The 573729-nt window shown below is 37.9% G+C and overlaps 52 protein-coding genes, 9 long non-coding RNA genes and 9 other non-coding genes across 105 annotated transcripts; 37 read left to right on the forward strand and 33 right to left on the reverse strand.

Annotated features, from left to right (window-relative positions):
• Window positions 1–32665: 32665 nt before the first annotated feature.
• On the reverse strand, window positions 32666–33756 carry LOC149091097 (uncharacterized). Its single transcript, XM_089261614.1, has 2 exons — window positions 33406–33756; window positions 32666–33347 (listed from the first exon to the last, which is right to left on the reverse strand). Exons 1-2 carry the CDS (start codon window positions 33630–33632, stop codon window positions 33203–33205), a joined length of 372 nt encoding a protein of 123 aa, XP_089117740.1. The 5' UTR covers window positions 33633–33756; the 3' UTR covers window positions 32666–33202.
• A 12-nt stretch (window positions 33757–33768) lies between these two features.
• LOC115564769 (uncharacterized) lies at window positions 33769–35183 on the forward strand. Its single transcript, XM_089261613.1, has 2 exons — window positions 33769–34163; window positions 34224–35183. The coding sequence occupies exons 1-2, from the start codon at window positions 33918–33920 to the stop codon at window positions 35124–35126; spliced, it is 1149 nt and encodes a 382-aa protein (XP_089117739.1). The 5' UTR covers window positions 33769–33917; the 3' UTR covers window positions 35127–35183.
• An 889-nt stretch (window positions 35184–36072) lies between these two features.
• On the reverse strand, window positions 36073–37145 carry LOC149091098 (uncharacterized). Its single transcript, XM_089261131.1, has 3 exons — window positions 36899–37145; window positions 36499–36838; window positions 36073–36424 (listed from the first exon to the last, which is right to left on the reverse strand). Exons 1-3 carry the CDS (start codon window positions 36984–36986, stop codon window positions 36142–36144), a joined length of 711 nt encoding a protein of 236 aa, XP_089117257.1. The 5' UTR covers window positions 36987–37145; the 3' UTR covers window positions 36073–36141.
• Window positions 37146–37845: 700 nt separating this feature from the next.
• Window positions 37846–43632, forward strand: LOC149091099 (uncharacterized). The gene is made up of 2 exons (XR_016196952.1): window positions 37846–43093; window positions 43168–43632. It is a non-coding gene; the product is annotated as an uncharacterized LOC149091099 (long non-coding RNA).
• Window positions 43633–61194: 17562 nt separating this feature from the next.
• On the forward strand, window positions 61195–62812 carry LOC115564373 (ficolin-2). Its single transcript, XM_030388608.2, has 2 exons — window positions 61195–61930; window positions 61994–62812. Exons 1-2 carry the CDS (start codon window positions 61344–61346, stop codon window positions 62124–62126), a joined length of 720 nt encoding a protein of 239 aa, XP_030244468.2. The 5' UTR covers window positions 61195–61343; the 3' UTR covers window positions 62127–62812.
• A 5050-nt stretch (window positions 62813–67862) lies between these two features.
• On the forward strand, window positions 67863–72699 carry IntS8 (integrator complex subunit 8). Its single transcript, XM_089262193.1, has 7 exons — window positions 67863–68096; window positions 68164–68556; window positions 68614–68722; window positions 68780–69732; window positions 69798–70671; window positions 70735–71197; window positions 71266–72699. Exons 1-7 carry the CDS (start codon window positions 67982–67984, stop codon window positions 71383–71385), a joined length of 3027 nt encoding a protein of 1008 aa, XP_089118319.1. The 5' UTR covers window positions 67863–67981; the 3' UTR covers window positions 71386–72699.
• Window positions 71485–72971, reverse strand: Fen1 (Flap structure-specific endonuclease 1). Its single transcript, XM_030388607.2, has 2 exons — window positions 72755–72971; window positions 71485–72698 (listed from the first exon to the last, which is right to left on the reverse strand). Exons 1-2 carry the CDS (start codon window positions 72834–72836, stop codon window positions 71614–71616), a joined length of 1167 nt encoding a protein of 388 aa, XP_030244467.2. The 5' UTR covers window positions 72837–72971; the 3' UTR covers window positions 71485–71613.
• Window positions 72972–73104: 133 nt separating this feature from the next.
• Window positions 73105–77179, forward strand: Dek (protein). Of its 2 annotated transcripts, none has more exons than XM_030388599.2 (11): window positions 73105–73264; window positions 73726–73954; window positions 74717–75177; window positions 75246–75660; window positions 75727–75827; window positions 75890–76072; window positions 76135–76323; window positions 76394–76478; window positions 76537–76655; window positions 76721–76873; window positions 76937–77179. In XM_030388599.2, the coding sequence occupies exons 1-11, from the start codon at window positions 73223–73225 to the stop codon at window positions 76949–76951; spliced, it is 1992 nt and encodes a 663-aa protein (XP_030244459.1). In that variant the 5' UTR covers window positions 73105–73222; the 3' UTR covers window positions 76952–77179. The 2 variants fall into 2 exon arrangements, with proteins under 2 accessions (XP_030244459.1, XP_030244460.1); XM_030388600.2 differs by lacking the exon at window positions 73105–73264 and adding an exon at window positions 73468–73639.
• Window positions 77180–77854: 675 nt separating this feature from the next.
• Window positions 77855–85616, reverse strand: Psi (P-element somatic inhibitor). Of its 4 annotated transcripts, XM_030388597.2 has the most exons (8): window positions 85165–85616; window positions 83971–85074; window positions 83520–83690; window positions 82952–83451; window positions 82659–82884; window positions 82442–82586; window positions 82161–82393; window positions 77855–81913 (listed from the first exon to the last, which is right to left on the reverse strand). In XM_030388597.2, the coding sequence occupies exons 1-7, from the start codon at window positions 85240–85242 to the stop codon at window positions 82194–82196; spliced, it is 2424 nt and encodes an 807-aa protein (XP_030244457.1). In that variant the 5' UTR covers window positions 85243–85616; the 3' UTR covers window positions 77855–81913; window positions 82161–82193. The 4 variants fall into 4 exon arrangements, with proteins under 4 accessions (XP_030244457.1, XP_030244455.1, XP_089118320.1 ...); XM_030388595.2 differs by having other exon boundaries at window positions 82161–82586; window positions 85165–85615; XM_089262194.1 differs by having other exon boundaries at window positions 80146–81373; window positions 82161–82586.
• A 190-nt stretch (window positions 85617–85806) lies between these two features.
• LOC149091100 (transmembrane protein 14 homolog) lies at window positions 85807–86575 on the forward strand. 2 transcript variants are annotated; one of them, XM_089262132.1, is made up of 3 exons: window positions 85807–86066; window positions 86132–86234; window positions 86300–86575. In XM_089262132.1, exons 2-3 carry the CDS (start codon window positions 86159–86161, stop codon window positions 86557–86559), a joined length of 336 nt encoding a protein of 111 aa, XP_089118258.1. In that variant the 5' UTR covers window positions 85807–86066; window positions 86132–86158; the 3' UTR covers window positions 86560–86575. The 2 variants fall into 2 exon arrangements, with proteins under 2 accessions (XP_089118258.1, XP_089118257.1); XM_089262131.1 differs by having other exon boundaries at window positions 85929–86066; window positions 86135–86234.
• A 943-nt stretch (window positions 86576–87518) lies between these two features.
• On the reverse strand, window positions 87519–158517 carry sona (sol narae metalloprotease). 4 transcript variants are annotated; one of them, XR_016196913.1, is made up of 15 exons: window positions 157279–158517; window positions 145015–145126; window positions 136172–136627; window positions 124142–124237; window positions 107301–107430; window positions 106306–106583; window positions 105566–105670; window positions 97063–97205; window positions 95249–95304; window positions 93766–93892; window positions 92466–92630; window positions 92182–92413; window positions 92035–92114; window positions 89833–91777; window positions 87519–88532 (listed from the first exon to the last, which is right to left on the reverse strand). XR_016196913.1 is itself a non-coding variant. In XM_089260867.1 (15 exons), the coding sequence occupies exons 2-15, from the start codon at window positions 145081–145083 to the stop codon at window positions 88504–88506; spliced, it is 3318 nt and encodes a 1105-aa protein (XP_089116993.1). In that variant the 5' UTR covers window positions 145084–145126; window positions 157279–158514; the 3' UTR covers window positions 87519–88503. The 4 variants fall into 4 exon arrangements, 3 of the variants coding, with proteins under 3 accessions (XP_089116993.1, XP_089116995.1, XP_089116994.1); XM_089260867.1 differs by having other exon boundaries at window positions 90426–91777; window positions 157279–158514; XM_089260869.1 differs by lacking the exon at window positions 95249–95304 and adding an exon at window positions 96813–96865 and having other exon boundaries at window positions 90816–91777; window positions 157279–158508.
• A 5932-nt stretch (window positions 158518–164449) lies between these two features.
• Window positions 164450–169300, reverse strand: LOC115564266 (uncharacterized). The gene is made up of 3 exons (XM_089261329.1): window positions 168955–169300; window positions 164794–164958; window positions 164450–164667 (listed from the first exon to the last, which is right to left on the reverse strand). The coding sequence occupies exons 1-3, from the start codon at window positions 169066–169068 to the stop codon at window positions 164518–164520; spliced, it is 429 nt and encodes a 142-aa protein (XP_089117455.1). The 5' UTR covers window positions 169069–169300; the 3' UTR covers window positions 164450–164517.
• Window positions 165902–166992, forward strand: LOC115564260 (uncharacterized). Its single transcript, XM_030388409.2, has one exon. It carries the CDS (start codon window positions 166024–166026, stop codon window positions 166861–166863), a length of 840 nt encoding a protein of 279 aa, XP_030244269.2. The 5' UTR covers window positions 165902–166023; the 3' UTR covers window positions 166864–166992.
• Window positions 169301–169471: 171 nt separating the features above from the next.
• On the reverse strand, window positions 169472–172111 carry Ssrp (structure specific recognition protein). Its single transcript, XM_030388402.2, has 3 exons — window positions 171908–172111; window positions 170238–171821; window positions 169472–170168 (listed from the first exon to the last, which is right to left on the reverse strand). Exons 1-3 carry the CDS (start codon window positions 171959–171961, stop codon window positions 169611–169613), a joined length of 2196 nt encoding a protein of 731 aa, XP_030244262.1. The 5' UTR covers window positions 171962–172111; the 3' UTR covers window positions 169472–169610.
• Window positions 172112–172375: 264 nt separating this feature from the next.
• Window positions 172376–174774, forward strand: LOC115564268 (gastrulation defective protein 1 homolog). The gene has a single exon (XM_030388418.2). The coding sequence runs from the start codon at window positions 172493–172495 to the stop codon at window positions 174437–174439; it is 1947 nt and encodes a 648-aa protein (XP_030244278.2). The 5' UTR covers window positions 172376–172492; the 3' UTR covers window positions 174440–174774.
• A 1486-nt stretch (window positions 174775–176260) lies between these two features.
• On the reverse strand, window positions 176261–182469 carry jef (major facilitator superfamily domain-containing protein 6 jef). Of its 2 annotated transcripts, none has more exons than XM_030388401.2 (5): window positions 182299–182469; window positions 179376–179823; window positions 178661–179315; window positions 177387–178586; window positions 176261–177316 (listed from the first exon to the last, which is right to left on the reverse strand). In XM_030388401.2, the coding sequence occupies exons 2-5, from the start codon at window positions 179627–179629 to the stop codon at window positions 177134–177136; spliced, it is 2292 nt and encodes a 763-aa protein (XP_030244261.2). In that variant the 5' UTR covers window positions 179630–179823; window positions 182299–182469; the 3' UTR covers window positions 176261–177133. The 2 variants fall into 2 exon arrangements, with proteins under 2 accessions (XP_030244261.2, XP_089117606.1); XM_089261480.1 differs by having other exon boundaries at window positions 179376–179826.
• Window positions 182470–184162: 1693 nt separating this feature from the next.
• LOC115564261 (attacin-B) lies at window positions 184163–185092 on the forward strand. The gene is made up of 2 exons (XM_030388410.2): window positions 184163–184532; window positions 184604–185092. Exons 1-2 carry the CDS (start codon window positions 184213–184215, stop codon window positions 185001–185003), a joined length of 720 nt encoding a protein of 239 aa, XP_030244270.2. The 5' UTR covers window positions 184163–184212; the 3' UTR covers window positions 185004–185092.
• Window positions 185093–185355: 263 nt separating this feature from the next.
• Window positions 185356–188135, reverse strand: Rpn6 (regulatory particle non-ATPase 6). Of its 2 annotated transcripts, none has more exons than XM_089261736.1 (5): window positions 187995–188135; window positions 186829–187150; window positions 186257–186763; window positions 185973–186185; window positions 185356–185903 (listed from the first exon to the last, which is right to left on the reverse strand). In XM_089261736.1, the coding sequence occupies exons 1-5, from the start codon at window positions 188042–188044 to the stop codon at window positions 185673–185675; spliced, it is 1323 nt and encodes a 440-aa protein (XP_089117862.1). In that variant the 5' UTR covers window positions 188045–188135; the 3' UTR covers window positions 185356–185672. The 2 variants fall into 2 exon arrangements, with proteins under 2 accessions (XP_089117862.1, XP_030244268.1); XM_030388408.2 differs by lacking the exon at window positions 187995–188135 and adding an exon at window positions 187325–187464.
• ave (sterile alpha motif domain-containing protein aveugle) lies at window positions 187679–188456 on the forward strand. The gene is made up of 2 exons (XM_030388413.2): window positions 187679–187970; window positions 188171–188456. The coding sequence occupies exons 1-2, from the start codon at window positions 187818–187820 to the stop codon at window positions 188336–188338; spliced, it is 321 nt and encodes a 106-aa protein (XP_030244273.1). The 5' UTR covers window positions 187679–187817; the 3' UTR covers window positions 188339–188456.
• A 514-nt stretch (window positions 188457–188970) lies between these two features.
• On the reverse strand, window positions 188971–191561 carry LOC115564267 (uncharacterized). Its single transcript, XM_089261735.1, has 2 exons — window positions 189708–191561; window positions 188971–189631 (listed from the first exon to the last, which is right to left on the reverse strand). Exons 1-2 carry the CDS (start codon window positions 191545–191547, stop codon window positions 189090–189092), a joined length of 2382 nt encoding a protein of 793 aa, XP_089117861.1. The 5' UTR covers window positions 191548–191561; the 3' UTR covers window positions 188971–189089.
• Window positions 191562–191650: 89 nt separating this feature from the next.
• On the reverse strand, window positions 191651–192768 carry LOC149091101 (uncharacterized). Its single transcript, XR_016197042.1, has 2 exons — window positions 192657–192768; window positions 191651–191721 (listed from the first exon to the last, which is right to left on the reverse strand). It is a non-coding gene; the product is annotated as an uncharacterized LOC149091101 (long non-coding RNA).
• Window positions 192769–192779: 11 nt separating this feature from the next.
• ND-B15 (NADH dehydrogenase (ubiquinone) B15 subunit) lies at window positions 192780–193429 on the forward strand. The gene is made up of 2 exons (XM_030388412.2): window positions 192780–193048; window positions 193127–193429. The coding sequence occupies exons 1-2, from the start codon at window positions 192920–192922 to the stop codon at window positions 193337–193339; spliced, it is 342 nt and encodes a 113-aa protein (XP_030244272.1). The 5' UTR covers window positions 192780–192919; the 3' UTR covers window positions 193340–193429.
• On the reverse strand, window positions 193423–194193 carry Trs31 (trafficking protein particle complex subunit 31). Its single transcript, XM_030388411.2, has 3 exons — window positions 193991–194193; window positions 193624–193933; window positions 193423–193564 (listed from the first exon to the last, which is right to left on the reverse strand). The coding sequence occupies exons 1-3, from the start codon at window positions 194164–194166 to the stop codon at window positions 193466–193468; spliced, it is 585 nt and encodes a 194-aa protein (XP_030244271.1). The 5' UTR covers window positions 194167–194193; the 3' UTR covers window positions 193423–193465.
• On the reverse strand, window positions 194152–196038 carry LOC115564269 (kelch-like protein 6). Its single transcript, XM_030388419.2, has 3 exons — window positions 195761–196038; window positions 194905–195637; window positions 194152–194841 (listed from the first exon to the last, which is right to left on the reverse strand). Exons 1-3 carry the CDS (start codon window positions 195850–195852, stop codon window positions 194371–194373), a joined length of 1296 nt encoding a protein of 431 aa, XP_030244279.2. The 5' UTR covers window positions 195853–196038; the 3' UTR covers window positions 194152–194370.
• A 70-nt stretch (window positions 196039–196108) lies between these two features.
• Window positions 196109–196179, reverse strand: TRNAG-GCC (transfer RNA glycine (anticodon GCC)). Its single transcript has one exon. It is a non-coding gene; the product is annotated as a tRNA-Gly (tRNA).
• A 97-nt stretch (window positions 196180–196276) lies between these two features.
• On the forward strand, window positions 196277–198455 carry LOC149091103 (uncharacterized). The gene is made up of 2 exons (XR_016196912.1): window positions 196277–198139; window positions 198176–198455. It is a non-coding gene; the product is annotated as an uncharacterized LOC149091103 (long non-coding RNA).
• Spred (Sprouty-related protein with EVH-1 domain) lies at window positions 197791–207176 on the reverse strand. Of its 2 annotated transcripts, none has more exons than XM_089260862.1 (7): window positions 207060–207176; window positions 205239–205667; window positions 201172–201349; window positions 200916–201084; window positions 199738–199751; window positions 199599–199674; window positions 197791–199533 (listed from the first exon to the last, which is right to left on the reverse strand). In XM_089260862.1, exons 2-7 carry the CDS (start codon window positions 205256–205258, stop codon window positions 198752–198754), a joined length of 1239 nt encoding a protein of 412 aa, XP_089116988.1. In that variant the 5' UTR covers window positions 205259–205667; window positions 207060–207176; the 3' UTR covers window positions 197791–198751. The 2 variants fall into 2 exon arrangements, with proteins under 2 accessions (XP_089116988.1, XP_089116987.1); XM_089260861.1 differs by having other exon boundaries at window positions 199738–199817.
• Window positions 207177–207626: 450 nt separating this feature from the next.
• eIF3b (eukaryotic translation initiation factor 3 subunit b) lies at window positions 207627–210495 on the forward strand. The gene is made up of 4 exons (XM_030388403.2): window positions 207627–207840; window positions 207975–208290; window positions 208347–209899; window positions 209961–210495. The coding sequence occupies exons 1-4, from the start codon at window positions 207726–207728 to the stop codon at window positions 210047–210049; spliced, it is 2073 nt and encodes a 690-aa protein (XP_030244263.1). The 5' UTR covers window positions 207627–207725; the 3' UTR covers window positions 210050–210495.
• Window positions 210496–210601: 106 nt separating this feature from the next.
• On the forward strand, window positions 210602–218190 carry Cc2d2a (Coiled-coil and C2 domain containing 2A). Of its 2 annotated transcripts, XR_016197018.1 has the most exons (8): window positions 210602–212317; window positions 213146–214106; window positions 215397–215680; window positions 215750–216457; window positions 216517–216755; window positions 216818–216941; window positions 217029–217377; window positions 217963–218190. XR_016197018.1 is itself a non-coding variant. In XM_089261734.1 (7 exons), the coding sequence occupies exons 1-7, from the start codon at window positions 210782–210784 to the stop codon at window positions 217218–217220; spliced, it is 4044 nt and encodes a 1347-aa protein (XP_089117860.1). In that variant the 5' UTR covers window positions 210602–210781; the 3' UTR covers window positions 217221–217381. The 2 variants fall into 2 exon arrangements, 1 of the variants encoding a protein (XP_089117860.1); XM_089261734.1 differs by lacking the exon at window positions 217963–218190 and having other exon boundaries at window positions 217029–217381.
• LOC115564265 (serine palmitoyltransferase small subunit B) lies at window positions 217455–218190 on the forward strand. The gene is made up of 2 exons (XM_030388414.2): window positions 217455–217712; window positions 217963–218190. Exons 1-2 carry the CDS (start codon window positions 217592–217594, stop codon window positions 218148–218150), a joined length of 309 nt encoding a protein of 102 aa, XP_030244274.2. The 5' UTR covers window positions 217455–217591; the 3' UTR covers window positions 218151–218190.
• A 254-nt stretch (window positions 218191–218444) lies between these two features.
• cyp33 (peptidylprolyl isomerase cyclophilin-33) lies at window positions 218445–219673 on the forward strand. The gene is made up of 4 exons (XM_030388417.2): window positions 218445–218738; window positions 218798–219190; window positions 219259–219431; window positions 219493–219673. Exons 1-4 carry the CDS (start codon window positions 218538–218540, stop codon window positions 219635–219637), a joined length of 912 nt encoding a protein of 303 aa, XP_030244277.1. The 5' UTR covers window positions 218445–218537; the 3' UTR covers window positions 219638–219673.
• LOC115565654 (uncharacterized) lies at window positions 219669–222578 on the reverse strand. Of its 20 annotated transcripts, XR_016197039.1 has the most exons (11): window positions 222372–222570; window positions 222107–222160; window positions 221863–221916; window positions 221630–221682; window positions 221403–221453; window positions 221167–221219; window positions 220922–220975; window positions 220680–220735; window positions 220444–220497; window positions 220192–220252; window positions 219819–220000 (listed from the first exon to the last, which is right to left on the reverse strand). It is a non-coding gene; the product is annotated as an uncharacterized LOC115565654 (long non-coding RNA). The 20 variants fall into 20 exon arrangements; XR_016197041.1 differs by adding an exon at window positions 219669–219753 and having other exon boundaries at window positions 219952–220000; window positions 220922–221453; window positions 222372–222572; XR_016197035.1 differs by having other exon boundaries at window positions 219819–220252.
• Window positions 220806–220883, reverse strand: LOC149091104 (small nucleolar RNA Me28S-Cm3227). The gene has a single exon (XR_016197204.1). It is a non-coding gene; the product is annotated as a small nucleolar RNA Me28S-Cm3227 (small nucleolar RNA).
• LOC149091105 (small nucleolar RNA Me28S-Cm3227) lies at window positions 221749–221829 on the reverse strand. The gene has a single exon (XR_016197202.1). It is a non-coding gene; the product is annotated as a small nucleolar RNA Me28S-Cm3227 (small nucleolar RNA).
• On the reverse strand, window positions 221988–222070 carry LOC149091106 (small nucleolar RNA Me28S-Cm3227). The gene has a single exon (XR_016197203.1). It is a non-coding gene; the product is annotated as a small nucleolar RNA Me28S-Cm3227 (small nucleolar RNA).
• LOC149091107 (small nucleolar RNA snoMe18S-C1367) lies at window positions 222231–222342 on the reverse strand. Its single transcript, XR_016197206.1, has one exon. It is a non-coding gene; the product is annotated as a small nucleolar RNA snoMe18S-C1367 (small nucleolar RNA).
• Window positions 222579–222864: 286 nt separating the features above from the next.
• Window positions 222865–235491, reverse strand: Sema1b (Semaphorin 1b). 2 transcript variants are annotated; one of them, XM_030389266.2, is made up of 7 exons: window positions 235357–235491; window positions 228816–229567; window positions 227991–228084; window positions 226025–226716; window positions 224935–225954; window positions 224680–224872; window positions 222865–224596 (listed from the first exon to the last, which is right to left on the reverse strand). In XM_030389266.2, the coding sequence occupies exons 2-7, from the start codon at window positions 228964–228966 to the stop codon at window positions 224398–224400; spliced, it is 2349 nt and encodes a 782-aa protein (XP_030245126.1). In that variant the 5' UTR covers window positions 228967–229567; window positions 235357–235491; the 3' UTR covers window positions 222865–224397. The 2 variants fall into 2 exon arrangements, with proteins under 2 accessions (XP_030245126.1, XP_030245125.1); XM_030389265.2 differs by lacking the exon at window positions 235357–235491 and adding an exon at window positions 230102–230270.
• Window positions 235492–235567: 76 nt separating this feature from the next.
• HPS4 (Hermansky-Pudlak syndrome 4 protein) lies at window positions 235568–241787 on the forward strand. 2 transcript variants are annotated; one of them, XM_089262259.1, is made up of 7 exons: window positions 235568–235732; window positions 238129–238363; window positions 238435–238677; window positions 238736–238830; window positions 238894–240439; window positions 240500–240735; window positions 240795–241787. In XM_089262259.1, the coding sequence occupies exons 1-7, from the start codon at window positions 235722–235724 to the stop codon at window positions 240961–240963; spliced, it is 2535 nt and encodes an 844-aa protein (XP_089118385.1). In that variant the 5' UTR covers window positions 235568–235721; the 3' UTR covers window positions 240964–241787. The 2 variants fall into 2 exon arrangements, with proteins under 2 accessions (XP_089118385.1, XP_089118384.1); XM_089262258.1 differs by lacking the exon at window positions 235568–235732 and adding an exon at window positions 237710–238055.
• Window positions 236470–237134, forward strand: LOC115564679 (uncharacterized). Its single transcript, XM_089262262.1, has 3 exons — window positions 236470–236603; window positions 236666–236781; window positions 236838–237134. Exons 1-3 carry the CDS (start codon window positions 236574–236576, stop codon window positions 237082–237084), a joined length of 393 nt encoding a protein of 130 aa, XP_089118388.1. The 5' UTR covers window positions 236470–236573; the 3' UTR covers window positions 237085–237134.
• Window positions 241788–242172: 385 nt separating the features above from the next.
• LOC115564677 (uncharacterized) lies at window positions 242173–244153 on the forward strand. Its single transcript, XM_089262261.1, has one exon. The coding sequence runs from the start codon at window positions 242307–242309 to the stop codon at window positions 243516–243518; it is 1212 nt and encodes a 403-aa protein (XP_089118387.1). The 5' UTR covers window positions 242173–242306; the 3' UTR covers window positions 243519–244153.
• On the reverse strand, window positions 243558–246722 carry LOC108658107 (transmembrane protein 145). The gene is made up of 5 exons (XM_089262260.1): window positions 245780–246722; window positions 244939–245515; window positions 244808–244878; window positions 244453–244742; window positions 243558–244393 (listed from the first exon to the last, which is right to left on the reverse strand). The coding sequence occupies exons 1-5, from the start codon at window positions 246454–246456 to the stop codon at window positions 244143–244145; spliced, it is 1866 nt and encodes a 621-aa protein (XP_089118386.1). The 5' UTR covers window positions 246457–246722; the 3' UTR covers window positions 243558–244142.
• Window positions 246723–248246: 1524 nt separating this feature from the next.
• Window positions 248247–259680, reverse strand: ppk9 (pickpocket 9). The gene is made up of 9 exons (XM_089262278.1): window positions 259176–259680; window positions 251740–251937; window positions 251383–251667; window positions 250766–251002; window positions 250544–250698; window positions 249804–249869; window positions 249540–249631; window positions 248817–248922; window positions 248247–248726 (listed from the first exon to the last, which is right to left on the reverse strand). Exons 1-9 carry the CDS (start codon window positions 259664–259666, stop codon window positions 248617–248619), a joined length of 1740 nt encoding a protein of 579 aa, XP_089118404.1. The 5' UTR covers window positions 259667–259680; the 3' UTR covers window positions 248247–248616.
• Window positions 259681–261891: 2211 nt separating this feature from the next.
• On the forward strand, window positions 261892–263134 carry LOC115565316 (protein FAM76B). 2 transcript variants are annotated; one of them, XM_089262442.1, is made up of 3 exons: window positions 261892–261942; window positions 262054–262201; window positions 262251–263134. In XM_089262442.1, the coding sequence occupies exon 3, from the start codon at window positions 262265–262267 to the stop codon at window positions 262643–262645; it is 381 nt and encodes a 126-aa protein (XP_089118568.1). In that variant the 5' UTR covers window positions 261892–261942; window positions 262054–262201; window positions 262251–262264; the 3' UTR covers window positions 262646–263134. The 2 variants fall into 2 exon arrangements, with proteins under 2 accessions (XP_089118568.1, XP_089118569.1); XM_089262443.1 differs by having other exon boundaries at window positions 261933–262201.
• A 7281-nt stretch (window positions 263135–270415) lies between these two features.
• Window positions 270416–271177, forward strand: LOC149091108 (uncharacterized). The gene is made up of 2 exons (XR_016197047.1): window positions 270416–270885; window positions 270948–271177. It is a non-coding gene; the product is annotated as an uncharacterized LOC149091108 (long non-coding RNA).
• A 4488-nt stretch (window positions 271178–275665) lies between these two features.
• Window positions 275666–276158, forward strand: LOC149091109 (uncharacterized). Its single transcript, XR_016197068.1, has 2 exons — window positions 275666–275966; window positions 276024–276158. It is a non-coding gene; the product is annotated as an uncharacterized LOC149091109 (long non-coding RNA).
• Window positions 276159–277329: 1171 nt separating this feature from the next.
• LOC115565429 (uncharacterized) lies at window positions 277330–278289 on the reverse strand. Its single transcript, XM_030390589.2, has 2 exons — window positions 278117–278289; window positions 277330–278054 (listed from the first exon to the last, which is right to left on the reverse strand). Exons 1-2 carry the CDS (start codon window positions 278174–278176, stop codon window positions 277518–277520), a joined length of 597 nt encoding a protein of 198 aa, XP_030246449.1. The 5' UTR covers window positions 278177–278289; the 3' UTR covers window positions 277330–277517.
• An 8503-nt stretch (window positions 278290–286792) lies between these two features.
• TRNAR-CCU (transfer RNA arginine (anticodon CCU)) lies at window positions 286793–286865 on the reverse strand. Its single transcript has one exon. It is a non-coding gene; the product is annotated as a tRNA-Arg (tRNA).
• A 7203-nt stretch (window positions 286866–294068) lies between these two features.
• On the reverse strand, window positions 294069–415863 carry Fili (Fish-lips). Its single transcript, XM_089260970.1, has 5 exons — window positions 415037–415863; window positions 329114–329154; window positions 316376–317420; window positions 310226–310386; window positions 294069–297350 (listed from the first exon to the last, which is right to left on the reverse strand). Exons 3-5 carry the CDS (start codon window positions 317288–317290, stop codon window positions 296117–296119), a joined length of 2310 nt encoding a protein of 769 aa, XP_089117096.1. The 5' UTR covers window positions 317291–317420; window positions 329114–329154; window positions 415037–415863; the 3' UTR covers window positions 294069–296116.
• On the forward strand, window positions 303433–304725 carry LOC115565210 (cathepsin L). The gene has a single exon (XM_030390244.2). It carries the CDS (start codon window positions 303468–303470, stop codon window positions 304461–304463), a length of 996 nt encoding a protein of 331 aa, XP_030246104.1. The 5' UTR covers window positions 303433–303467; the 3' UTR covers window positions 304464–304725.
• LOC149091110 (uncharacterized) lies at window positions 353387–355260 on the reverse strand. The gene is made up of 2 exons (XR_016197138.1): window positions 354137–355260; window positions 353387–353956 (listed from the first exon to the last, which is right to left on the reverse strand). It is a non-coding gene; the product is annotated as an uncharacterized LOC149091110 (long non-coding RNA).
• Window positions 384824–386541, forward strand: LOC115565208 (cytochrome P450 6a2). Its single transcript, XM_030390238.2, has 2 exons — window positions 384824–385951; window positions 386015–386541. Exons 1-2 carry the CDS (start codon window positions 384868–384870, stop codon window positions 386428–386430), a joined length of 1500 nt encoding a protein of 499 aa, XP_030246098.1. The 5' UTR covers window positions 384824–384867; the 3' UTR covers window positions 386431–386541.
• TRNAW-CCA (transfer RNA tryptophan (anticodon CCA)) lies at window positions 392295–392366 on the forward strand. The gene has a single exon. It is a non-coding gene; the product is annotated as a tRNA-Trp (tRNA).
• PpN58A (Protein phosphatase N at 58A) lies at window positions 395701–397323 on the forward strand. Its single transcript, XM_030389957.2, has one exon. It carries the CDS (start codon window positions 395947–395949, stop codon window positions 397108–397110), a length of 1164 nt encoding a protein of 387 aa, XP_030245817.1. The 5' UTR covers window positions 395701–395946; the 3' UTR covers window positions 397111–397323.
• LOC149091112 (uncharacterized) lies at window positions 402968–403482 on the forward strand. The gene is made up of 3 exons (XR_016196928.1): window positions 402968–403027; window positions 403093–403180; window positions 403240–403482. It is a non-coding gene; the product is annotated as an uncharacterized LOC149091112 (long non-coding RNA).
• Window positions 415864–427886: 12023 nt separating the features above from the next.
• On the forward strand, window positions 427887–430006 carry comr (cookie monster). The gene has a single exon (XM_089262113.1). The coding sequence runs from the start codon at window positions 428176–428178 to the stop codon at window positions 429961–429963; it is 1788 nt and encodes a 595-aa protein (XP_089118239.1). The 5' UTR covers window positions 427887–428175; the 3' UTR covers window positions 429964–430006.
• Window positions 430007–435409: 5403 nt separating this feature from the next.
• On the reverse strand, window positions 435410–436707 carry LOC115565496 (chymotrypsinogen A). The gene is made up of 2 exons (XM_089262172.1): window positions 436087–436707; window positions 435410–435796 (listed from the first exon to the last, which is right to left on the reverse strand). The coding sequence occupies exons 1-2, from the start codon at window positions 436705–436707 to the stop codon at window positions 435419–435421; spliced, it is 999 nt and encodes a 332-aa protein (XP_089118298.1). The 3' UTR covers window positions 435410–435418.
• Window positions 436708–457965: 21258 nt separating this feature from the next.
• Window positions 457966–458037, forward strand: TRNAG-UCC (transfer RNA glycine (anticodon UCC)). The gene has a single exon. It is a non-coding gene; the product is annotated as a tRNA-Gly (tRNA).
• Window positions 458038–465495: 7458 nt separating this feature from the next.
• TRNAG-UCC (transfer RNA glycine (anticodon UCC)) lies at window positions 465496–465567 on the forward strand. The gene has a single exon. It is a non-coding gene; the product is annotated as a tRNA-Gly (tRNA).
• Window positions 465568–473441: 7874 nt separating this feature from the next.
• LOC108658594 (uncharacterized) lies at window positions 473442–474285 on the forward strand. Its single transcript, XM_030387648.2, has 3 exons — window positions 473442–473693; window positions 473751–473905; window positions 473963–474285. Exons 1-3 carry the CDS (start codon window positions 473465–473467, stop codon window positions 474269–474271), a joined length of 693 nt encoding a protein of 230 aa, XP_030243508.1. The 5' UTR covers window positions 473442–473464; the 3' UTR covers window positions 474272–474285.
• Window positions 474286–475534: 1249 nt separating this feature from the next.
• On the forward strand, window positions 475535–476366 carry LOC115563923 (uncharacterized). The gene is made up of 3 exons (XM_030387646.2): window positions 475535–475741; window positions 475823–475980; window positions 476041–476366. Exons 1-3 carry the CDS (start codon window positions 475561–475563, stop codon window positions 476305–476307), a joined length of 606 nt encoding a protein of 201 aa, XP_030243506.1. The 5' UTR covers window positions 475535–475560; the 3' UTR covers window positions 476308–476366.
• An 879-nt stretch (window positions 476367–477245) lies between these two features.
• Window positions 477246–478974, forward strand: LOC115563924 (uncharacterized). The gene is given in 3 exon segments (XM_030387647.2): window positions 477246–477481; window positions 477484–477653; window positions 477715–478974. Coding segments are annotated over 3 exon segments (861 nt in total). The 5' UTR covers window positions 477246–477291; the 3' UTR covers window positions 478216–478974.
• Window positions 478975–479405: 431 nt separating this feature from the next.
• Window positions 479406–491875, forward strand: LOC108652823 (uncharacterized). The gene is made up of 7 exons (XM_030387655.2): window positions 479406–479563; window positions 481723–482732; window positions 483675–484818; window positions 484882–486141; window positions 486194–489991; window positions 490051–490166; window positions 490221–491875. The coding sequence occupies exons 1-7, from the start codon at window positions 479497–479499 to the stop codon at window positions 491775–491777; spliced, it is 8952 nt and encodes a 2983-aa protein (XP_030243515.1). The 5' UTR covers window positions 479406–479496; the 3' UTR covers window positions 491778–491875.
• Window positions 491876–496449: 4574 nt separating this feature from the next.
• Window positions 496450–497967, reverse strand: LOC115563927 (Protein phosphatase N at 58A). Of its 2 annotated transcripts, none has more exons than XM_030387652.2 (2): window positions 496753–497967; window positions 496450–496656 (listed from the first exon to the last, which is right to left on the reverse strand). In XM_030387652.2, exons 1-2 carry the CDS (start codon window positions 497710–497712, stop codon window positions 496636–496638), a joined length of 981 nt encoding a protein of 326 aa, XP_030243512.1. In that variant the 5' UTR covers window positions 497713–497967; the 3' UTR covers window positions 496450–496635. The 2 variants fall into 2 exon arrangements, with proteins under 2 accessions (XP_030243512.1, XP_089117560.1); XM_089261434.1 differs by having other exon boundaries at window positions 496450–496643; window positions 496700–497967.
• LOC108658293 (serine/threonine-protein phosphatase alpha-3 isoform) lies at window positions 497922–498962 on the reverse strand. Its single transcript, XM_018110951.3, has one exon. It carries the CDS (start codon window positions 498945–498947, stop codon window positions 497922–497924), a length of 1026 nt encoding a protein of 341 aa, XP_017966440.2. The 5' UTR covers window positions 498948–498962.
• Window positions 498963–512307: 13345 nt separating this feature from the next.
• Window positions 512308–514118, forward strand: tpr (tracheal-prostasin). The gene is made up of 2 exons (XM_030387649.2): window positions 512308–513323; window positions 513376–514118. Exons 1-2 carry the CDS (start codon window positions 512466–512468, stop codon window positions 513691–513693), a joined length of 1176 nt encoding a protein of 391 aa, XP_030243509.1. The 5' UTR covers window positions 512308–512465; the 3' UTR covers window positions 513694–514118.
• A 15-nt stretch (window positions 514119–514133) lies between these two features.
• LOC115563929 (trypsin-1) lies at window positions 514134–515454 on the forward strand. Its single transcript, XM_030387654.2, has one exon. It carries the CDS (start codon window positions 514262–514264, stop codon window positions 515393–515395), a length of 1134 nt encoding a protein of 377 aa, XP_030243514.2. The 5' UTR covers window positions 514134–514261; the 3' UTR covers window positions 515396–515454.
• Window positions 515455–517917: 2463 nt separating this feature from the next.
• LOC108658870 (uncharacterized) lies at window positions 517918–518558 on the reverse strand. The gene is made up of 2 exons (XM_030387650.2): window positions 518316–518558; window positions 517918–518260 (listed from the first exon to the last, which is right to left on the reverse strand). Exons 1-2 carry the CDS (start codon window positions 518439–518441, stop codon window positions 518135–518137), a joined length of 252 nt encoding a protein of 83 aa, XP_030243510.1. The 5' UTR covers window positions 518442–518558; the 3' UTR covers window positions 517918–518134.
• A 7108-nt stretch (window positions 518559–525666) lies between these two features.
• Loxl2 (Lysyl oxidase-like 2) lies at window positions 525667–527649 on the forward strand. Its single transcript, XM_030387653.2, has 4 exons — window positions 525667–526006; window positions 526059–527007; window positions 527067–527224; window positions 527282–527649. The coding sequence occupies exons 1-4, from the start codon at window positions 525826–525828 to the stop codon at window positions 527497–527499; spliced, it is 1506 nt and encodes a 501-aa protein (XP_030243513.1). The 5' UTR covers window positions 525667–525825; the 3' UTR covers window positions 527500–527649.
• A 38833-nt stretch (window positions 527650–566482) lies between these two features.
• LOC149091115 (uncharacterized) lies at window positions 566483–566919 on the reverse strand. The gene is made up of 2 exons (XR_016197161.1): window positions 566838–566919; window positions 566483–566739 (listed from the first exon to the last, which is right to left on the reverse strand). It is a non-coding gene; the product is annotated as an uncharacterized LOC149091115 (long non-coding RNA).
• A 1218-nt stretch (window positions 566920–568137) lies between these two features.
• Window positions 568138–568786, reverse strand: Grx1t (Glutaredoxin 1, testis-specific). Its single transcript, XM_030390799.2, has one exon. The coding sequence runs from the start codon at window positions 568624–568626 to the stop codon at window positions 568276–568278; it is 351 nt and encodes a 116-aa protein (XP_030246659.1). The 5' UTR covers window positions 568627–568786; the 3' UTR covers window positions 568138–568275.
• Window positions 568787–573729: the final 4943 nt, after the last annotated feature.

The raw sequence follows: 573729 nt of genomic DNA on the forward strand, positions 1-573729 counted from the left end.
ATATAACTTGAATTTCCAGAATATATATAGAGCACAGATACGGAAATGCAAAGATAACCTCTCTGATTTTGATGTTTCTCAGGAAATCACTTGTTAATCTTACTTGTTAGTAAAAATTAAAATTTATTACATCTAAGCGAACTTCACATAAATTATCTACATTTGTCAAGAGTCAGTTACGAATAAAAACAAAAATAAAATAAAATAAATACTTAATAATCCGAAGTCTTATCACTAAGCCGCGGCAGCTAGGTTCAACTAAAATAAATATACTATACACTGTATGATAATATATTACACTACATATATATATTTCGTTTTCAAATATTTATTAACTGTTTAAATTTTTTTTTTTTGAATATTTAATAATAAATCAAACGCAAAAAAATTATACCATAATAATATTATTATGATTTTATATATGTATAATAATATTTTAATTTATATATATTTATTTATTTTTGATTTTTAATTATTTGATAATAATCTCATTTATTTAAAATATTATTTGCCAAATAATTAAATAATAAAACAAATTATACAATAATAATATTAATTTGACCTAATATATAATGATATTATATTTCCTTTTTAATAATTAATTATACTATAATAATATTAATTTGACTTAGTTTATAATATATTTATTTATTTATATATTTGTTTCTTTTTCTTTTTAATAATTTGATAACAATTTTATTTATTTGAAATTTTATTTTATCATATTGAAATAAATAAAATAGAAAACAAATAAAAAATATTATATATTATATCATTTTTTGTATATTTATTTAGTAATCATTGTATATAATTGAAATACATTTTATGGCAATTAAATATATTTATGACAATTTGTCACTTTTTTAGCGTCGCAATCGACAGACAAACTACGAGTTTGCTTTGTTTTTATTGTTTGAAATAAGTGTCAATAATTTGGGGGGCAATTAATTCAGAGTGAAGCCCGAGCCAGAGGCGGAGAGTTATTCGCTAGCTGCCATAAAAGTTATGTTTTTAATGACTTTGGTAAATAAATTAACGCACATTTAAGTGAAAACAAAGGCAATCACATAAAACCAAAAGCCCAAACGCCGAGCGACTCTGCCAGCTTATGGATGCTCGAACAACTCGAACAACAGACCTGAGCTACGGCTGCGGCTCCGGCTCTGGCTCTGGCTCTAGCTGCGAGTGGCAACTGTTGAAAAACTCCATTTGTTTTGGCTCATTCGGGTCTAGGGTAGTTAAAGTTTATCTACACTCATTTGGCGTGTTTGTTTTGTCTACCCATAAACCTACTTTACGGCCAAATAAGTTAATAAACTGTTTGCTGTTACCTGTTTGCTGTTAGCTGTTAGCTGTTTGCTGTTTGCTGTTGCTTTGCAGCCTTTTGTAGCCATTTTTAGTTGCTTTATCGATTTTCTATTTCACTTAATGTTTTCTGTCAAATTCCTACGAACTTACCAAAGCAAACAACAAAATGCTTCAAATTTTTGCTCAAATATAACTTGGGCAACATTTTGAAGAAAATGTTAAAACTGAACATTAAATATATATTTCTGTTATCTTAAGTTGGAGTTTTTCTTAATTGAACTTTGATATTTAGAACTGAATTGGCCTTGGCTAAGTGTCTTCTTTCAAATCTTAGCCATGAAGGTTAAGCTCATATTATACTGAAGCTATTATTATATATTTCACATTATGGGGCCCGTTGGCTCTTTATTGTATTTACAAATTGGAATATGCAAATGAAGAAATTAAGCATTGGGTTTGAGTTTTATCAAGCGCCGACCTTTTGCCCGCATACAGCTAAGCAAAACTGCCTCCAATGAGTCTTATAGCTTTACATTCAATTCACTTAGGAATTTGGTTATATGTGTACATATATGTATATGTATATGTATATGTAATCATATCGAAATCACAATTTAAATCAACAAAGGCAAAAACCCAGAATTTTATTAAACACTCACTTGCTTATGATTCATGATGATTAAAAATAATAATAATAAAATAATAAAATTAATTATAACATATAATAAATTTAAAAAATAAAATAAAATAAAAATAAAAATATATATTTATTATATTTATTTATTTAAAATTATTTATGTATTTAAAATTAAAATATGTTTTGTTTATTAAAATATTTATTAACAATTTTGTAAAAAAAAAAGTTGATAGCAGTAATGCATTCTAATGAATATATATATATATATATATATATATATATATATATATATATATATATATATATATATATATATATATATATATATATATATATATATATATATATAAATATTAGATAATAGACATCATTTTTCGAATGGCAAAAATTCATTTACAAATATTCCATATATTCTGTATATATATATAATATATTTTAAAAATATTTAAAAATCAAATACCTAGATATTCAACAATTTAACCCTAATTTCTATTATTAATTTAAGACTACAATAAATAAAGATTCATATTATTTGACTGCTAAAATCAAAGCATTAGCAGTAAGTCACTTTGATATACGACGCCTAGATACGACTTAACAGTTCTAAAGAGTATCGAAAGTGTGGAAATTATTTGAGGACACAAATCATGGCCTCCAAACAGTTGTTGTTGCTGCTGTTGTTTGTCTGACTCGCTGGGTTTTTGTCTATTTTCGAAACAGCAAACAAATTATGAGAATGAAAACAAGCGACTCACACCCACAGTCGCTGTATTAGTATATGTGTGTGTGCGTGTGTGTGTCGTCGGTTTGTACTATCTATAGAATTGCTTAAGTATTTTGTGATTTTTCTTAATCATCATAAATTTGAGTTAGTTTTACCAAGACATTTGGCAGTTGGCCACCAACGCGACAAGAACTTTCCCAACGTCGGAAACATCAATAAATTAGAAATGTTAAACTCAGCGTTATTTAGGTGGGCGGCTGCCAAGGGGCAGGCCGTGGGGCCGTGTTGGGATCCGGCTAGGAGGCGGGGCGGCAGGGCTCGCCTCATCCCACAAAAAAAAAAAAAAAAACTTTTTGTCTGCGTGTTGCGGCAACAGAATTCGGAATTTCTGTGCGTCTTCTCTGCTCGCCAGTTGCCATAATTCTAAACATTTAATGGCCGCCAACTGATGTCGCATCGGGCGACATTGCCCAAGCCCTAAATTATGTGAGCTGGGTGGCCAAGGCAAGTCGTGGGCGTGCCACACCACCTCAACTTAGGGTGGATGCTGCGCGCATGTCGCAAAATCTGAGCACTTTTAACCTTTGCAAGGGATGTTGCTTAGCCCAGGGATGTTGGATGTGGCGTATGTAAATGGCAGTTGACTTGATGGCGGCCATTTTGTAGATTCCACCAACCAGCAATTGCCTTGTGCATAAATCTCTCTTGCACTGATTTGTGCGCTCTAAAGTCTCAAATGTATTTATTGCTCTTAAGCTCATTTCTTATTATGTTTTTCATTTGCTAGCAGCTGTCCTTGGCAGATAGATGATGATGGCTAAATGGAGCAGACATTTAAGTGGAGTTCTAGTTTAGTCTTTGGGCTAATACTCTGCTCTTATCTGATATCTATAGTTAGCTCTGCTGCTTAGGTTTTCGTGCTAACTGACTAATTGATGATGAGACATCTGACTGAAGTATTGCTGTTGACAGTTTAATATATTATGTGTAGTATTATTATTATTTTTATATATTTTTATTGTTACGAATATTATTATTTTTTATTTTTATTATTATGATTATGATTATGTTTTATTTTTATTATGACGATTATTATTTTATTTATTATTTTTTTTATTACGATTATTATTATATTATTAATATTTATTTTTATTATTGCGATTATTTATTATTTTTATAATTACAATTATTATTATTATTTATTACATTTTTATTTTTGTTTTTACTTTTACGATTATTATAATTATTTATTATTTTTATTTTTATTATTACGATTATTTATTATTTTTTATTTTTATAATTACAATTATTATTATTATTATTTTTACATTTTCATTTTTGTTTTTATTTTTACGATTTCATATTATTTTTTTTATATTCATTATTACTATTATTATTATTATTGATTATTTTAATAATTTTACTATTGATTTTAATTATGTTTACTACTAATTATATACTTACTATAGATATAACGTCTGAAATATATTTGTTTATTATAATAATATTCCTCCCCAAGTTTAAGCCCCAACATTCTTTATGGCTGAGTCTTGAAATAGAATATGTAATACGCCAAAGTTCACCTGAAAGCCCTGCAACTAGGCCGCTGGCATAAATCAATCAGACTTGAACCTGCGTGACGTCTGGAACAAGGGAACTTGCAAAGGGCATATTAATTGTTCGATATGCAAAACATGTTAATTGTTTTATTTATTTAATTATCATGCAAAACAATTCAGCAATTATGTTCGGGCTGTGGAACAAAACTTTATGCTGAGCTCAGCTGATTAAGCTTCATTAAAATACAAAAACTAAGAATGAGTATATTGCTTTTCAGAAAAATAACTCGTAATAGAGATTGCTAGTACTCTAATGTTTATTATGTTTTTTATGTTTATTATCAATTATGCAATCATAACTAAAACATTTGGGGATCATCGCAAATTGTATTTTTAAACTTAAACACAATCAATTTTATCAGCATTCTTTTCTTTCCCAAGAGTTTTAATAATTGAAGGTATGAAATAAATTTATTTTAATTGAAATGACATAATCAATGCAGCAAATAAATTCTGCCAAGCTTCTCAGCTACTGAATGTAATTATTTTAAATATTTTATATAATAATTTGCAATTTGGCTGCAAATTATTAAATAAAATATTTATTCAGAAAAAAAAAATAAAAACTGTAAATTATAATCATTTTCTAATTATATTAAATTAAATTCATATATATTTATTTATCTAATATATTTTATAATAATATATACTTGATTATATTATTAATATATTTTTTAAACTTATTTTTCTAAATACATATATTTAATTAAAAGTCTGTCTGTTTCTTAATTTTTTTTTCTAAATATATTTATTTTTCTAATATATTTTATAATATAATATACACTATATTATATTATTAATATATTTTTTAAACTTATTTTTCTAAATACATATATTCAATTAAAAGTCTGTCTGTTTCTTAATTTTTTTTTTTTTTTTTTCTAAATATATTTTAGTTAAATTCATATTTAGTCCGTTGCTAAATGTATTGCAATAAATGTACACATTTATATAAATTTGTTGTCGAGCTAAGAGAAACACTGCTAATCATATGAATACATTCCATGCGCATGTTAAATAATACATATGTGTGTCATCGCAGGCCACGCACACAATTAACAACTGTGGAGAGCAACAGTTTCACCCTTAAGCGCTGGTCAACGCACACACACTCACACACGCACGCGCCAACAATTAACGTAATTAAATGATGCGTATGTAGTTGAGCATAGCAGACACTTGACTACATGCCTAGTCCACGCCCAGCAGCGAGTTCGAGTGTGTGCGTGTGTGTGTGTGTGTGTGTGTGTGTGTGGCACATCCTTTTGCTTAATTAATTTAGAGCATGACACACACATAGACGCACATTGATAGAGTCACTTGCATTTGCTGTTTATGTGCTGTGCCATCTCATTTAATGTTTTAATTGCGCATGGGGCCAAGTTATGCCAAGTCGCCTAGGGCAACGGCAACGGCAACCAATCGGCGAGGGTAACGCGCAACTGCTGTCTGATTATGTCACAGGACATGCTGAAGCCAAACAGGAATCCAACCAAAAAAGCGCGGGCCAGAGTTAGAGGCAAATGCAAATAAGTGTGTCATTAAGCGGCCATAACTGTCATCGACTAAACAAAAGCTGAGGCCTTGGCTGGGCACACGTTGCGTATACGCAATGTGCTCGCTCGTTGCTCTCACATGCTCCGGCCGCATTAAAGTCCACACTTTAGCGAATTTCCCACTGGAGTAGCAAATGTTTCGCTTCTGTTTGCTCAACTCTCATTTTTATGCTCATTTCGCATGACCCAAAATTATGCTAATCCCGTTCACATTTCATTACCGTTATTTACCATTTGGCTAGCAGCGCCCTTGGTCATTAAGGGCGGCAATGTCTGAAATTTGTTGCAGCATTCTAGATGTGCGCCACGCACTAATTAAACTAATTAAGGCAATTTGGCATGGCTTAAAGGCTGCCTAGCTCCAGCTGCCCTGATAGCTGAATATTAATTTATATCGATAGAGCTGCTGGCCATTCATCAGTCATGCAAATGCCGAACGGCAGGGTCAACAACTTGGGCAAGGTTGAGCGCGATCCTGTTGGCCAAAAAGTGCCGCAAATTATGCAAAGCAAGTGAAATAAATTCAAATGCGTTTTGCCAGCTTCGACTGGGCCAACACGTAAATGTATGCCAGCTAAAATTAATTACAGGCAATAACGTCATTCCTGTCCGGCTGTGCTTTTTGCCAAAGTCGAATACAGACAACCAGCAAGAAAGAGAGAGAGAGAGAGAGACATTTATGGGCTCGCCATTGCCAAAAAAAAAATGAGGGAAAAAACAATCGTGGCTGAATTTGAGGAAACGGCCGGGCGACAGAATCAAGCTGAATTACGAGCTACGCCAAATAGAAATGAATGCGACATACTTTCGGGCGTCGCGGCCAGAAGCCAGCAAAACAATTGCGTGTATTTGGGCGATTAACATGATATGCGGAAATTTCTGTACTGCAACAAAATACAAAACACACACAGACAGAGAGAGAGAGAGAGAGAGACAGAGCGCTAATGCAAATGCTGAAATGGCGCATGCGTTGTGCTCAGCCAGCAGTTCAGGTGCTACTCTACATATGTGTGTGTGTGTGTAGTTCTTCTTTTCTTTTTTTGCAAATAAAAATTATATTGCACATGCCGGTAATGTACGTGCCTCTGTGTGTATGTGTGTAGCTATCGGATAGACTTCGTGCCTGGACATGCGACTGCCTGCTATTCAGTTGCCTTCGCTCTGAGGCTCTGACAGGAACTGAGTGCTTAGTTGCCAAGTGGGTGTGAAAACTTGAAAAGCAATTTCCACAAATTTTTGCAGAGCCAACAAGCACCAATACTAGCATACTTTTCAGAGTTCACCCACACATCTAATTAGAATCAATTGCCTGTGCTGTCTAGATCGTAGCCAATTAGCATCGCAAATTTGATAATCCAGCACACGCTCTGCCGTCAGACGCTTTGGCAAATTGCTAAATATTGTGAAACGCCGAAGGCTGCGCAGAGCTTAAGAGACAATGAATATGAAAATATCAGACGACAGCAATTTGTGTGCTCTAAACAAATATCAAAACTAATCTACGGCAATAAATTCTCATGCAAAAGAATTTAAAGGAAAGAAAAAAATTAAATAAAATAAAAATAAATTGAAAATCAAAAGTGAAAACAAATGGAAAAACTCTTTCAAATGAAATGGAAAATCTTGTGAAAAGTCGCCGAAATATGCCGCAATATTGTGCAGCCGTTTGTTTCCTGGTTTCCAGATAATTTTCATAGCGTGTTTGAGGTGAGTAAAGCTGTTATAAATAAACCGAGCACTTTGTAAGGCAGCGACGTTTTCCGTTTTCCGTGTTCTGGCTTTGAGATTTTATATTTTTAATGGGCCAACGTGGGCGTTGTCAACTTATTGCATTCATCTATGTGTGTGTGTGTCTCATTTTTTCTATTTGAATGTTAAAGTTGCTTAAATTTAATTTCCTAAGTGTTTAAAGATTTATTGTCAAGTCTATGAAATTTCATTTTTTATTGAAGCTGAAGAGCAATTAAAATTGTTAATAAAAGACAACGAAAAAAAAGAAAAAAAAACTAACATAACAAGTTGCGGTGGGTTTTATGCGCCACTCAGGTGAGGGCAAATGAAATTTCAAATTTGTCTAATCCCAGACAGCAGCAGCAGAAGCAGCAGCAGCAGAAGCATCATCATCAAAGCATTGTGCAATTTTATGAACCATATAAAATTAATTGGCCCAGGCAGAGGCAGCACACACACACACACACACACACACACATAGTGTGCTTTATGAATTTTAATGGCAATTTCCTAACAGAAATAATCGCGACTTCAGTTGACCATTTTGACCAGTTGAGTGTATAGCAGTTGGCAGCAGATTCGCTGAGTTGGCTTTAACTAGGAGCGACAGTATAATCTCATTAGCTCTATCTAAGCCGCATCTTTGGGCCTAATCAAGCAACAGCTGTTTTGTAATTCCAACGCCAACCGGTTCGGCCAGCGGTCGAGTCGAGTCGAGTCAGGTGTCTTTTGTCAAAGGAATGCATGAACAAAATATTTTTACATAAAAACCAAATCAACTGCTAAAATATAATAAAAAGCCAAAAAAAAAAAAAGCTAAAAACAACAACAACAAGAAATACACTAATGTCAATAAATTAAGTCAATAAATGTGACCACGAGAGCGGACCACAATAAAGACAACTAGCAAATGGAAGGGAGCGCGGGGCGATCGGCTAGGAGGGGGGCGTTTTGGGGCGTTCGGCGGATCAGTGGATCGGGCGGAACCGCTGAACGCTACAAATGAGAACTGGTTTTTCTAACAGCACGCAGACAATGAAAATTAAACCTCAATTTAGATTCAACGCTCCGAATTCGAATTCAGATTCAGATTCATCTGACCTCTCTCTCTCTCTCTCTCTCTCTCTGTCTGTCTATCTCTTTGCCCCTCTTTGGACAAATTTACATTCCGGTCTGGACGGACCGAGGCGACGCCACCTTCTGCTCCGCCTCGCTTTGATTTCACCTGCATTAGTATCGGCATCGATAAGCGCGGTTCACTTAATTTATTCTAATTGCTTGAACCAGCTGCAGCCATTGGCCATTGGCCATTGGCCTGGATTGGCCAGAGTCAAGACCAGATTCAAATCCATTTGACCAGAGTCCACTCCAAGTGTGTTGCATTGTTGTCTAGCTAACATTAAATAAATATCACTAAATTAAACCAACTGTGAATGCTTTCAACATTCCCAAACAACAAACAACTTTTACAGTTCCTTTTTATGATGGCCTCTCCCTTAGAAATCAATTTCCAAATCATTTTACTCTCACTTGGCTAATTGAAAAAGTTGCATTTAGATAAGTGCAAGACTTGAAATTTCATCAAATCAAATTGTTTTTATTAAATTAAATTGAATTTTAATATATATTTAATATATATATATATATATATATATATATATATTTTTTTTTTTTTTTTTTTTCAAAAGAAATATATCTAAAATATTTGATTTAACTTTATAAATTCGTGTTGATTAGCTTTTAATTATATAAATATATATATGTTAAATATAGAAATGAAATATATATGTTAAATTGTTCAAAAAATAATAATAAAAGCAGGCAAAATATTTTTACTATAAATCATCTATTAAAAATAAATAACAAATTTAAAAACATTAATTTAATTAATGAAAATTCAAAAAAAAAAAAAAATATTAAATCAATTGTCATGAATTTATTTTGGTATCCATGTTAATATTTTGTTTAATTTTCACAATTTATTTTCATTAATTTTAATTATAAATATTATAGTAATATATATTAATAATCAATATTTTAATAAATTTAATAATGAAAAATATATTTAAAAAACGTATTTTTTTTAATTATAAATTTTACAGTAATATATATTAATATTCAATATTTTAATAAATTTAATAATGCAAAATTTATTTAAAAAAGATTTAATAAACGCTTTTTTCCATAAATTGATAAACAAATTCTATACTTCATCCTGTTTTGAAAAAAAGAAATCACCAAGAAATATTTTACTTTCATATATTTTTCAATTTTAATTTTATTTATAAATATAATTATTTTTATTTATATATAATTACTCTTTTTTATTTATCACAGTATTTAAAATTGTACAGACCAGGGTATCTATTTATTTAATATAACTCAAATTTGTTTTCGTAGCATAATTTACATTCTTGACGCCCAATTACATAGGCTCCAAATGCAAATTGATACTACGAAATTCCATTGCGTTCGCTTTTAAGGTGATCGAGCCAAGCCATTCCTGCACACACATAAATATATATGCATAGATATATGTATATACATAAACTTAAACGGAACACTGTTTGGTCAGCCAGATATGTGTGACTGTATCTAGGCTAAATACATAAAATGAATTCAAATGAGGAGTGAGAGAGAGAGAGAGAGGGGAACTGAAGGAGGGGAAGTGAACGGGCTGCATGTTGTCCAATCAAGTGTCGTATTCATTGACCACGCAGAGTTATCAACATTTGGAATTGATGTAAAGTCAAATTTATGGCCAGAGACTTGAAAATATTTCATATATTTATTGGCCGGGCGCTCGGAATGCGCGAGCCGAGCGCAGGCGCAGGCGCACGTGCTATGGCATTTCTGGTATACGAAATTAATTGTTATGACGAAAAGGAGTTTTACGTGGCCGAGTCTATTGTAAGAGTCTGACTCTGACTGTGACTGTGACTCTGTAGCTTTGGCTTTGGCTTTGGCTTTGGCTTTGCAAGTAAATTATTATTATGACTTTCACGCCCCAGGCAATATGTTTACAGCGTCACAGCGACAGACAGAGACAGTGGAATGATTAATAACCAGCAGGCAATAAGTATATATTCTTGTGTCTCATAGATACGCTGGGCTTAACTGGCAGACAGGCAGACAGTGAGACAGAAAGACAGAGAGACAGACGTGCACAGTGGGAAACTGTTAGCCATCTGCCAGATATTATGGTTATTGTTATTATTGAATGCCATTCAGATGAGTTAGCCTAAAGCAGAAGCCAATGAACCGCAGACACTGCCATCGATTGCCTGACGGCAGCAGATACAGATACAGATACTTTTGTCTGTATCTACAACTGTCAATTGTTGTTGCGATTGTTTTCTTTTTTTTTCTGTTATTATTGTTGCCTATGCTTATTATGACAACACTCAATTGCTCATGTGACGCCTGAAAGTCGAGCAGCTGCCGGCGACGCCGACGTCGCCAGTATCTGAGCGGCTAGCATATACATATGTATGTGTATCTAAGTATCTATTATGAGCTTTGTGTATCTATGCCACACTCAGTTGGCTCGGCCATTGTGAAAGTGAAAACCCTCAAGTGTAGACATTTGCCTGGCCACAGCCAAAGTTAATATGAGTTACACATAATTGAGTTAGCCAAGAGTGCCATGTGATACTTATGAGCATATGTGTATGTATGTCTAGATTGCAGCTACATCAAACACTTTATTTGGAAAGTTTGACCGCTATAAATCATCTGAAATCTAAGAGTTGTACGCTTATGACTCGCTGCTCGGCCAATTGACATATCATCATGACAATTGTTGATAATGGGCCAAAATCAATTTGACAATTAGCCCAAAAACATTTCTATTTCGCAGACTTTCTTTCAGAGCAGAGCAGAGACACAGACAGAGTGAGAGAGAGAGAGACCGTTACAAATTCAAAATATGTGAAACGAATTCAGTTAATGCTCTAAGCCAAACAATAAACAGCAGCAAAATATGTCAACGCTGGCATACAAATTGATGATTCTGAAACCTTTCTCCAAGCACCGATATATGTATGTATGCATATGTGTATGAACTGGACTGAACTAATGTGCATTTTATGGTGCACATTTGGTTCAGTTTTATGGCACTGCAATTGCATTGAATTGAATTTTAATTGTGCACAAAAATAGCCCAGCCAAGTCGATGTAATAAAATAAAATAAAGCAAACACTCGACACGCATATAAAACACTTTGGACTGGTCACAAGCCACGAGGCACAAGGCACAAGGCAGAAGGCAACACATAGTAGAATTGATTACAAATTCCAATCATTTACCATAAAGACAATGCACCAAGCACTCTGTATAATAGATAAATGTAGTTCCAGGCCCAGTACCAATGGCTCGCTCTCTCTCTCTCTCTCACTCTCTGTTTGTCTGGTTTGTCTTTCATTTCTTTATGTTAAACCCGTAGATTTGTATTCAGAAACTGACCAAGTGGGTCTGAATACGCAATTTAAATCAGAAGGTGAGCCGCATCGAAATTATTTGTCACTTCTTCGTCAACAGCCCTTTGTACCGCACAACCAACTAGACTAAAGCATACCCTGTAAATGCCAATGACAATGACAATGGCGAAGCTCAACTTTTTATGAGCTTTTACTTTTAATGCAAAGTACTTAATTTTAATTAAAATTTGATCTGCCACAACTTGACTACAAAAGCCAATACTCCCCTTTAGTCGAGCCTATACAAACGTCAGTGAATGTTTAATGAATTCGTTTTTCTCTGCTCAGTTTGAAATGAATTCTAAATACTGTGCCCTGGCATATCCACACACACACACTAAATAATTTATATGCGATGGAATAGTTCAACGAAATGTTAAATATATTAAAACCAAAAAACAAATGTATATATATATAACATTGTATATATACATATATATCAACTATGTTAGAGTTAAGACTTTAGCCAGAAATGGTTGCATTGCTTGGCCGTTGACTCGATTCGAAAATACTGTGGCTGGGCGTGAAAAAAGCATTTTTGTGCAATTGCCAACAAGAGAAACCGAAATCAGTGAAATTACGCTGAAAACGAATCACATTTCAAAATTGACACTTCAAACGCAACGCTGCCAAGATTTTCTTCAAACAGCACCAATAGAACAGAATCTAAAGGAAACCCAAGCGAACCGTACCGAACTGAAGCGAAGCCGTCAGCATTTCATTTTGGCCTTTTGCTTGGCTCTCTGGCTCTCTGGCTGGCGTCGAGCAAGACCCAAACAATTAACAGCAGATAAGCGGAAAAGTCATTTGACGTCCCATTGTTGTCGAACTACTTAAATATTTTAGTTTTGAGAAAAATCAAAGCAGCGACACACACACACACATGTGCATACTCAGGGGGGGAGACAGTGAGAGGCAGTCAGCTAGTTCAATGACCAACGATCCGGGCTGCTTTCAGCTTTCATCAATGGTCGCGCTAGATTGGTCGACGGCGCAGATATCAGCTCGAAGAACACGAATACATACAGATACAGATACAGATTCAGATTGAGATTGAAATACATATGTGTGTGTGCTTGTGTATATAAAACGCACTCACATGCTCATCAGCTGCATAGCTTGACGTTTTTCTATGGCTTGCCTGAACAGAGAAGCCGGCAATCGACAGTCGGCAGCCGCAGCAGCAGCAGCAGCAGCAGCAGAGAAAAAATGTCACACGCAGCCGCCACATTTAGTTCAATTACATTACAAAAGGCATACATACAGATACAGCAACAGCTACAGATACATCTACAGAGGCAGCTACAGCTACAGATGCTTAGAGATACATTTTTTAAAAAGAGCCAAAGCCGTTTTGGGCGGGAGCACTGAGGGCGCGTCGCATATTTTTACCGTTGACATTCTATTGAAAGGTATTTGGCGTCGACAGCGCCTCGTATCTGTATCTGTATCTGTATCTGTATCTGTATCTGTATCTGTATCTGTATCTGTATCTGTATCTGTATCTGTATCTGTATCTGTATCTGTATCTGTATCTGTATCTGTATCTGTATCTGTATCTGTATCTGTATCTGTATCTGTATCTGTATCTGTATCTGTATCTGTATCTGTATCTGTATCTGTATCTGTATCTGTATCTGTATCTGTATCTGTATCTGTATCTGTATCTGTATCTGTATCTGTATCTGTATCTGTATCTGTATCTGTATCTGTATCTGTATCTGTATCTGTATCTGTATCTGTATCTGTATCTGTATCTGTATCTGTATCTGTATCTGTATCTGTATCTGTATCTGTATCTGTATCTGTATCTGTATCTGTATCTGTATCTGTATCTGTATCTGTATCTGTATCTGTATCTGTATCTGTATCTGTATCTGTATCTGTATCTGTATCTGTATCTGTATCTGTATCTGTATCTGTATCTGTATCTGTATCTGTATCTGTATCTGTATCTGTATCTGTATCTGTATCTGTATCTGTATCTGTATCTGTATCTGTATCTGTATCTGTATCTGTATCTGTATCTGTATCTGTATCTGTATCTGTATCTGTATCTGTATCTGTATCTGTATCTGTATCTGTATCTGTATCTGTATCTGTATCTGTATCTGTATCTGTATCTCCGAACGAGACAATCGCAAATACCATTTGGCTTGAGTCATTCTTGCTGTCGATGCCCATTTGAAGGTGCAACTATTCGCTCTCTTCTATCGCTATGGTCACAATCGCCTTGTTTAGCCGCGTTAGCTGACTAATTTGGCCCAACTTTGTAATGATGGTCGGACTGCCGTCAGCTCTCGTTAGGCCTTGAATTGTTTTTTATTATTCCTATGAACTTTAGTTCTTCTTATTGACAAATGCCTCTTAAGATTTAGATAATACTTTAAGGTGTCTACATTTTGTAAAAATATTTATATATTTACTCATTATATATATAAATATACATTAAAAATATACTTTAAATATTAAACTATTTAACAGCAATTACATATGAATAATTCTATTTAAATTGTGTAATTGCGTAAAAGCTGTACAATTTAGATAAAGTAAGAAATGTAATGAGAATCGTTGCGTATGAAAACTAGTTTTGCCTAAGATTGAAATTGATTGATTGATATTAATTAAATTTAAATAATATGCCTGTCAAAGAGTTTGACATCAGAATCCAATATTGTATATCACTATTCTATAATTATACTGATAAATGTTTTATATATGATATCTATCATCTATATCTACTTCTAATCTGCATTGTCATTGTAAGCTTAGCTGAACTAGGAAGATACTTTCAAGTACAAAAATCTCTGACTATCATTGCAAAATATAGAAAATTATATATGTATACAATTATCATAATAAAATTATAATATGTTCAATGAACAACATTAATTAAAAGCTAGCCAAGTTTATTAAATATATTTCCTTAAGACTGAGCCACTGTGTCACAGTCTGAATATAAGGTGGGGTAATTTGCAAAGGGGCAGGGATTACTGCATATGCAGCAGCTAGTGTGTGTGTGTGTGTGTGTGTGTGTGTGTGTGTGTGTGTATGTATGTGTATTTAACATAAACAACATTTCATTTGAATTTGCCAGCAAGGCAATGTTTCTTTTCGCAGCGGAAGTTGTGGCAAAAGTTCAAAAAGTGCATATAAAAAACACGAGAGAAAATGAAGAAGAAGAAGGGAGAATGTGATTACAAATGCAATTGCGAATACACAAATTGTTCGTAATGCTGACTGCTGGCTTTAATGAATAGCCACATGAATTGGCACAATCGAAGTGCTTCATTAGTTTGGCCGGGCTAAAGTCAATCAGCTGTTGGAGCAAAGTCCTGGCCGACACCTTCCGGTTTGCTAGCCCGGCCCAAACACCTGCAACCCAGTCGAGCGAGTCTCCATCTCTCGCTCTCGGTGTGTGCAACAAGTTGCAGTTGCTGTTGTCTTTCATACCCTCTCGGCAAGCGCAGCGCAGCTTGACTATGCAAAGTTGATTGAGGCTGCCCTGGAGAATAGCTAAAGATACTTTAGATCCAGTTGATGCAGTACAATAGTAAAAGTGCATTCGCTAGTCGTGCTGGCAAGATGTTTACCTGGCTTTCGTGTTTAATATGCAGATTGTGTCGCTGACTTTAATACTTTGCAACATCGTCGATCATTTCATTCGCTCCGCCTGTCTCTCAGTCTTGCCGTCTGCCTGGCTGTCTATCTGAATTGCTGCCCGGCTGCCCGGCTGGTGGCATGCAACGTTGGCGCGTTGCACAAAAGCATGTTGTACAAGCGTTGTCGTCTTGTAAACCTGCAACACAAGCAACATGCAACACAAGCAACGACTCGGCAAGGTGGCGCAGAGAACAGCAACACCGTTTCCTTCCACAATTTCCTTGGCAACATTTTTTAATTAAAAAACAAAAAAAAACGTGAGGCATATAAATTGCATAAAATGAAAATAAAACTGTGAAATAATATTAATACACTCTAGAATTTAGACTGTATGGAAGTTGAACTACCCTGTGCCAGTTTCAATGGCAAGATATTTATGAAGAGTTTGATAAAGTAATTAATATAAAATGAAATCCTACATAATCTGGAATTCAAAAGTAAACAGAGAGAGAAAAGTCTCATGAGAATTGTCTTTCAACTATCTGCTTGACACATATTGCCCATCAGAGTGTATATACCCTCTTGAAGTACATTTATATCTAAATATATTCAATTTGAGTCTGGGCGCTGTGTGGGTTAAGCCCGATTACTATCTATCGATAATTAATCGCACATGCAATGACAGGGCTTACAGATAAACCTATTTGAATCTTGCAAAGAGCTGCAATTAGCAATTTATAATAATTTTAATTATTGTCTTTTGAAAGATTTTATTTTTTATTTATGATAAGTATATTTTTAAAAATAAGGAAAAAGCTTATAGAAGTGTAACTCTATTTCTATTTCTGACTATCGATTGAATAAATTGCCTTTAGCTTAAAGCGAAATCAATTACTGATTAACTAGCTAGGCCATTCATTGCTCATCTCGTAGAACTTGGTTGAGACTCGTTTAGGTAAATGCCAGATGTGTATGCATATATGTATGTATGTGTGAGTGTGTGTGTGCGCCTGTGTGTGTCGAGTTTGAATTACGTTTTACAAGAATTTACAGATTGGCAACATTAATTTTTATGCATTTTATGTGGCAGCAGTTTTTTTCCCCGAGACTCTTGTACAGCTGCTTCTTTGCTATACATTTGTATACCCTGTGAAGCCATTTGAAGTGGACTATACAAGAGTTGCTGCAGCTGTATATTATATATCTTTATTTATTTACACATTTAAATGCGCTAAGTAAACTATTTAAGAGAGCTTATTAGAAGACTTTGAATACAGGGTATATTTTGTGTCTTACTCTCCTATCAAACACAGTCTTTTCCGCTATACTCTAACAAAACATGGGCATAGCTATTTTTGCAAATATAATTTAGTAGACTGATTGTAATTGCTATATAATATATGTACAAATATATTGAGAACCTTTTTGGTACTTCCATTCTATTTATTATTAATTGAAAATTTTACTTAACAAAATTAAGTATTAAAATAATTTTTAGATTAATATATTATATTTATTTTGTATATTTTATTAAAAAATAATTTAAATTGATACAATGTATATTTTTTCATGAATTATATTAATTAGGCATTTATTCTTTTAATATTCAATAAAAGTAAATTGAATTTTAATAATATAGTCAATAGTATTATAATTTAATATTTGTTATTAATTATTTAAAAAGCATATATCTTATTATATGTATGTATATTCCCCCACAAGAACACCCTGCAGTGCGCGAATATTTCAGAAATTTATCCGTTTCCAGCTGCATCTGGCTGTGGCATGCGAAAATTATGTTTTTGGGTGTAGCCTGAAATCAAGTGCAGTTATGTGTACATAGTATATCAAAACATGTTTGTGCATGTAAACAGCTACATATGTACATACATGTGTATATTTACATGTGTGTGTGTGTGTTTGTATGTATTTGTTGTGTGTGTATGTTCTGAGTGCTGTGGCTTCCTCTTATCGTTAAGTGCGGGTTCAAATGTTGATAACCCATGACAACTGAAGCCGTCAGCAGACATTTACATACATAATTTCAACGAGCCCAAAAATAAAACCCAAATGGGAAAATCGTTTAAAAATGCAAATGCCGCACCACATCGACCAAATAGTATTCAAATCAGTTCATGGTTTGTCGTCGTTTCCTGGCGCTGCATTTGTAAACGCTGCGGAATTAATGAACCGCAACGACAGCGACAACAAGAACAACAACAACAACAGCAACAACAATGCCGATTTGTATCTCATGGATACTGCAGCAATAACAATAACAACAACAACAATACAAACTATTACTATACATACAATACAAAGCATATTTAGTGCGGACTTTAGCACGCGTAAAATATTTTCACATGGCACTTAATTTATTTAGCAGGGCTTGGCCCCGGCCCAACCTGAGCCAACCCAGCCAGCCGGCTTGGCTTCCAGGTGTGCGCTGCTGTCCACGTGGCCACAGCTCGAACTGTTCAACTTGTGCTCTGTTGCACAGTGTTTGTGCTGCCCGCCTAGCGTACCATAAATATCGGCTTTTGTGCACTCGCCACGTTCGTTAGCTTGGTTCTTTTCAATTTTTCCACTTTTCCGATTTGCCTTCAATTTGTTTGCCAATATTTGACAGGCGGCTGGCAAAGGTGTTACCCAATAGCCTCGCCAGGCAATAGCCAGCATTTCTGTATGGCACATGGCACACATACATACATATATGTGATTCTAGCCAGCTTGTTGTCAGCCTCAACAGATCTTGGACTTGTTACACGAACTTGGCTGAGAAAATGTTTAAAATATTCATACTCAAGTGACTGTTTTGTTATTTATCAGGATAGATTCACTGTATCGCTCAGGTGTCTTGTGTCTAGTAGAGTATTTGTAGCTTGTAAATGATCTGTTTCATAAGAGTTTCCAGTTGAATTCCGCTTCAGATAATCTGTCAATAGTTTTGGCTATAATATTTTTATTGCATAAAATATTTAAAAACTATGTTATATTCTAAAAATCTTTTTAGATTGAATAAACGCTCAAAACTATCCCAGCCACTTATAAAATCTAAATAGAAAATCTACGTTCAATTCAAATTTATATTATTGTATACTTTCTACTTCTCTCTATCATCCCAAATAGATCTTTATGTATTTTCTCTAATGTCTTGCTTCATTAAGAGCTATTTTATACAATTTAAAATCATTTTACATTTATGTTATTCTCTACAAAATGCTCTCTGCATATCTAATTAAAAAATGGGCTAGGTCTTTGTTTCCCTGTTGAGCTGCGAGCGCAGTTTACCAGAGAGTAAACAAATGATATTGGAGTCGATTCAATATAAATCAACAAATGATTCAGAATGAAATGCAATCTCAATTGAATGCAAGCAAATATGTAAGCTGTTTATGTATATAAACTGTGGTCGTACTATATTTATTTATAGTATTTATAGTCTTACAACATTTACTAATACCTGACCACAAATAGGAAATAAATTGACTGCATATCTCAATTTGGCAAGTGTACTCCAAGTAGGAAATATTCTGTTACTATTTTATTAATAATTGTATAATTACATTTGCAATGCAGAGTACACCCTTTGGAATGATTTTTAAATTTTAGAGTAGGAGTAGAAGTAGGAGCTCTGCTGAGCTGAGATGAATAGGAATTACTTACGCTATCCGCTGTAATTTCATATAATATTGTCCGCACTCCTGTACTTCTCTCTCTGTCTCCCTCTCTCTTTCACACTCTCTATATATCCATCTATCTGTCTACCTACCTATCTATCGATCTATCTATCTATCTGTCTATATATATATATATGTCTAATTCTCTTTCTTTCATTCTCTCCTTCTCTTTCTGTCTCTCTCTATCTCTATATATTGTTTCATTATATTTTTTCTTTTGAGTAAATCTGCTTTGACTCAACCTATGTAAGCATTATAGACTTTATTTTATTTTACCTTAAGCTAATCACAGCTCTCAATCTTAAGCGCTCTGCTTTAACGCTAAAGTCATAATTATCTTCCAATTACATTAAGTTAACATAAATGAAGTTTTTCGCATACTCTCTAAAAATAGAAAATTCTTAGCAATATCTGCTTTGTCACCCTTTGAGCAGCAATCTGTAATTATTTGTTTTACACCAGAAGAAACTAAATATTATATACATTTACTATTGCTCGTAATCCCATATGCCAAAGTTGATATATCAGAAAAACATTCTAGTTTATTTAGTTTTTATAAACATAAACAAACAGTTAAAAGAAACACGCATTGTTGATGCTCTATGACCAGCTGAAAGTGTTTATATTAATCGAATGCAGTTCACCACGTGTGCGACGTCAATCACCTGAGTTGAGTATAGATATACATACATACATATATTATTGCCCATATAATACGTCACTTTAAAGCCATTGCAGTCCTATTTACACAACGGATAGCCAACTATTGTCGCTGGCCGTAATCAATTTCCGAGCTGTCAGTTTGACACTTGAACGTATATTCTCCACTGCTGCAGCCTAAATATATGGTATATTATATATTACATACTCAGAGACTCTGTCAAATGCCGTAGACAATGTGTCTGTGGCCTATTTAAAAGAAAACACTCGCACACACACATCTATCTATCTCTCTCTCTCTCACTCACTCTGTGTACTCATTGTATTATGTATTTATCATAAATACCATTTTATCGCCTTCAGTTTGGCCTGCTCCTCCCGTTGAGGCAAATATTTGTTCATTTGTTTGTTTGTTTGTTTGTTTGTCGCCTGTTCGAGTATTTGTATGCACTTTGTAGGTGGCTCGACACTCTGCACTCTCCACTAGCCACTCGTCTCTCATTTGTGCTGTCAGCGTCTTTATCATATTCGGTGGCAACTTCTGTCCTCCTCCTCCTCCTCCTCCTCCTCCTCCTCCTCATCTGACCAACGATGGCAACGGCAACTAGAACAAAAGACGCATTATTTAAGTTGTCAAACTGAAGGTATTAAGCCGCCTCGCATTTGCCCCAATCCATCCGAAACTGACAGCTCAAATGCTCGACAGGAAATGAAAGAGAAGAGCGGCCAAGGCAAAACTGAAGCGACTTTCTTCTGATATTCTGTTGAACATGCTCTCTAAACTTTACATTTGACATATCGATTTCTTTATACATAAATTCTGTTGAATATACTTCCAGGGCAATTTTTCTGTTCCCTATTTCTCTGTAATTAGATCTAAGTACTCAACCTATAGTTTATTTGAGGGTGTATCATTTTATTATTAAGAATCTCTATATCCACATGGTGTAGACGTATATTTTTCTCTACTTATGGTATGAGTTTTAAGTTTCTTAACTTTGTTTGTTTACCATTCAATAAGTGGAGCTTATAAAGGCATATTATGCACTCGACGATAGGATTACTTAATTTACAAGAAGATTAGTATATGACTATTGTTTGCACTCGATAATTGGGGTTGGTCTCTTAAGCTGTACTTCAATAAAATTCACTCGAGCTTCAGGTGGGTATTAACATGAGCATCGATTACTTGTGATAGGCACTGAGCAGTTCTTATGGTAAAATACCATAGTATTATATATAGTATTAAGTAAGATTTATATACTAAATTCTTCATATAACTTGAGTAGCATGAGCTGCTTCCATTACCGGCTCAAGAACATAGCATAGAGATAACATGGGCATCGATCTATATTCAGCGAAGGTTTCTCAAGCTAAACTTGATCAATCTTTAACTGAGATTATCTCTTAACTTGCCACGCCCCCAGACTGTTGTAGATCACCATAAGTCACTCTTTCTCTCTTTCTCACTCTCTCTCTCCCTCTCACTCTCTCTCTCTCTCTCCATATCTATTTCTCTCTTTATCTATATCTCTCACCACGCTAAGTCTTTCATTTCCTTTGTCTCTACTAAGCTTAAGTTGGATTAGTTCACTTCTTCTGTCTTCTCTTCGCAATCGCCCAACTCAACCAACATACATACTTCTTTCGAATTCCATAAACTCGACTTAGATATTTACTTACATTATTTTGTTGTCTTTGTTGTTTCATAAATAAATCGCTGATAAATGCGTTTTGTCGTTTGTGGATTGCAAGTTCAAGTTCTGGTTCGCCACCAGATATCATTGGCACTTATGTACACATACACATACATGTACATATAGCAGTATGAGAAGCATGAATGTGAACAACAACAGCAGTAAAATAAAGAGAATCGTTGGCCCTGTGCGCTCATATTGTATATCCGTTTGAGTCGCGACCGATCCGCGCCATATCCAATAGCCGTGCCTCGCAGCTTTTGTTATTTATTATCGCCAGGGCAGAAAAGCTGTTGAAAGAGCGACTTTACTCTGGCGCTCGACTTGGATGTGGATGTGGATGTGGATGTGGACTCGCGAGCTGCTAATCTGGCGATGACTCAATTGGTGCACAATGGACAACTTTCAAGTGAAGGAATTAAACTCAACAAAATATCAGATCAAGTTGCCTTCGGGCACACAACACTCACTCATTCATTCAGTAATTCTAGGCAGAGCCAGCTGATCCCAGCACTTTTTCTCTTTTTGCTTCTTACAACCCAAAAGCATATATGTATATCAGCATATCTTTCTCTCTCTATATATATATATATGCATATATATTTATATATGTCTGACAAATGGATCATATAACCGACTGCCGTCGCTTGATGGTCATTGTGGTGTGCCCGATACTTTTATTTGATTATATTTTTTTGCTTGTCTGCGAATGTGGTGGGAAAATTTGGATTGCGAACGTAGGAATGTTGATTTATTTTATGCAAGCATAAGAAACATTTATATGTATGTATATGTATATGGTTGCGGAAGTTGCAGCTCAGTTAGCGCGAAATCTAAGTTGAATAATTTTACACAATTTTTCAAATAAATATTTGAGTGAAAGAGACGGCGAGAGAGGGCGAGGAAGTGAGCAAACGAGTAAATCCTGTTTAAAACTGATTTGTTAATACTAGAAAAATATTTGTGTTGGTTATTCTAAAGAAAAGTTCTATAGAGGGAGAGAGAGAGAAAGAGAATGAGAAATAAAGAATGTCACAGAGAGAGACAGCATAATCCTACTATTGTTATTCTCCATATTTGAGAGAGAGAGAGAGAGAGAGAGAGACGTAGGAATACAGAGAGAGACAGCATTATCTTATTTAAAACAGATTCTTTGGCTATACTATTGTTAGGCTCTACATTTAAGACGAAATGAGAGAGAGATAGGGAGGAAGAGAGAGATAGGAATACAAAGAAAGTCAGCATAATCCCCTTTAAAATAGATTCTTTGGCTTTAGAGATCTCTTTACTAATGTTAGGAAAACAGAGAGAGACAGCATCATCCTGTTTACAACAGATTCATTGGTGTTGGAGAAATCGCTACTTTTGTTATTCTCTAAATTTAAGAGAGTGAGAGAGAGGAAGAGAGAGATAGGAATACAGAAAGAGAGAGATAGCATAATCCTGTTTACAACAGATTCATTGGTGTTGGAGATATTGTTATTCTCTAAATTTAAGAGAGCGAGAGAGAGGAAGAGAGAGATAGGAATACAGAAAGAGAGAGATAGCATAATCCTGTTTACAACAGATTCATTGGTGTTGAAGAAATCTCAACGCTTATCTTAATGGCATCTTCTACACGAGCGTAACACACACTCATACGCTCAGACATTCAGACATTCAGTCCCGCAGTCAGTCAGTTAGACAAGTTGTAAGTACGAGTACGCTGAAATAATAATTAACTAAATAAAATTATGATGGATGAATATGCGACGGACAGCGTTAATTGCACACTCATGCAAAACAAGTTGCGAGGTTTGCCAACAAAAACCATTTAACAAATTGAATTTGCATTTGCAAACACTACACCGCACTGCACTGCACTGCACAGCACTGCAAGAGAGCGGACAGTGCATATTTGCATTAGGGCGGCTCAAGAGTAATATTCAAATGTATATTTAATTTATATTCCAGTTTGACTGGAATTTAGATAGGTATACCAATTTGAATAATTGACTTTATATAGGAACTTCTTATTTAACTACATATGTATATAGCTGTGCTTGAGCCACCCTAATCTAGGTGGACCGGCTGCTGCATTGGCACGCACATATGAAAATGTGCGAATGTCGTGGCAATTGAAATGCTTTTCAGCTAACTAAAAGCAAATCGAACCGCACTGAAATGTATTTATAATGAGTTAATAAGTGCACACCTGTTTGCCTCTGCCGATGGCGGTGCTCGTGCCCGTACCCGTTCTCTCTCTCTCTCTCTCTTTGGCGAGTAATTAAGAGATTTTTACCTGGCCTCAGGAGCCAAGCGAGCGTGTCACATAAATTGCAGAGGCCGGCGCGGCTTTGTTTTGCAATTTTAATTGCTAATCACAGCGATTTGTAATAGTGCGCGCCAAGCAATTCATTTGCCACAACAATTACTAGGCGTTCGATTTGTAATCAGCTTGCGAGATCTCTGAGCGAAATGGGCGCCAAGAAGCTGCTGGCTTGATCAAGTTGAGATCTCGTTGCGAACTCGTCGAGAACTCGGGCCTTATGAATTATGCAGAGCAGGCAGTCTCTATGAGCGTAACAGCTGATTGATAGCATTTAAGGAGCGACTCGAGCAATGCGATTTGATTCAATTAATAAAGAAATGGCAATGCTTTGAGCCAAACCAGTTTGTTTGCTTTCAGCCGCATCGAAATTCCACTCAAATTTAATAATTGAAAAATGAATTAAATAAATATAAAATCAAACAATATTCTGTATTATCTGAAAAGAAAGTCAAGCCAATATATCTGCAGGCAATTCGGCTCCGTCTTATAGGCAAACCATAGCAGGTTCTTTTTAAATTTATGGCTTCTACACAAAGTTGCAATTTTCAACGTCTGTTGCAATTCAGCAACAACAACAACAACAACTAGAAGAAAATCAAGTCAAATAAAATGAAAACAAGAGAAGATAAAAATTCTGCAACAAACGTTTCAGAGACATTTCAAATTTGTTTGCTGTCGAAAATATTACAATTTTCATTTGTAAAATACTCGCACGCGCTCAGCCACGTAAGTATAGACAACAACAACAAAATTAACATAAAATAAAATAAAATAAAATACAACAAAATAATAAAAAAAAAAGTGCCAAACACACAAAATTAAATAAAAATGACGAAAATAAATTCGCAGCAAGCAACAGACACAGCTACAGATGCAAATACTTTTTAGGCACTTTTACTAAGCAAGAAAAAATTAGACGAACAAACTATGAACAAGCAGGAGCATTGCAGTCGGGCGTTGACGACTGCGAAATACTCATGCAAAGCCGAAACACTTAATGAGAAAGGGGCATATTTTTAAAGGGAATGCACTAAATATTGATTAAGGCTAACATCTTTGCATGATGTAAATAATGTAAATATATGTAATATTGGTGAAAAAAAAAATATGAAATAGGAAACAAATCTATCTGAAGGCCTTGTTGCTTGGGCTGATTATTTTTATAATAAATAATAAATAAAAAATAAATAAATAACATCTTTAATTATTGTTCCCAATTTCCGAGCTCCGAGTACTTTCTGAACACGATCATCTTTATATATGTATACATATTTTTATTTTATTTATTTATTTTTATTTTTTTATTTTATATATATACATATTTTTATTTTATTTTATTTATTTTTATTTATATATTTTTTTAATTTTATTTTTTTATTTATTTTTTTTTTTCTTTTATTTTATTTTATTTATTTTTTTTTTTTTTTTAAATCAATAGACGCTGTCAATAGTAATTTAGTTGTAGAATTTTGAGTATTTAGCTCTAAAACTGTAAGAAGCTCAGTTATACCCGATTGGCCACGCCTTTAATAAGTGATTATATTCGCCTTTTTTTTGTTAACTTGTGTAGCGGAGAATGGATTTTGCGACTTATCACACCCCCATCTATATATGTTGTAGATGTTTCAAATGTCAAGTCTTCAATAATTCGAAAATGATTTAAATTCATACAAACAGACGGACAGCAAGCGAACATTGCCTAAAACCAATATACTCCTTATACTTTCATGCATATGTATAAAAAAGCAAAGCAACGACATTAGCGCCTGGCTGGCGCAGTTTTTCAGCCACATACCGTGTATTTTTGGCTACAAAAACAGAGAGTAAAAAAAATACTAAAGAAAATCCAAATAGTTTTTTTTTTTTGTCGAATATGAATTTGTGGTTCCTATCTTTTTTTTCGTTTTCATTTTCGTTTTCGTTTGACATGAATAAAGTAAAGTGCAAAGCATATAATTTTGAACTTGGCAGCCGACAGAGGCACGAGAGGACAAGCTGCAATGAAGTGCTGTTACAGATAGATAGCTTAGATGGATGCCTGTTAGAAGTCAGCCGCCAGACGCCCAGAAGCGACTCGCTGCAATTTCTATCTGTATCTACATACATATACATATATAGTTATGTATCTGTGTGCATCTGTTTATGCATTTAGTATGTCTAGTGAAGTCGCCGTCGCATTTTGGCCAGACAAAAATTTGTTGGCTTTTGTTGTTCTTGGGGGCTGACCAGCAACAGCAACAGCAACAGCAACAACAACAGCAATAGCAACCCATCAACCATCAACCATTACCCAGCCGGGCCGCGTCGTCGTCGTCGTCATCCATATGGCAAACTATTTTTAAATATGTTTTAATTATTTGCTGCCATATTCCTTAAAGCATTGACTAGTCGCTGCCGTCGTCGTCGCCGTCGCCGTCTGATGCTTCTCTGCTGCTGCTCTGCCTCAAGTAGATTTGGGCCGTCTCTGGCAACATGTGCAACTACTTTGGAGGTTTTTTTTTTTTTTTTTCTTTTTCAATTTGCTTCTCTTTTTCCTTTTATTTTTTGCAAATTACATTAAGTGTGAAGTTTCTGCCATACAAAATATTATTGTCGCGTCGAGCATAAGTGACGCAGCTTGCAAATTATTTTCTATCTTTCGCTCAGCCACAAGCAGCAGCAGCAGCAGAGCGCATTAAGCATATGATTTGTAATTTATGTTTATGTGGTATATATTGAGTATATAAATACATATAAATAAAATTATTAACATATATATTTATTGCATTTAAAGATATTCCAATCGTTGCCTAAATAAATAGTTTATAGCTCTGTGAATCCATAAGAGATTTATCAAATTAAAGGAAATAAATAAATGAGTATTACTATGTTTTCATAATTTCTATGATATTTATGTATATAACATAAATGCAAATGTTATTTAAAAACTGTTTAGTTTTTAATTTACTTGCATTAGAAAATCAATATTTTTTATGAAGTAAATGCAAACTATTTTATTATTTAATAATTCTTACGAACAACTCTGTAAACTGATGAAAGATATTAAAAATTTTAAAATAAATAAAATAAATAAATAAGTAAATAATTACTTTGATCATTTCTATGACATTATATATTTATCATAATCACAAATGTAGCCGAGTTTTTTAGTTTTTAATTTACTTGCATAAGAAATTTAATAAATAAAGACTCTTTTACTATTTGTAATGGAATTTTATTTAAAGTTCGCAAAAGATTCATAAGGTTACTACATATACATATGTATATATAAAGATAATAAATAATTTATTTATAATATATTACTAACTTATTAATATTTATTAATAAAAAATGTATATATAAAATTTAATATTTATTAATACTAATATTAATATTATATTTAATATTTATTAATCATTTATTAATATTCTTTAATATTAATAGTATATTTAATATTTATTAATAATTATAATAGATAATTTATATATAATATATTACTAATTTATTAGCATTTAAAATATTTATATTATAAATATTTTTATGAATTTGTATACCTTATATAAATTGAAATATAATTCTATAGTAAATATTTGTGTTTAAAATATTCCAAAATTATTTTGACTTAGTCGTTTTCTTTTTTAACTTCACATTTGGCAGCAGCTTTTGCTTTGCCCTGAAATCCAAACTTAGCTAATACAAATAATGATTAGAAACCTAATAAAAAATCCAATTTCAATCAACAGACAACAAAAATCCTTCATCACGTTTGGAGAGTCTCTTGTTCTTGTTCTTTTGCATTGAATGATGTGAAATTCATTTAGGCGCATGTCATTTTTGTTGTTGTACATTTTGGTATACTTGCATCATTAAGTGTCGTCTATATAGCAACAGCCGCGCCCAGTCCCAGGCCCATGTCCAGGCTATGAAGAACTGTAGAGCAAGGCAAACAACGGTCAGCGACAATGCCGAGTAGCTGCCGCTGCTGCTGCTGCTGCTGCTGCAGCTCTGTTGTGGCAGTGTCTGTGGCCTTTGTACAATTCAATTTCTATTTACTTAACTGGCAGCAGCCAGTCTTAAGTTGCCCCTCACACACAGAGAGAGAAAGAGAGAGAGAGAGAGAGAGGGAGAGACACTCTTGCTGCTGTCCGGGTTGAGACAAGTTGGCTAAACAAACCGCCGATATGCTTATGCTCGCTTTACAGGCTTCTTCCCGGCAAGCGACAGACGACGGCCGACGGACGACAGAAGGCAGACGATGCCAATGAAGCGAGAAAAATTACTGTTTGTTGTACTTCGGGTTATATAAGTAGTTGTGGATTTGTTAAGTGAGTTTGTCAACATGAGGCGCGCGCATCGCAACGCCAGATTCAAATAGGAAAAAAAAGAAGCAGAAGAAGAAGAAGAAAAACAGACAAAGTTGGAATTGAAGTTGCAGCTGGGAGTTGGGTGTTGGAGCTGCAGTTCAAGTTGAAGCAGAAGAAGATGGAGATATAGAGATACAAACAAGTATCATGGCATACCGTTAGAGAGACATTACCTGGAAGCCGCGCGTCCGCGCTCAAGACCAAAAAGCCAAGCCCAAGCCGAGACACCGAGCATTTTTCAGCAGAACTCCAAGTCCAACTCCAACTCGAATTGGCATGGGGGCTGTGCCTGTACCATTACCTGTACCTGTAATTGAATGCCAAGTGGAGCCAAGCCAAACCCCTGCATGGTCACTAAGTATAGCTGCGCTTCTTAGCCTGGTCAGCTTGCATTTAGCGCACATTTATGGGTTGTTGTCTCCGCTAAAAATGGAACCGGACTCCAGACCAGAATGGTAGAGAGAGGGGCAGAGAGAGGCAGAGCCGGGGCAATGGCAATCGCAACGGCAATGTCAGCAATTACTCATTTATGGCCATTGCCAGTTCATATTTCGCATTTGGCTTCTACGTTTGGGTTTGCATCGAGTTGGCAGGAGCTCACTCCATACTCCACACTCCACAACCGCCCCGCCCCGCCAGCCGTTTAGGATGCTGCACCCCGGCATGGAGGCTTGCTCATCATTGATTTATGCCTATGCCTTGGTCGTTGTCCATCGCATTCATGCATAAATCGGTGCCTCCACGGATGCTGCTCTGACGTGCCTGGGTGTCTTCGTCATGTTTTCTATTTATAAAGATTACTTGTAATTAAAATGAGTTCAACAGATCTCGCCACCAGTATCAAAACATTCAGCAAGTTGTCTTACTTGTTCGTCCATAAGTATATATGTATAAATATGTTCTTACCTATCAATAAACTTATATATGTAGAAGCATATTCTTTCTTTCTCTCTCTCTCTCTCTCTACCTGTTTGATTGCCGTTACCAAGAGTTCAATTGCATTGATAGCCCCAACGGCGTCAAATACTTGGCTACATTTTGTCGCTGTATTTGTTGTTGTTGTTGTTGTTGACGTTACCCTGGAATCACTGAAGCTGCAGCTACATAACTGGATTTCCGGTTGCCAACTGGCTAAGAGCAACCTGTTGCAGCTCCAGGCTTCTTGGATGCTATATAAACCCAGAAACAGAATTTTATAATATTGCTGAAGTATGTCAAGTGATGTTTAAATAAATCAAATTTTAGCTGACATTTAATGGACATTTTTAGAAACTTAGTTTCCCTTTTGAATGTCTAAAATTTAATACTCAGTTACGCATTTTTAATATTTATATTTTAATTCAAATATATATTTTTAAGTTTATGTCTATTCCCTAAGCAATAAACATGCGACAGAAAACACATAATTTTCAAATAATATTTATGAATATGATAAAGAGAATAAATACAAGTTTATAAGGAAAATATATGGACGTAGAATATATGTATATATATATATATATATATACTAATTTATTAAGCATTTTAATTATGAGAAAATAAAACAGATTTTTTTTACAAAATATTTTAATATATGTATATATATTTTAATTATGAGAAAATAAAACAGATTTTTTTTACAAAATATTTTAATATATGTATATATTTTTTTTATAGAATGAACTTGGATACTATCATGGTTAGAGACCACAGCAGCTAGAATACAATTCAAACTACAGGTTAGTAATATTTTTAATATATTATAATAAAAATCTATTCTAATATTTAGTATATTATGATTATAAATATAATAATAATAATTAAATAATAATTATAAATAGTTGGTGATGTACAAAATAATATAATAATTGTAAAAAGTAATTAAAAAATGAATATTAATTAATAAAATAAATGTAAATAATAATTTAAAAATTAATATTAGTAAAAATAAATGTAATGCAGTACATTAAAGTAATTAAAAATAATATTATAAATTATATTTTGTCAAAAAAGTTATAAAATAAAAATTAAAAAAAAAAAATACTTTTTAAAAAATGATAAAAAGTGATAATATATTTTATACAAATTTTAAAATAAAAATAAATTATATTAAATGATGTATATTAAAAAAATATATAAAATGTATACATATATACATATTAATTATTATTTAAAACTTAAATAAAATCACTTAAGTCAAAAATCTATATATTTATATAGAACTCTAAATTGTTCAACATTATGAAATATATTTCCATTTTGCAGCTGAGCTCAAATCAAATTTAATTTGAAATATTTTAATTGTACATTTTTATGACTCTTCCAAGTGAGGCAATATCAGCTATAAAATTACTCAAGAATATTCCAAATCATTTTTCATTTGTTTTCCTTCTTGATTATGGACATAATCACATTCTTAAGAATGTGCTCTGTGTGCAGCCGTTGGTTGTCATTGGACAACGTTGCTCCACATCGAGCCGGGCTCTCGGCTGTGAGCTGACTCTGACCTGCTGATAACGAGCAACGACTGATACTTAAAATGCGTTAAACGCTTGTCTAGAGCTGTCTAAGTATTCCATTTGATATACATACGTAATGCTCAGTTTTGAACTCTGACACATGCATAAGCTGTCACTGTTGCCTTATCAATGTGTGTGTGTGTTCACATTCACACATACATGCATAGGTGATAAGCAAACTTAATTTTGTATTTGTTTATTCATCGATGAACGCAATCGCATTTGGTGAGTTCTATTTTAATAGGGCATTAAAAATAAATATTTGTGAGTGTCTCCACACGCACACACACACACATGCATGCATAACTGTGCATGTGTGTGTATGTTTGACAGATTATCAGTTTTCAGTTTTTTTAGCGTCAGCTTCAATTGGGTTTTTTAGTTCGCTTCGGTGGTCCCAGCAGCACCCATTGCCATACGAAACCACAGTGCGCAACCACAGCGGCAACCACGCGGGGTTATCAAGCTGATTATTTAATGCAGCGCCACAGCAACAACAACTAGAACAGTTTTTTGTTTAAGATTTTCATTTTAATATGCCATCTGACACAGTTTGACATGGAATGGCTAAGTTACGACTACGAGCTTGTAATTGCCCCGTGTGCCTTATCAATGCGCCGCTTAACCTTTGACCTCGACTTTTGCTGTTCAGACTTTGTTCATGCTGTCAGCGCATGTCTCGCCTCAGCTTTTCAGATCGCCCGAATAATCGAATCGCATTCTGAACTATTAACCCAAGCACCGAAACCCAACTAAAGATTAAATATAGCTTATAGACAGACGCAAGTCCATTAGAGACTTTGTACATACATTAATACATACTATGTGTATATGTATGTATGTAGCAGCTATACATTATAATAATTAATGTTAATTTGAAATTGGAATATTATATAAACTAATAAAGCTGAATAGGTTTAAGTAGCTCTGCACACTTTGGCCCTAGATACGAAACGAGCTACTCGATTTCGATTGGCCCAAATGACTGAGGTAGTGCAGCTTAATTATATTATAATGATATAGTAATTAAGTTTATATTTTCAAATGAGCTTAAAATCTATATTGCCAACAAATTCAGACCATTATTTTCATGTGTTTAAAGAATATTTAAGAACTGCTGTAAAACAAATTTTAGACATATAAAAAAGTAAAATAAAAATAAAAATAAAAAATAGAAAATATTATAAAAACATATAAGAAAAATATGATATACAATATATTTTACAACAAATTTTAGACATTAAAAATAAATATAATATTAAAAATATATATAAATAAATATAGAATATAGAAACATATAAGAAAAATATGATATACAATATATTTTAATGTATTGAAATTTGCATGGAAAAATAACAAAAATATTTGCTGAATTCGTCGAATAAATTTAGTTATTTTATGTATTTATTTTTTATATTTTTGTTATAATTTTGTACACTAATTTTTCAGTTTAATAAGTTTTATTGCAAAACAAAAATATAATATTGTGGCATATTAGCTAACATAAATATTTTTGGCAGTTTTCTACTAATATATAAATGCAAAATTAAGATTAAACATATTTTATTTATTTTTATTTTTTTTTTTGCGTGTACTTTCAGTATTTAGATAACAAGTTTAAACTTAGAGCTATTTACTATAAACTTATTGGATTTTTCTGTTCTGCCTCTAAATATATACTTATAAATATATATATATATATATATTTTTTTTTTTTTTCCCCATTTCTACTTTGTGTCAGTTTGTCGCGCAGCCATAGATTTTTTCTTTTTTTTTTAGTTTTATCATTTTTTTTTTTATTTGGTTTGCTGCTCGCCTTTAGCATTTGCATTTAGCATAGCTCACATTTTTATAGCAATTCATGTCTATTTGGACGCTTTTGTTTTTGCCCGTTTGCATTTTATTTATTTTTATTTTTATTTCGTCTATGCGAGTCTTTTACTTTGTTTTCCTCTCAAGCGGCGGCAGCGGCGTCGACGTTGCGTCGTCGCCAAGTGAAACTGAAAATTGCAACTAAATGCCGTGCTCATCACTTGTAGACACTTTAGAATGCGCTGTGTGTATCTATGAGATACAAAGATACGCGCGCACTCAGACAGAGAGACAGACAGGCAGACAGACAGACGGAGACCAGACAGCAAATGAGACGCAAATGGAATGTTGAGGTGCTGCACACACACACACACACACACATACAGACAGACATGGGCGTATAGTGCGAAAAAGTCAACATTACAATCTATTCTACACTTGATTAGAAACTGCCTAAAGATACGCCAGATTCTGATTGGCAATATATCGAGTCAACATTGTTGAAGCGCGACAGCTTTAAGATCAGCCCAATTGAGTTATATCCTCACAGGAAGAAGGTCTGTGGTGTAGTTGGCTTGAACTCGGGACATGGGATGCCCGTCACACACTCCCAGCAGCAGTCGGGAAATTGACCTTTTGTATTGACCAGATCGAACTCGCAATTGGCAAAGTTCACCGGTGATTGACAGCTGCAAAGAGAGGGGGAGGAAGAGAGGGAGTAGCTATAAGACTTCATGCCAGACTCACAATTGATAGAGACCATTGCCCTCGTCATCCTGGCAGACGAATATACCGCACGTCTTGTCATCGTTTATCTCCTCGCCCGCATTGAGGTGACCCATCGGAGTTTCGCAGCCCTTCTCCAGCTTCCTGGCGGCCTTCCCGTCCTTCTGCGCCGGCACCATGTGCACCAAGGCATTGCCACACATTATCAATCCGAGCCAAACGAACCAAATGCCGCCCATGTATTGCATGACGAGAAACCGTTAGCTGCACCGCCTCCAACTGTGGTCAATGCCAACAACAAGGCGGCTTTTATAGCCCATTCCATTAGGAGCGGATGACATGCGAGCCGTTTTTTGTGTACAAATTCATAAACAAAATTCGGTTACGATCGATTGCTCAGTTTATTTTTCGATAAATAATCATAATTCATAGAAACCTGGAGCGAAAAAACAACAACAACAGAGACGAAGTTGTCAATCGAAGTCAGAGACAAATGTATTCCAGCTACAGCTGCACATCCCTCGACTGGAACTATGAATGAAGTTTGCTGGTTGGGGATCGGTTTCATTGATGGTGCGGGAACAGTTGGACACAGCGATTTCATTGAGATCAAAATCAAAGCACGCCAGGCAACTGGCTGGCATCTGAGCAAAGTACCTCGTCCAGTTGGACTTGCAATAGCTGTCTCCATGCGAGTGCAAAGCGCATGCCTTTGGCTACTGCTCGCAATGTCTGTGCTGTGGCCCAGGATGAACAGCCTTGGCTATCGAGTCGTTAAGGTAGGTGCTTCCTTGCGAGTGGCCTCCAGTCTAGCCAATTCGTCCACACTGCATCCACAGCGGCAGCAGCGCAAGCGCATGGCCTGGCCGCCCAATCTCTACTCGGACTTTGCGGCTATCGCTGATGCAATGGAGGTGGAGGGGTCCTCGCTATATCCGCCAGTCGACGGCTCTGATGGTGGTGGAGGCGGCGGAGCGGGAGGGGGCGCCGGCGGCGGCGGCGGCGGCGGAGCTGGTGGCGGATCAGGAGGTGGAGCCGGCAGTGGATCTGGAAGTTCTGGTGGCACGGGCGTGGGTGGCAAATGCAACGAGGACATCACCAAGGGCTGCGATGTCAAGAAGATCTTCCTGCCCGGCGATCCCAAGCAGAAGAGCTCGAGCATAGCCGTGAAGGCGGCGCAGGACGCAAAGGCGGCCAACGAGGCGCAGCATGCCGCCGGCCAAATGGCCGCCCAGCACATCAAGCAGGAGCTGGCCGAGAAGGCCTTCCAATCGGCCAAGGCCGCCGAGGCGGCGCTCACCGGCAAGCAGATGGTTGTGCAGCAGCTGGAGCTGGAAATGCAAGAGGCCCATGCCGTGGTGGAGGAGGAGTCCGCTTCGCTGCAGAACACGGAGACGAACATGAATGCCGCCATCGAGGCAGCTCGTGCGGCCACTAATCAATTCGAGGCCCTCACCGCCCTCCACAAGACGGTCAAAGACAATCTGGCCAACATACAAACAGTTGCGCTCGGCTCCCAGCAGGAAATGACCACCAAGGTGCAGCTGCTCGAGGCGGCCAAAAACCGCCTGGCCACGCTCCAAAAGCAGCTGGACAGCGCACGCGATGACTACGAGAAGACCAAGCAGGCGGCCTATCGGGCGGCCTGCGCTGCCGTCGAGGCCAAGCAGAAGGCCGCCAACAGCTATCGAAAGCGGCGCAATCAACGGACTTTCAGCTACCAGCCACTCGATACACATTAGCCAACTCTGATATTTATATATATATATTTATATATATATATAATATATATTTATATTTGTATATACTGCATTTGATTGGAGGAAATTATATATGGTTTCAAGTTCGAATTGCCAGTTGGTCTTTCTATCTGGGTTAAGTCAGCTTTTTGGCCTATTTTTAGAGCTAGGAGGTCATATTATTCAGAACTTTAGACCTAACTAACTTAGGAAAGATTATACTTTATACCTTCTCTGTTAACCCCTTTTAGACCTAGAGCACTCAGCATATGGAAATATAGTACTTTACACCATCTGTATAATCCCTTTTGCACCTAGAGCTCCTGAGCGCTAAAAATAATATTAAAATATAATACGTTAGACCTTCTTTAAGGATATATCGAGCAATATTCTCTGTAGTTTAAGATCTATAATACCCATGTACATATACACATGCATGTGTTGCTACCCCAATATTTGGAATATTTTAATATTGCCTAGCGCGTGGCCATTTTGGATTATATTACAAGCGACTGACTTGAAAACCTTGAAATAAAAGTCTGCAAAATAGACAATTGCTGCGTATTAAGTACTCTGCAGTCTAAGATCGAAACTTGTTGCTATATAACTATTTATTATATAAAAAATCAATCATAATATACTACATCAATCGGTGAATAGATGTATTATAAAGATCAATAATAATTGTAAAGTAACATAAGTCAATCATATTACCGATGGATCACAAATAAAATAGAAATGTTATAAATAATAGCAACAAAATTATAACATTGATCCAATATAATTAATTAGTTATATAATTAGGTATAACATAAATAAAAGCCTTAAGCTTTAAGCTCAAGATCAATAATTTGATTAATTAATTGTTTTTGTTTATCTAAATATATATTCTACGACTAATATACAACATATTTTTGATTTATCTATACTTTTCTCTATACGTTTCTAATTCATTATTACTTAAATTGTTTTACTAAAACGTGAAAACAAATTAATTGTCTCCGTTTTCCTTCCAATTTTAATATTTTTTGAAATCAATTGCTTTCCGATTTTTTTTCCCTTTTTTCGGCATGGTCCTTGTCTCAGCATCACCATCACCACCACCGTCAGGAGTAGCACCATCACCATCGCCACCACCACCATCGCCACCATCACCAGTATCACCACCACCACCTGTACCGGTACGGTCTGTTTCCTCGCAATTAGTATAAGCAACGCACGTCCAGCAGCACTCCGGAAACGGTGTTTTTGTGGACACTCCATCGGTACTGCACATCTCAAACGGTGCCGGCTTCTGGCAGCTGTTTTGTGTAAAATTTGGATTTGAGGATTAGATTTGAATGGGATTTGAAGAGCTTATTTGAGAGAAACTTACTAAAGTACTAAAGCATCACCCTCGGTATTTTGGCACACATTCACTCCGCACGTATTTTCATCATTGACAAATTCACCCACTTTTATTTCTCCTCCTCCTCCTCCTCCTCCTTCTCCTCCTCCTCCTCCTCCTCCTCCTGATGAATCCGTTCCTCCTCCTGATGAATCCGTTCCTCCAGGCTCTGCTGGTGGTCCTTGGTCTGGCGCTTTTCCTGTGTCGTCTCTTGCCCTTCGCTCTGACGGTTTTGTCGGGTCTGTCGGGTTTGGTGCGTTTGTCGGGTCTGGCGAGCCAGGCTTTTCTGGTTTGCCTGCTGCTGAAGACTTGGGCTTGCATCCATTGGCTAAGACCCGTTAGATTTTATTGACGACTTGCTTGAATTGGTAGCCCTATACTCTCTTACCTCCCTTGTCCATTTTGGTGTAATAGACCAATGCATTGGCGCACAATGCCAAGCTCAACAGGGTCAACACGTTCAGGCTCAGCTTCATGATGTACTCTCACTTGCCCAACTCAAACTGAATTAGTAGCACCCATAGGAATGCCTTTTATATGCAATTTCGACGCCAACACCGTCCACTTGTGTAACGAAATGTTTTTGCACCTGTTAAGGAAATTCTTACAAAATATTACTGTAACATACCTCCATATAGTTATTCTGCAGAAAATAGCTAATTCTGATATGTAATTAATATACAATTTGATTTCAGCTCATAAACAAAGGAAATCAATTTTTGGCAAAGACACATAAGAAGAAACATTTCTATAATCGGACATGAGCAACTAAAAGATATCTGTAATAGACTTTGATAAACAACAAAAACAAAGACTAGATCTGTATCTAATACAGGTTAAACAGACTGGACGGTTGGCATTTCCGAATATACGTTACATTTTGTGGTATCTGCCACACCTCTCCCTTCTGCCTGTTACCAACATTTTGAAAACACATTCTTCTTTTATATTGTATGGGCTCAGAGCATAATAAAGTATATAAATCATATTAATCATGAATGAAAAGTTATTGAATAGCAGTCATAATTCACCGTATCATAGTGAAAGCCCATAAGGACGTGCATCATCTTATGAATATGTATGTGTGTGTGTTTAGGGTATCACTAGTTGGGCACTCCCATATATAAATCATATAATTGTTTTACTCAATAATCCAAATAATCCTAGCTAAGCTTATGGTAATTCTATCTTGCTTAACAATTTATTGCATTCTTATATTATGAGTTTGAATTATTTATATTTATATTTAAATTTAAGTTATTAATTAATTTGATAAACATTTTTGATTTGATTTTATTTTATTGATTTTTTGTAAGGCCTCTAGTTTATCAATTCAAATGGAAAAATTGAAATGAAGAACAATTTGTTGCTCGTAAGGATCAGGAATTATATTTTGTGAACATTGTCGATCTCCTCGCGCATCCCTCCTTCGAAATGCTCCGTTTTTAATTAGTTGCCCCAGGGTGGATTCTCATGAGCAATGAACAAGAGGACGAGATGGAGAGAAAAGGAGAGATAGAGAGAGTGAGTGAGTGAACAGCATTGAATGAGATGAGACGCACAGACGCAGAAGCAGGTCCGGCTGGAATGGGCAAAGGGCTTTCGTTGAGAAGGGGCCACGAAATGAGCCAAGCGAAAAAAAAAAATTGAAATTAAAAAACTACAGGAGACTTTTACGCATAGTAGGTACGCAGTGTGTGAAGTGTGTGTATGTGCTATAAGACGAAAACGAAAAAAAAAATCAAAAGAACATTGAGAACCGGACCTGACAATGATCTCCTGCTCATGAAACTAAAAGGCAGCGGCAGCGGCAGCAACGGCAACGGCAGCGGTTAAAGCAACAACATGCTGCTGCTCAAACCCAACAAATTGTGAGTTTCGGTTGACGATGACAGTGTGAGAGCCTACCACTCTTCCCCTTAAAGACACATACACTCACACACACACACATAGATATCGTATCAGGCATGTATTTGCGCTTATGCTTAAAGCAAAAAAAAATATGCCGAATGAGATATTTGGCAAACCTAATACAAATGCATGCTCACACATATGCCCAAAAATGTGTGTATGTATGCGTATGCATACATTACGTATTGCTTGGACAAACATGTGTCTGGTGGCTTGTGTGTATGTAGCACAAATCATTTCTCAAGCTGTCCAAAACTATATCAATTAGGGTCTTTAAATATTGTCCAGTTAGGTGAGGAAGACAATTTGCGACCGCTGCTCGCTGCTCGCTGTCTGCGCATTTCCCACCAAACAACGCTCCAAATCAAACCTGAATTAGTTAGCGGCGTGTGTGAGTATGGATAGATGGATAGATAGATTGGTTGGTTGGGCAGGGTAGGGTACTGCTCTCATTAATTGAGTGAACATGTCGAAAATTGGTTGGATGAGAAGATTTACTAGTTAGTGCCTGATAACAGCACCTCGCTCAGCACCGAAGGCCGGCTCAGAAAAATGCTTACAATTGGACTTACAATGCCAATGCAGCGTGTATTTGTTGTTTCCAACCATACGCAGAGCCAGCCACGCAGTGCTGTTCCGCATGCATGTACAAACTCTAACATTGCCCGAGTCGACGCACAGCCAGACGAACGATCGAACCTAAAGCAGAAACCATGCGGTCGCAACATGTGTGCTGTGAGCAGGATGACTACAGCACGCCACAGGCCGGCCGCAGTGTGTGCGACAAAACGAGATGGCTGTAGTTTAGGGCAACAACATCAACAAAAAACAAATGTCAAACTAATAGGAATGCGACAACAAATAAAACGCACAGCGTGTATAGTGAGAGGCGGACAGAGGGAGAAGGAATAAGTGTTCTCTCTTGCTCACGACCGCAGAGCCAAGAGAACACGATTCAGCGAATAATTGAATAACAGCGACTGCTCACGCTTGTCTCTGCAACATGTTAATGTTAAGCTTAACATAGGCGACAAGTCTGTTGTTGTATTTGGAACTTAACTTTTATACTTTATATCAAACTTGTTTCGTTTTTACCGTTACAGTTGATCGTGTGCCGCGTGCCCTGTTGGACGTCTGCTCGCTCGTCTCTCGAGGCGTTAAAAAATAAAATAGAAATATATGTACACTGGTATATGTATATAAAATAAAATAAACTTCAATTATATGTTGCCACCCGGGTGGGTAAAAACGACAATCAAGAGAAATAGTTTCAAATGAATTATAATGAAATAAAACAGGCAACTCTGCAGGAAAAGGCAATTCAAATATAAAGATATTTACATAAAACTCATACGAAATTCATCAACTGACATCAAGTGCGTCAATTGAATTAATCGAATAGTGTTTGCATACGAAATCAAATCCCCAAACAAATACAGTTAAATGCATCCAACTTTAAATTGAATCGCATTTTCAGTCTCTGCATGCGAGAATGTGTGTGTGCGTGTGTATGTGTGTTCAGGATTTTCACACCTTTGCACGGTGGCCAAGCGTGTTTCACACATTTCTTGAAATTAAAAATAAATAAATCGAAAATCAATGAAAATTATATAAATATATAATTCGGACTTTGACCCTTGACACGTGCTCAATTGCAACTTTAGCGCCATTTGGCTGTCACAGTTAAGTGTCACCAAAAAAAACTAAATAATTAAAGCATTTAAGCACATTTATAAAATGCTAAATAATATGAATTCTACGCAAATTGATGGAAATAATCGTCGAATCATGGTCATGATAATTAAACGAATTTCATTTGGCGAGCCCCGTGATAAGGCAGGTAATCCCTAGGTCTAGACAATAATACATTTCATTTCGACTTCAATTTTTTAAACTCAAATAGTTAAGTTTCCAAAGAAAAGAAAAAAGCCCGCCAAAATCTAGACAGATTTCTTGGAATATACATATGTATTTCATTTTAAGAAGTTCAGTATATATTTCTAATGATATATAATCAAGATAAAGTATTTTTCAAGGAATGTATAAGTATACACTAATAATGCATACATACCTAAAAGAAAATTGTATAATTTATTAATTTATAAATTGAACATTTCGGCATAATCAAATCCAACGCCAGGGAGCCAGTTAACATTTGCGTTGTCAAACACGCCAAGCACAGGTTCGATGTTGCGCCTGGTTTGACGTTACTTGTTGGCTGCTCAGAACAGTGCCATTGTGAGCTAACATTATAATTCACTGCTATTTTAGTTTCCCACACTCATATATAAAAAGTAATAGAAATAGTATTTATTCTGCTGCTCTATTTTCTTTTAAATTATAACATCAAGTCTCAGCTGAATAACAGCTAAGGCAATAACATTGTTGTTGTCAAGCAAATGAGTTTGTTCAGCTGGTTCGATGTTGTGTCGCAAACGGTTGGATGTCGAACACTTGTGTATGGTAGCATTAACATTCAGCTGTGCCAACCTCGCTGTTAGCTCATTTTAAAAAGATTTTGAATTTCCGCCCGACTGTTTCTCAGTTTTTTATCGCGTTTCTCAATTCTTATTTGGTGCTTGATCAAGACGGTTAGCACCACTGCCAGCCGCTGCGCGCCTAATGCGCACACGTGTGTGCGTCTATCTAAAATATGTGCGCGAGTGTGTGTTTCCGGTGTCAAAAAAAAAATAAAAAAATAAACCAAAGTGTAAATATTCAATTAACGATTATCCATTACACAAATACTCGATTGACGCTTACTCTACATATACATTTATGCATAAATATGTATATATTTATAACAATTAAAATGCGAGCGCGTATGTGTGTGTGCGTGAGTGTGCTTGGCGTAACCAACAAATCGCGTTACTGTCGACTGGCGCCAACGTCGTCGATTTAATTATAAATACATCAACAATAACAGTGCCAATGTTCATGCACACACATAGACATGCCTCTGTGTGTGTGTGTGGGTATGAGAGTGTGTGTGTAGTACACCAACTGTGCACCATTTCAAATTGTTATACACGCTGGTAGGCGTTGCTTTTTTTAGCCTCATCATATGCTCGCCATCCTCTCGCCCCGTGGCCATCGATCTCGCGGTCTCCGGTCCAAAGTAGAATTTCGCCGTTGGCATCGGAAACACACCCGTAAAATAAAAGAAATAAAAAGAAACAAAAAACAGAAAACTGATTGGTGTTTGGGTATATTTGCATTCATATGCCAATATGTCACCACATAAACAAAATCGTGCTAAAATTAAAATATTTACCTGCGATTGCCTATTTGCTAGGACATCTGTTCACATCTTACCGGGCAGCATTAGATTCCTGTTTTAAATAACTCTAATACTGTCAGGTAAAGATGTCGTCCGTGTCCTTATCCATCAAAATGCAATAAAAAAATATGGAAAAACAATAGATATATAAAAAGAAAAAAATATATTAAGGTCCAGGCATGAAACTTGCCCGTTTACAAAAGAAATATAAAAAATTTGGTCAATATTTCAAATAGAGGCGTGGCAATTTTGGATGACATCAGTTAAAAGAAAGATCTTCGATGACACCAGGCCTCTATATAAGTATGTGTGTGTGTGTTCAGGTAAACAAGAACTAAAATTAAATTTTTTTATGATACGTGTTTCTCTAAAAGAATTTGAATTTTATTTTATTTTTTATTAGCCAATCTCTAAGCCTAATTATTGATCTCTCTCTATTCTGTCTCTTCTCTATATATGTACATGTCATACTCAAAATATCTTTGCTAAGAACGTTGCCTTCCCTTCAGTAGCTTATAAAGAATTTAACTGTTTTTGTGTAGACATCTAATCAACTAACTGTTTGTCTTGCCTAACCGACTGACTGAGAGATGAGCTAACAACTAGCTGTACTCATCTATGGCCTGGTCAGCTAGATTCTAGATAAGATTGGGGCAGACTGCTCTTGTCAAACATTTGACAACAAGGTAAAATAGCTAAACAACTAAGCCAATTGTCAAGAGAGTCAACGACAACCAACTGTTGAGTCTATGCCATATGTACATACATATATATGTATGTCTGTATATATGGTATTTGGTCTACACAACTCAGATAATAGACACTAAAAATACTGAAGTATGGGCTGTAAACGGTTTACAACGCACTCAACCTTCAACCGCACAGTGCTTCCCATTTGTCAGCAAAGTCAAGTGGATATGGAGCGCTTTGTTTAGACTGGGGTGTTCTGGGGGGTTTGTTGCGAAAATCTAATCAAGGAAACCAAAAATATATACGTAAAGTGAGGCATTGCAATGGATGTTAGTTGCGGTCGCCCCGTCGAGACGTTACCAGGCGTTACCAAGAGAACGTCGATACATAACCGGAACGAATATAACACCTATTAATGAACCTAGCAGCGGTACTAATGAAGAAGGCACACTCTGGGTTTTTCTCTCGCTCTCTCCCTCTGTTCTCCAATAGAGCTTTGCCAGTCAGGCGGCCAACCACTCGAAATTATATCTTCAAATTCCAAATCATCGTGACGTCTCAATCAAAAGCAAAGTTTTAAGCAATTAAGCTCTGATATTGATATAGCTGTATTTTACAGTTAGTTTTCAATACAGTTGAATGTAGGTTAAGACAGCGTAGCACATTTTATACTACCCATAAAATTGTACAAGTCTTATACAGGTAGGTTCTCATAGCTCTAAAACTAATTTTTTATTAATTTCATAATTTATATGAATTTGCAAATTTGAAAATAGTTATCAAAGTCGGAATCATATAACACTTGCGCAGCCACCCAAACGCCCCATCAAGGCAGCTAGCTAGCCATTTCATAACCCTATCAAGAACCCGAACTCGGACAAATAGAAACCCATACAGCGATAGGCAAACACTTCAATACATATACATATATTATATATATATGACTGTGGAGCATGGAGTCAAGTGGTGTCCCGTAGAGGGTTAGTGATTGTATCGATTGGTTTGCTGTTAATCAAAAATGTGACCAGAGACCACTCGATATCCATGCGTCAAAGATAATGCCGATGTCTGCCTGGCAACCACGACCGCCATAATCCAGTTCCAACTGAGCAATAATCGGACTATTCAATATCAAAATTAGTTTTTATATCAACAAATAAGATCCAAACTACTCCAACTACTCAGACTCTAATTAACCTAGTAAATATATTATATTATGGCAATAAAGACGATTCGTTTCATTCATTCATCTTTGAAGAAAATTATGGTTCAGACGTGGCTTTTGGGCCCAACCTCTGATCACATCTTATCTGCGGGCCTTTCAACTTATTGTACATTCCAGCTGAAATTTGTTTGGTCACCGCTTGGCCACTACGTAGGGTATCTAATCATGGGGCCCAAGTCTATCTAATCATGGACTCTAAGTGAACTGCTAAAGAGCCGCATGGTAAGTATCTAATCGCATACATTAGCTATTGATAAAGTTATATTAGACTCGGACTCGGACTCGAACTCGGATGCGATTGTGGTTGGCGCCTATAATTTCGAGTACTTCTCGAGCGATTCGGTTGAAAAGCACAAACCCAAATTTAAGATCAACAATGATTTTTGGTAAAATTTTTAAAGTAAAAAAGCTAATTGTGTTTTGATATCACTTGGAGATTGTTTTATAAAGATAATTATTTTACAATTTATTAAAAATAAATAAAAAATGGAGAAAAATGTGCTTGGAAATTAGAGTATGTATTTATAACATTTCAGGGAACTGAATTAATATTAATTGAAGAAGAATAAAGCCAAAATATAATTGAAATAGTTCTCGAGATAGAAGCATTTAAATATGTGTAAAGGAGAGTCAAAATATTTATTAATATTAACTAAGTTGTTGAGAAATATTGACTAGATGTTAAATATATTAAAGTTTGTTTTAAATGTTTCAATCAAGGTACAAAATACCAAAGTTTATTGCCTCGATCACGACAATTGGAAATGATTGGAGTCAAGGGCCTTTAAGCAGCTGATTTAGTTATTTTTGTTGTTGTGTTTTCCAACATTTTTTGTAATTAAAAATGCAGCGTCTTCGAGGTCTAATGAACCCGCCTCAAAGTCTACGTGGCCCTGCGTCAGACTTTGGCCACAAATATCGCAGAGAGCTCAAGGGACCAGAGGCCGGAGAGCTGTCAAGCCTGTTCTCTTTGAGCGAGCGCTAGGAGTTTCTTTTTCTGTACGCATAAATTAGTTAAACACTAATTTCCAATTCCGATTTCAGTCATGCAAATGTTAATTGACCACTTAAGTTAAAACCTCATAATGATCGTTAATAATACCGAGCACGAAGATCGCGCCGAGCTAGCGAGCGAGCGTCCCAGCGACAACTGTAACCAAAAGAACAGGTTCAAATTTAACTCTTAACTAACTAAGCAGAGGCGCAGCCCCTTCACCAGCAGCATCCACTAATCTGCTTCGACTCTGGCCAAAGTCGTAAAAGATATGTAGTCTTATAACAAAACTTACTTAGCACACATTATACACACATCTACATACATAGTATATAGATACATTGGCGAAACCTGAGAGCCCTGTAGCCGGAGGCTCTTAACTGTGCATTAATGATCTTCGCCATGCCAGCTCATTTCTCGCTGTTTCTCTTTTATTAATACGCTCTATCCATAAAATGGGCTAAGAAACTGTGCTGTCAACAGCGGGCCGAAGCAGGCGGATTACCACATATCTTTATAAACACACATACATACTATATCTACAATCGAGAATCGAGAATGTATCTGTATTATGATGTCTTATGGAACTTGTAATACAAATTTGAAAATACCAAATTTTATTATTGAAATCGGTTTAATTTTATCTCTATTTATTTTTAGTTTTATACCATTTTTATAAAATACCTTAAAATTGTTTGGGCATCAGAAATAGATGCCATTAAATAGATGAATAGAATTTCTGTAGATAGAAATGAAATTTGTGTATGGTGCATATATCATAGCAGAGCTAGATCAGGAAGTGGGCTTTACAATATTTGTTTATGGTCTAAAAAATATTGATAAGAAAACTGATTTAATAATGAATAAATTTATCAGTAGAGAAGTTCGACTACATGACGTGACGAAGCGAGCCCCAAAATTATTTATATGTGGTACATATGTATGTATGCATATGGAATATATAATATATATGTTAATCTACTTTTTTTTATGTTAGTCCATTACAAAGGTCAGCTGGAAGCCACTTGCCAGATATTACAGTTTTAGCTATAAAAGTAGAAAATTAACAGCTGCTAGCCGATTCGCCATGCCCCAAAAGGGCGTAAGTATATATAGTACACATATATATAGTATATAGTAATTTGTGTATATGTATGTATACATATTTAATAATATGAAAATATTTATTATATAATGAAACTTTATGAATCAAAATAAATAGAGTTATCTAAGATATTCATTTAATTAATGCGAAACTCGATTCAAAATTAATAATAGAACATCTACATCTAAATATCCATATATGAATGCATAACATGTATATATATATATATAACAAATACATGCCTCTCTGAGCAGACATCTAGTCATCTTCTAGCTCTGGTAAGCAATGCCAATGAAGTTATTTCCGGCTTGTTGGACCGCGGCTCTGAAATGGGTCAGACTAGAATAAACAGCTAAGTGCAGAAGCAGTCAGAATATTAACGTTCATTTATCAATGTGGCAAGTGGATGAGGCATGACTCGTGCCACCTAACGAATGTCTGCGGCTGCCCGATTTAACAACTGTGCAGCCCGCATTGCGAATACTCTTTCCACAGATCACAGTTTTCTTTCTCTCTCTCTCCCACACATTGTATGCACATTTCATAGGCTAGCTGAACTGCCCTCTGTTAGGGTATAGAAAAAACTATCATATCGCTGGCAACTCTCTGCGAGCTAGCGCAACTAAGAGTCTTTGTCTTGGCTATGGATAATTGAACGTTCAATTGCGTCCAATTGCCCCTGGTAACTGGTAACTGGCGCTGTCCGTTAGCTCGAATTGGGCAGCTGCGCGCGCGAGTTAGGAGTTAAGAGAGGAGCCCGAGCGACAAGAACAAGCTTGCTGCTGCCTCTATTCAACAGGCAGACCCTGCTCTCGGCCACGCCCACTGTTTAGCGTTGGCGGTGCATCAAATTAGCATTATTATGTTGCCTACTGGAGCCCTCAGCCAGTGGAATGCGATTTTGCAACCAGACAAGGCAGACAATAAATCTACTGCACTCAGCTAACTCAGGTGAAATTACTTGTATAATAATACTAATAATAATTAAATAATAAAATAAACAATAAATAAAAATTCAAGATAAATAAAAAAAAATAGGAAAAATTATTATTCAATATTAAATACAAAAATAAAGAAAACAAATTAAAAATTTAAATAAAGAAATTCACATAAAAAAAAAATTTTAAAAAGTAAATACAAAAATAAAGAAAAAAATTAAATATTATATTAGGAAATACACCTAAGAAATAAAATACCAAACGAAAGAAAATTAAATACAAACAAAGAAAAAAATTCAAAATTAAATAAGGAAATACATAAATAAATAAAAATAAAATACCAAAAAAAAACCTATTTTAAATAAGTTGTTAACTAAGTTAAATAAGTTATCTAAACAAGCCGATTATTTTGGACAACCAAACATGGATGTTTCATGCTGCACTAACACAAAATATTTAATTTGCCCTCATATAACGCTACTAAAATAACTGTTTGCATCTGAAACATTTTTCAACGTATTTTGAAGTATTTCCACAAAAGTTTTTGGCTTGTGGCTACGATTGCAACACCTGTTTTGGGCCACGCAAGTGTGGCTAATACGACAGACTATGCTTGTTATTAAAAGCGTTAATATATTTGTTTTGCCGCTCTACGCGAATTTAGCTAAGGCGAACTAATGCAATCAAGAGCGTAAACAATGTTAACCAAATTAGGAGCATGCTAAAAGCAAAGAACATGCAAATACAGCTGGCTTAGCAAGGGAGTGAGCGACTAGAAAATGCCCGGAAGTAAGGAAAATGAGAGAATGAAATGTGAAAAAAGGATTGGGAATTGGTAAAGTAAAGAGAGGCGAGAAAGTTGATAACTGGAAACTAAGGAATATGAGAAGTAGAGAGAAAGCCGACTAGGAGATTCAGGGAAACTAAGGAATATGCGCTTAAAATAGATGAATCGATAAAGGGAAAATTTATATTTTCTATTTATATATACTTAATATACAGTATAGTTAAAGTTCTTTTAGCCTTGAGATGAACTGAAATAACTAGAGTTGATATAAATTCAAAGAGATTTCTCAAGAGCTAAATATGTGAGAGATCGATATGCTGTAAAGATATATTTGAAAAGAATCATTCTCTAGTCTCTAGATTTAAAGATCTTTAGATTTATATCATGTTGGCTCGTGCTTTTGATGAAAATGAGCTGGTCAAAGGCTTCTTCTGTTTGTTAACAATTCAATTATTCCTCCAGTTCCCATTTCCAATACCCACACACAAAAAATGAACCAAAAGCATCTGCCAACTTGTGAAATTGATCAGAAAATGTGATTTGATCAATATTCCGTCAAGCTTCCCACGAGTTCTAAATTAGTCGCCGATAAAAAATGTGCCATGATTCATACTTAACGCCACAAGCATTAACTATATTTAGTAGTATACGTCTATATACATAAATACATTTTTGTTTTATACCAATGCCCTGGCAGCTGACCAAAGCTGGCTGCTACGGCCAACAGGTGGGCATCCGATCGAGCTGCTCAGTGAGCAATTAGCTGGCATGAGATCTGCTCGCTATTATTATGAATATGTATGAATTGCTTTTATAAACGAACTGCCAACCCCAACAGCTACATTTATACCTGTGTACATGCCCACTATACTACATACGATTAACTATCGACAAAGAAGAGGAAGAAACAAGCAAACACACACACACACACACAAATACATGCAGCAGACACAGGTATAAATTTAACACGTAAAAAATTAGATAAATTTGCATAGAAATTGCAATGAACCTTAGCTCAAAAGTGGCAGATCAAGCAGAGGACAAAGACGAAGCTGAAGCTGAAGAAACAAGGTAATAATAACAACAACAACAACAGCAGCTACAGCGAACAACTAGCAGGTGGTAACAGGTTAACAGCTAACACTGACTAACAACGGAGAGAGAATTCGGTGTGATTGGCATCCATTTGCTTAAGGAAACTATATAAAACATGTTAATAATAAGACTGAAATTAATTTTCATTGAATATATTATAGCTTAATAATTTATTTTAATAAAATGTTAAGTAAACTTTCTAAAATTTATAAATATTTTATTTTAATATACATAATTGTAATAAAACTGTATAATATTTGTTCTGATATAATTTTATAATTTATTTTAATAAAATTTTAAATAATATGTATATAATTTATTATATTAAAATTTGATATTTTTTTAAAGTATAATTATAAACAAACTGTATAAATTTTGTAATGTTATAATTTTAAAATTTATTTAAATAAAATGTTAAATAAACAATATATAATTTATTATATTAAAATTCGATAATATATTATAATTTAATTATAAATAAGCTGTCAGTCTTTCATTATAATATTGTAATTTATTTGAATATCATTTTAAATAAACAGTGTATTTTATTAAATTTTAAAAATTCTATTTTAACTTCTAATAATTAATAAAAAATAAATTAAATTAATTTTGATCAACTTCAATTGACTTATTAATGTAATAAATTTGATTATGTAATCAACTGTTAACACAATTCACTGTATTAATAAATAGAAAGCCTGCTTAAATTGTGTTGTTAAAGACAACTTAATTATAATTAATTTATGCATAAAATATTATCTTGATCCAACTAAGCTTACAGCTGCCTGATCGATTAAGTTATTGAATTAGCTAATGAAGATTTCTTTACAAATTTCCTTTTATGTATAGCCGACATTTTGCTAACCCTTTGCCAAAAACGCTGCTTTACTATTGATATTTTAAAAGATTAAAGCATAAATTATATACGACACTATTATTTGGCTGAAAAACAGCTCAAATATTTTTTAGATGGAATAACCAGCTAGTTAGTTTCTCTTTGAAGTTGATTCTCGTCTCTTATTATAATAATAAATGTTAACTTATGACTACAGACAGTTTCTTAGATAGAGCAATAATGTTGTTAAATATTGAGAGGAATTGAATAAATATTTAGTAAAACTCATGCTTTGTTGATTTAATAAATATTTATAGAAGAAAGTAGAAAAAATATATATTATAAATTTTAAAACATTTAGTTAATTCATTTTCTATCAATTTTATATATTTTTTATTTTGAAAAAAGAAGAAATATATTATTATAAATTTAAAAATATTGAAAATTAAATGAATTAAAAATATATGACCTTTAAATAAAAATTATATTTAATTTATTGTCGCCAACTCAAGCTGCATTTTTGCTGACTAGTGTTGCGTGTTGCATGAAAACTTGCTGTGGTTGTTGTAATTATTAGCAAGTCTCTGTAACCCGTAGCTGACAAACGACATAAAATACTTACAAGTGCATATGAAGCAGGTCCAAATGCGGCAAACGGGTATACGCGACTAAAGGATGAAGGTTAAGAAAGGAAATAGAAAATATATGAGAAGAAATTCAAATTGGCTAAAAAGAGAGTGAGCGAGAGAGAGAAAGAGTGAGAGAGCGAGTGTTTAACTAACTTTGCCAAAGCCAAGCCACTTCTCTGCACTAATTGAGCGAGCATTCAAAATGGGACAGCAAATATGTAGATAGAGTTTTTATTTTAACCACTTTAGCCAGCTACTGTTGGCTATTTTATGCATTTGCCAGTTAAGATACGAATTTTGAGTTTCTTCTTTATGAAACTCTATATATCTATATATACATATATACATATATTATATATGAGTATATTCATGTATGGTTTTTTTTTCTTCTTTCTTTCTGTTTTGTGTTTGCTTTATTTATAGCACAGAAATTTTTGTAGCAAGTTTGCCGCCCGTTGCCGTCTTAAAAAGCGCAATCGAGCAACAGAGTTATTAATGCTTGGAATTTTCATAATCGAAACAAGTTTTCAACCGGCAGCCAACCAGGCAAGGAAGCACGCGCGTTTACTAATGCAGACCCCCAGGTTCCAGACTTCACATCTCTCGGCTCTTGGCTCTCGACTCTCTGTTCGTTGATCGTAGTAGATGTTGCTGCTGTTGCTGTTGTTGTTGTTGCTGTTGTTGTTTTAATAACTAACGCCTCTTGGTTGCAAAAGTCAAGCTGGCAAAGTCAGTGAAGACGGGGCGCAGAGAGGTAGAGTTATGGCAGGCAAAAGCAAACGCCTTGCGCGAACAGGTGAAGCGTTTAACCGTACGTCGGCGGACTCAGAGTCAAACGATCGACCATACCCATGGCACCCATGGGCCGAGCACGAGCACAAGACGAGCGAGGAGACGCGAGGGCCGCGGGGCAGGTACGAGGCCAATTGACTTGGTTGCAACCCGTTGGACTTTGTCTGGTTAGTGGCTCGGGCATTGGTAGCGGTTGCTGCCTTCTTTACTTTTTGCAGTCAGTGATATATATTTATTGCAAGCGTGCGCTTATTCGAGAGAAGAAGAAGCACTTGATTCGAAATAATATTTGAATACAATTTCTATTATATTGCATGTATGCAGAGAGAACTGATTGATGTGTTATCTGATTGGCCGACTGACTGACTGATTGAGTAGCTGATTGAATAGTTGATGGACTGGCTAACCGACTCTACTTGATTGACTGATTGATTGACTTAGTCACTGAGCTGAGGAACTGACTGACTTACTTACTGGCTAACTGATTGATCTGACTGATGGACTTACTAGCTGATGGACAGCTTCTTAACTAGTTAACTTGGCTTGGACTTACTGTTTAAGTGATCGATTGACACCAACTTAATTAATTAATTAATTGATTGATTGACTATCAGGTTTATTGACTGACTTAATGAATATTAGAAGCTAGATGGTTTGCTTGCTGATTGATTGATAGTTAATTAGCTGAGTGCCTGACTGATTCTGATTGAGCCTATGGCTGATTGATTGAACTGTTTAACTATTTTCTTGATTGATTGAATGTTTAAGGCAATGATTGATCGACTGACTCACTGATTGATTAGCTGATTGACTAATTGTCAGACTTACGAAATGAAGCACTTGCTGACTGACTGATTGATCTACTCTGACACACTGATTGACTGAACGACAATCTTTCAAAGACTGACTCGAGTCTAGCATACTGATCCAGCGTATTGATTGAATGGATATTGTCTGATTGCATTCCTGATTGATTATTTCTTCAGAAATGCAAATTCCTAATAATTGATACAGTAATTATTAGCCAGAAGAGTGTTATGAGAATTTATATTTGTCATAGGGGAATAAATATAAAGCAAAGTGACATCGTGAATTTGCTGTAAAAACAATCAGGTATTAATCAATAAAGTAATGTTTATTTTAAATATACATACATTATTCAGAGCTGCAAAGAGAAAATTAGAATAGATGTAATCGTGCCTTTCATACGTATGCAAAATATGAGTATATTCAGGTTTTACAGTCATATGACAAGAGAAGCAACAAACGCATTCGCAACGCCGTCGGCTTTCACTCACGTTGGATGCCACGACGGCTCAGAACGTCAAAGGGCAGCGGCAGCGGCAGAGAGATAGAGACAGAGACAGAGACAGTGACAGAGAGAGAGAGAGAGTCAAGCTGCAGGTAGCCCCAGTGCACAGAGAGCGGCCAAATTAACCTGCTCGACATCAACAGCAAAAGCAAAAGCAAAAGCTGTAATTTGCTTAAAAGCAGCTAACAAATAAAGGGTTTCAATGGCTCTGGCCAAAGACAGAACGGCAGAGAGACAGACAGAGAGACATACAGATAATGAATCGAGAATGAGGGCTATGACTTTAACTGGACTGCAGCGAAGAACTGGAATTGAGACTGGCAAGAGCCGCGGGCAGCGGATCAGTGACAAGTGTATATATGCCATGCCGACAGCTGCCGCATTTTTGACTGCATCACAGAATCATCTTCATTTTCAGCAGCTATGCATCCTGGCTACCCTCGTAGACTTTGTTTTTTTTTTGCTTTTTAATTAAGTACTTGTTGATTTTAGACTTGATGCATGGCGACGTTTTAGGTCTGGGCTAGAGAGTCAGCGCAAAGCTTAGCTCATTACACTGCACTACAAGACAACAGCAGCAGCTATAGTATGTGTATATAGATGTATGAGTTCATAGTCTAGTCAAAGGTCAAACAGTTAAAAACGCATCATTTCGAGTGTCTAAAAGCTTGAACTCAAGGCAAATTACAGTTGCAAGTTAACTCAGCTCTCACTCTCTCTATATATATTTGTCTAAGTTTTCTAGATTATGTGACCGAGCTGCACAAGTATTTCATAATATTCTAGGCAAATCTACAGTACCTAGCATGAAAAGGCAAGACATTGTGCAATTACAGATAAGATTGGGTTCAGCTATAGCACGGTAATAAATTGATGTATTTCATGGCTGTCATTAAATGATAATGGTCATGGCTCTAGATTGGCTTGTCATTTATTTATTGCCCTTTTCATAGAATGTCCAAGAAATGGTAGCTATAGGGAGACATTGGATTTGTTTTATAGATAGACTTTGTGTATAATAGAGATAGGTTCTACATATTCTAGACTAATGTCTGTCATGAATGAGATTATCCTGCAGCTAATATGAATATAATAAAATAAAACCAAGTCACGTCATATATAAAATATAGATATTATTCGGCTGCATTCTGTATTTAGAATATAGAAATATATTAAATCTATTTTAAATTAAAAATTTAATTTACAAATTTTCGTTTCTATTTTATCTTAAAATAATTTGAAAAAAATAGACCTGAAAATAATTTCCTTTATCAAAATCAACAATTGATAAAAAATAAAAAATAATAAATAAATATTAAATATGTCTTGTTTAAGAGTTTATTAATAAATTTATTAAATAATTAAATTTATTAAGAAAATAATAATAATATTATTTATAATAATATTATATTCAAATATGTCTTGTTTAAGAATTTATTAATTGTTTCAAAGTAAATCTCAAAATTCATAATTGAATTAATAAATTATAATTCATTTGTAAACATTTATCAGAATTTATTCCTGGTACTTGCAATAAATTTGTAATACTTAGATTTATCAGAAATTAAATTCGATTTTAAGAACACAGCCCTCAGTTGTCGATTTTATCGTTTAATGGTTCCACTGAACTAATTATTCACTCTCTCTCTCTCTTTCTCTCTCTCTACCTCTTCTCTTTTGTTTCTTTCGATTGGCAAAGAAATCTCGTCTCAATGTATACTATGGGGTCACAAGTGTGATTAGGCGCCCGAGCGTAGCGCTGATTTCAAAACCAAATCAATTGAGGGCCTTTGTGAGTGGGGGTGAGCAGTCGAGCAGAGTTGACCAAACATTAGGCAAAAATCCATTAAACTGAAACACGCACACTATGGAGCCTGAGGCAAGTGCTGGTGATAAATGCCCGAAGGCCTTCAAGCGCAACGTCGATAAGCTCGAGCCGCTGCAGTCGAACCCTAGCAAGTAGAACCGAACATTTTGGGGTCTTATCAACGACGACGACCGAGAAAAGGAATTTTATTCATGAAATTTATTTTACAGCACGCAGGCCTTGGAACCGTCGAACAGGTTTATGTGTATATAGAAAGAACTTTCGTTTCGTTTATGTGGGCAGCGAGCGTGCTTCAAGCTCGCACGAGAGCGCTCTCATGGGGAGTACTTGACTAGGGGATATCATATAGCAATACCAAATTCATACCAAAAAGTAATTAAATTCCTTCTGGATGGTAGTGCTATAATACATTTGCCTTACTCTAACTATGCTCTTCAACTGGTTCATTATAATCGATCTTTGTCATAATATGAGATATATATATATTTAATATATCTTGTGGTCAAGTCCGAGCACCCTCTTTTCTTTTATTAAAGTATTTCTGGATTGTTGGAAATGGGGTCTTACAATGCACACGCTCCTAAATAATGATCGTGACCACTTAAGAGGAGGTTACGATAATCATAAGGTGTGAAAAATTTATGAATGCTCGCCGCAAATTTCAAGCATGCAAGCCAAGGTAAGAGGGAGCAAATGGAACAATAGCTCTTAAATTAAAGAAGAACTAATCCATCAGTTAAGACTAATATATATAAGGAAGTAGAGTTGGCGCTGTCTCTCTCTCTCTCTCTCTCTCTCTCTCTCTCTCTCTCTGTTTTGTGTGCTCACTTAAGACATCAAATTGTTGAAGTGCCATAAATGTCAGTTTTGCAGTTGCAAATGCGAAACGCTACTAAATCAATGCAAGCAATTGAGCGAGCGAATGGGCTAGGCTTTTCGACCACAACAGATTTATGGCCTGTTAAGATCGGTTAAGAGCTGCAACAAAAGATATAACACGCCCGATATCTCGTACCCTTGCCGAGCAACAGCAAAACTCGAGCAACAGCAACAAAAAAGCTAAAGCAACCACAACAACAACAACAACAAATACCAAAGAACATAAACAAGCAACGAACGCGCCACATGACCAAAAAAGGATTCAGCATCAGCTCCAAGTTCATAAATAAAAGATGGCAAGCCGAGCGAGCGCCTAAAAGGCAAAACAATGGATCGCCGCCGAAAGCGAAGCCCATTTGTTGCCTGAACTCAAATATGCAGACGTGACTTATTTAGGACAAATTGTTTGATTTACGTTTTATTAAAGGAGCAACAAAAACAAAAGCATAAAAGCTTTAAGACATGTAGCAGAACAAGTAGAATGCAATGTGCGCTGCCCAATTAATCAGGAAATGTAGCAATCGATACTTGATATTACTCTGAGTGAATATAGAGATCGGAGTTAGGTAGAGTTGGCTTAGGAGATGTACAGGCAGCAATCGTTAGGTGATATTACTCTGAGTGAGTCTAGAGAACGGAGCTAGCTAGAGGGAGCTTAAAGGAGATCTAAACATGTATAGACAGCAGTCAATAGACGTGAGTAAAGAAATCAGAGTCAGGCAGAGGGAACTGGAGAGAGATCAGAGGATGCTGTGACAGCAATCGATAGATGTTATTACTATGAGTGTGTATAGAGATTAGAAGCAGAGGGAGCTTGAAAGATTTACAAACAGCAATCGATAGTTGTAATTACTCAGAGTAAATCTTTTGGAGTTATGCAGAGGGAGCTTGAAGATCGAAATATGTAGAGACAGCAATCGATAGACGTGAGTATTGAGATCGGAGTCAGGCAGAGGGAACATGAAAGAGATCAGACTCTAAGTGTGTATAGAGATTAGAGGCAGAGAGAGCTTGGGAAATGTACGTGCAGCAATCGATAGACGATATAGCTCTGAGTAGAGATCAGAATTAAGGAGAGGAGGTGTCTAGGAAATCAAAGGATGGACAGTTTTTCTTTGTATTTGTTTTGCTATATTTTAAAAGCTTCCATAAAAACAAATATAGCCGACGTTTAAAAATAAAAACACTTCCGAATATAATAAAACTACATTCAGCATATTCATAAATATTTTTTCCGATTTGCTCACAAATAGATTTTAACAACTGATTGACTTGATTGAGTATTGATGCTGATATGTACTCTGTACGCTCGGCCATGAGTTTTGACGTCTGCTTTATTTTAACAAAATAATGCTAGTCATAATACTGGAAGCCCTTCTTAGCATACATGAACAAGGAAACAGCTGTTCAAACTTAGATTTAGCCTTGACTAAGTATATGCTTCCGGCCCATATTCTTACCTTAGTCTGAGACCCTGAGCTAGACAAGAGGTCGAACAGCCTTTGATGTGTGATAACTGTTTGGCACTCAAGATACTTTTACACTGAAGGCAAACAGCGTCAGAGTTTGTCTACTTTGGTCTGGTGAAGCATAAGCGCTTAGCTGGTCATTCGACACCTTCTAGCCGGACTGCAGCTAGCCCGGCTAAATAGCATGCATATCACTGCCGGCCTGGCCAATGAAGCGTTACTGTTTGACTAAATCCACCAAAGCATAAGTTGAAATATGCATAAACATATATACATGCATATGTATGTATGTGTGTAAGGATGTTGGGCTCGCCTGGCTGACTGGCTGGATTTTCTAGGAGCGGGGATTTCCTGACAGCGATCGCTGCCAAGAGACAACGACAATCGATAGGCATCGATGAGGGTGCCAAGTGGAATTCATGAGCCATTCAAATTTATGTTGTGTGTGTGTTTTTTTTTCTCCCCTGTTTCTTTGTTTCTACTTTAATCGTTTAGTTTTTTCGTTCTTGAATACATAATTTCTGTGACCGCTGACTGTGTGACACACTTAGCCGTGACGCTCGTCTTGGATGCTGGGATTGGTTTCGGCTCAGGGTTCGGTCGTCGCTTAAAATGCTCGCTGGGCATAATTAAAATTTATGACCAATGCGCTTTCAGTCAATTCATTAGCCGCCTTCTAGTCGCGGCTTAATTAAAAAGTTTCATAAATTTTCAACTCAAATCATATACGCACCTGTTGCGCTATCGATAAAATCTAGATAGAAATGAGTGTGTATGTGTGTGAGTGAATGGCATAAAATGCTGGAATTAAGCATTATATTATCTGATTATGTTTTTGGTAGAGCTTTGCTTGATACAAGTATAAAATATATGCTAAGTTGATGCTAAAGCAGTTTCAATTAAAAATCTTTTTATTGATAGTTTTTGGCAGTAAAGTTTTGTCAACCGAGAGATGAATCAGAGCCGACTTCTGCAGCATAGAGCCAGTCAAAATAGCCATAGATAAATGAAAATAATGATCCAATTTAGTCTGAAGTATTCCAAGCTTGCCTAGAGTGCTTTCCCAGTACTCAACTAGAAGAAGAAATGGAAAGAGCTGCTCAAGCTGATCTGAATTTATTTATCTATGATCGATATCATATAAATACAAAAGTTATCGATTATTTTAATGCAAATTGAAACCTGGCATACTGTAACGGAATTTAACTCTAAAGTTTTCAGGTTTAACCCTTTATAGCTTTGGGTCTTTGGCTATAAATCATGAGCATATCCTGCTCAGCCTAAGCAGTCATATCAAACGAAGCTTTCAAAGGCCGCACGATGCATTGAGTTTTAATGAGAGGCAAAGCAACATTAATGACTATACATAGTATACATGTATGTATATATAGGTAAGCACAGTCGAAGTCCCTACTCAGGGACACAGTATAGCTCGCTCCATACGTGATTAGCATGCCAAGAGCGAAGAGCGAGGCAAGTCTGACTGCGAACAGTTGACAGTTGTCAAATCCACTTACGCTCTTCATGCTAAACACTTTGTGACGAGCCTGCTGAAGGATTTATTTAAGTGCAGACAGAGCGACAGGCAGACCACGAGACTAATAAGTGCGGCCAGGCATACATATAAATGAAACACACATATGTATGTATGTGGGTACACTTGTTCCCAAAAGAGATAACTGCAACCAGAACTGACAGCTGCTGTTGTTTGGGTACCTGTTGTTCGCCTGTTTATGGGAGAATGTTAATGAAATGTTTATAGTTCAATATAGGAAACGTTTTCAACTAGCTTTGAGAGCCAAAGAACAAAGCATATAACCAAACAACCTAAAAAAAAAAAAAACCAGCTGCACAAACCAACTAAATTCAATTCACTTGTCAGCCGAAAAATAAAAGAAAATGAAGTTCAGTTAAGACGAAGCTAAAATACACTTTAAACCCACATCCAAAAAAATCAAATAAATAAATAAATTATTTAAAGTTGTAAGAAATTTTATGCAAATATAAATTTGTTAATCTTTTTTGAGTTTTCCAGGCCGAGTTAAAAGTTCTACAGGGCATTCAGTCATAAAAGGCATTGGCATTGACTGCAGGCAATACAGCCAACAGCCAGATGCCAACTGTTTCAATAAGGCTAAAGTAAATTGAAGGTTTTTATTTCTCTGCTAAATGTTCAGCTGTTTTCTGGACCCGGGCTTCAACTCTTCTGAACTGCCAGCTGTACTTTTAGCCACATATTGACACAACACAACCGTCGGCGGCGAGAAACTAGTTTTCTTTACAATTTTTTTCTCGAATTATTCTTGAATTGCGCGTGGCATTCAAAATAAAAACGAAATAAAGTCACTTAAGTATAAAATAATGTTTAATTAATTTAATGGGAATTTATTATTGTTTTGTCAAAGCAAAAGAAATCCTAAAAAATTTAAGCAATAGAAAGATGATTTCGATTAGGATATGCTACAATTGAGCAGAGCTCAAACTAAATTTCTTATTTAGGACTGACTCCTGTGAAGATCTAACAATTTATTTTAATTTTGTACGCCTTATAAGTTGATTAATAATAAGCGAATAAACATCGAAGTGAATCGATTTGTATAATAGATAGATAAATGGATCGAATGATACAAAATTACCGATTTTCAATTTACTTTCCATAGAGTATAGAGATAATTATAGTATATGCACTTGAAGATACCCTAATTTGAGAAACAGAAACTAGCTATGTGCATTAAAAAAAATGAGGGAGTATAAATAGTAGTAGTAGTCATTGTAGTAACATAAGGAGTAGTAGGAAGAGTATTAGTAGTAGGAATAATAGGAGTAGTGGTAGGAATAGTAATAGCAGTAGGAATAGTAGTAGTAGTAGGAATAGTAGTAATAGTAGGAATAGTAGTAGTAGTAGTAGGAATAGTAGTAGCAGTAAGAATAGTAGTAGTAGTAGGAATAGTAGTAGTAGTAAGAATAGTAGCAGTAGTAGCAATAGTAATAGTAACAGTAGTAAGAATAGTAGCAGTAGTAGCAATAGTAGTAGTAGTAGGAGTAGTGGTAATAATAGTAACAGTAGTAAGAATAGTAGCAGTAGTAGCAATAGTAGTAGTAGTAGGAGTAGTAGTAATAATAGTAACAGTAGTAAGAATAGTAGCAGTAGTAACAATAATAGTAGTAGTAGGAGTAGTAGTAATAATAGTAACAGTAGTAAGAATAGTAGCAGTAGTAACAATAATAGTAGTAGTAGGAGTAGTAGTAATAGTAGTGGTAGTAGTAGTAGGAGCTTTAATAATGGTAGTAGTAGTAGGAGCTTTAATAATGGTAGTAGTAGTAGGAGTAGTTGTAATAGTAGTGACAGTAAGAGTTGTAATAGGAGTATTAGTAGTAGTAGAAAAAGGAATAGAAGTAATAGTAGTAGGAGCTGTACTGTTTCTGCCGAAAAAAAAACTATTAATACTCTATGACTAGCATTGTCCAACAATCAGTATACCTGCTGGCTGACAAATTGCAGCAGGGTATAGAAAATACATCTGTGAAATAATTTCACACTATGAGTGGAAATCCGTCAGCCTTGTTGGCATTTGACTTTGACAATTGATGGCCCGCACATTTGTCTTTCACTTGTTGCGCTTTTTGTTAGCCAAGTTCCCCTTTATGGCCAACTTCCCGTTTCGTGAGTATTCGTGTTGCTTTTGCTGTTTGCCGTATGCCGTATGCCGTATGCTGCTTGCTGCTTGCTGTTTGTTGTTTGCTGTTTACTGTTCACTGTTTGCCTTTGCATTTGATTTTGGCTTTGGTTTTTGCTTTTACTCTGCACTTGGCCACATTGTCTGGCTGCGACGGCCTTTTGAAGTGGGCCCGTTTTGACAAATGTGTGTCATTGCTGGCTGGGACCATCAAAGAGGCGATCGATCGTTGATTCGTTTGATTTTGATTTCTGTTGTGGCAAGATTTATATACACCTATATATATATGTATATGTATATGTATATACATTGACAGTTGATGGAACAAACGTAAACGGTAAATCGTGGTTGAAGTGAACGGCATGTGGGACTCGATGAGATGCACGATCTGCTCAATACAAAACGTACAAAAGGTGAATCGGCAAACAATTAAATGCTCGCCTGTTCAGAGAGAACCCAGAAACCCAACTAGTTTAAATGACTCTGCAAAGCCGTTAGAGATCTATTCGACTGCCTTTGTAACCAAGAAGCTATTTAGAGTAAACGGATTGCCGTCGATTCTTAACAACTTGAAAACGATCAGCGCTAAATTATTTCATCGAATGCTTTATATAGCTTGAATAGTTAAATGACTAACTGTTGAAAGTTTTCATTCTATGGTATATATATGTAATGGGTATGGAATACTTTATTTATAAAAGTTTCTTTTATGCAGATTTTCAAGCAACTCATGGGCTGACTCATATAAGCAATAGATCTGCTCGGTCTAACTCAATTTTCTATTCAGATTATGCTTTAGATTATAATTAAATGGAAGATATATAACAAAATGAATCGCTTTATGATGTTTTAATAATAATCCCGATAACTATAAGTCTAATAATAGTTTGATCATCTTATATAAATCTATGATATCTTGTGCCAAGATATTAAAGATCACTAAAATAGATCTAGGAATAGAGTAAAATACCAAACTATATTCTATATTTACTTAACTTCTAAAAACTCTTTTAACAACAACTAGAACACCTAAAAGTACACTCCATAAAAGAGTGTTTAATAATCTGAGTAATTCCAGGTCTGTCATGCACACATTGATATCTTTTGGTCAATTTCGACAATCTTATCAACTGTTTTCAATTGTGTTTTGGCAGTAAGCGAGTAAAGAACCGTGTGGGATTTTTTTCATGGGATAACTAATCTATATCAATTCGACCTGTTACTCCCGCAAGAAGAGCGTTAAATTTCCAGGAAGTGAGCTACAATCTAATCAGTGTCAAAAGAAAATGATTCATTGCTCATTGTGTTGGGTCCATAACTATAAAGTGGACAGTGCGAATAATTGACTATTTAGTCAAAGTGGTTCGATTGAACGAGAATTATTGACATGGGAGTACTGCAGATTGTGTTGTCGCTGCTGCTCGTGAGCGTGGCCACCGCTGAGGTAGCGACAGTGTATAAGAAGTATCCTGCCAACTGCAAGGATGCCAAGGCCAAGAAGAATGGCATCTACAAGATACAGCTAAATGGCGGCCAGCCCTTCGAGGTCTACTGCGATGCGACGCTCAATGGCACCGGCTGGCTGGTCATTCAGCGCCGTGTCGATGCGAGACTCAACTTCTTCCGCAATTGGTCCTCGTATCAGCAGGGCTTTGGCGAGCTGGACGGCAGCTTCTTCATTGGCCTGGACAAGCTGAATGCTCTAACTGTGCACCAGCGCAACGAACTCTATGTTCACCTGGAGGACTTTCAAGGCCAGACCCGCTTCGCCAAGTACAATGCCTTTGCCATTGGCAACGAGGCGAATCTCTATGGCCTAAATACTCTGGGCAGCTATTCCGGCACGGCTGGCGATGCGCTCAGGTATCAGCAGTACTCGAAGTTCAGCACCTTCGATCGCGACAATGACAACAGCACCAGCAACTGCGCTGCTCAGTTCTCAGGTGCCTGGTGGTATAACAGCTGTATGTACAGGTAATACATGATATATCTATATAAATCATCATGTATATATGTATATATCTCTAATTTCTCCAGCAATCTGAATGGCGAGTACTTGGGCGGCGAGTACGGAAACGATCTGGCTGGGCGTGGCGTCTGCTGGGTCCAGTGGCTGGGCGTTAACTATTCGTACAAGCGAGTGCAGATGATGATACGTCCACTGAAATAGATAATACGCAGATAATGCCCAACAACTTTGACTGCCATAGATCTTGTGATCCAGGGGAAAATGTGTTTAGGTTTTGATGTAGGATCATTTGGTGCGCTGACAGCTGCTCCAGTCACGATCTGTAAATTCCGCATAACTTTGTCAAAATGTTCGCTCCCGACAGTTTGTCGGAGCCGACCGAAAATAGAAACTCTTAATTGCGAGTATTACGTTGAAAATGATACCAATAAACACAGAGCCCGAACGACAAAAACTAAAGAAAAAATATCTCTTTTGGACACAAAATTAGAACAAAATGCGACGTCTTCACGCACTAAATGTCTTATGCTTGTACTATATGAATCTGTATTTGTATCTGTGTATCTGTGTATGTGTGTCTGCTTAACAATATTCACTGTGGCGACAGCTAAGAAATTCTATAAAAAAAAAAAAAAGAAGAAATAGCCACGAATGTCTAGAACAATATTTGAGCGAACATTTTGAAACAACATTTCCAAAAAACTCACACGGCCACAGACCATGGCAGCGACAAAGACATTTTCATTACTCATGCGTCCCTTAGGCGAAAGGGTATTTCGAATCTTGAACAAATTGCCGCAGAGCCAAGAGTTGATCGGCTACTGAAAAATGTTGAATATGGCTTTAGAGAGATGTTACACATAAATGGGGAATGTGCAATGGATGTACACCTAAAGTGTTGTAGGGTATTTAGTATAGCATTACAATTTTTACTTAGAATAGTGTAATCCACTAAAAATGTACTTAGATATACTGAAAAATATAGTGAAATAACTACTCAAATATAAAAGAATATACTATAAAGGTGTTGGAAATATACTGAAATACATGCTGAATATCCACTTTGAAATATACTAAAAGTAATTAATTATATTCCATATTCTATATTCCATTCCAATATTTTCCAATATTACCAATATTTTTGTTCTATATTCTATATTCTATATTCTATATTCTATATTCTATATTCTATATTCTATATTCTATATTCTATATTCTATATTCTATATTCTATATTCTATATTCTATATTCTATATTCTATATTCTATATTCTATATTCTATATTCTATATTCCATATTCCATATTCCATATTCTATATTCCATATTTCATATTTCATATTTCATATTTCATATTCCATATTCCATATTCCATATACCATATTCCATATTCCATATTCCATATTCCATATTCCATATTCCATATTCCATATTCCATATTCCATATTCCATATTCCATATTTCATATTACTTATCATATTCATCATCATCGAGAAAGAGCATTCAAAGTGCGTCAACAACTCCGTTTTCTCTGCAGCTCTCAGCTTTTGTCGTTTTAATTTCACCAGGAAGTGTGGAAATATTTGAGCAACGCGCCTCATTTCAAAACCCATCAACGGCGACACGGAGGCAGCAAGAACCTCGGCACAATTTTCATCATTTCAGTCAAAGAAATTAAGATTTTTGATGCCTCCCCAAGCGGAGTAGCGAAGAGTGTCTGACTGCCAGAGTGTGTGTGTAGGTGTGCGTAGGTGTCTCACTCTCACTCTGCATATGTGTGTGTGTGTATGTGGCGCTGTCAACTGCTGTTGAAAGATTTTCATGTCGCTGTTTCCATGCCGCCTGCCAGCAGGCGACAGACACGAAATTCTTGAAAAACATTTTTAAAACATTGCCATTTTTTTTTTTTCAAATATTTTTAATTTTTTTTTTATTTTTCTCTCTCTATATATATATATATTTTTTTTTTTTTTGCTTGTTGCCTTCGCACGTAAAAGATTTAGCAATAGCAATGAATTTAGTTAATTTATGGCATTATTAATGACATTTTGAAATATTAACAGAAAATAAGAAAAGAGCGCGACATTTTCTTTAACTACATTTTCTTTTTTTAAATACAAATATAAATCTATTTCTCTTTTTATTTTTTTTTCGCCTTTCTTTTAAAGTCATGTGAGCGCCGTATTAAAAAAAAGAATGGATATATATATGTATAATGTTTGATATCCGTTCTTTTTTCTTGTATTTGTGTGTGTGTGATTGGAATTAGCATATGAATATTTTAAACAATGGGAATTTCACTGGGTCACTCAGTTAGCCATCGATAAACATATTTTACTCGCCGTATAGCTAGGCCAAAGCAATAAATATGCAGAATAGTTTGACATTTCTGAATGGCACGAGCTAATCAACCTGCATAAAATGCAAATAGCTAAACAAAACAAATACCAAAAAAAAAATAATAAAAAAAATGTTAAAAATGAAATGTAAAAAACAAAAACAAATTTACGATTCAATCAATAGAATCGATCAGGGTCTTTTGGAAATGCTATAAAAATGTTAAAGCTCCTCTTGAATTTCTTTAGTAGCTTGGTATATTTTCATACAATTGTATAGGGTATTAAAATGCTGTCATAAAATGTGATACGCATCAAGTTAATGCCATCAAAAATAGACTCGATCTATATTCTAACAATTGAGTTAATTTTGCCAAAGTTTATTTTAGTTTCGGATTAACCAAGTATAGATATATATCGGGTTGTATTAATAGTATTGTATTACTATAACAAAAGACTTAGAAATTGTCTATAAATTTGATTGGTTGTGGAGATAAAAGTTTGGTTTTTCTACATGCGTTTTGACAGTTAAGTTTTTATGTTTTTCTCTCTTCTTGCGATCTTATCTTTACCAAATTAAAAATATATTTTATAGCTCTGCTAAACGTTAAATTTTGACAGTATGGTGTTAGTTATCTACAATATGATTTGATTCGAAATTGCCATTAAAACTATATATGGATAAATATGTAAATTGTGTATGAGGCTTTATATTAAAGTGTATAAAATAATAAAGATTAGGGGAAAAGAGTTTGAGGCAGCATGATCAATATCAAGAAGCATAAAAATTCCAGAGAAAAATTTAAAATTGAGCTAAGGCCGTGAGGTATATTTTTCTATCTGCCTGTTTCCAGAGAAAGCTAGAAATATAGTCCGAAAGTCAGAGTATTCCGTAGTCACTCCTATCCGCATTGCCTAATATTTTGGTGTATCTTTAACTGCTTTAGTTAATGCCACTAAACGAGCGACACAAAAGAAATTTACATTCACACACAAGAACAAAGTTTGGCATATTTTGCATAAATTTATTTGGCTTTGGGTCGCGCCGTTCGGTTCCGATGGCCCATGGCAACCCAGCATATTCATTCATTCATTATATGCTATAGCATTCATATGGACTGTCGTTTAGAGATTTGACAAAAAACTTTCAGTTCTAATCAAAAATTCCATAAGTGCTGCCGGAACAGATAACCTGCGCCTGTTATTGAGACGTTTAATTAATGCTATGCGAGATGAGATTTCGAATTTGTTCAATTCATTTAAATAAAGCAACAACACAAATTTAATACTGTTATATATTTATTCAACTATATAATCAAAAGCAAATCGACTGCGTGTGCACATTCTTGGCAAACAACTTTGATCCCATTAAATATATAGATTTAGATTCTCAAAATATGCTGATTAAATATATTTAGGGATGGAAAATACCATTCATCTTTATAAAGCTAGAATATAGGCGTAAAAAAACCTTGCTTTATATTTATGTAATTTAAATATTTTAAATATACGTCTTTAATGTAATCAATTTACTGAAGTTACATAATTTCAAAATATATTTTGTTATATTTGTATAATTTATGACCGAAGTGATATTTAAAAGCATCTGACATTTTTATTGGCCCCAAAAACGTATCCATGAATTTCAATGTCAAAAACAACTAAATAATTTCATTTAATTATACACACACACACACACACAAAATCTCTAGATTAAAATTCGCTCTACAATGAAACTAAAAAATAATTCACCGCGAGCTTGTCATTCATATTTTTGGATTGACTGGTCTGCAAAACATAAATCATATTTTTAACAACATTAAATTTAAATAATATTTCATTTATATATGTATACACTAAACATTTTAGAACGAAATTTATTAATAAATTAAAATTAAATTGAAACTTTTTTTAAAATCATAAACATTTAAAAGTTAGGTAAACAACATAAAAGTAATTAGTAATAAAAGCAAATTTACAAACAAACCTATTTGATTAATATTTTTTTTATTTAATTATATAAACTTTTTTTAGGCTTGGCTCGTGTTTTTACTATCTCTTTCTTTCTCTCTCTTTCTCTCTCTCTCTCTCTCTCTCTCTCTCTCTCTCTCTCTCTCTCTCTCCCCATCTGTCTTTCTCCTCCCCCTCCCATCTATCCATCTCTCTCTCTTATTCGATCTTAAGCGCATGAACAATGTCATCAAAAAGCAGCAGCACCAACAACAATAGCAACCTCCATAATCTTAGTCAATTAAAATCATTCGTATGCATATATAATTTGCATAAAATCACCTGAACATTAAATATTTATTTGCAGCTTATTCTATGAAATGCTCATAAAGTTCAAGATAAGCGCCAAGCCGGAGTTTTTTCTTTTTTAATGTGAAACGAGACCGAACTTGAAATAAGATAAAACAACACTGAGAGAAAATTGGACAAAATCAAAATAAATATTAACGAGAATTCTACAATCAAAATATATGTGAAAAAAAATTTTAACTAAATATAATTTAAACTTTTTATTAATTATGTATTTTAATTATTTAATTTACTATATATTAAATGTTTTACATGCAAGACAAATCAACAATTAAAATAGTTAGTCTATCGTTTCATTTTTTATTTGTATAATACTTCCATATTTAAATTTTATACCCATAATAAAACCTTATTTATCCCTTTTTATGGCTGCAGGGTATATCTACATTCATACATAAAAGATCCATGACTCTAACTTATGGGCGTCTCCAATAAAACTCAACTGATTTGCATAAATCAACCAAAAAATATTCAAACTCTTTTACATTTTTAATGAAGCAAAAAAAAATGGTGGAAGAACATTTTCGTGTACTCCTCTTTTATCGTCTATGACTTTTGTCGATTCATGTTTGTCATAAACATAAATTTTATGACGTTAAGTTAAAAATTGTGTCGCCGATTAAATGTTAATTAAAATGCCGGTAAATTGATTTTAGAGTGCTCGGTAATTTATTAATGGAATTCAAATAAACGCATGTTTATCATAATATATGAAATACATTAACATAAGTTTTAGAAAGTAAATGATGCACTGTACGGAAAAGAGAATTGCATTTAAATATTTGAATTTCAATTTTTAAACTAAGCCCGCTAGGCAATTGTTGATAATCAATGCTGAGCTAACAGTGCTGTAAAGCGCTAAATACTGTTGGCGATGTTAAAAAACTGTCGATATTTATATATCGATATGTAGTCAAAACAAAACATATTGGACAGTCACAGGTTGACATTCAAATGTAACTATATTATTATTATTACTTTTATTATCTTGGATTTGCAAATGTGCAAAATATATATAATGGATATTCAGCTGAATTTTCAATGATTTTATATAAAAATCTTATTATTTAAATAACAGTTCTCGTTGATTTCTATGCCATGATGATGGTGATGCTAGTAACGTAAATTTCAGAACTGCTATATATAAGCCATTAAAATTGGTTTGCTAATCTAGGTTTGAATTTATATAAATTACCCCACCAATTAAGTTGTAAAATTAAATAAAAGTGCTAACTAATTTATATTAATATTTAATTCTGTCAGTGGCTCGAAACAGGAATGTTTATACGTTTACAGTCGACTTGCTGCTGTTAACTAACATTGGAACAAAATGTTAATTTTTCTGATGCCGAAAACATATGTTTGACGAAGAAGAATCAGGGACTTAATTTATCAACACACGATGGAGGACCCTTTGAAGCCCAAGCCAGTGCCGCTGGCAGCGGAGACAGTATTGTGGTTCGAGTTTCTCCTAGATCCCAATAAAATCACAGAGCATTTGCAATGCAAAAATCCCGGTACGTGGATACTGTGAAATTTGATCCAAACTTTGCAGATCTAACATTGGCCACTAAATTCTTGCAGAACCCAGCGCCGTGGAGCTCATCATGCAGTTCATCAGCATGACGCCGGACACAGCAATAGCGTCCACTGTGGTGACGCCGGGAAGCGACTTGCAAAATATAAGTGGCGCGAGCGTCGGCGCCAATGCCACCACCCCAGCGGCCTCCGCGGCACTCAATGTACCGCTCCTAACACAGCAGCAGCAACAACAGCAGCAGTTGCAGTTGACACGGAAACAGTTGGCCCTCAAGATCCTGGAGCTAAAGGTGGCCACCTGGCTGAGATGGGATTTGGATGCACTGGAGAAGGGTTTGCCCGTGATAATGCAGCTGGGTCTACTGCGTGATCTGTGCACCATTAGCTATGGCCGCATCGTCAGCATTCCTTTTCACAGTGATTTCGATCTAAAGATTTGTATGCTCCCTCGAGATTCTGAATATAAGGCTTGTTTCATAGCATTCTTTATTGCAGCGCCCACGGGCAATGAGCGTGCGGCGCGCTTTGCCCTCACCATCTACCACAGGATGGTACTGCGGCTGCAGCTCATCAAAGACAGCGCACTGAAGAGTCCACGGTCCATGTAAGTCCTAAATATTCATATTTTGAGTACCTTTATATTGAGGGAGTTTCTCTTGAGTAGGTTTCAGACCGTTGATCAGCTGCAGCAGTTTTTGGACACACCCACCCAGCCTTCCATCGAATATCTCGAGCAGTTGTGCTCGCCGGCGGCAGCCAGCAAGCCTTTCTATGTGTTTCACTACGACAGCTTTGTGGCGCTGCAGTGCGACACGCTGAGCACGGCTCAGAACTATGACCTGATGCACCTGATTACGCCCCAAGAGCTGCGCGCTCAGCTGCAGTTTGAGCTGGCCCATTACTACCTCCACACCAAGCAGTACGTGCTGGCCCGAGAGGCGGCGGCTGCTTGCAACGCGAGTCTGCAGGCAATTCCCGCCGGTGCGACGCGTTACTTTTGCCACGTTCGCGCCGAGGAGCTGGAGGGGCTGCTGCAGGCCTGCGGAATCAGTGCGCAGCAGCAAACGCTATTGGAGCGCTTTCACCAATCCCTGCTGAACAGCTATGCGGACATTATCCCCATACTGCGGCAAGACAATCGCGCACGCGAAATTCCGCTGGTGAGCCGGCGTAACGTCGAGCTGGACATTGAGGGAGCCATCTCAACGGGGCTGCTCAAGGAGATGCCTCAGCAGCTGCTGCTGCATGTGGCCGCCCTGAATGTGGTGCGCACCGTCTTCGAGTGGGGCAACATATTTGGCAGCGTCGAGTACTTTGAGAAGTATCACGATCTGGACTACATGCCGCCCATCATGGAGGCAATGCAGGACGCGCTGACATACTGCAGCCATGCGGAGCAGTCGGCTCTCAAACATTTTCTCATCGACTGTGTGCTGCACCAGCAGCAGAAACAGCAGATGGAGCAGAGTCGACAGCTGCTGCACACGCTGCGCGGCATGGCTATCTTCTCCAGTGAGGAGCTGGTCGACTTGGAAGAGCAGCTGGTGCAGGCATCGCTGCCAGTGCTGAGCAATTCATTGGCCACACTCAACGATTGGATTTGCCACTCCAAGAGTGAGTCACAGCTATAACTGTAAAGTCGATCTCTTTTTAATCCCAACTCATTTTATTGCTCTCAGTGAACCGCGTCGACGTGGCCGCTCTGGAGCGCCAGCTGATTAGCTGCACCAATGCGAATAGCGTGCGCATACTGCTGGTGAAACTGTGCGGCACGGCACCTGGCAAGCCGCTGTGGGCCATCAATCCCAGCTGGGATGTGCCGCAGCCGCTGAAGGCGTTGATCATGGCGATGCCCGTTAGCTTTCTGCAAGACTTCAGCTATGTGCTGCTGGGCAAAGCGCGTGAGCTGGCAACACGTGGCAGCTACATTGACGCCGTATCCATGCTGAGTGTGCTCAAGTCTGAGACGCAGCGCCAGGAGCTGGGCAGCAGCACACAGCTGATGTGCAAGCTGATAACGTGGGAGATCCTGCACATACAGATTACACAGTGCCTGGACGAATGGCATCAGAAGCCACTCGACTTGCAAGCGCTCGGCACGCGCTGCAAGCAGTGTCTGGGCGCATTGCAGGCGGGCGACTCCATGATGCCAAGACTGGAGATCCTGGAGAGCTGCGCCATCATGCTACTTAATCTAACCGACTTTCCGCCACTTCTTTACCTCGACAAACGGGCACAGCAGCTGGAGTTGCCGCTGGCCTTTGCGGCCACCTTCATTGAAATGGAAAAGATGAAGGGCCCCAAGAAAGTGTGCCGCGATGCCTGGGAACTGATGCTCAGCATGTTCCTCAATGTGCCCAAGCGGGCGGCAGCCGCCGGCGCCGGCATCGGCGCCAGCAGCGCGCTCCAAGCCTTCCTGCAGCGTGTGCGGCATCAGAGTGTCTTCGGACTGGCCATATCCATGCTCGGCAAAATGCACAACATACTGAAGGACGATCCCAATCACGATCTGAACTGCGAATACATGCAGCTCTGGCCCACCAGCATTAACAAGTTAGTCCACATAAATTCCACATAAGTATATATAAGTAACTCACCTCTGATGCATCTTTCCAGCCCGAATGGTTACAGCCTGCGCAGTGTTTCTGAGACGCTGCAGTGGCTGCTCTCGGAGGCGCTCAGCTATTATCCGCAGACGGTCTCGTGGCTGAAGATGAAGGGTGATCTGGAGCTGGCCATTGGCAACAATGAGTCCGCGATGCGGTGCTATGTCAACGCCCTGGTCACCGGCACCGACTACTGCACCATGCCGCTGCAGCGGAATGTGGCCGATGACTATGTCATTAGGAAGATGATTAGGTGTGCGGCCAATCTGGGCTGCCACATGCAGGCCACCGTGCTCTGTCAGTTTCTCGATGAGATCGACTATGGTATCGTCTTCAAGAATCTCACCGAGAAGTGCTCCAATTTCACAGATGCCATGGATGCCTACTACAGCTGCATATGGGACACGACGCTGCTCGAGTTTATTGTCAATCTCCATGCCAAGCGAGGCGAGCACAGTCGCAAGCTGGAGGCGGTAAGCTTGAATGCCACAAATAATTCAAGTAATTCTTTGCTAATCCGGATTTTGATTTCACTTTGCAGATCTCAATGATGGGCACCTTGGAGCTGAATGCCAACAACAATGAGGAGATCAAACGAGAGAGCGCCATGGTTCGCAAATCACGCTTCTTGCGCGCCCTGGCCAAGCAGTATTTGCTGTAGTTGTGGGCGAGGATGCCGCCTGATCCTCGCTAGAAACTACACCCACAGCACACCCACATCCACATCCACGACCAAGCCCACTTCGAAGACCAATTAGAGTTTAAGCTTCAAGAGTTTTTGTAATTGTACGACGGTTAGTTTCTAGGCTTAAAGTGTTAGCAATATGATTTTGTGGTTAAATTAAAGAAATTTGTATTTTTTTCGTTGGGAAATGTTTGTTATCTTAGATTACTTTGGTCTCCTGCCCCGAGCAGCACCGCTGCCGCCACTTGTCTTCGCCTTCTTATTGTTCGCACTCTTCTTGATCTCCTCGGCCTTGCGCTTGGCCGCAGCTGTGGCGTTGGGCGAACTGGGCAGTGCTTTGAAGAAGCTATCGAGTCGCACCTGCGTCTGTGACTGCTTGGACTTGAGCAGCTTTCTGGCACCATTGCGCACGCGCTCTTCGTTGAACTGGCGGTCCCCGCAGAGGAATTGCACCAGGCCATCCTCGTCGGGAGCCGTCCATTTCAGATCAATGGTGCTCGCGTCTGTTACTTCTGGCTCTACAAACAGCTCGCGCGCTCTTTTATAGTTCCAATTCTCTGGCACTATATATTTGTTAGTGTCAATGTTCTCCAATATGGTCTCAATGTCTCGATAGGTTTTGATGAGCTCTATGGCGCGCTTGGGTCCGATGCCCTTGATGCTGTCGCAGTAATCACAGCCCATGAGGATGCACAGATCGATAAACTCCTTGCTCGTTAGTTCCAGGCCCTGCAGCACCTTGTCGTAGCTGAACTCTTTGACGGGCATCTTACGCGCTTCGCTGTACGTCAGGTAGCGGAGTAGCTTGCACGATCCGAAGGTTAGTGCGTCCATATCTTCCGTTGCCGTAGCATACACCTTGCCTGCCTTGACCAGAGCAGCACACTGGGCCTCAGCCTCGCATGGCGCATCCACGTATGGAACACCCATGAGCTTAAGCAGCTCTTTGGCTTCGTTCGAGTGCTCCTTGGTGACACGCACTAAGCGACGATTGAATTTCTCTATCTCCGCCTCGTCGCCAGCGTCGGTGGCCACTTTGAGTGCCTTTTCAGCCTCCTCGCGTCGCTCGGCGCGCTTGGCAAGCTCACCAGCCTTCAAATCTGGCGGCTTTCCATCGAAGACGTAAACCGGCTTAATGCCATTGTCGAGCAGACGAATGGTTCGATAGAACATGCCCATCAGATGTGAGGTTGGATCGCCGTTAACAGTAGCCAGCTGGGCGCCCTCGGAGCGAACCGCAATTAGAAATTGATACAAACACATGCTAGCATCAATGGCAACTTTGCGACCTGCAAAATATTATTTAATTAACTTTCAATACCAGAAGCCGGCGAGCCAAGCTTACCAAAAAAGTTTTTTATTTCACTTTCACGTATTGCAAGTGGCGCCAAATCTGCTATAAGCTTTGAAAGACCTAAAATTCCCATTACAACCGTTTATTGTCCGTTGATCGGCTTTCTTAATTTGTTTATAAATATGATTTCGCCAGATGAGTGCACTACGCGCGCTTTTCGTTGCAAATGTTGTGCACGCGTCTCCTTGTGAGTGTCAATTAACTGCAACTGTATATTATTTGTATATCGATAGATTAATGTTAGTGGGACAAAGTTCAATATGTTTTATTTTAAGCAAACCGAGTAAAGTAGATTTGAAAATGTACTACAACCACTTTATACTCACTCGGTTATAAGCCTTAAAACAGAGTACGCTCTAGTAAGAGGTTAAATTTATATTGCCGCCAATTATCGATTCCGCGAGTGCAACAACATTGATATATTTACTCATCCCTAACGCCACACACATAAGCAAAAGCATGTCGGCTGACGAAAAAAAAGATAAAACCATTGAAAATATGGTACGTAAAATACTGCAAATAGTATTAAAATCAAGTTAAAGTTGTTTATTATCAACGCGCATTAAAAAATCAATCAGTGCAAATATGTTTACAACGAAACTAAAGCGCAACAAATATTGCTCTCGACAAATCGGTCTTCTCCCCTTCGACCATTCGTTTATGTGTATAAACATGGCGTCGTTGCGTTTGTATGTTGCTTGTGTCTAGGTTTTGGTGCGTGTGAGCAGGACAACATGTGCATGCCGAATGCCCCCATAGACACGCATACACAAACGCAAAGCTCGAAAGAAAACTTGTGCACAAAACATTTGAAAAAAAAAAAAAGAAATTAACTGAAACGCATAAACCAGTGGCAGAGCAACGCACAATCTGATGGTAGTGGTAGTGCCTAAGTGTAAGCGGCGCCAAAAATTTGCAAGTGTAATAAAATTGTGTTTTGCTTTTGTTTTTATTTACGTTAGGATGCCAACACGCCAGAACCGGAGACGGCGACCAAAGAAAATGCCGCTGATAAGGTAATCGAGTCAAAGACGGTAGAAAATGCAGAGGAGCCTACTCCACCCGAAACTGAGGCAGCTAAAAATGCAGAGAAAGAGATCGATGCAGCAGCGTCACCCGCTACTGATGACGTCGCTGATAAAAAAGCTGTTGGAGACGCAGTGGCTGCGACCGCGCCAACAGTAGATGCAGGTAAATAAAAGAAACACACGTATGCACACATGCATATGTATTTGCTCTGAGAATGTGTGTATGTATGTATGTTTGCGCGAAGAAAGAGCGAGAAAAACAAAAATCATAAAATGAATTTGCGCGCGTTCGTAAAAAGCATCGCATATCGGCTCAACACATTTATGTATGTACGTCGCTTGGCGCGTTTGCTGCTACGTTGGCCGTGGCGCTGCTGTCTAAAATGCCGCGAACGAGCGTATGTAATGCGAGAATTTTTCGTATGCTGGTGGGGTGTGGGTTCGAACTCGAACAATTCTAATAAGAAAGATGTGTGCGAAAATAAGTCAATTTCGTTCTAACTTTGGACGTGCTTATTTCGAAAAAAAAAAAAAAAATAATAATAATAATAATAATAATAGTAATTAAAGTGAAGCAAAAAATATCCTTGGCTATTTGTTCATACTGAACCCTGAACAATATGGTTTTTGTATAGTAGAAGCTAAGGTAAATTAAATATTCATATTTCATAGTTCTCTGCGCTCCCAAAACAAACTTAGCATTGAACTTCCCAAGCGTGAATACAAGCAAAAATATTTTAATTATTTTTTAAAAATATATATTCAAAAGGATTTTATAAATTTAATTACAAAAAAGGGGGAAAATAATTCTATAACTCAGTTTGATTGAGTTTGTATAATTTATAATAGATCCATAATTATAGCTAAGAATTTGTTACTTTAAGTAACATAACATTTATATTAAACAATTATTATTTATGGTCAGACGATAAAGACACAAAGGCGGAATCGCCAGCGTCGCCTGCAGCAAAGAAAGTAAATAATGGCGCTAAGAAGACTGCCAAGACTGACGACGACGAGGGGGAGGATGAGGAGGGAAGCGAGGATGAGAAGGACGACGATGTCAGTGATGAGGAAAAGAAACCAACAGCCACATCGGAGAAGAAGAAAAATGATGCGACAGACGGTGCTAAGGCCAAGGCAGGCTCAGCCGGAGCGGACAAGTCGGCGGTCGCCAAAAAACCTGAAGCCAAGGCCAAGAACGGCAAGGTGGAGAATTCGGACAAACAAGATGAGGACGATGACGAGGAGGGCGAGGGCGATGGCCTCGATGAGAATAACGAGGTGGCCGAGGATGACGAGAATGTTGTGGCTCTGGCCGAGATTGATCGCATCAATGAGAATATTAACAAGACACGAGTGGATGGCCTCCAGGTGCTACATTCGGTAAGTTGACATTGAAAGCAAACGTTCAAGCCAGCATTCAACAACTAATTTACTATTTGAATATGCAGCTCTGCTTTGGCGCACAAGGAAAGAATAATGTGGTGAAAAAGAATCTGCGTTCTTTCGCTGGATTTGAATTTGCCAAGGATTCGTCGGAATACAAAAAGAAATATGAATCCATCAAGAAGGTGGATAACAAATCTTTGCGTAGTATCTGCGAAATTCTGACATTAGATCGCAAGGGAAGCAAGGACGAGATCGCTTCGCGAGTGCTCAAATTTCTAATGGAGCCAGATGAGTCACTTTGCATTGAACAGGGTGAGGAGGAAGAGGAGGAGGTGGACGATGAAGACATCGACGAAGATGATGATGCTGCCAGCGAAGACGATAAGAAGCGCAAGAGTAGTAAAACGAGCGCCGGCGCCGGCAGAGGCTCAGCTCGCAATTCCACTGGACGTCCAAAACGTTCAACGGCGGGCAAAAGTAAATATTGATCAAGTACTCAATGTTGTTCGAGTCGTTTATTTACATGCTTCACTGTACTTGCAGAAATGTCCGCATATGTAGACTTATCAAGCTCTGAGGAGAGCGAGCACAAAGTGACAGTGGCTAAGCGGAGACGAAATGATGATTCTGAATCTGGCTCAGATGTAAGTCGCCTCAATAAGTTGTTGATTAGTCCAAGCCAACATGTTTCATTTCTTTTTAATAGTACAATCCTTCGGGAAATTCAGACTCGGACGCGGGGCGTGGCGGCGGCGGTGGTGGTGCATCTGGAGCCGGTCGCAAGCTCGGAGTTCGTGGCAGCCGAGGGCGCCCAGCACGCAAGAGTCGTCGAAGAAATTCAGATTCCGAGGACGAAGAAGAATCTGAGCTATCAGATGCAGATAGTGATGTATGCGAATGCCTTTACTTAGGTCGAATATCTTTAGACTAACATTTGACCTTCTCCATTAGGTGCCTAAGCGCAAGCGAGGAACTTCTGGCAAGCGTGGACGATCCGCTGCGGCCGCTCCAGCTGGCAGACGAGGACGTGGACGAGGCGCTTCGGCGCGAAAGCGTAAGGACTCGGAAAGTGACGAGGAAGAAGTATCAGAAGATGAAGAAGAGGAGGAATTGTCAGACTTTGGCAGCGACCAAAGCGAGGTTTGTTCGGAGAAAACTAAAACGAACTGTAATAAAATGGTATATAAATAATTTATTTCTCATCTTGCAGGAGGAACGTCCCAAAAAGAGTAAGAAGCCTACAACGCCTGCGAAAAATAGCAAAGCCAACAACAAGTCAAAGCCAGCTGGAAAATGTAAAGCATAATTGAATTTTAACTGATTTTCTTACTGAAAGAACATTTTTATAAATAGCCGCTGGCCGACCGAAGAAATCAAAGAAGGAAACGTCCGAGGAGGAAGATGTCGATGACAAAGATGAATCCGATGAAGATGAGCCATTAACCAAAAAGGGCAAAGTGGCATTCCCAACGGTAAACTAAACTAACAAGCTTCATTTTAAGACAACTATTTTAACAAATTATATTCTTCATTATAGGACGAACAAATACGCGGCTATGTCAAAGAAATATTAGATAAGGCCAATCTCGAAGAGATTACCATGAAAACAGTGTGCAAACAAGTCTATGCGAAGTATCCAGATTTCGATTTAACAGATAAAAAGGATTTCATAAAAGCCACAGTCAAAGCGGTAAGCGATGCAGTTGCTGGTCATTATTATGAGTTTTTGCTTAAACCTACTATTCCATTTCAGTTAATTGCGACATAAAACTACACAAAAGAGAAAAAGCCTTGGAATGGGCCAGCAAGCAGTTAAACTTGTATCAAATAACATTAACAACAAAAACAACAACAGCAACATCAACACCAACACAACAAGCGACCGCAAAAGCATCCAGATTTTGCCACTTTTTGAGAGCTGCTGCGACAACAAAGAAATATATCTAGTTTTCCTATAAGCGTATAATTTGTAATCTTTAAAACTAACTAAACAAAACTCAACCTTAAATGGATTATGTCCTTTTCCCATATATGCATGTGAATAATGTATATATGTAAACGTAATTTTTAAACACTTTAATATTCATTTTCTTTATGAATACCTGCGCTCTCAAACGGCTCTACAAAAAGTGTGTAATTTAAGCAAACTGAAAAATAGCAAAAGAACATTGTAAAAAAAGAAACTTACAAACAAAAGCAGAACACAATTTATACATTTAAATGTAGTGCTGATTGATTTGACGTTCAAAATTATGTATTTTAAATTAAGCAAAGAGGATAAATAAAAAACAAAAAGAATATTCAAAATTCACACACTGGCAGCAGTACAAAAAAAAAAAAAAAAAAAATGAAGCATGGAAAAAAACGATGTCAAAATTCCAAATTGATAATATTGATACGATTTTGGTCTATGTTATAAAATGATAAAAAGTATTTGGACTTTGGGGTAAAACCAAAAATAAAGCGAGTGTACTGGGATTATACCTATATATAGGAAGTTGTTCCAGAATAAAAAACGGGCACTAAATTGAGGAATTTTAATGTAATTGTAAAATACGAATGGTTGCAGGTTTTTATATATATCTTTTGCTTTTGATTTCATCTCGGCTCGAGGGAGCTTCGAATTGTCGAGTTATTGAACAAACTGTCAACTGATTGTTATAACTATAAAACGCCTATTTATAATTTAGTTTCCACTTGAATTTGGCTTTGATGATAGATTAGAGACAGAACTAAAGCAGGTTTCTCTTGTAGAGCGGATCAGACACACCACACACATCCAAAACAAGAAATAAATAGATATATACACAGATATGTATGTTTAACGAAATACTAAGAATAGTCTTGCGAAATAGTTGTATGTACATTTGAAACAAAATAAATAACGAACAACAATTACAAGTTTCAAAACACAATGTTTTGAAAGCACTTCTCCACACAAGCATCTCAATGTACGTTTCTTGTAGTAAAAAAAGAAAGATATAATAAAAAAAAAAAAATAAAAATAAAAAAAGTATATATATATACAGATTTGAAGTATATAGAGTAAGATGGATGAGTTTATCCGAGGATCGTACAGTTGAAAATAAACATTTATTGAATGTTCGTTCGCTCTCCTTAAAAATAATAAAAAAGAATTTAAACTTATCCCTAAATCACACGCATCGCACTTGGATGCCTAGATATAAACTGATATTTTGTTTGATCTTTAAATGTTTCTCGAAGGAAATAAAAATGGATGAAGTATGTATATCAATAATATATATCGCGCGAAAATAAAATGGAAAATGCGTTGTTTTCTTTTGAATGGTTAAACAAAAAAAATCTGGGTAAGTCTAGAATATTCGGCTAATAGTTGGATCCATCTATAATTCGTATGTCTACATTTAGTTATGTTTGTTTTATGTATTATTCTAACCATTAAACAAAAAACCGTTTCTATTTTTGTTTCAGATATAGTAATTTATTGAGAAATCGATAAATTGATAAATGCAATATTTAAATTAATAATCATTTCGATATACTTATGTATGTAGTTTATATGATTATGAAGGATTATAGGTAATTATATAGATATAGATATATATATATCAATTTGACTGGTAAGTGGATCACGCGGATATAAGGCTGTAAGCATACAGATAGTAAAAACGATCAATTTGTGATTTTGAGGATATCAAAAACAAGATATTTTAGTTAAAAATGAATGTTGGGTTAAAAGTATTAAAATGCATTGAATAGAATATAAACGGATTTTGCTTTGGTTTTTATGATTTTTCTCAATAGGCCTGGAAATAGATCAAAGCAGATAATTTAAATCAAATATAAAGAAATATATTCATATATCAATTTCAAAAATATCATTTGATTGCGAAATAAACGGTTTTACATTGCCCCAAGAACTTTAACGCAAATAGATTTCAAAATGGCTTCTATAAAAAAAATATATATATAAAGTGAGAGATATACTTACCATATCGGGGCAATATCTATTCTCAAATAGTCATCGGCTGGAATTGAAAGAATTTAAAAACAACTTCCCGAACCAAGGAAAATAAAAAAGAAAACGCAGCTCAAGCAAAGTCAAAGCGAAAATATCTGAGAAAGTATCCAAAAAATTTTGCCTTTCGTAGTGCTATTCACATTATTCGACTGTCAATATATTAGTATAAAAAAATTTTATATAAATATATGTATATGTATATACATATAATAGCGTATGATAATACTCGTAATTTAAAGATATATATGTATATGGATAATATAAACCGCTTAGATCGCAAACAAATGATATCTGATGAAAGAACATACTAATATATATATATAGTTATAAATCGTGGAGATTTCAAGTTTTCTTTTGTAATTAATATAATATAGAGCGATATATTTAAAATTGCAATATAGTTCTGGTTTCGCTTTAACTCTCATTTGGGAAGTTGAACATCGTGGGAAAAACGCTGTGGTTGGCTATTGAAATATATAGAGAAATATATATGTCACATATGTATGGATGGTTATATATATATGTAGTATGTACAAAAAAAACATATACATCTGTATGTATATATATCGGCAAAATATTACGAGTACAAGTGCATAATAAGATATGTCAATGTAAGATTCAAAATTATGTATAGACAAATTGGCATTATAAGAGATATTGATAGACCTGCTACATACCCAACAATCAGAACGACAGCAACACTGAACAAAAGCAAAAGCCCGGCCCTAGATACCATCCACCTCTCAGCGCCTCTGAAAATACGCTCAAAAACGATTTTCATATATGGCATAAGGAAAACAATAAGTAAAATTAAGACAGGAAAAAAAAAAAATCAATTACTGAAAGTATAATAAATAGAAACGCATAAATTGCATGCAACGCACATGGTGCGTCGCATAGCGGCAGTTATATCAGGTTTTTATATAATTATAAATATAAATATAAAATGTATATATATATATTATAGTCATATTGTGTTTATTCAAATGTATCGAAGGCTGCTGCGAAAATGATTAGTAAATCTTGCAACACGCCCACTTTCTTGTACAAATTATGTTATTCTCAATTGGAAAGTGGGTGCACATCATCATCATCATCATGATCATCATTATCATCATTTAATAGTTCATTCATTTTGAGGAGACATAAAACTTAGGCTATTTATTGCATATACATAAATATATATATTTATAATATGGTTTTATAATTGCAGACCTATGTTATATGCATTAAAATGTTCATGGTTTCAATAATTGTAAGATTTGTAAGACATACACAAATAACAACAAAAGATCTTACCAAGTTTCTTGCACGCTTTGCTCATTAAGTATTATATATAAATATTTGTTTATTATTATAATTATTTTATATTGGTTTATATATGGGATAACTGCTATGAACTGGTTTGAAGATGTTCTCTGAAATGACATACATATATGTTTGCATCTGCATTATATATTTATTATATATTATTATGTAATATATATTTATTATTGAAATCAATATTAGCTATTTATATTCTGTATACCTTTTAAGATCTTACCAAAAAGACAAACAAATGAAATGAATAGAAAATGAAAATTAGAAGATATATCCAATTATTTCTGATCCTTTCGGAAAAGCCTTTATAGAGAGCATGAATTCTGCGTTGGGATTTCGGCCCAAAATAATAATTTTCGATTGAACTGAAATCAAAATTAGATCTTAGGGCTATACAAATGTAATATAAAAGTATATATGCAACTGAAAAACAAAAAGGTATATTATAAAGAAACAATATATCAGATCGACAAACCAGTTTCATCCAAAACACGAAAAAACATATTTCTAAGACATCATTATTTTTTGTTCTATGTTCAAGTAATCTATATATATATATATATATGTATAAGACCATTTGTAATTTGACAGGTTAAAATTCTTACCAGATCAGTGGAGACGTTGATCGTAGTATTGTTTCATTTAATATATAAAGTTATTGTTATTATGGATATATTAAGACTAAGGTATGTTAAAATGTATGAGAGAAACGTCTTGTGGTATCAAAAGGTATTATTTTAATTTCACATATATATTGTTTTGTTGTTGTCTTTCAATCAATACACTCCAACGTGGAAATTGTTCTACGTGTGCATTTGTTTTTGTTATTTGCTAGCTGGCAGCTGTCGGGACCTGTTCTCGAGTTGCCTAAATTGACGACGAAAGAAATCGTATGCATATGAAATTATCTGCATATATGTATGTATATATATATAGATAGACAGCGATATACATGTATATATATAAATAGCAATTTGTATATTGTCCCAGAATGTGTGTCTCTGTACCTGGACAGCAATAGCATTTCATTTTAGTTTACTCTTTTTTGTTGCATTTTTTTCTGTGTTTTTTTTTTTTTGTCATTAATATTTCAGGCAAAGTCACTTAAAAACTAGAGTAAAATTAAAAGTGAAAAAAAACCAATGTAATTGGCATATAATTAATATATATATAATAAATTTACAATTATGCAAAGCGCGACGCTTCAAGCTGTGTGCAAATTGATTGACTGACTGTTTGATTTGATTGATTGATTGATGGTTGGTTGTCTTGACTGTTGGCGATCGTTGTCACAATTCTCATCTCGTTCAGCCCTTTGCGCTTCAATTACTGTATTCATTTTTATATATTTTTGCTAATTTATTGGGGATAAAAGACATAGGATAGTAGAACAATTCAAATGATTCACTGCAAAGAGTTTTACGCATGGTAAACAAAATTATGTTAGGTTTTCATACATAGTTTTGCACGGTAATTAAATATATAGGTGTATCATATTATATATATATAAAAAAAAAAAATTACAAAGTATTTATCAAAATGTATAAACAAGATAAGCAATATAGAAGGTAGGCAAATTAGAAAGCAAAAATAATCACGAAAGCTCAATTCAATTCGATATTCGAGTTCGATTCAATTCGAGGGATTTACTTACCATTTCAAGGCACCCGCACTCCAATCAGACCCCTTAATGCTTATCGTTTTTGTGTGATTTCTGCTGCTGCTGCTGGCCGGGACCGCCAGCGGGTCCGCTTGGGTAGCCGCCGTAGGCACCACCGGGATAGCCACCCGGATATCCAGCTGGCGGACCACCGCTCTGGCCACCTGCACCGCCAGCTCCGGCGCCCTGGGGCTGTGGCGCTCCTTGAGGATGACTCGCAGCAGCCGCTGCAGCATAATACTGTGAATATTGTGCATATTGGCTAGGAGTCATACCTTGGGCATAGCCACCGGCCGCTGCAGCGGCGGCGGCTGCTGCGGCGGCCGCAGCTGCTGCATTTGGTTGCGGTTGATTGGGATTGGGGCCACCTGGATTCGGATTTGCCACACTACTGCTACCGCCAGCGCCGGCTCCGTTTTGCTACAATCACCAACAATATGTAAATTAATTTAAGCTCCATTTTATCTCACAGCCTCCCAATTATGGTTCTACCTTGTTCTTGAGCGTCTTTTCAATAGCTTCTGCCTCCTCAATTTTTCCTACACTGCGATAATACTCAGCCCACTGTGCACTGTAGTCGGCACCAGTGCCGCCAGCCTGTTGTTGCTGCTGCGTTTGTTGCTGTTGCTGCGGAGTCTGTTGACCCGCAGGATTGGCCGCTAGCTTTGCTTTCATCTGTTGCTCAATCATTTCTGCCTCGCGATGACAGCCCATTTGTCTGGAATTTCGCAAAGAGGCACATTAGTAAAAATATGTTTTAAGTATTTAAGGTTTTTGTAAATTACTTGTAGTACTCGATCCATTGGGCTGAGTAATCCTGACCACCTGCACCAGCAGCCGCGCCTGCTTGGCCCTGACCGGCTGCCATAGCCATCTGTTGCTGCTGTTGAGCACCAGCTGGATCCCAGCCGCCCTGTTGTCCATAGGCTCCCCAGGGCTGTTGTTGTTGCTGGTAGGCGGCAGCAGCGGCGGCATTCGGATCGCCACCCTGCATTTGATTGCCACCGTAGCCGCCTGACTGTTGGTTATGATGCGCATTGTTGGCACCGCCACCACCACCAGACCCACCGCCTCCACCACTAATCGGTTTTCGCGAGAGCACCGTTAACTCCATATTGATTTTTTCCGATATCATTTGACGTGCAGACTCCACCTGGTCGGTGGTACCCTTCGACTTGAATAGCTTCTCATTGGGCGGATTGCTGGCATTACGGTCCATCTCGGTGTGGGCACCCGACTGCTGATTGATGAGCTTGATTGTCTCACCACCGCGTCCAATAACAATCTAATGGGTGGATAGAGAGATTAGAGATTAGTGTTCAGTGGACAATTCCAATTCCAATATCTACTTACGCCACATTTGGAAGCAGGCACCAGAAACGTAATCTCTTCGCGGCCACCCTGGGCATGATTCACGCCATATCCGTAGCCGTAGTTCGAGTTGTTTGAATCGCCGCCCCCCTGGTTGCCTCCGCCATTACCGCCGCCTCCGCCATTACCATTGCGGTTCATGCCGTTGCGTTGCTGCGGATCAAATATGTATCTGTTATATCCAGAATATACTATACAAACGCGATAAACTAAATACGCCATGTGATCGGTAAGTGTTAAACTGTAAATTCTGACTTATTTGATTTGATTTCTATGAATTAATTTGTAATTCCTGTTACACAATAACTATATATATAGATATAGGTTCGCATATCAAGTTTCGAAAGTTTCGGAATAGCCAACTAGATGGAGCGGTTGTCGGTTTGTCATGCTACCCATTACAGCTTAAGTGGAGCTCATGTCCGTTTCTTACCATCACATTCTCGATTAGACCATCAATGGTGCGCTTGGCATCCTCCACCTGCTGGCGCGTGCCCTGGATAACGCACCGTCGATCGCCCATCTCATCGTTTTTGCCCTGGATGAATTGCAGTTTGCAACCGCATTCGGTTTGGATTTTCCGTATCATATCGCCGCCCTTGCCTATGACCACGCCCACAGCAATTTTGGGCACAAAAACTTCAACGCTTTCGCCGCCGTTGCCATTATTGAAATTATTGAAGCCTTGCTCAGATCCATTGCCACCAGAGCCGCCGCCGCCACCACCGCGTCCGCCCTGCTGCTGCATGGCCAGCGCATCCTTTTGAGCAATGAGATCCAATACCATTTGCTTGGCATGCTCGACCTTCTGGGGCACACCGGAGATGCGCAATGGCTTGATGACTTCCTGATTTGGACCATCCTGGATGATGATCATGCGGGCGCCAGTCTTCTCTTGAAGTTGTTTAATTGTGTCGCCGCCTTTGCCAATGACGAGGCCCACCTTAGCGCCAGGGATCATGATCTCCTGGTACGGCGGATAGCCTCCGGGACCCGGTGGCGGCATATTGATGGTCAACAACACCTCACATGTGCCGTTGCCTCCGTTCCGATTGACCATCTGCTGCAGCATTTCGCGACCTTTTGTACAGCTCTCTCGAGTACCGCGTAGTGTTATCACGCGCTCTTGATCTTGCATTAGTTCCAGCTTGGCACCTGATTCGGCTTCCAGATGACTGAGCGTATCGCTGCCGCTGCGTCCCACAAACGCGTTTACAATGCACTCGGGTATGCGAACTTGCTCCTCACACGTGGAAGCCGGCCATGCAGTCAAACGAGCCGCCACGGCGGCTGCTTGCGCAATAGCTTGAGTCATATTGCCGCCGCCACTGCCGCCGCCGCTTCCACTGCTCATATTCGAGTTATTTTGACCGTAGTCAGGACTGCCAAAGGAGCGTTTACAATCGGGTCCACTATCGGGATCATCGTTATGCCGCTTAAAACTGTTGCCACCTCCGCCACCTCCGGAGGCGGGACCACTGGAATCCCCTCCCCCTCCGCCTTGTGATTGCTGATTTGGCTGTATTTTTGCGGCAATCTGTAATTGATACATACAGTTAGTTTTGACAAAAAAAAAAGTCGTATTCCTCTGGGATTGCCTGCAATGTTTCTCAATGCTTCTTCTTACCTGCTTGGCACGTTGTATGGCAGCTGCCAATGCCTGCGATTGACTTAAACTCGCCTGCTGCGTCTGAAAGTCACTCATATTTGCAAATATCTCCGGTCAGAGTGGGTCTCAGTTGATAATGATTGCCTATTTGTATTTATTTTATATATTTTTAGTAAGCGTACACGCCCCGCACTTTTTGCACAAAAACACCGACGCAACTTGACGACGTGCAACTGGAAAATTCAATAACCAAATGCACTTAAGCCGGAATGGCGTGTTCTTACGCAGACTATTTGTTAAAAGTGTATTTTACTATGAATTTATCATATAAAGCACATTAGTGGAGCATTTACCAATATTTTATGGAATTAATTATAGCCACAACTATAGCTTTCTTGGATTTTTTTCGGTGAAAATTATGCGCCCCAAAATGCGTACATAGGGATGCTTAGCTCTTAACACTTTTTTGTACATTTACCAACACTTTTGGCGTCGTGTTGCAAAAATATCGATAGGATTACCAATGCATCGGTGTTTTAAAGGAAAAATAAATCAAAAGTCTAGATTTAATACTAAATTAAATTTAATATTTGGATTTATTACTAAAATATTAAAATCAACTGATTTATTGCTTAAATAATAATTATTTATTAAATCTGACTTTATTAAAAGAATTCATTTCAGCTGCTCTATTAAATAGCTTTCTATCGGATGCACCAAATACAATCGGTAAATTCTAGTCCATGCAATATTTATTATTGTGAATGGAAATGAACTAGTTGAGCTGTGTGTTCAGTTTAGTGAACTACTATGAATGAACTAATATTTATTCCCATTATATTCCCATTGTTTTTCTGTGTTAACAAAAAACAAAACAGCTGAGCTAAGTTCGCACAAGAATTACCTGAACATTTGTAAAAGTAAGAGGGTTGAAATTAATTTAATAAAATTGTAATTATATGTATACAAACTTGTTTTCCATTAGCAGAGTTGAATTTAACAAACAAGTAAAATGCCTGTGGACTGGTTTGGTTATGTATACGCTGCAACTGTTGCCGCTGGTGGTATTATGGGCTATGCAAAGGCTGGTTAGTAATTGTTTGTGCTTCAGCCTGTGTTTCATTTTGTTAATTTGAAAGTAATTTACTTTCAGCTTCCATTCCGTCGCTGGGAGCAGGCGTTGCATTTGGAGCGCTGCTTGGCTATGGCGCTCACCTAAACTCTCAAGATCCACCACGGCCGCTGCTCCAGCTGGGAACATCGCTCTTTTTGGCTGGATTGATGGGTGCTCGCTGGAATCGATCTGGAAAGATGATGCCAGCTGGAATGGTTTGCTTGCTTTCCATGGCAGCGTTGGTCAAAAATTTGGTCACATATAATCGTTACTTGCCATTGCCTACAAAGGGCGCCTAAACAAGAACAACAACAACAAAAGCAACAAAAACAAAAAGTCTGGATTGCTGTTAAACTTGCCGAGAGTTTTTCTAAAAGAATTATATTTTCCTGGGAGTGGAGCTTAAAGTTGGAATGGTTTGTGGACTTATCAGAATTTAATTGGATAAATCAATATTACTACGAGATACCCTGTAAACGGAACATTCATGTGCATCAAATATATTTGTATGCCTTATAATATATAATAAATTTTATTTGCTTTGTACTTAAACTAAAACACTTTTACTATGAATATTTAGTGAAGTATGGCGAAACATTATTATAAGTTATGTTTTTGTAAGAAGGTAAGCATTTACGATAAGATAGCGTGCTAATACTTCATAATACATCAGCTTTTGCGTAGAACAGACGAAAGGTGGTATGCCTGATTCCATATCGTAAGCATACATACACAATATATATTTACATATATATTAGAGGTCTACAGAACATATGTATGTATATACGTCAAATACAAAAAATTCGAAATGAGCTCAGTTGCACATGATATATTGAGCGAGTTTCAATGCAAGTGAGCACTCGGTTTTATACCATTTCGTTAAATGAGTGAGAATTGATAAAGCACTCACTCGTTCGAGCGGGGTCTATCTTGTCACTCACACAGTCCAGTTCTTGGTGGATATAAAACATGCCATTAATACGCAGTTCCATCTCTAGCAAATTTAGCTCATTTTAAATTATCGATAACATTGTCATTGCTATCAAATCGTTGGCATTTAAACTCGACACTCAGCGCCACCTCTAGCAGATGAAGTGCGTTCACTAAGTCGGACATTTAATACAGATTCTTTTGACATATAAAATTTGTGTATAAGGTTTCATTTAACTTCGTTAAATCCATAATTTAAATGTCTCTTATACAATGTGGATTTTTTAATTCACTTTCCCCCGCACACTATAAAGAAAACTCCAAAAGATTCGTTTAAACTATATATGTATGTATTTATTTTAATATATTTATATCTTAAATTACATTTTTGTTTGTGTGCATGTGGTAGTATGTGTGTGTGTGTGTGATGTAGTATTCTTGTGTGGGTGTGTGATAAATGTACAGTTTCACTTGATATGATTTCCAGTTGTTTTTATAGCTAAAACTTAATTGATGATTATTATTAAACTATTTACTGCTTAAAAGGTAATGCAATTTTTCAAAATGTTCCATCGCATTAAACAATGCAAAACTTCGTTACTTCTTTAAATACAACAATATTTTGGAATTACAATTGTTTTCTAGTAGGCAAAGTGCGGCTAGGTAAATAAAGAATTTGTTCTTGGTGTTTTTTTGTTCTTGTTTTGTTTTGTTTTTGTTTTGTTTTTTGTTTTTTTACACATTTTTAAGCAATTTTCTAAAATAAGAAAAAGATAAATATATTTTGTTAGTTAAGTATACAAATTATCTTTTATCACAATGGAAAATTGGAAATCTTTAGGAATAATTTATCAAATTGTTTCACTTTTTGTTTGTTTGCTTTTGAAACTTTTTTAATACCAATATGAATGCATTTACTATATATGAGCTTTTTACAGAAACATATATATATAGATATATATTTTAGTACAAAATACTACATTGATTTTGCTTTATATATGTATAGAAAAGAACTTTCACTTGATTGGGTGCGATTTTTTTTTGTTTAACAAGAATAATAATTTTCTTTATGTATTAAATTAGTCTCTGCTAAAACTAAAAACAAATCAATAGTAATTATAATTAAAAAATTATGAATAAAAAAATAAAAATAAAAAATAATAATATAAAAATTCTATCTAAAAACACAATTTGCTGCAACTGCAAATATACATAAGTATTTTGTTTGTTTCTCTGTTTGCTGTTAAAACTTTCTCAATGGCAATAACCAGGCCAAATCCAAACGTTTCATCCGCTTTCCGGTTGGCAGTGCTCTAAAACGGAAACAGCTTCCAGTTAACCACTAAACGGGCGGGCAACAAAATGAAATAGAGAAACAATAGTGAATATATTAATGAAATACAATTTCAATAAAAAGTGCAATAAATGTTAGGCGTGCAGAATGTGAGCAATGTTTGCAGATTTTTGTCTGAAAAGTTTTTTTTTTTTTTAATTTAAAATTTTATGTGTTTTGCCGACGCCGCCAGACGCCATTTTGTTTTTGCAGTTTTTGTGGTGATTTGCAGTGTGTACTGTACCATATGCCACCATTTTGAGTTTTTAATCAGCATTTACTGTTTACTGTTCCACATTCCATGCGTTTCCAATTGCATTGATTTGCATTGATATTTGTTGCTATTTTAGTATGCAAAATGCGATTTGATTGTTTATTGTTTAGTCGAATTTTACGCCATGCCATTTTGAGTATATTCCATAATGTGGAGCAAATAGCTAACTTAGGTACTACAATTGTCTATGCTGATGCATGTTTGGTATCTGCGTGTGTGTGTGTGTGTGTGGGTGGTTGGGTGTGGGTGGGTGGATCATTTATCTATGTGTGTATGTGTGTTACCAATCTGTTGATTTATTGGTTGCTTTATATATATAATGTAGTATGTGTTGCATGTAGTTTGTGGAGAGAAAGAGAGAGAAAGAGAGAGAGAGAGGAGTGAGAGTGAGAGAGCAGGAGCCGCAGCGATTTATTTTAAACTTTTTAATGAATTTATATCAGCAATGAATTGTTTTTGTTTTCTTTGAGTTGAGTTGAGTTGATGAGAGGTAACTGGCATAGCTGTTAGGCCTGATGACAATTCCAATCAGCTTTATGAAATTAATGCAGACTATTATCATATATGTATGTACTATGGGCACTCCCTATGCATATAGGGCATCGATACTATAAGAAATAAATGTTGAACTTTTTGCTTATAAATTGTATTTCAAATCGATTAATTGTTCATGCTAAGAGCTACGTTTCAAGCATTTACTACTACTTGCTTGGGCTACTACAATATAGCCCAAATACTACTATTTGGTTTGTAAATGTGAATAAATGGTTTCATGCTTAATATAATTGTTCGATATTATAACTAAAATGGCCAATTACGAATGCGAATTGGTAAGCCTCAATTACCGATTATATCTAGAATATAATATAAATATATATGTATGTATATTGTTTGTAGCAGGCAGCAAATACCACTAATAAATTTTTAGAATAAATTCCCCGATATTTATTTGATATATTTTATTTGATTGCGAAGCTTTTAGTCTACGGATTAACTAAATTTTTGTAGAATTTTGATTGCTTTTTGTGTTCTTACCGCACGAAGTAGCAAAGTAACAAATCGAATCGGAACGTTGAGAGGACAATTTAGGCTTGTGTGTGCGTGTAACTGTAAATCTGTTCTATTAGGTGTGTGTGTGTGTGTGTAACTGTGTATTTGTGTTTACTTTGAGAGTTACAGTTACAAACTGGGTAGCGCTGATCGAGTTGAAATGTTGTGTTTACGTATATCTTGAGTAGTAGCAGAAATAGTAGTAGAAATAGCAGCAGTGTTGCCAACGCTTTTTCTAGTTGTTTGTTTTTGTGTCTTTCACATGACTCGTGTGCGTCGTATCAGCTTTTGTGTTTTAATTTTAGGTTTTCTGAGCGTTGTTGTTGTTGTTGTTTTTGTGTTGCCATTTGCTGACTGTTGTTCGAGTTGTTGTATGGCTAGAGTTGTTGTTGTTGTTGTTGTTGTACTTGGCTGATTGTCCAACACCGTTGGCAAATTGTTGGTATTATCGCCAATATAATTTGTTACATATGAAGGCGATGTCAACTGTTGTTGTTGTTGTTGTTGCTGACTATTGTTATGACTAACTTTATTACTACTATTTTTGTTGGTTATATTACTACTGCGATTTAGCGTACGTTTTAAGAATTGACTGCCATCAAAATTTTGCTGTTGCTGTTGTTGGTGTTGCTTTTGTTGTTGCTGTTGTTGCTGTTGCTGTTGTTGTTGCTGTTGCTGTTGTGTGCTGCTGGCTTTTGTTGCTGTTGAACTGACGGAGGTGGACACCGATGTTGTGGTGGCTGTAACCGCACCGTCCAGTGTTGGTAAATGCAATGCTTGAAATTTTTTAAAATATGCATCGAATATCGATGAAGTTGCTTTTGCTTTAGTTGCTGTAGCTGTTGTTGTTGTTGTTGGCGTCGCCTTGGCTGCTCGTATTGCGGCTGTTGTTGTGCTTGTTGTTGGTGTTGCCAATTGTTGCTGTTGCAGTGTTGTCAAGTGTCTGGGTTGCTGTATGTGAAACTTACGTTTTTGCCGCTCAATCGCTTCATTGATCTCAATGCCGGCATTGGCCTCGTTTTCCTCATCAACTAGATGCTGTTGCTGTTGTTGCTGCTGTTGTTGTTGCTGTCGTTTGTTTCCTTCCTCGCTGTTGTTGTTGCTGTTGTTGTTGCTGTTGCTACTGTGTTCTTTAGCGCCATTGTTGCTGCTCTCGCCGCTGTTGTTGCTGTTGGTGGTGGCACTATAATTTGTAATTTGTTTTTGTACCAAGGGTATTGAGAAATGTTCATTGGACGTAACTACAGTTTGTTCTTGTTGTTGTTTATGTGGCGTATTCTGTTGTTGTTGCTGTGGTTGTGGCTGTTGTTGTTGTGTTTGTATCAAATGAAAATAGTATTCAATTTGTTTACGTAGTTCATGTGTATAAATTTGAAACAGATTTGGTGTTTGTGTTGTTGGTTTTGGTGTTGTTGTAGTTGTTGTTCTTGTTGTGTAGCGTGCGCCATTGCTGTTGCTGTTGCTGTTGCTGCTGCTGCTCCTGCTGATGCTGCTGCTGGTGTGTGTTTTAACCATAACGCCACCATTTTGCAGCCACTCCGACTCAGTGTTGTGCGGTGCCAAATTATCAGTGCGGTCAGTGTTGAAAAGTCGCCGCAAATACTCAAATGATTTGGAGCGTGGTGACGCCGTCGTCGGTGTCGTCGATTTTGTGGTTCGTACTGTTGTTGTTGTTGTTGTTGTCGGCGTATCAGCGGCAGCAGCAGCAGCATCAGCCGTAGCAGCAACAGCCGCAGCAGAGCTCTGCTGTATATTATTATCCTGCTGCTCCTCACTACTAGTGTTGTCCGTCTCCGTCTCCTGCTCCTGCTCCTGCTCTTGCTTCTCTTCGGCTTCATCTTCGGCTTCCTGGGACTCGTTCTCCTCACTACTATTCTCAATGTCTTCACCCGCTTGGCTGTTCGCATCGCTTTTTTTCTGGCTGATTTTACTACGTGTGTTTCGTGTTTTTTTTTTGTGATTATTTTGTTTTGTTTTTGATTTTGATATAGATTGTGTTGTCGGTGTAGTTGTTGTTGGTGTTGATATTTGTAAAGGTGTAAAAGGTTTGCATATTAAAAATATGTTTCTGGTTTGTGTGTGCGTGTTTTCTTTGTACTCAAACAAAAAAATACATAGTTTATAAAATCTAAACATATACAACCAGCTACGAAATAGTTTCTGTATGAATTTGTGGATTGCACTTACTTGTATACTAGACGGTAATTGTTTCCATAGTCGGGAATTATGTTAGAGGGCAGTGGGGAGCAGCGGCCATCCAGACAGTGCTAAGGAGAGCAGAGAGAGTGGCAAGAGTTAGAACTATCTCAGCTTGAGCAGATACTTCACACTTACGTAGCCATTACCACACGCTGAGCCCTCGGCTGCTGGCCTGTAGGCAACACAGTAGCCCGTCTGGGCGTCGAAGCAGAAGAGCTGCGCACAGACACGCTCATCCTTGAAGCACGCATAGGTGCCGCGATCTCGCCGGCATTGCGCATCCAGCGAGAGCAGGGTGCCGGGCAGGGATCTACCCAAGGCGCTGTCCTCGTGCGGCGCATTGTGCAGGCAGGTGGCAGTGTCCCCACTGTGGAATATAGTAATGTGACTGTGCTTGCAGTACTCTGGCAGCTACTTACTTGAGGAAGTGATGGAAGCTCTGCACGGTGCAGGCAGACCAACGGAAGCCGCGCTCCGTGTGACGCAGATCGGACATTATGTAGCCATCCTCCCAGCGGCAACGCTGTGCGCCCGGTCCTCCCAGATAGCTGGGCGGTGGTGAGCCATCGTGCACGGCGCCCAATCTGTATGGAGTGGTAATAGTAGTGGAATTAGTTGTATTTGTAGTAGTTTTATTTAAATAGCAATCATATTAGTAGAGTAGTAGTGGAATTTCAATAGCAATATAATAAGAGTAGTATAGTAGTAGTTGAATTTAAGTAGTAATAGTAGTAATAGAAAATTTAAAAAGTGGTAGCTGCAATAGTATTGGTAAAAGTAGTAGTAGTAGGAATGTTTGTAAAAGTAGTATAAGTGAATTTGTGTAGTAATAGTAGAATTAGGATATAATAATTGTGGATTTTTAAAGTAATAGTAGTAGTATGAGTAGCAGATTTTAGTAGTAGGATTAGTAGTAAAAGTAGTAAAGATTGTGGTTTTTTGTAGTAATAGTATGAGTAGTAGATTTTAGTAGTAAGAATAGTAGTAAAAGTAGTAAAAGTTGTGGATTTTTGTAGTAATAGTATGATTAGTTGATTTTAGTAGTAGGAATAGTAGTAAAAGTAGTCTTTTGTAGTAGAAATAGTAATAGAAAGTTTTATTTCTATAACTAAGAGTATACTTTAGTAGTAGGAATAGTAGTAGAAAGAGATAGTAGTAGAATTTTTGATGTAGTAGTATATTTGTATAGTCGCAGTAGATGTACGTAGTAATAAATCATTTGTGGAATAGTAGTATTTCATTCGTACTAATACTATTTACGGAAGTAGTAGCATTTGAAATTGGTAAAGTATGTAAATAAAATTTGCAGTAAAATAGGCATTTTAGTAGTAGTAATAGTAGTAGCAGTCGTCGTGATATATGAGTCAAACAACTCAATTCGATCCGATAGCGGGAAAATGAGAAAAATGTTAATTAATTAATTGGCAGGCGAATGATGTCAAACGGAAATGCAAACACGTTTTCCACTCCACTTGCGGTCAAGCGCCGGAAATTTGGCGCAGTTGATTTGCTTCTTTTTTACATACACATACATACATACATATATGCATATGCGATATATAGTTATTGGTGTCTTATGGGATTAGGAGTGGAAGTGAAGTGTATGCAAAAAAAAGAAAAAAAACCGCAAACAGTTCCGTTTGGCCGTCTGGCAATAAAATGTGAGCCCAGCCTGTAAGGGAGCGGGAAGGGGGGAGGGAGAGGGCATGGTTTACTTACAAATGTCCCACTTCGTGGGCGGCCACAATGATGCCGCTGAAGCCGCCGGTGTCCTCGATGATGGCGACGCTGTTCACCTTCTCCAGCCGCTTGTTAACCACGCAAGCGCCGCCAACGTACGCAAAGCCTGTGCGCCACATTCGCATGGCAAGGAGACAGACAGAGAGAGAGAGAGAGAGAGAGAGAGAGAGAAAAACACAAAGAAAAAAGAGCAGAAAAAATTGACAATTAGGCACTTAGCTCTTGGTCTGGCCAACAGGAAGTTGACAATTTTCAGCAAGCAGCAGCAGCGGCTGCAGTTGTCGCTGCTGCTCGTTGTCGCAGTTATTAAATACAAGAAAATAAAAGCCGCCTTAAAATTTTGCAATTTGCAATTTTGGTTTTACTTTCGAAATTTCGATGTGGCCTAAACGGCATTTATCTCGTCTTTTTTTTTCTTTTTATATAATAACTGCCTTTGCAAGATGTATATATATATATATGTACATATAACTGTGTGTCTGAAGCGTGTGTGCTATATTGTTTTTGTTCAAGTATTAGTCTTGATGGATATGTCGCAACCAGACACCATTTCAGAGAGTTTAGTTAAAGTCACTAAAACTTAGTCACAATTCCAGCCAAACCCAAAAATAAAGTATTAGTGCCTTGAAAGCCATGATTGATTAGTCTTAAAAAATAAATTATTATAATACATAAATGTTAAAAGTAATATACATATATTTTTAAATATTATCTTAAAGATCTAGAGATCTGCAGCATACATAAACATATATTCAGCTAGAGATCTTCAGCATTTTGTTTGATATATACAAAAAATTCACAGCTTCGATTATTTTTGCCTGAAAAGTAAAACTTAACATATATGGTTTATCATTCGGAAATTGATATATATCACAAAAGATGCATGTGCTGGGGCATTAGAATGCAGTCACATGCGTATGCACAGTGGTTAAAAAACAATTGTTCAGACTGAAAGAAGAGAAGAAAACAATTCAATTCAAGCAAAAGTTCTGCGAAAAAAAAACATAAATACGAACAGACATGTATACAAAATATATAAAGAGAGTGAGAGAGAGAGAGAGAGAGAGACTGTACAGTTTGAGACGCATTGCTCGCAGCTGAACTCCTATTTGGGAGTTGTATTTGGTTCTTGTGGCTGTACAAAAGACGTGCGAAACACAAAACATATAAATTATACAAAGTTGAGAGAGAGAGAGAGAGACGATACAGGTAATAAAAACAAATATATAGACAAAGAGAGAGAGAGAGAGAGAGAGAGAGGGAGAGAGAGACGTGCATGAAATTCAATTAAATTGACTTGATTTTTGAGATGATGGAGCGACGCTTTAGCTTCGACTGCGGCGTTTGCTGCCTTTAATGTTAATGCTATTTTTATTTTATTTTGATTTAATTTTGTTGCTATTTTCGCATTTATCTGTACATTGTCAGCGAACAAAATGGTTGTTGTTTGTATAATTTTTACCTGCGGTACCGCGATTACATTCACCAAATGCGGAGGTACGACGGCACATATCAAGTCTGCGGGCGAAAATGTTTCAAAATGCGTAGATTTGAGTATCGATTCGTTTCTTTTAATTAAAATGTCGGAGCCTCAATATATGTATATACTCGTATATACAAATTCAAGTCAGATTGTTGTAGTTTTCCGTTGGGGCGTGTCCATTTGTTGGACGTATGTGAGAGGTAGAGCAATTACTACAGTTAGAGCAGCACAGCATAAGGTTTGAGAGCCAATTGGACATTTGATTTGATTGGGTTGGGTCAAGGGTTGGGGCGAACCTTTCTTGAGAGTGTACGAAAAACATTCAAGGAACAAATATGTAAATTCGGCTGAAAACTTAAAAAATTGGAAGACTTAAAAATTCGTAAAAGCCTTTCTTGAACTTAGCACTAGAATAGAAACCTTTACTTCATTGTCATACGGCACTGTTATACTTCACTATTATACTTAACTATTATACCTTAACAGTTGCTGTTCTTACAGCACAATTATTATATTACCTAGAATCTGCAAGGTAAGCAGAAAAGATACTGCAAACTGTTATACTGCATTGTTATAGTAAAGTTAGAGTAAAATTTAAAAATAACCTGAAAATACGTCATATATTAATAGCTACCATTATAATGCACAGTTCTATGCCACTGTTATACTGCAGTGTTATACTGAAATTTGTATAACAGTCATGTATAACAGCTAAGTAGAGTGACAGTAACTAATACTTATGCTGCTGGATGCATAATAATGGCATTAGCAAACCTCAACCAAACTGTTATACTGGACTGTTCTACTTAAACAGTCGCAAATTACAAGAAGTAACTTTTCAAAGCTACACCTTAATATTAGAACATTATCTAGAAATTTTATGCTACTGTTATACGCTACTGTTATACTTTTCGGTTATGCTTACGAAGTTACAACCCTTCCGCAAGTAGGCCTTAAAATTACATAAATATCTCAACCAATATTATTATGTGTGTGTTTTTATAACTAAATAACTTTCAATGTCAAAATACAAATAGAAAACAAATAAAATTAACTTATGCAGATATGTATGTATAAATGTAGCTAGCCAAATGCAGCAAGCATTAAGGCAGACTTGTGGACTTGTAACCGGTTATGGTTAATGGCCAACCCGCTCCTCAAATTAGATGAAATAACGCCTCGTATTTAACTTAAATTCGGTTTCTTTTTTACCTCAATGTCTGTGTGTGTATGAAGTTTATATGTAAATGTGTTTTGTGTATGTGTGTGTGTGTTTTTTTTTTTTTCGCTGAGTCCCACACGCATTTTTAGGCAACTTGGTTAAGTGTTTTTTCTAGTGCAAATTACGAGAATGTAGCAACAAACTAGAAACTATTGTAACTAACAGCTTTGAGATGTTAAATAACCACATGACATTTTGTACGACTGCACGTCTGATTGTGTGTGTGTGTGTGTGCGTGTGCGCGTGTGTGTGTGTGCGTGTGTGGTCTTTGGTATTAAGTTTTTTTTTTTTTGGTATTTATCTTGGTATAGATTCTTTTACCCGCTGTGCCTTTGGTGCAACGGCCGCCTTTACGTCTGCGACACATATCATACCTGCGCATAAGTAGACATTATATATATATATATGAAAAGAGTGGGAGAGAGAGAATTTCAATAGGCTAGAGTGTGAATCTGAGAGAGAAAGGGGACTGGAGTTGGGGGTCTGCTAACAAAACATTGCTGCTGCTGAATCTGCAAGAACACAAGAAATACTCCACTTGGCGGGCTGCCGGCCAGAGCCCTCTACTCACTTGGTGATGGCCACGGCGATGTCGTAGACGGGCAGACGTCGCTCCCGGAACAGGTATTTGCCCATGTCGGTCAGGGCGGCAGCCGAGTCAATGGCATCGCGGCCCACACGATTACGTTCCAAATAGGGCGTGGCATCGCGACCCTGCAAAAAGGTAATGTGGAAATTTGAATGAGGAATATTACATTGAAAAAAAAAAAAGAATAATAATAATAATAATAAATAATTATTTACTAAAGATTACAAATCAAAAAATTATTTTATCATTAAATAAATTTAACAATAAAATAATTTGAGGTATTTATAATTTTTTATTTTAAGCATAAAGTCAATTTATAAAATATGAAAAATAAATTCAAATCTTGGCATAGTTAGAAGCCAATATAATAATTATATAATAAAATTATAATAATATAATTAAATTATGGAACTTCATCGTTATAATTTGCAAAAACTATTAATTTATTTTTTAATAAATATTCCAAATTATTATGAAAAATTATTAACGATCAATTAAATCAAAATGTCTTATAAAATATTAATATACCATTAAATACTTTAACTCAGCAGCTCTGCTAATATTGTAAAAGCTAAAGACAAGAATTTTAATTTAAATTTATTTTATTCTAATTTTATATTAATTTTATTTTTTAATTTTATCTTTTCTGCAGCTGTCCAAAACAGAAACCAGAATTTCTTAATCACTTTATGTATTTCTTCTGACTTTTAACTAATTATTGGATAAGTGATATCGATACAGGCGTTGCCTACTAACTGTAATGCATTCCTATTTATTTTCCACTCCGTGACACTCGTTAAATCAACTTCTTTCAATAAATAAATAATGTCACTTGATTTTATAGCATCAATAAATAAGACAGATTTATGACCCCAACTTCAATTTATGCCTAATTAAATATTATTCACACTTTGCGTTTTATTACCATCTAAAGTTGTTTTGATACTTGGAAATCAATTTGGACTTGAGCAAGAGGCAAATTGCAAAGAATTTAGTTAGAGAATTTACAGAAAATATTGCAGCAAAATCAAATTATATACAGAATTACAAAATACAATTTTATATATATTATTTGACTCAAGTAATATATGTTAATATAATAATTATTATAATTATTGACTCAAGTAATATATTTAATATTGTATTTTGTAGAATGGTGTAAAGGTTAATAAAGAATTCCTTGTCGTCTCTCTTGTGGACATATAAGAAAAATATGAATATTCTTTATGTTATATTAGGGGAAGTTTATCAGCAATGAAAAGTTTTAGCCGCTGCAATTTTACTAAAGACGAAAATAATACTCAGAAGTCTGGGATATTTATATTCGCTTCATAGACTTGGAGCTAAGACCCTCTTCAATCGTAAGTCAGTTTCTAAGCTTGTTCTTTAAGTTGTTAGTAAATTATATTACTTTACCACTTCCTCTACAATGCTAAGGCTTTAAAATTAGAAAATAACCAAACTTAAAGAAGGAGAAAATCCAACTGCACTGCTGTCTATCTATCGCGTTTAATAAAATAACTATTACTATCACCCGTGAAGTACTCGCATTGGATTTGTTATGCAATGGACGCAGCATTTGACAAGACACGGCAAACAAATGGGAAATATACAAAATTTATGGCCCACTCAGCGCTAAAAGTGTTCAAACACTTTGGCGTAGGCAGGAACCAGCTGCAGTTGCCACCAGGGAAGCCTGTGAAGTAAATGTGTGTGTGTGTGAGTGTGTGGGGGACACATTTATGGCGGAATTTGTCAGGCAAACGGAAACAAGTGAACATGAAAAACGTGCGATGCGACTGAGACGATAAAAAAGAGCCGAAGAGCCAAAGAGACGACGATGCCAGAGCTATTGTGGATGCTGGAAATGGAAATGGAATTGGAAATGGAAATGGTGTCTCTGTGGCAAAGTCAAAGTCGTGTGCAGCAGAAGCTCAGCTTCAAACTAGTTGCAATTGTGCGTTATATAATGCATCTCTGCTGCCTGCATCGCTAACGTGACTGAGGGGCGTTACTGGATTACTGTATCTGTAGCTCTTTCGCTTTCTGTGTCTGAGGTGACAGCTACATAAATTATTGTAACACAATTGTCAATCATGTCGAGCCCTGGGCTAATCAATATGTTAATATCCGGCCATAATCTGCGCTATGGAACCCGTTCGACAGGCCCCAAAGTGCAGGTGATAAAAGTAAGTTAGCTGTCACTGCGCTCATTGCCTCAACTTACAAATGTATCCGCAAGATACTCAGATACATTCTGACTGCGCTTGATCGTCGAGTGTCGCGCCAATGCATTTGATATATTGCTTCACTCACTGAGAAGTCGCGACTATATACAAGTATATATGTATATATTCTTAAAGATTGTTTATAATACGCGCATTATCGACATTTATGAACTGCAGTCAAAATAAATCTATTGGCCATATATTTATATATATTCATATGCATAAGAATTTCTTAGCCAAGAAATTTCATTGGATTGGCAAATCTTTTCCTCGATACGGCAATTGTTTTAAGCCCACTCAAATGCCATCGAGTGCTATATATATATACATATATCTGTAGCTCTTTGTCTTGATCTACTTTATCTACAACTAAATAATTGACAATTCGACAGATTGATCAATTGTTAGTGCGGGCACGTCTCCCATATCAAGCTACGAAAATATTTGGTAAATTTTTGTTGTTTCTTTTTATACTTTTTTTCATCTGCGCAAAACTAACAAGAATTTTAAATGTTCCGACGGGCGACCTTGGGCCATTGAGTATTGGTAAAAGGCAACGCTCGACGCACGTTGCTGGGAATATATTGTGGAATTACGAAATTATACCGAATTATATGCCAAATTATAGCCAAGCTCAGATTCGTTTGACTAGTGCAGCCGACGTATCGACGAGTTTATTACAGCCGCTGCGACGCCTTTTACGTTCGGTATTCCACAACTGAAGTGGATGCGCATCTTTGAAGGCCTCCGCCGCAGCGAATTGCGATGAGCACTTGAGCTAGATAACACACACATGGCAGAGCAGCTAATCAAAGGCAAATAAATATCAACTCAATGGCAGCCGAAAGAGATCTGCGTGCTGGTACGTAATACTCTGATGCACGGCTTATGGCCGAGGCGTCCATAAATGGGAAATATATGCGTTTTCATATTGCAATTAGTTAATGCTGCTTTGAGTATATAAAAGTATATAAAGTGGCTTGACTAGTCTAAAAATCTTGTCGACTCAACTAATAACTCTTTAGCTATATTTTTTTTTTCAAGTCTCTTATTTATTTATATTTTTTTCATATCGTTTGGCAGTTTATTAATCAATTATTAATTCATTTTCTTTTTTTTTTGTGTTTTCCTCTATGATTTGTTGATTGATCTACATTAAAGATGTATTCTGATATTTACGATATTTATCGTTAAAATATTTATGTATATTTATTTATAAATATTTTATAGATTTATATATATTCTGATTTTCTTAAAGAATGAACCATGAAGATTATTATTGAGATTTTTTAAATAAAAAAACTTGAGCTTTGTTTAATAATAATTAATAATTATTAAATAATTAATTAAAAGAAAATAATCAGAAACAACTTGACTTAGATATAATTAAAATATAAATTAAAATAAAAAGATTAATTTAAAAGAGAAATTTTATGTTTTTGAATCAAAAATATTCTAATCCATAGATTAATATAATTATTATTATTATATTATTAAATTATTGTTACTATTTTAATAAATTTATAATTTATAATTTTTTTTTTTAATAATTAAAAAGAGATTTTTTATTAATACTTTCTCTCTATCTCATCTACTCAAGCTAAATAAATTATATAAAAAGTTGTAGGCATTATACCTAAGCTTTTATTATAAATGCATATTACACACTGCCAAATAATTGTATGTAATTTAAAAATAAAAATTAAAAAAGAAAAATTATAATATATAGAAAATATTAATATATACAAAGAATTGACCTGGGATCTGGCAGCTGAGACGCAAAGTCTGGATTGCGCAACTGAGGCTCGCTCTGCAGTCAGCCAAATGTCACAGCTTTGCATGCATATATGTACATAGGCATATTATATTTATGTATATATTTATATATATTTTTGGAATAAATTTTGCAAGCTGTGCGCATATTTTATTCGATTAGACAAGACTGATTTGTCAGCTAATCTAATTTGTGTGGCTGCAGCCATTAGAAATATTACACATACGACCCGTGTGTCGAGTTGGCTTTGGGGTGGCTCGCACTAATAGCTTGCCAGAAACGTGAGCGAGTGCGAGTGCGAATGCGATCGAATAGTACCTAAAATGTAGCCAGGCTGGCAACTGGGAGAGACCGGTTTGCCTTTCCCAAAAATGAATATATGGTCTTATTTTGTTTTATTTAGTTTTGTTGATTTCTGCGCTTGACTGTCTCAAAAATGTTGCAACTGCCTTTGTGCGTAATTAAATGTAAAGTCTTGCCGCCTGGCGACTTAATATATTAATTTAATTTACAGGGCGCATAAATCTCTAGCCAAAAGCAAAAACTGTCAAACGGCATGCTTAGCCGTTAGTTGCTTGAATTTCCATCATTTCGAAACCACAGCCACAGCCACCCACCCAACCAACTCCAGAGTCAGTTCCAGCTGCAGTCGCAATGACAAACGCTTTGGCTGCGCCCACACAGTCATTGCATTTGACTTTTATTTTTGTTTTTATTTCTGGGGGAATGGGAATTGGAATTGGGCGACAGCCGGTGGCTACTTTCGGACACCACCCACGGCGCTGTCGGCTTTGGGTTACATTTGATATGGAATTTCGTTATTTCTTGGATATATACATATATATATGTGTATTGTGCCTTTGGGTCAAGCCGGCCAGCCATACTTTTCCTTCCCTCAACAGCAATTTATGTGTGGCACTTGCATTTTCAGCATTTTCAGCTACTGGCGATAAGCTTTCCAGAGAGACAGAGGCCCAACACCTGAATTTGAAACTTCGTTAGCGCGGAATTCGTTGTTATGACATATGCTATGAGTCGGGATCTCGATCTGGATTTGGATCTGGTCTGGGTGTGGCCAAGTGCATTACTTAGCATTTCCGTAGATAAGCCTGAGTGGAGATTGTTGATTGACAGCCTCAAAATGTTTGCAATTGAATGCAAATTCTACAAGTGCCTCTCTTGACTCTCAAACACTTTCTTTCGGCCTGTTCGCATTTTGATTTATAGACCCAGGCGACTCAAGGCCTCTGTTGCATAGCCATTTAAGCTCTTGACCTCAATGCTCGCAGGAGTTGCGCTAGTCTGGCATAGGCTAGCCATATTTTATCATTCGAGCACATTCATTCACATAAATTAATCAGTCGCTGACAAATAACCAGCAGAATTACTTAGAGGCAAGTGCAAAGTGTTTGTGTTGTTTAAATTCGCGCAATTAATCGGCAACAAAACGCACTAAATATCTGCAAGGCTGAATCTATACCCCTCCCCAGGTCCCTGACTGACAACAATAAGCTTGGCGCTTGGCTGACAATCTAGTTTATTTATTTTTTATTTTATTTATTTATTTATTTTTTTTCTTCTCAGTTTGCCAACTTAATAATGCATCAAAAACTTCAATTTATGGCTAAACTGAAATTCTAATCGAGCGTAGGCCAGTTTAGTATACAGCGCTCAAATTACAATTTGCTGCTATATTAAATGCACACACTCTCACACACTCACATACATAATAGTTTTTCTTGCTTGACACGCACATAATAAATTGCGTATACGCAATGTTGCCGCATTGAAAAATGTTTGTGGCGCAAGCGCAACGTTCGACACGTTGTACAGCTGTCGCACTGGCGGCCGTACGATATGATGTCGACGCCGGCCTGCCCCGCCCCTGCCCCTGCCCCTGGGCAGGTGTAACGCAATTCTAACGGAAAGTTGCCCGCAATTAATTAAAATGTTAATTAAATGTCACAGATAAAAGTTCAATCGGTCGACCATGCGCAACAGTAGCCCAACACAGACAAACACAAACACACACACACATACACAATGTTAGCTGCCCACGCCAATTCATTTAATTATCTCATTCAGCTGCTGTATCTGTGTTTGTGTCTGTGTCTGTGGCGGTGTTGCGGTGTCAGTGTCCAGATAAATCTGAAGCTGCGACTTGTTATGATTGCCCACAGCTCAAAATCAGGAAAATCATGCAAAAACAAATGTGATTAATTGAGCTGCTCTGACGCTCTAATTACAGCGCGCATTAGTAGGCAGAAGTATTCACATTTGTGTGGGAGGGAGTGGGAGGGAGCAAAAGGAAGAGTGCGGGCTTGAGAAAGGGCGAATGACAGAAATAGTGAGAGAGTGGGAGAAAGGGAGGGTGGCAGACGAAGTGAGCTTAAAAGGGTGAGAGAGAGAAGGAGAGGGAGAGAAAGTGAGAGGGAGAGTGAGAAGGAAAGATAAAGATAGAGATTAAAAGTGAGAGTGAGTGAGCGAGATAAAGAGAGAATAAAAGTAAGAGAGAGTGAGAGGGAGAGTGAGACAGAGTCTTTTTCTTATGGAAGAGACTTATATAGATTTTATCATTATAATTTAAGGGTTTATTTATTTATTAACCGATTATTAATTGGCCACCGAATCGTTATAAAGTTAGGCTTCTTTTTGCGTTTATTTATATTTAATTTTTTTATTTTTTTAAATTATAATAATATAGTTATAGCTGCAAATATATCATATATGTATGTATGAATGTATGTATGTTTATTTGCAGATCAATTTGTTGAATATCTTTTCTAAATGAATTGTAATATATATAACATATAAATATATTTCACATTTTTTTTTTAATAAAATAAAATAATAGTGCAAAATAAGACAGAACTTTAGCTATAACAAAAAATATGCAGACAAGCATATATTTTATTTAATTAAAAAAAATACCAAACGTCTAGTGTTTTTTTACTCTTTAAGTTAGCTTTAATTTCATATCACTAACTTCTATATAAATAATATAGAGCATATAATATCCATATTATATATACAAAATTACATTCTATACTCAATTTGTCATACATATACATATATGATTATTCACCGCTCCCTTTCCCCACCTCTGCCCGCCTTTTCCATTCAGCTGCACTGCGTGACTTTGTTTCAGTTCCATTAAGCCATTGCATATTTGCAAACAGACTTCAGCGGCTTATCGGATATATGCAATATCAAATGATATACATTCTGAGTAATTACTTTGGCCCGACTTCGATTTCCATTTTCCAATTTGAGCTGCTGCCGCTGCCGCTGCCGCTGCTGCTGCTGCTGCTGCTGCATATTTTGGTGTCATAAATTCGCATTCGGATTTGTTGTTTATGGGCAGCAAAATAAATTTCAACATTAATTAGCGCAAAAGCAAAACGTTTAGCGGCGGATGCAGTTGCGACAAGTTGTGTGGATGTGTGTATATATATATTTATATATGTATATATATATAGATATAGATATAGAAGAGGAAGTCGCTGCTTGGGCAGAAATCTGAAGCTCAACTGAGCGGCCCATTAAATTATGTAACTGCAGCAACCGCAAAGCCTTGTCTGCTGCTGCTGCTGCTGCTGCATTATTTATGCTGTCTAAAACAGTTTTTCGTCGTACTTAGGGTAAGCCAAGCGCCGCCATGTGGGCTGCTCAATGCAGGTGCGAGCCATGCCAAAACTGCGCCAATTTTCCACTTTCCACACACACACGCACACACACACATGAGTGGGTCGTCTGGCCGCAGACTCTTCTCTGTGGCAAATGGCTTCCTGAACTGTGACTTGTGTGTGAGAGAGTCGAAACGAGCTTGTCGAGAGTGTTTTATGGACGCGTTATGCAAGCGCGCTCGAAGACGCTGCATGGACTGCCTAAGCCACCGAAGGATGTTATTGCGAATTATGACAATCAGGCCTTAATGGCAGCAAATCAAGCAGAAAGCCAGCCAGCCAGCCAGCTAGCCATATATGCTGCCAATCGACATTTCTATTTGCGGCAAGTTCGTTGCCTGAGTCTTTTGTTCGCGTGCTGCGGCATTTGCTAATTCCTTAGGCATTTAGCAATGTATTTTTGTTTTGCGCTCGCTTTGTGGTTGTTGCTATATTTCGCTTTTAAAAAAACTTGTTAAAATTTGTAGCTTTGCTTTGTTTATGGCCCAAGCAAATCGCCAAATTGATTGTTCACATTTTTTTTCCAAACGAATCCGAAGCGCATGCGTTGCATGTTGTTGGTTTTTCTCTACATATATAGCGCCCCCTCTCTCTCTCCACCTCCCCCTTCTCTCTATACTGCTGCCAATTGGCCACCGAATCGTGATAAAGTTTGGCTGCTTTTTGCCTGCGGCCAGCAGTTGCTTCCATTTGCAATGCCCCCCACTTGGCTGGGGGTCAGAGTTCACTTGGCCAGCGGATTACTCAATTAGTTTTTCCTAATGATATTTAGCAATTGTGCAACGGAGTCTACTTACGCGTGAGATAATGATGCCAGCGATGCTGATGCGTATTCTGGGCCCCTTCAGCAGGCGGTAGCGCAAATCGACGCCGTTCCAGAACGAAATGAAGTACCTCTTGACCTGCAAGAGACAAAGGGATAAACTAAAATAAAGTCGCATAGCCGATATATAGAACTTGTAGTTGTTCTTCTGCTCTGCCCACATACGTCAGAGACAAAGCGCACGGTTCCATCTTTAATCTAAGCCGCTTATGATCGCACCCAAGCCGAGCAGCCCCATTAATCTCCGCGCGTGAGTGATGTGCATACAAAGCAGCTGCGGCGGCGAAACTAAGAACTGTGCAGCTCAGCCTTAGTCTGCGGGCGCAGAGCCCCCAGCTGAAATGATAGCATCAACCGCCTATGCTCACTTTGTATTAAGTCAGTCGCTTGTTGCTCACATTTATATTTAGAATCCAAATGGCATTTAATTCGCTTTTGAGGTGCTTTGCGTGCTCTGTCAATTACCCCAGCTAGCTCCGATTTATGTTCTATTTCGTGCTGCCCGGCTGCCCAATTAATATGTGCAGCCTGTCTTCTATAGACACGTCGCCTGCTATCTGACAATCGCCCAAAATGAGAAGCAGAAACAACTTTTACAAATCTCCAGACGGGGCTTGGATTTGGGACTGTGCAGACTGAGTTTTTTGGCAAACCCCAGCCACGCATTGACAGCTTCATTTGTGTGCCACGCCCTGTAGGGGCAGCCTTACGCACCTGCAGGTTGTCACCGCCATGCAGCCGATATCCATCATAGTCGACAATCACCAAGACCTCGGGATAGATGACGTACGGGGCTTGGCGTCTGGGGCGCACGCGTGACTCTGAGGCATGGGGTTCGGCCGGCTCCGCCTCGGTATCCAGCTGGCCCTCGTCCTCGTCGTTGAGGTCCTCAAAGTCGGGACTGCTGCCGCTGCTGCGTCGACTGCGATGCTGACGCCGCTGCAGACGCTCAAGTTTTTCGCTGGCCAGCAGATCGTCGGGTTCCATGAAAGCTAAAGAGAAGAGCAGAGAAGAAGAGATGGAGACAAGTGGAGCTTAGTTAAGGTTGACTAATGAATCGCAATGCAGTGCAATGGCTTAATTATTTTTTATTATTATTGAGCAAGTCAGGTAGCAGTACATTTAACTGTATTTAAAGTTAATTTTTTGCCCATTATGAGGCAGCGCCCTGGCAGACGCCGCGAAATTGTTTTGTGCAATTGCTGTAAATGCTGAAATACCATCCATAAAGTAGCCGTGTTTATAGGGCGGCTGAATTAACGCGTTGGTATTTTGGCGCCACCGACCGGCACAGCGCATCATCAAAAGGTAAATGCATCCGTCCAAGGGCAGCGTCGATTACTTCACCGGCTGCGGCGACATCGAGAGTTCGTGAACCCGCCGCAAGAGCCGTCAAAAACAGCGAACAGGAAATGCTAATCGTGTGCACGTCGATCTCGCGCTCTTCGAGTCGAGCTCGCAGACGGACAGATAGATTTATGCTAGAGCTTAGAGCTCGTTTCTAGTTCAATGTGCCCAGATGTGCAGATGCAGCTGCCGATAAGAGCCGCAGCGGCACAAACGCAGAGTGATACGGGCATCAATGTCAGGCCAAGGCGAGGGCAGAGCCAAAGAAGTTACGCTGTGATAATTCATAATAGATGACTGCAGCAGCAGCTCGGACTTGTGGCTCATATATCAAGACTGGGGTGATATTTTGGGCTACTTACCAAAGTCACTCAATTGATCATCGGCTGCAGAGGCCGCACGCTTGAAGACAATGTGATGGGCCTGCTCCTTGTTGGGGCTGAGCTCGTGTGGCAGAGGTTTAATGACCAGATCGTGACCAATGCTGCCCTCCTGCAAAAGAGTTTCGAATGCAAAGAAATCCATGTTAATACCCGGGTCAGAGGCGAGCAAATTGAATGACGTAATTTATGGTAGCTCATGAGTAATGGGAAAAGGCTAGAAAAACAAAAATGAGCCAAGCTTGTGGAACGAAAAACTGTTTCGATTTTTAGTACTATTTAGGTTTTACTACTTGAGGTGGAACTAAAAACTTATTGTTGCTCAGCTGTTACTAATTTGTAAGCCCATAATATTATCTCTCTTAATGGGGGATAATAGCTCTCAAGAGGTTTTAAATAGCTACTCAATTATAGTTTAGTGAATCATTTCTAGTTTTTATAAGGCTTTTTTTTAATTGAAGTCAAAATATAAATAGTTTCCAATTTAAATCAAAATATTTATGTTTTCAGTTTATATTTTTTAGTTGCATAAATAAAACATATGTTTGTTAATTAAATTAAATGTTTAATTATCCATTTACAATTTTTTTTTCAATATTAATTATTAAAAAAAAATATGTATTTTAAAATTAATTTTTTATTTAATATTTTTATAAATGAAGTTTTAAAATTCATTCCATTTTAAATAAATATTTAAATACTTAAAAATTCATTTGCTTAAGTATTTTTTATTTTTCATTTAAAATGTAATTAAAATTGAATTATAAAATATTTTTTTTATTTATTTAAATTGGTTGTATTTGTAATTATTATTATTTATTATTTTTTTATAAGATATTTTTGTATTTTATTATTTTTATTTTTATTTTATCTTTCATTTAAAATGTAATTAAAATTGAATTATAAAATATTTTTTTATGTAAATAAATAAGCTAAAAATTTGATAATTTTAATTGAATTGGTTTTGCTTATAATTATTATTATTTATTTATTTTTTTTTTAATAAGATATTTTTGTATTTTCTTATTTTATATATTTATATTATTCTTGTATATTTTTTCCTTTGCACAATAATGTAAAACTTTTGTTTGGCATTGCAAATATTCATCCGCAACCTCTGACAGGTGCACACCAGCTAGCTGCGCCTTGTTATTAGTTCATTTTCAAGAAATCTAAATGCACTTGTGGCCAATACGGCTATAGGCCAGGCATGAATGAGCTGGCTTAGAGCGAACATAAAAATTAGTAGCGATTTGCATAGCTGCACAATTTATGCAAAACATTTGATCTAGATAAGAATGTTTCTTGGGCGGTTTCGCTGTGTGTTGGGTGCCACAGTTTTTATCGCCTCTGTAATTGCAATAATTAACAGCAAGAGAATATTTATAAAAAAAAAAATGTGCAAGAAAATTGAAAATCAAATAGTCTTTGCGACTAACCTTGGCAAAGGTTAACTAATTAAAAGCAATCCACTTAGAATTGGCTTTATTTTTATTTTTATTTCTATTTCTTTTTCAGTTGCTTTTGCCCATTCATCGGGCTAAGCGTCACCCACTCGAGTGCGCCCCGCGGTTCTATGGGCCAATTAGATCTTGGCCACGCTCAGACAATTGATTGCGATTCTATATGCTGTAATTAAAATATTAAATATAAATTACAGCAGTTACTGGCAGTCGCGTTATTAATGTGCCCAAAACACGAACTTGGCAAAACGGAAATGTGACTGGAATCTGAAGTGGAGCGCTGACTCGACGGCCGCGGCTCAGCTGACTCAGTGGGAATGATTAAACTTGATTTATATATGCACAAATATGTCTGTGGCCATAAGACGCAATTTGATGCATTAACTAAAAGCTTCAAGCAAATTATATTTCGTGTGTGTGTGTGCCAAGAACCAGCCTGTGCGGTCTCTCTCTCTCCCTCTCTCTCTCTCTCCATATTATTGCGTTCGCTTGCAAATGTCAAAGGAAACGCCAGAGTTCAATGTCCGCGGCAGACGGACGGACAGCTCTGTCTCTGCTGTGCCATAAAACAAATTGCCATTGATGACAAGGCAAAGAGTGCCACTTCGACTTTGACTATGGCTCGTTGTTGAAGTCGACTTCAATGCCGAGCGCGCATCGTGGCAGCAACAAAAAGTTTGCAAAGTGCGTTGCGCCAATTGCAGCCAATCGCAAATGCAGTCCAGCTGCAGTTGAGTTATGAGAGATGCTTGAGCTGGCGACATTTAAATGCATTTTATTTATTTTTTTGGCGCACGGTGCGTATGATAAATGTGCCAGAGCAGCCATCGCAATTGGCATTCAACTTGAAAGCGAGTTTCGAGTGCGCACAGGTGAATAAAGGGCCGAGCAGCTATAAATTAAATGCAAATTTCAATTTACTATAGAGAAAGAAAGAAATAAATATATATATATTAAATATATATGTATATTTGTCATAATCTATGCGCGTGTGCATAATTTTGTTGGCGTGTGCAGTGGACAGGCGTATCGCCATCAGCAATAGGCGCAGCGTTTGCTCGTATTTTTGTTTATTTTATTTTATTTTAATTTTTTGTTAGAGACATGCTACATATGCATGTGTTCCGCCTTTTCTGGCAGCAGCAACAACAACAACAACAGCAACAACTTTGGCAATTGCAACAACATTTGTCCGACTGCTTAAACAGGCTGAGGTGAATTTTTTGTAGTTTTGCTTTTTGTTTTTGGGCGTGTGCCGAGTTCATTTTTATTTATTTATTTTAATGCTTGAATGCCTATTGAGACTGCAGAGAAAGAGGGTATATTAATTGCTTCTAAGTATTGGAGAGACAGAGAGAGAGAGAGAGAGAGCGCGAGAGAGAGCGAGAGAGAGAGAGCGAGAGAGAGAGAGCGAGCGAGAGAGCAGGCTGCTGCAATGCTTAAGCGTAGGAATTTATATATATTTTAATGATGATATTTTTGTAGACTGTAGTAAACCATTTCTTTTCTCGCAATTAATGGGTGCATAATATTTAATTTAATTAAATATATATTATTATCAATTTATTAAATATATGTATTTTGATATTTTAGTATTTAAATCTTCCAAATTTGTTTTCTGAAGTTCTTTTAAAAACGCAGTTGGATTAGATAAACGTATTGAGAGAAGAAATTACAATAATAATAAAATAAAATAAAATTAAATTACAAATTATATGTTTTCGGATATCAATAAATTAAAAAACCATATTTGTATTTTTGTTATATAAATTATTAACAAAATATTAATATAAATGAAAATACGTAAAACATATATATTTTTTGTTTTTCTTTTGTTTTTGTTTATATTTTTATAAATTTTGTATTTTATTTGTTTATTAATTTAATTTATTATTATTTATTTTTTTCTGAATATTTATTATAGGTTCCACCAAATCAGCACTATATGAAAATATATTGCAATAAACTTAAAACAGTCTAAGGTAATATATATATTTTTTTTTTAATTTTCTCTTGAAGCAACATGCATTCCATTATGAGAATATGAGACAAATTATTAAATAAATAGCAGAGGCCTCAGCATTGCTAGCACAGTAACAAGCTGAGAGTCGAATGTTGCATGACAAAGCTTAGTATGTGGGGTATTAGTCATATGTACATGTTCTGGCATGAGCTCTCTAAAAGAGTTAATCTGCGCGGTCTGCGCTGAGCACTTGAGTTGAATTAAAAAGAGGCAATGATCAAGAAGTGTCAATTGGTATGAAGGGAGCACATGCTTCAAGTACAACAATTTCATACAAATACCAACAGAGTTACTCAATAAATCACACGAGAAGAGCAGCCACAGCAGCATTCTTTACAGGGTATCCGCTTAGTCACTCACACATGCTTAACGCGCTCTTGTGGTGTTTCTCTGGCAAATTTATGTTGCTCTTTGCAATTTATTTGGGATTGTTGAGCGGAGTTCTTTGGGCAGCCCGACGACGACGACGACGACGACGCCTATTATGTAATTTTGCAAATGCAGCAAGCTGTTATTTAAGAAAATAACTAAAGTATGTCTAGCTGCGGCAATTAATAAATTACTAGACTATTTATTTATGCCTCTGCTGCTGCTGCTGCGTGTGTTGAAATTGAACTGAGACGAAGGCGTCGCATGGCCCAAGCCTTTTTTTTCTCAATTAATTGAATGTGCGTTAGCAGCACGTGCCACTTAGTTAATTATGTTTTGATATAAATGTGAAAATGCGAAAATGTGTGCTTGCAAACAGGGAAAACAGCAAATTGCTTTCAAATCGTACAGCATTCGGTTTGGCTTTTGGCTGCTCCACTGCACTGCAAATAAAGTTGTCCGACGGTCCCACTGTCCGTCTGTCCGACTCTATACGGCTGTCTAGTTTATGTAATCACCCACAACATGATTGTTATATCTAGTTGCCCGTTGCCGCGACAGGCGCCGTTATTTATTACAGTCTCAACGCAATCCCAGACATGTTTGGACCGCTCTCAGCCTTTCACACACTCACACACACACAGACTCGGACTCTGTCAGTCAGGCGAACTGCCTGTCAGTCCGTCCGTCTGTCCATGTGACAAGCTAACAACAAAGTGGCACCTGCACAAGTGAGCTGCCAAGTTCCAGCTAAGCTCCAGCCACGCCCACCACTGATAGCCATCGATTGGGAATGCTGTGAAGGATTTGGGATGCGATGATAATAATATTTGGCATTTCGCATTGTCTGCCCATTCGCTTGCCTAATTGCTTTTTAATTTCACATAACGAGCACACACATTAGCAAAATAATTTAATAATTTTTCATTATTAATATATATTTTTTTTTAGGTTCAATTGTTTACATTCAACATCAGCTCATCTCATGCATTGCAGCATCTGAACCGAGTTCACTGAACTGAGCCAGAGACTCGGAAATTAACTTACAATCACAATTAACACCTTCGGATGTTGGTTTTTATTTCAGCCTTACGTTTTCTGCTCTTGGGCTTCCCTCTGCAAAAATTTATTGAACATTTTGACAGCCAGCGGAGGGCAACAAAAGAAATCGTTTGAAAACAAAAATCACTTTGCGGTTTGTAATTTTTGGAAATTAGCATAATTTGTGCAAATTCATGACACGAGCATTAGACGAACGCCAATGGAGGCAACTCTTTTGATTGCTAGCTTGGCTAGCTGAGTGTTGGCTAACGCCGAATAATGAATAATTTTTTATTTTATTTTTATATTTTTGTTTGAGAAATTTATTGAAAGAACAGCATTGTGTTGTCCAAGAACAGTTTATATATTAAATATATTATATATTAAATATATGTTTATATAGATATCTATACTCTGCATATACATACATATACTATATATAATTATAAAAATATTGAATATATATAATTATATATATATGTAAGGAATATATTTTATATAATTTTTATATATTTTATAATTAAATTTGTTAATTATAAAATATATAATGATTTATATATGTTTTTTATTAAATTATTTTTTAAATATGTCATATTAATTGTTTTAATTATGTTTTTTATTAAATTTGTATTATAAAATAATTTTTCAAATGTTATTTTTAGAATACTATTTTTAAGTTTAAATATTTTAAAAATTAAATATTTATTTATTTATTTATATATATAATAATATATATAAAATATTTGATATACAATTTAGATTATTATTTTTAAATTTCTTTTTTTTTTTTAATTAAATCAAATATGTTCTTATTTATATAATATTATATGTAATCAAAAGTTAAATGAAAAGAAATAAATAAATAATTAAAATAGAATTTAAAAATGTAATACGATTTATATCAAAATCATAACAAATATGTAAATAAACATATTTATATAAATTTATAAATTTTTGTATTTAAATGTTTTTTTTATAATTTTTATACAATAAATATATACAATAGAACATAAATGTACAATTATCAATATATACAAATGCCTATAATATATATATATATATGTATTTCATTTGTTTCATTTCTCATTTTCCATTTCATTTCATATTCCGCTCTTATTCCCCTTTCACTTTTGGTTCCCTTTCCCTTTATTTAAATGATTTCAATGCGTTGATCAATCAAGAGAACTTCAGCTAGTTTTCAAGTTATGGATGCTGCCTTCATTCAGATCTATTCAGAGAGCACAACAGAAGCCCAAGCCTTTCAACTGGCCTACACGACTCAGTTCACACACACAACTCCGCTAGAAGTTTTGCTCAAATTTCAACAATAATGTTTACATACTTGACAGGTGTAAGACAATTTATGATTAAATGGCAAGCCTCAATTAAGTTTTCAATAGCTAAATGTTATAGACAGCTCAAGCAGCGACTGAAATATAGTTATTGAAAATCGTAACACTCTGGTTGAGTCGGACTTTACATATACATGTACACATTTTTTTCGGTTTGCTTGGAAATTCAATAGCTCTTCACATGTTTAATATTTAATTGGATATTAAAGTTTTTTTTTTAATAATTTCGGCTTGAATGAATATGGATTCGATTTTAGTAGCCGCCTCCTGGTCGCCTTTTTATAGCGAGACATAAAAGTAGCTCGTGAGTTGTAATTCTTGTTTCAGTTTTTCTTTTTTTGTTATCATCTTGGTCAAGGTTAAATCTAATCGGCGCTTAAGATCACTGCTCAATATGACCGCATGTAGCCATAAACTAAAGCAGCAGCCGCAGCAGCAGCAGCAACAATAAAACATCGAAATAATGAGAGTAAGAACAAGAAAATACAAACAAACAGAAACTAAGGCGCAACACAACAGCCTCTGCAGCCTCAACAGTGTTAACAGTTTGTTTACATAAAGCAGCTCGTTAAAAAAAAAAAAAAACACCGAGAGAAAAAGAAAAATCATAGCTTAGGAATATTGAGCCCACCTTCGGGCAGCGCTAATGCAACAGCCATATGTGTGTGTGTGTGTGTGTGTGTGCAGCGATCAATGAATATTTATAGAAACACACACACGGCAGGCAACGCCCATGGTCAACTTATGGCCAGTGGCTTAAGAACAAGAACATGGCCCACACAGCCTCTCAATGCGCTGAGCCGCGAGGCAATCAAATCAACTGCAATCAAAATTAATTTGCTCATTCGCTTGTTTGGCAAAATGTAACAGCTAGATGCTTAACGCACTCTGCAGTAGTCTTTTATTTGTTTTTGGCATCATTTGTTAAGTAGTGTGTGTGTGTGTGTGTATGCGTTGGCTGCTGCTGCCAACAAGTTCAATGCGAACGGGCCAAGTCAAAGTGCGCTTTATAGTTTGCCGCTCCAATAACTTCGCATGACAGAGCAGAGGCTGAGGCTGGGGCCGGGGCTGTGGCTGTGGCTTTGGCGGGGGGGTCGCAGCCAGACGTTTAATGAAGTTGCATGTCAATGTCAGCCGCAGTCAAAATCAAGACAACTCAACTCAACTGGCTGCAGTTATCCTTGCACTTACTGCACCAAAGTGAAGGTCTATCAAGGCTGTTGCTGCTGCCAAGCGATTCTTGGTCTAATAGAAAAATAAAAGCTCGAGTTGCCTAGGCTCAAAGTGCACTTTAATTCACTTAAATCTTTCACTTTCCTCACCTCGACGGGCGCCTAATCGCCTTTTGGCATCGGCTTTGCACATATCACGTAACACAAACAGAGTATTATTAAAATGCAATATGCCAGAAGGCGGGGCTCTGGCTCTGCCGCCTGCATTGTGGCGGGCAATTAAAAATCATTTTTCATGAGGAAATAGCTGACCGAAATTGCCCCAAAATTGATTAAATAATAAAATGTGCACCTATATTTTGTTGTTGTTTTCTTTTTTTTTTGTGGAGTGTGGCTTATAATTGAAAAGACTGTGAAGTGGAGCGCAGCTAATCCTTTATACTCCATCGTGCAACATGCGTAAAGATCGCCAGCAGCTGATCTTCGCAGCAGCAGCAGCAATACTTTTTCGCCACAGGTCTTAATATGCGCTTGTCGTTATGTCGGATCAGTTTTGCTTCAGTTTTGTTACAGCAAGTGGTTCGCCAACTGGGCGAACCGGGCAGCTGACCAAACTCGAATCTCAATAGAAACACTTGAGCAACTAAATTTGCATTTGCCAAAAAAACACGCCTCATTTGATATGATACCGATGGGATGGTGAAATTGCAAATTTATGTATTAGTTTCGACAACAAATTAATAGCTTCATGTAGGAAATATGACGTGTGGTTCGAATTACTCAACTCATTAGATGCAAATGTTTTACATGCACCCAAAAATTAACACTGAACAACAAAATTCAAGTCGAGCGAAAGACAGTTGACATTTTTATAGAGGAAATATTTACAGCCACTACATTTACAACATTTACTAAATTTTCGCTGATATTTGAGTTGCAATTGAAATGTCAAATAAAAATAGCAATCTACACATTTTCACAGCAGAAAAATAAAGTATTTTTAATTTATGTGTTGAATGTTTTTTTTTCAAGTTATATTATTTTCAAAGTTGCTAAATTGTGAACTAAATAAAAAATAATTAATTTGCCAAAATTTTTTTTTTCAATATAAATACAAAAAATAATTTATATAAATTTTATTTTATGATGAATATTAAAAAATATATTTATATATAAAATAATAATATAATTATAAAAAAATTTCCATAATATCCTTTCCAATACGAATTCAATAATTTGTGGGCAATTATTGAATTTAAAAGATTTTATGATATTAGAATTAAGCAATTTTCAATTAAAATAAAGTTTATTTAAATTTGAAGAGCAAAGACCATAAAATCAGAATCGTTGTAAGTGTCGTTGCATAAATGTCGATGTGTTTTACAGCAGACGCTTGTCTCGGCGAATGTCAAATCAAAAGACTTAGACAACGAACTCGCTGTCGACGAGTCGACGGCCCAAAAGAGCAAATAACATAAATTTTACTGTTTTTAACACGTTGATGCCGCATCTGATGCAAATCAAAGCAGTGGCCAGTGGTTTGTCTATAAGTGTGCGCGATATTTAAATATTGCTTAGACTTAGAAACGGTTGGGCCAAGAGACACGTTCAACTCTGTGTAAATATCAAGGCTGCAGCGTCGAGCATCAAGTAAACAATTTGTTAAGAAGGTGACGATGAAGAAGCTCAACAGCTCAAAGTGTAAACTTGTTTTTGGTGCCGAAAGACTTGAGGCTTCTTAATGATGCTGATGCGACGTCTGATGTTGGTTATTCTGCTGCCGCCGCTGCTGCTGCTGCTGCTGCTGCTTGCGCGCGTATCTAATAGAGTTGCCCAAAACGCCACAAAACCCGTGTCCAAAATGGCAAGATGCTGCGACTACCTAATAATTGGGCTCGTTGCTGTTTGTCTTTCAGCTATTCACTTGTTGTTATTTGATCAAATGGCATAAATACTCGAGCCACATACATTTTGATCTTTAGGCGCTGCACTCCAGCAAATGCCAAAGTGAATGCAAAGGGCAGCACGATGAATGCAAAGGCGTGGACGTTGAATGCCACCACGAAAAGAAATAAATAAAGGAAGAGCCCAAAACTCATTTCAGACGCTGCATTGTGTAATAAACGAAATCTTAGTGCCTTATGGCATGGTTTGGCCTTATTTTAGTGATGCAAATAAAATCCTGATTGGGTGATTGAGTCACTCTCTGATTGCTGATCGACTCACGCTTTGGAAAGTGAATTTCCCCTTTTAGGCAAAGTCTTAACGGCTGTGGGTGATATTTTAAATGACTTTTTGGCATGGTTTTAATATGAAATTAGCGTAATAAATATATGGAATATGGTTTAAAATGACTTTGTAAAATATGTATGTCGTTTGAGCATATAGCAAACAATTTTTCTTCTATTGTGTAAAAGAATATAAATTCGAAATGGTAAAATTAATAAAAATATTAAGTAAATATTAAATAAGTAAATTAATTAAATTAAAATACATAATATTGTTCAATAATTTATAAAAATATCAATTGAATAAATAAAATAAAAGTAAGTAATATTAATAAATGATTAAAATAAATAAATTCAAGTTAAATAAGTTATATTGATAAATGATTAATAATAATATTAATTAAATAATATGTAATTTGATATTTTGATTTGTTTTATTTAATATAAATAAATTAAATTAAAATAAATACTACTGATATAACTAAAATAAATAAATAAAAAATAAAGTAATATTGATAAATGATTAATAATAATATAAATGAAATAAAATTTATTCTTTGAATAAAATAAATTCATTAAATTAAAATAAATAATATAGATATATAAATAGATAGTTAATAACATTATTGCTAAAATAAAAAAATTAATTTAAAAACAAGTAAGAAGACTCTAGTCGAGACTGCTCGACTAGGAGATACCCTGAACCCTCCAAGCTGATATTCTTATCATTCTGCACTTCTTTTATGCACGCACACATACATTTACATGCATCCACCCTCACGCGCCCGCGCTCTGCTAACTGCGCAGTAAGCAGCGACTGCGCTTGGGCTGCGCTGCAGTGTGGACAACAGTATGAGAATTTACTTGGTGAATAACTTCGTTTGTAAACATACGATCTTAATGAAATTTTCAGGGCGTAATTATATGGTCAAAATGTGTGTACATTCCAAAGCACAAGTCTCTAGTACTTGAAATACGTTTTTTACAAATTGGGGGCGAAGGGGGCGTGGTATCCAAAGTCTGTTGATTACAAAATGTTTGTATTCTACATATATATATACACAGTAAATCTGAAGTCTCTACATCTAATAGTACTCCGATGAGGCTCAAAAAACAAAATCAATTTTTCGATTATTCTCGATAAAAAAGTTATCGGATGAGTTATCGAAAAAATAAAGCAAACTCGTACTGCGTATGGTATACACGAGTATGCACACAAAATTTCAGCTCTCTAGCTTTTATATCTTCTGAGATCTCGGCGTTCATACGGACGGACGGACGGACGGACGGACGGACGGACGGACGGACGGACGGACGGACGGACGGACGGACGGACGGACAGACGGACAGGGCTATATCGACTCAGCTCATCGTGCTGATCAAGAATATATATACTTTGTGGGGTCTGCGATGATTCCTTCTGCCTGTTACATACTTTTACACAAAAACATTATACCCTGATTTCCCATTTTCAATGGGTTCAGGGTATAAAAAGTAATATTAATAAATGATTAAAACTAATGTTAATTAAATAAAATGTAATTATTAAATAATATAAATTAATTAAAGTAAAACTAGTAATATTTATAAATGATTAATAATAATATTTATTAAATAAAATAAATCAATCAAATAAAAAAAGTAATATTGATAAATAAATAGCTGTGCTAAAAAGGCAGCAGGCTTCTGTATATCTAATTAAAGAATTCTTTTTTCCACTTCTACTTACTCATTTACTCATTTAAAAAATAACTATAAGTTCATTTATTGCACTCAGATTGAATTCTGAAATTGCTAATTGCTAAACTTCACTGTATATGACTAGCCTGAGTTCTCTACTAACATCATTAGAACATTCACTTAATATCAAATGCAATAATTCGCTAATATGACTTCATTGACTTCTCAACTATAAAGTTCGTAACATCTATAAAAAATACATGTTGAATTTTATGTGAGATGTTTCTTGATCAACACATTATTTTATAGCAACAATTTTAGATCGACAACTTGAACATCAAAGTAAATAATAAAACGTCCTCACGAAATTGAATTGAATCTAGTTTTTGGCTGTGTAAAGCACTTTGGGGTAACCAAGATCATTCGAGTGCAGCGTCTGATATGTTTATGTGGCTGTTAATTAGTAGACAAACGTTGTATGGCTGTCTGGCTCGGAGAACCAGGCTGCATCTGCTGTGCGACCTTTTGTATGATTTGTTTAAACAAAATAAATGTTGGCCTGACATTTGGCGCAATTAGCATTAATCAAGCCTCACTATTTGCAGTTGGCCCCAAAAATGCTTTATTTATCAGCAAATGGCACAGGCCATTTGTAAAGTGCCCGCTCTGTCGGTCTGTCGGTCTGTCGGTTTGTCGGTCTGGCAGAAAAATTATGATGGCTGGAGCTCTGATGTTGATTGACGTCTTATTGTTTGGCCTTGAACTCGTTTCATCTGTTGATTAATTTCAACGCACTTTGCCACAGTGCGATGCACTTTGTAATTTAATATTTAACAATTAACAGGCGCCAACGCAGCGCCAAAGTAATTGTCATCAATTTGTTGTATATTTGCGCAACTAATTGCCGAACATTTGTACAACAAACGCCCAAAACGATGTTGGCCTGCAGGGCGCCGAGTGCGTCTAATTAGCCATGAATATTGTGATGATTGAGTCGGTGTGTGTTTGTGTGTGTGTGTGTGTGTGTGCGCAGTCGAGCGAATATTTCAATGTCAAATTGCTCAACACAATTGTAACTAGCTGACAATTAATGAGCTAACCAATTGTCCTATATTCAGCATACGTTAGCCCTACGTTCTCAGCCGTAAATGCAAATTTAATTTCCAGTTTATTTATTGCTATTTCAACACGCAGACAATCTCTCAAAAAACAAGCAACATTTATTTGCTTGCCTGGAGCTGCGTTTGGCAAGGTGCCTTGGCCAAATTGGGGCGATACCGATACTCAGTTTCCCTTTCAACTGCCCCACCCAGCGGGTAACCTAACGGTCCGCTCGCAGCTTGAAGTGTTTCAGTTTTGTTTTTTTGCGTTTTCATTTTCGCACAGCATCCAGGCAAGGGAGGGCTTTTTGTAACTTGAGTTGTTGTTGCTGTTTCTTTTATGTAATTAAGTCAACACAGCAACAACAACAACAACAACAACATCGGCAAATAGTGCGTGCCAAGAGCTGTGCCAATTTATATGCTGCGCCATAATTAAATAAGCCTACAACAGTGCAACAACAGCAACAATGAGCGCAACAACAAGAGCAGCAGCAGGCTGAGCCATATTTTGGTGCCAGCTTGAGCAATGTGCTTGTTAGCAAGTTTGTGCCTTAAGTCTTTTGTTTGCACTGTGGTTACAATAGCGAATTAATTGATAAAAAAAATTTGCTGATTAAAGCAATAGATAATAAGATTAGACAAAATACAAGATTACAGAATTAGATATATGCAAAAATTAATTAAAATCTTATTCTGTATTATATAAGCAATATAAGTATACATAATATATAATATAAAAAAAGCTTTAAGTAAAATGTAAAAATCTTTTATATGCAGCAATACTCATTAAAAAAAATAAATAAAAATTGTAGATATATGAAAATATCTTATCTTTAGATTGTTAAAGAACATTTAAAAAAAAAAAAAAATTGTAGAATAAATTGGAGTGGAAATCCGCATTTGAAGCAAGTTTGTGCCTTAAGTCTTTCATTAAAAAAAGTAAAATACATGCAAAGTACCAAGCCAAGCGGAAGATGATTTATCTTTGGCAAAAAAAACTTGCACAAAAAATATGGAAAATATAAATTTAGACATACATGCTTGGTAACAAGTTTGTGTCTTAAGTCTTTCGTTAGAGTCGAAATTAAAATTATCAAGTAACATATTAGTTTTTTTTTGATTCAAGCAAAACTTATCAAAATTGACAAATACATAAATATACCACTTAAATCAAATATACCGCTGGCAAATATACCACTTTAATCAACACATTTATATCTTCTTAGTTTTCTGTATTTCCACTGTATGACATACCGTGTCGAGAATGCGGCTGTTGGGCAATCGCTAAGCGACTACAAACTATTTGATTAGGTTGCATGCGGTCAATAATTACGCTGCGGCTCTGTCTTAAGGCGTACGCACATCTTACGGCACCGACTGTTCGGCGGGACTAATTAAATGTCCATAAATTTGCTAAAAGACTTGGCGAAACGATGAATTGCACAACTTTGGCTGTCTTGGAGATCTTCTGTCGATTTTTAATTACAAGTCGGCTTTTTGCTATTTTTCTTAGCCGTTTAAGGTCAAAGCTAAGCCGGAAGCCTGTCCGAGCGGGCAGCCAGGCAGCCGGGCAGCCGAGCAGCCGGTTAACCGGTCAAATGGCTGCAGACGAACAGCTGCAGCGAGCTTACGAAATTTAGCTTTTTTTTTTTTGGCCATTTCGCACTTCAAAATGTCAGCGGGCATAAATATTTTGTTATTTATGAATTGTAAAATTTTTCAATTTTTCTATTTTTGTTGCTGTGCAGCACTCGCACTTGGCCATAACAAGTCGGTCAAGACGGCCAAGTCGGCCAAGCCGGGCCCAGACATTGCAGTTTGACCTTTTATTGGCTAGCTGCTTTGGGTAACCTCTTTGTCTATGGCTCTCTGTGTAATTATTATTAAAAATACATTTCTGACTTTTGTTTAACAAATTACAAATAAAAAATGAACACACGTCAGTTGATTGCCAAAAAAAAAAAAAATTATAAATAAATATATTGTATATATTGTATTTATTTTTTTATTTTTAAAGATGAAGCCTTGTTTATTGGCCATTTGTGAGGCTGATTGGTTGATTGGTTTCGATTGACCCGATTGCCGTGCATATTTGTTGTCTCCGCTCGTTATTGATTATTAATTTTTGGCATTGTGACATTTGCTTTGATCTTCATGCATATCTAAGCAGGCAAACTCAATCAACTGGTTGCTTGGCTCATTCGTTGCGCCCCGAGTTTTGTCATTTGTCGGCGAATTTCCCAAGCTAATTAAGAACTTACTTCCTAGGCGAAAAGACCAACATTTCGATCTCGTTTCAGACAAATATTTGCACTTAGCGTGCGAATCATTGTGCGGCATTTGTGAGCGCTTAATTTCCGCCACAGGTTAAATGTTAATTGCCAATTGTGTTATAATTAAAAGCTGAAGCAATTTATCAACAACTTATTATCTGCAAAATACTACTAAAGTTGTTAATAAGCGAATGAGAGAGTCGCCGACAGCCGACAGCCAACAGCCGACAGACGGATTGACCTTCATCGGCCAGTGTGGTGTTAATGTGAGGAAGCGAAGAGAACATTTGCCACTCCATGTTGCATTAATCATAGATATATATGTGTATATATATATGTGTGTGTGGATGTATGTAAGTAGCTGTACGTTTTAATGAATGTCTGATGTGCGAAAAAGTCAAAAGGCAATATCATGCAAAGCCCCATTTCCTGAAGAGTAGGTGGCATGGTAAACCAGTTAAAAATTTATATAAAGTGTAAGCAACCATTCGCAAAAATATTTTGAAGTTTGTTAAATTTCACAAATGAAAATAATACTTTAATATTTAATTTAAATTTTATATTAAATTGTTAAGTTCTAAAGTTTTTTTTTTTTCATTCTAATCATAAAAGCTAATGTTAATTTTTGAAATTGTTTTTATAATAATAATATATGAATTAAAATATTTAACAATATTTTATAATGATTAATTGTTATTAATTAATTAATTAAATTTATTTTAATTTGTATTATTTTTAATATTATTTTAATCAATTTTAGCATGTTATAATTTTATTTTTAAATTGATCAAAAAGAATATTCAAAATAAACTAATTAAAAAGTACAAAAAATATTTGAAAAATAATAAATAAATATATTGTTATATATAATAATAAATATTTTCTGTATATAATTTCTTAATTATTTTTCGGTTACTTAAACAATTTTACATTGTTGATTTTTCTTTATCAAAATAATATTTAAAAAAAAAAACAAAAAAACAAAAAAAAAAATATATATATATATAATATATTAAAAATTTAGAGTTTAAATATTTTTAATTTAATTTAATTATATATTATCTTTTTATTATTTAAATAATCTTCTCTTTTGCTTATTTTCGATAGATAAGAAAGCTTTTAATAGTAGTCTCACTGCGAGAAGGGACTATATATAGCACATATAACAACTATTTCTATAAGAAAGTTTCATAGCAAAGATTTTACTTTTGATTTAGCTAAGATTCACACAGCTTCTCAGCTACTGTTGCTAATGAGAAGTCAGTGGGCGCGGCATTTAGCATCTGAGTGTGGGCGATCTTAGCTACCAACTGACAAGAATGAGTAATGAGGCAACTGTTATACGGCAAGTGTTGAGTTTAGTAACTGTTAAACGCTACAACATTCAAATGCTTGCAAGAATTTCGTTCTATCTATAGCATGGCATATGTGTATGTGAGGCAGATATATCTATCGATCTATCTGTCAGTCAGTCTTTCCAACTGTCAGCTGCGATACGAGCGATACGAGTCTTGCCACAATTCCTATTTCTAAAATCTATTTGCGAAATATATCTCTAGTATTTACAGACAATTATGAGACACATTTGCAGCATATCGCCCATGCGCCATCTGAGTTTTCACTTTAGCAAATTGGTCAAGGTGCTTGATTTGCTTGTGACGACAATTCGTGAGCGTTTCTTTTTGTTATGGTTGTTACTATTGCTGCTGCTGCTGTTGTTGTTGTTGTTGTTGTTGCAGCTGGCCACTTGACAATGTCTAATGCCGATCGACATGCAATTCACATTACGGCTGTCAAGCGTGGCGCGTTACTGCGAACTATATATGTATATACGTATATATATAAATTAATGCTTAATCAGCAGAAATTGTCTAAATCCGCAAATTATCGGCAAGTGGCAGGCGTTTAATTGTAACTGCCCCAAGTGCGGCGCACAGCAGCCAAAAGCCAAGCTTGGCCACAACAATAGCCGCAGTCTGTCATAACAGCTAACAAAAGCCACCACCACCAAAGGGGCGGGCTAATTGAAATTCTTGTGGTTTGTGCTGACCTTCTGAGAGAGATATACATATATATGTATATGTATGTATGTGTGTGTGTGTGTGTGTGTTACACTTACCATTATCAAATCGCCAGTTTCCATATGGCGGCGCATTAAGATCGCTGCCATGTTCTGCTCATCTTGAAAGACCTCACCAATCTCGTGTTTGTGATGCTGCAAGAGAAGAGAAGAGCAGTTAGATTATTATACGTTGCCCAGCAGCATTCAATTAACAAACAAATCAATTTTTGTTGCTGCTCGCATTCCAAGCATACCAAAAAAATAAATCCACTAAATGTAAAGCAATTTTTTATAAAAAAGAAAAAAAAAGAAAAATCATTTGTGCTGGTCTGTTATTCTGTTTAGCTGCTGGTCGCCAGTCAAAGCCAAAGCCAAAGCCGTGTGGTCAGGCAGCTGTATATTAATTAAGTGCGCCAGCAGCTAAAGAAGGAGACGGCGACAATGGATAGAGACCCAGACTAAGAGATTAACAGAAGCAGAGAGAGAGAGAGGGAGAGGGAGAGGGAGGTGGAGAGCAAAGTTGGCTGCGTGGGATATGCGGCAGCGGGGCTTTTTGATTTATGCAGTTGGTCAGCAAATGTGACGCCTCAACATGCACGTCACTCATGCGCCGTGTGTGCCGTGCTGTTTGCCTGCGCTCAGGCTGACCATGAAAAAGCGGCGCTGTGGCTGTGGCTTTGGCTAAAGCTTAAGCATTTGACATTTGGCCAACTGGCAACGGCGGCTGCTGATCTGGTTTCAGCTGAGCTGAGTTCTTAAGCAAATCCTTTGACATCGACAACGACAACGACATTCGCAGTGTATTTGACTTAAGACTCAAGGCAACTGCTGCCAAATTTCGAGGAATGCATTTGATTTGCATTAGCATAGCATTTAAAGTATTTCTAATTTGCCTATGCGACACGCTGAAATCAAATGTGTGCGACTAATTAAATTAATTGCCGGCTGCGCCTGCCCATTAATTCTGTAATAAATATCGAAATAAATGTAATCCGACACTTGACATCAGCATTTGGCATTGACTGCGTATCGTACCCACAAAACTTGTCCGCGGCGCTCTATCAAATTACAAGCATAAATCATTTTCATAACTGGCCTCAGCACAAATATACACGTATATAAATGTATCAATATATATATACATATAAAATGCCATAAAACTAAGCCAAGTGCCAAAATCAAAGTCACTGCAGAGTGACCAAATAGCCACTGGCCACAGATTTGCCCACATGCGATGAAAGCGGCGGAGCAACCGCATAGGCCATAAATCAGCCGGAGGTTAAGCGAGCAATCGGACAGGAACGGAAGATGTGGTTTACAAATTGATATATATATTCATATATACATATGTATTTAATTGAATTTAATAACACTTGCACGCAACGGCCAATCAAATGTTATGGCTTGGCATATATTAAAGAATTGCCAAAAAATAAATATGAAACGCTTTTTGGAGCGTGAGAAAAACAAATGGAAAAACTAGACTTTATAAAATATATACAATTTATATGAAATTAAATATTTAAAAAAAAATTTATATATAATATGTGTATATTTATATTAAATGATTTTAATTTGAAATATTAAGTATATAAAAATACATTTAGGAATAAGAGCTAAGAAAAGCTCTGAGAGTATAATATAAATATAATACATTTATTTGAATATTATTAAATAGCAGAGAGATTGCAAATAATTTTAAATTATGATAAAATATTTATTTGAATATTATAAAATTGCAAATAAATGTAATATAATATATTTTGGACTATTCTAATAACCCAAATTATATATAAATATATCTATTTTTTTAAATTTGCATTAATCTTATAAATGTAAAAATATATATATATATACATATATATTGCAATTAAATTTTTATTAAAAAATTTTTTTTATCTTATTTAAATATCATAAAATTTCAAATTATTTATAAATTTGAAATATTTATTTATTAACTTATAAAAATGCTATTGAATATTATAAAATAAATATATTGAATATTATAAAATAATAATATATAAAATTGCAAATTAAATATAAATGCAAATAAATATAGTATATGATATGACATGATATGTGCCCACAAAAAAAAAAATAAAAATAAAAATAAAAAAATAAAAATTATATAAAATGGTATAAAAATTGCAAAAATTGCAAATTAATAATATTAACTAATATGAATATTAAAAAATTGCAAAATGAATTTAATATAAAATATATAATATAAAATGTTTTTAATTATTATAAAATTGCAAACTATGTATAAATGGCCAATAAATACAATATATTTTGGAATATTATAAAATATATTTTAAATACATATATTGAGTTAAAAGTTTAAAAAAAAATATCCAGTTCTAATACAAAAATTAAATTTCACTTTTCTGTTTTCTCTCTTTTTCTTTTGCTTTCAAGTTTTAACTAAATTTTAAAAAGAAAATAAATTCATGTACGAGGAAGATTTCACAATTGAACGAATACGAATTTCTTTGCAAATATTTGCAAAATATTTGCAGGCGATTAATCAAATCACTGAGCCTGTCTGGCCATTTGAGAAGTGGGCGTGCCAACGGGCTGTCCGCTGACTGTTGACCGCGAAACGTGTTGACACGCAAAGGCAAAGGCAACGCAAACGCACCAACAGCAGCAGCAGCAGCAGTAAATAAAAAGCAATTTTCATGTGCAACAAGCATTTATGGCTTAATTTGTTGTTGTTAACCCGGGCTGTCTTGGCTAACGACCTTGTGGAAATAAGTTCAAAGCAACAAGAGCGACCCCCACACCAAATGGCTCACGTACAACATAGCACACATCAGCACTTCACTATATACATATATATGTATGTATAGGTATATATCTGTATTTCTCGATTTCTGTATTTCTAATTCAGCTGCCAACTGCCAAGAATCAAGGCACTTGTTGTCAACGTTGAAGCCAGCGCTGGCCAAGTGTTTTGGCCATATTTATGAACTGTTAGTGTCCGCCGGCCACTTAGCGCAGCCAAGAAACAAGCACCAAAATAATTTTTTTATTAAATTGTTTTTTTTTTTTTTTCTGTTGTGCTCTTGAGGCAACTTTGCATGCCACTTCCTTCGTTAGCTGACAATTGTCGTCGTGTTTTGGCCCGCATTTCTGTTCTGCTGCAGTTTTTAATTAGCCCACTTGATGCCGCATGCATTGTAAACTGTCGCGCATTTTTTTTTTTTCATTTTTCATTTTTTTTTTCGAATTTATTAACGACATCGTAAATTTTTAATTACAAATGGCTACAAGACATTATGCAGATTGTGCGGCCCACAGATTCACATCGCGCTAGAGCGTGTGCGTGTTGGGCGGTTATGTAAATCACACTACTCACATGGTCCACTCTGGACTGGCTCAATTATTTGAGCCCAATTCAGCGGCTAAAATACTTTCGAGTGCGCGACTGGGCCCAAGGGCTTTTTGGCCAAATTGGCGCCATACAATTTGTTGACTGCCTTTCTATATAAGTAGATTTTTGTTTCTCTTTCATTTACTTTTTTTTTTTTTTTGCATATTATTTTTATAAATTGCTCCTCATTAACGGTTTTATGGGGCAGTGAGCGGAATACGCTCAGAGCAATTAGATGAAAGATTGTAGGCCAAAAGATTTAAAGAGCCGCTTTCTAACTGATGCTGGCAGTGTGGGCGTTGTTTTTCTTTACCGGGAACTATTTCAGTTTATATGCAGGCAGAGTAAGTACCCTACAAATGGAGAAGTTACAGAATGTACTCTCTTCACATTTTAATTATATTTTAAAAGAAACTTTTGCTATGCTCCATTCTTCACTTTTTCCTAACTTCAGACTAGAATTTCGCTGAGATAGCTTTACTTTGCCTTGTGGTTAGTGTTTCAAATGGGAAATATGTTTGCCCATTAGCCATTTGTAATATATATATTCAATAACTTTCTAATCTCGTAGAAACTAATTTATTTCAATTTCGTCTTCTTAAGTCGAAATTTCCAAGGCGCTTCAAGCTTTTGAAGTTTTTATTAGTTGAAAACTCTTAATTAGGCTAATATGTCTAAGCTAGGGATTCCACTTGGCTGTATGGAATCTAGTATATAATTATGCCTGTTTTATTTTAAGCGATATTGAAATAAAAGAAACAACAGCAAACTACTTTGAAAAAGTTTTGAAAACCATAACAAATTTATTTCCAGAAACTAAAATACCCTACAATAGCTCATAACCCAAAAGGGTATCGATTCCTTTTGCTGTCTTATACTGTCAAGTCGCATATATTCACCTATCAAGCCTATTCCATTACCTAATCTGGCTAATCTCAAGCCATCAATCTGCTCCGATTACCCTGCCCAAAAATTTCATTAGCCCCAATTGCCAAGTCTCATGAATCAAGTACGATATCTTCACTTAAAAAGAGAGCAAAAATTGCCGCAAGGAAAGTAAAAGCAACGCTCACTCGCAACTACTTCCGGGCAGCTAGCTTCATTTTGCAAATGCAAATTGGTTAGAGAGAGATGGAGAAAGACAGGCAGAAGGGCACACAACCAAACAAAAGACTTAGGCAACAAACTTGTCGAAATCAAAATTAGCTGCTGAAATAGTTTTGTGTCTTTATTTTTTGGTTTTCTGGGCGGAAAACGTGAAAAGCTACTTGAGTTTGAAAGCTGTGCGTAGTCGAGCAGCTAATTTGCTATTGTTGCAAACGAAAGCCCCAGCGTCCCACACCACGCCAAGAGTTTACCTCTTTCTTGTTTCTTTTGGCTACGCACATAAATCCACAAGTCATTTAACCACGCTAACTGACAATTAACGCATTAGCAGCGACAACGACAGTGACTGCGCTGCGCTGCTCTGGCCGTGTGGGCGTAGCGTCGTTTCTTTTTGATGGCTACGCATACGACGCGTTGGCTGCGCGCATAATGATTTCCATTTATCGCTGTATCTGAGAGCTGGATTGTGAGCTCTGTGTGCTTATTACGCACCATTATCCACACACACACACACAGACACACACACAAGCGTATATTGACTTACATTATTATGCACAAGTCGATACGCTTCCAGTCACAATAAGCCGCACAGTTGACTTGATTTCAGTGCTGGCTTTTTGTGTTTGTTTTGATTTGTTGGTCTTCTGGCCGTCACAATGCCAAGGCAACTGAGTCTCATTGTCTGCCCATTATTTGGCTAATTACACATTTCAATCGATCAGCGATGATCAATGTTATGATTACGTCTGATTTATTCGATTGTTCGGCTCGAGCTAAGCCGGCTCAGCGTAAACTGTCGTAGCCAAATGTGGCCCGCTTCAGAGAGCTCCATTCAAATGAAGGTAAGCTATATATATATTATTTCTAATGAATGAGTGAGATTTGTGGTCGTGTTTTGAAGGTATTCCATATTCGTTCTTTTCTTTGGTTTCGTAGCTCCTTGAAAATGTTAGATAAGACTTGGAGCTGTTTTTGTGGCCTCTGCAATTTAAAATTAGCTTCAACTACTTTGTATCATAATCAGAGCGATTTTTGCAGCCAGATTACGGAAAATTTAAAAACTTCCGCGCTTGCATTTGACTTGCATGAAGTTTTTGCTTCTCCCTTGTGGCCGCTAGATAAGCGAATTTTCCAAAAAACAGTAACAAAAAAAAAAGAGTTTTACGTTCGTTACGTCCCCAGCTCAAAGTCGTATTCGTACTTTTGTGGTGCAAAAAAGAAACTAAAAGGGAATGAACAACCTCGACGGCGGCGAGAGATCAACATTGTTGCTTTGCCGATTGTTGTTGTTGCTGTTGTTGCTGGTCGGCTACAAAGCAACAAGCCGCACAGCGCTAACAATAACTGCAACATGAGCATGGCAGCAGCAACAACAACAACAGCAACAAAGACTGTCGTGCCACAAACACGGTTGCATTATGCAACCGATTGCAGCGACCAAAGCAGACCAAAGAGAAAGAGAGAGAGAGAGAGAGAGCTGCTTTCTATCGAGTGGGAGAGACAGTGAGCTAATTTGAAATTCATTCAGCTGCCAAAAGCGTTGGCTCATTAATCAAGCGCTCTTTCGGCGCCAGTCAGTTATGCTTCAAAAAAAAAAGTGAAGAAAATAAGGAGAAAAAGAAAAATATGTCTAAATGGAAATGGGCAGCAAGTTGAAGTCGTTTTGCAATGACAAGCGGCAAGTACTCCAGATAGTTGCACACACACACACATACAAGCTACACATATTTGTATATGCATTTCAGAGTGGCTCTGCTTGTGAAATATGCATCAATTGCTTTAATAGCGTTTTAATTATAAGCTCAACACTCGTGGCATCCATATAAAAATGTAAAAATAATGCATTTTGAAAACTCAATTATCTGGCGCCTGTTGTTGTTGTTGTTGCTGTTGCTGTTGGGCACGGCTCTTGAGAATGAATGAAGCGCCTCGAAACACACACACACACACACACACGAGTCGAGAAGTAGTGCACATTTATTACCCAATTCTTTTGTGTTTTAACTTCAGCTTGGCCTGGCCTGGCTCGGATTGGCTTGGCTCGACTCGAAACTCGTCTCGCATTGCCATTTGCCAAGCCCAGGAATGGGGCTTGGGTTCTTTGCTTTTGCTGTGGCCCATATAAGGCAGTGGCCAAATACTGACTGGACTGATTTACATATATGTATATGTATATGTATTTAGTTTCAAGTTTTGTTTTTGTTCAAGAAGAGTTGGCCTACAGTTTTAGAGTCATTCATGTAGCTTTGCCTTTTACTCCGCGAGCAATTGTGATCCATATTTCCACAAATTTCAGAGATGTACCATCCAGCGAGTGCCATATCATTCAGCTTTTGTCATGCAGTTACCTTAATTCTAATTTCATTTATTATAGTTTCGTTTCACTAGAGGAATGTGAAGTGCATTTCGTAGGCATTTGAATGTGCATTAGCGAGCAAATATGATCAAATATATATCAAATATGATCAGCATTCGTACCTTCCATCGAGTCTTAGCGAGCAATTATGATCAAATATTCAAGTTTTATCAAGTCTCATAGCATTCAGCTTTTGTCATGCAGTCTCATTTAGGTCTTTCCATGTCATTCGCTAGAAGACCTTAACTAAGAGCATTTACAATTCAGTTCTGTTAATAATAGACTATATTAATATAGATTATGATGTCCATTCCCTGATCAATGATAATCAATACTTCTCAAGCTAATCATTGGCATTGATGTACTTTCCATCGAGTGCCGTAGCATTCAGCTTTTGTCAGGCATCTGCCTTAACTCAAGTTGCCTCCTTTAATTTTGTTTCGTTTCACTAGGAACACCTTTCGTAAGCAATTATGATCTATATAGCTCAGCATTCAGGTACCTTCCATCGTCTTAGAGAGCAATTATGATCAAGTGTATTTCAGTTTCGTTTTACTAGAGTAATATGAGCTACATTTTATTTGAATATGCCAAATATTATCAATAGCTCAGCATTCAGGTACCTTCCATCGAGTCTTGGCGAGCAATTATGATAAAATATTCAAGTTCCAGCGCGTTTCATAGCATTCAGCTTTTGTCATGCTGTCTCATTTATCTCTTTCCATGTCATTCGCTAGAAGACCTTAACTAAGAGTATTTACAATTCAGTTCTATTAATAATAGATTATATTAATATAGATTATGATGTCTATTTCCTGATCAATGATAATCAATACTTCTCAAGCTAATCATGGGCATTGATGTACTTTCCATCGAGTGCCGTAGCATTCAGCTTTTGTCAGGCACCTGCCTTAACTCAAGTTGCATTGCATTTATTTTAGTTTCGTTTCACTAGAGGAATAGGATCTACCTTTCGCAAGCAATTATAATCTATTTCTCAGCATTCAGGTACCTTCCATCGTCTTAGAGAGCAATTATGATCAAGTGTATTTCAGTTTCATTAATGTACCTTCCATCGAGTCTCATAGCATTCAGCTTTTGTCATGCATTCTCAGTTTGCTTTTTCTATGTCAATCGCTAAAAAACCAAACTAAGAGCATTTCCAGTTCAGTTCTGTTAATCATATGATTATGCTGTCTATATCGTGAGCAATAATGATGAATATTTGCACAAAGTATTCAGAGTTTGGCATTGATGTACCTTCAATCGAGTGTCGTAGCATTCAGCTTTTTGTCATGTAGCTGCCTTAACTCAAGTTTCAAGTTTCGTTTTTGTCACATCACTTGAAGAATTGTGCACGGTTTTACAGTCATTCATAAGACTATATGTTATAAATATAATATAGTGTATATATGTATAGTGTTATTTATGCATAATTTCAACACTAATAGCCAATATAGTATTACCTAAGTTTTCTCATTCAATATAATTAATATCCTCCATTTTCAGTCTCTTTTTCCCTTAATTATTTTCATTATCAGGCAGAGGGCACACGGCTTCCACCTAGCCAGCTTCCAATGGCCGCCTTGTTGTTGGCATGCATATTTTCCTGTTGGCTATAAAATTTGTTATGCTCCGTTAAGGCGGTTGCCACTGCCTGCAGAAAACCTGCACCTTTATTTATATGCCGCAGTATTTTATTTTATTTTATTTTTGTTTTTTTTCTCTTTTTGCAGCGCCTGACCTTTGGCGGGGCCTATCGATTGAATGCGGAGGTGGGTGTGCCGTGCGACGCCTTGTGTTTGCCTTTATTTTCGTGGCAGCTGAAATGCCATTATTATTTCTATTTCTTGTTTTTTTTTTGCTTCATTGGGGCGTTGCCAATACCTAACGAACGTTGCCTGCCTACCTTCATTGTTTGTCCAGAAAGCGAACGAACAATTTCACTGCACGAATCTTATTTTCATCAGCAGGCAAAAAAAAAAAAAAAAAAGGTGAACTAGACACCAACAAAATAAAAGCAAGGCAATTAAAACGCCAACTCAAAGTTTGAAAGTTGAAAAAAAAAACACCAAATTTACAACAATTTTGCGGCTGGCAAATAAATTTCCCTGTCAAGTTTGTGGCTTAAGTCTTTTGTTTTCCCAGCATTAACTTGAAACAAAAACGGGGTCGGTCATCTAGAAGATTTGTTCCGCATGCGGTTTGAGTTCTTAAAAACAAGTTAATTTTAAACTAAAAAAAAAACCACGAAAATTGCCGAAAAAAAAAAAAAAAAAAAACAATTCATGCCACAAATTAGAATAAATGTTGCTTGATGGAAGGTCTCTGCGACCAAACTGAGATCACATAGAGCAAATATCAAATTGTCTCTGTGGAGGCCAAAAGCGAAAAATAATTGCCAAAACAGTTTTTCTTTTTTTATTTATTTTTTTGACAACGCTTGTCGAGTGGGAGACTTGCAGTCATTTTTCGGTTACGGCATAAATTTTAATTAAAATAAAAATCAGCTGAAATCCTCGAATAAAAATAATGACAGTCACACACAGAGACAGAAACTCGTGAATTTTTCCGCATTGCGCTGGGGCTTAAGAGCGGAATTATCACACATAAATCAGAGTCGAACAGTCGAGCGCGGGCCGCCAAGAAGTCGCAAGCGGTCAAATCTTTTCTTTTTCTTTTCGCCTGTCGCCCGACATGACATTTCACTTTCATTTCCGAAGTCTCTCGGTGTGTGTGCCTTGCATACAAATCATTTTCAATTTGCCTTCATTTTCTGTTCCTACAGCGATTCGCATTTGGTATCAAATGGCCGAAAGTAAAATGTATCGAACTTGGCAGCTTGAAATCATAAAACAAATAAAAATAAAATTAAAATAACCTAGTAAGTGCTTAAAATAATAAAAAAAATTCACTTGCACATGAGCTAACGCCCCCTGCCATTGGGCATATAATTATCTCCGTGTGTGTGTGTGTGTGCATTTGTGCAGCACTGTAAATAACAGTTAATATGCAGAAGCAAGGCAAAAGAAAGCGTGCACTCATAATTGAACTAAGTCACGTTCTTGTGCATGGCAGAGTCACAGATACGAAAAGTGATTTGTGATACGAGTGAATATACATATATAGACATATATGTATGTACATATATTTACTTCTTTGAGTTTAATTGAATATTAAATGATTTTTAGCTTAAATGAATTTCGAATAGAAGCAAAAGTCTAATCGAATCGAAAGCTTATTAAATTCATTAATTATACAATCCGAATTGAAATTTCTATTAATAATAATTACGTTGCATCTGCACTTTATATAATACATATAAATATGTATATCTCTGGCTAAGACCATCAATTGTCGCTTTAGTGTCAACAGCTGTCATTGTCGCTTATCTGCCAGCAACTGCTTTATATAAGCCGATTTCCGCACGTCCTTGACTTTACTAAGTTTTGGATTTGTTTTTTTTTTTTTTCCATTTTAGCCAGGCAATTGCATAACGAGAAATGTAATTCAACTGAAGCTTTGCACAGTAGGCCAAACGCTAACAGCTTGGCTCTCTAATCTATTTATCACATGGCCAATTAATTTTGATTAGATTCGCAGCTAATACAGAGAAACAGAAACAAAAAAAAAAAAAAAAACAACTAACGTCAAACGTTAAACGAAGCGCAGCTAAAGCGAATGCTGATAAGAAAATAAAATAAAGCGGAAGACAAAGCTCGACAAAAACAAATAAATAACGAGTTGTCAGGCTCTGGTTAAAGCTGCTAGACGAGCGAATACCCTGTTGGTAATCATTAAGAGAACCCCAAGCTTTCATCTGCATTCAGCTATAGAGAGTGAATAGCTCTCTCTATGTTACATTTAGTTTAGTGAAATAAATGGAAACAGTGTTTGTAGGTGTTACGAAAGTCCACGCAAAGAACTTCGTACCCAAAGATCAAGATCAAGATCAAGGGCAGGCAAACAAGATCGTGCAAACAACATGAAGAGATCAAAACTTGACCCCTTTATTTTGCTTTCTTGAGCTTGCTCTCTTGATCTTGATCCCTTGCTCTTGAGCTCTTAATCTATGTGCTCTAAGTTTTTGCGGTTCAAGAGATCAGGCGTGTAAGAGCAGCAAGAGAAGCGTAAATGAAAATAGAAAAAAAAATATTTTATTTAAGATAACATATAATAAAACTTTCTTTGCCCATAAGGCATTGTGTTCAAATTGTGAAAAAAAAAAAAATTCCAGGAAAAAGAGGAAAAAAGTAAATAAAAATATGAGAGTATTTTTACGGAAGTATTTTTTAAGTAAATAAAAACACAAACAAATTTTCATGCAACTGAATGTAAACTCTCTTAGAAAATTTTAGGAATTATTTTTAAGAAATTTAAATAAATTTAATAATAGCTATTATACATTATTAAATCATTTGAATGTTTTATATAGTAATAAGAGAGGCATTAAAATTGGGATGTATACGAGCAGCATTGGGAATTGGATTATTTACAGCTTAATGTAACTCTTAGTGGGCCCGTTCTACTTGTGTCAACTCTCACTGAGCTCACGCTCCTTGGGTTCGTAACACCCGAGCTCGCTCTCTATAGAGCGCTCAATAGACTCGTCTACGGTGCGCCTATTTAAGCTGAGCAAAAGCAGAATCAACACATTGATAATTTGATAATGAAAAGGGAACAGCTTTACGTTGTGCTCGTAATTCTACGAACAAATTAAATTGTCTATTTTTTAACTCATGAAAGCACAATCAAAATGTACAAGCAGAATAATGTTTCTTTTATAATTAAATTCATGATCTTGATTTAATCAACCATATATAAGATATACCTGGACTACATATTTATATATTAAATATACTCATATATAAATCATTTATATTATATCCATGAATAACTGCCCATCCCATCAGACAACTACAGTCTACAGGGTATTAAAGCAAATGCATACCAAAATCCAAGCACGAATCGAATAACAAAAGCAAACAAATGTTACGAATCATGATGTAACAATGAAAGTGCAAGAAACGCTCAAGAAAAACCAATCAAAAGAGAAAAAAAAGGTAGCCACAGAAACGTGATCAATAGCAAAAGCGCCAATGATCATGTCAAAAGCAATAACAAGAATAACAACAATAAATACTATGAAATTACTCGGGGAGTGGCCCATTAGAATTTTGAATTTGTTCCATTAAATATGAGCTCATCCTATATATGTATAGATCTATTTAAAGTATTCTGAACTCACCTTCTCATCGAGAATCTCCTGCAGATCGAGGCCGTGTGTGGCGTTCGCCTCGCTGCCCACCGACCACATGCGCAGCTCGTGCGGTGCCCCCTTGAAGAGGCCCTGCGTGGCGCGCAGCGTGAGATTGACGTGATTGCCGAAGGCGCTGAAGGAGACATTGTGCGCCTTGATGGAGCTGATGTCGTCGCCAAGCAGTTGATTCTTGCCGCTGCCAGAGGCCGCCTGTTGCTGCTTCAGCTCACTGTAGTAGGCATTCTTGCTCAGATCCTTCTTCACATGATGCGGCTTCGGTGCATTGCTTCCATTGATGCGTTCGTCGAGGCTGCGACGCTTGCGCTGCAGACCGCCGTGCGAGGAGTGGTGCAGCAGCTGGACGAGCTCATAGTGCGGCACGGCTGCGTGTGTGTCCACATGGAAAACTGAATGCAGTTGCTCTGGCGACATTTGTTTGTGCAGCTAAAAGAGAGAGAAGAGACAGAGGGAGAGAGTGAGAGGGATGTTAATAAACTGATTGAAGTGATACAACAGCCAGCGGGCTGCTACAAATTGTAGCAATTGTTTAAGTATTCATTGAGAAATTATCAATAATTCAATGCAATAAAGGCCTGCCATGGGCACAAGTGTTTATGCGGCTCCAGTTGAATACGCTGTTTTTTTGTTTGTTTGCACGGGCACTCAAGTGGTCGAAAGATTAACGACTGAGCTGGGCTCAACGGAGCTCGACTGAACTCAGTCGAGCCGAGTCGAGCTGCGCGAGTGTCTTCAGCAAGTGGGTCAGGGTCAGAGCGTCGCATGCCGCCAGGCAGCGGGCAGCTGGGAGGGATGAGGCGCCGGAGGAAAATCCAAGAAGCAAACAAACAAACGGCTAAAATCGTTTGCGTGTACTGTTATCGCCAGTGCGTGTAGACAAAAAAAAAAAAAAAAAAAAAAAATAGAAACAACAACAAAACGAACAACTCGTATTGAGAGCACAATAATTGCATATTTTAATTATTAACAAATTCTTTTTTTATTGTTTATAAATGTGTTTTTAATTTGCACGCAATTATGGCTGCTCACAATGCTAACCAGATCAGATTGATTTGCAGATTATTTATGGATATACAAGACATTTTCTTGGAGGTTTCCTTGAAAGAGTTGACCAGAAGAAATTTGATTTACTGACTGTATTTTATTTATAACTATTTTCAGTTTTTATTATATTTTTTGTTTCTTATTGTTTGTTTATATTCATGGTAAATTATATTGGGTAAAAATAAAATCGTAAAAAAAAATAAATATTAAAAGTTTACAAAGATATATAATATGTTAATATATAACATATAAATAGAAATCTTTTTCTCTGTAAATGCTCTTATGGAAGGCATGCAAAACTTTCTTTTTATGCTCAATGATCTATTTATATAACTTAAATATATTCATATTTCTATTTTTCTAGGATATCTAGTAGTCGCCTATGGTCTTCGCTAACTTAAATATATTCATATTCTATTTATATAACTTAAATATATTCATATTTCTATTTTTCTAGGATATCTACTAGTCGCCTATGGTCTTCGCTAACTTATCATTTCCACCAAATAGACATCATTTCCTAATACACAAATTCTCGTATAGCTCATTCCACTAATGCTTTTTCCAAGCATCGCTATTCTTCCAAGCTCTAGGTCGTATGTTCCCTATTAAAACACACTGGATATGTTTATTATCCATTATACTATATGCAAATTTCATCTAAGGTTTCTCCTACTTATATAAATTCTTCCAGGGTATCTTCAAATTTTGTTTTTCCCATTCCCTAACCTCATTTCACTTCAGTCTCTCACTTCCGCCAATTCGCCTTACTTGTCTTACATGCAAATTCTCATATAGCCTATAGCTCCAGCGTATACCATATCCATTGCTACTCTTCCAGAGTACCTCCTAGTCCAATATTCCCCACAAGAATACATTCCTTAGTCTTATTTCAGCATTTAACTTGTCTTATATGTTAATTCTCGTCTCTTAGAGGAAATGGCCTCTAGGGTATCTGCCAGTCACTCAACGCCAGCTGAACCAATTTCAATTGCCCAACACGCTTTTAGCGTGAAATCCAAAAAACAAAATAAAAGCGAAACTATTAAGCCACTTATTTGTGCCAAATAGCCTTTGCTTATGAATGTGTTTTCGATTTTCGATATTCCTTTTTAACTGGGTTATATAGCCACCGTGCTCACATCTATAGCCGCATTTCCGTTTCCAATTGTTTTTGTTTTTTTTTTTTTTCCTATCTTAGCTGTTTTTAGCTCAAATATTTACCGCATGTTTGGATGCCAAGCGGCGGCAACAAATCGCCAATTCGCAAAATTTGTTACAGGGTCAGAGCAGACTAGAATTTCCTTTAACAACCAACCGAACGACTGACACAGGCCGGCAGGCAAAAAAAACAAAAGACTTAGGCAGCGAACTTGCTGCACGCTGCAAGCGAGCCAAACAAACAAAAACCCCGAAAAAAAAGTTTGGTCGGCAATTTAGGCAAATTTCTGGCACCGAAATGACTCAAAAATTGTACAGCAAATGATGACAACAACAACAACAGCAGCAGCAGCAACAGCAGCAGCAACAACAGCAGCAAGCGCAAACAGTTAAGAAGAAGAAGACAAGGTAAACAACATAGATTCAGCTAGCATAGACAACAATTTTTTTCAGTTTACTGTTTTCTGCTTTTTTTTCATTGTTTGTCTGGTAGAAAATGTTGTCGTCTCTTGTATAACAGTTAGCATGATAATTCTATTTTAATTGAATTGCGAACGGCCGGCGAAATGAGCGCCTCGACGCAGCGACAGGTGAACAAACGCAAAGAGCAACGGCGAACGAGAGGCAGACACAATGCCACAAGAGTTTTTACTTTCATTTGAAACGTGTTTTGGTCATACGCGATTAGAGTGCGAGTGTGACAGAGCGAGAGAGAGAGAGGGAGAGGGCGAGAGGGCGAGAGACTGTGATGCTGCAGCAGCTCCTGGGGGTCGACTCTTGAGTAATATTTGCTATCCACTGAAAGTGAAAATGAACTCGAGTTTAAGCCGATGCGAAATTATTATTGTGAATGTATAGAGGAACGATGAGGCTGATGCTGCTACAGCTGCTGCTGTTGCTGTTGCTGCTGCTGTTGCTGTTGCTGCTGCTGCTGCTGCTGTTGCTGCTGCTGTTGCTGCTGTTGCTGTTGCTGTTGCTATTCCTACGTCAGTTGTTACTGTTGCTGTTGCTACTGTTGCTGTTGTTACTTCCCCTGCTGCTGCAGTTGATTTTACTGCTCCTGCCGCTGCTGCTCTTCCTACTCCTGTGGTTGATGTTGTTGGTACTCCTGCTGCTGCTGATGCTGCTCCTACTGCTACTCCTGTTGCTGCTACTTCTTCACCTGTGGTTGCTGCTGTTGCTACTCCTTTTGCTGCTTTTGTTGCTGCTGTTGTTGCTGTTGTTGTTGCTGCTGTTGCTGCTGTTGTTGCTGCTGTTATTGTTGCTGCTGCTGATGCTGCTCCTCCTCCTCCTGTGGTTGCTGTCGCTACTCCTCCTGTGGTTGCTGTTTCTGCTACTCCTGTTGCTGTTGATATTGTTGCTGCTACTGATGCTGCTGCTCCTCCTCCTCCTATGGTTGCTGTTGTCGCTACTCTTATGGTTGCTGCTGCTGCTGCTGCTGCTGCTGTTGTTACACCTATTGCTGCTGTTCCTTATTACTACTACTCCAGCTGCTCATATTGCTGCTGTGGCAGCTCCAACTGCTGCTGCAATGGCTACTCCTGCTGCTTTGTTTGTTTCTTAGGGCTGCCGCTTCCTGACTACACATTCATACATTGCGAGCGTTGCACCTGCAGCAATTTACAATTTGCAATATGCAAATGCCAAATGGGGCCACACCCCAAAACGCCAAGCGCCAATCAACACTTGACCAGTTTGTGGTCAGCTTGTGAGGCGGGTAGTGTACAGGGGGAGGGGAGGGGCAGCCCTTGCTGCCAATTAATTGCAATTAATGGGAGGTAACAGCGAATTATGCAAAAGCCATTTGATGAACAAGATCAGCGCCAGCGATTAAGCTTAGCCAAACCAGGGCTGGCAACGCAATGCAAATGAAGCACTGAGCAACGAGAAGGCGAGCTGCGCTGTTGGAATCAATTTAATAATATTTTGAATGGGGAATAAATGCTGATACTAAGTGGAATTGAGTTGAGAGAACTTTGATATTTATTAGAATTGTAGAATTACAACAATATTGATAGAATATTAGAGTTTAATTTTAATATTCAATTATAATTATTATGAAATTTTGTACTTCAATACAAATTTTTAGCACTTTATTTAGTTATTAAATTAAATACAAATATTAATAGAATAGAATAATAGAATTGAATTCTGTTCAAGATTTTCATTTTAATTCAATTAAATTTTATGCAATTTTTAAATAGATAAAAAATCTTGGCGCAGCAGCTGGCAGATCCAAAAAGTGCTTTAAAATCTCTGATTAATTTACTAAAATATTTTCCGCATTGACTTCCACTCTGTAAATCACACTGTCACGCACGTGAAATGTCAAATATTTTTCCCATTTTAAGCAGCTATCAAATGTAAAAGTCCATTTGAATTAAAGCTGTAGAAAGAGTAAATTAATTTCTTCACACTCTCTCCCTCTCCCCCTCTCTCTATGCACTAATACTTATTTAAAAATCAAAAACTATGTTTACATCCGGCTTATAGCGATGCTTTATTTAACTCCAACCAACTCGCTTTGGTTAACGCTCCGATTCGGTAAGAAGAAGTAAATTTGCAAATCCATTGACAGCCTTGTTTCAATCACTCGATTACTTCGAGTAGTTGTCATTTGAATGTCACACGGCTTCAGAAAGAGCTGTGAACCAGTGAGCTGAATCCCAGCTAATCATTCATCGATGGCTCAGAGTAACAACAACAACAACAACGACGACAACGGCGACAGCCACGGCTGCTGGCGATTTGTCCAAGCGGCGCGCGCTTTAATTTTCGACGGGGTGCAATGACGGATATTGTGAAATTTGTGTTTGTAATTTGTATAGTTGTTGCTGTTGTCGTTGTTTGTTGCTCGTTGTCCGGTTGTTGTTGCTGCTGTTTTGTGCGCGCAATTATTGAAATTGTGTGATTACTCATACGCCCGATATAACCGGCAGCAGCAGCAGCAGCAGCAGCTCAAAGTAAAAGGTGTAGCCGCCATATTAGCGCAAAAAGTGTGCTTCAAATTGGCCACGGGGAGGCCAATACTCTGTTTATGGCATAAACACACACGCACACACACACACACTACTTATCTCTGTGCGTTGTGCAATTTCCATGCACCGGTCAAAGTCAACATCGAAATCGATGGCTCTCTCAATACGAATGCTCGCCGGAGTGTCACTCGACCTTATGCCAAAGCAAATCACATAAAGAAATTATACACTTCAGCCAAGCGCAACTTGACTTGCAGATCAAGCAGCTGCTAATAGTAATAGTAATAATCATAATCATAATCATCATTATCTTAATCATAATCATAATCTTAATATGTATGGCTACATTTTATATACGGGGGGAGATCTTTTCGCTGGGTTTGCTCGACCTTGCCGCGCCTGAGAAACGCCGGAAATTAATAAATGCTTCTGCTGGCGCCAACTTTATTTATTTTATTTTCAATGTGCTCCACTGTTTTCGGTTTTCTGTTTTGTGTTTTCTGTGCAGGCGCCAAAATTAACAAAGTGTGAAAAGTTCAGAGTGCCATAACATCGGCAAACTTTGGAGACGTCTGTGACGGCGTCTAATGCGAAAGTTACATCTCTCTCTGTCTCGCTCTCGCCCGCAGACGTTCAATGTCAGCCGCAGCTGGACAGCTTCGGCTTTATTTGGTTTTCTTCTAGAAAGTTTTTTGTATTCTATGATCTCTGATCTTAAATGCTCTCCATGCAAAACTCATTTTAGCTTTAACTCTTATGCATTTCTAGCATTTAGCTATCCCACTTATCTTTAAAAAATTACTCAGAGACATGCTCAGCTATATATACATATATACACTCACACACACAGCGCTCACTTGGGCATTGGCGGGAACGTGACCCAATCTGAAGAGATAAAAGTCAAGCGTGACAAGCAGCAGCAGCCAGAGCCAAAGAGTCTGACAAGCAACAACAACAACAACTGGCAACAACAACAACAAATCGTGCCACACAAATTGCCAACGCCAAAGTTCTTGATTTCACAATTAAAAGGCTCAAAACTGCGGCTAGGAAGAGGAAGACAATCTCATATTTTTATTTATTTTTTCCTTAAATTCTTGACAGCACATGAAATATATATAGACCAGCAACAACAGCAACAACAACAGCAACAGAAATGACAACAACCTCAACCAATTGCAATTGCGGCTGACTCATAACGGTTCGATTCTAGCCAAGTTTTCGTGCTGCTTGTCTCAGCTTTTGGCCAGTTGCTTTTCATAATTTTGCTTTATGCTTCGTTGCGATTTGAAGGGCCTCGTCATAGTTTTTGTCTAGAGTTTTATGATGCTGCTGCTGCTGCTGGCACGCAAAAAGTCAACTTTAATTGCAGTCTTAGTTGCAATCGGATACTTCGGCACAGTCTTGACTCTCAGTCTATGTTGCAAGCAGCTTCTCTGAATAATATATTCAAGCACGTGTTGAAATCTAGCCAGCTACATCTATACAGCATTGCTCTCGCACTGGTAGTGTCAAGGAAATGACAGCAAATTCAAGAAAATATCGCTTGAAATGGAACTGCTGGCTTCGATTGAGAGATCTATACTTGAGCTTGACAGAAGTCAGTTAAGCGAAGAATTGCTAGTAGACAGTGAAATATAGACATCTAATGTACAACAACTAAGCTAAGATTGACTCTAGGCAGAAGTTTTTCTGCTAGCAGATCACAGATTTGAGTTGAATATATTAGAGGAATAGAGGAAGTAAAGAATGTGTTCTCATTTACTCTCTTTAAAATTTCAATAGGATATATACAAATATTGCCATCCAGGCTTTATGTATTCATGGTATAGAGAGCCCTTCTATTCTTGACTCTCTCTCTCTCTCTCTCTCTGTTTCTCTCTCTCTCTCTCTTTCTCTCTCCCTCTCTTTCTCTCTCTCTCTCTCTTTCTCTCTATAAAGAGGCTCTTGTCTTCAAGTCGACGTTGAGAGAGCTGTTGTTCATTTACAACCGAACTCAGCACACAAAACTATGGAGTATAGCTAAATGAGAAATACACGTAGCCCCCATTTTTATACTTAAAGAAAAAAGAGAAGAAGAATATTCCCAACTAAAGAAAAATTAAAATAGAAGAAGAATATTCCCAACTAAAGGCAATTAAAATAGAAGAAGAATATTCCTAACTAATGGCAAATTATAATAGAAGAAGAATATTCCTAACTAATGGCAAATTATAATATCAAGCAAAGCTACAGCTAGCAAATTTCCCCATAGCTCCATAAGATATATCATAAATATAAAGATGTAAATGGCATTCTTTGCTATAAATACTCTACATGGAACTGTTCTGATATCATATATCATTTCATTTCATATCGTATATCAGTAAAAATATAAATATTCAGCTTACACCGTAAAGAGGCTAAAGACTTGTCAATTCTTTGCTATAAAGACTATATATGGAACTATACTGATATCATATTTCGTATTATATATCAACTAAAAATATTCAGCTTGGACAATAATGAGACTAAAGACTTATCAATCACTTTGCTCACCAAATACCTTAGCTATTTTCTTTATCTGGAAAATAGGTTAACACAACATACATCTACAACAACATGAAGAAAATTTGTTACATTATGAAACCGATTTAATTGTGCTCAGTGACTAAACAAATATTGAAAATAAAATACAAGCAAACAAGGCGTTCGTCTACAGTTCGAAACGAAAATCCGCTTAACAAGCTTCAGCTTTCAGCTCCAAGTAAAACTCTCACTGTTTTCAGTTAAAGAACACGGCAACAGTGAAGGGAAAGGGGCGTGTCTCTGGCACAGCATGAAAATTCAAAAGAAAACAACAACCAAAACAGCAACAACATCAAACGTAATCAAAAGTCAAACGCTGAAATACGAAATTCAGTCGAAATGATTACAAGAACATTTTACATTTGACCTTGGCCATAATTTGTTGGCGAAGCTTTTTTTTTAAGTAAATACATATATAAATATATTGTATATATATATACCTGCATACATATATGTTTTTCTACGAGACAAAAGCTGAGCGTGCGTTTGTTTTTTCAATGAGAGCTGCACACAGACACAGCATATGCACATATGTATGTAAGTGTATGTGTGCGTGCTTAATAACAATGCCATTTGTATCTTGCGGGCGTTGTTGAGGGCGTAGCAGACAGACAGAGAGAGAGAGAGAGCGAGAGAGAGAGGGAGAGACTGAGAGCGACTCATTTCGATTAATGTTCGTATAACTGAATTCCCCGCGTCTTTTGCTCGCTTTAAATAGTTTTGTAATTTAATTAATATACAAAAAATGTTTTTTTTTTTAAATGCTAATTACGCACAATACGACTGCGAGCCATAAAATGACAATGAATTTCATTTCTGGCGGTCGTTTGTTGTTGTTACTACTGTTGTTGCTACTATTATTGTTGTTGTTGTCCTCTGTAAGCATTCAAATGTCAAATAAAAAACAGTTAACTGTCATTGTCTTATGGAGTGCCCCTCGAAAACAATTGCATTGAATTGATTGATGAGTTGTTCTGCGGCTAAACGTGTTGAGCCTATATCTATATAGCTCAAGGCACTATCGCATATCAGGGCTAAGACTACCCACAGTTGGATACTTACATCTGGCAGTGCCTCGCATATTGTGCTGGCCAATACAAGCGCTATGATCGAGCCAAATATTGAGAACATTTTATGTGGTATGTATTGTGGGGATTGCTTTAAAGAACTTGGGCTGCAAAGGGAATGAAAAAGAGAGAAAAACAAAACATATTTAGTAAAATCAATTTAAATAATTGAAGGAAAAAATATGTTTAAAATATAAAATTAAAATATTTAGGATATATATGTGTATAATTAAAAAATTATAATAATTTATGTATATAAAATAAATTTTAAAAAAAATATAAAAAATTTAAAAATAATTACATACAAAATTCGTCAAATATATATGAAACAATAAATTATATTAAATTTATATATGTATAATAAATATAATAATAAAAATTTATATAATGAATTTTAAAAGAAGACTACGTAAAAAATTAGTAAAATATTTTAATAAATAAATATAAATAAATAAATATAAAAAAATAAATAAAATAAATATTTGAAACATAAATATATAAATAAAAATAAAAATAAAATATATATGAATTATCTTATAAATAGATAAAATAAATATATTAAATATTAAAAATATTTTATATATATTTTATATATATTTTATATATAGTTTATATATATTAAATAATATATAGAAGCCTTATTCTTACACCAGTCTAAATTCTTTCTCTATATCTAGCTCTATCGATTGCCAAATTTAAATTGCATCAACTGAAACCTCTCCTTAGTTCCCATTGCACGCTGTCCATTTACTTGAGCTGCCTCTTTTTTTACGCTTAAATGGTTATTATTATGCTATACTCGACTTGCATCCTCTGCTTGATGCGAAACTGTTGCAACTTTACAATTAATAATTTTGTATTTATTGTAAGCAAAAACAAAAAAAAAAATAACAAAAACTTTTCTGGCCCGTTGGCTGTAATTAATTGTTGCGTAAGGCCAAGAAGCAATACAAAAGTAAGAAACAAGCGTGTTGTTGTTGCTGTTGTTGTTGTTGTTGGCGTACATCCGTCCGGGCATAAATGCCATCGAATGCGGCTAATTGTCAATAATGATGCAGCGATGCGTGGCAAAGAGGCGGCAACAGCATCCACATCGACATGGCCAGACCTTTGACAAACCAACACTAAACAAACAAAACTGCCCAATAACAACAACAACAATGACAGCTGCTGTTGCTGTCGTTGTTGCTGTTATTGTTGCATTTTGCAACATCCACTTTTACAACAAATTGCATGACATTTGTTTTTCTGCCTGCAGCAGGCGCCGAGGGGCGAGCAGCTCCACTCTTGAGATATCAATTTTTTCGGGGCAATTTGTATGCAAATTTTGCAAGAGCTGCAAAATGCAACAGAATAAAAAAAAATAAAAAACAAAATAAATAAAAAGCGATCAAGGAGTAAAGAAAGTTTGTGGATCTTAATGACAACTGAAAAATTGAGGATTTTACTCGACAAATATATTTATTAATATTAGTATAACAAATTATAAAATTATATTAGCTTCTCCTTATTGGATTTAAGTTATCTTCACATTATATAAAACTATATGAAAAATAAATACATATATTTGATGTATTTAGTTTTTATATATTTTATTTATTTTAGTATATTTCAACATTTTATTTGACAACTATATTATTATATTATTGTACTCCTATTTAATTTTCATTAAATATTTCTTATATATTATTAATAATAAAAAAAAAAAACAATATATATATAATAATAACATATACTAATTATTATTATTTTTTATTTTAATAATTGAATCTATTTAATTTTTTATGATTTTATTTAAAACTTTTTTTTTATGTATTTTGTTTTATTTATTTTTTATTATTTATCTTGATTTTTTATTTTGTATTTTTTTGTTTTTTGCTCTCTTTTTGTTTTATTTTTTAAAAATATGTTTTATTATTTATAGAACAGACAGTCCCAAATATAGCTAAAAATATAGAAACAGTATGGCCAAATTATCTAAATGGAAAACTGAAATCGTTTATTTTTATGCAGACGAAGAACACATTCTTTACATATATAGCGCGTGAAATTCAAGACATTGCCATAGTTTTTCCTTACGACGAGCAAACAAACACATGCTCATACCAGCATCTGTAGCTGAACCCATTCACCAAAAAAAACCTAAGAAAAAACCTTAACAGTTCCATTTACACACATCGCCCATACGTATACATAGATCAGAAAGTGAAATGTAGCAAACCATTTAATTGTGAATTATGGGCACTTATTTAGAAATTGTTGCCGGCAATAGTTGTTGCCATTTTCACGTTTGCATGGGCGTGCAGCAGTGAAAGAAACGAAAGACATGCTCGCTTCGAGGGCGTGCATTTTGCGTCGAAATGTGTTGAGATTTAAATGGGTTTTCCACTCGACAACGGACGTTTAGAAGGGGCATGTCTGGGAGCAGCCCACGAGCAGAGACCAGCCTGCCAATTAGTCCACTTATCGAATGAAGACATTAGTGGGTCACCCGAGGGTTAATGGCCAACGTGCAGACGTAATTAGTGCATATTAAGCGATACAATATCAAAAGACTTAGGCAACGAACTTGACTTCACATTTTATATAACAGTTTGGCTGAAATTATGGGCATATATATTTTAATACAACTAACTAATGTTTTGAAGTTTTAAATTTATAAATTTTAATGAGAATAAATGGATATACAATTTTTTATATTTTTTTTTTATAATTGTATTATTAATGATGCACTTAAATCTCTGCTTTATATGGAAGAACTTTTGAGTAAACTCCTTTTGCTAATCCTTTCTATTTCTATTAACTAATAATATCCATCATTTTTATGACTATATACTTTATACTAAAACAAATTATTAAAACATAAAAACTAATGTCTAACAAATGATTTATTTCACTTTCAAGTCATAAAAGAAGAATGATTCCCCGCTTTTTACATACTTTTGTGATTAACAGCAGAGCTGAATCTAAGTCTTTGTCAAGTTCACTTGGCTATTAGCCCACGGGGCAAATGGCCCTCGGGTCCCCGGCTAAGTTCAAAGCCACCAGCTCAGCTCTAAACGGGTAAACAACTCGCGGCTGCCAAATATCGTGAATAACCTTGGGCAAGACTTTCACCTGACAGCGACAGAAAACAAGAAAGAAGAAAAAAACGAAACAATAGAAAAATAAAAATGAAACATCATCAAAACGAAATTAATTCATCAAGGTGTCAAATTATGACGAATTCGTGTTCGAATGTCAACGAAAAACAATTAATTAGAAATCAACTGTGGAAATAAATGCCCTGGACTCAGCAAGACAATAAGAGATAAAGAGAGAGAGAAGATAATAAAAGAAAAGAAAAGTAATTAAAACGTTTGTTACAACAATATTAGAAACTATGGCTAATCGCATTGAAATTGATTCCAGCTCTATAAGACATCGCAAATTTATGATTAAGGCATATGCGGACTGATTAGTGATACCCTGTATTAAGTAATTGAGGAGGGTATATTTAAAATATGTGTAATATACCGTATATTTGTGAATAAGGCATGATCAATGATACCCTGTATTAAGAAACTGAAGAGGTTATATTTAACGTATATACCGTATATTTGTGATTAATGAATAATTAATAAATGAATAGTGTATTGAGTAATAAAGGATGATATACTTTATATATATGTATGTAATATACGGACTGATCAATAATAAAGGGTTGATCAAAAATACCCTGTCTCGTTAATAAAATATAAAAATGTTTACAAAAAAAAAATAAATATAATAAATAAATAAAAAAAAATACCCTGTATTTAAATATACATTTAAAATAACATTTTTATATAAATTTATTAATAAATAGAATCGTGTTTAATTCGTTTTGATTTGCATTTTTATAGTCTATAAATCAAATAATAAAAATACCCTATTTGAATTTAATATATGAAAAATTATTGTCTAGTGCATAACAGTTGATTTTTTATTAGCTCAAAGTCGTGTTAATATACCACTCTATAAATAGCCCTATATACGCCCTATATATGCTATATATGCTATAAATATAATACACATATGCAAGTTATTGAATACTTGCAATGAAACTTCCACTTAAACCACCTCATCATTATCTTTATCCAGGGTATATAACGACCACACATATATCTATTGAACGCTCCCAAATGTGACAAGCTTACAGTTTTGGTACGTTATCGCACACTTGTGCTTTGCATAAATTTATAGCCGCTACAGTTATGCGACAAACAAATCGGAAAGTCATATTCAGACATATAAAAACAAACGGAATCAAAGCGCATATATTAACCAAATATATACATATATAGATGTATATTTATATATATATATATATATATGTATTATGCATATTATCTTGGGCTGGCTATTTTTGTCAAACTCGATATTTGACGTTTGCATAATTAAGGTCGATTAGGGTCAGTTTTTTGTATGATGCTCAAGCAGCAGCTCAAGGTTATGGTTATGGCAATGCATTTGCGCAGAGAACTTGCCCAATAACAAATCAGATCTCAGATCTATATGCCATATAAAACCTATATACATACTATGTATGTATGTATTTGTATGTATGCATGTATCATTTGCTATGTGCATGCGTTTTTATTGGCTCTGTGGCATCGCGTGCATGGCCAACAGTATGGATTATGTAATCGACATCAAACGGCAACAGTTTTTCACAGTTCGCACTGTTTGCCGTGGCAATTAAGCTTTGTGGCCAATTTAAGAGCCGTCACCAAAACAGAAGCGCTAAGAAAGCCGAACAGTTAAAACGCTTTTGGGCCACAATTCAAGCATTGTTACTGTCTCTGTCTATATATATATGTGTGGAATTATGCCAAAAGGCATTGAAAGAAACATTTTTTTTTTTTTAAGAAAGCCGCAACTAGCTTGCATGCAATTGTTGAGGGGGGTCGCCAAAGACGCGAGCGAAAGAAAGAAAAAAATATAAAGCAAGTTGCATTGTCAGCTTCCGCATAATTATGCCGACACAGACACTTGCCATACATATTTAACAGAGTGAGCGTCTGTCTAGTCTGTCTCGCTCTCTTTCTCTCTCTCTCACACTCTCCTTTTGCCAATGCATTTTGTCTGTTTATGGGAATTTTTTTTTGTTGGTTTTTTTCGCTTACATTTTAAACAGTCGCTCTTAACTGCCTATGATCATAAAACCCTCATAGTAGAGTGTATTATAATTTTATCGTTAAATATGTAACGCATTGGCAGGTCAGCGCAGGCCAAATGCTGGCTTTTAAATTATATAAAGCTAAGCTCACAATTGTTAAACAAGTATTTTGTTTTCTTTGAAATTTTGCTTTAGCTAATTTTACTATTATATGTTTTATGAATATATTATATATAAGTATTTAGCTGTCTTTAGCATATATATAGTTGACTTGTGCAATAGTATGAAAAGTGTGTGCGTTTTTTAGGCTATTAGGCTAGACTTCTTCTTCTTCTTCTTCCCAGCTAATCTCTTTAGGTAACTTAATATGAGTTCACTTCACAATTTAATTGAGTTTAATTGGCATTAGAGAGGCAATTATATATATATATTAATTAAATATGTTGATATGCATATGTATATCTATATAAATAAAATATATAACAATTAAAAATGAAATTTATAATACATGCATTTCAGATTTAATGTTTATGCATCAAAGAGGCAAATATAATTTTTTTTTTAAATATGTTGGATGTCTGTTTCTTATATGCATAAAACATATATACAATATACATATGTATATGAACATTTAGAACAAAAAAATAAATAAAATAAAAGAAATAAAATAAGTAGTAAGGGAAATTTAGTTTGATTTTTATATAAACTTCAAATGTTTTCAGAAATGTAAAAAATATAATTGATAAAATATATATAATATAATATATAAATATATATGATAAATATAAATAAATATATATAATATAATATAATATATATTATATATATTTTATCAATTATATTTTTTACATTTCTGAAAACATTTAAAGTTTATATAAAAATCAAACTAAATTTCCCTTACTACTTTTGTTAAATTTTTACTAGTTTCTATATATTTTTATTTGCTACATATTTTATTACTACATTTATTAATTAATAATAATTAATATATTTATTAAATACTAATAATTTGTTTATTTATTAATTACTAATAATTAATACATTTATTGTTTACTAATAATTACTATATACAATTTTACTGGGCTTCTCAATACAATTTATCTTCAATAGTTTCTGTAATATTAAACCAGCTCTACAAGAAGTTTCTTTCAGAAAGCTGTAGCAATAACCAATTTTAAATTCCTACGAGTACTATATATGAAATATGTATAATACAATTTAATACAGTATCCTGCTAAAAAAATTCTATCCGCTTGAAAAAATTTATTCTCGACAATTCTGTATTTTATTTTTAGGTAAATCGAAAAAAACTCAGCCGAATTATCGTTCGAATTATCGGTTCTCAACTGTATTAGATATTTGATATTTATATATATGACATATTTAATCGAGCTCTTCATCAGTTTGCAGACTCAGCAACTTCTCCATCACCAAAAAATCTCTCGTCTCTTAAGAGTTAATCTTGAATAAAGCTAATCTAAGCAACTCTATTGTAAGCAAGTGTATTGAAAATTCGAGCTAGCCTCCCGTCTCATTGATCTCATTGTTTACTCTTTCTTGGCAGTGGCTTTCTTTGGCAATTTGCTGACACAACAGCCCCAGCAGCGCATCAAACTGAGGGCGTCAGCGTTTTAACATAATTGACATTGACAGCCGAGCAACGATGTTCGGCCAAAATAAAACTGACGTTGCTCAGCCAGCTAGCCAGCCAGCCAGCTGCCATCTGGCGAGTGAAGACGTCTGTTCGCTGATATCATTGCCGGCTTTATCTACACACACACACACACACAGACAGCTGTGCATTGTGCCTAGTTATGCAGTTTGCTTGATAATGAACTTATTTCAGTGATAAATGCCAAGCTGTGCAAAATGATTAGGGCAGGTCTCAGGGCCTGAAGTGGCCAACGGCCAATAGCCAACGGCTAACGGGCAATGGCGGACAGCCGACAACAGGGCGCATGAGTAATGAATTTCTGTTGTTTTTTAGGGCTGTGCTATGGGTTAGGTAATGACGATTATGAGTGCAGCTCTTTTATTTTTGTTTTTGTTTTTGTTTTGGTTTTGGTTTTTAGCTCAACACACATCGTATGACGGGCGCTTTATGGTATTTATTATATAATGTGCATCGCAATTGAATACTGTAATCATTGGCTCATTGAAACAGCAATGATGATAGCGCTGATGCCGATGATGATCATGAGCATGCTCATGATGATGGATAAAAGTAATACCCAAAGCGAAACACCTAAATCTCTTATGTAATAATTCTTCCTTTCAAATAAATTTAAATGATATGTTTGTGAAATATTTATACACATATACATATACATACATATATGAGACCTTTTAAATCGTTAACAACACACTTTTCGCATGGTTAGCCTGTTAAAGAGCCGCACATTAAATGCAACTCTCCTGAGCCTAACGCGCACCCCAAACCGCATGCCCAAACATGAATAACCAAACTCCCACACAAATCACAATATAATCTACTGTGTAGCATAACAAAGTGACATAACAAAGTTCAACTGTTGGCGTTTTGCAAAAAAAAACAAAAAAAAAAAAAATTCAGAAAAAGTCAGCAAAACAAACCGAAAAGAAATAGAAAAAAAAATCAGCGCAGCAACCCAAAAGCCAACAAAAGATAATAAATTTGATTTCAAAGTTGAAATGTTGCAAGTTGCAGCAGCGCCACGGCGACAACGCTGACGGAAAGGATTACGTAAAACGTCTGCGACCTGAACTCTTTGCATTTGCTCAACATTTCGTATCAGCTGCAATTTGTCAGAGTGTGTGTGCGTGTGTGTGTGTGTGTAAAAGGGCGAGCGAATCTTTTTTCTATTGTTTATAGACGAAACAATAGAGTTGGGAACTTGTACCTTGAATGTGTGTTGAAAAGCCGCCGACAGCAAATGAAACCCAAAAACAGCTGTGCTAATGCCTTCGCCTAGCAGGTTACCAAAAAATATGGGAAACAACAACAACAAAAACAAGGAGAAGAGGCAGCTGCTGAGATGCGTTAAAAATTTTGTTTTTAAATTTCTCTAATTGACGAAATCAACAAATAATTTGTGATGATTAGCTTAAGCTAAAAATATAATGTATAATGTGTGACAAGTAAAAGGAAGTGAATAAGTGGGCGCATTTGTGGCCGTTATACAAATAATAAAAATCAAAATTATATGAAACACATATGAGTATATATGCGAAATTTGGAAACTCCAGCTTTAAAGATGCTGAAGATATCATTTTATTATCTAATTGTTAGACTTGCGTTCGATACACTCTAAGCTAAATCAGCTCAGCTTATCGCCCTAATCTATAATATATATATACTTTATCGGTTCTGCCACGCCTCCTTCTGCCTGTAATATGCATTCCAGGAAACTATTATAACTTGATATGCCATTTCCATTAAGTTGAGGGTATGCAAATATTGATATAATATATACAATGTTTTAGAGCTTAACAAAAATTATATTTAGAATATTTAATAATGTGTATACATTAAAAATATAATATAATACCTCTACTAACATAGATAATAAATAATAAAGCCTCAATCCAATGCTCTAAAGCTATATACATACTAAGCGTATACGTAATATCCATATATGTATATACATATATAAAAATATATTAAAGATATAAATAGGATTTATTTACTTAATCAATATATATACTAAATAAATATTACTATTTATATTGAAGACATACATCAGATATACATATATCACAAGCTACAAACATATTGTGTATACGACGTGAGCGCCAGCAAGTTAATTAAATAAAAAAACCTCAAAAATAATAATTAAAACAAAACAAAAAAAGAAGAAATGCCAAAATTCCGACGAACCGAAATCAGTCAAAACGAAAATGCCAAAAATACAAAAATTATTTATGTATTTATAACTGGCTTAGGCCATAGAACGAGCAACAACAACAACAACAACGAGCTGCAAACAAAATTATTTCGGAATTGAAATGTTTTATTGCAGCTGCAAATGTTGTTGTTGTTGTTTTCCAGCTGCTGTTACAACATGCAACATGCAACACACATACATACGCACACACACACACACAAACAACAGCAACAACAACTTGTAGTTTGCGTGCAGCGCTGCGGTCGCCGTTGCCAGTTGGAAAAACTGTAAACCGCAAAATGAAAGTGAAATTGAAATTGAAATTGAAGAAGACGTCGACAAAGCAACAACTTGGCTAGTACAACGTGTACGCGTATAAAGCAAAGCCATCCATGTATTATGTATTTGTCTACGCTTGTTCGTTCGTAATGAGCTAACTTATTACATCTTTGACATTTGCATTTATAATTTATTAATTTTTGTTGTTTTGTTTTTTAGTTTTGCTTGATGGCAATTAAATTAATATGAAATTTGCATATTTATTATATTAAACAGGAAGTTTTTATTTTTGAATGGGCGTTTTAAATATTTTTATGCAGATTGACTGCGAGTAATCAATTAAGTAGGTAAAAGGTCTCTTAGAGACCTTAAAGCCTTGGTTTTGTATACAAATTATATACCTAAGATAAATTGATAAACAGATGCATACATGTCTAAAAAATTTATTTTTATTCAAAAATATAAATAATACAAATAATATAAATCAATAAATTTTAAAAAATTATAATGAATTTTGTCTATAAATATTTTAACGTTTTAATAAATACAAAAAACATACTTCAAAATTATTATTAAAAAAGTTACAATAATATATGTTTTTAATAAAGAATTTTAATTGAAAAATAATATTTCATATATGAAAAATGATAATAAAAGTTGTTGACACCACAAAAATTATAACTTTTTATTAATTATATTTCAATATTTGATATAAAAAATCATGATAAAAAAAATTATAACTTTTTTTAATATTTAAAATATTTGATACTTAAGCCATAATTTTACAATGCCTAAAAAATTATAATAAATTTATTTAAATATTTAAAATAATTATATAAAATAAATAGTTATATAAACTATATTAATTTTTCTTAATTCATCAAAAATATCAAATATATATCCCAAATAAATATTTGCAACATTTTTGCGCACAACTTTTGCTACAATAAATTACTTTTCCAAATACCTTTGCCAAAAAAGATAAAAATAAAATGATGCACACATTATCAGCGGTGAATTACGCTGGAAAACTATTTATGAAATGATAAAGAAGAAGCAGAAAAAAAATGCAATTAAATAAAATACAAACACAAACAAACTCACGCACAGGCAGACACAACAAAAGTTGAACGGATAGGCGACTGCCGGACACAGAGACAAACAAACAGGTTACTCGGGTTTCTTCTTCGGTGTCAATGAAACAACAACAACAATAACAACAACAATAACAGCAACAGCAACGCCAACAACAATAAATAAAAGATGAATTAAACAAAACAAAAATAAAAAATATAATAAAAGTGAACACTGTCTCGCTGATGAACGAGCTGCAAACACAGCTACGCCACAAGGCCTAAAACAGAATTTGAATTCGGCGAGCTGCAAACAAAGCGAAATCCAACTCGCATTTGCCTCACAATCAACAAATGAATGGTCTAAGGGCTGGCTAGCCATAGAATTCGAGTGCATAGAAAGTTGCAAATCTACTGTTACGAATTGTCTCGATTGGAAGCTAGCCGATCGATATGCATACTACAAGCCAAAAAAAGCTAACTCACTAAGCAGCAGCAGCAGCAACAGCAGCAGCAGCTGAAAGCTTTCAGTGCTCACTCCCTATCTCTCTCTCTCGCTCTCTCTCTGTCTGGCTGCCTGTCTTTCTCTCTGCTTTGTTGCAATACAAGCTGCAATAATTGCAACAATGGCAGGCGAAGAGAGCTGAGTAAAACGTATCGAGCAATAATAACTGTAGCAATATTACAAAATCAACAACAACAACAACGACTACTACTACTACTGCTACAACAACAGCAACAATGAGATAATAACGCATACAACAACTACAACAAGCAGTGGAAAAGTCGCTTTAAAATGCATTCACAACTAGCAAACGAAATCAAAATCAAAACAACTAAGAACATTGCAATCGGGCGTTACCGACTACAGAATAGGCATTCAGGGCTCAAAGAGATTGATTTTCCGATTTGCCACGCCCTTAGCTAATATACAAATATGTAAATAAATATTTATAATATAAATTTCTAAAGTTCAGCTCTGTAGCACTACTGAGATACCGGGAAATGCATTTGCCACGCCTCTAGCAGGCGGATCCGGAAAAGCCTAACACTTTATAATTCAAGGTACAAAATTTCAAATTTATCTAGCTTCAATAATATAAGACATTGCACAAAATAAATATACCTATTAGACTTTCTCGAATAGGTATAAAAAATAATAACTAAAATAAAATCAATTCAATTACGTACTGCATGGCAAGCCCACTTTTTGAATAGAGTCAAATTTTGAGCTAATATTATTTTTGAAATATTATGCATGTATGACTATTACCTCTGTTTACTGCGGCAATTAACAGGTTGATAAAATCTTATAATTTGATGGTATAAAACGTGTTAAAGGCTTTAATTAAACAAACTTGTCCGCAAATTAGTAAAAGCCAACGAAATGCGTTCGTTAGCCAACATCTTCAATAGATTGATCAACTTTTTTATTATTATTGAATTTTAGGCTCAGCCCGAAGATGGGGCAGACATGCTGTCTCTAAGAACCGCCAGGCACCAGTCAGAATTTTGGTTAACAACAAGAAATCATGTGACAGACAATTTTAGGAATTGAAAGCAAGCATATTTCTATTTGTTTAATAGAGAGATTTACTTCTTAGTATTGACTTTAACTCGATTGACAAAATATGATTTTTGCCTATTTATTTTTAATAACTCAAACTATAAATAAATAATTCATAAAGTTAAAAAAACGAAAATATTATTTAATTTCTACATAAAAATAAATAATATTTCGAAAATATTAGCTAAATACGTATGCATATTAACAAAACTTAATGAAATAAAAACATATGTATATATATAAAAAAAAAAACAATATAAATATAAAATACTCCTACAAAAATTAAAAATAAATTTTAAATAATCCTAACTTAGTTCATTTTGAGTTTAGAGCTTACCCAAGTCCAAATGATGTCCAATTTCTGGACCGTTGAAATTCTTTTTCCGGGAATGAATGATCAAATTTTATACAGCACTCTCATACACGTTTGCGATGGACTTGATGCGATTCTGGGTGTGTTGAATGTGTGTGTGTTTGTGTGTATGTTACCGTTGCGAATATACCGTTACACGTTAACGACTGCGCCTGCGCCGTGTGCTTAGCTTCTAGCTCTGGCTCTGGCTCTAGCTCGAACTCGACGATAACGATAACGATAACGAGACGCGCGCCGATAACTGTTAGCTGATAGCTGCTAACTGATAACTGATAACTGTTGAACAGCCGCAGATCATCAGATGGCAGAAGACACTAAGAATATATAACACACACACAGAGAAGAACCAGAAGAACACAGAACCCACACAACACGAACGGAAAGAAAGACGAACAGCGATTAAACTGCAAGCAGGCAGTGCGCTAAGATTAAATACGGCGTGAAATTTGCTTGGCAGACGACTTTTGCTGTTGTTGTTGTGGTTGTTGTTGTTAACGAAATTTATTTTTCACTCATTCCATTTCATTGTGATCGTAATTGTGATTCTGATGATTGTATTGCTTTTATTATTTCTTAACCTTCTCTCTGGGGGCTCAGAACACGAAAAAACATAAACAATAAAAAACGCGCGGCGCAGCAGCAGCAGCAGCGGCAGCAGCAACGGAAAAAAATGGCAGACTGTCCGACTGTTGGGTGCGAGAGAGATGGAAATTAAAATGGAGATTACTCGAAAGGCAGATTCACTTTTTTTCTCTTTTTCTTTTGATTTTTTGCCTTTTGCTTTTGTTTTGCGATTACGAAAAACGGAGAGTTGAGAGATTGCGAATTGAGCTTAATTCAAGTTGAGCTGTAGCTGCTGCCTTTTATTTTTATTTTATTTTTTTTTGCTGGTGTTGGGGGGGTTGTTGCTGCTGTTGTTGTTGTTGTTGTTGTGTTTACACTTTGAGCGCTGCGCTCGGCCACTGCACTGGATAGAACTTAGAGGCTGGGGCTTACATAAGCGGAGCGCTCTTCGATTGGTTTTTGCTTTGTTGTATTGAAATTTTGAAAAATTTTGATAGTTGGCTTTATTTTAGTTTGTATCGCGTCTGCGTACCGTATTTTGTGGCCGTCTACGGAAACTGGTCGGCGCACACTAAAGTTAACGTTCGCTTGGGCAGCGCGGCGCAGTCCAAAAAATATAGCGCACGATGATCGGGCCAGCGACGGCAACAACAATAAAAGCTGACGACGCGACGGCGCAAGCGAGACAGACAGACAACAACAGCTACGGCTACAACTACAACTACAGCAGGCAACAGCTTCAGAAACAGCTACAAAGCCAAGAGCTGAGCTTTGGCCCGTTGTCTTGTGCCCAAAGCTAGTCGCTGGCTTCAAGCCAAAGCCACACAGCTAAAGTTGCCTTGAAAGCTTCCAATGAAAGCGAAAACGAAAACGATAGCAACAACAAAAGCAAAAGCAACACCAACAACAACAGCAGCGAAATAACACTTGCATTTTTCATAGTCAGCAAGCATGAGTAAGCTTTTGAGTGGAAGTTGTGAGTGGAATTTGTGAGTGTAAGCATGAGTTAGTTATGACTCTCTCTCTCTCTCTCTCTCTCTCTCTCTCTCATTTGCTCTCTCACACTCCCTCTCTCTGTGCGTTGAATGACTTTTCGAGTGCATTTCTGTTGTTGAAATGCGTTTGATTAATGTTGTAAAGATTTGTTTTAATTTATCTTCTGCCTACAATCTTCGCATCAATACATTACTCACATGCAAATCTCCAGGCACAAAACAGACATTGTTTAATTGTTGAGTTAATGAAAAAATCAAATTAAAATTAATTCGAAATGTGTCATTAAGGCATCGACAGCATTGCACATTCTTATCAGGAAGCTGCTGAATGATAGGCCAACATGTGTTTCAGGCCAAAAGAGAACTTGGCTAGCCAACGACAATGCAGAATATTTGTTTCATCAAACTATTCGTAGCACTTCCACATATGGCCAAGTTCAATGTCTATAGCCAATATGCAAATGCGTACCCCAATTAAGAGGTAAATTGTTCCAGATTTCAAAACGATCAAACGATTGGTGGGTGCGTACAGTGAACTCTCGGGTACGTAAGACCGGCAGTTGTTTGACGTCTGGTCAACTGCTCGATTGGGTGAAACGGCAATGAACGAAGCTGCTCAAAAAAGGGTATTCAATATTGTAATCCATATGGATGACTCAACGTCAGTCAGAGTAAGAGACAGAGAGAGAGAGAGCGAGTGTGAGAGTGAGAGGAAGAGCGTGCATGTGAATGAGAGTCCGTATGACCCCATTTGCCATTTCAGCTCGAAATTCGAATGCAATCAAATGTTATATAAACGAATTAGATTGATATCATCAACGTATCGGTGTCATTACACGTGTTGCCTGGCAGCACAGCGACATTTAGCTCCAGCTGCGATAGAAAATCTATTAATGAGCTGCGAATATTTTTTCTTCTCTCTCTCTCCATGTGCCTTGTCTGTTGTAGCTCCAGCTGTGGCTGCTGCTGCTGCTGCTGCTGTGGCTGTGGCTGCCCCGACTGCAACAGGTTTCATTTGCCACCGTTTGTCTCCCCCAGTTAATGCCATTATTTTTATGTGAATTTCGTGTTAATTGCTTTGCATTTGTTTACATTGTCTTGAATCTGTTGTGTTTATCGACGCTTTGCGCTGCTTTCTCACAGCCGAAATGCCAGCGCATTGGCATTACATTTAATTATTGACTTAATTCCTGTCTACCCCCCGCTGAACGACAATTTCATAAATTCGGCAATCATTTGAAACGTTTTGTTCTTTATTTGACGGCGAGTTAAGTGACATATAGAAAACTAATTCCAATGCAATTTCAATTTAGTTTATCAAATTAAGTTTATCCAGCTTTAGTTTAGAAAATTATTTTATATTCAAGTTGAACTTAGTTCCATTTCCTTAGTGGATTCCTTCTGCTCAAGCCAAATCGAATTTGAATTTATTTTCCAGCCATTAATAAGCCAAAAATTCTGTCTCACATTAATTCACGTCTGTGGAAAAGGTCAATGTCATTGGCCTGCTGCTGCGTTGCATGCCCCAAGCCCCGACAAGAAGTTCAATTCGTCATATTCAATTTATCATTTTCTAGGCAACGTGCAATCGTTAATGGTAAATAGACGTTTTATGAGGCGTTAAAGTGTCGTAAAGCATTATATGAGGGCAACATGAATATATATGCACATAAATCTTTTCCAATTTCTGTGAAAGAAAACATGAAGAAACAAAGAAAATCCATAAACATTTGCATAATTTTCAGTTTTTCGATTTAAAAAGTTGGGAATCGAAGCAACAAACAACAACAACAACAATGAAATTAACTAAATCCGCCAACCACATTTACGAAATTGTCAACGGCTACAAACTTGGCTCATTTGAATGATGTAATAAAAAAAAAATATATGCATATGAAACACTGCAACTAATCAGGTTTCAACAAAAACCCAAAAACTTTAAACAAAATTGTAACAAATGGAAATATGAATATAAAATTAACCTAAATTATGGCCCAACTGAAGAAATGTGAATAAATTTCATAAAAAAAAAAAATAAAATAAATAATACAGTTGGAAATAAACGAAAAATCGAATTCAAATTATATTATATTATAAGCATTATTGCCATTATTATGTCGTACGAACTGGCTACCAGTTGTCCCAATCCCAGCGGACGGGCCGCAGCACACACCAGAAACCGTTGCGGTTGCGAGCCACCGTACGGAATCTGACCCATAAATTGGGTCTCTCACTCGCTCTCTCGCTCACTCGCTCTCTCGCTCACTCACTCACTCACTCGCTCATTCGGTGTTCATTGCAAGCGCGCAGCCCGTTGGCCACGTTTAGTGTTTCAAGCCAATAATCTATAAATATTCATAAGTCCGCGAGACAAGTCGAGACGAGGCGGCTGCGGCTGCGGCGCTCCTGCCTGGCGAAAGGAAAACACGCTCTAGATTATTGACTAGCACAGCTCGGGCCCATTAGATGCAACACTCTCAAGTGCTCAACGGAGCTTCATTAAAATACAAAAATAATTGTGAAATTGTACAGAGAAAAAGAAAAGACTGCAGTCTTTAGTTGAAGAGTTGTGGAACTTATCTGGCTGAGATCAGTGAGAAATGAGAGTTGGAAATGGCTGGAGTACTAAGCTGCCTTGGGAATGCTCTTAAGGTAAAGTATGTATTAAAAGTAATGTGAATAAATTTTGCCTTCAATTACATTTGGTATAATACAATATATATATTTTTTAATAAAAAAAAAATATATAATTGAAAATATATAATAATAATAAATATATAAATAATAATAAATAGATGTAAATTAATATATTTTCAATAAAAAATAAATATAACAATAAAAAAATATTTTAAATAAACAAACTTTGTACATAAAAGAATTTCTGGCTGAAGAAAATCTACAGAAAAAGATTTAAAATCATTAAAATATCAAATTACAATACAATTTTGTAAGACATTCAGTTAATTATCATCTCATTCGTTTCAACGATTAATTAATTATTATGGAAATTGATATACGGAAGCTACTTCCTGCACAGCAACAAATCAGAAAATTTAAATACAGACTGCAGCGCACAAATCTGAATCATAGCCAAATGAAGGCAACGGAGGGTGGCAGCGGAGGCGACAGAGGGGGCGGGGACGTTGCTGCTGTCACTCAAGTGAAAATCAATTTATTAAAAAAGCACAAAATACACACAATTTGTGTTAAACTAAGCAAACGATTTGTCATTGCCGAACGGCTGATTAATTGTTCGATAGCAAAACAAAAGACTGAAGCAACGAACTTGCAGCATGCGCACTCTGCGGCTTGCAACTCAGATGAATGGAGATGAACGGAGATCGGCGGTTGCTGTCCAGAAAATGCCAACAATTTGAATGCAATTAGCACACAATTATTCAGTATTAATATTAATTTAATAAAATAAAACAAAATAATCATTTGACAGGCGCGCGAGCTGAAAATATATTTATAAATAATGGAAAAATATATTATATTATATTATTATTATATTATGTATAGCATAATTGATATATATTATGCATGTATAGTATTTAGAGGTCTTTTCTATCAAAAGCTATAATCTTTCTATATTCTTTGGCTTATATTTGAGTTGTGCTAAAAAAAAACTCAATACAATTTTTGGCTAAAAGCCGAAATTATTGACCATAATTATATATTTATTAGAGCAGAAAAATTTCAAATTAAATTGAATTCCTGGTAAGCCAAAAGTTGTGTGTTTGCATATATATATCCGAAGTAGCTAATACTCTACTACAAAATATTGCGACTTTTTATTTATTTATTTTTTTTTTTTAATTGATTATAAATTTGGCCGGACTGTAAAAAAAATTACCCCCATCCGGCCGGTGATATTTATAAAAATATTCTGTACTCTTTGTAGGCTGTTTAATTATAGTTTAATTGCCTCTCGATTTGTCAACATCTTTTCAAATAAAATAAAGTAATAAATTTCTATTATTTTATTTAAATTATTTTATTTCACTTTTTTAATATTTATACATAAATACATATATTTTTCCTTTCTCTAATTTCTCAAAATAGATCTATGTAAGCTTAACCAGTTACAGAGTATTTTGTAATATTTCTTAAATATTCCTTACTGTAGTAGAACCTATCCAAATTCAAATTCGAAAAATTTCCTAAGCAACTGCAGCCCGTAGGACAAATGCTGTGTCGCTCTGAAGTCGGTCATTCTTATGCTTACATATGTTTACCAAGTGTGTGTGTAGAGCCGACGTTGATGTGGCTTGACGTGCGTCGGCTACTAAACCCAGCTCAGTGTAAAGTCAATAACTTTTGTGCGTGAAGTTCCTTAGCCTTTGGCTTTGACTGTTGTGGCTTTGGTTGTTTTGATGCCTTACTTCATTTGAATTTGGGTTAATCAGCGATAAAGCGCTCATCGACGTCCCAAAAAACAAAATGAAAAATACAAATAAAAAAAAACTGTGCGAAAATTACTTATGAGCAAGCGTAAAATGAAATATATATAAATATAGTATGTAGTATGTAGTATAGTATATATATTCATTGTAAGCAAAACTTATTATAAATGGGCTTTTTGTCTTTGGCTGCTAATTGCCACTCATTAATTTGCATGCGATATTAATTGCCAACACTTGTGCATTGTTGAGCCATGAGTGCTGTTGTTGTTGTTGTTGTTGTTGCTGATTTGTCGATGAGCATTATTACTTCCTAGGCAATCGGCCTGTCACTGGAGACTCAATAACATGAGATAACATAACATTTTCAGCGGTATCCCACAAATCAGTTTTGGAGTTCAAGTTTTTGCAATTGACCCATAAATTCATTATGCATGCATAAAAAAAAATACAATATATATATATACAAATATGGTAATTGAATATATAATGTGAATATATAATATATTTATATATATCTTGCCTTTTGTAATTATGTTTGGCGCGTCAGCCTTTGAGGTTTGCGATTTCCGTCAACATCTTTCAGTTATTAGACACAATTACAATCAATTTTCGTTTCAGTTTCAATGGGGCGCACGCAGCTCTTATTGGCCGGCTGGGCATCGGCTGAAAAGGTCTTTGATTTCAATACACTTGATGGGTTTTTAATGCCTGCCCAAATGTCATGACCGAGCATTTGCAGGGTCGCGCCCAGCTAACTGTAAAGGCTAATAAGCCATGTGAATACGAAAGGTTTTGGCTGACCTTTGAGGTTCAGTTCATTTGAAATTTGAAAATGTCCATATTAATGTCAAGTTCGAAAAGTTTCCAGAATTTATGGCCATATGAAAAGGCACCTGGTTTCGTGACCCACATGCACGTGCCGAGCGCCTTAATAAAAACATCAATAAAATCAACCATAATAATAACATTAACATTAATATAGCACTGCAACACAAATTACAAATATATACACATATATTCTTATATATATCTGTAATATATATTGATTTGAATTCACGTTATTTCGTTGTCTTTCGAGTTCACAACTGAAACACATGTAATTCTCCATTTAGTTTATGGCCCTGTCAATGCATCCAATTATAATTATTCGATTTATTGAAAGCGTTTACGTACACACATTTATTTATATCATATTCATATTATAATTTAATTATTATTGAAATGCGCTCGCTTATTTATTATTCGGTCAGCGTGAAGAACACTTTCAGCGAGACGCGATCCCGATGATCCAGGCTGAATGTGGCATAGATCGCATAGTCGCCCCCAGGCAGAGGTAGAAAATCGAGCGCCTTGACCGGAAATCGAAAATGCTCCACACTGAGCTCAGACTGTAAAAAAAAAAATAAAATTTAATGTATATATAAGTATATGATTTAGCTATTCTTTTATAGAAGTTTCCCATATAAATATCAAGTATACGCATGGTGAGCCTTTGCTACACTCGCACAACTCACGGGCAAGGGACACTTGTTCACATTTGTATGATTGGCGAAGCTATTGAAGACAATGTTCACAAACGGATGATTCCGTTTCTCCAGATACTCGCACATACTGCAGTGCTTGACGTCATAGAGAAAGGGCTTATAGCCGCTGGCACGCTTCAGCAGCTGAATGCGCATCTGGAAAAAGTTGCAGGCAAAGCAAAAAATAAAAAAATAAGGAAGACTGATAATAATAATTATAGAACTGTATAAATGATAAACAAATATAATAAATTTTAATTTTAAATATTTGATTAATTTAATAATCAAATAAACGCCATGAAAAAATCTTTGAAATATTGTGATTTAAATTTATTGATTTATATTGCTTAATATATTTTTTTATTTTATCATATTTTTAAATTTATATTTATATATTTTTTATATATTAAAACTATTTATTTAGTTTTTATGAATTACTATTTATTTAATTATTTTGTAATGTTTTATTTTTAGTTATTAATTTAAATTATTTATTTATTATTAATATATATATATTTTAAATTGATTACTCATTATTATTTTTTTAGTCATTTACTTGTAAATTCATTATTTATTATTTCATTTATTTATAAGTTATTATATAAATATTTTTTCATTAACTATTTACTTATTATTAATTTTTATTTTTAATTTAGATTTTATTGAAACCATTAATTTATAAAAAATAAATATATTCTATATTTATTATTTATTTTTATTTTATTTATTATTTATTTAATATATCTAATTGAACCAAGAAAAAAGTTTCCGTTAAACTTACCATAAATCATTACAACAAAAATAAAAATAAAATAAATAAAAATAGGTATCCTAACAAGCTAATATCTAGTTTTTATTTATAACAAAAAAAAAATTTGTTTTATATTAATTACTTATTTTAATTTTATTTATTATCTATTTAATATATGTATCTAATCAAACTAAAATTAAATTTGCATTAACACGAAATAGTAATTAAAGATTTAAGTAAAATAAAATAAATATAAATAATTATAAAATAAATATATTAAATTAAAGGCCCTAAGTAGGCGCACAATTCAAGCAGTAAGAGAGAAAACAAAAACGAAAATTCTGAAATGGAGAAGGCGTTTCGCCTTACACTTCAAGTCAAGGGAGAGAGTGTAGAGGTCCGCAAGTAAATTCTAATCATATATTTTGTTATCTGTAATTTATAATTTTTTGAAACGATTCTTTTTAAATATGTGTTTCTTTGGCATCGTAACGCGTTTCTTGATCATTGTCTTTGGTATACTGCTGCCGGCTCGCTACACCCACAATGCGCTTGGCAAGGACGAATTGAACGGCTGGGCCAAATATTGGATTGTCTACGCATGCCTGGTGACCATCGAGCTATTTGGCGATACGTTCCTCCACTGGGTACCACTGTATATGGAGTCGAAGCTCTTGATTGTACTCTGGCTGGTTGTGACGGCGCCACAGGCCAGCGTCTGGGTCTTCGATTCGATTCTGAACCCATTGCTGCAGCGCTATATGCCGCGCATCGATAACTTCGTGCAGTACGGCAAGCGCAATTTGATGGCCGATTTCATGAGCTACGCCACGCAGATATGCGTCAAGTGTCTGGATGCAATATTGCCCGTGATCTCAAGACTGTGGAAGAAGCAACTGAAGGCGGTTGTCCCACGTATTCCGCAGGTGCTGGACTCGGCCACCGAGGCGAATAATCCTCCGTTTCAAGACCGGGATGCGACCAACCATAGAAATGTCTTGTATGACTCCAGTTTGAACGAAGACGAGATGGATGACACACTGCCGCTCTCATACTCAAACTCCATGGTCCCGAATCAAAGGAAACTATCGAAACTTTCGCTGCAGACAGAGCTGAATACGAAATTGAGCGATAAGCCAAATCGAGGTCACCGACGGCAGCAATACGTCCCGGAATTGCCCAACGACGACTCGAACCAATATGAAGATCCGCTCCTAGGCATGGAGGACCTGCTGAAAAGCGAACGCCATGCCATTGAAATGCAAAATCGTACAATGACCGTGCGCAAGGACAATCGTCATCGCATCTAGTTCAGAGTTTATCAGAACAGGCAAACAGCATTACGTATTTCTATAAATTCTTTGTTAGACGATCATTCACTATTCGACGTAAGATCTGGCACGGGGTGTTCGGTCCATAAATATTTGTTTTGAATCTTATCTCCTTGTTTTAAATTTAAGAGTGAAAAAAATGAGGAAAGTCCTTCCGACTAAGGTGGTTTAATAAAAAAAACTTGATTTTCAAAAAATACCTAGAAAATTATTGAGTATTATGTAAATTCTACTATGCCAAATTTGCTCTGTCAACCAATCAAACGTAACATATATTAATTACAATAATTATGTTAATTGTTATGCATTCAATTTGATCTGATCTCTATATATAAATTACTTTATTTTTAATGGTTGTGATATTTATATATTAATTGTGAATAATTAAAACAGGTAAGAAACCTCTACTCGAGACTGCTCAACCACGAGATCCCCCGAATCCTTCAAAGTACTGATATTGATTGATTTAGGCAGACTGCAGAATTCCAAATATAGAACAGCAGAAATTGCTGTCGATACCATTTAATAAATATAAAAATGAATCTCACTCTCTTTCACTCTCTCCCTCTCATTCTCATTCTCACTCTCATTCTCATTCTCATTCTCATTCTCATTCTCACTCTCACTCTCACTCTCACTCTCACTCTCACTCTCACTCTCACTCTCACTCTCACTCTCACTCTCACTCTCACTCTCACTCTCACTCTCACTCTCACTCTCACTCTCACTCTCACTCTCACTCTCACTCTCACTCTCACTCTCATTCTCATTCTCATTCTCATTCTCACTCTCTCTCTCTCTCTCACTCTCTCTCTCTCTCTCTCTCTCTCTCTCTCTCTCTCTCTCTCTCTCACTAACTCTCTCTCTCTCTCCAACTCTCTCACTGCTTACAGCAGCAGTGGGTGTTCCCATTGGCCACTTGAAGGTCGACTGCAACGGCTCTAACTGACGTAAGGCTGACGTAAGGCTTAGGCTGTGAGTGAAAGGTGCCCTATATATAGAGGGCAGCAGCTGCAGCATTTCCTCAGTCGCCCAGGCCTGGTGGGGATCAGTAGTGCAGTGAAGTAAAGTGAAGTAGAGGGAAGTGGAGTGAAGTGAAGCGAAATAAAGCGAAGTAAAGCGAATCTGAAGACTTAGAGGAAATACTTTGAGGAAATTCTTAGAGGAAATACTTTTAGGAAACACTTAAAAGAAATTCTTCGAGTAGACACTTGGAAGAAATTCTTAGCAGAAATTCTTAAACAAAACACTGAGAAGAAATGCTTAGAGGAAACAGTTAGAGAAAATTCTTAGAGGAAATACTAGAAGAATTCCAAAGGAGAAACATAGAAGAAATTCTTAAATAGAACAAAATGCTTAGAGGAAATACATTCGAGAACTTGGAAATAATCTAAAGCGCGGCGAGCTGTGTATATATGTATATATATAGATATATATGTACTATTTAATTTAATTTAATTTAATAGTTTCAATACCATTTTAGTTTTTATTTTATTTTTTTATTATTATTATATTTTATTGTTTATTTTATTTTTAATTTTTTTTTTTAATTTATTTTTTTTTTTTATTTTTTTTTTTTTAATATACACCAAAGTTTAGCTGTGTTTAAATATACAGATTTTCAGCAGTTTGTATATAATATGTGTAATCGATTTAAAATTATAATGCGGCTTTGCTTGACTGATTTGATGGAGAATATCCCACTGATAGTAGCGTAAATTTACCTAAAACATCGCGATGATCCACATAGTAATTATAATAATTTTTGTATTATAATTATAATAATAATATTGGTGTGTTTTATATTTTATGCGAGGAAATAAACATGGGCTAGATCGAGATCTCATGCTGTTCAAGCATTTATATATAATCTTATAATCTTAAAATTCCAGTTCATAATGATATTATTTGCCTGAAGTGAACTTTGTACGTTGTCCCCAAACTTATATCATATATCAGTTGATCTTACAGCTTTAACTTAGTATGAATGGTTTAACTCAAGCCCATTCCGTGAGGACAATTACTTACAGATACTATAAAGGTTTAACTGAATTTTCAATCTAGACTTACCGCAACTGGCCTTTTGGGAAACTGCAAGATCTTTACCCGCAAACTCATCTCGACAACGTCTCGCTTAACCGCATAAAGGCGACAAGTTGTGAACACGCTGATGTTGGGATCCATGCTAGAGCACTTGACATTTGTGAACTTGGCCAATCCATCGATCTGAGAAGGATGCCAATTAATGAATAATACTTAGGATGGTTTCTTTCTCTCCCCCTCTCTCTCTCTCGCTCTCGCTCGCACTTGCCTCCACTGCAGTCCAGAGCAATATCAGCTGAAACGCGATCCAAACCTGCGCCATTTGCGAAATATTTTCTGTACTATTTTATAAAATACCCTGACATATCGAATATATCCGTCCGCTCTGCTTGAATGCAAAACAACAACGAACCCAATCGTAACAATTATATAGATATTTTTGTTTTTTGTCTTTTTTTTGTTTTAGGTAAATGACCAACGTAATTGGCCATCCGCTGGTAAAAAAATTGCGGCTATCAGATGGAACATTTTTGGATACATTAAATATCGGTAAATAGCTTTTAATGAAAAGACAAATTCTAGACCAAGCGAGCTATTTCGCTAGCCTGTTTATAACAGTTAACTTAGAGCTAAGTGTATGTAGGTATATATATATGTGTGTGTGTGTGTGGAAATGTTCGTAACTAATCACTGGCCTCATCCTCATCATCATCATCATCATTCGATTCATTGGTCTCTTCATCGGTGGCTTCCGCTTCGCTTTCGCTCTCTTTGGCCTTCTTCTTCGTTGTGGCCTCACTTGATTTGCTCTTCTTTTTGGCCGGTTCGCTGCCAGCCTTTTTGCCATCATCTGAACTGGTGGAATCATCGTCCGATATGTACTCCTTGCTCTTGAAGCCACTGCCAGAGGTATTCGACTTTTTCGATGGTGTGACCTCAGAGCTGCGTTTCTTTGGTGCTTTGCTGCTGGATGTTTCTTCGTCGTCGCTAGCACCATCACCACCTGGCTTGTAGTTGCGCATCTCATCCTGATAGCGTTGCTTGTCCTTGCTGGCGAGCTCTTCCCACTTGGATCTGTCCTTCAGCTCCTTCCACATCTCACCGCCCTTCTTGGCGATTTCTGTCACCTTTATGCCCGGATTGTCGCGCTTGATCTGCTCACGCGTTTCGCTTAGCCACAGCATAAACGCTGTCGTGGGACGCTTCGGTTTGTTGCTGTCCTTCTTCTTGCTGGTCTTCTTCTATTTGGGGGGGGGATTAGAAGAATTAGAATCATTGCTTGTAATAATATTGCATTTGAATCGACTTACTGTTCGCTCCTTTTCTTTGTGCTTCTTCTCCTTTTTCTCTTTCTTTTCACGTTTCTTCTCTTTGTGCTTCTTTTTGGAGGCTCCTTCGCTGTCGCCGCCGCCACCGCCGCTGGCATCGCTGTCTTCCTCCGAGTCGCTCTGCACATTGCTGTCGTACTCCTCGGCCACATCCGATTCGTTTTCGTTGGGCTTGAAGTCCTCGTCCGTGGACTCCTCATCGGAATCGTCGCCATCATCGTCATCCTCCTCCTTCTCGCGTGCCTCGGCCTTGAGTCGTGCCAGATATGCATCCGGTTCGTTTTCATTGTCCGAATCGCCAAAGTCAACATCCTTGTAGCCGCTCTTGTCCTTGCCCATGTTGCTCACATGCAGCTTCTTCTGTGTGATGAAGTCAAACAGCTTGGCATACTCCTCCTTCTCGATGGAGGAGAAGATGTGCACAGTGCCATTCTTGAGAGTGACCTCAAAGTCAAAGGAGCGCGTCGAGCCGCCGCTACGGGCGAAATTCACTGAGCTAATCTCCTCGAAACGTATGTGCAGCGGCGGCTTGTGTATGTAGATGAAGCCGCGCTCCAACGGATACAGATAGCCGGCAGCTGCCTTGAACGAACAGCCGATGGCAGCGGTGCCGGAATGTCCAATGAAATTGCCTGGGCCTGTTATCTTGCGCCCGATCAGAACCTTCATCACCTTGCCCATGACCTCGTAGACCGGCCCGGACAGTTCCTTCTCCAGCTTGCCCTCATACTTGTCGCGCAACTCCGCCTCGCTGAAGGGCAGCTCAATGGTGGTCTCCTCGTCGGGAGCGAACAGCAGCACAAGATAATGGTAGCGCGTCTGGCCCTGTTTGATTGGCGGATCCAGCGAGAGGACAAAGAACATTTGGCGACTATCCTTGTGCGGCAACATGAACAGGCGCAGCACCGAGTCCATGGGTATTTTGTAGTCGAATGTCTTGCCGTGCAGCTGGAAGAAGGTCGAGAAGATTTTGATGTCGTACCGACCACGCGGTGTCAGAATATGTATTTCGCGGAATATGGCAATGGATTCGCCAGAGGCCGATATCACCGACGCCTTGTTCATGACATTTTGATGGAACTTTTCGACTGGATCCTCGTCCGCTGACTCTACAGCCGGTATGTGGAAACGCATTTCGAGCAGACCAACAGGGGCATCGTCGTTCTGATGAAATTCCAGTGTGACCTCATTCTTGCCGGTGACGCATTGCGACACATACGACAAGGGCACCTCAAAAATGGTTTTCGTATCCTTATCGAAGCTCAGCACGGAGCCCATGAAGCGAGCTGTGCCCCAGTTCCAGCCCTTGACACACATCTCCTTCTCCACCATTTCCTGCGAATAGGCTTCCTTGATGTACTTGCCCAGTTTCTCATGCTCGCTATCCCGAAAACCAGTGAAACGATGCAACGCACCGCTCTTTGTAAAGATACGCAGGCCCCAGGTGCCCACGAATTTTTGCGAATTGATCAGATCTATATCATCCGCGGCAATCTGCTCCACTTTGCCTGTTTTGTTGTTCTTGAAGATAATGTTTTGTTCGGTGAGCTTCAGGCGTCCAGAAGACTACATAAATAAATAATAACATTAGTGAAGTGTGAGAAAAACAAATGCCAGACAAACTTTGCCGACAATTCGCAAAACAAACATACCAAAACGCCGCGCACTTCGGCATTTATGTCGTTGTACTCCAATGTTTCAACCATTTTCCAATGTGTCCTGCACTAAATACTATGTTAAGCAAACAATAAATCAAGACAATTCGCGAAACTTCACAGAATACGCAATAAATTGCGCACGAGCGAAATGCCAAAAGCCGACTGCGCGCCCAATTTTAGGTTAGATGCTAGAGGTGGCCTTTCTCTCTTCATTCGTAGCCAGTAACGAGTATTTTAAGGTACAAGCAACAGCTGAGAATAAACACAACATTTAGGTATCTAGAAAGATCAGTGAATATTATATCGCAACGGAATTAAATGCACTAAAAATGTGTCCACATTTGAATTCATTATCAATTTTATTTAGATTATTAATATCACAATTGCAAATTTCTAATAATACCGTCAGTAGTTTTTAGTTTGCTACAAAAGATATTCAGTATTTTTTAGATAATCAATAAATCGATACATCGATAGCTTAGTGCTAACCAGCCAAAACAAAAACCTAAGCACAGCAGGAAGAACAACAATAAACGTTTTTTTCTTTAAAGCCACAGAACTAAATTAAATAAAGTCGCTATGCAGCGCGGCAAGATCTCGTTTGGCAAAATACAGCTGAACGTAAATAAGACGCCTGTTGAAACCACTAAGGAATTGCAGGATGCTGGCGGCTTCAAAAAGATGGACAAGCAACAAATGATACGGCAAATTGAAGATGTGGCTGAGGATCTAGAGAGCCAACATCTAAAAGATTTGATGGGCATCAGCAGCTTTGGCCACAAGGCAGCGAAAGTCTTCGACATCAATGAACAGATCGCCAAAGCGCGCACTGCTGCGCCTCGCGTGAAGGAACAAGAACCGAATGAGGATGACGAGGATGTGATTGGTCCGCTGCCACCAACAGCAGACACGGAGGGCCAACCACAGCAGGACAAGCCAGAGGCCAACTCGAAAAAAGATGCTAATGATAAGAAAAAACAGGCAGACGATGAGGATGATAACGACGATGACGATGGCGATTCCGATGAAGACGATGATGACAGCCTAATACGTCGCATACCCTACACACATGAGGTCCAAATGCAGCATGGATCGCGAGCCGTCTTGGCACTTGCTGGAGATCCGTCCGGCGCTCGACTTGTGTCGGGCTCCATTGACTATGATATGTGTTTCTGGGACTTTGTTGGCATGGATTCCTCCATGCGAAGCTTCCGTCAACTGCAGCCCTGTGAGAATCATCCCATACGAGGCCTTCAATACTCCGTCACCGGCGACATGATCCTCGTTATATCGGGCAATGCACAGGCCAAAATCCTCGACCGAGACGGCTTCGAGAAACTGGAATGCTGCAAGGGAGATCAATATATAAGCGACATGACTCGTACAAAGGGCCACGTGGCTCAGCTAACCTCTGGCTGCTGGCATCCATTCAACAGGGAACAGTTTCTGACCGCAGCTCTGGACGGCACTCTGCGCATCTGGCAGGGATTACGCGCCAAGGAGCAGATGCAGGTGATTAAGACCCGAGCTCAGGGCGGTCTAAGAACCAATGCATCCGCCTGTAATTTCAATCGGGATGCAACTCTCATCGCCGCTGGCTGCGTGGATGGCTCCATACAGACCTGGGACACGCGAAAGATGTTCGTAAATACGACGCACTGCGTCCGAACAGCACATCAGAAGGGCTCCGAGATTACGTCCATTGTGTTCTCATACATGGGCCAGCAGCTGGCGACGCGCAGCAATGACGAGACGATGAAGCTCTGGGACCTGAGGAACTTCAAGCAGCCGATGCACACTTGGTCGAATCTTTTCTCCCGCTACGACACGACCGACTGCTGCTTCAGTCCGGATGATCGCTTGCTGGTCACGGGCGAGTCGCTGCCCAAGGAGCAAAAGGAGGCGAATCTTTACTTCTATAGCACCCAGAGCTTTGAGGAGGTGCAACGCATACCCGTGACCAGTTCGCATGTCATCAAAACGCTGTGGCATCCCAAGCTGAATCAGCTCTTCGTCAGCTGCGGCAATGGCATCATCAAGTGCCTCTACGACGAACAGCGCAGCATACGCGGCGCCAAGCTGTGCGTGGTGAAGACGCATCGGAAGAGGCAACAAATGGAAATGGTGGGCGTGTCGCAGATTATAACACCGCATGCCCTGCCGCTGTTCCGCCAAGAGAAGACGCGCTCCTCGCGCAAAAAGATGGAAAAGGCGCGCATGGATCCGGTCAAATCGAAGCGGCCCGACTTACCCATTACCAGCGGCCAAGGCGGCCGCGTCGCCAGCTCGGGCGGCACACTCTCCTCCTATGTCATACGCAATCTGGGCCTGAGCAAGCGCGTCGACGACGACCAGGATCCTCGCGAGGCCATCCTCAAGTATGCCAAGGATGCGGCCGAGAATCCCTATTGGATTGCGCCCGCCTACAAGCAAACCCAGCCCCAGGCCATATTCTCCGAGAAGCTGCCGGCCGCAGAGGCAGCGCCAGCGGCCAAAAAGCCCAAAACGGATGCCGACCAAACCTAGCCGATGCTGGAGATTGTCTAATCAATTGATATACTTGATAAATAATATAATTAATAAACGAACGTATTAAGCCCCATCCACCATGTGCGTCCACTCGATTTTTGTAACTTTTATTTAAACATACATATTACATGAGTTCTTGGATTTGTTTATGTAATACATGTGGCATGTGTTATGTTTATTTGTTAATGTTTAATGGTATGCGCCTTGTGTATAATACTTGTACATGTGTGTCTATTTATAGTTAGTATAATTTAGATATATATTTTGGAGCCGTTGGTTAAATTTGTAGCTCAGCAAACATAACTTAAGTGCACATTGTACATCATTATTAATATATTCTTTTTGGTTTTCCATTTAAGTTACCCAAAAATGTTTCATAAATGTGCTGTACATAAGAGCTAGAGTTTAATAATAATATGAATTAGAAAATTCAATTTGAAACATATCCATTGAATATTTTATAGTAACAATATCTAAGACAGTTTGAATCATTAACGTTAATTAATATATATATATTTATGTATATATATATATATATATATATATATATATATATATATATATATATATATATATATATGTATATATATATTTACTATATAGGTTAATTCATATCAAGTTCAAAATCAAAATTTCATCTTAGGTACATTTCTGCAATTACATATATATATATTTATTTATATATATATATATATATATTTAACTAGACATTGAATTTGTTTTTAGTTTCTGGGTTTTGTTGTTCTTTCTATAGAGAAGTATGTATTTCAAAATAGCCATTTATAATCGTATACATATGTATACATATGTATAGTATATAGTACATAAAATTAACATATTTAACATTTGATTGTAATGAGGCGGATTTTCATAATATCATTCGTTACAGCATTTGTTTCTCAATTTCTCAAAGTTCATTTAATTTTAAGTTTAGTTTTTCCAAAATCCTCAAATTTTCTTTAGTTTATTTAGCTCGTGTTTTGTATTTAAAACAACTACCTTTGTATTTATATATATAAATATTCTTATTCATATGGAATTCTGTTTCAAACAAATTAATTAATTAAATGTAATTTAAGTTTATATTAATATTTTTTTTTTAGTAAATAAAATAATTTTACAATTGTAAATGTATTACATCACATTACAATAATAAATTTATTTTATTCATAATCAAAACTTTGAATTATTTGTATAAAAAATTATAGCTATGGAAAAAGTATAAATTTCAATGATTTATATAAAGTTAAAATATATATGGTATTTATTTTTTATTTTAAACTATAAATAATTTTAATTTATATACTAATATATTATACCTAACAAAAATTTATAATTTTATTTTTTAATAAAAAAAGAAATAATATAGACTTATATTTTTAATAATTTAAATTGATAAAATCATTTTTAAAATTTGCATTTATAAAATTGAATTATTTAAGTTTATTAAAATTAAAAATCTATTTTAAGGACTTTCTAATTTTTTTTAACATTAAATGTGAAATTGTAAAAACTATATATAATTTTTTAATTATAAAAAAAAATCCTAAATTATATTAAAGCATTTCAAAAATTACCTCTTAAATAAACTGTTAATTTATACATAATTTTTTCAATTACTCAAGTTTTTATTTTTAAGGATTTTCCTTAGATAAAAACTATTTATTTTCATTCAACTGATATTTCATATGTAAAATTAAATTTCAATTTTTTATGCATTTATATATTTATTTATTTATTTTTTTCTTTTACATATATTATATTTTTATTGTTTTTATATATTATAGGTACTTTATGTGTTATCGCTTTTCTTTTCAATGTGTGTGTGTGTATGTGTGTGTGATATTGGTTCCTCTAGGACTATGGTGTGTTTCTATGTTCCTTTAAATATTTTCTTCCATATGATATGATTGCGATGCAAATAAACTATAAAATGCTTATTAAATTTAATAGATTAGGCCAATAATATTTTGTGTTTTCAATTTATTTTTTTTATGCTAACTGCAACTATGTGAAAATTCGTTCGAATTGCATTTAATAAAATAAAAAAAACATTCTTTATATATGTGTATATTTATATAATATATAATCAATATGTTGATTTCATAAAGTGCTCGCTAAATATATCTCTTGAAGTTGATATTATTTTTCTAATAAAAAATAAATAAAAATAAAATAAAATCAAATTATTTGTATAAATAAGTTAATAAAGAATTTTCGCAATATATTTTAATGCTATATTTATTTTGTTTTGAATAAATTTAATAATAAGCAAAAAAGTATTGCTTCATGTATATATTCTATGAATCTCCAATATAAAATATATTCATTCATTCATTTGCTAAATATTTTCTTGGTAGTTGTTAATATGTATATGGCATATATTTATATGTATGTATGTTTGTTTTCTGTTTGTTATTTATGTATGTATGTTTCAAGCACCAAAACCCATAATAAAGCAATGCATTTAGCAATTTATATATTGCAGGCCAATGTCCAAGATATGTTTTCGGTTATACATATATATATATATATACATCATATATATATATATATTGTTCAATCTGTGCTGCTGTGTCCATGACTATGTGAGCATGTAACTGTGATGGTTCTCTTTATGGTATGCGAGGATTGTTTGTTATGTGGGAAGTCAGGAGCTCAGTTAGGTTAACTCTGGCCTTTTTTTTTTGTTTACTGTGCAAACGGATTGTGCGGATTGGCGCCGGGTATGTCCAGATTGCCGCCAGTTGTCTGATAGGTGCCATAGGGTCCGCCATTCGGATTCATTTCATTCAGACGCGTATTGGACAGAGCGCGAGGTATTGGATTGCTGGGCACGCCATGTGGCGCCAAATGGGAAGTCTCCTCGGCCACCTGAGTGAAAGAAAAGAAAGATTATTAAGAGAACATATATGTAGATACCCATGTATATATAGATATTCACCTGATGCGGATCCTCGGTAACGGGTATTTCCGATATGAAGCCCTGCTCCTTGCGATAGAAATTGATGAAGATGAACAGGCCGAGCACAAAGAGACAGGCAATGCCATACCAACGGAAGGTAGCAGTAGTACCGTAATAGGTGACAAACATGCCGCCAATGATGGCGCCGCAGCCGCGACCCAAGCCATGATGGATGCCCTGGAGCACGCCCTGGGACGAGGCGCGCAGATGCTTGGGCGTATTGTGAGCAATGTACGAGCACGAGGCGGCCCAGACGGCGGCATGGGTGATGCCCTGCATCAGCTCGAAGGGCAACACCATCCACGGATTGGTCAGATAGGAGATATAGAGAAAACGCAGCACATTGCCAATTAGGCCCAGGCAGAGCACCTTCACGTGCCCAATCTGGGTGATCAAGCGAAAGCTAAAGAAATACGCAAAAATCTCGGACACATGATTGATGACGGACGCCACACCGAACAGAGTGGGCGTGCCGCCATAGTCCTGCAGATGCCAGAACAGAAATGTGAAGATCAGGCCAATGCCGAAGCCCATGAACCAGGCGACAAACAGAAATGAGGCCGTCTTCAGATCCTTGAAATGTGTCAGCACAGTCACCCACTCGGGCAACTCCTTGGCCGTCTGAGCGAACACCTTGGACTCGGCGCCGATATGCGGCTGCGGCTGATGGGCGGCGCCAGCGAAGCTGCTCAAGCCACCGGAGCAGGCACCCGAAGCGGCGCTGCCACTACCCACTGCCAGTGATGGTAAATTGAGCTGGGCGGCCAGCTGATTCATGGACTCCTCCTCGGCCTTCTTGTTGGGATCCACAAATTGAGCGGCCGCCTGCTGCTGGCTCTCGTCCACCGGCTCGTACTTGAAGGTGATCTTCGAGGCGGAGATAATGGCGCACGTCATCAGCACCGAGAAGATGGAGAAGCATATGTTATAGTTCTTCTCCTTGTTGCCGGCGCCGCACGGATGATTCGAGAACGAGGTGGAATGATCCAGGGCAATGCCGACCAGAAACATCGAGATGCCCCAGCCCAAGGAGCCGAACATGCGCTGATGTCCATACTTGTCCGCATCCTCGCCGAGCAGCGTGATGACCGCCGAGTCGGCCAGTGTGATGGCCGGCGCACTGAAGAACTCGCCAATCAGAATGACCAGCAGCAGCAGGAAGAACGCCTTCTGGATGTCCTGCAATGGGCAAGGGGCAAAAGGTAAAGGGAGGGGGTCAATCCCAACGAACCCTCAGCTGTGTTCAGACTTACCGGCGTGCGGTAGACCATGGAGCTGAAGATGGGCGTCACATAGTCCCGATGATGCTTGTCATCGTAGTTGCTCACAAAGTTGATGTGGACGGGCGAGATGCCCGCATCGATGCGCGGCAGGAGCAGCGATCTCTTGTGCCGGCTGTGCTCCATCTCGTCGCCATGGGCATCGTCGTAGGCCAGATCCTGCTCCTGCTCCAGCTCCAGCTGACTGCTCGGATCGTACATGGCCGAGGTGTCGCGCTTGGTGCGCGTATACGTCAGCACAAAGTCGGTGGCATTGCGCCGCTCGATGCAGTTGACCGCCTCCGGGCGGATGAAGCTCAGCGGAATGGTGAAGAGCACCCAGCAGGCGAGCGAGGCGAGCAACAGCTTTTTGCCCTGACGACAGCGATCCGCATAGGAGCCCCAGAAGGGCGCCGACAGAAACTCGACGAAGGGCCGCATGCCGACCAGGATGCCGCATTGGCCCGGATTCATGCCCATCTGCTTGAAGTAGACGCCCATCAGCGGAAAGAGCGAGCCGAAGGCCGCATAGAAGAAGAAATAGAAACTCTTCACGGGTATCAGCTCTTGCTCCGTGCCGCCAAAGAACATCTCTATGATGCCCGAAGCGCCGCGTACTTTGTGCGTTGAGTCCTTGGCCTCCGGATATCTGCAAGGACTCAAGTGTCAACCATTTGAGGTGGAAGAAGATGCTACTTTAGCTACTCACAAACTGGGATCCACTTCACCCGTGGCCTCCACATCGACGCGCGGCCTGACGCCCTGTGGCCCATAGCCAGGGACCTGCTGCGGCTGCCCGTAGCCCATGCCCGCTCCTCCGCCCTGATCGTAGCCCACGGCCGACTGCTCCTCGTAGCCATAGCCCATGCTCGGCTGCTGTGGCTGGCCGTAGCCGGCGCTCGAGGCGGGCGCACCAAACGGATTGGCCGCACCACCACCACCAGCTGCATTATACGGATTCATCTATGTATATATATGCGTGTATCTGTGTGTGTGTATAGGTATATGTTTGTCTGCTGTCTAGTCGGACTCTGCTTCCGTTACGCCCTGACGACACTTCCTGCCCTGCAGCGAGGAGCTTTTGTTTCAATTATCCTTTTGTGCGTTTCTCTGCCCTCACAACTACAGCATCATGCCTCCGATTATCCTTTCAGCAGCTGCTTGGGATAGACAATGCAGGAATTTGCGTGGAATTAGTTAGATTGTTTACGGTAATGGTGTGACTAAAGTAGGGATTTACTCAGAATTACGATTATTAAAAGAGGTTTTAGTCTAGATAGTAATCTACTCTCAGTATACATACATAAAATATACATATACATATATGAAATACATATATTTATGTCTATATATTTAATTTATTTTATTTAATATTTAATATAATATTTTTTTAATTTTATTTAATTATTTTTTAGATTTAAAATTTTTTTTTGCTTGAATTTTATTTAATTTATTTAATGTAACGATAACTTGTTCTTATTTAGTATATTCAATATGCATATTATTATATATGTATTTTTTTAATAGAATATAATATCTTCATTAATATTTATATTATATCTATTACATACATACATACATACATATATAGTTCAATCTAATATCAAAATTGAATATAAATATTATAGTTTATTTGTTACACAGACTTTCATTTATTTGCATAAATAATATAATATAAACTACATTTGAATGTATGTATATACTAATTACTAATAGTCAATAGTTTTGGATTCTGAAGCTTGGAACCAGAAGAGACCTATTTCATAATATCAAAATATACATATATAATAATAGAGTTTAAAATTAAATAAAATAGGGTTACAGGAATTCATGTAAATAGATGAGATTGAACAAATCTACATTGAAACACTCTAATTTTCTAAACAAACTTTATACGACTCAAAAAACATAGATATATGGTTATAATTCATTCTTATATTTGTTTATTACTAAACACAAACGAACAAAGTTTTACACACAAAATGTTAGAAATTTGCTCCTGCATAGCTTTTTCTTTTTCCTCCGATTATCAGTCCACGTTACTATTAATTGTCACTCTGGGGGCAAACTTTGTCTAAGTTAAAACCACTTGAGAATTGCATGAATGAGGGAGCAAAAGCGAGTGAAGCCAAACTTGAACTGTGTTCAACCAATGGCAAGCAACTGTAATCTCAACAATGAGTCAAAACAGTGAACTTAAACTTTAAATAATATTCAAAATGGTCATACATCAATAAATATTTCTTTGTTTATATACATACATATAGATGTTATGTTTTTATATGCACCAATAAATTTTTGAATTTTCTTATACATACATACTCTATATGGATGTATTGTTTTAGTTTTAAATTTTAATTTCAATGTACACATACCTATCCATTCCTATCACCTGTTGCATTAATATACTTTATAGTACTCTAATATATTTATATATACATGAGTATATAATATATATGTACACATACAATATATTATATACTTAGATTAAAATCAATCACAACTTATTAAAAAAATCGAGGCAATACAACAAATGCAAAGCTTCCAGCCAGGCTAAAAGAGTTGCTCTTTCAATTTGCAGCTCTGCCTTTGTTAGATTTCCTGATTATACAGATTATGCCTTTGGGCATGCATTTTTCATTTTTCTACATTTCTACTTTTCCATTTTCCCATTTGTCCATTTCAACTGTCGCACTTAACATTGAAAATGCACATTTCATAATAAATGACAAAGCGAATGACACAATAAAAAACTGCTTGAGCGCACACAGGGCGAGGGTAGCTTGCCCAATGATTTCTGCGTGTGAGAGTGAGAGAGAGAGGGCGAGGCGGGCAACGGAACCACACAGGGCACTGAGCATTGGCTTGAGTGAGTATTGCATTAGCTTTGAGCTTTAAGCGTCGCCTCGCGTCGCGCGTTCAACTGAGCGAATGAGTGAATTTTGTTTTTGTCACTTTTTAGCCTGGCAACTTTTTTTTTATTTTTTTTTATTTTTGCTCTTTTATCACACATACGCAGAGTTGGCACGTTCTAAATGTAGGTAAGTGGGTTTGTCTGCGAAAGGTGCTGTAGCGCATATGTGTGAGAGTATGTGAGTACATGTATGTATATGTATGTATATATGTGTATATTTGTGTGCGTGTGTATACATAGCCAGACACATATTCTGTGCATGTATATGGAGCAGACTTGTTGTTGTTTTATGCTACATAAAAGGACTTTTTCTGGATGATATTTCAAATTGTTATTAATTGTTTTACAAAATACGCAATTTATATTTCTTATTATTTTATTTATATAAATATAAATTTTCTATATGTTATATATGTATATCTATTTTTTTAGGCTGCCCAGGATATTCATTTTGTTTTAGAGCTTCAATTACACAACTATTCTAAAGGCAAAGCACAGTTTATAATTCACTTGGCAGTGACACTTCTTGTCTCAGCTATGTATACACTGACGTATGTCTGCTGCCTCTATATACAACGTGAAGGCCAACATTAAAGATAGCACAAGAAAATCTTGGTGTAGCACAATTTATGGATAGACATAAATATATTTGAAGATTTTCATTGAAAACTGATTTAAGATTGAATTAAATTTATATATTTTTAACTATTTTACACACCAATATTATTAACACATTTATTTCAAAAATTTTCACGGCTATAGCTGACGCAATGTGTTACGTGCGTAATCGATAAGCAAAGTTTTTCTACAGACAAATCGCGTCTTGCCTCTATACGCGCATTTGACAATTTGTTCAGCGCACACACAGTTTTCCAAGAGCCAAATAAACCAACAACAGCAACAGAAACGCTCAAGAACGAAGAAAAGCGGAAAACGGAAAAGCTCGCTCAAGCGCGATTCGTGTGCTAAACCTAATGAGATTCGACAACGCTGACATACGAGGCGTCGCGTCGCAGCACCGGCTAAGAGCGAGTCGCAAGCAGTCCAAAGAGAGTTTCCTTCCAAAAGAGCTCACAGATTGGGTCCCAGAGCAGGTAGGACTTTAGAGTTATATTAGAGAAAGATTGGTAAATAATTTGATTATTAATATTATTCTTTAGAGAAATTGAAGAATATAATATACATATATTTTTTTATAAATATATGTTATAATAATATAATTTAATCAAGATATTTTAATACATATTTATATTTATTATATTAGTACTTTTTTTTATTATACGTGTTTTACTAATTCAAAATTAAATAAACATAATAAATATATTATACAAAACAGAAAAAACTTATCTCATTTTGTATAGCTTAAATATAGATGCTATTTGAGCTAAGCAATTGATAAGCATTTGTCTGTGTCATCAATCAACATTTAAAGGCAACAATATACATACATACATACATATATACTGCGAATAAACCACATGAAAGTCTTTAAGCACAGCCACTATATCACTCATATGGTTCTTTTTTTATTCATTAATAAATTTCTGGAAAAACCAGAAATTCCCCTCGAATGTTTGTTTGGAAGCAAAGACAATTAAGCTGATCTTGCCTACGACGTCATTACGATGTATGCTGATAAAGACCTTTACATTAAAAGACATATATATATATATTTATATATATATATATATATATATATATATATATATATATATATATATATATATATATATATTTTTATTTTTTTTTATTTTTTGTATAATTTAAAGTCGTTTTTAAACATCATTTTAATTAAATATATTTGGTTTAAGCTTTCTTAAATTATGCCTAGCTTTCGCTCATTATTTCCTTTTCTCTTTGCATGTGTTCTCTGCTCCTGCGCATCAATTGAATTAACTTTTTGCCAAAAATAGATTCCACTCCACTCAAATTGAGTGTAAAATTTCTCTTTGCGCTCGCTCAAACTTCTCTTCCCCATCATTCTCTTGTTTTAGATGCTCGAAATTAACTGTTTCATCTGTGTTTCACGGCAGGCAGCCACTCAAATACACACACTTACAAACACACGTCAATAGGCTTAAGCACTCATACACCGACAGCAGAGAAGGAGGGAGATATACACACTCACACAAGGATACATGTTCACACATCAGTTTCGTTCAGATCTTTCGTTGAAGCCTTCGTTAAAATTGAAATTGCTTTGAGTGATTTATATACTAAATTAAATTTAATTTAATTACAATCGCAGTATATTATTTTTGAAAACGTATTTAATATACATACACATACATACAATATGTGCATATGTGTGTATTCCATTCAACTGTACTCTTGTTGCCTTAGAACTTACCGCATTGGACAGCAACAAGTGGAGGCAGGCAGGCAAAAACATTTTTATGCGCGGGGATTTTCGCAAAGACGCTGCAGCTGATAAGACAATGAGAGAAGAAGACAACGAACGAAACTGAGAACGATGTCAGCGAGGGTGAATCACAATCAGAGTCCCAATCACCTAAACCAACAGCCTAGGCTCACACATTGTACTTCCCCATGTGGATGTAGATGGAGTATATAAGCGCCAGCTGTGTTAGCATTCAATCATCAGTCAACAGCAAGAACTCAACGAAGCAACATGCACAGCAGCCGTAGCCGTAGCAGCAGTATTCTCATCCTGGCCATTGTGGCCATTGGTGTCTGTGTGGAGGCGATGCCACAGCGCTTCCAAACCCTTCCGTATTATCCACGACCCACACCACCGCCTCGTCCCATTCGAGTGCGTCGCCAGGTGTTGGGCGGCTCGGTGTCCTCCAATCCGGCTGGTGGCTCCGATGCACGTCTGAATCTGAGCAAAGGCATCGGCACACCCGATCACAATGTGATTGGACAAGTCTTCGCAGCGGGCAATACACAAAAGGGACCTGTCACCACCGGAGGATCCTTGGCCTACAATAAGTAAGTGAATCCCTGAAGACATGCTTCCCCAATCGTTTAGCTAATGTTGGATTTTTCGCCCCCTTCCACAGTCATGGCCATGGCTTCGATCTGACCAAAACCCACACGCCCGGCGTACAGGACAGCTTCACGCAGTCGGCACACGCCAATCTATTCAACAACGGCAAACACAACCTGGACGCCAAAGCCTTTGCCTCGCAGAATAAGCTAGCCAACGGCTTTCAGTTCCAGCGCAATGGCGTTGGCCTCGACTACTCCCACATCAATGGCCACGGCGCCAGCTTGACGCACAGCAATATTCCCGGCCTTGGCAAGCAATTGGGTCTGGATGCACGCGCCAATCTCTGGTCTTCGCAGGATCGCAACACTCGTCTCGACTTGACCGGCAATGCCAACAAGTGGACCAGCGGCCCCTTCAGGGGCCAAACCAACTTTGGCGGCGGCTTGGGTCTAACTCACATGTTCGGTTAAATATTTATATATTTCGATATTTGAATATGCAAATTATTTATTTTCATTACGTAAGAACAAATATAATAAAAAATATGTAAATATCAAAATCAGCCTGTTTACGAATTTCCAGAGATAATTAGTAAAGATTGAATGTGCGTTTTTTTAGAAAACTAAACGAAAAGCTATTAAAAGCGTATTCATTATCAGATCATAAGTTGGGGGACTTCATTTCCCAAAAGCAGAATAATTGTTGAGATTCGTTTTGTTTTTCTATCCGTTTTATTATTATTATTAGTTGAATAATTTCGCTTAATATGTTGCGCACACTCTTTTCCTTCAGTTTTGGGATAATTAATTACGCTTAGAGATATTTTATTCTGGTTTACACAATAATTTTACGGCTATTACCACCAATACATGTTTTTATTATTTCTTTTTATTTTCAGCTGTTGTTAATTGTATCGAAACATCCAAAGATGTGGCTATAACAAAGTTAATGATTTTTCAAAGGGATCCCCTGTGGAAAATTTGTTTTTTCTTTTTTTTCGTTTGCAGAATGCATGGGAATAACCAAAAAATTGTCTTCTAACTTCGCCAGATATTGATTAATTGTTGATGCGCGGATGTAGGGAGAGAGGAGGAGCGGAGAGTAGGGGGTTTGTATGTGTATATTCCACGTTAGAGTACTTATGACAGCTTCTTGGCCTTTTGATACAGTGTATCGACCACCTTGCCCATGCTCTGTATGGTCTCCAGAACACGCTCATATGTCTTATCCACCGGCGTCTCCTCGAAGACGATGAGTACGCCCTCGCCCTGATCCAAAATGCCGCTAAATTTTTTGTCCAATATCATTTGTGATAGCTTCTTTTCCACCTGTGGCATGGGCAGATTAATGCTCTCAGCCACATGAGACACCTGCAAAATGTACGCCAGAAGATGTATTCGTTTCATTTGAAGACATATATATTTATAAATTTCTCTAACCTGTACGCGCGAATATGGCTCGATAATGCGACATAGATTCTGCTCCAGCATAGTGTCATATAGCGTGCCCAAATGCGCCTGTACGATGACATCCTCAGCTAGCTCCTTTTTGTAGTCCTTCAATGCCTGTTGGAAGTCGGCCAGCGAACGCTTATGTGAGGCCTCCGCCACGGCTTTCATGGCGTCAACGTCGCGGCCTGAATAGGTAATGGCCTAAATACCATTCACAATTAGTAAATGTCATCAATAAAATATATTATATATTGTTTACTGTAATTACTTACCAGCTTGCCGCTAACTATTTGATTGACATCGTCCGACTGTCCAAGCATTATCTTACACAACAACATGTACTTGAGAGAAGTCAGTGCCTTGACGTTGTCCACGCTGTCAAAGCCCTCAAATGCTTCATAGAAATACGAAAATGCCGTCTTAAAATCACGCTCGTCGGCTGCATGCAGAATGCCCGACTGAAGATCGAGAGCGCCCTGCACTTTCGGGGGACAGTAGATTGCATTTGCCGTAGTGCGCGCTGAGGTTAGAGCGGCACGGGCCTTGGGCAAGTTACTAAGTGCATGATAGGTTTTGCTCTCCAGCAGCTGCACCTCGACCAGCAGATTTTTGTCATCCAATTTCTTGAGCTCACGCAGAAGCTGCGAGCCCAAAGCCAAGGCTTCCGTATACAGAGCTGTGTCAAAGTAGAGGGCAATTAGGCGAGCTTCCAGAGATTGGCGCAAGAAGGTGCGCTTCTCCTGCTTTGCCCACTCTATACAGTCTTTGCACAATTGAACCTGTCAGAAATGAAAAGATAAATTGTATCAGACGCTATTGGGACACATCCAAATGGTAAACGTACCTCAATGCCAGTGCCAGCATCCATATCAAGGAACATGTCGACCAGCGAACGCACCAGCTTCGCGGCCTTGGCCTTGCTGATCAGGCTCAAAAATGGACGAGTCACTTTGATCAAGTCGGCCAGCTCTTTGGCCTTGCCCTCCTGTTTGTAGAGCTCGCCGAGCTGCATGATGCCCTGCTCCTTGATGCGTATGAGCTCCTCATCGTTCTCGGCCACCTCTTGTTCACGCACAATTTTATTCAGCAGGGTAATGCCCTCCTCACGATTCACACTAGACAGCGCCTGGGCACGTTCGAAAAGTGTAGCTCCGGCCATTTTGCTACTGTTGCGGCGACGATTGCGAATTGGAAAAGTTGAGTTTATTCAAGCGCACGCGGTTGCAAATCAAATAAATAAGTGTGTATTAACTAGTGCACTATTCAGACGCAAGTTTATTTTTGTATTAACAGCTATGGTTGAACGTATTTATTGCGTATTTGTGTGTTTTTTCTCACACCTTTTGTAGTATGCTGATTTCAGTTGTCGTTGTTATTAAGCGCCAGTCACGATTCGAGATGTGCAACTGGCGATAGCCACGTGACAATGCCTATCGAATAATGTTTTCTGCAACGCTACATATAGAATATGTAAAGTTGGTATTTAATTGCTCCACACCACATATAATTTAAGTCCAACGGAAAATATATATTTATAAAAGTAGCTGTAGTTAAAACAAACAAGTATAATGACTTCAAAGAATAATATATTTGGCGGTTGACAATAAGTACAGGAAACTAGGTTTTAACGGAATAATATTTATGTGGCGGCTGATAATAAATACAGCAAACTAGTTCTTGTTCGTAATTATCGATAGATATCTTATCGCAAAGAGATCGAAAATGGAAAAGTGTAGAAGTCGAATTGTTGTCTAGGACAAGTTGGACGCAGTACGACAAATTGGTAGACCTTTCTAGAACAAGTCTCGTAGAGACTGCACCAACACCGCAATAATGGGGGAAGAAACCGGCAATGTGACACAAAACAAAGTACGAGCCAAAACAACGAGACCAAAGGCCGTTCACCAGTGGACTGTCGGCGACGTACAGAAATGGTACGACCGACACTGCGGGGAATATACTAAATACGTAGGACTGTTTGCGGAGGTAGGTGTAAAAAAACAAACTTACCCGTGCGGTGGCTTTATCTTTTTGTTATAGTCTCGAAGCACTTGTGTCATCGTTCTCAGCTTCTAGTTCAACAAGAACAATTAGCAATTTATCAATAGCCAACGTCTATTTATTTGAATTTAAATCTTTGAAACATTTAGCCTACTAATTGACTGGTTTGAACTCTCTCCTCTTAGCATGACATTACCGGTCGAGCTCTGCTCCGCATCACAGACTCAACCCTCCAGCGAATGGGCATCACGGACAATCGAGATCGCGAGGCCATTTGGCGTGAGATTGTGAAGCAGCGGCTCAAGACGGATATTATGGAAATCCGTGATATGGAACGTCTCAATATGCACTAAATGTGGTCATATGAGCTGGCCACAATTACTCAGGAATGTGAAATTATGATATTAACCAAGAAAATCATAGCAAGTGATCATTCGTAGTATTATAACGTAGTAAGCTAAATGTAAGAAACTATCATAATACATTATACAAGAAAGTCATCTTAGCTGCTCAAATGTTAATTCCCTGTACGTTTTATAACTCGAGAACGGCTGGACGGACATTCATCATTTTGATGCCATTGGATTGACTATGTTAAGGCGAATTGCCGAATATTGAAAGTATGAATATTGGTTGTATGTATCGACATGAATGTAGAAATCAAAACGGAAAGCTTAGCTAATCCCTTATCTGTCCCATTCATTCGAAGGTGAAGAAGTTCTCATTCCGACTATTTCACCCCATAAACCGTTAGAGTTCAAACTTCAGTTTCCTATATACAAATAAAACATGAATTAAACAAAAATTGATCAGAGTGAATTTTAATATAAGAAACTAATGATCTTAAAGGAACAAATCATTGAATTAAAATATTTGGAGGCGAGTGAATGTTAGTATAAAGAACTATCGTAAATATATCTAATTGCCAGTGCTTAGTTTTATATTGAGTCTAATCTCTAAATAAATAAATAAAATCATCTTAATTAAATATGTATACATTATATTTAGATAGCAATAAACATTTTAGTGTAAAGTTTATTTGAGTATTCTCTTGGTAACTGCGATAAAATCAAAAAAAAAAGAGAGTAAAGGAATTGTCGACAATTAACAGTCCTTCTCCAGCTTGGGAGTGACGAGCTGTACCTCATTAATATCCGTGCAAATATCTACGGTCTTTGATGCATTGCTGGCAGCTGCTCCCGCTGCGCTGCCCGATGCCGCAGACGCAGTCACCGGTGCTCCAATGACCTTCGGCAGCGAGCTGGCCAGCGCGCTATTCGGATTGAGTATGTGGGGCATGGAGACGGTGCCGTTGGCCATCGGCAGGGCGGTGGTAAAGAGCAGCTTGGGCGGCTGTAAGCGCTGCGCCGCCGATACCGCCGCCGCCGCCGCTGCTGCCGTGCCCGAGACTATGAACTGCGGCGACTGATGCGTCGCTGCGGGCGGCGGCACTCCTGCAGCAGCAGCCGCAGCCGCTGCAGCTGTTGCCACCGTCGGCTGCAGCAGCGTGGGCAGCATTGTGAGCAAACGTTCACCCATTGACTTCTCCCAGTCCAGGCGCTCACGCTCCAGCGACAGGCGATTGTGCTGGATCTCGTTGGCCTCGTTTTGGGCGTTAAGCAGCTGGCGCAGCATGATCCTCATGGCTGGTTAGATAGAGATAGAGAGCAAATGATTAAATTAAATAATGATTGTCTCTAGGGGGATCATCAACCGACTCACTTGTCATGTGCCGCTTGGACTGTTGCTCCTCGCGCAGCATTTCCTGGGCGCGACGTTTCTCCTCCTTTTTCTCGAATTGCTGATTTTGTTGTTGCTGTTGCAGCTGCTGATGCTGCTGCTGCTGCTGTGATTGCTGCAGCTGTTGCACCTGCTGCACCTGCTGCGGCTGTGTCTGCTGGAGCTGCTGCTGCGTCAGGTAATCCGTTTGCTGCTGCTGCAGCTTCTGCTGCTGCGTTTGCTGCGGCAGCGCTGCCGTGGTAATCCCGGCCGCCGTCGGCTTGCCCACAGCTGCCACAGCCTTGGCCGCCGCCGCCTGCTCTGCATTGACCAGCACAAACTTGACGCCGCCGGGGCCCGTCACCAGACCGGAGCTGGGCGTCGCCTGCACCGGCGTGGGCGCCGAGCCGCTGATCATCAGACGTGCGCCTTGATTAATGGCGCTCTGCAGCAGCTGCAGCTGTGTCCCGGCAGCTGCGCTCACCGCCTTGCCCGCTGCTGTCGCATTGGACGCCTGCTTGGGCTGCATGAGGAAATTCGTGGGCACCAGCGAGATCTTGCCCGGAGTGAGTTTGCCGCTGGACGCACTGCTGCTGGCCGTTGTGCTGGTCAGCTGAGAGACGCTGGTGCTGATGCTGTTGGCCGGTATGATGACATTGGCGCCGCTGTACGGCAGCAGATTCGTGTTCTTCGGCAGCTGCAGCATGTCTGTAAGCGTGGGCATCACAGGACGCGTGGGCGCCACTACATTGCCGGTGCTGGCAATTTTGGGTGATGCGGGAACAGGCTCCTCGACGGCATCCACATCGATGGGCTCCTCCTTCGGCAGCGGCAACAGCATGCAGTCATCATCCTCCTCGGGATCTGTGGCACCTGCGGCAGGTGCGGCAGGAATCGCTGTTGCGGTCGCTGCTGGGCTCAGCTCGGGCGCTGGACTCGCCTCCGGTTGGCTGACTGGCTCAGTCTTAATGCGAGTCTCGAGTGTAGCTGCCTCGGCATCCTCCACATCCTTCTCAGAGGTCAGCTTGCGCCGCTTGGGCGAGACGTCACCGCCGTCCACCTCCACTTGGACATCGCCTTCGTTATCATCTGGCTTGGACTTACTGCCGTTGGTGCCATTGGGCACCAGCGAGGAGAGCAGAATATCGTCTTCCTCGTTGTCACTCTCCGACAGCTCCTCACCGTTCTCCTGGCGGCGTTTCCGACGCTCCGCGTGCTCCTCCAGTGCCTGCTCCAGTTGGTATTTAAGAGACGGCGCCGGCACCTCGTTGGGACGCACACTGAATATGGGACGCGTCATGATGGCATCCATCTCAGCGAAATGCTTCCAACTGGGCTCCGTGTCGCCGGACATGCCGTACTCCTTGTCCTTCTTTAGGCGATTGTAGAAACACTTGAGATTCTTGATGCGCGTCGTGATCTCCTCCGGCGACCGATGATAGCCATATTCCTGCATCTTGGCCGCCAGCTGGCAGATGACCGCATGCTTCTTGTGCGTTGTTATCAGTGTGCGCTGCAGCTTCGGATCGCCCCACAGCTGGATGAGCAGCTTCGTCTCGTCCGTATCGAAATTGGGATTACGCCCGACGAAATTGTGCTTCTTGCTGAGATTCTGATTGGCATTCGAATTGCTGCCGCTGGCTCCACTGCTGGCATTGCTGGCATTCCCATTGCTATTGCTACTGCTGTTGTTGTTATTGTTGTTGTTGGCGACGCTGCTGCCGCCGACGGCGCCGCGCTGACTGCTGATGGCCGCAAAGGAGCCAGAGGCTGGGGATGCCGTTGCGGCTGCTGCCTCCGCCGAGCGTCGCTTCTTTATCCGTGCACTCGACTTAACGCTCATGGCAAGAACTGCGAACACGACTTGCAATTACATACATACATATTTCTTGGCTGAAAACGAAATCAATTGAAATCACTTACCTCTAATATTACTTATGTAGATGTTGTATGCAAAAATCAATAAACGAGCACGTTGCGTTTGCAATTAAACCATTTGAGGTGCTTTCCTACGGTCCTGCAACGACAACAACAACAACAAAAGAGAACTTTACGCTACGTCCGACAGTCGGCAAGTGAAAGGCAAAGCAATGAAAGCAACGCTACAGCGCAACTCCCGGGCAACAACAACCCCTAAAGCAGGTAAGCGTGCCGCGGTGACAAACAGCTCGGCTGCCTACCAAACCCACTGACCCAACCCCCAAAGCGAACACAGCTAAGCCAAGTGCACCACCACCAACAGCAGCAGAGCTTCAGAGGAAAACCAACCAAGCCAGCGGCAGCAGCAGCAGCAACAACAACAATATAAACGCCCAACTACGTAGAACATGCGCGTTAGCTCAATCCACTATTCTCTCTCTCACTCTCTCTGGCTCAGGCACGCTTTGGTTGTCGCCTTCTCTGTCACACCCACGCAGTTGGTCATGTGTGGGACGGCGAGGACGAAGTTTGTCTTGCGCAGTGGCAATTCTTATAGCGACTTAGGGTATTGATTTATAACCAGAGATGCTTCAAATTACACCGAAAGACTATTGCACAAATAACTAAGTTATTTAAGCAGAAAATATAAAAAAGAAACTACCGTTATCTCTTTGGAAAACTGAATACTCAGTGCAGCTAGCATAAGTTTGCAAATTAGTTGAAATGTCTGGGTAACAGGACATTGACACGAGATCTGCGCATAACACTTTGCAGGACATGCGCAGTTATGTCCTCATTTGTTGAGTAGGTCAGAGAGTGAGAGAGAGGGGCAGGGAGAAAGGGAGAGAGAGTGTGTGTGCGTGCGAGAGCAGTAGAGCCTGAGCGTGCGTATAACGGTGCTGTTGGGGTGCAGCAACGAAGCAGTAGACTTTATGTTCAATATTTATAACACTAGTCCAAAAGCGAGTGAAAATAAAATTACTTAAGCTACACTCTCTATTCGATAAACATAAAATTAGTAATTTAACTCACCAGAAATACTGACTTTTACAGTTAAAAACACAACTGTTACTCATGCGACCGCCCCGCACTCAGATTAAACAATTTGAATATACAATTAACGGCACTGCCAGCTTTAATTTATTAAAGCGCTTTTAAACAGAGTTGCCATCTGCCACACTTAACGGTGACGTTTCGACGCGAATGCCAAATTATCTGCTTCTTAGTGTTTGCAAACAGCTGTTAGGCATTTGGTTTTGTTGCCCAGCACAAGTTGAGTTTTGCAACAGAATAAAATGGTTGTAACCAAGGAACAGGAGGAATTTATTCGCCGCAAGCATGAGCAAACACTTAAGCTCCGTAACGAATACTTGAAGCAGAGCTCCAATCCTTTCCGTCATGCCACCGGAGAGGGCGGCACTGTGGTAAGTGCCAAATAATGGTTATGTCATCACATGTCAGCATTTTGGAATGCTCAATAATAAATATTTACTTAATTGCAGTTCGATTCTGGCCTAGCCCGCTTCCAGGCTATGCGCGTCTCACATATTGAGCATTTTCGTCCCACCGGACATGCGTTCCGCACGGGCCTCTTCGCCGTCGTGCTGCCCATTGCCATTTACGCCTGGATGCTGAAGAGCGAGCGCGATTGCCGTGAACAGAAATATCGCACCGGTCAGGTGGCCTACAAGGATCGCAGGTTCAAGTTCGTTTAAGGCTCTACTCAACTCTCAGGCAATATATGTTGCGGAATCAAATTAATGAAAAATTGTAAAAATATACATTTATCGGTTGGGTATTTGTAATTAGAAGTTATTTTTATTAATAATTTAAGCATGTTTCTATTTTTCCTCCATTTGCTTGTCACGCGCTATGACAAAGTCCTCAAACTTGACCATGTATGTCGTGCCTTTATGCCAGTGTGCCGTTACTTTGCAGGGCTGAAAGATTTGTAAACATGTTTAATATGTATCCAAATTGAGCTTAAATGGCAACTTACAAATCCGCAATGTGTTAGCACCGCTTCGACAATGCCGGCCGTAAAGTTGGCGCAATTCAGTGAGCTTTTGTCTTTGGGCACACTGATGAACGTGTTTACCAGTGGTTCCTTTTCAATGATGTAGTAGGTTCGCTCATCGTCATTAGCATGCTCCAACTTCTCGGCCTCCTTGCCGAACAAGTTCTTCCACACCGTTGTCTTCACAAAGAGCAGCATTTGCGTTAGCTTCGTCTCACGTTTGGAGCTGCGTTCGCGCACAAAGTACAAATCAATGATGCGTGTGCCCACATCTTGACCCAATTCGTGTAATCTAAAAGATGTTGGATTATTTTCAATTCCCAGAATCACAAAGCAAACATCAAATTACCTTGTTTGCAATTCGGGAACTGTGAAAACTCGACTCTGGGAGTATTGAACAATTTCGCTGAAGAGCAAAGCCACAATGCTGTGTGAGACTTCGGACTTGCCCTTCGATAGTGGTCGATCCAGTATATTGCTGCGCGGACGCATTGTCGATATTTTAAGCGCTTCAAGCTTTTCCATTTTATTTAATAGAACAACGTAAACAACACCTCGAAATAACAAACGTCAACGAAACATCTGTTGGCTAGGCTGCCAGACTAATGTTTTTTTTTTTCAATACCATAAAGTAACGTTGCCGGACTATTTTCTTTTTTGAACATAAAAACGTATAAGTGGGAATGCCAAATTTGATTTTCTAATGGCTTGTGGCATTTGAATCTACCGTTATTGCATGCAGCTACACTTTCTCGGATTCTTTACATCCAACATCTCCACCTTGGTCCAATAATCAATTGACTGCTGCTGCAACGCGGCTAAATAAGATTCGAACTGTATAAAACTGATGTCGCGCGTATGCGGACAGCAAATGTGATGATAATAAGGACACGCATCATCCACGATCCAACGGCGCGACTGTTGTAAATTCTTTGAGATGCAATCGTAATCTAAAATAAATCCCTCCTGTTTTTCTTCGTACATTTTGGAAGTAATCTGCGAAATGGACTGATTGATGAGCGCATCGACGGTGGGTAAACTGAGCAGCTCTTTGAGAAGACTGTGCGTCTCCACCCGCCGCACGCACAGCAAATACCAAAGAGGCATGGAACTGAAGCGAATACAATCAATCAGACTCTGCACATTCGCTTTTCTCCTCCCCCAGTCGTGTCCCAGCCAGCGTACGGCAATGAAAAGTATCTGCAGAGTTAATAAAATGTTACAATACAAATGCAAAAATGATAAATAGGAAAATTAGCCGACCTCAATTTCACTATTTACGCAGATCTCATCTGAGGAGAGAAGGTAGACAAGATGCTTTAGCGGCAAATCTAAGAAATCGCTGGTTGCCACAAAAGTGAGGAGAAACTTTTGAATGCGCGTCAACATCAGATTACGCACAACATCTAAGGCCACATTGTTCTTTGATTCGACGTACATGACACACGCGGAGGCCTCATTAAAGCAGTTCTTATCGTCGAAATACTTCCAGCAATGCAACAGCAACTCCTTCACTCTCAAATAAGTGGCTGCCACAAATACGGTGACAATGTCTTTGCGCTCCAGGATCGGCTCATCGCTGAGCATCCATTTGTAGACGAGCATAAATGCCTTTTGTGACACCTTCGTCTCTGGGAGCGTCACAACGAACGGAATGGGATTGAGTTCCATGAAGTACTTGGAGTAGGCCTGCAGCACAAGCAAATGGCAATTGAAATACATTTTATTGATTTCAATTTTGACGGTTGTCTTCAAATGATTCTCCACCATATAGCGCAATACGGTTTTCAAGCACACTTTTGATGGCTGCTCGATGGTCAGCCAGTCGCGCACATCTTCGAAATTGTGCCCAAACTCAAATAAGGAACGACTTTTTCCTATATCTGCCGCTTGACGTTTGAAAACACGTTCGATCTCCAAGTCTTCAGCCTTTGAAACCAACCTTGTTACCGAGCCTAATTCGTCTTCGGATGAGCTTCCCGGACTGTACCTGGGGCTTATTATATTCATATTTTATTCATTTTTATTTTATTTATTAATGAACGTGCAAGAAAAGAAAAGCGTCTGTTGCATATTTTTGTTCCTATTGCGTCGTTGTATGGTTAGTGATGACACTTACTTGACAAAGTGCACGCTGCACGTGAGCTCGCCACTGGCTGGCTTTGTGTTTGCCTGGCCTAATTCCTTATGTTTTTTCATTAATTCATCCATTGCGCCAAATAAGTTTATCGCGCTTTGTAAAATAGGACTTAGACAGCGAAAGGAATAAGACTATATAAAAAATCCTCAAAACAGATTATTGTTAAATTTATTTTCATATTTGTGTGTTGTAGCACTAAACTTCAGTGCGTCTACTAGTCTGAAGTTTAAAATACATAAACATTTGAATTCAATTGCTTAAAATTTTACTAATAAAAATAATTGAAACGAAGAACAAGTTATATATAGAAGAAAACAAAAAGAAAGCTGCATCGGCCGGGAATCGAACCCGGGCCGCCCGCGTGGCAGGCGAGCATTCTACCACTGAACCACCGATGCTTGTGCCAGCGGAGTAAACAAGCTACTATTTAAGAAAAAGTCTTGGATTTACGCAGTTATCTCACTTCCACATTCATGCTAGCCTAGAAAATATAAATGTCGTTACCAGACTGTCGCAAAAAGGAAATTGTTAACTTTTGTTTATTAAATTGTTTTATTTGTTTTTTGTATTTTTCTTTTTCACATTTCAAATACATTTATATGAATAAATATATCATTTATTTTGTTTACTTTTTAATGCCATCTTTTATATGCGGCTACTTATTCATAATTTTATGTGGTTTTCATTTTATGTACTGTAAATAACCAAAATATTGATTGAAAAATTTAGTTTCTTCTTTTTGTTTATTTTGGTGTTCAACAAATTGCTGCAATTAACTATTAATCTCTAGAATATTTACTTTTTGTTGTGATAATTTGTTAATAAATAATGTAGCGAAATGTTTACTATTGTTGCTGACTTCTAGTTTTGTCCGTATTTTTTGTGTCTTCGTTCTTTTTCTATTCTTTGTTGCGCATTGAAAGTTAATTTGTTTTTGTTTTTTGTTTATTTATGCACAGTTAAAATTTGAAATACATTTAATATATATACTTTATATTTGTTTTTTGTATGTTTTGTATCTTGGCATGCTTGTGGATCATTTTACATGTTAAAAATTATTGTAGCTTTAACTAAATAATAAAAGTAATTTAAAATTAAACATGTATATTTAACATTTTGTACTTTTTGTTGAGTGTTTGTTCTTTGTTCAAAGTTTTTTTTTTCAATTTTTGTTTTTTCTTTGTGGTAGGTTTACTTGATCTAAACAACTTTTGTTCATTTTGTTTTTTTTTTTCACTTTTTTTAGTACATTATACAGCATTTGCATTTTTACTAACAATTGCCCGCTTAAAGGTTTTTGTTTTGTTTTTAATATACTTTGTTGATTTTTTTTAATGTGTGTTTGCACAACCTTTGCTTATTTTTGAATAAATATGCATTTATAGTAAGAAATAAATTAATGCTTTTTATTATTATTAATTTCATTTTTAATACACAAAAATTACTTAGGTTCTTTGCACATAAGTAATTCATTTTTCTTTTCTTTTTTTATGCATTCTTCAATACGTTTTATACACATTTATATATATATATATAACTGCATATATGAGTTTTTGTTTTTAAGTATTTTGTCGAAATGAGTTCTTTACTCATTTGTATGGGTTAAATTACAAATTGTTTTTATTTAAAGGTTTATTTAAGCGATTCAGCCGCGCAATTGCAGCAATTTTGTGTTTTCATAACAACATATTTCTTTTTTGTTTTTGGTTTTTTTTTTATTTCATTAACTTAACATTTGAAACAAGGATTGTGTGATTTTTTTGCAAAAGAAATATTTTGAATCTTCATGAGCCCTAAGAAGAGTCAAAAACATTCTTTTTCTAATGGAAATAAATACGAATAAGAGTTTTTATTTTTTTTTTTTGCAAAACAAATTTGTTTGAAATAATTGAATTCTTGTTGAACAATTGAAAACACAAATTGCTGCAAATTGACGTTGTTCGCTTTGAAGGATTTAAAAACAATTTGTAGTTTTTCATTAAGTGTTGTTTTTTGTTTTAGTTTTACGCTTTTCTTTTTCTTTTTGTTTTTATTGTATGTTGTTTTTATATATATTTTTTTAGTTTCTCTTTCCCGCAACATTTGCATTCAATTTTGCCTTTTCATTTTCATTTTGCATTATTTTGCATTACGGCGAAATTTCTTAGAGAGGGGAAAACGCTCTGTTAAAACTATAAACGAATTGGAATTCCGCACAAATTTGCTTATATTGGCATCTAGATATATCCGTCACGCCTGACATTGGCTTTAATACTGTTCTCCAATTTCAAATTGTAAACAAAATGTAAGTAGCAAAAAACTTAAACAACTAAAAATAACTACAATTGTTATATGATACGAATATGAATACGTATATATGTATATATATAAATATACAAGCAAAAATACATATAGATATATATAAAACAAATAGCCCGGTTTTTACAAAAGTATAATTAAGAGTTCTAAACATAAGTTACAATTATTTCAATGCTGAATCTGATAAGTGTGGATGTTCAATGGACTTATAGACGGTAAGTGCAAGTGGTTTACCTGCTCTACTATATACAATAATCTATGGCAAATCATATGGTGTCATTTGAACGATGATAACTCAAAACAAAAGTTGGCAAATGAAAACAATGATAGAATAGCACAGAACGGAACATAACAGCAACTGAACTCTCGTTGTCATTTCGTCAGTTTTCAAAATAAAAGCCTACCATAATCATTTTGAGCTGCCTTATTGCTAAGCGGCTGCATCAGATACAGCGGCTGCGGCGGCTGCTGTTGGGGCGCGCCCAGACTATGGGAGAGTTCCCAGTTATAAAAGTGCCTTTGAGGCTGCGGTTGCTGCAACTGCGACTGCCGCTGCTTGAGTCGCAATAGCTGGCTCTTATATGTATTCTCGTCAGAGTGAGGTTGCTGTTGGTTTCTGGGCCTGGTGCTGGGGTCGTCATCGTACTGTCCTTGCAATCTAGCCTCCAAATGTCAGACATGTGGTTTATGGCGAGCTCCGCAGAGGCCGCACTGTATGCCCATCCAATGGCATGCGCGCAACGGCGGATAGCACCATAGGCAGGGAACGAATAGGGACAACAGCGCCAGGCCCAACCAGCGCTTGGTGCACCCCGCTTCGCTAACGCTACAATCACAAGGATGCTGTGCGGTCTCACCCTCTGCATCGCTCATACAGTGATAGATCATACAGCGTGCACAGCCCATGCCCGAGATGCACTCGTACCCGCTGCGAAACGGATCTGGTGCATATTCGCATGCGCCACGCCTATTGAAATCCTCGCTGTACAGCTCGTGACAGTAGCGGCAACGCAGGCGCGTCTCCTTCTTGAGTATATCCGATACATTGGGTTTGTGCAGCGGCTTATTGGCTCCTCCCGCGGCCGATGTCTGTGCAGCGGCCATTGCCTGTGCCGCCTCCAAAGCATTGCGCTTCTTCAATGCACTGATTGACTCGCGTCGTGCATTCAGCACCTGGGCGCCAACTGGCTGATCCACAACCGGATAGTTGTAGTCATGGTGGACAGCCGTCAGCGTTACATACGAGTAATTCTCGCTGGGCGCTATCTGACCTGCAGGTGGAGGCGGCGGCGGCGGCCCATCTGTGGAGCCGCCAATGTTCCCAATATTGCCGCTGCCAGAGCCCGGAGCCGTTGATGTTTTATCCGTCGATATGTAGTGTATGGTAGCCGCTGGTAGTTTCTCGGAATCGGAATTGTTGCTGTAGCTATCCTTATGGCGCTCGCTGACGCTTTCTGTGGGACAATAGAGATAGATTAGTTTCATATAAGCAAATGAAAGAACTTTTTAATTTAATTACTGTGACTTTTTTCGCTGCCTTCGGGGCTTGAATGTATCTTTTGTAAACTTTCGCTTTCCACAGGTAAGTCCAGGGTCTGTAAATTGTGTAATTTTAGCAAAGACTTCCCATTTGGTTCTCTGAACATTTTCCAACTCACCATGAATACATCATCTTCACCAACCGAATCATATTTGGTCAATGGTGGGCATATTATAGTGGGATTAGATTTCGCCAGTCCTATATATATATATATATATATGTGAAGAAATTGATTAGTTATATCAAATGAACGTTAGCCCAGCAAACACTAATTTCAGTACAAGATATAAAGCAAATCAAATATGAAGCATTAAGAGAGCATTGTCAATTTTTAGCTGAAGAAAAGCATATTAAAGTACACAGAGTTGAGAGAGTGTGTTTAAGCAATTGTAGTTTACAGAAATTTCATTTACTAAATGTTTTTCATTGGTGTAAACTAGTTAAAAGAAAAAAAAAAAAAATAGAAATGAAATAAAATACTACGGATTTGCTATAAAACTGGTTTGCGCTGCAATTTTTGAGAAACTTTGAGGAGAAATACATACTTTAAGTTTGATATATAAACTATTATAAATCAGTTTTCATAATATACGAAAAGTGTTCAAAATATATCGTAAATTTTTTGCTAAAAGTCTATTTTGTTCTTGCTTTGCATATTTAAGGAAATTCTAAAAATTCTAAACAGAAATATATGTAGTATATCTAAAATAAGTGATTTTTAGGCTTTGCCGGAAGTTTATGAAAATTTTACATCAAGTATTTATCAAAATAGTTTTTTTTTTTTTTTTTTTTTTGTGTTACTTATAAAAATGCAGCGCACACACTTGTTTAAAAAAGAAACCTCCTTGAACACTTACCAATTTTGTTTTAAAATTATATATTTTTTGTTAATTTTGTTTAATAATTGTTTTAATTTTGAAACAAATTTCACAATTCCAATAAAATGTTGTATTTTTTTTTTTGTAATTTTGTAGCAAGTTTTTTTTTTTTTTTTTTTTTTTAAAGAAGAGCATAAAACATTTATTTTGTATTAGTTAATGAAGGCGAAAAATTCTAAATGCAACGTCTAAAGGAGAGGTGTAATTTAGCCAAGGTTTGTGTGAGTGTGCGCATGTGTGTGTATGTGTATGTGTGATAAAGAGATATAAATTATAAACGTTATATATGCATAGGTAAAAGAAGCGAGAGATATATTGATTGTGTTTTTTATTTTTTTTTTCGTTTTGATCAATTAAGCAACATGCAGCTAAATGGGATTGGGAAAGGATCCATAGATAGTGGGTAGAGTGATCATACCATCAATTAGTTCATTATAGGCGCGCAGCACGCCCTTATCAAAGGCACGCGCATCGGCTGCTGTTTGAAATGTTAGTCCGTTGCGCTGTTTGCCGGCGCGCCAATGATGAAATGTGGGCATTACTTTGTAATACTTCAGATCACGATTGATGACACAGCTTAAAATAACCTGTAGAAAAATATAAACCAAACAAGTAGAAAAACAATCGTTCATTCAGAAATAACCTTATAGATAGAGATATATGTTTCTACTCACACTTTGATCGGAGATTCTTTGCCCATAGATGATGTAGTCATGACCCGATGCTAATGGGGATAATCTGGCACGTTTACGTATCGAAACGTTTGCCAGACCACCCCCAGCCAGCGGTAGCCAGCCCTCGGTGCTCTCGTCCCTGGTCATTACCTGTGCGCGTACTGTAACTAAAAAGTCGCTGCAAGATGTTATAGAAAAGAACAATATTAATATATATTACAATTTATAATATTTCTTACATAGGTAATTGTAAAACATAATACTTAAAAAATCAACTTCAACTTTTATGATAATAATATAACTAGTTCGATAATAATCGATAGAACACCTGCTGAACGAGCGCCTTAAGCTTAGTTTGTGATAAGCAACTGTGGACATTATTTCTGCTGCTGCTGCTGATGCTTGTGTTACTGTTGCTACAATTGCTGTCAACTGACTGCATTAGCCTGTGGCATTAACTCTCCGCTATGTATATTATGCCGGCTGATAACCTAAAAGTGTCGCTAATTTGGCTAATTCAATTTTCGGCCAACGAAGCCATAGCAGCACAGCCCTGTGGACTCCATATGCAACACCTGTGTCACACTTGCTCATGACAAAGCCAGTATACGCTAAAAGCTGCTCAAGAGAGACGGACTCATAAAACACCCTAAATTCGGCAACGAGCTGTAGTTAATTTATAAATTGAAATTGTTAAACAGTTTATATGTCACGTAGTTGATAGCGATAAAGGGTCCATCTGTCGATTAAATAGTATTAATCTACATATTTAAAATAATCTATAATACATAAAAAAAACAAGTAAGAAAGCTCTAGTCGAGACTGCTCGACTACGAGATCCCCTGAACCCCACAAGGAACTGATATTTCAATGATAATTAGCACACACACACGCACACACGCATACAAACAAACACACGTACACACATACACACGCACACACACATACGCGCACATATACAGGCGATTGCGCTTGGGTTGCGCTGCAGTGTTGGCAATATAATGAAAACTTATTTGTTGAATAATTTAATTTCTAGACGTACGATCGTAATGAAACTTTCAGAACGAAATCATGATGTTTAAATGTATGTGTATACCGAAGCTCAAGTCTCTAGTATTTGATATACGACTTTTACAAAGATGAGGGTGAGGGGGTGGATTTAGGGGTGGGGGGTAAATTTTAACAAAAACCGAAATTGTATCAAATTCATCTTAGTATACATTTTAAATTTGGAGACTCTAGCTTGAAAGATGTAGGAGATATAATTTTTAAACTGATCTTCGACAAGGTTTTTTATCGATAAAAAAGTATCGGAATGAGTTATCATTTTTTAGTGATAAACTCGATATGCGCGTGATAATTACGGACATTTTAAAAAAAAGTTGAAGTCTCTAGCTCTTATATCTTCTGAAATCGACGCGTTCATACATACGGACGGACGGACGGACGGACGGACGGACGGACGGACGGACAGACAGACGGACAGGGCTAAATCAACTCAGCTCTTCGCCCTGATCAAGAATATATATACTTTGTGGGGTCTGCCACGCCTCCTTCTGCCTGTTACATACTTTTAACAAAACCATTATACCCTGATTTCCCATTTTCAATGGGTTCAGGGTATAAAAACAAATTAATTCACATACTCATACGCTCGCATCGATTTTGTTCTTGATCCTTTATATATGCATAAAATTAGCTATTCTACTTGCCAGTATAACCTGTTAGCATATGCATTCATTAAGGCTATTTCTACAGGCACACACACACATATATGTATATGTGTATAAGCTTTTATTCATTGATGTACAATATCCGCATAAGTTTGCATGTGTGTCTGTGTGAGTGTGTATATTAAGGGTAGCAAAAATATATGAATCAAGAACCAGTGAAACTTCCATTTCGAGCTTCATTCTTAAAAAAAAAAAATAAAACAAAACGGAGCCACACACACAGAAAACAGGTTCGACACACAAGCGAACAAAGCAGCTCACGACCTGCGCAGAAGTATGAAATGGAGTTTTAATCGCAAAGTTACTCAATGAAAAAGCTTTTAGGGAGGAGTTGTAACCAGTCGCCGCTGACTCCATTCGCTTGCTTGCCTGCCTGCCTGTCTGTATTTGTATTTGGCTGTATACATACATTTGTCCTAGATTTGGCAAGCATTTTACAGAATGAAAATGCACAGAGGGTCTACCAAAGTAGACGAAAAACGACGTCATAGCTATGTCAAGGACTAGCTAGTGGCAGCCACAGCAGCTTGCAATGCGACAAAGCGCATTTGTATATATCTATCCCCATTTATGTACATATGTGTATACATATGTATGTATGTGCATGCTCGCACTCAAGGTAGGACGCACACGTCAGCATGTCTGCCCAAGGATATTAATGTGGCTGCTTTACATGAATGAAATGCGGTTTGCCTGCAATTTCTACTATCAGGGCTGCGACAGATGCATTAATGCAATTGGAATTTCGAAAAAAGCTTTCTGTAGCCCTGGTGGCAACTTTAAAAAAACGCAGGCTTAGCGTTGCCACTATGATAGATACATAAGTATGTGTGGCAAAACATATAAACATACATATAACACACATATATACACAGTCAAATGATGAAAGTGCTAAACACATACACATATGTACATACATTCACACAACTCCACTGCAGACGGACAACAAAGCCTGCCTCAAGCAAAAATTAAAAGTCCCAAATCAGAAGCGAAATCCTCAATTGACAAACTCCAAACAGAGCGCATGCGTATGACAGAGAAAATGAGAGTGAGAGTGAGAGAGACAAAGAGAAGCGGACACCCAGCGTCTGTATGTGTGCAAAGTAATAGGAGCTAGTCACTGCTGTCAAGTGTTCCAAACATTTGTCTATGATCTGCATACGTACGTGTGTATACATATGTATGTATGTATGTGTATTATATGTTAGTCCACAAATATACTTGTTAAATAAAATTATGTTATATGCGCTAGCTTCTAACATACATAATGCACATACATACATATATTAATTTTTGTACACAGTACTGTAAAATGTAAAATTACTGTTGTCAATACAACTTTTATCGTATTTGTTGATGTAGAGGATAAAAAATACCGAAACGAGTTGCAGAAAGACCTACACAAATTTACGTGCATGCATGAATTTATAAATATACAAGTATATTTGTAGTTTAATGAATGGAAATTCAATGCAAAATGCAAATCAAAGCCGTTTGTAAATACAATACATTCATTCCAAGCAGAAAATGTCGAACCAAAGGCATGAATGAAACTACAAGAACCTTGATTCTGTTATTGTGTGTATTTTATTATTATTGTTTCTGTTTTTGTTGCGCAGACGTTGGTGATACTCAAATTGCAAATGGCAAACAACCTGGCTAAAGTGATTTGGCTCTAGCAATAGATTTAGACATTTGTCTCCGCCTTTGCCTCTGCCACTGCCTGTTGTAAATTGTTCAATATGCGGCACATAGAGAAGCAAGCAAACGCGCAGGGCATCAGCGAGTGACATCATTTTCAATGGGGGCGCTACACTTTAAACAGCAAGAAAAACAATTAGAAAACAAAAAAAAAAACATAGTTGCTAGCATTCCATTTCATTCATTAAAACTGGCGACAGACAGACTATGTGGAGACGTTGACACGGCGGTTCACCATACACAATACATATGGAGCCATGTGTGTATGTTGTATGTATGTATGTTTGGCTGTATGCACATACATAAATATTGCATGTTTAAATATATGTACATATATATATGCGTGTGTGTTTGTTTGATATACGGATGTCTTGGATTGACCAGACAAATGAGTCACATTTCATTCATGCCTAACTTGCCTTGAATAATGCCGTATTTCATTCAGAAATTTTTGTTTGTATTTTCGTTCAATTAAATTGTATTTTTGCGCTTGGTAAATTGGCAACAATTGTTTAAATTAAATTGGGAGCGGGAGCAATCAAGGCACGTATGTTACGCTTACCATTGATCTGGCAACGCCGTCAACTTAAATGTTTATTTAAATAATATTTTTACGACAGAGTTTCGACTTACCTTTCATGTCCTTCTGTCATGATTTGTTATCAGAAAGATTCTAATATAGCAGCGAATAGTGTCGGTGTTGTTCTTGTTGGTGGCAAAATACACCATGATTAAAGCATAAAGACATTCAGAGCCTGCTGCTGCACAAACTTCCGAAAAACAAGTGCCAACAACAACAAAAAGTGTAACTGTAATTATTACAGTTACGCTGACTTTAGACGAGAAGTTAACTGGAGTACTTCAATTGTTGTTGATGGTCGTTTCAGCTGACTTGTTGTAGTAGTAGTTGATGTTGTTGTTGGTGATGCGCTTCGTTGCTTTGTTGTTTTTCTTTACGTTTCGTTTGCTTTTTTTTTTTTCTTTTTTTGGCACAATATGAAAGACGACTCGAACTGCTTTGCAACTGTTTGAAAACTCGTTGAGTGTTAGACACAATTTAAACTACGAAGAGAGAGCAGGCCCCGTTATGTGTAACTAAATGCGAAAATTATGTTATAATTTTTGATAAATGCGATTTCTTTTTTGCAATAGCAGCAAAGCAGCAGACGGCGACGAACGGGCGACTTTTAGTTTTTCAATACACTCGCAAAATCACACACATTCGCACACACTATGTGGGCGTGTAGACAAACACTGTGGAAAAACTTCATGGAGCAAATATATGTCCGAATTTTTCCAAGCAACAAAGATGTAACAGGCATCATCTCAAAAAGAGCAAGAGAGCGCGCACGCAAGGCTGAGCCTGTATCGAAATCGAGAGCGCACCAGCCCCAGCTAAAACAACAACAAAACTCCTGTATACAAAATTATTGCGCCTATTGGCTAGTTGTTACTTTCCAGTAAACATGACAAGTGGCGTGGACAACATTCCTTTCGATTTTAGACCCTAGATTTTATAGTTAGCGAAAGCATGAAAACTTATGACAAAAAATCACTTTCTGTTGAAAACGAAAATTTCATTCATATATTTTATCAAGGCTACAGGCGCGTTGGTAGCTCTCTCTCTCTCTCTCTCTTTCTGGCACTGCGTTTTGGAGCACTCGCTCTCTTAGACTCTCACTTGCTGCTTGCTATGAGAGTGTCGCTTGCGCATATACAAAAAAAGGTAACACACACACTCAGCCACGCAGAAAGTGAGGTAGAACATTTTTTGGGCGATTTCTCCATGTATACACATAGTATATATAAATACATACATAGATGTATATATATATATAACATATATTCTTTTTATCGCCTATCCTGCAGCTTTTCACACACATACATATGTATAATATTCACATTCAAGTATATCACTTGGAATAACACAACAAATACATATTTTGTAGCATTTTGGTATTGGTAACAGTTTGTTATGGCATTTCGGTTGCTTTTGTTTCATTCTATTTCATTACTTCGTTTCCTTTTCCTTTCGTTTTTGCACTACGAATTTAGGTTAGTATATGTTGAATTTTTGACTTAGCGCACAGACATAACGACCGTGAAGGAGGTGGCAGGTGCGGGCGCGGATGCGTGCGGAGCAAAGATGGGGAGACATGGTGTATCGGAATTTTTCTCTATTGGATAACAGCTTTTCGCATTTTATGCCATTTATCACGTTTTTGCAAGTGCACACACATTTCACCAATTACTTTGTGGCAATTTATTTGATTCTTTGTACTTTTTTTACAACCTGTCTCTTTGAAGACAAAAGCAATTTTGATCTCAGGTGGCAACTGCGTATGGTATTGAAATTTTGTGTTTGCGTTTAGGTTTGTTATTTGTTATGACTTATTATTATTGTAATGAGTTTAATTAAATTATATGTTTGATTTTTGTCTTCATTTTTATTACTTTTGTGCAGATTATACACCTACTACTTCTTCGTTTGGAAAAAAAGAATGAATTTCCAAACAGATATGTTACTTAACATAACTTGGACAATAACATTACATTTTCCAAGCTGTTAATAACAGCAAAGAATATGTATTTAAAAACCTATCGACGTAATTTGTGAAACCAAAAAGTTCAGATGCTCAAAGACAATGCTATATATTATAGTTTTTGGCAAATAAATAATTGTTTATGACAAGGAATAACAACATTTAAGCTTTTAAATTGCATCGATGTTGGGTATATCGATATTTATAATTCTAATGATCCCATTGCATCTGCGTTATATTATTGAAATAGTTAATTTATTCAGTAATTAAAAAGCGCGGGTTTTAGTCTTGTTTGGCGCTCACAATATAATTTATAATTTACTTGTAGGATTTCAGTGTTTTCTCAATTGTTTGAAAGATGATTTTTGGTTTCGATTAAGTAACTGTTATTGTTTTCGATGTTATTTTGTAACAATGTACACAAATTTATCGATACAATGTTATACTTGTTACAAGTAGCAGGTAAGTAACTATCGCTCATATCTATCATTAACATTTCCTTTTTTATGTGCGTGTGTGTGTTTGATGACTGCGGGAAATCGGCTGCCGTATATAATTTGCAAATAAAACGCTGAAAATGGCTAAAAAGAAAAGTGAAGAGCATTCGGGTGCGGACGCAAACGACAGCGACTACAATGAGGAACCCAATTTCGATGATCCGCCCGGTTTCGTAGACAACATTAGCGATGAAGGTAAGTTTGATTGTTGCCAGCGCAGCACACGCGCTACAAGCCATCGCCGACAATTGCAAAAAGAAATGACAAACATAACCTCAAAGAGTGCAATATTTTCTATGAGAAATGCAATAATGTTCATTAAATGGCAGATTTATTGGGAGATATGCTGGCCCAACGCCCATCCGAAGCCGACGGCGTTGAAAGTGTCGTTGTAGTGGATAATATGCCGAAAGTGGAGCCAAGCCGCCTCGAAAAACTCAAATCGGTTATCAACAAGCTGTTCTCGCAGTGCGGTGAAATCGTTAACGTTGTCTATCCGGTGGATGAGGAGGGCAAGACCAAAGGCTATGCATTCATGGAATTCAAGACCGCCAGTCAGGCCGAGGATGCAGTCAAGAAACTAAACAACCATCGCCTGGACAAGAATTACACTTTTGCCGTAAATTTGTTTACAGACTTCCAGAAGTAAGTTGTCGAATAGGTAATTAAAAACAAAAGGTATAACAAAATTTACTTTATAGGTATGAGAATATACCGGAGAAGTGGGAGCCGCCAACTGTACAACCCTTTAAGGTACAGAGTGATCTGTATAATTTTATAAACGATCCCGATGCCTACGATCAGTACTGCGTAGCGGCTGAGACAGCACCAAATTGCGTGCAGGTTGGCTTCTGGCAGAACACTCTCCCCGAACCCAATGAGCTGGAGACACGTGAACGTTTTACGGACACGTTTGTGAAGTGGTCGCCTCTGGGTACCTATGTGGTGACCTTCCACAAACCCGGAGTCGCCATTTGGGGTGGCAGCAGCTTCCAGAAAATTCAAAAGTTTCCCCATCCTGGCACCCAATTCGTCGAATTCTCGCCATGTGAGAATTATTTGGTTACCTATGGCCCAACACCAACGGGTCAAAAGATCATCATTTGGGATATACGCACTGGGGCTGAGAAGCGTTCATTTGTGGGCGATGGCATGTCTGTGTTGTCAATGTTCCGCTGGTCGCACGATGACAAATTTGTGGCACGCATGGGCGAGAATTCGATTCACATCTACGAGACGCCATCATTTTATTTGCTTGACTTGAAGTCCATCAAGATAGCGGGTATACGCGGCTTCTCGTGGTCGCCCACGGACAATGTCATCGCTTACTGGGTGGAGGAGCAGAATCAAATACCCGCACGTGTCACCCTGATGGAGATCCCCAAGAAGCGGGAGATTCGCAACAAGAATCTTTTCCATGTGGCCGACTGTAAGCTTCATTGGCAAAAGTCTGGCGATTATCTGTGTGTTAAGGTCGATCGCTACTCCAAGCTAAAGAAGGATAAAAAGGAGCTGGACGTCAAGTTTCTGGGCATGTTCTACAATTTTGAAATATTCCACATGCGCGAAAAGGAAATACCCGTGGATTCGGTGGAGATACGTGAGCTGATACTTGCTTTTGCATGGGAGCCAATTGGTAACAAGTTTTCCATTATACACGGCGAGCCCAACTCCTCCAATGTTAGCTTCTACGAGGTGAATAAGGGTGTCAAGCCCAGCCTGGTGAAGCGGCTGGAGAAGAAGTCCTGCACTCATCTGTTCTGGTCGCCACGTGGTCAATTCATCGTCATGGCTAATCTTACCATGGGCACTTTTGAGTTCGTTGATACCACGAATGACTACATTATCAGCGCATCGCCGGATCACTTCCGTGCATCGGAGGTGGAATGGGATCCAACTGGTCGTTATGTCGTCACTGGCGTCTCATCGTGGAAGGTGAAAGAGGATACCGGCTTTAATATGTATACCTTCCAGGGTCGCATCATCAGGCGCACCATTTTGAAGAACTTTGTGCAGTTCCTTTGGCGCCCGCGACCACCGACGCTACTTAGCGAAGAGAAGCAGAAGGAGATCAAGAAAAATTTGAAGAAATATTATCCCATATTCGAACAGAAGGATCGTCTGCGCCTGACCCGTGCCTCCAAGGAGTTGCTCGAGAAGCGCGCCCAGCTGCGCGAGACCTTCATGGAGTACCGCAACAAACGCATCGCAGAGTGGAAGGATCAAAAGAGCCGTCGCATCATGCTCCGAGGGCGTAAGTTGAAACTTAGACCACAATCAATTATATTTGTATTTTAATTGTTTCTATTTTACAGATGTGGATACGGATAATTTGGAAACGGATGAAGTTGATGAGGAAGTTGTTGAATTTTTAGTCAAGGAAGAAGTAACCCTGCTAGAGTAAACGACCCCCAAGTCAATCGCGCCAACATCCCTCTCCGTTTTCACAACTTTTTAAAGCTGGTGTCTTAAGGCTTGAGCAACGCAACGTGACGACGTCCCAAAAGGTCTCCATTTGTCGGGACGCCATTCTTTCAAACCACGTTGCGCTTCTTTAATATTACATAATAAGCGTAAACATATTTTAACTAGCTTGCGTTACATACATATGCACACATATATTCAAATATCCATTAAAATTCGATCCTTAAGCACAAAAGTAACGTCACACATAAATCTATATAAACTAAAGTCAAGCTCACGAACAACTGTAACTTGATATACAAAACACGAAAAACAAAAACGAGGAAATTAAGAAAACATGACCGAAGCCACATTATTAACCATTAGAAGTAAATTTGCAATGTATTTGTATGTGAACAGCAAAAAGAAAAGGAAAACGAAAAGGCATTTGACGTTTTTAATGAGGGAGTGCTGTGGGACAAAGGGCCAATCTATAAGATATGGCTTGTGCTATTTCCCTCGTTTATCTGTTTGCTTAAGTATCTTATTGGCGCTTAATTTTTGCCGTTTATTTTAAATATACTTTCAAGTTGGTATTTTTTCTAAATAATCGATATGTTGTCCTATTTGAAATATCGATAGCCAAAACAACTAGGCTACCTAGGCAACGAAGCCACCCTGTGAAAAATCCAAACAAACGGTTATTTTCATTTATTGTCAAACCTAAGTTAAAATGGAGCCAGAAGCAAATTCAATAAAAACTAAGCGCAGCAAGAAAAAGATGAAAACACAAACAACACGTGCATATCGCAAGTCTGAAAGGGAAGTTCAACAGTTGCTGCGGCAAAGTGAAAAGGTCGCCGCACAACAAACAGCAGATGAGGATTTGGAAGCGCGCAGTTTGCAGTTTTTTCACAATGCCGAAGCAGTTGATTCTGTGGACGCCTCAGCTGGCGGAAAGGAACTTCCAAAGGATGACACACCTGCACAATGCACTGCGGCCAGCTTCTTACAAATTGAACTCGCTGAGCCACCCGTTGTGTCCGCAAAGCTGCAGCGACAGCGCCATCATTATGACTCCACTTTGTTCTATTCGCCCAGTGAGCGGCTGCATTTGCCACTGCAGCTAAGTGAATGTGAACCCCAGCTGAAGCCCCAGCAGATACGCATGCTGAATCGGTTTCAGGAGGAGGCCAGATATAGTAAAACGTCCGCCAAACTAAATGCCAGATTTATCGCGCAGCTGTCAGACTGTGAATCGGGTCGTTTCACCATCGATACCACGCTCTACCACAGCAATTGCTCGAGGCAGTTTAAAGGCGTCTTCCTGGCACCTGTGCCGTTGGCGACCTTCCACGGACTGCCCATGAGTCGTTGCCTGAAGTTGTGCCTGAAACAGTTGCGCTTCAGCGAGCATCCACAGCTGCTGGAGGAGCATCGGCTGGCGCAGCAACTGGAGGATCTCTACGATCTCTACACATACAATGTGAACAGTCAGATTTGCAATAAGCTGCGCGAAGAGTTGCAAATCGCTCGCAATGTGGCTGCCCGCCTAATCGATGCCAGCAGGCAGCAGCAGCAGCAGGAGCAGGAGCCATCGCTGCTGGCGGTGCACGTTCAGCGGCAATTGCTATTGACGCAGCAGCTGCGAAAACGCTACTATGCCGAGTCCAGGGCGCAGCGTCTGCTGCTGCAGCGTCTGCTCGCCGAATGGGCTAAATTGAAGGAGCTGCGCAAGCGACAACAGTTTCGGTGCACACGCTTCAGCCTGAGCCTGCGGCTGGTGCCGCCTGCTGATTTGAACGTCTCCTGCTCGGCGTGGAAACAGCGTTTCGAGACAGACCTGGCCGAGGTGTATCGTGAGCATCTGGAGCTGTACTATCAGCAGCGGCGCATTTGGAACGACAGCGAGCATTCGACAGCGGCGCATACGAAGCCGCCGCGTAAGCCGCGGTTTACGGAAATCATGGAGTCTCTGAAGGCAGACTATGAGCGAGCCTTTCAGGATCCAGAGGAGCCGGAAGTCTTTGTGCAGCGTCTGCCAGCTGATGCAACAATGCCCAATGAGCCCAAGGCGACGGCAGCAGCAGCAGCAGCAGCAAGCAATCAGTTGAGCTTGGATCGCAACTACTACCTGAAGATCTACCTGGACAGCCAATTTGTGGCACAGTCGCGCACATATCGCCTGGAACAGGATCTGCATGTGGACATGAATGAGACGATTGGCGTGCTGCTAAATCGCACCAATCCCAAAGAGCTCAATATTTGGGTAAGTTTATTTAGTATATCTATTATCTATATGTGATTCATTCATTCTCTTGTCAATAGAAATGTAGAAAATGCAGTTATTCGCCACGCCCCTAATAAGCGTAGATATATCCGCCAACTCTTGGATATTTTGAGAAAATCTATTTACACAACTATATACATAAATACATACAATATTTTTGCAACTTTCAAGTGGGACAGACGTACGGGCAGCAGGACGGACATTGCACGCAACCAATATACCCATTTCACTTTTGTGAATGAGTATAAAAATTACAATTGCATTGTAAATAGTTATGTGGCTACTGCCTGACTGTAAATGTTTCTATTACTCTTTGATTAATGGCAGTCGTAATCGCTATCAATTGTTATATGTATATGTATGTATGTGGGTATGCATGTGTCTGTATTTGTATGCCCTGACTGTCATTGCAAATGGGAATTCTGGATATCATGTATTCAACTAATATGATTTCTGGTATATCGGAAAATGCATTTTCCAATTTGCCACGCCTCTAAAGTTTTAACACTTTATAAATCGTAGAAATACACGAGTATGTGTGCCAAAGTTTCTAGTTTCAATAGGGCCGAAATAAACTGCGTTCATACGGACAGACGGACGGACAGCAAGACGGGAGACGGATATTGCACACTTCCGTGAATGAGTATAAAAAGAACCGAGATTACGGTTGACTGAGCATATATAGTATATATCATGCCATAGCATAACATCCATAACATATACATACATACATACATATGCACCTATCAAACGACTAAGCGTTTCTCTCTCTTTCTCTCTCCCCCCTTTCTCTATGCATAAATATAGCTGTATGAGAAATCGACAATAACGGCGCACAGTCGCCGATTGGCGCTGATAAACGCTCCGGTGCAGGCAACACAAAGGGGCAGATCGGAGGAGAAATTAAGCTTCGAGGTGACATCATCGAAGACTTCATCCTCGGCAATGCGCCCGAAATTAGCCGGGGACCTCTATGTGCACATTGATTACTATTGTCCTGATGGCGGCAGCAGCAGCAATGAGCTGGACGATGTGCAGCCGCTGCCGCCGGCACTGAGGCAAACGTTGCTGGCGAACAGTTTGTCCGCGTCGGCGGAAGGAGGCAGCGATGCAGCGATACGGCATGCGCCGCTCATCTTTGCCGAGCAACAGATGCTGTTGTGCAGCATCGAGGAACTGTTCCAGAACAAGAGATTTCAGCTGCTCTATTCGCGACATCAGCAGCGCAATTTTCACACCAAACAGCTGAGTTTCGTGCCAGCGCTGGCGCATGAAATTGTTGAGCTGGAGGAGCACGGACCCAATGCGAATGTTGGCCAATTGCTAGATCCGGGCACCATTTGGCATCCAATCGATCTGCACAAGCATCGGGGCCGCAAGTTTCTCCAACTGCTATACGAGACCATAATGAACCAGTGCGCACAACGGGCCAAGCTGCTTCAAGCACCATTGCCGCTGCTCCAGCTGTGGAGCGATGGCTCCCCCACAGAGCATTCAATGGGCTGGTCAACAATTTGGCGTGCACTCTGCTCCATTTTTGTTCGCCAATCGGGCAACAGTCCCAGCCGTGAGCCGCCCGTGTGGCAGCCCCAGCCGACGTGTGCCTCGAGTCAACAGCTGCAACAGTTCATTGTCTCGTTGCATGTAGTGCGTGCCACGGGCGTGCCAGTGCGCAGTCGCCACATTCTCAACGTGGAGCAACAGGGACGACGACGGAACAGCGCCGGCACAAACAGCGATCTAAGCGCCAGTCTATTCGTTACCCAGAGTAAGTGAATCTGCTCGATGGAACGGCCTAGCCCAGAAATGAGACACTTGCCTACATATACATGCAAATATATACATATCTTTTATATACATATGTACGTTGTTGAAAGTTTAGTACTCGAATTGTGCATAAGCTCTCGAGCTTCCTTTCGATCCTCCTGGACCACATTTATCTACTCTTGCAGGTGCAGTTCCATTTACGCTATGTCCTTTTTCGACGAAGCAATCGTCCACATCAACCTGTCCATCTGGCCAGGCACTCCAGCCATGTTTTTCAAGTATTATCCTTGCGCAGTCGAGCGAGGGCTGAATGTCGTCCAAAATCAGTTGAGAACATTCCACCTTGCAGGCGTTTTTAGTTCCCCTTTCAGACTTGCACCAAAATTGTTCGCCAATTTGAAAGATCCCGTAGTGCTGAAAGCCCTCGATATCTTTTGGGCTAACCACGTTAGCACGATAGCTGCTCACCTCTCGTGCGATAAAAACCCATCTGGGTATTTCTTGGCGTGGAACGTTCAGTCTATCCAATTCCAGTGCAAAAGTACAGCGATCGAAATTCCTCAGTCCTTCAGCCGTGCTCACCAGGACGAGCTGCAGCGAAGTCAGCAGAGCGAACCACTTAAGCTTGCCATCCATCATTGGCATTGTGTGGCCAAGTATTAAAATTGACCGAAATTTATACCTTCCTAGCCGAAAAATATTTTGATTATTGTGGATGCCTCCTCTCGCTATATAAATCTTTCTCTCGCTCACTCACTCTCTCTTTCTATGTATATTAAATATATGGTGCAGTAGCTTTCATAGAAAGTGTATGTGAGAGAGAGAGAGAGAGAGAGAGAGAGAGAGAGAGAGGACTGTCCACTGGTTATTCTGTTCCTATCTTGTTTATTAGGCAAGTTTCAATCGCTCGTTCAACCGCATCTAATGCCATAACTGAGAGGACCATACGTAGGCGATTAATTTTAGCAAATATCACGATACTCGTTGAAAGAACGTGACACGAATTACTCAATGCACTCAAGAGAAAGCAAAGAGAGACGAACCGAAGTCTAATTGTGAGAGCGAGAGTGCATATAATTTATCGGTTGTGTTAGCGAACAGAGCGTAGAAAATAAAACGGTTAACAGTTATTTGTCGCAAATTTCAGAACCTATTGGCAAACAATTGATGATTATATTGCAATATACATATGTATGTATTTAGTATCTTATCAGCAAGCCTGTCGCTTATGACCGACTGACCGACTTTCAAATACCCTGTAAATTGAAATCGATATTTCCATATGTTGCAGCGCTGATGTACTCGAATGTACGTCCATTTATAACACTAAGCTATGGCCAGAGACTGTGTCGCAGTCGCACCGCAGAGGGCTCGAATCCCACATGGAATGAGCATCTGCAGCTGCAGCTGACGGGTCAGCTCAGCGACTTACGTGAGGATCTGAAGATTAGCCTATTTGACGAACTGATCGAGCAGCAGTACACGGACGAGGCATCCGATCTCTACCAGCGCGTGCAATGCAACTGGCTGGGGGAATATCGAGTGCCCATTAGCAGCCTCTTGGCCAGTCGCAAGGTGAGTGGAGAGACTTGGCTACGTTTACTACTTGACTGGCTGAATCACTAATATAATATACTCTTGCAGTTCGAGGGATGCATTGAGCTGTGCATGCCCAAGGTGCTGGTCGGCTATAAGCGGCCGCTGATTGATTCGGTGACCAATATATCGGTGGAGCAATATCCGGAGTTCAAGGAGAGTGTGCATCTCTGGTTCTATCTGAGCGTGGAGCCGGCCAACCAGGTGAAGCCGCTGCAAATTGGCGGCCTGGCCTGTGCGGAGCTGCCACAACTGCAGCAATATTTGCGCGAGCGCCGCCTGGAGGTGCAACCGCTACTGCCACATCCGCAACGATATGTGGAGCCGTTGATATGCACTTCGCATGGCAAACGCGTGTGCCTCACACGTCTGCTGGAGCCGGTGCCGCTGCCCAGTGAATCGCAGCTGGAGCGTGTTTGTCGTTTTGTCTCCCTGCTCACTCCGGTGCGCAGTTCGCTGGATGGGTGCCAGAACTTTGAAGGCGTTTGGCTGAACAACCAAACGCTGCTGGACAGCACCTGGTGCTCCGTGAAGGATCTGGGCGTGCTGTTGTGCAATTATATGCTGGCATTGGGCCTCGAGTGCTGGCTGCTGCTCGGATTGGCCTGTCCCTATGGCGAGTCCACGTTCGTCATCTACCGACAGCCGGACAGCGGCGAACTGGTGCTAGTGGCGCCCACAACTGGCAAACGCTACCAGCTGCAGGATGTTTTTTGTCCGCTGACACGAGTCTACTCGCTGGTGACGCCGCAGAATGTGAGCTGAGCTGTGCATGCCATCATACATTAGTAAAACTAAATTCATTTTTCACTTAGATCTATATCAATATACAGGCGGAAGAGCGCGTCAGCATGACGAATTTCGATGTGCAGAACAGCGAATGCTGGCTGCCGGTGTTCACCAAGCGGCAGGAGGCGCCACGCGGTGGCATCCAGAAGCGCAACTATGCGTACAAGCGCAGCTATCACCTGAGTCAGCTGCAGAAGCATATCGAGCGCAAGATTATGAAAAAGATAAGCGCCTGGCGCACCACACGCAAAACACTGTGGAACCGGTGGGTATCAAGATATGCCTGTATCCAGTAGCCAGCCGATAATCGATTGTGATCTTCTCCAGTGCCTTTCAGCCACACCTGCTGAGAATTTTGAGTGAAATGGAGAGTTTGAGTACGCTCTCAGGCAATCGCTACGATGAGCCGGCCTTCAGTGAGGAGCTGGAGCGCGAGTTTCCCAACTATAGGGTGTGTATGAGCGTGTGTGTGTGTGCGTGGTGTTTCCCTGAAAATCAGTTAATAATATCTTTGCATTTTATCTTTATTGTTATTCAGCTTTATGGCTTTACCATAAACTTTGCCTACACCAACCTGTCGGCGATATCGGAGCGCATTCGCACCAGCTGCATACACTACAACAACAATGCGGCCGTCGAGTTCTGTGTGGCGGTGCACATTAATGCCTATGCCAACGATGTGCTATCCGTTTGGGTGTTTCTGCTGTCAATAGTGCCACTGGTCGCCTAATTGATTGACTCGCCGTGCATCAATGCGGTGTAAATAGCGTCAATGCTCGGTTGTTGATAACGAAATTCGGTGAGCCGGCTGTCTTCGTAGATAATGCCCACAAACGCTAATCAATAATAACAAATTCTTTATCACTCACTGCACGAAAAGCGGGAAAGTAAGTATTTAACTCGATTTACAAACATTTTACGATAACGTTCCTTGTGGCGTGTTTGTGGTTTGTGGTTTCTGGTTTGTGGCTTTTGGTTTGTGGTTTCTTTCGTTTCCCGATTTGGCCGTGTTCCGTTCAGTTCAGTTTTAGTTCACTGCGCACCTTCCGTGCGTTTAGATCGTGTACCGAACTTTGTACCATCGTCGGCTATGGTATCGCCATGCCTTTGAAAATGGCTGAAAAATTTGCGAAATTCCAGCGGTACGTGCTCTGGCTCTACAGACTCTATGAGCTGAACACACAGATAGCCATCTGCGAGCCATGGGAGAAGGTGTTCTGCCGTAAGTAGCTATACCATGAGTGCAGCAGCTATTAATCAGCGATTACCAATCATTAACTTGATGGCTATCATCCAGTCCACCAACTCTCTCTTTCCCTGTCGCTCTCACGGCAACAAATTGTATCTTATCTATTTCGGTCAGTATTTGCCCGTCATAGAGACTATGACTAACTGTTGCGCGAAATGGTGCCATATAGAAAATGTATAGCTTACTATTTACAATAATGTAATCTGTATTATTATAATTGCAGACATACTCATTGGCAGCTGCATATCCCTTATTCTGTATGCCTCGTATGCGTATGTGCCCGGCTATTGCCTAAGGCTGGTTGGGTTTCTAATTCCGCCGACTGCCACGAATATAAATGACACTTTTAATAATATCAAATGTGTGACAGCAGATGGAATATGCAGTAATAGTGAATCTTACCTTACGTAACATTATTTAGTAATTATTATTAATACAAAAATAATATATATATATAATGAAAAAAATCTGTATTAAAAACATGTTTTTACTATTATTTATATAAAAAATTGTCGAATTAAAAAGAAAGAAAATTAATGAAACCTATTTTATTATTGTTTTGTTAACTACTGTAAAATTATCATTGCATGTACACAAATTTCAAAAATCGATAACACTAATAAATCGCGCGCTAACATTATGCCAATGCTGCCACCCGGCGAATAGCTTCTATTAGCTGGCAGCTCTGCATGAAGTGTTGCTGCCAACTCGCTAGGAAAAAATACAGTAAACCCTTTGCAGCAGCTGGGCGCATTTTATTTACAAAAGTAATTGAAAACATAAACGTTTATGTGAGTAATGTCGAATGACAAACGGACTGTTTATGTTGGTGGATTAGCCGATGAGGTCACGGAAAGGCTGCTGAACAATGCATTTATACCATTTGGCGATATTGCGGACATTCAAATGCCGGTCGACTATGAATCGCAAAAACATCGTGGATTTGCCTTCATTGAGTACGAGAATTATGAAGATGCTGCCTCCGCCATTGACAACATGGTGAGCCCAAGCATTTAGTTTATCAGAGCAATCAGTCAAAGAAGGAGAGATTCTTTTAGAATGATTCAGAGCTGTGTGGTCGTACGATACGCGTCAATCTAGCCAAGCCGGTGCGCGTCAAGGAGGACAGCTTTAAGCCTGTATGGGCGGATGACGACTGGCTGCAAAAGCACGCGGGAGCCACATTACAGGCAGAGGGCGGCGAAACAGAGGAGCCAAAGGAAACGATAGCAACGCCCTCAACAGGGCCAGCAGTGATTGAGAAATCGGAAAAACGAAATCCACAGGTGTTCTTTGATATACGTATTGGAGGCAACGATGCTGGACGCATTGTCATGCTACTGCGCGCCGACGTGGTGCCCAAGACGGCGGAGAACTTTCGGCAGCTCTGCACACACGAGCAGGGCTATGGCTACAAAGGCTGCACATTTCATCGCATCATTCCCGAATTCGTAAGTTGCAGCTGCATCTATGAAAGGCATATGAAAGGCTAATCGACGTCTATATATTTAAATTCCAGATGTGTCAGGGCGGAGATTTCACCAACAATAATGGCACCGGTGGCAAATCCATTTATGGCAAGAAATTCGCCGACGAGAATTTCAATTTGAAACACAACAGCTTCGGCACGTTATCTATGGCCAATTCAGGACCCAACACAAATGGATCACAGTTCTTCATATGCACCACAAAGTAAAGATTTTCAAAAGGCATAACTACTCAGATGATAATACTCCATTTATATATTTCGCAGGACCGACTGGCTGGATAACAAGCACGTGGTCTTTGGTCATGTCATCAGCGGCGCAGATGTGGTACGCAAAATGGAAAAATGTGGAAACAAATCTGGCACCCCCTCCCAAAAGATTATTATCTACGCCTGTGGCGAACTCAAATGAATGTGGCTTAAGAATAAACATAATTTAAAATTGTAATATTGAATTTTTCAATTGTTTTTATTCAGTTGTACTCAAAGTATTTATAAGGAGTCAGTGGTCAGCCGGGTAATTGTAATCTGAAAGGAAAAACAGAAAATTAATTTATATTGCAGATCAAAGAATGCTTGCAAAGTATCTAACAATTATTTATATATCAGTTGGGGAAAGAAGATAAAACAGCATGGTGTTAATTACTCAGGCCTTAACTCCCAAAAGGGAATTTTCATCATATTAAAGACATACGACTAATAATGTACTATGGTATTCCTTCTTACCTCTTCAAAGCTGTCCTGGATATCGAAAAAGGCAAATAGATATAGCCAGCTGCAAATATAGTTTGTAAATTATTAACAATTTGTTGGATTAAGCATGGAAAGCTATTTTTTTAAATTTGATCAGACAGGGAGACTTGACCGCATGGTTTTTAATGGGTTCTACTCAGAAGAGGGAATCCTGAATAAGGATAGTTCATCAGGCAATATATAGTCTATGCTACAAATATCTAGTAAACTTACCTTTCTGATAAGTCAAACTTCACTCCAAAAGCTGCATATCGAAGGCAAAGCGCAGTTAGAGCTGTAAATAAAGAAAATTCATTTAGTTTCGCCTAAAATATATACATTAAATAATATAATTTAGGATTGTGTTCAGACAGGGAGACTTGACCGCATGGTTTTTAATGGGTTCTACTCAGAAGAGGGAATCCTGAATAAGGATAGTTCATCAGATAAAAAAAATGATTGAATTTCAATATCAATTAAACATACCTTGAGGCTTTGAGTAAGTGCACTAAAATTAACATCGAGTCAGCGCATCCACAACTGCAAATTGGAAAGTTGAAATTATAGTTTGAATTTAGTTAACTTATTCTTAACTTATAAATTGTTATATATCAGCTTCAAAAGTTTGTAACATGTTTGTTTCTAATGAACTATACTAAGAAGTATACATCATGAAGAGTTTTCCAAGTTTTTGTTCAATATATGGCAAAATATAGACATACCTTGGCGCAGACTATGTAAGAAGAGGCCCTTCTAGAGAGTTCCATTCCCGGATGTACTGCAAGTAAAGAATGGCATAGATTAGATACAAGTCAGGGTTAGATTTTATTGTAAATTTTAATTGAATGTTTTTATCAGTATCCTTTTGGTTTAATTTGATTGGTTACACAGCATGGTTGTCAGATTAAAATTATCATCAAGATGAAGCCTTATAACAAAAAACCAAGTCAATTTGAGTATTTACCTCTATATTAAGCTCTATGTTTTTTTCCACACATATAAGCGGCCACTGAAAATCCTGATAAGTAAAAGAAAGAGCTCATTTAGTTATTACGAAATTAATAAACGTCTTAGTAAATGTTTTATATGCATTTGTCAGTTATATTTCTCCGCATTTTCTACTCAGTAGAACGAAAGTTATTATAGATAAAGTGTTCATCATTTAAGAAAATGATTAACAGAGTCTGTAAAAAACAAACTGAAACATACCTTAGCTTAACGTGCCACAGGAATATTAATTTACTGTATGCATCTTTGCAGAACTGAAATTGAAAAATACCAGGAATTAGTTATATTATTTCGAGTTTACACCATCTTTGAATTGCGTTTTTAATTCAGTTGCAAATAATGCAGCCATGGGTTTATAATCACAAAAATCATACGGTAATTACTTTCATCATTTCTAAAACACAATTTAAATATTTCTAAATTTTTGGTTTACTTACTTTTTAGTGGTTGTCAATGATGCCATTCAGCATTCAACTGCTTTTGAAGTCCTAAAAAAGAGACGTCTTAATTAGTAACATAGTTCGTCACGATTAGCATTTGCTTTACAATAATTTATCAGTTGCAAATAATGCAGCCATGGGGTTTTTAATCACAGAAATCGTACGGTAATTACATTTCATCATTTGAATATAATTTAATTATATGTTCGCCTAATATAACTTACCATGCATCAATTAAGTTTCTTGTTTCAAGAGTTTAGTTTGTGGTCCAAGAAATCTGAAAAGAGGGGAGAAAGGGTTAGACTTTGGCTACCATTATACCAATCAATTCTATTTAAATTGTAATTTTTCAGAATCCTTTTGGTTTAATTTTAAGTTATAAATCAACAGCACTTTGTTCAGATTGAACTTATCATCAGGGAGCACACTAATTTAAGACAATTTGACATTTATTTACCTATGGGATTTCCATTGCAGTAACTGGCTTGCGACCACGTGCGTACAGCATTGTCTGTAACAATGATATAAAACTTATGTGAGGAAGTTTTCAAAGTCAAGTCATATTTACAAACTTATTTTTATTATTATCAGTATCCTTTTGGTTTAATTTTTAGTTAAGAGACAACACAGCATTTTGTTCAGATTGAACTTATCATCATTAGACATTTGGATAAATTCAACAATTTCATTTTAAGACTTACCTTTTATTCACATACCGGCTTCTGAGCACGTGTGCGTGCAACAAAATGTGGCAGCTGCAATAAATTGAAATCAGATACATTAGTATGTAAAGCGCTTAAAATGTACAGAAATAATTGCTATAAAACAATCAGTTGGCCGTTCTTATTCTTTCTACAAGGTAAGAACGCTAGAAACCCTTTTGCAAAGGCACTAGCATTCGACTCTTCAGAAAAAGAACATTCATCAATACATAAAAATTATGCTCGAAGTAAATACGCCGCTTACCATATTTCCATTTAAATTTCAAGCAAAGCAAATTAATGCTTATGTTATTGTATAGATCACATATTCATAAATATTTTAGATGAACAAAAATTGTAGAAAAACTTCCGATGCAGCAAATAATTACTGATTACGAAGAACAGACAACTCAATCCCTAAAAAAGCGAACAGGAAATGAGCGACACTCAACAGCAGTGTGACCAAGTTCATTAAGCATTAAAACAAATAAAAAATACCAGAGGCATTTATTAACATTTCACTGAAAGAACTAGTGGAAGTTACGATTGTTTCATTTAACAGGGTGTGGAAATGTTATTATAACAGTCCGCTAAGCACTGTTAAAAGACCCACTCAATCGTGAGTGCGCTCACATATCTGTTTACGAATTCTCTTTGTGTGTTTCCTATTCAGTCAGGTATATACCAAACACAAGAGAAATTCAGATCAAACGTAATAAGAAATAACTAAGTAACAATAGAAAGAAAAAACATTGTAATTCGTATTAAAAATGACGACTTTATTAAATTTAGCATAGCTCATTGAATGCCTTTACAACAATATATCAAGTACAATACACATATTTTATAAAATTTATATCGACTTTTGTACAATCGAGAATATTTGCATGCAGAGAGACTCCGTTTCACATATATTATTGTTTTTCAACCTAAAAGGCATATAATTTTTGTTTTCCATTAAAAATTTCAATAAAATCTATCACAATATGAGAATTTCAGGATGTGGTATTGCTCGATTGTGATAAGATTATAAAAAGTTGTTTTCTGAGTCATCGAGCACAACCATTTCCTGATGCTTAATATATTGTTAAATATATCGTATATAGACATTTTTTTGTTTGCTGATTTATAAAATTATTATTATTTTTTTTTTTTTTAAGCTTAAGATTGTTCTTAGATTTTAGATACAATTACATATAAAAATATATTATGATTATTATGTTATAAAAAATTCGAATTTGTTACGGACGGACAACATCTTAAATGATAAACATAAACATATAAAATGCTGATTCTGCTTTAAAATACATGCAAGCAAGTATAAATTTATTTTAATGCTTAGTCTAAAAATTTTACTTTACATTTAAGGCCCTAAATATAGGCATATAAATTGATTGTTATATGTGTATATTTTTGTTTGTTTTTGTTTTAAGGCGTGTTCTATAATTATTTGTGCGTTATTTCATTCAATTTATTTTAAGGGCTGCTGTGTCAAGGGATCTCAGTTCGTACGAAACAGCCTCATTTATGTTTGACCGCAGAACCAAACGTTAAATAATCGTTTTGGGTTGCTTAAATCTAGATTGTATTATATAATATTACAAAAATACATTCTCTTATATTCAATTCCTTATTGAGCTTTATGTTAGATACAATTTATATTGCATTGCTTAGCCACAAAAACAGAAAGTTTATTATTAAATAGCATATTGTTGCATGCACATGGAGAAACTATAAAGAAAATAGAAAAACTTTCAGTCTAACAAAATACTTGTACAGAAAAATAATCGTCTGAATTTCGAGAAAAATATTTGATTCATGGGTGGGTTCAATATTCTTGGGCATGACCAAAAACTTTTGTTCAATAAAACATAATAGCCAATTTTTTGTGTAGCCCGATTCAGCTTCCTACATGTGATATGCAATTCGTTTAAGCTCTAAGTTTTGCACTTACAAATTATACTATCAAATAAACATAAACAGACGTGTCGTCGCGCATTCAGACAATGTTAAATTAATGTTATTGCCATTACTATCTGTGTGCTGTAGCACACGACGCTACGCTTAAGCGATAAATTAAACTAAACCTTGACAAAAAAAAGAAGGTAACTAAATATAAGCACAGCAGTTTCGGATGCGCCAAGACGCGTTTCAAACGCGCCAATTAAAAACTGCTGATACGTCCAATCGGGGGGCGGGGCAATACTACAACTAACATCAACATAAACAACGAAAATTCGACTAATTTTGTGGTAAACTGGCCATCAAAAAAACTGATGATGTTTCCCTACTCATATATAAGTGCGCTTCACTTTTGTCAGAGTGGACGTCTTGCAAGGCAGCTCCTTTTCCAAATGTTCTGTGGAGTTTTTGCATTCGTGACTGCGATCTTTTTCAAGATCGAGATTCGGTGTTTTCTGTGTCGTGGTATATGGATTCGAATTGATTAGCAAATTAATGTCCTTGCCGCTATTCTGATGCTTGAATTGACTGCGATGCAAGCAAAGAGAGAGACAGAAAGAAATGTATATGTTTAGTATTTGCATATAGTTTGCAGCAAAGTTAGTTCTTACATCGGCTTGCCAAAGTGATTGTGGTGGCTGGCATCCAAGCGGGTTTGATTGCACCACTGCTTTATTTTGATGCCCATTATACTACCCAAAAAGAATGCCATAAACGACACGACAGCAATGATAATAATTGTGTTGTCTGCCAAGGTAGAAGCCTTGTGCACCTCATTGACAACAGCGATTGATTTCTGGGGATCTGCAAAGAGGAGAGAACGGTGAAGTGAGAAATTGGAGGCCATATTTGACTCTTTCACTTACCATGCAGATTGGTCATAACTTGCTCCGGATCCACGGATGCCTGCGGTATTTTGTTCTCATCAATGTAGTCATTAAGCGTAAAGTCACCACCGTTGCCCGTTGGCTGTTGCTCCAGGCTGGGTTGCACCTCTGCAGGCGTACCACTCACACTGGCATAGTGCAGTTTTTGCACCTCCTCCATTTGGGAGGGGGCCATGGTGACAATGACGGGATCTGCGGCTGTTTTCGGACACAAGAACGCAGCGGCCTTTTTGGTTGTATTCAGACTCTGCAGATAGGTTTTGGTGCCGAACTTGTGTTGACTGGCGGCCAGATTCTTGCACTCGTGAGTCTGCAGATCCCAGGCACAGTTCGGGTCCTGCAGGCTGAGGCAGCCCAGACAGTCCACAATCAATGAGCAGTGATGCAGGGGCACCGTTACCAGCCGTCCATCGCTGACCACGACGAGCGTGTTCTTCTTGGAAGAGATAACCAACTCGCGGACAGGTGTGCCCAGCGGCAGCACTTGCATTTCAGAGATGACCACCGTACGCAAGCGATCGACGCTGCTGTTCTGATGCGATGTCACGATGTTGATAAACTTGGTCACCTTGCCGTCATCGGTGCCACTGTAGATGACATCGTAATGGTTGCCATTCAATGCACGCACATGCGGGTCCACCGCAATGGACGTCAGCCGGTGGTGCAAATCGACCTTGGTGAGCAGCGGGCGGCCATGCACAGCAGGCACAGCGCTCTCCATTAGCGGATGATTCTTAATGAAGTTCACTGCAATGCTTGTCAGAGTGCGAGAGTCCTCCACACACTGGCCGGGCCGTGGCTTAGGCACCTGCGTTTGCTCCACCGGCAGCCAGTGCGATTGGGAGTCCTTCTGCGATTTAAAGGCCCCATCAAAGGCAGCCAATATGTCATCCACGCGATAGGCACAGACCGCCGAGCCGGATATGGCGTTCACCGGTGTGGTAAACACTGCGTAAACCAACGCATTGGGGCCGCTCTCCACAACCGGACTTATAGCCTCTGTTTGGGTAAATATAATGATGTCATATCAATCTGTGCAGAGTGGGCGTATTAGCATTTCAGCACTTACGTATCTCATCAAAGTAGAATGGAAACTCGCCCGGCACCGAGCAGTTGAGTCGTGTTTTCAGGAATGATGTCCAGCTCTTGGCATGATTGTAGGGTCCACCGCGATCGTTCTTGCAGACGCGACCCACCCGGGAATAGACCGCCTTGCCAAAGTTCATATACTCCATGGACAGTTCACGGAAGAAGAACAGCACAAAGCCGTTGCGTTCGATGGCGCCCACAAAGTCTGGCTGATTGAGCTGCTTGAGATCGTATTGCTCGGTGCGCAGATTTTCGCGATAGATCAATGGATCTCCGCCAGAGAAATCGGCAACCGTGGCGCTATACAGCTGCCCATCGGCAAACACATAGGTGCTGTTGTGGGCGGGACTGTACGGACAGAGACCCTGAGCCTCCACATCTCGCGTTATCTCGTACGGCATGCTGTTGCCGCTGCCCGCTGCCGCACTCGCCTCAGATCCCTCTGCCGCCTGATCCACGGTGGTGTAGTGACGACAGCGCGGCTTGTACGAATTGGTGCCGCAGAGCAGAATTTGTCCATTGGGCAGTCGGGCGAACACACGCAAATAGTTGTGACAATCCCATTCGTGTTTGCCCTTCAGCACGCACAGCTCACGATCGGCGCCCGAGCTGGGCCACTCCAGTCGGCTGATCTCCTTCAGTCCCCGCAGCGTGATATTGTAGATGACGTCCCTGCGAAGAGACGATAATCAAATTATTTACGTAATTGCCACGCCTGCCAGTCGTGTCACGTCTGTGCATATGTGTGCAGCCTGCTAATTTAGCTAATTGCTAACCAAGCCAAAATAAATGAGCCGCACACACACACACACACACACTTACACACACACATACAGTCAGCCGTCATCAGTTTGTCAGGGTTATTTTTGCGCAAATAATTGGAACTTGGAAACATTGAATCAAGTACTTAAGCATGCAATTGCGTTTTAATTGTCATCATTCCATCTATGCGGAGATGCTCGGGCTAGATATCTAAAGACAACCAGCTGGAACCTGCCTCAGTGCTTCGCTAGCCACAGACTCATTTCCTCAAATATGTCTTGGCCTTGGCGTTAAGATTTATGCAAACATTGTATCTTAAATGTATATTTTTTGTTAATAGCAAAAAGCTTTTATCTAATGTTGGCTAATTGAATTACAAATATAACAGCAGTGGCAAAAAAATAAAAAAAAAATTAATAAAAAATTTAGTTGTAGTACTTAAACTGAAACAATTTCTTACTAATTCAAATGTCTATATTTAGTTAGTAAGCCACTAAATTTATTTGTACTGCTATTTTTACGACCGCAGCGTTTTATGGATATGCTTTAAGCTGCTACTAAACTCAAACTCTTTAATTACCCACATAATAATTAATCAAATTCATGTTTATTTATATAAATCTTGCTCTTTTTTTAACATTTTGCTGCCTGAATCTGGTTAATTGCACTTTAGCATGTTTCATTTCAAGTGAATGCTGAATAGAATTATACGTAAATAAACATTTTGGCCGGCTGATATATACATACGTGATTCCAGGAAAGCAAATGAGAAATGCAAGATTTGCACTTGACTAGCAAAACACACACACACTGGCATATACATACACACACACATACATGAATAAATATATTGGGTATATCGATATACAGATAAATTAACACATTTTTCAACAATAGTTGCTCGGAAAAGAGCGAGAAGAAAACACATTCGTAATGCCAATGGCGCGTTAATTATTCCGCGAATCGAGCATTGTTTCTAGTTGCCTTTTTTTTTTTCTTTTTATTTATAAATATTTAATTTAGCTCGTGCCAATAAAAATGAGTGCTTTCGCATGCAGCTCAGGTAGATGCTAATTCGTATATGGCAAGGCGAGAGTGAGGGAGGGAGGGAGGTAGGCAGGCCTTCAGGCCAAGTCCATATACAGCCATATCAATTAAAATAGGGCATCATCCGCTGTACTTACTTGGCACCCACGAGAATGCTCTCATCATTGTGATCCAAAATCTTATAATAGTCCGTTGTGTTGCCAAAGAAGCTGGCCGTCACTTTGTCTGGCTCTGCAAATCAAAATGAAAGTCAATTAATATATGAATTATTTTTATTGCCAGTGCCATGAGGGAGGGAAAGCTGCAAGCTTTTAGGGCCTAAAGAGCCATATATAATTATAATTAGAAGACGGGAAAAATATGGTTTCAGCAGCTGTGCTAAGAGCTAAAATCTGAGCCAACTTGAGGAGAATAAACTAAAAATTTAATTGACTTTAATTTTAATTTAAGTTATAAGACTTTTTAAGATTGATTTGTAGAACTCTATGTTCTGATTGACGAAAGAAAAGCTCTACTATTTATTATCAATTTAATTTAATTTATTATACTATTTTAAGAATTTCCCAAATCACAAATTTTTTTCCCTACCATTGGAAACGAAGATTGTGAGAAACGTAAGCAAGTGAGCTGCAAAGTTGAGCTGCCATTTGATTTCATTAGAATAAATGGCCGTAATTAGATGGCCCATTTTGCATGTTGCTTCAGAGGAAACGCTAATTTGTTGCAAGCATTGCGAAAAATTGGGCGCGATAAGCCAGCTCAGCCGAATGCTGATAAACGAGCGGCAGAGCCAAAGACATACAGAAACAAAGAAAGAGAATAAAACAGCAAAACAAACAACAAGTGGCACAAATAAACAGCAATAATACAAAAGTGGAAGTGCATACATATATGTATGTGTGGATGTGTGGAAGAGGCAGAGTTACAATGTAATTGTAATTGTTGACGAACTTGGAACTTACTTGCTTGTAAATCGGGCCGCACATCGGGCATCCAAGCACCGACAGCCGCAATGCAGAGCCAAAGCCAGATGCATGCACCCAACTTGACATCTGTTGCGGTGCTGCCACAGCCCCTGTGTGGATGATATCTGCTCCGGTCAGTAATTAGCATTGTTGCTGCCACAGTTGTTGACGTTGCACGCTGAAGGTCTCTTGACGTGTTCTTTAGCTCGGCGCTGCGCCCTGACAGCACTTGCTGGAATTAAAGTCTTTTCAATTGACGTAGCGCACTTGAAATTCTGTTGAGCCTGGCTTTTTCTTTACAGCTCGTTCTTTTTTTCTATCTCTTTTTTTGTGTAGTGCTGAATTCTGATGATTCAGCAGCGTTTGCCACTCTCGCTTGGGTGGTGCAGCTGCTACACTCACAGACTAAGTGACTCGCTAGCTGGCTGGCTGGCTGGCTGATGGCTGATGGCTGCTGGTGCCAATGGGGCTGGCCGGGCCTGGCCTGACTGGTTTTAATCACTGCAGTTTGTCATTCTGATTGCTGCCATATTCTCGTGCCAGTTGCCTCTGTAGTTGCTGCAGTTGTTGCTCATTTACTAGCATAGCTCTTGCACTCGGTTCTCTGTAGCTCTGTATTATAAATTTCACTGCGTCGTTCTTCTTCGTCTCTTGTTGTTGATTTCTTTATTTATATATTTATTTTTTGTTTGCTTGTTTGTTTTCTCAATGCTATTAGTTGATGTGCTCAAAAGAAGAAAACGCAAAACCTGCAATCAGATGAAAAAGATTGTTGGTTAATTCCAAGTAGTTTTTTTTTTTTTTTTTTGCTTTAGCGGTATGCCTGGAATTTCACTAGACCTGATTGCTGGCTGTGCTCAATTTGTATGCAATATTGGGCTAATAGGCCTCCATTAGTTTCCTGCTAACTACGCTTTTATGTGATACTTCAGGTAGGTCAGTTATTTCACCTACTAAGGTTTTTGCATTGTTCATAATAAAATGTGTATTTTCATCCAATAACCACTAGTAAAGCTTAAAATATAATTATAATATATTTGACACAGCTTATCTTATAGTAATATTATTTATGCCTAACCAACTGCTCGACTTCAATATATAATTGTTTTTGACTTTTGTAGATTATAATATCAGTAGTTTCCACAACTGATATAATTATCTTATTATAGTTTCGATTTTTACTCTCTATCGCCTATTATTCATATTTATAATTTTTTTTTTTTACTACTTTTTATTATTATATAATTATTTATAGTTTTCACTTCAGTGTTGAATATTATTACCAAATGGAAACATTAATTTCACTTGTGTAACATTCAAACTTGTTTCGGCGCATTTGTTAATGCGATTGTTTGCAAATTCTTCACACACTTTTCACACTTTCTACGAAAACGCTTTAAAATCGTCCAAGCCGAACCGCGCGTTAGGCCAACTCGTCGAGCACTGAAACTGAGCGAACACAACAAAAAATTGCCAACTGAGCGAACACAGCAAACAGAATAACGCAAAAAACAACAACAACGACAGAGGCAGCGGCTGCAGTAGCTATGGCAAAGCAACAACAATACAGCTTACGCCTACACACTCGCGAGCATAGTTTGAGAGCCGCTTTAAGCTATAGCCGAGCACAGTTTTAGCAGCACTGCACTTAGCGCTCTCAATATACGTCTCCCGCTCTCTGTCTCGCTCACACTCATACCGATTATTTGCTTCGGTGCACCACCCTTAACGTGTCACGCACCGTTTCATGGCGTCCTGTGGCTCAGCGGCATTTTGTATGAATCATAGTTTTGTGAGTTTTTCCTGGTTTTGTTGGAAATCACGTGCAGTATTTTCCGTTGATTTTCCTTGTCAGCATTTGGTGTCTAATCAGTTAGATAGACAGAGGCTCTCAATATATCAGAACGTGTTGTCCTGCAAATGCTGTTCATCACACGTTCACACACACGCACACACACACACAGACACACACGAACACTCACACGTAATTTCCATGTGTGGGCCTCAGGTTTTTTCCTTTCTTTTTATGACGATGGCAGGGGAAAAGGTGGGAAAAGTCTGCTACAGTTTCTCACGCCTCGCCGTCCGTCACACTTGGACAAGTTTTGGCTCTGCGAGGGGCGATGCTGATGGTAGATGATCTTCAATAAATTGCTTTATTGGCCAATTGAAGGTCACACTTGTTGGCTTGTCTTCTTGTTGTTTTGGTCAATGAATTTGTGTTGTGTCTGCTGCTGGTATCGTTTTACCAGCCCGAAGGTTTGCAGGTCGAGTGACCCGTCTGACTCTTGGCCCATTCGATGTCTCGGTTTTGTAATATGTGCGGCTAATGTTGAAAATATAGGGGTCCACAATTAACCTTAAGAATTGTAGAAACTGTATGCGAGGTACGTTTAACAGATCTGCTATATATTTGTTTCTCAATGGAATGATTTCGGTTTGAATGTCTTAATAAGACCTTACAAAGATCGGTAATCTGAAAATTTCATTAAGTTTTAGTGGAAAACATTCATATCAGAGTTGCTTTGAACAATAGTTGCCCTATCTATCTATCTTGTATGTCTAATAACAACAATAGACACATTAACGGACCCATGCAAAGTTTTATAAAGATAGACGTCAGGTCTATAAAATATACCTACCTATAAACATATGTATATATAATATATATGCCTAAAAAAGTTATATATGTGTATATTTATTTATCTTTTTTTCAGCTATTTGTCTCTACTCTTGCACATTTCTACACTGTATTACAATACCGTCTTCTTTATTATGAGTATTATATGAAGATATAATAGAAATGATTGAAGCTTCAAGGCTTTTTTCTTTTAATCGGAAAACAAAACAGACCGTCGATAAATCAGTTATATGAGAAAGGTTAAATTTTATAGCTTGCCTGACATATTTGTTTAAAAAATAATAACAACAACAACAACAACTACTACTACTACTACTACTACTATATCGCACAGCTGAAATGGGAACAGCTGAATAAATTACTGAGGGCATTTAGTCTAGGAGCTATCAGCAGCCAACTTTCTTTAGTTATATATGGAAAACAGCTCAGTCAAATGTATTATTTTCTTGAGCTGCCCTCCGCATGCATACATAAAACATTTATATATGAATAAGTATTAAATGTTTTATGTGGTTTTTGTTTTTTTGTTTTTCGTTGTTTTTTTGTTAAGCTCTAAAATTTCATAAGCCACATTTAGTTCAATGCCAGGAAGTGCGTTCCGCTTTCGACAGACCAGTTACAAAATGCTGATTCTACGACTATTTATGTGCTACTAATTAATTAGCTCAAATGTCAGTTAGAATCTATCTATCGGTCACTCGGTTGTGGTGTGTGTGTGTGTGTGTGTGTGTGTGTGTCTCAGTCTGCGTACAGCTGCCGCTCGCTTGACTCGTTTCACACTTTCCCGGTTTTTCTTTGCTGATAAGCAAGCTGGGTGTTTGGCCTGTGTTCGTCTTCATCTTTTTCTACGTCTATTTGTTGATGCACACAGATAAGCAGCTTGATCAAGATAACGGTGAAATGTATGTCACGTCTGACGCTCTATGCGGCTCCGGCTGCTGCTGCTGCATTTTCTTCGGGCAACGCTGTGGGAAGCGTGAGCGTGTTAATAGATAAATCGGTCGAGCGCTCTTCCAGTACGTGCTCCACAATTAAAATTGATTTCTGCCTATGAATATTAGATATAGCCAAATGTAGCACCACGAGGCACTCATATATAACATATATATGTACATATATGTATACATATACCCATATATTAGCTGGAAACCTGATCATAGAGCTGCTACTACCACCATGCAACCTGTTTGGCAAGTGGGCGTCCAGCTAGTCAATACAATAAGGCAAAAGCTAACAGGTGCTGCCACCTGCCTTATAGAGAGATTCAGCAGAGCCCGTAGACTGACTGACTGGGCGATGTCTGTTTCTGTTTCTGGTTTCAGTTCTGGTTCTGCTTCTGAAGCTGTTTTGCAATCTTTAAGATTTTGCATATTTCATGCGATGTTTTGTAATCTACAGTAAACGATCTAAATGGGTATCATCAGAGTCTAGCCAAAGCCGTGACTGTTGGCAGATATACCCTGTAAACCTACTAATTGTTATGGTAGTACTTTGATACTTTAAAATTCTTTATACATTTTTCTTTGTCTTAGTTTCTTGGTATAAGTTACAATACTCTATATTATGATCATACAATCTGACGATCAAATAGACGTATTAATAGAGCCGCAATAAAGTTCATTCGGTAAACAAATAATATGGGTATACCATAATATAGCTTGATACTGTAGAGAACTTCGTTTTGATTATTTATCGACTTCAGTTTCACAACAACCAAAGTCGAACGTGTTGTAAAGCTCATATTTATTGTTATCACATATTATATATACATATGTATATATGTTTATAGTCTGTTGATTGTCTGAATTTATATCAATGACTGATTAATTCAATACAGCTAAAGACCGCTTTGTTGAAGTTGTTTTTGCTTTACATTAATTATATTTAATGGCTTTTCTATTCGCTTGAAAGAAGTATATTCAGTATTGTCTATCTACATTGAACTCAGAGAGGCTTGAAATTTGATGTATAAACAGTTATAGTTTAATAGGCTTTTTTTTACTATATAATAAAATACTTAAATATTATCATAAAATATTCTAAACGTATAGATATGATGAAGTTCTAGTATAATAAAATGCCTCTCTCGGTATACCATATCTAAAATGTAGACCATTTATGATCTCATTTAATGATAAGACCAAAACAGAAGTCGTAAAAAGGTGGGAAACTAAATATGCCCTAATAAATAACGTCTGGCTTGACTTGGCTCGACGGCTCTTGTTGTTTAGTGTAGGAGTATAATGCAGTCGGTTTCACATGAGTGCAACATTCTTTTACTTGCTTTAGTTCTGGCTTCTCCTTATCATTAGTTCAGTTCAATGCACTTTCGAGTCTTCACTTTGCTTTTCACATCACTTATCCACGGAACAATCGTGGGGACAGACGGCTTTACTTCCGATTTGAGCCCAACTCCTACATGATTCAGATACACACACACGCACACACACATACACTCATTGATATGTATATTGTGTATCGTAGTTAAACCAGTTTAATTAAGAAGCGCTACTCAGTTGGGTTTCAGCGGAAGCGTAGATGATTCAGAAGCGCCTGCCATTCAAAGTGTAACTAACAAACAAATGAGCGCTTAATAATTTGAACAACAAAATAGAGCTCTTAATACGTATAAGGCGCGACAAGTTTTTCATTCACAAAATAAGTATATTTATATATATATACTCATAATAGTAGTATAGCTAATAGCGCGTAAAACGAGCGTGGGAGTTTCTATTGATGAAGTTTCTTGTTTTCTGTTTTCAGTTGTCAGTTTTCAAGCGCGTTTATAAATCAAACAAACAATATCACATATTTACACAGTTGCATTCACGCACACACACTCACACAGATGCATTTAAGTATCTCTCAAAATGCGTGAGAAAGAGAGGAACGGGGGAAGTTGGATTTTTTTGAGGTTAAGTGGGACACTGAGCGTTCCACTTTGGGCTGCTGCCGTTTTTGACACTTTGACTCGAAGTCGAATTTGTTGTTGGTTTTTCTTTCTCTTGGCTTGGGCGTTGCTGTTCTTGCCACAGTTCTTTGCATTTCAATTTGAGCAGGACAGTTTACCGTTAGCTTTCGATATGCACTTTAGCTTCCACTTCCACTCCATCCACTCGATCCAACTTATTGTAGAACGACGCGAATTGATTATGCTGCTAATTTATTAGATTTTCTACTCAAAGCAAAGACAGCTAACTCGTTTCGCTGCTGCTGCTGCCTTTTACAGTTCTTAGCCAGACACTAACACTTGGGCCACCGCCTCGACCACTGTTCAGAGTGAGGGGCAACAAGTCCACAAATTCACCTGTAGCTGTGTAGCGAGTCGTTTAGTTTGTTGTTTTTTATTTTATCTCTCTCTGTCTCTTTTCATCTTATTCTTTTGCTTCTGTTCGAATTGGCTGCTTGGCCACCACTTTAGCACTTGGCTAGCTGCTGCTTCGCCATCGTCTACTACTTGCTGTGCTGTTTACAGCACGCATACACACTCACACACTCACACTCACGCGCGCTTTTACAATTTATGTATTTTCTTGTATTACTCGTTTTTAAGCTTATGCTGCTTCATGTTTGGTTTGTTTAGATGTGTGTATACATGTGTGTGCTGCTGCTGCTGGTTGTTGTTGTATGTGCATAAATTAAAAGAGAGAAAAACACACGTCTGTACACAATAAAAACCTGTTTGTTGCTTGACTCTAGGTGTGGGCAAACGCAACGCGGCGCGGCGCGGGGGTTGGTACGCTTGAGTTGGCTTGTAGTTTTTTTTGTATAGTAAACGCAACAGTAATCACATTAGCTTTGATTTTAAATATAAATTTTACACATAAAATTCACAATATATTAATTTTTTATGATATGAATGCATTTGATGCAAGCCTTAGCCATCACTAAACTCACCAAAATTCATAAAAAATGATCAAATTAAGCGAAAAACACGAACTACAAAAATTATACTCTTTACACTACGGCGGCCATTTTGCTGTGAGTTGTTTGGTATACACCTAGTGATGATAGCGACGGCTCGACAGCATATCGACATCGATAGCGAGTCTGAACAGAGTTAGCATGCCTATAGCTGCAATCGAATATATGGTCTCACTAAATGTTAACGATATATCATCGATATTGTTAGCCCAGCCACCCCCGCAGAGAAACATACGAAACGATAATGAGAAGTGTAAAGTTATTTACCTTAAAATGAATCCATTCAATTTATAAAGTGTAGGGCACTTGAACATAAACACGAATATTTCATAACCAAAATGACGTCAAAGTAAGTGCATTCATTAATAAAAAGATATAATACAAAAACTGCGGTGAATTTTTAGTGCGTGGGTATGTGTGTATGCAAGTGCCTTTGACTTTGTGTACGTGTATTTGTTGTGTTGCTGATGTGTATGTGAGGGTATTCCACTGTGTTTGTTTTGAGCTGCAGTCTCTACACAAATACAAAGATACGGCATTATGCCAAGAAGAAACCAATAATAAGCTGCTGATAAGCATACCAAAGGGTAGGCTTGTAAAGTGGGTGTGCATGTGTGTGCATTATAAGAACGAACGGTATTCAGCAAAAGTATAAGAACAGATACTATAAAATTATGTATGTATATATATTATATACAAGTCAGATTATCATCTCTAAAGGCATGGTAGACTGACTATATTTATTGCTAAATATAGTTATGAATATTTTGCTCGAGACCCCTTATTTGACACTGAATTCACTATATAAATTAAATTGGCGTAACACGTAATCGAAGATAATTAATTATGTACTTGAAATGGCTAAGTAAATACGGCAGCATTTCCAGGGTCGTAACGTCACGTGTCAATATTTCAAAAATTGCTTGTAAGCCATTCAATTGTAGTTTCTAACGAGCACCTCTTGAGTTCGGGTTCAATTTGACAAGATGAGTTATTCATCAAAAGCTTGGCGAGCTATTCTGATGAATAATACCTCGGTGGGAGGATACGAAGCCATATCATTAGGTTTTGATTTGTTTTTTACTTATTTTGCTAACTCATAGCTAAGAGCGATTCGAAACTCGTTTTCGCAGCTTTCAGTCTTTAAAATATGAGAAGCTGCGGTCGAGAAAGTCAGTTGCCATTGTGGCATGTGCAAAAGGGGCACAATGTTTAAAACGGTGAGTTAGCGGCCAATCTTTACTCTTTCCGGGATTAATATTCCAATTTGCATCGTACATAGTTCTTTGTGGCATTGGTAGTCCATGCAGCGCTTGCGGCACCAACCACAATTGTGCCGAGCATCAAAAGCGATAATGGCTTTCAGCTGGAGCCTCATAATGATCAATATACGTTGAGGTATGGCTCAATTTAAATATAATCGATATTTCTAATCGATGGAATCGATTGTTTAGCATACGACATCCGGATGGCAAAAGTTGGCGCGAAGAGACGGTGCAACTGACTCCAGCAGGTGTGCCGGAAGTTAAAGGCATAATCAATCAGGCTTTTGATGATCGAGGCGCCACCTTGTTGGTTACCTACGAGGCGGGGGCTAATGGATATGTGGCCAAGTATAGATATACTAGCAATAGCCAACCCGAAAGACCGATATATGGAATACTTTTAAGTTCAACTCTTCTAAAGGTAGCAGCCGGTTGAAAGTTTTGTATAGCGCTTTACTTAATAAATGAATATGAATATGTAGTCTGCTCATTTATAGAAATGAATAAGCCTAAGTAATATTTCTTGAGCCGGAATAAATTCGTACAATGAATATCGCAAAGGATAAAAATCATTATAATGTATATTATATATGCATATGCTACTATTTTATGCCTTAGTGTATATATTTCTTAGAGCCACGACTTATCTCTGATCTTGTTTTAGGTACTTGTGCACGTATAGAACATTATATTTTGTCAGATGCCTAAAAGTATGCTAGAATAACTGGCAAATAACCACTCAAATTTACCTACGCTGAATTTCAAATACCCTCACACATGCTGAAGCTTACCGCAATAAATTTCAATCTCTTTCTCTCTGTCTCCTATCACGCTAGCTGATAAGCACATATCGATATTAGTTTGGCGATTGAATTTGAATTGTGTTGGTTGTGCTATCGATTACACTTGCCCCTCAAAACAGTTTAGTGGCATTCAAATAATTAACGCTTGATTTGGCATGCAAACTGATATTCATATACATTAGTTAGATCGTAAATTAACGGCGTAGTAGACAGCAATTTCACCTCACGTCACCTTAGCCACTACCTCCCCACCTGCTCGGTTCGTTGTGCGAAGCGTGAGCAAAATATCAAACAATGCTGCGCGGCTGTTTGGCACCTCATATCATATTTATCAGCCAGTCGGCTGGCAATTCAGTTGACTTTCTGTGGCACTCGTGTATTGACCGACTTATCATCTACGTGGTGCGGGAGCCGATAAGCCGCCACGATGCAGCTTTTGGCATGAATTATCCAGCAATTGCTTGAGTTTCTCTTCCCCTCTCTCTTTGTACTCTGGCAAAATGTTTAAAGAGTGGCGGAAACCGAATTACAAACGCTGGCAGCATCATCAGCAGCAGCAGAAAAAACAAACGCTACGGCAGCTGCAGCGCCGAATGCTTGACAGGTGCCACTGGCAGTGACTCTCCAACTGTAAGAGTGGTTTTCATACTTGATCAATTCTTCTACTATCCCCACAGAGAGACGATGATTGTGTTTGTGTATGACACAGAGTGTCTGAAGGACGAGGCAGATGATCCAATTGCCGCGGTGCTCTACTTCCATCCCAGCTGGGTATCGGACACACAGAAAGTAGCCCTATGTGGCCAGCTAATGGGCACCTCGTATTTCCTCAAAGATTGCTTCTTCAAGCCTCGGATTCTGGCCTTGCAGAATGGCAAATTCGTGCTCAAGGAGTTTGGCCGCTTCACTTTGGTATGTCCGGCACAAATGTCCAGAAATTACATTTCTCATTCATTTATTTGCTCTCTTCCTGCGTTCTCCAGGCCGTGGGCACTGATCGCAATATTGGGGACGAATTGCTGCAGCATCGGGCGAATCTGTTGAGCTCACTTCTAAAGTTCTTCCATCGGGACTTGCAGTCGCTGCACGATCAGTATGCACAGCCCGCCCAGCAGCACAACCGGAATCTCAACGAGAAGCTGTATCACATATTTGAGACATATCTACCCATGCTTCAACGCAACGGCAACACCTTCCAGAATGTGCCAAAGTTGCGTATGCCCAAGGTGAGTGGCCGAATGTGTTTACCAAACTTCATAAATCATTTCAAAAACCCGCCCACAGACCGCCAGCCATATCTACCTGGAGGCCATACAGACTCTGCAAAGCTGTCAGCAAACAAAGGGAATTCTTGGCGGTGCCATTCTCTACCACAACAAGTGAGTGTCTCGGTAAACAACTTTTCAGCCTTGCTAATCTCTCTCTCTCCCCGTCAATCCCAGAGTGGTTGCCTCTCAGCTCGGAGATGTGGTGACGAAACAATTGGTGCTTACCGATCCGCGTCATGTGCGCACAACGGCCGAGCAGCTGAACATGCAACAGTTTCACATACCGAACGGCGTGCAAATGCTGGTCGTCTATGTGGAGCAGGAGCAGTATCGCAAGTTGGTCACGGAGGCACAGCGTGCGCAGAATCTTCAGACGACAACCACGCAGCTGGGCCAAGGGTCACTTCCATTCCAATATGCGAAGCGTAAACTGAAGCGCGATAAGTCGCTTATCTTCACCCATATACCTGAGGAGGAGCAGGCGACGTCGACGTCGGAAACGGCGGAGCTGCCGACGGCTAGGCCGAAGTCGATGCGGCCAACCCACTTGCCATTGCGCTTGAAGAGCTTGCACAGCAAGGAGCTACCCGAGTCTGGCATAGCTTCCATCAATTTCGATGAAACGGACTCCTATCCCGAGTTCATTGGCCGGACTAGCGTCTGCAATACGCCAATGACAGAGAACAAGGTGCTGCCGGTTGCTAGTGTTATGTCTATCTGCGCCAATCCCGAGGACGAGGATGCTGATGCACATAACTCGAATGGCAAGGTGGCAACAGGAACCGCCTCGTCGTCGCGTCGTAACTCGCTCAAGCAAGATGTGGAGAAGTTCTTTCAGAACTTCATCAGCAATCCGCACAAACAGCTGACGCGTCGCAAATCCTCAGCCGATTTGCAGGATGCTTTGCGTGCCATTTCCAAGAAATTGGGTCACATCACACAAGGCTTCAAGACCGATGAGAATCGCAATGGCAACGGTCACGCCGATGGCAGCTCCGATGCATCTCCCGACTACATTGAGAACGATGAGCGCAGCAGCTCACGTACGATTAGTGATCCCACCTATCCGGTTTTCAATGCCAACGGTCAGCAGATATCACGTAGCCTGTTCCAACAGTTTCTTGAGCAGTATCGCAAGCTGTGGGGCGTGGCCAGCGAACAGGCCGCACAGGATGCCGAGCTGGCGGCGCTCATTGCCGAATTTCAGGAGTTCAACATGGAAATACAAAAGCTGGATGAGCACATGAGACAGCAGGCCGCCGAGGCATCGGCCTCGGAGGCCACTGAAGCAGCCGATCGTAATCTCAATATAACAGCAAAGACGCCGTCAGATAAACGGGCCATGTGTCTGCCTCTGAAGTCAGCGGGTGAGTGCGGCAATGTGGAGACAATTGTTGCCCAGCGTCGTAATGGAGGCGCTGGCGTCCCCCTGACACCGCTCATGGCTAAGCTCTCTGTGCTGGCGCTCAACGAGACCACGCCCATTGAGATACAGACGCCGCTGACGAGCAGTAAAGGATTTCCGCGTCGCAGCTCGCTCAAGTGCGAAGATGCCGTCGATGCTCTCGCCGCATTCTCCAATGCGCAGCCAGCTGCAGCAACGTCTTCGACGGATGGTCTGCAGCGCACGGAGCTCTATGTGTGCGGGCAGCAGAACATGACATTGTTGCTGCTAATGGAAGAGGGCTCCTGCTTTCAGCAGAACATAGTACAGAAAATGGTGAGCTGTCCAGCTGATATTTAAGCTGATCCTTATCTAATAATTCATTTCGCTTTGCAGTTTGACATTTGCGTAGCGAAATTTCCGCACATGGAATCTCAATTGAATCAAACGCTCAACGTTAATGTGGAGGGCGATAAGCGCGATTGTGGCAACTATAGCTTCATGTGCATCGATGCCAAGTGGGATGCACTGCAGCGCAATGGGCCCTGGAATCCGCTGGAGCTAAATACGCTGGAGAGCATGCACTGCGATCTGAAGCAACGGAGCGAACAACTCACCGATTTAATACTTCGGTAAGCTAGTGGAAACATTAAATAAAATATAAATATTGAATTTGGATTTATCTTTATAGCTCCCATGACTCGGTTTTTTATGGCTACAAGTGCGGGCGCACCGAGTTCTTCTACAAGGAGCCCACACATCAAATCAATGGGATACCACCGCCCTCGGATCCCATTGGCAACATTCAAATGCGCGCCAAATCGCGTCTGGAACGTGATCATTCCTACATGCTCTTGTAGATTACGGATTAACCATATGCATAAACAAAACAAACAACAAAATACAAATTACAAAATACTCGCATGCTTAGCCAAAAAAGATGAAAAACAAAAAACAAAAAACACATAAATGTCCAGATCTAATGTGGATGCTGCTATGCAACCATAAAGCCAATTTAATGCCATCCGTTCTAACTGTAACTTACTTTGCCATCTCAGTCTGTGTTTGCATTGCGTAAGGACAAAGCATATTTTAATTAACATTTATATGTGAATGCAAACGCGGCTTTTAGCTGAAATTTGAATAGTTTTTAAATTATTGTTTTTTTACATTTCAAAAAGTACAAAAGCTTATTTGTTTCTTCTTTTTATACATACATATATATTTATCACATTGCCAGCAAATGTTAATTAATTATAATTCGATTCTGTTGCAAAATGTTTGTTATTTCGTTTTCAATATTATATTTTAGTTGTAGAAACATACATATATAGATATTTGTATACGTTATTTTGCAAACGAATCTTAGTGCCAATTTAAATTCAAAAGCCGTCAATGTGTATAGAAATTGCTAAGTAATACTTATATATATATATTATATTGTATGTGTGTATATTTAACGGAGTTGCAGCAATTAGGAAACCTGTGCAATATACAAATATTATGCGATTTTATGTTAACTTTAGTCCAAATCACATTACGAATACAAGTAAAGAGCACAATTTGTGCAATATACATACATACATATAAATATCAATGATATCAGATCACGATCTTTATTATGGGACGTGCATGAGTTTTAAAGATGAAAATAAATTAAATTAAATTTAAAATTCCCCCCAAATACTGGATTATCATTTTCTGTGCATATACAGTCGAGTCTCGATAATTCGCACCGCACTAAATCGAAAATCACGATAAATCGAACAAAAATTGTATCCTAGGAAGGAATTCATTCTCTCAGAGTCAGTGTCAATTCTCCTGTGTCACTTGCCAGTAAAAATCAAGAGAAATTCTCATATTTGCTTATTATCAAATATCAAGAAAAAAATTAATTTTTTTTTAGAAAATAACTATTATCAAATATCTGAGATAAATTAATTTTTTTTTTCGAAAATAAAATGGTGAGTGTGAACATTTTGGGAAATTTCATGTGCTACTGTTGAAAGATCTTTTGCATTTGATTAACCTTCTACAGCCGCAACAAAGGGAACAACTAACGCTTCGCATCAAGCTGCCCTCTTCAATCCAACCGAATTTTGTGCCTCCGGCGGGTAAGGCAGGGGTGTACACTAATAAGATACACCATTTTAGACTGTATCTTCTGGAAGAGTTGCCGCATCATGACTTCTCATTGCCTTTCATGGAGCCGGTCGACACAAAGCTCCTCAAGGTGCCCAGCTATTATGCAGTCATCGAGAATCCCATGGATATGGGGACCATCATTAAGCGAGTTACGCATAATTACTACCATAACGTCAATGAGCTGGTTTACGACGTCCGACTTGTGATTAGCAATTGCTTCAAATTCAATATGCCTGGCTCCCTTGTCTATCGCAACGGGCAAGAGTTGGAAGAGCTATTCATGGAGGTGTACGACAGGATGCCGCAGGGTGCCGAGGTGCCTTTAAGTAAGGAGGTGGCGGAAAAGTCTCTGATGAAGCATCAATGTCGATGTCGATTGAGGAAGGTGCGGGAGGAAACCGACGAGCTGGAACAGGATGCACAAGAGCTCTTTGCCGAAAAATGGTTGCCGATGGTTGAAGCCTTGAACAATGAGAATCTCAAGACCCTGGAAGACTTTGATGCACGGCTGCACAACATCCTCAAGTATTGCAAGGAACATAACAAGCGTATTCAGGGCACATACGATTACGAATCCAGTCAAATTCGTGAAGAAAAGGGTTACAAAGGTGCTCATAATGCATATGATGAGCTTTATGACAGTCTGCGCGAGTGCCGGATGCCGCCGTTTGATTGGGAGGATGGTTTGATCGATACCCTCAATGATACGATCAAAAGCCTCCAGAAGAATCTGACTAATTCTCGTCGTCGTGTGAAGCAGAAGGAGAAGCTTGGCTACTGTGAGCGTCTCTTGCCGATTTTGATCAACGCCCAGATAATCTCTGAAGGTCTCTGCTCGCAAACTTATATGCCAGACTCTTCCGAAGAAGACGAACCTACATCCGATCCGAATACCATTGACCCCATAGAACGTGAGCTCATTCGGAAGCAGTTTAGTGAGCTCGATACCGAGGCCAAGTACGATATAATGCACATCATTGAGCAGTCCGAACTTTCTGATGAGCGCGCCTACTTTTTGCCGAAGTTTAGCCAGAAGACAATGTTACTGGTAAAGAAAGCTATAAAGGGCTATCAGATGCATCTGAATACGGAAGTGCTGGCACTGTATGACTCAGAAAGCCAAGCCAATGCATGTGAGGGCTTCACTTTGCCGCCAGTACCTAAACCTTTGTGTAATGTATCCGAGGACTATGAAAACATGTCCGATATGTCAAATAATTCTGACACCTTGGGGAACACGTATCGTTACTCCGATAGTAGTAGCGAGTAGTAGTAGTAAATAAAAGAATCTTACCTAATAAATAATCTATTATTGGTTCACTATGTTTATCGAAAAATGATTGATTTATTTCGCTTTCATTTCAAAGTTTTCTGTGTAGTGATTTTTTCCATTGACTTATTGTTTATTTTACTATTTGTTCTTATCAAAATATTCATATTTTTCTGCTTGTTTCGGATGATAATGTCGTTCATGCATATAGGGCCTATGATAATATTAATAATTAAAATTGTTATCTTATGGTACCACAATGAAATAATTCTCAAGCGTTTTCTTTGTCCAACTATGCGTATCTCTAAGGTCTTGCTTAATTTGCGAACGAAACTAATTATTTAATTGTAAGCATATTAGATAAATCACACAACAATCTTTGCTGCACTTTGCACTCTCACTAACTTCGTTGTAGGCTGCTAAAAACTATATGGATTACATCTAGTTATATATGTAAGTAAATAGTATATAATAATATATATGTAGGTGTGTGTGTGTGTGTAGTATGATTAACATTCTGGCGTTTGTTTGTTTGTTTTTTTTTCTTCAATTTAGCACATTTGACTACTAAGCTTAGTAATTAACCCGTTGCTGCCGTTGATTTAGGTTCTAATATCTGACCAACTATGCCACAATATGACTATTCTTGTTCAGATCAGTAAGTAACTCGGCATTCAAATCCTCCCCCTCCAGCAAATCGCCATTGAGTGAATGCGGAATGCTCGTGGACAGCACCATGCCACGCCCACCGCCGACACTGCCGCCACCTGCGCTGCTTGTGCCTATGGATATGTCATCCGGAGGCGAATTGCGACGGCGTTCGCGCTCGCGCACTATATGCGGCGCCTCGTTAAACTCGTCTAGCTCATCCATGCCTGACAAGGGGAAAACCATATGAGTCGATTATAGGGATCGATCTAATCTATGCACTTACCCGCATATTTGGTGCCCGCGAGCAATAGATATTGCCCGGCACGATTGGGCCACAGCAGTCCGGTCATTACACAGTAGGCCATGCAGTCGGCCGAGTTGGTGATGCCCTGCAGCAGCTTGTACCGCCACATGGGGCTCACCTGCAACGCCACAATGGCCACAATGGGCAGGTAGATGAACCACACCAAGCTGGAGGCGCCCAAATGCAATAGAAAGTCCAGCTTCTTGCTGGAGTGCTCATACTTCATTGTATTACGCAACTCATAGAGAAACCACATCATGAACGAAGTTCTGTTGAGTACTATAGATTATAAACAACCGATTTTAAATAGAAATCGTTTTGATTAGCAACCCACCGCAGTATCAAAACAATCCAGCCTGGCCAGCTCTGGTACTCATCGCTATCGGATATGATGTCCACTTCCGTCTGAAACAGAATCCATTTTAATAATAAGAAACATATTCGAATGCATTTCTCGGAGTTTACCCGATCCCATATGTAGAGAAATATGTGGAACGCACAATATGGCACCCAGATCGACATCAATATGATCCAGCCGGTGCGGCTGATTTGCTGCCGCGTCACCGCCCAGCCCTTGGCCAGCAGCAATAGAATCAACATGAATGTGGTGCGGCTGAGTATGTCCAGAACATCGCCAGCCGCCTGCATATTGGGTTCTCCGACCCCATTGGCCGCATATCGAATCAGATGTGCCGTAATCAAAGCCAAGCTCACAAATTCACTGACCAGGCTGAGCGTGAACAGCTTGGTCACCGGATGCTTCTGGCGACGCACAGCATAGATTTGCATGGGCAGCAGCACAATGTAGACCAACATAAAGATGAGATACATTTCCAGCAGATTCTGCTGATCGTACGGATACTGATAGGTCAGCGGATGTGCGGCCGAGTTATTCGGATGCACATTCACCAAGTTGATGTCGTACTGCAGAGTAGTGAGCAGGCTGCTGCTCTGATTGCTCAGACGGGCGAAGTTCTCGTGGGCATGCCACTCACACGTGCTGCGATTGCGATAACATGCCACCAATGCCACATACCAAAAGCTGCAAAAGAGAGAGAGAGAGAGAGAGAGAGAGGACATTGAGACAAGCAATGGGAAATTCGATATACTTTCAAGTGCTGATTAAAATGAATCAGCAATCTCACTCTTTGTGTTTTATAGATAAATAAATAACAAACTGAAACAGAGAAAACAATCTCATTGCTATTAAAAAAGTAGCTGCGGACATATCTAGAATGATTGTTTGATAAGCTGTCGTCGCTTATCAGCCAATTGATAATGGCTAATATCTAGGCTTTCTACCCACCGTGGCTCCGCCTCCAAGTCTATAACGTAGGTAAACTGATGTCCGCTAATGACATTCGACGGTGCATCTTCGTCGATGCACAGCTTATTGTGCGGGCAGGGCACGCGACGTAGGAAGTCCCGTTTACCCTGGGGATTGCAATCCGGATCGTAGACAACGTGCTGCAGGCGTGCGAACATGCGCGAGCAGGCACTTTCCCTATTGCGAAAACTGCGATTGCTGTAGAAGTCGACAAACATGGACTTGTCCAGCACAACGAGCGTGACGGGCGCACTGTATTTGTCCGGAGAGGTCACATTGCCGAATATATAGCCATAGGACTCACGACTGCGCGGAGTGGGCAGATCGGCCTTCTGAAAGCCAAATTTGATGAGGAACTGAAAAAAGTCGGCCGTGTGGAACTCGCCGCTGATGTGTGTCGTCGACGCCGGCGGTGTGTGCAGCGCAAGCATCACCAATAGCACCAGCCATTGTATGTTATGGGAGGCGGGGGGTGGTACTGCTGCTGCTGCTGCTGCTTGTGGTGTAGCTGATAATGATGCTGCGTACATTGCAGACCTTATCACTGTTTTTGTTTTTATGCTGCCAGCGTTGCGAGCGAGTGTTGCTTTTTCATCAGCTGCTGTCGTGGCACCTGAAGTGCAATTACACTGCCAAGGTGGCGCACTTTTGTGCATTCTGTGCGAATTTGTTAGCTAGTTTTGTTTGTGGAAACTTCCACTTTGCTCAGTTTTGCTCTGTTTGTCTTCTTCTTTGTCAATTGTTTCGCGAAAGTGGACAGCACGCCAACATGTTAAGTTGTGGCCACCCAGAAAAACATAACATTGGCGAAAATGTTAACGGCAACGCGGACGCTTTCAAGACATTGGCTTTTAATTTGATATATCGAATTATGTATATTATAAAATAAAGTTTTTTAAACTACAATTGAACTGTGTAGATTTGTTAAGTTTCGTATAAATGTACGTAATTGATTAGTTGAGGCACACAATTTAAATTAATAGATCCATAACAGAACAGAAAAGAAGTTTGAAGTAACGATAATGTTAATGTTAATAACAGTTTGATAAGACGGCGAAAATATAGTGTTGCTGTGCTTAGAATTTAGAAACAGTTGATTTTTAGTTTTCGTTAAGTGACATCTATGCTTCGAATTACTGCAGTTGTAGCGAGTTGAGCCAATTTATTTTGTGCGAGGGTAGATGTGGAATGAGCCATAGATGGCGTTTTGTGCACACAAGAAATATAATCGCACAATTTAACGTCTTTAAGGTTGAAGCTCCTTTTTAGTTTTATAAATTCCAAATTGCTGTCGTAATATGCGATTATCAAACAATAAGGGTCATCAGTAGAGTGATGTATTGCACCCTCTTGAATGGCCGCATTAGCCACAGGCAAACACCTCTCCTCCTCCAGTTCCATCACCTCCATTTCCTCGCTGGCAATTCAACAATAAATTTCAATAATTCTAAAATTTATGCGGAAAGAGAATGATGCTACCCTTTGGCGTTTATGCAATGCCAACTTCAAAGTCTGCAGTGTCCGGAATTGCCGCTTCCTCTCCCTCATCTCTCGCCCCCTCTCAATGCTCTTCTTTGCAGCGGCCAATAAGCGGGCATCCCCCTTTTCCATAAATATATGAATGTGTATATGTATGTACATATATGTATATGTATAATGCATGCGTCGGTGGCGACAATCCCCACATGGATTGCGGTTGCCATTGATGCTGCGGAAGTTCTGTCAAGGTGCAAAAGAGCTTTGCACGTTGACAATTCCTTTGAGCTTTGATTGCTGTAAAGGGAGCGTGAAGGGTTTGATTTTGTTCTGAATAAAAAAAAACATAAAAAAATATTAAAATCTGTTAAAATACAGAATATTCTATTGTGATTCCATGCTGTACGGCTTAAGGGTGGCTCCGGCTGGCTACGTGTTTCTCTTGTTGTCCAAATAGTACTGGAGTTCTTTGCGCATCTTAAATTCATTATTGATGACGAGGCGAAAAGAATTGTGAATTGCGAACGAAAAGTTAACTCTCCCATCGCATTGTTGACAGCTACAATTCGGGTTCATTCATATGTGCGAAATGTGTAACAACAAAAGTCGTGAGAAATGTGTAACGAGGGCCGTTTCCAGAGTTGGCCTCGTTAGCAAAAACTATTTATTGCAAATGTTTCATGGGACCCGAGAAACAAAATAAACAATTCAATGAGCAGACTACAAAAATATTAAATACGAAATGTGACTGGGCTGTTGTTATACCCTGTACTTGTTGTGAATGATGAAAGGGGGTGGATTGGTTTGGCTGATGAGAGATAATCATCATAATGATAATCTGATATAGTATATGGAATATTTGATAGATAATGAGCTAATAAAGATGATAATTATGATGATGAACTAATACGATTTATTTGAAATATATCTATGCTGTTTCAAGGTACTTTCTAGTCGAGCAATACCGACTGTAGCTCTGCTAGTCCTTATTGTTGTCGTAGGGATTTCCAATATAAATCGACAAGGTTAGCAGAAAAGAGAAAAATACGCCTAATTTGTTGACGAAGTCCACTAACTTCAGACCCAATGGCAGACAATGACAGAGACGCAGACAGACAGACAGAAAGAGAGTGAGTGAGAGAGAGAGAGAGTTCATTGAAATGCCAAACGACGAGCGGCGCGATGCCCATAGACAGATTGAATGGGGTCAGCATTAGAGCTAGCTAAGGGGGCTCAGTCGCAGATATTTGTCGACCTTTGCGAAAATCTATTTTTATTACTGATTGCCAAATGTAGTTGTATTTATAAATAATAATATTCGTATTCATTTGTACTCCAGCCTAATTGCAAAACATGCGTCGCACCAAACGGGCTGTAAAAAAGTAAATGATTTCCGTAAAGCTCAAGGCGCTGCAGCCCAAGAAGAAGCCAACCAAACCGCCAATATAGACTGTTGTGAAAAAAGAAACATAAAAGAAAAAAAAAAACGAGTTAGTCTTTAATTCAAATAGGTAGTTGGGGAAATATTTGTAAGACTTACCCAAAACATCAGCAAAGGAGAAGAGAACATCGCGACGTAGCTGCATTTTCGGGTAATCAATAATGCCCCATTGTAGATTAGCGCCCAGAAACCAGACGCGGGACCTCTAAAAGGCAGAGAGAGGGGGGGAAGAGTCGGATAAATAGAGTAGCATTTGAAATGGTAACATCAGCATAACAAGTCAAGTAAACTGAAATTATTATTAAATGTAAAAACTTTCGCTGCACACTGTGCAAAAAAAAAAGAAAAGTTAAACAAAAAACTTTTCAGCGCTTTTTGCCGAAGCGGCCTGAAACAGAAATAATTGCATATTTCAAGGCGTTCGCTGGCAAAACAACTTTTGTGCTTATTATTTTTTACGGTCTCGGTCAACAATTTCAATGCTTGTTCACGGCAAAATGGCCAAAACCTTAGCCAGAGCTAAGAGCAGCAGACGTTGCCGGCAAACGAGCATCGCGCTCCTGCTTTAATGACCGCTAGATGGCGCCTATGCTGCAAACACTGTTAAATTTCATTTTGAAATACTAATGAAAAATACTAAAAAAAATACATTGGAATGAGGCTCAAAGAGAGCTGTTGCAGAAGTGGGATATTAAGAGGATATCATTTAAAATAATTAAATATATATTAAAAATATATATATATATATATGTATATAAGTAAGACCTAATAGTGCCAAGGGGCTTTATTATTGAGTTTTTTTTTTCATGTTTTACTACTTACATAAGACTGCACGAAGAAATTGGAATCATCACAGTTGGCCAAGCAATTGCAATTGATTTTGTATTTATCCGACTTTAGTGAGATTATCTCGCCTATAAAATAGAATGGAAAATGGTTAGAACTATAAGTGTTCTAAGCGAATGCACAACATATATAAGGCCGGTCACGTAAATGCTTAAATATTTCTTGATGAAATTTCTGCCATCGATTCGAAATGAAGCCAAATATTTGCATGTGCGATGAGGATTATCAAAAAATGCTCACGTTTAATTTTGACCAAGCAGCCGATGCCCTCCAAACCGCATATTGGCAAACGGCGGCCATTGCGCACTGAAAGAGACAGAATGAGTGTGTGAGAGAGAGAGAGCGAGACGGCAGTCTGTCGTGAAACTTCAAGTGGAACTATTTAAACATTTTATGAGAAAAATGCAGAGCGACAACAACGATAACGACGTCAACGTTGACACATAAAAGTTAAACTTAATGGGACCAATTAAGTGCAACTATGTGAACGAGAACGTGAACAGGAAGAGGAACAGGAACGGGAACAGGAACGGGAACAGGAACGGGAACGGGAAGAGGAATGATGATAAATATGAGCGTGATGACAAACTCAAAATTATAATTACACCAAAAAATTAACAATTGAATAAAATGTTGCGTGTTTGGTAGGAAAGGCGCGACTAGAAAATACCCTAAGCTAGTTTTAGTTTTTGTTTGCATAAATGAAGCAAGTTAATTAAAGTTTGTTTAAGCATATATTAAATTTTAAATGTATTTGAATTAATTTTGTTTATGTATAAATAAAATAAAATTGTATAACTATTTATTTACATTTCTAAAGAAAAATAAAAGTAATAAAAAATAAAATAAAAATATTTTCTATAGTTTCTGGCTACAAATCTCGAATGAAAATATTGACAAGCCTATATATTAAATTGTATCCATTTAATGCACAAAACCAATATGCCCATTTCGACAAGAGGAATGAGTAATCTACTTACAAATATTGCGGTAAAAGTGCGGCACACAGCCGCAAACGCGCAGAGCGAAGAACATGCGGCACTCGGAGAGGCACAGGCCAAAACTGTAAATGGGCACCGTTTGCATCTCGTCGGCCTCATACTGAAAGCGGCATTTGCGCTGCTTCGTGTTAAAGCTGCTCGAGGAGACGAATATGAGAATATATAGATATGTAAATGCAGTTTGGGGTCGTGCATGCTCACGCTCTGGCATCCTCGTTCGTGTAGATCTCCAGCGCAATTAGCTCCACCGTTGTATAGTCGCTCTCGGGAAAGGTGTAGCGCTGCTTCGATATGCTCGGCACATCGCCAGCGCCGTGAAAGTAAACATCGTAGGCAGTCGATAGATTGATGATCTGTGCATAGATCTCGCCATCGAGGGGATGCACTGTGACACGATCGCCATGATCCAAAAGGCTCCAATCGCCAGAGCGCCAATATCTTTCAGAATATAATAGATATTACATACAATAATATAATATAATATAATATAATATAATATAATATAATATAATATAATATAAAATAATATAATATAATATCATATAATATAATATTATATTATATAATATAATATAATATAATATTTTTGGGCATGTAAACTGAGACCTTTTAGATAAAAGACAGATAAAGGAGGACAGCTAAAGGAACACATTGTTCTGAAATCAACATTTCTAAATGATCTTTAAATGCTGAAATGTCGCATTGACTAATTGAAGATCCCTAAGGAAAAGCCCCAACAAAGTCACACTTCGAAAATTAAAGGATTATCTATTTAAACTGCAGGAACAGGACCTAAACCATTTTGTTTCCTCACTCACTTGTAGGTATTGTAGCGTGCCACAAGTGAGTTGACGGAGTGGCAAATGCCAAACTCCGTTTGCGTCTCATAGATGAACATTTTGACAGCGGCGCCGCTGCTGATTTCCGGCTCGAAGGGCCATTTCAGCTCATAGAGCAAGCTCAAGTAGTCGCTGCTGTCGATGCCGTACGACTTGTTCAATGGCAGAGTCTCCAAGTTGTCGTATGTGAGACTCGCAAGTTTGATAATAAAATCCCGGAAGAACTCCTTATCATCCTCGTCCACGAACTTCTCGCTGTGCGCCCTATGCGCGATGAGACAGAAGTGCATATTAAATAAATATATATATGTATATTCGATATATATTCAGGCTTACTCTATGTAGTCCTCCAGCTTGATGTCATCGATGCGCTTGTGCGGACACACGGTGAGCGATGGAAAACTGGTGTTCCACACCAGCTTATTGCGATCCATTGAGATGACCATGGGCGAGGTCTGGAAACGTTGCCAAGTGCGTTGGCTCAGCGAGATGATGCTGAACAATGCCACGCAGATGAAGGCGAACCAGAGCATGCTAAAAGAAATCAACGAACAAAAAATACGAAAATGATATATGTATGTCGTATAGAGTCCCCTGGAAATGATTGAAAATGGGGTATGTGAGTTGTGTGAACTCTATTGTAGAAGTTAAGGTAGACAAATGTTGATGGTACGTGAAGTTTTAAGAGAATCTAGGAGAGCTGCTCTATTATACAATGATCTATAAATTATTTATTATATATTATCTATGTATGCATAAGATCTGTCTAATATACAAGTTATATGTTCATATTTCTTTCATAGATAAATAAATATATAAATAATCTATACAGATCACAAATATTTCAAGTTTTAATCTCATATCATATAATTTTACATGAAAGTTTCATAGCAATCAGCTTTAGATGTTCTCTCTGTGAATATTTCATAGAGGTAAGTACTTTCAAGTAGTGCTACCTCTAGTCTTATCTGCATTTGTATATATTTATCCTAAGTAAAATCCCCTGTAAACCTCTCCAGTTTGAGCTTGCATCCAGGGTAGCTCCTAGACCTGCATTTGAGTTCCAATCTTTCGTTTTTTTTTATTTTTTGTGTACATACTGTGAATGCACATAAAAATCTATTGCGTGTAAATTTTTGTAAGCATCAGTCGAAATATGCGACAGAGAAGAATTATGGCCAAGTTAGGGAAGAGTCAATGAACGAGAGGCGACGCTGGCGACGCAGTGGCAACCCTTTAGCAGGCGCCCGCCCCATTTTGATGTTATGTTTGGCTGCAAGTGCGACCGACGGCAGCCAAAATGGACGCAGCACCAAGACACACGCACACACAGATCAAGAGAGAGACAGAGAGACAGAGAGAGAGAGAGAGAGAGAGATAGAGAGAGAGAGTGTGGACATAACAAGTCTGACAAAAGCCGGCAAATCCTTGAAACATCTCCCTTTCGCTTTGCCAGTGCCGCACCGCACAATGATGACATTTTGACGCCAGCAATGGCTCATAAAGCCTTCAGCACTGTCAACACACACTAACACACACACACACACACACATGTATATACATGCATAAGTGTGTGGGCACTTCATTGCTGTAACAGCTACTTGGCTTTTAATTTTCAAACAGTTCGCCATGAAAATGCTACGAATTTTCCGCTACTGCACCGAATCATTTCTAATTTGAAATTGTCTGGGAAATTCGCCACTTGAATGGCGTGGTTGGAAAGGTTTTCCTAGCTGGCTGGAAAGGGGTATATGGAGTATGTACTATATTTGAAATTGGGAATTAAATAGTATTTAAGTAATAATATCCCATTTAGATAGAGAAATTTTAAATAAGTAATATTAATATTTGTTTTTAATTTTAAAAATAAATAAATAAATAAACAAAAATAAATTTAAAAATTATGGAACAATAAAGGATTTTTAAAAATTACTTTATTTTTTTGTTATGATTAACAAATAAATTGATTGATTTAATGAATATAGAATTCGGAATTCTTCAGGTTCATAGAATAAAAATAAACCAAAAATAAATAAATAAAATAAATCCAAAAAATTAATAAATTAACTATTACAGACAAAACTAATTATATGACATATTTTTCAATAATTAATTTACTTTATTGAAAAAATATAAATAAATAAAAAGAAATAATTAAATAGATGAATTAAAAAATATTTTAAAAAATTAAGGTTATTTGACTCATTTTTAAATAATTAACTATAATTTATTAAACAAAAAATTAATACATTAAAATTAAACAAAGAAAATAAAAAAAATATAATAATAAATATATATTGTATATATATATTAAAAATAAATAAATAATAAATAAATAAAAAGCAATTAATATTAAATTAATTTTGTAGTACATGCTATGTCCATGAGACTTAATTAGTTTCCATATAAATATAAATATATTAATATTTAATATATATTATATATATAATATATATTATTAATATAATAATATTATTAATATATATATAATATATTATTAATATATATTATTATATATTAATAATTTTTTGCATCCATACAAGTTTTTAATATAGGTTAATTAAAATATTATTTTATTTTACTATGTATTTTTTTGGTATTTAAATGAAGCAGCACAACTTCGTATAGGATATCTGCTAGCCACGCATACTCCAAATAAATATACCTAACTCTGCGCCTTGTTCCTTTTTTTTATGACAAGAGCTGGAATTGTTGGTGCTTTTATGGTTTCAGAGAATGTCTGCGTGCTAAAATTGTTTGGACATCATATAACGTCAGTCTCGCCTCATCTGTCTGGCTGACAGCCCGGCTGTCTCTCTGTCAGCCAGAGATTTGCTTTGTTTCATCAACTCGCGCCACTCATATGAATAAAATTTGTGCGTGAATGCGGCAAGGGAGGGGAACTCTTAAAGTGTGGGAGAGAGTGTACAAAAAAAGGGAATAATAGAAATGTATACGTAATATATGGATGCAGATGTATAGAGATATATTAAGAGAAAGGCCTTAAGTTATATAAAACTAGCTAGATTTTAATTCTAAAAAAAAAAAAATAGTCAAAGAAATATTTATTATTATTATTATAGAGGAGCAATCCCACATCAAGAAATTAGGGTTATCAGCTCTTAAGTTATTAGACTTTAGCTGAAAGCTAAGACACATTCGTCTTTTAGAACTCCTCTCTGCCCTTATATATTTAAGTCTATTCCTCTCATATCCCCGCCGTAGGTTCAATAGCTCTCAGACATAAGTAAACTATTTTTGTTTGCATTTAAGCCATTGTTGAACTGAAATGCCACAAAAAAAAAAAAAATAGAAAAAAAGTAGAAAAAAAAAACGGAATGCATTTACCAATACTTTTGCCACATTTGGCAACCTCTCCACAAACGGCATCCGCATTGCACATGCATTTGCGTATTTTGCATTCGCAGTTCGTTCTCTGATTCCGGCTGCGGATTATGCAGTCGCATGACTCCCCCCAGGGCTCCCCCCCTCTCCCAGTTTCCCATTGCTTCGCTCGAAATTGAGGTTATCACATGTCAGCAGCAGCAGCACAGACTCAAGCGATTTATGCATATTTCACCTGAAATATTTCCACTGCAAGACTTAAGCCCCCCTTTCACAGTTATTTAAATCAAAAATATTATGCGTTACACATTTCTTTGAATGCTTCGCCACGCAGCGCTAAATAGGTGAAGGATTTCTATTTTTTTTTTCTTTTTTTAGTTTTCCTGTTTGCTGTTAAGTTGAGCTTATAATATATATTTTTTTATATTTGTATGCAATAATAATAATAATTTTAATGATTTTACTAATGCAATAAAAATATAATAAAAACTAAATACTAAAATACTAAAGTTGATTTTTCTTAATTTTAAAATATTTTAAAATTAAAATATTTTATTATTAGTTGAGCTTATAATATTTTTTTGTTTTTTATTTGTATGCAATAATAATAATAATTTTAATGATTTTACTAATGCAATAAAAATATAATAAAAACTAAATACTTTATTAAAATCAACTAAAGTTGCTTTTTCTTCATTTTAAAATATTTTAAAATTAAAATATTTTATTATTAGTTGAGCTTATAATATTTATTTTGTTTTATTTGTATGCAATAATAATAATAATTTTAATGATTTTACTAATGCAATAAAAATATAATAAAAACTAAATAATTTATTAAAATCAACTAAAGTTGCTTTTTCTTCACTTTAAAATATTTAATTACCCTTGGAGTAGAGTATATATGACAGTCAGTTATACCCTGCCTGCCTTAATCTATCCTAATTTCTGGGCTTTTCTTTTGCCGTCCAATGCGAATAAATCAATCTGAAGTGCAGAAATAAAAATGGGCATGAATAAATAAATTTGTGGGCAGCACAAATCATTTAGTCGCGTGGCGTTAGGGGGAGCGGGGTGGGGCTGCTGGTTGGGGATATATGGTATTAATTAGAGCCGAGCTGAGCTGAGTTGAGTTTTGCGTGCTGCACACCAGCTCTTAGCTTGCAGGGGGTGGGGGGAAAGGCACCACCTGTCACTCTCTCCCGGGCAGGAAACTAACACTGAAATTGTAACGGAGCTTTTGCCAGAGGGGCCAGGGTAGATTTGGTTAAAGTCTGGGCTATGTTATCCACTAATTAACCCTCAGCTGCTGGCTGACTGTGGTCCATTTTCGTTATGCCAACATTTGCCACATGCCCAGCTCCCAGCTGCCACACCCACCTGCCCTCGCCTCGAGTGCCGTATGGAATGGAGTGTGTTACCAATTTAAGCCTTGCCAGGCAAGCCACGTGTAATCCTGTTTGTCATGTCATGTCAGTTTTCAGGATTTATTGCATTGCCGCTTCGCTCGCACCAAATACAACAAATACAAATTCCAGCAGCACAAAAAAAAAAAATATTACTTCCCCGCCTCACGCCCACCAGCCCGAAAGATGTGTATGTCTAATTTTATGCAGTCGAATGTGTGTGTGTGTGCGTGTGTGTGTTGGCCCGTCAGAGAGTTCTTCTAGGAACACGCACTGCTGCCGTTGGGTTAGCCGGGCATATGGCAGCGAGATCGGAATTATAATCGGCTGCACGTGCAACGTGCCACAATTTAAGCCCTTCACTTGAAGGCCTGAAGCCTAGCAATCGAAAGCGCCCGCAACGAAATGTTAAACTCGGCTGAAAGTTTCTGCTCTGAGATTTTAGTTTTCTGGCCTTTAGTTTAATTTCATTAGGAAATTTATTGGACGAAAGTGCTTGGCAGTGTAAGAAAGCAAACAGCGAAATAGAGATGGAGGGAGAGTGAGAGGGAGGGAGGGAGAGGAAGGGAGGTAGCTCAATTGTGGGCCTAATTAAAAAAGTTTGTTAGCTTTTACTTTTTTTTTTTTTAAAGGGCAAAGAGATTGAGGAAAATGTAGAAAAATCAGCAAGTACAAATGTTTAGGTAGTAACTTATTCAGTTCCCATTGCCGCATAGCAATGCGTTTTCTGACCGAGTTCTGCCAAGGTATAGCCAGGACTCGGAGTGAATGCTGGGATAGGGAATGTTTGTCTACTGGAAGTAGCATTGATGAAGCGTCTGAAACTAGAGAGTGACTGTCTTTCTATACAACTTGGACTTTATATTATATTCTATGTTATTTGATTTCTACTTTATTTCATTGAGTACATTGAGCATTGAGGCACCATCAGAAGCTAGAGGCTGACGACCTTTAAATACAGTTTTCACTGCTTGATTATTTTCTATGTTAGCACATTTCCTTTACTTTTAGCATTTACAATTTAATTGTTTACAATTTAATTTTTTTGTCTAACTTTATTTATAGTTTTGGTTTGTTTATTTATTTATTATTTTTTATACCCTGAACCCATTGAAAATGGGAAATCAGGGTATAATGGTTTTGTTAAAATGTATGTAACAGGCAGAAGGAGGCGTGGCAGACCCCACAAAGTATATATATTCTTGATCAGGGCGACGAGCTGAGTCGATTTAGCCCTGTCCGTCTGTCTGTCCGTCCGTCTGTCCGTATGTTTGAACGCGTCGATTTCAGAAGATATAAGAGCTAGAGACTTCAACTTTTTTTTAAAATGTCCGTATATATCACGCGGATATCGAGTTTATCACTAAAAAACGATAACTCATTCCGATACTTTTTTATCGATAAAAAACCTTATCGAAGATCAGTTAAAAAATTATATCTCCTACATCTTTCAAGCTACAGTCTCCAAATTTAAAATGTATATTAAGACGCATGTCATACAATTTCGGTTTTTGTTAAAATTTACCCCCCACCCCTAAATCCACCCCCTCACCCTCATCTTTGTAAAAGTCGTATATCAAATACTAGAGACTTGTGATTCGGTATACACATACATTTTAACATTATGATTACGTTCTGAAAGTTTCATTACGATCGTACGTCTAGAAATTAAATTATTCAACAAATAAGTTCTCCTAATATTGCCAACACTGCAGCGCAACCCAAGCGAAATCGCCTGTATATGTGAGTGTGTGTGTGTGCGTGTATTTGTTTGCATGAGTGCGTGTGTGGGTGCTAATTATTATTGAAATATCAGTTGCTTGTAGGGTTCAGGGGATCTCGTAGTCGAGCAGTCTCGACTAGAGCTTTCTTACTTGTTTATAAATAAAATTCTTTATTAATAATTATTATTATTTTTTATTTACTATTGTTTTTTTTCTATTACTCTTTTATTTCTTTATATTTATATTTTTGTTTGTTTATTTATTTATTATTTTTTATAAATAAAATTCTTTATTATTATTGTTTATTGATTAAATTATTTCATTTAATTAATTCTTTGTTATTAATTATTATTATTATTTTGTATTTCATTTGATAATTTATTTCTATTATTCTATTACTAGAGGCTGGCGGCCTTTAAATATAGTTTTCACTGCTTTTTTATTTTTCATGTTAGTACCTTTCTTTTTCTTTTAGAATGTACAGTTTAATTATTTCAATTTAATTTTTTTTTATATATTTTAATTTCTATTTTGTTGTTGTTTATTTCTATATTATTATTTATAAATAAAATTCTTTATTATTATTATTAGTTAATTTAATTACTTAATTTAATTAATTCTTTATTATTTGTTATTATTTATTTCTTTTGATTGTCTTTTTTTCTATTACTCTTTTATTTCTTAAAGTATAATTTGGATTTCCTATATTTTTATCCATTTTATTTTCTCTTGTTTGAATGAATATAAATATTTTCTAATATTTAATATCCCTATATTTCTTTTGATTATTTATTTCTATTATTCTTTTATTGTTTTTTTAAGTATAATTTGGACTTCTTATATTTTTATTTATCTTATTTTCTTTTCTTTAAATGAATATAGATTTCATATTTAATATTTTAATATTTAGTATCCCTATAATGGCACTACCGACCAATATCGATAGTAGGATACTTTCCATACTTCCTAAACTCTGACTATAGAAGATATTATGAGTTGAGCAAAGCTCAATGTAGTTGTTACGTGCAGCCATAATAACTATTATATAACTATTATAACTAACTTAATTATAACCTAAGCCCAGATGAATTTCACTACTCTAAATGGAAGATTCAAACATGAATTGAATTTAATGAAATTGAAGCGCCCTTTCAGTTCCATTGCCTCCACTACAAAGCCAGCAGAGCCTCTCGTCTATAGCTTCACTGCGTCACACGCAGCAGGAGACCCCGATGAGGCACTGAATCACAGCTAGAGCAAGACAATCGAAACACAGCTGGACTCTACATAAACTCACCGTTCCAGGAAATTCAAACCGAACTTGGCCAAATAGATGAAGCCATGTATCGAGGATCCCTGCAGAAATTCTATGATGAAGGCCTGCAGCTTGGCTAGATAGGGCAGTGGAGCCACCTGCTGCTCCTGCTGCTCCTCTTTGAGCGTCGCCTCCGCCTCCGCTTTGATGGCCGGCGGCTGCCAGAGCGGCGGTCGGCGAAAGCTGCGTATGCTGTACGGCTTGCGGCGATTGAGCGATGCATCATGCCCCTCACTAGCCTGCGCTGCTGGCTTTTCCAGCTGGCGTTCTTTGGCTGCCCGCCGTTGGTCGGCTCGCTGCGCTGTGCCCGGAAAGAGCAGCAGACCCGGACCCACACGAGAGCCTGATCTCAGTGGCGTGCTCTTCAGCTGCTGCTGCACCAGCGAGGCGGTGGATGCTGTGCGCGAGTCTTCGCTGTCTGTCCAACTTGTCGTTGTGCTCGGACTCAAGCTTTGCTTCTCTTCCTGCGGCATACTAATGTGGGCGTGGTCTGGGCTGCTCTGGTATGCTCTGATAAGTGAGGGAAAATCTGTAAGAGAAGAGGGGAAAATTGTTAGTATAAATACTTTTAGCTAAAGGAGTTAAGCAGATTATAGATTATTAATTTAGCTTATAAAGTTTTGCATTATATTTAAGTGTAATCGGCTCAACGATTCTTCGTGTATTCTTATACAGCTGCAAAAAATAAAATAGCACCACTTGTTTTTTTTTTTTTTTTTTAGCTTTTTAAGATATTTTTTAAATATATAAAAACGTTACATTACCTCAAAGATGGTAATTTTTAGTTTTTGCAATAACTAATTGTTATTTATTATTATATTTATATACATATATATTATTATATATATAGAGGAGAACTTCTTAGACTTTGCATTTGCAAGTGGTGCTATTTTATTTTTCGCAGCTATATGACTTTATAAACATAATCAATAATTCATAATCTGCTTAACTTCCTTCATCATCATATGTATATAAGATAAAGATATAAGAGCTGTTTCTTAAAGTTTTTTGTTCTCTTTTAAATTAAAATTTAAATATATATATGTATAAATATACTCGTATTGTATGTTAGATATATAATAAGCACAAGAGCAGAGTTTTTCCAGATTTTTTGTTTGTTTGTATTACTATTTTGTAAATATTTAATTAACATATATTTTGTATATATATGATAGGAGTAGATTTTACAGAGCTTCTTTATTTATATTTAATTAATTTAAATATTGAATGATGGAAGAAGATATATGATAGGCGTATAAGAGCTTCACTTTCCATTTTTTCGTGTTTACTATTTTATGAAAATTTAATTAGGTCGATATATATATAGCAGGCATAAATGAGATTTTTTTTTCCATTTTTTTTTCTTTAGTAACAAATTTTCAAATATTAAATAAGTATATAGTCAAGTTGTTTGTACAAAGCTTCATATTTGTTTGTGAAGATATTGTGTGAATTTATATAGTAGATATATGATAGGCATATAGTTGCTAGGTTTTAAATTTTTTTTTTATTAATATATTTGTTAATATTGACTAAATATATACATACATATATATTTTCTAGAGTTTTTCTTCATAAACTTTTATTTAAACACTGAAATAAATATGTAAATATTTAATAAACATAAATAGTAGATAGGCATATAAGAACTGCAACTCTTTTTTTTTTTTGTATTTCAATTTTTTAATTATTATTTTAATTTATTTTTTTTTAATATATATAAATCTAGTTTTACATATTCCCCAAGACTTGCACAAATTTAAGTCATAATAAAAGTACTTAATATATTTTTAAAGTCAATAAAAACAGATTTTGTTGTACTTGAGCTGGGCACATAAAACTACAGATTAAGCTGACATATTAACACATATTATAGAATATACATATATTTATAATTATATTTATATTAAAAATAAAAAAAAAACAAGTCGGCTATTTACTGGTCTATATTATTATGCATAGATTGCTGTTGCCCGTTCGATTCGCTTAAATTATTTACAATTCACAATTTGCAATTTGCTCTGCTTTATTCGCATAAAGCGTTTATTATACGATTCAGTAGGCTGTCTCTCTCTCTCTCTCTCTCCCTCTCTCTCTCTCTGTCTCTCTCTCTCTTTCTCGATATGTATATACCCTTCGTTAAGCATAAAAACGTCGTTTTAAATATGTTTTCCTGACGCAACAACAATAAATTATTATTGCAATTTTTTTAATGCGATGTAAATTATGTCGCTGCAGCTGTGTGCGTACTCACAGTGTGCGTGTGTGTGTGTGGGTGTAATTTGTATAAAGCCATTGAAATGGCAATCAATATGAAGCACTGGACACTGAAGCACATATACATATATAGGTAAATACATATGTATGTATATGTATGCATGTGTATAGATGGATAGATTGTATATAAACCTCAACAGACAACTGCCATCAGAAATGAGGCATTAAAGTTGGGCATAATTTGGTTAAGATTACATTTACGCAGCTGCCCTATGAATGGAGACCCAACGAGCTGAGCCGACCCGAGAGAGATTGAATGAGCTTATATATACCTATATATGTATGTATGTGTGTATGTATGTATTATAATAATGCGTTAATTGTGTACAATATGGCACAGCATAAACTCTCTTTATTTCAAATTATAAAGTAGGCGATCAAATTTTTGACACACACGAAATCAGTCGAAAATTATTATTAAATCAGTTTTATTTCGGGCAACTGAAGAGAATTTGAAGTAAAGTAGAATCTGGTAAATTTTCAAAAAATAAAGCAGCGCAGAATATTTTTATCAAACAGAAATCAGATCGAGAATTGCAATTAACAATTTTTCATTTTCATTTTAATTTCATATAATTAAAAGAAAAGATATAGGTCAACTTTAAAGTCTTCAAGCAACCTATACCAAATAATTTTAACAAACATAAAATCCATCGAGAAGACAATTACAATTAAAAGTTTCCTCTCTTTTTTGTTGAATTTTTCCAATAATTTTTCATTTTAATTCAAAGGTAAGTTTTCACGATCTCCGCGCAGTTCCATTCAAAACTCCCATTGCAGCTCCACTTGAGAGGATGAGCATGGTCGACCATCGCTTGTATTTGTGCAGCAAGTGCTGCCGGCGCTGCCTGTGGAGCGAGCTGTCCGCCCAGGAGCATCGCTGCGCACGCTGCCGGCTGCCGTTGCAGGCGTGCGCGATCTGTGATCGCCGCTTCGAGCCGCGCGATCGCTCGGAGCTCTACTGCAAGCGCTGTGACTTCCATTTGGTCAAGCAGGTCTCGAATACGCCGCCGCCAGTGCTGGACCTGGATCTGGATACGGAATCGGAGCCGGAAACGGAAGATGAAGCGGTAACGGAACCGGAACCGGAACTAATTGAACCGCCACGCGATCGCTCGATGGCACAGCGCTGGAGGGACATCAAGTCGGCAGCGGGCATCAAAGATGATCCATGATTGCTCGAGTGATGTCCAGGCTAGGGTATTATTTCCTGTACCCCATTGTTCCGTGAAATGCTCCACAGAAATATACATATGTATATAGCACTGGTATGATCACACTGCAATCCCTGCTCCATTTGGGCAACTTACATGCGGTTGAGTGTGGGTGCATTAAGACCGCCAGCTCATTATAATCAGTTTGTAGCATCCAGATTGGGGTCACATTATTGGGACTGTGATGGGCTTCGATGGGTCGCCGCTTGTAACATCAAAAGGCTCTGCGCCCAGTACACAGTCCTTAAAATGGATTAAAATTTCATTTAAATTTGCATTTAAATGAGCGCAGCGCACTCAAAGTAAATGCCCTCACTTAAGCACAGGACAAAGGGCTGACCAGACCCAGACCCAGACATCCAGACACTGAGACATGCAGACAGAACTCGAGAGTGCGATAGGTCCAGCTTGCCACATGGGCAACATTAAAAGCTCTTTGTTTTTTCTTTTGTTTTTTTCAGTGTATTCTTTTCTCTTTTCTTTTTGTTTTTTTTTTTTTTTACGCAACATTTCTACTGGCAGCTGCAGTTTCAGTTGATTACCTTTGGCAGCTGATAGGATAGGCGAGGCGTGGGCTTAAGCGAGCGATCTGCTACAGCTCCAGCTCCTGCTGCTCCTGCTGCTGCTGCATTTTAATGGGTATTACTTAAATATGTATATTTTACAATTAAATAAACGATTTTTATGCTCTTATGGCGCCCAGTTCCAATTTCAGCTGCTGTCCGGCCACCACTGGAATCCTCTCAGGTGGACCAGCCCAGTTCAGTTCAGTCCACTCCCAGACATGGACTCGTGTGCATTTTCCGCTTTGCGTGTTAATTAAATTGCAAAACTGCCTTAAGGACATTTTAATTGGCCTTCACTTTGTGGCACACTCCATTTATGCTGTGCACCAGTTGCAGTTAGTCCCATTCCCAACTTTCAGCTGCAATAGCTTCCTGTCTGTTAACCAATTCACTATATTTTTGTTATCGATATATTTGCTATGTGTCTAAATGCATTGAATATGGTTTTTCTTTCATATATATAAAGTTATTTTAATTTATATTATATCATACACATAATTATTAGTCATTGCTAATTGTTTGGCAATGTACATTAGTTATCGATAATTTTGTAGTGCTTGCAAATCGAAGAGAAGCTGTTTTTTCTTAGCTTTTACTGCATCATAAGTGGATTAGTTTAATTAAAATATCTATTTCAATTGAGAGAAATCTACCAGAAATAAATAAATTTGTTATCGATAAATTTGAAATTGGTATTAATGGTAAACTGAGTTTAGAAGCAATTTTAGTTAATTAGAAATACAAATTTGAGGCTTCAATATAAACAAAATATTACGATATATGTATAATATAGATTATATATATAATATATGTATGTCGCGCACCGATTTTTAATATTCGGATATACGTAAAATTTTTTTATGGCTGTCGGCAGCATAATCTATTTTGAAAATTTATAACGCTATTCATTAGTAAATTCCGAATATAGTTAACAAATAATAGCTTACTTACTGCAATTTATCGACTTAATTGATATCGATAAGCGCGCAAATCGAAAGAAAACTTATTGTATTATTCACTGCATCTGTGCATGTGACACATTGGACATACCATAGCTAGCTCATAGTCTATCCTGCTGCACATAGCCTTTCGATATCTTCTCCAATCTCCATAAATATTTGTTATCGATATATTGATTACTCCCGCAATTCAATCAAGTTTCCTGTGCCTTCAATGTGTATTATGAATGTATTTGGAAACGATTTCAGTTGGCTTCTCGTTCACATTGTCCTTGTCGTTGTCCGTCCGTCCCTCGTTTTGTCTGTTGGCGAAATAACAAATTTTCCAATTTGTTTCTTGATTTATTTTCACGCCAATTTCTTGGCGTTCGCCTCCGACGACGCTGCTGACATTTGTTTATTTATTTGCTTTCATGTTTTGTCTGCCGTCGTTTTCTCTGCATTTGCTGCTGCTGCTGCTGTTGCTGCTCCTCCTCCTGCTGCTCCTGCTCTTCCTGCTGCTGCTGGTTGCGTGAAATCACGAATGAATGAATGACTGCCCTGGCAGCCACCATGAATATTCATGGGCCATGCCACTATGAACAACAGCGGCTACAACAATAACTACAATAACTACAACAACAGCATCATCAGCCTCGGCAGCATTAGCAATAACAACAACAACAACAAGAACAAGATGCAACTAACTCAGCTTGCATTTCCGCTCTATGCGCCAACAATTCGCAGCGCCATTTCGCTGTCCATAGCAGCAGAAGCAGCAGCAGCAGGAGCAGCAGCAGCAGGAGCAGCAGCAGCAGGAGCAGAAACAGCAGCAGCAACAGCAGCAGCAGCTGTAGCTCAGCATCGTGGTTTGACTGCCCTTTGTGAGCGGGTATATTAAATGTGTTATTGTCTATGTACTGAAAAATTATTGATATATGAGAACAGCATAGCTTTCCCTAGGCTTCTTTTTGGTTATAGCTAGAGAGTCACTACCTCAAGGAGTGCCGAAATTTATTAGCAAATTATTTCGTATTAAAAGTAATTAATTGTTTATATATATTTTTTTAATCCAACTTTTATATATTCATATTTTTTTTATTATGTATTTTTATTATGTACTAATTATTGATTTGTTTTATAATTTATATATATTTTTTTTAGTATACTTTGTATTTTTATGTATATACATATATATACATATATCTAAACATCCTTTTAATATATTTTTTTTATTCCTTTTTTTTAATATTGATTTATTATTATTTATTTATGTTTTTTTTTTTTTAAATTATTTTTTAATATTGATTTATTATTATTTATTTATGTTTTAGTATATTTAGTTTTAATAAATTTTAATAATTTTGTAAAAATAATTTTAATATTTCATATTATTTTAAATTTTATATGATTATGTATTTAAACAAATTTTTGTTGTTTATTTATTTATTTATAGTTTTCATTTATTGCTTAATATTAAGTTTTATTCTTACTTAAATAGAAAAGAAAAAACATTTCATAGTTATTCTATAATTATATTAGTAAATCTTGTTTTCATTCTAATTTTTTTCCTCTTTAGTTCAATATTTATTTATTATTATATTATTATTATTAATTTTATATATTATTTAGATTTATGTTTTGATCGTTATATATTATTATTATTATTATCCCTTTTCTTTTGCAAGCACATTCACACTTCGACTTTTTGTGATTGGCCATCTTTACTTTCTTCTTCTTCTTTTTGTTCTGTTGAGTATTCGCTGTGCGCAGCTGTTTCTTGGCGAGATGCTGCAAATGGCCTGACTGCTTGTTGCTGTTATTGTGGCCATTGTTTCAGTCAACATTTTGTGGTTAAGTGAGGACCCCCACCTCCCCTCCCCTTCACCCTATCTGTGTGTGTGTGTGTGTGTGCAACAGTTTCTTGCAGGCCGCACAAAAGTAGGCAATGCTTTGCGCCTCGCATCGAACAGGAAATTTAATTAAAAGCGCTTTGTCCACGATATCAAATATAGGATATATATGTATATATATACTTATATATATATATGTATATATGTATAAGTAGTAGAGACCACAACTTACAGCGACTGAAGCTGGTTGCCTGCCGTTCGTTCACTGCCAAGTTTTTACACTGCCGTCCACTGCGCTCGGCTGAGCTAACGAACTGTGACTACAATCAGCGCACTGCCTGCACTTGACTTTAGTACATTTTGGCTAGCCAACGGCCAATGGCCAATGGGCAATGGCCCAATGTTGTGATTTTTAGCCCACATTTTGGGTCGCCTCATGAGAAACATGTCAGCTGCTGCTGCTCCTGCTGCCGGCCTCCGACTTCTGTTGATTGCTCCGGAACAATCGCAAAGGCATATTGTCTGACACACACACACAGACACACTCACACACATAGACACACACACACACACAGACCACTACGAACTGCGATGCTTGCAACGATTCAGAATCTATTGATTTTCAGCGCTAATTACTATTGAATAAGAGTGTGTGTGTGTGTGTCTGTGTCTGTCTGTCTGTCTGTCTGTGTGGCATTGTACTGGCGTAACAGCTGAGAGACCACTTGTTTCCTAATTGTAGCTTTCCGATAAGATTACTGCACGATTTTTTGTTTGGCCAGGACTAATCGTTTTGACCAAAGGTTTATGGCCTTAAATATGAGTTAAGGTGGTTGAATTGTGGCTGTGATGTGAACAATGTAATTTTTTTTACCTTATTCATACCTGAACGGTAGGCTAGATATAATAACTATTTATATTTTTTATTATAACAGACAATTGATAATCAAAATTATAAGTTTTTGTGTAGAAGTTACATATATGTGTATATATTTAAATTAATATGTCTTTTAATTAGATTGCAATAATTTATTGTTCAATTTCTCTACTTTTAATTTCACATAACGATTCAGAGATTCTCATTCTGGGCATCAATTAACTCATAACTAATCTTGGCCTGAAATAGGTCAACATAGCAAAGCTAAATAATATTTCATTTGCTACATTCAGAAATGCAAAGAAAGAAATGTCTAAATGGGTTTGGCCGACTGCTAGATGCCCTGTATAGCTACGTTAGCTTATCTATATAATATGTATAATAAGCCGATATATCCTTCATAAGTTTAGCTTCCAATGACAAAGCTGCAGCTGATCCATATTCACAAGCCTCTAATACCTAGGAGAATTTCTCCCAGCTATATCCAATTATTAAACCAAAAAAACCTCTATAGATGCTCATAAAGAGCATCGGGCAGTAGCAGGGGAAAAAAACCGCTTTTGCCTTTTGGCAAATCGAGCAAACTTTGTAGACCATTAGAGAGTCGTCCTTGTTACTTTAACTTCTGCTACGGCTAGAGCCCCTCAGCTCCTTCTCCTGCTCCTCCTCCTCCTCCTCCTTCTCTTCTGTGTGTTCCGCTGGCAATGCTATGTAATCTTTGATTTTGCATGAGCAGATTTTATAGGGCAGGTCCAGACGCGCGCTCTCTCTCTCTCTCTCTCGGTCTCTTGGCGCTGCGGCCAGTGTTAGGGCGCTGCAGCTGTATAAATTTTACATTTGTTTCCTTTCAATTTAACAATGTGTACTTTTCGTATTGTTTTGCTTTATAGAGCAGCTCGCGAATCGGGCAGCCAGGAAACGGAGACGGAGACGGGTACGGGTACGGGGCGTGGCTCTTGAGGGTTGCCAGCCATTTTTCACGCGAGCCAAGCTCTGGGTGAATGCTCACTTCATCGCCTGATTTCGCAATATTTATGATTAGCAATTTATTATTCATCATTTTCGAGTGCGCAAACAAAGCGCCAACTCAAGCAGTAGTCGGGAAAAATCGAATGATGTTCCGCAATAAGTCTTCAACCACGGGCCAAAACTCTGAGTGGGTCGGTGGCGGTTGGGCTGGGTGATTGGGTGGTTTTCGTGTACCGCCATTAACTTGCACTTAATTTGATTAACTGAAAGCCGATGTTTACATGCGCTGCATGCCAGCAAATCTATCAAAAATGTGTAGAATACTGGAGCAAGCGAATTGCGGCCGGGCGAGCTGAATTGATGGCTGCAGTGTCTGCCTTGAGCATCAGGAGCAGGCTTAGTGTGTGACTTGTGTAAATAATCCGCCATCTTTCTATATTATATTTATATGTATAGCTGTGCATTAATGGGCGTGTTACACAATGGGGGAAATAAAATATATACGTTTTGAAAAGCAGCCACTTGAAATTGAAGTATTTGTTTCGGTTGCTTCACTAACCTGTAATCATTGCTGACAGCATATGCTAATATATATATATGGTTGCATATATAAACGAAAGTTACATCCGATCAGCGCGGCAGTCAAGCATGCTCTCTTGCTCACTCTTATTTTACTTTCAGCTAAACTTAAGCCTCGCAGATTGAACTGATTGCATTGCAGCTCAGGATGAGAGTAAGCAGTACAGACATAGACACACATTAAATGTAACTTCCACACACTTACACATCTAAACTGTTAGCGTAGCCTGCAGAAGTGTGTAAATTTTCTCTCAGAGTATAACAACTTTGCTCTCTCGCTTTTTTTAAATCCTCGTTGCTTGAATATTACCACACACACACTAATACGCACTTTGCATATCGACGACAAAAAGCTTCGCCAAACCTGTGCTCACACTAATACATTTACATAGGCTTTATGTAAGCTCTCTCTACTCTCTCCTTCTCTGTTAGGCTGCTTCAATACTAAGAGCTTGCATATTGACGACGAATCGCGCACGTTTACTTACACTAATACACATTTACACACTTCGCTCTGTGCTCTCAGCTAATACACGCTCGCGCTCTCACTGCTTGAATATCGCCGAATATATCGTTTGGCTAGCCCATACTTGCACTAATACATTTACATATTTTGCTCAGACTATGCAACTTATATTGCTCTCTCTCTTTTTTGCAATCTTAGTTGCGAATTAAGAGGAGAGAGAATGAATGGATGAATTTATATTATTAAAAAAAAACTAAATGTATATGTGAGAGTTAGTTAAATTTATTTTCTTAATCAAGATCAAATTAATGCAATTTGGAATGTACTTTTATAGAGTAATAAAAATAATTTCTATACTAATTTCGTTGCTCATATTCTCCACATACATTTACCATTGTTTCAATTATTTTCCCTCGCATGTGAGCAATAACGCAATTCATTACGTATCGAACCCATTACGGGTTTTTGCATTAGTGAATAGCTATAAATTACTGCTGCCATTATTGGAGAACATAAATACATATAATATATACGTATGTATATATATATTACCGGGCGACACTTTGCATTCGATTTAAAATTATTTGCAATTATATTAAAATGTTAATGGCCGCAAGGCGAAACGCTTCAATGTCTCTGCGGGCTATTTACACATTCCAATAAATTTCTGGCCCAAAACGAATTTTCGAACATTTGGCGAGAGTTTTACATATTTGTTTCTTCCTCCACTTCCACCACCTCTCGCCTCTTTTACATTCTTTTTTTTTTCGCTTACGAGCGCATTATTGGGCTTGGGTATGGCGCTCAGTTGGCACTTGAAAATAGAGCAATATCCACTTGCATATGTCGCGCGGACAGTTTAAGAATGAGTCGACGCCATAAATATTATTGATGGGCGGGGCAACGCCCACCAGACGATGATTGCGGAAAGCGGATGTAAAACCTTGGCAATGACAGTTTCGGGTGCCGTCTGTTATGCAAATGTCGTCGTATGCCAGCGTCTGCTGTACTCGCGCTGCCTGCTCTGACTGTGTTGTGTGTGTGTGTGTGTGTGTGTGTGAGTGAGTGAATTCATTGTGCATGTGTGAGTAAGTGTGTGTTTCTTTGCGTGTGTGTGTGTGTGTGTGTGTGTATCGACGCCTGTTTATATGCAAATCTTTTTTTTCGGTCGCGCCTGGTTTGGCTTTCGCTTTGCTTTCTTTCGCTGCAGCGCCGCCTGTTTTATTTCTTGCATTAAATTAACATCAATAAAATGTGTCGTTTGTATTTTTCCCTTCTGTCTGTCTGTCCACCCTGCCTACACGGACTCTGCTCCCTTTTGCTGCACTTCTCTAGGCCATAATTCGTAGCTAATGCCAACATGTGCTGCCATTTGTCCATGGAGGTTGAATGACATTAGCTATTCTATAGAGAGGCAGTTATCTATGTTTATCACAAAATACATGTATATAAAATTCACACTCTTTCCTCAAACAAAGTAAGCTATACTATATAATACACAAAAGAAAAGTATACAAAAAAAAATTAAAAATAAATAAAAAACAATTGCAAAAAAATAAATAAAAACCAAAAAACATAAAAAAAAAGAACCATCATGAGTTATAATCAGTTTCAATTGATGCCAACACACTCAGTGCGTTTGCATGAGATCGATCTAACGTTGCGGCCCAAAACCGAGTATATCAACCTACCCGTATTGGGTCTCTATATTGTTGGCGGCATGCTGCTCGCCTTCAGCCTCTGCTCAGTGGTTTGTATCCTCATTATGGTATGCTGCGGTGGCTTGATTTTTGGCCCAAGCAATGATGCAATGTTATAGCATTGTAATGCCACCCGAGAACTGCAATTATCGTTTTGTGCTCTAGTTTTGATATTGAAAAATGTAGAAAAGATTCATTTTTTAATAACAAAATCAGAGTGCAAAATGTAATGCGGAATATGGTTGGGAATAAGGTGAGTTATGGTACTATATACAAAAGAGTCTCTTTAATCTATACTATCCGATTCCTAAACAGGCAGAAGATACATGGGAACATGATAGAGTGAAACTGATGGAAGCTATACTGGAAGAGCGTGAAAGGCAGAAGAGAAGAGAGATAGATAAAACAAATGAGAAACAGAAATAGAAAGAGTGAGAGCATAGTTAGTCAAGTTGTATGCACATTGTATGAATGTGTATGTGTGTGAAATAATGTCAAAACATGTTTAGAAAAGATAATAAAAGTATCAAAATTTGTTGTAGAAATCGCCAAAGTGTGTTTACTCTAAAGAGTAACTGAGTTGGTAAAGATTTGAGTAGTTGATAGTTGGTGTAGAACTAAGAGGAGATCTTGTAAAATAGATTGAATCAGTCTTAATGAGCTCATTGTATTGTTTATTGCAGTAGAGTAGTTACAGTTTATCTAAAGTTTTAATCTGCTGAGAATGAATTCATGACCCATGAGCGAAAGTTCAAATGCCTCTATAATCCTTTAACACTTACAAATAATAAATCAACTTGCCTAATATACTAACTAATGCAAGCAACATTTCAACTAAAGGCAAGTTGAAGTTTTACTACAAATTAATAAATAAATACATGCATTGCCTAATGCTCGTAAATACAACAAAGATTAAACGAAAACTCATGCAATGCGAAAGCTGGGCGGCTTTCCTTTCGATGGGGGGCGTGGCGGTGCTGCTGAGCTAACAAATCAACATGGTCATGAAATATTAATATTAATGCACAAATATTGAAAGAAAGTCTGCATGCGAGACCGTGAGCAGGAGCAGCAGGAGCAGGAGGAGCTGGGGCAAGTTCCTAAAGGCGATTCGCAAATGCTTCTATACCTAAGTGAAATGCTAAAAGATTGATGACTCGGCGTCTTTGTGTATGGGTGTGTGTGTGTGTATTGGCCGGACACTCGTGTGTGCGTGCTTATAAGAATTTATGGCAATGTGTGTGTACGTGTGTGCGAGGGCAGCGCTGCGTATACGCAATATTTTTATTTATGTATTATGAATCAATGCGAGTAGCGTGCTAAGGCTTTGTGCACTGGCCATGGCTATGAATTTTAGGGCAGTCAGCTTGTCAGTTTGGCATAAAAAAGTATATTTATATAAAGTATGTATGTGTGTGAGTGTGTGTCTGTGAGTGTGTATTGCCCACTAAAACAAAAGGATAACAATAACTTTCGAGCAGGAGGCGGCGGTTGGCAGCGCAATTTTTACGAAAGGTCTATGTGGGGGCGGATTATGCGTTTGCTGGGCGTTGGATTTTGGCTTATAAATAAGCTCACTTACAGCACTGCGCATAGAGCGCGCCCATAAAAATTGCATGAAAATGAAAGACATCTACACACACACACACGCACAACAATCATAGACAGAGGCCGAACCCTGTGCATTCCAGCTATAACTGGGCCAAAAAAAAAGAGAAAAAAACCTACATAAGTGCGTATGTTTTTTTCCATCTTCCTCTTCCTCTTTTTTACGTAAAAAATTATACTATTACAATCAAGTTTACGAGGGCTATTCGGTCGCATTGCTTGAGTGCCAATGAATATGATGATGGCCGGGCAATGATCAGCCGTTTAGATGATGATGATGATTGTGTTGGCTTTCTCTTCTCTTCCGGATATAAAATCAACGCAAATGGTAGACATGGTGGGTGTCTGTGTGTGAGTGCGAGTGTGTGTGTGTGTGTGTAGACAACGAAATATTATCGTCAGAAGTTGGCATAGGTTAAAATGTTTGAAAGCGTTCAAGCTGGGAATACAGCTCTGTACACGATTTACTATAGACTGAGTGGGTGGATGTACATAGATTAGTATCTGAACTTAGGAAGAACTTGTCAGTATATATCTTATAATTAAGAGCTTGTTATATTAAATTTATATATAGGAAAGAGTAAGGAAATGTGATTAAAATATATATATTTTATATAGATAAATTTGCTAAGCTTATAAATTGATTTTTAAACATAAACAACTTTTATAATGATAAACAAAATAAGAACAAATTAGAAATAAATATAAATATAATACGAAATATAATAACGAGATATCAACTTTAATTATGCATATATAAAATTGACTTATACTTCCTAACTATTTATGTATGTGTTCTACCTCTACTACAAGCCCCATTGAATATAGACAACTTCCACTCTTCTCTTCTCTTATCTTCGATTAACACTTAAGCCCTCAATTCTCTCGCTAGCCCCCAGAAGGCTTGCCTTTACAGCTTAGTGACGTCACAGAGCTAAGCGCTCTGCCTTTTGGCATCTTGACATTGATGATTCCCCAGATTTGCTGCAGCTGCAGTTGAGCCGAAATGATTTTGCTGTTGCATGGGGCTATTACATTCCTTGCAGCTGTAAACTTTTGCTTACCCTGCCAATTGCACTCTGTGTTCTCCTTTTATGCTCGCGCCCAACTACAACATTTCGTGCTTTCTTTATGCATTCGCTCACAGCCAAACGCACTCTCAACACCCAACAACATGAGCAGCAAAGGAACATTTTGCTAGCTGCACTCAAATGGCTCTTTTTTTGTACTATACTCCCCTCGACATAAGTCCAGATGGAAAGTGCGGAGGCAGAGAGAGAGAGAGAGGGGCAGGCAGGTAAAAACTGCTCCAGCTAAAAGGGTTGCCAACAACTGCAACAACAGCAACAACGAAGGCAGCAGCAACAACAACAGCAACAACATTCAAAACGAAACTTTGAAAATCGACAAGCGGGGCTTTTGACTGCCGCTCAGCTTTTTGCCTCTTGACGTCGCTCTCCCACGGCCTCTGCTTCTCCCTCTTTCTCTTTCTGGCACCCACTACATAGTGTAGTTTTTTTTTTCGCGAGCTTCGGCCACTTTTTTGCGCCACAAAACTTTACACTTTGACATGCAGCCACGTGTACGACTATGTTTGTGAGTGTGAGTGGGAGCGTGAGAGCGGCTCTGTGAGTGTGAGTGTGTGTTTGTGAGTTGAATGCGAATTCGTTTGAGCGCTTTGCCTGACATTCGCTTTGAATGCAGGCAATGGGCAGCGCTTTGCCATTGCCTAACAAACTAATGCCAAATGCCTCAAATAGTTCGTGATTAACAGGATGTCACAAAGCTTTTTCATTTTGTTGCTTTTCAGAAGTGGAAGCTTTTATGGTATTGCGAAATATGTTATGCAGAAAGGGATTATATTTGATTTAAATATGCAGGTATATATTATTAATATTAATTTATTAATATTATTATATTAACTTGCTGAATTCGAATTTTCAGATATTTTGGAAAGTAAAATAGGTAATATTTATTGAATTAATTCCAACATCTAAGCCAATAACAACTAATTTTTATGCTTAGTTCTTATATCTTATATAAGTACGTATTAAATTTTTTATATATAAAATTAAATTAATTTTGTAATTTTTTTAATTGAATAAAAAACTAATAAATTACTGCCTTGCATTATATAAAAAAATAATTCAATTAGCTTTATCTTGAATGAAATTGATTTAAAATCAAATTTATAAAAAAACACGCTTGACATATATTTAATATAAATATTTCTGAAGCTAATAGAATGGCCTGAAGCAGCAGTTAAATTTAAACTACAAAGCTTAATAATACCCTTTATTCTAATCAAGCTCCGTTATCCATTATTTAATTTATGACATACTCATCAATTTGCCTACAGGCTTGTACACTTATTAACAACTCAAATATATTGTTTAACGCATTTCGATTCAATTGTTTTCGATATGCATTGTAAATGTAGGCTTTATCCATTAAGCAGTTGGTCGGGGCTGCCATTAGGGCACAAATACAGTCATAATCATCAGCAAATGCTCTACCTTTCTCTCTCTCTCCACAAAGCAAACACACACACGCTCGCATATGCAAAGCTTCACATAATGCACACACACACGTGCGAACACTTGAAAATCTTTCAGCTCGCATGAATATTTTAAAAACTCGCTCAGAACTTATTCAAATTATGATAATGATGGGAACGGCGAGTGCTTGGCAAATTGTGCATGTGTGTGTGTGTATGTTTGCGTTTGTGTGCTTGTGTTTTGGAGAGGGTTGAGGCTCGCTCTTGCCACGCTTCTTCACTCTTCACACTCTCTTTGCCTGAATGTCAGTGTGCGTGTGTTTGTGTGTGTGAGTGAAGCGCTAACGAGCGCAGGTACTTGGGCGACCCAGGCACAAGTCCCAGCTCGCAATTCCCATCTAGTTCCCGTAATGCATTTCATTAATTTGTATACAATTCCCTTCTTTTCTTTCTTATTTTTGCGAATCATCAGAGAGATGTATGTGTGTGTATAGGTGTGTGTGTGTGTGTTTGGCAGTTTATGAGCACTTTTTGTGAGTGGATCGCCATCGGCATCATTAGAAGTCACTTCACGACAAAACTCTGCCCTCGAGAAGGAGTTGAGAGTGCTCCACTTGACTTTGAGCTCCTTAATTTCTGTATTCAGCATTCTGTTCTGGTTTTTGGTAAGCTATTGAGTAAATATAGAAAAATGTGTGATTTACATGTTTTAGTCTTTATTTGAAATTGTTATTTTATATCAAAAAATTTATTTTATTGATAGATTTGTATATTGAGAATTTCCTTTATACACTGTTAAATTAGTTGCAAGAGATTCTGATTTATAGAATATTAATAAGCAATATCTCTTAGCCAAAAATTATATAAAAAGGCTTTTAATAATTTTCATAATATATATTATATATTATTTTTCAATATTTTTACCATAAGCATGCTCTGCACATAGTTTCTTCAGTATTTCAGTAAAATTTTTAGATATATGTGTGTTGAAAAATTCCATAAAAATCGGGATGGATGCTTACAAGGAGAGCAGAACTGAGTATTACCGGCCAACTGTGCTCCCAGATCAGATAGCAGATGATTCGATTGAGAGTGGAACAGCGATTCTGATCGTCCTGGCGGTCGTTTGCCTTTTCATTGGCTTCTGCTGTCTGATCTTCATGATTGGCATCTTCTGTGGCCAGAACTGTTGCAACACCAACGACGCGTACAGGTAACAGTTAGAGCAGGTGAGTGAAGATCTCAACTGACTAGGAGTTCAATAATTATTGCTATACATTCAGCAGCAGGGAGCGTCAATTGGGAGCATGAAATTCCAACAGATGTAGTAGGTTTTGCTCAGAAATGTATGCCAACAGTTATAGCTAAAAGTATGTGTCAATTTTAAATCCTATAAATTATAAATATTGCCTTAAACGGAAGTGTTGTTGGCTTCATAATAATCGCTATACCATTGTTAGCTGAAAGTCTTGGCGGAGCTATCTGAGCCGTCTCATGGCTCCATTGTGACAAATGCGAAACAGTTGGCTGAAACAGTTCTCGGACAGATGCGACTGCAAGAGTCTTAAATGCACTCAGCACTTTGTCAGCTCGCAGACAGCTGAGATGCAGCATCCATTTCGCCTTGGCCAGTGGCTGCAGTCTATATGGTCTAGAGTCATATACTTGAGTATGACATGAGCTTTACATCTCTTTCGGGCTTAGCAGGAGGCAGTGGTGGGGGGGTGTTTGCTGTCTGTCTGCAGAAGCATAAAAAGTATCACTTTACTTCTGCCAGCCTGAGCTGATGTTTTCTTCTCGCCTTCTTCTTGTTGTTTTGTCTAAATTTCGTTGCTTCCATATTCAGTTTTATAATTTTTGCTCACAAGTTTTTGTGGTGCATGAAAAAGTTTTCATTGCCACAGGAAAAACTTCAAACTTCTTTTTTGTTTTTTTACGTTTTTTATGCTCTGGCAGAGTTTTGGCAGAGTGCATGTGCACTTAGAGTGTGTGGATATAGATTTATATATATGTAAGTATTTATTTTTATATATGCATACATAATTCTGTCCTTCAAGCTCTTCTTCTACTCATCTATTTTAGCTTTCCTTAAAAGGACTTTTGCTAAATTCATTTTGTCTATTTCTAAGTCTATTTGTTCAATTTGATTTGATCCATCAACCTGTCTTATAGCTTACCCGATCGATATAATTGGGTTTTCTTATCAAAGCTACGTAGCTTACATTTATTTATATTTTTCATTAAGATAATGTAAAGTATTGCAGATCTATAAATAATTTTTATTCATTGAAAAATATAAATATTAGTCAATATAGTATAATATAATATATAATCATATATCTAAGATGTAAAATTGGATGTTCCCTATGAGAATTAATAGAGAGAGATTCGAAATTTCCATTCTTATTTAAAAATAAAAAGATACCATAATAATAATTATTTTTTTTTTAATAATGATATATTTAAATACATTTCCAATCATAACAGAATATCCACAAAAAAATATATTAAAAATTAAAAATATAAATAATAATATATTGGTATATACTCCCCATTAAAACTCTCTTTATCAAACCAATATACCAAAACTAGTTTTTTACAGGGTATACAAAAGTAATTTATTGCGCATTAAGTAGATTACTGTTATTGTTTTTCGCATTTCATGATGAGCACATTAAAGATGACGCAGAGCTAATGTGTGCCCGATATCTTATGCCTAGAAATAAATTATAATATCTCTTATTCGGAAAGGTGCTTAAGTGGTATCAACCTGGCTTAGGCTACCTGCCCAGCCAGCCAACGAATTCTCGAAATTTCTCCAGTTTCCGCTGTCCGCCCCGTGCGGAGACCTGCTGCCATCGCTGCTCCACAATCAGACGCTCCTCCTCGTCGAGGGTGTTCATATATCGCTTGAGCTTCTTGCCAAAGGATTTGAGCAACTGCGTCGAGCGCATTTGGATCGTGCGCTTCCAGCGATCGAAGCCCGTGCGCTGCAGACAGAGGGAAATCAATTGCACCTCAATGCTCGATGTCTTCTCGGCGGCATCGGCGTCCAGGTAGATGTCCACGATTTCGTAGAACAATTGCAGCGCTGCCGCTGTGTAGTTTCGCTCGTGCCGGAGGAACACCTCGAAGCTGTTCAGGTAGCTGAGTATGATGGGATTCTGTGAGTCCAGCACGAGCAGATCGTCGACCACGCTGTCCACCAGCTCTGTGGCATGCTCCATCGCACGCTTCGTGATGGCAGCCAAACTGTGCTCCGCTTGGGCTGTCAAGCGGCTGCGCCCGAGATCTCCATAGCTGGCCACCAGAGGGAGCTGTGGAGCAACAGATTCGTCAATGGCACAAACTTTTGATCTACGCACAGTTGACAGCTTACGGGCGATAGCAGGAGAAGCAGCCAGCCGTACTGGATGAGTGGATGACTCCGGGTGTTCATGGTGTTCACGGTGACACCTTGACAGTTGTTTGCCAACTGAACGTCTCAGAAACGGGCCACGACCACATGGCCAGGCAGATAGCCTTATCATGGGCCAGATAGATAGTCTTATCCATGCTAACGAATTGCCTACAGCTTGACATGACGCTGACACACGCCACGCCCATGTCGACTGATAATGTCCCATTGATAATGGGAAAATGTGAATTCAAATGCCTGTAATTCATTCGATTTGAATAATCAAGAAATAGATAAAACAAAGAATGCGCAAAATGAGTGAAAATTAACATTTGAAGTTGTTGTTGATTGACTTGATTAGTGATTAAGTATAGATGTATGATAAAGGTTTCTGATCTTGAGCTGGGAACTACAATTGTTGTAGAAAAAGAAGAGAATTTTAATTTGTAGTTGGCAAGTTGTCTGAAGAATAAAAATATGAATGGATAGATTGTTTCAATAAATATTATAAATAAAAAATCATATAAATTATAAAGGAACTTCCGTATTTCTACAGAAATATTGCTACTCATCTATTATATCAACATATATTAACTGTTTCTCACATAACTTTCTATAAAGCTAATATATTCTACATAGGCACACACCCTAAAAAGGTAAAGATTATTTTTAAAAATATTATACATCAGTTCAGAGCATCAACAATAAACATTATTATGAATGTCTTAAACTCAGTGTAAATAAAAACAAGTAAGAAGACTCTAGTCGAGACTGCTCGACTAGGAGATACCCTGAACCCTCCAAGCTGATATTCTTATCATTCTGCACTTCTTTTATGCACGCACACACACTTACACATGCACCCACCCTCACGCGCCCGCGCTCTGCTTGGGCTGCGCTGCAGTGTGGGCAATAGTATGAGAATTTACTTGGTGAATAACTTCTTTTGTCAACATACGATATTAATGAAATTTTCTGGGCGTAATTATATGGTCAAAATGTGTGTACATTCCGAAGCACAAGTCTCTACTACTTGAAATGCGTTTTTTACAAATTGGGGGCGAAGGGGGCGTGGCATCCAAAATCTGTTGATTACAAAATGTTTGTATTCATTATCTGTATATACACAGTAAATCTGAAGTCTCTACGTCTAATAGTACCCCGATGAGGCTCAAAAAACAAAATCAATTTTTCGATTATTCTCGATAAAAAAGTTATCGGATGAGTTATCGAAAAAATAAAGCAAACTCGTACTGCGTATGGTATACACGAGTATGCACACAAAATTTCAGCTCTCTAGCTCTTATATCTTCTGAGATCTCGGCGTTCATACGGACGGACGGACGGACGGACGGACGGACGGACGGACGGACGGACGGACGGACAGACGGACAGGGCTATATCAACTCAGCTCGTCGTGCTGATCAAGAATATATATACTTTATGGGGTCTGCGATGATTCCTTCTGCCTGTTACATACTTTTACACAAAAACATTATACCCTGATTTCCCATTTTCAATGGGTTCAGGGTATAATAATACCAAAGAATATTTCTTATCTGATTGGCAAAGACTAAAACTCTTTATATAGTTTGGATAAATATCATAACACAAAATACGCAGCTGACCGTAGCTTAAATTTGGGGCATGGAAAATTGATGTGGCGCAACTAATTCAAATGGCGCTGAAAGGAAAGCTGAGGATGCTCTTTAACAAAAAACAAAATCCAAGGGGATGACAAAAACTACGCAGTCGGGTGAGCGGAAACGGTTGCGGATAAAATTAATAATGGCCAAATAAAAGTTCTCTGCCTCACTCGAGTGCTAATGGAGCTGGCGGTGTGGGCGAGGCGGGGCGGGCGGGGTTATTGCGCCGGCGGGCAAACGGCGTGTGTGACAAACGTCGCAATCGTATGTGGGTCAGTGGCATATGATGAAAATTGGTGGCATCATCAACTTCGCAAATGGCGAATAAAAAGCGGTATTACTGGCCTTTTTGCACTGTCTGGATTTTTTCAATGGCTGCAATTGAGAGTTTTGAGAGGCGGCAAATCCCAGCGCTCGCCTCGCATTACCCGCGTTCGGCTGCACTTAAAACTTTGATAAGCCAAGCTGACTGCCATTGTTCGTTCGGGCAGACAGAAAAAATAAAATCTGCAATCATCCGGCTATAAATGAAAAAGCTGCTCTGCTACTTATTTCGATGGAGCTTCATTGATAACTTTGCTCCACATAGAATACTTATATACATATACATTTCTTGTTTGCCTAATTAGCTTTTGCTGTAAATTTCATACAAAAAACTTTAAAGCCGCGCACCGAAAACCACCTTGGAGCACGGCAGTCGAGCATTAACTAAATCGGCGAACTAGGCTTGCGCGCCTGCTAAGCTGACTCCCTCTCTCTTCTCTTCAAAGCAGCTGAGGACGAGAGTAAGCAGCGCAGCCATAGACATACAATAAGTGTGACTTGCATGCTCACACTTTTACATCTCACGCACTCACACATCTGAATCGACTTTTTCGTTCGGCTATATTGTCAGTATACACACATACTCGCATGCAACTAATATTGTGCTCATTAATACTTATGCATTACAATTGTCTCTCAAAGTTCGTGCTCACACTAATACATGTACACACCTCGCTCAAATCAAGCTCCTCATACTCTCGCCTTCTCTGTTCTGCTCCTTAAATACTAAGCTTGCATATCGGCGACCAAATAGCTCTCGCCTACTCGCACTAGTACACATTTAGACACCTCGCTCTGTGATCGCAGCTTATGTTATGCTCGCGTTGTTTAATGCTTACTGCTTGAATATTGCCGAATAAACTGTGCGGCTAGTCTCTTCTTCCATTAATACATTTACATATTTCGCTGAGTATGCAATTTATATTACTCTCTCCCTCTTTCAATTGTAGTTTCTTGAATATCGGTGATGAACTCATTCGCATCTACTCACACCAATACAAAGCTAGACACCGCTCAGAGTACTTATATTTTAATGTATTGGAGTCCTTTAACGAAAATGTACAGAAGATAATACTAGTCGTTTTACAGCTAATAATCGGCATGTAATCAAGTATCTACTGCTAAACAATTACGTCCACAGAGACACACATATATAATGCATGTACATATAACTCTCAGAACTCTCACAACAGATTTATGCCAGAAATATATGGCTAAGCAATAAGCAACTCAGGCCCTGTCAATCGCAGCTGAAGGGAAACATGAAGAGGGCTGCGGAGAAGAAGAAGACGAAGGAGAAACACAAGTGTTGTAAATTCTATCCTGCCCCTTCTTCAGCGCGTATTCAATACCACCCTTGGAGCCACTCGGCGCTCGCATGCAAATTTCAATAACTTATATTCGTAACCCTTCCGCCAACTGACACTGAATATCAAATATGAGGCAAGGCGCAGACGAAGTACGAAAATTATTTGCATACTTTCTGGGGATGCTTGGCGCAAAAAAAAGTGAAAAACAAGAAAAACTTCAACGAAACAAAGGCTACAGAATATAAGCAACAAGAAGAGTTAATACTAAAAGCTGACGAAGGCAAAATACTCTTACACACATAGCCTTTTGTGTATCTGTATCTGTATCTGTATCTGTATCTGTATCTGTATCTGTATCTGTATCTGTATCTGTATCTGTATCTGTATCTGTATCTGTATCTGTATCTGTATCTGTATCTGTATCTGTATCTGTATCTGTATCTGTATCTGTATCTGTATCTGTATCTGTATCTGTATCTGTATCTGTATCTGTATCTGTATCTGTATCTGTATCTGTATCTGTATCTGTATCTGTATCTGTATCTGTATCTGTATCTGTATCTGTATCTGTATCTGTATCTGTATCTGTATCTGTATCTGTATCTGTATCTGTATCTGTATCTGTATCTGTATCTGTATCTGTATCTGTATCTGTATCTGTATCTGTATCTGTATCTGTATCTGTATCTGTATCTGTATCTGTATCTGTATCTGTATCTGTATCTGTATCTGTATCTGTATCTGTATCTGTATCTGTATCTGTATCTGTATCTGTATCTGTATCTGTATCTGTATCTGTATCTGTATCTGTATCTGTATCTGTATCTGTATCTGTATCTGTATCTGTATCTGTATCTGTATCTGTATCTGTATCTGTATCTGTATCTGTATCTGTATCTGTATCTGTATCTGTATCTGTATCTGTATCTGTATCTGTATCTGTATCTGTATCTGTATCTGTATCTGTATCTGTATCTGTATCTGTATCTGTATCTGTATCTGTATCTGTATCTGTATCTGTATCTGTATCTGTATCTGTATCTGTATCTGTATCTGTATCTGTATCTGTATCTGTATCTGTATCTGTATCTGTATCTGTATCTGTATCTGTATCTGTATCTGTATCTGTATCTGTATCTGTATCTGTATCTGTATCTGTATCTGTATCTGTATCTGTATCTGTATCTGTATCTGTATCTGTATCTGTATCTGTATCTGTATCTGTATCTGTATCTGTATCTGTATCTGTATCTGTATCTGTATCTGTATCTGTATCTGTATCTGTATCTGTATCTGTATCTGTATCTGTATCTGTATCTGTATCTGTATCTGTATCTGTATCTGTATCTGTATCTGTATCTGTATCTGTATCTGTATCTGTATCTGTATCTGTATCTGTATCTGTATCTGTATCTGTATCTGTATCTGTATCTGTATCTGTATCTGTATCTGTATCTGTATCTGTATCTGTATCTGTATCTGTATCTGTATCTGTATCTGTATCTGTATCTGTATCTGTATCTGTATCTGTATCTGTATCTGTATCTGTATCTGTATCTGTATCTGTATCTGTATCTGTATCTGTATCTGTATCTGTATCTGTATCTGTATCTGTATCTGTATCTGTATCTGTATCTGTATCTGTTAGTCTGTATCTGTATTCTGTATCTGTATCTGTATCTTTATCTGTATCTGTATCTGTATCTGTATCTTGTATCTGTATCTGTATCTGTATCTGTATCTGTATCTGTATCTGTATCTGTATCTGTATCTGTAATCTGTATCTGTATCTGTATCTGTATCGGTTGTATCTGTATCTGTATCTGTATCTGTATCTGTATCTGTATCTGTATCTGTATCTTTAGTCTGTATCTGTATCTGTATCTGTATCGTGTATCTGTATCTGTATCTGTATCTGTATCTGTATCTGTATCTGTATCTGTATCTGTATCTGTATCTGTATCTGTAGCTTATCTGTTCTGGATCTGTATCTGTATCGTATCTGTATCTGTATCTGTATCTGTATCTGTATCTGTATCTGTATCTGTATCTGTATCTGTATCTGTATCTGTATCTGTATCTGTATCTGTATCTGTATCTGTATCTTGTATCTGTAGCTGTATCTGTATCTGTATCTGTATCTGTATCTGTACTGTATCCTGTATCTGTATCGGTATCTGTATCTGTATCTGTATCTGTATCTGTATCTGTATCTGTATCTGTATCTGTATCTGTATCTGTATCTGTATCTGTATCTGTATCTGTATCTGTATCTGTATCTGTATCTGTATCTGTATCTGTATCTGTATCTGTATCTGTATCTGTATCTGTATCTGTATCTGTATCTGTATCTGTATCTGTATCTGTATCTGTATCTGTATCTGTATCTGTATCTGTATCTGTATCTGTATCTGTATCTGTATCTGTATCTGTATCTGTATCTGTATCTGTATCTGTATCTGTATCTGTATCTGTATCTGTATCTGTATCTGTATCTGTATCTGTATCTGTATCTGTATCTGTATCTGTATCTGTATCTGTATCTGTATCTGTATCTGTATCTGTATCTGTATCTGTATCTGTATCTGTATCTGTATCTGTATCTGTATCTGTATCTGTATCTGTATCTGTATCTGTATCTGTATCTGTATCTGTATCTGTATCTGTATCTGTATCTGTATCTGTATCTGTATCTGTATCTGTATCTGTATCTGTATCTGTATCTGTATCTGTATCTGTATCTGTATCTGTATCTGTATCTGTATCTGTATCTGTATCTGTATCTGTATCTGTATCTGTATCTGTATCTGTATCTGTATCTGTATCTGTATCTGTATCTGTATCTGTATCTGTATCTGTATCTGTATCTGTATCTGTATCTGTATCTGTATCTGTATCTGTATCTGTATCTGTATCTGTATCTGTATCTGTATCTGTATCTGTATCTGTATCTGTATCTGTATCTGTATCTGTATCTGTATCTGTATCTGTATCTGTATCTGTATCTGTATCTGTATCTGTATCTGTATCTGTATCTGTATCTGTATCTGTATCTGTATCTGTATCTGTATCTGTATCTGTATCTGTATCTGTATCTGTATCTGTATCTGTATCTGTATCTGTATCTGTATCTGTATCTGTATCTGTATCTGTATCTGTATCTGTATCTGTATCTGTATCTGTATCTGTATCTGTATCTGTATCTGTATCTGTATCTGTATCTGTATCTGTATCTGTATCTGTATCTGTATCTGTATCTGTATCTGTATCTGTATCTGTATCTGTATCTGTATCTGTATCTGTATCTGTATCTGTATCTGTATCTGTATCTGTATCTGTATCTGTATCTGTATCTGTATCTGTATCTGTATCTGTATCTGTATCTGTATCTGTATCTGTATCTGTATCTGTATCTGTATCTGTATCTGTATCTGTATCTGTATCTGTATCTGTATCTGTATCTGTATCTGTATCTGTATCTGTATCTGTATCTGTATCTGTATCTGTATCTGTATCTGTATCTGTATCTGTATCTGTATCTGTATCTGTATCTGTATCTGTATCTGTATCTGTATCTGTATCTGTATCTGTATCTGTATCTGTATCTGTATCTGTATCTGTATCTGTATCTGTATCTGTATCTGTATCTGTATCTGTATCTGTATCTGTATCTGTATCTGTATCTGTATCTGTATCTGTATCTGTATCTGTATCTGTATTTGTCATCATATGCAACTTCCAAATCAATAGACTCTACAATAGAGTGTCTTAAGCAGTGGGAGCCACATGTGGCGCACTTTCGGTTTAGTATGAAAAAAGCTAAAAACAAGCCGTTACATGCTTCCGGGTGGGTGCAAACAGAACAGCCAGCCACTCCCACTTGCTCCAACCCACTCCATCCCCGCGTGGTAGTAACCACAGCACGCAAACGAACAGAAACGAAACGAGTTTATTTATTGCATTTGCAAATTTTACACAACATTTTGCAGTCGATGGTTTCGCTTCTGTGAAAGGTGTAACTCGAGTTTATCGCTGAAAAATATTTCCCCCCACCTTTGGCAGAAATTGATTCGGTTTATGTATGTGGAAAGCAAACTTTGCGAGGCATTTGTAACACGAAGCGGCAAGTTCAATGAAGCCAAAGGTGTTTGCTTGTTACGCCGCTCCCACCGCACCCCGGCCCCAAATTCCAATTTACGTGCTCGCATTGGTGTTAGTGATTGCCACTGGGTTCAAGGGCCGTGGGACGGGGTCTGCGCGGAGCTGTGGGCTGAGATGCAACCGTTTGCCAGGCAGGCAAATTGATGTGCAAATATTTCCATAAATTTATTTTCTATATCGCCAAGTTTTGGGTGTCATGTTTGGAAACATACAAAAAATTTGCACAACTTATTTGAGCATCCCGACAAAGTCCTCTCTCACTCTCTGGCTCTCGCTCACGCACACACAAACATCATCTCTCTCTATTTTTCTCCATTTCTCTCTCTGATGCTGTCATGAGTTTGAAATTTGATTTTTGCGACAGGCAAAACTTTTTTGGGGGCTCATGCAGAGTATTTCAAAAATTTGTACATTTCCCTATAAATTTACAATGCCATAAAAAATGTGATCAATCTTATATTATTTATAAGGGCGCAAATCAAACAACATACATGTGTAGAAATCTGGAATATATAAGACACAGTTTTAGATTATACTCGAGGTGATCGTTTGATTATGTTAAATTTTTAAAATGCCAAATTTCGGCTTGGCAATATATATTTTATTTATGGGTATTAAAAAAACGAAATGGTTTAGGTTATTTGATTACAAAATTTAACCATAAACCGGTATCGAGCCCTGAACGCGTTTACACTGGGTAGTGTTATGACTGTTACGAACTTAGAATCACTAACATGAAATACAGCTATAGCAATCAAAGCTGGAATGCTCGCGCTGTCGTCGCTCGTAACATGTTGGAAGCTCGCACACAAAGTTCTGGGTTCGATTCTCGTTCATGTCTCTTTTATAAATAGAATAGATAAGGTGTGTAGTGTACGGCGTGTAAATTTGTATACTCTCTAAATATACTACTAAATATAATACGCGTATGTGTAAACAAAAACAAGCAACAGTGTTGAAACCAAGATTTTTGTTATTTATTTTTTCATTTTCTTATTTTAAATTTTTTATTGCGTTGTTTTGTTATACTTAAATAAGCGTTTAAAGGCAACTGTAACTAATATGCATGAAAGCCATTTAACATATAAATTATTTATATACCAATTTATAATTTACTTACTTTTATTTGTCAAACTTTAAAAATTATAAAAAAAGTTTAAGTTTTAAAAATATAAAATAATAAATTAAAAAAAAATAAAAAAATTCCAGCATATTTTTACCTCAGATGGGACTCGAACCCACAATCCTCGGCTTAGGAGGCCGATGCCTTATCCATTAGGCCACTGAGGCAGTGAACAGTTTCGCAGCTAAAAGCGAATATAAATACAGGGCGTAAAAGCGAAAACTTGCCAGTCGATGCAGACGTTAATATATATACATATATAGATGGAACGAAATTCTGTTTTAGCCCAACAATAGAACGGATAGCACAGCTGTTTATGGATGACAAACAAATTATTTACCTGTGCTTATTTCAATAATTGTTGTGCCTCGGATGCGGGCCAACAGCTGGGCACACAATTGGACGCAGCGTTGAGTGAGACGTTGAAAGGCCGTTGGGCAATATTTACTTAACAGCAACAAGAATGCGGCACAGTCTGTATAGATGTACATACATACATATATCATATGATAAATCAACGTCACTTAGCGTTCATTGGTAATTCACTTTGAGAACTCCCAGAAACCAAAATGTCAACGCCAACAGTGTGCGGCCGCTTCAGTCAGCCATGAAGACAGAGAGACAGAGACAGAGAGATATGGGAGGAGACAGAGGAAGAGAATGGTAGGGAACTGCTTCACACACGAAGACATATCATTTATATCAATTTAAATAACGACCTTTCAATGCTGCCGAGAGCAAAGCAGGAAAAATCCCTTAATCAAATGCTTAAAAAGCTCAACAAAACACCTTTTGTGTGAGGGAAAGTGGAAAATGTCCTTTGACTGACCAAAGGCGGGCAGCAAGGACCCTCACACCCACACCCATACACACACTCGCACACACACACACCCTCGTATTGGCTTAGATGGATGGTCCGACGAGCTATTGACAGTTGTAAGCCATAAACCACAGAAAATTGGGCATTATATTAGTTAAGATGCTGTCAAGCTGAAAGATATCGCATGCTTCAGGCTTACTGATTCGGGGGGCGAGCGGCCAGTGGCAGCAACAGCTAACAGTGAGCCCAAACGTAGCCGCAGCCGCAGCCGTAGCCGCAGCACAGACATATCGTTCTCAACGAAAGATACATAGAGCGCGGTATCCGTTTCCGTATTTGTATCTCTAACTGTATCTGTATCTGTGGCCCAATACACACCGTTTGACAGGCGACGCAGGGCGGAAATCGAAATAGAAAACAGAAAACGCCAGCGAACCTGAGACCGAACCCTAACTCCAACCCGACGCCGGAACAAACACTGAGTGGCCAGCGGGCAAGTAGATAAGCAAAACGCATTCATCTTACTGAATGAGAAGTCCACAGACGACGCACTGGCTGACTGGCTGGCTGGTTTAGTAGCTGGCTGGCCTAGGCAACACTAAGACCAAACAAAAGTTGTCCAGGCGTGGTCAAGAGCTATGCGAGCATTAAAAGCTTTAAGATATTTCATCTGCTTGTTAAATCTGACAGCAGCTGATGCAGCAGGAGCAGGAGCAGCAGCAGCAGTGGTAGCAGGAGCAGAAGGAAATACATCAGCAGCCGGAGGAGTAGCAGCAGGAGGAGCCGCATCAGCAGCAGCAGGAGGAGCCGCATCAGCAGCAGGAGCAGCGCCAGAAGGAGCAGTGGTAGCAGGAGGAGAAGTATCAGCAGCAGGAGCAGGAGCAGTAGCAGAAGGTGCTGCAGCCGCATCTATTTGTATGCTCTGACAAAATAAGTAGAAGAAGTAGAAAAAAAAAACAAGCAAATATATTTAACAAATCATCATAATGAAATATAAATCAAACATAAACATAAAAACTTCGCTAATTTTCTCTTCGACAAAGTAACTAGAAATCCTCTAAATATTTTCTTTATTTCCTCAGAGTATTTCCTTTAAGTGTTTCCTCTTTACTTCAAAGCATTTCCTCCCAGTAGTTCCTCTGAGTAATACTTGTAAGTATTTCTTATAAGTATTTCCTCTAAACGTTTAACATAATTCTTTTCTCCAAGTATGTCCTCCAAGTCTCGAATGCTCAGCTGATCGATTATTCTTCTACTCCTATGTACTAGAGCTTCTGCACTCGTTTTCTTTCTCTCCTTCTCTCTCTTTCTGTATCTTTCTTACCTCACTTTTTGACTACTCCATCTCAAAGCTAGATCCCTTTGAAATGGGCTAGATCTTGCCTGAAATTGGCCAAGTTGGCTACACTGAAAGGGATATCTCTCACTTTGGCCTTGTACAAATCATAGTTTGCTTTCCTTCTTCTTCTTCTACGGAGCCACCTCTCACATTTGAAATGTTCTTTATTTGTTTTTGGCAAAATTCATCGCTGTGTCTTTTTGGCCACTCTTGGCGTTATCTTTGGCCACACTTTTATTGGTCTCTTTATTTGGCATGCCACCGCTATAATTCACAACAAAAAAGCCCGAGATAAGCGGAAACTGTTTGCGGTTGCCCTGCGAGTGCATGCGAATTAGTTTCACTCGCCCTCTTTGAGTGGGGGAAGGCGCCCGGGACGAAGGACCGACAGGCGGGCTGCCAGCAGGATTTGCTGGATATGCTGGATATGCGAACCAACACTTTGCCTTCGTTCGGCTTTAAATGAACGAATTTTCGCCAAGCCAAGCCCTAAACTGAGCAAATGGGCTTACTAGCTGCGACTGTAACTGATTTGTTTGGCTAAAATGGGAGCAAAATTTGTGGAAATATTTGTGTTGTGAAACTGATAATGAAATACATTGTATTACTAAATGTATATGCCTAATTAGTGTAGATATTTCTAGAGATTGAGCTAGACTTATATATTGTTCCTATAAAAATTAAGTTTCATTGCTTACATTTTGCTGAAACTTGCAAAAAGTCTTTTATTTACACTTTTAAATATTATTATCTACTTATTAATTAGTAAATTTATTTCTTTTATAAATTTTTTTTAAATTCAATTAATATACAAAATTAGATCGTAGTTATTAAACCAATTTAGTTAAAAAATTATTCCAGATAATTAATAAATTTTGTTCTAACTTACATATCATTTCGATTTCATACCATTCATTTATAGAGAACATTTCCTAACCAATACTTAGACTGTAGTTTTTCTTAGATTTGCCAAATCCAAATACCAAATCTGAGACTAGAATAGTATTACATTTTATTTGGGGTCCTGTTTCAAAAGGCCAAATTACAAAATTTTAGTTTTATTCCGATAAAAAAGTAAACAAAACTATGCAAAAATATACAAAATTATGTTTTTATTCCTATGAAATAAATAAGGTAAAATTATGCAATACAGAATAAAATTTGAAGTCTTGAAAAAATAAGTAAAGAAAATTGTGCAATAAAAAATACATTTTAATTTTTGTTTTATTTAAAATTTAAAAACAATCAACAAATTTATTTAATCAGAAATACAAAATTAAAGTTTTATTAAATTATAGTTTTAGCTAAAATTAAAAAATATTTAGTTAGGTATACAAAATTAGGGTTTTATAGCCTTAGTAAAAAAAGTCCAAAAATTTTTAAATTAAATATACAAAATTTTAGTTTTATCCCTGTAAAAAAAATAAGTAAAGAAAATTATGCAATAAACTATAAAGTACTTAAGTTTTATCTATAAAGTAAAGAAAATTGTGCAATAAAATATATAACATTTTAATTTTTGTTTATTTTGTTTTATTTAAAATTTAAAAACAATCAACAAATTGATTAAATCAAAAATACAAAATTAAAGTGTTATTAAATTATAGTTTTAGTTAAAATTAAAAAATATTTAATGAAATATACAAAATTAGGGTTTTATAGCTTAAGAAAAAAGAAGTCTTCAAAATAATGTTATTAAATAAACAAAATTTTAATTTTTATACCTATAAAAAAATAAGTAAAGAAAATTATGCAATAAACTATAAAGTACTAAAGTTTTATCTATATAAACAAATACATAAATAAATAGCGCTAGGAGAAATAGTCCGTCTGTTCTTCCGTCTCGCTTCAATCAATTAATTGTCATACGCAATAATTCGCTGTGCTCGATTGGCTGGCGAAATTGGCAATTCAATTGGCGCAATTTCATTTAGTCGTTGGCGCATCTTTTAGCCAAATTCGTGCCATTAAAATGTTTATGCGTGGCAGCAGCACTTGAATTAATAGCCGTGCAGTTCTAGGCAAGAGGAGCTATATATATGTACATATGTGTGTGTGTGTGTGTTTACAGCTGAAAGTATCTGTATCTGAGGCTGTGTAGCTGTATCTGTGGAAGACAGCCGGCAGCCGTTAGCACCTCTAACAAATATCTTTGGCAATTAAAATGCTGCCACGGCCGTAACTCAAATGTTGCCTCGTCCGACTGACAGTTATTTACGGCTCGCAAATGGTGGCTCAAACGGCCGTGGCGTCGCGTCTTTGGGGCTGCATTTAATGGCCTCCGCTCATTCATGGATTTCCTCAACATTTCCTGCACTTTATGACTTATTGAGTAGCCAAAGTAGAAAAAAACGAAAAGAAAGTATACGAAAATTGTTGAGAAGAAATTGGAGCAAAACGTTTTCGCGTTTTGTTGGCCTGTGTCGAATATGCATTATGACAATATTAATTGGCCGACATTAGTTTCACGCCAGCACCAGGTGTGGGATGACTGTGTGTGTGTGTGTGTGTGCGTGTGTGTGAGTGTGTGTGCGTGTGTGTGTGTGTGGCACAGTCAAACAAATTGCGCTGCAATCATTCAAGGCTCACACTCTCCCTCAATCTCTCTCTCTCTCTCTCTCTCTCTCTCACTCTCTGTGTCGCCCTGTCTCTTTCTCGCAGCTCTACTACTCCCTTTGTGGAGCATCCCTTGTCGGGTTGAATAACTCGATGAGTGCGGCAGGGCACAACGAAAGTGAATGAGAATTGCAAGCGAAGCAAACTGGGCGAGACTCGAGCCTCGTCACAGGCCTCGAGCATGTTAATTATTTAGAGAGCATGCAGATTTATTTACTAAACTGTTGAGCTTACCTCCATCCCTTACCCTCTCTCTCTCACTCTCTTTGTTGCCATTGTTTGCGCTTTTGTTGAGGTGTGTTTGTTGTGCCAAGTTTTTCGTAATACCCTGCCCGGGGTTAGCTCAACATTTTCATTTCATTTGCTCTGGCAAGCTGAGGACACACATTTCGGGTTTTATTGCTTTTTTTTCCCTTATGATGATTTCTGAATTTGTTTTGTTTTCTAGTATGTTACTGGGGGTGAGATGCTCCGATTGTAATATTTAGTAATGGACTGAAGATTTCCCACGCATTCACTTGATTTGTTCCCTTAAAAATTTTCATTAATTGCTGTTTACATTTTTTCATATATTTTGAAATTAATATTTTATTCAAAATTCATACGATAAGTAATCATCTATAATTTAATGAAATGAATATAGAGTAAAGCCTTGTTAATAAAATTTATGAAAGAGGCTAGAGACATAATAAGAAACTATGTAATACAGTCGAGTCTCGATAATTTTTACCCCGGTAAATAGAAAACCGCGATAGCTTGAAAAAATCGCTCCCCTTGAAACAATCGTATTCGATAATTATCGATAGTCTGAATATCTGTGTAAATCGAAGAAGAACCTATGTGAGACAGTCGAGTCTCGATAGCCGCTTTCGATAGTTCTCGATGGCTTAATTTCTGTGTAAGCAAAATAAATGGATTTACGTGCCATTTCGAATTATCAACTCCAAAAGCTGGAAAATCTTTTGAAATTGTTTCAATTAAATACTTCAATAATACACATTTATTAAGGAAGGGCTTATAAAGTCAGAGCATTCTATATTCCCTATCCTCCATCAATTTCCTGGCATTTTAGAATTTCGTATGCTGCCCTCTGCCTGCACTGTCCTCGCAGCACTCGCTTTTATTTGTTCGTAAGTACGTGTTGGCCCCAAGGCAATGCGTCAAGCGAGCTGCAGAGAGAGCTGCATAGAGCCCGAGAGCAGTCGCAGATATTACAAATACTCGAGCTCCGAATGAAGATATATTTGTATGTCTGTATATACTTTGTATAAATTCTGTTACATTTAGCATTGTTAATAATAATTTTAGCTCTGTTGCGACTCCTTCACAATATTTGCTGACCCAGTTACTGTCCTGGCTTTTATATATGGTTTTTACTGTTGTTTGCTGTGCCCACATATCAGTTGTGTTGTGTTTGTTCTGCGCTCACTGTGAGTATGTGTGTGTGTGTGTGTGTGTGGGGTAGGCGTTTCAAGTTTCAGCGCTGGGATTTATGCCATTTCTGGCGCAGTTTATTTCTGTTTCTGAAAATATATCTGGCCACTTCTTAAGCAAAACAAGTCCATTATTTGCTTAACATGGCTTTCTTAGTTGTAGTTGTTATTGTTGTGTTTTTTTTTCTTTTTCTGTCGCACAGAAATGTCACACAATAGCACTACAAATGTACTACAAAAGCTGGTCCACCCTAAAGCTCTCTGATTTATTACGCCAACATATTGCTCGACTGGTGCTGCTTCTTCTTTCTTTCTGCTCCATCAGCTGCTGCGGCTGCTTAGCGTAGTTAACAACATTTTTGATGGCAATTTGGCAGCCTCAATTAATACAGTTATTTGATTGCTACAATGTTACGGCTGAAATACTGAAATAGACATTTTATGAAATCCCAATAAATTAAGGCATTAACATTGTCTATAGAAACATATATTACCTCATATCATATGAATATAATATATCTCTCTTTCTCTCTCTCTGTTTATAACAGCTCATAAATAGCAAATTTTAGGCAATTGCAATTTTTATCTATGCCTGAAAGCAATTTGAAACACAGAGGAAAGTAAAAAGTGTAAATCTGTATTTATATATGTATGTAAATATGTGTGTATGTATATAGAATGCATTCTACATCATTTGAATCATGGGTTTACCAGCTAATTGCAAGGCCTAGGGTATGTCTTAGTCTGGCACTTCCTACAAGAGCATTTTTACTCCTTAGGTATTCAATCAAGCTCTCAGATGATTCATTTAAAAATATCCCTATGAATCATTAAATGTTTGTGGTCCATAACTCACAACTTCTGACTGAACTTATTCCCAGATTTTTCCCATCATACTTACTCTCTCCCTTTCTCGCTCTCTCTGCAATGTAAAGATAATCCTCTTAAGCTACTGCAAATCAAAGCTTTATTTATGTTTTTTTTTTTTTATTTTTTTTTTACTTTTTATTTTTATTCTTGCATCATCGTTTTCCTCAGTCTTCGTATAAGAAATAACATTTTGTTTTTATTTTTCATTTGCATTTGTGTATTGTGAATTTAGTTGTTGCCGCAATTTCCAGTGTCTATCAGATACATACATACATACATATATATATTTGTATATATATGAATTCAATTAAATACTTTAGCATATATTATTTATATATTTTTTTATACACACATTTGATGTTATTTTTTTTTTACTTTAATTTAATTTAAAAATTTCGGAATCAAACAAATGCGAATTCAAATTGCATTTGTTTAGCTCTTTGCTCTTCGCTCTTGACTTGCATTGCTGTAATTTCAATATTTTCTCTGTTTTGTTTCATTTGTATTGTTTTATTATTTTCATACGTTTGTTTTGTTTAACTATTTGAATTTGTTATGCAAATGAACGTTGCAGCTGGGCCTCTTCTATTTGCTTTGCTGTTCAGCCGTGAAAGAACTGAAAATAATATCGAATTTCATTGCTCAAAAATTGCTTGTAAATTTGTTTTTCTCTTAGCATTTTTTTTTTCAATATTTATTTCTTGTTAAATATACATTTTTGCGCTTGACTAACTTTAAATGTAAGCATAAATTATGTACAAAATATAGGCAAAATAAGCTAAAGTTTGTGCTTGAGTAGAGAGACTTTTAATGTATAAATTTCATATTAAATATAATTTTATGTTTAGTTTTATTTTCATATTTATATTTCTAGTTATTTACAAATCAATTTTGATTACGTTTTAGGCCAACTTTGAGTTTTGAGCGCTGCTCGACAAATAAAAAATTGAATTTCGCTTAAATTTACACTTTTCTTTTATATATTGTCATCTTATTTTGTGTGTGTTTTATATATAATTATGTCTATATATGAATTTGTAATTTAGTTAATTCTCGAATTGGCTTTTTCAAGTAACTCAGCTTTTGCTCATAGCTCGCTAATAACTGTTGACCTTTTGTTTCTTTCACTCACACATTGAGAAGGAACTTAACGAAAGTTTAAGCTCAACCGTTTGAGTCGCTTTGCAAAAAGCTCGTTCGCGATCGGCCCAATAGTTATTTTGTTTCTTTTACTTCGCTCTAGCTTTGCATCCATGTGTATGTGAATGTGAAGACGATTTGCATTGAGCTTTTGAGCTATTTCGCTCTAGCTCTGCATCCATGTGCATGTGAATGTGAAGACGATTTGCATTGAGCTTTTGAGCTTTTTCTTCACTAAACGATGTTCGTGAAAAGAGAGTCCACGAATAGTAACCGAAAACAACAAAGAAATGAACCGTAGGCTCTTGCTAAGAGCGAGAACATAAAGAGTAAATTGGGAACAGTTATTTGCGAGCTAAGCTCTTGCGCTCTTTTAAGTTTGGATTATATTGAATAATGGACTGTTTGCTTGGTCCCCTTAGCCTTGTTACTTGTTGAGCTCTCGTCAAAGTACAAATTTTGAATAAAAATAATAATAATAAATAGTTAACTTAGTTATTGTTGCACTCTTCACACTGCAAACTGTTTTGTGTCATTTATGTTTATTAAATTCAGTTAAATGCTCTTATTAACTAATGCTAGACTAATGCTGAATGCCATTAACTATGAGTGGATTTTTCTCTTGCTTAACTTTCAGATAGTGTGTGTGAGAGATAGAGGGAGGGAGACAGAGAATAAGAGAAATATAACTATTGCTATTTTTATGTTAATATTTCTTTGCTTTTCTTCAACTTATCAGCTAATATGACATATTTGTAATTTTTTATTTGTAATTCTTTATTCATTTTTCCTTTCTTTAGTACTAATAATATTATTATAGTATGCTGCTATACACGTAGATATATCCCTTGTTTCATTTGACGCTTGTTAAACTTTTTGTTGCGAGTTATCAAATTCTCCGAAAATGCCCAACTCAAACTCAAATTCGAACTGAAAAGAACCGAAGGATACCTAAACATAAAACTGCCGCTGCTGCTGCTGCTGCTGCTGCTGCTGCTGCTGCTGCTGCTGTGAATATCCCTGTTTTCAAAAGTGATCGATCGCCTTGCTCGGGCACTGCGCATAGCTGCGATAGTTGTTGTTGGTCAGCCCCAGGCCCAGGCCCACCAGCTCAATGCCCAGATCCAACTGCTGCTGCTGCTGCTGCTGCTGCTGCTTTTGCTGCTGTTGTTTCTGGTTGCCAGCAACGCCGCGTCCACGTCATACGTAGACCACGTGCGGCTTGCTGTTGGCGGCGCCAGCGTTGGCATTGCCAGCTGCTGTCACCGCGGTGCTGCCCTGGAGTGCGGCCGCCTGCTTCAGCTTGGTCATGGTGTGCGTGTCCGGGTATTCGTAGTGATCGAAGCGCTCGTAGAGATGCTCCGGCTCGTCGTCCGCCTCCTTGACGGGCAGCTCCCAGGGCTTCAGCGCCCGATACTCGTTGGCAATCGTCTGCGCCGCCAGATAGCGCTCCAGCTCCAGCTTGTCCAGCTGCGGCAGCGTCGTCTGCTGGTACTCGTGCCCGCTGTGGCCCTGCAGCGGCATGGCCTGGTGGTAGTGATGATGCGCCTGCAGCGTTTGCGCATGATGCGGATAGTTGAGCGTCATACCGAGGCCGCCGGGCCCCGAGCCGCCCAGGGTCATGCTCATGCCCGCGCCACCGCCCAGCGGCTGGTGGTGGCCCTGCAGGATGCGGTCGTGCACGTTGATGATGCTCTTGCTGGTGCGCAGCGGACCGCGCTCGTGCAGCAGCTTGCGCCGGCGCTTCACGAAGCGCAGATAGTAGAGCACACTGATGCCGATCATGAGCACCAGGAGGCTGGTGATCACCGCACAGACGACGGTCACGATGTGCGCCGGGCAGGTGATCTCGCCCTCGCTCATTGTCAGCAGCTGGCGGCGGGTGCGAACGCCGTCCCGCCAAATGTCGCAGCCGATCTGCTGTTTGTCCATGCGCAAATAGTTGGAGCTGCTGCTGGAGCTGGCGCTGGCGGCGGCCTCCAGTCGCTGCTCATACGCGCTCGGCTCGGTGGTCTGCAGGGCGTTCGCAATATGCTGCTCGGCTATGTAGGCAGCCAGGGCGGAGACCCCATCGTCGGCCTTGAGTGTGGTGTCGTCCTCCTGCTCCCGCACCAGCGATGCCTCCTTGGCCAGTGCGGCCACAGCGCCGCCCTGAGCATGCTCCAGCGCGGGCTCTGTGCCCTCAAAGTTGCCTGTGACCAGGCGCCACAGCCAGAGCAGCGAGCAGTTGCACTGCAGCGGATTATCGCCCAGATAGAGCTTCTGCAGCTGATCCACTGGGAACTGGGCCGAGTAGAGCGTCTGCAGGCTGTTGCTCTGCATGTACACCTCCAGAATGTTCGGATTGCCCTGGAACAGCCGCATGGGTATGTCACTCAATTGCGGATTGAAGTTCAGATGGAGCGTCTGTAAATGCGTGTTGTCCACAAAAGCTCTGCAAGAGAGAGAGAATGGAGTGAAATGTGCGAGATTAGAGATTGTCTTCTTTAAGAGTTTGTTATATAGTTAGCTAAATATTTGGTTAAATTTTTTATTATATTTGTTTTTTATTAATTGAAAATTTATTTATTTTATTAAACACATTTTCTGCTACACCTAGTTGTAAATAAGTGTATTTTAATCAAAATCACGAAAAAAAACTCAATGGAAGTCAAGAGAGCTCGATAAAGATCGGTCTTGCCGACCGATTGGTGGAGCTAAACGAAGCAAAAAGAGTTCTACATTGGTATTGGTATGTAAGCGCTGAACACACCGATTGTGTGCATGTGAATGTAATGCAATGAGCTTTTGAGTAATTAGTTTACGCAGTGTGCGAGCACCAAACGTTTCTCTTCCTACGCGAAGTTCGTATAAAGAGCGTCGCACGAATATATCAACTCAAGGCGCTCAAGAGAAAACAAATTCGAAAATAACTGAAGGCTCAGGCTCACAGCGAAAGCGCGAGCGAGAGCGAGTGAGCATGATTCGTTCAGTATATTTCGGAGTGTAAAAGAGCAAGTTATAGCAGTCCAAATTTAAACCATTTTAATTATCATTATAATGTTATATATTAATTATAAAAGCTTCATGGTATGATATCTATTTTTTCTAATTTAAAATCTTATGTTAAAGCTAAAATTCTTGACGGATTTAAGACAACCTAACGACATGTGCAGAGCGTATACGCTGTCAAGCACACACACACACACACACGCACACAAAGATATGCTGAGCTGTTGTCAAGGCAACACACACACACACACACACACACACACACACACACACACACACACACACACACACACACACACACACACACACACACACACACACACATGTATAAGTAATATAGTTTGTGGATATAGGAGTCTGTTCTTGCTGGTTGTTCATTTTAATTATGCAGAATGCTATGCATCAACGTTAAACTTAAATGCCAGGCAATGAAATACATGAATAGACACACACATACACACACACACACACACACACGCATACACACATACGCTTGCAGTCTGAGGCAGTGCTCTCGTTAGCCCTTTATCCACATGGCGTCGTCTTAAGCGACGTGGATTTATTTAGCCTGCGTCTATTGCAACCTAATAATAGCAAGCGGCAAGAGGAAGAGTGAGAGAGAGAGAGAAAAGAAACAGCTCCCATGCTGCATGTGGCACGTTGCAAGCAAGCTCCGTGAAGCGTTGCCGTAAATCCCTGCCAAGTTAAGTCAACGTCGCAAAGTCGCTGACTGCACTTCTTGCCGTCGCTGGCAGGCAGCAGGCAGCAGGCAGCCGGCAGTGCATTACCTACGCCCCCATGCCACACCCACCACCACCGTCAGGCAGGCGCAGCATGAAATAAGTGCAACGTGGCGTATGAGCAACTTAGCAACTTCAGGCGACGACTCGCGCTGACACACACAGCGAATTTGTCGCTCTTAAGCGACATACAATTTAGTACCATTTTTTTTTTCTCCCACTCTTCTCCTTTCTGGTTTCATTTCCATTTACACTAGCCAACAACAGTGCGTTTGATTCGATTTGATGCGAGCTCTTAAGTTGCATTTCGTGTTAAATGAACGCATTTATACGAACTGTGCGCTCCCTTGATGAACCTTCGCGCATTGATTTGATAAGTGGCAACGCTTTGTAGCCATCTCACTTACACTCCACCTCGCGCTCGCTCTCCCTTTTTCGCACTGTGCAACCCATTTGTACCACTGATTGCAACCAGTTGGGCTCACACATGTTGGCGCTGATGCATTTTTCACTTTGAATGCAATTTCCATTGCGGTTAAATTCGTTGTAGTTGCAATTGGGATTATATTAAATTTGATTTAAGTATAGATTTTATGCATTTTCAAGTAGGTATTGAAGACTTGGTAAACAGCTTGAGTTGGTTTATGTTCTCTTTAGCTGGAGTTGATGATAAATTTTAAAGCTAAAATATTTGTAGAAATACATAATTATCATTATATATTATATATATGATATATGTATATTATATAGCTGAGAATACATTAATATTCTTATATCTCATTTAACATTCATTCTATTGCCCATTCTCATCAGCCATAAATCGAACTTAAATTATGCACCAGCTCTTTGTAAAATAGACATGCAAAAACTCTTAACCAGATAAAGACCCCATACTATTATTGTCCTTCAAGGACAACACATGCAGGCGCAGCGCGCGCTCAACTTTCTAGACAAAACAAATGAGGCTCTAGCTCTCGCTCTGGCTCTGGCTCTGGCTCTGGCGCTGCTGAACGTTCAATTTCATGGCAAGTTAAACATTCAGAAACTTCAATTGCAGGCGCTTCAAAATGTTTGCCATTATCTGCACAGAGTCGAGGAAAAGTTCACTCGAGCAATTTGGCGAGTCGCGGCTAAGAACACAAATTCAATTATTTGTGCAAATATTATGCAAATAACTATTACCAGGCCGTCGAAGAAACACTTGGCCGCAAACGAAAAAAAAGAAAATAAAAAAGTAAAGAAAAAGAAAGAGAAAAACGTGACATTGGCGGCAATTTCTAGTGGGATTGGAGGGATTGCAGCTAGCTGAGTTGGGGGCAGCAGCAGCAGCAGCAGCAACTGGAGTCGATTCCACAGGTCGCTGCTACCTGCTGTTGAGCGCTCTTTAAATGCCGCTTTGGCGACGCCCCAGGCCAACAACAACAACAACAACAAAATGAGAAGCTTGCCGCGAGGAAAAAAACATTTGAGCTTGAGTTTGTTTCCCTTGCGACTGCCAATGACAGCGGCAGCAGCAGCAACAACAACTTCAGCAACAGCAGCAGCAACAACAACAGCAACAACAAAAACTTCAGCAACAACAACCACAACAACAACAACAACATCAGCCTTTTTGCTGTTCACCGCTCAGATTCAAACTTTATTTTGTATAACGTTCCTTTATTTTCATTTGTAGACATGGCTGCGGCAATATCTGACATACCCTAGAAAAAGTTGGCATCAAGTTGCATTCCGTGTAGATATGCTCTAAGAAACAACGATTAGTTTGTTAGCTAAAACTAGCCAAAAAGTAGCTGAGGAAAAGTTTTACGTTTTTTTAGCTTTGCAAGTTTCTTTCTAATATAATATATAATAATATAAAATATAAAAATTTATAATAAAAATATATAAAAATTATATATTTTTATAATTTATATTTTTTATAATATAAAATAGAAAGCCGTGCATATTTACTGTTATTTAATAATTTCTTACATTATATTTATTTTATTTTTAGATTTTTTCTTTATGAAGTATTTAGCAATTGCTTTGAAGGCAAGTTTTACTTTTTTTTAGCTTTTGCAAAGTTTTTTCCAAATATTTTAAATTTATTTATATTATTTTTTATTACTATTTATTATTATTATTATTTTTTATAATATAGTGTCAAGCAGAGCATATATAAAATTTGTTTTAAAGTATTTTATTTGATTTTTATTTTTTCCTTACAAAGGATTTAGCAATCGCTTTTCCGTTTATTTCTTTTTAGCTTTTGCAAGTTTTTTTTATTCCAAAATATTTTTAATAAATTTATTTCTTGTATTTAATTCACTCAAAAAAAAAAAAAAAAAAAAAAAAAAAAAAAAAAAAAACAGTGCAAATGTAGCTTTTTTTTATAAGTATTTCTTCATTGTATTTATTTGATTTTGCTTTCTTTCTTTATGAAGTATTTAGCAATCGATTTTTTTAATATATTTTTATTTACTTAATACTCAGTCAATATTTCTTTGCCTCAGTTCTTCTTTCCCACTTTTTCTTCTCCAATTCTTCTTCTCCAATATTTCCAACAGATCAACTGCTTTACAGGGTATTTGTCAGTCTTTCTGGCTAGTCTAAACTCCTGCAGTTGTTTTTATATATGTGCATATATTGTGTTTTTTTTTTAGCTACTGCCAGCGTCAAGCGTGCGGAAACGGAAATGGTTGCGAGTGTGTGTGAGTGTGTGTATGTGAGGGTGTGTATAAGTATGTGCATAGTCGAAAATGTTGAAGTTGGTGTTTTTTTTTGGCCAGCTCATATGCAAATTGTTTTGTGTGTGTGTGTGTGTGTGACGCCAGAATTGGAATTGCTGAAAATCGGATTGAAATGTTTGCTGTCCATGTTCGTGGGGCTCAGTCACGTTTACCGATGGCGAGCAGCAAAAGGCAGACAGATAGCCAAAGAGACAGAGGGAGAGGGAGAGGGAGAGAGAGGGAGTGAGAGAGACCTCAGTCAGACGCGCAGTTATTACGGCCATAGTCAAGCAACTGATGAACAGTCAATCAGTTTGTCAAACAGTTTGTCAGTCCAGTCAGAGCAGTCAATCAAAGGATATGTTGTGGCAATGCCATATAGTTTTTGAATTTGGCATATGCCTGTCTGCACCTCTCTACCTCTCTCTCTCTCCCACTCACTCTGTGTAAATCCGTTCTATTCAGTTGATTGACATTTTTACTACAATAAATTGAGAGAGATATGACAGTTGATAGCGCCCGCAGGGAAACCGTTTGAGCCACGAGACTTGGCCGTTGATTTATTGAGTGCTGGCTGGGAATGTGCTTAAAGAGTTGGCTTAAAGCGTTCAAGGCATATCACGCCCAGGCAATTATTAACTAATTGGCACACACACACACACACACGCGCACGCACACAGAGACACACATGTCTTTTGAGCTGTGGCCCGCGACAAATTATCAAATGATATGCCTAAAGCATTTGTTAATGGCATTTTAAACGTTTTTAAATTGCGCATACGCCCCGTTGAGCCTCTCATTTTCACAACTCCAATGACGGGCACAAAGCATACATATTAAGCGTATGTTTAATGTATATTCCATTCCAGCAGGCGTCTCAGCACCTCAATGACAGTGCACAAATGAGGCAAGGACTGCGATAACTGAACAGCAAGGACTCTAGTCAGGCAGTTAGCTAGGCATAAAGAATTGGGTATGCTGAGCTAATTAAGTTGCAATTTATGTAATTTAAAGTTGCCAGCGATTAACTGTAAAATTGTTTAGGGTGCTCAGGTGCGCCAGCGTTGTTATTGTTGTTGTTGTTGTTGTTGCTTTGCTTGCATAATTCATAATTGTCTTGAAATTCAAGTGCAATGCAGTGAGCGATGGCAGTTACCCAGCAGGACATGCATATGCATAATGTAAAGAGCTCACTCTCACTCCCACTCACTCTCTCTCCCTCTCTCTCTCCCTCTCTCTCACTCTGATCTGCTGTCTCTATGAGCATGCAAATAAGCTTTGCGCAAAACACTGGCATAAGTATAAACACACGCATAATAGCTACTCACGAGGCTGCCTTGAAATATTTCCCGGCTCATAATTTATGGAAAAATTGCCGGTTTGCCCAGAAATTGCTAAGGAGGTAGAAGAGATAGAGAGAGAGAGGGAGGGCGGGTACAGCTGTTAGGCAGGCAGCAGCATGTTTATGTTTTCCTGTTTCCGTAATTTCTTCCTGCTTTCATTTTGCAGCTGCTATTGTTGTTGTTGTTGTTGTTGTTGTGGCTGCCACTTTTTTCTTGCCACTGCTGCGCCTCTCACACTCACTTACAAAATATGCTGATAAACGTGAAATTATGCATTGCATACTTTTGTGAGCTGCAGCAGGAGCAGGAGCAGGAGTAGTAGCAGCAGCTGCTGCTGCTTTAACGCGCCTCCTGCTCAAGGGGAGCACAGGTCAAGGGTTTACCTGTTAACTTACACTCATTTCGCTTTTGCAGTATTTTTTTTAGTATTTTTTGTTATTGTATTTCCATTGCTGCTGTCCGATGAAGAGCTCTCTTTGTATTCCTCATATTAGACTTACACATACATTTGTATATGCAGGGCTTATCGGGTTATTTAAAGGGTCTTCCCGTTATTTATGGACTAATCATGTGTCACGTTTTGATAAAGTGATAAAGGTGCCAATTTTTCATTTCAAATAATCGTCCGTCTTTAGATTAGACATCAATTTACTGGTAATCAGGGTTATTTATTTATTTAGTTTCTCGACTGATAAGCACCTCGACTCATTGCATTTCTTATAAATAGAATGTTTCGTATTGCGTTCGATTTAGTTTGAAGTTAGATATGAGGACAGTGATTGCAATTTTGGCGCTTGTTGGGCTGAGTGGGGCTCTCTCCTATACGGACGTGCTGGAGGCGGAGTGGGAGACGTATAAGCTGGACTATGAGAAGGTCTATGAGAGCAAGGAGGAGGAGCTGCTGCGCAAGCTCATCTTCTTCGACAACAAGAAGCAGATCGATAGGCACAATCAGCGCTACAGGCTGAACAAAGAGAGCTACGAAATGGGCGTGAATCAGTTTACGGACATGCTGGACAAGGAGTTCGATAGCCTGATGCTGGGCAGCATGAACCTAACGGACTTGACATTCGACACGGATCTGGTATATACGCCAGACGAGGCCAAGGCGCTGCCCACGGAGATTGATTGGCGGACTAAGGGCGCCGTCACGCCCGTGAAGGATCAGGGCAAGTGCGGCTCATGCTGGGCCTTCTCCGCAACGGGCACCCTGGAGAGCATGAACTTCCTGAAGACGGGGAAGCTCGTCTCGCTCTCCGAGCAGAACCTGGTGGACTGCTCAACTATCCGCTATTTCAATAGGGGCTGCGAGGGTGGAATGCCGTCTCGAGCACTGAAATACGTGCTGGACAATGGGGGAATCGACACGGAACTCTCCTACACCTACGAGGCCAAGCAGCTCTCCTGTCGCTACGATCCACTTCACATTGGCGCCCAGATCACTGGCGTGGTCAAAGTGGCGAGGGGCGAGCCCCACCTGGCCGTGGCAGTCGCCGCGAAGGGCCCCATTTCCGTGGCCATCCATGCGAGCAAGAATTTCCGAAACTATAAAAACGGCGTGCTGGACGATAGGCAATGCAACAAGCAGGCCAATCACGCCGTGCTCGTGGTGGGCTATGGCCACGATCGACAGGGCGGCGACTTTTGGCTGGTGAAGAACTCCTATGGCGCCAGCTGGGGCGAGGCCGGCTACATACGCATGTCCCGCAACAAGGACAACCAGTGCGGTATTGCCAGCACTGCCGTTTATCCACTCGTCTAGCTGCTAGCCCTATTCAGTTCGTTTCAGTTCAGTTATTCAAATTCGATCAACTCTATTCAAATCGCCTCTGCAATTGACGTGAGTGGCGCTCGTTGAGCTGAACGAGCTGATGGGGCAAACAATGCATTAAAAATGAGACAATTATGTAATTAACAATCAGTGCTTGACATTTGCATATGTAATTGTTTTTTGTGGCAACTAGAAAAATATGACAGATAACTCTGCAGAAGTATCTGGTCTATTAAAAAGCCTTTAACTATTATGTAAACAGTGTTTTCTTTTGTTTTGTTATTCTATTAATTTATATAGAGTGTGTCGTAAATATATATAATGAATGTACAGAAAAGAGAAAGAATATATAATATTATTTATTCTAAATTTAATCTGAAAAAAGTTATTTGCATATATTTTTATTTCTGCTAAGAAATTATATGCCATTACTGTTGAGCTGTGGAGATTTTAAGGCTTTCTTTATATACATTTTTTTTTAAATAACTAAAATAAATTAGGGTTCATTTATATATATATATATAGACTCATATGAATATAAAGAATTTTAAATATACCAAATATACATATTAAAATATATTAAAATAATATATAAAATATAAAAATATATTAAATATACAAAAATTATATTTTTTTTAAATTTAATATACTTTTTATATATTTTATAATTTATAATTTAAAATACTTTTTATCTATTTTAATATATAATATAAATATATATTTTCTACAAGTGCATTTATTAAAATACTTTGCATAAAATATAGTATAGACTGTCATATGAATGTAAAGAACTTTAAATAGTTGAAAGGAAATATATTAAAATAAATACAAAAATATATCATTAAGTTTTAATATATTTTTAATATATTTTAATATATTTTCTATATAATGTGTTATATATTCCACTACATATATAAGAATCAGATATTGATATACTCAAATACAGCTGCGAAAAATAAAATAGCACCACTTGCCTAATACAAAGTTTAGGAACTTCTCCTAGGTACATTTATCATTGTATAGATCTACTTTTTGCTTTAATGTAAGCAGAAAACAAACATTTTCACAAAAATATTCATCGCTTTTATATATTTCAAAACAATTCTAAAAAAAAGTCGAAACAATATATATTCCACTACATATGTGTATATAAAAATCAATTATTGATATACTCATATATATACTTACATATATATACTTACATATACACAATACTTTTTCATATTCCACAACATTAAACAGCAAATCTATTTACTCCCCTAACTACAACAACTCTTTTCTATTTCGAATTTCTCTGTGATTTAACTACAAATATCATGAAGCATTGCTCCATAAGCTCCCACAGCTGCCCGTCTGCCCAGGCGATTACAACCCCAAAAAGCGGCCACAAAACAAATGTCGTCTGTGCCCCAAGCCGTGGCGCAATGCAAATCGCATTACAACTCAGCCACACGCCAAATGAGGGAAACGAGAGAAATGAGCCAAATGAAGTTTGTTCGCTCGGAATGCATAAATTTGAAAACAATTAGATTCAATGACTAACCGCAGTAGGAGGCGGGCCGGGCAACACCTTTCGGGTTAGCCCGACCCGAACCCGGACCCGGACTCAAGTGTTAATGTTGCAAATGACTTTTGGCTATTAAGTCATACAGCGGCTTCCAGAAGAGATGAGCGCAGCTCACAAAAATGTTCACTTAATATTCCCTTTGATATGAACAGCAGGAGTTGGGGCCAGCTTCCTGCTGCTGCTGCTCCTGCTGCTGCTGCTGCTACTGTTGTTATGATACAGGTATGGTACTACATGAAGTTGGGCTCTTTACTTTTGCCCTGATACGTGTCGCTGCCTAATGAATTTTGCGTACGCGCGCTGATTGTTCGGGGTGTAAGGTTTTTGTAATGAGACAATCTCAGAGGAGCAGCAGCAGGAGGAGGAGCAGCAGCAGGAGCAACAACACATGTGCAACTCACAGTTAGCGAAATGTATCTGCCATAAACTTTGCTATCAACATGTCGCCATCGTCGCACGTTTGGGGTGCGTTTCCATTAACGCATTTGCATAAATATTTACATACATGTATACGGTTAGAGCAGGTGGGGAGGTGGGGGGTTGGAGAGTTGGCATGCCCCATTCAATCTTTTATGCAACGCCCGGCCGAAACTTTAAAATGTTGCGCTATTTCCGTTTGCTCCCCCCATCCCACACACTCACACGTTTTTCTTTTGTTTGCGAAAGGGTGTCTAACAATTTGTCTGGCACCCCTCTGGCAGAGCCAGTGACTTGTTTATGCTGTCTGTCGCAAACAGTCAACCCTCGCTGGAGTCAACCCAAACGAACGACTGGCTACAGTCTTAAACTAGTGAAATATAATTTCCTGCTTGTTGTGCACATTCTTAATCTACGGAAGGAAACGGGAATAAAGTCGAATCATGTGTTGGCTACAGAAATTCGTGATTGGCTACGAAATCAAAGTGAATGCGTGCAGGCATCCAATGAGAAAGCTGTTGTTAACAGCTCTGATTGGAAATACTAGTTACATCAATAATAAAATTCATTCATTTACATGTATGATTACTCAAGTTCAGCTGGAATTAGGGCTCTGTAGAGAACTGCTGATTGTCTAATTGGAAATGGTAAGCTAACACTAAAGTTGAGACTGCAGTTGGATTGAGCAGAGAGCTACTGCTAACTGCAACTCTGTTAATCTACAGTTGGGTTCTGCAGAGAGCTGCTGCTAACATGCATGATTGAGAATGTTTAACTGCAACTCTGTTAGCCTACAGTTGCGTTCTGTAGAGAGCTGCTGCTAACATGCATGATTGAGAATGTTTAATTGCAACTCTGTTAGTCTACAGCATTCTGCAGAGAACTGCTGTTGACATGACTGATTGGAAAAGTTTGATTCTACAAAGAGTTGCGATCATGTCAAATTGGAAACATGCGCTGACTATGACGCTGGATTTAATAAAGAACTATTGCCAACATGTCTGATTGGAAATGTTGGCAATTGCAAATAATTCCGCAAAGAGCTGCTGTTAACATGTTCGATATGAATATGCTAACCATTCAATTGATTGGAAATTCTTCAGAAAGCTGTTATTATTATGCCAGATTAGCTCAAAGTAAAGTACTGAGCTTTAAGCTCAGAGAGACAGAGAGAGAGAGACCTGTAGTCAAACATCTCTGATTGGAAATATTTAGCTACAACTATGGCTGACTTTTCTGTTAATGCTTGCCTGTTATTATATATTTGCTGATGCCTCTACAGAACAGCCTAAATCTCAACTTCACCTTTTCCTTTCAAGCATATGCATGCAAAATAATTTTGTCTACCAGAAAATGGGCCACAGTCCTTTCACCCTCATCCACCCACTTCAGCCTGAAAAGTCGAGGTTTAAAATTCAAATTTTCATATATTAGCATAAGATTTTGTGGCAATAGCCCCCCTAAAAAAAAAGCCAGACAAACGCAGAATTTAGTTTTCAAATAAGCAAAACATGAGTGTGTGTGTGTGTGTGTGACAGTCAGTGCGTGCGTGTGTGTATGTGTAAGTAGTATGTAAATTTGAGTTAGGCAACAATTTGTCAGACAACGAACAATGGCAAGAGGCAAGCGGCAACAGTTGGGCAACAGGACTCGAACTGAAATCAAACAAAAGCTAAAGCTAAAGCAAAGGCAAAAGCAATTACAAGACTTGTGCGACAGGGGGCGGGGCGTGGCCATGTCTGTGGCAAGAGAATCAAACGAAATTACAAAATTAAACTGATTTAATGGCATTGGCAGCTGCTCAGCTCGGGATCCATTTACATGCTTCGCTCTCCGAACATTTTCTCTCATATCAATATTATTTCTATGCTCGCCTGGAAGGCGAGATGGGGAGGGTAGAGGTGGTACACAGATGTCTGATTGACAAGCAAGTCGAGACGCTAGCACAGACAGAGGCTCGCTCGTTCAATGATGATTTGATATGAAAATTGCCTGGAATTATTGAATTAACATATGCTCGAATTGAGCTCAAGCATTTCAATGTCTGCCTCAGCTCAGAGCTGGGCAGGGGTTGGGTAGAGGCAATGCCAATTTGACTTTGTGATTGTGTGTGTGTGTGTGTGTGTGAGGGAGTGTGTCTGTGTGTATGTGATGGCATCTTATTACCAAAGCGTATTAGACATGATTGATTGCATTGAGCAATAATGATTTGTAGCCGAGGCATGTTTAAGTGTCTCCCTCTATATGTGCTTGAGCTTCTGTGTGTGTGTGTGTGTGAGTGAGTGTCTGTGTGTGAGGGGGCGCGCTTAGGTCACGTGCAAGTGTGTGAAAGTGAATTGCATGACTGACTGCCTTGCCAGCTTATTTTCGAGAGCAGCTGTAAACGTATGAGGGTATAGCAAATCACATTGCACGCTTTGTGCCCCAACTATTGAGCCTATTGAGCCACATGATTATGCTGGCCAAAAGAAAAAAAAAAAAAAATTGCATACTTTAAGCGCTGTTAGAGGTTGCGGTTAAGGCTATCAAGTGAAAGTGCAGAGCAGGTTAAATTCAGGGTTTAGGTTCAATAGAATTCAATTAATTATCATATAAGAAGATTCATGTGTTATTTTTATCTGTATGTAATGCGCACTATATTGTATACATGTATGTATAAGCAACATTCTTAACATTATTCATTGATAATGTTAAAGCCAAGCCTGCTTACAGTTTCCTAACTCTGTTAAATTTTTTAGTAATGGCTTCCTACTGTTGCAGCTGTATTAGTGAGCGATTGACCTCTCGCGATCGTGTGCCTTTTAACAGTGCACTGTAGTGCTGAGCGCTTGTATGTATATTGCTCTTTGTTTTGCATGTATTAATTTTCACTCCAAAATGGGACGTGACAGAGAGAGATAGCTGTCACTGTTAAACGACTCAATCAATGATAGTTACTGCTGCACATAGTGTTGGATGGGAGTGAGAGCGAGAGGGCTACGCTTCGGACATGCTCGCTTTTATTTCGTTGAACGAAGTGAGTGCGAAGAGGGATGAGAATTGTGAGAAGGTTCTCAGTGCACAGCAGCCAATGGGAAAGCACTATTATGTTTTTGACATTGAAAGCGATTAAGGTGACTCAGATTCGATTTATGTATGTGCTTCATGTTAATAGGCTTTGAATTACCAACTGGAATGCGCATATCACAGCTAAACTCTTTGGCTTCTTAAATATTTATCTCCATATTTCTATTAAATATTGATTTATTTAGTTTTAACACATTTTAAATTTATTCAAAGAAAATCAGGATCATCCCCTTTAAGTACACAGTTAAGAAAATGTCGGTCGATTCAGTGTCTGTCAGGTTCGGGCTTATAATCAAGAGGTTATCTCGCAGCTCAAGAAGTTTCCCTTAATGCTTTACAAAAATAAAGTTCTCCGAGTGTCGAGAAAGTTGTCTATGATGCTGCAAGGGACACGGCTGTAATTGTGATGCGCCACATATAGATTTGTTGTTTCAGTGAATTACTCTCACTTTGGGCAAACTGTTTGCAATTGTCCACATTGCTGATTTTTCGTTTTCAGCTGCTGGGCAACTGTTTGCTGTGTCTACATTTCATGGCGCTGACCCAGTTAGCAGCCGTAAAGAGCACACATACATACATATAAACAGTCGAGAGTTGCTTAAGTATCACTGTAACTTTCTAAGACTGAGAGAGAGAGGGGGTGGCTTGGGGCGAGGGTGTAGCTTTTTAGACGAACTTTCACTTGGCTCAATGGCAAACTTACCTCGAATCGATGCGCTGCAAATAGTCCAGGCGGCTCAAGTGCAATTCGCGTAAATGAAACAAGTTTAAAAATGCTACAGCTGGCAAGTGGGCGAAACGATTGCCGCCCAGGTTCAAATAAGTGAGATTTGAAAGTTTCGAGAGCTGCTGGGTGGGCACCATCTGCAATGAGAGAGAGAGAGAGAGAGAGAGAAAGAGAGCTTTAGAGCTGTAGAATGAAAGAATGGCGAACAAAAATCATTTAATTTCAAGCGTTTAAACAAAGTGAAATGGCAGCATCGGGGCCAAGCTTATAAAATGTTAATGCCATCCACTCAAATCTGAAAGCGTTCTACGGCTGCACTTGATAGTTGCCACTAAGCTCCTCCTTGCACCCCTCCTTAGACCAAAGCGATTTGTTTCGCGCTGCTTTGAGGGCAACTCCGGCTGTTGTTCAACAATAAAATGTGAAACACTTAAAAAGCGCAGCTTTTGGCACCGGCTGCAGCTGCGGCGGCGTCAGCGGAAACGGAAACGTCATGTACGTCATGTACATCCGTGCGCCATTTTCTGATGTCTGGCCAAATCGCTTTGTTAACCGTCTGTGTGTGTGTGTGTGTGTGTGTGTGGGTTGGCAATACAATCAATCTTGCAGCGAATTTGTTAGAGCCCCAAACGATACGTACATGAAAGAGTGTTCTAGTCGAGATTGCTCGACTAGCAGATACCCTGAGTTCTGCTAAAAACTGAAATGAAAATCATTCTTCTCTGTTCTGCATACATCACAAATAATAATAATTTCATAATCAATATACACTCTATGCCACGCCTGTTACATACATTTTCCCAAAATCAGAATTCCCTGATTTCCCATTTGCTATGAAAAGTCACGGCAAAAGGTTTCCCTTTTTTTTTTTGGCACAGCTCTTGCCTCTGCTCCAATGGCTCATAAAAATCAAGTGTAGCTGCAGCCCCTGTAGCCCTAGTAGCCCCGCTGCCGCGCCCATTCGACGCTCGCATGCAGTCGCTAGCGTGTCGGAAGCGACGTGCCAAGCGTCCGGACACGTGAAACGCCTGCGATAACCTAATGAACTGCGTAGCAACTGGAGGGGAGGGCGCCGGCACCCCGAAGGCCTCTGTCAAACTCATAAGCCAAAACCAAAAGGAGAAACAGAAGCAAAGAAGGAGAACAAATTAAACGTATTACGCATACGCAATGTAGGCCAAGCGCTGCAATTGTTTAACCTAATGGCAATTTTCAGCTCGTTCCATTTTTTGTTGTTGTTTCTTTTTTTTTTTTGTAACCCTTTGCTCAGTGTTTGCCCAGCACTCAAAGGGGCAGAGAGGTGAAGAGAGAGTAAGCAAAGCAAGAGGCGGGTGGGCGGGCTGGCCAGTTCGTTTGCCAGCGCAGCGCAGCGTGAAAAAGAGAGGGCGAGAAAAATATATGAGGCTGTGGCAGAGACTGGGGCAGAGGCAGAGGCAGAGGCCGAGGTAAAGTGGCATAAAAGAAAGCAAAATTATATTGACTTTGATTTCTCAAATTAATTTCCCTTTTCGCTTTGAGTTAACGGTTTACCTTCAGCTGCTGCTGATCCAATTTTTTATTGAATACAAAAGTTTGCAAATTTAACTTAAAGCGCTAAGGCATCTCCCATTTTGGACTTTAGTTTGTGTAAGAGAAATTTCAGCTTTAGAGCCGGAAATATTTTGCGCAAATAACTCGGAAGTATTTTCTTATGTAAATATGAAAATTGTGCAGAGCCAAATAATTTGATTGTATGCAAATTCCGAAATGCATGCATTCCCCCGATATTTTTGCAATTAACTGACACGAATGCTGAATGCAATAATATTTATGCGCAATATGCAAAATCAAAGTTAACAACTTAAATCACAATAAATCGAACAACAACAACAACAACGAAAAACAACAACAGCGCGCATATTTTTGTTTAAGCTACAAAATATTGAAAATTACACAACCGTTATTGCCCAGCACTTCTGTTAACACTGGAAATTGCTGGAAAATATTGAAAATCAAATTATTGCAAAGGCGCCTGACCCCAGACAAAGCAAACAAAGCGTTATTTATTGCAGCCCGATCTTTTGTGTTTGAATGTGGCGCTTGCTTTGAAATTAATTTTCAATTTTCGTAGTTCTGTCTATATCCATTGATAAGCAGCGAACCAAGAGCATAAAGAATAAATTTATTTGTATTTTTGCTGAGCGCTCATATTAGAATTTTGGCATTATTTTAAAGAATTTCCGAATTGGCAATTGCTTCAGATATTGTTTATTTTTATATTTAATATTTCATATTTATATTAAAATTGAAATTTATTTAACAAATGACAAGCAATATCAATAGCAATATTTAATATATATTAAAATAAATATTTAATATTTAATATATATTAAATTAATTAATAACAATATTTAATATATATTAAAATTAATTTAATATGTGGCAAGCAATATTAATTTTATTATTTTATATGTATTATCATTCATTTAATGTATGGCAAGCAATGCATTAATTGTATGTTAATTTATACAAATAATATAGCATTTATATAATTAATAAAATAAATTATATATTAATTTATTATATTAATAAAAAAACAACGTAAGTACATAATTTAGTGCCTTCTTCGTGCTATTATTAAATATTTTCTTTACATTTATCAAGGTATAGTATATATTATTTTAATTTTTCTATTTTTCTCTTTTACTCTCCTTCAAATAAAATAAAACTAAGCTCTGCATAATTTCATTAAATATAAAAAAAAAAAATTGTTGAGCAAAAACCTACAAGAATCGGCCGCTAAAAATAATCAGGACAGCGAATAATTTGTTAACTTAATAACTAATTTAATAACTACCAATTTGTTTTAAATAATTATATAAATTTATTTTTCAAATTAAAAACAAAACAAATTTTTCTGAAAAACATATTTTTTTATGTGAAAATGTATATATTTAAAAAAATAAAAAAAATAATGTTATTATTTAATTATTTATATAATTTATATATTTTATTATTTATATATTTATAATTATTTATTTACCAAAACTTGGCAATTCTGAATAGCAAATTTTTTGTTTTCCTGATTATTTATTTATTTATATATATGCATATGTATTTTTTTTTTTTTTTAAATTCAAAAGAGCATTCACTTTAGTTTAATATTTATTATATTAAAAATATACATATATAAAAGGCAAACTAATATGCACTTTGACTCTCAAAGAGCTGCATGCACTCTGCTAACTTTGTAATTGGTAAAGGCTAAACTTTAGTTCCTGCTTGCAGATATTGAGCCCCGGTTGCCGAGTACCTGATATTGCCTTCGGACTGCATAGCTGAGTGCATTTTTATGCACCATGTAATCACAGACTCTCTAGTTGTTGCCTTAGCTGCTGCTGCTATTGCTGTTGTTGTTGTTGTTGCTTTGTTTTATGCAAACTGGCATCGACTGGAGCTTTGGGATGAAAAACAACAGGCAACATGGCCGCAGTCTGACGAATACATTGCGCACCTTGCTAGCTGCACGTCTAGCTAACTGTCTGGCCTGCATACACACACACACACACAGTCAACCACACACAGACAGTCGCACACATATATATATTTATGGTCGTTAAAAAGGGATAAAGGATACTGAAGCGCTAAGCACCAAATGCCTGGCATGGCCGAAGCTAAGCAGGTGGAGCTACAACTCCTGCCACTACTCCTGCTACTCCTGCTCCTGCTGCTGCTGCTGCGCGTAGTCAACGGCAACGGACAGAAGAATTTATGGCGCTTGGAATCAGTTCGAAACTACTTAAAATACCTTTTGGCATTTTGCAGCTGAAATATATGGGGTCTGGCCGTGTGCACTCTACTCCGTACGGGCAATACCTAATACTGTGACCGTGTGCAGCAAACTATGCAATGGCATGCAGCGCTCTGTCCGTGCAGCTGCACTTGCCACCAACACCACCCCATCAGCCCAGCCCACTAGCCAGTTGAGTGGTACGAAAAAAATTCATTTGACTGCTTTTTGGAGCTGCTCATCTTGAGCTCTGCATGGCGTCGTTTGTTTTTGGTCGCTGTAGCATGTTTTTGGTATTTACTAAACTGCATTCCATTGTTGCTTCTAATACTACTCTGTCTGTCTCTTTCCCCTGCCTAGCTGCTTGCTTGTTCTTTTATTATGCGCAGACATGGTCCCAGTTCTTATAGAGCAGCCATAAGCATAGGTTCCACTCAGGTGTGTGCCTGATCCCCTTACGTATTCCATTTGCCTGCTCTATGATATTGTTGTGTGCATCTTCGAAATTCCCCTGCAGATTAGCATGATTATGCATGTCAGTCTGTCTGGGCTGCGGGCTAAACTTGACAAGTTTTTTTTGGCACAATGAACTTTATGCAAAAAAAAATCATTTTAAATTAAATTTATATCTTATTATATAATATAGATATTATATAAAATAAATTTGTATTAAATAAGTGAACACATTTATTATGTGGTATGCCTGATCTGTAAATTAACAGACTGTAAAATCCTAAAAAGTAACAAAATTAATGCTTAGTGAAGAAAAACAACAAAAAACTGTTAGATCTAATTTGAAATGAAATTTCTGAATATCAAGAAGAAAATTAAATTAATTTGATCATTATTACTATTACTATTGTAAAACGTGTTGCAAAAGTATAAAATTGATATAAAGACTTTCTATTATATCAATTATAAAAAACTTTAGTTAAAAATAAATTATATACACATATAGGAGTAATATTTATTCAGTTTGTATTATTTTATATTTGGTTTCTAATTTTTCAAGTTTTTTTTCCGGTTTATAAATAATATTCGTTAGCTATGTTAAAAATACTATATTGATATATACCTTATAGAAAAGAATTTTTTTTCAATCTACAATTTAGCATTTAAGTTTTTTTAATTTCAATTAATATGATATATTTTATAGACGTTTGCAGTTGAATAATAACAAACCAAATATTAATATTACTCACTCTACATATACATATTATATCACAAAAATATAATTTGGTTTTTATAATAATATTTATATAAAAACTAATATATATTTATATTATTATTAATATTTTTATTATATTTTATGAAGTGGGGAATCTGTACAATAAATTTGTACTTTAAATTTCTTGTTTTAATTTTTATTATTATTATTTGTTCATCTTACATATATTAATTATTTATGCATCTGTCTTCCTGCTAATACTCCTCAATTTCAATCTTTAGAAGTTCAAGATTCATCTACATAGATTACACTTTAAATTTGACCAAACTCTTGCCCTTACATCACTTGCGTGTAGCACACTTTTCAGAGTTGCAGCAAGTAAGTATGTGTGTGTGTACGTGTGTGTGTGTGTGGTGAAAAAAGCAACAAATGTTTCTCACTCAACTATGAACGACGTTTAAGCTGCTTGAAAACAACTCGCTCTGTGGCTGTGGCAAAGCAAACTTAAAGTGTGGCTGGACCCCACCCCCCAAAAAAAAGGGGGAACTGTAACAGGAAAGTGGGCGTGTCGTTGAGGATAGAGGCAGCATTTAACGAACGCAAAATGTCGACGAATGGCCGTGGGCCCTGAGCAAAGTGTATACGCAACAGAAATCAGCACGGCACGGACATGTTTGCATGCATAAATAGCAAAGGACATGGGCAAAGGACGCACCATATACGACTCTGTGCGTGTGTGTGTGTGTGTGTGTATGAAGTTCTAAGCACACTTACACAGGCGCAGCGACAGCAACTACAACAACAACAAGTTATGGTTATTAATTTTGCGTATGCAGCAGGCAGCTGGCAGGAGGCAGCAGCAGGCAGGAAGGACGAGCTTAAGCTGCCGTCCATGTCGTAGCAGGACATGGGCGACTGCTGCAATCCGCTTTGCAAAGTGTTGGTCACAGGATTTACTACGCAAGCAACAGAGCAAAGTGTCTGATTTATGTGTGTGAGTGTGTTTGTGTGTCTGTGTGTGTGAGCCCTAAAAGGCAGCCGCAATATTTTAGCTGTTGGCCAAGTGGATATATGTATGTAGGTATGTATGTATATAAGAGAATGTGCCAAGCGCCCGTTTCATGCTAAATTATTTTATCTAACAAGTATACGACATGTTGCCGCATGTTGTTTATGGCCCCACACTCACCGTCAAATTGTTATCCGATAGGTCCAAGTGCTTGAGCGAGATGAGACCCTCGAAGGCGCCCACATCCAGTTCGCTCATCACATTGCCCCGCACGCTGAGGGCGAGCAGCTCCTTGAGGCCCTCGAAGCTATCGTTGCGCACAAATTCCACCAGATTATCGGACATGTCCAGGCTCTTGAGCGCATGCAGATGCCACAGATTGCTGGCCGGCACATCCAATAGCCGATTGTTGCGAAACACGAGCACCTCCAGCGACATCATGCCCTTGAAGCAGTTATCCTCCAGGCTCACAATATTGTTGTTGGTCAGGTCGAGCTCCACCAGCGCCGCCAGATCGCCCAGCGCCGTCGGATGCACGGTCTCGATGCGATTGTAGCTGAGATCCAGCAGCAGCAGATTGGTCAGGCCCTTGAAGGCATGCTTATGCAGTGCACTGACCAGATTCCTGCTCAGGTTGAGGGTGCGCAGCTCCGTCTGGTATTCGAAATTCTTGGAGCCCAGCGTTTCGATGATGTTCTGCGAGAGATCCAGCACCTCCAGTTTCATGTAGAAGGGCAGCGTGAATTCCAGATTACGTATGCGATTCAGTGTTAGATTTATGTACTTTGTTTCCGGATTGAGCTGAATGGGCACATCCTCCAGTGCGGCGTCCACGCACAGGGCGCGACTGTTTGCATCGCCGCCCAGGCACTGACACTTTGAGGGGCAGAAGGCATCGATGCGGCCAGGTAACAGCAGCAGCAGCAGCAGGAACAGGAGCTGGAGCAGGGGCAGAGTTGCCGTAGTGCGACTGCCCAGAGATGGAGGCTTGCTGTCCTGTCGCCACTTTGTGTGTGAGTTAAATTTGTTGCAGTTGTTGTTGTTGTACCTGTTCCTGTTGCTGTTGTTGTTGTTGTTGTGTGTGTCGGTTTCCATTTTGTGGACTGTTCGATTGCGCCTTGTTGTTGTTGCTGTTGTTGTCTCGCTTCTAGTTGCTGCTGTAGATGCTGCTGTTGCTTGAGGTGGAGAATCACCAGTTATTGGACGTCATGGCTGACACAGAGTGCTGTGTGTGCAAGGCAGAGAGAGAGAGAGATAAAAGATATTAGTTAATTAATTTATATACACACAATCTCTGGCTTAAGCTCTATCTTATTAAGAGTTAAGAGTATTATAGGACTTTATAAATATGCATTGGAGATATTCTTTAAAGTACATTTATGCTGCAGCCTATGCCAAGTCTAAGATGCTTTGCATAAAATAACTTCTTTTTTCCATTTTACTCTACACACATTAGCAAAAACTGCCGACATTTGTGCGCTGTGAACGCCGCCATAAAATGCAGCAGAGCTAACTCAACTCAATATCATTTTCATTTCCCAGTTAGCTGAACGCTCGCCGTCTGGAAACTCAGCAACTTTCTGTGCGAGTTGTCAGCACTTTTGGTCGTTCAAACGAGTTTTGACTTGTGCTTTGGCTCAGGTTATGAAATATTAGCGAGCAACTTATGCGCATAAATCTTGCGGCGTGTCTAACAAAAAATAAACTGAAAATAAGTAAAATTGCGAGTGTGTTAAATAAACTGGCAGCAGCCGCAAAAGTTTCGTTGCACAGATACCACAGAAAAAAAGAAGAAAACGAGAAACTCTTTAAGGGCGCAGATTTCCATATTAAATGTAATATAAATATTTATTATGGTACAAGATAATTGCCAAGTTTTGAAGTTTAAAAAAGTGTTGCATACCTTCCGGCTGAGCGCTTTAAATTCAAGCATTTGCTTGGTTCATTTTCTATTGCCTACTTTTGGGCTGATCATTTAAATATTTGCCCTTTGGCCAACACGCAATTAAGTAATTAACAAATTACTGGCAGACAATTTATTGGCTGTCTGTTTGTCTGTCTGTTACTCTGCCATTTGCATATGTCGAGCGCAAACACACACACACACACCCACTCACCCTCCGTCTCATTAAAGAAATCCCCTCAAGCACACGCCAGCAATTTGCACAATGCTCTTAACTAGCTGTAAAACAAATAATAAAAGCAGCGCAAACTTTTGAGGTTTCATTCTGTCAACAAAAGTTGAAGCCTCACACTCACATCACACACACACACACATACACACACCAACTACTTTTGCTCTCTTTAGCAAATTTTCTTTGTTTTATTTTTTTATTTTTTTTTTGGCTCGTGTGGCTGCGCAGTTTTTGGATCATATTTTACGCTTCAATAAAATTTGGTGAAAAACAAGAAAAGGCAAGCAGCGTCAACTAACCAACCAATCGCGCCTCCACCACTCGACTCGAGTGAGGGCTGGGGGCTAGGGGCTGTTTGTCAACCTCCCTGGCCCACAGCGGCAACGGCAAAAAAAAGTGAAAATTGTGAAAAATTCACTCCTGTGTGAATTATTAAGTTTCACATGGCCAATGTTATTGTTGTTGTTGTCGCTCCTGTTGCTTTTTGTAACATTGTGTGCGTGTGTGTGTTTGTGTTTTTGTGTGTTTGTCACGTGTGTGTGTGTGTGCGCGCTTGTTTGTTTGTATAAAAAAAATAAAGCAAAAGGCACACAAAGTTTTTAATAAACTTTCGCACGCCAGCCTCACTTGACTATAGTCAAGTCCCAGTCGACGGCCTCCACTACCTCGCCCGCTACCGCTCCTACTCCTGCCCTTTGAGCGCCTGCTCCTCTCCATCAACTTTCGTCGCGTACATATACCCTAAGTGGGGGCGTGGCACTGCCAGGGCACACAAATATGATTTCATTGTGGCAAATATTTTGATAGTACGCCATCGCTTGCGGTTGCACGAGCCGGAGCTGTGGAGCCGTAGCCTAGGGTAGTTAAGAACTGGCCCGAGCCATCCAAATTGGAGCGACCTAGCTGAGAGCAGGCGCCGTCAAAGGGCAACAACTTTTCAAAATTGTTGTTTTTGTTGCACTTTCGGCGCCCACTTTTCATTCTGTGGTAGTTTTAATGGGGCCAACATCATCGAAGTTGGTTCTTAATAGGCTTATAAAATGCTTAAATATGTACGTCAACTGAAAGGTGTATGTAAGCCGGCGAGTGACTGGCAATGTATGCGTGTATGTGTACGTGTGTGTGTGTGTGTGTGTGTGTGTGTGAAACTGAAGAAAAGTGCTTAAGTCGACTTATTTCATAATTGAGATATAAATCAAGCTGCTGCTTATAGTTGTAAAAGAAGAGTTGCGAGTGGCATAAGAGCGAAGGGATATACATTGCTGATAATAATGAGAGTTTAAGTTTGCTAAGGAGAACCTACATAAATACTTTTTGGATATAGAAATGAAAATTCGACTATAAGTGACTAATTCTTGTTTATTCTTGTTTGCTCCTTATTTATTTATGGTAGATATTTATCATTAAATATTATTTATATTTATTCTAAGCTAATTTATGTTCGTCTATTGGAATAAGAATAAACATTTTTTAGCTCATCAGTAGCAGAATTTAATATCGATATATATTAATAACTCATTAGTAAGCTGTAGTTGATATCGATATATCAATAGCTCAACCATAGCATCTAACTCTTAAGAACTAAAGACTTCAAGTAGAGCACGGTAGCATTTCAATAAAGCTTACCAAAAATATAGAAGTATTGGAGCTACAGTTTTTCTGTGAGTTGAAGAACAGAGACTGTGACTAAGCCTCTCAGTAAGAGTGGTGTGGTGCTAGAAGCTCTTCTAGTAGTTCAAGCTCTTAAAAGTTGTGGTACATACCATATTAAACATTTTAAACCTGTGCAAATATCACCAAAACCCAAACAAAGGTTGCTCGCTCAACGAAATTCATAGACCTCTCTCTCTCTCTCTCTCTCTCTCCCTCTCTCTCTCTTTCACTCGCTCTCCAACTCATTCTCATGTAGCTCGTGTCATAAGTCTTATCCCAATCCGGCATTCATTAACTTTATGGCGGCATCTTAACCAAAAATTCAAATGCTTTGCCACGCCCACATGGCAACTTCTACCCGGTTTTATATAAGCTTCATTTAATTAAATTGACATTGTTTGCTTGCCTTTTTTTTTCGTCAATTTATTTTAATACAAGCGTGACTGTGAGAGTACCTGGAACCGAAAGTCTAACTGAGGTAGATAGAGAGGGCCCTGGCGCTGGGAACGGGACGTGCAGTTAAATGTCATAAAAATGGAAAATAATAGCAACTGCCGACAAGGAAGCAGCATCAAATGCTGATAATGGAAAAGAACCTACACCAGCAGCAGGAGTAGGAGCACGAGCAGGAGCTGGAGCAGCAGCAGCTCCCATTCCAAGACTCTTGCCACGCATAAAACTTTGCACATAAATTTCAAACCAACCATTGAGATGAGTCTGGGAATGAGAGCTGAGCGAGCAGGGGACGGGCGACTCTGCGTTGACTCTAAGGCCACAAATGGTAAGCGGGTGAGGTCAGGGTTCAGGTTCAGGTTCAGGTTAAGGCTATGGAGGAAGCGAGCAAGCGTAACAATCAAAGGTGAAAAACTTTGCAAACTATGCGAAAGCAAACAGGCAAAAAGTCAATATTAATATTCACTTAGCAAAGGTCCAACCAGCGAGAGGGAGAGGGAGAGGCAGAGGGAGAGGGAGGGCGCACCAGAGCTGGGGCAATGGGTGGGATATGCTGACAATGGCCAGGCAAATGCCAAGCAAATTGAAAATGCGACGAAAAACGTGAGACGCGCCAACTTTTCCACCTCAACGTGCCCGAGTGCGTTTATTTTTATCAAGATTAGCATTTGGCTCGTCTGTCAGCCAGCCAGCCAGCCACTCCTCCTCCTCCTCCTGCTCCGCCCTGGCCAACTCTCGCACGGATCTCAGTTATTGAATAGGCAAACAGAAAAGGCAACGTCGTCGACATGGAGCACAGACAATGCTGCAGATTCTTTGCCTCGATTCCCCAACTCGAATCGCTTTGAAGTGCGGCACGCACAAATTGTCCCACTCTAACAATATCTCTCTCTCTCTCTCTCTCTCTCTCTCTCTCTCTCTCTCTCGCTCTCTCTCTCTCCCTCTCTCTGCGCGTCAAAGATGAATTGTTGATGTCGCCGCTGTCACCAGGCGGCAGTTCTCCATTTGCCGTCTCCTGCTCCTGCTGCCGGCCTGCTCTGCTTGGACCATATAATTGAGTGTCTGCAAAACTTTCAAGTGCCTCCGCTGTGGCAATTTGGCAAAAGCCTTTGCCACAAAATGTTGCCGCACGCATAATTAATGCAATTGTTGGCACAGCCGACACAGCCGTAGACAGAGCTCTGTTGTTGTTGTTGTTGTTTGTTTCGTTGCGTTCTGCTTAGAACTGTTCAGCTGGTCAGCTGCCGGCAAGCGAACGGCCCCCACAAATTGTGGGCGTGGCGGTCACTTTGTCAGCCTGACAGAGCTAAACGCAAAATTGTGTTCTTTTCGGAGACTTTGTCGCATGTTGCATGTCTCTGCATTCCACAGAGCATAAAATGCTTTTAAACATTTTTATTTGTCATTTAAATTTTAGAGGTGACTTTAACTATTTAAGCATATTTTTTGATATGAATTGAAGCCATATTCTGAATCGGTAGGTATTTAAAATATTATGACAATAATTTTTCAAGCTTAAAGAAACCTTTGTGGTGCTTCAGTTTGTATTTAAGATTTACTTGAAATTTGTTGCTCATTTTTAATTTTTATTTATTTTTTATTCATTTTTTATCTTTATTTAATTTTTAAAAATTTTTTAACTTTAATTTTAATTATTTTTTAATTTTAAATTTATTTTTAAAATTAGAATTTGTTTTTTTAATATTTTTTGTTTTATTATATTGCAATTTATTTGAAATAATTCTATATAACATTTAAATAATTATTATGTTGACCAGTGATGCTTGATTGGTTTCTGAGAATATTTTGAGATGGGTTGAATAGTTTAAAGCCCCAAATTTCTTTAAATCTTATCTACCTAAAAAATATAATTTATATATATATATAAATTTATTATATATTATATATCAATATCTCATATAAATGACATTCACCAAAACAAATTTAATTAACGTACGATTCAAGTCCTCTAAGTTTTATATCCAATTTAATTCCCGATAAACCACTTCCTGTTATATTATATAGTTTAACCATAAAGATAACAACATGTTAGCATACACACATTTCCGTATCTATTAATTGCGTTTGAAGTATTAGATATGGCCAGCACTTCAGTTAATCGTTAGCCTTTCACGAGCATTTTGGCCAACTTTACACTTAATATGTCACATTTTCCCTCTCCCTCTCTCCCCCTCCCTCGCTCTGTCTCAACTCTTCAGCAAACACACGCTAGATAAAGCCGAAAACTTTATTTGACCATAACCCAGGCACAACATAATAATAAAAACCAGTTGAGCATCTCTTCCATTTAGTGCAGTAAAGCTCCAGCAACAACAGCTGAAAAGCAGAAAGAATGAGCGACAAAAACTGCAAACTGCAAACTGCATATAAAGATAAAATATTTTCATTTGCCAGGCAGTCGCCACTGTTGCCGCCTCCTGCTCATCCCTCTTCCTGCTGCTGCTGCTGCTGCTGCTGCTGCTGCTGCTGCTGTGGGCCGTGCTGCTCGGTCATCCATCCATTGTGCACTTAATGCAATTGTCGCATTATTTTTGGGCTCCGCCACTTGGCGATCCTCATACAGAGCGGGGCGATATATATTTTTAAATACCTAGTTCGCAGTTTTTGTGTCTATTTTATGGTGTTTGGGGTTTTTATTTTGCCGCATGGCGTCTGCTGCGCTCGTTGCCTGCTGCAGGCAGCACGTTGCACGTTGTCTGTCTGTCTGTCCGTCTGTCTGCATCTGCTGCTGCGTCTGCCACGGCGTCTGCAACAGCGAGACAGCTCGAGATATTCCACTAGTTCTTGTTGTTGTTGTTGTTGTTTTGGTGCCGCTTATTAAGCCATTTGAAAAGGCGCTGCCGCAGTTTGCGCTTGTCTACCCTCTCTCTATCTCTCTCTCTGCGTTTTTTTATTCTATTTATTTTTTTCTGTGTTGCAAATCAACTGAAGCACACCACAACAACAACAACAACAACTGGCAATGGATGGGAAAGCAGACAGAAACTGACATAAAAAATTAAATATAATTTCGTTCTTGGACGCTGGCACATGTGCGCAAAGTTTACCATTTTCCCAGGCAGCTTCAACTTTCTTGGCTAATACCTCAACAGCGAGTCTAAAACATTTGCTAGTATATATATTGCCTAATTTAATTTTAATGAATGTTAGCTTACAACTTAGCTTAATTTGGCAATGCATAAATATAAAAGAAAATAAAAAGAACCTATAAATGAATTTATATTAAAATAATAAGTTAAATTAAATTAAAATAAAATTAAACCATAAATAAAAATTAAAAAAGTTAATAAATAAATATATATGAAAAAATTATTTTGAGTTGAGACAAATAAACTGCGAAATAATATAAAAAAGGAAAGGTTACCCGAATTCCAATTAAAAATACAAAGTAAAAACTAAATAAATAAAGTAAAATATTTATAAAGACTTACAATAAAATAAAATATATAAGGAACTAAAAAGATAAAAAATATATATAATAAATACAGTAAATTAAATACAGAAACGGTTAATAGAAGTTGTTACAACATAAATAAAAAATAAAGTAAAATAATAGATCAAATTGGTATGTAAATAAATACAAAATAAATTTTGGCTAAAAATAAAATTTAAATATTAATTTAAAAAGAATAAAAACATAACAGTAATAAGATAAAAATAAAATTAAAGCAATAATAAATAATATAGTTATTAAAGAAATATTAGGTAATAATCTGCAATAATAATAAGCAATAATAAAATAATATATTATTTGTTATATAAAAAATAGTTTTTGTAAAGAATTAAATATTAATAAGCACTTTAATTACTTTTGCATTTAATCCAATTTCATATCGAAATACGTTTAAATACTGTCAACACATTGCTGTTGGCCTGCTGCAGCTCGCCATATCGCTCATACATCACGTTGTACGCCAGTGAATAATATCGATTTTCACTGGCAGCCTTAAAAAAAAAAAAGGAGTCGAGTACAACGCACTTTGCGTTTTGGCTGCTGCCAAATGGCAGCAACAGGAACAACAAAAGAGGAAGAAGAAAAAAGAAATACCTACAACAAAATAAAAGTCTGCCGGCAGAGTGTGAGAGGGAGGGAAAAAACTTTGGGCCACTGGCACAATAATTTGGCACGCAAACCTTTTTTTCGGACGCCAAGGCAAACATTTTCCTGCAGCTAGGGTTGAGGCCGCTGCCGCAAGCCATGGCAAAGGCGTACACGGGGTACCGAGGCTGAAGTTCGGGGACTGTGCTTTTTAGGCAGCCGTAGGGCGCGTGAATAAGAAATGAAGTGAAATACGTTGTGCAGCTAGTGGCGTCCATTAAAAATTCGCCAAAAAGCCAACACGGAGCCAGGCACTGGGACACAATGGCGCCGGGCGACTTCAGCTGGAGCTTGCTCCAAGCAAAGCAACAAAGCAGATTTTGGCCACTGGTTCAGTGTACTCCGCATATTTGCTCTGCGGATAACGTATAACAATTAGAGTGCTCACTGTTCATTTTTATGAAATCTCCCAAGAGAGAGGAAGAGAAAGCGGGAGATAGAGCGAGAGCTTAGCTCTAATATCATGTGTGTGTGTGTGCCAATTAAATATTTAGCTAGATTTTCGTTTTTAATTTATTTCGAAAGGGTTTTGTGGCACCACCACCACGAACCACCGTCGTTGTCGTTATGCAAATGTGCCACTATGAAATGGGTCAAAGTTTAATATGTGAGTGTGTGTGTGGGTGTGGGTGTGAGAGGGGGGCGTGTTCAAGCAGCTCTACTTATTTACGAGCAGACCAGCAACATTTTTTTCGGCATATTAAAGTATTTTGCACGGCCAACGTGCTTGGCATGCTAATATGAGAGAGAGAGAGAGAGAGAGAGAGAGAGAAAGAAAGAAAGAGAGAGAGAGAACTAGCAGCTAGAAATATATATAGATCCATGGCAATACGTTCCATTGGCTTGTGCAACAGTTAACATAAGCAAAGTGAGGAATTAAATAATAAATAATAACACTATAAGCCTCAAATTTGTTTTGCATATACAGCACTGTCCAGCTGAATAGGTTTGACGTTTTACAAAATTAAAAAAAAAATTTTTTTCTTAAACTTTAAACTCGAAATCTATTCTATTGCATATATAAATAAAAAAAAAAAAACAATTTAAAAAATAATAATAAAAATAAAAATAATAATAAATAAATAAGAATTATACAAATAAATAATATTTATTTATTTTAAATAAATAAAAAAGAATTATACAAATAAATAATAAATAAATAAATAAAAAATTAAATAAATAAATAAATAAATAAATATATGTATATATAAATAAATAAGAATCAAATAAGTAAGAAATGAATACATAAATAATACGTAAATGTAACAATTAAATGATTAAAAATCAAAATAAAAATATCAATATAGATATGTAAATAACTAAAGAATATTAAAATTTATATTTTTATGATTTTTATTATTTTTTATCAATATATTTACATTTTTAATTTAATTTTCTATTTTATTTTCTACCAATATTAAATAACTAAGTATACTGTATTTAAAAAATAATTATATAAATATTATAAAGCAAACTTCAAGGAATTCATTAGCTTAAACAATGAAATGCAGCAAAATGATATATAAAATACTATTTAATATTTCTTAAAAATTGCATTAAATATTTGTTATCAAGTAAACGCCTTGAATAATAACTCGATTGTTTTGCAAAGCGAGTAAAAATAGAAATATGATAAATAAATTAAGAAAATTTAGACCAGATTCTTTAAATCTATTCAAATGAACGGCGCTGTTCATACATAAATATATGTATATATTAATTTTCTTATACACCAATATATTTAGCTCTTACATCATTTCTCTGTGACTAAATCAAAGGGTTGAAAAACACACTCAGAAATTAAGAATAAAATAAATAAACCAAATGCCTGCCATTGTTTGGCAATGTCACTAAATATTTTGTTCGAAATTCAACGGACAGGAACATAAATTAATTTAACAAATGAACAAACTGAATGAAGAGCGCTCAGCAATCCCAGGAATTTAACCTGGACACATAAATTTTCGTCGAGAAGTGTAACAAATGCTCATTAATATGCCAGACACATATTGCGGGTGGCAGCAGGCCCTGCCGCTGGCCCCACATGGGGGTGGAGTGGGCAGCCTTCAGTGGAATGCGAAGGGGGAGGGGGGCACAGTGCGACGCGCAGCTGAATATAAAATTTATTAATTGGCAGCTAAATAAGTCGCAAGAATTTACACGTTAATAATTTTATTAGCAAGCTGTTGCAAGTGGGCGCCGCTGCGGGCGTAGGGGCGTGGCTGTGACAGCTGCACGCAGACACTTTCAAATTCCACTTTGTCAAAGAAAAAATATATATATGAAAAACAAAATGTGGAAATCATAAAAAATGTGAAATATGTTGCCAAAAAGGGGGCATCACAGCAGCTTTTGCTAATGTCCACAGCTTGTGGGCGTGGTTGCTGTTTGAACTTGTGCTCGAAACAAACGAAAATTGTTAAATAAAATGTATAAAATGTACATAAAACATGCACAAACTATTTTTAAAACACTCGCCGGACAGATGTTTCCCCAATGGCCGTGGAATCAATAAATTATAATCATAGCAAGCAGGAGACGGCACTGCTGCGGCAGGAGGCGGACGCAGAGGCGATGCCCAAAAATTAAAGCAATGCGCGACTGCTACAGCTCTGCCGCTGCCCCCGCTGCTGCTGCTGTTCATTTCCAGCTGTTGAACACAATTTAAGTTAAGTGTTTTACTTTTAAGGCACCACGCCCACACATTGGCAGGGCAGCAAAGTCAAATGCGAGCGAGATGGAAGAGAGTGTGTAAAAGAGAGAAAGCAAAATTCATTGCCTTTTAATTGCAGTTGGCAGTTGATACGAACAATTCTCAACTGACTGTATATGTGCGTCTGTATGTGTATGTGTGTGTTTGTGTGTGAGGCGAATCCCGACCTTTCCCCATACATAAATTTCACTGTTAATTGAATGCAGGCACTTGAAAAATGGCCAGACTATTGGAGCTGACTGGGCCAATGGCAACCTGTTGAGTCCGCTGAGTGATTTATGGAACTTTTAGCCCCAAAAGAATCGACAATGAGAACTGTGCAGTGGAGACAATTTTTGGGGACACTTTTGGGGACACTTTGTGCAGTGTAAGATAAAACTATTGAGAAGAAGAAAAAATAGAACTGAAAAATAAAAGAAATTGGTATTGAATGGAATGTTAGAAAAATAGACAGATATAAGTTAAGGGAGAGAGAGAGGGAGAGAGATTGTGTTGAGACTCTAGAAATTTTCAAAGGATATACATACATATATGTATATGTAAGAAATATTCTTAGAAATTAAAAAAGTGCATGGCTTGTATAAGCTTAGACTAGATGATGCTTAAGCCAAATTATACTTCTAGATTCAAGCTAAAATAAAAATATATAAATATATAGAATATATTTATAGATAATTCATTGCAATTCCCTTAGCTTAGGTGTTATTTTCCTCAATTGGAAAAACAACAAAGCTGCCGTTAACGACATTTTCCCGAGAAATGTCTGCCTAAATAACTAGGGAGCAGCAAATCAATAAATTGCTTGCCCATCCAAGTGAAACTGGAGAGAATAGAAGCAAAAATAAGTAGAGAAAATATCTAAAATAAAAATAACTCGCACAAAATCAATGAAAATCAATGAGGTGCCTATAAAGTGTCCTCAGCGTGGATAAAGCGCAATCGATGGCCGCATATTTTGGCAGTATTCGTTTTTTGTATTTTTAAAAATGGCCAAACGCGGCTGCTTGACAACGAGCCCTGAATAGGGAAGCACACACACATGGGTTATTGCAATTCATGTATTTGCCTTTCTTTTTGTCGGATAATTGAATTATATTTACGCATAAAATTTATTTATTCACGAAGTGAAGCCGCAGCACGTAAAAGTAATTTAAATTCATTTAGTCGCCCTGGCGACGGCTAGACAGCTGCAATAGCTCGTTCTTATACCCCAAGAGTATTGGCAGGGCAGGGACTGTCAGAGACTGCCATATGGACAGACTGGCCAAAGATCAGAGCATTTAGTTGAACTAAAGCTGAGCTGAGGCAGAACTAAACAGATCTCTGCCTGGGAAATGTGAGGGTATATATAGCTCCAACAAACACTTGTTGCACTTCTCTGCCTGCTTATGTCATATGGAATCCCTTTTAACTAACTGGCAGAGCTTTGAGCTGTCAGGGGAAGTACAAATAGGTGAGCAGCATCTGCCAGATTTTTGCGCTTTTCAGTTGAACTAAATAGTAGAGCTCTTCGGTTTTTGCTCTCATTTGGCAAAGTCCTGCGGAAATGGCAGAAGAGAAGCTCTGACGCCCTGGTCTCTGCCTCGTTGAGCGCATTTCCGTGTTGCATTAAAATCGTATTACTTTATATATAGATATGTATATGTATTTTTTTGCGGGCACAGGAAATTTGATGGCAATTGCTTTAAACTAGCCAAAGCACAGCAAGAGCTCATCAAATTGCTCTTATCTGTGTGATTTCCGTAGCCTAATTGCATTCCAAGTGAGACCTGTGGCTTGGCATGAAATGGAATGTGGAATGGTGTGGAGTGCAGTGGAATGGAATGGAAATGAAATCAACTCACCTTGTACTTGGGCATGTATTTGTGCTGCTCTGGGAATAATGCTGCAAAGAGAGAGTTGAGGAAAACTAGGTTAGCAGTGTTAATTGAATACATGAAAAGAAAGAGAGGGGAGAGAGAGAGAGAGAGCTGTCCCAGCTACGTTTAGTTTAAAGACAAATTGCATATGCAAACAGGATCTAGATCTATTTAGGTCTTTGGACTCAGGAAACAGCCATATCAAAAGGTTATCAGTTTTCTGTGTTTTTCTGTTCTGATTGGCGCGTCACTTATGCATGGCATAGCAGAGGTAACTAAACATATGTGGCTGCTTGTTGGCTGACTTACTTAGCAGCTACTTATGTACGTGGCGAGCTGCTGCTGCTGCTGCCTGTCAGCAAAGTTTTCAGCGCTGTCAGCCAAGGCAACAACTCAACTGGCTGAGTTGCATGTGCAACGTGCCACGTGCAACGCGATGGCTGATAAGCGACACACGCACACATGGGTGTCCATGAAGGGCTGCAACAACAACAGCAATAACGATAACTAACGGACATGCATCAATGAGAGTTGCTCAAGTAGTTGGAGCAAAGGTCGAAGCTGAACTGAGCTGAACTTTGTTAATAAAAATAAGAACTAGTGCAGTTGAACTAGTTCCGTAAGTGCAGCCCTCGCTGTGGCTTGCCATAAACTAAATCTGCAGTCCTTTCTTCAACCGTTTTTGTGTTTCACCTGTCAAACTTTGCCATAAGAACTAAATTTGCATTTTCAATGCACGCACACTCACGCACTAATCGGCGAATCAAATGCCAAGTGGCTGTCATTAGTTAGTTAGTTGGGCCAAGCAGAACTCCACATCTTCAGTTCAGTTCTGGGCCTTGACAGTTTTGGTTTCCGTTTTAATTTTCTTTGCGTGTGTGTCTCGAGGTCGAGCTACGCAATATAAATTACTCATACGCCATGTCGTCGCCACGATTCAAATCAGCCATGTGCAGCATTTAAGCCAACTGTATCAGCGAGCTGGCCACAAAATCACAGCTGAGCTCGAGAGCGGCCAATGTGGCGTATACTTGATCTTGTTACACACAGATAAATGTCAATTTATTTGCCACACTCCAAAACACTAAGCCGATGGATGGGTGGCCTTCAGCCAGCTAACTGTGTGGCTTCTCGTCTCTCACTCACTCACTCACTCTCTCTCTCTCTCTCTCTCTCTCTATCTATCTCTCTTTCTCTGTCTGTTTGTGTGGGCGAGCTGTAATCGATAAGCAGCGAGGCTTGACGCAGCTTGACTTGACTGAGGGACTTGCTGCCACTTGGAAATTCCATTTAAATACAGTGCTCGCCCTTCGCTCTCTCCCTCTCCCACTCCTCCTCCCTCTCTCTGTCTATATCAGCTATCAAATTATGTTGAAATTTATGCGCCACAGCAATATTTTTAATGAGCATTCCACTAATTAATAATTGCCGCTTATTACAGTTGCGCTGCTCAAATGGCAGCTGATTCCATTTAAATGTTGTTTATTAAAGACTTAATTTAGCAATTTCTAATGCTTAAAGATATTTTCCTTTTTTTTTTTGTGGAAAATCTCTGTCAATGGCACAAAAGACTCATTTGTTCTCGCTTTGCAGCTCTCTTTATCACTCTTTATTGCAATTGCTTAGCCCGCCGTCTCCTGCCAACTGGTCTGGCCATTGTCTGGCATTTCTAAAACGCAGCTCAGGTGCATTTTACACGCTTTTACGTATTTTATGTTTAAGCGGAAGCATAAAAGCCCCGCCAGAGCAAATCCAAATGCTACATCATTTTCAGCTGGCCGCAAATAAAAAGCAACGCAAAGGCCATGAAAATTGAAAATGAAAGTTAAATTGCAAACAAAAAAGGGAATATGAAAGGCAGAGAGAGAGAGAGAGAGAGAGGGACAGTGAGAGAGAGAAAGTATTACTTATTTTTATGCTGCCCTTTTATATTGGTCGGGTATGTCGCGTACCGCAGACGATTTCGTTTTGCTTTTCTGGTCACAGCTGGATGCTGGACCCTTCGCAGCCGCCCCGCCTCGCCGCCCTTCGCCCTTCGCCACACACTCAGTCAATAACATCAATAGACGGCAAATAAAAATCGCCCCTTTTCATGTGGGTGTGGACACTGGAGGTGCCCAAATTTTTCGATTTGCGCTTTGTTTGCTGGCTATATTGTTGCCATTTAAGCCAATGTCTGGGCTGGCCAAGAGGGGCCGTCGAAACCAAATAAAATGAAAGCCAAAACCAGCCACGCAGCAAAAATGCTGAACAGCAGCAGGAGCAGGAGCAGCGTCAGTTGCTGTTAACGGCTGATGGGCAAAGGCTAAAGGAGTAGTAGCAGCAGTCCATAGGTCCGCTGGGCCGTGGTCCAGCCAACTATTAATATTGAAACTGTGATTGCTGCTAAATCCTTTCACGCTTTTGTTTTTCTTTCAATTTCAATGCCAGTCACAGGTCTAGCGGAAACGGAAATCGCTGCCCTAACGAGCAGCTGCCGTCAAAGCCAAAGCCAAAGCCAGAGCCAGAGCCAAAGTCAAAGTCAGCAGACAGTTTTTGATTGTTTGACGTCTGGTCTGGGCTGCTGTGTTTCGGTTTCAGTCTCTGTTTGTTTTATTTCCATCTCTTCATTGTCTTTTCTACTTTTTTTTTGGTTAGATTGCGGCATAGCCAATTATTTTAGACAAGTAATTGCTAGAGAGCAGCGCCACGGCATTTGTAGAGCAGACAAATTGTTTGGGGAGCTGGTCCCTTAGCCAGTTAGAGCTGGCATAGCTTCAGTCGCGTCTCGGCTGCGTTTTCCCATCGGCCAAGCGCCATAACTCTGGCTACCAATAAATTATTGTTTTCTGGCCCGTGGGTAATATGAGCTCTGCTCTGCCCTGCCCCTGCTCTGCTCTCGATGGGCGCCAATGTATTTGCTTACCCGGGGCCAACAAGAGCTTGACATGCAGAAGCCGCTTAAGCGCACCCCGCAACGTATTGGATTACAGTCTTCACTCCTTCAGCGCGACACAGTCACAATTGCACTTCGGCCCGGATAGCGGCTTATAGCCGTCATGCGAGACACTTGAGAAAATCGTAATGCGGGGGCGAAACTTTAGAACTTTCGGTGGCAAATATATATACAATATGTGTATATGTACATATATGTCTATATGTATACATGTATAAATATTTTTTAGAAGACGCGGAAGTGGCAACACACTGAACTGCTTGAGCGGCTCATTTGCAGTGATTTACTTAAATGAAGCGAATGCTAAGAGGCTATCAAGTGGTCTCTATTAGCGTTGACAGCCTTAAGTATGAAGCGCTAATAACTTACAGTGCCTTGAAGCAGTTAGCTGACACACCAAAGGGATACTCTGGGGAGAGTAGCAATAGGGAGATGTGGTTGAAGTGTAAGTATATTATAAGTCACTTATGTTTAGCTATTACTATCTATGTATAATATAATATATTTATATTTTGAATTGCATATACTACTCCTATTTCAGATGATATTACAAAATAATAAAATAAATATTAAAATTTATTTAATATATATATATATATATATATATATATGTATATTTTAAATTAAATTTAATTTTAATATTGAATAAACTACTCACATTCCAGTTAATAATATAAAATAGTAAAATTAATATTAAAATTAATTTTAAAAATATATATTAAATTTAATATGTATTAAATACAGATAAAATGAAAAATATAATATATTATTATCATAAATAAAATATATATACAAAAATATGCATATTTATATTTATAATAATAAATATATAATATATATATATTAAATTAAATAAATAAAAAAAGGAAATAAATAAGTAAATAATATTTATATTTATTATTATTATTTTTTATTTATTTGTATTTATTTTTCTGCTATATATATGTCAATATTTTAATATATTTCATATATAAAAATCAATAAATATTTAATTTCGATTTTTGTTTTATATTTATATTTTATTTATTATATTATTGGATTTTTATAAAATTTTAATTAATTCTAATACTTTATTATAGGTGTAAATAAACTCAACGATAAATAAGTAAATATTTTTCTTGAGCATACAAATAGTTTTATAGATATATTCTATATAAATAATCTAAATTTGGTTTTACTTGAGCTGATAGTTTTCTCAAGAATTTCGAATATATATTTTTCAATTAAAACTTTTTCCTCTGATATTTATAATCAGTTCATCATCAAATCATTAAATGTAATACTATTTCTGAGTGGGAGAGATATATAATCTCTCTTCTGATTGCATCAGTATAAAAATCAATCGACTTTTACTACAACAACTAAATTAGTTACCTTTATTTTGTTTACAATATACAACTTATTTTATGCTCTATATTAACAGATGTTTAAATTGAGTTTATTATCGGTTTTCGGAACTGATCTACCTAATTTCCTAGCCGGGCACACTCAGCTCCAACTGAGCTCTGGCCAGCTGCAGTAATAAATGAGCGTTGTCTTGTTTCAAGACAGTTGACAACTTGTTTGTATAATTGGATTAAATGTTAAGTTTTAATTTTTTGAATTAAGAGCAACTGTCTTTTAATTAGCCAACGAAGCGAAACGAAACGAGCCAAAGAGAAACTCATTAGCAGCGACGTCAACAGTTCAGTTCGAAAAAAAAAATAAAATAAAATCAAGGTGCAATCAGCGGCCTACACACTCTCAGGCCCCATTTATTGGGCAATTGTAGTGCCACTAATGAAACTATTTATAGCCGTGACAAACGACAAAGTGCTAAAATTCAAGAAGAAGACAAAAACGAAAGCAACAAGATGTAAAACAAGTTAAGAGTTCAGGCCAGTTCAGGCCCGTTCCTCAGTTCGTGTAGCTGCTGCAGTTTTAATTTGAAGATGCGGCCAGCGTTGGACGTTGAGTTTTAACAGCTCATTAACATTCGCTACACGGCAGCCGACATGACAGGCAGCGTGTAGGGCGGGAGGGGGAGGCGGGGCGACGGCGGCTGGCCGACGACATTTTTGACGTTTGCCCGAGCGCAACGCATCATTCAGAAGCTGCTTAAGAGCCCACTCCAGCGCCAAATGCTGCCCAAATGTATATACGCTGACGGTGCTAAGAAGCGGCGCGCGCATTTAAAAGCCCAAAGTATCTGGCCTGTCAGGCTGTCAGGCTGACAGACAGCGCGGCACTCAGCAGCAGCGCTCAATCAGCAGCGTTGGCCACGTCAAGTCAAAATGTTGTGGCAAGCAACGAGTGGAGCAGGAGACGGAGAGGTGCTAGCCAGTGGAGAGCTCTTGTGGGCGAGTGGCTTATCACAAAACAGCAATCGACAGGGCAACAGCAGCAGCAGCAGGAGTAGGAGAAGCAGCAGCAGCAGCAGCAGCAGCAGCAGCAGGAGTTGCAGCGTCACAGAACCTAATGAAGTGTCTCAAAGTAGCTGTTAATAAATATTCTGAGAGTGGCAATACGAAAAGTCGCGCAAGGGGCAATTGATGTATATATATATTTTTTTTTTTTGCCAGCATCAAAGTTTTTATGCGTTTAAAGCAAAAAAAAAAAAAAAAAAAACAAAATAGCCATAGAGTTGGCAACAAAATGCCAAAAGCTTGTTAGCGGGAAAACGCTGCAGAAAAGCCATTTGCATTTCGGCTGCGACCTGAGCAGCGCACATCAATCAACCGCCACTCGGCAGCATTAAAATGGTAATTTAAAACCGCGAGAGAGCAAAGTACTCAAGCTCCGACTGCAGCTCCAACTCCAGCTTCAGTCAAACTGCAAGCTCGGACAGAAACTCATCATGTCGACGTTTTAATGATTGGCCGCCGGGCTTCAGCAGCGATGCAAATGGCAAAGCGCAGCTACCCGAGCGTTGCTCAGTCCATAATCTGGAGCCCTGGATTGCCGACGGCCAAGCTCAGGCAGGCCGGGCCGTAAATCAAGGTTGCAACACCTAGCCCAATGCTCAGATGTCTCCCTGTCTCTCTGTCTCTCTCTCACACACTCTCTGGGGGCCGGGGCGAGAACACGGTAAAGTGTTTTGAGAAATGTCACCCGTGGGGCGTTTTTGTCATTTCAAAAGTGTTCAATCAACTGTCAGCAGTGACGGCAGCAAACATCTGGCAAGAGCAGGGCCTGCTGCCTCGGCCAGCCCCCACCTGCCACAGATTGAATATCTATCGACATCAGCTCAAAGGCTAAAAAGTAACCCGAGACAAGAGGCGATAACTCAACTGGAAATTACGGTTATTTATTAAACAATCGAAATGCAGTTAGCTCGACTAGACAGGCATAAAATGTAGCATAATCTAGCATGTGGCTGCATGTATTTCATTCGCACACTTTTACTTTCAGCAGGAATCTGTCTCACAGTCCCCGAGCGACAGCAGACCGTATGCATTTCCTGTGTGCTTTACACTTCGACTTCCGTTTCTATTTTATGTCTTCGTAGGTGTGAAGTGAATGCTGTGTAGGCGCCTGGCAGCAGCCGTCTCCTGCTCGCTTGCTCGCCCGCCTGCCCTTTGGCCTTTCTCTGACGCCTCTGCATATATGCAGCTTGCACCCTTGCCACTTGCCACTTGCCACTTGACTTGCGGCGTCTGGCTGACAGGCAACAACTACAACAACAACGACTATGGCAGCAACAACATCATCTCTTCATATTTTTCTTTTGGGCGTTGACATGATTGCTTATAAATGCAATTTTGTATATCATATCAGCAGCAGCAGCAACAACAGCAACAACATCTGGGCGGAGTATCTGTCTCTTGCTTTTAGCATTATGTATTTTTTATTGCTTTTGATTATTATTATTATTACAAACAGATTTGAATGCACTTCAGAATGTCAAGCCACGCCCAGGCTGAGTTTTGGCCATGGCAAAATTGGGAATAAATAAAAAAAAGTTATCATAGATTTATGTTTCATTTTACTGCTTTACTTTAAGCTACAGCTTAAATTTCGCTTTGAGGCAGCAGCAGGGTGTATATATATATATATACAGTATAGTATATATGTATGTATATATATTTGTGTTATGCGCTCACGGCACACGCTGAAAATGCTAATGACCCACATAGTCATTAACTTGGCTGCGATAAGCGATGCTAAATACACGCGCAGAAAATACCAAAAAAAAGTATATACATGTATATATATAAATTTGTATGAAAAAATTAAGAAATTTTCCGTATAGGCGAGAGGGAGAGAGAGAGGTAGAGAGAGAGGTTGGTATAGAGTGTCAGAGCACTGGGAAATGAACAGAAACATCATAACTTTGACGGCACGCAGCGGGCACAGGGCGTGCCAGTGGCTCCAGTGGCTCCAGTCGCTGGCCCTCGACGGACAACTGACAGCGGCTCATCAAATTGCGAACAGGCGTTGCAGGAAATTAAATAATTTTGTGTAATGTAAAAAAAAAGCAGGAAAAACGAAAAACAACAAGTAAGAAAGCTCTAGTCGAGACTGCTCGACTACGAGATCCCCTGAACCCTACAAGCAACTGATATTTCAAAAATAATTAGCAAACACACACGCACACACACACACACACGCATACATACAAATACACGCACACACACACGCATACAAACAAACACACGCACACACACACTCACATATACAGGCGATTGCGCTTGGGTTGCGCTGCAGTGTTGGCAATATAATGAAAACTTATTTGTTGAATAATTTAATTTCTAGACGTACGATCGTAATGAAACTTTCAGAACGTAATCATAATGTTAAAATGTATGTGTATACCGAAGCTCAAGTCTCTAGTATTTGATATACGACTTTTACAAAGATGAGGGTGAGGGGGTGGATTTAGGTGTGGGGGGTAAATTTTAACAAAAACCGAAATTGTATAAAATTCATCTTAATATACATTTTAAATTTGGAGACTCTAGCTTGAAAGATGTAGGAGATATAATTATTTAAGTGATCTTCGATAAGGTTTTTTATCGATAAAAAAATATCGGAATGAGTTATCGTTTTTTAGTGATAAACTTGATCTGCGCGTGATATTTACAGACATTTTAAAAAAAAGTTGAAGTCTCTAGCTCTTATATCTTCTGAAATCGACGCGTTCATACATACGGACGGACGGACGGACGGACGGACGGACGGACGGACGGACGGACAGACAGACGGACAGGGCTAAATCGACTCAGCTTGTCGTCCTGATCAAGAATATATATACTTTGTGGGGTCTGCCACGCCTCCTTCTGCCTGTTACATACTTTTAACAAAACCATTATACCCTGATTTCCCATTTTCAATGGGTTCAGGGTATAAAAAGGAAAACGAAAAAGGAAAAAAAGCAGCGAAAGTTTGTTGTATTTAGGAATGAGCTGCGTTAATGTTAATGCATTTGCAGACACTGCGTGGCAGTAGCAAAAGGCAGCTGAAATAAATGAGTGGCAAGGAAAAGCACAGACATGCACACACGCTTACACGCACACACACACACACGCACATAAAATGGGTGCGTTGAAAATGAGGCAAACACTCAAAATGATTGTTATCATCCACAAACAAAATGGATGTGCGTGAGTGTGAGTGAGTGTGTGTGTGTGTGTGTTAGTGTGTGTGTGTGTATGTGTGCGCGCTTTAATATTTTTTCGCTCTGTTTTGGTTTGCCAATTTCTTTGCCACGCCCCAGAAAGCACATAAAACAAGAAAATTATAGCAAATAAATTGAAGCGAGTGTTTTTATATATATAAATATATGTAGAAAAATGCAAAAAAAATTTATATATATATATATATATACATACATATATATATAAATATTTTTTTATTTTTATTTATGTTTCCTTATTTTGCTCAGTGCAAATGTGCGCACATTTCAATTGAAATGGCAAACACGAATGCGACTCGCAGCTTTCATTGTTGTTGTTGTCGTTGTTGTTGCTGTTGTTGCCACTGCAGAGTCACCTGTGTTGGTGTGGCATGTAGGTGAACTGCTGCGTCTGCCGCATATTTGATTTATATTGCCATTTACACTTGCTCGCTATTGTTATTGTCAGCAAAAGGAGAAAAGGAAAAAATATATATAAATAAAAAAATAAAGAGGAAACACAAATATTCGAGTTTATTTAGCGCTACAAATGGCTAACAGTCTTTAAGCCAAAACTGCGTATAGCTCTGCATTTATAGAGCGGTGTGAAGAGCAACGTGAAATAAGCATGAATTCACAGGCAAACAAATTTAGAAAGTAAACTGCATTAAACAAATATATATATATATATATATTATAAAATAAAATTACAAATATGTTAATTTATAATACCTGAATTACTGAATTTTGTATATTTATTAGTTTACTCTTTAAATAGTTTATTATTCAATTATAATTTAATCTTTAATATGAATCAGCTCAATGCAGAACAATTTTGTAATAAATAATTACTTATAATTTATTATTAATAATTCGACAGTTGAATTCATACAAATTGAATCATTAATTATAATTTATAGTTTTTTTAAAATATTTTTAAAAATTCTTTAATATATATAATTAATTCATATATAATTATTCATTGATTTATTTATTATAGATTAAAGATTAATTCAGATATTTTTAAAATACTTTATTATTTTTAATTTGTTTTTTATTATGCACCTTTATTTATTTATATATATATATATATATATATATATATATATATATATATATATATATATATATATATATCTATATATATATATATATATATATATATATATATATATATATATATATACATATTCTAAATATATATTTATATCTTCATATTATTATTTATAGTTAATACGCCCAGCTGACATGCAATGATTGTTTTAATTAAATTTAACTAAATTTATTATAAATTTAAGGCAACCAAAAAATTTTAATTTCAAGACAAAATTGTGAAAATAATTTAAATTTAATTGATGGCAGACTGCAATTATGAGCCAGCAGTTAATTGTACTCATAGAGAGATGTGTGACCACTGGGAGCTGCCACCCGGACAGGTGAGCGAGCGAGAGCAGCCAACGGAAAGGTGACCCGGTGAAGGAGGGGCTTGGCACGCAGTGGCCCCAAATGATTTGAAAATAACAGTCGTAATTTGTTTGCCAACAGAACACAACACAACGCAAAGCCCGACGTGCGAGAGGAGCGTGAATCCGGCTGAAGTTGTCAAGGAGCATGGGTAGATGGGAATGAAGTCACATCTGGCAGGTCAGGGCTGGCAAATGATGGGGCTGACGGGGCTGATGCGAACGACAGGGCCCACTCCAGCGGGTAACGGGGCAGAGCTAAAAAGGCGCAACATATGCGCACATTTTACATGCCAACCATGCCGCAGCGACTTTGGGGAACCCATTTGGAATTGGAAGCTGCATTATGACGGCCCCGTGGAAGCCGGCGACAATTAGACAAAAGCCCGACGATGCGACGAATGGACGAGGGTTGAAGGGCTTCAATTGCATGTCATTGTCAGAGCGTCAGGGCAGCTTTGGGGCCTGGGCTGTTGCTTTGTCGGGTTTTATTATTTTCAAATTAAAATGCTTGTCCCCCAATGCCACCGACTGCTCCTCGCTGTTTATGAGCTTTGTGTGTGCAGTTTGGTCTGTGATGGTTACGGCCGTTGGCTTGGGGCATGCCTCTCTTTGGGGGCGTGCCACGCATTCGTGTGTTGTTTGCATTCGGCCACCGCCTGGCAACAAATGTGCACGTACACATTTTTAATTGATTAAATATGAGGCAGGAGCAGCACAGCACACAGAACGGAATGAGAATGAAATAATTTCAAGGATATGTGCAGACAGGGCGACTGCACCGCAGATGACAGCCCAACCGGTCTCATGAATAACAAAGTTCGTCTAGGGCATGGGGGGTTAATGGAAGTGAAAATATGTCAGCTGGCACGAAAGCAAAAGGCGTTTGGTCAAAGCGAATCAGCGGCTGAAGAGCTATAAATGGCAGAAGGAGTTGAAGCTGGGATAGGCTTAATTTTAGTTTTAGATTTTAAAGTAAAGTGAAAGTAAAGCCGTGGATCATTGCTTAAATTCTAAAATTTAATTTAAAACATTTAGCCTCGACAATTTGCATTACTTATTTATATATTATATATTATATTTTTATAAATCAGTTTTGGAATTAATTCTTATGTTATTTCAAACTTTTAAAAATTGTAAATTTATTTATAATTATTTATTATTATTTTTTTAAATATATAATATTTTCTTTAAATTATTATAACAAAATATTACACATTTAAATTTATATAAAATTATTTTTTTAATAAACCATATTTTTTAATTATGAAAATGTATTATAAAATTTAAATAATAATAATTAAACTATAATTTATTCTTAAATAAAATTGATGAACATTTTTTTTTTTTTTTTTTAATTTTAATGTATTTAATTTTGTATTTCAGTTACTAATATATTAAATATATTTTTTCCTAAAATGAATTTTTTAAAAGACTCTCTCTCTAGGTTTATCCATAAATTAATATGGATTTTGCTAAAAATTAATAATACCCATATCGGTTTCATCTACCCAGCTCAAATTTTAGTGACATCAACCAAATTAATTACAAATTATTAGTTTAAAGTTATATTTTGCATATCGATTGTTAAAATTCCATCAAAAATGATAGTAAATTTCAGCTAATATAATACAGCATAAAATTCGAACAAAGAATAGTTATGCATATTTATAATAAATTTAATATCCAAACTATCGTGCACAAAGCATTTTTTCTGAACATTTACAAAGCAATATTTTTCTGAATATTTTACCATAAAATTCGAATGATTTTAGCCTTAACAAAAATATTTGTATTGCTTTGATTCGATTCAGTTTATATAGAGTGCAAATTTACAAGTTTTTTTTGCAATTCATAAAAATTGATTTATCAAATTAAATAAGAGAAACAAAATTTGACTCATGCAATAAACCATTCGCACTCGCATACATCACAATTTGATAGCTATGCGTGCATACAATTTATTTTCGGTTCAGTTGACCCCATTTCAAAGCCAAATCTCGCCTCCCTCATCAGCTGCAACAGCTCTAAAATGTTGCCATTGCCATTGCCTGGGCAACAAATGCGCCACATCAAATGTCAATTTCAAGCAAAACGCAATTTGACAAATTTCCTAAAGCCAAAAGCAAACAAGTCCAAAATACATGCATGTAAATCCAGCCAAAGTTTGGCTCACATCAATATACGACTATTGCAACAGAGTCTATATTTAAGAGCCAACGGAATATTTACGAAATATCGCCTAATGGACAATTTTTGGCCAACAAATTTATTGTCAATGGTATAGCAATGCGAAATATTGTAATAAGAGCTGCAGGCTCAATAAACTTAAATAAAAAAAAAATGACACTTCAAGCTTAAATAAAAACGTAAATTAATAAAAATAATGAAAATTGATGCTAAATTGCTTATGATTGATCTATATTTTTAATGATCTATAACATTTATAATAAAGAAAAGATTTATAGATACTGTCGATGATTTATTATATTTATAATAGGCATTAAAAAATGGCTATAAAACCGAAGTTTTTCCCTGTTTTTTCTCATTTCTGATTTGATTTTTAAGAGCTGACAGAGAAAAAACATAAGAAATATATAAATACATTAAAAAAAAATATTTTTAAAACAATATTAAGATTCACATCGAAACAAATGTTTCTTGAGTTCCAAAATATAAAAATATAAAAATTTATAAAAACTAGTTGGTATTAAAAAATATTTTTGGGCAGTAGAAAAATATTAGTAAGAACAACTTGATCTACCCAATGACTTATAAGACTTATATACATCTTATTAAACGTTACTTAGCTAAACCTAATACATTTTGCTATTATTTATAGAGTATATACAAATACTCACACACAATATTATTTTCCTTCAACCAACTTTGACTTCCAGCTATTTTTTTTATTTTCTTAAATTTTTATTCTGTCTCTCGTGCTGTGACAAATTTTTGCACTTAGTCGTCGCACTTGTTGAGAATCGTGAGCTGCATTTAGCCGGTATTGAATTTCAATGGCTAAGAATACCAAATTTATGGCCAGCCATAAATTTCGTATGCATTCGGTAACATTATTTATATACCTTAAATGCTTCTTTTCCCTTTCTTTCTTGCTTTTTTCTTTTTTGCAGCTAGATTTATTTTTTAGCAACTCTGTCACAAGGTAAAGTAAAAGTTCCTTGCGTTTCGCTAGCTTACACGAAAATGAATCGCATTAGTTCTGGCTGAGTGATTCGACAAGCAAAGGTTCGAGTGTTTGAGTGTTTGAGGCTGCTCTTAGCCGACGGCTGCTATCTAAAGTGTCTAAAGTGTCGCTAATTTCTGTGCAAATTACACCTGAGCGTGCGTGGGCCCGCTGAGTGCGAGGGCGTCGGCTCTGCAGTCTGCGGCCTAAACTCTGGTGTGCGCGCTTTGATTGAACCTAATTAAGTTGCGAGTCGAGCTCCGCAGCGAGTCAAACAAGGTAAATTAATGAGATTACAGCAGTTATGATTGATAGACAGCTGGCATTACAAGCCAGGCTTAGAAGTCAGTTATAGAATACTTTATTACGAGCTTTAATATTTGATAATATATAAATATTTAATTTTATAATTTTTGGCCAACTGTTAAGTATTTAAACTCATTATCTTAGTGGGCAAATTTGTCCGAAATTTTGGTAAATTCAATTTCAATTACCAGTAAAATATTTGTGAAAGCATTTAAGTGAGCAAACCGCAAAAACCTCGAAAAACTTGTTTGCCTTCTAAACAAATTTAAAACCATTAACTAACCAACTTTATGCAAAATTTATGAGCAGCATTGATGTGTGCATAACTATGTGCCTGTGTGCGTGTGTGTGTGTATGTGGGTGTCTGTGTGTCCTTCATTGTTGTCATTGGGTCTGGCTCGTGCAATGCGGAAAGTATTGAGGCATTTTAAGGATTTAACGGTCGACCGCAGACCGGCCAAAACTTTCGGCATGTCTGAATAAACAAAACAAAGGACAGAGAAAACAGACCAACAAGGCAGATAGACTGAGAAAGAGAGTGGGGAAATGGGATGTCCTGGAAATAGTTAATAGAATAGGCGCAGAATGTTGCCTACAATCGATGCTCAACATAAACACTTGCCGCATGCCCCACAACTGTGCAGATAGGCTGACATTTTTGGGGCTAGCCGGCTGACCCATTGCTGCCTGTGGGTCACAACAATAAACTTGTTAATTTACACATGCACAGCTCGCATAGTTTGCTCAGGTTCTGGCTTTAGACTGCGGACAGCAGTCGAATGCCTTAAATATTTAATGATGTGAACTATAGCAGCAGACCCTGGCCACCGGCCATTCCACTTCGATTGTACAATTTCCAATAAAACCCAAAGACAGCCGCAACTCAACGAGCCCCAGTCAACTCGAGCAAACGGCCCTCGCCTGGATTGGCCCACTAAAATGAAGCCATTGTTGAGCAGCCAACAATTTGGCTATTTCGACATCGAATTATGTACATTTTAGAACGGAAACTTTTCGCTGTTTGACAACTTGTCAATTGGACTTTGGAGGCAGCTTTGGAGCGGTTGAAAATGTCACAGCAATTCACCAAAAGTATAGGCCATGAATATTACAGCTGTTGAGCCCTAGACGTTGGCCTAACCAGATTTATTGACATCATCAACAATTAAAGCACGTAAAAGGTTCTTGATTTTGTCTATAAGACACTGGCTAACTGGGCTTAGTAAATACAAAGCAGACTGTTGTTGAATAGCTATAGGAGAGCTCTATTTGATTCTCATGATAATTGAATGCCTAGGCAAATCTTTTGGTAGTAATAAAATATTTATTTAACATCTAAAAGAAATATTTAATAATTTATTTAATTATTTTAGGATACTACTAGAGTAAAAATTTATTAAAAATATTTTAATAAGATCTGAAACGTAATTTGAAAAATATTAATGCTAATTTGAATTTATTTCTTAAATATTTTTATATATATTTTAAAAATTAAAAAAAAAAAAAACATCTTAAGTATTTTTTAAATAAAATTTTAAATTTAAAAAAATCCTAAGCTCAAAAGAATAGCTTGCATTAAGTTGGTATTATCTTAATATAATCTTTTTATATATTTAAAAAAAAAAATCAATAAAAAAATCATTTATATACCAGAATATAATATTTAATTATTTACTTTGAGTTAAAAGGTTTCTGAAAATCTCAACGTATAATTTAACTTAAAATATATCGTGTCGAATATAATATATATACCATATTAGTATCAAATTTAAATAGATAGATAATTTATCAAAATTTTAATTGCAGCTTTTTCCCAAAATCCTTTCAGAATTCAATGACATATTTCAATTTCTCATCAAGATATCTTCAGTTGACTCTACTAAGCAGTCGCTCTCTCCTCTTTACTTTAATGCTGTCTCTTTCCCCGACTCCATTGGTTTATTCTGTTCTGTACTTTCCCTCCAACGTCAGATCAACTCACTTCTATTTCGATGGCTCACCAAATTAGCAGCTAAATGATAACCAGAATTTAGCATGCGGAATGCCAACCAATCAAAAGTAAATCAATAAAACTCGAAATGCCGATACAGCTCGCATGCAGAGCGAAGAATGCAATGGGAAATGGGAAACGATTTGAATAAATGCGGCCACAAATAAATCGAACGCAGGTAAACCGAATGGGTTTGCCCATAGTTCAAAACATTTTGTGGTAAATGCAAATTTATTGCAACAAAAATTTGCGTAGCAATCGAACTGCGAATCGAATGGTGGACTCGTTGCCATTTGCCATTGCTGTAGCAGTTGTTGTTGCAGTTGCAGTTGCAGTTGAAGCCGCAGCCACAATTCGCATGCATGTAAAATATGCTAAAAGTAAATCCAACTTGAATTAATGGACAGCAATCTTTGGCCAAATCTTATGCATTTTCAAATGTGCACACACACACACGTACTCCATACACTCGTGGCGGGGGCAATAAAAAGAAAAAGAGGGACAAAAAAAAATACTGAATCCATTTGCATAGCAAGCGCAGCCAGCAAGGGTAGACCACAACAGTGAACCCAACCAAAACCAGACCGAAACAGCAACTGGAGCTGCAGACGAAGCTGAAGCCGAAGCTGAAGCTGAAGCTGATCCTTAGCACAATTTATGCAAATTCAATCGCAAAGTTTAGCCGCACTTTTGGTTGCGTTTTATGATGGCTTACAGCAGATGCAAGTGTTGGCCCTGGCCATGGGAATAACTGATTGGGGGTAGCACTGGGCCACTGGATGGGATGGCAGCACGTAATGGCCATGGAATCGCTGTCAAAATTATGTTGGCCCCCAGAGGCAGCGCGTGTGTGTGTGTGTGAGCGTCAGCGCCACTATTGTCACTGATATCAAACTTTTGGCGAGCAGTGTAAGCTATACCAATTGATTGATCAGCTGCTGAAAATTGCACAAATTTATTATTTATAGTAATTATAGTATTTTTTAGTAGTTTAGTATTTTTATATATTGTTACTGATTTTATAGTTATTTCTCTTTATAAATTTGCTTTAATAATGTATATATACATATATAGTTTTTATTGCTTAATATATTGTTTTATTTATTATTTTTATATCAATAAATACATAAACTCGTCGTATTTGACTTTGACATTTCCAAGAACGTATAATTTTTAGTGTTTTTAGAATTTTTTAGGTATTTTTGTAGTGTTTTTTGCGCTACTATTTAATTTATTCTTATATATTTATAAAAAAAAATATTGTATTATTATTATTTTTTTTTTTTTTTATTTTTATAAAATTTAATAAATATTAACCGAATATTATATTTTATATAATAAATATTTTACAATTTTGTATGATTGTAAAAATATTACCCATTGTTTAGATATAGGATTATTTTATTAATTTATTTTATTTCAATTATCATAAATATTGTTCAAACCAAAAATTTGCATGACAGTGTGAACAAAATCAATTGCTCGATTTGTTCATCAGTTTTTGCCATACATATTTTATGAAACTCATTTGGCTTACACTGATTACACTTGAATGCCGCACGAATTTAATCCAATTTCAGTTGCCGCCTGGCTTAAAGTTCTACTTATGACACATGCTTGGGACTAAGTGCTGCATGCGAGGCGTATGTATGCTCTATGCCTTATGCCTTAAGGGCAACAACTCGCCAGACCGCAAAAAACTCATTCATATGTTACTTAACATTCAATTGCCTTCAATTCAGAAAGCGTTCGCAGACGCAGACAGCGACAACAACAACAACAACAACAACAACAACAACAGCTCCACAAATCAACACCCACACACACGATTCACATCACACAAGCTGAATCACTGCCATACATATATATATATAGATACATATGTATATAGAAGAGATTTGTATGTCGGGTAGCATGTGGCTGGACTTGGATGAAGTCGCTGGGTGATAATCACAACTAATGCGACCGCTTTTCCGACTGCCTTAGTTACTTTGCTTCGTGTCTGTGTGTGTGTGTTTGTGTGTGCGGCGGCAGCTTTTCACGTATTTGACTTGGGCTCAGGCACAGATTTGGCTCAAGAGGCGCTGTCGGAGAGCAACTGAATGAGACTTTGCTGTCAGCCAGAACTAAGCAATCCCAATTGAAAAGAAAGTCAAGCCGAGCACACACAAGCAATAAAATTAGAAAGCAAAAGCATTGTTTCGCAAGCTGAAGTTAGCATTAGAAACGCACGAAGAACATTAAAAGAACCAAATTTGAATCAAATTTGTAAAATTATGAAAATATTTTAAAGAAATCGACTTTTATTTCATGTAAATTATTAAGTTACTTGAGAGCTTAAAAAAGTTATTTATTCTTTTGAAACGAACTCATTCAACAGTTGAACTACATAAATTAAAAGCTTTAAAAATTGTAAACGACTTTAGAAAAATTTGTTAAAGATCTCTTTGCTTTTCGTTTAGCTCGTAAAATATATGAAAACTTCAATAGTTTCTTAAATAGTTGAAGTTTGCCATTTTTATTTGACAGCTGCTCTGTTAACAGTTACCAAGAGAACTCTTTCGGTCTCTCGACAGGCGAAGCGATGTGCAAGCTTTCAGTTTGCAATGCTAACTGTAACTGTTATGTGCCTTCTCTATTTGCGTCCCTGTCTCTCTCACTCTTTTATGCACACGCTCATACAGATGTACATTTGGTTCTTCTACCTCCTCTTCTTTTTCGTCGTCGTCGCGTCTTCGTGCGCCTTCCAATGCCACTTTCGCTGACACTGACATTTAAAAGCATTGACTGCCGCAGCAGCAGCAGCAGCAGCAGAAGCTAACGACTGTCAATAACTGCTTTGCCAACCTTTTGTAAGTGCTGAAGGAACAGCCGTAAAATAGTTGGCAACGCGACAACAAGAGCAGCAATCTTACACATGATTGGCTGACGTTAGCTGAGCAGACCAAATGCATAAGGAAGAGAGAGGGAGAGGGAGAGCTTGCTGTTAAGCGCTAACAGCAAATGTACAACTGTAGACAGTGTGCGAGTGGGAGAGGGAGAGATAGAGCAGCAGCAGCCGCAACAGGCAAATAGTTCTTTAAACTTAAACAATTTGAATGGGCCCTCAAGATTTGAGTTTGGTTTGTTATTCTCTCGCTCGCCCTGTGTGTGGCCTCTTAAAGGCTTTCCAGTGTTTGAGATCTTGCAATCGACGGCTACTGTTGCGCCTTATCGCGCTGGGCAGACACATTTAATTTCGGAAACATCATAAATCGATTAACATTTCGAAATTCCAGACGCCGCAGCATCATTAACAGCCGCAAACTTTCCGACAGCCATTAGACCCTTTTCAAAGACTAGCTCAACGTGGCCCAAGGCGCTAATTTGACTTTTTGTAACTGTGTGGCAGCAGCAGCCGGAGCAGCCTCAACTGCTTCAACTGCTTCTCATCTGACAGTTGGCTTAGCCGCACGGCCTGCATCCGACAGCTACTTTTAACGGCACCCCAACGAAAAAAAGCAACGCTCGAGCCAGATACCATTTCAATGTCTGCCTGTCATATCTGACATTTTGCGCTAATGCATTTGAATAGGCGTTCGTAACTGGGCTAACGTTTCTGGCCAAGGCACCAAGCAGCAGTGGGCAGACAGGCAAATCAGACAGCCAACAGTCAGTCAAATAGTCACGCAGCGCATCAGTGTAACAGTTTAACAGTTGCTCATTTTGTCAATCTTTCAGCGCCGCAAGTGATTTGCCTTAGTAATAAATAATTAAAGTTTCTTGACTTTGTGTCTGCGGTTGATTTCCATGCCTTGGCGAACAAGCCACAAACAGCTAGTAACGGTGTCTGTATTGTTGCAATAGTTAAGGAGTCTGTCTTCCGCACCCCCACTCCCCCTCTCTCTATCACTCTCTCACTTATTTTATGGCAAAACAGCAAAGTTGCCTCAAGCTGTTGTGGCAACATGAATCCGTGCATCACTACGCGTCTCGGATTGTCTGGGGCTGGAAGTTGGGAAATTCGAGCAGTTTACTGTTATAGATATAGATGGATATTTTCTGCCTTTGCTAAAAACTCATATAAATATTTGGAAAACACTTAATCGACTCTGGCTGGCCCCACCTTTTTGTCAGCCAATTTATGGTTTGACTGCTCACATCACAACATGTCACACACCTGGCCTGGCCCGGCCTGGCCGACGCCCACAAGTCGATTAGATAGATACGCAGCCGTAGCAAATTTATGTTGATTTTATTTCCAAATGCAATCATAATTTATGCAAATCACTTGAAAACTATTCAAACTCACTTTTCCATATCGCTGGAGCAAATCGTGCGATTTATGCGACACCTGCAGCGAGCCAAACATACCTGCAAAGAGATATCAAGAGATCCAATTAAATAATTTACAATTTATAATGCAAGTCCATATATATATATATATGCATATGCGTGTGTGTGTGTGGCAATTAATTTTTATGGTTCCGCCATGTGAGGCAAAGCTAATTTTCATAATTTTAATACATAGGTTTATGGCTTTAATGAGCAGGCCTCTAAAGACTGAGCGAATGGCGGCGCCCACCCGGCGTATGAGCGATGTTTGGTTGCATTTTCGTAAATGCGTCGCCGCGTGAACCACACCGAGAGCGGTGTGAGCGAGTGACAGAGTGTGAGGACCACCAACTGCGCAACAAGCTGGCTGCATGCGGCACATAAATTTTGCCGGCCCATGCTCAACTCATTTGCATGACAAAGTTGGCCAAAAAAAAAACAAACAAAGAGAGGGTGAGTGAGAGAGAGGGAGGGGGGGAGGGTAAAGGCAACTCCACGCTTCAGCTGTCCAACAGACAAGCCGAGCCGTGCCCCAGCGCACATTGTGGGCGTGTTAATTATCCACTAATGTTGCCTGTTTAAAGCACAGCATTGGGCCTGAACTTTGACACATGTACGCGACGCTGTGCCCCGTGTACAGTTATAGTACATGTGTCTCTAATGCGCTGCACTCGCACACACACACACACACACGGTGACGCGCCCACTTGGCCTCCATTTGCGGCTTTCAGCGAGCGTCACTGATTCCCGTAGCTCTGCTCTGGCCCTTTTATTAATGATCTGGGTGCAGCTTAAGGCCAGACATGAGACCCAGACAGAGAGACAGAGCGAGAGAGAGAGAGTGAGACACAACATGTCTCTCTTGCACGATCTGTGGCTAATTGATTTTCTGTCCGTCGAGTGCCAAAAAAAAAAAAAAAAACAGTTGCGGGAGGTCGCCGGATAATGAGACGAAATACATTTGAAAGTTGCACAATATAAATTGACGAACTCTGCTGTCATTAGCGCCAACATTTGTTATTGGGGCACGTTTTCTAATTACGCATGTAATACATCGCATAATTACGAGCAGTCAAAGCGCTCGTCAGTCAGTCCGTAAGTCACTCCCCGAAGCGAAAGTGAATTGCGAGCAGCTGACAGCCTCAGCTCAGAGTCGTGGGCGTGGCGAATCTGCCAAAAGATGCTGGAGCAGGGCTTTTGAGAAACTACGGGTTGACTGATAATTAAAACAGTTATATTAGCTACTTATGTGCTTGACGGGGTTTGGCATATGCTTTATACTTTCATCTACATATTGTCAAGGGCAGGCGCTTCTCTTGCAGAGGAAGTTGGTGAAATTACCATCTCAGTTGGTTTTTGTTGAAATAGTTGTTGTAATATGATTTTATAATATTGTTTTTATTAATTTAATTGATTAGCTTTCAGCCTGAAGAACGCTGAAGTGGGATTTGTTATTCCCTGATTTTATTATATTATTTTTATAATTTATTTAGATTTATATTAGTATATTATTTTTATAATTTATTTATATTTATATTTATAAGAGCTGCAGCCATCACTTAAAGTGATTTGTTCTTACATTGAACTATATTTTATATATTAGTTATCAATATTTTATTATATGTATTATATGATAAATATATCGGGAAATTCAAAGTGCAGTTAGTTAAATTATAGCTGCCCATATTGATACTTAAGAGGAGGGTATAGAATTTATTTAGATTTATCGCGATTTTCGATTTTTTCGGGCTACAAATTATCGTGAGTCAACAGTAATATAATAAAATATCAACAAATAATATATTAAATATCAGCCAATAGTCAATAACTTATACAAGAACTAATCATTTAAACCGATTCCAGCATCTGAACTTCTAACTGCCCTTGCACTCCCCACATGCCTGAGCACTTCTAAACCGTCTCCAATTAAAAGGCGAAACATCTTAGCTTCGGTCAGGCAATCCACTTAGAGTTCCACAAGGAGCCAGAGTCAAACTCATAATACTTTAATTACAATCTAATTATGTTTATTGCAGTTTTCAAAACCAATTTGTAATTTAGCACAAAGGAGAGGGCGCCAAGAAGAGCTTTAGGCCACCTCAAGCCATGTGGTTATGTGGCCCAGCGTTATTTGAGTAAACCATAAAAGAATCAGCCAGTTCCAGGTCCAGCTGCAAGTTACCAAACTAGCAAACACTGGAAATGGCTTCATTGATGCTGTGGCTAAGACGCATTCAAGTTTATCCAGGCCAAGTTTATGGCATGCTTTTAAGTTTTACAGCTCAAATGGACATTTGGCCAGAGCCGGCGGCTGCCCGTGCTGCTAGGACTCTGCTTTAGTTCTGCTCCGGCTCTGCTTTAGCTCTGCTGTTGGCTCTGCTGTGGTGCTGGCTCTGCTCTGGCTCTACTGCTGACTCTACCCAAGCTCTGCCCTAGCTCTGCCCTGGCTCTGCTTCAGCTCTGCTGCTGACTCTGCTCTAGCTCTGCTCTGGCTCTGCTTCAGCTCTGCCTTACCTCTGATATAGCTCTGCTGCTGGCTCTGCTGCTCTAACTCTGCTCTGCCTCTGCTTCAGCTCTGCTGCTCTGGCTCTGACCAGCATATGGCAGTTGTTGCTGATAATGTCGCATGGATAATAATGAGAAGGGCGACATTTCTCTGATAATCATAAGTATTCAGCTCGTTGAGCTTTTCTCATTACACGCTGATAGCTGCTCTCTCCCTCTCTCGCCCTCTTGCTATCTCGCTCCTAGCATCATTTACACTTTTATTCATTGTCCCTCGCACATTTCCGTTGACTTTACGCTGTGCATGATGACTTTCTGCTGCTTCTTCTTTTTCATTTAGAGTATGCTCTCTCTCTCTCCCACTCTCACTCTCTCCCACCCTCTCTCACCGTCCTTTTTATCCGTGAGAATTTCAGCACGCATTTACTTTATATTTGCGCTAATCTTCATCAGGTGCTTTTACCTTTTTCGTGTTGCCTCCAGCTTCTAGTTAAACTATCTTTATATGCTACTTGATTTTCTTTTTAATGCACTTTTCTTCTTCTTCTTCTTCTTCATTTTTTTTTTAGCAATTTTCCAGATGATTAACTTTAGTTTTCCATACATTTTAGATATGCTTCTGCAAGAGTTTATGAGGCACTGTAACGCACAGGCATTGAAAACTTGGCAATTCCCTAATAAAATGCACATTGCAGTGGCATTTATTGAGCCCCATTGGCCCATTCCAAATGTGGCACTTCATGTGGCAAGAGAGGCAGCAACAATTGCATTGCAACGGCCAAAAAGGTTCAACGCACAGCTGCGGCCAGCTAAACAAAGAAAATACATTAGACGAGCAGCAGCAGTAGACCAGGCTCTGGCTCTGGCTCTGGCCAGTTACAGAAGCCGTACAGGCCATACTGTTGGCCGCCGCTGCTGTTGGCCGTCAGCGGGTTCATGGCCAAGTTGAAGAAAACAATTTTGTGCGCGGCTGCAGACGAAAATTGCAGCCACGCAGGAAACCAACTCGAAAAATCTATTATTGAAATCTATAAAAGAGCTGAGGCGAACATTGGCCAAGCAACTTGCCCTTGCTCTCCCCGCCCCTCCCCTCCTCACCTCTCCGCTCCTCTCTGTGTTTTTTTGGACAGGTTCGCTTAAGAGCTTTATATACATTTTTAATATGGTAACAGGGGAGGGCAATGGCAACTGCAATTGGCTAACTAACTGGTCTAAAGGGTCGAGTCGGGTCGGGGCAGATGCTACGATAACAGCTACAACAACAACAACAACAATTGGCAACTATTAAAGTAGCAAATGATGTTTTTTTTTTTTTTGTTTCTGCTTTCGATATGTCTGGGAATGGGAGTTGCAACTGCTGTCCAACAAGAGGAAGCACGCGCATAGAAAATAGATTAAAATGGGAGTTTGGCGATGTTGTGGGATTGGCATAACGAAACGTAGTCGAGTCGAGCAAATCTATCAGCTTGAAAATAGCTTCAAATCTGATAAGGCGGCAAAATGCATTGAAGCAGCAACAGAAACAGAGAGAGAGAGGGAGAGAGAGAGAGAGAGAGAGAGAGATAGAAACACAGCAACAGACAGACAGCAAAGCTTCAATTGCAACTCCAGCTCCAACTTCAACTTGAGGTCCAAGTCCAAGTCCAAGGCGGACTACAGCAGCAGCAGCAGCAGCAGCTGGTTTTTCGTTTTTGTCCAACAGAGGGCGCTGTGCGCTAATGCAGTCGTCGCAAAGGAAATTGATGATGTGGATGAATGAACATTGAGCAAAGTGATTAAGATTACGTTAGAATGATAACGGGACAACCAGAGTACACAATAAATCGAAGCAAGCGAATTGCAATGAAATTGCATTCACAAAAAAAAAAAAATAAAATAAAAATAAAAGAGAAAATAAATTCGAGGACGCCTGGACTCGCAGCATTAAGCAAATGCCTCTGCCTTTCCTTTATATATATATACATCTTTTATTTTGAAGACAATTTCAATAAGGTTCAAGTGCTTTGCATTTAATCTGAGAACTTTGAGCATAGATTAAATTATGTAAAGCATAAAAATAAATGGAAATCTTATAAGGTAAAATATTTCGACTGCACATAATTCTTACATAATACATCAAAAACTGCTATATTAAGAGATTTATAGACGAAAAAGAAAACCTTGAATTGATTATTGTTGCATTATAAATCATTTCTATCATCATCTGCATATGAAAGGTAGCTCCAATGAGATATATTCAGTGACTTAATCTTTATGCGGGCATTAGCCATAGATACATTGAATGTTTCGTAACCCATCGAGTCAGATCAGTTTACATGGCCCACACAATGTGGGGGCTTTATAAAGCCTCAAACAATACAACCCGCACAACAACAACAACAACAAAGACAACAATAGAAAGAAGTTAAAGCTATATCGCAGCATCTTTTCTTCTTTTAGCTTAAGCGATTTCCCATGAAAAATCATTTGGCGCATAAATGCATACGAAAAAGAACGCTGAAAGGAAAGGCGTCTAAATCAGCACTACAAATGCGACTCATCCCTGAGACACACACACACACACACACACACACACACACACACACACACACACACACACACACACACACACACACACACACACACACACACACACACACACACACACACACACACACACACACACACACACACACACACACACACACACACACACACACACACACACACACACACACACACACACACACACACACACATACACACACGCACATTAAATTTCCAACACTTGAAGTGTGGATTTCAAGAAAGCCAATCAAAGAGTCAGCAGCAGCAGCAGGAGTAGCAGGAGTAGCGGCAGCAGCACCGTCTCCTCTCGCTCCATTACATATGCATACGCTGAACAAAAGATAAACCAAGAGCCTCTGAGACGCTGAAGACTTGGCGAGGCTTGTAGACTTCAAATGCAGCCCACATCAATACATTCGCTATCCTCACTTAAAGTCCAGCCGCATGAGTGAGAGAGTGAGTGAGTGAGTGAGTGAGTGAATGACTGACTGACTGACAGGCAGGACTTTGAGCTGTGCTGAACCGAGCTCAGCTGAGGTTTTATGCACTTTTAGTTAACGTAAATTCAGCGCATCTACATGCGCGCCTCTCTCTCTCTCACTCCCTCTCTCTATATATGTATTGTGGGTACATATATTTAACACTTGACTGCATCGCTTGACACCTAACAAGATGTGGCCGCTGCAGCTGCTCCACCTCCTGCTGCTGCTGTTGCTGCTGCCCAGAAGCCATTGTATTGGCCAGCCAAACAACTGACAGGCAATCAACACAAATCGATCAAATCGAACGGCACCATTGACGTCTGCCAAGGGTTTGCTTTGCTTTGCTTTGTTTCGAGTTGCTGTTTTTTATTATTCTTTGACTGCCCCTGGCCAATTTAGTAACCGGGTCGCCGCCCGTAGCTACGAGCGAATGACAAACATGCCGCGCTGCCACTGCCACAGCCATTGCACATTGGACATTGCAACATGCTGCATTCAGCTTGCAAATCAAATAAATCAGCGTAAATTGCATGTGAAATTAATGCAAAGCACACGAGATGCGCTCGCAAGATGCCAACGATCTCACATATTTGAACGCATCTTAATGAACTGCAACTGAGTTGGGCAAGTGTTCTTCCTGTCCCTCTTTCTCTCTCTCTCCCTCTCTTTCTTTCTTGTTTTTAATTAATCAGTTTTGCGTTGTTTGACGGACAATGTTATATACTGAATATGTAGTAGTACGACTAAAAATTGGACAAAAACAATTTGGCATGAATATTAAAATAAATTATAATTTTATTTGTATATTTGAAAAAATTATATTTCTTTAAAATATGTTTATATATATTTTAAAATTGATTATATGTATTTATTTTATTCAATTATTTGTATTTAATTTATTTTTCTTTTTAAATTATTTGATATATATATATATGTATATTTTTTTTTTTTTATATTTTATTTTATATGTTTTATATTTTATTTTTAAGGTTTTATATTTTATATTTATTATTTTATATTTTATATTTTATATTTCATATTTTATATATTTTTTATTTTATATTTTAAATTTTATATTTATATATATATATTCTATTTTATATTTTATATTTTACATTTAAATTTTTTTTATATTTTATACTTTGTATTATATATTTTATATTTTATATTCTATATCTTTATTATTTATATTTTATATTTCTGGCTGTTCACAAAAAAAGCTATCAAAAATCAATTTAACTTTTTATTTCGGTAATTTAAAAAATCATATTAAACCGTAAAAGAAGTATTAATTTTACATTTATTTACTTACAAGAATTACATTATACGAAAAGAGAGCGTATTTCAGATTCAACATTAACTAAGAGCTCACTTTTCACTTCCCTCCCAACTCTTTATCAATTATTTTTTGCTTAATTATTTTCAGTGCAGCCAAAAAGGAATATTTAATGCATGCTGAATTTTTCATTTTTCGGGCTGATTGCTGCGTGCAACAACATGTTGCAAGTTGTCTGCCGTTTAATTTATTGTTGCTCTGGCAAAAATGCTAATAAACATGTTTATTATGCGGCCGTCGACTAACAACAAGTGGAAAATGAAAACTGCGCATCGAACAAAATTCCCTTTTGCAAAAAAATACAAAAAATTCCATAATTTAATATGAACTTTGTCGTTGTTGTTGCTGTTGTTGTTGTTTGCCTTTTGTGTCCTTTGAAAGCAAGAGAAACAGAAAATAAAAAAGAGTATGTGCATTGTCGTATTTAAACGGTCTGCGTATATTTCATTGGAATTTTGATGAAATTTATATGCGTACGTGCTCAAAATTATCCAGTCAGATCAATCCTTTACTACTCGATACTCTGCCCCTGCTTCTCCTGGTGCTGCTGCTGCTGCGGCTGCTCCTTACGTGCGTTACAAATGCGCTGCTTAAATTAGACTTTAAATTGGCTAAAAATGCGGCGTAGCGAAAATGCCGCGACGTGAACCGAGAGAGACGTTGTTGCCCATCTTTGGGATAGCATCTCGGCATCTACCAGCCAAAAGTTAAGTCCATTGCCCATTGGCCACCGGCCGGCCACTGGCCATTGGCTAACAGCCGCCTTTGCGGATCGATCGTTAAATGCCTCATTGACTTTTGGTATGCGCCAAGTTTTTCTTCTGCCTTATTTTTATTGTTTTCTTCTTCTTCTGTTTTTCTCGTTTTGCTCACGTAGCTAGTTTGCCGACTGCCTTGTATATTTCAGACTGTCCACGGCATTTAGCGTAGAGCCCTGGCTAGAAACTGATTTATGTGGTTAGACAATTGTGTGGCGAGTCATAAAAGAAAAGGGTAACTGCTGACGACGATGATGATCATGTTGATAATGATGATGATGATGATGATGATGCGCCTGATGCAGCGCGACAGCCGTAAAATTTGTAAATACTTTTGGCCATTCCCCGATTGACTGTAGATAATGAATGAGCATTGCGCAAAGGAACTGAATTCACATTTGCAAATTGAACAAAGGGAAGGGGAGGGGATATAAAAATCAATTTTATTTTAGTTAGTTTGATTGAACGGCGAGTAGTATATAATGGAAATAGGCTAAGTAATAGAGCAAGGCAAGTAAAATAGTTGCTTTATAAAGATTTGCAGGAGAGTTTTCTTTAAATATTTTAAATAATTTTTTTTAGCTTTTTATTTTTAATGCTTTCTTATAATATTTACAAGATTGCATTTTATTTATTTATTTATTTTTCTTTATTTATATTATTTTTATTTATTTTTTTTTTATTTTATTTTTTTTTTATTTATTTATTTTTTTTTTATTTATTTATTTATTTATTTATTTTTTTTTTTTTTATTTATTTTTTTTATCAGAACTATTCCTTTTTGATGGCTTTCTTTTTTTAGTCAAGCCTTATATTAATAATGTGAGTTGTAAATTTGTTGTCTATGAATTACTTTAATTCTATAATTATTTTCATTTATTATTTAATATTCAATTTATTATTTTAATTTATTTTAGACTTGAAAAATTAAGTACCTTTTTTTTAAATTAATAATAACATTGAAAATAATATTTTAAAAATTATTTTCAACATTTAACTTACATTTCTATATTTATGCTAGTTGGCATATTTTCTATAAAAATAACTTTAAATATAATTTAAATAAATTATTATACTATACATATACTTATATTGCAAAAAAAAAAAAAAAAAAAATATATATATATATATATATATATATATATATTTTTTTTTTTTTTATTTATATATATATATATATATATATATATATATATATATATCTCTTGGCATATTTTCTATGCAACAGCTTTATATATATTATATAAAATATTCTACCAATTATTATTATTTCAATGCAAATCTAGCCTTATCTCAGCATAATTTCTATCCAATAACTTTATATGCTGCTTGTCTTATTATATGCCTATACTCATACTTTAATAAATATTCACCCTTAGCTCAGCTTTAAGCACAAATACTTCAAATTCTTAAAGCACAACAGTTAACAGCTTTAAATATACAATTTTCCTCAGCAACTGCCAAAAAGAAAAGAGAGCAGAAATATGGAAATTTTTTGCCGGAAAAGTTAAATAATTTCGCACATTTTAGTTCTGCGTCTGCTGCCAAGCAAATAATGTTCGCCATTTTCTCTCGACTCTGCCGCCACCTACCGCTCTTCCTCTTTCTCTTGCACCACCGCCGCCCTCTCGCAAATCTGTCTGTCAGCCACACGCTGTAGTTGGCGGCGCCCCCTTTTGTTGCGTTGCGTTGCGTTGCGTTTGCTTTATGTGTCTCACATATTTTAATTTATGACTAGAAATTTATTTAAATTAGGAACTCATTAGTTGGCAACGCCGCCGTCTGCACAGCTTCAGCTGGCTCCTGCAGCCACCTACGTCTGTGTTGGGCCCCTCCCTCGCTGGCTGCTCGGTTGGCGTCTACCTTTGTCACTGCCAACGTGTTGCCGGCTGCCGGCTGGCTGCTGGCTTGGCCCGGCTTCTCTCCATTTGCCGCCAGTTTATTACATTGTAAAGTAGCCCAAATGGGGTAAGTGGCTGCAATTGAGTCATGTGGCAGCATAAATAAAACTAAAGCCGCCACTAAGCGGCATGCAGCAATACAATTTGTTTGGCGTTTCGCTCTCGGCACACGTGCAGCGACTATTTGTATTTGTTGTAGCTAGCTCGTACTCCCAGGGCAATCCTCAAGGAATCCAATCAAACATGTCATAAATAAAATTACGGCAGCTCAATTCAAGAGCTCGAACCGTAGCCTAAATAAACACTTGAGCGAAAGCCAACAAGGAAGCAGGAAAAGTCCTCCCTCAAAAAAAAAGGAAAAGTTGCATGATAAATTAGCAGACGGCCGATGGTAAAGTGCCCAAATACTAATTTTCAATTCAAATGCAAACAAAATAATGGAAAACAAGTGAGGCCACGCATAGGCTCGACCAGAAACAAGAGGCCTCAGCAAACAAAACAAGTTGAAAAACCCAAAAAAAAAATCGAAAGAAAAACGAATAAAAACGGGAAACACAACACGCAGCCGAGGAAAAGTTTTACAAACCACAAAATTGTTGCGGTTTGAAGGAAATTTGAGCATAACACCCACACAAAAACAAAACCCAAACATTTGGGGCCGCCTCTCCTTGGCCTGTCAAGGATACTTGCGTCCTGTTTGCCTGTTTGACTTGAGTGTTTGCGATGCCCATAAAAAATTAAGCGCCATTTCAATTGTCGTCCAACTTCTCTCTCTCTCTCTCTCTCTCACACACCCTCCTTCCCCCCACTCAGCTTCTGTTGTTGTTCAACATGAATACCAGAATTTGTTGGGTTTAGTTCTTGATGTTGCGGCCATTTGCTTGGGCTGCAGCCACTTGAACAAATGAAGCAATTTGTAGGCCAGTTGAGTTAAGGCCAGCGCTCCTGATGAGCTATTGCTGCTGTGCGGCGAGCCATATTAAAGAAAAGGGCTAAATTGCTCGACTGCAATCGATTGATCAACAATTAGATTGCTTTTTTTAACTGAACGTAACTTGGCCTAAATTTGTTTGAATTTGTGTAACTCTATCGATACTATTTCTTGTGTAGCTCTCAGATATCATTTACTCTCTCTTTCTCCCTCTCTCTGTACCTCTTTTTGTATTTATTTTATTCTTATGCGTGTCTCTTTCACTTTATCTTATATCTGTTATGTTTATATAGATAAATATCGCTTTCTCTCTGTCTCTTTCTCTGTCTGCTGATCTCACTATCTCTCTCTCTCGCTTCCTCACCCTCTATTTTTCTGTTTCTGCATTCTACCTTTTGTCCTCCCATACCTTTTCGGCAGTACATGATGTTCTCTGTTGCTTTTTTCACCATTTATCAATTTACTATCCTCTTTATCTATCTCTTTCTCTCTCTGGCTCTGACTCGGTCTATCTTATTCGATCAGGTTTACTTTTCATTTCGGCTCATAAACGATCCATTTTATTCATATATCAGTCATTCGATTCTGTACTCGCTTTTTCCCCCTCTCTCTCTCTCTCTCTCTTTCTCTCTCTTTGAAAACTGGCAAAGCCAACTTCAAGTCATTTCCCTTCATTCTCCATATTTCGTATAGTTCGACTACTTACATAAATTCCATTTTCATATGCTTCCTTTAACTACTTTCAGTTAATATTATTCCACTCCTGACTCCTCTTTCTCCCTCTCTCTATCTCTCCCTCTCTCTCTCTCTCTCGCTCTCTTTATCTCTCCTTCTATCACCCATTTCCACTTCAGTTTATATTCAAACTACGTCTCAAATCTAACATATTTTCTTCAGTACCCTCCATTGATTTCACCTCAATTCGTTTCCTCATATTGCAAGCATATTGTCATTGGGAGGGGGCGTGTCTGCTGGTTGTGAGCCGCCCCCTTTTCTGCATTTAAAATGCGCCGCCGCCGTCGACAATTTAAATTTGCGCGACATCTTCTCGAATTGTTTAGCTATTTTTGGCGAGACTCGGGCGACATTCGTGCGGCTTTTCTCGCCATACTCGACGACATTTTCTCCGGTCACGTGCCACACGCAATTTGCGGCAACGGCGACGTCGACTGCGACGGCGACAGCGTCTCGTGTCTCCTTGGAGAATGTTGGATGTTGTGTGTTGTTTCATCTGCTGCTTCTTCTTCTTCTTCTTCTTCATTTTTCTTTGCTCTGCCGGTGGCAACGAGTGAAAGTATTGTGAGGCAGAAATCTTGTGGCATACTTATTAAGCCTCATTTATTGTAATATATGGTAATAATAATTTTATTAGATAAATTACCTGCAGGCTGTCGCGGTGGCTGTTGCCAAAATGTTCGCGTTGTTGTTGTTGTTGTTGTGGCAGCAGCTGCGGTCGTGTAAGAGTGTGAGTGTGTGTGTGTGTGTGCGGTTAGGTGTGAGTGTGGTACAAATTGTATATAGCAAAAGATCTTAGAATTTGAGTATTTTACTCTTGAAGACAATTAAGGTAACCTTGGGGAGAGGGGAAGTTGAAGAGGATATGTTTTACTAACTGACTGAGTGATAAGACTGAGAAGAGAGGAAATGGAGCTTCAGAGAAGCTGTTAATAATGCCAAAGATTTAATTCCATTCATAAGGAACTGCCTAAGGTTGGTCTACTCCAAATGTTGAGAATACTAATCGATAGAGCTTAAACTTATTTTTATTGCTATAAGAATCCGCAGACAAATTGTAAACTAATATAATAATAATAATAATAACAAACAAAATAATAATAATAATAATATTTTTATAATATATGCAAATAAAATATATATATAATAATAATAATAATATAAATATTGTATTAATATTGCTTTTAATACTAGTAATAATAATATTGTGTAATAATTAGTTATTTCAAAATAATAATAATTATTTCATCAATAATAATTAATAATTTCAAAAGAAAACCTTTCAAATAATAAATTGTTGCTTAAAACAACTCTAAGAAGTTAACGACGTAGATTTCTGTTTATTCTAAGTTTCTTTCATCCCATTTATTTTTACAGAGTTTTAATTTCTTTGATAGAGCATAAAAAGTTAAGAAAACGTATTTAAAAAAGCTGACAAAAAAAAAAAAACTAATATTCATACATTCAAGTCATTATTATTACTTTAATATATATACTTTTATATTTTTATTTTCATTTTATTTTATTTTATTTTTTTAATTCACCCATTCTTCCAAAATATTGTGCAACTTTAATAAGCTTAAGCTTAATTTGTGGCAAAATATTTGCAGCCTGCATACATATTAGCAGGAATTTAATCAAATATGTTGGCCATATGAATCAATATGAGCATATGCATAAAATAACTTGGATAATAATAAAACAACTACAGTTCGCATTCCATGTATTACATATGTAAGCTCTTTACTGGAATTTCTCTCTGTTTCACTCTCTCGCTCCACTCCTCTCCCTCTTGAACTCTTTTGTAGCTCACTTTTGGCTAATCTCTTGCCAAGTTTAACAGACTTCACATGCCAAATTCACATTCAGTGGATGCTGCGGCTGCTGATGCCTCTGCTAAGTCGTTTGCCCTCTGGGCCTTACCTATTTTGGGCAAATGGATTACAAAAATTAATAAGAAAATGCATTCGGTTGGCGCTTTGGCAGGCAGCATGCCAAAGTCGATGGCTTAAGCAGCAGAAAATTAGGTAGACAATGGGGCCATGAGCTAGCAGGAGCTAAGCGGACTACCAGCTGGCTGAACAGCAAAATGAAGTCAAAGTGGAGCGCTCCAAGCCAAAATGGGCAAACAGACCCAACAAGCCAACAGCCAACAGCCAACAACCGACAACCGACAGCCGACAACGGACAAGAGACAGCCGACAGCTGCGACAGAGTCAGAAAGGAGCCAAAGTTAAATGCTAAAACACAATTATATGTTAACGATTCGAACGTGTAACAGGAGTGAAGCAGGAAGCTATGGATGTCTATATATACATACAATATATACCACTGTATGTGTGTGTATGTGTAATTTTTCTAGCACAACATACGATTAACTTCAAAGGATGCCTTTGACGGCAGAAATGCGCTCAGGCAAGAAACTAAGCCAAACAGGGCAAACGAGGGCCCAAAGTCGAGTGAGAGAAACAATTCAGAATGAAATAAATAGTTGAGCCTGAGCGACAAAGCGATGCTCTACACATATACAGAGCTGCTGAGCATAATTCAAGTTGGCTAGAAAATAGCTATTATTTATTAATATAGTAAATATTCCCGGAACTCGAGCTGACTCGAGAGCAGCGTTGCGAATTGAGGCAGCCAAGCAGAAGCTAAATATATTTCGTATAATGAGAGCAGGCCCAATCGTCTCTTTGCCTGTCCCTCTCACTCTCTCTCTCTCTCTCTCTCTGTCTCTCTTCATGTCAATAGGTGGCAAAGTCGAACCACAAAAGGTTGCCTCGGCCATAGGCCACGAGCATGAGCAGCACGAGTCTCGAGTCTTGGAGACTAAACAATAGTTTGTTAAGCATGCTCAACTGCTGCCACTCCCACTCCCACGCCCTCTGTCTCCGTTCTGCCTGTGACTTGGACTTTCTCGCTTGCGCCCATAGACCCAAGACGCAGATCTAGTTCCTTTTGCCGGCTTTCGCTTGGGCTGCCTTGCGATAATGCCGTGTAGATTAGTTGGGTCAATAGCGACTTTAAAGGGAAATCAATAAATTATTATGGTTTATTAATAGATAGCCTGACTGGGCACGCTGACTTGACTCCCAAGATATGCCAACTCGTAAATTGAAAACGAGGCGTTACACAGAGAGAAAGATGTGGAATTAAAGACATAAATACGTATTTATATAGCTAAAGGCGTGCATAATTTAGAGTGAGAATTTTGAGAAATGAAAAGTTTAGAAATTTATAATTAGGGTGCTGTATGTATAAAATATATATATTATAAATTCATAATAAGCATGCTAATAATAAATAATTATAACAGAGAAATTATTATTATTAAAATAATAATAATATGACAAAAATTAAAAATAAATAATAAAACAAATAAAAATTCTTCTAACATTAGAAGAATTCTAAATAAAACAACATAAAAAATATAAGCATAAAATATAAATAAATAAAATTACATAACCTTTTTTTTCTGAACTAAAAAAAAATGTAATAATAATAACTAAATAAATGTCAATATTTACAAAAAATAAAAAACAGCAATATAATTATCAAAAATAAATTAAAGTAAAATAAAACAAATTTAAATAATTAAGTTAAATTATTAAATTTGGTTTATCTTATTTTATTTTATATTTGATATTTATTTATATATTATTATTTAAGTTTGTTTAGTTTGGAAAAAAAATATAATTTTATTTATTAATATTTTATTCTTATATTTTTCGTTCGTTCAGCATAAATTTATAATATACATTTCCAAAAAGCCTTGGTTATTAGCATAATTCCTAGCAGTGTATAACATTGCAAGCCCCTCCATAAACGCTTCACACAGCGCGATATCCAACAACAACAATAACAACAACTAGTTGAAGCTTCAACGGTTGCAAATAAAACAAACAACAAAACGCACAACGGAAACCGAGCACGAGTCAGCTAAGGGGCGTAGCCGCAGGGGGCGTTGGTCGCTTATAACAGCCAGGGACTGCGATGGGCCGGAAAGTCGCTCACACACCCACACACAAACACACAGACACACACACAGTGAGAGTCGTTGATTTGCCGGCGCTGATTAGAGGATTTGTTAATGCGCTTTTAATGCACACAAACTCAGAGCTACAGTGGCTACCATAATTTGCCTCGCCTACTGTCGCCATATCTGCTGCACTGCATCATCATCATCATCATCATGATCGGCATCATAATGAGCCCAACGACAATACAATTAATTATAAAAATTCGCAACAATTTATTTGCGTTGCTTTATTTATGTATATGAATGCTGCATGCCGCCTCCAGTTGCACGCTCAGCTCGTTGCACCCCTCTCTCCCTCTCTCCATCTCTCCTACTCCCTCACTCTGTTTTTTACCGCCAGCACTTAAGCCTAATTATGTTCGATTGTTGCCATTGTTCACGCACCTTCCTCGCCTGGCCGGGCCGCATGCGCGCGCTCTGATCGAAATCAGCAGCCAAAAGATCCAAAGGCGGCTGCGTTGGAGTTGCAGCTGTGTGAGAGAGCGAGGGGGGAAGAGTGAGTTAGGTATACCCAGAGACCGTGCCTAAAGATGCTCTGAAAACCCATTTCGAATTTGGCATTGTTTGTCGTGCTCTTGTTGTCGTTGTTGTCTGTCTTTTGGGTGTGTTGTTTTTCGGTTGCCTTTACCTTTAACGTTGCCGTTGCCGTTGTCATTGTTGTTGTTGTTGTTATTGTTGTCGGTGTGTGCTTAAATTATATGCTTTTAAAAAACGTTTAAGGATTAATTGGATTATATCGTTTTTATACCCTGAACCCATTGAAAATGGGAAATCAGGGTATAATGTTTTTGTGTAAAAGTATGTAACAGGCAGAAGGAATCATCGCAGACCCCATAAAGTATATATATTCTTGATCAGCACGACGAGCTGAGTCGATATAGCCCTGTCCGTCTGTCCGTCCGTCCGTCCGTCCGTCCGTCCGTCCGTCCGTCCGTCCGTCCGTCCGTCCGTCCGTCCGTATGAACGCCGAGATCTCAGAAGATATAAGAGCTAGAGAGCTGAAATTTTTTGTGCATACTCGTGTATACCATACGCAGTACGAGTTTGCTTTATTTTTTCGATAACTCATCCGATAACTTTTTTATCGAGAATAATCGAAAAATTGATTTTGTTTTTTGAGCCTCATCGGAGTACTAATAAACATAGAGACTTCAGATTTACTGTGTATATATATATGATAAATACAAACATTTTGTAATCAACAGATTTTGGATACCACGCCCCCTTCGCCCCCAATTCGTAAAAAACGTATTTCAAGTACTAGAGACTTGTGCTTTAGAATGTACACACATTTTGACCATATGATTACGCTCTGAAAATTTCATTAAGATTGCATGTCTACAAAAAAAGTTATTCATCAAATAAATTCTCATACTATTGCCCACACTGCAGCGCAGCCCAAGCGCAGTCGCTGCTTACTGCGCAGTTAGCAGAGCACAGGCACGTGAGGGTGGATGCATGTGTATGTATGTGTGCGTGCATAAAAGAAGTGCAGAATGATAAGAATATCAGCTTGGAGGGTTCAGGGTATCTCCTAGTCGAGCAGTCTCGACTAGAGTCTTCTTACTTGTTTTAGTTTGCTTTTTTTTATTATTTATCCGCCATTGAATTCTTAATGAGCTTTATTTAAATGAAACTGAGACAAGCTCTACACATAAATAAACTTCTATAACTGATGACAACTCCTTGTGGTTCGCTCATATAGTTCACTTATCTAAAAATCTTATTTATGTCTGCAGTTAACCAAACTAACAACTCGAACTGTAAAAATCAATTACAATCTCTAAGAGAAGACAGAGAGAGAGAGAGAGAGAGAGAGAGAGAGAGAAAGAGAGAAGGTTAGACGCAGACACTTGCCATAAATAATAAAGGCCAAAACCGGGGCAACCGAGAGTGTAAAAGGCCGCCGATAGAAATCTCTACGAGTCCCAAAAACTATTGTGACCAAACAGACATCAAACAAAGCCTGAGACCGAATACGAATACAAATCCGAGTTGGAGTTGGAGTTGGAGCCCGCACAATTTTGATTGCATTTTGATCGACAGGCCACGTTAACGATGCCCGGCCGTTGCTTTTTCTTATATACTGGACTGGGGCCGAGGCTGCTTATAAAATCATAAAGAAACACTAACAAACTCGAAAAAGCCCAGGCAAAGCCCCAAAAGCATAGCCAAAGCCATAAGCTGAAGCCGCTTAAGATGGAGCCGCAACGCAGCCGGGCAGGAGGCGGCGGCAGGGGCAAGACAATGTCGGCCAAGTGGCGGGCGGCATAATCAGATGTATTTGATGCGGCAGCCACAGTGAAGACCAGCCAGAAAGACTGAAACTGAATTGCTAGGCGAGCTCAGTGGGCTTTGAGATTTAGAGGAAATCTTTATAGCTAAGTAATAAAAAAAGAGGCTAGTTTGTTTTATTTATTTTTATTTATTTTTTTATTATTTTATTATTATTTTTTTATTATTTTTATTATTTTATAATATTGATTTTTAAATTTTTTATTTAGGGTTTCTTTCAATTTATTCTATATTTTATTTTAATTTTTAATCTAATTTTTTGTATTATTATTTTTTTTATATTAATTTTTTTTATTTTTATTTTTTTTATTGTATTTTATATTGTTAATTTAGCATTTCTTTCAATTTATTCTATATTTTATTTTATATTTTTGTAATCAAATTTTTTGTATAATTTTTATTTTATATTAATTTTTTTATATTTTTTATATTGTATTTTATTTACATTGTTTTAAAGTACATATTTTTTTTTATTATTTTCTGAATTTTCTTGTATAGTTTATTATATTTTATCGTGTGCCATTTTTTGTTATATTTATTTATTTTTTTTTAACTTTAATTTTGTTTTATATATTTTTATTAACAAATATTAAATTTTCACTCTCTCACTCTTCTTTCATCTTGAAAATATTTCAGTTCTTCTATTGGCAGACATTACTGTACCCACTTATATTGAACGCACAGCATAGCTCTTGCTTTTAAGCCAATTTTACCTGCTGGCCAAACAAAATCCAAACTAAAAGAAAAAAAAAAGAAACTATCTTAAAATCATGAATGATGCACTCAGAGCTCCCATCGAACCACTGGGAAAGGCAAAGCAAATGATTTGTGTGCATATTTTCTTAGTTTCTTTTCAAACTTTATTTATTTGGATGGAAAGGAGAGGCTGGCGATTCGTTTCATTTCATTTTGAATTTGGTACGCATCGATTTCGAGATTTTCCGATTTGAATTTGCATTTATATTAAGTTTAGTGTTTCGGGCTACAAAGGCGTCACGGACTGTAATTGCCTTGATTGATATGCATTTTGTTTCGATTTTGTCTTCTTCAAACTCTTCAGCTAGTTGCGCTCACACATGACAGGTGAAAGGCTTTCACCTGTTGTTCAGCTAGCCCAGTCCGCCTTTAGCCTTTATATATTTAAGGGAGTGTGTGAAGCCAATGCGGCATATGAATATATACTATTTATCAGTTTGAGGAAATCTCAGTCCAGAGTACGTGCTGGTAATTTTTTATGATCCTCATCAGCGTCAGACGGCTTGAAATTGGCATTGTAATCGACATCATCTTTGAGCTGCATAGCCATAACGAAATCTGAGCTAAGCAGAAAGTGAGACGCCCTCACCTCAGATCCCACCTTCTCTTCTCTCTCCTTATACTCTTCCTCGTTTCGAACCAAAACTTCTCATGCTCATCTTCTGGCACGGCCCACGGCTCGCTGCTCTTCCGTCTTATCGAACTTTAATAATCTGACAGTTTGAGTTTAAATGAGTCGTCGTCGTCGTCGTCTCTGGTTCGCTGACTAACTGCTCGCTCTCGGCTGCTGCTGCTCAATGGGTTTGCATTTAATATGACGCTTAATGCTGTTGATCCGACTTCAGTTTGACACTTTTGTGGGCAGCCCGAGTCTGACAGACAGATCGGATTGCTCCTCTGCCAGCCCAGCCAGGCTGATTGTGGCACAAGTGTCAATCAATGCCCACTAAATGTCGTCCATTGAGGAAATGGGTTTCATCCGCATCAGCCGAGGGCGTTCTATAAAGTCAATTATGGGTCATATGCGCGGCTAATGCACTTAATGCTAGCGAGATTAAGTCGTTGACTGACAATTAAAATGGCAATCGACTGCGAGATGGAAAGTATTTATCACAATGACAATCGGGAACAGAGCTAAATGTGATTTAAACAACATGAAATCGAGAATATTTCTGTATGTAATTTCTTGGGAATATCTTTGGGTGTTAGGTGATCAAGTATTTCTTTTCTTTTAATTTCAGCTAAAAGAGATCAAGGATAAGATGGAATGACAATCAGAGCTGCCAATAGGCAGATAGTTTAAGTGAGTACATAAGCTGTGAGAGTTGATTGCAGCATCAGTTTGAGCAATGCTGAGATCGTTGGATGAGATAGCAAAGAAAGGTGAGGCTGCAGGAAAATTTGAAATGGGAATTGAAAATTCCGCACAGCTACATGAAGCTCATGAGCTGCTTCATTGATCTATGCAATAATGAATCTTCATTATCTCATTGCTTCATTGTTTCATTGCTTCATTGCTTCAATCCTTTGCTGTTTCATTGCTTCATTGTTTCATTGAGGCATTCTTTCATTGTCTCATAGAACTCACTGCTGAACTGCTTTGCTGGTTCATCCATTCATTGATTCTTTGCTGCAATAATAAAACAATTCTTATCTCTTTCCTGTTTTCAAGTTTCCTAGATACCCTGCTTGATTGCTTCATTGTTTCATTAATTCATTGCTTCGTTGTTTCATAGCTTCACCGATTCATTGCTTTTCCCTTTACTGTTTCATTGCCCTATTATTTCATTGTTTCATTAATTCATTGCCGCGTTGTTTCTTAGATTCACTGGTTCATTGCTTTTCTCCTTTACTGTTTCATTATTCTATTATTTCATTGTTTCATTGTGTCTCTAATTCATTGCTTCGTCTTTTCCAAGCTTTATTGCTGCATTGCTTTTTTCCTTTTCTCCTTCATTGCCCTTCTCTTTCATTGCTTCATTGTTTCATTGTTTCATCACTTCATTGCTGCACTGCTTTACTAATTCATCGCTTCATAGACTCATTCCTTAATGCATTGTTTAATCTTTTCCTATTACCCTGCTTTCTTAATGCATTGTTTGATTGCTTCATAGTTTCACTGCTTCCTTGTTTCATTGCTTCATTTCCTATTTTCTTCGATACTTCATTGGTTCATTATTTCATTGTTCCATAGTTTCAATGCTTCATCGCTTCATTCTTTTATTGCTTCATTTTTTTATAGATTCTACGTAGATTTAGATAAGTCGCTTTAAAGCCTGTTAGAGCACACGTAAATATATTTGAATATAAACCTTTACAGCCTACGCCTTTACTCCCTCTAAGCCTACGCAAGCTCCATATATCCTCTACCTACCTCTACATACCAATCCCTATACATCCTTAAGCCCACAATAAACTGCATCAAATTGAGTTTCATATATTCGCTTACCTCAAAATATGCCCACAAATGTAATGAAATGTGAACACCCCCCGAAATGTAAGTCAGTTCACAACTTTCGCCCCACACGGAAAAAACAATAAAACTCCGAAAGTCATCAGAAAGTTGTTTGTGGAAAGTGAGCATATCAGGCCGCAAGCTAAATGCCATTTAATGAAATATGCAAATGAATTTGTATTATTATGCACCAGGGTCTGCCTACCCAGCAATCTACCTATGGATGTCTCATCAGCATAGGGCGAGCGAGCGAGCGTCTGCTATAATCAAAACAAACCTATAATTTGTTTTAACAAGTGAAACGCCCCAAGTTTCATAATTTATCCCTCACATATTGAGAGGGAGAGCGAGCAAGACTCGGCGCCAGCGTAAGAAAACTGCCAAGCAGCCGTGCTGAGGAAGCTCATGAGCTGGGCTCCCCTTCTTGAAAATGAAGTCGCAGAATTGGTGCAGACAATTTGCATTCAGTACTTTTCCCCCTAACTTCAAGGGCTTCGCGGAATTTCAGCAGGGAAAGCGAACGCTGAAGGATGCCAGACATTCTATTAGTTCATTAACTCGGTGCCACAGCGTTGCCACCTTGCTGACGGACAGACAGAGCCAACAGTCGGCAGTCATAACAATCTCATTGGCTCACCTCAAAGACAAATCAATTGATGTGACCTGCGTCTAGACAGCGTGGGCCCACGTGCCAAGAGATATTTGTGGCATAAATATTATACAATCGTAATTATAAGAAATACAGGTCCGGCACACAAGCAAGCTGTAATCTAATCAAAGAAATTATCAAGCAGTCGAGAGAGAGAAAAAACTAAAAAGTGAAAATGCAATTATTATTTCAATTAAAAATACGCAACTCTGTTGCATTGCTATGGAAACTATGCCAATGGAGGGGTACATAAAAAAGAAATATTGAATTAAATACCAGACAGTGGCAATAAAATAGATAGATACAGACAGAGACAGCGAGAGAGGGAGAGAGAGAGAGGAGGGAGATGGGGGAGCGTGCGGTCTCTGGCTGCCCAAAAAACAGCTTCATTTAAATGGCACGCAAGGGACCTCTGGACACTTCGCTGCTTGCCAAACCATTTTTCCGCTTTTCCCATTTTCATTTGCACTGCGTACGTAATGAAAAAACACAAGCAAAAATGTTGCAGTGCGGCTTTAACGACTGCACAATGCCTGTTCAGGATACGAGAAGGAAAGGGCGTACCGCAGGTAGAGCTCTTTTACATTATAGGGTATATTTTTTTCCGATTATTTGCTTTATTCGCTATATATTTTAGATTTTAGGCTCTTGAGGAGAGTATATATTTCAAATTTTAATACTTAAGGATTTTAAATAATATTTAAGAGACACCAGTTAATATATTACGAAAATCCAAACATTTTCTCAGACGACTTTACCCACAAGTATATATTCCAAATTTCAAGTCCCGAGCTTCAATAGCGGACAAACAGAAGAAAATATGACAGATGAGCTAATGGCGTGTCTATTGGCTAGTCGGACAGTCGCTCAATCGGATAGCTTTGCACTCGGACGAGTATTCCGCAAAGCCTATATGCTCATTTTCCATTCTGATTGTGCATAAAAACTTCACACACACACACACAAATACCAACAAAATGTTGAGCGCGTATTAAATAGTTGCCATTTTTTGCGCTCACTGTACGTGCGTACACTCTCCCGACTCCCTTTCTCTCTCTCTCTCTCACACACTTTTTTTCTGCCCTGCTGTCTGCGCCTTGGGGCCTGTGCTTTGCGCTCCGTTACGTATTCGGTTCATAGAAGTAAATAATTTTCAGGTTCAAGTGGCATATAATTTTTTTGGTATTTTTTTTTTTTTTTTTTTGGCCACCCACGCCGAAACTCGACAAATTGCATCCATAGGCATTTGAGTGTGTGTGTGTGTGTGTGTGTGTGTGTATTGGTGTTGGTAGTGGGGCCGCCTACATAAATAACGCCATTAAACATGTTCGGCGATGGGCAACAACGTTTCGTCCTCAGTTCCGGCTAGCCCGGTGCTCTATGCGTCCCTGAGCTCCATTTTTATCAGCCGCCCATTTCAAGTTTCTAAACAACATACTTTTTTCCCCCTCTCTCTTTCTCCCTCTCTCTCTATCTCTTCAATGGCAACAACTCCTGGCTATGTTCTGGTCTTGGCGCAGGAACTGGTCTGACTGGTGTCCTGGCTGCCTGGCTGGCTGGCTCCATTCATGTCTGCCATATATCAAACGAGCCAGCTCATGTGTCTGAGCCCTGTCGTGCGGTTGCCTGACTGCCAGCCTGTTTAGTGTCCTGGCCAAGTCCCCTGGCCCTGAATGCCCTCCACTCTCGCTCCCTCTCTATACCACTGCCCCTGCTTCTCGGCTTAATTGCCAAATGTGTTTAGGTGTGGTTTTCAGCCATGTGCCACAGCACAACATCCAAACATCCGAGCATCGCACAGCAGCTCGCTTTGCCCGCTTTGCCCCATTGTTCGCTCGGCTTCTTTTGGTATATTTTTCTGCACGTTTCGCCAGGGTAAGAGAATTAAAAATACGGCCAGAGCCAAACGGGATTGGGCATGGGCATCGGATACACGGCGTGTACCTATCACTCTCTTTCGCTCCCACTCGAGCCAAGTGGCAACGGCTATGCTATGCAACGTTCCAACAGCTGTGGCCCGTTCGCTCGTTCAATACATCGCTTGAATTTGCATGTTTGGCTGCCTCTCGAACGTTGAGCCGGGGCTGCCTATTCAAGTTTTATGGCTGCCATTTGAGAAGTATCTGTCATGGGCAAGAAGAAGAAGACTTTCTATTTGAACTGAAGCTGCGGGCATGGCATGATATTTTACTTGTAGCTAGATGAAGAGAAGCCGGAAAACTAATTTTAAGATTATAATAAAAGAATCTTTTGGGAAAATGTCCATTATTGATATTATAAATGTGGTCTTTAGATGTATACAATATAAGAATACATAGACTAGTATTTTAACATCAAATGCTTTCACGGCTTTATAAAGGAATTACATGAACCACAGCTAGAAAAGGAAAAATACTTGATAAACTTTTCAGTTTTCTACCGAATTCGAAGAAGGCAAAATACTTGAACAACTTTTCTGTTATCTATAGAACTTGAAGAAGGAAAAATACTTGATCAACTTTTTAGTTATCTATAGAACTTGAAGAAAGATTTGATTTATATCTTATAATATAATATAATAATAATACAATTTTAATATATGATATAATGAATCTATTAAATCTCTTTTCCACTTCCTTCCATACCTTTTTATAGGGTATCTGCTGGACCATGACTTACTTCATCTCAATATAGCCAGCTTCAATTCGAAATCTCTACATTTTGAAGCTTACGCAACCAACGTCCATTATTAATGCTTCCTCAATATCGAGCAGAAATTAAAAGTTTACTAAATGAAAGAGTACAACTAATTGATTTCTCGTGTCTGCGGTGCAGGGCGGTGGATGGGTGGGTTGACGAGTGGAACTACCACTAGGAAGTGCCCGAAAAACAAATTTAGCAAACACGGCGGCGGGGGGCAGGTAAAAATGTCAGCAGAAAATAAAAGGAAATACAACGCAAGTAAACCAAAGTCAACAATGGAAAAACAATGCAAATAAAAGGTTGAGGCGCGGTACGTGATAAACGCGACAATTTCGTGTCATAAACAAATTATTCGACAGAATTGCATAAAAGGAATGAGACAGCAAGTGAGAGAGAGCGAGAGAGCAGACAGATATGAAACAGTGAGCGAAGGCACACAAAGTAGCCATAATAAATGATTAAATAAGCGTAATTATCACCTTTATGCTGTGACGCCGACAGCGACAGCAGCGCCAGCAGCGACGTCGACGCCAATGCCAGTGGCGACAGCGGCGTTGACGTTGACGTTGACGTGACTACAAGGCGATGGCCCAAAAGAATGATGGCGGCACGCATAGCCTGCTATCACTCTACCGCTCCCGCTCCCTCTCTCTCTCTCTCTCTCTCTCTGCCTCTTTTTTCATGAGCGCGACATTAAAACAAATTTTATTACTTTAATTACTTTATTTACATTTCGCCAAATGGCAGCGAGCGACGTCAGCGTCATGCATTAAGCAGGATAGCGGAAGCTAACGGAGGCATGCGAAAGGCGAACGAAAAACGTGAAAGAGAACAAAAATACTAAACGAAATGATTAACTAGAAAATACCCTGTGTTTAATCAAGTAAAATATAAAAGTATATTTAAATATGAAACCTGATATATACAAATATTTATTTAATTAAATATTGATCAATTTAATTTAAATATATGTCAATAAATATATATCAAATATAAATTAAATATATATTTATTAAAAAAAATACGTGCCTTTTTTTTATTTTTAATATATGTCTACATGCATTTAATTTAAATACATTTTCAATTCAATTTGATTAAATTTATAATTATTACCATTACTTATTTATTTAAATTAATAATACGCATAAACAAAAAAAAATAAAAATTTGTTTTAAATAAATTTTTTTATTAATTTTTTGTTATATATTTTTATTTACTTATTTTTTTTAATATATTAAAATAAATATAAAATTGAATCCAATTAAATACTTGTTTATTGAACTAAAATATACAGGAATTTAATTTAAATATATTCAAATAAAAATTTGAATATATATGTATGTATATATATTTATTTAATAATTCATCTATTTAAATATGTATACATTTACATAAATAAAATATATTAAAAATCTAAATATAAACTTAACTTTTGCATATTTCAAAATGCCTAACTGCGTCAATTAAACCTCATTTCTCTTGTTTTTGCTTACAGGGCATTAAAAGAAACCTAAAAGAACAACAAGAAACAACAAATTCAGTTCACTTTGCCCCACTGCGAGACGTGGCACATGGGTAATTGTTGTCCTGATGAGCTGCGTCATGCAATGTGTTAAACTTGCCAGTTGGCACCAAAAAAAAAAACAAAAACAAAGCAGACAGAGAGAGAGTGAGTGAGAGACAATGGGAAAGCGACAGTTAGACCATATGAGAGTGAGTGAAATGGAACGCGCTGTAGCTGGATGAAGGCGTAATGTGCCCTTGTAACGGTACATTAACATAGTCATAATTTAATTAAAGCTTCAGGCGATTGTTGTTATTGTTGTTGCTGCTGCGACTGAGGTTAGCTGAGGCTAAGGCTAATGACAGCCCAAGATATCAGTTTCTGAAGTGAAGCAGAGTAATGTGAGCTTTTGTACTTATAGATATAAGTATATGTACGTATTTATAGACATCTACATGACAATGGACTATGCCATATTATGATGAAGAAACACCTCTATTCTACTCAGAATACCTATTCTCTGACAAGTTTTGATAACTGTACAGATTCTGTTCTATATTAAAAATTTAATATTAATTAATATTATTTATAATATATATTATATATGTTTTTTGTATTATTTATTTTATATTTAATACATATGTGAAAAGGCCTGTTCCTATCTTTCCTATTAGATTCGATCTTTATATTCCCATTCCTGCCTAAAATGTTCTTTTAAATATTCAAAAAGAATGGAATTATGCAGAATTTTTTTTTAAGGATTTGTATACATAGTATATATTCATTTTAATTTTGTTTGTTTTATTTCAACAATCTATATTTAATTTTATTTATAGTACTTACATGTATATTCTATTTTACTTAATTTAATTTAAACAAATTCCCTATATTGTTTAAAAATATTTTAAAAATTTTATGTTAAGTTCAAAGTCAAAGGGTAAGTTCATAAGTCAAGGTTAAGTCATACTCTAGCCATACAGTAGAGGATTAACTGCTGCATTAAAATATACGCTTCAATTTGACCTAAATGAAGCCAGGGAAAATATGAAAAGTCATTTTGACTTTGGCTGCGCAAATAGAAGGCGAAATAGAGCAGGAATGAAATTTCTATAGACTTGGCCAACAAACAAGCTGCAAAGGCCAACGGATGGAATTTAATCGATTGCAAAAAAAGAAAAAAAAAATTGATGACCATGTGTGATTAGGAAAATGTGTTGAAGCAGCTGGAGCTGGAGCTGGAGCTGGAGTTGGAGCTGGAGCTGGAGCTGGAGCTGGAGTAGGGAAGTGCACAGAGGAAAACATCCAATTGGACACACGCACGCAGCAAACGCGTTTTAAATGCGCTTTTAAAGACCATTAGCCAAGCTCACTTTGAATGAGCCAAGACGATGATGAAGCCAGAAAATATAAAAAACAGGTGGCAAGCTCTTTGTTTGCTGTCTCTGCTTCATCTGCTGTTGCAGCAGCATCAGTTAATTAGTTACCCGTTTGCCTTCTTTGACTACATCCTCCATTAGCTAGCAGCAGCAGCAGCATCTTCTCTTTGATGTTTTATTGATGATTTCGGTGATTAGTTCCAGAGCTATATAGCACTTCCATCTCTCTCCCTCTCTCTCTCTCTCTCTCTCTCTCTCTCTACTTCCTTGTGCGCTCAGTGCAATGCAAATACTTTTCACTCTTGGCAACAAGTTGCTTTAATTGCGATTTAATATTTGCACTACCGGCACTACCAGAGCCAGAAGGAGAGTGAGAGTCAGAGAGAAAGACGCAGCACCTTAGTCAATCATCAATCAAATTGTGCTGTGGCTGCGGCTTCTCTTGGTATTTGTATTTGTTTGCCGCTGATAGAAAAGAGATTAGAAGAGCTGCTGGGAAAATAATATCTAATCTCTTGTAGCTGTAGGCGAAAGGTGACCCAAGTGGTTTTAGCTCGATAATGAGTTGAGCTGAAAATGAGAGTCGAGGTCTATTGAGCGACTTAATTGTTTTTTAACTGTAGCATTTTCACACGCTCTTGAAGTGCGCGTATTTGGAGCTGGTGTGGGAAGAGCTTAGCAGCATAATGATTAAATAATGTGTATATAATGTAAATATAATGTATATAATATATATAGCATATATGTGATTTTATTTAATATTTATATATGATATTAGATACAAAAACTGACATATAACAACTAAGTCTATATGATTAGGTTTATCATTTCTTTATTTGAATTAAAGTTTATAGAATTTGAACACTATTAAAATATAAGAAAATTTTAAAAATGATTTTCTTTTTTTATTTATTTATAGAATATAATTAGGAATGAAATGAAAATATAATAATATTTTCAATGTTAAGGCAATAGTTGATCTCCCTAATTAAATAAAATAAAATAATAAAATAATATTATGAACAAAAGAAAAATATAACAAAAATATTCAAAGTCAATGCAACAATTAATATCATTTTTTCTACATCTATAAAACTAATCTAGAAACAAAATAAATATATAAAAAAAATTTTAAATGATAATACAATAATTGATTTCCTTTTTTGTGTAGTTAAATTATGAACAAAGAAAAACATAATCAAAATGTTAAATGTGAATGCAATAATTGATATATATATATATATATATTTTTTTTTTATTTAAAAAAATATATTACATAGAAAATAAAAATGTAATGTTATTGCATTTATTTTTTTTTTTTTTCATTTATAGAATTTTATTATGAACAAAATACAAATTTAATAAAATTTTAAAATATATACGCAACAATTTAATTCGTTTTTTTTTTATTTTCAAAATTTTTTTATAAACAAAATAAAAATATAAAAAATTTAAAATGTTATTACAATAATTTAGTTCGTGGTTTTTGTTTTTTTCAAGTGCATATTAAGCTCATATACTCTTTATATATATATCATATCTTAATATATGTTATCATACACTATATCTTTAATATATATCTTAAATCTTAATAATTTACTTGCTTAAGAAACAATAATTCAAATTATGATCAAATGAAATAATTGCTTAACAAATTAAACGAATTCTTCTATATAATTCATTATCAAATCAAAATCATTTCACACTATTATATATCAAATACAAATACATAATAAATATGTAGTTTCAACTAAATTTTATTTGCAACTAATTCAGCTTCGTCCTCCAATTGAACTGCATATTTTGTTAATTATTTTCGGCTGCTCGAAAAAATCTCTGCCAACCGCCAATTAAATGACCACAGAATATCTCTCATTGCTCATCGGTCAATGGTTAATGTACAAATACTGCCGATTCTCGTCGATTGCCACATGCAATTAATGAACTTTTCGACAAAAGCAAATTGCAAAATGCAAAATGTTGCCAATTGGTGGCAAAAATTTTGTACAAACGAAACAATTAAAACACACACACACACACGCACACACACATAACAAGGTGCGTTAATTGAGCCAAACATTTGCGTAAGCGGACAACGTCATAATCATTCTGGATCATCATCATCATCGCGATGATTGAAATATTTTGTCTCTCTCTCCCTTTTTTTCGACATTTTTCATGCGGCTTTTCGGGCGACAAAGTGGAAAGCAAATCAAACACTTGACAAGTTTATGAATATTTCATTGGTAAACTCGCGGCTTTTTCTCACTGTCTGAGGCCGTTCGAAACGCGAATGCAAATCGAATCCGAATCAATTAGGGGCGCGGGTGGGGCGTGGGGGTTGGGTGTTTGGTTGTGTGTATTGCCATTACCATATGTCATATTTCGCGTGTGTTTGGCATTTAATTGCGCGTATTTCGATTGTAGTCGGTGGCTCTGCCGCAGTTTTCAATTAAAATTTATGAATCGCACGGCCCGCCCATCCGCATGATCCCATCCGAAATAGGCCCCACTGTGCGCATAAATTATGGAAATTCATAAATGCCAACAGAGCGGCAGCTAAGCCGGGCGCAATCGGGAATTGTTTGGGGAATTTTCGAATGCAGCCGCCAAATATTTGCGCACAAATATTTGTTTCTCTTATTTGGCAATGTTAAATGCATAAATATTTGCAGCCCTTTTGCTTTGCTTTTGTCTAGTTAGTTTTTTTTTTCTGCTGCATTTCTGCAACAATTTTCAATTAATAATTGTTTTGGCATTGAGGGTATTCCCTCCACTGCATTTTTTGGGGGTGTGTTGGCTGATTTTGACATTAGGCAAATTGAAATGTAATTGTTTTGCCAGAGCCGAAAGCCGAAAGCCGTTGCCAACTCAGTTTATTTAACTGCCAATTCCCTTGCCTTAACCCCAGCTCCATCGCCCTTTCACTCTCTGCAACTCTCCCTCCCTCTCTCTCTCTCTCTCTCTCTCTCTGTGTGTGTTAATGATGCAGCCACAAAATGCCGTTTGCATATGCTGCCACTCCCATGGGTTAGCGAAAATTGAATCTGGCTGCAGCAACAGCTCCAACTCCAACTCCAGCGCCAACTGACGCCAGTCGGCAGCAGATCAAAGCGCTGCCAAAGTCAAATACATATAGCTATATATATATATACATATATACTGATATGTCTTTATAGAAATGCCATAACCAGTGCAACGTTTGCATACAGATATGCACATGCATTTGCATTGATTGCCTTTACCCTTGATGAATTTGCAGCGCATTTGAAGCTCTTCTAATTATCATTCATTTACTGGCGGTTTCTCTGGGTATATGAATATTTCGAGTAACTGTAGAACTTACATTTTCTAAGCATATATGAGCAGAAGTAGAAGTAGACCAAATTTACCTGTAAATAAAAGAATTGGAATATTTTATGTTAATATCTTGAATATATAATATTACATGTAAAAGAAAATAAAACTCAATGCTTAAAATATTTCCAAAATTTATATACACATATAATTATACTTTAATATAATAGAAAAAAAAAAAATAAATAAATAACAGAAAAAAGAACAATACAAATTATATTTTTATTTATTTTTATAGATTTTTAATTTTCAAAATTATTATTTATAATTTTGTAATATATAATAGTTTAATCAATAAAAAACAAACTTATCTTTTTTCTAAAATTTAGTTTAAAATTTAAAAGTATTATTCATTAATAAAATTGACTAAGAAAATCAAATATTTGGCTATTAAATAAATTTCTTAACTGTATTATTATTTTTTAATGTACTATAAATAAATATAAAGCTACTAATAAAACTAACATATTTTAAAATTCATTTCATTATCAATAAATCGAAATATTACATTTTAATAAATATAATATAATATAATATACAAAATATAAGCAAACACAAATAAAATATTTAAAAATATTTACTTTCTCTACTAAATATTTAAATATCTCATAAATTTGTATATATTCATATATGAATATATAGATATTATATATTCATATATGAATATATATATTTAAAAATATATAAATATATATTTAAAAATTATTCTTTGTATGAATAAAATATTTTAACATTTTTAAAATTTAAAATTATTCTTTGTATAAATAAAATATTTTAACATTTTTAAAATTTAAAATTATTCTTTGTATTAATAAAATATTTCAAATTTTTTATACTATAAATAAAACGCAATTTTTAATTTTTCTAATCAGTTTTTGGATTTCTCATTTAATTATATATATTTATTATATAAAGATATATTAATATATATTTTAAAATTTGTCTCACTTTTCCTGCCCTAACATATACCTAACTAAAAGTTCAAGGTCTTTCAAGGTTTGAACTTCTTAAGCGAAAGGCAGCATATGTATATATATATTATATATGTGTACACATATACGCACTGATACATGTACTCAAAGCCCGCCCACCCCCTACCTCCACCCACTGCTTCGCCGATAATAATAAACTAAATGCTGACCCACCACAAAGTGTGACCCTTGACCTTATCAGAGTCCTTTCGTCGTGCTGCCAAAGTGCAACTAATGTCCACAGCTGTTGCCCGCACCAACAGCGCCACGCCCTCAACTCTCCACTGGCCAGCAGCTGGCCCATCCTCCATATATTCTATAATAAAACTGCATTAAAACGTCGCACCTAATTTCAATTTAAAATGAATAATTAAAGCCACTTGGTAGCTGGCCCTAAAACGGGTGTACGAACGAAATATATAAAATTTTAGGTAATTTGTAATTTTCCATTTGTTTTTCATTTCTATTGTTTTTCTCTCGCCAGGCACCGACAAAGCGCCAAATGTAGCCATATTTCAAGCCAACTTCCAGGTGAGTGCACATTATTCATTACCAGCCAAACAGCAACCCCTCGGCGATCCTGTGCTTAGGCGTGCCGTGTTGATGTGCATGTTATTATCCATTATATGGCCGGAGAGAAGAAGCAGCAAAAAAATAAAGGGCATAACCACCCCCACACACACACATCTAAGCACACACATGTGAGTTGCTGTTGTTGTTGTTCTTCACGTTGCCTTTTTAAGCATTATTAATTGTCTGCCATGTTTGCTCCTGCCACAGGACATATGACTGCCTTCCTCTCCCTCTCTCTCCCTCTCTCTCTTGGCACAGTTGGATTTGTCTGCTGTCAGGTAGCATTTGGATACGTATCTAATTTGGAAATTCATATTTTGTTTACTCAGCTGCGGCCAATGGGCCAAACCTGTAGCTAATCTATTTCTATTTAGCCAGATTTTATGGCTGAGTGAACTAATTTTTTGTTGCCTGTGTAATTTGCCAGAAAATTATTCCAGTTGGCGCGGAGAAGGTGAAAGTTCTAATGAGGGGAGGTTGGGGCTAAACTAAGATAGAGAAAGAAAGAAAGAGAGTGAAAGAGAGAGATATTATCTAGCGAACTTTGACCTCGAATTGTTGTGGATTTGCCTAGTAATGAGAGGAGGTTAGGGCTAAACTAAAATAGAGAGAGATAGGGAGAGATAGAGAGAGAGAGAGAGACAGAGATATCATCCAACGAACTTTGACCTCGACTTGTTGTAGATTTGCCTAGTAAGACGTCAAGTTCAAGTTGAGCTTCTCCTGCTGGCCTATGTTCACCTGCAATTTTTTGTTGTTCTCCCTTGAACTCTTTCGACAAATGCAATGTCACGTCCAGCTGGCTGCGCTTCCACGGGGCATGGCAACGCTCCCCACCCCAAAATACCAGCCCACTGCACTCGAAAATTGAACTTTCGGTCACAATTTGCATTTGCCACAAACAACAGACAAAGGAAAAACGGCAAAAAGCAAATGAAAATCGAAAACTAATGTCAGAAAAGTGCGCCACCGCAGGCCACAGAAAACCGAAAACAAAGGCACAAATTACACACGAGTCGAAGTCGAATATAGAGAGAAGGTTCAGAGCAGAGTTCGAGTCTGGCTTACTAGAGCTCTGTCTCTCTCTCTCTCTCTCTTTCTCTCTGGGCGATTTACTGGTTCAATTAGCTGGAAACGTTGATGTTTGCCCGCTATGAGCTGGCCCATAGCTGCAGGCCGGCTTTAGACCGATTTTCACAGAACATTCACAGAAAAACCAAGCGAAAATACAGACGAAAACAGCAAAGCAAAAAATATAACCCGACTAATAAGTACCCTATATATAGGGGCTAAGAAATGTTCAATAACTGCAATGGGAATCATGGCGAAGAAAATTAAGGGAACAGTTGAGCCGGAATAGCAAACTTATCTGATCATAATAGGAATTTCTTGTAAAGGGAACTTCTAGGAGAAGTGCAATACAATTTTCTTTGTTTTCCATTTATTTGATTCTTAAACCAAGATGACTTTCTCAGACCTTCAAACAACAACTAGACTTGCAAGGAAAAATAATCAATAATTCCTTTTGATAATGAAAACTTCCATTTCAATTTAGGGACTGGAATTCACATATGAATCAATATACTTTAATCTCCCTAGCGAAAGGAGAGTTAATGCATAAATGAATATATTTAAATCCTCAACAACAACATAGATCTTAAGCTTAAATTATACTCAGCAAACCTGAGTTGATTATATGATATAATCCATATAAATAGTAATATTGTACTTCGATGTGATAGCCAGAATTTGTATGCTAAAACTGCCCAACTATGTACCTACAAATCTGCTATATTCCATGTTATTTCAATGTTATATTCATGTTATAGTCAAACAATCTTCAACTTGACGTTACAAACTGCCACACTAAATCATAATACCCTCATGCGCATCTTGTAATGAGAAAGCCAAAGAGATAAAGAAACGTCTTGAAGCGAGGATCGCAGCGGTCAGCTTCAATTGGGCATAATTCGCTTATTTTATGCATGCAGCGGCTGAGATTACTGAGATCATAGCTCGAGCCAGTCCATAAGTTAAGATGTTTATTTCGTTTGTGCTTCGACTCGAGCTCGATCTTCGAACGGGCTCATAACTTAACTCTCCAATAGCCAGAATTAACTAACTCCCCGACTATCGACAGGCCACTATTCGAATCTGGGCTCTTGTGGGCTTGTTTTGACATGCTAATTGAGACACTTTGTGGTCTGGAATTTACGAGTTCTGATAGAGCGGTTCAAGCTCTTAAGATCAATTTTTGAATGAATAACAGCACGAAACAAGTGGAGCATATCAAATGAGCTTAGATTGAGCTACTTAGCCCGTGGTAGGCCGCAGCAACGACTGCGAACTTCTGTTCGACTCGCTGGCTACTGGGTTGGAGAGGGGGTGTTGCACGACAAACCCGTTTAGCTCTATGGCAACCTATGCTGCGTGGGTTAAACGACGAGGGTGCTAGCCGTTTCTATGATAAGTACAGGGATTTGGGGACTTTAACTATCCTCTGAGATGGTGCTGGTAAAGGCATTCCATATCTCTTCACATCTTGGCAACTTATATAACACACAGAATGATGCCATATCGGGACATTTCTTCAATTTAGTTAGTCGAGATCCTCCATAGGCTAACACCCTCAATTTCCTATCGAAATAATGGATCTGCTGGGTCGATAACCCGAATCTCCATTTTCAATAAGTAAAACTATGCAAATGTTATTGTTTTTTGCTCACATTGCATTTCTCTTAGTTGAGCTCATTAGCACTTTGAGAAAGAGAGAGAGCTGAGACCTAAAGCCCCCCCACTCCGTCTTTATCGTAATGCCCATATTCGAACCAGGTCTCTGTCGGTTGTTTTGACATGCTAAGTGAGACACTTTGCGGTCTGGAATTTATGAGCTCCGATAGAGCAGCTCGCGCAGCTCTTAAGATACCCCGTTTCTCTCCCTACCCTGTTCGGATCGTGCCTTAACGCTTTATTTATGCGATGAGCTTTCAGGCAGTTGTTGACGCATCGATGCGATTGCGAGTTACTCCGAATGTCTCAATCATCGCATGCGACTGTAGCTCACTTCTCCCAATGAATGATCGGACCTATGAAGACTTAGGAGACGCAGTCATTAAATAACCGGGCAATAAACGACCTAGTGTTAATTATTTCGCTATCGTTAGCTAAGCTCACAGCTTCCAATGTGGGTTAAGCAATTATTAAATTTAGCGTCTGGGCGACAAAGTACGAAACCGTATATATTGTTGACAAATACTTAGTCCAGTGAAATGCAAAGTCATGATATCTAAAGCCAGTGGAGCGTATCAAAGGGGGTCTACCTACTATAGAGACAATCGAAATTATTGTTAAATATTGTTATGAAACTATCGTATATTTTATTTACCTAAAGTAGTGCTAGGAACTTGTGGATATATAATATTTAGCGTTTTCTATGTACAAAATCCCCCCTTATATTAATTATATGATGACTAAGCCCCTGGTTTGATATATACAAAGGCATATTTAGTATAATTTACAACAGGTTTTATATAATTTTAAGCTAAAGCTCAAATGCGAGCGAGTGAAAGTCAAAAGGCGAGGGAGGATGACGGAGAGGTAGGGATATGATATGATATCAGAGAACATGCTCAAGTTCAAACAAAGAAGCTTCAATTGCATTGTGGCGAGCTCATATCAAAGTTTTAATTAAACAAAGCGACATAAAGAGAGATAGAGAGTATATATATATCATATAATATATATACATATATACCCACTCATATAGCTTTGTTTGGGTAGATTTAGGTATGCGTTGCCCGCGCTAGTCAACTGGAAAATATGAGAGATAGAGAGTATATATATATATCATATAATATACATACATATATACCCACTCATATAGCTTTGTTTGGGTAGATTTAGGTATGCGTTGCCCGCGCTAGTCAACTGGAAAATATGAAATTAGCGTAATTTCACTCACTGTAGATTGAACGAGTTAGCACATGGAAATGGGGGAAGAGCGACAGAGAGAGAGAGAGAGAGAGGAAAACAAAGAGACGCAAATAGAGAGCGCGGGAGAATCGAAGCATTCAGTTCAGTCTACTGCGAACAGTCGATCATGTCGCTGTGGTGGCTAACGCTCGGACTTCTGTTCGCTTTGGTGGCGCTGGTCTGTGTCTTGCTGCACCGCAGCTACAGCTACTGGGCGCGCGAGGGGGTGCTGCACGAGAAACCCGTTTGGTTCTATGGCAACCTGCGCAGCGTGGGTCAGACGACGACGGTGCTGGAGCCGTTCCGCCGCTTCTACGAGAAGTACAAGGGGCAGGCGCCATTTGGGGGCTTTTACTTTGCGCTGCGCGGCGCTGCGGTGCTGCTGGACCTGGAGCTGGTGAAGCTGGTGATGGTGAAGGAGTTCCAGAACTTCTCACATCGTGGCAACTACTATAATGCACAGGATGATCCCATATCGGCGCATCTGTTCAATTTGGATGGCCAGGAGTGGCGCGAGATGCGCAATAAACTGACGCCCACGTTCACCTCGTTCAAGATGCACCAGATGCTGCCCACGGTGGTTAAGATCTCCGAGCGATTTGTGCAGGTGGTGCGCGAAAAGGTGGAGGCCTTCGAGCACGCCGATGAATCACCTTTGGAGGTGAAGGATCTGCTCGCTCGCTTCACCATGGACATCATCGGCAGCTGCGCCTTTGGCCTGGACTGCAACAGCCTCAACGATCCCAATGTGGAGTTTTGCCGCCTGGGCCAGAAGGTGTTCACCCAACGCCGTCACGGCCGTCTGGCCTTCGCCCTGCTGCAGACCTTTCCCAACCTGGCCAAGCGGCTGCACATCAAAATGGTGCCGGACGACGTGAGTAGCTTCTATATGCGCGTCGTACGCGAGGCCGTGGACTATCGGGATAAGCATCAGGTGCAGCGCAAGGATTTTCTCAATCTGCTGATGGAGCTGAGGAATGATCCTAACGGTGGCTTGACCTTCAATCAGCTGGCGGCACAGGCATTTGTCTTCTTCCTGGGTGGCTTTGAGACCAGCTCGAGCACAATGGGATTTTCCCTCCATTTGCTTGCCACACATCCCGAGGTGCAGGAGCGGGCCCGAGAGGAGGTGCAACAGGTGTACGAAAAGCACAAGGAGCTCAACTATGAGGCGCTGCGCGAACTCAAGTACATCAAGCAAATTGTACAGGGTGAGCCAAAGCAGAGATACTCTATAATAATATGATAATCAACTGCTTTGATTTATCGTACAGAAACTCTAAGGAAATATTCCATTGCATCCATTTTGATACGAAGAACTCTGGAGGACTTTCCCGTTCCTGGCTCAAATTATGTACTTAAGGCCGGCACGCCTGTGGTCATACCGGTTGATGCCATACACCACGATCCGGATATTTATCCGGAGCCAGAAAAATTCGATCCCGACCGCTTCACACCCGAAGCCATCGAGGCGCGTCACTCAGCCGCCTGGCTTGGCTTCGGCGCCGGGCCGCGTAACTGCATTGGACTGCGCTTCGGCGAGATGCAGACCTTGGTGGGTCTGGCGGTGCTGCTCAAGAACTTCAAGTTCTCGCCAGCCAAGGAAACCGAGATACCACTGCAACTGAATAAGACGAGCTTCTTCTTGCAATCACAGGGCGGCATTGTGCTCAATGTGCAGAAGGTCTGAATGATTATAAATTATTAATATTAATATTGTAGTATTTGATAATGTTATTAATTAATTTATTCTTTATTTTCTTTGTTATGCTGTTTATTAAAATATACATATATGTATTTACATGTTTTTCTGTGTAATCGATCTCTGAGCTCGTACTGAGAGGAAGTCGATTTGCTTATCAACGCTTCGATTCGCTACAGTTTATTGAGACATTCATTGCTAGTTTCATTATTTCCATAATTTGTGCTCAAAATGTCAGTCATATTGTGAAATATATAAATACTTGTACAGAGCCGTGCTATAAGGTATATGAGCTATATAAGTTAGGTCAAGGAAACAGCTCAAATTTGATAACTTGAAGAATCTCGTATGCTTTCAGCCTCTTTTAGAGGAAACGGTAGAGGCAGGAATACTTAGATCAGTAGACAGAGATTTGTTGAGAGATAGAAAGAGAGGCAATGAAAAAGCGATACATAGAGACTACGACAAACAGAGACAGGGAGTGGAAATAGAATATAGGAAAATGGGAGTGAGACTGTGGTTCCACTAATAGTGAGAGAGAGAGAGAAAAAAAAGAGATAGATATATGAAGAAAAGATAGAACGAGAGAAAGGTGAAGAGAGATATAGAGATCGAAAACAAGATAGAAAAACAGAGATGCATATAAAGAGAGAGGGAAGTAAGAGCTTAGACAAGGATGGTGAAAGACAGACGGAGAGAAGGAAAGAGAGTAAAGGAAATATATATGAAGAGAGAAAGATATAGAAGTTTAGACAAAGATGGAGAAAGAGGCAGATAAGCTTCGAGACAAATGTAGGACGAGAGAGGAATGAGATACATATATGTATGTAGGATAGAGCGAGGCAGTTCTAAAAATATCATTAAGTGAAAAGAGAGACTCAGAGATATGTATGCCTGCATACAGAACAGAGTCAGAGCTGGAGACAAACAGTGCTAGAGTGCCAAAGAAATCGAGTTAAGACCTAACGCAACTTTTCGACTGCTCAGCATTAATAGTTAATCCAGCAACTCCGCCCACATTCGCCCACTCGAACCTCCAGCTCACACGCCAGAACTAGAACTGTCCTCGGCTGATGAATAAATGATCAGGCACTTCAGCAGGCAGTCGCAATAGAAATGAACTAAGCCTGTCTGTCACCCAGTCGAAGGTAATAATCATGCATGCAACTTAATTAGCTATGCGACCTGTTGTCGATGGGCTCGTTGAGTTATGCCTGGCTCGAGTTGGCTCGCGTTGACTCCACAGCAGCTGCTCATGATTTTTGTCACACAATAAATTATGCAATTTCACATGCCAAAAATGAAGACACTCGCATCGGTCTGTCGCTATTGTTGCGTGTCTTTGTTCAATCATCATCAACAGCAGCAGCAACAACAACAACGACAACAACAACAATCGTTCATCCAGACAACAACAGTCACATCATGGACTTTTGCATGCCAAATGGTCGGACATCTCACTCAAAGTTTCTTCCTCTGTCTCGCTCACTCATAAATAAGTAAATAGTTTGTGCACAACATTGACTTTTATGACTGTGTGTGTGTGTGTGTGTTTATTGTTGATTGTAATGCTGATGAACCTGAATTATCACATGCTGTTTGATGGACTGCAAACACGCACAAAACTTCGGACCTGTCTTTAGGCAACACATAATTGTCCCTCTCAGTCTTGCCCAGCCCTTCCTCTTCCTCTCCCCCCCTCTCCCTCTCTCTCTCTAGCATTTTTTCTTTCTTTCAGCTCAAGAGGCTGCGGCCGTCTGTCAAGTTTGATAATCTCTCAGACACTTTGATGAAATACTCTAGCACTCTCTTTGATTCTCCGTCTCTCTCTCTCGCTCTTCCTCTTTCTCGCTCCCGCTCTCGCCTGGCATTGATAAATCGCCGCAAGTGACAAACAACAAATGCGCCCGCACAGCCGCTAGATGTCGCCACTCTGCGCTTGTCTTATCAATGTAGGCCTCAAATGTTTGCCTTTCCTCTGTTCTTGTTGTTGTTGTTGTTGTTTGTTCCATTCCGTTCATTGTTTGTCGCTGTTCCACATGTAAACGACTCGGACATTGATTAATTTCATAGTTAATTTGTCAGCATTAATCAGTATTAACTTAAATGGACAACAACACGCCTCCCCCACCACCCACGCCGCCCGAACGCTCAGGCTCCTTGACTGCATTAGGCCCTAAGCATGGGCATTAGCTGACAGTCCGATTGTTCTTTGTCTGTTTTCCTTTAATTAATTTTTGCATTGCTTTTTATACCCTGGACTCATGGCAGATGGGACGTCACGGTATAAGGAGACGTGGCAGACCCTGGAAAGTATATCGATTCTCGATCTGTAAGATAAGTTGAACTGATTTAACTCTGTTCATCTATCAGTCCGTCTATCCGTCCGGCAGAACCTATGAAAGTTAGAGATTTGAAATTTCAGTGATCCCGAAATCGAAATTCATTTATCTCTTATCCTTATATCCATCAAGCCAGATCCTCTCAATTTAGTTATATATTTCAAGTGTTCGGCTTGCAGGGCATCTTCTAGTCGGTCAGCAGCCAACAAAAGTTTTCTTGCTCCATTTTTTGTGTTCTTGTGTAATTGAACTGTTTTTACATGCATTGAAGCGTGTTGCTCAATTAATTTGTTTGGGATTTTGTTGTGTTGCTAAGTCAGGGCTTTATGATATAATTAGCTGAATGTGGGGTACTGTTATTTTTATAAATGTGAGGTAACTTTTTGTAAATCAACCTGGAAATTGTACTTAAGGGTCCATATATCCAGTTCCGGCTTTTGCTTAATTTGAGCTCCCCAAATTCCGTTAGCTTAAAACACTGTTACTTATCAGTAGAGCCCCTACCTAAAAAAAAACACTTGACAACTCTGCGTAGAGTTGCTGCTGCTGCTGCATGACTCTTTGACAGCGCAAATGTTTACACGCACACAGACACGCACTCACACACGCACACATACACACACGCACGTGCTGAGCGAAAAACCCTTTAAGCACGTTTGTAGGTTAAACAGAGCAAACATGAACGCAGCACGGACTTCCTTGCGATCTTTGCTGGCCCTAGTCCCCTCCTTCCCACTTCTCTTCCCTATCCTGTTCCCCCCAGTCAGCAACAACATTTGTTTTCTTTTTACATTCTTATGTACAAAATGGCGGCCCAGGCGCACCTGTCTGCACTTAAGCGTGAGTAATGGGGCAGACGGATGGCGAACTAATGCAACACGGCGAATTCAAGTGCCGAACATAACGGTAAACATGCTAAGCGGTTTTGCCATGGCCCCGCTGTATTAGAGCACGCCTGGCCAGCGAGGAGCGGAGAATGGAGAGTGCAGAGAGTGTAGAGTGTAGAGCAAAAAGTCAACGGGAAGTGTTTGCACAAGGCGCTGCCGCCGACAGCCAAGCACCGAGAGCGAGCGAGAGAGAGAGCGACAAACGAAGAGCGGAGTTGATAAAAATGCAAACACTTTTAGCGCTCGCTGACTGCAGTGAAAGTGAAGGAAGCAAAGCGAAGAGGGAGAGCAGAGAGCGAGGAAGAGAGGCGACCCAAAGTTACGCTTTGTCTGCCCAATTGTGGTTTACGAGCTTTGCTCAGTCTTGTCCTGTGCTTTGTCCTGCTGTCCTGCTCTCGCCCGTGCGCCTGCCAATTGACGGCTACTTGACATTTGCGCTGCTGTGTTTACACACTCAAACAGCGGAGCGCTCTCCCGCTCCCACTCCCACAACCGTTCTCCTTCATTCTACTCTCATTCAGACAGCTGCGACCAATGAAGCAGAGTGTGAATTCTTTGCTCTGGCTAGAAAAAATATTATTTTAGCGTGTGAAAAGTGTAAAGTGCTATAATGCTCGAAAAATATACTATAAAACAATTTTTGCCCCTCACTCACACACACGCACACTCACACGCTATAGTTAACTCGACTTGACTTGACTTGGACTTGTTAACGACAACTTGTCCAACTCTAGCGACAGCTCTGCAAATGTTGTTCTTCATTTTGTTTGGCTTAAGCTGATCAAGAGAGTTTTTGCAACACTTGCAAAAAATGTGAGTAGATATGTGTCTGTGTATGTGTATGTGTGTGTGTTATTTGAGCCATTTCTATAAGGCTCCATTCATTTCTTTAACATGTTGTTTACACTCGGCTTGGTTAAGTGCAATGTTCGAGAGTCGTTAAGTGTGTATGAGTATGTGTATGTATGTAGAGCTTGAATGCAACACACATACACATAAGTATCTATATGTGTATGTATAGCTGTTTGATTGAGAATGACTCTTAGCTGGAGTTGATTGAACGCGAGTTATGCTGGTTTAGTTTGTTGACTTTTATTTAACAAAAAAATAATTGAATAAATAAAATAAAATATACAAATAATATATACGTTTGTGGGATTCAATTGACTTACATATATTTTAAAAATAGTAAAACTAAGAAATATTATAACTATGAAAACTAAAGCAACTTTAACTATACCTCTCGTAATACTCTTGATGTGTCACTAGGAAATCTCGTATTAGAATAGCTCTATTAACATTTAAGCTCATTTAGCTCATGGGAAATACCAAATATACTTTGAGCATACACTAAACAGTTAATTGTGCCCATTACTAGGCGACTGTCGACTGTGTTATCTAAGAGTTAAGCCCCTCATATACCCGTTAGTCCCATATTTATTTAGCATATACTGATTTATTTGATTATTTCCCTAATAACTTTGTTCGGCTTGTGGCCACGGGGCTGGCCTTCCCGTGTGAACTTGTCAACTCTTTTGGATTTAGAGAGTGAAAATTTTACGATCGATTTCCGCTGCTTGAAACATGACCAAAACGTGTTATGAGGCTGGCATAAATGGGTCCACGGCACGGAAATTGTATAGCCATGTAGGCAGCCGCACTAAATATGAACATTAAAAACCATAAATATTAAAACATAAAAATAGCCATAAAAAGGGCGTCCCGTCGATAGCCACAAAAAACGACACACACACATACATATACATATATTTTCCCTGTATAAATTCAGTGCTGGAAAATTAATTTCTAAACAATGAAAACAGCTGGAGTTCTATTGAAATGAATACCACCCAAAGACTGTGGAGGAGTCACACACACAATTAGTCACAATTCGAGTAAAGAAAAGAAAAGCCAAATCCAAATCAGTTTTATAGGTCTGGCCGGGGTTTATCGAAATGCATTTCCATTTACAAGAATCCAGAGACGATAGCAGCTCTGGCTAGTGTATAAAAATCAATGAATAAATAAATAGAATCAGAACGAACAGCCCTGTTTTCTTCACCAAATGTGCAGCATTTTCATTCATTTGCCCCATGTTGTTCCCGCTGTGATTTATATTTATTTTGGGCTTGTTGTGTGAATTCCGTCGGCATCGGCGACAGCTAAAAGCTTTGGCGGCACACGTCTGCCCCGGCCAGTGCAGGTGCCCGACAATCGACAGGGAACACGGAACTCTTAATAAATCTGTATCGCCGACCAAATGCATTTCGAATAAATAATTACCCTAATGTCGGCCTAAATGATTGGAACACATAAAAACCAACACAAAGAATCGCTTGTTAATCGTATTTATGCGATAAGAAAATACTATTTAAATTTAGCGCAAGCAATATCGTGAACGCTCCACTGTGCGCATATGATAAGATAACATGTTTGCACTGCTCAATCTATTTATAGACATTCGTACTCACACAAACACACATACACAAACGTATACATTAGGCTAGCTGTACTTTTGTTGTTGCATGCCGTGAATATGCATTCGCTAAACTGGACGAACAAAGCAAAAACAAAAACAATTAGATTAGCACTAGTTGGCAGTTAGCTGCGGATCGCAGCACATGACTCCGTGGCGCAACGGTAGCGCGTCTGACTCCAGATCAGAAGGTTGCGTGTTCAAATCACGTCGGGGTCAACTGAGGAAAGTTTTTTTTTAATTTTTATAAAATATAAATGCATTAATTTTAATGATTTTTTTCTTTATTCACTGTTCACATTGCTTCTGTAATTATTGCAAGCATGTTTCAACAATGCCGCCTTTAACGAATTGAGCCCATATTCTAACAGTTATGATTGCTTAATTAGCGACGTTTTGTGTTTCATAACTGCAAACAATTCCAAATGTCAACAGTCACATGTACAACACATAATTACAATTACAACAATAACAACAACAACAAGAACTACAACAACTGTTAGGTCAGGGCCTGCACCGCCCGCTGCGACTATCTGTCTGTCATGTGGGCTTTCCACTCGCATTTCCACAAGCCCAGAGTGAAACATTATGTCACATCTGAAAAGTGTTAATTAGTCCGCCACACACAAATATCGACAAGGAATTTTCAATCAAAATGTCGATTTGATGAAATTTTGGCATTTCATATCTCAAATTATAAATAGGAATTTGTGGATGAAATTATAATGCTTCTGAATGTATTCGATATAGAAATGTATAAGTATATATACATATTTATATTTATACTATTTATTTGAATAAATATTGAGCATTTCGTTTGTGACAGATTAGATTAGCATTCGTTTGCTCAACTAATGTATTTGCAATAGGGGATTTTTTTTTTTTTTTTTTTTTTTTTTTTTTTTTTTTTGTATTTGCCTGAAATTAGAGAAATTCAATATTTCTGATTTATTTTTGACAGTTTAGATTGCTGTCAATAAATATTTAATTGATTTCTGATAGAATAGAAACATATACACATACATATACACAGGTCTGCATGCTTCTACATACATACTGTATGATTTCTATGACATTGATTGATGAAAACATATTGAATATGGGAGAGTTATGGTAGCACATTAAAAATTATACGGGAAACATATGTACATATGTACATATTCACATCATATACTACATGCACATACACATGTAAATTCATTAATTCCGATTTACATTAGGCATACATATGTAAAGCTTTACTCGTATTTACATTACGCACTACAAAATTTATCATTTTTAATTCCATTGCCATTAATCAGCCTGCTTAAAAAAACTTTTACCATACTGTAAACAACATTTTGTTACACATTAAAAATTCAAATTAATAATACCCCGCGAAAAGATATAAAACTTAAAAGCTTCAATTGTCTAGTCAAAGCCAAAGAACACGCCCACTTAAATATACACACAACTGGGGCGGCTCTAATAACATAGTATAAGAGTGAACAAAAAAAAAAATAACTTGAGTCGAAAAATGACAACTGAAATTTTACCCCTCCCCCTTCCCCGACTCATACTTAAAGAGCACTTGTCATGGAAAACAGTTGTAAAAATTCCCATGAGCAGCGCGCAAAACTAAAAGCGCAAATGGTCAATAGAAGTGCAGAGAGGGGCAAGGGGGTTCCAGAGGGGATGTCCCTCATATGCAGACGCATCATATTTTCTAGACGCTCATATAAACAAATAAAAACCCATTAACGAAAACCAACAACAATTTTACATTGATGTGTGCGGCCCTCTCCCTGCCTCTCTCTCTCTTTCTCACTCACTCATACACACTCTACCGCAGCTCTGCTGTGATTAACGGCGCATTGTGAAGGGTGCAAGAAAGTAGCGACGAGCAATTAACAACTACAACAGCAAACAAAACGTAGAAGAGAAAGAGTCGGAGACAGCAGCTCAAAGAGTGACACAGCGGCAGCAGCGCGGCAGAGGCTGAGCGCTCAGCATATGCATGTCTGTATTGTATGTGCGGGCGAAGCAGCAGGAGTAACAATAACAACAACAATGGAAATAGCGATAAGCAGCAGTCGCGCCGCCGACGCCACAGTCGCTGCAACTGCAGCCCATTAGATAAGCAAAGCGACGCAGTCGGTGGCCCAGCCTCGTCCCGCAGTTAATGTTAAAGGCCCAGCTGTGTTTGCTCTGCCGCAGCGAAGCGATGTAAAAATAGCACAAAACTGCAGCCACACACACACACACACACACATATGTATGTACATAGGCAGACGCACGCACTCGTGTAAGTTTTTCGTGTGAAATATTTTAATATTCGCCTACAAAACAAAATGCGAAAGAGAGGAGCACAAAGTGCTACGCAAATCCGCCGAGAGCGGAGGAGTGAGGGAGTCAAATATATTTCTTGGACAAATACTCAATCAGAGCAGCAACCGCGCTAAATATGTGGGCAACATGTTGTCAACTTGACAGAGGCGTAGATAAGGGTCAAAGGGGTTTCTTGGGCTTAACATGATAAAAATGAAAATGCTCAATTGAGTTTATACAAATACTGAACTATGATTATTTTGGCATTTATTAGTGTTTTTTTTTTTCTTTTAATTCTGCATCCCCCTGCTGGCATTTCCATGGCTCAAGGCGTTGTTGTTGCGTCAAACTAATCGAAAGAGAAGTCTTACATTCTGCTTCGCAGAATTCCCAATCGTTTTTAGCTGCTTGTCACACGCTCGTAAAATCAACGAAATGCAGGCGACTGTTGTGACACTTGGCATGACAAGGACAACAATGAAAACAACGGAACTAAGTTGCAGTTGGCGAAATGCTTAATGAGTGACAGGCCAAAGCAGAAATCTGCATCTGCGGTAGGTTTGAGCTGGAATGAAATGGAATGCGATGCCTGGAAGAGAGCGCTGAGAGAGCGGGTGTATGCGTGTGTGTGCGAATGTCTCTCTGTGTGTGTGTGTGTGTGAGTGTTGTGTTTGGTTTGATGCTTGCATATTTTGCGTCAGCCACCCTTGGGCCACCCACACAAAATGCGTTGCTTTTTGCATTTCGTGTCAGCTGTCAAAGCCAAAAGTGAAGTTTGCCTTTGTATTTTTATGTGATGCCCATCGTCGCTGAATGAGTGAGAGGGGGAGGGATAGAGTGGGCAGGGGAGCCGGCGCTGAGCCGTTGCTGCCGGGCAAAGTGTCCATTATGTTGATTTGAAAAATAAAAGCAGGGGAGACTAAGAGGAAGTGCGAGAGTGTGAGAGAGCTAGAAATTTAGTTGATTGAAAGACAGTTAGAAGCGTGCTTTGTGCTCTATCTATTGAGCCAGAGATTTGTCACAGAGCTCTGCTGAGAATGTTGCCCTGATTGCGAGGGGAGAGAGAAAGAGAGAGAGAGCACTGATTTAGCAGCTGTCAATCAAGAGACAACAAAGCCTCTTTCTGCAGAGAAGTGTGAGAGGAAAAAAAACGCAGCAGCTACTTAACTATGCACAAAAGCCAAATACGAAAGTTCTGCGATGTAATTGACTATGTGAAAGGCAAAAGAAAACAACAAAAATGTGATGAAAGGATTTTCCTGATGAAAATTTCTCAGCACATTTAGCTTTAGTATTCAAATTCCAAAGTAGTTCAAGTATTTCACTCCAATTGATCAAAAGTCATCTAGTAAATCGATACAAAAACAGACTTCATCCAAGCGGGGCTCCATCGAAATTCCAAATTGTTGCAATCCTTGGACTCGGGATTTCGCAGACTAAGGCAGACCAGCACAACAAGGGAACACTGCAACAGTTGATAAGAATATATCATATGTCATCCTATCAGCAGCACACATCTTCCATAACCACATCCACGCCCATCAATTATCTGTCCAAGGATGCCGCCGTTGGCTACTGCATGGACTATATGGTCAGAAGGAATCGTATCTTGGCTGCCAAGCAACAACAACAACAACAGCAGCAGCAGGCAGAGCAGGCGACTAGCGATGCATCGTCGGAGAGCAGCAGCTGCTTCGAGCTGCTGCCCGTCAATCTGGACGACGTAATCGCACGGCTGACCGAGTCGGGATCGAGTTTGGCGGGCAGCGGACATGTGTCGCTGGAGGAGCACGAGATCAGCGAGATTTGTGCCCAGGCGCGCGAGGTGCTGCTCAAGGAGCCGATGCTGCTCAAGCTGCGCGCCCCCATCAATATCCTGGGCGACATACACGGCCAGTTCCACAATCTGCTCAAGTACTTCAAGATGACGGGCTATCCGCCGGACACGAGCTATCTGTTCCTCGGCGACTATGTGGACCGGGGCAAGCAGTCCGTGGAGACGCTGACTCTGCTGCTGGCATTGAAGATCCGCTATCCGGACAGCATCTACCTGCTGCGCGGCAACCACGAAAGCGCCAGCCTGAACCGCATCTACGGCTTCTACGACGAGTGCAAGCGACGCTACAACAGCAAGCTGTGGCGCTGCTTCGTCGACTGCTACAGCTGCATGCCGGTCGCGGCGATCGTCGAGGACAACATCTTTTGCTGTCACGGCGGACTGAGCCCGAGCCTGGCCAGCATGGATCAGATACGCTTGATCCAGCGACCGTGCGAGATACCCGAACAGGGGCTACTCTGCGATCTGGTGTGGTCCGATCCGGATGCCCGCACCATTGGCTGGGGCCTCAACAATCGGGGCGTCAGCTACACCTTTGGCCCCGACATAGTTAGCTCGTTTCTGGAGCGGCACGGCTTCAGCCTAATCTGTCGCGCCCATCAGGTGGTCGAGGATGGCTACGAGTTCTTCGCCAACCGCCAGCTCCTCACCATCTTCTCGGCGCCCAACTATTGCGGCGAATTCGACAATGCCGGCACCATGATGTGCGTCGATCAGAATCTACTGTGCACCTTCCGCATGCAGAAGCCGATGTCCAGTAGCAAACGTTATTCCCATACGGCGCATAGTAATTTCTTCAAGCCCCTCCATTCAACGTAATACGCATATTACGTATATACATTGAATATCGTTATGTCAACTGTATTTCAGACAACAACAAAAACATTTGAATCTACTAGTCAAGGAATTCATTTGTTTACTCGTTCTTATGCAATTCCGAATACCAAATCGAAAAGTTTAGTATTGTACAGTGTTGTGTAATGGCGAAAATCACTAACATGCAGATAAAGAATCAAAATGTTATTAAAATGTTATGCTTGAAGCATGGCACGCATTAAACTGAATTGAAAATAAATTTTAGATTTTACAAAATTCATTTTGATTGAATATAGATTTTCGATCAAAATATAGCATTTTTTTTTTTTTTTTTTTTTTTTTTTAATATTAATAAATGGTATTAAAATAAATCATTTTCTTAGAGTAAATTAATTCCAGCTGGTATTAAATTAATGCTATTTATATAGAGGTATTATAATAAGAAATTATCTTCTAAATAAATGAGAATAACTGAGTCAATCCATACATCTGCTCTACATCTACTCCATATACATATATATTAAAGGCTCTGCCACGCCCCACACAATTTTACTTCACTTTCACTTATTTTAGGGCTTTGGAGTATTCAAACAATTTCAATACAAATTTAATTGCATAATTAGTTTTGTGTAAATTGTTAATGCAAAATGCTATGCAACACTGTTAATTTGTTAATCAGTGTTGCATAATTAGTTTAGTCAATAGCAATTAATGCTGTTTGAGAATGTAAAACTTTTCGCATTGACGCATTATCAACAACAAACATTTGATTAACGAAATGCATGCAATTAATATTTATTTGCTAAATTAGACAAAGACAGAGTGAGACCGGGAAGGGTCGTAATATATATAATAGCAATGAAATTATTTCAACTCCAAACGAGCATCGGATTTAACTATTTCCGGACTAATTGCAATGACTAATGAAACAAAGCAATAAAAAAACTAAGCCAAGCCGAGTTTGAGCTAAAATAATTACTAAAATGGAGAATGGATGTCACCCAAACGAGAACGAGCTGAAAAAGTGGTAAAAAATTGTGTAATATGAAGTGAAAATGTAAATTGCAAAGGGAATAATTTAATGTGCATTCGGTTATGCTAATTTCTGTGAGTGGATGAGCCGACAGATCAGCGATAAGAGCATTGAAATTGTTATTAAAATATATATATTTATATATTTTTATATGTGTGTATGTCGCGCTAAAGTAGAGCAAACGCTGTGGGAGCAATTACAAAATGCAATCACTAATCAGCACAGCAACTAATCAACAGTTAAACTAATATGATGAGAGCAGGCAGAGCGCTCGACTAGGGGAAGTATTGGAGAACCAGGCAAGGGCAGCGATTTGGAACGGGAGTAGTCGACTGTTTCATAGCCTTTGTGAGTGCTGAGATAGCTAGAGGAGATTTGGATGTTAAGCTTAACAGTGCATACTTAACAGTATATGTACAGCATATATGAAGTATATAAACAGTATTTCTTAACAGTATTTGCCAATAGCGTCTGTTAGATAAACAATGTTCTTAGTTAATTGACGTTATTTTCATGTTAACTGTATGAATTGTTTGGAATGTTAGCCTCTCTGTTAAATGAACTTTGGTTTACTCTGCTGAATGAAGCTCTTATGTGAAGTGTATGTCAAAGGTCTGTAATGTAATTTTGTATGTTAAGTGTCTGTAATGTAAGTCTTTATGTTAAGAGTATATTAATTACCTGCAATGTCAGTATTTGTGTTAAATGCATGTCAACTGCCTGTAATGTAAGTCTTTATGTTAAGAGTATTACAATTAACTGCAATGTCGGCCTTTATGTTAAGTATATGTCAACTGTCTGTTATGTAAGTCTTTATGTTAAGAGTATGTTAATTATCTGCAATGTTAGTTCTTATGTTAAGTTTATGCCAACAGTCTGTAATGTAAGTATTTATGTTAAGTGTATGTCAATTGTCTTTAATAACTAACTATGGTTAATGCTTCAATGTAATTCTTTATGTTAAGTGTATGTCAATTGTCTTTAAGATAAATCTGTATGTTAAGTGTATAACATGCTTGTCTGTAAAGCTTAAAAAGTCAGTGGAAATCGTCATTTAAGAAAACAATTACAAATTATTATAAATTATAATTCTTATATATCTGGTTTAGTCATACTGTGGTTCATATATAAGATATAAGATAGATATAAGATATAAGATATAAGATATAAGATATAAGACATAAGATATAAGATATAAGATATAAGATATAAGATATAAGATATAAGATATAAGATATAAGATATAAGATATAAGATATAAGATATAAGCTATAAATATCCTCTCCGATATAAGCTCTCAGATCTCTCCGCTATCCGCTCTCCGCTATCCTCTCCGCTCTCCGCTCTCCGCTCTCCGCTCTCCATCTCCGCTCTCGCTCTCCGCTCTCCGCTCTCCGCTCGCTCTCGCTCTCCTCCGCTCTCCGCTCTCCGCTCTCCTCTCCGCTCTCCGCTCTCCGCTCTCCGCTCTCCGCTCTCCGCTCTCCGCTCTCCGCTCTCCGCTCTCCGCTCTCCGCTCTCCGCTCCCGCTCTCCCTCTCCGCTCTCCGCTCTCCGCTCTCCGCTCTCCGCTCTCCCTCTCCGCTCTCCGCTCTCCGCTCTCCCTCTCCGCTCTCCGCTCTCCGCTCTCCGCTCCTCTCCGCTCTCCGCTCTGTATAAGATTAGATATAAGATTTGGATTTAATTAAGATATAGATATAGAGTATCTTCAGATTAAGCATCCGATTCGATATATATACTTTTATTTAATTTGGATTTTAATATCTTATTAGCATTCGATATTAACATTTAAATAAATACTAATATAATCGAAAATACCAGACATTAAATCGAAAGCCCTAGCCAACTAATATGCTCACTTCCCTCGACGAGCGCGCATAAGAAACAACAATTGGCGACACGAACATGGCTAAGAACCTGAGGGTTAGTTAAAGTCAGCTACAGAGCAGAGCACAAGGACAAGGAGTTGTCATGTTCTTGTGCCGGGTAACGACAACAGAAGCATATCAGTGGACGGGCAGCCAAAGTAAACATCAAGGCAACTGTGTCCTGTGCCCAGACAACAGGACTCGCCTCGAATCGAGTCGACCTTTGTCTGCGTCCCCCGCTCGAAGTCAATGCGCATAAATTTCGCTGCATGTCCAAATGTCTGTCCGGGCGGAGTTGGACGGCAGAAGGCGATAGATAGACGATAGATAGACGGCGACATGTAGACAGGGACATGCATAAGCTGAAATATCCACAAAACTAATCTGCAGGCGGCCGGCGAAAGGACGAGCGAGCGAGTGAAGAAAGTGCAGGCAAGGATTTACATATTAAGCCATTTTTAATTTACGACTTGGCCAGAAAAAAAAGCAGTCGAAAGGATGCCTAACCATCCACCCACACACACACACACACACACTCATATGCGCCTGGCTAAACAGCAGATAACGAACGTTGTTGTTGCTGCAGGAGCACTGAGCACAGATGGATGATAAAGGCGCCAGTCGAGCAAAAGGATAACGACAGCCGCCTTGCAACAGGGCTAAGAACTTCCTTCAACCCCAAGTGCAGTACCAAAAACAGATAAAGATAGATAGAGAGTGAGAGAGAGAGCGAGAGAGAGCATAAAATACCCAAAAAGTTACTTGAATTCCAAACCTGGACCGGGCAGGACGTGGGCGTGGCCGTGGCCCCTTGGAAGCGGAAGCAGTTCGCCAACAATGACAGTAATAAAATAAAAGTAAATCCATGCTTTGCTGCCTGTCATCTCCCTCTATCTCTCTCGCTGTCTCTTTCAGTCCTTGGCTTCTGCCAAAGTTGACATTGACGTACAGGTCCCGGAAGTGAAAACTGTGGCGTTGTTTAGCCAACTGTTTAGCTGTTTTTCATGTTACCTTCGCTCCGGCAAGAAAGTGAAAACTTTCAGAATGTTGCGAATTTGTTTGTTTGCATTCGTCACATTTTGTGCCTGCCGAAAGGTGTTCCAGTGCTTAAAGATAGACAGCTTTAAGATATGTACGCTAAAGAAATTATGAAGATATTGCTCTAAAAGTGAGGAACGTGAGATAAAAGTAGAAGGAAAATCTAATATATGGATAACACAGTAGATGGGAATGTTATCTATGTTTAAATATCATATTATAGAGAATAGAAAGTAATATCTATATTGATGTACATATATTTCTGGCATCACAAATTCTGTTATTTTTATAGAAATTAGATAGAAATCTATAGAATATATTGTATATTACAGAAAAATTTGTAAGTTCTTGATATATTTCCTTCTTAATCTTATATGAGGAATATATCTTAATATGATAGGTCACACTTAATTTAATCTTAAGTTTTCAACCTGTTATGATAGTGTTCTCCCACTATGGTTAGTGGTTCTATCTACATTTGAGAAAATTCAATTCATTCAAGATGAATTCATGAAATATGAAAATGTTGCAAAGAAATTATAAAGGACATTTTTTGTTTTCTATCCGAAACTTTCAATCTCTCATACAGTTCACAATGCTATCTAGAAAAGCCTTTCTAAAATATGGCAAACCTTTTATTTTAATTTCCAGTTCTCAAATAAGAAACCCAATTTATTTTCATCTCAAGTTGTCAATGTTTTATAGAATATCAACTATAAAAAGAAAACCTTTTACATTCATCCCAAATTCCTCGGCTCTCTAGCTCTACACACAAATGCATATCTAATATACATAATAATAAAAAACACCAAAGTCAGAGACCTGGCTAATGCTCAGTCTAAGCTCGTTTTCAGCAAATGTCTACAACAGGTGCGCAGCAGATGCCTATAGGAAAATGGCAAACAGCATAGAAGAGCCATCAATCATGGGGCTTTACAACACGAGATGAGCTTTGGCCCCGTCTGCACCGCCCACACTGGGCAGCATATGCTAACGGTAGTTAGAGGTTAGTGCCACCCCTTTTTTTATGGCAAAAGACTTACTTAGTTGCTTCAGATACCCTGGGAATGTGTCAAATGTGATGGGGTATAGTTGCATAGCGAGGGAGCTTACGAGAGTTAGGAGAGTTAAGATAAATATAGAAATACACAAGAAGTATGTTTGAAACATGCCCCGTCTATAAGAAAATTATTTTAGTTATGTCAAAGTAAATAATATATCATAATATATATAAGAAATATACCTTGTATATAAGACATATATTATTAATTAACTCTAAATATACTCCTTTATTTGAGATAAATATAAAACAGTTCTTATATATCATTCAAATATTGTGCAAAAGTATATAATTTTCACTCCACCCATTTACAGGGTATCTTTCAGCCAGCCACCTTCAGCTCCAGCTGCTTTTCTTTGTAATGCTTTTGTGGTTTTGAGGCGTCAAATGTGATGGGGCTGCACGCCGTGCTACGCTCTAAGCCACCCAGCAGGCTAAAGCCCAGCGGAAGGAAGTGTGGGACGTCTGATGAGAATGGGGATGAAGAGGATGATGATGATGAGGATGATGATGATGATGTTGGTTACTTCTTGTTGTTACTGAATTGAAAATTGTGGGGTTTTATTTTCCCCTTTAGTGTAGTTTCCTTTTCATTGGCTTTTCGGGCTGAACCGAAGAACTTTAAAGTCATTTTGTCTAACCGCAAATGGAAGCCAATGGAACTAAGTAGGTAGTATAACATGGATCTGCTTAAGCTTATTTGTACATATATATGTATATCGGGTTTACCTTATTATATTTGGGCATTGAACAGCGCACTCACCTGCAATGAAATGGAAAAAATGAAATATTATTTATTAATTAAAAGATTAGGCAGCAAAAGAGATCAGTAACTTTATTTTTGGCAAACCCTTTTCAAAAAATAAACCCAACCACAAAAAATGTAGAAGAAGAAGCAGCGAACATAACAACATAATAAACAAAAGTAACAACTCTATTAAAAATATGCCCAGCCAAATGATTTATAACATTTTTTTTGCTTACCCTCAGCGAAGGACAAAAGTGAAATTCATGCTGGAAAAAAGGCCGATAAAAAAGGAATCGAGAGAAAAGGAAATATAAAAAGCATTTTATAATGGTAGGGAATTATGCTGAACACCTTTTAGGCTTGTTTCCAATTTATTTCATTTTTTTTAGAGGAAATGATAAAAAAGTGTTTAAAATTTTTGACAGGATAAGCGGGCGCTGCGTCCATATGGCAGTGAAAAATGATTTAGTCACGGTTATTCAGCTAAATTAAGGGGGTTGAGACGGGGTCCCATAGTGGTTAATAATGACTTGTCGATTCTTTGATTGAACGGGGCAGTCAATGATAAGGGGGTGGTATATAAAAAATAATGGATTTTATACTGAATATTATTAATATGTTAGGTCAGAAATTTTTAATGTTGTATATGATAGAGGCTATAAAAATTGAAGATTAATTTTAGATAAAAGTTTCTGTAGAGAACAGATATTCTAATGCTTCTGTTTCCATGGCACTTTAAGTTCTTATGAAAATGCCTTTACAAATGGGTCAAGTACAGCTCTAGGCATTCCAAATTGAAATCTTATCAAAATATGAGCTACTTTCTCTATTCCAGGTTGGGGCAGCTGCATAAGTAACATGATTAATCAGTTAAATAAGCAAAGCCAAAGTGGGAAAGAAAACCTAAATGAAAATGAAAATGGATGAAGCTAGAGCCACAACAACAACAACAACAGCAACAACATCAGCAGCGGCAGCAGCAACAATAATAATAAACAAACTTGCAGTTATGGCTCAATAAGCCAACAAAGGCGCGTCTGTGCCTCAAATGCCATGATAAAGCATTTTCCAGCCAAAAAAAAAAAAAAAAACAACAACAGAAACCACAAACAACAATAGCCGAGCATGATGAAGAGCAGCAGCGAGAAAAGACCAAATTCAGCTAACGAGAAGAAGCTGAAGAAGGGGCAGCAGAGAACCACAAGCAAAATTGAAAAACATTTATTAGACGCCGCTAGAGTAGGAGAGAGTGAGAGAGCGATAGAGCGAGAGCCATGCGCGCATGCTAATGAAAATGAGGAACCCGTTACAAGCAGGATTACATAAGTCAGGCTCAGCAAACAAACACACACACACATCGTGCTGAATTTATGAGGGTTAATAATCGAAGCGCGATTACCCAGACAAGATAAGCGCACACAGCCTCTGCCTCAGCCTCTGCCTCTGCCTCAGCCTCTGCGTCAGCCGCAGCCTCAACCACAGTCAAAGGCGTTGCTCTCCAATCTACCTACTCAGCTGTCTCTCTCGCTTTCTTTGATACACTTTGCTCAGTGAGTGTAGAGTTTACACACACACACACGCACGCACACTCTCCCATCCTCTCCATCTCGCTCACTCGCTTGAGCCTTATCTTGACTCAGCGCAAATCAGTTCTTTTTTTTTTTTGGTGTTCTTCTTTCACTCTCTTCTTCTTAAGCCCTGCAGCAGTGACAGCGGCTGCGTATGCGGGCGTTCATGCTGCACTGCGCAAAAAAAGGGCAATCGGGGCGAGCTCAAAATTTTGATATTAATTATCCGTTGCCTATGGAAAATATGCAAAAATGATGAGCATAATTAATCATTTATGAAAGGCGTATGTGTATAAAATATTAGATAAACTTTCACTGAACTGTAAGAGTTTGATGTGGAATTAATTATATTCCAATATGGAAATGTCTTTATATGTATGTATGTATTAAATTTATACATCATTATCTACATCTATGCGCTGGACATTGATTGATGCCTTGGTTTGGCAAAGTTCAGAGTTGAGTTGTGATAAAAAAATATATAAAACTTAAAATTTAAATTTAAAAAAATTTATGCTTAATAGCATTTTCCTGCAACTATAAGTCCATGATATATTTGCTATATAAATATATTTATTTATTCATGCAGCTCACGCTTTAAGGATCTATTTGTTTTTTATTTAGCTGCCGCAATGGCGCTACCAACGCAGTTAGCAAACAGCAAAAACCGTCAACAAATCATACAAAATGCAAATCAGAGTTGAAATACGGATTGGAATTACCAAGGTATATACCACACATACATATATCATATCATATATATGTATATATATGTTGATTGAGGGGCAACAACAAAAGTCGCTAAATAATCAACATAAACGTTACGAAAAATAAAAACCGCAAACTGACCGAATGAGCTGCCCGCCAATTGGCAAACTGACAAACAAACAGACAGAGACAGAGAGGGAGAGAGAGAGGGAAGGACAGCCGGACAATCGCTAAATGCAGTTTGGCTGCAGATTAGCGCAAGTTGATTATTTGCTTTGGCTCGCAATTGTGCTCTGTGTGTTTGTGTGTGTGTGTGTGTGGTAAAGGGGCGGGAGCTGGGGGGGCGCTCACTACAGCCGCCGCATTATTATGTTAATGGCAACAAAATGCAGTCGCAGTTGCAATTGCAACTGCAACTTGGAGTCGCGCAATTCGAACGTTGAACGTGTTGTCCAAGCGGGTCGTAAATCTGCAGACACACACACAAGGCTCCAAAGCAAAGGCAAACGCCGGAGTTGGGCAAGCACGACTAGAAAATACTGTGTATAAGGGATTTTAGTATTTATATATGACATATATCTGTAAATGATATATATATATATATATTTATATATATTTAGCCAATGACTTTAAAAAGTCTTAATGTTTGCCTCTGTGTTAAAAAGTCTGATATTTATAGTAAATAATACTAATATTTTTACTATTTATACTATATAAGCTTTAGGTTTTAAGTTTCATAAATATTTACTACTATTCTTCTATATATTATTTCTATATCTTTGATATAATATATTACATGCATCATCGATATGGAAATTTGAATTTATTAATCTTCATTTTGAAATGGAGCAAATGAATCAAATAACCTGGTAGGTAAATCTAGTACAAATATAAATGCATTATTAACACTCTAATGCCTAAAAGTGTCTTCAGACCCTTAGTCTATTATTTAAAATATATTACTGAAGTGTGTTACCTTCTATCGTATATGGGGAATCTGTTTAATCACTAAGTATTTTTTATTATCGCAAAGATAGTTTAAAGGTTTTCATAAAATTTATGTTGATCTAAGCTCTTTCTTGTGGAATATACGCAGCTATAACTATAACGATAAGCAATTAAAATATAAGCTGGAGTTTCTCAAATAGTATAAAACATTATTTAATTATTTATTGTATTTTATTTTATAATTATTTGAAAAATGTTAATATTAAAATATTTTTTTGATATATAATTTACAATACGTTAAAAATATCTATTTTTTCTGTTAATAATTTCCTCACATTGACAGCATCAATTTATATTATTTCAGGTCACTTAACTTAAGCTAGACTTTTTAAAGTCATTGGCTAAATATATGTAAATATATGTATTATATTATATTATATTATATTAAAATCCATACTAACTATATAACAGCTATGCCTCATCAATCCCGAATTCCTCTCCAAAAACTAATATATCCACTTGCATGGCTTGTAATGCTCACAGGGTATGCAAAAGTAAATAAAGGCTGGCCAAACTATATGCCCCATCGCCTCTGTCCCACCCCGCCCCATCACCCTCTCCCCTTGCTGATGGAGGCCAGCATTGCATGTTGATTATTTTATTGCAATTGACAAAATGCAGGCAAATGCAGCACAAAATTCACAAATGCACAAAAAACTCCATTGTAATTGGCAGCGACGCACAGCTGCACAGCTGCGCTCTCTAAAACGTAGCCAAGACATAGTTAGCCACGCCCCCACACCCCACCAAGCCTCACCGCCCTCCCATACGCCGCTCAATATTAATGTCGCAAATTAAATTGGCGAATTACCTGACATTAATATGGGGATAAAAAATAAAAGAAAAGAAAATAAAAAGAGAAATAGTTAAATTTTTGTTGCCTGACCACGATATCGAAATAATTGCGCAAATCTCTTTGACTTTTCGGCTCTTTGTGAGTTATTTGGGAGCATTGGGGAATGCAACTGCAGCTGGAGTCTCGATGGGGGCCGTTGGACGCATAGAAATGAAGCAAATTGGAAATGAAGCTTGGACTGGAGCTCAACGTTTTTTTTTTTTTTTTGTGTATTAAATTGCTTTCACATGAGTTGATTCTCGCCGTTAAGAGATTATATTATATTATATATAAATATTATTTATATTATATTTATTATTTATATTATATTTATTATTTAGTAATACATTTATTATTTAGTAATACATTTGTTTGTCTAGTAATAATTTAATCATTTTTTATCCATTTATTTTTTGTAATATCTAAACTATGTTTTTATATTCAATATGTATTCTTAAAATTGTTTAATTTGAATTATTTATTTGACTAACAAATTAGTATTATATTTGGATTACATATATTATTAAATATTCATTTTATATTTGACTAAGAAATTTGTTTGATATTTTGAAATTTATTTATTTTTTATAATATTAATTTTTTCTTTATAAATTTTATTAAATTTTTAAAAATGTATTTTTTGTAATTTCTGATTTTGTATTGGAATATTTAGATTTGTTTGTTAAGTATATATTATTTATATTATTTAATAATAAATTTATTTGTTAAGCAATACTAATTTAATATTTTATTTAATTAAATAATTTTTTTTTATTATATTTAAAATATGTTTTTATATGCACTATTATTCAAATTGTTAAATTAAAATTTTTGTTTTATTTTTTATTTTATTTTAAATATTTCTTATTATATTTGGAAAGTATTTTAATATTATTTTTGTATTTAATTAACATATTTGGGAAATTTATATATTTTTTATAATTTTTTTCAATATTTAAGAATTTTGTTTATTAATATTACTAAATTTTAAAAATTTAAATTTTATAAATTTTGAAATTTTTTTTTTTATTTAAGAATAAAAATATATTTTTTCAAGGATTTTATTTGTTTAGTTTATTAGCTAATTGCAATAATTTCTATTGATATTTAGCAACTGATTGATAAAGTCTAAAAAGCAAATAATCCTCAGTTGAAATTGTTTGGTTAAGTTTCATAATTAAATATTACTATAAAAAAATAATCCGTTGTTTTAATAAAATTTTATGTTTATTAAAGCTCAGCTTTATATTTTCAATTTTCCAATTTTAACATATTTATTCATCCAACTCTCTCTATGCATCAGCTAAATCTCTCCAATTCAACATTTATTGCCCAAAAATTTGATAACATTTATATTTGTTTCCCAGAAGAAACATTTTTTTATTGTATTCTGTGCTTTTCATCGCACATATGTTGACAGTCGCATCAATTTCTAGCATCTATCGAGCCTATGCAGTGCTAATCGCCCGATCTCTTTAGCATTAACAAATTGCCCAGCCCTAGGGCTAGGGCTGGGAATGGAAAATTCGAAACGAAATTCGAGACTAAAACTCAATTATGCAAATCAAAAGTCGAACTAATTTGTTAGTTGTCGTCATCGTTGGGTCTATTAATGATGTTACATGGTCATAAACATGAATGCATATATATACATATATAGTTAACCTGTGGATATATGCCATATGTCATTGAAGGCTTTGTCTGTGGACGGGCCGAGGGCATAAATTAGACAGGCGACAGGTGTAGGCAGCTGTGAGAAGATTGAGATGAAGATGACTTTTCATAGATTGTGCAATGCAGAGAGAGTGAGAGAGGGAGAGAGAGAGAGGGAGAGTGAGTGAGTGAGTGAAACTCAATAGGTTTACTGTCTCTGTGGGTGGACAGAGACTGACAGAGCGGACTGTGACACACTTTGTTTAGTTTTAATGCCCAACTGACACTGATGACATATTCACCGATAAATAAGCAGAGACTCAAGTGTGTGTGTGTGTGTGTGTGTGTTGTGTCTTTCCAGGTGTTTGCCTTGCTGTTCGCTGATAAGTCACGTCCCGTTTGCAGGCAGCCTCCCGCCAGCCCCCCACCCGCCTCTAACATTAGTTTGTCCAATTAAACTGAACTTTAGACTTATTTAAAACTATTATCGGCGCAATGGCAAACCGCAGCAAACATGACCGCACACATACAACTACATGGCTGCATAATCAGTGCGAATAAATCAACTTTCAAATGCAACCGCTGGAACCACTGCAACCACTGCAACCGCTCCTGAACCACGCCAAATGCGAATGCGTTCCATGGGCCAGATATACAAAGTGGCTAATGTGGCGGCATTTGTCACCGGGCGAGCAATGGCGAAGGCAACAGCCAGAGCCACAGCGTGGCGTGTGGGTGCACCAGGAAGAAGAAGAAGAAGAAGAGGATCAGGAGATGGAGCTGCAGAAGCTGCGGCAGAAACAGGTAACCCAAAGATGGTGCTAAGCATGTGGAAATGCAGACAGAGAAGTGAGCTGTGGAGAGGGGGTATGCTAGAATTGAAGATATCCTGGATATCTTAAGAGATAACTTATGTGAGCATAGAATAAAAAATGTACTTAATTTGGAGTATATGGAATTATTTACTCTTTGCTGAAATGTATAGCGAATTTAATTGTAATAATAATAATAAATTATAATTGATATTATATAATTATAATTATAAATTATCTGTTAATATTGGTAGTATTAAATATTTATTTACATTCATATGAAATGCAATTCATAAAATTTTATGCTAATGCGTAATTATGGTTTTAAGACTAACTATAAACTATAAAGAACTCAATTTACTATGACATGAAATGAATAATTTTGATTTAAATTATATACATGTATTATTAGTAAATTTTAGTTGAAATATATATTTTAATTTTATTGAATTATATAAATGTATTATTGATAAATTTAATTGAAATATATATTTTTATTTTATTTATTTTTGTTTATCATTATTTATTTTTTTTTTTTTTTTAATATTTATATATAATATTATATATAATATATTTTTGTTACCACATATTTATATTTATTATATATCATATATGCATATTATTATATATTTATATTTATTATTATAGTTTATATATATATATTTATTTTTTATTTTATCTTAAATAAAATAATTTATAAAATAGTTATAGAAAATTCTCTAAATTTAGAATAAAATGTATTTACCTAAATATATTTATGTAAAACTAATAATAATAAAAAGAAATTTATAATTATTTATAGCTAGGTTTATATTGAAAATTTATTAATTTAATGTTCTTTAATTCTACACTTAGAAGCTGCAGAAAAAATAAAATACCTTAAGAGAAGACACTTCCTAAATTAATATATATATAAATTATATATATATTAGTTGTATTATAAACAAAATAGAGAATAAATTTATAAAATTACCTAAATTTAGTCCAAGATATATTTATATATATTTACCTAAAACTGCTAACAATAAATAGAAAATAAATTCAATGAGCTAAGCGCATATTGAAAACTCTTTAATTTTGGTTTCTCTTCAATTAAAATTAGTATTCCGATTACATATCCGGATCTTCCACACGAACAGAAGTCGCAGCTGCATTTGAAAATTCTGTGGAATTTCAGCACCTCGGCGGATTTTGAAAGGTCTTTGGGTTAGCCCTACTCACTCAGTGCGCGGCGGAAGTGCGAGAATATATAATGGAACCTATTCAGTTACTACTTAAAGACCCCCAACACGTTCTAGACTATCTGGTCTATTTACTAATGCAGCCCACACAGTCTGTCTGGCGGGTTGACAGTTCACACTAGGCAGCAGCAGGAGTAGGAGCAGGAGTAGGAGTAGCAGGAGTAGCAGGAGTAGCATTTGTCAGTTGTACTTTCTCTCTATGTGCTAAAAATACATATACAAATACAAATATCATAACAATAAGAGGTAGTCTCTCTCACTCTATCTCCCTCCCTCTCCCTCTCTCTCTCGTGCAGCCACTGACAGATGAGCGCAGGGAAAACATTTGTAGGGGCTAATCTTTAAGTGGAAATCTGTTTTACCCCATTTGAAGTGAAGCGAGGCTGTGGAAAATATTAAAAAGCAATTTCGAATCTCTCAACATATTGCCTTTCGCAGTGGAATTTCGTTTTAATTAAGCCCACTTGAGTGGAGGAAACTTAAGGTAAACTGCGTCGACTGTTTGCCCTCTATTTGTAAATATTTGTGGTGGATTTTTACACAAATTCAAGACAGCTTGACAAATGCACACACACACACACACACACACTTCTACAACTAATTACTTGCCACGCACTTGAACTAGTTTTTCATTTGCCTCAGCATGAAGTGGCTCCACAGAGAGAAGCAGAGAGAAAGAAGAGAGCTGAGGCTGAGACCTTGTCTCAGTTACATTTTGATAAGATTTAGCTATATACACATACATATACATACATATATACAAATGTATCTCTGTCTGCATGGGGTGCTCTTCATTTCTCAACAATTTCAGCATTCAAAGAATTCATTTAGAGAAAAATTGCTGCAAACGCAATGAAACTGAATCAAGTGCAAATTCCAAGAAAATCCACTCAAGAGCCACAGTTTTTACAATCTTAATTTCATAATTATGCTTAGTTGGGAGGCAAAACAAAACGGAAAAGGAAAAAAAAAAACGAGACTCGAGTGTTTATACAGTATTTGATATCAAAGAGTTTTGCATTTACTTAGCGCAAATTAATTAGAAAAAAAAAACACACACATTTTTTACTAAGCCTTTGATATTTCATATCATGATATTTTTATGCAAAGAATATTCTTTGATATAGAAGCAAAGTAAATATTTATTTACATAAAAGATCTTGAATAAATTTTAAAATATTAAAAAAGAGTGTTTTAATACTAGAAACTTATTAAAGTATTTTTGCTATAGATTCTTTATAGATTATAAATTATATAAAAATTCTTTATTATATATATAAAAATAATAAAAACAAGAAAGAAAGCTCTAGTCGAGACTGCTCGACTACGAGATCCCCTGAACCCTACAAGCAACTGATATTTCAATAATAATTAGCACCCACACACGCGCTCATGCAAACAAATACACGCACACACACACTCACATATATGTACAGGCGATTGCGCTTGGGTTGCGCTGCAGTGTTGGCAATATTAGGAGAACTTATTTGTTGAATAATTTAATTTCTAGACGTACGATCGTAATGAAACTTTCAGAATGTAATCATAATGTGTAAATGTATGTGTATACCGAAGCACAAGTCTCTAGTATTTGATATACGACTTTTACAAAGATGATGGTGAGGGGGTGGATATAGGGGCGGGGGGTAAATTTTAACAAAAACCGAAATTGTATAAAATACATCTTTATATACATTTCAAATTTGGAGACTCTAGCCTGAAAGATGTAGGAGATATAATTATTTAAGTGATCTTAGATAAGGTTTTTTATCGATAAAAAAGTATCGGAATGAGTTATCGTTTTTTAGTGATAAACTCGATATGCGCGTGATATATACGGACATTTTAAAAAAAAGTTGAAGTCTCTAGCTCTTATATCTTCTGAAATCGACGCGTTCATACATACGGACGGACGGACGGACGGACGGACGGACGGACGGACGGACGGACGGACGGACGGACAGACAGACGGACAGGGCCAAATCGACTTAGCTTGTCGCCCTGATCAAGAATATATATACTTTGTGGGGTCTGCCACGCCTCCTTCTGCCTGTTACATACTTTTAACAAAACCATTATACCCTGATTTCCCATTTTCAATGGGTTCAGGGTATAAAAATGTTTTAATACTAGAAACTTAATAAAGTATTTTGCTATAGATTCATTATAGGTTATGAATTATAAAAATAAATGAAAATAAAAAATGTTTTAATACTAGAAACTTTTGAAAGTACTTTTGCTATAGATTCAATTCCATATGAATTATGCTAAAATTGTATATTAAAACTTATATTATATAATACTTAAAGCACATATTATATTATTTACAAATGGCATAAATTTATATTATTTAATAATATATAACAATTTTTAATATTATTTAATAATATATAACAATTATTAATATTATTTAATACTATATAACAATTATTAATATTATTTAATAATTTTAGTAATATATACATATTTATATAATGCAAATACCCAATATAATATTTTTTTTATTATTATTTTTTTTATTATTATTTTTTTTTTATACCATAAACTTTATTTTTATATTATAAAAGAAAAAGAAAAAACTCGTTTCTTCACTATGTCAATTGCAATTGTTGATATTTGAATTGTTCATATAAAAATAAAAGCAGAAATTGATTATTCACATATTTAATTATCTTTTATTTACTTTTTTTATATATTTTAATTTAATTTTTTTTGTTTATTTATTTTTTACTTAATGCTCAGATATCTTTATTTGCTATATTAAACAAGCTTTAATTCTTATTTATTTATTTTATACTTGTTTATTATTATTAAAATTAACTGCTGCATTTTTTTTACAAATTGTTTTTCAACTTTAGAGCAACAGCAATAATTTACATACATATGTTTACATGAAATATGCTCCACCCTATATGTACATAGTTTTGTTTAAACAATTGTTTAACAGTTTTTTTTTGGTTCGCTTTTCAATTCCATTTTAAATTGTTGCACGTTGCAACAACAACAACAACAACAACAAAGCGTCGCGTGTCAAATATTTGTACAATTGCCAGTACATGGATTGCATTTTCACGCCGCATAATTAGACAACAGCAGCAACAACAACAACAACAACAAACAGTTTGATAACAACAACAACAACAACACGAATTTCAATTGAAATGCAACTCAGCTGCAACAGCAACGGCAGCGGCAGCAGCTGAGAAAAAAAAAACAACTTTAAATTTAATTAAATGCCAAACGCAACTCGTGCAACAACAACAACAACTGCTACAACAACAACAATAAAGATCTATGAAACAACTGTTAACGGCGTCTAACAAAATGCTAATAACATGAAGGCAGACATACATACATACATACATATATGAAAAGCCTACCGATGCGGGTGGAAGTGGGCTAGAGGGGAGCGCACACACATACATACATACATACACATATATATAGAAGTGTCTATTGTACATATAGACAGAATCGAATGAACATGCAATGCATATTCAAATCGATAATCAGCCTAGTGCAAAGCGTGACCCATTTGAAATTGCCGATAGTTGTATTTTTTTTTGGTAAGAGCTGTCGGGCCCAGACATGTCTATGAGTTGTCGAAGTGGAAAAGTACAGTTCGAAAAAAATAAGGCGTGGAACTGTTCAAACACCTCAAAGTCAAAGAGCGGGAGGCATAAAAATTGAAGAATTCCAATTAAAATTTAAGTAAAATAAATAGATGAAAATGAAGAATTCGAATTAAAATTTGGGTAAAAGAAATAAATGAAAATGAAGAATTCGAATTAAAATTTAGGTAAAATACATAAATGAAAACTGCATTAAATTCTATTATTTATATAAGTTATTGTAGATTTTTTACAATATTTTATTATTATTATTAAAAAAAAAAATAAAATCAACTTTAATAATATTGAAATTCCTTTTTTTTTACTAATTAAATATGGAAAACTGTTTTTAATATAATTATTAAAATATATATAATTTTTGTATTTATATGTAATATAGTTAATATAATATTAAATAATAAAATTATACAAATTAATTATTTAAATATTTTTGTATTATAATAGTATTTATTTACTTATTTTACCAACAGTATTTTTTTTTTACTAAATTTTGTATATTTAATTTTAAATATTTTATGCTTTTTTACAGAATAAAAAATGATTTTTTTTTTGCCACTCATTATGCTTTTGTTTTGATTTTCTGCTTAATATTTATTCACAGCCCAAACAATATTATACTAAAACTAAAAAAAGGTATACTCCATTTATTTGTAATTTATAATCATGTTTACGCAAAATTGATTCCATAAATCGTTCAAACAATGCTAAACAATAACGGTGAACACTCACCTTTTTCTATTGACTGCAAAATAAATTCTTTTTGTTTTCCTTTTCGTCGAACAAATAAATTGTTTATTTATTTATTATTTTCGTTTAGTTGTTGTGAATATATCCTGGATTATAATAAGTACATTTAATTGCTAACATTATGCACTGACACATACACATTCACACACACACACGAACACGAACAAGAGCACGCACACACACACGAACGCATAAATCTTGTGAGGTTTTAGCTTGAGTGTGTGATAGATGGAAATTAATTAAAAATTGATGAATGTGAAGCAACAAAATAATAGAATAACGGCATCCAATCACTTTTCAAATTGCATTTCTACGCACTTTCGTCACACTTGCTTTGCACTTGCTTTGTTTGCATATCGGCGCACTTGCCAAACCGTTATTCGTTTGCTGCCATTCAATCTGTGCAATTCCAATTAGAAGGCGCGACGCGTCGCTGAGCAGTCGTTCGGAGCAGAGCGAAAAGTTCGCAGGCAGCAGCCGGAGGATATTTATGATTTTATTCGACTTTTATTCTGGCACTTTACCGGCAGCTGTTTTATGGGCATTGGCAGATTAAATGTTAACAGCTATTTTTTTTTTTTCTTAAGCCTCAACACGCACTTTTCGCATTTGCATAAAGACGCGTCGCGTCGCACGTAAATACAGTTAGGAAATTTACGCAAAATGGCGTATATGCGACTACGTTGACGGCAACGAATAGAATTGTGCTCCGACCACAACCACACGCGACGAGTTTCGCTTTACAACTGGCGCCTTCCAATTGGAAGCAACACAGCCACAGCCACAGCCAGAGCCAGAGCCAGAGTCCACAGTCAAACTAAGCATAAGTAGCGGCATGCGTATGCACGAGTCGCACGGAGCATGGAGTGCGTGCGTTTGTGGGTGGCTGTGTATGGATGCTTCGGCTGCACGAGTCTGCCGTCGTTCGTGCATCGGTTCGTGCAGTGCTTCGGCTTGTCGACAACTAGAGAGCGAACATGGAAATCGCATGCGAGAAATTTGTACAAGGGGGTTTTTATACAATAATGTCTAATACAATACAATAATATTAAACCTTTTTTTTTTATTATTCATAAATATATAATTAATAATATTTTGCTATATATATTTTGTTAACATTTTTTTAATTTTTCTATTCAAAATTCTATGCATGACAACTGCCTTGAGAGCATAAATAGTCTTTGCTATAAACTTTACTCTCATTTTATAGCAACTCTCTCTCTACATATGCCGGCAGTCAACAGAACTTGTTTCTCAGCTGCTTCGCTCACTGGAAATGGAAGAGCAACTGCAAACAGCTGTTTTTTGTTTATTTCAAACACACTCTCTGTTGTTATCTGTTGTGAGTCTTGTGTTTGGTTGTGTGTGTGATAAGCACGTGTTTTTATTGTCGGCTATTGTCAGTTAGTGCGCGGGTGAGAATCGACGCCGTCGTCGCCGCTGCTGCCGTCAACGTCACTGTTACAGCGCACAGCACTGTTAACAGTGACTGTTAAACTGATTGCAGCGGCAATTTTAATTGCTGTTTAAGTCAAATGATAAAAATAGGTGAAATGCTTGTTGTCACTGGCTCAGACGAGGCAACTAATTAGCTTAGCTCCCAATTAGCAGGTAATACTCATGCATAACACACCTATGCCTAATGCCATGCCCCGTTGACCCCAACAAATGGCACGCGCAATCGTTGAAATCGGGCGCACAATCAATTAAAATTGAGTGCGAGAGAGAGAGAGGGAGAGCTAGAGAGGGAGGGGGAGATGTACATATAAAAATATTAGAAATATTTAGGCGCACATAAGAAATTTGGTTGGAGATTGATCGACTAAGATATACTCTGTAATGAGCTATGGCAATGGCACAAGCAATTGAAATTTAGTTTAAGAGCGAGAGAGAGAGAGCGAGAGAGAGAGAGAGAGAGTCAACAATATATTAAAAAATTTATAATGATCGACTTGACATACTCTGTAATAAGATAATAATATCACAGTTAAAAAGATTAATGAGCAAAATATATTTAAAAGTGATAGACTAGAAAATACCCTGTAATGAGCTATGAAAATAGCCCAATTTTAGTTTTCCTTTATTTTATTCTTCTAATTTCTGCAAATATTCACAGAAACCACATTTACAGGGTATATGTGCTAAAGGGTATGCTATACTGTCCATCTGTTTGTCTGACTGCCCTATCGACTCGGGCAAAATCAGCAAATGTGTCACACAAACTGCACGGGATTTCTGCTCCATGTAGAAAGAAACGCATTAATCTGGCTCGTTATGATTATTGCCACGCCTTCCGCCCCACGTCAAGCCGCCCGCCGTCTCGGCCAAGACATGTCGAGCCAACATATGGAAATATATGTACATATATACATATGTATATATGTATGTATGTTTGTCTATGCGCCTTGAGTAATATGCCACAAATGTCTGCCTGCTCCTGCTCCTGCTGCCCACCCGTTCCCTCCTGGGCTGACTCCAGCTCCATGGGCTCCATCGCCAGCGGCGCACGTTAAGCGAATCGTGCACACGCCCCATGACGATGATTAATTACCTTTTTGGGTGCTGCTCGTTGTTGCCGGCTGCTGCCGCTCGCTGACTCCGATGTAGCTGTATCTGTATCTGTAGCTGTAGTTGAATTTGTATCTGTATCTGTATCTGTGGCAAGTATCTGGCGCACATTTCACTTATGCACGCTTGAAGGAAACTGAACTAAAGGCTGCCGGAGCAATTGCTGTTGCGCTGGGGGGAGGTAAGAGTGTGGAGGCGGGGCGGGTAGGTGGCGTCAGCTCAACCTCAGCCCAAACGCAGCGCCGCTGATGAAGCTGTATTATTATTCATCACAAATGATTTTCGCACTCTGCAGTTTGAAGCCAAAGTTGAAGTTCAAGTTACATAATTGCTGGAAAATCTTTGGCAATCGATGGCTAGGGAATAACACTAGCAATGGAGAGCTTAGTAGTTAGACCAGGAGTGGGAATAGAGGGTATGAAGAGATGTATATCAAAACATTTGAAAACAAATCAACGCTTGAATACTTCGAATATAAATGAGCTAGGATCAGTTCCAAAGAACTTAATGCACTTATCGGAATAAAAAAATAAACAAAAATAGCAAAAAATAGTAATTAAGTAATTGTATCTATAAAAATAATTCTAAATATCAGCAATAATTTAAAAACTATCTCTACAATTTATAATTTTTATTGATTTTAGTAGGTATTAAAATAAAATAAAAACTTTAGTTCAATTCAGTTCCATGAGTTCAATCGGCTGATTCAGTTAAATGAACCAGTTAACTTTTTAATTTCTCGAAATAAATTTTTGGCTTATTTAATAATAAGTTCTATACAAGAATCTATACAACAAAAAATTCATTACAAAAAACCTGTGATATTATATAAAAAATGGAGTTGTTCTATCCAAGGATCATTAAAGTGATCTAAGAAACTAGTTCAATGATCAATGAGCTCTATGATAGTTCACATATCTTTCAAAGTAAGTTTGATTGAAGAGTTAAAAAGAGAACGGATATAGTTTCTCTGCGCTGAGTCTTTGATCATAATATTTTAATCCTTAGAATGAAAACTCAATGTTTTATATAAATTATTAAGAAAAACTATTGATCCCTATAAATAATCTAGAAGTTCTTTCCGTCACATATGACATAAACTGCTATAAAAAGTTTCGCAACTCCAACTCTAAGATTTTACACTATGCCAACCTAGTTAGCAAAGTTCCACTTCCCGGCCTTGCTCACTTCTTGACAATGAATATTTAAAGTATCGTAAGAGTATTATTTTACAATTCACTCAAATCCACATATAGAGTAGAATCAATTGCATTTGGACTAAGTCGTAGCTAAGCCTAAGATAATACTATATTTACCCATTTGTTAAAATGCATTCACTTACCCTAAAAAGGGGTTTTAGCTCTATGCCGATTGTCTCTATTCGAAGTGTATCGGGTTACGCCCGGTCTTGCCTGCACTTGCTCTTGACTCATCAGCTCCGGCAAATCGATGGACTTGAAATGTAGATGCATTCCATACGTGAAATCGAGTCGGTTTCCGAGTCGAGGGAGTTGGAAATATTTCACGGAAATACGAGACCGCATAGTCAATGAACCAAAACAAAAGGCAAGCGAACTGCAGAACAAACACGCATAGAAAAATAAATAAAAGTAAAAATACCAAAAAGAGAAAAAGAAAATGGGAGGGAGAAGGAGAGCAGAGAGAAAAGAAAAACAGAATTTTCAACAATTTGACATCTGTTTCAACAATTCCGTTGCTCCAGTCGAGTCGATGAGGCAACAAACAGCAAAAAGGACGCCACGTCACGTAGATTGACTTGTCCCCAACAGCTACAACAACAACAACAACAACAAAAAAGAGGACTCGAAAGGCAACTCGAAACTCCTTCGTTTCCTTACTTTTCACTTTTAATACTTGCTCATAAAGTAGGGCGAGTATATTGGCTTTGTCTAGCTATTCGCATGCATCAGAAGCATTCTAGGTCCATTGAAGTTGTTAAGTTTGGTATATGGAATAAAAACCTCAATGAGATTTCGGGATACAACCGTTGGAGTTGTGACGATTCAGGGATTTTCTATATCCTCTCTAAAAAACTTCTTTTTCTATTGGAGTGTGAAAATTTGAAATTTCCAAAACTGCTTTATGTAGGAAAAATACATATAAAAAAATTTAAAATAGCTCAAAACTTTTTTATGGAAACTTTCAGAGAATGCTAAAACTAAGAATCTATATATGTGTATTGGATCAAGTAGACTCGTCTATAGATTGACTGAGATAGATATATTTATATTTCTTTATATAACAAAATCTCTGACTAGACTGCTCTAGAGATTGGCTTAAACTTTTGTGAATATGCTGAGGAAAATTAAAAAAATTCTTATATTATTATAAAGAATATCACATTATTATAATTGAATCCCTTTGATCATTCCATAAGGTTAACTTAACTTTGATTCCTACTTCTAATTGCTTCAAGGCATATATTAAATCCTTTTCTCATCAAATTTTGCTGCTAAACAAAATTGAGCAAGCATCTCGTAGTCGATTCCACCCGTCTTTAGAATTTTCCTCACTTGCTTTTGAAGTCTGGCTTTGTGTGTGGATGTGACAAATGTCAAGGGTTAATGAGATCCTCGGCTATTGAAATAGAGTTGTGTTAATTATCTGCAAGAACGAAAACGGGAGTTTTAACGCTTCATTAGGCAACAAGTCTGGCCAGGCCGGTTTCGGAAAAATACATTTCAAATGCTTTTCACTCTGCACGGGGTTGCATGCGGCGAAAGTAAAACCGAAATTTCGAGTTCCTTTTGGGGTAACAAATATAGTACAGACATAGAAAATAAAATATCATATTACGCTTTAAAGGCGAATGCAATTAGTCAGATTTAGCTTGGGCGAAGATTTCTGTTTAGGTTGTGGAACAGATGTTAGTTGAACATAGAGTGCAATATTAGATGATGAAGTTTATAACTGCTTTTTAAATATAAATATTTTATTTATTAAAAATAATTTAAATAGAAAAGATATTATATATATAGAAAGGAAAATAAATAAAATTCTAAGAAGATAATATTTAAAAATTAAAAAAATTGAAAATAAGTTGATAAACCAAATATAGAAATAAATAAATAACAAATAAAGGAATACAAATATTAAAAAATATGTACATTAACAACATAACAAAAAAAAAGCACATAATAGTAAAAAATATATATATTCAAAAACACTGAAAAATAAATAAATCTACATAGAATAAATAAAATAAATATAATAAATTATAAATATATACAATAAATATATTAAAATATTATATAATAAAATATAATATAAATATAAAAATTAAAAATAAAATACAAATTAAAATAAAATTTAAAAAATAAAAATAAATATAGTGAATCATTTACAACAAATTACAATTAGTTTTGGATGTACGAAAATACAAATTTTTGGTTGAGTATTATTAAAGACTATTAATGATAATAGAACTCAAGCAAAATTACATAAAATTCCTATGTATACCTCAAATGTACATACATACTATATAGATAAGTAGGTGCTGTTTGGCTACTGTAAAGTTATTTTCCAGTCTACTTCTTATAGACGATGCTGTTTATTATAAATTATGGTTAAATTCGCTTTGCCAATCCCACAACATGAATAACATTAATTATGGCTAGGCAGACAATTAACAAAGAAATTAACTTCAATTCAGAAAAAATTAACCCGAAAAATGCGCTTTAATTATAGTAACTAAGCGAAAGTTAATCATTTATAATAATTAGCTGAAGATTTCGTGAGCTGGGCAGTGGCTGTGGTCTTGGGTATGTCAAGTGATTGATGGATTGTTGCCTGACATTGTTCACGGCTCGCTTTGATGACTCAAAGAGCGAAGAATTCATGAAACGAGTTGCTTGAAGACACAGTTCACTCACTGACTCATGAGCTACATACATACATATGTATATACAACAAATATGACAGACATACATACATATGAACATACACTTACATATACACTTTTATTGTACTTAAACCAGAAAGAGAAATCAGAGTTCAGAACAGGCTCATAAAAATGCAATTGACTTGACTCTCTGTTCGACTGGACTTTGTGCTCGAGCGGAAGTTTATAGGAAAGCAATTTGACAGCTGTCAAACGGTGAAAGAGAGCCAAATGCTGTTCATGCGGGGCTTAACAAAGAACGCGTCTTAAAATATTATATACCCATTCATTAAGTGAAGGGAGTATATTTGGTATAAGCAAGGTCTTGAAATTAGAGATACAGATACAGATACAGATACAGATACAGATACAGATACAGATACAGATACAGATACAGATACAGATACAGATACAGATACAGATACAGATACAGATACAGATACAGATACAGATACAGATACAGATACAGATACAGATACAGATACAGATACAGATACAGATACAGATACAGATACAGATACAGATACAGATACAGATACAGATACAGATACAGATACAGATACAGATACAGATACAGATACAGATACAGATACAGATACAGATACAGGTACAGGTACAGATACAGATACAGATACAGATACAGAGTATTAAGCAGTCGCTTATACCCGTTCATGCTTGTTTGTTTTTTATTGCACTCAAAACCGAAATTATTTGAAATATATGCAAACCCAAACAAACACAGACACATACAGAGATACAGACAGACACTCCCCGGCGTGTGTGTGTGTGTATGTGCCATATAAGTAGCGCCCATAAACCATAAAAACCCATAATATATGCCCACTTGACACGCATTAAAAAGGCAAAACGTTGCCGTTTTACGTATTTGTGTTTGGTTGTATATGGGACCAATGGGCGTATGGCTGTGTAATAACTGAAGCATAAAGTTAATAAGTTGAAAGTGTCTTAAAAAATTATTAAAATAGTTTTAAGTATAATTTTTTATGATATTGAGGAAGAGCAAATCAATTGATATGAGGAAAGAACTTAAGAGTTTCACTATGAAATATTGTAAATATGAATATCAAATGAAATATCAAAATATATAGGATATATAGTTTTGATTATGTATAAAAACTATTTACAAGTAAATTAATAATTGTTTCTCAAAAATGAACATGAAAGAGTATTGAAAAGTCGCTACTCGCACCCTCTACTCCATATATATTTAATATATTTCCCGGTAGATCTCCCTTACGCAAACATATTTATAATATTTTTAAAGACTGTTGGACAAAGTACGCACAAAACGTTTGGCATTCGCGCTGGCAATTTATCAAGTCGCACGAACCGAGACGACCAGTGGAGATAGAGATCGAGGACTACATTAGAGCAGTTGAGCTCATAAAGTGTCAGTGCCGCTGAGTGAGCAGCAGCTGTCACAGTCCAAAATGTCAAGCCAAATGAAATTGATCATCAATTTATTTGGGTTACGTTCCCAACTGATAAAAAACATATGTCTTTGGGTCAACTAAAAAAAAGAAACTGAACAAATAAGTTGGCTTTGGTAGAGAGTGGGAGTAATATACATATATAGATATATGCATATGGTATTACAATCTAAGATTCCAGACCATAATTCAGTTTCGATTGCAGAGAATAAAACTGAAGAGCGATCGATATGCAACGCCCTCCGCGCTGCTGTCACTTGTCTTATCTGTCCATCATTCAATGCAATCAACAAACAACCAAACAGGTGCTGCCAGCCTGAGCATTAATGGGAGCGAAGTTCACTCATTTGAGTCAATCCCTAGCATTTATAGAGCAAAGTGAGAAGTGCGATCAGTGAGCATTGAAATGTTAGTTCGACTGCATGCAGAAAATTAAGAATGAGTTGGGAGTTGGGAATGAGTTAAGATAATTATTAATATATTAATTAAATAGATAAAATGTTAGTCATAAAAAAGCCTCCATGATAATAAAAAGGATCATTATTAAAGCAATCTAGGTATTTGTTTTATACTGCAAAAGAAATAAAAAAAATACTTTAGCTTTCGACTTGGAATCCTTATATTAATCTCTGGAGCCTTAAAAAAAAACACTACTTTTAATGACAATGATAATGATTCCTACTAAAGCGATCATTAAATGAATAACCTTAATTAAGTTACGGTTCATGATAAAGAGTTTAACAAGAAAATTTTAGATTTTGACTTTGACTCCTAACATTCGAGTTGCTTTCATATTTAATATTTAGTGATGAAAAATGAAAGGAATTCATAAATCTAATAATTTTTGTGTATTAATAAATATTTACTTTGAATATATCACATCGAATATCATCTTTACATTTAATAGGGGATCTATAATAAAGGCAATTTATAAATAAATATTTCATAAAGAATACTCCGTTAAACAAAACATTTAATGATCTCCACGCTAAAACTTAGACCCAAAGATAAATGAGCACTGGCACTGCAATCCTTTTATTTTGAGGTCATCGTAGAACTTTTAACAACTGTCATTGCTGAAGAAGAAGCAGAAGAACAAATAAACTAAGCTAGAAGTGAAACTGAAAATGAAACGAAATTTCAACTCGGACTCAACGGGCGCGTCACATCATAAAAACTTTGCTCGTTTCCGCTATGCGACAAACGAACAGGGGAAAAAAATTGTAAAAGAACAAAAAAAAAAACTAAACTAAAATGAAAATGAAAACAAGAATGAGAATGAAAAAAAAAATCAGGCAAACAGGCGAAAGGAAACATTGTGAAAATCACGTGCGTGTCGCACTTTTCGTCGTCTTTTTTGTCGACTTGTGTAAATTTATTCGTCACATTCGCCCCGTTCGCGGCTTTTATTGTGCTCCGCAGTTCAAATAAGAGCGCTACATCATAACTTGGCCATAAAGTTGGGACAGACATCAAGAGCCGGCCGTCGTCAGCACTGGCCATAAAACGAAACAAGTTATAAAACTATATAGCATAGCCATATACAATGTATACGGCATTAAAACATAAGCATAAATTAGCCAAGAATTGTTCATAGTGTCTTGGATCAAAAGGACTATCAAGAAAAAAAATATTTAATATTTATAAATATATATATATGAATAATAAATATATCCAAATTATTTAATATGATTTTAACTTAGAATATTAAGTAATTTTGTATATATTTATTATTCATATATATTTATAAATTACTTAATATGATTTTAATCAAATAGTCTTACATTTTATCTAGTTTAAGTGTTCATTAAATTGAATATTTTAGTATTAAAATATAATCCTAAATTAGACAAGATTCATTTTTAAATTAAATATATTTTCAATATATAAAAATTTAAATGAAGTAATTAATTATACATATATATACTGAGCATTTTTTAGAATTTATAAAGTATAAAATAAATGCACAATTATTTAAATTATCTAACATTTTATCTGGTACAAATATTTATTATATTTATTATTTTGTAGTATTATAAATTAAATTAAAATATAATCTTATATTAGCCAAAAGTCATTCAAAGTATTTTTAAATTAAAATAATATACAATTAAAAGAAATTTAAATGGAGTAATTGTGTATATATTTAGTAATAATTAATAGAAATTTATATGTAATAATATTTATATATATACTGAGTATTTATTAAAATATATAAATACTAAATATAAGCACAATTACTTAATTTGTTTCTAAATTTAAATTATCTTTCATTGTATCTGGCACAAATTATCATTAAAATATTTATTATATTTAATATTTTAGTATTATAAATTAAATTAAAACAATCTAAATTAGCCAAAAATCATTCAAGGTGTCTTTAAATTAAAAATTAAAATAATAATCAAAGAATGGAACTACTGCAGCTTAATTCTAAAGGAAGTCGTGCTGGATATATTTAATAATAAAAAATATATATTTATATAAAATACTTATATTTTATACTATATATTTTGGATTGTCTAACATTTTATCTGGCATAAATATTTATTGAATACAATAATTTAGTATTATAATTCCTTAGTTTTTGTCTGCCAATTTTCCTGTGAAACTTCACCAAAATTCTCTTTAATAAGTTATTCCTTTTATATTTATTTCAATTTTTATTTTTTTAATTATATAAGAATTATATATTGCAATTCATATTTTTGAATATTTCAACTGTCCTTATATTATTCCGTTTGTGATATTTGAATTCCTATAATTTCGCAATGCTTGGCACAGCATTTACTTAACTTTTAACAACAACAAATTGGCATACCCGCTGATTCTTAATTTTATTAATAAATTGACATTCTCATCTTCTTCATCACAGCTTGAGCTCTCATCGCACTTAATTTGTAGCCATTAATTGCTGCAAGTGTATGCAGAGTGGAGTGAAACTGTCAAATGAGCAACCAATGTCCATGTCCATGTCCGTGTCCGTGTCCATGGTCATGTATGTGTCGATGTCCATGCTGATGTCGTTGTCCAGGGGCATTCATTTATTCAGGCAATGAACCAACATGGAACTTGGTTATTTGCCCGGCAAACAGAGAGCGGAACGCCTCATGATTAAAGGATGTATATTAAATATTCATGTAAATGTCAATTTAAAGCTACTGCCGATTCACCCGCTGATTGGCTACGTGCTTTGGGCCCTCGAATGCCCAGCAACAGCAACAACAACAACAATGACAACAACAACAGCAAACAGTGGAGCGAGTGTCAAATGTTGGCGGCGCTTTTTTGTTGTTGTTGGGCCGTCGCTGTTATTATTGATATTGCGGGTGTATCCTTCTCTTACCCCCATGTGTCCTCGCCTTTGAAATTTGCCGCCCAAATGGGGGTTCGCAAAGGGTGCGTCGGAATAACAATAGATTTATTGCAAACAATACATAAAGTGCATTCAAATGGAATGAAATGTGTTTGCTTCTTTATAATACTGTATTCTATTTTTTGGCGTCTATACGCTTGCCTAGGGTATTTGAAATTTGTAACAAAATAGTAAGTATATGAACTGAAATAGTTAGATGTGGAATTTAGTATTCATACATATATTTTGATTATTTATAAAATTATTTGTTTATTTATTTTAAGCCTTTTCCTAACTCATTTAAGATTTGTTTAATTTTATTTATTATTATTATTTATTTAATATTTTTCATCCTTATGAGCATATGTTATATAATAATTATAATTATAATATATTTTAAAATGCTATATTTATTTAATTTAATTTATATTTTAATTAAAAAATATAATTTTTTATTTATTTATATTTTTATATTTATTTATATTTTGAAAACATACATACATTTTGCATTTTTAATAACAAAAAAAAATTTTTATATATATATATATTTTTTGCATACATTTTTCTATATATTTATTTATTTTTCAAATACACATTTATTTAATTTTGTATTTTGTAAATATTTATTTTTGTTTAAAATTAATTAATAATTAAAATTTAAATAATTCAAATAAAATTTATATATATATTTATGTTATGTTAGGTATTCAATATTCGACTTACTAGCTTTTTTTTTTGCCTTGTTTAATTTTTTGTTTGCTGCTTAGCTAGCTCCAAATTTATATTTATTGACTTTTTGGGTACATGTCGCTCAAATCGACTATGTTGCCAAGTCATTAAAGTTTTATAAGCATAACAAAAAGGTTGTGAATATATACATACACATGTATCTATGTTTAAGAAGAATAAAATATATATAATAACAAAACCATTATACCCTGATTTCCCATTTTCAATGGGTTCAGGGTATAAAAAGTAATATATGTATGCATATGCCTAGCGGGCGTTAGCAATTTAGTATTTAAATTATTGAACAATAGAAAAATTTTTTTGATTTAAATAACATTTCGTAGGACATTTATATTTAATGCATAATCCAGTAAAAGGTAGTATATGAAATGCTATGCTTTAGATCTTTCCATTTATTCATTTTGAATAGATTTGTGAAATCTGAATTGAATTTATTTAATAATAGACAAATTTAACAGGATTCGCCGTTCTTTTCAGTTGCTTCCCAAAGAGCAAAGTTTAACATCAAAAATATAAATAATAAACTATATTCTCTGTCTCTTTGTTATTATTTAAGTAGAACCTTTCCTTTAAATTAAATTCAATTTTTTATTTTTTAAATACATTAAAATACTCTCCTCCATAATAAATTGGAGTACAATAATTAAATAAAAGCTTAGACAAACTGCTCAGCAGTTAAACGTCAATTGAGCAATTTAACTAATGAAAAGAAAATATCCATTAATTATTATTATTATTTTTTTTTGCCATCTTCGATTCATTTACAAGCAGCTTCAATCTCTCACAAATTCAAATTCTTCAGCTCTCTTGAAATGGTAGAATTTTTTCAAATATTTTGGCGCCCCTCGATAGCCGCCATAGTGTTGCAACCCTTTGCAAATGTATTTCTGTTTTCTTTTGTTGTTGTTGTTGTTGTTTTTTTTCAATGACAGTGCTCGGCATTTGCTAACACTGACAGGCTGACACAATGAGTTTTGGGGCTCACAGCACACACATGTGTGCTGCACGAGTGTGCGTGTAGTTCGTAAAAAAAAACTCGCATTGCTTTTATTCAGAATAAATAAACAAATAACTTTAACTAAACGGCCAAAGGAAAATGTCGACGAGCAAAAGCAAGCATCGAGAATGCAACAACGATCGTCCCATCAAAAAAAAAATCGTGAAGCCAGATGAGCAGTCAGATGACCAGACCGGGGACAGTCCGACAGCGCCGAGTCCCGAGCAGGCACAGAGTAATGCTCAATTGGATTTATTAGCGTTTCTGAACACGCTCGAGGAGGTGCCACACGATCTAGAGAGCATTTGTCCGTCAGAGACCATCGTGCTGGCGGATGGGGTCACGCGCATCGAAGTGAAGCCGCTATTGCCACACATGTCGGCCATGTCAGCCATGTCATCTCTGCCTTCCATGTCAGCCTTGCATTCCGTGCCCGTGCCCCCGCTACCAACCGTGCCCGCCATACCGCCCGTGAGCAAAGTGAAGCCCGTTGCGCCTCCTGCATCGAAGCCGCCGCTGCAAACGCTGCTGAGCCACCAGTTCACCCACAAGCTGCATCTGGCGGCGAGCAGCGAGCGCGTGCAGTTCATCAATTGGACGACGGACGGTAAGCATTTGCAGCTGGACTATGTCGGGCTGCAGGATCATCTGACCGGCAGCCAGTGCATGTTTCGCAGTCGCAGTGTCTTGCAGTTCACCCGCCAGCTGACGGACATGGGCTTCGAGCGGACGCTGCTGGAGCAGTCGGAGCAGGAGCTGGAGCACGGCGGCCGGCTGCAGCTCTACTACAAGCATGAGCACTTCGATCCCTACCATTCGGAGCAGCTGCTGCTGATACCGACGCCACAGACTGAGCGACAGCCAACGCCAAAGACGCAGAGGACGCGCCCTGTCAGTTTATCCAAAGGCGGTGCCCAGGAGGCGGCGCATCGGAGCGGCTATACGCCGCTGCAGCTCGCCCGCTTTCGCTTCCACACCCTGCTGAACTACCACAACGATGTGCGGCTGCTGCAGGAGCGGGAGCCCAGCTCCGAGCAGCAAATGCCACGACGCGGACGCATCAGCAGCTGTCGACAGGCGGCGCATTCGGCTCTGGCGCCGGCGCTGGCCTCCAAGCACATGAATCCGCGCGACTCTGTGCTGCGCTTCGAGGCCGGCAAGGTGCCCGACTATGCTGGCTTCTATGGCCCCGTGGAGCCGACGCTGATCAGTGAGTTCTTTGCGGAGTATCTGCCGCGCTATGGCGCCAGCACCACTGGCTACAAGGACATCGTGGTGGATGCCAGCAAGGCCAACTCCTTCCAGCAGAACTTGCCCATCGGCATCGCCTACTCCGAGGATGAGGATGAGCTCATCGATCACGACAGACACGAGCCGAGCACGCCGAGTGCCGTGAGCGAACCGGAGCAAACGCAGGCGAGCGAGAGCTGCCAACTGCCACCTGAGGATATCGAGCTGGAGCAGGTCATGCAGGAGCTGTGCGAGCAAGCGGACGGAGATGTGGATGTGGAGCTGGAGCTGGATGCCGAGAAGAAGGAAGTGACACCAGTCAAGCCCAAGCTCAAGCGAAAAAAGCTGGCGAGAAAATGTGCCACAGCAGACACAGAGCAGGAGCAGGAGCGGGAGCAGAAGGAGCCCGTGGATGAGCACTGCGAGGATCTGCTGGAGGCAGCTGCTGCCGCTGCGGCCTGCATCAAGGAAGAGGCCAAGGCCAGCGCCAAGGACAAGGACAAGGACAAGGACAAGGACAAGGACAACGACAAGGACGACGACAGCAGCAGCAACAACGAAACGGACAAGGAACTGAAATGCCAGCCAGCCTCAAAGATGGGAGTCAAGCGACGTCGCTACGATCTGCGCAACTCCAAGTCGAAACGAACTCGCTGATAAAGCGAAAACCGTTGCCGCCCAGGTGAATGCTTTCTCTTTTCATTTTTACTGTATTAAAATAAAAATATTTCATAAGATTAACAATAATGTTTAACCTAAAGCTAGCATAAAAAATAAAACCAGTTTTAAATTTAAACTTTAGTTTCTAATAAGATATATAAATATATACATATACATACATACATATCTAGTTAATTTACAGTTATATATTTGTTAAATATTCTTTGTGATATATTTCGCCTGTGATATAGAGTAATTCATGCTCAAATGCAAACGATTCCCTCCAAGAGTTTTTTAGATTAATTATTAATAAATAAAATTGATTAAAAAAATTTATGGAATATGCTAAAAGTGAATTTTAATAAAAAAAATCTATTCATTAAATTTTTGTATTATATTTGTAGCTATGAAAATATACATATTTATTAATTATTAATAAGCCCTAAGAGGAAAATTCGTTGTGTTTAATAAATAAGAAAAAATACGTTGAAATTTTATTATAATACAAATATTTAATTTATTACTGGTTATGTGGAAAGAAGATATACTTAATATTTTTTTTGTATTAAGCAAATTTATTTATATATGTTTAGTAAAAAATTCTCTTATTCATGTATACATTCTTTTTTTTATTTATTATATATTATATTAATATTTAATTTTTTTTTAAATTTGTTAATTTATTTAATTAGACAACTCAAAAAATAATTGTATGGTCAAAATAAGCACAGAGTATTTTTTTTTTAACTTATTTATTCTATTTAATTCAAATATATTTAACATAAATTAAAAATATATGCACTCTATAGTAATACACTTAAATAAAAAGTCAAGCTCTATTAGGTTAAGTTCAAAATTCATTTTTATAAATAAATAAATAATTATTTTTTTTATAAATAATTATTCTTTTTACTTTAATATTTTTATTTTATTAATGTTTCATATCCATATTCACATCTGCACCATCAAATATATAAGCAAAATGTTTACCTAATGCAACTAACTATCGTGGGCTGCTCACTCACCTTCGCTTCGCTCTGCTATGGCCTGAGCCCTTTACTGAAATTAATATGGCATAGAAACACTAAAACGCTTATCAGCTTATCAAAATCTCCACGCCTTCGGCTCATTACCTTGTAGACATAGTGCTGCGTGGGGGTGGGGCCGACGGGGGCTATCAAAACTGTGGCTGTAATACAATATGAACGAGAAATATCTTTGCATTTAACGCCCACAGCGCGGAGTGAATGAGAGGGGGACAGCCGGCGGTGGGGTCTGGGCTGCTGGAGCTTTCAGACCGGAGGCACAATCAGTGCGATGTTTACAAGTTTTATGAGCCACCAAATAACAAGGCGAATAACCACAGCAGCAACAACAACAACAACAACTGCCGAAGCGATCAGATTCAAGCCGAGGCCAATTTTAAAAGACCCCAAAGACAGGTCGCCCGAGTGGCTTTTGGTTTCGATTTCGCAAAAAAAAAAAAACTAAAAAAAAAGGGAGAGAAATAAAGAGAAATAGTTTAGCTTGACAAGGGCGAATATGAAATACTCTTGCTGGGGTCGATTTGCTTTGAGAATGTTGAAGATAATCATTGATGAGAACTTTTGTAACTAAGTTTTAAATCATACAAGCATATACTATTGTAATATAAAATATAGAACTTTCTGTGAAGTATATTTGGTATAGAACGTAGAATTAATATTAATTTGAAAGCTTCAAGAATATCAAAGAGCTTTAAGATTAAATTAAGATAATTAAAGATAGAATATATATAAAAATAGTCTGCCTCTGATGATGTACAAGCATATCAAATTCAATAAACTTATATTCATATGATCATCTGGGATTTTCATATGTTTCTACAGATCATTTCAGAATATAAAAACTTTTGAGGTGTCAAAGACATCTGTTTCCTGGCGTTACATATTTTGTTAGAAATTTCAAGTACTCACACTCCCTCTCTCTCTCTCTCTGGGGCGTTGCAAAAAAGAGACGAAAAATGTTTCTTATACAACTCACAGCATGAGACGCAACACGATTTTTATCGTCTTTAATTTGCTTTTTATTTGATATCATATTTCATGGCATGTTTCAGAGGCCCTCGAAGCTGCAAGACCCAAAATGAAAACAAAAGCAAGTGGCTTTTTTTTTTTTCCTGCTGTTCATCTGGGATGTCGTGACTCGGGAAATCGGGCTCTGAGTCGAGACGTCATAATGTCATAAAAATGTCACATACTTTTAATAACTTTATGACAGCTACAAAATCATAAACAAAATACTCTGACAGCAGAACACACACACACACACACACACACACAGAGAGTGGGAATTGTGGCTGTGTATGCAAATGCTTGCGGCCAAGAAGGAGGCTTCATCATTTGGCAGCCACATCATAATGAGATGTGTCATGTTTGCCTTCCCAAGAATCGGTGACAGCTGCTTTAGCATTGAATCCGATTGGGCAGCATCGCTCGCTGGGCGACCCTTAACAAAGAACATGACATGTGATCATTGGATAGATATAAATTTATAGCCCTGAAGCTGACTATATTAGCTGCTTTATTGACTCTCTAAACAAACTTTTGAATGTGTTTTAATATTTTATTTTTAATATTTTATTAACATTTTTAAGTGCATAAAAAGTTGAAATCAAATTTAATGAACTTACTCTCTCACTTACTCCACTTCAGTGCGCCTCTCCCACTCTCTTGCTCTCTCTTTCTAGCCATACGCTTCGATACCCAACCTTAGCATTAATTTCAGCACATAAATTCGTTTTGCGACAAAACGCAGTTTTAAATTATGAAACCTCGCGGCTCGAAATGAAATCGACTCAACGCATAATAATGAAGCGACTGAAGAACAGGGAATTAAAAAGAATGAAAGAGAGAGAGAGGTAGGGAGAGAGAGAGAGAGCAATATAACGAGCCCGTAGAGTTATTAAATGCCAAGTTATTTGTCGTTTAGCTGGAAATCCATGCTGGCCATGCCGTCAGTACTTTAACTTTGAGACAAGACACCGAGACTGCTTTATGGCTTTGAGTAGGAAATCTTTATGAGCATGTGCCCTGGCCCCAAAAAAACACAGCCAGACCCAGGGAAGACAAACAGCAACAACAACTAAAGAAGTGAGACAAATTTATTGGCAAAGTATAAATGCATTTCTTTACGGCTTACAGTTTGTGTGGTTTTAATATGAAGTCGTAAACATTTTTAATGATCCATAGAGATTGTTAGGAAAAGAGAAAAACTAGCTAACTATTTGCATATTTCGATTTACGAGACTGAACCTTGTTTCCACGATTTGGCAATTTGTCGTTGGCTTTTACCGGGAATATAGGTTAGTCTAGCTTCAACAAATGGGAGCAGCGTGTGTGTGTGTGTGTATGTGTGTGTAAAGCCTAATTGGTGGCATCATATCTGAAAAGCTAGTCAAATTTTACATTCTCTTTGTTTTTGTTAAATTTGAATAATTCGTTGAGTGCTCAACTGTAAATTAGCTGGGAAACATATGTTTTTTCTGAAATGCATAATTCATTCCCATATATTTTATTTGCTTTATTTGATTTCCTATTAATATGCATTTTTCAAACTAAAAGCATAAATACACAAAAATGCTGAGAACAGATATATTTTATTTTTATTTTTATATATTATTGAATATAAATTTAATTAAAATTTTAATTGTTACCTATACATTATATTTATTATTTTAATTTTCTCAAAAAATATATTATTATACAAAATAATATGATTTGTAAAACAATAATATATGTATATAATATATAATTGTATAATATTAAGAATATATAATTGTACTTATATATAATAATACGAAAATTTTATATATAAGATATATATAGTTTTTATTTTTTTATTTTTGTTTGCTTTTCATTTATTTTTTGTTTGTACGCACTTAAAATATTAAATATTAGAGTATAATCTATTTTTTGTACATATTTTTTATGATTTCCATTTAAAAAAAAACATAAATAATAAACGTTTTCATAAGTTTATACTATACTTGTTTTATATATATAAATTCATATACTTCTACTTTATTTATTCATTCCATTTTTAACTTAAGAGGAAAAAAAAAAAACCACTTTTCTATTTCAGTTATATATTTATTTTTTATAAAAATTTTTTCCGTTTCTTTATTTATCGATATTATTGATTATTGATGGATAAAATATATAAATAAACAAAATGAATACATAAATTGAAATATAAATACAATATATATAGGAAATTATAAACATTATTATGAAGAAAATCATACAAATTTATACAACTAAAAAAATGTCATTTAATTAAATGTAAAAAAATATTAGAAAAAACACATTAAGGAATATAATTGTAATAATATATGTATAAGTATTAAGAAAATTATATAAATGTAGAATGCAGAAGCATGATAATTTTGTAAAAGACATAAATTTTGCTGTTAAAATATTCAAGCACTATGAAGCACGTTTCTAGCCAAGGTAATTACACTCTTTCAACTTAGTTTTATGTGCGGCCTGGCTCAATAATTTAGAACAGTTTCCCAATCAAATTCACCCACATAGATTCGACTTTTCCTCCTCCCCCTCCTTCTTCTCCTGCTGCTGCTGCTGCAATGATAACTCGATTTGGAACTTTATAAATGTATTTTTATTAAAAGTATCTCTCTCGCCGGTATGTGACGTTGCACTATCGTAGCTCTCCATTAGAGCCAATCAAAACTCGCAGCGCATAAGCCATTGCTCGTACAAAGTAAATAATTTGTTGGCAATAACGGAAAGTTGTGCTTATCGCATTGCAATGCAACTTTAAGAACTCACTTGCCACAAATATTTCGAGCAATTTATCTAGAGTGAAAAACTTGCTCCTGCAAGCGGCCTTGCCTCCTTTCCCCCTCCCCCGCCTCCTGTTGCTGTTGGGTTTCACTATTTTTAGGGGGGGGTGGGAGATTTTATGATTGCATAACAAACTCAATTCCAGAAAATATTTCGCATGCGCTGGCAGTTGATATGCACCGAATTGGGATTTATTTATATGGAGCAGGAGTGAGACAACTATGGCCTTGTCCTGGACCAGGTGCGTCCCTGCAGCATTTACCTGGCCCCGTTTTTGCTTTCCATTTTTTTTTTGGCAAACTTGCAAAGTTGAAGATTGGAGTATTATGCGAATAGAAGGACATTGGCCCACCTGCAGCTAACCCACTTTCAAATTGCTTTTTTATTTGCCAATGGTTACGTTTTACGTTTTACGTTTACATTTTACGGCCAGAGTTATGGATATCTTACGGGCGGAGCACTGGATGTGACTGCGCTGGGAAATGGATGCGCCAAAGTAGTTTATGCAAAATTTACGAATACATATTTGCAAATGCAATGCCAAAAGTTTCAGTCCAACCCTGGTCCAAGTTTGACAGGAGCTGGCCAGCAATTAGCCGCTGGCCGGTCTAGTACTCCTCGCCGGCTGAATCCATGCAATAGCAGGCATTGGCAGTGTTGGCCTCAATCCAGCGCAGGTACCGTTGCACAGGCGTGTAGAGGCCCGGCGCCTTGGTGGCAAGTCCCAGCAGCTGATGCTGCCCCAGCTGCTCGTCGGAGAGCACGTGGAGCGAGCCGCCGCTGCTGTCGATGCTGCAGGCAGCCCCCATGCAGGTGGCACAGAGCATAGTGTCGATGGAGCTGGAGCTGGAGCTGGTGCGGTGGCATTCGGCTTGGCTAATGATGAGCACAGCGACTTCCTGTTGAGGGGCGGTGAAGGGTGTGCCGAGTGTTGGGAAGGCAAAAAATATAATTATAATAAATTGAAACGATGCCAGGGAACAGATCTAGGACAGAGACACAATCGAACAGCTAAAAAATGGTTAACTTTAGATAGGGCCTTCCACGCGAGAGCTTGAATATGAACAGCAAAGAGAACTTGAAGGAACAGCAAATGTGGGATGTGAAATTTACAGATAGAGAAACTTTCAATCGAATTGTGTTAAATCTCTGCGGTCAAAGAAATGTAGATAAGAAAGAAAACATAAAGAATTATTAGAAAAGTTGAGGCTAGCTAGTTAAACCTGCTTACTAAATATATATATTATATATACATATCACTTAATACAAATCACACCTGTAGACTTGGCACGCCAAAGGCCGCACTCTGTCTTGGCCCACTCCAGCTCGTTAGCTTGGCCCATTCGCCGTCGTAGCTGGCGCTGGCTGAGGGCAGGCAAACGGGTCGCAGACGTTGCTCAAAGCTGACAGGACGATCGAGTCGTATCAGGGCAATATCATGATCGAGTCTGTATGGTTTGTATAGCTCGTGCAGCGTCACGTGCTCGGCTCGACGTTCGAGTACCTGAGCAGCGCTGGCGCTGCGATTGAACTCCAGTAGATGCACTTGGATGAGCTCCGTCGCCAGGCCCTCCACACAATGGCCAGCAGTGAGCACGTACAGGTCGCTGATCAGCGAGCCGGCGCAGTGAAAGTCTCCGGCCAGCAGCACCATAGCCAGCCAGGGGTAATGATGGCGACTCGACGCCTGGGAAGCTTGCTGCCTGTCCAGCGTATAGATCAGTCCGCAGCGGCAGGTGGTGCATTCCCGTTCCACTGGATCCACTGACTGCAACATTGTGGCCAGCCACTGGACAAAATCCTCGCCGCCATCCACTAGAACATGGACGGAGGTGGCGGCGGCGGCGGCGAGGCACAGACTTTCCAAGACAGCGAAACAGATGAGCTGCACTCTCATCTCGTTGACCACGAAATAGTTACTGCAGCTTGGAGCTGATCTTGCTGCAGCTGAACTGGCCCGGCCACAGGCCAAGAGCGCACAGCTGACCCACATCCGCTCTTGGAATCCTGTTTTTAAATAGTTTGCTATTTATTTCTGCTTTACTACACACTACTGCGACGGCTAATCATTTATCGAATTCTATCGTTTATTTCCTGCCTCACCTGACCAGTTTTCTTTTTCATTCACGTGTCGTCTTGGGGCACCGAAAATGGCAAGTTTTTCATTTCGTTTTCGTTTCTTTCCAACGATTTTCCCAGCTGCTGCGCAAATGGATTCATGAAATGTTTGCACGCCACATACTGTGTAAATATTTTGCTTGCCCGTCCTGCCCGTCTCCTGCCGCCCTCCCCGGGGCCAACGACAACGACATCGACCACTTTTCACATAATCACGAGCTGCCAAGCATTCATTATTCGCATGTGCATCCCAGGTGGCCTCTGAGCCCCAGTATTTCACACTAGCTCACAGTTTTCCATCGGTGCATCGCAAACATTGTTCCTCGCACTCGGTTGACTATATCGATTTTGGAATTGAGTTAGCTGAAAGCTTGATTAGCTTGTTTTCCAAAAGGCATAGCAAGTCGAAATTATTAAAAAAAAAAACATTGTTAATACCATTTTGGGCATTTTCAATGTGTTAATGTTATGTAGATAAAGAGCAATAAATTTCACTCAATTATTTGTTGATTTAATATGATATGAATTATTTTTGCTCACACAGGATGGATGGACTAACCTCGTGATCGTGATTATAACATCGTGATTATATTTGAAATGAGACTGTTACACATTTAAGGGGAGGGGTGGATTATAAAATTATAAAGTATACATATTTTAATCCACAAAGATTTACTTAAGGCAGCTGCATGACAAAAGCTGAATGCTACGAGACTCGATGGAAAGTGCATTAATCAAACTTGTGGAAATATTAAACCTAGTTTGCTCGTTCAGAAAAACGTTTGGCCACATTGATGCCTCAGAAATTGTAGGCCAATGCAGAAGAGTATACACTGAATGTAACTGAAACAGAACTTGAAACTTGAGTTAGGACAGCTGCCTGACAAAAGCTGAATGCTACAAAACTAGATTTATGGTACATCAATACCAAAGATTGAATGATATAAATTCCTTGCTAATGAAATAGGAAACATATTCATAATTCACTGAAATATAAATATAAATGTAAATATTATATAAATGCTCCTAGTTTAGATCTTCTAGCGAATTTACGGCAAAAGTTAAATGCGATAGGCTGCAAGACAGAAGCTGAATGCTATGACACTCGATGGATGGTACATCTATGAAACTTGTGGGTATATTGATCAGAATTCGCTCGCTAAATAAAAGGCATAGCCTTATGAATGTTTAAGAAACTGTGCTCAACAAAACAAAACCAAACTTAAAGCTTGAGCTAGGGCAGCTGCCTGACAAAAGCTGACTGCTACAAAACTCAGTACTCAGGTACATCAACGCCAAAGACTGAATAATATCAATTTATTGCTCTTGAAATAGAAAACATTTTCATGATTCACAGAAATATAAATAAATGTAAATATATATAATTGCTCATAGTTTAGATCCTCTAGCGAATTTATGGCAGAAACGAAATGTTCTAAAACTGCATGACAGAAGCTGAATGATATGACACTCTATGGATGGTACTTCTATGAAACTTGTGGGTATATTGATCGAAATTCGCTCGACAGATAAAAGGCATACCCATTAGGCTATGAATGAATGTTTAAGAAACTGTACTAAACTGTTCCAGTGAATGTTACAAAAACAAAACTTGAAACTTGAGTTAGGACAGCTGCTTGACAAAAGCTGAATGCTACAAAACTCAGTGTAAGGTACATCCATGCCAAAGATTGAATATTATCAATTCATTGCTCATGAAATGGAAAACATATTCATGATTCACTGAAATATAAATATATAATGTAAAAATATATACATAATATTAATTCTCTTAGCTTAGATCTTCAAGCGAATTTATCGCAGAAACGAAATGTTCTGAGACTGCATGACATAAGCTGAATGCTATGACACTCGATGGATGGTACAATCTATGAAACTTGTGGGTATATTGATCAGAATTCGCCTTATGAATGATTAAGAAACTGTGCTCAACAAAACAAAACGAAAACAAACTTAAAACTTGAGCTAGGGCAGCTGCCTGACAAAAGCTAAATGCTACAAAACTCACTGTAAGGTACATCCATGCCAAGGATTGAACAATATGAAGCTTGTGGAAAAATTTATGCTCATTGCTCACGAAATAGAAAACAAAAACATAATCATATGATTCACATAAATATAAATACTCTTAATTTAGGTCTTCTAGCGAATTTAAGGCAGAAGTTAAATGCGACAAGGCTGCATGACAGAAGCTGAATGATATGACACTCTACGGGTGGTATATTTATTAAGCTTTCAGCTCGCGATTATAACATTGAAATGCCATACATCTGCCAAAGCACATGTGTCTAGTATCTGAAATAAGGCTTTTATTAAGATTAGGATGAGTGGGTGAATTTAGGGGTCAGTTCCCCCTTTTCAATGAGTTCAGGATATAATTATCAGCCAATTCAGCTTAAACAGCAAGACAGTCAATCATGCAGTCATTCTCGGCCTGCCAGTCAATGCAATAATAATAATTTAATAACCACCCACTGCACTCAATAATTTCCTAGCTTCGACAATTTCGACCTAAGTCAAGCCTTTCGTTAGAATCAGTCACATGCAAATGCTAAGAAATGCGGAATTTATTTTGTAAATATTTCATGCAACTTCATTTCGCTGTCACACACACACACACACACACACACACACATATTATGCAAATGAAACGCCTAATAAGCCCCGCAGAGAGCAGGAGCCAACAGTCTCTGGCCCTATCTCTGGCTCTGGCTCGCCCCCAACTCGGCTAGCAGTTGCCACTTGTCATTTAGGCCTTTGTAAGCTGGCACAATAATCTCTAATAGGCTTAGCATGAAATATTGATGCTTAGTGGACGCTTAGTGTTGCCAAATAGAGCTCTGAAAATGTTGTTATGTTTATGTAGCCCTCGCTCCGGCTCAGTCCGTCCTCAGTCCGTCGCTAGCCTGTAAATTAGTGAAAGCAGTTTATTAATAATTTTCTTTCTAAGCCTCTTATGCCGCCGCACAGCGTCGGAATGTTGGAAAAGTTTTCTCCATAGTTTTTGGGGAGGGCTGGGGTAACTAATTGAATTTGAAGACCAATACCGAATGATCCATAAATTGTGTTCAACTATTGTTGCACAGCCCATTGAACCCTGACGTGACTTCAATTGTGCAGTGCTATGACACGCCCACAGTGGCCGTTACGCTTGAACACCAAAACTGGAGCTGAGCTAAATTTCCGGTAAGTTTTCATCGCCCCCCAAGAGCTTCGACATTTTTATTTTCATTTAATTAGCAGCGAGGCTAGGGCACAAAAAAATGCGACGTAGTAGCACCTAAATTGTCCAATTATATATATATAAAAAAAAGACGAGCTGAAGAGGAAGACGAAGGTGAGACGAAGACGAAAACTTCACTGCGTAGGCTGCTGCCACAGGTAGGCCCTGATTGCCGGTAGCTGGCGAAGACTACGAGACGTTTTGATATACTTTTTCCTCTCCCGCTCTCCCTCTCTCTCTCTCGCTGTTTCGCCTTAATTGATATTTATGGAAATGGATGTTGTTCGTAAGTGGAGCGGCCCAGCTGTAAGATTTACATGCCACTGCGCTGACTACGCCGGCCAGCTCATTAGGGTCTAAATGAGATGTTCCAGCAGCTAGTCTAGCTCGGCTCTCCACAAATCTAGCAAATTTATTTCTGAACAAGTTAACAACAAACGAACAATGCAGCAGCAACTGCAAAAGTAATCCTAATCCTAGTTGCCACAGTGACCAACGCAGTGTTTCCACTTGATGCGAAAATATTGTTTAATTGCAGAAATGTTGAACTAAACTTTGGAAATTAAGTTTACTGCGCTCTCTTTCTCTCTCTCTCTCTATCTCTCTCTCTCTCTCTCTCTCTATTAAAGAAGAAGAAGAAGCAGCTGCATGGTAGTTCATAAAGCATCAGGGATGAAAGTTAGTAGAAAGGCGTATAAGTGAGGTTATGCATAGAGGCTGGCATGGGATTTATGAGCATATGAAGGTCTTGCTCAAATAGCAGAGTAGCTTTTAGAAATAGAAGTAGAGTAGAGGAGCAGCTTTAAGAGTTCATATGAATCTTACTCAAATGGAAGTGTGGACTATTGAATATTGCAAAAATAAATGAGGAATACAGTCGAGCCTCGATAGTTTTTACCCTGAAAATCGCGATAAATCGAAACAAATCCTTGAAAATAATAATTTCTCGATAATTCTCGATAGTTTGAATTTCTGTGTAAAAAAAAAATCGAAAACAAATCGCTCCCATTTCGAATTATCGAGACAAGACGATACATTTTTAATTTCTTTTTATATAATTTTTGCTGTGAGTTTATATTGCATAATTATTGCATAATTAGAGACAAATTTAAATAAAATACATTTAAATCTCGACATTAACTCGAATGAGTTGAAATAAAAATGTAAAATCATAAGGCGAAATCAATGCGTAGGATTTTTGGCGTTTTAAACATGCTCTCAAAAATCAAAAACAAGCATTTGCAAGTATCTCTGTGTATATATGTGTGTGTGTGTGTGTGCTGTAAAGTGTGCGGTGCCTTTTGGCCTCTACCGTACGGGCATACTTGGCTTGTTGAACATGCGCTGAGGCTGCCTGTTGGCTTCTTTATCTTGACAGCATCGGGCTTTAAAATACAAGTATAAATACTATGGGCTACAAATGTACAAACATTCCGACAGACCGCATCGCCGGAGAGGGGGGCGGGCGGTACGCACAATTGCAAAAGCGGCAACAACTTTTAATTAAAAGCAACATTTTCACAGGCCGCTGCAACAAGCTTATTAACAGTTACTTTTCGCAGCGTAAATCTCTGTAGTCAGGCTATGTCTGTTAGTGTGTGTATGTATGTATGTGTGTGTGTGTATTTCTGTCTCACATTTAGCCGCAGCAAAGCTGTCAATTGATAAACAAGTCAACTGTCACTTAGGCTCGCATTGATAGCTCCTTATCGAGTCGAATGCAGCGAATCGAACGGCCAACGCTAATCAGGCAGCCAGCCAGGCAGTCAGGCAGTCGGGCAGTCTGCCCCAGGCCGCAAGGTGTCCGGCCCGGCCCCGGACTCCGACTCGTATCCTGTACTACGGGCAGCACTCGGCCGGCGGCTGGCGATGGAGATAAGTCAGCGACACATGTCACAAGTTGTATTTATTTCTTATTCTCTGTTTGTTTTTCTCGACGCCCCTCGCTCCACTCTCCTCCCTTGTCTCTCTCATCTCCTCTTACGACTTTGATTTGCCTTTAGTTTTTGTTATTATTTATTTTTAATCACAAGTGGAAATTAAACGCGGCTAATGAAGATTTTAATTGCGTGCCACAAGTTGCATGTAGGCTGCATCAAATTTTGTTGTTTTCTCTTTCGCTATCCCCCTTCCCTCTCTCTCTCTCTGTCTCCCTCTCTATCATGTTCGAGTTGGGAGCAACATGCACAGCGTTTGTCGCCGCACGCAAAGCAACTTTTACCCTAGCGCTAGTTAGTGATTGGCTGCAACAGTAAGCTGCTTAGGTTTTCAGGTATTGCCCACCTGCCCGCCTCATTGAATGCGTTTTGCATGCCGTTTATGACAGCTCCAAAGGCTCAACTTAATGTAGCTGTGCTGTGGGATTTATTTTAGCGGATTAGTTAGCGAAATATTTTCAATGTGTTGCATTTTTTTTTCCGCTACTTTTTGAAAGTGCACTTTGAGCACTAATTTACGGACAAAGTTCCCAAAAAAGTAGTGCTTATATGGCAATGGGTTTTGAAGTACAGATTTTAGAGAGATGAAGCTGAAATAGTATAAAGTTCATGTATGAAGTATGAAGTATGAAGTATGAAGTATGCAGTATGCAGTATGAAGTATGAAGTATGAAGTATGAAGTATGAAGTATGAAGTATGAAGTATGAAGTATGAAGTATGAAGTATGAAGTATGAAGTATGAAGTATGAAGTATGAAGTATGAAGTATGAAGTATGAAGTATGAAGTATGAAGTATGAAGTATGAAGTATGAAGTATGAAGTATGAAGTATGAAGTATGAAGTGTGAAGTATGAACTGTGAAGCACGAAGTTCGAGGTATAAAGACGTATGTAGTTTGAAGTCCTTAGTCTATTGTATGGCCAAAATGGACGTATTCCCTACTTAATCATTCGAAATCTCTGTCGATTTCCGTTAAACCTCACCTAACTGAACTTTGGAAAAAAAATCCGTTTTTATACAACCCCAAAAGTGCATTGCAGTGGCGTGGAAAAAAATATCGCACCTATTGCCCGTTTGCCATAGAAACTGTCACTGGAAAAAACGAAATCAAAATAAAAAGCAAATGTAAGAAATGTCACGCTTCATTTGGCTAACCCGTTCAATGGGACACCTGTCCGAAGCCAAGTGAAAAGCGCTGTCAACAGAGAAAGAAACACAAGCAGGAAGAGGAAATAAAGAGAGCGAAACAAAAAACGTTAAACAACATGGCACACAAATGTCACGATGGACGCTGAAACAAATAGAATTGGACAGATCGATTAGGCATACAAATGTGCAATTAGAAGTGGAATTGGAACTGGAACTGGAGTGTGGAATGTGGAATGTGGGACGTGAGGGAGGGAGGTGAAGCAATGTGAATGGATGACAGTCCTTGGGAGATATGAGCTGACATTTCGTTAGCTACCCTTTGCTCAATAAACCGTTACAAATGACAGCACGGGAGCGGGACGAAGGCTAAGCAGGAAGCAATACAACGAACTAACGAGCCGTACAAACGATACTTAGCACCGCCTGGCCGACCTACCATATTATCTTATACAATCTATCTACATAGCTGCAGTTCGAGCTTTTCATTTGGAAAATTTCAGCGCTGCGCTTTGGCGCTCTTTAATTGAATTAAGTTTGCTGTAATTTCCGTAATTTATCTGCCAAAGTCCACCACAAATTTCAATAATTACGAACAGTTTTTAATTACATTGTCCGCATCGTGTGTGTGTGTGTGTGTGTGTGTGTGTGTGTGTGTGTGTGTGTGTGTGTGTGTGTGTGTGTGTGAGGGAGAGTTGTTTTTGGGGGCTGGGTTTATTTGGCTATTTTACAGTGGACATTTAATTATTATTTATGATTGTTTAGCGTTTTTCTGAAATTGATTTATGTGGTATTCTCGTGCTCTGACGGTCAGTTTATTAATTTGTTAAGCTTGCGGCGCTCTCCCTCTCTCTCACTCTCCTTCTCGCTCTCTCTCTCTTTTATTTTTCTCTGCGAGTTAAGAAATGTGGGCATGTCATGTCGTGTATCCATTACAATTATATATTAATTAATAACAATTTTTCGGGGTGTTAATGCGTGTTTAATAAAATTGTTAATTACAATTTTGATTGCCAATATAAATGATATGTTGGCTGTTTATCGATGAAGGGAGGAACTTTTATTGTTGCATTTTGTATGCAACTGATTTAATGAGAGGAGTTCTAAAATTTATATAGAAATGTGAAGCATGAATGGCTGAAGAAATTTCTCGATATGTTGAATAAACTTTGAAATGGCATAAAGACCTAAAACCGAAGAGCTTTGCCTGTAGTCTAGAATATCTCTCTTAACTCTATATAGACTTGAGTAGAAATATGAAACTGATTTATGTGGTGTTGAGGGATTGAAAAAGAGAAAATACAGAAAAATTCTCTCATTTTCTCTCAATAGAACATATCTGAGCTGAACTGAGATTGTAAGAGGAAATTAAATATATTTATAGATATATTCTTAAAGAATCTAAGACTCTATATAATATTCAAAGACAAGAATCAAGAAGGCTTACGCAAGTATCAAATCTTGCATCGTGCTACTAGAAATCCAGCTCAGCCTTTGGCTCCTCTAGGCTCCACACACATTAACTAACCGCTACATTTTGTTAAGTAATCATCAATCAGGCGACGCTTAGTGGAAAACATAAATTCTCAGGCTCAATCAAAGCATTTCCTGCTTTCGCCAGTCTTTCAGCATTGCAGCCAATCTGGAAGACAATGCAAACAGCAAACAGAATGAGCAACGCCTGCGTGAAAAATGCAAATCAATTCAATTAAAACAACAAGAGCAACATGCAGCCACAAAGCACGGCAACAACAGCAACAACGGCAAACAACTAGTCAATGCAATGCCAGGACGCATGCCTCAATGCCATAGCCGCAAGGTACAACAAGCAACGGCAACAGCAACAGTAACAACAACAACATGCAACAACAACAATGTGATGCATGTTGCTGCGCAACAAAAGCAAGCGCACCATAAAGATCCCGCGTAGAGCCGCTGTGCCTGACAACAGCAACAGCCTCAGCAACAGCAACAACAACAACAATGGCGCAACAACTCACATGCCACAAAAGTGTTGCAGTTACAAGAATTTTAATCAAGCGTTTAACACTAAACGCGCCACAGCCTCAAAACACCGCAACGTTCGCAACGGCTGCGCAGACGCATAAACAATTTTCCGATTGTTGTTGCTGTTGCCAGAGCCTTTGTGTTGTTGCTGTTGCTGTAGCGCATAAATTAACTTGCCGCTTGTCTAGCCAGCAACAGCAACAGCAACTGCGTCTGCATCTGCGTCTGCGTGGCCCAACCCGGCTAGATCTTCATGTCGGCTAAGTCTTAAGGCCGGTTTTGGTTTTTGGACAAATTTAAATTTGCATGACAGTCGCACATTGATCATGCTGCTGCTGTCGCTGCTGCTGCTGCTGAATGCCTCACCGACTCCCAGGATATCCAACTGTGCCGCATTGCAACGCATTTTCAATTAACCAAAACATGCCTCAGTCTCAGTCTCAGTTCGAGTCTCAGTCACAGAATGACATTTTCTGCTGTTGTCGACTCGAATATTTGAATATCGGCCAGCTGACAGTCCACTTAAGGCGCCGCCATAAAATCCGCCCAAAATGCCCAATAAAAACCATTCAATAAATCAAAACAAATTAACATAAATCTTGGCTGTCTGTCGACGCAACTGCTTTGGGGCATGGCCAACTCGCGTCGCTGCCGTCGCCGCTGTTGCTGCTGCTGCTGCTGCTGCGGCTGCTGCATCTGTTGATGATGATGTCGATCGTAAATCCTCAAATTTTGACAAATGTACAAAAGCTTCCTCAAAATGGGCAATAAAAAATTACCAAAAGAAAAAAAAAAAAACAATAATAAAAAATGTACTTTGAATATACAAATGCACACATAGACACACACACACACACACACATGCACAACAACAGGCCACAAAAATGCTTTATTGCATATTCAAAACGCCAAGAAGCAAAAATATTTCAGTGGAGTAAAGCGAGCAGAGGATACTCTATAAAAAATGAGCAATGATATTAATAAATTTATGTTTTTATTAAAATTAATTTTTTTATACAGAATTAATTAATTCATATTCTTATGCTAGTTCAAAAAAAAAAATATAATTTTGTTTACGGTATTATTATTATTAATTTATTTTTAATATTAAAATAAATATGATACCATGATCTAAATTGTAAACTGATAAAAATGCATATTTATAAAATAAAATAATTATTTCTTATAAATGACATATTTTTATAAAATATATATATATTTATTTAGTAAATATTATATATATTATTATTATTTACATATACATTTTTTTGTATTAATTTTGTATTTTAATAATATATTCAAATGAGTTTTAGCTGTATTTTGTCTATAAATATTCGTTTTCTTTAAGAGTGAATAAATTGTTGAAATAAATATAAATATAATTAATACAATGTAGAGCAAATATGAGTATATAATTGCTAGCTTAAATGTATTCTTTAAAAAAAGTATCTATATATATTTTTTAATTTATTATGTCTCTTTTGTATTCTTTTTTCAGAACAAATAAAATAAATAAATAAAATATATAATCTTTGTTTGGAAAAATCTGAAGATCATAAACTTTTAAGAAACATATAAATAAATTTTTTTTTTACTAATAAAATGTTTACACATATTTTCAACTTTTTTTCTACCATTATTTGTAATTCAAATAAATTTGATAAACAATTGAAATCAAATATTTTAGTCTATTTTTGTCTACATAAAATAACTCTAGACATATAAGGCGCTATTTACCCGCCAATTAGTTGATTGCCTAAATTTCATGATAAAACTGAATATTTATTGCAGAGTATATTTGGGAGGGCAACAGAAGTTCTAACAAACCAGATGCATCTCCACACATGACACAAATAGCGCACAGAATGTTTCTTTTAGAAGGCGAAATGAGTGTCATAAATGTGAGTAGAGACACTCAGACAGCAGCCGAGCCGGAGTGGCGCGGGCAGAGGTAGTGGAAATAGAGGAGTGTAGAGAGAGAGAGAGAGGCGGAGGTGGAGGCGGAGGACTGAGCATGTATGCCCCAAAGGGCACCGCATAACGCACATGTCTGCAAAGTGTTAATGTGAATTTATGATGCATTACGCGGCGTTGGCATTGGATATGGAGATGCTGCCAGGCAGAGTGAGAGAGACAGAGAGAGAGATAGCGCTGCCTGCTGCAGGCCTGCCTTCTAAATAGCAGCAGCTACTCGCTGTCGTCGCGACTTTAAGATTTCTTTTCTAGCTGCGTAATGAAAAACAGATTTGGAAAGTTTTTACGATACAATATAAAGTGAAATGTATCTATAAGGAGCTCCATTGGGGAATCTGTGCAAAATAACAGAGAGAGAGCGAGAGAGGGAGAAAAAGCGAAATAGCTTTGCAAAGGTAATGGTAATATTAGCATAATGATCTGAGTGCAAATGAAGATCAAAGGATTCGCTTTTAAGAGTTTATATAAAATGAGTAGACGGTGAGATGTTTGGAGTTAAAAAGTTTTTATAAGACAACGCACGCTTCTTGAATAAAAAATTGTGTATACGAATAAACTTGATTAATATATATGTATGTACTAAGAGTCTACAACTTGGGTATCAAAATAGATATTTTTAATTAAATTTTCATATTTTAGTTAAATATAATATTGTTCTACACATGAACTAAATATATATACATTTTCAGGCTCACAGGTTTGGAATAAAATAGTCATATATCATTTTAATTTAATAATTTAATTTAATAATCATTAAAACTTAGCAGATAGGCCTTTATTAAAAGAGGATTTTTATTAATTCATCTAAGCCTAATGATATCATTTAATAATAATTAATTAATAATTAATACTGATTAAGGGATGTATATGTATGTAAATATATTAATTTCTATATAAAAATATTTTTTATTATTTTTATTATTATTTGTTTGTTGATATATATATTTATAAAAATATTATTTATTATTTTTATTATTATTATTATTATTTATTTGTTGGTATATATAAAATTTATTTGACATATAAAAACATAGGATATATAATAATAATAATATTTAAATTTAACTTCAAATCAAACCCCATAATTAATTGCATTAAATTGATATCTTGCAGTACAATTCGAGCTTAGCCTTTACTTAATTGATAATTGAATCAATAGTGCCTCAACTAATACTATGTATATACATCTATATCAAATCGAATGTCCATTGAGCATTATATATTTAGCCAGACAAACGATGACATTTCAATTTCAGACCACAGCAACGGCAAGCAGGCGTTCACACTAATTACAACGCCTCTGACCACCCACAAAAACAGTCACAAAACACTCGAAGCACTCAACGGCAGCGGCACGCCCCTTCCTCGTCGTCGTCGCCGCCATCGGTGGACGCCCACATTTGACTTGTCACGCCCAGGGCTTAATTGAAACCGTGTGCGCAACTTGGATTTCCAAATGTGGTGCAACACTTGCGCACCACCGAATTCTAGACGAATTTATGTTTGCCATTAGCCGGAGTAACAAAAGGCCACCCGTTTGGGAGCTGGCGCACTCGGCGCTCGCATGGCATGGCACATTACAAGTAAATTAAATTATGGCCACGCCGACGCCTCAGCCAATGCGACTAATAAACTTTCAATTAATGCAATCCAAAAATACAGCAAGGGCTGCCGAGCTCTGCTGTGGCAAGGTGAGGCTGGCTGCATTTATATGAAATCGCTTTGGGAGATGCGCACAAATGAAAACAATTTGCTCCAGTTCACAATAAGAGATAAAAAGTCAAAGGTCTAACCCTCTCGAGGAGGGTTTGGGGGCGTCACCAGCGCTGACAGCTTGGCAGGGTGGGCGCACATAATTTATGCACTTCTAGCGCGTTCCGAGTTTCAGTTGCGACGAGTCGAGCATTGAGTTTAGCCCTTTATTTGTTTGTTGCACACGCAATGGGCATGACGAATTTCTAGGCGCTGCTTTGAAGTTACGGCAACTATTATCTCTCTCTCTCTCATATTGTCTCTCCCTCTCTTTCTCTCTCTCTCTCTCTCTGTCTGTTCTTTTTGGCAAAACTTAAGCAACGAGCCGCTTCGCTCTGTGCAGCTCGTAAATAAAATCGTAAATTGTCATTTTGTTTTATTGTTCAGTCGACAGTTTTTATTGAGCTCGTTTTGTCGGCATTCCGCTTTTAGTGGCCGAGATGTTGGCTCCTTTCCTATTCCCTTGGCTCTCAACTCATTCGCTCCTCTGGTGCCCGCAACATGTCCGTTAATGAGCCATAAAGGTGTGCACAAAACACCTTGAAACATGACAGAGTGTCGATGTGTTGTTCACTGCCTCGAATATTGAATTTAGTCTCCTCTTTTCTTTAGTTTTTTATTTTTATAAAATTAACTTTCTATAAATATGTATGTGTTCAATTGGGCATAATTTGAGGTGTTTATGGATGAGTTGTTTAAGTGGTGCAGTCTTTTTAGCTGATTACAAGGAGGATTGAGGAGAGGTCTTGTTTAGGCATGCGGTCCGATTTGGCTGACAATTTCTTGTATCTTATGATAATAGTTTTAGATTCATTTAAAGTAAGCAGCTATTATGTAAGGGAACTAGATTTACTCGATGCATTTCAATGTTATAATCACGATCGGAAAGTTTATTAAATATATTATTTGACGAGTGTCATATCAGTCAGTTTCTGTCATGCAGTCTCATCGCATTTAACTTCTGCCTTAAGTTCGCTAGAAGACCTAAATTAAGAGCATTTATATTTCTGTGAATCATATGATTATGTTTTTGTTTTCTATTTCGTGAGCAATGAGGATAAATTTTACCACAAGCTTCATATTATTCAATCTTTGGCGTTGATGTACCTGAGTACTGAGTTTTGTAGCAGTCAGCTTTTGTCAGGCAGCTGCCCTAGCTCAAGTTTTAAGTTTGTTTTCGTTTTGTTTTGTTTTGTTGAGCACATTTTCGTAATCATTCATTAGGCTATGCCTTTTATTTAGCGAGCGAATTCAGATCAATATCCCACCCACAAGTTTCATAGATGTACCATCCATAGAGTGTCATATCATTCAGCTTCTGTCAAGCAGTCTCAGGACATTTAGTTTCTGCCATAAATTCGCTAGAAGATCAAAACTAAGAGCATTTATATTATATTTACATTTATATTTATATTCCAGTGAATCATGAATATGTTTTCTATTTGATGAGCATTGAATTAATATTATTCAGTCTTTGGCATGGATGTACCTTACACTGAGTTTTGTAGCATTCAGCTTTTGTCATGCTACTGTCCGAGCTCAAGTTTTAAGTTTGTTTTCGTTTTGTTTTGTTGAGCACAGTTTCTTAATCATTCATAAGGCTATGCCTTTTATTTGGCGAGCGAATTCAGATCAATAAGCCACCCACAAGTTTCATAGATATACCATCCATCGAGTGTCATATCATTCAGCTTCTGTCATGCAGTTTTAAAACATTTCGTTTCTGCCATAAATTCGATCTAAACTAAGAGCAATTATATATATTTACATTTATTTATATTTCTGTGAATCATGAATATGTTTTATATTTCTTGAGCAGTGAATATTATTCAATCTTTGGCATTAAAGTACCATACATTGAGTTTTGTACCATTCAGCTTTTGTCAAGCAGCTGTCCGAGCTCAAGTTTTAAGTTTGTTTTCGTTTTGTTTTGTTGAGCACAGTTTCTTAATCATTCATTAGGCTATGCCTTTTATTTGGCGAGCGAATTCAGATCATTATAACCACAAGTTTCATAGATGTACCATCCATCAAGTGTCATATCATTCAGCTTCTGTCATGCAGTCTCAGAACATTTAGTTTTTGCCATAAATTCGCTAGAAGATCAAAACTAAGAGCATTTATTTAAAATTTACATTTATATTCATATTTCTGTGAATCATGAATATGTTTTCCATTTCATGAGCAATGAATTGATATTATTAAGTCTTGGCATTGATGTACCTTATATTGAGTTTTGTAGCATTCAGCTTTTGTCAGGCAGCTGCCCTAACTCAAGTTTCAAATTTTGTTTCTGTCACATTCAGTGTCCACTCTTCTGCGTTGGTCCACAGTTTCTGAGGCAGTCATGAAGCTATGCTTTTTTCTAGAAAGAACAAATTATGATCAATATTTCCACAAGTTCGATTAATGCACCTTCCTTTGAGTCGCATAGCATTCAGCTTTTGTCATGCAGCTACCTTAACTACATCTTTAAGGATATATATATATATATATACTTTATGGACTCTTGATTTTTATTATAATTTATATCTTAAATAATTCAACGTGTTATAGTCTTAGCTCATTACAGATGTGTACTCAGTTTATAATTGATACTTCCACTACCAAATCTCATCTGACTTTACCTTTCTTCATTTCCAGCAAAATAAATCTGAAATCTCTTATCAATGCCCTGCGAGCAGAGCTGGCCTGACCAGCTCTCTCTCACTCTCTCACTCAGACACATTTATATGATGTGGCATATATCAAAAGCGCTAATGCGACCGGTACAAATTGTGCTGGCTGCTCCTTTAAAAGGCCATAAAAATGAACCACGCGAACTAATCACGCAATAAATGAACGCTCATCAATTCATAGACAGTTTCAGTTTGTTCGATAGCTGGAGCAGGCAGAAGGCAGGAGGCAGGAAGCAGGAGCACGAGGAGGAGGAGGAGGAGGAGGAGCAGGCTATTGGGCAGATGATGGTCAATGTTTCGCGCTGACTAAACCGAAGCAAGCCCCAAATGAGCAACAGCAAAAGCAATAAAATTTATGTTAAGTAGCGCGGCCATAAATAGCCAACGGCCAAATAGGATGGGATGCTATATAATGGGATGGGCTGCTGTGATATGGAGAACGATGACAACAGCGCCGATAGAACGTTCAGCCAGGTCCGGTCTGGCCGCGCTCGGTTCGATTCGGCCCTGTCTGGCCTTGACAAAGGCAAAAACGTGAATCGTGGAATGATAAATGTCAAAGCAAATGACATAAATAATCGAATCGAGCGCAAAGCAGTCGAGCATAAAAGCGAGGCCAGGGACAGCACGACTGCTGCCTACTACTCTATACATATATGGCTATCATCATCATCATCATCATCATCATCATCATCAGCAACATCAGCATCATTATCATCACGGCTGGCTAGACCAGTGTCGGGGTCATAAAAAAATCCTTTTGCCAACGCCAAGTGTGGTCCATGAGCCCAAGCAGCAGCTTCAGCACGAGCCCTCAAAGCGAAGCGAGCATCTTCAATTATTGATAGATTATTTACTGTCAGCCAACCAATGACATTGCCCATTGCCCATTGCCCATTGCCCAATGCCCAAAGCCCATTGTGCCTGGCAGTTCCAGGAAACGCAGTCATCGCCGTCATCCTTCCCATCATCTTCGCAGTCTTTGACTTTGCCTTGTACGCGACTTACATTAATCATCAACTGAAGCACTCCCAACTGTTCTACCTCTCGAGCTCCTCTGCCGCGGCCTCTCTCTGGCATAGTGTGTAATTTGTAATTCCTTTTGCGCATACTCCATTATGAGCATCGTTTCATACATCACTGACTTCAATTATACATACATATATACAAACAAATGAATTGTAGTTCATTAAAATATATCAAACTATTGAGAGTGAAAGAATAAAAAGAAATATTTTGATTTTAATTATAAAATTATGCCACGGGAATTTAGAGAAAATTTCTTCGGAATTCTTTAAAATCTATATAAAATTAATTATAAAATGAAATCATAACAAAAAACTGTATTATTAAATAAAAATATTCAATTCGCTATATGATTCAATTTATTCTTATATCAATTTAGAGTTATTAATCTATTTCATTAATAAATAAAAAATCATATTAACTTAATAGTATATTCCAATTATTATTGACTGAAAAATTTTTAGAAATACAATAATTAATATATTTAAAAAATAAAAGTAGTATATAATATTAAATTATTTATTTAAAAGAAAAAAAAAAATAAATTGTAGTATATTTAGATAATTTTGCTGAACACTCTTTTATAAATTATAAACAATATATAATAATTTATAAAATTATATAATTTTAATTCTTAAAATTCTTATTATAATTTTTAAAATGTTTAGTATTTTCATTAAAATAAATTAAAATAAAATTTATAAAATCTATTAACCTTTCCTTTAGTTCATGAATTTTCAGCTCAAAATTTTTATATTTTATATAAATATATTTTCTTATCGAATTATTATTCATACAAAAATCCTATACGAATATTGCCTTACTTCCAGTTAAGTGTAGCTTTCCATTAGGCTAAACAACTTTATAGCTCTAGGTCTAAAGGCCCACCTATGTAGAGCGTTGTCAATACAATTTTCTGATGTGCTCGTATTTAATTGAAAATTATTTACCTGCAATCTAGCTGGGGGCCATAATCAAAAGATGCAGACTAGAGGACTAGTTGCAAAGCTGATGGCTCATGATGTTGGCGTACGACTGACGGCCCAGAGACAGGTGAGTAGATGCCCCAACCAGTTAAGCGACGTGATTCATGAGCATGCAAAAGCGGCGAAGAGCCCAAGTCACAGCAGACAGTGGAAGAAACGAAAGGCATGCCAAAACCAGGTCAGAGCACGCATGTCAATCAGTCAAATGCAGTTTTGGCATCAAGCACTCATTTCCTGGAAATTATTGATGAATGAGCTTTAGGTGCTCGCTGGAACAATGGCCAACGAGACCCACACCACACTCAATACATTGATGACTTCATGAGCAGAGCTTGGCAAACAGAATAAATGGTTTGTCTGACGGTTAGGCAATTTCTCTGCTGCAAAGTTGCCAAGTCAGGGCCAACAATTAAGTTTTGACTTGGAGTTGTGTGTGTGTTTGTGTGTGTGCCTGTGTGTGTGTGTGTGTTTGAGCTGGTTTCCATTAATTCGAGTCGCCTCCCCGCCGCTTCAAATGCAAATGACGCACACATGCTAGCCACTCGCTATTCCCGGCCTCAGTCACAAATCGATGCGTAATTAATTGCCCAGGCCAAGTTTCGCATGCCGCATGCAATTAAAAATTCATATGCTGCCTTGCCGCAAGTTCAATGTTCTGTTTGCCTCAAACTTAGACAACTTGCTTTCAGCAGCAGCCGCAGCAGCAGCAGCATTGGCAACGTCTGCTTCAGGCGCCGCATGTGGCATTCTGGCCAAATGTTTGCCAAACTCGCCTGCCGACTTGCCCAAACATCTTTGACTCTGGCCTCTGGGACTTGTTTTGATCGTTGCCCGTTCGCTGCTGGCTGACTGTGTGGGCTATCGGCCAGCTGCAAGGGAGGTAGGTGGGCTGGTGGGTCTTAAAAATATATGGTCCGTTGATTACCGCTTGCTGTGATTTTTGATTATGCAGTTTCCGTTCGCTTCGTTTTCCCTTCTTGCATATGTAATTTTTGTATTCTTTGGCCTTTTTTTCTGGATCGCCTGGCACGCAGCTCAAGGACTTTGTTGCACGTTGGCGAGCTTCGAGCTCGATTTAATATGCTAAGCGAACCGTTGATAAGCTCTCAGCTGGCTACGCGTTTTCATACATATTTTTGATTGAATATCTTTTTGTTTTGTTTGGGGTTTTTCGGTTTTAGTGAGACCTGAAACCTAATTAAAAGAATATTCATTTGATAGTATATTAACAGATTAATCTGCAAGGTATTTAGTCTAGCAATTGTTAGTATTTTATTTATTCATTTTATTTTATTTATTTTTTTTGAGAATTTTAAATTACATTAATTTTCTCTATTCCTGTTCCTATCCCAATTTAATTAAACCTCTAAGCTATTCTCGCTTCTGTTTTTATGTTTAATAATTTTTAATATACATATATGATTCAGATATGCTCCACATCTCCATCCCTCCTATATTCTCATAAGCTCTGTAAATTTATTAACCTACACAGCAAAGACTCTTAAAAAACTCTTTACACTCCCGCTAAAATGGGCAAGATTCAATAAAATCTCAGCAATAAATCCACTTTGCTAAAACATTGTCATTTGTTAGCCTTAAAAAACAATAATTCGGAAATCGTTATCCATTCATCAAAACGCTCAACTCACGCCAGCGTGGCCTTGATATAACACGCTCAGCCTCAGCCAATCAACCGACTTTAAGCCTCATAAAACAGAGCCTTAGGCATAATTCAGAGACGGCTTTGTTCAACGATTAAGTTCAAATAATAGACTCAATTAAGCAAAGTAGACAACTCAATAGGCTTCAAAGTCGTGCTCACAAAACAGATTGAACAAAAATAAAAAAAAGAAGAAAAAAATGCGCGTAGATAAATTACACAAAACGTTTTCAAGCAACAAGTTTCCATTGGCATGACTAACAGCAAAAAAAACAATACAAAATGGGAAAAATGGGGGAACGAAATCAAGAATTGAAAAGGAATAATACAAATCCGACCGCAAACTGCGCAATGACATCATTTGGCATCAGTGTCAACTTTTTCGACTGACCCAAAAAGGTCGCAGGTCGCCGAGACGAGGGATTCAAATAAACAACAACAGCGGGCTAAAAGCTTTACAGAGCCAATCAATTATGAGACGCAGCGAAATGGCCAAAAGGTAGCAACGCGTCCCTTGTAAAATCTGAACAAGTTCAAATAAATAACACGAAAAAAATCTAGAGTGCTCAAAGTTGTTATTTGACTGACTGGGGGATACCCTCAGATGAGTGGAATAAAATTGAAAGAATATATGCACTTTTTAGAATAGATATGAAGTATTTAAGTTGAATACAAAAATAGTTCTATTTTGTTATTTTTTTTATGACTTTGCTGTTTATAAATTGAATAAATAAATAACCACTTTTAGTATTTTGTACAGTATTTGAATTGAATAAAAAAATAAAAACTTGGAGTATATTTTACTTCATTAAATCAGATCTGATTCCTGACCCAGAAATAATATTTTATTTATTATTATTATTTATTTTATTTTATTATTTATTTCCTAGAACAGAGACGTAATTTTCTTTGAATATAAACGCTCAAGAATTCCATTAAAAAAAATAAATAAATTAGTTATCTCTAGCACTTAATGCAATACGTAAATAAAAAACATTAATTACAATTTCTATTTATTTAATTTAATATTTATTTAATTCCCATTAATCTACCCTTTATTCCAAAAACATATTTTTATATATACATAGACATAATAATAAAAAAACCCTCAAATTCACTTTCACACAGTCGTCATACTCAGCTCACCTGTATCACATGTCTAAAGGGTATCTCAACCAATTCAGGCTTTGTTTCTGTTTGTTTTTTTCTGTCTGTGCTTCTATTTTGATATATTGCTGCAATTTGTTAGGCCAGCGAATGCTTTCGATACGGGAAATTACCTACACGCTGTGCGCAGATCGTACAAATTAATTAAAAGCCTACATGGTGCAAGCGCTTCATAGCGTCCAGAAAAACCAAAGAAGATCGACGGAGGGCATTGGGCATGCCCAAACACACAATTTGAATTTGATTCGGATTCAGAAAGTTCTTCGGCTCGTTTTAACGGCTCATTTGAGAAGGGCGGCAGCTGCTGCGGTAGTATAATAAATAGTTCGTGGACCGCATGCGGCTTTAGGGCCTACTTGTCGTGGCTGGGTGGAGGGGGCTGGCTGAAATAAGATACACTCATATAAGCGCATAAAAGGCCTAATGTGGCCATCATTGAAATAGTTTTCTTTAAAGGCCAAAAAAGTGAAACAAACAAATGCGGCTTAAAAATTTTGTCAAGCTCTGAAAGAAAAAAGAATGAAAAATATGAATATGTATTTTAGCCTTAGCATTGGGTTAATATGTGAATTATGGCTGGGGATAGATTAATGTATATTATGATGTATGAAGTATGTTCAGATGTATTTTTAATTGAGTAAATAACAAAAGTCTTAGCCTTATATGAGATGAAAATGATGCTCGTATATATACTTTAAATATAGGAATTATTCATTAATAGGAACATTTTAAATTTAGTTCTGATATGAATATCTAAATATTAAATTAGCGATATATATTAAAATTATAGTACATAATTTTTCATTTATTTATTTTATTTTATTTTTATGTATATTTACATTTCTCAGGCTTATGTAAATGCTTTTTGAATATATCAATCAATTGTATTGGCGTGTACTATTATTTTCAATTTAATTTTAATATAAATATGAGTTGCAATTATAAGAAATGCCATTGTAAATTATCTAAATGTTCTATTAAAATTTCTTAATAAACATGTCTTGAATTTATAAATAATTTTTAAATTTTATATAAATTATTATTGTTTTTTTATACATTTGTAAACTAAACATGCGAGGACAGACCTCTCCAATTGATTACATGTATAAGCACATAAATATGTCACAGCTACGAAATACGACGGTATATTTCATTTACTTCCAGGCCTGACCTCGCACTAAAAACTGTTCGTGACAATTAGTTTTGCTCGCATACAATATAATAATAAACAAATAATTAAACTTTAATCAACTGTAAAACTAGCTGAGCCTACAGAAAAAAATGAATTTATTGATAATGGAACGAAAAGATTATGTAGCCTTTGTTCCACAAGCTGTGACCCAATTAGATAAGCATCAGAGGCGAGAAATGTGATTTACATAGCTACAGGGCGAGGCTGCTTAGAACGCTGCACTTTCTACTCATTCATATTGAGAACTTTTCGGCAGCATCCCAAGCGGCGTCGGTGGTGTAATGGTCAGCATAGTTGCCTTCCAAGCAGTTGATCCGGGTTCGATTCCCGGCCGACGCACAGTTAAATTTTTTGGATTTATTTATTTTAATAAATTTACATTTACATATCAGCATTAGTTAGTGGCCCTAATCGGCTGCATATGAATTTATTTTTGGCAACAGTCAGCTCAAATTGCTTCGTAATTAATTTAGTGTCGCACAAATTGCTTAATTTGAGTTGGGCGAGAGATTGCAACAGCTGCTATTAACTGATTTCAAATGGTCATATATTAAAAGCATTCAATTAAAATTCAATTACCAAACATTTGACCACAGTTAGTATGTTGTCTGTGCTTAGTTCATGCATATCTAATTATTGTACGCTGGAATTTAAAACGACATTTTTGCATGTCATCAAATATTTGCATTCGAAATTAAATTATGCTGCCCATGCGCTTGTCAAGTAAATATTTAAGCCAATAATATTGTTGGCCAATCCAGATGAAGGTCGCCGACTCCACTCCAGCAGCGAAGGAAGACACGACAACGGCTGACTAATTAGTATGCCGTTTGCATATGCCAAACGCTTTGTTTGCACTAATTTCCTTCGTCCGGCCATATGGATGAAGTGTCTGCTAAGATTTGGTCAACTAGCCTCGCTCAGGAGCCCACACAAAATGTTTGTACACTGTTGAGCAGAAATCCGAAGACGTTGTGAGAAGAGCATGAAATGGAGTAAATAAATGTTGAAATCAAAGAAGTGGATTCATATGAAGTGAGCTTAGTATTATGTTTGCGTATTAGCTTCAGCTTTGGCTTCCACCAAACCGTACTCCATTGAAATGCTTAAAGAGATAATTGATAATTGATAAAAAAGGCTTAATTAAACCAAGAGGAGATCAGATTCCTCTTAGTATCATCTCTAAGTATTTCCTCTAAATATTTCCTCTAATTATTTTCTCTCCGTTTATTTCATTTAAGTATTTTATATAACAGTTTCATATAAGTAAGTATTTATTAAGTATTTCATATAAATATTTTCTCTTAGTATTTCCTCTAAGTATTTCTTATAAGTATTTCCTCTAAGTATTTTCTCTAAATATTTCATATAAGTATTTCATATAAGAGTTTCATATATTTCCTATAAGTAGTTCATATAAGAGTTTCACATAAGTATTTCCTATAAGTAATTCTTATAAATATTTCCTCTTAGTATTCCCTCTAAGTATTTTCTTCAAGTATTTCTTCTAATATTTCCTCTAAATATTTGCTCCAAGTGTTTCCTCCAAGTGTTTTTTTCCAAGTAGTTCCTCTAAGTATTTCTTCCAACTTTCCTCTAAATATTCCCTGATCACACTTCCTTTCACTTCACTTTAGGTCTGGGCGACTGAAGAAATGCTGCAACTGCTGCCCTTTATATAGGGCACCTATCACTCACGGCCTCAGTTGCGCTCTACTGTTGAGCCCGATGCCAGGTAGAGTTCGTTGCAGTCGACCTTGAAGAGACTAATGGGAGCACTCTCTACTGCTGCAAGTATTCCAGCTTCGTTTTACTCAAATATTAATACGTAATGAGTACTGCTGCATATATACAGACATCTTAAATGATCTTCTGCTCTCCACATTCACTTAGGCTACATCTAGCAGGGAATAAGCTAAACTGGCAACACTGGTGCTACTCTCCGATTTATATAAATATATGTAATTCATTATCATGCCCACATTTTGCTCTGGCTATATACGACTTGACTCCTTGACTCTACAAACTGAACTGAAGCTGAATTGGAATATTTTCAAGACTTTAACAAGCAGAAATAAGCCAGGTTATATCCGTTAATGACAGAGTCATAGTAGACCAACATTTTGCTTTGGCTGTACACAATTTGACTCCTTGAGCTCCTGCTGCGCTCATTTGCTATTCATTTCGTCTGTGGCATGTCTTGACTCATGCGTATTACTGCAAATATCAATTAATGCATGAAACGTGCGTAAAATAATTCAGATTTTTTCACGCACAGCCAGAAGAGCGCGAGAGTCGCCAACTGACCTTGGATATTGAATAGCCATGCAAAAAAAAAAAATAATAATAAAAATATATAAATAAAATAAGAACTTCCAGACAGGCAACATAATTGATTTGCTGGCGATTTATGCGTCTGCCCCAGGAGATCCTTAAGGGTCAGGTCACGCACACACACACACACTCACACGTTCACTGAATGTCTCAGAAGTTCAAGTTGTTGTTGCTGTTGTTGCTGCTGCTGCTGCTGCTGGGCACACAAGTGTGAGTATGACATGAACATGACCAAGTGCAATATGTAAAGCATGCTCGACTGCATTTGTAATCACTTTGAGCATCATTAAGTGAATTACAAGCTGCCAACAGCAACGGCAACAGCAACAGCAACGGCAGTAGCAACATTAGTTGTAGATACATTTGTATCTTGAGCAGCAGCAAGGGAATTCGGTGCGGTTGACCAACATTTGGGTTTTGGCAGTTAAGACAGACTGCTGGCCGGTTGGTCTATTTAATTTAATTTTAACTCTCGGACCGTAAAAGAAGCAAATGCTGATATTAAGTGCCTGTCTGGGCTGCTGAAATGGGCAGCGGCTTTAAACTAATATTTGCTTTGGCTGCCACGCCTCAAAAGAGCAATACGGCAACACCGTCCTGAACGTTTTTGGCATTTCAATGCATGCCACGCCCACATGCGAACAGCCGCCCCTTGGCCGCAGCTGTTGGCTGTGGCACGTTTGTTTATTTGTTTGCTGCTGCTGCTCCTGCTGCTGCTCCTGCTGCTGGTCGGTAGTTTCTTTTTTTTTGCGGTTTGTGTTTGGCCTGCATATTTATGGCACATAAGGTATACAACAGCATTTTCCATCTCTCTCTCTCTCTCTCTCTCTCTTTCAATCAGACTCTCTCTCTCCCTCTCTGTATCACTTTTGGTGTCCCTTATCACTAGCCATACTTTATTATGCCGCTCTGTGGTTTTATTTGTGCCCGGTTTTGTTGTTGTTTCTGTTTGTATTTGCTCTGCGGCATCTTCACAGCTGAGCGATTGGCACTCAATATTTGTCTACGTCGCTTTAGCCAGCTCAGCTCGTGCTCTCCTCTGGGTCCTTAACACAATTGCTGGCCCAAAATATATTTGCAGCCTCTAGGCCCCGAGCCGAAACCAAAAATAAAGCAAATAGATATTTGTAATTGTAATTTTCGACACATTCGCAATATGTCTAAAAGAGCTAGGTTCAAGTATTTATTTTTGTGATCTATACGAAATATGGGTGTGAAATGCATACATACATTGAATTATAAATTATTTTTTAATTTTATAGCAAACATTAATGCAAAATCGGAGAATAGAATAATATATAATGTATACATTTATAAATATTTAAAAAAATTTTTTTTTCATAGGCTTAGGTGATTATTATTAATATATGGAAAAATATATAAAATATACATATGAAAAATATATGGAAAAATATATAAAATATACATATGAAAAATAAGAAAAATATATATGAAAAAATATAAAAATAAATATAATAATGAATAAGAATAAGAATACCATAAATTATTTTTTTATTCGAATAAACTTCTTTGTAAAATATATACAGCATACATATATAATTTTTATTACATCTATTTATGGATATGAAATTTACATATATATTAGATATTAATGTATATGTATACATAAACCTAATCCTTTGAAATCCCATTCTTAATTCCCCATTCGATTTAGATGAATAATAATTTACATAAATCTTACAATATCCAATCATAACACTAAAAGTCAGCTTACGAAAATCAATTTCATGATGATCTTGCTCTAGTCAAATGTAAAGCGCTATCAATTTCATGTGTGAGAAGACCTGTTTGTGGGCCAGTTTAACAAAGAGCGTGTGTAGCGACCACACGCATATCAATCTTAACAACAATTTCGATCTAATCGATGCCATTTCCACTTCCATTTAGCATTTCTGGCCGTGTTTTCTACAGCTGCAGCAATCAGGTGTAATAATGTCTCTGTTCGATGGCCAAAGAGCTGTTCGTTTTAATTAAAATGAACAGTTTCCCTAACGTACCCTCCACACACACACACACACACTCGCATATCAATTACGCAGACGATTAAGCCAAACAAACTGCCAACTGATTGGCAATGCATGAAAAGCCAAGGCTCAGATAAACTTCGATGCACTCGACTATGCAGCGAATGTATGTGTGCACGTATGTATATATTTATATATGTACATATATTTGTATATATGTATAATCTTTTAGTCTTCGACAGCGTCGCCGTCGCCGTCGCCGTCGTCTGGTCGTGTCATCATTAGAAAAATTGCTGCAGACGTAGCGAGAGATGCTTTGGAGGCCGCGTTACGCACACGAACTGTCAACTGGCTAATAGGCAGAAAGGAAACTGGTTAAGAAAATTGCAGCCTTGATTGCATGTGACCGCATCGGCTGCAGCAGCAGCAGCAGCAGCGGCAGCTGAAAGAGGAGGAGGCACGGGCAAACGCTTCCAACGGGGCCTTAATTTGGCTTAAATGGCTGACCAAATTGCACAGTTACCTCAGCACTATGTAAATCTGCAGAAGAGTGTGCGTGTGCATGTGTGTGTGTGCTGGCGTGCGTGGTAATAATTTTCCAATTTCATGCAATTTAATTTTCGTTGTCATGCGCAGCATTTATTTTATTTTTGCTGCTATTGTTGTTGTTGTTATTTATTTTTATTTATTTTTTATTTAGGCTTAAAATCTTAACGTGATTTTTAGCGGAAAACCGAGCCAGGCAGCAGCTACTGCTGTTACCTTAATTGCATTTGGCTGTAATATGTTGTTGGTATTGAGTTAAACCGTTAATTATTGATGCTTGGCTTGTGGCTTAAGGTTAGTTAGCATTGAGGTAGATTATATATAGTATTTGCTAAATAAATTAGAGACTTTGTATTGTAAGCATATATCCTGCTACAGTTTAAGCAGCTTGAAATGCAGTTTAATAAATTGGATATCAATATAATATATATAAATTAATTATATAATATAATATAATATAAGATTGTATAATAATTTATTATTGAGAATAAAAACAATAATATATAATAATATATAATAATACTACATAATAATAAAATAATAATATATAATATTAATTTCTTATGCAGTATAATTAATAATAATTTAACATGATTTATAAACTAATAATATATAATAATATATTTTTTATTTTATTTATTTTTTTTTTTTTTCATTGAATATTTTTTAGTAATCTTATAAAACTTAATCTACTAATAAATTCTTATATATACTTATGTTACAAATTTAATTTTTTAACAGAGTCTATCTATGGCTTTTCCGTTGAAATAATATGTAAACATAATATTTATATAATTAGTGATTCATAACTCTATTTACGATGATTTTTATACGTTCAAATATAAATTGCTTTTTTTTTTTGTTTTTCATATTACTTTTGTCTTTATTTACATCATAGGCAATGACACATATACAACTTTTAACAATAGTCTTTCTTGTTGTTCTCCCTGCCTAGCTGTTGTCTATCATGAGCCAATCGCTAAGGAATTTACACACTTATCGCAATGCTACAGCACCCAACTAGGCTAAAGAAACAGCAGCTAAGTAACATCCTCACAAAAGAAAAAACAAGAAGAGACAGCCAAGTTGGTGAAGTAAGGAAAACCAGTCACCCACTTGGCCAGTCCATAAAGTGGACAATTCATGGCATGTCGGCATTGTCGGCACACACTAACAACAAACAAGAGACAACTTCTTTCCCACCTTGATCCCAATCAACCTTTGGTGACACTGCCGCTGGCATCCTCAGCCGCGAGGCCAGCGCGACTTGAACATGGCTATTGCATTGCTTGGCCGATTTTATTTTACTTTATTTGATTTCTTTCCCTCTTCGCTTTGGCTCGCCAATTAATTAGGCAACACGAGACGTTGGCCAACCAACTGCAGGCCGTAGAGCCGCAAGGCCTGGGCAACTGCAACAGCAGCACAAACTGAACAACAAATTTCGCTGAAAATTGGCCATGAGCCGCATTCTAATTCTATTAGCAAAAAGCTACAGCCAAATCACCGCAAGGCAATTATGAGTGAACGAGTAGAGACCAAGAGCAGTGGCATAGGGAATATTAGTCAGAATAAGTGAAACAGTTTGCTAATTTCTGCATAATTTATTTAGACCAGCAAAATAAATAGATTTAAAAATAATAAAATAAAATAAATGTTAAGAAAGTTAAATATTCGTATATGATTTAATCAAATTTCAAAAAGTTGCTGAAAATAAGTTTGACTAACAAATGCCTTCAGCTTTGTTATATATATTAAAGATAAAAAATAATTAAATATATTATACATTGTATTTGCATTAAATAAAAAATAGGCATTTAATAATTAAAATTTTTAGTTATTATAAATTAAATAATTCTCTAATAACATTTACATTAATTCATATATTTAATTCAATAAAATCTGAAAATCGATCTGTCCAACAGAATGGATAAAATATACGATTATATAGAAAATATTACTATATATATTATTACTATACTACTATAGTTTCTTATATTTTTTAATTATACTTAATTTTTATAATCATATATTTATTCATAAAAAAAAAATTTTTTTAAACATTTTTGTTTTTAATTAACCCTTGTAAAGTATTTAGCAAAACTGTTGTATACAAAAAAAAGTTATTTTATTTTCTATATAATATATATGACAAAAGCAGCTCCAAGTATTTGCATATTAAGCAGCCACGCCCATTTGCATAGTCGCACATATTACTTCCTAATTAAAAAACTACAAAACTTTCAAGCAAATGTCTGGCAATGACGAGCTCCATCAGAGAAGCTGCGTTGCTTTTAATGATGATATTTTGCAGCCGGCAAAACTTTTTTAATAAGTTTGTCAAAATGCCTGGCAAAATGCCATAGACACAAACACACACACACACACACACACATGTTGGGCTGTCAGGCAGCATAAAAAAAGATTAAAGCATTTGGTTGCAGGCATTTTACATTACACAATCTTAAGCATAGACAGCTGGAAAAGCATCAGCAACAGCAACAACAGCAACATCAATTGACCTTTTGACACCTACACAACACCTACAAGAGCCGTCGACGCAAACAGCCAGCGAGTGGGCAAACAAATTTAACAAATTACTCGCAATGCAAATAAGCAATCATCATAAATTGCATTTTATTTTGTGCCTCTGGCTAAGCATCATTTTCTATTTGTTTATCCAAACACAACTCTCGACAGAGCCAAAGTGCAAAATGCGCAAAATGTGCAAAATGTTGACATATATAATTATTTTCTCAGACAAACTCGAAATTAATTAACCTTCTCCAACTGAAAACATAATTCATATGAACAAATGCGTATCTTATCTCATGTGAGATGAGCACAAGTTATTAAATTCAAATTAAAAACAAATTTGTTTGCCTGATTTCAGATTTTTCATATCCTGTACTTTGATCGGTCTGGCGAAGCGGCGTCGGTGGTGTAATGGTCAGCATAGTTGCCTTCCAAGCAGTTGATCCGGGTTCGATTCCCGGCCGACGCACAAGTCAATTTTTTATTTTTTTATATTTAAATATGTAAAAAATTATTTTATACATATCAGCATTGTTTCTTTTTTTTTTTTTTTTTTTTTTTTATAAAATTGCATTGTGAACTTTAGAGGGAAAATCTACGTCCAAAACTGTTTATAACTGGTTTTATATATTTTTTATATGTATAAAATATTTTATAATAATAAATATTGCATTTATATCATATACTGATATTCTTTGAATACTTTCAAGTCCATATTGACGTTCTATAGATTCGATTATGTCAGTTTCACTCCACTTTTACTTAAGTTTTATTTATTTATCAGGCGTTTCATTATCGAATTTTTGCCAATATCTTATCGATGGTTTAAAACTAAGCTAAATGGGTTTTCTACAGCTAGTATATATATTAATACCTTTCCATTAGTAGTCAATTAATTTCATATCTTTACTGTTGACTGTTGGTTATCAAAGGCATCGTATTGCACATATAAAGATAACAAATTGCAAGTTTTTTTTTACAGCTACCAACTGCATATTCTTAGAAAGAAGTAAGATTATTCTAAGTAAAACTTTTATGGAATATTTGTGTCTACATATCCAATACCTTAACTGGCGGCTTATAATAATTTTAACACAACTAAAAAATTACTCAAAATATTTAAATTTATTTTACTGTTGTATTAATTAATTTGACTTATTTATTGAATTCTTTTATAATTTATTATGGACCCACCCACACAATTATTTAACCGTTAGGCAGCAACCAAAAAAGAAATTTGTCTAAATTTATGCAGCAAATAGAAAAATCAAGTTCCGTTTTGGAGGGACAAATTCTCATTTGATGTTGTGCATATTAAATGCTTTGGCTGTCGGCCAAATCAAAAACTCACCTCAAACACAAATTATCAATTAGAAGGGCATAAGGCTAGGCATTATCATATAGAGTGCGATTCAACGTTTATCGATTGACATTGTTGGTGGTCCCCACACATCTAGCCGTCTCTGTCCCACTCTCCCTCTCTCTTTCACTGCCGCCGTCTCCGTCTCCATGTAAATGCTGTCAAAATAATTAACGGCAAATGGAGACGAGTCTCACGGCATGACAAGAAGCTATGCGCTGCCTGATGACAGCTACCGAAAGCGATTCCCTTCTATGTAGTCCTACGACACCGTGTCCCCAGCAGTAATTCCACGCATAATTACACAAATATGCGCTGTCTATGCAAATGAGACGTGCCGAAGACTCCACACTTCCTGGACTTGGACTCGATCTTAGTATTGGTCTCGGGGCGTTGTGTGTTCCATCATTTGTTCGTTATTTATATGGCGGGCGATTACGCGCAATTAATGCATCAATGCAAGTTATTGAATATTGAATACTAATGACGCCTGCCACACGGCCTGGCTGGCTGGCTGGCTGGCTGGCTGGCTGAATATAATTGCGGTCGTAAATTGCAGAGTCAGCTGAATGTCTAAGAAAAATGCAATGCACTCCCCACGCCTGGAGCACGCAGCACAAGGAGTAGGCGCTCGATCCTCTTGTCTGGCGATTGTCATTGGACGACAGACGCAGACATTTTCCAGACGCAGACACACTCTGAGCGATTGGCCGCCCTGTGTCCATAGCTCAGTGTCATAACGGACAGTGCTGACAGTAAATAATCCATCAATAATTGCATCTTCACTGCGAGTCGAGTTTTTCCGCCTGCTTTTCATGGGCTTCACATTTGGCTGCAGCCGCTTAGCACTTTATGTCAATTGTGTTGACATTAATCATGCCCGTTTTGATTCCGCAACGTTGCCAACCACTCAAAATTGGCCACCCAACGTTCTAGCCATGCACTGGAATCTGGCTATCTGGCTGTCTGGCAGGTGACGGGCTGTCCGCTACTGAGATGCTGCAACTGCTACCGGTCGCAATCAGCTCACTGAGCTGGTTATGTGACGTTCAGGCAAAACAAGATACTTTGACAAGAAGTGCAATCAGTGCTGATCTTTCAGGCATATTTAAGCATTTCTGACTAATTGATAGAGATGAAATACATCTGAAATTGGCCATGTGTCTGAGTTGTCTCGAAAAGGAGTCTACTCCATTATTTAATGAATCAGATTATAAAACGTGGCAGTCGTTCTTTAAAGAAACTATAATCACAGATGAAATCTAATCTCATATGGTTAATTAGTTAAAATTTAAAATATTTATCATTTAATAAGCTTGCAGTAGAGCTATGGCAAAGCCAAAGGACGGTGTTGAAAGGCCTTTATTTCATTCAGGCATTCAAATGCAATTTTCTTAATAAATATTTATGTTATAAGGTAAAGCAATACTTTAAAAATACTAACATTCTAGAGTCAAGTCATATTCTATTTACTTTCAGCTTAACTATGGCTAATCTGCATCGGTGTTCAAGAAATCAAGAAATACATATATAATTATTAATAATATTCTACTCCATCCAACCCTTTATATGGAGTTCATGTTAATCTAAAATATACTTAGTAGTATTGGAATATTAAAATATTTATAATTTTATATCATATAGTATTATATTATCATTTATAAAACAAACAAAAAATTTATATAAATATTTTAATAAATATTTGGAATATTTTATTACATTTAAATACTAATTTATTATTGTATTAATATACTATCATATAGTTGTATGTATTTTATTATTTATATAAGTCTGTATTATTTTTAAGAAAATATCAAAAACAACTAAAATGTTTGAAGAACTAAAACGCATTTCACACAGTAGACGTCAGATAGGCAAACAAACTCTATACATACATACATATATGTAAATTTTCTTAAGAGACAATAAAAGACCTCCATAGATGTTAATCTACTTTGGTAAATAGCCATCTGTTTGCTGTGAGACATTAAATATTTAGCATAAGCAAACTCAACAAGTTTTTATAATTTATTTTTCTCATTGTTCGAGCCGAAACAGAAGCAGACAGATTTGCTATTTGAATTGTCAGCTTTGCCACTAAAGAAATGCAAACAGCAAACAGTCGCACACACACACGCGCATATGTATGTTTACACACTCGAGGCTTACACACACACACACACACACATGCTCATTGTTATACACTTGATGTAGTTTGTTTATATTTGTTTATGTTAAATATTGAAGTGCATATGAAGCCACTAAGAGAAAGAGAGGGAGAGAGAGCGAGGGAAGCAGAGCGCCACTTGAAAGCCGGGCCAAGCATTTCAGGTCAGCTAATGGCTGCCTTTTTCCAAAGGCAACAACAACAACAACAACATCGTTGCCACAGAGAACTTTTACGGTAAAAGTGGATTTTCTTTTGCGCCATTTTTGCGGCATTTTACGTTTCTTTCGTTTGCCGTTTGCCGGCTTGGCTTTTCTTTTCCCCCCCAACCCCGCTCACACCTTGGAAGCCCAACTCGTTGCCTGCATTCACCTGCTGCCTTCGTCGGCTTCGTCTCTTTAAGCTGCTCGAAACAAAGTGGTGCTCGTTTCTGCGTCCATCCGCAAAAATGTTTGTAGCCATACACACACACACACACACACAGAGCAAGAGAAGGAGCCGCCAGGCAGCGCCTGCAGCTTATTTCTGGTAGAAAAAAAAAATAAAGAGTTCACCCAGCAGCCCGCCAATGCATTTGGGTCAGGGTTCCTGCTGCAGACGCATTGAAAGTTGCAGCTGACATAGAAACGCTAAAGAAATGCTCAAGAAATGTGCGAAACGTTTGAGACTCGCCGAGGCAAACACATCTAAGAGCAGCTAATCTCACTTGATTTCCATTTAAATCGCGGCGATTGTGAATATTTAATAAGAGCAGCCGAACAAGTTGCCTGAGCCATTAATTAGCTTATATACATATTTGATGTGAGAGGTAGCAAAGACTTTTGAGTACTTCTGAGACCTACATAATACTTGTATGAAAACATATTGTGTTGGCTGGCTGGCTTTAAGGCGACCTTCACTTCAATATGCTTTGATGGTCTAAACAATAAGCGCTTTACTGCTATTTAAACAGTGCTCTTAGTTCCGCCCACTTAGGCTGAGATATTGTAACAAGATTTACGGCGACTATGGGCTAAGGCAAAACCCACAGCCCTGGCCATAACCATAAAGATAATCCGCGCTATTCAACAGACACAGCAGCACGCACACACTTACACAAGCAGAACAGGTCCATGTGTATAGCAACAACAATCAAATCAAGCAATCAACTGGCGATTACTTAAGCCATTTTCAATCAACACGGCAACGTCATGGCACACACACTCACACATAGGCACACGAATTACAAATCTCAAACGCACAATAAACGCAATTATACGTAAGCATAGAGAAAGAGAGCAGGAGGCAGGTGGCAGAAGGAAGGAGGCGACAGGTGAAGAGTTAGTGGGCGTTAAAGAGAAATAGTCGGCCCGTTATGCGTATGACCGCAGGCCACAAAACGTGGCAAAGGAAATGAAAGCCAAGCGTACCACACACACACACACACGCACATACTCTCTCTCTCTCTCTCTCTCACTCTCCCCCCTCACCCACACACTCACTTGTGCATTGCATTCAACCGATTTCAGCCGTCGCTCAATCAATCAATCAATCAGTCAGTCCACACGCATGCATATTGCCAACATGATTCGAGTCAATTATGAGCTAGCAACGCTTTCGATAAGTGTCCCCAGCGGGCCGGCAACAAGCCCAGCATGCAATCAGCACTAAATTATTTGCGTCGAAAAACTAATCGAAACTTCATATCAATTTTCATACCTACATCTCCATGGCGGGCCCAGACAATCGCAGTCGCCATGCATAACGAATTGCGTTGTGCGAATTTGTGCCAATTTGATAGACAGCCCGTGTTTGCGTTTCATAAACTGTTTGAATAGGTGCTTAACACACGTTCCATAAGCGGGCATTAAGTTACACCGATTGCTGAGCCGACCCTTGGCAGTGCATCATAGATAACTTTGGCATTATAGGGCTGGTTGATATAGAAAATTTCATAAAATTAATTAATGAACTAAACATAGAATTATAATGCATATAATGTAGGTATATGAAATATGCATATATAAAGAAGTAAATACAAATAAAATAGGAAAAATAAGTCTGCCTGAAGGTCTTTTGGTGTGCTGGCTTTAAGCTAAATTGTTATTTAGAATTAATGCTCTGAAACAATTAAATAAATAAATAAAAAAATAAATTTAAAAAAATAAAATAAATAAATACATAAATCAATAAATATAAGGCTGGGTTTAAAAGAATGTTCACAGAATTAAAATACTGTGTAAATAGGTCAAATATTAAATTCCCAATTAGTTATTTTTTAGAACAAATGCTCCTATTCTCTCTACTCTCTTTATCCCTCTCTCTCTTTCTCGCATTCTCCCTCTCTCTGTGTATCTTGTACTCTCTTTTTTTTAATTATCTCTTCGCTCCCTTTCTCGTTTTTTTCTCTCCTACGTTCGGGACTTTGGCTATCACAGAAATTTTATTTAAGATTTTCTAAATATCATATACTGAAAACTTAATAGAACTACCTGGAATCCATTTTCTCAAAAACATAAGTCCTTTTTCACTTTCCTACGAAAACTTCATGAAGTTCGTATACGTGAAATACACTCAGTCCAAGTCGATTCTTCCTCTTGCATACTGTTTTTGTTTAATTTGATTTCTTTTATTTATTATATATAAAATGAAGCTATACAAAAGATTCTGCACTACTGCCTGAGTGCCAGCTAAAGCCGTCTTGTTTGGATACGCTTTTAAGTGGATTTGTTCGGTAGTTGACGCTGCTGCAATCCCCTTGCATCTCTCATTTTCATTATGCCATTGTCTTTAACATTTACCGCTCTCTATTTTCATTCCCATTTCCACTTTCAAGGCGTATCTAAAACTTTTCCCGGCGGTAAAATAAAGTTACAATTTTTATAACGATTTCGGATTTTTTCGCTCTCTTTCTTTTTGTTTCTGCGCCTCGCCTTTATCCCCAATTCATCTGTTTTGCATATTTCTTTGTTATGCCTGTAGTATTATTTTCTTTCTCTCTCTCTCTCTCTCTATCCCTCTCCCGCAGCTTTGCTCCTTTACAATTGTGTAACGTAATCTCCGCATGCTGTGTCCGTCCGGCTAGGTTATTCCTAAAAAAAAGTCTGCCGTAAATATATGCAAATAAGTACAGTTTACTCTTTAATTTGAACGAACTCAACTCTCGAGTATGACCTTCGCATTAAAGTTGAGCGCAAACTTGAACAAAAAAAACAAAAAATGTTTGAAAAGTTCAAAAAGAACTAACGGCAGGAAGGCAAATAATGGAAACAAATGGGAAATATCATATAGCTTTGAGCGAAATGTGCGCTGAGCAAAGCAAATCAAATGAAGAGGTTGGAATGTGCTGGTCGGGTGGAAAATATCCTATGAATCTTGCTTTATAATAGAGCTTACTTCAGCTAGACTAGCTAATGTAAGGTAATCTAGGTCAACCCACCCTGACTCAGACTAGGCAAAACACATATCTTTCCAACGCATCTGTCTATTTAAAGTAAATTCTATTCCTAGTTCCTAATAAATAATTATTATTCCAAAAGATAGCTAGCTGAAATAAATTTGAAGATTTCATAAAACTAATTTTCAATTTCCTTGGGTTGTGTCATGATTCCATATCTCATCAAACTGTTAGCCCAGTTCGAAGATGGACAACATGTGTCTGCCAATTGATTTGGTCAAAACTAGTTGACAACTGTTATTAGTCGCGGCCTCGCATGTTGTCTATAAATCTTAACAGAGGTTTTTTTTTTTGGTTGCCAGTAATTTGGTAGAGTGTCATATATTTGTACACATTGTATATGAATTCGTAGCAATTGTTGATAAACGCTCTGATAACCTGCAGATAAGTGGACTAATAAAGCCGATTGGTCAACTATGGCCAATTCCAAATGATTCATGGGAGAAACGTTACAGCTTTAGATATAGATCACACTCCAATAAATGTTAGTTGTAGCAAAATATGCTTGATAATAGAAATTTCCAGAAAGAGGGCAATTAAAAAAGTTTGAATTTATATATAAGCATTTAATTTAATTTATATAAAGAGACGTCAAAGCAAGTTTAAAATGAGTCATACAAAAATATTATGGGAATGCGAATATATTTATATAAATTTTGTATATACATATGTATATTTGTGAGTTTGGCAGATAAGCCTCAACAACCTTGTCATATGATAGCCAACACAAGAGAAATGCAAACAAAACAAAACATCGTCCGATAAGTCACAAAAACGTATCAGGAGGAAGCTATATGATCTTAAGTAGACAACGATTGACGATGTATATACTCAGTAATCTCTATAGTAATTTGGGAAGTATATGGAGTTTTATTAAATTAATATATTTAGGGCATGAGTTGAGTTGATATCAGTGAATTTGTTAATAATTCTCTATAAATTCCATGTTAAATAAATAATAAAAATTATTATAAATTTCAATGTAGATATAAATAAAAATGTAGTCCAATAAATATTAAGAAGGAGAAATGAATCTACTCTTAATGAGAATTCAAAAGATATGCGAGACTTAAAGTAAATTAACATTAATATAAGCAAGGCAAGAATGCTTTAAATGACTTTCAATTTATGCTTCATTTCATAGCTAAAACTGAACTAAAATATTCTACTTTAGTCAGCCAACTCTTTCGCCTCACATTTACAATAAAACAACTTGTATGCCTTAAGCGTAGTACAGGGTATAAGAGCCCCTTGAAAAGGTTCAGCTTTTGACTCTTCAGTCTTAGCGGCACTTCTCACTTCCAATGCAGTATAGAAATATTCTAAGGAAATTCCTGAAGTGCCGTCAATTGACTTGAAAATTGCTGCGGTCGGCGAAATGACAAGTTTCAGTTCGGCATTAGATGCCAAAGTCAAAGGGTGTTGCGAACATGTTGTCAACGCAAGCTGTTATCCTTGTGCTCTGCTGCTCCTTTGCTGCTGCCAGCCAGCTGCAAAAGGGAGCCGTGAGTGCTGCAGCGCCTCGCACTTGCTACAGCTGCGAGGGCGTCAATTGTCAGCGAACCACGCGACAGAATGCGACGGTCAGGTGCAACGATCTGCTGGATATTTGTGTGACTGTCTACGAGGGCTGTAAGTAAATCAAGTCGTTTAAGCAGAATGCATATATTAATACCATATGCGGCGCAGTTAGGGTCAGTGAGCGAGGCTGTCTGCTGGAAATATCGCTAGCTGCGCGATCCAAGTGCCAGGCACGAGATCCGCAGTGCCAAAAGTGCGGCGGAGATCTGTGCAATAATCAAGGACGTGTCGACTATCAGTGCATACAGTGCAACGGCTCAGATGTGAGTATTGAGTATCTGTAGAGTCAGACTGTATAAATTCCTCTTGCTTTCATTCAGGACGCCAAGTGTAACTTGGCCGGCGACAGCATCAGCCCCGCCCAATGCCCAGCGCCCACGGGCAACAACGCCTATTGCTACGTGAAGGCCTCTGGCTCACAGTTGCAAAGAGGCTGTGCCCTGAGCGTCAAGGAGCAAATGAGTTGTCTTCAGGCCAACGACTGCAGCCTCTGCCTGCCCGAGAACGGACATGGCTCCAGTGCGTGCAACAATTACGTGCTGGAGTACAAAGCCAGTGGAGCCCAGGGACAGCAGGTGTTCGGCCTACTGCTGGGCCTGATCACTTTGCTAGCCATTCTATTGAATTAGTGTAATTTAAAAATGTTTTAAAAATGTTATCAATATCATAAAGATAAATAAACAAGTTAACAAATAATAAATTGCCAATTTCAGTTTTTTAGAATACCAAGAACAATTATAATTGAGCTATATAAAATTTATTAAGCATCATTAAGCAAGGTAGAGTAATCAAAGGCAGCGGGAAAAAATAAATTTGGGAGCAGCTCATATTGAGTGAGATAATATTTGTCTACTTGAAACTCTATAAACTCTAGAAGCATTAATAAAATTTAGTTATATATTATTTTATATGTTAAGAATAAATAATATTCTATTTTACTAATTGAAATTTTCAAATGATGTCCATTATTATTATTATTCATCGTACGACTGGAAAAAATAGGGGAAGTACGTTCATTATCCAAGTTAAGCTCTCGCTTGTAAATCAGAGATAATAGAAGTGATTTATGTTAATATAGTGCAGTTTATATATAGTTTGCTGCGTCCGAAAATAATGTTTAGAATGAATCAATGCAAATCGATATTTGTCAATTACTTGAATGTTTAGATTATAAGGCACAAATATATAAATATTTATAATACATTAAATATAGAGAAATATTAAAAATATTGTATAAATCAAAGCCTCTTATTGCAGACAGACGATCGTTGATTAATGTAGCTTATCACTCGGTCTGATTATTATTTGCATTGGCTATAAAGTGAACCAAAATAAAGCCAATAAATACTTCAGCTCAAAATGCTCATGTTTTATTTTTATCAAATGTATATATAATTTGCTGTATATACATTTTTAAAGTAACAGAAAACTAAATCATTCAATTAAAAAAAAATTAATATTTTATTGAAAATATACAGAAAACGATATTTATTGGGCATCTTCTTCTGCGACTCAGTAAACAGTTGCTGTACAGAAATATATGTATATTAAATAATATCATTTTTAAGATTTCAGTCTTCATAATAATTTATTTATTTATTTGAGTAAAAATACCCAAATGTTTTAAAATTCATACTAATAATTCGAATTATAATACTCAACATTAATAATAATAATAACACTTTAATAGAGATAGACATAATAATATATATACATATAATACCAACTGACTTTAATAGAGATATCCCTTAAATCTGCACAGTTACTCATCAGTTACGAAACTTTACAGCTGCAGCTAGGTGGGAGCTAGAGCTTTGCCACCTGTCGAGTGTTTTGCTGGCGTGAAGTGTACTTCACACGGCAGCGAGCGTATAAAAGTCAAAAGCATTGGCCGCCAGCTCGTAGTTAAAAGCGCATCATGAAAGTCAAAGCAATGCTCTGGGCGCTGCTGGTGGTCGTCCTTGCGACAGGATACAGTGATGCCAACAAAATCACGAGCTGTCACAGCTGCAGCGGCATCAACTGCCAGCGAACGGGAGTGTCTCTGGTGCAGAAGTGCGTCGACTCGCTGGATTACTGCGTGACCATCTACGAGAATTGTAGGTCATAAGAGCTGTGCCAGACTCTCTCTCTCTCTCTCACACACTCTTCTCTTTCAATATTTGTTCATAAATATTCAGCCAAAGTCCTGTATAAAGGCTGCTCCCTGGAAATACCAGCTAAACTGCGCCATCGCTGTGATTCACCTCACGATGATTCGTGCTTCAAGTGCAACTCGGACAACTGCAACAACGTGGGCTCCATGAGGTTCGCCTGTGTGCAGTGCGACTCCAGCAAGGTATGATGCCCATGTCGGTCTCTTTGTCGGATTTATATCAAGTTTCATGTGCACTCACAGGACGCCAACTGCGCCGAGAACGCAACCAGTTTGAGGCCAACCGTGTGCACAGCTCCAACCGCTCCCAACTCCTACTGCTATGTGAAGGCCTCTGGCTCGGGCAGCAACATTCAGCGCGGTTGCTCAACCACGGTGACCGATCAGCAGAGCTGCCTCCAGGATGCCAACTGCCTGCTCTGCTCCTCCGGCGATATTCGTGCCTGCAACAGCTTGAATATTACATTCGATTCAAATGCCGGCAATCGCTTCATTCGCTTTCTGCGCTAGTCTTAATGTTGCTAAAAAAATGAAATACTAGGAAATAAATAAATAATCATTTAACAAGAGTCTTGGTATTTTAATGGCATTTTAAAAACACTCTTACTGTAGCAGACTCTGCTAGATAAGATATACAAATGGCAAAGACTTGGCAGAGTGATTTAGTTGAGGAGTCATATAAATATCCAATTTTACGATACATACAAACAAGATTAGCCAACTGTATATATGAGACTGATATTTATTGCGATAAGATAATTATGCAATCGATCCTAAAATTCTGGTACTGCCAAGCACTGTCAAAATAGATTAGAATGAGCTCTATAGACTGCATATCAGAATATTTAGTATGCAATTGTTGATAAAGCCTATTACAAATGGATATATTAGTTATCGCTGCTTTATGTTTATCGTTTGATTGATCACCTACATATACTAGTAACTATTTTTAGACTGCATGGAAGGTGATTGATTTTCAAGCTTTGCAAAATTTTGATTTGATTCGAATTTACTCGTATTGTACTTTGCAAACTTTCCAAGGTTTATTGAAATTTCTGACTTTTAATTCATCACCCAACGAAAGTCAAATAAAACTGAACTCTTTTAACGAAATGTTGAAGTATGGAAAAAATTCCATTTTATTTGTAAACATGTTTATTTGCTTTCGACTAGGGAAGACCTCATAATGCTGCCCATTAAATGGCTAGTTGAGTGCCTCATGAATGTGCCAAAGAAGCCAAATGCTGAACTGCTGTTTACACAATTCTCAAGAGCAATGCAAACAATTACGAATAGTCATCCACTGAGCTTTATTCGGTTATCAATCAGCTTGACTTTGGCAAAGGTAGTATTAGATACTTGTGCGGCTGTTAAGAAACTTTAAAGAGCCGACCAGCTAAACTACTTGGGGCCCAACATTTCGACACTTCAGCCGAACACCCTCGATTGCCATGGAGTTTATATAAAGCGTAGGCCACCTAATCGCCAATCGAAATGCCCAAGGCATCAGTTGCAATGTTGACTAGGAAGTGTGCGATTCTCTGCATTCTATTGCCCTTGCTGGGTGCCAGCTGTGTCCTGGCATCGGAGTCATGCTTCTATTGCCGCGGCATCAACTGTCAAAGGAGCAGCTATCAGGTCACAGAGCAGTGTGTCGATCAGCTCGATGCATGTGTGAGTGTGTTTGAGGGGGCGTGGTTAGGGCGCAGGGCTGTCTGGAACGGCTGGACGACAGCTGGCGAGAGCAATGCGAGACCAAAGCTCACTCCCGAGTGCAGTGCGAGATTTGTGTGAGCGAAAAGTGCAATACTAGGAGCTCCCCTCAGCTCTCCTGTGTGCAGTGTAACGATACGCAGGTAAGCAACGAGCCAAGAGTTATCCTATTCAGCTCAAGGCTAAAGAGAATTTGTATTCAAGGATGAACGCTGTCGAACTGCTCCAGAGCAGCTGGCGGCACAAACCTGTGGCATAGCTCGCAGCGGACGCAACCTGTGCTACGCGAGCATCAAGAACCAACACGTCGAGAGAGGTTGTTCACTAACATTAGCTGATCAGCTCACTTGCCTGGCCGATCTCAATTGCAAGCTATGCGACCCAGCCGAAATTTCCCATTGTAATACTCAGCTTCTCGAGGAAATTGAAGAGACGACCTCCACGAGCACAACTGAATCGAGCTCGACTTCATCGACTTCCAGTTCCAGTTCCAGTTCCAGTTCCAGTTCTAGTTCCAGTTCCAGTTCCAGTTCCAGTTCAACCTCAACTAGTAGCACTACGACTTCCACTACTACTAGTCCATCCCCTGAGCCGCCAACTCCAACGCCTCAGCCCGGCAGTGCTCAAAGCTTATGTACGAAAAAAATTCCCATTTTACTATTGGCTCTGCAGCTGGCTATGTATTTTTATGCCTCCAATAAATAATTTGGCAGAAACAAAATATCGTTGGGTTTTGGATTCCCACGACCTTCTCTCCGTCATAAAACTAACCAATAATCATTAGGCGACTGTTAATGTTCATAAATAACGATTAAGTACTTAATAAGACCTATAAATACATATATATTTGTATATTTATATATATATATGTATATAGTATAGGGTTCACAATGCTCAGCAAATAGAGATAACTAGAATTCTCAGTTTCTTAGATTAATCTCTCTAAAACTTTCTTCCGTTTCTTCCATAACAAATAACATACATATACATATATATAGTTAGTCTTAATAAAAATTCAGCTTATCTAGGGAATTCAAACTAATTGAGTAATTGGAGCCCAACATCTAAGACGGTACAACAGACTTGGGGTACAAATAAACCCCAATATAAAAAATAATCTAACAATGATTAGAAGCGATTAAAGAGCATTGTGAAATAATAGAGGGAAAACCGAGAGGGATATAAATCGCATGGTAACAGCATAAGGAGTGATATGGAAATTCCATGAAAAATTTGACCAAGATGATAAGAGGTCAACGGCTAGAACACCCCAAAGACAAAGCACTTCCTGAAACCCTACAAACGATCAAAGGCACATAACAAGTTTATCAATTGATAAGAATTGAGTGCAGCGATACTGGAAATTGTTGTTATTGCGCCTCAAAATGCATTTCCCAACTGTGTAACTGTGAATCAGTTGACAATAAACGTCTACATTATACCAATAAAATCAATAGAAATACATATACACGTACGTGTTTATAGGTGAAGTTCGGACCTGCAATCCACATATTAAATTGTTGCCCTGTCGCCGCCTTATCTCATCAAATTCGCCAAAATGACGAAAATCGTGAAACGAGAATCGAGAATCGAGCTATACGAGTGTAAACGTGTATCGGCCCGATTCTGTGTGATTAGAGCAAAACTTTTGGTCGGCTTATCTGGCGCATTGTTTTTGCTTTTTATGTTAATTCCCCTTACTAAATACGCACTTGCAGTGGACAGCCGGACGGGGGCAGGGCGTTGCGGGTGGTGTGGGCGATGGGTGTTATAAATAACGGCGAGCAGAAACTTACTTTATCGGACATTCGGCAACAGTATCATATAATCATAGTCGTTAATATAAGGCAATAATCGTGGAACGACTCACTATGAAACGTACATTCGACAAATCTATAAAAGGTGCCCCAAACCCAGCCAGAAAATTAGTCGACCGATTCCACGTTTGTTGGTAATACGCGTCGGGTAAAAAAGAGCCCATCGATCATGAGGCTGAAAACAGCAGGGATAATAACTCTGCTACAAATAGTATTATATGTGGCTAATCCAAGTGGTAGGTGATCAACAAGGATAATTTGTTAATTCAAGTGTTGTTAATCGGAAAAAATATTTGATTTTAATCAGTTAATGAATTATCAAACTCTAAATAAATGTGGAGTATTATATAATCCAGTTGTGTTTAACTGAGAAAAGTATATATGCATTTATATATTTTATACATAATCTATCAAAGTGCTAAACAGTGTTATCAATAAATGAATAATCATAAACAAATTTCATTGCTAAATGTCACGTAGCTTAACGAATTGCTTAAAGCTAAGCGCATTAATTGTGCAGCTTTCTGAAACGGAAATAGAACTATGGATAGCACTACGATAAGGATATGATACAGTGAACAGTTGGAGAATCGAAAACAATATAATACTAACCTTTTATGCTTTTTTTTGATTGAATCGAAAAAAAAGAATATATATAAAAATATATATATTTATATATAGATGTGACGAATTGATGCGGTTATGGCAGATACGCTAAAAGATTAGCAAAGCTCCGGCTGAAGGCTTTTATGAACTTTATATTATCTGAATTGGTGAAATATTATGCCGAAATGTGAACTTTCTAAGAAATACTACTACAACTACATTTATTGCTAGTTTTGTAAAAAAAACAACGTGTGGAAAATAATTATACACATACTTTCTCGTGAAGAATTAAAATAAACCCAAGTATATCTATGATAAGCTACAGAAAACCCAATGAATGAATCATTATTTCAACTAAGCTATTGACCAAGAATACTATCTACATATTGACTTTATGAGAATTTTAAATGACGTATTTTGACAGAATTTACACCAACTTTAAATATGTCATATTGGCAATCGATCAAGAACATATGAATTTGGGTGCTATTTATTAATCATATTTTTATTTTTATTAATTACCTGGATATATTCTTGACAGCCTTGTTGATATACTCAATCAAGTTCGTCTGTCTGCGTTCAAAGGTTGTCAGTCGAACAGCTGTAAAATATATAATTTTATGTTGAAAATCTACAATTGAATTATTAAAATCTAATTTTTGCCTTATCAAATTATATATTAGGTTCTTGATATTACAAATATTATAAAAGTATTTAAAACGAAAAATATAAATATATAAAATAAAATAATTAAAAACGTATCGAATATATACACAAGATGCCAAACGTAATTTTCTCTTACTACAGTTCCTTTTAAAAGAAAATATACTCAAGTATTTAAAACACTATCGACTGCATTTACAGCAACCTGAAATATTTCGTAAAGATGATGTGGAAATCCATACGATTTCTAATCAAATTGTATTATTCCCCTCTTAGCGAAGTCAAAGTGATTTACTAAGATTTAGTGCGTGGATAGTTTTTGAGGGCTTGATTCCCAGGTGTGGACTTTGGCTGTAGCTATCGACCTTGTGTGAAGCGTGTGCTTTCAACTGATTGAAAGATTATCTTGTGATAGTTGAATTAGATTAGGATTAATCTAAAGGGAATTTCAAGTTTCCAAATTGTTTGATTATGTTCTTAATAATTTGATGTGCTTTGAAAACGTTTTTTGCTTTCACTTTTAATTAACTTAAAGTAGTCTCAAGTTTTTCTTTGGGTTTTCTGGTTTTTTTTTTTTTTTGCTCTTATATAAACCGCATAAAAAATGCTATCACTAGCAATTAGCAATGTACGTTCGCGCGTTGTAAATCGATAAAGCGATTTGATTGCCGACCATAAATAATACAACTATAGTATTTCGCCGATAAAACTAGCCGCTAGATTAGTGAAAATTTATGTAGCAGTGCATGTAGTATATTTATACATGTGTATTTCCAGCTTTACAAAGATTTCACAGAAGGGAAAGCTCTTTCAGTTACTTGAATGGTTTCTCAATTATATTCGTAAAGCTAAAACAGGCTGGGAATATGAGATAATGAAATATGTTGTCGAATGCATATATGAGTGACTGGAAATACATGCTAGATAGACTCCAGTTATTTCTATTGATCTATATTATATCAGATCTTATGATATCATAGGTAAGCTCAGGTATATTATAGATCAATATAAATAGCTGGATTCTGTTTAACAATCAAACTACTTATACTACAAATTACATTAACAAGAGAACTTAAATATTCCAAAATAGAAATAAGAAAACTCTACATATATGTTCCCATTGCAGATGCCTGGCCACATAGCTGGCATACCGGCCCCATAAATTGTTACATCTGCACCAGCCCGGAGCAGTGTTTGGCCAGCACGGGTCAATTGCAGAAGTGTGAGAACAACAATGCTCAGAGCTGTGTGGCCGTCTTCGATAGCACTGGAGCGGTCATTCAGCGTGGCTGCAGCGATAGCCTGCAGGACACGTGCAGCGCGCAGGATGCGGACTGCTACGAGTGCCGTTCGAACGGCTGCAACAATCTGAAGAACAACAAGCAACTGGTGGAGTGTGTACTGTGCGATGCCCAGGATGATGAAAACTGTCTGTTCGACATTGAGCTGGTGACAGAGCGACGAACCTGCAATGAGAAGTGCATCACAGCGCTGTATCCGCGCACCAGCGACAAGGACTCGCCTTTGGAGCTAGTGCGCACCTGCCTGGACGATCTGGACCTGGACGACCGAGAGGACTGTGCGGCGGGTCTTTCAGCCAACTGCGTCGCCTGCGACAGCGCCAGCTGCAACCAAGCTGAGCTCGGCGTGCGCAGCAGCTGCAATGCCTGCACCGGCGGCAACTGCGACAGGCCGGAGTCGAAGACGTGTCGCGCCGTTGTGCCCAGCGGCGCGGAGCAGTGCTTCATACAGCTGGACGAGAGCAACAAGATCGCCGAGTACGGCTGCCTAAGCCAGTACAACGTGAGCGATGCCGCAGCCCTGCAGAGGGAGAAGCGCATCTGGACCTGCTCGGGAGAGAACTGCAATGTGCTCTCGGCCTTGCCCACAGCCAAATCGTGCAAACTGTGCAGCTCGCGCACCGACAAGAACTGCGCCGTCGACCCGAGCAACTTGCTCTCCGAAACGCAGTGCTCTCATCCTCTGAACACCGATTGCTATGCCCTGCTCCGCATTGATGGCCACACGGAACGTGGCTGCCTCGCCAGCCTGGACGAAGAGGACTACCTGGAGTGCTTGGGCGGCAGCAATGCCACCAAATGCAGCACCTGCACTGGCGATAACTGTAATGTTAAGGTAAGTGCTCAAGTTGTGGATGACATATAAGATTTCCTTTTGTATGAGGTAATTAAAAGTATAAATGATGTTGCAAATGTGTGTCTGTTCAAAGCCATATAATAATGTAAAATGGTCTATTGATACCGATCTAATAATATGGGTATCAATAAACACACATGGAAGCCTTAGTATATTTGTATATTGAATTGCAATATATGAGCTAAAAAGGAATTGAAGAAGAACGATATTAGCTGTTCGGATAAAAAGTTACACAATCAGGGTAATTAAAAATGTACTATAGAAACCTCCTTAGACTAACTAAGAATGTAGAGTAATGCCTCCTTTTAACTCATCGAAGTTTGCTTCAAGTTTATTTATTTGCTTTACATTATCCGGCAGACGATATAGCCATAAAAGTTTTCGGTCTTGGGACCAGTATTTCCGCCGCAATTACTGTACGAACGCCATAAGCGAAGTTATTTCCTACTGAAATATAAAATATGTATGAAAAACATAAGATTTAGTATATCTGTCACGATCTGCTGGGAAGAACCAATTGGCTCAATCTCCATGACTAAGAACCCTTTTTAAATGATACCTAACTAAAAGGAATTCTGTTGAATCATATCAAAACTACCGGTCCGGAAGATAAGCTGTAGATTACGAAATTATCTGAGTAGTAAATACAACAAAAAAGAAGAAGAGGAAACCAAAATTAAATGATTATTATTCATACTCTATTTATTATTATATATACATATATATATTTTTATGGAATTATTATTCATACATTATTCATCATATCATTATCTTATGTTATCTTATGCTATTTTAATTATTATTCCCATTCTTATTCTTATCTTGAAAGTATTTTGACTTACATTATTATTATTGTAAATCTCATTTACACAACCTTAAATCCAATCTACAAATGAATCATCACACTTATTTCGTCCACAGCTCCAACCAGCTGATCGTCTGACGTGCCACATCTGCGACTCCAGTGTGGACAGCAGCTGTGAGAAGTCGCCCGATGCCGCCGCACTCTGTGTGCTGCACTCGCCGGATCAGAGCTGTGTGACCACGCTCGATGAGCAGGGCAACACGCTGCGTGGCTGTGGCGGCGAACTGGACTGCCTCAGCTCCGACAGCGCCAGCTGCCAGCGCTGCTCGGGCAGCAACTGCAACACGGCCAATCTGGCCAGACGCGCCGACGGCCGTCCTGGTCTGTGGGGCCAGGCGCTGCCGCTGAGCTGCCTCAGCTGTGGCGACGCCGCGAGCTGTGCGTCCAGCAGCCTGGAGAGCACCGCCTGCGCCAGCAAATCCGAGTACTGCATGACGGTCTTCGATGCGAGCGGAGCGGTCAGTGCGCGCGGCTGCAGCAATGTGGTAGAGGCGACGTTCAGCTCGTACTGCGATGCCAACAGCGAGAACTGCCACAACTGCAACTCGAATGGCTGCAACAGCGCCACATCGCTGGACAGCTACACGGAGTGCGTCTACTGCGAGGCCGGCCAGAACGCCGACTGTGTGACGAACCCCACAGCCGTGCCGGCCAGACGCCAGTGCAACGGCCAGTGCATGTCGGCATACAGGCCTCAGAATGGTTCGGGTGTGTTTGAGCTGGTGCGTGGCTGCTTGGACGACAAGGAGCCGGAGGATCAGCAGCTGTGTGCCTCAGGTGCCGACAAGGAGTGCGCGGCCTGTACAGGCAACGCCTGCAACACGAACGATCTGAGCCAAAGCTCGCTCAGCTGTTACGCGTGCAACGAGGATCTGGACTGCCAAGACCCAGTAATGGCCGTGTGCCTCAACTACAGTCCCACAGATCGCTGTTATATGCTGTTCGATGAGACGGCCTCGGTAGCGGCGCTCGGCTGTCAGTCCGATCTGGATGAGAAATTTATCGATGAGAATCTAGAGAATTTGATTTTCTGCGAGGGAAACAATTGCAACTTCTTTGACATCGTGCCCAGGCCCAACGACTGCGCCGTCTGCTCCTCATTCGACGATGTCAACTGTGCCGTCGATCCCAAGCAGATCGCGCGGTTCGAGACGTGCAACGTCCTGCCCAACACTCGCTGCATGACCCGTATTCTCTCAGGTGAGTTGGAAAGCAGCTCTCTCCAGTTTAGTGCTCCAATGAATTTTCAATGAACTTTACCAGATGGCTCAACGGAACGCGGCTGCTTAAGCAACTTGGCAACAGCTGCGCTGAGGGCCTGTCTGAAGGGCGAGGGCAACTGTGATGTGTGCGAAGGTGATTTGTGCAATCAGCAGATCTATCCGGCGGATCGTCGTCGCTGTCAGCGCTGCAACACGGTGCTGGATCCCACTTGCGGCTCAGCGCCCAATGCTGCCAGTGTCTGTCCGCGGTACGACGAGAACCAGGGCTGCAGCGTCAAGTTGGTAAATGGCGAAACCTACAGAGGCTGCCAGTCGGAGTTCGAGTGCGACGATTCGGACAAGCAGTACTGCCGCAACTGCAAGGGCGACAACTGCAACGTGGCCGACCTGGAGCTCATCAACATTGGCTATCCGGGCAAATGGGTGACGCCGCCGATCAATTGCTACACCTGTGCGGGCGTCGATTGCCAGGGCAGCGGCTTGGGTCCCCTGCAAAAGTGCCACAACAACAATGAGCAGAACTGTGCGACCGTCTTTGCCAGCAATGGCTCGGTAGTGCTGCGCGGCTGCACCGATCAGCTGTACGCGGATACGGACTTAACGCAATATTGCGACGAGAACTCCGGCAATTGCAAGTTCTGTAAATCGACGGGCTGCAATAATGCCAAACAGCTGGCGGACTATGTGGACTGTGTGCTGTGCGACGGCAGCGAGCAGGCCGAGTGTGTGCGCAGCATTGGCGACGTAAAGCGCCAGATCTCCTGCCAGGGCAGTTGCTTTACGGGCCTCTATCCGCGCAATCGAACCGAGCTGGACTCGCCACTGGAGCTGGCACGCGGCTGCCTGGACGATCTGGACTATGACGATCGCTTGGCCTGTGCCGAAGGCAGCCTGGAGCATTGTGTGTCGTGCAGCGGTGCCGCCTGCAACAAGGAGGCTGTGCCCGAGAACCGCCTGAGCTGCAACTACTGCGACGACGAGAACTGTGAGACGGTGAGCTCGCACACCTGCACCGCCTACAGAGCGAACGACGAGTGCTACATTCATGTCGGAGATAGGCGCATCGAGAGCATGGGCTGTGCCAGTGATTTGCAGCGTTCCTTCCTGCAAGCCAATCGTCGCGACCTGTACCTATGCAGCGACAATAACTGCAATGTTAAGGATGTGCTGAATCTAGATGGCGTAATCTGCAATGTTTGCAATTCCATAACTAGCGCTAATTGCATCCGAGGTCAGTCCCTGCTCGCCGCCCTCTGTGAACATTACCTGAATCCCGAATGTTACACTCACATTAACGAAGGTAGGTGACTTTTCAATCCAGGGAGAGTTCATTCTGATATTCCCTCCGACAGTTGGCGTTTTGCAGCGAGGCTGTCTCATGGACACGGCCGATGACCTCTACGACGACTGCCTGAGCGGCAACAGCTCAACTTGTCTGACTTGCGACTCCAATTTTTGCAACAAGGAGGTGTTCCCCGCGGACTGGCAGAGCTGCTTGCGCTGCGATTCAAAGAATGACGCCGACTGCGAAAGCCAGCCCGAGGCCTATGACAGCTACTGTCCGATCTATGAGGCTGACGATGGCTGTGTGACGAGCCTGGAGAATGGACGCACGCGTCGCGGCTGCAAGTCGGAGATCTACTGCGATCCCAGCCAAGTGGCCAGCTGTCGCATCTGCGAGGACGCCAATTGCAATGCCGTCGATCTGGGCAGCAGCTATGTGGGTGAGCCGGGCAAGTGGCAGGATTTGCCATTGACCTGTCTCGTCTGCTCCGATCTCGAGAGCTGCGCAATCGAGACCACGGCCACGACCTGCCAGGGCGACAACAAGCAGCTCTGCAGCACCGTGTTCAATGAGGCTGGGCAGGTGATAGCCCGCGGCTGCAGCAATGCGATCCTGGCCGAGCATCTCGACTACTGTGAGGCGAACAGCGGCAAGTGTCCGCAGTGCAAGTCGAATGGCTGCAACAACGCCATTAGCCTGGACGTCTACGTCGATTGCTATCAGTGCGATGCCGAGCAGGAGCCGAGCTGCGCCTGGGAGACGCCCAAGAAGACGCGCCAGTGCCAGGGCCAGTGCATGACGGGCATGTATCCACGCAGCTCCGCCGCGGACTCAGCCCTGCTGCCCACTCGGGGCTGCCTGGACGATCTGGAGGAGGCTGACAGGGCGAAGTGCGCGGCGGGCAATCATGCCGGCTGCACAGCCTGCACCGGTGCCTTGTGCAATAGCGGGGACATCATAGAGACGCCGCACGAGTGCTACAAGTGCCTGGATCCGGAGTGCGAGGACATGGTGAAGGCCAGGTGTGTCGCCTACAGGCCGAACGATCAGTGCTACTTGGCATTCGACAGCATGAGCATCGTGGACATGGGCTGCGTCAGTGACTTTGAGACGCAAGTGGTCAACGAGCTGGTCGCTCAGCAGCGTCTGCTGATCTGCGACGGGCTGAACTGCAATCATCCCGACATCATACCCAATCCCAACAGCTGTCTGCAGTGCAATTCCCTCACTGAGCCGCGCTGTGCCACCCTACCCAATCAATTGCTAACCACCAGCATCTGCTCCATGATCCCCTACACCCAGTGCGTCACGCACATCGATGCCGCTGGCACGACCTCGCGCGGCTGCGTCTCGAACTTGGACAGCGACGACTTCTACGGCTGTATCATGGGCACCTCCGACAACTGTGAGCTGTGCACGGGCTTCAACTGCAACGGGCTCAGCGTCTTTCCCGCAGACCGACGTCGCTGCCATCAGTGCGACTCGGCGACCGATGCCAACTGCGCGTCAGCGCCCAGCAGCAGCGCCGTCTGCCCCATTTATAAGGCCGACGACACGTGCGTGACGACGCTGCTCAATGAGGTGACCTATCGCGGCTGCAGCTCCAGCCTGAGCTGCTCGGATCCCAGCGACCCGAGCACCTGTCGCGTCTGCAGCAGCGACAATGACTGCAACACGATCAACCTGGAGCGCTTGAATGTGCACGGCTCGCCGGGCACCTGGCAGGAGCCGCCCATTAGCTGTCTGAGCTGCGGGAGCGCCAGTGAATGCGCCGCGGGCGCCGGCCAGTTGACGCAGTGCGTCGGCAAGGACAACTGCGTTACGGTCTTCGATAGCACCGGCGATGTGGTCACCGCACGTGGCTGCAGCAGCACTCTGGATGCGACCAGCGCCGATTACTGCGACGAGCAGCCCGACAATTGTCCGCGCTGCAACTCCAATGGCTGCAATGTGGCCAACACCCTCAAGGACTATGTGGATTGCCTGGTGTGCGATTCGAGAGTGAATCCGAACTGTGTCCAGGATGTGACGACGATCACCCGGACACGCTCGTGCCATCAGCGCTGTGTGTCCGCCTTCCTGCCACTCTTCGATGAGGCCGAGAATCCGAGCTACGCTCTATTGCGCAACTGCTTCGATGACATTGAGGAGGCGGATCGCCAGACTTGCGGCACGGACGCGAACAAGTTCTGTGCCAGCTGTGCGGATGACAAGTGCAACACGGCGGATCTGGTGGCCACGCGGCACAGCTGCCTGCAGTGCCGCGGCGACGATTGCCAGGATCCCCAGCCGGCCGTTTGCTCCAACTATCGGGAGAACGATGAGTGCTACATTGAGTTCGATGAGCAGCGCTCTGTGGTGGCTCAGGGCTGCCTCAGTGAGCTCAGCCTTGGGGACATTTACGTGCTGCAGCTCTCGAAGCGTCTAATCCGCTGTGCGGACAACAATTGCAATTCGATAGAGTCGCTGCCCGAGCCCCAGAGCTGTGTCCTTTGCAGCTCGCGCACGGATCGCAACTGCGCCGTGAGTCCGAGCAATGTGAACAGCGCCACCAGCTGCCAGCTGACGGGTCTGCCGGAGTGCTATACACGTGTGCTGGATGATGGCGCCACGGAGCGCGGCTGCCTGTCCAGCCTGGAGGAGGACGAGTTCCTCGGCTGCTACAATGGCACTGCCTCGGGCTGCGCCTCCTGCTCGGGCGACTTGTGCAACAAGGAGCTGTACCCCGCCGATCGCACCTTGTGCCACATTTGCAACTCGGAGACCAATGCCAACTGCGAGTCGGCGCCCAACAGCCTCTCCGTGTGCCCCGTGTACGCCGAGGGCGATTCGTGTGTGACCAATCTACGCGCCGGCATCACCTACAGAGGCTGCGCCACCGAGCTGAGCTGTGAGCCCAACTCGAAGACGTGCGTCATCTGCCAGGGCAACGGCTGCAATGTGGCCGATCTCGCGGCCCAAACGGACGACAATCACGGCTGGTGGCAGGATCTGCCCCTCACCTGTCTCAGCTGCGAAGGCGCCGCCTGCCAGCAGGAGAGCATCAGCCTCAGCACAGAGCGCTGCGCGGACAACAACGAACAGGACTGCATAACCGTCTTCGACGCGTCCAATGCGGTGATTCGCCGTGGCTGTGAGGATACCATCGATGCGGATGAGCAGCTCGCCAGCTATTGCAGCAGCAACCGGGCCCACTGCCCGCTGTGCAAGTCGAACGAGTGCAACAATGCGACGGAGATCACGCAGTACAACAGCTGCATCTACTGCGACAGCACCAAGAGCAAGTCCTGCCTGTGGGAGCCGACGAGCGCGACGCACAAGCGTCGCCAGTGCCAGGGTCGCTGCATGACGGCGCTGTTTGGCAGCGCCGAGGCCGGATTGGATCTGGTGCGCACCTGCCTGGATGACAAAGAGCCGGCGGATCAGCTAATCTGCGCCAGCGGCGAGGACGAGCACTGCGCGGCCTGCGCCGGCGAGGACTGCAATGTCCAAGCTGTGCCCGCTGAGCGGCTCAGCTGCTATCACTGCAAGGGCGCCAGCTGCGAGGAGCCGACGAGCAGACAGTGCGACATCTACAAGCAGGAGGACAGCTGCTTCATCTGGTTCGACGACACCAACAGCGTCCAGCAGTCGGGCTGCCTGAGCTCGTTCCGCAACCAGGATCTGGAGAGTGTGATCAAGACGAAGCGCATTTCCGTTTGCGAGGGCGACAACTGCAACGTGCTGACCGACATCCGGCACGTGCTCTGCGCCGTCTGCGACTCACGCGAGGATCCCACGTGTGCGACCACGCCCCTGGCCATTGACAGCTTCAAGACCTGCAGTCAACTGCCGCACACGCACTGTGTGACCAGGCTGGAGAACGGTAAGCCAGACAATCGATGTGAGATCCCTGGGAGACTCTTTTCAAACGGCTCTTTTCAGACGGTGCTACGACCCGAGGCTGCCTCTACGACTTGGACCAGACTCAGTTTGCTGACTGTCTGCTGGGCAACAGCGAGAACTGCACAGTCTGTGCGCAGGACGGCTGCAATCGCGAGGTGAGTCTCAATAGTTGTGCGAAAGTCGATAGACTAAGAGAGTCTGCTCCCTAGATCTTCCCGGCCAATCGGCTGCAGTGCTACGACTGCAGCTCGGCGGACGACAGCAGCTGCACCTCCGATCCCGACCAGACCGCGGTCTGCCCCTGGGTCAGCCACACGGAAACCTGCCAAACGAAGCTGGAGAGCGGCGTGACGACGCGCGGCTGCAGCAGCGCCATCGGCTGCAGCAGCAGCGACTATCGCACCTGCCGCAGCTGCTCGGGCAGCCAGTGCAACTCGATTGACTTGCTCAACCGCGTGGACGACGGACAGCACGGCCTGTTCCAGCCGCTGCCCCTCAAGTGCCACGCCTGCGAGGGCGAGCACTGCCACAGCTCGTTGGGCCCGGCCGTGCAGTGCAGCCTGAACATCGAGCAGGACTGCAAGACGGTGTTCGAGATGGATGGCGTGACGGTGCGCCGCCGCGGCTGTGCGGACGATGTGGACGACTACGAGGATCGCTACTGCCGCCGGAATCCCGAATTGTGTGTGACCTGCAAGTCGAACGAGTGCAACGTTGCCTGGAGCACAGCCGAGCTGACCAGCTGCATCTTCTGCAACTCGACGACAAACGGGCAGTGCGTCAGCTATCCCCAGAGCACAGAGCTGAGCACACGCCACTGCCAGGGCAAGTGCATGGTGGCCCTGGTGCACACGACTGTCATCCGCAGCTGTCTCGACGACAAGGAGCCCTTCGACCGGCCGGCCTGCAGCGATGACGGCAGCGGCACCACCTGCGCCGCCTGCGCCGGCGACAACTGCAACACGTTCGCCTACCCAGCGGACCGTCTCAGCTGCCACGTCTGCTCGAACAGCGGCTGCACCGCCAGCCATGCGGAGTACTGCACCGCTTATGTGGCGAACGACTTTTGCTTTGCCAAGTACAAGGACGGCAATCCGGAGCTGTTGGGCTGTGCGAGCAGCCAGAGCAGCTCCGATCTGGATGAGTGGCGCTCGGCGAACCAGCTGTACGAGTGCTCTACCAAGGACTGCAATGTGCTGAGCGGCCTGCCAAGCAGCGGCATTTGCCTTGCCTGCGATTCGAGCAAGACGCCCAACTGTGCCCAGGCGCCCACCGAAGTGGCCACCACAACGACCTGCCACGCCCCCTTGGCGGACTGCCTGACGCGACTGCAAGACGGGCACACCGTACGCGGCTGCCTCAACAGCCTGAGCAGCAGCGAGGGCAGCGCCTGTGTGGCCAACGGCACCTGTGTGGGCTGCGCCGGCGACAAGTGCAACGCCGACATATTCCCCGAGAGCCGGCTCCGTTGTCACATCTGCAATTCGGTGGCCAACGAGGGCTGCAGCGAGAATCCCAATCACTTGGCCGTCTGCCCCATCTATGCGGACGAAGAATTTTGTGTCTCGTTCCGCGATCCCGACGGCTACATCCAGCGCGGCTGCAACACCCAGGTGGAGTGCGACGCCAACGACAGGGAGAACTGCATCTGGTGCTCGGAAATCGGCTGCAACACCAACCAGTTCAATGGCGCCGCTGCCCTCGGCGGTATTGGCCTGGCACTCACGCTCGCCTGGTCGTTGGTCGTCAGCTACAGCGGCAACTGAGCCACCCATCGATACGCCATGCCATAGCATTTAATTAAAATAGTTGTACATACGAAACCAAAACAAATCTAAATAAATTAATACGAAAATATTTACAAGCTCGCATTTTGTATTGCCTTTCGTGTGAGGATAACAATATTATTGGAGCCTTGTACGAGCTGCCTTCGGATTATCTAGGCATCCATCTCTATTTTCCTGTCTGCCTTGTCACCTCTTAAATCATGTGATTTCCTAATAATATATTCGTATTTCACTTCCACACGATCTGCCGGAAGCATTTGGAATGATTCAAATACAATTAAGAATAAAACATAATAAATTTACAATATATAATTTCTTAACAGAAAAAAAATGAACGTATCTCTCAGTCTGGCTAAAAGCATTAACGAAAATCCCATTTGAATATCATTATTCAATAAAAGTAGCTAACAACAACAACAAAATTCAAAAAGTATTTAAAAAGGCGAATCATACATAAAATTAAATTCTTAATGTCAGTAGAAAATATATCCAAATAAAATAAAATAAAATATTAAATATATATAAATTAAAATTAGTCATACCATATTATTAAAAATATATATAACTAGCATTTATCAATAAGAATTATATAATAATATTTACTATATTGTTAAACAATTTTATATATTTTTGTTTATTATTAATTATTATTTATCGGAATGAGATTTTTTTCAAAACCTCTTTTACATATGTATACGCCAGGCTAGTAAGAATACTAAAATAAACATGGTTTAGTTTTACAAAATTAGGAAAAGGCAAAAAGTCATCATAAATTGTCTTTCAAGCTCACTGTTAAGTCTTGTGGCGCTATCTCTAATATAAATTAAGTTAGTTGCCCACCAAAGGATCAAGTTTTATGTTACTCACGACTAAATACAAATTTATCTTAAGCCTCTATCATATCGCCATACAGTACAGTAGCTCTGTGCTTTTCTTTTTTTTGTTGGTAATTTCGAATAAAATTGCTGACCACTAAATTGCGTTCATAAATCTAAGCGTAATTGCTTTTAGCCATGTCCAGCAATTAAGAGCAAATCAAATTGTTTGTCGACTTGTTTGTTGGCCATTCGAACGGCGTTAAGTTCATAAAGTGCCGCCAGTTGACTACACAAATTGTCAGCTGTGGCTAATCTTGATGGCCCCGCCAAGTGGACAAATTGCAGCCGAGCTGGGCGCCCGTTTTTGCCAAGTTACGCATTTATGTGCAGTCTATTGTGCCTGGCATTCGAACGTTACCTGAATTTCAATTTCTGCATTGTCCAGAGGCCGATGATGAGTTAAATCTTAAACTGCGTCAGTTTCCAGTTTCCATTTGCATTTTATTTCCACTGGTTGCGTTTGGCAATTTCTTCCAAACTTTTTGCTAGGTCGGCTTGGGTGGGACTCGGTTGGGCTGAGTTGCTATTCCTGGCTGGCAAATTTCACTTTTCAACTTTATTCGAGCACGAAATTGACGTGGCAGACGCACAAGGCTTTTGCCGTCTATTCCCTGGAGGCACTTTAAGCGGAGTTTTGCCCACCAAAAGAGTTTCGGCGCAAATGTTTCTATGTCTAGCCAGGCTGTAAACAAATAATATTAACTTTTGGCAGACACATGTACATGTGGATGGATGTGTGTAGATGTATTGGGAATAATTATAGATTTTTATATTATACTTTGAGGCATAGTAATGGAAATTTTTAATAACTGTAACTTCATATTGTGGTAAAAATATTTAAGACTGGCGTCTTTAAATTAAATTATATAATACATAAGTATATGTTGTCTTTCATTATTAAAATATGTTTTTAGATATGTATATAATAAATATATTATAATAAATTTTAAATTAATATTTTATTAAAATTTTTTGTATTATACTATACTACTATAATTATATTATATATTAAAGATTTGTATTTCTTTTTATGATAATAATTACATATTTTACGAATTTGTAACTAAAATTATATTACATTTTTTATGTACACATATTTTTTTTTTTATTTATTATTTTTTATAAAAATATAAATATTGACTTCAAGTATATATGCAAACCAGCTTCGGTCTTCAATTTCTTTCCTAAGATATTTTGAGACTGTTTCATAAATAAAGAATTTATACACGACAGTTGCCTGTAATGTTAGAACTGAAACAGATTTCGAGAGAAAACCAAACGAACTTATTTGAATGCTTAAGAATTGTTCGTCATTTGAGATTTATATGAGATTTGCCATACTCAAACCATCGTGGCGTGACATAATAGATCTGGGCACCTGCCACCTCCGTTGGTTGCTGCTGTAATCGCAATCGCAGCTGATAGCTGCATGCAGCTGTCACAACAAACCGCCCGTTAACCCGGCTGCTGTTGGCCAATTTATTTGGCCCCGTTGGCGGCTGGACACGGCCTGGAGCCACAAGTCGCCCGGCCAGTTGCTGACAGCGACAGGCCGCATATGAAATCTATTAGTTCAAACCAACTGCAATTGCTAACTGCCCAAATAGCCGAATGGACAACTGTGGAAACTCTGGGAACTCCTACTGCGTAGCCAGTTTCTGTTTTCGTTGCCTGTCCGCGCCACAGAGCAAACAAATTTAATAAAGCACTGCAGTGGCTGGCTGCCTAGGCTGGGCTGGGGTGGACTGGGCTGGGCAGGCAGCGAGTCGTGTGCTGTGAATTATGTGCAACAAATAAATTATATCCAGCTCTGTCATTTGATTAAAATGTTTAACTGCCAGCCGCCAATGGAAAATAAATTGCACTGATGTTGTACGCCGACGGGCCACAAGGCAGGCCAATCTGTTGCATGCAACATTGCAGGGAGCCAACATTTGTCGCCGAAGCGAAGCTGCTCTCAAATGGTATTAATAAAACTTGTTTAAATATTGATCGTAATTTGCCTAGCTCCATTAATGCCTCTGAAACTGTGGGCCAACTCTTCTGCAAAATCAAAACATGAAACTTGAGTTAGGGCAGCTGCATGACAAAAGCTGAATGCTGCAAAACTCTATGTATGGTACAACAATGCCAAAGACTGAATAATATGAATTCCTTGCTCAAGAAATAGAAACATAAAACACAAATAACACATAATAAGCATGATTCACTGAAATATAAATGCTCTTAGTTTAAATCTCTAGCAAATTTATGGCTGAAGCTAAATGCTCTGACACTGCCTGACAGAAGCTGAATGATATGACACTCAATGTGTGGTACATCTATGAAACTTGTGGGAATATTTATCAGAATTTGCTCGCCACATATTAGGTATAAACTTATCGATGTATGGTACATCAATGCCAAAGAGTGCATATTATGAAGCTAATGTGGGCGCTGACCTAAGTTACATAAAGAAAAAATCTATAAGTATAATCTGTCAACATATCAATCCATCAGTTTATCAACCAATCGATTTCGACGAGTAATACTCGATTTCGAGAATTCCTCGATGTAGTTATAACTATTCGATAACTATTTAACGAAATCTATGAAACATGTGGAAATATTGATAATATTTGCTTGAAACTTGACTTCGGGCAGCTGCATGACAAAAGCTGAATGCTACAAAACTCGATGTATGGTACATCAATGCCAAAGACTGAATAATATGAATTCCTTGCTCAAGAAATAGAAACATAATACACATAAATAACACATAATAAAAATGATTCACAGAAATATAAATGCTCTTAGTTTAAATCTCTAGCAAATTTATGGCTAAAGCTAAATGCCCTGACACTGCCTGACAGAAGCTGAATGATATGGCACTCAATGTATGGTACATCCACTAACCAGTGGTACATCTATGAAACTTGTGGATATATTCATCCAAATTTGCTCGCCACATATTAGGCATAAACTTATCGATGTAAGGTACATTAATGCCAAAGACTGCATATTATGAAGCTAGTGTAGGCCCTGACTTAAGTTACATAAAGAAGAAAACTATAAGTCTAATCTATCAACATATCAAGCCATTAGTTTATCAGCCAATCAATTTCGATGAGTAATACTCGATTTCGAGAATTCCTCGATATAGTTATAGCTATTCGATAACTATTTAACGAAATCTATGAAACATGTGGAAATATTGATAATTTGCTTGAAACTTGAGTTAAGGCAGCTGCATGACAAAAGCTGAATGCTACGAGACTCAATGTATGGTACCACTCGGCATTCTATGGTTAGTAATGGTACATCAATGCCAAAGACTAAATAATGTGAAGCCTGTGGGAAAATTTATTCTCAGTGCTGACGAAATAGAAAACATAATCATGATTCACAGAAATATAAATGCTCTTAATTTAGGTCTTCTATATGCGATTAGACTGCATGACAAAGCTGAATGATATGACACTCGACAGATGGTATAATTATAAAGCTTTCAGATCCCAATTATTAAATTGAAATGCAAAATAACGGGATGAGTTATCAATTTTTGCTCGATATCTGCGCTGTATACTAAATTAGTCGGATTATTTGCCAGAAAGGCAAACTTCAAACTTTTATAGTTTTGGATTTAATTTAATTATTATTATAATCAATATATATTACGACCTTGCCTCCGCTCCAGTGTTCAAATAAATTTTTAATTTATTCATAATAATTTATTATAATATTATTCATTATAATTTATTATAACATGCAAACAATGTAAAAACACAATAAAATTTTATTTCGAAATTACAGAAACAAGACAGTTGGATTTTATTGATCATTTTGAATTCTGCAAATCGATTCTTCTTGTTCACACTAAAGATATCACATCGTAAATATGAATTTATTACAACTAGTTATAATTCTGCTATACACCTTATACTTCTAAAAACCAATCAATTTTCCATGTCCATGATATGTTACAAGCCTAAAAGGCGTTCCTAAAGAGAAACATACAAAATAATTTGTAAAATGGTAGCTCACGTGAGAATATATCAATATCACAGTAATTTGAGCGAATCGCTCTATTTAGGTACCACTTTCCGTAGGCCAACTTTCTTGGACGGCTTGAGCACGAAGAACGAGCACATTAGCGACTCATCGACGGACATCATGGCGCCGGCATTATCGAATTCGCCGCAGTAGTTCGGGGCCGAGAAGATGGTGATTAGCTGGCGCTTGGCAAAGAACTCGTAGCCATCCTCGACGACCTGATGGGCGCGGCAGACCAGATCGAACTTGAAGCGATGCACAAACTTGCCCACCGTGTCCGCACCGAAGGTGACGCTCACGCCGCGATCATTGTCGCTCCAGCCCATGATCTTGGCATCCGGATCGGCCCAGAGCAGGTCGCAGAGCAGGCCCTTGTCGGGCACCTCGCAGGGGCGCTGCAGCTTCATGATTTGCGCCATGCTGTTCAGCTCGGGACTGAGGCCGCCGTGACAGCAGAAGATCTTGGTGTCCACAATGGCCGCCACCGGCATGCAGTTGTAGCAGTCGACAAAGGTGCGCCACAGCTTGATCGTGTAGCGCCGCTTGCACTCGTCGTAGAAGCCGTAGATGCGATTAATGCCGGCGCTCTCGTGATTTCCACGTAGCACAAAGAAGTTCTGCGGAAATTTCACCTTGTAGGCCAGCAGGAGGCACAGCGTCTCAATCGATTGCTTGCCACGATCAACGTAATCGCCCAGAAACAGATAGTTCGAGGCCGGCGGATAGCCGCCGTAGTCGAACATGCGCAGCAGGTCCGTAAACTGGCCATGCAAATCGCCGCAGATCTTCACCGGCGCCGAGAGCTCCAGCAACATGGGCTGCTGGAGAAAGACATCTCTGCAGCGCAGGCAAAGCGCCCGTATATCCGCCTCGGTGAGATGCAGCTGCTTAACGCGACGCACCTCGATAATTGTCAATATCATCTGATCAATGTTCGCCGAATCGAGCATGCCGGAGGTACGGGTCTGCTGGCCATTGTGTGGTGGTGTCACCGCGTGTGTCATTCCGAAATTCGCCTTCGATTCAGATACAATCGCAACTCCTTGAGCATACGAGATTTTGACTAGATAGCACAATTTGATCGATTGCAAACATATGAGATGAGTTCAGGAAATTCGCTTGTGTAATTGAAATGGTATGAAATGTGTGTTCGATGTGACAATTATTCCTGACAGATGCCGCACGGCATCTGAGCCGTTGGGATTTGATGTGCTCAGTTTATGATTAGGGCACTGCGCTCTTTCGGCTGAAGTCGGCGCTCCTTCGATGAACTCTTCTTGGATGGCCGCAGCACGTCAAACGTAATCACCAGATCCTTATCGACGCCCATTGAAGCTCCGGCATTATCGAACGTGCCGCAGTAATTGGGCGCCGAGAATATGGTGACCAGTTGACGCTTGGCAAAAAACTCATAGCCATCCTCGACGACCTGATGGGCCCGACAGATCAGGTCAAAGTCAAATTTGCGCAGGAACTTCTCAACCACATCGCGTCCGAAGAGAAAACTAACCCCACGATCGCTGGCCGTATAGCCGAAGTTCTGAATGTCCGGATCGCTCCACAAAAGATCACACATGAGACCCTCCTCCGGCACGTCGGTGGGGCGAGTCAGCGCATCAATGTCGTCCAACTTGACTAGGCTTTGACTCAAGCCGCCGTGACAACAGAAGATCCGATCCGATATAATCGCTGCCACCGGCATGCAGTTGTAGCAGTCGACAAACGTCTTCCACAGCTTGATCGTGTAGCGGCGCTTGCACTCGTCGAAGAATCCGTAGGCCCGATTTATCGCCTGCGACTCGTGGTTGCCGCGCAGCAGGAACATTTTACTGGGATAGATGAGCTTGAGGGCCAGCAAGAGCGTTATCGTTTCCACCGAGTTCTTGCCCCGATCCACGTAGTCGCCCAGAAAGAGATATGAGGCGTCTGGCGGATATCTGCAGTGCTCTAGCATTCTCAGCAGATCTGAGAACTGGCCATGTATATCCCCAACGACGCGCAACGGCGCCTTCACATGCAGCAGCATCGGCTCATCGAGGAACAACTGTCGCGTCGCGTGGCACAAGTTGGTGATATCCACTTCGAACACTGGCTGATGCAGCTGTTTGCTTGACCGGAACCCCTTCAGCTTCTTTATAATGTCGATGACACAGTTCCTCATATCCACTGAGAACGACGAGTCTCTGCGGGTGTCCGATAAGCCTTGAGCTGGCGCCCCCATCTTCAAGTCGCCTTTCATTTATTGTCTTTTCTTTTATTTTTTCAAGTTAATATTTGAAAGTCTAAACTGAGATCTGTCAAACTGAAACAAATTAAAATAATCCGATCTGAATGCAATTAGAAACATTTCAATTACTTGGCCTTAGAGCAATAATAGCAATAATATTAATAATAATTATATTCATTTAGAAACTCATTTATATATTAATTAAATTTCATGTATTAAATAAAATTAAATTTCGTTGAGTACTCTTTGAATTTGTGAAGAATTATATATTCTAGGATTTAAATTCATTTTGTATTTTTTTACTCGAGGAACAGTTAATTTAAACAAATCCCAAGATGTAACTCTACTCAAATCGAATAAAAAACTCAGAATGTTCTTAATATTTCATATACATATATATATATAATACAAAGGCAACTGCAGCGGGCCGACTTAATATATTTTCGCTTATCATATGATATGTTTTCTCTGAATTTCTTGCATATATTATTTTTATAATTACTTGCATCTTTTTTAAATTTAATTTTAATTTATAGTAAAGGTGTGCTGCCTTCCCATGCAAGTCAGCTTGATATATTGTGCTTGCCATCTTTTAATTTCCGTTTTCTCGCACCTCAAACGCGACAAGTTGTCAATGCCATTTGTGGCTGGGCAATGAATCCATGCATCCACACACTGGATGGCCCACACACACACACACACACGCACACACACACACATACTCACATATGTCATCAATGTGGCTGACAGTGCAGCATTTCATCATTTGCTGCAATTGCTGTAGTCGCAGCCGCAGCAAGTTTATTGTGAGAGGTGCGTACGTGCCTTTGTCGTTTATTAGTTTACGCTGGACACGGTCGGTGTCCAAAGGAAATTAAAATAATTCAAGCATTAAATTCAATTTCATTTTTGCAGCTGCACAAAATTACGACATGCGCAAACTCAAGAGATTATTTTATGAACGCGAATTGCTTTTTCTTGAAACTGAGAGAATTTATCTTATATACTTTTTGGATTCATGAGCAGAAGTGAGAACTCAGAATATGTGTGTGTGTGTGTGTGAAAAATATCTTCAATATAATAAGACGATTAGTTAAAAGAATAAGTGATTATTCCAAAGCTTGTGTGAATTATCTTGAGTAAATAGGCAAATCTAATAATCCTACAAAAAATTGTTGAACTTATACGAATCAAAAGGATTAGCTATTAAATTGCATTTAATGTATTTATTTTTATGTTATTGCATAAATTATCTGTACATTAAAATAAAATAAATACTATAAATATGTGTATTGTTGTTAGTGCTTAGAAAATTGTTTTAATAATATATTATTAAATATATAAAAATAAAAAATAAATAAAATACTCATATGCAACCTTGTACATCACTTGTATCAACTATGTGCATTCTCCACATGCAAATGCCAATTGCATAACATTCGCATACGAAAAAAAATATTTCTTTTCAAACAAACTTAAAATATGCTCGCTTACAACATTTTATATATTTTAATTTTTTTTATTCGCACATTTCTCTGTTCTTATTCGAAGCGCACATTCCACTGGCAATAGAAAACAATTTCAATTCCAACAATTTATGCCAGTTAAACAAATTTAATCCTCGTGCAGGCAAAAAAAAAAAAAAAGATGAAGCAGCTGGCACAAAACTAAATCCAGACAATTGAATTTGTTGCGGTGATGTTTTATATAGACTCGCAATACACCATATATGCATATATATATATACTAAAAACTATATATATACATATTATATATACATGTGTGTGTGTGTGTGGTATAAGGTACATATATATTTTTTAGCTCTGCTCGCTGTGTGGTATTATTTAAATTGAATTTGCAAATTAAGTTTATTGTGCTGCAGCGCACAGAAATTTATATTCTATGTGCGATTATTGTTTCGCCTCTTTTTACATTTTTTTTTTTTTGTTTTGTTTTTCGTATTTCTCCGACGTTTTTTAACGAAGGGCTTCGCTGGGCTTATGCTATATTTATTTATGGCCAGCGACTTGTTTTGCTGTGCCCGCTGCGCCCTGGCTGAGCCGCGTGTCAGGTCTAGGGATTGGATGGGCATATTCGTATTTTATTGTATTGACTGCGCTTCAATTGAAACAATTGAGCAATTGATTTGCATGCATAGAATTTGTAACTGGGATTTCCGTTCAATGATTTATGGCAACGCGTATTGCATTTCATTTGACTCCCTATAATAATTCACAATTGGCAAATACTCACTAAATAACAAGCAAAAAGGAAGTTTTCAAATTAGAGACAGCAGGGCTTAGAGTTAGCTTGAGCTGTGAGATTTACAATGTGTGAGAGATTTGGGAATGTGAGAAGACTTGAATGATTATTTTATTATTTAGCATAGAACAAGAAAAGGATAGATACCAAGTAAGCAATGAAAGAGGTGGAGAGATTACATAATTAAATAATTTAAATTAAACAAAGCCTACTTCTGTTTACGCTAATATAAACTAAGAATGTAATTTAATATGAACTTATTAATATTTAATTTAAAATGTAAATTTATTCTCTGCCATTCGTAGAGCTTGCTATTTAATCTACATTTTCTGGCGATATTTTCCATTTAGGTTCTAGTTAGTTTTAGCTCTAATAAATGCCAAACCTTTGCCAAAAAAAAAATGTTTAGCCCTAGCCCAGTTTTTCCGCACATTTATGTTAAAATGCAAGCTGTCGCCTATCTTTACATTTATTTATATTTTTTTTATTTTCTTTTCTTTTTTCAAATTGTCTATCTGGCAAACATCACGCATACGCACTGTCGTGCATTGCACCCAATTTACATTTACTTGGCAAATCGTTAACAATTTTTGCGCAGCGTCTAGTTGGCACCATTTGGTCAGCCAAACAAAAAGAAGACAACAGCAGAAAACGGGCATAGGCGACTGCACAATACCTGCTCACATAGCGAACCTCTGGCAATGAATGTGAGCTGACAAAGTGTGATAGTAAGAGCTAAAACTTTGCTGACATATGATAAACATTGTGGAGAATATATACTAAGAGGCAAGTCTTATTTATATATACCCATATATATATAAAAACTTCAGTTTCTATAAAAATCTAGCAAAAAGCTAATATACACTTATTTCCAGTCTAAGTAGAGTATACAGCATATTTATATATATTTCTATACGTATACAAATAAATTAAAAATCATATAAAAACGGACAACGCACTGCAGATCGCGTTTAGCTGGCGCCTAGGGACCGCAGTCGCCGTCTCGATGACGCCTATGGGCCAACAACCCGTTGGCCACGCATTTTCCCTGAAATTCATGTTGTTCGCTCGCACAATTCTTGACTGCACAAAACTAAATGGAGAGCTTGATGGGAGATAAATGTATTTAGGAAATGGACTGCATGACTGGCCGAAAGCAAAAAATTGTGCAAAGCTGGCGAAAATTGTACACGAAAAGCGGGAAAACGGAAAGCGGCCAACGGAAAATGTAGCACACATAAATGTAACATAAATAAAGCCAAGAAGTGTCAGCTCGCGCCCAATGTGTGTCAGCAGGCGCTTTAAAGAGTCAGCGAAACATTAGAGATTTCAATTGGAAAACTTTAAGTAATTTAACTTAAATAAGCAGTTTAAAAAAATAACTTGGAATTGCTAATTTAGCGCCGTGCACTGCCGTCACGTAAATCGCTTCAGTTGCAGGTGGTTACAGCTCCAGCTGTTGCCGCACTCGGCCCGTGGCGCGTGTCGCGTGGAACAGCTTGCAACATGAGCTTGCAACCGCCTACGCATGGCTACTCTAAGCTGAATATTAACCGTGGACCCGAGCCGACTGCACTTATCGTTTTAATTATCCCGCACGTAGTGCGCCGACAGCTGGCGAGGTGCGAGCTCAACTATTTGACCAGGGGCGGTGTAGGGGTCGGGGTCGGGATAGTACAGGTAATTAGCATCAAGTGCCAGCCGGTTAGTGCACATAAATTAATGAAATGCTAGACACGTGCGAGGCGGTCAGTGAAATGCATTTGCTAACCGAAAAGCTACTACCGACCCAAAGTGCATAATTTATGGAACGAAATGATAAATGAAATGGGCCAGCGATTACATGATAATGTGTGCAAAAGGAGGCAAATTAATGTAAACGCCTAGAACTAGGCAACAACTATGCGTCTAAGACGACAATTTATTGGGGCAAGTCAACTTTTGGCTACTACACAGTAGTACAAACAACCCTCCACTAAGCCGGTCAGCCGGTCAGCTGGTCAGCTGGTCAAGCGGTCAGCTACCCGTCCTCCTGCTCAGCATTGGGCTAAACGATGCTGACATGGACGGCAGGCACTTGGACATTGACGGTTGCCAATTTTCTGTTGATTACACGACAACAGTGTTGCGTTGTGTGCACTAGCCACCCTTGCTGAGCGGGTGTGTGAGTGGGTGGTGGTGTCATCAATGGGTGGCGCCGTGACAAGGGTCAAACGAAAGTTTTACGAGCACCCACCAGCATTTAAACTACACCCCAAATGCTGCTGCTGCTGTTGTTGTTGTTGGGTTTTACTTTATTTATTTTAAGTTTAATTCGTTTGGTAGCTAAAAAGGAAATTGGTTTAAGTGGAACAGACGAGCGGGAAATCAGCAAAATAGATTTATCTAGTGAAAGTTTATCACCTGCCGGGCTAAAAAGTGTGAAACGTTCATGAAAGTTGCTCCAACTGCGACTGACACTTTCAAAATTGGGCTTAGATGGAAGTAGAGACAGAGACAGAAATAGACAGAGAGACTTTGATTTCATACAATGATAGAAGTGAGTAGACTTTAAGCTCAAGCATGAGCGATAAAGGGCTAGAGGCACTACACTTCATATTTATTGAAATCGACTTCAGTGCACAGCAACAGTTAAAGCATAACAAGTTAAGGGCAAAGAGTGAAACCGTGCCATTAAATCTGTGCCCAGGCAGAAGCCCCATTATAAATCTTCAGATATCTGACAAACTATGCTCTATGCAGTCCGTCTGCCACTCCGGCTGACCCAATGCCCACAAATTGTTCCGTTACGGGCAGCATTTGCTGCTGGCAAAATCATACATACATCAATTTGGCAGCATTCGTCAGCAGCAGCCACAAAAATACCACGTACTGTGTGAGAGGGCGGGGGGCGGGGTGCGGGGGGGAAGACAGCAAAACGTTGCACAGTTGCTGTGACAACAAATGCCGCAACTGATGTGAATGCGGCTGTTGCAGCTTCAACTCCGGCGCGCGATATTTTGAACGACGCACTCGCTCTTGGGCTGACTGTCAGACATGGCAAGGAATTTGAAAGTGATGTCTGCCAGACCGAAATTGTCAAAACAATTAATCATTGATGAAGAAAATGTACGTGTACGTGCGGCAGACGAGAGCAGAGTTGCCCTCTGCCAAGCAACTAGACCCGCCCCCTCCCCCCGTTCCCCTTCGCCCAACTCAACCACAATCGCTGCCTGACTGCATTTTGCATATTTGCACCAAATGTCATTAGTTAGCTCGTCTGGCGACATTTGTCCATTTATCTTATGCCATTTACTCAACCGGGCATTGCACTCGATGCTCTAATTCATTTTGCATTAACCAAATGCCACATAATTGTTTTAACTAGCCCGATTGAAACCCAAGAAGTTGCAAGTTGAAATTTTAATTGCATTCCGATTGCCCCAGAAATGTTGCCCCGAGAGAAATAACATTGTTATCCTAACTGAGATAATCAATTGCCAATCGCCTTCTGGGGACTGGGCCTTATTGAGGTCAAAGGCAGTTAAATAATATGCATTGCATTGATTATTTTAATTGGCTTCATTAGACTGAGCATCTGCATTGTTTATTTGAACTGAAATTGGCCAGCGCCTAAGACATTTCAGCAAATTTGCATTTCTCAAATGACGACACAATGGGTCAAATCAATGTTGAATTTAATAATTATTTGGCAAGTGGAGCAATTAAAGAGAACAACTATAAATAAGTCAAGGCAGTACTTGCAAGTCTTTAATTAAATGCGTACATGAACAATTACAAATTTATAGTATTTTCTAATCTTATATATTTATTTGTCTGCACATAAATACTCGCCTCAAATATACTATGTATGTTTACAGCTGTGATAAAAATAAAATGACAGTGTTCACTCAAAAAGGATTAGAAGTGATATCATTTTCAGGCGTTTTTGGTATTTTTAGTATTTTTGAAATTTTTGGTATTTTTTTGGTATTTTTTGTATTTTTTTGTATTTTTCGGAATTTTTTCGCCTTACTCGCCTTAATATTTAAGGCGATGTATGTATAAAAATGTGATCAAAATAAAATGACAGTGTTCACTCAAAAAGGATTAGAAGTCATATAACTTTTTGGTATTTTTTAAGTATTTTTCCGGTATTTTTCGGTATTTTTGTATTTTTCTGGTACTTTCTCGCCTTACTTGCCTTACATATACGATGCATGTATAAAAATGTGATAGAAAAACAGTGTTCACTCAAAAAGTATTAGAAAAGTTATATTTTTCGATATGCTTGGTATTTTTGGTCTTTTGGTATTTTTTCGGTATTTTGTTTTAAATTAAATACAAAAATTATTTGCACTCTACAAAGACTAACAGCTAATTATTCTGTGTAGGAAACATATCAGGCTTTATAAATAAATAGATTTTGGAATGAATCTCAGACCTATACATACATATATACATATTGAGTCCGATGGCTAAAATCGAGGCTAAAAGTGGTGATATTTTATATTTGACTGCCGTATATATTTTAATACATTTCAAACCATCTTTTTCCTTCTAAGCTTCATTTATTCACTCTATTTTATATTTAAATTACTTTTCACAAACACTTTATTGAGTAACAGCAGACTTTTTCTAAACATCTCAGAGCTCGCAGCAGAGCAGAAGAAAAATGGAAGATAAATTCGGCTTTTTAAAGTTTGCCCAGCAATTCTGCTTATCAAATCTCTGTTCCAATTAGCCACGCGACTTTCGAGCCGTTTGACAGCCAATTCGCTGTCCCAAGACCCCCAAGCGTTACACATTTAGCCACTTTAAGCGCTTGTTGACGACCATAAAAATCGAAATTCACAGTAACTGAAAAAGAAAACGAGCTGAAAGAAAAGAAAAGAAAAAAAGAACTAGAGAACCAAATCAATTTGAACAGAAAAAGCGCAGCACTCGAGTTCTTCGAGTGGAAAATGTAAACAGAGCGAGAGCGGAATAGAACGAAAACATTATGGACCACATAAAATAGAGGTTTGTGGACGGACGAACGAACGTGTTTTTGCTCTCTTGTAGCTGCCCGAATTTCAATTGATTGTCCCGAACAGAGGCCGAAGGCAGAGCGCACAAATCGAATTAAATGCTGGAGACAGGTGATTGGAATTTCATCGCCTAGTCGTGCCCTTTCCCTCTCATCTCACAAGCGGCACTTTTATGCCCCATAAAGACTCATTATATCCATGGAAATTGTCTCATAAACCTGGCAGCAAAACTGACCCGTTATAAGATACCGAAAATTGCCATAAAATGCTCAGAGTCGATGTTTAATTGACGCAAAATTAAATAATAAAAAAAAACTGATCTGATCTGAAAATGTGCATCATTAGCATAAGAGTAGGTAAATTTGGGGGGTTACTTATAAAAATATACACGTGTATGTATATGGAAATATATGTCTGCTTATGGCCTGAAAAATGTTATATTTTATCTTATGAGATAAGAAGCCAACTCAATATGTTAATATACACTTAATAATGAGAATAATTATGTGGAAGGTTGGGTTAAACAACTCCAAAGTATTTACTATAGCTAAACATATAAATTTGGGTCAAATATCAATATTTGCCTCTCTAAAAACCTTATATTTTTTCAGTTCATACATAAGTAGCCTTATACTACATTAAATTCTATTATGTTCTTCAATTATATAAAACAAAAACAATGATAGCAAACGCTTAATATTTATTATGCAGGTAATAACATAAAAATATTTGAGTAAAAAGTGCAACAAAAAAAAGGTATCAATACAAAGGTCGTCGGCTCATATTCTTCATACATCCGGAAAAATACGCCTTTTTGCTGGCTGAAAAAGTTTATTAAATAATTTATTTTATGCTTTTCACGAATGCTCATGCAAATTTCATTAAAAACTGATTTCCTATAAAAATTACAATCAGCAAAAAATATATATATGAAATAAATACAATAACAAAAACAGCAACAAAGTAAAGCCATAAAGGAATAATTTGTAACTGCACACACGAAACTGGTTAAAAGGCGAAAAGTGCAAACCGCAATTAATTAAATCCGCAGTTAATTTTATTGTCAGCGGAAGTGGCAGCCGCCAAAATAGCGCAAATGAAATTATCGGCGTTGACAAATATGCAGAAAAAAAAAATACATAAAAAATAAAAAAAAGCTCATCCTTGCGGGAATAAAAAAAAACGCTAGAACAGATTTAAATTGGGCTGAGCATGAACCACAAAGGCTTTTGGCATAATTACAATTTAAAAAACATTTACTAAAATGTTTGGGAGAAAAACTTTACAGCTGAGCACAAAGTCAAATGATATTAAAAGAAAATTTAAGATAAATGGGATATTTAATAATACTGAGCTTAAATTGCATTTTGATAGATGCAATTAACACAATTTATCAGTTCACGCTTTGAATTTACATGACATATGTGTATGTATGTATTTTACATGGTAAACAAATACGTTAATTAAAAATATACAAAAATTCATTTTTTATACATTTAAATTCACGTCTCTAAAAAAATGAAAGAACATTTTCAGATATATATTTATATTATATATATTAATATAAAAAAAAAATGTATAACAAAAATTTTATTTATTATTATACATATGCAAAAAATATATACATTTTTTATAATATTTACAATAAAATACTTTTTCCTATGTATGTAGCTTACCCAACAAAAATGAAATAAAATTAAGATTTCGCTTTATATTCGTAATTTTAATGTATATTATTTTATTTCATGTATACAATTTAATGTACACGATTTTTCTTTATTTATATAATTATATCTAAATGCCGCTAATAATATATGCCATATATTGAATTCCATTCAAGCTTTCATATTTTATACAAACCCCTTTTGGCCTCTTTTATATAATTTAATTATGAAGAGACCTTAAAGATTGCCATGAATACCGCCTAACACTTTTATGCATATCATGTTTTTTTGCCGCAGTACATGAGTACGTAATTAATTTATTATGAGGTTTGCGTGAGGCAGTCTCGTTGCATGCCACAGCCACTCGAGAGTTGCATGCAAATTATTGCTAGTTGAGCATGTCCCGAAATTGTATCCTCCAGCTGCAGCAACAACTCATAATCGACAAAATTCGCGTGCTGGCCAACTTGCAACTTGCAACTTGCGACTTGCGACTTGCGACTTGCAGCTTGGAAGCGCCGCAAGTTTAGCAGCAACTCGAAACTTTTCCCGTCCACCATGGCATGGCTGGCATGGCAAGCATTGTGGCAGTCTGTTCTTTGACCTTCATGTCAGTTGCCAATAGAAACGATTGCAGTATTATTACGCCAGCTGCAACATGTGTTGCATGCCCATTGATGAGGCACCTTTCAGCGCCTGCCTTTCCTTAGACTTCCCTTTAAATCTAACACTGTAAGCAGCCAACTTTTGCTGCCTCATACAGAGCTCTCGCTGCTGCTTCATTTGGGCTTGAATACAAACGAATTGCCAGCGGCTACGCTGACCACGTCGGAGTCCTTTGGACCACCGCACACCTTTCACCAGGATGCCAAAGAGCGCATTGGCTTAATTTGTATGAATGCCAAAATGCAAAGTGCCGGCAAAATAAAAAAAAATGTATATATATATATGTATATGTATTGAAATAAAACTGAAAGCGCAAATGGAATAACTAATTAAATTTTTCGACTGCAAATGAACAAAGTTGCCTGCACCACCGCAGAGCAACGTGCACGAGCAAGAGTCAGACAGTGGCTTCTGTTGGGGCAGTTAACTGTTAACTGCCAGCTACCAACTACCAGTTTAATTAACTTGGCTTATAAAATTTTATGCTAACTCGCAGCGCGCATAGCAAAGCATTATCTATGCGATATAATAGTTGGCCATAAAGGTTGTCTATGCAAATATGTTGCAATATCTCTGTTGCCACTCAATTGCCGTTGGCCTTAATGGAATCCATCCACCCCGCAGCCTCTTGGTTCCGGTCTGCAAGGGTTGCCGTGGCATCTCCCCATCCGCCACCTCCTGTACATAAATCAGGAGTGAAATTTTTACACGCAGCCAACAGTCTGTGAAAATTTCATTTTCATGTACCGCGACATGTACATATCCAGACTTCGCTCAGTTTCCCGGCTTCCCAGCTTCCCGGCTTACCGACTCCTGCTCCGAAAAGGCCAAATTGAAGGGTCACAGCAACACGGTTTTAATTGTTTTTTGAGGTTTTTCGGACAATATTCAAAGGGAGTAATTTAAATTCCAGTTTGTAGCCCGTAGCGGTGTTTTTTCCCCTTTTTTTCTGGCTCGAACCTTTGTGGCTGACAACTGCCCAGCCCAAGCAGCGAGCGAGCCAGCCGGCACATTTTACAGCATTTTTGAAATATTGAAAATTTATTTAAAAAAAAATCATGTTTTTTATAATTTAACATTTTAGCTGTAGATGAATAGAGAAATAGAGGAATATAGTTTTTATTTTTATATGATCACTTAATAGTTTCTATGGATATAAAAATGATATAAATTAACTATTGTCTTTAATAATTTTTAAAATATGCATGCATACATACAAGTCTTTTTTCGTTTGATCTCCTAATCCATATCTCTCTCTCTCTCTCTCTCTCTCTGTCTTTATTATCTTTGTGCCACTCTCTCACTTTCTTTCTGTTTCTTTCTCACACACACATACAACACTCACACTTACATACTCACTCTTTTTATCGTTTAATCAGTCTCCCTCCCTCTATCTCTCTTCCTATCTCTCTCTCGCTTCCTTTCTCTCTCACTCCATTCTCTCTCTCTCTCTCTATCTCTATCTCCCGCTATCTTCTGCACACAATTACATACTCACTCTGTCAATCATACTATTTCTCTCTCTACCTCACACACAGCGATTCTCTCCTTCTCTCTCTTTGCCTGGATCTCACTCTCCCTCTTTACTATCTCCCTCTATCTCTCTCGCTCTCACTCTCTCTCTCTCTCTCTCTCTCTCTCTCTCTCTCTCTCTCTCTCTCTATCTCTCTCTCTCTATCTCTCTCTATTCCAACATCCCACATTAGATCTGATTAATCAAGAGCGCATCATCATCTTCCTTCTTCACCTGCCTTTGCATTGATCACCAATCATTCATTCAGTCAGTCACTTTTATGCATCCACATAGTTAATATTCATTATATTCGCAATCTGTCGCATAGCTCAAATGGATGTATAGCTCACTCGATATCGCTCTAATTGCTGTCCCGAAGCTTATTTAATACCCGCTCGCTAGTAGCATCCCGTCTGCATTTAACATAGCCTATTAACATATCTGGCAACGTGTGCGCTGTCCCAGGCCCTGGGTATCCCGCTCTGCCCAACAATCCAATGCCAGGGAGTGGGTTCGATGTCAGACTCTGTTGGTGGTCACGTTTCGAAGCCAGGGCAACGAGACAGCCTTGCATAATTGCGCCGCCAAGTGCAGGTCTGCAGTTCTACTACCTCATCGCATAAATAACCCAACCGGCGCACACACACATGGAAATACTTTTATTTTAAATATATACACACATACACATACGTGTGTATGTGTATGATGTTTGGCTTTTTGTCTAGTATGGCTATTATGCAAATGGTACTTTGTTTTAACTGCGGTTGGCATTGATGACTATGGCTGAGACCAAAGCTGAGCTCGACATTAGTTCGTCATCAGCATTGGTCTCCCTCTCTCTCCCTCTCGCTCTCTCTTTCTCTCTCTCTCGCCACATTACCCGGACAATTAATATGCCAAGTGTTATGTGTGCGCATACTAATGACTTTTTCCAGTGGCCCGTCAACCGCCCAACCATCTGCAACTGCATCTGCATCTGACTTGTGGCGAGCTCATCTGTCAACTGTGGCCATCTATCAATAAACGTTCAACTGCCCGACTAAACGGCGCAGTCGCAACTGCCCAGCCCAACCCACACACACGCACACACACACACACACACCCTCATTACAAGTTTTTATTGTCGGGGGGCTGGCTACTTGAGCCATACCCAGTTATACATATCTCCGCCTCTGACTCACTCACAGCTCGGCCAGGCACGCATTGAGCTGTCCCACAATTGTTGAGGCACAGAACGAGCAGAGCGGACAGCCGACAGCCGACAGACGACTCATGCCCCACTCTCACACACGCGAGTGGCGCTGCCCCTAAATCGAGTTTTAAATAGATTTTTTTTTGTTACTCCTTAAGTGCACTTAAAAGTTTTACGAGCGCCGTTGTTAGCATAAGGTAACTGCATTAGATAGAGCTCTAATAGAGTTTCGACAGTTGTAAAAATGTATCTATTTACAAGTAAATGAAGTATTAGCTTTGCTAAATGCATTAAATACGCCTCAAGGCAGTGTATTTACCAAGTCAGCCACGTAAAAGAGCATAAAAACCCGATAAAATGTATATACACATATATTTATTTCAACAAACAAATACTGGGGCTATACAAACAAAAGGCACACACATCGAGCAACAACAATAAAATAAATCAAAAGAAAGTAAAATGACGACGCGTCGCTCCATCGAGCTGCGAATCTACAGCATATCAAAATGTATTTCAATAAAATCAGCGGCGAGAGAAAAACTTTCGCTACTTCAGTGGCAAAAACAAAAGCAACAACAACAACCGAAATCTATATGACAAAGAGAGAGAAAAAAAGTGGAGAACATACATACATATTTATGCAGCTAGACGAATAACAAATGCGCTTCCATTTCAAAGAAATAAATCAAATAAAACCCGTTTGGGCCAGGCGAAAGAATTCAAATAAATCTGCAAATTGAATAGCGGAATTCAATAGATTATAATATTTGATATGAATATCTAATATTTGAATAAGCTTTTAATTGCTTCAGTTAACAGAACTCTGCAGAATTCTATAGGGTATAAAAAGCCGTTGACTGAAGGTAAAAAATTTGTGTGATATTGTGTTGAGTGAAGTATTATTATCATGGTCAAACCGGCGTGGCCTACGCATGCGCAGAATACAAAACCACACTCACACACACACACACACACACACACACACACATACATCTATACGTGTGTATGAGTTTGTAGATTGGCAAAGTGGACGTGCCACAGGCCAGAACCACTTTTTTTTTTTGTGTGTGGCTTGTAATGTGAATTTCGGTGAAATGTTTGTCGCTGGCTTTCAAATTTGTGGCTGGCTTTTCAGTTTGCATCGAGCCACACGAGTTGGTGGTGTCGCTAGAGCGTAGAGAAAGCCACCGAACAAACTTTTTTCTTCCAACATTAGCAAAGATGACTTGGAGCAGTTTGCCGCTGCTGCTGCCGCTGTTGCTGCTGCTGCTGATCGGATCGGGTGCCTCGCAGCAGTACAACGCATCAGCGCTGTCGGCGGTTGGCCCAGCGCCCGTATCGCCCGTGCTGAAGCAGTCCCAGAACACGTTCGTTCAATGGGTTCTATCACTGCTGCCGCAGCGTCCCGGCGCCGCCGTCGAGAGCGTTACAATTGCCGCGCTGAGCAGCTCGGCAACGACGCCCACTGCGACGCCAGCTGCGGCGTCGACAACCTCAACGACCGCCGCACCAAGCACAACAACTAGAGCAACAACCACAACGACCACAGCAGCGCCCACAACAACGCGAAGGGTAACGACGCCGGCGCCGCCGACGCTGAGTCCGCCGAGGAACTGCAGCGACTGCGTCTGCGGCGTGGCCAACATCCAGAAGCGCATCGTGGGCGGGCAGGAGACGGAGGTGCATCAGTATCCCTGGGTGGCCATGCTGCTCTACGGCGGACGCTTCTACTGCGCCGGCTCCCTGCTCAACGATCAGTACCTGCTGACCGCCTCGCACTGCGTCTACGGCTTCCGCAAGGAGCGCATTTCGGTGCGCCTGCTGGAGCACGATCGCAAGATGTCGCATATGCAGAAGATCGATCGCAAGGTCGCCGAGGTGATCACCCATCCCAAGTACAATGCCCGCAACTATGACAACGACATTGCCATCATCAAGCTGGACGAGCATGTGGAGTTCAACGAGGTGCTCCATCCCGTCTGCATGCCGACGCCCGGGCGCAGCTTCAGGGGAGAGATCGGCGTCGTCACCGGCTGGGGCGCCCTCAAGGTGGGTGGGCCCACCTCGGACACGCTGCAGGTAAGCTGGAACGACTCGATCGAAGCAACTCGCGGCTAACGATTCCTTGCAGGAGGTTCAGGTGCCCATTTTGTCGCAAGACGAGTGCCGCAAGAGCCGCTACGGCAACAAGATCACGGACAACATGCTCTGCGGCGGCTACGACGAGGGCGGCAAAGACTCCTGCCAGGGCGACAGCGGCGGCCCCCTGCACATCGTGCCCAATGGCACCAGAGAGTATCAAATCGCTGGCGTCGTGTCGTGGGGCGAGGGCTGCGCCAAGGCTGGCTATCCAGGTGTCTATGCGCGAGTGAATCGCTACGGCACCTGGATCAAGAACCTCACCAAACAGGCCTGCCTCTGCCAGCAGGAGACCAAGAAGATCAAGTAACTTGGTGCAGAGCTCGCGCAGTACACTTGCTTTGGCAGCATGAGGATGAGGATGTGAGGCGACTGAATGAATACTCTATAATTATCACTGCGTATTTATTTATTGTTTATGATATGACCTCACTCAATCGGATTTGCCTTGATTGGACGAAATTCAAGTTTTTTCTTTGGAAAACTTTCGTTATTTTTCGTGATATATCAACCAAAAGATTCCAGACATAAGACACCAAACGGAAAGTTTAGTTTTTTAATGGCAAAAAGAAAACTAATTTCTTTCTCAAAATTATGTTAAAATTGATCTAAATTATGTGAAATGTTAGCAAAGGCCTCTGCAAGTGTATCAAAGACTTCGACTCGTCGAAGATATTTTATTTACTTATTCTCCTTATTTATTAAATCAAGAACTAGAAAACAAAAATCAGAAAATCTCTTGGGTATTTATAGAGCTGCAGCATTCCAGCATGTGGAATGGCAATAACCTTAGCTGGGTCCGGTTTGGCGGCTGGTCTAGCCAGTTCTGCAGCCGGTCGAGGCCGGCCTAGGGTTCTGCTGGCTGGGCATTGGCAGGGATGCGCCAATTCAGTTGCCAATTGCCAGTTGGCCAGCTTAGTTCGCTTACCAGAATGAGATACATTTGCCTGCTTGTCTCAGTGGTGGGCCTAGCCCTGGCCACGCCCAGTCTGCGCAGCGCCTCGGAGCCGGCCAAGATATTGGAGTCGCTGAACAGTATGCGACAGAACAGCTTCCTGGACTGGATCATATCCGTGCTGGGTCCGGACTACCCTGAGACGGGCGTGTCGCCCGCCAAGCGGGAGTGCCCGGCCTGTGGCTGCGGCAACATCAATACGCGCCATCGCATCGTCGGCGGGCAGGAGACGGAGGTGCACGAGTATCCCTGGATGGCCATGCTGATGTGGTTCGGCAGCTTCTATTGTGGTGCCACGCTGGTCAACGATCAGTACGCCCTGACGGCGGCCCACTGCGTCAACGGCTTCTACCATCGGCTGATCACGGTGCGCCTGCTGGAGCACAATCGGCAGGACAGCAATGTGAAGATCGTGGACAGGCGAGTGGCTCACGTGCTCGTCCATCCCAACTACAGCACACTCAACTTCGACAGCGACATTGCACTCATCCGGTTCAATGAGCCCGTGCGTCTAGGCATCGACATGCATCCCGTTTGCCTGCCCACGCCCACGCAGACCTTTGCTGGCCAAACGGCAGTGGTCACCGGCTGGGGCGCTCTCAGCGAGGGTGGGCCCATCTCCGATACTCTGCAGGAGGTTGAGGTGCCCGTGCTGTCGCAGGAGGAGTGCCGTGAGACCAACTATGGCGCCGACAAGATCACCGACAACATGATCTGTGCCGGCTACGTGGAGCAGGGCGGCAAGGACTCCTGCCAGGGCGACAGCGGCGGACCCATGCACGTGATTGACGAGAAGCAAACCTATCAACTCGCTGGCATCGTCTCCTGGGGCGAGGGCTGCGCCAAGCCCGGCTCACCCGGCGTCTACACGCGCGTGAGCAACTTCAACGAGTGGATAGCGGCCAACACGCGCGACTCGTGCGCCTGCAGCCAGTCCGAGGAGTCCTCGCCAGCCGAAAGTGCCACCACAACCACTGAGCAACCAGAGCAGCCAGAGATGGCCACGGCTCAGACCAGCGAAGGCCCCGAAGTGCAAGAGGCCGAGTTGCCTGTCTAATCTCATTTTTTGATAAATGCTGATATATTCATTTCAATAAAGGCAATGCCCAGATCATATATCTCTCTCTCTCTCTCTCTCTTCTCATAAATGGGTGGAAACTCAACTTCCAATTTTACATTTGTCAAGTGAGCGAAGTTTGTAGCTATGTCTCATTGATGCATTTCATAATACTATTCGATTGCCGTAGTCAACACTGGCGTTTGACATTTCAGTTGAAAGAAAAGTTTGCTAACCACAGACAACATTTACCACGATGTCCTCTGCAAATATCGCATACAATGAGCGTGACCAGCATGCAGAATATTAAGGCAATATGCTGCACTTCATTAGGGACCATCAAATGCGTTGGTCTACAGGTTGGAGGAGGAGGTCCGCCCGTTGTCAGCCAGGAGAATGTTTAGACGACTCTGCTGTGAGCACGCTCTACATGAAGAGCAACTGGCGAATCTTGGGCAGCAGATATCGTCCCTTTACTTGACCTGGGCGCGGCCGCCGTCAAATGAAATCTCTGCAGAGGAGCTGGCCAGAGAACGTCGAAAATGTACGGAGACTGAACTGAAGCAATTGATATATTTAGGTATAAGCAATGCAATTCATTTACGGGCACAGCGAAGAGTACTATCGTGGCTTCAGCCGCAACATTGGCAAACTGGGCTTGGTCTATGCCCTCAAAGTCTTCACTGTACTTCAAGTACTTCTAAAATTTCCAAATTTCTATTGCCTATAGCGTATCAGACACGTGGTCAGGCACCTTTTTCTGTGGAATGTAAAGTAATTCAGCCGCCTCAGTTGAAGCCACAGCCGATGGATGCCTTGAGCTGGTGGTCCGAGTGCTGCTTGAAGGATGTCAACGATATTTACATAGCTCAAGCCGACAGCTCTGGACATGGACTCATGTAAGATAATATTAGTCATACGGCTAAATGAGATTTACTCTTCTGATAAAGCTACTTCGACCTGCACCGTGTCATAAAGCTGGACAATCCTGATCATCAGCTCCATTATATTGGCCGTCCCGGCGTACTTACATTCAGCCTGATTGCGAGCAGACATTCATATCAGATTGGTTTCGCCAGATGCTGGATAAGCCACAAGGAAGTATATCCCAAAATGCGAACGCATAAGCGATCAAATAAAAGTTCTTTAAATTGAGCAAGTCGCTGGCAAGCATTTAACTTCTTCGGGCCCACTCAGCAAGGTGTTGTTGCTTGGCTGCCATCGAGCGACACGCACAGGCCGCAGACACAACGCGGACACAACAATCTGACCCTCGGGTGACTCAGTTGTTATTGTTCTCTCGCTTGTTAACTGGCATCTCGAGCCGCTTCAATTTCCGTCTGTAATCTGCGTGTGTTTTTTCTCTTTTTCCCTGGTTTTTTAACTTAACTTTGCCCCTGAGGCATTGAACAATTTTTCTGCTCGAAATTGGCACTAAATCAAAACACGAATTGCACCAACGGGCAACAACAACGAGCCCGACTCCTACACGCAGTGCCTGAGCTGCTGTCCCATTGCTGTTCGGCACGGCTTGGCAGCGATCCTGAAACATTGATAAACAACTAAATAATAGAATAAACAGCACAAAAGGTGCTAAAACATTAAAGGCGGCCTTTGACGTGTCCGTTCCGCAGAAAAGTGAACAAAATCGTTGAGAGCGGCCCGTTGGCTTTATGATTATGCGCACACAGTGGAAGGCCAAGTGGGTATATTGAAGCATAAATAGTTATTTTCAAAGGTGCTTTCAGTTTGATTTTCTATAATATACCCTGTGCAGAGTTCAAGTAGATGAAGAGGTATATTGACTGTAAGTAAAGTTGAGTTATACATGGTAAGAATTCATTCACATAGGTTAATTCATACATATATGTATGTGTATAGGACTCACTATATTTTTAAGGAATTATTTAGAGAGTGCATCAATTTCTTTAAACTTAAATTTTATTTTATTTATTTTTTTATTTTCTGTAAGTTTACATATCATTTCCCATGCTTGTAAGTTAGTACCTACATACAGCATATTTTAGCCTGTGTGTAGGGTATCTGCTAGTCAGTCATAAACGTAAACCTGATTATTAATTTTAGTCTCCAATAGCTTACTCTACACTCTACTCGGCTATCCACTAGCCACTTGCTTATAAAATATTCAATACTTAAAGCATTTCTACTTTAGTCTATACTGTAGGGTATCTGACAGTCCGTCTCGCTTAGTGCAGCTCGCTTTTTAGTGCTCTTTTTTCCCTTTCAGCCACAGCGCATATTTGCTGCAATTGAGCGCATTTTGTGCTTAGCCGCCGGCTGGTTAAAAAAATTTATTGGGGCGTGAAATTGTTTGATTGAATATTAGTGTTTGTGCCTTTCTATATATATGTGTGTATGTGTATGTATGTGTGTAGTTGCTCCTTTGGCTTTTCCTGTGGTTTCGCTTGCTGAACGGCCACAGAGAACTTTTAAATTGCCACATCAGTTGTTCGCTCAGCTTTAGGTACTTATCAGTAAATAAATAAATAAAAAATAGAATATTATCAAATATAAAATAAACATATTATAAATGTGCTTTAGGTTATAGAGATTCCAGTACAAAATTTGCTAAAATTTATTTCGTTGCATCACTTTTTTATGCCGGAATGTCTTGAAAATTTCTATTATTTTGCATCACTTGAGTATGGTGCTGATCTGATAGAAGAGTTTTAAAAGTCACCCCAAGATCACAATTGTTCAGGTTCAAGTGCCACCTCCCTAAGCAATTCCAATCATATGCAAGGCACAACAAACAGTATTGATTAGGGTAACACTGAATACCAATGCGCCGACCAACAATTTCTCGGCCATTATCAACACGACATCGAGTATATTTGCAGCTGGCTGAGGATGGAGTCTGAGGACTAAGTGTCTTTCACTCAACTAGCAGCGTACGCACCTCTATGAATGTTATTGCAAGACTCAACGATTGCTGTGCAATCACGACACAGAGTGAGACGCAAGTAATTAGGGCCATTAGTGTGACTATGGCCAGAGCTTCCACCAAGCGAACGGCGACAGGCATCCTACACACATGAACAATCTGATAATATTTGGAATTTTAAAACTCTTTTTGGAAGAGGCCCGAAATTGAAAGTAATGTGACAGTTAAAAGAGAGTAAACCTAAATGTTTCAGAAATCCAAATACAACCATAGTATATAAATAAATATATATATATACATTTTTTTATTTACCATGAATTCCTTTTTTTCTTTTAGCTTTTGCAATTTCAATCGCATGCATAATCAGAGCTAAGCTCTCTCGTTAAGCCAATTTGTTCGACATGCAAAAAGATTTCAATTTTTCAAACTCATTTCGTGCGAGTGTGGATAAATAAGCCCACACTGTTTGCGCTGGGCAAAGCCACAAAACCGCCAACAAATTATAGTTTTCAATCGTTTTTTTGTTCCCCTCTTTTTGCATCCCATTTGAAGGCATAAATATTTTTCAATATGCAATTCCAATTATCCTATGCAAATGCAATTTGTCTCGCTGCCGAGCAATTTGGTTCCCTTTCCTGCTGAAAAGCGGCGCGCGTACGCCCTAAACTAGGCCCGTTCTGTCCGGCTTTGATGTGTCTGCGTTGGCATAGATTGCTCTGAATTATGGCACTAAATGGCTAGACATGTTACATAATTCATTTAGTCCGAGCCAGGCGCATAGGCAACAGCCAGTCGCTGCCTGCCCATAACAAGAGCGATGTCCACAATAGTTGCGTGTTTTTTGTTTAAAGCCATCGACATATTTGTTTTATAGAAAATTCAATTAGCCGCATGTTGCTAAAAAGGGGAAGTAAAAATAATAGAAATTAATTGATTTCTATGCTGGAATCTTTCCAATAATTATGAGCACAGGGCATAAGGCAGCCCAGCGGCTATAAACTCACGGCGCTGACAGAGCCTGCCCAAGTTGAGTTTGATTAGCCAAGACGCAGCACGGAGATTTTCTGGTTTCTGGCTGTGATTTCGTCTTTTCAGCCAACTTCATAAAAATCCTAAAATAAATATTTGCACACATAAGTTCAGGCGGCGTTCTCGACGTTGTTGTTCCCGTCTAGAGACAGACAGCAAAATAAGCGGAAAGTTTTGTCGCAAATCCCCGGCGTGGCCCAGCCGCAGGCAATCGATAGACAGAAAAGAGCAAAGCGAAATTAAAATATATAACCAGAGTTGCGAATAGACGACTAGGAAAGAGCTGGTTCTATGGTAAGCTAAGGATATGCTTTAAAATATAAAGTATATATAAAATTATCTAAATATTTTATATTATATAAAGAACTGCTATTCTGCTATTCCTTTGCATTAATTCTAGATACTTCTCATCGCTTCTCAATTTCGAAGAGAAAGTATCCAAAGAAACTGATAATAAAAGCTAAAAGAATTTATTTACATTATTTAACAGTAATCAGGAAATGTTCATCCATTAACCCCTCACACTTCACACTTCCTAGGGTATTTATAGCATCAGAAATCCAGCTTGCGTTTTTTTATTCATCGTATTTAAGCCCCTTGGTAGCAGCAGCCTTAACGTCTCAATATTCCGCTCTTATTGTATTTCGTATTTATTGAGATGAAAAAAAAAAAGTAAAATAAATAAACCAACAATTTGCATTGCAACATTAAAATTGTGCGTCCAATGGTGCACGAAACCGGAAATGCCACCTGTTATTTGTATACAATATCTCCATATTGTCATCGTCCATATTGCCATCGATACATATTGACTTGCAGCAGATGGACAGTCTGTCTGGAAGCTCGAGCGAATTTAAACGCTTCAATAAATCATTTTAATAATATTTTTGTGAAGCATTAAAAACACTTTAATATGCAAGGCTTTGCCAAATGTAAATGAATTTAAGTAATGTATGAGCGCGATTCAGGGGCTATAGTAAAAACCAACAATTTTAACAATCTCATTATGGCAAACATATTTGCTATAAAAACAAAAACTTAAGAAAATATATATTTTCATCAATTTTCAATGCTGCGCTAAATTTCATTATCTTCTTAAAATGTGACACGAGAAAAAAAAAACGAGAACGAGAGAGAAAAACAAAATATCAAAGTAAAGCTCATTATAATTCCAACCGAAAACCGATCCATTTCAATGCCCATTCTCTCCTTGGTTCCATTCCGGCGCTCGCTCTGCTTTGCCTTGTTTTCTCGTTCTTTTGATTTCATTATTGTTTTTATTGCTTCGTATTTTTGTGTGTGTCCAACTGACTGAGTTTGCCAAAGCAAAAGGCGCATTTTAATTCCATTATTTCATTTGGGAGCCCCACACCGCCCCGGCCCACTCCACCTAGTTTGTCTCTCTTTGTCTCAGGCCCCGTTTTCCATTGAAATGCGCATAAAAAGGGTATTAAAGCCGAGGCACTCGCCGATTGTAAAGTTTTTTTTTTCTGTCTTTTTCTCTTCTTCTTTTTTGGCACATTTTCAAAGCATAACACGCCTTGCCATATTTTTTTGCGGGCATTTTTTTCAGGGCTCCGCCTTCGTATTACAAATTAATAAACAATTTTTTCTCTTGTATTTAAGCTAGCTACAAATTTGCGAGTTATTGCCACATTTCGTATATGTTCATATATATTTTTTATGATTGCTGTGCGGCGTTTTCTCGGTTTGTCCTAATGAATCATGGTTATGCCGGCAATAATTTAGTTTTAATAGCACTTTGGTGACATTTATGCTGTCAGCGGCATACAATTTTATTAATGTTCAAATGAGCTGCTGCCATACATGCCATCATTATAAAGAGATATCACAGCTTTTAATGCCAGTTTTGGAAGCTTTGTGCGAAATTAACTTATGGAACAACTGCCCACCCGCTCAGACTGTGTGTGGGTGTGTGAGCGTGGGTGGGAGCCCAGAGTCATGTGCTTAAAGATGTTTTTTTTTTAAACTTAGCACAACGTATTTAAAAAATAATACGAGATTTAAAAAAAAAAAAAATTAAGTTGACGTAAGTAAACATATGTTGTTGAAAGGAAATTAAATTCAATTAAATTAAAATAGAAATTTAATTTATCAAATAGAAGAATTATGTATTAAATAAAATTATGAGTTCAAAAAGAAATATTCTATAAATAAATAATATATAAAGAGACAACTAAAACAAAAATATTATATAAAATAAAATAAATATACAAATAAAAAAATATTAAAAAATATAAAATTACTATAAAATAAAAATATATGTAAATTAAAGTAAACATTATTTTAAAAATACAAAAAAGTATATATATTTGTTATATATATAAAAATAAATTAAATATTATATTAAAATATAAGACATAAAAAATAAAACAAAACTTTAATAAAAAATATGTCAAGGGTAATAAATAAAATGAATAGAAACGAATAAAATATTTGAAAAAATAAATAACAAAAATAAAAATGTTTGCAAAGAAATTTTAAAATAAGATGTAAAATAAAATAACTAAAACTTAGTTTTAAGCTTTCATTTGATGAGTTAATGGATTACCAAATAATCTGCGAACACATACAAATCTTATATAAATAATATTTAAATAGCCATGAATATGAGAACTATACAATTCCTATGAATTTTTCTCTTAAACAGTGTATATTCAAGTCGAAACTAATTACAACTTTTAATGGCAATCGTTAAAGCATTTCATTGAATTTATGTTACTTTCAGTTTGGTGTTTTTCTTTTCTCTTCTTTTTCTTTACTTTTTTACTTTTTTTCGGCCTTTCTTTAATGAGCCACTCGGCGAGTGCAAGGCTAACCTAATCAGTTGGCTCACTTAAGTAATAAAGCAATTTATCGCTTTTCAATATCCTTTAAGCAGTTTTTGCCCTTTTACTTCCTATCATTACACTTCCTGGGCCGGGCCCTCGAGCGCAGTGAATGAATAAAGAACCCACACAAATTATTTTCGCGCTGGTTTCATCTTATTTTTACAGCTCCTTCGCCTTGGCAGGATGCGGAGGCTGCAGAGGCTGCAGTGGCTGTGACTGTGGCTGTGGCTGACTCGGAGTCTGTTGCTTTTGCTCTTTTAACTTGTCGCTTCGCTTCGCCAGCGGCACACGTTGCCATTTTTATGGCCTGAGCTTGGCACAGGGATAGGCATCGGGATCGGGATCGAGCTAGGGATTGGCATTGAGACTGGTATTGGCTTAAGACTGGGTCATATCCTGGGCCGCCTGCACGTTTCAGTGCGACGCCGTTGGCGTTGCCAGACAAGCTTGATTTTAGTGGCCAGCGCAAAGCAAGGGCCAGTAATGATTTTATTACACAATTTTATATCGAATTTTATTACCTTTGTGCATGACGCTGCTGCCGATGCTGTCGATGCGGACAGGAGGACAGCGCAAGGATTGCGCTTATGTCGTTGTCCTTACGCCTTTGGCAACTGCCATTGGAATTTACGCACTCATAAAATTGGCCGCTTGAATTGTGTGGGAATTCCAGAGCGCAAAATTCTTTGCACTGACCCCCAACTCTGGCCATCATAATTCAATATCATAAAACGTTTATCCAATTAATTTCGACTGGTAATATTTATAGCCAGTGCGTGTAGCGATGCGAATAGAAGTAGAGCCTTAAACGAGCTTTACACTGTATTGCTGGCCAAAGTTTATGGGATCGCTAAAACAAAGCAGTCAAGTCTTGTGGCAAATATGTGCAGCTAGGAATAAAATGGTGACTTTTCATTGATAATATTTATTTGAAAGTAGTTACTTTGTCTAAATTTGGTGGATAGCTTAATATGGGCAGTCAGCGTATATAATACAGTAAAGAAGTAGCTCTGCGCTTCCCAGAAAGAAGAGAGAACTCAATAGTAAACTGATGTAAGTAAGGCAACGTCTTTTTCCATGTTATTGTTATGGAAGCATATCCAACTTTTATATACACCTTTGCATGCGATTCGATTCTTAGCGCCACAGACACAAAGCGCAGGTAAAGGTTGAATTTATTTTACATTTTTGATTATTTTATAATATTCTGTACTTTCACATTTTTAATAATTTTCCAAAACGAGTCTATAAACTTTTGCACAGATTACAGCACAACTGCCCCAAGTAAAACACCTGCATTACAAATCTAGATCTGGCAGAGTGTTTAGTATTTGATGTTCATAGTTCATTCTCTGCCTCTTTATAAAAGTACTTTGATTTTGTTTTTTATTTGTATTTATTGACATATACACTAGCGTGTGTTTTCGTATTGATCTTGAAAATGTATCCAACGGCTGTTTTTGATGCACGCTCCATTGACTTTGACTATTTTCATTTGCATGTGGCTCTTGATCTCATTTGCCTGTATCTCTCTCTCTCTCTCTCTCTCTCTCTCTCTCTCTCTCTCTCGCTCGCTCTCTCTCTATTTTATTTGCCGTTGTGCTCTTTTCCGCTGACCTAATCGGGTTAGATTTCCAATTACGATTATGCTGGCACTTGGCTAATAAGCACACCCAACACACACGCATATTCATATGTATATCAAGCCCACACAAATGCAACTGACATCCAACCCAAATACAAATGTCATTAACGTCTGTTGCTGTTGTTATTACTGTTGTTGTTGCTGTAGCTGTTGTTGTTAGTGATATTTGTTTCAGTGTCAAGTTCAGTTCTCAATGTTGCATGTTTGCCCGTTTGCCGTTCGCGGCGTTTCAAATGGCTGCATGCCAAATATAATGGGTTTCCCTTGATGAGTTTGCCAGCTATGCATGCAGATAGAGATAATCGTAGCAACAACAACAACAGCAACAACAACAGCTATAACAACATGCTTTCGTGTACATGTTGCAATACTTTGAAGCTCTGTGCTCAGTGACTGAATTATGGCATAGTTTTCCATATTTCAGTTTGTTTTGTTTGCGTTTCAGAATTTCGCAATGTCGTCTGATAATCGCTGAAATGCTGGTAGCAAAATGCATTGGGGGCATGCAAGAAGCCTCATTTAATATTTCGTTAGATGACGGAGAAATAGTTTATTATTCTAGCTACACAAATATTATTCTAATTATTCTATGAAACAAGTTTTCTGTTTGTTTCCTGTTAATATGTTAGCATTTGCTTGGCATACACTGCAAGAAATTAATTCAGCAGAGATGAGCTTAGACGTAGGCTGGGTATATTCATTCTCGATGTCAAGTGGCGATGGTCAGCATAGCTTTCTAAGCAATTGATCCGGGTCCGATTGCCGATATTTTTTTATTTCTCATGTATGTATACACTTCTTACTTGATTCGATCTGTAATCCCATATCGTACGTAACGTTGTTACGTTATTCCAAATCTTACGTAACTTTGTTACGTAATTCCATATCTTACGTAACTTTGTTACGTAATTCCTTATCTTACGTAACTTTGTTACGTAATTCCTTATCTTACGTAACTTTGTTACGTTATTCCTTATATTACGTCACTTAGTTACGTAATTCCTTATCTTACGTCACTTAGTTACGAAATTCCTTATCTTACGTAACTTTGTTACGTAATTCCATATCCTACGTAGCTTTGTTACGTAATTCCTTATCTTACGTAACTTTGTTACGTAATTCCATATCTTACGTAACGTTGTTACGTAATTCCTTATCTTACGTCACTTTTTTACGTAATTCCATATCCTACGTAGCTTTGTTACGTAATTCCATATCTTACGTACTTTGTTACGTAATTTCATATCTTATTACTCAAGTTCTTTTCGAGTCCATTTTAGTAATTTAAAAACGATAAAAAATAATTTTTATTATTATGAGATATCCTATCATAGAAAAATCCATCCTTCTCTCTCTCTCCCTATTACTTCCTACCAAGTATACTAAATTGTCTCCTATTTTATTATTAAAACAGAGCATTGCGTGGCTAGGAATCACCCACTGACAATACTTTTGATTGTTAAAGTTTGCATGCCAAGAAACAAGTGTAATACACACGCCGCTGGCATATTAAAATGTTCCATTTGTCAGATTTGGATTTACATAGAACTAGGCTACAAAAAAAATTGCATATAGCAGCTGATGCTCTGGCAACTGGCATCTACGCTCAATCTGCTATTGACGTGCACGAATTGGGTTTCGGAATGCTGGCGATTTATATGGCGCAGTGCGCTCTCAATCTCCGCCCTTGTTAGACGCCGCTGACGTCAGTTGAGCGCTGTGAGCGCTTTGGGCGCTCTGAGCGAGCTTCTGAAGCGCATCAGATACATGTGTAGATACATAGATCCAAGTAGATGGCACCGGAGCGGGCCTGAGCATACCTGAAGTTCATAGTTAAATGATTTCGTTCGCTACTTAATTTTCGTTTGAACTTTGCTGCGTACTCGGCTCAGTTTCAGTTCTCGAGCGCACGCCAAGCCAAGCAAATGCGAAACAGCTCGAATCAGCGCGAATCACGAGTCGAGTCGATAAGAATCCAATTGTTCATCCACTTGATATCATGTTGGCCCTACACGTTCTCTGGCTAGGCCTGATGGGCGCTCAACTGGCAGCAGCCGCTGTGCATCAATCGATTCAGGATGCGCGACGCGAGCAGCAGCAGCTCGTGCCGCGTTACATCAAGACCCTGAACAAGGAGGAGGGCGCCATACGTCTTGTTGGCGGCGATGCGGAATATGAAGGTAGGACTGGGCTATTTACTATGATTACCTCTAAGAGCTGCTCCCGTCGCAGGTAACATTGAGGTGCTGCACAACAACAAGTGGGGCGCCGTTTGCGATGATGAATGGGATGCCGCTGAGGGCGGGATCGTGTGCCGGCAGCTGGGCTTCCTCGGGCTGCGTCGCTACACCCACAGCGGCTACTTTGGGCCCGCGCGACGGCGCTACTGGATGGACAACCTGTACTGCGAGGGCCACGAGCAGGAGCTGACCGACTGCCACTTCGAGGGCTGGGGCATCAACGACTGTGAGCCGAGCGAAGCAGCTGGCGTTATCTGCTACCCGCCAACGGATGCCGCCACGTGGTCAGCGCCCGCAGCCCTCGAGGATGATCGCCTGCTGCCCAAGTACCCCATTCATCCTGGCTCACGCCTCTATGTGCGGCTGCGCGGCGGTCGCTCCAGGAGCGAGGGACGGGTCGAGGTGCGCATCGATGGCCAGCGCTGGGGCAGCATCTGCGCGGATGGCTGGTCCATGCTGGAAGCGAACGTCGTCTGTCGTCAGCTGGACCTGGGCTACGCTCGCGAGGCCTTCCAGACGGACTACTTCGGCGGCGCCAACATCTCCCGGCCCACGCTCAGCGGCACCGAGTGCTATGGCAACGAAACGGAGCTGGCGGATTGCCTGCACCACAATCACCTGCGCGGCATTGTGAGCTGCCACGGCAACCGGCAGCACGTGGCTGCTGTGATCTGTGACTATCGGTCGCCCGATTTGGTGGTGGACTACTATGAAATCGAGCAAACGGCCCACCTGGAGGATCGCCCGATGCTGCTGATGCAGTGCGCCATGGAGGAGAACTGCGTCTCCAGCGAGGCCTACCAAATACAGCGCGACAGCCCCAACTGGCGCTATCACACGCGGAGGCTGCTCAAGTTCACCGCGGCCGCAATCAATGCGGGCAACACGGACTTCCGCCCCTTCAAGGAGAAGAGCCAGTGGGAGTGGCACATGTGTCATATGTAAGCAGACGGCGTGGTCTGGCAATCATCCCCCTTGATAACCGTCTTCCGCTTTGCAGGCACTACCACAGCATGGAGGTGTTCGCCACCTTCGACATATTCGACTTGGACGGCCGCAAGGTGGCGCAGGGTCACAAGGCCTCCTTCTGCTTGGAGGACAGCAGCTGCCTGCCCGGCGTCGCCCGGAAGTACAGCTGCGCCAACTTCGGGGATCAGGGTGAGCGTTTTAGAGTGTGGAGCAATCCCAAGCCGGCTTAACATCTGCATTTCTCAGGTATCTCTGTCAACTGCTCTGATGTCTATCTGTATAATCTGGACTGCCAGTGGGTGGACATAACCGAATTGCCACGCGGCTCGTATATACTCAAGATTGCCATCAATCCGGAGTTCAAGGTGGCCGAGATGAGCTACGACAACAACGCTGCCATTTGCGACCTTTTGTACGCCGAGAATTACGCGCGTGTTGACAATTGTCGCCTGGCGCGACCCTAAGGCCCCTAAAGACCTTTAAGTCTGAACAGTGCCAAATATTATGATTAATCGTAGAGTCGAGCGTTAAGCTATATTTACGTTTGCATTATACGATCTATTCTTCTTCTTGTATTATTCTCTTTTTTACCTAAATAAAACTGTACACCCATACATATCTTAAGGTCGAGCCGCAAGTACATACAGACGAGCGTGTACCAAATAATGAACTTGAGAATCACTCGAGTGTGAACATGTCAGAGACATCAGCGGCATTGTCAACGCCACTGAAGCATTTATCAAATGCCCAGAGCTGAGGCTGCCCCCGAGGTAGATATCAGTGTCATCGAAGGCGGGTGTTGAACTGGAACGAAGTATTGTATTTAGCTAAAACGGATTTACAGGTCCGAAATGCGCAAACTTGCAGTGTTAAATGCAATTACTGAAAGAGCCACTGTGGATAATTTTTCACAAATTTTATTAAGTAAAAAAATAATAAAAGAAAATTAAATATTTATTTTCTTATTTTGCGTATATTTTTTATGTATTTTTTGCTGGCCATTAATTTTCAAGCAGTAAATGTTGATCAATTTTTCAGAGTGTTGTATATTTATTTTAGAAAATTTCGAATGATACAAACAAAATTATTTTATTATTAAATTATCCAATTAATCTTTAAACTTGTCTGTAGAATAGTTCAAAGATCAAAATAATTTTTTTTTAAATAGGCATATTAAGATAAAATATAAGCAAGCTGAAATCAGATAAAAGATAATAATAATTACATTCTAGTTTAAAAAAAAGAATAATAATAGTAAAATTATTTTCATTTATAAAGAATAAAAAGAATAAAAATAGACTAAAATAAATCATTAAAATATATATTAAAAGCGAAATCTGAAAAGTAGCTAAGAAATCATTTTCAAGTAAAATATTAATCAGGTAAAAAATAAATTAAAATTTTCTATAGAGTATTTTCACTGTACTAACGGTTTAACAAATATTATTAAAATAACACTAACCAATAAAACTTAAAGTATAAATGCTAGCCCTAAAAATAGGCATTTGCCATAGGACAGCTGCCAAAGTGCTGCCAGAACAAGCTGAAAGAGAAGCGGCAAACTAACCGTTTAAGAAGGGCTGCTAGATTAGTTGCATTGGGCTAACGGCACTAAGCCAGCTTCATCAGCAAATGGCCAAAATGGCATGTGCGAGCCATCAACTGGACACTTAATCAGCTAAGAACAGCAGGCATCAATTTCGCTGACAGCCCGGGATCAGAGTCGAGCAATTAATGGCCAAGTAAAGATGCGGACGTAGTTTGGCCCTGGGAGCAAATCAGCAAACCTTTTTTTTTTTCATTCTCTCTATCTTTTTTACGCTGCAAGAGACAAGTTGATGGATACACGTGGCCAGAAAGAAAAAAATGAAGCAATCAAATGGTCGTAATGTCATCAACACCATCCATAAGTGTACATCACACACACACACACTCATACATAGATCCTTTGGCTAAGGGTGGAGCTTGGGAGACTGTGTCAGGAAATCGAGCCCAGGACGATGATGAGTTACTTTGGTCACGAAGCTATTTTTACGCTTGATTACGCGATAAATGAAAATCAAATGTTTGATTGCTTAATGCTTTGCCAGCGTAGGTCAGCGTGGGTCAGCAGCGCCACCCAGCCAGCGCACCACTTCAAAAGTGCTGCAATTTTGCCAAAGTGCCAGCCCAGTGGGATTGGTCCGGGTGGCTTTTGCTGCGTTGCTGAACATTTCAATTATTTATATGCTTGTTTGTCTCCTCGACTCGGCTCGTGTGTGCACGTGCGATACGAGCGTGTGTGCCTGGGTGGGTGGGTGAGTAGCTGGTTTGAGTGGTTTGAGTGGTGCACACGGTGCGGGGCGACGTACGATATCAGTTGACTGCACACAGTTATCATTTTTTAGCTCCCAGACACGCACTAAGCTGCAAATTGCTAAGCTGAAAGAAGCTCCTAGTTGGACTTTGACTGATTTGTTGATAGTTGAGTGCGCTTGAAACATGAGAGAACAGAGCAGAGTTTAGCAGAGTTAAACTGGGGCTGAGCTAAGCTAGGCAGGGGCTCTTCTCTCCGCCAGAGGACATTGCCAACGCTCCAACACCTCTTTATATTGTTTAATGTATTAATCACCGGCAAGTACAAAGTGTCGAACCACACAAATCTTAAACAGTATTCCAGCCCATCGCATAAGCCGCTTATGTTAATTAAAATTTGGGCAAAGTTTCCACTTTTGCATAGACTCTGGAGTCTGCTTGGCACAATCAATCAATTGCCTTTGTCCTTGGCTCAGTTTGTTTGCGTTTTGTGTGTGTTGTTGACTGCCTCAAAAGTGTTAAGTAGAAATCCATTTACATTTTTGTTTTTGTTCGTTTTGTGGTCATATTTTCGGGCGGGCTAAAAAGGGTTAATGCCGGGATGCCCAGAGTGAAATGGTTTCCTGCTTATTGATGAGCCAGGTCAGCCGTCTGACAGTTCATTCTAACGAGTTGTGTAATCAGTGACAAAGAGCTGAACAAGATAAATAAGCTCGCAGAACGATTCAAGCAAAGAGTTATGAAGACAGATATTTAGGCATGCCTTAAAGCATGTCATAGAAAGTTTATTGCTGCACTAGAAGGACCTCTTGCTGAGACTGTAGCTATTATGGGGACTTGCTTAAGAAGGTACCCAATTGGTGTTTAATGAAGCTAGAAGACAAGGAAGTTATACATCGATTTTTCTTTTCATATTACAAATTCCAAAATCCCAAGAGCTGAATTTTATATGAGATAACTTGAGCAGTCTTAAAGGTGAGTCTGGAATTAGAAAGCAGAATAGATTCTTCTATTCATATTACAATTCAGCTGATATAACTGAAAGAGTCTTAGAGATGAGTTTAGGAATAGAAGTACGAATAGATGCTGCCTTTCATATTGAATAAAGACCTCAACTCCAGTTGAGTTAAGTCTACATTTAATGACCTATTTTGAGTGCAGATTTTCATCTCATATGCAGGCATATTATTCCCATGAAAATTTACCATAACTCTATCAGCATTTGCCGTTGAATTCCATCAATCACAACCCATATTCCCACAGCCATTAAATGTCTACATTTATTGCAATTTCATTCACTTGCTCAACAAATCATGATATCAAATTCAATCAAAATCTATTTTAAACAATTACACAAACCGGCAGCCCAGCATAGTGCAGAGTCAACTGGCTCCGGCTAAAGGCCGCACAATTGTTAAACATTTCATTAACTCACACTAGACGATACGTGCAATTGATTTGTGCCAGGACCTGCTGTGCATTGCCCATTTCCTGCTGGCCGTTGGCTGCTTGCTTGGCCTCCATTTGGGCAGTGCCTACAAAATGTTGGCAACTGGCAACTGGTAAATGGTAAATGGGCCGGCCGACTGGCAGAAGCCAGCAAATTGTTATTTCAATTGTCAACAGCAATGTGGAGGCCAGCATAGAGGGCGTGGCACTGCCCTGGCAACATTCAGTATGCAGTTAATTTTGTGCTTTGGCTGCAATAAATTTTAAATGCACATTTCAAATGAAGACGCAACAACATCGACGACGAAATGAAACGAAACGGAAAACAATTTTGTGCAATTTCACTAAAAACGAGACACACTGGCCCTTTCCACATTGACACACATCTGGGAAATCGGGAAGATAAAGAGTTGGGGGCGTCCCAGTCCCAGCCCCAGCAAACTGCTGGCCAGCCAACATTTGCAATCGAAGTGTCCTTGTTCCTGCAACGAGACAGCGACTACAAATGAAATTGTTGACCAAAGTGCAGCGTTTAAGAAAATCGAATATACACACAGACACACACACAGGCATCCACTCACACACACACACGCGCTCACACATGCACACAGGAGCTCCCCATTCATATGCGTAAGTGTATGTGTGTCTAAAAGTTTTCCATATGGCCAATGCATTTTCCTTGCACTTCAATGGAGCTGCTATTGTCCAGACTCCCATTATTGTTGCTTGTATACCCTGTTTTGTTTTAGGAGTATATGGGGTATATTCAATTAATTTTAATAATAATGAAATATATATATATATATATATATATATATGGATATATATTACATGGTCTAATTATTTAATGCTCAATACATTCTAACAAGATATATATAGAATGTAATAAATGAAACAGACATTCAGGCTGTCATAGTCATTATCATTGTTATTATTATTATTGCGGATTTTAGTATTAATTCGTAGTATTAATTATTATTAGAATCATTATTATTTCCATCATACATATTATTATTATTTCCAGTGTCATTGGCATTATCATTATCGTTTTTATTGACTCTATCATTGTCATTATCATTGTTCTTTTCCATAGTCATATTCAATGTCCTACTCTTTATCGTTTCATTTTAATTATATTGTCATAGGCATTCCATCATTATCATTATCAGTATCATTGTCATTATCATTGCCCTTGTCGACATTATCATTGGCGTGATCTGTATAATAATACAATCATTATCTTAGTCATTGGCATTACAAATACTACTCTCCTTGAAATTTTCATTCTCATTATCATTGGCTTTTTCATATGCCAACTTTTACATCTCCTTAAATCCCATTCACTGCCAGCACAGGGTATCTCACAGTCGTTCAGCTCCGTGAGTGCTTCATGTTATTGCTTTTATGACAGTTTTTAAGGCATTTTTATTTGTGTAAATATGGTTTAAATTTTATTTGCTGGCTCTTAGAAGATTGCCAGCAGCTTTTGTTATGCCAACAAATGCAAATTGCAATTGTTATGCAAGTCGCAAGTCGCATGTTGCATGCTGAGCTCAATGCTGGCAATATTTCAGCCCAGTAGTCGTCGCATTGTTGCCTGCCTCGGACAGGGCTGAATAGATGAATGCAGTCTAAATATGTTCGCATGCTATTTATACGTGGTCAGCATGTAGGCATTATTATTGTTGAGCATGTTGAAAAGGTGTCGATGTACATGCAAATGCAATTTTAAGTCTCTTTTTTTTCTAACCACTAGAGAAGTGGAACTATCAACAAGCCTGGAATTGTTTTGACTTATGATATATATACATACATATATATTTGTGTTTACAGAAGAGAATGACACAGAAGCATCCTTATCAGCAGGCAACACAACACAATTAATTCTGCGTGTCGCAAGCAAATATGCATTTGATAAGCTTCAAATGGGCAATTCATTGATGTGGGCATTGTTGTTTTTGTCGTGCAGAGTGAAAGCATTTGCATGTTAAACGCAGCTAATTGCGAATAAACTCATTAGAGGGCTGCGACAAGGGCTCCAATTGGCAAGCGCCCCCCCGGGAAAGGGCCCCCATTCACGAAAGCCCGCACAAATTGCGCAACATTTGGTGGCATCTTTTGCCGAATTGAATGCGGCGAACAATCAACCCCACCGCCACGAAAGAGGAGCGCACACCCCCCTCCTTCCCCCCACTTGCCACACACGCTTTGGCGCACATTTTGGCTTGTTATCATTTTCATGGTTGAGGCGCCACATGCGAATGCCAAAAGAGTTAGAAATACAAAAAAAAAAAAAGGGGCCACCTCGTGTGGAGGACTGGGGCATATTGTTGGCTCATTTGTGTGCCCGGCTCTGTTTGTCAGGCAGGCAGGCAGGCAGGCAGACAGCCAAACATTTGTTTTAATTATTATAAAAGCAAATTGCATAATTAAAAATGTGAAATTCATTTTAATTTTTAATTACAATTAATTTTATAAGCTCAGCAAATCGGAAGCCTGCGCCAACAGTTGCACTGCACTCATTTACATTTTACGAGCACGAAATGGGCTATTATTATGGAGTTGTGTTTACTGTAATATGGTAATATGGTGATAGCTAGATGAATGTCTTTATTTGTTGTGATATTTTGATTGGATTTGATTGTTGTATTCTTTAAGGCAGATGGAATTGAACTAGCATTGGCCAAGAGATAAATAGACTTTTCTGAAATAATTAATTATGGATTAGTTATTCAAGAAAAATTATATTTTGTTCTACTACTACAAATATAGCATATTTATACATTTTCTAGAACTCATCCTTGATAGTAAAACAATCTATAAGAAAATATAAAACTGTTGATAATGCTTTAGAGCGTGTAAAAACTTTTAACTTCTAATATATAGACTCTAAGAAAACTAACTTAATATTTACTAAATAAATATATAAAATCAAACACCATAATATTTTTGGATGTTTTTTAATTTTTAGTAATTTAAAAAAATTTTTAACAATCAAAACTATTAAGTTTAATAAACTGAAATCGTTTTACGTAACATTTATTAAATATATACAATCTAATATTATACTATTAGTAAGTATTTTTATTCAGTAAATGTAAACATTTATTAGCAATAAGCAATAAGCAAATTTATTAAACTAAAGTTTATTTACTTAATACTTGCCTATTAAATTCATAAAATCAAATAGAAAATATTTAAAATTAATATTTATTTAATTTATTGCCAATAAGACAGTCAAATCTAATAAACTTAAGTAAAGGTACATAATAAATATGTTAAAAAAAAAAATAATAATAAATAAAAAAAATTTAAAAAGTTATTTATTAATATTTACTTAATAAATATATAAAATATAATACTATATTTTTTTAAATTATTTTTTCAGTACATTTTAAATTTTAGTTGCTAATAAATAAATTCTTAAAAAACATATAACTTGAGCCAACAACACTCCTTGAGCAGTCACTCAAGAGATAAGTAAAACAAATGTATGTAAGCCACAAACATTCATCAGTTGGCCGCCGGCTAAAGCCGAAGTAAAGCCACAATCATTACTCTATCATATCATTTACAAGCATTTCTGCGACACTTTTCAGATGTCAGCACTTCGGAGAATTTGTTTTGTGCTTTGGCTTGTGCCTGTGGCAATACGAAACTCGCAGAGCTACGCACATTTCCTGCCCACTTCTGATTGCACAACAAACTCTGCTCTATGTGGCCCGTGCTTGTCCCCCGCAACTGCTCAGCTGCTGCTACTCCTGCTGCTCCTGCTGCTCCCCCATCTCTGTCCAGCCCCTTGCCAGCACTTTATTCAACCACTTGACACACTTAAGCGCACTTATCAAGCCGCGCAAAAAGTCAAACGCATTGAAACGCGACAACCAGCAATGAGCAGCAGTCACAGACAGATTCACGAACAACGCTTCGGGGACCCATATATCAAAAATCAACAGCTGCAAAACGAGAAATGAAATGAGAAAAAAAGAACTCCCACCCCCTCCGCCTATTGCCGTCGCCCACACACACACATGTGACAAAAGATAAACACAAGAAGTGGAAAATTCTAAAATCGAAAAAAAAAAACTTTCATGCTGGCTTTCGTGCTTTGGCAGCGGCGCCTGATAAGCATGCAAATGAAATGGTAGCTGCGCCGCAGGCAGCGCTGCCAGCGCTAACCGCAGCATATTCCACAGCGACCTCCGGACGGCGAGGCCGAGGCGGCAATCTTAATTGCGGGTCAAAAGCCATGCCAAAAAACCAGAGAAATTCTACAAAAACGACGGTGACAAAATGAAGGGCAACACATGCAAATTTAGATAAGCGGAGAAAGCGGAGAAAGCGGGCAACAAACATGATATCCAGCAAGATGCCTTTTTTTTTGTTTGTGGTGAATGCTTGACATATTTTAAGGATGAATTTGTTTATCAAAATAGATTTGTTTATCTGCCATATGATTTTTCTCACAGCCCGTATCTCTTCATCTGCCCCTCTCTCTGCCTGCTCAACAAGAGTAAGCTATGAAGCAGAGCTACAGAAGATCGTTCAAGTTATCTATGTGTATGCAGCAGTATTCATTTCGCATTTATATTTGAGTAATACGAAGCTAGAGTGTCTGCAGCAGCAGAAGGTGCTCTCATTGGTCGGTTAAAAGGCGACTACAACGAGCCCTACCTATCGTCAGGCTCAACAGTTGAGCGCAATGAATGATAGGTGCCCTATATAAAGGGCAGCAGCTACAGCATTTCTTCAGTCGCCCAGACCTGTTGGGGGTCAGTCGTACAGTGCAGTAAAGTGAAGTGAGTGATCGTTTAGAGAAGTATTAAAGAGGAATTACTTAGAGCAAATACTTTGATAAAATACTTAGCAGAAATAATTAGAGGAAAAGCTACGGGGAAATACTTCGAGGAAATTTTTAGAGGAAATACTTGGAGGAAATATTTAGAGGATTTATTAAGAAGTAATATTTAGAGGAAATATTTAGAGGAAATATTTAAAGGATATATTTAGAGTAAATATTTAGAAGAAATATTTAAGGGAAATATTTAAAGAATACTAAGAGGAAATATTTATAAGAAATACTAAGAGGAAATACTAAGAGGAAAAATTTACATGAAATACCTAGAGGAAATATTTATATTAAATATTTATACGAAATACTTAGAGGAAACTCTCAAGGGGAGCACCTAGAGCAAATACTAAGACGAAATACTTAGAAATAATGCTTACAAAAAATACTTCGATGGACTACTTAGCAGAAACTCATAAAAAAGAAACTTAGAAATACTGAGAAAAAATACCTAGAAGAAATGCTTCAAAATGTATAAAATTATTCATTTCTTTGCTCAATATTAAATCTATAAAAATTATATTAAGCCAGTCTTCTATATTGTACAACAATTACCATCATGAACAAATGTCATAAATCCCTTTAGCATGCCATACAAACTTAAAGAGAACATCGTCTTCATCTCATCATCAACTGAACAGCAGCAGCAGCAGCAATCTGGAAACATCACTTTCGCCTTCTCCAATAACAATCTCAATTTCTAGGCTTCACACATGACAGAAGTGACGAGCTGGGTCAAAACTTAAAAGTCCAACTGGAAGTGGGTCCGAAATGGCTAACCACGAAACAGAAACAAATCGCACAGTCAGATGGATACAGAGATACCAGCTACACGCCCTTAAGACACAATTTACGCATTGTTAGTCGCTGCCACAAATGCTGGGCGTGGCACACACGCACCCACACAGAGAGAGAGAGAGAGAGACGAACAAACATTTGAAAATGACAAACTTTCTGGGTAGCAGAGCAGGCGTGCGCTCGCTTACCCATTGTAAACCAACTCGAATACGACTCGGCAACTTTTGAGCTGACAAAAAAGTTTTTAGCACGCATACGCCGCGTTGGCGTCACCGCATTTTGTTGCATACTTTTTTGGGCGTTTGCCGCTTGGCGCTTGGCGCTTGGCATCGCGGTTGAGCAACGCGTCTCTAACGCTCTGGCGCTGCGGGCATTGCGTGCTGCTTGTTATTTCTCGCTGCCGGCTCTCGACTTATGAATTATTTGAATTTTATGCGACAAATCACCTGCAAAATATAAATTCCTAGCAACGAGCGACATCTGCTCTCGCTTGTGGCTCGACCGGAAATCTGGGATTGCTGGTTGCTGGAGGCGGGCGGAGGCGGGGGCGAGGTTCGGAGGTCGGCCGCGGTACGTGAGCAAACGCCGTAGCATCGTAACAACACCACGTTATACCGTTAATCGTTCGTTAATCTGTCGTAAAATGTTCGCTCCAAATCCTGGCGTTAACTTAAGTGGATGTCTAACAATCACCGCCGACGCCGCCGCCGCCGCCGCCACTCGTAACTCGCATTTCGCCTTTGGAGTTTTCATTTCTTACGCGCGTAAACTTTTTAATCGAAAAATGATGTGACCCCCGTCCCACCCACAGCGAGCAGTCAAGTCGTCTGCCTCCCGCCCACCCATGCAGCGCTGTAATTAAGTGTAGGGCGTGCTGTGCCTCTAGGAGCAGCTCAGCTCAGCTCAGCTCAGCTACCAGCGGGTGACGAGAATCGAATTTGCTTTGCCAGCTTCCAGTTGGCAGTTACGAAAATTTCCACTGCTGGCTAAAATATAAAATGAGCAACGCACCTTGGGGTATAGAACTTCTAATTATAACAATGAATCAGCAATGACACTGCCCACAAACTTATTGAAAGAAGTTTGGGGCCATCTTGATATCCACCAACAATTTAAAGATTAGAACGTGCTTGCCAAGACTCATTGCTTTCGCTTTTCTTTTGGCAGCTTGCCTTGATAATTTATAAGATATATCATGGCAGACAAGAAGCGAGGCGGGGAGAGAGGGAGACACGGGCTTAACCATGGCATAGCTTACATTTTCTATATCAACTTGATGCTAGAAATTGTTATAGAATGCTTTTATCTTGCTCCGAAGACTTACAGCTAGCCGAATATACAGTTTGATTTGAAGAGGATTATTTAGAAGCTTAAAAATAGTAGAGTTTACATACATATATAAACGAATTTTTCAATCAATTGCCTAGAAGAAATAGGACAGCTTAAAGGTTGTTCAACAATTATTCGGCCATATCATGTTTATAAATTTAAATAACTAGATTAAGTTGAATACAGATTATTTCTTTACCTTATATTTAATATTAAGATTATAAAATAAATAATATAGTAAAATTGTTATTATATTATAATATATGTCTGATCAAAGCTGAATATAGAATTTGTTCACACTATATACAAACTTTGTTAACAAGATCTAGAACAAAACTGAGTTCATACATATATTTAACATTCATTAACAGCTTAGTTAAGCTACATGCTCTAACTATGAACTCTGCTAACCCTATAAGCATTCTCCGCTGACACTAAGACCTTTGACAGTCTGGAGACAACAACAAAAACAACAACAACAACTCGTTGCAAAGGCCTTTCAAATTAATTGTAGACAGCAAATGTCGTGTAGCTCAAAGATAAACGTTGCTGGAAAAGTCGCATGTACTTTGTTTGACTGTCTGTGCCCACTTCTCACTAAAGACATATGCCTGTCTCGCTCTCACTCACTCATTTACTCTCTCTCCGTGTGTATCGCCGTCTTATGTAATACCTTCAAAGTTAACACAAATCTTTGCCATGACAAAAACAAAATAAAAATAAAAATAAAAACAAAAAAACTTTTGCTAAATGCTGGCAGCAGAGACAATCGTACAAGTTCAACATTTGTCACACGTACGAAGCATTTACGCAAGACACGGAAAAAAAGAAGTAAAGTAAGTAAAGACGGAGGCAGAGGGCGAGGGAAAATGACATGGCATGGAAATTAACAAAGAAACATCAACATCAAGTCAAAATGTTGCGCTTGCAGCCCGCATATGCATCAGCTGGCCAGAGCAGGAGAGGAGAGGAGAGGAGAGGAGAGGAGAAGAGAGCAGAGCAGAGGAGAGGCCAAGGCAGACACAAAAGCAAAGTCTCTCTGGATATAGTTGTCGTCAATTTAAACAGCTCAAAGAGACAGGCAACAGCAACGGCAACGGGAGTGTGGGTCGACATGTTGGGGCGCAGACAGCGCTGCAGCCCAAGTAAATGCAACTTGAACGCTAGAAATATTCGGACTTCAGTCCATGTTCATACACTCACGTTATTCTATTTGTATGCTCAAGTCTTCAAAAAAAATACGTATATATACGTACGATGTCTAGGTCTCTCAAAGTCTATAGCTATGACTTCTCTCCGAGCTGTCACACTTGATACGCCCGTAAAGACGACGACCAAGACGACGACGACGACGACATGAACATGAGAAACAATTTCTTGATGATGCAGCAGCAGCAGCATCTAAGACTCGAGGATTTGGCAAAGCATGGGGCATGACGACTACTTTGTTACACGTGATAGACGAAGAGCATGTGCACTAAATGCACTGAAAGAAAAATATCAATTATAGCTATACTATTTATATATGTTATTTGCATTTCGTGATACAAATTATTAAGTTTAAGTCGCCAGAAAAACTAAATAATATGTACATTTTCTATTTAAAATATTTTTATAAAGATTGGCAGATTTTATTTTACATATTTTGTTGGAAGAATGCACTGAAAGAAACTTGATGGAAATAGAAATTATACATTTTTCATATATTTATATTTTGTGGTAAAGCTTTGTTATGTTTTAAACGACATCAAATATTTAAATTAAATTTTCATATTAAACTATTAGCTAAATAAATAAGAAAATATTACTAGAGAGTATAAGTTATTTTTATATAAATAATAATATTTATTTTTGTAACAATCAGTTATTTTAATTGAATAAATAAATATTTATTATTGTATGAACTAAAATAAAATAAATATTAAAGAAAAAGAAAAAAAAATAAATAAGATAGGAAAAATGTATGTATTAAAAATACATTATTTATTTAAAATAAGTAAACAAATTATTTGTATATAATATATGTGAAATAAATAAATATTTTTTAAAGTATAATGTTTATATATTGCATAATTATTTTTATATAATTTATGTGAAAAAAATAAATATATTTTAAAGTATAATGATTATATTTTGCATACATGTTAATAATTTCAATCTTTCAATTTATTAGAATTGAAAATGCTTAATAGATAATATTTAATTTTAATTTAAAAATATATATTGTTGTAAGCTAATATTTATTATTATGTGCAATGAATTTATTTTTAACTTGTCCACTCTATCTGTACTTAAGAAGCATACGTTTACGGTAGTCCAGTTCCCAATCACAGATTGCCATTGCTCTATTATCTAGTCTTATGATATAGTTTATTAATAGAACTCTTTTTAACTCTTCTTAAAGCTAGTTAGGAGCTAATTGTATGTACGTAAACTTTTTTCTCATATGCATACTTATAGTTGATTCCCATTCCGCTTACATGCTCATCTGTATGTACAATTTATCCAACACTGCCTGCCATGTGCATATATCACCTAAGTAAGCCTGCTAGCAAAGGGCACATCATATTTTAGTCTGCTCCCGCGCATTGGCCCAGTGCTGTCAGCGGACGAAACAAAACGAAACGAAACGAAACTAATGTGCAGTGGAATACAAAACGCAAACATAATTAAACTTGCCACGCCCATTTCGCAGGCAGAATGTGGCACGTTCTCGCCTCTGAGACTGTGACTATGGCTGTGACTGTGGCTGTAGTGAGTGCGACTCATTTGTATGTTTTATTGTGTCTGTCTCTCTGTCTATCTACCTCTTACTCCCCCTCTCTCTCTTTCACTCTCTGTCTGTCGCTCACAAAAATAAAACCAAATTTGTCACAATGCTCACAGACTATGGGGACTAACTATATGGGCGCTGGGACTTTGACGAGCCACTCATATTTCGCAAACGCCTGAGACACGCAACTTGGCCGAGTTGGTCGACTTTGTCGCCTGCCGTTGACATTTATTGCATGCAACTGAATTTTTATGGCTACGAAATTAGCGCAGCTCTATATTAGAGCACTCGACGCGTGCTCCCAGCCGCACTCGGCCACAAGAGTCTGCGGTTCATAAAGACGCATTCGTATTGAGTCATAAAACGGCGCTTGATTGGATAGCTACGTGGGCGTCTCTATAGCAACTGCAGCTAATTTGAGACACAGACGGCAACTGTAGTTTATCTTTTAGCTCTTTTAATGGCCATAAGAGTTTATGCATGGCCAACTAATTGCAGGCAGCCGTGGGTGGCCAAAGAGCCGCCCGCCCCCGTTCGATAAGAGAGTGGAACTCAATTTTCGCGTTTTAATTATGAAAAGGCAAATAAACTTTTGAGGCTGGGCAAACAAGAGTTCCCTTTGTCTCTCTGTGTGTGTGTGTGTGTGTGTGTGTGTGTGTGTGTGATATCCTGTCCACTTCCGCTGGCTTGCCACCCAAACCAAATGTCTGGGACAACAACAGAACAATATATATATATATATAAAGAGAGAGAGTGAGAGAGAGAGAGAGAGAGAGAGTTGTGGGTTGAAAATAACTTCTAGCCCGCGGCGTTTTCTGCGCCGACAGCTGATTTAAAATGCATTTTCAATTTGTGTGCCGAAAACACCAGCCGGCGGCAGGCGTGGCTCAGGTGTGGGGCGTCAGAGGAGCGCCACAGTCCTTTGCAAACTAATTTGCTTGAAAAGGGCGCATGTATCGAAAACAACGCTTTGAGGCCTCTTTGCATAACAAATAAACGCTGCCAAATGTATGCAAACAATGTGCGGCACACAACACACTCACACACCCATACATACTACCAACCAAAAGCGAGCAATATTCGCAATTTAAAATAAGAAAAGTGCTAAAAAACTGAGCTGAAAAACAATTGCTCATTGTCTGAGCAATTATAGACGCATTGCTGCCCTTGGCACCGACGTCAGTTGGTAGTAAAAATAACAACAGTCACTGACAGAAAAACAGTACAAAAAGTGTGCCCAGACAATGGCAAAGGGATTATGGCAAGAGAATATTTTGATTCAGTTACATTTAAATGTTTGCTATATTTTTTTGTTATTTGTTATTTGTTTGTATTATAACAAGCTCAACAAGCAATTGGCAGCTAAATTTTGCTGAGCCCTGCAAACGCTGCTTGTAGTCATTATAATTTAAGAGCGATAATTGGTGGAAAAGTTTTAAATTTACAAGAAATTTATATATGCATTCGTTCCATTTTCTCTTTGTTGTTTATCTGCCAGTTCGTGCTCACAGATCATCGGCTTCGAACATAAAGAAACACTGAGAGCCGTTCGAGTAGTGCAGAGGACCGTACGACAACTCTTCAAATGGTCTTAATTGATTTTCTTATAATTATGTATATTTTAGAGTCAACCCAAGTTAAAGCATGCAAACTATAATAATATTCTTATATTTATTATTACTATTATTGTTATTATTATTTTTTTTTAATATTATTATTTTTATTATTATTATTATTATTTTTATTATTATTATTTTTTTTTATTATTATTATTTTTATTATTATTATTTTTTTTTAATATTATTATTTTTATTATTATTATTATTATTTTTATTATTATTATTTTTATTATTATTATTATTATTTTTTTTTTATTATTATTATTTTTATTATTTTTATTTTTATTATTTTTGTTATTATTATTAATTATAAAATAAAAAAAATGAAAAAAAAAATTGTAGTACTCTTTATACATACAAAAAAACATACACTAAAAAATATACTCAAGCACAAGCTCTTTCAATAATGAAAAAAGATTTCGTTGAATTTGCAGTCTTTCTCTACTAATAACACAAATTCAGCTAAAATTGTATAAATTTGGCTAAAATACTCCAGTATGTAATAAATTTTCCTGCATTTATCATGTGCAGACAAAGCTAAAAAAACAAAAGGCAAAAATCAAATAAAATGAAACAAATATTTGACAAAGCTTCTTCAGTACATCAAATTTGATTTCTGTGTCAACATTTTGGCTCTTCTTCTTCTTTTTATTTTTGACCCACATTTTTACTGCTCATTAAAATATGGCAGTCGATTTGACAAAGCCCCGTAATAAAGTCCCCTATGCAAGCAGCCAATGCAATGGCAAAACTGAAAGAAAAAAGAAAGAGAATAAAATATATTATGGGCGCTCAACTCATTTATGATTATAATGGACTTTTTACGAATACTTTCATATGACAAAGTCGGCCCAAAGAGACTTTTTTTTTGTATTTTTAGCTGTTGCCAACATCCTTTTTAGTATTTGACATTTTTTTTTTTCTAATAACAAAAAAGAGCCAACATCATAAAAGACAAATGAGCCGCAACCAAAAGCGGACAACAGAACAAAAAAGAAGCGAAAAAAAACTGCGATAAGAGATGGGAAAATTGTAACCGAGTGCGGCCCATTGTCTACATGACTTTGGTCAACTGGCTGATTGCGCTGTGGGCGTGGCTGGGTGGTGTCGCTGGCTCTATAGTGAAATCAGTTTGTATTGTATTCCTTTTGAAGGCATCCTAATATTTTATGTATTTCTTCTGGTGATAGAGAGCAGGCCAAAGGAGAAGGAGCAGGAGGAGCAGCAGGACGACGTTGACTTTCAAGGAAATGGCTACTTTTCTAAGCTTTTAATAATATCCTTTTTACGTCCACTAAATGAAGGATATAAAGTCAACACTTTGCACAATAAGGCGCCAGCGGATGGAAGCTTTGCACATTTTCAACGCCCCGTCCAACCTCCCGTTCGCTTGGCTGGCATAAAAACTTGGCCAGCCATGTCCGTCCGGGCAACTGGCCTGCTCTCTTAGTTGGCAAGCTTTTGCGCCGCTATCAGCCGCTTGGTTTGCATAAGTTTGCGGCCAGGCGCTTCCGGTTAATGTGGTTGGTCAGCTGCAACAGCAACAAATAATAAAGAAAAGTCTGAGACACAAATCTTTGTGTGATTTCTGCTTCATGAAAGACATTAAGTGTCGCCATCGAGAGCATCAATCTGGAAGCGTTTTGCCATGGCTCTACTTTAAACTCAATGTGTCCCCTTAAAGCCAGGCGAATCAATAAAATCAATCTAGTGCCCCTGCCCCCGCGCAAGCTCATCAATAACTGGAAGTGAACGCGACTCAATGGAGCAGCTTTGAATGTCGTTTGTGTGCTGGGCGCTTACCCTTTTTTTAATAAAATTAAATTTGTCAAGCTGAGGATACGTACGTAGGGCCAAGTGAGTAATAAATTTGCTTAAATTTTCCGAGTAGCCAAGGAAAAAAAGGAGAAGAGCCGCTGGCTAGCATGAATATGCATGGGAAAATCCTCAATTTCCATATTTAGGTCAAAGTGTCACTGACTAATTTCCTAGCCAAACTACTGTAAGCCCCGAGCACTTTTCATATTTGTATGTGAGAAGGGCCAGCGAATCTATGCTAGGGATTCGATTACCAGAAGGGGAATCATTTCAATAAGCAATTAGACGGCAATTACTTACAACAACTTGCAGTCGACTTTGTGATGACTTTTGTAAAAGCGGAGCAGCGGGAGGAGTGGCAGGAGGAGCAGCAGCAGGAGGACTTTGACTTGCTAAGCAATTACTTGAAATTTATATTTGACTCGGCTGCTGCTGCTGCTGCTGCTGCTGCTGAAGTGGTCCAAAGCCACTCACCACGAACGTAGCCATAATTGAAATGCTCCAGAGAAATGGGCAAGAACGTGAATGCGAATCGGACTGGCGCCAAAACCAAAAGCTACAACTATGTATTACACATAAACTTTTTGGGGGTAAAAACTAATTGAGTTACATACTTGTTCTCGCAATTCGTCTGTCAAGGCACACACACACACTCGCACAAAGCGAGTCTGACTGCAAGTTGGGCTCCTTGAAGCATGGGGACAAAGTTTGCTTCTTTTTGGCTTTGCTGGCTTGTTGAGCAAACCAAAAGTTTACATTGTTTAATTTCGACAAATGTAAGACACTCGAAAGCGATTGCTACCCTCACTAATCTTTTGTTTGTCATGTAGTTGCGGGTGGTTTGCTTGGGCTGCACCCAAAGCGCCCATCCCCAGGCATCGCCCACTTGCAAAATTACTTCACATGTTATCCTCTGTTTCTTAACATGGCATAATCTCTTTGCCAGCTTCCGTTCGGAATCAGAAAAACTTACTTTGCACCACATATACTTGTACATTTACGTATGCTATAACTATTAGGGGATGGGATAACTTTGCTCGCTCGCTTCCGGCGGCGCCATCTTTAAGTTTCATTGCGGAGAGAATGTGTGTGTGTGTGTGTGTGTGTATAAGTGTGTTACACACATAGTTAGTTGTGCGTGTTTTATTTCTTTTCGCCTGCGATTGAAAACTTTGTGTAATTGAGCCACGGCCAGCGAGTGCAGCAGCAGCAGGAGCAGCAGGAGCAGAGCCGACAGCTACTCGGGCGTATGTGGCATATTTAATGGCATTACTTTATCATTTGTGACAACAATTTATGTGCATATGTTTGCATGTATATGTATGTATATATGTGCACTCTATATGCTATTTGTAATCGAGACATATAATTTTTGTAGCACAGCTTGACATGGCCTAAATGGTCTTAGCTTTAATTACAAATGAACTGCTCAATTAGCAATGACATCGGTTTAACGAGCGCAACTTGGCTGAGATTGTCAAACTTTAGAACTAGCTGTTATAGCCAGCAGCCTAATGTATCTCGTGAGTCTTAGTGTAGTGAATTATGTCAATGCATTTAGCTATTTTATAGGTGAATATTTTGGCTACATAAATATTGCAGAGCTTTAGTTGGAAGTCCAAAGGGAAATTTCGATTGGATTGTTGTTAGTTAAACTAGAAATTATATTTATTATAACTATTAAAAATGTTACCATAAATCTGTTGAAAAATTATGTATTAAATTTATTATAAATTAAAAAAAAAAATAATAATTTAAAAAAATAATAAAAAAATAATTATTCAAATAATTATTTAATATTAATAAAGACTTTTTTAGCTCCATAATAATATAAAGATTTATTTCTGCATATAAACGATTATTTTTTTTCTATTTTAAGCTACCCATTAAAACTTCACTTTTGAGCGCTTATATAAAATTAAAAAAAAAAAAATGTTTTCAAGCACTAAACTCAAATAAATTTTAAGCTTAAGCAAAGCAAGTGTGTTAATAAATAAAATAAATTTGGCTTGAGCGCTACATAAACTGAGTAGCTACTGGTACAAAGTAAACAAAAGCGGGGCAACAAAATAATCCCATGTGAACCGCTCGCACTCTCTCTCTCTACCCTCCCCTCTCTCGCTCGCTACCAAAAGTCTTTCACATAGACTCGCATTATGCGCACAATAATAACTACTTGACCCGACCATCTAAATACAAATGTGGCTGACGACCACAAGGACCACTGTGGGTAAATTTGTTCAGCTGTTGTTGTTGTTGCGTGTGTGTGTGGATGTGTGTGGTTCTAAGAGCTTTACTAAATTAATCAGCATAATTATGGTGGCAGGGCAACAGCCAGATTGCATACTCACATTCTCAGTCACTTGGTTACCTTAACTTAACGAAACTTACCTGTACGGTGCGTACCTGGGCTTACCTTATTTATTAATTAGTGATTCGTTAGTGCTGGCAGTTTGTTTACTTTGTTCTTGTTGTTGTCAAGCGCAACTTTCGCTGCTCTGTTAAAAAAAAGAGTGGAGAAAGCAACAAAAATGAGAACGTCGCGAAATGGAGGAAAACAAAGTGTCGCATTTTAATTATGCCGGCAAACAAAACACGCCCCAAGCACAAACAGGCAGCTACGTTTACCTGTGCTTAATTAAAATAAATAGACACATGCGATACCTGGCCTGGCCTGGCCTGTGCGGCAGTCAGCTAGACAGATTGACTGGCCACATGTGGTCCTTCAAAGGACCACAAATTATGCTTGACGATGCTGCACAGATTTCATTATCATGCGGCACGCGTATGCTTTGGCATTAACCGATATAGACGGCCATTTCCATAAGTCAACAAACCCGTTGCCAGCCAACCAAGCAACCAGCCAACAACTGGCTTAGCAATTAAAGCCAATGGACACGGAGTCAGGCCAGTGCAGCCAATGCTAAATGCTAAATGCTAAACGCCACTTTCGTTTAGAATATTTTTTGGTTCTCTGCTTGCCTCGTATTCAAATCAGTTGCAACGCCCAATTAATGTAAGCCACCGCAATGTTGCATACTAATGAGTCTTGCCTGCCTCTCTGCCTGGCTGGCTGGCTGGGAGCTGCCACAAGATTTAGCAGCGGGCGACGACAATCAACACGAAAATAAAGATGTGCGCAATGAAGTCGCTTGAATGCATCACCAGGCGCTGTCTTCCCGCAGTCTTTTCTCATTGAATTTCTGCTCCTTGGCTGAAGCATGCGAAATGAACTTAAAGTTAATTAAAAGTTTTGTGTTATTTTATTTTTTATTTGTATTATTTTTTTAAACAAGATCAACATAAAATCGTTGATTATGCAGTAAGATTGAATGAGATGAAATTCGATTAGACACAATATATTATTATTATTATTATTATTATTATTATTATTATTATTATTATTATTATTATTATTATTATTATTATTATTATTATTATTATTATTATTATTATTATTATTATTATTATTATTATTATTATTATTATTATTATTATTATTATTATTATTATTATTATTATTATTATTATTATTTTTTTTTTTTTTTTTTTTTTTTTTTTTTTTTAAATGAAATATACCATTTCAAGTCATTGAGTAAAATAAACTCTACAGGGCTTTCCATACTCAACCCGTCTGCTATTATCAATATAGAAAAACAGATGCTCTGTTGCTTCCCAATAAAAATAAATCTGCTTTTATATATACGCACCTATAGAATGATGCTATCGATTGTTTCCCATGCCCATTCTGCTTCTTTAAATATACATATGTATGTATGTATATACATATATAGAATCAACAGAAAGAGCTCCAATTTCCTCTCTACTCGAAGAGGATTATACTACAATTTTGCAAGTTTTTACCATTTGTAAAAACTGAACTATAGTTGTACATGTGATAGGCAACTGGAGTCGATGGCCAAGGGAACAAAGTGAATTTATATAATAAATAACATCAACTTTTACAACAATTTGAAAATCTCAGCATTTCTCATTTCAGACCAAAGTCTTTAAGACCATATTAAACAATATTTAAATTTGTATTAAACTCCTAAAAATTTAACAAAACATATATAAAACATACAATAACACATTACTACTTCAGCTACAAGCGCGTAGCAAGCGCAATAAAATCTTTAAAAAAATGTGCCTCAACTCGTGGCTGCATGAGCTGGCAGCTATTTTCCTGAAAATAACATTTGCATTTTAATTTGTTTAAAATGCAATAATAAAACAATAAAAACATCAACTTTTGACACTTGGCAGCCATTTGGCGCGCTGGCAAGACGGCCAAATGATGTCATTAAAGGCACATGCTGATGGCGTTTTGAAGGCATATTACGCATACGCCGCGTATATAAAGGAGCAACAGCTGTGGCATGCCAAGCGTCTGTGTCACCATGTGTGCGAGTGTGTGTGCGTATATGTGCGTGTGTGTGAGTGTGTGTGCGTGTGTGTATATTTCCGTTGAGATTTGCCGCTGAACATTTTACGTGCAAACATTTTAAGCCTTTATGGCAACATTCGAGGAGAGGGCGAGAGTACAAAGCTGCGCATTATTAGGCGCATATTTGTATAGCAAGTGTAAGAATACGATATATATATACACATACACATACACACACTCATACTCACGCTCTCACATGTGCGCACACACATGTATGAATAAGAATGTGGTTATCTGTGTGCGGAGATGCCGCAGCACGCAGCATTTGGCAGCGGCACGTGACTGCGTCAGGGAAGTGCGTTCCATTTTTTTGCGCCATTTATTAAATTTGCTGGGCAACATAATTCATGAAATTTGTTTTAGATGTGGTTGGCATTTAGCCCCAAATCATTGCCCTTACGCCCGCTCCACAGCTGAAGCTTTCGTATCTTTAACTTTTATTTAATTGTCTCAACTTTGCAGTCAGTCCTTCTTAATTAATTAAAAAACTTTTCAAAGCTGCCAACCTAAAGAAAAAAAAATCTGCCAGCTCACCTTAAAATCAAATGAAAGCAACCCAGGCACAGTTTCAAATTTAAAGTCATTCCATGATTTTACCTTGGGCGAGCCATAAAGGAGGCAAAGTCATATTCAAGTTAAGTTCAAATAAGAATTTTTTAAATATAATATGAATATATTAAAATAGAAATAGAAAGCATAAATTGCTTACTTTTAGCCTAGAAAAACTTTTAAGCAGCCATTGTAAGAATCGATTTAATTTAATTAATGTAATTTAATTAACTAATTAATTAATAGTTTAAAATACTTCCATTAAAATAGGACAAAATTTATCATTTATAAATATTAAAATAATCAAAAAAAATATGTAAACTTAAGCAAAAATTAATCTATTGGCAAAAATATAAAATATGTATAAGGTTCATAATAAATCCAAAAAAGGTATTTAATGTGTTCTATGAAATATTTTATTTAAAATTTATGTTTTTAGCTCATGTAAAAGCCAGACCAAGCAGAATGGTATTCGAGTATCAGACTTCCTTTTTGAAGATAAGCATCGCCTAGGAGCTAAGTACACAAAGGAGTATTATTTTTTGCATTCTCGCTTAAGTATTTTCACTCATACAAGTTGCACTTAGAGGGAGATAGAAAGCTTTCTTTGTCTTGTTTTTCCTACTGCTCTTTTAATCTGTCTCGCTGTCTTTTTCTGTATTTATACATGTGTTTCATATTTTATATATTAATGCAATATTATATTTATTTATTTTCCTCTTTTTCTCCATAGCTCCTGTATATTTATCTGAATGTTTTACTTAACAATTTCGTATTTTATCTGCTTCTTTCTTTCTGCCTTCTCTCTCTCTTTCTATCTCTTTAATTTTTATATATCCCTATCTATCTTTATCTTTCTCATTTTCTCTCCCTTTTTGCACACTCTTTATAAACATATTTCCCATCACATTTTTCTTATCTTTGAATTTTCTTCTTCTCTATTCATTTTCTCTCGTTCCCTCTCTCTCTTTCGTTCTCTCGAAAGGAAATCAAGTACGCTTCTAAAATCTTGTTTGTACATTTTAAATAATATTCTGCACTCTGCAAATACATAAAAAGAAAGAACAAAAAAATGCTATTATTTTCGTTTTTTAGGAAAAATTGTTCAGGGCATTTGTTAATGTTGTTGCTGTTGTTGTCATTGTCACAGATGCGAGACAGTCGAAACGAAGGCTTGCTTGCTCCTATGCTGTCAGTTATTTATTTTAACTCCGTCAGGCAAATACTTATTACTTAGCAATTCCTGCACTGGCACAGCCATATCAAAAGCTGCTGTCAGGATTTTGTCCTTTTTGATGTAAAGTTGCTAAGCGGCTGCAAATTTATAATGCCGTCAGCATATGTATGTGAGCTGCTACTCTTGTTGTTGTTGTTGTTGTTGTTGCTGTTGACTGGTTGTCTTGTTTCAGCGCTCACTGTGATTGTTGTCAGCGCTGCTGTGCTTCCGTATGTGCAAATCTCTGGGTGTATGAGTGTATGTGTGTGTGTGTGCGTATGTGTGTGTGTTTATCCTGTCGCCATCTGGTTCGCTTTTGCTTTGTTCTGTTTAATTTTGTGCTTGCCATCGTATCCTGCAGCTGTTTGCCTGCCCGTACTCCGTGTCTCTTCCATGTCATCAACGTGTTTTCATTAATGTTATTATTCCACATTTCTATGTTCACGTCATCTCCTACACACAATACCGGTCTCTAATTTGTATGCATAATTTACGGACACGTTGCGATACACCAGAGAGACAGAGAGAGAGAGAGAGAGACAGAGAGAGGAGACAGAGACTTCATTTCCAATTGTCAAGGGGCTTTTCTTGCACAAACACACACACATATTGTATAGCAACTTGTTTGTGTGTGTGTGTGTGTGTGTGTGTGTGTGTGTGTGTGTGTTGCCATCCTATACTCAATGTTTATTTTTTAGCTCTGTTGTGATTGACAGTTGATATTGTTTATGCTATTATGCAGACTCTCTTGAGATTGTTTGGCCAGAGCCAAGTTGATTCTTGGCTCCTCAATGGTCAATATGTGAATATGAACTTAACCAAGCTGATATCCTTAGATGTCATACAAAATGCATCAAGCAGACTAAGTTTGTGTGATTAATAGTTCTAGTTAAATACTAGGCCAATATGAAGGAAGCTTATTAAACAGCTTGATAAATAATGCATAGCGTGATATATTTCTCTAAATTTAAATCAAATTTTTCTATAATTTTTTATCTTACCCAAACTCAATTACCACAAGCTTTAATATGAAATCCCCAACTCAATATTCCACTTTTTGTTGTTTATATATAATATAAATAAATACACATACAGCTATAGCTGGACACTCTGAAGATTTAACGAATCTGCAATCCACAAGCAAAACTTGATGGAGAAAACTTTGCATAATAAATATCAAGAGTCAGTGTTGCCAAAATTGAAATAGTTTCACACGATTGCCTGCCAAAATGCAATGTAATGCAAAATGCAAAAAGTAAAAAGTAAATTTCAAGACATGCACACACACACACACACACACATACAAATACTTTAGTTTATTTTTTTTCAGCTCTGCTGTGTTCTTGTGCCAAAGTCAACAATTTTTAGTAAAACTTTTAATTAAGGGTCCGTTCAATAAAAGACAAAAACTAGCATAGCATACGAGACTGCATTGTTATCGAAGAGCAACGAAAGAGAAAAGAATCGAGCTGAAAACAGTTTTGCCAACTGCAATCAATCTAAATGTCAAGCTGTCAATAAAATTGTCAGCCAAGTTGCAGTTGCAAGCTGCCTGAATACCTGCCACAGGTAGATGGAGAAACACACAGCTGCAGCATAGCATCTGCAAACACGTTTGCATACCTTTTTCCAGCTGACTGACCCCTGAAGTTTGTCTCTGACCCACAAATCAGTGAACGTTTTGGGGCTTGGCAGCAGCAGCTCGAGCTCAAGTCGTGTGCAGCAAATGCGACCTAATGCGACTTCGACTAAAACCCATGAGCCCCCTTATCGGGCCCTGCATTGATTTCACAGGCACTAAACTGTAACTAATATGTGGAAGCTTTTATCAAATTACAAATGGGAAAATATTGCACACTGATATTATGATTTTATGCTAGCTTATGAAATCGAAATTGGACGAAACAGAAAATCTTATTTAATTAGAGACTTTATTTATTCGTAAATAAAATTCATATGTTTTTTTCCATTTGTGTTCTTGAGATTGCATTTTTCTTGTCTCTCGCTTCAAAACTATTTTTACACATGTTAAATAAAGCTGAGTACAGAGCCATGTTACGAAATGCTTTAACTTTGCTTTCAGTTGACATTTACACATTTCACTTACTTTTCGCAATACCCTGTAATCAAGTGAAAAGTATAAATGGGCAGATTGGTTTTGTTGAAAATATAAGCAACAGCAATTAAAATTTATTTAAATAGTATTATTACTATTGCTAGTTATTGTTTAAAGATTTGCTTATTTTTTAGTATAAGACATATTGTAAATAAAAAATAAAATAATAAATTTACTATTTTTATTATTTTTATATACTAATAATGTAAAACTAGATATTCTTGTTTTTATATAAATATTTTTAAATATCTATCTATTTATCTATTTTCTATTTAGAACAGAATTCTTTGTACACTAGAATAAAAGCTTAACTTTTTTATAATGAATAAATAAAAAATTAAAACCCTAGTTTTTCTTAATTATATTCTATATTATATATATTCTCTATTTATATGCATCACTTGCCTATTAAGATATATCATACAGTCGTATATACCTTATCAATACAAATATTCTTTAATTATGTGGAAATTATTAATATGCCAATATATGAATATTATTATATATTATATATTCTCTATTTATATGCATCACTTGCCTGTTAAGGTATATCGCCCAGTCGTATACTCCCCATTAATACTTTAATCTGTTTTTTTCTTGTCGCAGTTCTTCCTACACACATTGCCGTATTTGAACTTATTTCCCTTCAATGCAGTTGACATTTTTATTAAAAGCTTTAAGTCGTAACTGCAGCACACATACTTACACACACGCTCACGCTGACACACACACACACAAACACACACACACAGACATAAACTAGCTGCGACAGGATTTTCCTGCAATGGCAACGGCTGCTGTCAACTTATTGGCTGTGAAGCACATCTATGTGTGTGTGTGTGCGTGTGAGTGTGTGTGTGTGAATGTCTGTCTGTATGTGCTCCATCTGCTGTCTTATGCTACAAAGTAATATTGTCAAATATGAGTTGGTATACGAAATGAGCTTTAAGTTGCCGACTTCTCTCTCAAAATCCTTTTGTTTGATGCTCTTAGTCATTGCTAACCATTTTTTTTCCCCTCTCAGCTTTACACTGGATATTTTTTCTGACACACACACATACATACACGAACCCAAACTCGCCGAGTTGCAATATTTTTTCGTTGTCGTGCTGACTTATGAGCTGAAGCAGTAGCTGTAGAAACGGCAGCATCATTTTTATAAGCTGCCAACGGGAAGAGATTGGGGGAGGAGGGGGGGCCAACATTTGTGCAGTGCGTGACATTTTATGAAAACTCACTTGATAAATGATTGAGAAAATGCACACAAGGGAATCGCATACAAATAACACTCCCAATGATATTTTCAATGCGTTCAACCAAATTGGGTTAGCAACAAATTGAGTTATTAATCAAACGAAATGGGAATTTAAGCGGGGAGTTTTTTCCCCTTTTTTTGTTGGCATAATTAATGCAAATATCAATTCAACTCGCTGAACTAAGTGTATAGAGTATTTGATTTGATATGCGATTTAAATTGCAGACTCCGCGCTGTCGATTGCCACTAAAATACATATGTCAGGCCGACGACACAGGGCGTATGCTTAATATTCTTGCAGCAGCCGCCTGGCACAACTGTTTATCTATTTGTTTGTCTTCCGCATATGTGTGTGTGTTTGTGTGGGTGTGCACGTTTGCATTTATGTCATTCGCAATTTGCAATTGCCGAAATTTTCGCTTTCACACACATAATTCTCGCCCATAATTCCGTCGAATTTCTAGCTGCAATTGCGTTTTGTATGCGCCTAAGCCTGTGCCACTGCCACTGCCTCTGCCACTGCCTGTGCCACAGCTTGGGCCTGTGCCTGTGCCTGGCAGCCTACAGATTCCGTGCGCACAACAAAACGTTTATGGGGGGCAGTGGGACAGTGGGCGGGCATTCATTCACCAAATCGAGCCATTCATTTGGGCCGCCCTCCTCTCCTACCCCTACGCCTACACTCCTCGCACATGGCGCTTGTTCATTATGCGCATAAACATTTTGGCATCCGTTGCTGGGCGCCGTTGCTGCTGCGTTGATTTGGCGGCTGCTTTCGCATTGTCTTGCCCACTTGCCATGTGTTAGATATTTTTGTGGAGGAAGGGGGGAGGGGGAGGGGGAGCTTTAGGCAGCCACCACCGTCACCATCCATCTATCCGGCTGTTGCTGTTGTTACCCGCATTTGTGTGTTTGCCGGATGCGGCATGGCTGCCAGTTGCCAACGTCTGATAATGACGGCCATGGCAAGATTTTAATTGAAGCGCCCGAATGCAATTTAATTACTGCATTTCAATGCACTCTTTAAATAACTAATCTAAAATATATTCCCCTTTTTTATTGCATTTTTTTGTTGCTTGTTTCACTGCATTTAAAAACATTTCAGTTTGATTGGCCATAAATTAGTTTCCTGTATATGGAACATTGCGAGCTCTTCTAAACAACATGCGATTGTGCAAACAATTCATTTGCATGCACTTCGAATTGAAAAGATTAAACACAATAACAACATAAACTGCCTGACATTATAATAAAATGCTGTTGCACTCCACAACTGTCCACTGCGGCCGACAGCATAATCACAAAATAATTTGCATAAAATTATGAACACGAATTTGCATGAACGAGCACGCGGCGATTGTGATTGACCAGCGCACGGACTAAACAAAATATGCACGCAGAGCGGAGCAGAGCTCAAAAACATTTATTGAAACTAAACAAGCGTAATGCCAGTGGGAGTAGCAGACAAAGAGATGCCCTGCATCCCTGGAGAGCCCATACGATATATATGTATAAATTTTATTTACTGATATTAAGTAAACTTTGTTGCAACATTAGTTTATAATGGAATTTAATTAGATATATATTTTTGCTTTTAAGTAACGTAAATAAAGTATTTATGTGTCAGGTTTAAATATGCAGCTAATACCTCAAAAAAATAGCTGAAAATATATAAATATATAGATTAATTTCCATTACATTTTTATTAAATATTTTATATAAATTTATTGCCTGATATTAAATAGTAAATATAAAATTAAATAAAAATATGTTGACAAATTATTAAATATTTACAATTTTACATTAAATAAATTAAATAATAAATATTGAGCATTAAAAATGAATTAACTATATTTTTAACATATAATATTAAATAATAAATATGTATTGAATATTAAAATGTAAATGTAATCAATTTTGTAATTCATCAATCGTATCTTAGATATATTATATTAATAATAAATATTGAATACTGAAAAAACACAGAAAAAGAAAGAAAAATACAACTTCTAAGACTTTCTTAAATATTTATATTTAGAGTTATAATAGTTATATTTTTTAATTATAATAAATATTTCATTTTAAGAAAATTGAAAAATGTTATTTGTAATTCCTAAATTGATTTTATTTATAATTTTGTTAACATTAATAATGATAGCCAAAAATATTATGAAAACAAATTTGAGTGTAATGAACTTAATTACCTTTAGCTCAAAATAATTTATATAAAATATTATACAAAAAAAAAAAAAAAATGAAGTGAATGAAATCATTATTTAATATTTTTTATTCAGCTAAACACTACACAAACATAAAATCTTTCCATTTCTATAAAATAAAAATTGTTATTATTTCTAATCTCTAATTCTTATCTCTAATTTAAAGAGTATTTGGTAGTCTATCACTTTCACCAGCATCACTAGCATCTGCTCCAAAATCGAACTTGATGGCTTTATATCGTAACGTCTAGCAACTGTATAAAATGTAAAATAATGCCACTTCATGAATGTGTGCGTATTTGATGCTGTCTGCGCGCCAACGAGAGAATGAAGTTAAAATTGTCAAACATTTGGCACGCATCAAACGTGTCAAAGTGACAATTCTTTATTTACATACAGCTGACATGCTGCTCCTAGGAATTCATCGCACTGATGAATGACAACAAAAAGAACACCAACAACAACACCAACAGCAATAACAATAACAACACTTGCTACTCCTGGTCACATTTGCGTGTCGCGACGTGAGTCGCCTGCTGAGCAACAAAGCTGAGACTGAGAGAGAGAGAGAGAGAGGGACATATTTGAAACTGTGTATGTATGTGTGTGTGTGTGTGTGGAGCATGTTGAAAAAGTGTCGCCATTGCCGCAGGTAAAATTGTTTGGCATTTATCAACGCCGCTTGCAGCAGTATTTTTGTTTTCTCTTTCGGGTTTGCTGAATGTAGCTATCAAGTTGTGAATTTTGTTTATTTATCAACAGATTAGCGAACTGCTGCCAGCCACAAAAATCTAAGAGTTTCTTATACAGCTAACACACACACTCTCTCTCTCTCTCCCTCTCTCTCTCTCTCTCTCCCTCTGTCTACTGGCAACTTGGTTTAATGGTACATGAAATCGCAATAAACGTGGCGCCCAGCGCAGGCCTTTGGGTTCTGCAGTAAAGTATAACTTACCCCCAGAGCGCACATAAGTCAAAATTTCACTGTGACAACCGAGTTGGGGGCCGAGTGCGTGTGTGTGTGTGTGTGCCTTGCTGGCTTTAACTGCCATCGCATTAAGCGTAGGCGTTAAAGCTGCACAGTTGCTCAGCCACATACGGTCCCCGGGGTCTGTTTTGCACTGTGTCAAGGCTCGAACTGTGAAATATGTTGCATACATTTCTGTCCATCCGGGCGACACATTTGCGGTTTATTGTAGGCGTGGCGCGTGCCAAACATGCTCACACACACACACACGCACGCACGCCCATTGTTAAGCCATTTGCTTGCCCCTCACGTACGCACAGATCGAGAACGGAGAACGGAGAAAGGAGAAAGGAGAATGGCGGAACTTCACTGTGCTGGAGTTCTTGGCGCATACTTCATAATTCATTTTCATTCCCTTTTCCATTATATTCATTTTCACATTTTCGTTTTTCTTTTTTTTTTTTGGCTCTTCTTTGCTCTATACGCCCAGCGTGTGTGGGTGTGTCCAGAGCTGTAGTTTCCTTGACAAATTGTTTTAAATTACATTTTCATAACATCTTATGAAGAGAGTCAAATATTTATGCGAGAAGTTTAAGGCAAATAAAGAATCAAAATAACTTTATTTATTTTTTAGAAATTTTAAAAAATATTCAAGTAAAAATATATGCATTAAAACTAAGCTTTAAGAAAATAAAAAAAGGTAAATATCTGTATTATGAAAAAAATAAACATATGCATATATTCAAATAAAAATAGATGCTTAAAAACTAAGCTTTAAAAAAAATTATAAAATAGAAAAACATTTGAATTAAAACAAAAATTATTCAAACATATGTATGAATTATATTAGGGTTTCTTATAACACCACTCACATAGAGCTTTAGACCCAAAAATGAACCCCATTCGACAATTTAACACTTTCATTTGGCACTAAGAGCTCTGGCTGCAGGCCTGCAAAAACAATTTTGCTGCAGAGCAATCAAACCGGGGGCACATGGCCAACATTGCCAAATATCCGTTGGCCAAACATCAATGAAATTCCAATAGGGCAATCGTTATTTGATGGCAAAACCGACCGTTACAATTCATCAAACAACAAATGGATATTACTTCATCGAGAACAATATTAAATACTTGAACGTAAAACATGAACGTACCACAATGGCCGACAGCGTCAGGCCCAGGATCGAGCCCAGACATTGACACTGACACGGGCACAGCCAGTGTGGTGGAGGCCAGTCCATTTGGGCTCCATGCCCACCCATGCCCTCCCATGCTTCGGCCGAAACGAGCTCAAAGTGTGTCCACATGGAAGCGAACGACTGCTGCGAGCCTGAAACAAAAGTAAATTGCAATAAAAGTTTGTAATTGACAAACGAACAACAAACAAAACTCCACTTCAGTTGCCAGTTGGTGGACATTGCTTGCCAGGCGAGAGAGAGAGAGAGAGAGAGAGCAGGCCATTGGATGTTGAATGTTGGATATGGATGTCGTTTTGGTCTGACTGGCGGCGGTGCCGGCAGTGGCATTCCATGTTTTCGGCGACTAAACAACTGGCGCTCAAATCAACAAAAACCGATTTTCAGAAACAGGAAGCAACAGCAGCTACACGGCCGTTGACAGGCATGCAACCCCCTTCCTCACCCCCCCCCCCCCTTTCGTCAGCAGCCCGCCACTGCCGACTTCCTGCATCCAAAATGTGCCCGCATATTGACTTTGTGCGAGGGGCACAAACGATTTCGGATTTAAGAAATAAAAGTTTAGTGCCTCAGCGAGCAAATCTGCAGCCACAATGGCAAACAGCTAACCAGACTACACACACACACACACACACACACACACACACACGCTGGCAACAACAACAATGAGTTAGAGCAAACAAAAGACGCGTCTGTGGTTGGCTCTGCCTCTGGCTGGGTGGGTGAGCTGGCCGATGTGGGCTATAACCAATGTCGGCGGTTACTACTTTGACTTGTTTACCCCGCCAGAATCAGCAACAGCAGTTTGTATTGGGTATCGACCAGGGACCAGGGACTGGGTCAGGGCTCATTGGTTTCGGGCATCAACTGTAAATAGACTCCACTCCACTCCGCTCCACTCCACTCCACTCGATTTGCGATAGACAAACGACAAGTGCAATCGCTTAGCCACCGCTGGCGACAACTGGCTTCCGGTTCCGGGCGTGAAAACTATGCAAAGGCCAGCAAGTGGAGCTAAGCTCAAATAATTCTTGCAAAATTCTATAGAAAATCAATTGAATTTGCAGTTAATGTACAGTTGCTACAGTAGCCGCAGCACAGCTGAGTCGATTTGTATTTACCTGGCAAGCACTTGAATGTTAATTGTTTAATTTGCATGCCCCGCCTGGGAAATTAATGAATTTGTGATTAGCAGACGTGTGCATGCCTGGCTGGCCGAACTCATTTCAATTTGCGGCCGACAGCCCGCTGGGCCGAGTCGGTGGCAAGAAATGGCAAACGGAAACTTGACTCGGCTCAAAAATTAACAGCGATTTTCATGCTGGCTCGAGCTGGATTCGGATTTCGGTCTGAAGAGCTTTCGGTTGGGCCTGAACAAACGATGCGCTAATTTGACAAACCCACATGAGGTCCTTTACGTTTACAAATACTCTTCAAGAGAAATACGTGAGCAGAACCAGTCGCCCTCTGTATGTGTGTGTGTGTGTGCGTGTGTGCGTGTGTGCTTTGGCATGCCGTGTGCTACTCGAAACAGACGCGCACTTAACCTGCACCGCAGGAGGCTGTCGTAATTGCGAGTCCAGTCCAGACGTTGAATACCTCAGACCTGGATCGTTCGCACAATCAAATCGAAATGAAATTGACCATTAATGGGTATTTGGTATGTCTATCTCTCTCTCTCTCTCTCTCTCTCTCTCTCTCTCTCACTCTATCCCTCTCTGTTTGGACACCTCTGTACATATGCAACTGTCAACGTATTGAATAACATGCCGAATGCCACGATTTGACTGCCATTTTGCCACTGACAGCTATTGTGCATGTTGTTGACATGTGAGCAATTGTCACGCAGCAGCAGCAACGACTCAAATAGACAATGCAGCAGGAGACTATTAAGCTCAAGTGCCCTCAATGTGTACGTATGTATGATATACATATATGTATGTCAACAAACTTATGCCTTAATATTGTAAAAAGACTTAAGAGACATATTTAGCTTAGAGCTTGACCAGTATGTAAAGGAAAAGAAAACCCTACTTAGAGCATTGCTTTAACTAAGCATAATTCATGAATTTTTGATATTATATGAAATGTACATCATTGCATTCATTCATAATTTTTGCAGCAGCAGCAGCCAATATGGGAACCTATTGATTAATAATTAAATGCGAAACTCTATTGAATAGTTAGCTCAACATTGGCTGAAGCAAGTGCTGAAATTAAATTATTTCAACTAATATAAGTTGTTTTGAATCAGCCTATAACTAAAACATATTAAGTATAGTAACCATAAATATATATAAAAATGAATAGGATTTTTTGAAATTTATGAATAAAAAAAAACCAGGTATAAAACTTCTATATAGATTTTATTCTATGTTATTTTCTATAATAATTATTGATTTATTTATTTTAATTTAATTTTCTTTAGTTTATGCATTTTAATTTAATAATTATATTATTTCTTTATTTATTTTATTGTTTTTCTTTAATTTATTCATTTTAGTTAATTAATTAAATTATTTATTTAATTTTCATTTACTTTAATTTATTCATTTTAGTTTATTAATTAACTTACTTATTTTTTTATTTTTTTCTCTAATTTTTTTTATATAAATTAAATTTTTTATTGATTTATTTTATTATTGTTTTCTTTAATTTATTCATACAGCTTATTAATTTCATTTATTTTCTTTATTTAATTCTCTTTACAAATTCATTTATCTGCTTAAATTCTTAAAAAATTATTTAGCTGGCGGCATTGTTTAATAACTTCTTTTTTATTGTTTGAAAATAATGTTTTGTCATAACTCAAAAATAAAGATTATAAACCAATTGACGTCGACGCTGGCTGCGCACTTTGCAGCATTTGGCAAACTCATTAAAAAGTTTTCAGGATGAACGCAAAAGAAAACGAGTAATGGGTAAAGCAATGCTAGAGGATACCCATTCAAAAGAGGAAAATCAATAAAATGTAATCAAATCAAGGGGAAAATTAGAATAACAAGCAGGATCTAGAAGAAAAGAAATACGAAGAGGTATACAATATGCTTCCATAGGAAACAAATATTCATAAATGTCTCTCTCTCTCTTTATCTCTCTCTCTCTCTATATATATATATATTTCTCTCTATCTATCTATCTATCTCTTTCTCTCTCTCCCTCTCTCTCTGTACACTAGTGTTTCCTATACTCGCTCGTTTCATGTATTGACTATGATCGCGATTCCATTCCATATTCCTGCTGGAACAAGAGTCATGCCAAATACAAATAGAGTCCAAGCTTAAGTACTTTTTCATCACTGCTCACATTATTTCTTTTCAATGAGTACAGCAAACAACGACATCTCACACACTCACACACACATTCACACACCTGCATATTTAAGCGAGACTCCGTTAGAGAAGCTGCAAAACTTGTTTAGCGCATAACTCAAACGTTTTGTCGCTCGCTGCTCCGTTAATTTCCCTTCTTTTTTTCTGACTCTTTGTTTAAGTTCAATTTTTTCCTCCTTTTTTTCTCTTGCCGGGGATGGTGAGAAATTTCTCTACGCTCATTTTTCACGGTTCAGAAATGCATAAACTTTGCCAGCAAACGGAACATTTTTATAGCGCATTTAATTAATTAGTCATAAAGTTTTGTTCTTCCCAAGAAAGTTGGTTGGTTGCTTGGTTGGTAGCCTCGCCTGCGCTCTGGCTGCTTTCATCAACTTCTTGGGGAGGCGTAAGTCATTATCCCTTTCTGTGCCTTCAGCTTCTGCTTATTATCCAGCGTCAACGATAGCTCGTCATCATGCGCCCGATTATGGACCCAGCTCAGCCAGAGCTAGAGCCAGAGCCGCCCTCGACTCTGACCAAACAAGGTCTCCAGGCTCCGTGGGTAACAAGCGATAGACGAGCCCGGGCCAAGCCACATAACTTTTAGACATTCCATTTGGCCCATTTGGCGTTAAATATTCATGTGCAATGCTAAGTGGCCCGCGAAAGGTAACTCCTGGTGGACGTGGAGTGTGGCATCAAGTTCGCTCCCCGGCGATTATAATGCCAATTTCTTGCTTTGTGGCTGAAATATTCATAAAATGCTTAATTAATTGATTAATGGCCTCAAAGTCAAAAGTTTTGCCAAAAAGCTATCGCTAGGTATCAAATTACTCATAAAGGTCCTTACCACCCTCTCGCCTCCACTTCACTCAGCCCATGGATGCCCAGGCATGAATTATAATGCTTAGCCTGCGGTACGCCTGGGAAATGCCAACAGAATTTTGGTTAGTTTTAGCCAGCGCAGCAATTGCGCATTTCGCTTGTGGCTCGAAAATTATAGCCAAAGTTATTCCAGCCAGAAGTTATGCTCAATTCAATTGGATAAATAAATTTCGATTTAGCTAATCGAGCATTAAGCACTAATGATATCTACACAAATACTACCCCAAATTAAATTTCAATAAATTTATAATTGACATTAAATGCAAGCAGCCAATTTAATAAAATTAATCATACCTCAATTAAAATTTATAATTGATTAAAATTAAGAAAAAATAATATTTATTAACTTTAAAATATTAAACATAAACTGAAATAAGATTTAGAAAGTTTAAATTAAATCTAAATAAAATGTGTTAAAGTGTATAAATTATATTTTAATATTCAGAATATTTATTTATTTATGTACATTAACAAAATATATAAAATATAAATTCAATCTAAAAAAATGTTAGAAAATTTTTAATAAATTTAAATTTAAAAATTTAAATAAAGTTTTCCCAAAATGTTTATTATTAAATTTAAAATGTGGGATCAAACCTTTTTATAGACTTAATCTAATCACTAATCTAAAGCATTTTAGCTATGGTATAAATATACATATATAGTATAATTTACCTATATTAAATCACAAATTTTCTTTTATTCGTTTTTCTGAAGCTGAAATAGAAATAATAAAGAATGCCGAAAAATAATTCTTTTAAAATTCTTATACCTCTTCCATATTCCTCTCTCAGAATATTTAATTGAGTTAGGATAAGTTTGCAAATAATGCAATTAAGCCAATTACCAATTAATGTATAAAGAGGTTAAGCAATATTATTTCATTTATTTAATTTGAGCTCTAATGCCAACCAGCAACTGTAAAGCAATCTGAATAGCCTGAGCTACACATACGCCACATATAGCCAGCTGTACGCCCGTCCGACCAACTGAAATGTGTAAAAATTGTTCTAAACGACACTTGCACGTAACATGTCATGCCAACATATAATTATATTATGGACGTCAATGGACGTCAATTGGTAACCCGACCCGAACAGCCGGACCAGCCGCGCCCCCAAAAAACGCCCACCTTTTTGGTCGTACATATAACAAAGATCCGTTGGCTTGATAAACTTGAATATCCCCGGGGGCACAGCCACATGGACGCACTGCAGCAAACAGCAACAATAATAACAAACAATAACAACAACAATGGGGAAACAAACGCACGTGTTAACAAGGATGCGATAATAAAAATAGAAAGAAGCAACAACAATAACAACAAAGAAGAAGTAAATAAAGCGTTGTGAGGAAATAAACGCTAGAATGACAGGAAATATGTGTGCGTGACATTGTAACTTGCCCGGGTTGTTGGTCCCTGCTGCACCCTCGCTGCCGCCCTCGCTACCGCCCTCGCTGTCAGCCGTTGCCAACACGAAAGCAACAGGATACACTACACCTGTATTTATATGTATATGCCAACATAGCCATGTACAAATGCCATGGTTCAGCTGGAAAGCATTGGCCAAGCTTCGCCTGGACACGAATAGCTCGAGTATGCTTCAAGATGGGCGGGCCTTCGGCATGATATGTGTCTGGCCGTCGACATGACATGCAATGGTCACTGAAATGAAATATATGTGAACATTAAAAACATATCATGTTGATAACGAACAGTTTCCATTTTTTTCATTTTTTCATTTTTTTTTTTTTTTAGATAAAGGTGCATTAATATTTGTTTTAAATTATGATATTAGACTAAATGGAGAATTAGCTGAAGTTGTGCATTTTAAGGAATATCAATTGTTATAAAATATTGTATTTATATATATTGCAAAAAATTATAAATAAATTGGGAAATTGAATAAATGTATACTGAAGAATAAAGTACTATTTTTAATTTTATTTAAATTAATCATTTAAGAGCATAATATACTGAATAAAGTAGGCATTTTCTACTATTTTTAATTTGTATTTAAATTAATTCATGTAAGAGCAAAATTAAAGTCAGACTCAGCAGCAATTCAACAAATTGGTATATTAATTTTTTTACTTTAAAAAATATCGGTTTACTCATATATCATCTATATAAATATCTCGATGAGTACTAATACTTTTTCATTTATATTTATTCATATATCATCAATATAACTTTCTAGATAAATACTAATTCTTTTTCGGGCAAGATTCCCAAATTTTCCTCTGCTCAGTATTTATTTCCCTTATTTCCGAATCAACTGCATTTACTCTAATGAATATCACTCCAAGTAAGCTTAAACGACAATAAATTGATGCACCTTCTCCCCTTTCAGCACTCTCTCTCTCTTTCTGTCTCCCTCCCTCTCTTTATCTCTTTCTCTGCCTTTTATCATCAGAAATCACATTTGTTGCATCTAAGCACTCAAGCTAGCTTTAACTGAGCTCTGAGCAGCGCATTAAAGCTAACAATGTTGCAGCCCAACTGTGAGTGGAATGAATACATAGTTCTCTCCGTTTGGCTGAGTTATCAAGCGTAAAAACTCGTTATAGCTATACAAAAATTTGCGTACTTGCTACCAGCAGGCAGCATTTACAACTGCTCTGGCAATTTTTTACGATTCAACGCTTGGCTATAATAATTGTATTTTTGATATCTTCTTTTCCTCTTCTTTTTTTCTCTCGTCCTCTCTCTCCTCGAGAAGTTTTGTTCGGCTACTTGGCACAGCTGCCGACTGCACCTCTTGCTAACTGTAAATTGTGAATAAGATATGAATTTCGCATTTTGATTGCGACATTAGATCCATCTATTTATCAGTCTCGAGTATCACAGTCACTTCAATTAGCAGCGCCATCAAATTTTGCTGCAACTTTGTCGCTCGGCTTTATGGCCATGCTAATGGCCAATCCTTTCCAGTTGGCTACCAAAAAACTTAAAAAAAAAAAAAAAAAAAATTTCATGGTCATTTTTATAGCCGATTTCATTAGGCGAATGTGCCGGTACCCTGGAAATGCTTTAACTTGCTTGAGCTTGTATCTGGAATCGATCAATTTGTTAAACAACACTTAAGCTAGAAGTGTTTAAATGAGAAAAAAATAATTATAATAAAATAAAAAGAAATAAATAATAATAATAAGAATTATAACAAATAAGAAAACTAATTTGTACCAAAATAAATAAGAATAATACAATTTAAAAGAAAATGAATGCATTTAAAGTAATACAAAATAATAAATTAAAAATGCCAATAATCAAAATAACTTAATAAAAAAATTAAATAAAATAAAATTAAATATTTAAAAAAAAATTATGCATAATTAATAATAATAAATAAAAATTAAAAAAAAAACAAATATACAATAAACAATAATTTAAAAAAATGAACAAAAAATAATACAAATAGTTAAAAGAAAACAATTAAATTACACAAAAATAAATATATATATAAATATAATTTATAATAAAATAAAAAAAGAAACATTTTTTATTTAAATAATTTAATATTTATTTTGTACATTCTTCAATTGACTTGCCTCTTCAATCATAAATATTTCATACCAGTCTCGCCTATTTACAGGGTATATATAGACCGTCCGGCTGACCAGCGTGCACTGATCCAACTAATTTTTGTTTGTCAAACAATGCGATTACAAACTATGATTTACGCTGGCGTTAGGCTAGACGCATTATTTGCCCAGCCACGCCCACAATTAACATTGCACTAAAACCATTTTAAACAGGTCAAAAGCATTTATTAGTTGATTTTCTTTCGCTTGGCTGAATTGTGGCTTTTAATAAAACGAGCTTTTGTTCTCCGACCATTTTTTTTCTCATTTTTTCTCTGATTTTCTTTTTTTTTATGGATGCAAGTTTTACAGTTTGGCAAGCCACTGCGAACGGCCAGTGGCATTTGGAGTTGAGGTTGAAATTGAAGCCAGCCAGACATTGACTAGACCATATATCATATATGTATGAATGTGTGTGTGTGTGTGTGTGTGTGTGTGTAGCCTTCATTGTGCGCAGTGCGGCGGCAGCGCCTTTTGATAGACGATTTATTAAGCGTTTATTATTAGTTTTTGCCTTTTGGTGGCTTTTAGAGCATTTTTGATTACAAATTCCAATGGCTGCAGCTAAATGCTGCTATAGACCGTATAATGGTTGGAGTAAAAATTGTTAGTTAAATACTTGCTAAACGAGCGAAAGATGATAGCTATAAAGGAAAGACTTTAGATATTTGGTAGAAGCTTGAAAGAAAATGCTATAGAGCTTAAATAATGCAAAGAAAATATACATTTGAATAGAATTTTCTTTCAAATATACGCAGAGTGTAACTGGGCCGACCTTATAAAAGATTTATCATTATTTTTCATAAACATTAATTGAAAGAAATGTGTAAATTTGTCGGTAGCCAAGGCGCAGCTCTTTCCATTCAAGAAGAAAGAAAAGTGCATAATGTAAATGCCGAGCGGCTTTATTTATGCAACACAAAAGCCGTGCAACAATAATGCACATCAATGGCAGCAACAAAGGCTCGACGCTGCCTTTTAACAGCTCAATATGATGCTTAAGTTGTTGCTTCCTGGGCACTCTGATTGTGCGAAAATGCAAAACAATTAACGCTGAGAGGTAGGCAAATATGGATGCCGTGGCTCGTTGCTGTTGCTGCTGCTGCTGCCGACTGCACACCTGACTTTTTGTGAATGCTAAATGTAGCAGGGCATCCTGGCTGTCAAACAATGCATCTTTGTGTCCCAGTTGGAGTTGCTCGACTTCAAGGCACATATATGACACATCGTGGGGCGACGGCTGCAGCTCAGGGTCAACGCCAGACGGTCAGGGCCTGGCCGACAGTCCAGACTGACATTAAACTTGCATGAGGCCATTAAAGAAATGAATCCATTTAAGCGTAGCCCAACACATCACGCATGTAGTAGCAGTCGGGACTGCACCCAACATCATCGTCGTCGTCGTCGTGTAAGTCATTTGTTTGAGGCAACTTTAAATCGCTGCGCTAAGCAAATAATTGATTGAATTTGCGCTGGCAAATTGCAGCAATTTGTTGACATTTCGGAAATTGTTTTCAAATTGCTTCTACAATGTCGAAATTTAGTTTACTCTCACCTTAAACTGTTCAGCTTCGTGTTTGCGTACCTGCGCAGGTGTAGCATTGAAAAGAGTAAAATAAAAAATAAAAATAATAAAAATAGGTGTGTGCGCTTCACATATTACAATATGCACACGTGTCGTATGCGTAATTTGGCTTATCGATTTTGGAATGTCAATGCGTTTAAGTAGTAGTGCCATTTGAATCATTGTTAACTCTGCAAGCTGGAGTTGATTTAAATTTAATATTGAAATGCGAAAAATTACATATACACGAGGAAGGTAAAATTAATATGTTTAATATATTTAAATAATAATACTGGCCCATATAATGTACAAAATAATATTTACAAAAAATATTTATAATATTTAAATATATTTATAAATATTTATATTTAAAGATATATTTATACAATAGATAGATAGATATATTTACAGATATATTTATATATTTCTATTTACATATAATATTTATAAACATACCAATTATCTATTTATTTATTTTGTATATATTATTTGTATTTATTTTTTATTTATATATTTTTATATTTAAAATATTTTTTTTATTTAATTTTAATTTTATTTGTTATTCATATTTTCATTTATTTATTCATTTTTCTAATTTCTTTTATATATATGCTCCATATTTTTAATTTCTATTACTAACTTTCTTATATTAAGAATATAGATTAATTATAAGTCCATATTTCCTCTTATTCATTGAGCATTTTTCGTCTCTTCGCCGAAGACATTTTTAAATCTATTTAAAATATCTTTCCTTTTTACAGAGATACTTCCCAGAAGAGCAGTTCATTTTTTATGTAATTCTACTCTACTTATTTTTACTCCAATCTCCAATCTATAAACATAACATAAGCCAAAGATTTTTATTCTATGCTCAATATTTTTTTATTTCTATTATTTCTCAATCAAAACTCAAATCAAACAGAACTTCAATTGGTGGTGGTGCTGCTGCTGCTGCTCCAACTCTAAACTCTCATAGGCCTCTCCAATTGGAACGTCACTGGAAGTATCGCTGCAAGGTGCCGTTCTCGTAGAGACGCTTCACGTCAGTGCCGCCGCCAATGAATTTGCCATTGATGAAGCAGCGTGGCACTGTGCGAGCACCAGTTAGCTCGCCAAGCACCGCCTGAAGCTCGTCGGCATCGCTGCGCAGGTCCAGCTCGATCACGGTCATCTCCACGTTCAGCTTGCGGAACTGCTCCTTGGCCATGCTGCAGTAGGGGCAATAGGTCTTGCTAAAGATCACGACCTTGTTGTTGTTGATTGTGTCACGAACGAACTGTGCATGTGGACTATCCATATTAACGTACATCATCGGCTTTTCCATAGAACTAACTATAGTTCCCATTTAACACTTCTGACCCGCTACCAATCGATCTCTGATCGATCTATGGACTAATATGTTTCGAGTTGAGAAATATGAAATTTTGAATCGTAATTTTCCGACTATGCTGAATAATATTAAAATGCTGTACAGCAGCGTTTGCTATGATCAGAGATACGATTACAGTTTGCTTTGAATGGAACTTCCATTTGTATATAAGCTTTCTAACATGAAGTCCAATAAAATATGAATTTTATATACCCCTAAAACTATCATTTTTGTAATCCTTTGCTTTTCAACATTATGACTTCACCCTCAACCTGAATTATTAACTCTTTTAACAGTCTCAGTTTTCAGATTCATGCATTATTTAACTTCCTTTTTTACAGCAAACATCTTTTGCTTACCTTGCCGTTCATCAGCCAAAAGAAGTCTCACCCATTTCCCACAAGAGCTCTTTTACCACTTTCACTCCTTTGCGGAGTTGAAAACATCACACAAACATATCATCTACTCCTAAAACTAAAACAAACACGAAGGTGAGAGAAGCTGCTTAAACAGGGATACCCTGTAATGAGCTGAGTGATGATGTAGATGATGTATGAGTAGTGGTAACTATCATGATTATATTGGATACTGCTCCCTTATAGATTATGCAAATAGCATCCAGATTAAGCTAATCTATGGAAACTGTTCATTCAAGAAAATTTTAAATTCTAATAAACAAACCTTCTCTAGATAAAGATTTGATATTTGTAAGCTTAAATAAATCTATAAATATATGGAATTATATTCCCTTAACTACACTCCACTGATATACCCCATTTGGCGAGATTCTCTAATGGATATAGGAAACCACAAAGCTAACAGCACTCAAGCGCGCACAACTAAAACCTGAGATTGCTGTAAAGCGACACTTTCTAATGAAGTAGGCGTTTACTTATTTATGCAAAGTCTGAACCTCAACTAATGGCGAAAACATCAAAGCGCATTTAGAAATTTTAGAGCCCAGCGAACTCCTCAATGGCCAGGCCCATTAAATATTAAACAGCCACGGGGCAAAGTCATTTGAAGTGCAAACGCAATGAGTGAAAGGTGTAGTTTGGAGTTGAAGTTGGAGCTGGAGCTGGTGCTGCACTAACTAACCGCCAGACATATGGGAGAGAAAATCCTTTTCATTAACGGGTGGCTTGTTGCTGACCTCCCGCCCCAGCCAGCACCTGCCCAAAGTTCCGTGTAACAATGTAATTTATTGTGCGCACCTTTGTTTTCAGTCAACACGCTTTCAGCGCTCGGTAATAAAACAATTTCTCGGCATGGTGTATGCAACCTTGTTGTCTGCACAAGTTGCCATCGTTGCGGAGGATCCTTGGTGTGCAACAATTTAGCACGGCAAATGGATTATTCCCGGAGTTGCTCATCCACTTGAGCACGGGCTCTGGCCAGGTGAGTCAAGCAGCGTTTTATGGCCGTCTTTTACGTACTCACCTATGCAAATATGCCTCATAGTCTTTTGGTCAGGTAATTAAAAGCAAACTTAACGCATGCGACAAACTCATTTATCGCATGCTATAAAACCTTTGCTCAGTTCCCTTGTGAGATTGCGCAGGCCTCACTTCCAGAGCGAGCTCTCTCTCTCTCGCTCTCTCACGCTCTCTCCGTAGCAGCTGTTTGATTGTCGGAAATTCTAAGTTGTTGCCTTTAATTGTTTTGGGAAATTTACTTACAATCATTTTAAATTGTTCGCGGTTTTTCCCAAGGATTAGTACTTAATTTGATTAGGCCCAGCCATTGGGCTGACGTATTTTTATGGCCCCATTGTTGATTTTTCAGTTCGTTTGAGGCGAACCATTCAAATTTCATTGTGCCACTTATGCCCACATAATTGCAGGACAATAACTATTATTTGCCCAATTAAACTCCAAATGGCATTGGCATAAAATTGTTGGCTTTAGCACTCTCAAACATTTTGCGTAATAGATTGTGAAATCAGATTGTACGGCTGGCTGCATGGATGATATATGCTTAGCTGTATTGAAATTATATATATGTATGTCTGTTTGTTGGCATAATGAAAAGCTGAATATTTTATTCGAATAAGCTTTGATTTAAAATAGATATTGGGTCAAATAAATGTAGATATACAACTCTTTAGTTAAGAGACTTTAAGCAGGATTTTTGGTGTACTGAAGCGGTGTGGAATTGTGGAATCCATATGCTGGCTTTTCTCGTATGTTGACTCCATTCTTAACCTCAGATAAAGACTTTATAAATATTCAATTATTTACAGGGCAAACAAATTTTCATATTCTAAACTGAGAATGTATAATAATTTATTATTTATTATAAATATTTAAGTCAGATATTAAATTATCGAATATCACCTATTAATACTTGCTTAACTATAGCTCAACTGAGGATTATTCAAGATCTTAAAGTCTCTTAATGCTCCCTCCCTCTCTCTATTAAACTTTCTCCCGCAGGCACCATCTCTCACTTAACTTTTCCTGCTCGCAGCTGAACACGATTAATACGACATTTAAGCACTTGTACATTTCTTATCCAATCGAATGCTTTACTTTTGTATCTATATAGTATATATACATATATCTATGTCAGCTATGCCGGCCCCACACAGTCAATTGTCCATTGAACTAATGGCAAGCAGTTAAGTTGGCTTTTAACGAGCCCGTTGCTCCAGCTCAACTACCTTTGTGATCCAACTGCCATTTATTTGCTCGAGCCATTGTTTAGCCCATTGGCTAATCGGCAACAATTTGTCTAAAGTACGTACTGCCAAATTAATATCCAATCATTAAGTGAACTATGCAAACTTCAGAAGCGGACGGAGAGAGCTAAAGCTAACGCAATACTGACCTATAATATGGTGAGTCAGTCGACGCAAATTCCAGAGGAGCACGCACTACAGCAAAAGGGTTGGCATTGCATGCCAGTAAACGTGGCCCATAGAGAGTGAGCTGAGTGAGTTGGGTGAGTGACTGGAGCAGAGACTGGCTAATCATTAATATCGGTCAGGCGCAAGGGTTGCTCCCTTTGGGGTGGCAAAAACAGTGCGGATTGTCGACAGTGTTGACTATCGACTTTCAGCCGCTCATTTCTTGGCTAATTGCGCGACGTCAAATGGCCCAGAAATGTGCCCTGGGTACTTTGAACTCTAGAATTGCCCGCTTGCCGAGGCGCATTTCGTTACGGCTTAATTGATTAGCTTAATTTGCATTTAATGTTCATAATTTTTAAAATGCTCACACAGCCTGCTGCTGCTTCTTATGATGCGATGCTACTACTCCTGCTGCTGTGAAACTTTGTTATAAATTTCTTCATTAAATATTTTCATTCATGTGCCGCACTCTCTCACACACACACCCTCGCGAAAAGGGTTTTCAAGCTGAAAGCGAAATTAAATGAACTGGCTGCGCTGTAATTATTCATGTGGGGATTTTCGTAACGTCTGCCTTCTGCTAAGCCAACCAGATAAATGCGAAGGCATCGCTGCGTTGTCTCAGCCAGAAAGTAACTCTGAAAGCTATTTGCATAGTTATTTCTTGGAAGTGCTGCCCCTTCACATAATAAGTCAGTGTGTAGGTAGTTTTTGACGCAGGTGCCTCATTTCAAAGAGTTGGGCTTAAGCTGTGCAGTCAGGCAACATAGAAATGCCTGAAATATTAATGTTACTTTCTCTCTCTCTCTCTCTCTCTCTCTCTCTCTGCTAGCACTAAAACTATATAAAATTCTCTTTCTCTAACAATCATATCTTTTCTAAATAATGGAACCTCTACTATAGCTTCTCATTTGCATTTATAATTTCTGTATCTGCATTTGCCGAAACAAACTACATTATAAACTTTTGCAACATCTCAGTGTTCTATCTGGAAAAAAAATATTAGAAATCTCTGGCTCTGTTAATGTAGCCAGCGTAAAACTTTTGCACAAAAAGCATTCACAATTATAAACTGTGGCATTGTTCTGCGTTCAACCGATATTCGAAACAGTTGCCAGAGAACCCGTTTACCACTTTTATCAACTGCTGCAGCTCGAGCACAATGCGTTAAGGAAGCCCACGCCAAATCACAATAAACGTCTAGACGTTGGTAAACAACCAACAAAAGACTCTATAGAACTCTGCCAGGACAAAAAGCAAAAGTGCTTGGCCAAAAACTTTTGCAGCTGCATAAAATCTACATAATTGCCATTTGATTGTTCGCCCTGAGTGGGCGTGGCCGTAGAACTCCGAAACGCACTGGACGAACTACTATTGCCCACTATCGATATTAGCATTTTGACCAAAGGAGAATTGGAATTGAATAGAAATTGAATTGGCTAGAAATCAATTGAATAAATCTTTTATTATTAAATATGCATATTTCAGACTTACTTGGGTAAATAAATTTTCTTTGATAATAATAACATACCAATATGATTTTTTAAATTAATAATTTAGAAGAAATGAGAGGGCTCTAAGGCTTACTTTTATTTTCTTAAGTTTCACATTTATATATAAACTTCATATAAAATTTAATAAAATAATTTAATAATAAAATTAATAAAAAATTGCTTCAGCTTTTCTCTTACATTTTATAATAATACAAAAAATAAATAATTTTAAAAATAAATAAAGTGGTTAAAAAAATTTTTTTATTTTATTTTTTTAAATAAATAAAAATAAAAAATGAATTTTTTACTCTAATTTTTTGTTAAATTTAACTTAAAAAATAAACAAATTTATAAAAATTTAATAAACAATATTTTAATTAATTATTTTAATTAAACTTTACTTTTGAAGCATATAATCCAGATTCAGCAAATAAATAATAATTTGTTTGTTTATTTTAATTTTATTTTACCTTTGCAGCATAGAAATGGTCTCATAAGCACACAAAGAGCTCAGACTACATGCATTAATGTAAGGCAACATAATTTACAGGGTATATTCTCACAATTTACTCTCAAATAATTCACTCGTTCAGCTTTATAACAAGCCTTGCTTTTAGTCAGCTGAATAAGGCTACAGAGTTGACAATAAAGCTGACAGTCGACTCCCATTGCACTCTAAGGCAATTTCAGCAAGTTAAAAGACACGCACACACTCACATAGAAGACACTCTCACA

Source organism: Drosophila navojoa, chromosome 5 (genome assembly GCF_054131105.1).
Source record: "Drosophila navojoa isolate 15081-1374.11 chromosome 5, UAZ_NAV_1.0, whole genome shotgun sequence".
NCBI classification, from domain to species: domain Eukaryota; kingdom Metazoa; phylum Arthropoda; class Insecta; order Diptera; family Drosophilidae; genus Drosophila; species Drosophila navojoa.

Excerpts from the sequence above, each read along its gene's own strand:
- LOC115564265 (XM_030388414.2), top strand. The coding sequence starts at position 217,592 with ATGCCTTTGAAAATGGCTGAAAAATTTGCGAAATTCCAGCGGTACGTG. Across the intron at positions 217,713-217,962 it reads ATGGGAGAAGGTGTTCTGCC|ACATACTCATTGGCAGCTGC; the intron begins GTAAGTAGCTAT and ends TTATAATTGCAG.
- LOC115563929 (XM_030387654.2), top strand. The coding sequence starts at position 514,262 with ATGCGCCAATTCAGTTGCCAATTGCCAGTTGGCCAGCTTAGTTCGCTT.
- jef (XM_030388401.2), bottom strand. The coding sequence starts at position 179,629 with ATGAATCCGTATAATGCAGCTGGTGGTGGTGGTGCGGCCAATCCGTTT. Across the intron at positions 179,316-179,375 it reads GGTGAAGTGGATCCCAGTTT|ATATCCGGAGGCCAAGGACT; the intron begins GTGAGTAGCTAA and ends GAGTCCTTGCAG. Across the intron at positions 177,317-177,386 it reads TTACCGAGGATCCGCATCAG|GTGGCCGAGGAGACTTCCCA; the intron begins GTGAATATCTAT and ends TCTTTCACTCAG.
- LOC115565429 (XM_030390589.2), bottom strand. The coding sequence starts at position 278,176 with ATGAACACCCGGAGTCATCCACTCATCCAGTACGGCTGGCTGCTTCTC. Across the intron at positions 278,055-278,116 it reads TGCTTCTCCTGCTATCGCCC|CTCCCTCTGGTGGCCAGCTA; the intron begins GTAAGCTGTCAA and ends GTTGCTCCACAG.
- eIF3b (XM_030388403.2), top strand. The coding sequence starts at position 207,726 with ATGGCTAAAAAGAAAAGTGAAGAGCATTCGGGTGCGGACGCAAACGAC. Across the intron at positions 207,841-207,974 it reads AGACAACATTAGCGATGAAG|ATTTATTGGGAGATATGCTG; the intron begins GTAAGTTTGATT and ends ATTAAATGGCAG. Across the intron at positions 209,900-209,960 it reads TCGCATCATGCTCCGAGGGC|ATGTGGATACGGATAATTTG; the intron begins GTAAGTTGAAAC and ends TCTATTTTACAG.
- cyp33 (XM_030388417.2), top strand. The coding sequence starts at position 218,538 with ATGTCGAATGACAAACGGACTGTTTATGTTGGTGGATTAGCCGATGAG. Across the intron at positions 218,739-218,797 it reads CCTCCGCCATTGACAACATG|AATGATTCAGAGCTGTGTGG; the intron begins GTGAGCCCAAGC and ends AGATTCTTTTAG. Across the intron at positions 219,191-219,258 it reads ATCGCATCATTCCCGAATTC|ATGTGTCAGGGCGGAGATTT; the intron begins GTAAGTTGCAGC and ends TTTAAATTCCAG.
- LOC115565316 (XM_089262442.1), top strand. The coding sequence starts at position 262,265 with ATGAGCATGGTCGACCATCGCTTGTATTTGTGCAGCAAGTGCTGCCGG.
- Trs31 (XM_030388411.2), bottom strand. The coding sequence starts at position 194,166 with ATGGAAAAGCTTGAAGCGCTTAAAATATCGACAATGCGTCCGCGCAGC. Across the intron at positions 193,934-193,990 it reads GTTCCCGAATTGCAAACAAG|ATTACACGAATTGGGTCAAG; the intron begins GTAATTTGATGT and ends AACATCTTTTAG. Across the intron at positions 193,565-193,623 it reads TGCTAACACATTGCGGATTT|CCCTGCAAAGTAACGGCACA; the intron begins GTAAGTTGCCAT and ends CAAATCTTTCAG.
- LOC108658107 (XM_089262260.1), bottom strand. The coding sequence starts at position 246,456 with ATGCACAAAAGTGCGCCACCTTGGCAGTGTAATTGCACTTCAGGTGCC. Across the intron at positions 245,516-245,779 it reads GACTTGGAGGCGGAGCCACG|CTTTTGGTATGTGGCATTGG; the intron begins GTGGGTAGAAAG and ends TCTCTTTTGCAG. Across the intron at positions 244,879-244,938 it reads TTCTCTACATATGGGATCGG|ACGGAAGTGGACATCATATC; the intron begins GTAAACTCCGAG and ends ATTCTGTTTCAG.
- Cc2d2a (XM_089261734.1), top strand. The coding sequence starts at position 210,782 with ATGGAGCCAGAAGCAAATTCAATAAAAACTAAGCGCAGCAAGAAAAAG. Across the intron at positions 216,458-216,516 it reads CGCTGGTGACGCCGCAGAAT|ATCTATATCAATATACAGGC; the intron begins GTGAGCTGAGCT and ends TTTTTCACTTAG. Across the intron at positions 216,942-217,028 it reads GCGAGTTTCCCAACTATAGG|CTTTATGGCTTTACCATAAA; the intron begins GTGTGTATGAGC and ends ATTGTTATTCAG.
- sona (XM_089260867.1), bottom strand. The coding sequence starts at position 145,083 with ATGTTCTCAATATTTGGCTCGATCATAGCGCTTGTATTGGCCAGCACA. Across the intron at positions 95,305-97,062 it reads ATCGCCGTGGCCATCACCAA|ACTTGATATGTGCCGTCGTA; the intron begins GTGAGTAGAGGG and ends TTTCGCCCGCAG. Across the intron at positions 88,533-90,425 it reads TGGCAGTCAATTCTTAAAAC|TGGTTAACTGGAAGCTGTTT; the intron begins GTACGCTAAATC and ends CCGCCCGTTTAG.
- Ssrp (XM_030388402.2), bottom strand. The coding sequence starts at position 171,961 with ATGGTTGAAACATTGGAGTACAACGACATAAATGCCGAAGTGCGCGGC. Across the intron at positions 171,822-171,907 it reads CCGAAGTGCGCGGCGTTTTG|TCTTCTGGACGCCTGAAGCT; the intron begins GTATGTTTGTTT and ends TTATTTATGTAG. Across the intron at positions 170,169-170,237 it reads ACAAAGAAAAGGAGCGAACA|AAGAAGACCAGCAAGAAGAA; the intron begins GTAAGTCGATTC and ends CCCCCCAAATAG.
- IntS8 (XM_089262193.1), top strand. The coding sequence starts at position 67,982 with ATGGAGGACCCTTTGAAGCCCAAGCCAGTGCCGCTGGCAGCGGAGACA. Across the intron at positions 68,723-68,779 it reads CTGAAGAGTCCACGGTCCAT|TAGGTTTCAGACCGTTGATC; the intron begins GTAAGTCCTAAA and ends GTTTCTCTTGAG. Across the intron at positions 71,198-71,265 it reads ACAGTCGCAAGCTGGAGGCG|ATCTCAATGATGGGCACCTT; the intron begins GTAAGCTTGAAT and ends TTCACTTTGCAG.
- HPS4 (XM_089262258.1), top strand. The coding sequence starts at position 237,952 with ATGTTTAAAGAGTGGCGGAAACCGAATTACAAACGCTGGCAGCATCAT. Across the intron at positions 238,364-238,434 it reads AGTTTGGCCGCTTCACTTTG|GCCGTGGGCACTGATCGCAA; the intron begins GTATGTCCGGCA and ends TGCGTTCTCCAG. Across the intron at positions 240,736-240,794 it reads CTCACCGATTTAATACTTCG|CTCCCATGACTCGGTTTTTT; the intron begins GTAAGCTAGTGG and ends TTATCTTTATAG.
- LOC115563923 (XM_030387646.2), top strand. The coding sequence starts at position 475,561 with ATGAAAGTCAAAGCAATGCTCTGGGCGCTGCTGGTGGTCGTCCTTGCG. Across the intron at positions 475,742-475,822 it reads CGTGACCATCTACGAGAATT|CCAAAGTCCTGTATAAAGGC; the intron begins GTAGGTCATAAG and ends ATAAATATTCAG. Across the intron at positions 475,981-476,040 it reads TGCAGTGCGACTCCAGCAAG|GACGCCAACTGCGCCGAGAA; the intron begins GTATGATGCCCA and ends GTGCACTCACAG.
- Psi (XM_030388595.2), bottom strand. The coding sequence starts at position 85,242 with ATGAGTGACTTTCAGACGCAGCAGGCGAGTTTAAGTCAATCGCAGGCA. Across the intron at positions 82,885-82,951 it reads CAATGGATCGAGTACTACAA|ACAAATGGGCTGTCATCGCG; the intron begins GTAATTTACAAA and ends GCGAAATTCCAG. Across the intron at positions 82,587-82,658 it reads AAAAGACGCTCAAGAACAAG|CAAAACGGAGCCGGCGCTGG; the intron begins GTAGAACCATAA and ends TGGTGATTGTAG.
- LOC149091097 (XM_089261614.1), bottom strand. The coding sequence starts at position 33,632 with ATGCAATACATGGGCGGCATTTGGTTCGTTTGGCTCGGATTGATAATG. Across the intron at positions 33,348-33,405 it reads GGCAATGGTCTCTATCAATT|CTGTCAATCACCGGTGAACT; the intron begins GTGAGTCTGGCA and ends CTCTCTTTGCAG.
- ave (XM_030388413.2), top strand. The coding sequence starts at position 187,818 with ATGGGGGAAGAAACCGGCAATGTGACACAAAACAAAGTACGAGCCAAA. Across the intron at positions 187,971-188,170 it reads ACGTAGGACTGTTTGCGGAG|CATGACATTACCGGTCGAGC; the intron begins GTAGGTGTAAAA and ends CTCTCCTCTTAG.
- tpr (XM_030387649.2), top strand. The coding sequence starts at position 512,466 with ATGACTTGGAGCAGTTTGCCGCTGCTGCTGCCGCTGTTGCTGCTGCTG. Across the intron at positions 513,324-513,375 it reads CCACCTCGGACACGCTGCAG|GAGGTTCAGGTGCCCATTTT; the intron begins GTAAGCTGGAAC and ends GATTCCTTGCAG.
- LOC115564261 (XM_030388410.2), top strand. The coding sequence starts at position 184,213 with ATGCACAGCAGCCGTAGCCGTAGCAGCAGTATTCTCATCCTGGCCATT. Across the intron at positions 184,533-184,603 it reads GGATCCTTGGCCTACAATAA|TCATGGCCATGGCTTCGATC; the intron begins GTAAGTGAATCC and ends CCCCTTCCACAG.
- LOC115564266 (XM_089261329.1), bottom strand. The coding sequence starts at position 169,068 with ATGGATCCCAACATCAGCGTGTTCACAACTTGTCGCCTTTATGCGGTT. Across the intron at positions 164,959-168,954 it reads TTCCCAAAAGGCCAGTTGCG|ATGCGCATTCAGCTGCTGAA; the intron begins GTAAGTCTAGAT and ends AACTTTTTCCAG. Across the intron at positions 164,668-164,793 it reads TGAACAAGTGTCCCTTGCCC|TCTGAGCTCAGTGTGGAGCA; the intron begins GTGAGTTGTGCG and ends TTTTTTTTACAG.
- Sema1b (XM_030389266.2), bottom strand. The coding sequence starts at position 228,966 with ATGCTAATTACTGACCGGAGCAGATATCATCCACACAGGGGCTGTGGC. Across the intron at positions 226,717-227,990 it reads AGCATTCTCGTGGGTGCCAA|GGACGTCATCTACAATATCA; the intron begins GTAAGTACAGCG and ends GTCTCTTCGCAG. Across the intron at positions 225,955-226,024 it reads ATTCTACTTTGATGAGATAC|AGGCTATAAGTCCGGTTGTG; the intron begins GTAAGTGCTGAA and ends TTACCCAAACAG.
- LOC115564373 (XM_030388608.2), top strand. The coding sequence starts at position 61,344 with ATGGGAGTACTGCAGATTGTGTTGTCGCTGCTGCTCGTGAGCGTGGCC. Across the intron at positions 61,931-61,993 it reads TATAACAGCTGTATGTACAG|CAATCTGAATGGCGAGTACT; the intron begins GTAATACATGAT and ends TAATTTCTCCAG.
- Loxl2 (XM_030387653.2), top strand. The coding sequence starts at position 525,826 with ATGTTGGCCCTACACGTTCTCTGGCTAGGCCTGATGGGCGCTCAACTG. Across the intron at positions 526,007-526,058 it reads CGGCGATGCGGAATATGAAG|GTAACATTGAGGTGCTGCAC; the intron begins GTAGGACTGGGC and ends CTCCCGTCGCAG. Across the intron at positions 527,008-527,066 it reads GAGTGGCACATGTGTCATAT|GCACTACCACAGCATGGAGG; the intron begins GTAAGCAGACGG and ends TCCGCTTTGCAG.
- ppk9 (XM_089262278.1), bottom strand. The coding sequence starts at position 259,666 with ATGCCGCAGGAAGAGAAGCAAAGCTTGAGTCCGAGCACAACGACAAGT. Across the intron at positions 251,668-251,739 it reads AAGCTGGAGGACTACATAGA|GGCGCACAGCGAGAAGTTCG; the intron begins GTAAGCCTGAAT and ends CATCGCGCATAG. Across the intron at positions 248,727-248,816 it reads CTCCTTTGCTGATGTTTTGG|TCTATATTGGCGGTTTGGTT; the intron begins GTAAGTCTTACA and ends TTTTCACAACAG.
- LOC149091100 (XM_089262132.1), top strand. The coding sequence starts at position 86,159 with ATGCCTGTGGACTGGTTTGGTTATGTATACGCTGCAACTGTTGCCGCT. Across the intron at positions 86,235-86,299 it reads TATGGGCTATGCAAAGGCTG|CTTCCATTCCGTCGCTGGGA; the intron begins GTTAGTAATTGT and ends ATTTACTTTCAG.
- LOC115564269 (XM_030388419.2), bottom strand. The coding sequence starts at position 195,852 with ATGGATGAATTAATGAAAAAACATAAGGAATTAGGCCAGGCAAACACA. Across the intron at positions 195,638-195,760 it reads TGCAGCGTGCACTTTGTCAA|CCCCAGGTACAGTCCGGGAA; the intron begins GTAAGTGTCATC and ends GAATATAATAAG. Across the intron at positions 194,842-194,904 it reads GCGTAAATAGTGAAATTGAG|ATACTTTTCATTGCCGTACG; the intron begins GTCGGCTAATTT and ends TTAACTCTGCAG.
- LOC115565496 (XM_089262172.1), bottom strand. The coding sequence starts at position 436,707 with ATGAGAGTGCAGCTCATCTGTTTCGCTGTCTTGGAAAGTCTGTGCCTC. Across the intron at positions 435,797-436,086 it reads TTGGCGTGCCAAGTCTACAG|ATCTGTTCCCTGGCATCGTT; the intron begins GTGTGATTTGTA and ends TCTCTGTCCTAG.
- LOC115564679 (XM_089262262.1), top strand. The coding sequence starts at position 236,574 with ATGTGCAAAAGGGGCACAATGTTTAAAACG. Across the intron at positions 236,604-236,665 it reads GGGGCACAATGTTTAAAACG|TTCTTTGTGGCATTGGTAGT; the intron begins GTGAGTTAGCGG and ends CATCGTACATAG. Across the intron at positions 236,782-236,837 it reads AATGATCAATATACGTTGAG|CATACGACATCCGGATGGCA; the intron begins GTATGGCTCAAT and ends TCGATTGTTTAG.
- Spred (XM_089260861.1), bottom strand. The coding sequence starts at position 205,258 with ATGACAGAAGGACATGAAAG. Across the intron at positions 201,350-205,238 it reads ATGACAGAAGGACATGAAAG|CGACTTTTTAGTTACAGTAC; the intron begins GTAAGTCGAAAC and ends AACATCTTGCAG. Across the intron at positions 201,085-201,171 it reads AAAGAATCTCCGATCAAAGT|GTTATTTTAAGCTGTGTCAT; the intron begins GTGAGTAGAAAC and ends ATTTTTCTACAG.
- Fen1 (XM_030388607.2), bottom strand. The coding sequence starts at position 72,836 with ATGGGAATTTTAGGTCTTTCAAAGCTTATAGCAGATTTGGCGCCACTT. Across the intron at positions 72,699-72,754 it reads TGAAATAAAAAACTTTTTTG|GTCGCAAAGTTGCCATTGAT; the intron begins GTAAGCTTGGCT and ends AATATTTTGCAG.
- ND-B15 (XM_030388412.2), top strand. The coding sequence starts at position 192,920 with ATGGTTGTAACCAAGGAACAGGAGGAATTTATTCGCCGCAAGCATGAG. Across the intron at positions 193,049-193,126 it reads CCGGAGAGGGCGGCACTGTG|TTCGATTCTGGCCTAGCCCG; the intron begins GTAAGTGCCAAA and ends ACTTAATTGCAG.
- LOC115564267 (XM_089261735.1), bottom strand. The coding sequence starts at position 191,547 with ATGAGCGTTAAGTCGAGTGCACGGATAAAGAAGCGACGCTCGGCGGAG. Across the intron at positions 189,632-189,707 it reads GTCCAAGCGGCACATGACAA|CCATGAGGATCATGCTGCGC; the intron begins GTGAGTCGGTTG and ends CTATCTAACCAG.
- LOC115565208 (XM_030390238.2), top strand. The coding sequence starts at position 384,868 with ATGTCGCTGTGGTGGCTAACGCTCGGACTTCTGTTCGCTTTGGTGGCG. Across the intron at positions 385,952-386,014 it reads CATCAAGCAAATTGTACAGG|AAACTCTAAGGAAATATTCC; the intron begins GTGAGCCAAAGC and ends TTTATCGTACAG.
- LOC149091098 (XM_089261131.1), bottom strand. The coding sequence starts at position 36,986 with ATGAAGCTGAGCCTGAACGTGTTGACCCTGTTGAGCTTGGCATTGTGC. Across the intron at positions 36,839-36,898 it reads CACCAAAATGGACAAGGGAG|CCAATGGATGCAAGCCCAAG; the intron begins GTAAGAGAGTAT and ends AACGGGTCTTAG. Across the intron at positions 36,425-36,498 it reads GGTGATGCTTTAGTACTTTA|CTGCCAGAAGCCGGCACCGT; the intron begins GTAAGTTTCTCT and ends TACACAAAACAG.
- LOC115563927 (XM_030387652.2), bottom strand. The coding sequence starts at position 497,712 with ATGACACACGCGGTGACACCACCACACAATGGCCAGCAGACCCGTACC. Across the intron at positions 496,657-496,752 it reads AAGTTGGCCTACGGAAAGTG|GAACGCCTTTTAGGCTTGTA; the intron begins GTACCTAAATAG and ends GTTTCTCTTTAG.
- LOC115565210 (XM_030390244.2), top strand. The coding sequence starts at position 303,468 with ATGAGGACAGTGATTGCAATTTTGGCGCTTGTTGGGCTGAGTGGGGCT.
- Dek (XM_030388599.2), top strand. The coding sequence starts at position 73,223 with ATGTCGGCTGACGAAAAAAAAGATAAAACCATTGAAAATATG. Across the intron at positions 73,955-74,716 it reads CGCGCCAACAGTAGATGCAG|ACGATAAAGACACAAAGGCG; the intron begins GTAAATAAAAGA and ends ATTTATGGTCAG. Across the intron at positions 76,324-76,393 it reads TTGGCAGCGACCAAAGCGAG|GAGGAACGTCCCAAAAAGAG; the intron begins GTTTGTTCGGAG and ends CTCATCTTGCAG.
- LOC108658293 (XM_018110951.3), bottom strand. The coding sequence starts at position 498,947 with ATGAAAGGCGACTTGAAGATGGGGGCGCCAGCTCAAGGCTTATCGGAC.
- LOC115564769 (XM_089261613.1), top strand. The coding sequence starts at position 33,918 with ATGAATGAAGTTTGCTGGTTGGGGATCGGTTTCATTGATGGTGCGGGA. Across the intron at positions 34,164-34,223 it reads TTGGCTATCGAGTCGTTAAG|CGGCAGCAGCGCAAGCGCAT; the intron begins GTAGGTGCTTCC and ends CTGCATCCACAG.
- Rpn6 (XM_089261736.1), bottom strand. The coding sequence starts at position 188,044 with ATGACACAAGTGCTTCGAGACTATAACAAAAAGATAAAGCCACCGCAC. Across the intron at positions 186,186-186,256 it reads AAATAGTTAGCGGCAAGCTG|GCCATTACCTATTCAGGCCG; the intron begins GTAAGTAATTAC and ends AATGGTATTTAG. Across the intron at positions 185,904-185,972 it reads AGCCATATTCGCGCGTACAG|GTGTCTCATGTGGCTGAGAG; the intron begins GTTAGAGAAATT and ends TACATTTTGCAG.
- PpN58A (XM_030389957.2), top strand. The coding sequence starts at position 395,947 with ATGTCATCCTATCAGCAGCACACATCTTCCATAACCACATCCACGCCC.
- comr (XM_089262113.1), top strand. The coding sequence starts at position 428,176 with ATGTCGACGAGCAAAAGCAAGCATCGAGAATGCAACAACGATCGTCCC.
- LOC108658870 (XM_030387650.2), bottom strand. The coding sequence starts at position 518,441 with ATGCCTGTCGCCGTTCGCTTGGTGGAAGCTCTGGCCATAGTCACACTA. Across the intron at positions 518,261-518,315 it reads TTGCAATAACATTCATAGAG|CCAGCTGCAAATATACTCGA; the intron begins GTGCGTACGCTG and ends CTCCATCCTCAG.
- LOC115564677 (XM_089262261.1), top strand. The coding sequence starts at position 242,307 with ATGGAGCCGGTCGACACAAAGCTCCTCAAGGTGCCCAGCTATTATGCA.
- LOC115564260 (XM_030388409.2), top strand. The coding sequence starts at position 166,024 with ATGTGTTTCTTTGGCATCGTAACGCGTTTCTTGATCATTGTCTTTGGT.
- LOC115564268 (XM_030388418.2), top strand. The coding sequence starts at position 172,493 with ATGCAGCGCGGCAAGATCTCGTTTGGCAAAATACAGCTGAACGTAAAT.
- LOC108658594 (XM_030387648.2), top strand. The coding sequence starts at position 473,465 with ATGCCAAAGTCAAAGGGTGTTGCGAACATGTTGTCAACGCAAGCTGTT. Across the intron at positions 473,694-473,750 it reads TGTGACTGTCTACGAGGGCT|TTAGGGTCAGTGAGCGAGGC; the intron begins GTAAGTAAATCA and ends TATGCGGCGCAG. Across the intron at positions 473,906-473,962 it reads TACAGTGCAACGGCTCAGAT|GACGCCAAGTGTAACTTGGC; the intron begins GTGAGTATTGAG and ends GCTTTCATTCAG.
- Grx1t (XM_030390799.2), bottom strand. The coding sequence starts at position 568,626 with ATGGGAACTATAGTTAGTTCTATGGAAAAGCCGATGATGTACGTTAAT.
- Fili (XM_089260970.1), bottom strand. The coding sequence starts at position 317,290 with ATGGAAACCGACACACACAACAACAACAACAACAGCAACAGGAACAGG. Across the intron at positions 310,387-316,375 it reads TATCGGATAACAATTTGACG|ATGGTGCCCACCCAGCAGCT; the intron begins GTGAGTGTGGGG and ends CTCTCATTGCAG. Across the intron at positions 297,351-310,225 it reads TTGCAGCGCATCGATTCGAG|AGCTTTTGTGGACAACACGC; the intron begins GTAAGTTTGCCA and ends TCTCTCTTGCAG.
- LOC108652823 (XM_030387655.2), top strand. The coding sequence starts at position 479,497 with ATGAGGCTGAAAACAGCAGGGATAATAACTCTGCTACAAATAGTATTA. Across the intron at positions 484,819-484,881 it reads CATGACCCGTATTCTCTCAG|ATGGCTCAACGGAACGCGGC; the intron begins GTGAGTTGGAAA and ends GAACTTTACCAG. Across the intron at positions 489,992-490,050 it reads TGTGACCAGGCTGGAGAACG|ACGGTGCTACGACCCGAGGC; the intron begins GTAAGCCAGACA and ends GGCTCTTTTCAG.